Source organism: Haemaphysalis longicornis, unplaced genomic scaffold (genome assembly GCF_048455015.1).
Source record: "Haemaphysalis longicornis isolate Haplotype H1 unplaced genomic scaffold, Haemaphysalis longicornis Haplotype H1 scaffold_1, whole genome shotgun sequence".
Taxonomy (NCBI): domain Eukaryota; kingdom Metazoa; phylum Arthropoda; class Arachnida; order Ixodida; family Ixodidae; genus Haemaphysalis; species Haemaphysalis longicornis.
This window is the reverse complement of record NW_027526203.1, coordinates 293,287,477-293,794,568: the sequence shown is the minus strand read 5'-3', so window position 1 is coordinate 293,794,568 and position 507,092 is coordinate 293,287,477. Positions and strand designations below refer to the sequence as shown.

At 47.6% G+C, this 507,092-nt stretch overlaps 3 protein-coding genes, 1 long non-coding RNA gene and 1 other non-coding gene across 5 annotated transcripts; 3 read left to right on the top strand and 2 right to left on the bottom strand.

Annotated features, from left to right (window-relative positions):
- Window positions 1–89,538: 89,538 nt before the first annotated feature.
- Window positions 89,539–96,185, bottom strand: LOC144148217 (uncharacterized). Its single transcript, XR_013318002.1, has 3 exons — window positions 95,765–96,185; window positions 93,947–94,216; window positions 89,539–91,064 (listed from the first exon to the last, which is right to left on the bottom strand). It is a non-coding gene; the product is annotated as an uncharacterized LOC144148217 (long non-coding RNA).
- Window positions 96,186–115,426: 19,241 nt separating this feature from the next.
- On the top strand, window positions 115,427–364,596 carry LOC144148209 (putative G-protein coupled receptor CG31760). The gene is made up of 15 exons (XM_077679793.1): window positions 115,427–115,650; window positions 229,949–230,050; window positions 259,207–259,399; window positions 261,545–261,821; window positions 280,752–281,139; window positions 313,998–314,166; window positions 314,680–314,822; window positions 314,918–315,019; window positions 320,745–320,898; window positions 338,432–338,541; window positions 339,213–339,427; window positions 344,131–344,269; window positions 347,161–347,266; window positions 352,108–352,251; window positions 356,778–364,596. Exons 3-15 carry the CDS (start codon window positions 259,289–259,291, stop codon window positions 356,997–356,999), a joined length of 2,280 nt encoding a protein of 759 aa, XP_077535919.1. The 5' UTR covers window positions 115,427–115,650; window positions 229,949–230,050; window positions 259,207–259,288; the 3' UTR covers window positions 357,000–364,596.
- Window positions 297,431–302,743, top strand: LOC144174773 (uncharacterized). The gene is made up of 2 exons (XM_077703653.1): window positions 297,431–298,327; window positions 302,639–302,743. The coding sequence occupies exons 1-2, from the start codon at window positions 297,431–297,433 to the stop codon at window positions 302,741–302,743; spliced, it is 1,002 nt and encodes a 333-aa protein (XP_077559779.1).
- On the bottom strand, window positions 303,344–303,416 carry Trnas-gcu (transfer RNA serine (anticodon GCU)). The gene has a single exon. It is a non-coding gene; the product is annotated as a tRNA-Ser (tRNA).
- A 60,972-nt stretch (window positions 364,597–425,568) lies between the features above and the next one.
- Window positions 425,569–505,626, top strand: LOC144169953 (O-acyltransferase like protein-like). Its single transcript, XM_077699413.1, has 15 exons — window positions 425,569–426,007; window positions 431,679–431,887; window positions 433,866–433,986; window positions 434,421–434,514; window positions 438,925–439,013; window positions 439,526–439,708; window positions 440,378–440,471; window positions 441,890–441,988; window positions 460,947–461,112; window positions 478,149–478,228; window positions 482,727–482,852; window positions 491,971–492,091; window positions 498,957–499,143; window positions 501,283–501,425; window positions 503,933–505,626. Exons 1-15 carry the CDS (start codon window positions 425,569–425,571, stop codon window positions 504,152–504,154), a joined length of 2,373 nt encoding a protein of 790 aa, XP_077555539.1. The 3' UTR covers window positions 504,155–505,626.
- Window positions 505,627–507,092: the final 1,466 nt, after the last annotated feature.

The following is a 507,092-nucleotide window of genomic DNA, read 5'->3' as shown; positions in this document are numbered from 1 at the left end:
GAGGTCGCGGGTTCGATTCCCGGCCGCGGCGGCCGCTTTTCTGATGGAGGCGAAAAGCAAAAACGCCCGTGTGTACGAGATTTCGGCGCACGTTAAAGATCCCCAGGTGGTCAAAATTAATCCGGAGCCCTCCACTACGGCGCGCCTCATCGCCTGCGTTGCGTCGGCGCGTTAAACCCTACAATCAATCAATCAATCAATCAAGGAAGTAACACCCATAGAAGAGCACATACATTTAATTAAATTAAAAAGAATTATTTAATGTCATAATAATTAAAATAATTATTTAGTAATTTGAAATTTTCCTTTCAACAGGCTCAAACCAGAGACTAGTTGATCAGTTGCTCAGTACTATAGTGAGTGAGCTATTAGCCTGTGGGGATTCCCAAAGTAGGTGCAGCAGAGGAAGTATGTGGGATGTCCGCATACACCAAGTCACGCCAGACTTTGCGACACGTGATCATGTCAGCACCCCCACATTTTCAGCCTGCATAGCTGAAAGAGGGAACTGTAGTGATTTTCAATGCTTCTGACGCAAAGTGGTGAACGTTCCAGATTTTGCAGAGAACGAATTTCACTTTTGTTGCTGATAGAAAGAAGGAAGACAGGGTGGGTATGTGCTCATGTTCTTTAGAAACCTTTAGAAAGTATTTCCAATTGCCTCGTTGCTCTGCACAGCTATATAATGCGTGTACTGCACGGCAACTTTCAATTGACAGTTAAACGCCTACTTACAAGTGCACCTATTAGATAGTCAATGCGCCTCTCGATAGACAATGGTTCGAAGGCCTTTAGAAGGCTTTTGAAATGGCTGTGCAGCACAGGTATAACTTGAGCATTCTGAAGCTATGTTTTAACGGAGAAAGCCCAACTTAGAATTGAAACACTGCTTTCAAGGCCGCTATTCGTGTGTTTCCCACTGACAGTAGATTGGTGCCTACTTACTGAAACAGAGAGGAAGGAAGGCTTCAATTGGTATTTGTCGCGGCGTGTGCCGGCGCTCTTCACATGTTTACCAGAACAGCAAGAAAACAGACGCATTAGACGGTGGAAATATGGTCAACATGCTGCTTACTTGAAAGTGTTCACGTAGAGATGCATCATCGCCAAACCGTCAAAGAATAATGCAAGGCTCTTGGCACTACTAGTTATGCAAAGGAATTGGTTGCAACTGCACTCGTCCTTTGGATTTTTGTTGCTCATAACGGTTTCTCTAAATGCATCATTCTCACATCCACACAAAATAACTCCCTGCCTGGTGATATTATGAGCGTACTGCAGTAGGGATATGTCACAGCAGTTCCATATATGATGGACTGTCCCCATGAGCTTTCGCCATTGCATCTATCTTAGGTGATACTAACATGAGTGGCAGTCATCTCTTCTAACTTTTCACCTTAAGTCATTTCCCTTTCACTCTTCATGAATGGGAAAAGGTAAAGGGAATTTCATGTGACCGTCACTGCACATGTGCATAGCCATCAAGCTCGAATGGCCACACACGATTGAGCTCAGCAAATTCTGCACGTCCCAATCTTTGTGAGCATAATTGACTTTGATGAAATTTTCTGATTTATTTTTATATCTAGTGAATAGCATCGCTGCCATCCTGAGCGTTTGTCACAGCGCAAGGTTTGAAGCGCTGTTCAGTTCTCAAAGTAGCCTTTAAATGTGTGTGCATGTTAGAATCGGGCTCAAAAGCAAAATCGACCACAAAGCGGCTAGCAGCATTGTCATAGACACCAACTCTTCCCAAAATCCAATGCATTCCAATTCGAAACATTCCAGTAACATCATGTGAGTAATTTGTGATGTACCTGAGCCTTAGCTATGTGTTTCACAGGTTGCTGCTACTGCTGCTGTTAGTACCTCATTTCAGTCATTATGGCTCCACAAAGGTGCCACTTTGAAGTGCAGTTAAAGCGCAAGGTTATTTCATTTGCCATAAGCGAGGGTAACCGAAAAGTATTGCGCATGCTGGGCTCCTGAAGACGCGTGTGCAATTGGTGTTAAATTTTTATGCAAGACTCCAGGGAAAGTATTCACTGGCCCCAAACACAGATGTTTTGCAGAGTTGAAGATTCCCAGGAAGAATTTGTAAAGCAGAGACAAATGAGCCGCCGGCCTGTGACATCCAAAACTATGAAGGTCAGGGTGTTTAAAATAGCAGACGCTTTCAACGTTTCGCACTCTGGTTTTTAGGTCAGCAGGAGCCTGATAAGCAAGTTTATGAAGCGGAGGGTATTCTCGCTGTCACAGCTGCACTTGTAAAATTAAATGCCTTCTGCCAGATACGGGGTGTCCTGTCTTTTACATCTCGCTACGGCTAGCTTCCTCACCACCTCCATCGCAGCCAAAGAAGCAGCCATTGCTCCAGCAACAATACACACCCCTTTCTGCTACATAACTGTACTCACAGACTCGCAAGCGGCTTGTCAGTGCTTTCCATCAGGAAGCACATCCACTTTCGCAGCAACTATACTCTCTCAACGGCCTGTGGTAGTAGTAGTAGTAAGTATTGCTGAATGAGGCGGACTTAGCCTTGCATAGCTGCCGGCAATTGCTCCGCCTAATCGTCCCCAATACAATATCAGAGACTCTCGAAGTCATAACACCTCACTTAGTCCTAAAATAACAGACACACAATGTCACCACACCTCACTTAGTCCTGTGGACTGCAAGAATACGAGTAGGAGATGAGACACCTCTCCGCACAATCCAGTGGTCCCTAGAAAAAATAATGTCCTCCGATGTAGCATGGGCCACTCCTAACTTCTGGAGATCCCGAAAAAAGTTTGTCCGCTCAGGGTTGGTTTTGGAGCAGTTCATAATGAATTGATCAATGTCACCAGTCACACTGCACGAGGGGCACAAAGGGGATGAAACAATGTTGATTTTATGAAGCCAAGCTGGTGTACGGGCTGAGTCTGTTCTTACTCGGTGGAGCAGGCAGGCTTCGGCTCTCTTGAGGCCTTTCGTCACGACTGGTTGATGTACTGGTCGCCACAGCTGCCTAAAGTGCTCGCGAACGGTCTGCTTCTGTATGAGTTGGAAATCGCACCGCATTCGCACCGTCCTTGTAGACGATAAGCCTGAACTACCCCATACTTGCATCGTATGGATTCCTGCCCATACATCCCCTCCTGGGAATGAGGTGGCATATTCCCGCCCGCGACCTTATCCACCGGTCATTTCCAGAAGGGGAAGACGATGCACCACTCTGCGACCCTCCGGTGCGCATCCCCTCCCTCAAACTGACACGGACATCCTCCACCACCACAGAGCCCCCCGCCCATAGAGATAATATACTGACTCTCCCGCCGTACGTTTCCCCCTCCTCACCCCTCCCTTTCAACAGCGGATGCTCGCATCTGGCACCGACTGCAAACCCACACCTACTACCATCACCGTCAACTCCATAGAATCTCACCAACTAGCTGCCCCTACGATTGCCCTCACTGCCCTGATACCCCTAACACAATGCCCCACCCGGTACTGCTCTGTTTTCCCCCTCTCTCGAGCTTGCTGCGCAGCAGACGGCTTCAAGACCAGGAGTACCTGATCTCGGGCCAGGACGGCTGCGAAGGCACATGGCCTACCGGACTAGGATGGCCACCCCAGCCACCCGCAGCTCATTCTCTTTTCGCCCTCCTTCCCCGCCCCCTGTATAATCGAAAAACGCAAAATTTGTGTATTTAAAAGATGTGCAAAATAACTAATTTAACTCTATAAGAGTCGTTTTGGTGTCTCGAAATTAGCCAATACATCAGTAGCACTTATGTACAGTTCAGCGCAAAAATAGGCAGGGGCTAGAAAAGACATAACACAAGAAATTATGTTACATAAGTATCAGATTGGCAGAATGGTGACACAACAAACAGTTGGGCAACGAAGCTAATGTGCTCAAAAAATTCGCGGAGAGCACGCTGAAACCGGGTTATCTCTGCTTTCGTTTCCCGACTCGCCACCAACCACAACGTGTTTCATGGCAAAAGCAAGTGCCGAAGCCAAGGTGGAGGCAAAACAAGGAAGGAGGCGGCAATGACATTGATGGCACAGCACGCCCCCTTGCTACCAGTCTCAAGCCAGGTGTTATCACTAGATATTGTCTGTGCCATAGAGCTAATACTACTGACTGATATTGTAGGCTGCCAACGTCAGGGCTCCCGCGACGTATCTAACGCGCTGGCTGTGGTTGGCGGCGCTGCCACTGTGCTGCGGTGGAGGAAAAGTAGGGAAGGAATGGGTACGCAGGCGGAGTAATCATGCGGATGAGAATTTAGAACAGCGAGGGGAGAAAAAAAGGGGGGTGGGGGCGATGAGTTTAAAACAGAAAAGAGGGAGAGATGGGAGGGAGGAAACAAATCTATAGGTTAGCTGGGAGTAGGGCAAGTAACCGTAATAAAACAGGCAAGTCGGTTGCTGACAACCGACGCCCCGATTCAAAGGGAAAGCCACTAATCATCATCATCAGCCTAGAGTTGCTCTAGCTGCGCCGTGTGTAACGCGTCACAGTTTTGGGAATGACGTCATGCTGCCCCGGCGCGTGACGAGACCACGACAACCACGACCGGTCTGGGCATGGATGAAGAAAAAGTTAGGAGACGGCATGACGTCACGCAGCTATAACCTTCGCAAGCCCACCTCCGTTGACGTCGCTGCCCTTTCCCGAGCCGCCGGAGTCAACACCCTCTAGACCTTAGAAAGTATTGCCCAAGCACATGCCGGCGTTACGTGTGCCGGCGCGCTCTCACACGGCGGGGTCACATTGCACAGCGAAAGCCGGGGCCGACTTCGCTTTCACGTTTATCCAGGGCGCTTTCACCTTACTTTTCCGTGCTCCATGGGTCTGGGCGAGCGCGCGAGCGTCTAGACCGGCAGTGGTGCAACAGAAACGGTGACGTCACTATAACGTCACCAGCGCCGTTCTGTCATGGCGGCTGCGTCGGTGTTAACCGAAACTGTAACCAGAGTCCTTCAATGCCTTTGAAGGACTCTGCTGTAACGAATAAACGAGGATGTAAATAATTATTTACGCGGCGATCTACCCTCTAATGTGCCATTATATGATTAGTGGGCTGGTAGGCACACATAACTACAAAAAGAAAAAAAAAACGCAACACGAAAATTTCGTGGAGTACTTAAAAATTTTGTTCCTTAAAAACATCACAGACGGTTCTTGAGACTGAGATACGTTTCGTATGCATCTCAATACAGATTATACACGAAAATTGCGCCGAGCATAGTTATCTGCGCTACTGGTGCAAGCGCTGATCAAATATCTGCCACGGGGAGTCGGGACCGGCCATCGGCGGAGCTTCGAAACCGACGCCACTGGGCCAATCTTCAAAAGTCCCGTGGCGGTCGCTTTTCTGATGGAGGCAAAAGGCACAAACGCCAGTGTGTACGAGCGTACGAGATTTCCACGCACGTTAAAGATCCCCAGGTGGTCAAAATTAATCCGGAGCCCTCCACTACGGCGCGCCTCATCGCCTATAGCTGCGTTGCGTCGGCGCGTTAAACCCTACAATAAATCAATTCTTCAAAAGTCGAACCCCGCCCCCATACCGCACGCGAATGGGCGTGTCGCTGACTAGCCACGTTTGCAGGTGCCTGCTTGCTATGAAGAAGGTGCCTTTGATAAGGGCGCCTCAAGGAAGGTTTCTGATATGCGCGGTTGCCTTGGTATTTTTCCGATCTTTATGAAAGGCTGGCTTCCTCATTGTATCAATTAAGTTGCTTCCCAGACTATCGCGACCTCAGCATCCACGTGTCATTGACTCAGTCGCTGCTAACTCTCCTTTTATTCGCGGCGCTCCATGGTTGGTCCAATTCGTGGTAGCCAATTCGAATTCACCAACTTCCTCCTTTTCTTCTATGGCTTTAATTTCTCGCACGCACCCTGGGTTATCGCAATCCCCGTCGGGGATTGCCTCTGAAATATGACAGAGGCTATAGGGCTTCCGGTTTAAAACTACTAAACAGGATGTATAGACATTTCGAGCGCACTATACGTGTTCTGTGTTTTGTAGTTTTAATATGGGCTGACATCTAATAAAAGAAAAGAAGGACGAGAGCGCGTGCAGCGCCTGCGCATTTCCATCATCCCCGCACGAGCTCTTTTGTCCCAGCGCCCATGAATTCCACGGAGGCGTTCGAAAAATCGCAGCTGTCCCCTAGCTCCGCAGACCAGTCTCTCTCACATTGAGTTTCCCATCGAAGCTTCGGAAAATTGTCAACGGATGTGAGTCTGACGCAGTTGTTTTGACCCCAACGGCACCGCAGTGTTAATAGACACTACAAATCGTGGTCGGACTGCCCTGACAACCGGTTGGACATCTTCAAAACCAGCATCAGCAACTTGGACAACCGGTTGGACCTCTTCAAGACGTCAACATCAGCAAACCTGTACCAATTCCCAAAGGTTGGTCCCCAGCACGAGCACAAGATGAGCGTGAGCGATCCAGGGCGCGTTTATTTGCACGTGTTTCGCAATGACTCCTTCATTAGAGGGCGGCCCGTCGTGCTGCCGGCGGCGACTAGCAAGAAGGGTGTCCTTCGGGACAAACTTAACGAGAAGGATGATGGCGGCGGCGCAGGACCTTCCTCGGGAACGCCGCGCCAGAGCCAAGGGCCCGTGCATGGTAGCCACGGAATGCACAGCCAAGGAAACGATATGTCATCTCCCCACAGACAGGCGGCGGTGAGGCACGCCCTGGACAGCCAGCAGCGCAATGCACAGCTGCCTCACCTTGGGAGACCATTTTCCCGCCCATCCGGTGTCCCGCCAAGCTTGGCTTTCGGAACCTCATCAGACATGACGGCCTGCGAATACAACGGCGCCTTCTGGGACAGCATGCTCTGGAGCTCGCAAGACTCGACCAGTGACACTGAAACCAGTGGCGAAGAGGAAGAAGACAGCAGGTATTCGGCCGTCCAGGAGAAGCCTTCGTTGGCGTCGGCTGAGACCTCCCCGTCTGTGGATGGCAAGTTAGTGGTAGCGGACTACAATGCTTTAGACACATTCTCCGATTACTTGATCCAGCTGACACTGGCGGGGTCCGAGATCCTGTCGGAGAGCTACGTCGATGAGATGGTGGCCCTGCTGGATCCGAACCAGCCGCCGACCGTCGTACTGGTTTTCAACGCGACTGCGAACTCAGCCTTACGCCGTCGATCCAAGACTACCTAAGGTGTGACTCGCTAATCCGCCCTATCCACGATTAGATTCATGATTCCGACACTTCTCCGTCAGCATGCTTTCTGTGCATAATACACTTATTTCACTTTTTCACCACTCCCAGTGTGTAAAAAGTTTTCTGAAGTTTCACGATAAAGGCAATTGAAAGCCCTTTAAATCAACGTATCGGTACAAATTTAATTTACAGCAGTCGCTACAGCTAGGAATCTATACGTCGACGGCCAGTGTGTGTGCGCGAGTGTGTGCGTGCGGTATGGTATACGTGCGGGCGTGCATGCTGGTGGGTGTGATAGACACGGATGGATGGGTAGCACTTTGCATATGACCTTCACCCCATGTGGCGTTGGTGGGTGTAAAGGCGACATTAGCGACAGTCTTAACAAAGATTTCTGCAGAGGAAGGTAAGGTATAGGGACTCCAAACAGGTAACCGTGTGGAGTCCTTTCGGTGAGCCGCCTTCGGCGACAATGCCTAGCATGGTCCAGTTGGACGCGCGGATGTACGCCTGCACTGGGGGCAAGATAGGGAGCAATCAAGGGAGGAGTAGGGTCTCCCTCGCTGCATTAGGGTCTCCCTCGCTCCCTCGCTGCCGAGCCCCTGGGTCATGCGCCCCGGAATCCCAGCGATGCCTTCCTGCGTTCCGTTCCGTCCCAACATTTACCATGACTTCATTGTGATGAACGGTAGGTAGGGGACCAGAGTGGATTGGATTGGAAAAGACTTTATTTACAAAGATCCTGCAGTAGGCGGGGGCCGATTTACGGCTCCGCCTCAACGCGGCCTAACGTTGCATCCCCTGTCGCAGCCCTACTGAGCACTAGCTCCTTTCCGGAGCCCATCGGAAAGGACCTATTGAATTCTCTGATGGCGGCGTGGGAGGCAGTGAGAAGGTGTAGTCGGGGTGGTGGGGGTGCACGAGCCATGTAGGTTATGTGATCCAAGACTCCGAGTATCTCAGCTTGGAGAGGCGATGGGGTGAGGGTGGCCATAGTATAGTGGTTGCCGTGCCAGGCCGATAGAGATGTCAGTAAACCTATCAACCTCTTTTGGTCAATCAACCTATCAACCTCCGCCATGCATCTCGACGGAGAGAGAGCTGGCGGAGCACGACACTAGCTCGTGGGCATAGGCGTGCGCACAGGAGAGGGGGGGGCGCCAAATTTGCCCCTTACCTTTACTGAATCGAACCTGTCCCATAGGGTTATGACCGCGTGTGTGTTTTTACGATTATGGCAGCTGAAGAGCCGTCATGTTACCTTCTGTTGCATGCGGGAAGGCCGACCCGAGCCGAGCTCCGTCGCCTCCGACATACGTGTGGTAGCGTGGTTCGAAGCGAGCGGCTAGCCAATGTTGCAGCCAGTGGCGTTCCTGGCTAACCTTGCACCCGGGGCCAAAGTTGTCACCCCCCTCTCATACAAAATGTCAGCAGTAATCAGAACAAATCAGCACAATTGCCACTATTTTACTTGGTATTTTCCTTTATCTTATTTTCCTTTATTTCATTTATTTTATTTCCTTTATTTTATTTTATTTTATTTTCCTGAAATTTTCTAAATTAAGTTTACCCACTTATTTTGTATTGTTAAAATAAAGTGTTGAAATAACAACAAAAGACGTATCTATTTTTGCATAGAAATGAACAAAAACTTTGCAGGTTTTATTTAGCAAGGGCTTTGGAATACAAGCGTTCGATACAGTAACCCCCAAAACTCCATGTTTCTAAGTATTGTTTTGTGCTCCACGTTGTCATAAGCCTTGGCACTGTCGGTAGCCACCACAATTCGCACAAGCTGGCTGTGGGGTGAAACATGCAAAATATCGTCCCCCAGAACAGACAGGCCGTCCTCGGTACCAAGGTGCTGTCTGAATCCCATCTGAGCGGGATGGTATTTTCTATTCTGCTCCAGCCACCAGGATAATCGAGTGGCCACTATTCGTTCAAATATCTGGCATATTGTAGGTGTCAAGGAAATTGGTCTAAGTGCACTGATACCCGTGCGAGGTTTTCCAGGCTTGGGGATTGGCACTACCACTGAGTGTTTCCACTCGGGTGGAATGGGACCTTTAGCCCATACATAATTCAACGAGTAGAGTAGGGCTTTCAAGGCCTCCCGGCCCCTCCAAGTTCTTGAATAGCTCATACGGGATTTCCTCATACCCTGTATAAGAGTGCGCCTTGGATTCTTCAATGGCCGCGATGAGTTCGGCCATCGTACATGGGTCGATTATTCCTGAGACGTCCGATACGCCAACACAGCGAGGGGCGGCCGGAGGTTGTCGGTAGTTTTGAAAGAAACTCACAGCCGCTCTGTCCGCAAACTCCTCTAAGGTGATGTTGAGAGCCAGGCGTATGCTAGCTGATGGGTCAATCACACTGCCACCCCGCTCCATGGCGTGGAAGGTTCGCCATAAGGCCTTGTTTACAGTACCAGAGCCAAGACCAGCGCACCAGTCGTGCCACCGGCGTCGTGACAACTGCTTCTCGTAGCGTCGAGCTTGTGCTGCGATACGGTTTGCCGTGGCACGAGCGTAGAGTCGCGTCGGGTATCGATTAGCATGGTGCTCTGCTCGGCGGCGCTCTGCCCAGAGTTTAAGGAGGTGCATATCGGGTGTCGGGTGATCCTCGTACACTGTTGTATGTATGGTGCAGTCTGTGAGGGCGGACTGCAGCGTAGAGATGAGGTTCTCCGCAGTTAGCGAAAAAGCTCGTTCATCAGAGCGGTCTTTGTCCCAGTGAACAATTCTGACCTGGCGACGAAGTTTTTGCAACTTTTTTTGCGTGCAGGCCAATCAATATTGGCGAATGGTCGCCTGCCCAAGCATCTGGCTCCGGATTCCAGGAAGGGTCTCCCGGGGCCAAGCCACCACATAAGGTCCGGTGCATGAGACCGAGTTGAAGGGATGGTAGGTCCGGTAGAGTTAAGCAAGGAAAAGTTCATGTCCGTGAAGGTGCCATGAACCTGTACTCCTCTTTTGGTGTCGTGCTCGTATCCAGACAAAGTGTGTGGGGCGTTAAAGTCCCCTCCTACGAGTGTGGGAGTGCCTGGGTACGTTGCCCTAAGATGGTGGAGCAGCCAACCTATAGTTCATTCCACAAGCTAGGTGCAGCACTGTGGAGGCTGCATTGTTATCAACAGCCCGCCCCCTCGGGGCGCCTAACTCACCGCGAAGGAAGCGACAAAAGGCGCCGGGGCCTTGCGGTTCCACTTACCGAGAGGGTAGAAGGGAATGTCCTTTGAGGACCCCCTTCACGGCGAGTTAGGCGCCCTCAGTGGGCGCACTGTTGACAACAATGTAGCCTCCACAGTGCTGCACCTCGCTTGTGGTATGAACTATAGGTTAAAGGGACACTGAAGTGATATGTAAACATTGCGGGATTACTGGCGCAAATTGTAGCCCGGAGTCCCCAGGCCATGTTTCGACCACTCTGGGCGCGTTTACGCGATTTTATTTAGTAGAAAAATTAATTCGAAAATGCTGTCCTCCTCTCTTTACGCTCGCCCATTTTCTGTGGCATTTTCGTGTGACGTCGGGAGGAGCCGAGCTCGCAATTGGCTGCGCTACTGCACGGCTCCTGGCTCCCCGGCCTTCAGACAGAGTCAGCCGCGGCCCAGCGCATGCCCAGCGTTTCGTCCGCCGGCCGCCGACGGGTCGTCGCAATTCGTTCGCTCAGTTGAAACGAAGCCAGGACACGTTTGTGAATGAAAGAATGTGCCTTTCTTTACTTTGTTAGTTTGTACACTGTATTTAGCTCCAAGTCGAGTCAAGGTCGCCTCACACAAGCGCTGCACAAGGGCACCTGCGACGCTTCGCTGACTTTACGCTAGTAGGAAAATCTAAGGCCACTTGAAGGCGGGAGAAGAGTCAACGAAGTCAATATTGGTACTAAGAAAATAAAATCAACTGAAACTTTACGGTACAGCGCAAAACTAGGGAGCAGGAAGCACTTTTTTGCGCTGGGTGAACAAGCACAGCGGTCAGCAGCACGACCGCACATCAGCGAACGCTTTTCCGTCCAAGAAATGCAATTGCTAGACGTGAGATATTCTGGAAGTTTGGGGGACGCTTACTGCACGGGCGATATACGACAAATAGTCGCCTAAAGTACTTCAAATGATAAGGCTAAATAAAAGTGTAAACTGGTTATACATTATATACCTTATATATCCAGCCTCGGAAGAGCTGGCCTGTGGCCAAGTGGGTGTGCCGTACGATTTGATCATGCTCCTCAGCCTTCATAGTATATGGAGGACGAGAATGGCGGTGATGAATGCGGATATAAATGTCCGGCCTGTCAGGGAAAATTTCATTGAAAGCGTACAGTATATACGGGAAGTGTTTCGTGCTGAGGATGATCCCCCTGAGTGGTTGCCTGTGCTTGACGATTTAGTGTGTCAGAAAGTTTTAAAGCCAAGTAGTCAGCCAAGTAGGGTTGACAGATCATTACATGACATGATGTGTGATGTGCTGTACAAATGTCAAAGCAGGCAATAAATAAAAAAAAAGCCTGTGGCCAAGTGGTTTAAGGCGCTACGTTACCGTTTTGCAAGTGGCAAGTTCGAATCTCCGAGGGTGCATCGCTTTTTTTTTTTTTTGCCAGTTGATTTTTTCGTTTTCGGCCGATGTTTTCTAAACTGAGTTCACCATTTTTGGGCCGTAACGTTCACTGTTCCACGAGCGAGTTTGCAGAACGCGCGCAGACTGCCACTGACGCTGTAGCGAGTTCTCGTTAGCGTGCTGCTGCTTGCGGGCAGTGGGCACAGGCCTGAATCAGCACACCCTTGGCCTGGTGCGAACACGCTTTTTACGATACAGGCATGAGTGAGGCAAGCTCCGAATATGAGGGGAAAGCGCATGGCATTTGAGCGTCAGCGGTGACGCGGAGCGCGTCATCCCCTGCGTAGGCCTCGGCTAGTGATTTCTACGATTCCAAGCCGTCCCGGGAGGCGTATCTCAGGCATTTTACAGCCGACAATATGGCAGAAGGGCGGTACGGCGATTAGTGAGATATCGAGAAGGCCCATCCAATTACGATTCCGTCGGATGTCAAACATGTTGTTTTACAGAACCGAAACCGAAACTTGTTTGAATGCTAACCTCGGACATCGTCCAATCACGGTGCCTCTCCTCGCGACGTCACAGCTTTAGTTGGTGCGGCCGCCACAGACCGCGCATGGTAGTTTTTCTTCTTTCCCGCTTTATAAAATAATTAACGACTTATCAACCGGATAAACGATGAAAAGTGCGCTAATTTGAGCCAGTCTACGCCGTGCAAGCAAAAACGGGAGCTTGACAAATTCTCTTCAGTGTCCCTTTAAGGCGTGCTCTGCCTGGCCTCCCATAAAAGGACACAAGAAGGAGGGATGTTTTGGCTGGGCGTGTTAAAACCGCAACCACCTCTTGCTGTTGGTTACACCATCTCTGAAGGTTGATTGGTGTTTGAGGAACACTTCTAACGATGTATACTGCCGCTTTTCCAGGTGCATCACCACTGCGGTTATCCGGGATGGTAAAAGTATGATAACCGATGAAGTGGGGGAGAGGGCATAGTTTGTTTGACTCCTGTAAAAGGAGTGCCCACACTTGAAGTTTACCAGAGTGAATTTTGGTTTTTAACTCTCCTAATTTGTTCGAAAGACCTCTACAGTTCCATTGTATGATGACCGGTTGACGGCTGGACGGACACTTAGCCATGGCATAAGCTAGCTTGTATTAGTTGGGTCAGCTTGGATAGGGTTTCAAATATAACGGTCCAGATAGCTGGATCGCAGGGGGTTGTCTTTCCGCATCCGTAAAGGCACATTTTGCGTTCCTTGCAGTGAACGCGCTTCAGCGCGTTCTTTACGGGGAGCTGCTACGCGTGCCTTCCTTTGCCGCAGTGCCTCATGCTGTTTCGATAGGTAGGCTATTTGAGTATCCGGGTCTTCGTCAACCAAAACAGCTTCATTCGACTCCGAGGTATATTTTGGCGTTTGTTTTGGAGGTCTGTGCTTTTTAGAATCGGACCCCTTCAGAACGTCCGAATACAAACCACCTGTTGCATCGGATTCCCCAGGCTCTTCTGCAGCAGAGCACTCAATGGGGTTCCAGGACCTGGAATCGATTGTACAGTGTAGCCCTTGCTGAACTGGTTTCCCGACGGCGAGCGCGGGCTGTGGCGCGCTGTTTAGTGGGGCACTTTGCCGGTGTTATTTCATGGTCATCCGTCTCGCAAAGCACGCAACGATAGCGTGGCTTGCCGTTGGAGTTTATTCTCTCTGTGTCCACAGTTGCCTTCGGACAGTAGTTTTGCTGGTGACCTTGTTTAAAACAACGGTAGCAATACATGGCTCGTGGCCGGAAAGGCTTTGGGTGCAGTACACAGCCATTGTAATAGAACCTTTCCGGTATGGTAGAAGAACCTCGTACGGTGACTAGGTAAATCCTGCTTTTACTCATACGTCGGACAGCCAGCCCCTCATGTGTGGGGGACTGTAACTCACGTAGAATGGTCGCCGGGGGGTCGTTTTGGTCAAGGTCGTACAGGACGCAGCGTTGTACATTGGGCCCAGAGGCGAAGTAAGAGTGCACGGTCACGTTAATATCGGTAGAGATAGGGATGCTGGTAATGCAACAAATTTTGTTCCCGTCATCCAGGGGGGTGACGTGAACGGTTATTGTGTTGGAAACCTTATGAATCATGAACCCCTGATAACCCTGAGTGCCTAGGCATCGGTCTATCACTCGCTGCACTGACTTAAGGGGGATAGTGGTGACATCAAACCTGGTAGTTGGCTTAATGTGAACCCGGAATGATCGGTCGGGAGGAGGGGTCGGGTAAATTGCAGTGGGAGAATTATGGCGAGGAGGAGCGAGTGCGGTCGAAGCGTCTGGGGTGGCCCTCACCTTTTTATGTGGCGGCGTATCCTGTGCTGTTCTCATTGTGTGCGTTGCGCAGGGCGCTTGCGCAATTCCACTTGCAGGCACAGAAGAATCATAGTCCATGTCCTGGACCCGTTAGGGTGATGTGGTGGGTTGTTGAACCACGGGGTCTACGATCGGTGGTTACTGTTGCTGGGTTAACTGGGCGCCAGAACAGCTGGGATGGTTCAGCGACGCTGAAGCTTGCGTGCTGAGGGCAGCAGATGCAGGCACCTGCGAAGGGTCCATTATTGCTGTCACCAGTGTGTCATCACGGATAAGGACAGGCCAGGCCACAGTAGGCCTAACGGTCAGACCAGGTCTCTTCCGCCGACGCCGAAGTGGCGGGGGCGACCTTTTCGCGTCTTCAGTCGGTGCCCGTGACGGAAGCGCTCCCCTGGTGATCTGATTGGTCCTGTACGGACGAAATTTCTGTCTGAACCGAGAAAAAACTGCGGAAGCCGAAGTAGCCACGTCTGCGGAGGTGGAGCTTCTTCTTTCATGCGCGATGATTACGGCAACCGTGCGCTCCGAAGCGGGAGCCGGGTGAACCGTATTCTAGCCACCATACCGTCACTAGGGACCTTAACCGTCACCGATGTGGGGCGCACCCGTCGAAATTAGCGGCCTCAACTGGAAACTCCGCAGTCACGCGCTCGCCCATTGCCGACGCGCGATTCGTCAGGACGGACCTTGTTTCCATCGAGTGGCCGTGGTAGAGTGTTAGAGAGATAGAGAAAGATGTAAAGAGTGAGAAAGAATAAGATAGGGCTGTCAGCCCGGGCACATCAGTCAGTAACACAACAGTTCGGGCTACAGCCGCTGCGTGAGGCCGGTGGTCTCCAGGTAATGGAGCAGATGGGCGAAGACTTCCCGTTGGGTTGCCGCAGGCCCCTTCGGGAACAGAAGGTCCTCCATGCCGGCACTGGGAAGGCCTTGACGCTGGAGCGCTCGGTGCAGCTCTGCTCTCGGCGCCGCGTCTCTGGTACCGAACAGTCCGCACTTGTACGGGAGTCCTTCCGCCCGTGTCGGTGCAGGTGCTCCGCCACATTACAGCAGTCGAGCCGCATGCGGAGCAGCAGGCAGCGGGCGTCCCTGCTGATGCGTGCAGGCAGCGGCCACGGCGCCAGGCCACTCACAACCCGAAGGTAGGGGGGCATCGTCTGCAGCATGCGGGCCAGGACGTTCACGTTGGAATCTCCCCCAAGCAGAACGGGTGTATGTCAACGGTGAGCGCGTGAAGCCTGCCTGCGCGGGCACACCAACCTCCCCTCCCCTCCTCCTCCCCCCCCCCCTGAAAAGTAGGCATGCAAATGGTGGAGCGGGAGGTAGAAGCAACGCGTAGAAGCCGCGCGTGGCGAGCAGGCGGTGGCGGTGGGAAGGAGTATAAAGTGGGGCTGTCACCATACGGCAAGCTCGCCTCTACGCTTCGCCGTTCCTGTCGAGGCTTGACCGTTCCCGTCAATTTTTTTTAAGTGCGAATGCACTTTATAAGCGACCCCAAACCATCCACCGCCGTCGGCGGCGGCGGCGGCGGCGTCGGCGTCCGCAGTGCTCCTCTATATTTAAAAAAGAAACAGCATCCGGCGCCAGGTTTCGATCCGATGACTTTGCGGCCGCAGCGCGACGCTCTACCGACCAAGCCACGGACACGACGGTGATATCAGTGTTAGTGACGCGCCTTATATCTTTAACGCATTCAAACTACGTCGTCAGCGGCGTGCGTTGGTGACTCAGCGGCGTTATAGCGGCTTGATAACTGCGTGGTGTACACGTGATACTACAAACCCGATGGAAGAGATGGAAGAGAAGGCGGCGAGGCGGTGGGCTGCGGGGGCCGAGCGCAAGCGCCGCAAGCGGGCCGACAACCGTGCATTCGCACTTTCACATTCTCCCCCTCGGGGAAATGCGGGGGAATTTTTTTTGTTTTTCTTATGGGGTACACGGAATAAATAAAGGAAAATAGAAAGGCGTCTCGTCTCCCGGACGCATCATGACGCCAGCCAGCAGTGCTCGAGGTGTGTTCTGGGCGACGGGATCGACCACAGCGGAACTACTCTTCTCTACTCTTTCCTCACCTTTCTACTCTACTTTTCTCTATCCTATCCTGCTTCCCCCACTATTCCCACTCCCAGGCTGGGTTGAATGCAGGTGAGCTCCCCAGAGGGCTCAATAGTATCCCAAGTCAATTTCTTTCCCTTCGTCCTTTAAAAAACGAATTCCCCCCCCCTTCCCCCCCACCTTTCGTAGATGGTCATGCTTCACTGCGGAACCCACAATATAGGCAAACCAGCTTACAAAGAACAAACTGACATTGATCGCCTTAAATTGACTTCACCTCCAAACACAAATCCATTACGGGAAGGAAATTTTTTCAGGTGAAGTATGAGCACCTTATATCAACATATGGACCCCCTAAGACCATTTCAAAAACAGATTTGAAGCCGCTTGCATACCGTCACTTTTCCTTTTGTTATCCTTTCATTTCTTTGATGCCCTGTGGCAAAATGGCGCAATTAAAAATAAAGTCATGCAGGACAAACGGAAGCGTCTATAATCGCATGGATCAAGATTCTACAGAGGAAAAAAGGCCGCATAGACAGCGTCCCACGCTCCTGAAGACTCCGCCGCGGGTTATGTATATTGTCGCAGTGCTATTACCGTGCAAGCCTATTAGCGCATGTCTCATGGCGGTTTCCCTGTTGCAATCCCCCTTTGGGTATGCGCCACGGGGCCTACGAGTGAGGCTTGAAGGAAGACAAGGACGAGGAGCGAGACGCGTTTTGCCTGCTTGCCAGCTCTACTGTGATCGCGGCCTGGTGGGTTCCCTCTGGGCGTAGATACGCCATTGAACCTCCCTGTTTCATTTTTCCCGTATCATTTTTGGCGGAGTGTGCTGTGTACCAACCCATGCATGCACTTCGACTCCGAATAAACCGTACCCTCCAAACCGAGCGGAGTGGACACAACACTTGTCCACAAGACCAGCCGCCGCCTGCGAGGCCTTGAGCCCGAGTTCTGCCGCCTGGCAACTCCAACAAGGGCCGTGATGACCGCCACCGCCAGCCAAACCACCCAGTGCAGCGGCTCCACCTCGCCGCTGGTTTTTCACGCACCACGCACACCACGGTCGTTTCACGGAGACAGACACCTTTGAGGACGTGGAGGACTGGCTGGACTATTCAACCGGGTACGACGAGCGCAAGCTCCATAACATTTACTTCGCGCTGGAAGATTGCGCTCGAACATGGGTCGAAAATAACGAGCACTCGCTGACCAGCTGGCGAGAATTCCGGCGTCAGCTGCTTGAGACATGCGGCAGCGACGAGCGCAAAGAGAAGGAAGAGCGTGCTCAGAAGTTAAATGAGAGCGTGGCCATGTTTGTGGAAGACATATCGCTCTTGTTTAGGCTCGCTGAACCCAGAATGGGTGAAGCAGCGGAGGTGCGCCAAGTCATGCGTGGTGTCAAGAAACAGCTTTTCCCCGAACTTGTTCGAAGCCCTCCTACGACGGTAGCCGAATCCGTACGAGAGGCGTCCACAATGGAACGCTCTATGCAGCAACGCACCACGCAGTACGGACATCAAGTGAATTTTGCCGCGTGCGGGTCGCCTTTTGACGACGTGAGAGCGCTCCGGGAACTTGTGCGTAGCGTTTTGCACGAGGAATTGCAGCTACTACAATAATACTGCAAGGAGAAGACCACCGGCCAACCGTCGCTACCATCGCTGATGCTATCCGTGATAAAGTTTGCCGAGCAGTGGAGCCACCAACACCTGAAGTCGAACGGCCGGTTCCAACCTACACGGATGGGCTGTGCAGCTCTGCTTCGGTGACATGCCCCGTAACAACTGTTGTGGTCCGCACTACTGCTCCTGTGGCACCTGTGTTTCCGCCTGCTGCCTCACAGCCATTTCAGCGGCTATTGAACCCTGGGATCCGTAACGAACCAATGCTCCTGGAACATAAAACGGTCTTGTGGCGCACTTCGGACATCCGGCCCCTCTTCTACCGTTGTGGAGAAACCGGTCATGTATTCCGTGACTGCCCTTATCGCCGAATGGAGGCCCCGTGGGTTTTCACCGGATGCACCGCGACCGCGCTATGGGCAACGACCACGGGAAATTGAGGAGTACCTGTACGCCAACGTGCTACCCTCAACTCCCCGAGTAGCGCACCAATCCAGGACTTCCTCACCCCGACGCTTCTCCTCGCTCAGCCGTCCTCTCAGTTCTGGCCAGACTGGGAACAGATTCCCGAGCCCTCGTCACTCTAAGAAATAAGGATGGAAAACAAGAGAAAATCGCGGGTTTTGTACCCCAGCCCAACAAGTTTCTCCCTTCAGCTATTTACATGTACCACCCTCTATACTTCCTCTACCGCACACGGATACGGGGGAGTATACACTCTCCCCTGTCGTCTGCGATCTGCCGACGGCGTCGACGCCGATAAAGACAGTTTTTGGTTGCACACTGGCTTCCGCCGATCGGGCGTACACGACGACTCTGTGCAACACCGCCACTGCAGTGCGCTGCTTCCTTGTGTGCTCGCCACGCAAACACACGGCTCGCCAGCGGTGTACTGTATGGCGCCCATTCTGCGGGCACCGCTGCATGCTTGCTGTGTGCGACTCGCCTGCGCCCTGTTCAACGTTACCACCGCATCTGTGAACGCCTTCTACTGACGTCCAAGGGTAAAAGACTGCAGCGATGATACTAAACTGCCCCTTTCTGCATCAACAAGCACGCACCGCAGCATATCGCTGCATTTACCAACAACAGACGTATAACATTCGGTAGCATTTTGACTGGCGTCCCGCAATGGTTGCCAGACCAGGGTTGTGCTCTCTGCTAAACGAGCGAAAGCAAAGCAATTAGTGTTATTACTCAAAAGTACGTACCGTGCTGTTTCTTCATACATGATATTTTTGTTATTTCAGCTATTCTACTGCTTTTTACATAACTTTAAACTAATAAAAAGTAGCATTTGTTTACACTGGTTACATTGACGAAATAACATAATAGGGAGTATTCAATAGCAAGCCAGACGAGCCACCGGATGCTCTCCCGCAATGGGTGATGGGAACGACGACTTCCGGTCCGCCATTGCTTAGGAGCAAGGCGTGACTGGGCTGCGTTGGCCAGCGTTGCGGCCGTTGTTGCTGCACGACCCTACAATAAATCAATCAGCACATCCAAGAACATTATAGGCATAAATATAATTATGAATAATAATTACAGTTATAAAGTTTAATACATGTATACAAATCAACCTACAAAACCAAAAATGCAAATCTTACAAATGTCCCACAAAACACAAAGACGAATTTAGAAAATCTCTTGAAAAGAACGAGTGAAACGTGAATGAAAAATTGTGAGAACTCTTTAACCGTGAAACGCTTTGCATTTGCAATAATGTGCACACATGGCAAAGTTAACGAACTTAATCCTTATAATAGCACACGTGAAGATAATTGGTCGAATGGCATTTCGAAAAACTAAAAAAAAAAATATTCAAAATAGACACATTAAAAAACTATGAGACTCAGCTTACGAAATAAAAGTTGTGGATGTTATATATCTACCCCCAAAACGAAGGCGAAAATAAAACGCTCGGGCAAGAACGACTGAAAGGCGAATAAAAAATCATGAAAAGAAAAGCGAACCACCGTGCGACGCCCTGCATTTACTTTTTTTTTGCACAAAAATGCTTAATCGGTGGTGTTACCACACTTAGCGGTTATAATAACGTAAACGCGTAGATAATTGGTCCAACGGAAATATAAAACTTCAAAACACAAATATACAGCAAAAAATTTATGAAAGTTAACTTATGATGAAAGAACTCGCAATGAAGACAAGAGGAGTAAGAATGCATTGGTAGACAACCCTCTGAATTTCTGTAGATTTTCTTATGGTACGTTTCACAGAGATAAAATTCGGGTTCCCAAATGACGCTCCCCGGAAATCCAAACGCAGCTCAATCGAGAGAGCCGGAGCTGTAGAATTGAAAATCACGCGTCTCGGGTGCGTGCCACGCTTAGTTGGGAAGTTATGGGGCGGTGTAGTTGCGTTTTCGGCGATTCTTGCGTGTCTTGATGTGTTTACAAATATTGACTCACGAAGGGGAAGGGCGTTCGTGCAGGCTGTTGAAGAATGGCAATGATGATAGTAATAAAGAGGCCGCTGCACGGGAACGGGGGCACGGGCCCAGCTCGCGCCTGTGCTCGGGCAGTTCTGTGTGACGAGCCCATCGAACGGGCGACCGGCTGTCGGGCTCCTTTCTTACGCCGCGATCCGCGACATTCTGGTGCCGCGAAACCCGGGAGCCGACCCACGAGCAGACTCAGCTGACTTGACGCGGCGCAGACAGCGAGGACGCAAGGCCTGGGATTCCCGGGAGGCTGCGCCATTCCGCCGGCGTCGTCATCGAATGCTGTCCGCCGCCGCTGCTCGTGCCGAGGACACCGGGTCGCCTGGTTTGGGCGAGTCTCCTGCTATGGACAAGGTCCGCCGCCACCCTCACCGCCCGATTTGGCCGGACCGACCTGCTCGTTGAGGACCATATCGACAGCTTGCTCGCCTTGGCCCCTGTGCGGAGCTCTTCAGAGGTCGGAAAACTCCGAGACCTCTACGACCAGATATCCTTCCGTGTAAACGCTCTGAAGAGTCTGGGAGTGGCGGCGACGGAGTACGCGGTGGTCCTCCATCGTGTACTGATGAAGGCCCTGCCACCCGACCTCGGGATCCTGTACCGGCAGAGGGCTAAGGAGGCATCCTCGTCGGACGGAGCAGCCAGCTCGTCCGGAAGTGCGAGGCAAGTGAGCGAGAGAGCCAGCTCGTCGGAAAGGGCGAAGCAAGTGGACGAAATACTGGACTTCCTGCGCATTCAGGTAGAAGTCCGCGAGGAAGGCCACTTCGACCTTCCCAGGGTTCCAGAGCGGCGCCCTCACGAAAAGCGCGAGCCCCCAACTTCCGATTCGGGCCTTCCATCGGCTGCGGCCTTGCCAGCGGGTGCTTCGCTGCCTCCGACGAGGGCGGAACCACGGTCACAACCATCACAGCGGCAGTGCCCGCTATGTGCGGCAGACCACCGTATAGCAGAGTGCACGGTACCGATGTCGCCTCAAGAAAAGCGCCGCAAGTTACGAACCGGGGGACGCTGCTTCCGTTGCGGCACGAAGGGTCACTTTGCCCGGTGCTGCAGACTGTCGAGGTCGTTGGTTTGCGTCCGTTGCTCCAAAGGGCATCTCACAGTTCTATGCGACATAGCACACCCGCCGCAGGCAACTGCGAATGGACGAGTTCGAATGGCCGGAGGGGGTCAGGTCACCGCGCCGAACGACGGACAGGCAACTCCTAGCGTCACGTCCGCATCGTCCGGAGACTGCAGCGCGGCGCGGATCTACCTGCAAACCGGGAGGGCGTGGGCGATTGGAGCCAGCCACAAGCTGATAGTCCGCATACTGTTGGATTCCGGCAGTCAGCGCACGTTTATTCGGCGTGACCTGTCACGTACACTGCGTTGTCCAGTTCGGGGTGTTGAGGACTTGTCGCTCGTTACCTTTGGAGACTCCCGTCCGAGGTCATCCGTGCGATGCAATCGCGTCGCAATCACTCTGAAGAGTCAGCACGGCGGGAGACGCATCACCATCGAGGCTTTGGAGGTCCCCGAAATTTGCGCGGTGACAAGTCCACCTGTGAACGCAGAAGTCCTCAGTAAGATGGCAGGGCGCAACCTGACTGCTGCAGACCTTCGGCTGACGGACACCCACATGGAGGATCGAGTCAGCATCCTCATTGGCTCCGATTCGTACTGGAAGGTGTCGTCGGGAAGAATATCACGCCTTACCCCTCACCTCACGGCAGCCGAAACAATCTTCGGGTGGACTGTCCAGGGAGCCGACCTTGACAACGGTAGCCATGGCGCATCCGAACCATCCTGCGCAATGTTCATCGCTCACGCGGACCCATCGGGAAGCAACTCCGACGAAGAGATGGACCCGTCCGATCTGTGGCGCTTAGAAGCCATTGGCATCAAGGAAACGCCAGAAGGTCCTGGGCTAGACGCCGAGGCCACGAAGCAGTTTGAGCGGGAAATCCGCAAGCAGGACGGGCGCTACGAAGTCCCACTCCTGATTCAAGAGCCAGGACTGGAGGCCCACCAAGACAACTATGCACTTGCGGAGCAGCGATTGCGCATGCAGCTCAGGCGTTTCCGCAGCCGACCGGACTTGTTGTCACAGTATGACAAGACGATACGTGATTATTTTAACGAGGGCCATGCTGAGCGAGTACCCACTCAAGGAACGCGCGGGACGCCGAATACATATTACATGCCGCATCATGGAGTGGTCCGACAAGATGCAGTCACGACTAAACTTCGAGTCGTCTTCGACGCCTCGTCGCACGCACCGGGCCATCCTTCACTAAACAACGTGCTCCTAAAGGGACCCAAGTTGGATGCGGACCTCCTACGACTTCTTCTTGCTTTTCGAGGTCAGCGCGTGGCGCTAGTAGCCGACATAAAGAAGGCATACTTGCAAATGGTGATACGGGAAGAAGACAGACGCGCCCTGAGGTTCCTGTGGATTGAGCGCCTTCCAACTGAGGATGAACCATTTCCACCTATTGCCAGGTGGCAAATGACAAGGGTGCCATTCGGCGCCTCCTCCAGCCCGTTCCTTTTGGCAGCCACCCTGCGTCATCATCTGCTGGCACTCAAAGAGCGGTTCCCAGACACGGTGGAAAGCCTTCTCCGTTCGTTCTATGTGGATGATTTGGTCGTCGGTGCTGACAACGAGGCAGCAGCGCACAAAATCTACACGGAAGCGAAAACCATCATGACCGATGCAGGCATGGAATTACGCAAGTGGGCATCCAACGCCTCATCTTTGCGAGACCAGTTTGTTGCCGATGGAGTTTGATTGATTGATTGTGGGGTTTAACGCGCCGACGCAACGCAGGCGATGAGGCGCGCCGTAGTGGAGGGCTCCGGATTAATTTTGACCACCTGGGGATCTTTATCGTGCGCCGAAATCTCGTACACACGGGCGTTTTTGCTTTTCGCCTCCATCAGAAAAGCGGCCGCCGCGGCCGGGAATCGAACCCGCGACCTCGTGCTCAGCAGCGCAACGCCTTAGCCACTGAGCCACCGCGGCGGGTCTGCCGATGGAGTTGCCTTCGAGACCGAAGGGGGGGATCCCAATAGAATGAAGGTTCTTGGGCTCCCATGGGACAGATCGGACGACACAATAGTTGTGAGCACTAACAAGATTGCGGCCTTCATTTCGACGAAGCCGGCAACGAAGAGAACAATGTTGCAGTCACTTGCCAGACTTTACGATTCCCTCGGCTTTGTAACCCCATATTCGGTGCGTGCCAAGCTTATCTTCCAAGATTTGTGGAAGCTTAACCACCCTTGGGATGGACTCTTGCCGCCGGCGCAACTCACTGCCTGGAACTCCTGGTGCAGCGAGATCCCTGATATAGAGGGAATTCGACTGCCACGACAGGTGTGCATCAGGAACGGCGATCGCAGGGATGCCATGGAGTTGCATTTTTTCGCCGATGCTAGTCCCAGAGCATATGGAACAGCTGTGTACGTTCGCTACCCCTCAGATCATGGGAATTCGTATGAAACGAACCTCCTCATGAGCAAGAGCCGCATAGCACCCATCAAGAGTATGACCCTTCCACGACTTGAGTTGGTGGCATGTCTCGTCGCAGCGAGGCTGTCTAACTACCTGCGGCAGGTTCCGTGTTGGGCCACCGCGAAACTGTACTTCTGGACAGACGCCCAGATTGCTCTCTCGTGGATTTCCGCGGCACCTAGTCGATGGCCGCCTTTCATCCGAAACCGCGTCGACGAGGTACAGCGGCTGACGGAGGGTCACCCTTGGCAACACTGCCGAAGCAAGGACAACCCTGCTGACCTTCTCACACGCGGTTTACCAGCATCCGCTCTCAGAAATTCTCAACTTTGGTGGTGCGGGCCCCCTTGGCTTGCTTTGCCGGAAGAGTTATGGCCAGTGGAACATTTCGAAATCTTAGGCGAGAGCAATGAGGGGCAAGCCGTTCCAAACGCTGCCTGTGCAATCGGCAGCGTGCATCCTGAGCCTCTGCTTCAAATTAACCGGTACAGTAAATACGCCCGATTGCTCCGGGTAACTGCCTGGGTTCGCCGCTTCATCAACAATGCGACCACAGCCAGACAGTCGACAGCCGGGCCACTGACGACTGAAGAGTTGGCCCAAGCAGAGAACTATTGGATTCGCCATGTTCAGAGAGAAGCTTTTTCTGAGGAGCTGGAGGCGTTGGCAAGTAACCAACCCAGTAGGACGACAACCCGCCTATCGCTGCTTCGCCCATTCATCGACGAAGATGGGCTTATCCGCGTCGGGGGCCGCCTGCAAGAACTGCAGTCCCCGATGAACGTCCGTCATCCAGTTGTTTTGCCGAACAGAGGGGACTTCACGCGTCTCGTAATAGCAGCCACGCATGAGCGGTTGATCCACTCCGGTGTAGATCTAACACTCTGTGAGCTTCGGGAGAACTTTTGGATATTGAAGGGCCGTCAGGTTGTGAAAAGTGTTCTACATGCTTGCCTGCCATGCCGCCGACGTAGGCTAAAGGCCGAAACAGCGCCTGTCGCCCCTCTGCCCCGAGATCGGATTACCGAAGCTGACCCCTTTTCCGTGGTTGGCATTGACTTCTGCGGACCCTTATACTGCCAGTCGTCTCACCCGGAATATGGGAAGGCTTACGTCGTCGTGTTCTCTTGCGCCGTCACTCGGGCCATCCACCTGGAGCTCTCATCTGGTATGACAGCATCAAGGTTTCTGCTGGCTCTGAGACGCTTTATATCCCGGCGTGGAGTTCCAACAACGATTTACTCCGACAACGCTCTTACATTCCACCACTGCGCCAGGTCTCTCCACACCATGTCTGAGGCCGCGGTCCTCGACTTCTGTAGCGGCCGCCGAATTCAGTGGAAGTTTAGCGTCGAAAGGGCACCGTGGTGGGGCGGATGGTGGGAACGGCTCATAAGGATCACTAAAGAAACGCTCCGGAGGGCTCTTGGACGTAGTCGACTATCCCCGGAAGAGATCGAGACGGTTCTCTGCGAAGTAGAGGCGGCCATCAACAGCCGTCCGTTGACGCCGTTAGCAGCAGATGCTGAAGAGCTCTCCCCTCTGACCCCGGCTCACTTCCTAACTGGCAGGCGCACTACCTCTTTGCCACAGAGGCTGGGACTGAACGAGCCGACGTCCGCCAGCGGAGAGATACAACGTCGAGCACGACATCGACGGGCAATCATGGCGCACCTGTGGCGCCGTTGGCGCCGAGAATACCTGCTTCTTTTGCGATCTGCACACGAAGCTGCATCGCCACCCGGACCCGAGGTGCAGATTGGCGACGTTGTGGTCATCCAAGACGACGCCTCGTCCCCAATGCTGTGGAAGCTAGGCCGAGTGTTGGAAACTTTTCCAGGCCGCGACGGGGTCGTACGGTCGTGTCGTCTGCGCGTCTCATCCGGACAAGAAATCAGACGTCCAGTTCAGCGCCTTTATATTCTTGAGGCTAACCCTCCAAGGCCATCAGAATCGGCGGCGGGGGAGGGTGTTGAAGAATGGCAATGATGATAGTAATAAAGAGGCCGCTGCACGGGAACGGGGGCACGGGCCCAGCTCGCGCCTGTGCTCGGGCAGTTCTGTGTGACGAGCCCATCGAACGGGCGACCGGCTGTCGGGCTCCTTTCTTACGCCGCGATCCGCGACACAGGCAGCACCGGTTCGGCTGCTGAATCCCGGAGTTTCTGAGGGCTTCTTTCACTTGGCGGTGTTCGAACTAGAAACGCCCCAGGCCGCATCAATCCGAGCCCGACTTCGGAGACCAGACTGAAGTAGAGATGGGCAAAACGGCCCACTTCAGTAAGTGGCTCTGAACGGCTCAGTTCACTGAAGTGAACCGGTTCATTTGAACGGTTCAGCGGTTCATTTAGGTCTGTAACCTGTGTTAAGCATGCATAATCTAAATTATTACTTAGCAGTGACGCGCCACCACCAAGCTATAGAGGAACTACTGCTGGCTGTCATAGGCATTTGGCAGCGGCGACAACAATGCGCGAGCAGCACCTCACGCTTCTCGTTCTTTGAAACAAAAAAAAGGAAACCCAGTGGCTGTCGTTGTGTTGCATTTCCTTCGTCTTTGTTTAAGTTCGCTCTGGTTTCATCCACGAATTGGTAAACAGGCCGGACTGGTGGCCCAAGTATGCTCTCGCTATTCTTCGGCGCCCTGCTGAGTTACGAACACTCGCAGGCAGCGCTCTTTTGTGTCCCTCTCTGTATTCTTTTTCTTAAAATCTCCTAGTTAACTGGCCGCCAGCGTAGAAAGGGCCGCACGACGTACGCTCCTCTGCCCGCAGGGACGCTATTTTATCGCAGTGGTCAACTACGACAGTGGTGATCTGAAGTTTTGCGGCTAGAAGAATTTCCTTTGATTTTGTGTTTGACGTTCGTTTCAGTACTAATGAATTGCTGAGGTTAATGAGTTGTGAATGCTTGCGCCAGGCTTACAGTTGCGGAGATCCTAACTGCGCTTGCATTGGCCCTTCCTGCGTTCCTGGACATTTCATTTATCGCTTCCCGTGCAGTCTTCCCGTAATGACGCCGACCATTCAAGCTTGGGCGCTACGGCGGCGGCTTCTTGTTCAGTTCCCGTAAATTATGTAATTTCATTCTTAGATATTAGCGGCTTGTCCACCTGTGAGAATCGACGAGTGGTGGGAACACTGATTTTGGAGACTTGTGTACTCCGGTCGTTCTCTTTCATCCGCATTTATTCTTGTCAGTCTCTCTGCGACCGCGTCTTTTGTGTTAGTGTTTTCTTTTCCTTGCAGTGTATACTTTTATCCCCGTTGGATGACGATGTTATGAATACGCCAAGGGACCGGTCTTTATGAAGAAGGAAGGTGGTCAAACACTTTTGGTCACGTTTATACAGTAGAACGAATAAGGCTTGAGCGGCTGAAGTTTGCATTCGCTCCTGTCCTCCGTCCTACTTCCCTTTGGAGAAGAAAGACGGGGGAACAAGCTTGTTGGTTGGGCTATTGACTCAGAGAGAGTAGGATGGGCCCAGGTAACCATGGGGGCCTGCACACTTGCTGTCATATTAGAGTTTCTGAGAAAGCGTATAAAACAAGAAAGATAAAACAAGAAAGAAAAGCGGATAAAACAAGAAAAAGTAGATGCCTGTGGTTTCCGCATTGTACGACTTATCTCGCTATTCAACGTAAATGCCATGAAGATTATGGGCAAGGGCACTCTGACGTTCAAAGTAGAACACCCGTGCGGCACTAACAGACCTCTGTTCCGAAGTTTTGACCCCTGCCACGTGCTGAAGAACGTACGCTCTCAGTTTTTAGCTCATGACATAGGACCGAAGGATAAAATTTCGTCGTCTCACCTGAAGGATACGTATGACCTGCAGAGGAACCTGATGGTGAAACCGGTCCGTTATTTCAGCGGAAACTACGTCTATCCGAATAATATAAAAAAGATGAACGTGGTAAGGGCCATTCAAGTCCTGTCTCCGGCGGTGACCGCTGCGTTGGAACACTTAGGAGAACAAGCCGGACACACATGCAGCAAGTCGTTTGCAACTGCCGGTCACAGCGTCACATTCATGAGGAACTTTTATTGTTGTCTCATACTTCTGGACACGAGCAATGAAAGAACAAAAAATGGAAAGAGGAACTAGCAGCCACAAAAGCTAAGGTCATTGAATTCAAACAGTACAGCCGGCTAAACAACCTTGAAATCAAAGGTACTCCGTTTGTTGCAAACGAAAAATTATTAGAACAGGTGCAGACATTGACAGCTAAGCTGGGTATCAGCGTGGAAAAGTCGGAGATCGATGTGATCCATCGGGTGCCTTCCAAGGACAAAACCAAACCAAACATTTTGATTAAGTTCGTGTCTCGCTCATCGCGTAACAAAGTGCTTCAAGCGTCTAAGAAGAAGAGGTTTACTGCCTGAGACTTCGGCTTCCCGGCGAGTGATGCTGTGTACATAAATGAGCATTTGTGCCCAGAAAAAAAAAGTACTGCTTGGGAAGGCAACAAGTTTGCGCAAAGAAAAACAGTGGAAGTTCACTTGGGTACATCAAGGAAGGATTCTGGCGCGCAAAACTGAAAACTCGCCTATCATCCACATAGCCTCTGAAGACGACTTGGTAAAGATTGTGTACGCGTAGTGCTTGTCAAACCGAATAATGACGGCCTCACTTGAACAGTTAAACGATAGATACAGTACGAGCTACAACGTATCAATTTTGCATTGCAATATTCGCAGCGTTAATAAAAACATGAATAGCCTTCAGATGCTTCTACGGGAACACGAACTTGCTTATGATGTGATTGCGTTGACAGAAACATGGCTCCAATTTAACCAAGCAGCAAATATTTCAGGATATAATGTAGCGTCCCTTTACAGACCAACACAATGCAGGGGCGGTGGTGTGATAATATATATCAAAGAAAAACTTGGAATTCAAAATATTTACCCGCCTAACCAATCAGGTAGTAGACTCTCTATAAACGGAACTTCAAGGGACCTAAAAAATTAGTTCCGTTTAACAGGAGTTCGGTTTACTGAGCTGGATGTGTGAAAGTGCAAATTGATGTGCGCACACGCTCTTAAACCATTTCATGGAACTCTAAGCACTAGAAGGTTAATGTAGCTGATCGTTTTTCAGAAAGCAAGAAAACTACAAGAGGTTTGAGCACAGCATTCACAAAGTTGATTTGGCAACAATGAGTTGCTGTGCACTATAAATTGCATCAAATATTTTTGTTTGAGTCCTTGCAACTGCAACTTCATGGAGGCTAGAGGCCTCAACTTCACGAGTTCTTACGAGCCACCTAATTTAGAAGACGGCAACGCGGTAATGATGCCCGAATAGCACCATGATGGCACGAACGAGGCGGCAGGAGCTGAGCCCTGTAACCTCGGCGTCTTGAATCGAGACCGAACGACTGGAACAAGAACTGCATGCATTCGTCGCGCTAACATGGCTGACCACTAACAAGACGAGGCTTACGAATCCAATGAGGCTAAAAAAAAAAACGTGGAGGAAGAAAAAAAATGAAATATTTGGAACCGTAAAAAGCTGATTCTCATTCCAATGGGTTTCACAAGAAGTTCCATTTCTGGTTTTGTTTACACTGTGACGCGGATAGTTTAGTTCCGATTACCGAAAGTTTTTTTACATTATCTGAATACAAAACTAACCAACTTACAGGCTACTGTTCCGTTTAAGCGGCTATTCCGTATAAGCTATTTCCGTTTATCGAGAGTCTACTGTACCACCCTTTGAATACGACAGCTGTTAGTTGAGCCATGGCCTCAGAGATTCCCCCGTGCGCGTTTTAGCGAAACGCGCGGGGGGGGGGGGGGGGAATCTCGTTGTCGAATCTCGCTATTCTTTCTTATTAGTGGACTTGGCCGTTTTTCATCATCTTATGGTGCCTGGAAAGCCGAGAAGGAAGTCGGGGCTGCTAAGCCGGCGTATCGTGTCCAAACGGTAAGAGCGACGTTGGTGACCACAAGGTGGAGGTGGCATTGTTATAATCTGGAAAGAAGAATACACTAGCTGAAAGTAAAGAACAGCTCTTCAGCAACAAAACACAAGGCTCGTAAATGAAGCGAAGAGGGTGTGGATACTCCTGATGTGGAAACTCCAGGCTCACTCATAGAGCGGCTGCAGTCCAACAACGATGAGTTGAGCAAGCTGAATGCCGAGGTTAAAAATGCTTACCTGACGACGAGTTCGACACAATTATGAGGTGCGATGAAACCGCCAAAGGCATGCTGGGCCAGCTAAAGGCAAAGAAGAGATCGCTACGGAATGGTCAACGCCTGCCGGGATCGACAACCCCAGCACCTTCTGTGGTGGATTCTCAGAGTGACAACTGTCATCTCCATGGAAGCTCCATGAAGCTCCCAACGCTGCAGTTCCAAACATTCAATGGCGAGTTGTGCCAGTGGCTCAGCTTTTGGGCGCAGTTTAAAGGAGCCATGAAGACAAAATACTAGTTTATTTTATTCGAAAGATTTCGTGTTTTGTAGCACCCCAGCACTTGTCCGGATGCAAACGCTTTATTCAATGAGAAATTAATCAATTTAAGTTAAAATTTTGATTTTCCGCCAAATCGTACGTTTTCGTGGTCTGCAACGACATCACAGGAGCTGACCTCTCTGCAGCCGATTGGGAAGCCTTGTTTACTGTTAGTGAACCTAGATAGCGCCACCATACTGTGGCAAGCCATTTTCTGCCCTTGGTTTGTTTTTGACCGCATTTAAACCTTGCTTGTTTTTGTTCAGAGAGAAAAGAATCGTTTCGTGAAACATAGTGCTCCCTCGACAGATATGGTCACGTAAGACACCGTTGCTTGCATAAATCGGCCAGTGTCGTCTGAGATAAGCCCAAAGCCTCGCAGTCCTGTGCAGCGAAACCAAGCATAGTGCGCACAGTACCAACATCAGTACGCATCGGTACTTCTTTGTTTACGTGTGCTTTCGTAACTTCCACCGTTTGTCTGCCCATTCTTACTACTTTAAAAAAATGTGCCCTAAATTTAAGCGCAAATAGCTCGTTCAGCAAGCTTATAAGCCCTGCCTAATTTGCGTGTACTTTTGCCGGCCTCCGCCAATTGCAGAGCTGGCTGGTACGACATCATAGGTTCTGTTGCGGAAAATGAGCTAGTGGGTCGCATGGCCATTCCCTTTTTTCCTAATTATATAGCTTATTTGAGCGAAGTTTACGTTAAAAGTGGGGTCAGTATTATTCTAACGAGACAATCTTTTGAATGAACAAAACTCGGGTTTTCTCTTCATGGCTCCTTTAAGGCAGCCACCCACGAAAATCCCAGCCTGAACAATGGACAGAAGTTTCATTTCCTTTGGTTACTGCTGGTTGGGTCAGCTGCTGCATCCATTGCCAGGCTGCAACCGACGTTACCCAGACGCCGTGGAAATTCTATTGCGACGCTTTGGTGACACGCCGGATTGTACAAGAACACCTGGTGCAGCTTCGATCGCTCCCTTCAGTCATATCATCGAATGTTGGCGGTCTCCAGCGACTGCTGGACCACGTGCAGTGTCACGTGCGCGGTCTGGCAGCCCTGAAGGTTTCTTCACAGACGTACTCTACGATGATGACTAGCGTGCTTCTGATATTTTAAGCAAACAATATGTCGCAGTGGGTGGCTAAGGCGTTGTGCAGCTGAGCCCAAGGACGTGGTTTCGATTCCTGGCCACGGCGGCCGCTTTTCTGATGGAGGCAAAAAGCAAAAATGCCAGCGTGCGTTAAAGATCTCCAGGTGGTCAAAATTAATCCAGAGCCTTCCACTGCGGTGCGCCTCATCGCCTGTGTAGCGTTGACTCGTTAAACCCCATAATCAGGTCGCAGTGGGTCTGTCGTATGCAGCAACAGTGTTGTTTTCGAATAAAGTTGCATAGATGACATAAAGCGTCACTGTAGTTTGGTTCCGTCAGACATAAATGTTTTTACTTGACCTTTCATTGAACGTAACTTCCATTTACATTTACTTATTTATATATTTGTTTAGAACACCGCTAGCCCTTGCAGGTAGCAGCAGGGGTAAGAGGTGAACAAAACACAATGTCCACATAAACAACAAATCTAGCTGTCCTTCAAAATTTTTAGAGGATTTGCATCTTGTAAACACCTCGGGAGACAGAATTTCAATCCACCATTGTACAGCAAACAAAAATTTTAATAATATGACTGAAGAACAAATGGATTCGAGTTCGGGTTCTGTCAGATGGGAGTAATTCTTTACTGTGGATTACACCGGACATCACTTTAACGTAAATTTCAGGTTACATCAGGCGTAACTTGAAGCATATGGATAAGGTTACATAGGACATAATTTTGAATTTTCACTTTGGGTTACGTCAAACACATCCGGCTAAATTTTTTGCATAGCATGTGTTTTGAAGTCAGCTTCTTCTGCAACAAACCAGACATCAGAAAAAGCCCGACACACTAAAGGGCATGTATATTTATGACTAACTTTAGCAATAACACTGCTTATCAATAAGGCATCGGTCTACATATTTAATCGAGTTGGTAAATACATGGAAAATATATAGCTGTCATTCAGCCATATGCTCGTTTGCCTTGACAGGATGCATTGCCGATGATCAAAAACCAAGGCTAGCATTCTAATTATGTTACACTCAGTTCTTAGCTAGGCTGAATGACAGCTTTTCTTACTTCTACTTTTTTATAGTCTAATAGTTAATTTAAGTGCCTGTCAACTGCAAAGCCTGCAGGACAGCACCACTTCTTGTACACGAGTTTGGCTTAAAGCATTTGAAATAAGTGGTTTATCCAATTTTTTGTAATAAAGAAAGGAAGTCAAAGAGGTAACAAAAAAGACTCCCACTCCCAAGGACATGCTATTGCATTACAATACATAATGGGAATAATGTACAAACACTGAAATATGTCATGCAGGAACATCAAAATGTATGCGTTCACTAGTGTCAGTGGGGCATGTGGAAGAATATTTACGTAAGCAGTGTGCATAGTACCACTAAAAAGAATAGTATACAACCAATGCAGGCTGCTGGTGATGAGATATGGGGCAGAAACGGCGGCTTACTTTAAGAACCAGAAAGAAGACTAATGTTGGCGCAATATGCCATGAAATGAAGAACGTTGGGAGTAACGCTTAGGGTCAGGAAAAGAGCTATTTTGGATTGGGAAACAAACTCGCGTGTAGGATAGTATAGTTAAAGTTACCTAAGAAAAAGTAGACTTGGGCTGGCCATGTAATAAGATGAAATGACAACCAGTATTACCAAGGTTACTCGATGGAGAGACGAAGTAAAAAAATCTGGGGGCAAAGAATGGGCTCGGGTGGCTCAGGACAGGAGCTGTTGGAAGTCAATGGGAGAGGCCTTCCCCCTGCAGTGGACTTAAATAGGCTATTGGTGATTGATGCTGAGTATGTGTGCACTTGTGTTTTCCCAGATGGGATCTACTAGAAAAGCAGCATCAAGAACTGGCCACAGTCACAAATACAGAGCCAAACATGACGTAAAAATATCGAGTCATGCGAAACCTTCCCGTCGCAAGGCAAAAGGTAGATTTGATGCTTCAAAAAATTGCAACCAATGCATTTGAACAGTGAAAATGAACCTACACTACACTCTTTCAATGGCATGACTTTTAGACATATGCTCCTAATTTGACACGGCAGGCTAAATGTAAAATTGGCTTGGTTGTGCCTATTAAAGGCTGTCTTTCAGTTTTTAGTGCCTATTGTTACACCTAAATTTTCTTTTTAGTTCTGAAAAGTTTGCTTGGCAAGTGTCAAATGTTTGATCTTGCCCAGAGCTTTTCATTTTCATTTTTGCAAACAAACCAACATCACTGATAGAAAATTTACCTCAAGGCTGAATTTTTCCCGTCAACTTTCTTTAGAGGGACATGAAAGGTTAAATATTTCACTTGAACTGTTGGAACTGAAGTTTTAATTCTGCTTTGTGACCGATGACACTTTGTTTGCAGCGAATAAAAAAATAATGTAGCACTTTCTTCATTTCCCTTCCATCTTGCATGATGTAGCAGAATGTGTATGAACTTCCACGTAGTTTTTGGTAAAACTTAAGCAGGTTTGGTCCCTTTTACAGAAACTGTGTGAACGACCACAGTTAAAGGCAAAGCTGATGCCTAACTTAGTTGCCTATTTGCTGGTTGTAGTACACTACAGTAATGAGCGAAAGATGTTTCATGTTTCTTGGTCCTTATGATTTAAGGCACCCATAAAGTCAAGGCACTTGTATACAGCCGTTGTGAGTGCATCTGTCGGCACTTCACTTCCACAAAAATGGTACGTTCCAATCAGTTATTCCACCGATGCATGGCTTGAAGCGTTACTATTATTTTGTTGTGGTAATATTTGGCACGGAAAACACAGCGAGTATTTCACACCCTGCAAGTTCTTCAACCGAGAAAATAGAGCAAAGGCAAACATCTCTATCCAGCAGGTAAGAAATGCTGTACAAAATGGCTCTGGTGATTGTCTTCATTAAGGCAGAGAATGGGACATGCAATTGAGAGCAATAACTTTGTTGCAACTGCAGTTTCGAATATCGCTGTTTCATATTTATGGGACATGAAAATTTCTTGTGAGCTGTGTCCTTAAAAGCACCTTAATTGCATTTGCATAGAGAAGGATGTTCACAGCATGTTACGTTTGTAAACTCCATTGGCATTACATTTCACCCATCACCAGAAAAGAAAAGCACTGCACTCTCACTGCATATATATATATATATATATATATATATATATATATATATATATATATATATATATATATATATATATATATATATATATATATATATATATATATATATATACAAATGCACTAAAAAAACAATAACCCCACTGCACTAGCTTTGTGATCACTAAGCGTTGCACAACTTCAAGCTACGAGAAAGAACTGTATGGAACCCATCGAAGAGGAGGTTTGGAGCACACAAGTTTTTGTGCTAGCAGGAGCCAGTGCGGCCATGAATTTTGGGGAGAGCTCTACTGCTAGAGTATTGTATTGCTGCCTGAAATGCAGTGCCACACAATTATTGTTTACTAGTCACTCTTGTCCAAAAGAAATCTAAAAGAAATGAAGGGAACCACGCACAAAAAATTGCTTGTATTCAAGCGCATTCTTTGGATATAAACAGAACAATGTAACAGTGCTGGTTAGTAAAACCAGTGGAGTTAAAAATTTACATGCAACGTAAAAAACAATTAAACAGAAAATTTCTGTTCTGAACAACAGAGAAACTTTTGCTAGAAACTAAGCAATAGTACAAATCTGTCCAAAGGTGCACCCCCTTTTCTAGTACTACTTAAAGATTTCCGAGGGCAGCACTTAATGCATTTTTTTACCACTCGCGCTGACGAACTTCGGTTACACATTCAACCCGTCGAGGCCGAGCAATTGTCTCGCCATAATCGCTAGCAGTGCACAAGCTGAGTGAGTACAGCAGGCATAAACAAATTCACAATAACATAACGGCGAAACTGCAGACATGACATTGTTCAACCAGTGGAAATCTAGCACGCTTGATTAGCCTAAAAATGAAAATCCTAGCTGGTTTCGTTCTTCCAGCGCGCATACAAGAACATATACGTAGTGCCGCTCCGCCTTGATCACTACAAAATCCAAGATAAACGGCGATGAGTTTGGACATACGAAACATATGTCCACTCATCTTAATGCGTAAGTAAAAAGAAAAAAAAAAACGGACACATCACCTCACGTAGAAAATTTCCTGGCGACGATACGGGCAATCGCGGGCTTCAAAAAGTTTGGCTGGGATTTCGCACCGACCTTCAGCATCGAACAATGGTAAGTCTTCTGAAGCACAACGCGCAATTTTTTAAAGTCACCACCACCCACCCAACCCAGTGGGCGGTTCTGGGGTTGCACACACAGAACCGGGAGGAATTGTTTCACAGCTGGCACACACCGCGGCAACTGTCACCAGCTGGCACACAGCGCACACAGCATTTCGGATCGGCTAGAGCGTGACTGCCCAATGGACGCCGGCGTGGATTCAAAAATTTTTCGGCGCTTAACAAAATCATCGCAAAAGCGCACATATTCCCGATGAAAAGTTTAGAAGCTGTACATGCGAATTATAAAATGTATTTGGGACAGCTCCGTTGCTAAAAAGCATGTAGCGTGTGTGACGGCTGCGCGGCCTCGACATCAGATACGTCAGAGGCCCCGAAGGCCACGCCCCCGATGGAAAGTAGACGAAACGGAATTGGCGGTGAGCGCGAACACAGGCGGCGCTGCGAAGCGCGCCTCCGTGACGTCAGCTTAGGGATTCGCGCATTTAATTGTCGTCTGCTTCACTCAGGCTCGCTCTCCCTGCTGTTTCTTTGCACTCGGTCAACGTCTGATGCTTGTCCGCACCAGAATTCGCGTGTGGGTAACTTTTTATCATGATAATAGGCTTAAAATCGCATACGCTAGCTCATGGAGTCAATTAAACTATAGTTTTGGATACCGCTACGGGAGAAACATTGCCGGCGCCACTCCATTCCTTGCGAAGCCGGTCCTGTGCGGAGCGCGAAGAGTCGGAGCTAGGCGTCAGCTTCTCATGTAAGCATTCGAACAAAAGGAACAGTCAGCTGCTAATAACCGACAACAGCGATAATGGAAGACCAAAACAAATTATAGGCCTTCAGGGCTGTCGGATTTGGCAGACGGCATCACGATTCCCGGTAATCATAGGTAAGGTAAACGTTTTTGCAACCTTGCCGAACGCTCGTACGTGTTTTGTCACATCACTTTACGTTGTCAAGGCATGGAAGTTTGCCGACATGCACTATAGACTGCAAAAACTGTAGGTTGAGTTCCAAATAACCTAGTGTGTATATACGCGCGTGCTGATTCTAAACCAGGCGTCTAACCAGTATGGAGGTTTATTGAGCGAAACGAGTCACGTCTTCGTTAAATTTATAGTAACACATATATGTTAAGACCTGGAGGGATATTTCGGAACATTTTGCACAGCCATATCTTCCCGATATTCGGATATGCGTTATAGGAAAACTGCACTCAAGAGGAGGAGGAGGAGTAAGGGGAGGAGGGCAAAACTTTGTTTAACAATTAAATCGATCTGGTTAGTGGGCCGGGTCCTGAGTCCAGGACAAGAGAGTAAAAGTAATTTTCTTCAAATCATAGAACGCCATCCCGAGTAGAATAGAATTTGTTCTTCGCGCCTGCATGAAAGGGTTGAAAAGCAATAAAGAGCTTTGGAATTCTTCGGTTTCGAGTCTTGTAATATATGCAGGTATACTATTTATTAGGTTAGTTAGCGAGTATATCATGCCTTCAACACCGTAATCATGTCATCATTGTTCGAGTTGAGAGTCAGTTCCTTATGATAGCGATATACCTAATTACGATAGAAATTCGGAGCACAAAAGCCGCCTTCCAGTACTGTGGACCACATTGTTTAGGGCGCGATCGCGGTGGCGTAGCACAAATCTTCTCATTGTATTTGCATGTGAATAAACAAAGCACGCTGCGGATATACACCTTCTTGCACGCAGCCGTAATGAAAGCCAATTTGTGAAGAAGGGAATGTATGCCAAACAAAATGAAGGAAATATCCACACGACCTTTGTGAGGCTCCCAAACATCCCGAAACCTCCCAATAAGAAGTTGGTGACGGCGCAGAAAAATTAATGCGTTGGGCAGAAAAAAAAAAGCAAGAAACATTAATCCGATACAAGACAACAACGAAAGAAACTGAAGAAAGCCGCTTTATTTCCTGCTGTGCGATGAGCGTGTAGAGGCCGCTGCTTGGTAAGTAGTATTAGACTGTTGAGTCTTCAAAGGAGCACCTCAAAAATACTGCAGGGAAGCCTACGCATTTTGAATACTTATCGAGAAGCTCTGATCGCTGATCCTCGCGAATAAGCAAGAAAGGGCGAGTTACACACGATCTTCTGACCGATACTCTGAAGAAAGTTGTTCTCTATCTCTTCGTGTGTTGCAAACTTGTGGGGGATACAGCTTCAAATTATTCAGATGCGTCAGAAGCTGGCAAAGTAACTGAGTCGCTAGAAATACGCTTTTTAACGCACTACAGCAACGAAGCGGGCGATTTCTAGCCCAGGCACTGTTGCCCCTCACAAGCGGAGTGTAGCAGACGACAGCGGCGCGAATCCCTAAGCCGACGTCAGAGCCAGGGGGCGCCACTCAAAGATCTCACCGCCAATAGCGCAGCCCGGCCGTGGGTTGAGCTAGGTATAGGGACCGGGCGGCCGTTGTATGGCACCACCATCGTTTCAGCGAACAGCGCCTCCCGTGGCGAATCGCTCGTCAGTGGAATGCCCGTGGCGGTGAGCTCAGCGTTGTAGTGCATGTTTCTCTCGTTCTGCTGCGATGCGGCTTGCAAAGCCTAGATAACCACAAGGACTTTTTTTCAGATCGGTAAATCTTAACCGTGGGGGTGACCTATACGAGGCATGCCATGTGTGTTATGACGCCCATACTCAGTAATTACAAACAGCAGACGACGCTCAATGCGTCAGGCTGGAAGTCCAGCTGGAACTGCAAGTCTATTCCTTCGTGGAAATTTTTCATGCCTGCATGCAGTTTGGCGTATTTAGCAATATACTGCAGCTAAATGCTCCTACAAAGATGGTGTGTGCAGCCGATCCAGGAATGCTGCGACGCTGGCCTTTGGCAGTTGATGACAGAACGGCGTCGTGCACAAGCGACAAAGTTGGGGGCTGCCTTCTAAGATTTATCTCAAAACAGAAATTGTGATAGACGACGCTTAACTTCATTAATTACGGTAGAAAAGTGTTTAATTTCACAGAAATACTCTTACTACAGTAATCGGGAATCGTTTACAGAACAAATACCGCATGATAGTAAAACGTTATTGCCTATCGTGGAAAAGCATTGCTTCACAAGAACTTCAATGGTTTCTGGCTATAATCGGATACAACGCAAGAAAAATGCGGCTTTTCATCATCAAAGGACCCCCATCCAGCCAATGGTGTCGCCGTATCAACGTGACGTCGCGGTAGACGACCTCCATGCCGCGCTCACGGAAGAAATCACAGAGCATGTTCTTCCGCGCTAACGGACTTCTACCGAAATGGTCGCCTCCGCTGTTCGCGTCAAACCATCGGCGTCGTCGGGCTCTCTGAGGGAGATTTTTAGTGCCGTTCAGTCGTATTCCTTGTTTGCGTGTTGTGTGGAGTGTTCTTAGAATGCTCGGTAACGGCAATCGCTATGGTGTTTTTTCTTCTGCTTTGTGAGGGCACGGCGTTGCCGGTAAACAGCCGCCGCTGCAGTTACTGCAATCTGCGTACCCTGTATGATACAAAGCGGTCGTCATCATCCTGTGCGGGCGTTTGGTCTTGAGCGTGAAGGGCTTCTCGTTCTGCCGTTTAGTCCCTCCTGTGTCTGTGCTACCCACGTTATCGCACTAGTGTCTGCGACAGGGGGCGATAACTCCTTGTTTAGTTCTCGTAGATTACGCCAGTCAGTTGTAAATATTACTGTTGTGCATAGCTCACGACGTTAACGCCATGGAGAGTTATGCACGGGGCGAAACGCAAACAGCGGGACGTCACGCGCTGCATTTCGTTAGAGCATATATGTCGAGCCATGTGTCCCAAGTCCATGCCGGGCGCAAGCGTATTTGCCCAAATTGTGACCAAGCCGCCAAATACAAGAAGCTGAATTTTCGCACTTTTTGACCGTGAATGCGTACGAGCTGTAGCTTAGCTGCGTGATTAGATCTAATATGCCACCTTTTCTATTTTGTTTCTCGGTTACGCTGAGATTTCGTTGTTAAATGTGTTAATTGCAACTGGTATGTTTTCGTCGCCTGTTTTTTGTTGGAGGGCTTTAGGTTGTTTCGGACAAAAACCTTTGTGAATTAAATACGAATAGGGATCTGCTTTGAGTTTGCATTGTCTATGATAATAAAGATTCCACATGAGTATTACCACTGTAAGTTCAATTTCATTGTCGCGTTTATGCTTCGTGAATGAGGTGTGCTTCGCGATAGTGACATTGCATTAGCTAGATTTCACCGGTATGACCAGCTGCAACAATGCATGTGAAGACATGAAACGCAGCACTGAAATCAAATAAACCACCTTTCAGCTTTTGCTACACATGCGCATGCATATTGTTCACCAAACCAAATTCTTGCATGAAAGATGTGCATTATTGAAGCTATATGGGCACTGCTCTAAAATCGCATGTACGTGCTCTAAATTCGAAATAGAGCATTCAGTGTTTCTGGAAACCACGTCAGCATTTCACCCATTCTTTCTGTTGCGTCACAAGTGGCTGCTGGAACGAGAAGCTCGCTGCTCCAGCAGTGCTCAACATCGTGGATGCCAAGTCAAATAGTAAGCTGCTGCTTGCCGCAGCACTGTTCGAAACTCAACTCGTGCAATGTCTACCCGCCGCGGTGGCTCAGTGGCTAAGGCGTTACGCTGCTGAGCACGAGGTCGCGGGTTTGATTCCCGGCCGTGGTCGCCGCTTTTCTGATGGAGGCGAAAAGCAAAAACGCCCGTGTGTGCGAGATTTCGGCGCTCGTTAAAGATCCCCAGGTGGTCAAAATTAATCCGGAGCCCTCCACTACGGTGCGCCTCATCGCCTGCGTTGCGTCGGCGCGTTAATTACCCAACAAATCATATGCAATGTCTACACATATATTAGGAGTGTAAATCACAATGACAACACATCAATTGATGCCCACTTCATAACACAGGCAATGAAGTTTGTTTGAAGGGTTACTTAGTGATCTGTACCATAAAAAGTTATCTGCACTGATTGATGTATGAAATGTCGGTTGAGTGGATGCAGGGAAGCACACATATGGTACACATCGCTGCACTGAAACTGGTCAATGCATATCTTACTTTTCTTGTTACGCAAGAGCCAAAATCGGATCGTATGTTCAGGAGGAAATTTATTATCTTGCCAAATATGCACTACATGAAATTATTCCCATACATGGGAGGATCGATTGAAACCAACCTTATTTCCCCTTTCCAAAGCTTTGGGGATTGTTTTTAACGTTGTGCTTCTGCATTTTATCCAGTGGAGTAGACAACAGATAAAACCTATTTATCCTAATTCCTGCGTAAGGCAGCAGATAGCCAAATAGAAGCTAAACAAAATCAAATTAGAAATAAAACACCGAAGCAACTTTTCTTGTACTCACTGTTGTATCCTAAGTCAGATTTAGCTCAGACAGCTAAACAGATGCACTGCTGAATTATGCAGGACAAATGAAACGAGCAATAAGACAGTGAAGCAGATTTATTTGTTCTTAACGCTCTATAAGAAGACAACTTGGCTCAGCCAGCCACACGGGCACACAATGTTCAGTTACATGCTTTCACGTAGTAATTTAATTTGCAACTTTGTTTCTTCATTCCATACGTACATAAGTGTCCAAACGATGTAAAAAACGTGGGGTGAAGACTCGAACTAGCGTCTTTTCCTGTAGGTGAAACTTACATTTATCGCCATTTACATAGTGTCGCACAAGGAGCCCTAGAGCCACACACTGCAGAAGTGATTCTGCTTGAAGAGAATTTGTGAACTTGCTTGACTCTGCTTGCACACACCTCATGCTATACATGCGAATAGCCGGCCTCCCCGTGCAGCGAAAACTATCTCACAGTGAAAGCGTGGCCTTGCTTCCAGAAAATAGTTTGGAACAGTGTGGGTTTTCTCTAGCTCGAGATGTACAATTTCCTTTTATGGATACATCTGCCACGCAGTGTCGCATCAGGTCTGCACTCATTCGGCCTAATTCCTGCACCACACCTACAACAAATGAGATCAGAAACCAAGCACTGCAACAGCCTTTTCTATTTCTCATAGCTACATATTAAGGCAACCAACCCTGAGCCAGCACCACACAATACACCGCTCGGTTCACTACAGCAAATGAGATCATACATCCATTGTTGAAATAACTTCTGCCCCCCTCACTCTTATACTGGAAGATCCCTGTTTACTCTACGACACAGCACACAACATTGAGTAATGGCAAATGAAATAACAAATCAAACACTGCACTGGCATCTTCTGATTCTCATAGCTACATATCAAAGCAATCAACCGTGAGCAAGTTACGCACCACACACAGGCTGCTCAGTTAACTCCAGAAATAAGTCTTAAAGGAGCCATGAAGAGAAAACAAAAGTTTGTTTTATTCGAAAGATTAGGTGTTTCATAGTACCCCAAGCGCTTTCCCGGAAGCAAATGATGCTTTATTCACTGATAAATAAGGCAATTTAAGCCAAAATTTTAAATCTCCCGCTAAAATTGAACATTCCGTGACGTGTACAATGGCGTCATAGAGCCGGTCCATGAAACAGATACTTAGTATGTCGACTCCATATAGCACCCACACGCGGGAGTCGATCGAGACGGCGGCCATTTTAAAAATACTAGTAAAACCTAGTGCACCCGCAGCCCTAGTCATGGAATCGCCTGATCCGGAGAACAAAACTCTCGCCGAGGAGCTCGGGCTTGCATTTAACAACCTCACACCACAAAAACGCTCAATGCTTCTAAGTGCACGAGCGGCAAGGGTTGTGGGATACGCGGTGGACGGGAAAGCGACCATTCCGCGATAGCCACAACAGACGAACGCCCAGCCGTCGGCACCGCTGCCTCGTCAGCCCCGTCGCGACGGACGAATATAGACTGGTACGTATGTGCCGTATGTTGATTACGGTTAATAATAGTTCAATTTCAGTAGCAGTATCACTTATGCCAGTTGGCCGGTGTCGTGTATGGAAAGCCGTTCACGCGAGCTCTCTGCTTCGACCAGAAAGATACGAGCGTCAATGCGCGGTGTTTACGGCATTTTTTTCCCCCAAGGTCAGAGCGATTTGACGAAGTCGGCAACGAGCGCCAGCATGTTCCAGGAGTGAGCTAACGTAAGGGTCCCTGCCGTAACTGAACAAACTGAAGTTTTCAGTGGTTGTAAACTGGAAACGAGCTCGTAACGACAGCAGCAAACCAACACCATTCGAAACTTACGCGACGACAGGCACTATCTCGTCGCTTCTTGCTGTCCCTTACTCCCCTCGTTTCTATTTTTACCTTTGCTGGTTGGCGATATGACGGCCAACCTCCTGTGAAGGGATTACGATACGAAGCAAGGTCGCGGCTGTGCGTGCTGGAACGGTTCGTTGGCCCCGAAGAGCCTCGAACCCGAAAATTCGTCTGCGCGACGGCGAGATGTCGAGCTCGGCCGGCGCGCTAGTTTCGTACGCATTGGCAAACACGCTTGCGAGTTCGTTCGGACCTTCAACCGTTTACTCCACCGTTCTTTGTCATAAAAAGAATGTGCAGTATGTTTCACGGGCATTTAGCTCGCTATGCAAGCTGTAAGCCCTGCCTAACATGCGTTTGCTTTTGCCGGCCTCCGCCAATCGCAGAGCTTAGCCCATGTGACGGCATAGGTTCTGTTGCGGGAAATGAGCTGGTGGGTCGCATGACCATTCCCGTTTTTCCTAATTATGTAGCTTATTTGAGCGAAGTTTGCGTTATAAGTGGTGTCGTTATGGTTCTAACGAGGCAATCTTTCGAATGAACCAAACTTGTGTTTTCTCTTCATGGCTCCTTTAATAAAGCACACAAACAGCATGTCTGGTCTTCTCTGCTGTATGAAGGAGTTTCTTGCTCCTGCAGCTATGGAAACACACATAAGCTAAATGGCGCACTCCACACTAACTGAAAGGAGCAAAGGCGGCACTGGCGAATAGTTGGCCGCCTTACACATCTTCAAAGGACTCGAATACCAAATAGGTCACAGTCGAAGTCCATGTGATCTTCATCCGGATGGATTATAATAGGTTGAACATGCGCACTTGCTCCACCGCCTCCCCTGAACTTTGTTTCAATGTTGATCACATGCTCAACAGCGTTTGCCCAGTGTTAATTGAGCTGTTACCTTGGCAGCTTCTTCCCTCAGGAGCACCTCTACATGTGCCAGCTTAAATGTGGCAATTCTGGCTGCGACACCTCGTTTCATCTGTGCCCATATGAGGTCAATGGGATTGAGCTCACAATGGTAGGGTGGGAGCCTAAGCACAATGCATCCTGCCCTTTCAGCTGCACCGTCAGTAGGATACTTGATGTACCATGTCTTTACAGAGGCCACAAGGCTGAGGAGCTCCTTTTTAAGCATTTTTTCATCCCAAGCAAGTCCTTTGGACGTCAGCCAGTCCTGAATGACCTGTTCGCGCGAAGAAGTCGTAGGCACTGCTTCTTCCAGCCGCGAGTGGTACGAGGCATTGTCCATGACAATTACACTACCTTGTGGCAGTTGCGGCAAAACGGCCCCAAAACAAACCACCTGTCAAAGCGGGTGCCGTCCATCTCCTCGAGGTAATAGCCGGTCTTCGTACCCTGAAAGATATCCAGGCTACCACTGACGAAGCCGTCCTCGCTGCCGATGTGCGTTACAATCAGGCGGCTTCCTTCCCCTGACGGCTGCTTCAAACCTGTCGTCAAACCACGCATGAAGGCGTCGTGGTGGGAAGCAACCGTCGTGTCCGTCCAAACAGTCGATAGCGTGTGTCCCGTATTCACCCAGGGTTCATCAAGGTAGAAGATTTTTCGATCTTCCATACTGTACCTGGCGATGTCGTAGAGGTACTTCTGCTGCCACGCGACAATGCAGTCCCGCTCGATCAGCAGCGGGTTCCGGCCCCTCTTCTCATACCTGAACCCGATGTCATTCAGCAGGCGGCGCACAGTCCATGGTTTGAGAGGAGTAACATCGCCACTAGCGTTGACATCCACAGCAATTGCCTTCACTGTAGGGATCTCATTACTGCGAAAAAAGCGATGCACGGACGACGGCAATGCGGACTTCGTGAAGTCGTCGTTCACTTCTGTGCGTCGTCTCTTTCCGGCGCTTCGCGGGCGCTTTCGGGAGAGCGTCGCAACATTTCCATCGTTATTTGTCATCTCCTTCTTTAAGTCCATCACCAAGCTCACGCTGACTCCAAGAAGATCGCTCACTGTCGCGGCCGTTTCCTCAACGCTGCGCTCTGGGTGAAGATACCGCAAGCGAACGTACGCGTTCTGGATCATCTCCCGTCCGCAGCTGCAGATGACACGGCCGCTTTTGTTTCAGGGGCGAAGCTCCTCTTGCTCGGGCCCTGTCCCGGCCGTACACGGCACATTGTACACGGAACATTGATGATTATTGTGGAAGGATCCCCCAGGGATGGCTAACCAAAGATTGGCCGAAGAGGTCATAACGTTCAACGCGTTCGTTGCTACCCAACAAGGAGGAGAGGAAGAAAAAGAGGTTGTCGTTCGTCGCCTGCGAGCTCAAGACTCTTGCTCGGGCCCTGTCCCGTCCCTCGTTGCTGCCATACACGGCGGAATGATGATGATTGTGGCAGGATCCCCCTAGGGATTGGCCAACCAAAGATTGGCCGAAGAGGTCAAAACGTTCAACGCATTCGTTGCTACCCAACAAGGAGGAAAGGAAGAAGAATAGGTTGTCGTTCGTCGCCTGCGAGCTGAAGAAACGTACCGGGGGTACGTGACACAAGACGCTCTGCAGAAGGCGACGGCCAAGGTGGCTAAAATGTCACACACCGAATTCGCCTACTTACCCATGGAGATTCTCATCGTCCCAAACAAGCCCTACATAATCACCACACACATCGACGTCGTCGACGGGCTTGTCAACGGAGCGGTGGAAAGCTTGGCGTGTCGAGTGTTTATATGATGTGTGGGCGAATGTTTCACGGTTTTACCGATAAGCATTTTAGCTTCGCCCCTCTCATCATCATTCACTTCGTGGAGATGGCGGGATTTTTTTTGTTGTACCATCGGCGTGGCTTAGAACACACCACAATCCTCAGTCGAGAACGATAAAGTACACTCAGATGCGACTTCTTCGGGATCCATGGCGGTAAATGGGGCCGGCAATGCATAAAACCAGAAGCAAGCGCTTGAGGGAAAACCCGGAAGAGCAGAAATTCCCCACCAGGAATATAATTGAAACTCGTTACTGCAGCTGACAATAAGTTCTTTCACGCGTTGCATTATAACGGGCAAATAAAAATTTTTAGCTAAGGTTTTTATCTCCGCTCAAAATGAAGGCGCCTTTAAGAACTATTTTTCGGCACGGACGCATTCAGGAAAGCTTGGCTCCGAGCGCTACCTGCAGGCGCAAGGTGGTCGGCCGCGACGTCACGTTGATAGAGCGATACCATTGGCTCGTAGAGGGGCCTTTGACTGGGCGACGCCGCTTTTTTCTTGACCTGTATCCGAGTATAGTTGGTTAATTGTTTTTCAAAAACCAAATCTTGCGTGGCTGAAGGGGGAGAGACAGGAGGGTGCCAAAAACCTGTACTCAGTTTCACAACTGTATGCTGGGTTCGCGTTTTACAACAAGCTGCCACCTACGCTTGAAAAATCATGCACTCCTCCGTATAACGGCGATGATGGTTTATCGCAAAGCTTTCTCGTGTGGGTTGCCTTGGTTGCCTTGTGGATCTAAAGTTTGACTAGGCGAGCTTTGAATCTGACCAGCACGCAGTTTGGTCTTTTGATCGCAGCGTCTTTGTTTTTGACCATTTCCCATTCAATTTCGCACGAAGAAAGCTTCGCGTTCAACCATCGTCGTCGTTAAATGGAGGGCTGGATGATTTCGCTGTTTAATTTTGCACTTCCATGCACTACTCTCCAAATCCTAACTGCTTCCAACGTGTCGGAAATGCGTCTGTGCTGAAGGACTCGGTCTGATGCTCCCCTATATGAGGCAACCAGACGCGCGTTTTTGGTTCCTTCACAAGGCATTACACGATATTTTGTGGTACTCTGTAAAAGATACTCAAGCATTAGAAAACACAGGCTGACGTTAACACTGCCCTATTTTTTTATAACTATCGGTTCAAGCCTTTATTCTACGCAGGTGGTAAAATGGGAATGGGAGGGGGGATGGTTTGTCGCTTTGGCTGTTGGGTGGTTGAATAGCTTTGGCTCTTGATAAAATGACCACTAGCAAACGTGAGAGTTCCGGTTCGGCTCTCAGGCTCCCATGCTGTCACAGTGTCGCTCACCAAAACGAAGTCACAATGCTCACGGTTACAGAAAGGAAGTGTAAACTGCCATGATGTTTCCACCGCCACACGGTAATCGATCTCGTACGTAAGTGCCTTTCTCTTCAAAGCACCCGGATCGAGGTGTCCTAGCGTTAACGCTGGCGTGGAAACCATAGTAATTAAAACCAGTGAAGATAATTTAAAGCGGAGGAAATTGATACTAATATTACACACTAAACTTTCTTGCACCTTTTTGGCCGAAAAGGGTGCAAGAATCGTGTTCCCATGGCGAACACCTTTAAAAGGTGTTCGTGATTAAAAAAGAGTGTAAAAATGAAAAAAGGTGTTCGTGTCAACACCCTAAAAAAGGTGTAAGGTTGCTCAACACCCTAAAATAAGGGTGCGGGCAGCGGGGCATCGCGTGATGGTGTGGATGGGCCGAGAGCACAGTATCACATACAGACACATTCTACATGCACAAGTCACACTTGACCATCAAATGAATTAAGCAAGAAAACAAAATGGATGTATGGGGACAGCGAGTGCATACTTACTTAGTAATATATCTGCTCTTCATGCTTTTATAGCAACCACAGGAAAGTTTTCCAATAGAGCTGGTGGGCTTGTCGCAAAAATAATATATTTTAGCGCTAATTACGGAATTATGTATGTTAATGTAAGCACATACAAATTAGCATGCGGATTGGCAAACACTTTTTAATTGAGACGTAGTTATTATGTTCAATAAGTCATAAAATTTTGTTAAATACCAGACAAATATTCCTTGCCATCGCTACACCCTTTAATAAGGGTGTTAAATATTTTAACACCCTTTTTTTATAAATGTGTAAAACTACAAGCTAGACTGTTGGAAACTAAGACAAAGGGTGTAAAAAAGGGTGTAAGAAAAAGGCTGTAAGAGACCTCCAAATTTGGAGGTATTTCATACCCGTTTACACGGGCGGACAGAACATTTTTTACAACCGGAGTATGTTTTGTACCTCACGGTGTTTCACACAACATAAATTGGCATAATTTATTACAAGTGAAGCTGTTTAACAATGAACTAGGTACTTTGAACACCATTTCAAAGGTACTAGCCTTTTTTGGATTCTAAAACGCAAAAAGAATTGGTGCAGCTTGCAATGGTGGTGCAAGGCTCGAGAAACAGCATATATGAGCATATATGGGGGTTGACTTAGCTTGTTTCCCCCTTGGATCCGCTGTCAGTGTGGGGGACACACTGGAACAGCCTCGTAAAATCCGGTTAAACGTGTCCTCACCCCTGAGAGCTTATCCTATAGCTTAGCAAGAACATCGCAAAGCCTAGAAAACGTAGCAAAACTTAGCGACACCGGAAGAAACTAGGTGGACCCGCAGCTGCGCTGTTCTTTTTTTGAAACTGAACATTTTTTTCAACACCCTACAGAAAGCCAAGCGTGTTGCCGTCGTTCAACACCCTTTTTGCCACACAACTATATATATTTTTTATTTTAAATGTTCAAATTTATATTTCACGTGCCAAAGCTTAACTTGGGGCATGCGACACATCGTATATGGAAACGAGCGATCATTGCAGACGAAGTCTTTTTTTTGCTTTTGAATATTTCTTACGAGTAGAGGAGGGTATGTTTTGTTCTTTACAGTGCAATCATACATATATGCATGACCTTATTAAATGGACAGCTGAAGACCTTTTCCACAACCTTTCAACACCCTAAGAAAAACCAAGGGTGTGGAAGTTGATCAACACCCTTTTTTCATACAAAAGGGTGTAGAGCTAGGAAAATGGTGTTGAGATTCAAGAAAAAGGGTGTAATGGGCTCCCAACACCCTTTTTCCACTTATGCTACACCATTTTTGGCCAAAAAGGGTGTAAAAAAGTTTAGTGTGTATGAATGAATAAATTTATTGTCAAGGACCACCACCAGCAGGCGTAAATTGTCACACCTATGACAAATTCATAGAGAGGAGAGACAGAGGATACAGGTGACATATTTACAGAAGACAGGGGAGCGAGGGGGATATTTACAAGTCAACACACACACACACACACACACACACACACACACACACACACACACACACACACACACACACACACACACACACACACACACACACACACACACACACACACACACACACACACACACACACACACACACACACACACACACACACACACACACACACACACACACACACACACACACACGCACGCACGCACGCACGCACGCACGCACGCACGCACGCACACACACACACAAAGTCTGGTCCAGGGAAAAAAAGGAAAAGTCCACACAGTCACTGGGCCAGGGAGTGTAGTGCTAGGCGGAGCCCTGAGGCATCCAGGTAGCCGCCCAGCGCCTCGTGGACGCTGTCCCTCTCCCTGGTGTTGCCCGGCGGCCATAGCAGCTCGTCTAGCGGCCGAGCCCTTTCTCCCAGGGCGGCCAGCAGCTCCGGCCTCCCTGCCGCATACTCGGGGCACTCGAAGAGCAGGTGCGGCAGGGACTGGACAGGTGCGCGGCAGTGCTGGCAGGTAGGGCTGTCGGCCAGCCCCAGGCGGTGCTTCCGTTCCGCCGTCCACACAGCCCCCACGCGGGGGCGCAGGATTGCCGAACGCTGCTGTCGGGGCAGCCGTGGGGCCCGCACAGGTGGTGGGGCCTCTCCAGCGGCCAGCCGTGGGTCTGGGTGCTGTGCCCGCACGTGCCGCTGTATAAGCAGGCGGGAGTCGTCCGCCGCTGCCTGGGCATCCGTGGCCGAGGGGGTCAGCTCGTGGGCCTCAACGGCCAGCTCGTCCGCGAGCTCGTTGCCCTCGAGCCCGATGTGGCCGGGCACCCACTGCAGCCGCAGCTGGGCACCCCTGTCTGCCAGCCGCTCCATCTTCTCGCGCACGCCCCGAACCAAAGGGGAGTACGGGTCGCCCTCCAGGATGCGCAGCAGAGCCACCCGGGAGTCGCACAGCAGGACACAGCGCTCGGGTGCGGGCTCGAGCTCCAGCAACAGGTCCAGGCCCAGCTGGACCCCACGAGCTCTGCCGTGGCCGAGGATGCGGCGTAGTGCAGCCGGGCCTGCCGGTGGCCTCCCCCAGCACGGCGGCCGCTGTAGCCGAGCCCTGTCGCTGCCGCACAGAGCCATCCGAGTAGGCCAGGGTGTGGCCCTCCAGGTCTTTCCAGACGACGGCCCGGGCCAGCTGCAGCAACCCGCAGTGGGGCGTGCGCCGCTTGCTGCGCAGGCCCAGAATCTCCAGGTGCAGCTCGGCCGCCAGGTCCGGAGGGCTGCTGGAGGGCCCCATGTCTGTGGTGCCGACCACCTGCTCGTACCGGGCCAGCATGTGCCCCATGTGCGAGTGCGGGTGGGTGCGCAGCCGCTGCAGCAGGGGGCCGCCCCCCTCGGCTCGGCGCAGCCGGTCGATGTGACCCAGGGCCCGCTGCTCGGCCGTCATCTCCAGCGTCCACACCCCTGCCTCAGCCAGCGTCCTGTCGCACTGCGAGTTTCGGAGCAGGCCCAGGCAGGCGCGGACGCCCTTTCGATGGTCGCCCTCCAGCTGCCGCCAGTTGGGTCTCCGCAGGGTGACCAACGGCAGCGGGTACATCAGCAGCCCCACGGCCGAGGCGCTGTACAGCCGCAGGGCTGTCTGCTGGGAGCACCCTTTGTCTCGGGCGACCATCTTCCGCACCGCCGTGGTGCCCAGCTGAGCCCTGGCACGGGGCTCCTTGGCGGCCAGGCGGAAGCCCACACTGTGGTCCAGGGTGAGCCCCAGGTAGCGCACCCTGGTCTTCCACTCGAGCTCCTCGCCGTCTATGTGGAGTTTCCTCGTCCGTCCGGGGGCGGCCGCGCTCGGGTGCACAAGCATGGCCTCTGTCTTTGAAGCCGACAGCTGCAGGCCGACCCCTTCGAGCTTGTACCGCACTGCATCCATGGCTGCCTGCAGCTGCTGCACGACCGCCCTGCCGTCTCCTTTCGGTCCCAGCACCCACAGGGCAATGTCGTCGGCATACACCGACATGTGTACCCTGGGCGCCCCCCCCCCCGCCCTCTGGGCAGGCAGCCTGGCAGGGCTGCCATCACCAGGTTGAAGAGGAAGGGGCTGATGACGGAGCCCTTTGGGGTGCCGACATCCACTGGCCGAGGTGCAGACAAGACGTTCCCCACCTGCACCTGCGCCGTTCAGCCCGTCAGGAACGCCTCGACGAAGCCCCGCAGCTTCCCCGCAATGCCAGCCTCCTCCATGGCAAAGGAGATGGCGGGGCGCTGCAGGTTGTCGAAAGCGCCCTTCACGTCGAGCAGCACCAGGGCAGCCACCTGCCTGGTGGCACGGGCGTGCTCCAGGGCCGCCACCACGTTAGTGATGGAGTCGGTCGCCGCTCGGTGCTTCCGAAACCCCGTGAGCTGCTCCGGGATCGCCTCCTACACCCCCACCATGGCCTCCATCCTGCGCAGCGCCACCCGCTCCAGCAGCTTGCACCCACAGGAGGTGAGAGCCACGGGGCGATATGCTGTGGCCGCCCCGAGGCCCCTCCCCGGCTTGAGGATGTGCCTCAGGATGGCGAGCAGCCACTCGGGCGGCAGCTGCCCCGTCTCCCAGATGCGGTTGTAGGCCACCAGGAGCTTGCCGAACCCCACCTCGTCCGGGTTGCGTATCATCTGGTAGGTGAGGCCATCTGCCCCTGGCGCCGACTTGCGCTTGCAGCTTCGGAGGGCACCGCGGAGTTCGCCCTCTGTGATGGGGGCGTCGTTGAGCGGGTGATGTCCCTGGGGCTCCTCCAGTGCAGCCGCGGGCCTTCGTTCCGCCTAGTGCTGTGGCAGGAAGTGCTCCGCAAAGAGTTCGGCCAGCTCCCCAAAGCTGGCCTGCTTGCGGATGGTGTTGGGAATGAGCATCCCAGCAGGCAGGGATCACTCAACACTACCTCCTACGCCGCCAGCAAGCGGCCGGATGGTCAGCACTGCAGCTCGGGAGCAAGCCTGCGCACAAACTCTACGCACGCACGGGGCAGCAAATGGATGAAATGTGTGCAAACGCGGAATCTCATAGCTCCGCAATACATTGTCTGGGCCCATATCGGAAACAAAATTCGCCGGGAAGATGGAAGGCTCGCCAAAACTCGCCCCAACATTCGCCGGAAACAAAATTCGCCAGCTCTCGGTCCTCTCTGCGTTTTACGCTAACATCATCTGCCTCCACCTATGCGAGCCCTCACACATTTTTCTTCGTTTGCCACACACGCTCGCGCCACGTCCAAGAAGGCTAATGAGGAACCCTTCATTACCAAACATCCCCAAACCTTCTAATAAGGCGTTTGTGACGGTGCAGAAAAATGAATGCGTTGGGCAGAGAAAAAAACATTCATCTGATACAAGTCAACGACAACGAAAGAAATAGAATACAGCTGTTTTATTTTCTACTGCGCGATGCGCGTGTTGGGAATGAGCATCCCAGCGCCGCTCGCCAAGGTTGTGACTCGCATCCAGCTCGTCACCGACGTTGGGAATCGGCCATCCCACCGCTGCCACCACTGTTGGGAATGAGCATCCCACCGCTGCCACCACTGTTGGGAATGACCATCCCATCGCTGCCACCACTGTTGGGAATGACCATCCCAGGGCGGTCGCCAAGGTTGTGACTCGCATCTAGCTCGTCACCGACGTTGGGAATCGGCCATCCCACAGCTCTCACCGCTGTTGGGACTGGGCCCTCTCACCGCAGTCTCCACTGTTGCGACTGGCCATCCGAGCGCAGTCACCGGTGTACCGACGTTGCCTTGCTCCGTCCGCTATCGACGCGGCGCAGAGCAGAGCGAAGAAGTTCTCGAGCCGACGAAAACTTGAAGTAACATTTATATACAGTATGTACAGGGTAAGCAAACGTTACATGACTCGCACAAAGGCGACAGCACCCTTTCACTCGGTGCCTCCGAAGAGACTGGTGCCGTAGAGAAGCCGCCGAGGAATGCCGACGATGAGAGCCTCCGGGCTTCTTTTATACCCCGGGAAGTTCGTTGGGGCCCCGAGAAGTTCGAATAGCTCCAATCAGGGCTTTCGCTGCCTGAAGTTTGAATTCCGACGAATGGTAGCGAAGCGGTGAGTCAGCGGCGCCGCCAATGGGGAAAGGGAGGGCGATGCTCCCGCCGTCTCCGTGACCTCGCCTCCGGGCATAGCGACATGCCCTTGTTTGGTCGTTCTCAGATGCGGGATTCGGCTGCGCCGCAGCGACGAAAGGGAGAGGCGTGACTCAGCCTCGCTGTCGGCGCGTCGCCTCGTGCAACGCATTTGGGCCAGGCGCTCTGGCACAACAATGGCCAGGGCGGCCAGGGGGTTGCGGTTTACCCGGGGCTTCAAGATGGAGCGGAAGATGCCCCAGAGTCGACGGCAGCGCGGGTCTGCCTCCGAACTGACACACAGCTCGGCCCACCGTTGCCGGTTGAGGCGGTGGGCATGTCGTCGGCAGGAAGCGTCCACGCGATGGTACTCCGTCCAGTCTGCCCTGTCCCCCGAGCGCTGCGCCTTCCGCTCCGCCCGGGTTCGTACTGCCCGCAGCTGCAGTAGCTTCAGGTCCGGCGTGGTGGTGGTCCCCTCGGCGACAGTGCAGCTCCGCGTGGCTCGCCTGGCGCAGCGAACCAAGCCCCGGAACATCTCTGCTCCCTCCCCTAGCTCTTCCTCAGCAAGGCAGCGCCGGAACTGGTCCCAGTGGGTGATGTGGTGCAGTGCGGGTCGTCTGGCCGACTTCCCATGTGGTGCAATGTGCAGCGGGTAATGGTCGGAGCCCCACGTGCTGTGCTCCCGCCTCCAGGTGGCCTCAACCCCGGCTGACACCAGGCTGAGGTCGATGGCAGTGGCAGTGCGACTGTCATGCCTAAAGGTGCACTCACCAGTGGTCAGCGCAGTGAGGTTGAGGCGCAGCATGGTGTCCTACAGCTGCTCTCCCCGCGTGTCGATCCGGCCATCTCCACCACAAAGGAGATGAAGGTCTGCGCATAGAGACAGCAGCTGATCCAGGAGGCCGGAGTACCAGCTCTGGCATGTACGCACATATACACTGAACACAGTCATGTCACCACCCGTGCCTAGCCGTAATGTCACTGCCACGCACTCTTGCACAGTTGTTGTCACCCCACTGGTGTAACAGCACCGCGTGCTGCATGCAGTCGCGCACGTACACGGACGCGCGCGAGGGTCCTGGAGGATGGGCTGGCTCGCTGTACGCCACCAACGAGCACTGCGCGTTGTCGCAAGCCGTGGGACTGTGGTAGCCCGTATATCTAGGCAGCCTGAGCCCCGAGCCTTCTCCCGCACGCACGTAGCTCTCCTGCAGTGCTGCCACGTCGGGCCCGTGCTGCAGCAGATATACGCTCAGTTCTGCGTGACGAGGGCGAAGCGCGTTCACGTTCCACTGCAGCACAGTGGGCACTTGAGGCTGCGTGCGGCGGTTCCTAGTTATGTCGGTGCTCGGGGTGCTTCTGTCCCTGCGCAGCCTGGGCGCACAGGGGACGCAGGCGTGAGTCAGCAGGCTGCAGCTCCCCCAGGGTGCGAAGCACGAGCGTCAGGCCTTCCTGCTGCTGCCGTCGACCCCATCGTCCTCGTTTCGGCCACGCAGATGCTGCCTGGATGCTGCCGGGAGCTGCCGGGAGCTGCCGGGACGTTGTTCTGCTGCTGGGCCACCACTCCACGTCGGCTGTTGCCGTCGCTGCTGAATGGGTGCTGCTGGGTAACCGCCATGGGTAAACAATGTTGCGGTAAACAATGAAAGTAACTGAAGTACACGTAAGCATAGAAGTACGGATGCGCGTTGTTACGATCGGCGTACGGTGTTGCGAAGACCGTCTGCAATATTATCGGATTCAATCACCCAATCCTTCCGTTGGCCAGTTTTCGCCAGTCCCCCCCCCCTTCCCCCTCACCCGGCGTTGTATGCAATGACGTGGCGGCGAAAGACGCTGCTGGTGGCCACAAGCCGCTCTCAGCACCCACCGGCGAGGCAAGTCACAATGGCCGATAATGTTGCACGGAGGGATTGACAAAGACGTCGCGCGGCATTGCTCTTTCGGCGGTTATCGAAGTGGTCTTGTCTTCTTCGACTGCGAGCCGCGCATCGTGGGGCCCCTTTGTGGCGGGTCTGAGACGCGGCTATTCAACGAGCGCTCGACGCCGGAAAACCGACCGGGCCCAGGCGTCCTCCTGTCGCTTCAACCTCGGATGGTCCCATGGGCTTCGACCTTAGGAAGATTGCACCACGGAAGTAAACCTGATGCTGACCTTTGCGAGAGGGAAAGTGCCTTCTCTTAGTGAGTGTGTGGACGTCAAATTCAGTGCCACGGATTTTCGTGATTAATGCGTTCCTGAAAGCAGCGGGAGAAAGGGTGAAAGGGGGCGGACCCAACCTGGTTATTTAATCTCGCGCGCGCAGGAGCGCAAAACCCTGTTCACTCAGTCAAACGCCATGTAAATTTCTGTACATAAAGTTTCTTTCTTCGTCCTACTCGGCCCCAATGTTTACCCCAACTCAGGACCAGCGGACGCCATCACCGGTCACGCTACCAGATCCGCAACACTGGTTGGCAGCAAGTGGGATCGTCTCCACCACTTCGCGATTGTCTCCACTGCGGACGGGATCGTCTCCATGAGGCATGGGTCGACCCCAGCGAAATCGGAACCAACTTCGCGGAGGCACGACTGCAAAGTTTGGTGAGTGCGAGGCCATTCTGTTTGAGGGATTACCAGGCTATACTTACAAAGTGTAGCGAGGGAGGTAAAGTGTATTACTCTTTTGACGCGAGGTTGGTTTGGTGCGTCGGGGTAAAGGATTTTTTGTAGTAGCAGTTGGCAGCACTCGAGACAGACACGAACCTGAAGTCGCTACGAAAGCCGCAACTCCTAGAGTTGGCAAAAATGTTGGGGTTTTGCTTGGGCGATGAGAAAAGAAAGCCAGATACCATCGCGGCTATCGAAGCAGGGGGGGGGGGCAGACGATGAACTCTCAGAGTGCCTGGAGCTTGTGAAAGAACGGGAGCAAGATGAAAAAAAAGAAAGCAGAGGAGGCGCTAGAGAAAAAGAAAGCAAAGGAGCAAGCACAACGTCGTGCAGATGAGCTAGAGAAAAATAAAGCAGAAGCGGAAGCACAGCGTCGTGCAGATGAGCCAGATGAAGCGGCTCGAACTTGATATACTGAAAGCCCGAAGCAGTAGTGGTGTTGGCGAAGCCTCTAGTGGAGGAGGAGTAAAGCTGTCGTTCAGAATAAAGGACCTCATGCAACCTTTTAAGGTGGGAGAAGACATGGGTTTATTTAATGTTAATTTTGAACGCACATGCGAAAAAGTGGATTTCCTTAGAGACACTTGGCCGAAACGCCTACTTATTTTATTGCGGTGTGAAGCCGCCGATGTGGTAGCCCGCTTGACTAGAGAAAAGGCAGAAGATTACAACAAAGTCAAAGCGTGTCTTCTAAAGGAGTACAGGTTGTCAGCGGAGGTGTACAGGAAGCAGTTTCGGGAAAGTGAAAAAGGGAGAAATGAGTCATACTCAGAGTTGGCATATAAACTGATGGCGAATTTTGAAGACAGGCTAAAGGAGGAAGGCGGGTTTGGCGACCACGATAAAGTGGGGCAACGCCTAGGTTTGGAGCAGTTCTACCGCCGGCTCCCCGCAAGCATGCTTAGCTGGGTAATGGACAAATCAGATGTCACAACGGTGACACGAGCCGCCGAGCTTACTGGCGAGTTCCTGTCGCGTAATGCTAGTAAAATGAGGGAGGGTGCGAAGCGGGAGTTCAAACCCAAATGGCAAAAAGACAGCGTCTCCAGAGATTCCGAGGGCGCTGGCGACAAAGAGTTGAAGCACCGTGACGGTGAGAAAGCGGATACTACAGAGGACCAGACAAAGCACATGAAAAGGTTTTCGAGAACACCAGCCGGGTCACGTGGCAGCCTGGTGTCGGAATTCCAGGGTAGCTTTTCTGGCGGCCGGTGAAGGCCATGTGAATTCCTAGGAAGCTGCTGGAACCGTACATTCAGGAGATGACGGTGAACGGTAAATGCTGCCGAATACTTTGTGATTCCGCGGCAACGATGGATGTGGTGCATCCATCTTACGTATAGCCAGAGCAGATTTCAGGCGAGTGTGTATAGATCAGGCAGGTGGTTGAGGCAAACAGCGTGCGTCTTCCGATCGCGCGAATACGTATCGAGGGTCCATTCGGGACAAGACACGGCGGCTGCTGTGTCGCCCAGTTTGCCGCTCGAATATCCGTACCTCTTTTCCAACCGTTCGGATGAAATGTTGCGTCAACAGGGCTTGCAATTTGGAGTAGTCGTTAAAGCACTGGCATGCTAAAAATATCGGGAGTTGGCGGCGAGAGCGCCCAGTTCGGACGAGGTGGCACCCCATCAGTGCGACGCTAGTGATCGAGGCATGGGGGTGGTTTTGTGCTAGAAAGGGGAGACGGGTGACGAGCACCCCGTGCTTTACGCCAGTCGGAAGCTGACAGTGCGCGAGGAAGCATACAACGCCTCCTAAAAGGAGTGCGCGTGCCTCGTGTCGGCAGTCCAAAAGCTAGCTTGCTACATCGCCGGCTTGCATTTTGTTATTGAAACTGACCACTGTCCCCTCACATGATTGCAGACTATGTCCGCTGAGAACGGCTGCCTCCTGCGCTGGAGCCTCGCTTTGCAGCAGTACTCATTTGAGGTCTGGGCAGAAAAGGGCGAAAACTCCAGGGAGGAGCACTGCAAAAAGGGCGCAAAGCGACGAGCACTGCCCCCTGCTGACTGTTAGCTAGCTCGCATACGATCGTTAACTTTAGTGAGCTAGCCCACAGCTGATCGTTCACTTCAGTGTTCCGGAAGGATGGCGCAACGAAAGTAGCCCGCGCTGTCGCTGGCCAAGTTCGTGTCGCAGCTGGCCGCTGAGGCACTGCACAGTTCTCTTCGGGAGACGGAAATGCTGGCAGAATGCTTCTGCAGGCATTTCGAACGGTACAACATTTTTTCTTGCCCGCCTGTTGCGCCGGTGAGCCAACAACCAAGCGATGACCGGTAATTCATGCCTGAACTGCCAAAACTCCCTGCTCCAAATCGCCTGCTCAGAAAAGCCGCGGTTCAACGTAGTAGCTCCGCCATGCTTGCGTTGCGTCACATCCGGTTGTTCGCTTTTAGCCAGTCAGTGCTCGCTCAAAACGGACACTTTGAAACGGACACAAAACGGGCAAAACTCGAGAGTACTGCCCCTGGAAAGGATCGTTCGCGACGCCTTGTGCCCTCCACCCCAGCCACGAAGCACACAGGTCACATTCGCCAGGACACCCCTGATGGTCCCCACAGGCCCACTACAGACATAGAAACGTATATACCAAGGCTAGGACTGGAAGGTTAGTTGGTCAGAAATTGTTGCTACTCCCGCTGCTCAATCCACCTTTCAACCCAACGCCCAAACGACAATCTCTGGCCTCCCCACCAAAAACTTATCCCCGATCTACGTAAACGAAACACACATCTGCGCCACATCGAAACACTCGGGCCTAAAACCAATAGCCGTCGTCTGGATATTCCCAAGCACCCAGAACAGCCGCCCACCCCATTTAACTCATCTACTAACTCAACGAATCCCCTGATCCCGGGCCAATCATGGGAGCCATCTTCGCGCTCATCGACCAGAAAATTCAAGGTGTTCTCACACAGATTAATCAACTCACCCCACCCAATCCATGGAAACTGTCTGCATCTCCTTCCTGCCGTATCCTCTTGTTTTTTACGTTACAAAGACGTTGCATTGTTGCAGCGGAAAATATTGACGGAGGTCAAGCGTAGCAGAAGACGGCAATGACCAGACGCACCGACATCGCACATTTCACCCTGGTTAATACATAAGGAAGCACCGCTAAGAGTCTGTTACAAATGAGAGTGCCAACTGGCCCTAATATTCAAAGGCATCTACCTAACCGCAGAGAAGTGTCCAGCGGCATTTATGGTGTCCCGGTTTGACTGCACAAGACCATTGCGGGGGATCTGATTACCGTGTGGTTTACGTATCGCAGTTGTACCATACGCTGAACCATCGCAGACCGATATCCAATCATCTCGAGACGATGCCTTATAGGCCACGAGTACGTAGGAAGCCGGCCAGCGGCAGTTAGCTACTAGAGGTGATCAAGTGCTCAAGCTTCGTGAAGCTAGCCCATCGAGGCAGACTATTACTTGCACGAGAGATGACTGCGCCCATGCTCATAGACCAAATGCGCTTGGTCACTTAAAAAGCATGTCAAATATGAACGACGAACTCACTACTACGATCTCACAGTGTCTTCATAAACCACTACCTCTGCTAAACCTGGAAGATACGGGTTATCCGGTTTCATTCCGCCGTTTCATCGCTCCTGCCGTTTCATCGCTCGCTACGAGCAAGTTATCTTAGCCAGAATGCCACGATAAATGTGGTTTCTTCTGTTGCCGCTGCCCATCGACCCGTGCTTCAGCCACGCAAGCCTGCCTTCCTCTCCTCGCAACCCTGCTCACCTCAGCCTTGACATCTCTCTACTCACTAGTTAGCCTTGTTCATAGATGGAAACTACGGAAATGAACGCATGGCGCTCATGCATTGTACTTTAGAGTTACCCTCAGAGATTTTTGCTGGTCGTTCAGCCGCATCACGTGCTTAGTGAATATCATCATCATCAACACGAGCCTACCTACGCCCACTGCCGGGCAAAGGCCTCTCCCATTAATCCCCAACTATCCCGGTCCTGTGCTAACTGCGACCAATTTATCCCCGCAAACTTCTTGATATCATCTGCCCATCTAACTTTCTGCCGCCCCCTGCCACGCTTGCCTTCTCTAGGGATCCAATCTGTTACCCTTAATGACCAGCGGTTATCTTGCCTTCACATTACATGCCATGCCCACGTCCATTTCTTCTTCTTAATTTCTACTAATATGTCTTTAACACGCGTTTGTTCCCTGACCCACTCCTCCCTCTTCTTGTCCCTTAGTGTTACACCTATCATATTCAGTTCCATTGCTCGCTCGGTCATCCTCAATTGAAGTTGAACCCTCTTAGTGAGCCTCCAAGTTTCTGCCCCGTAGGTGAGTACCGGTAAGATGCAGCTGTCATACACTTTCTTCTTCAGGGACAATGGTAGGCTGCCATTCATTATCTGAGAATCCCTGCCGAATGCACTCCACCCCATTCTTATCCTTCTGATTATCTCTGCCTCATGGTTGGGAATACCTCACGGTTGGGAATAATTAGTGAATAAGATAACTTGAAAAACCTGGTTAGGTTCTGCTTAGGTTATGTCAGGTTACCTCATGTACGTCATGCATGGCTGTACGATCTCCGCCCAGTTTCGGGACCACTTCGTACGACGAACACACGCATCGCATCGTGATATTGTAGGCTCATCGTGTATTGTTGGCGATGTGCATCATTGCACCACTGATGGTGTGGCCTACTGGGCCCAACACCACAGAATCTTGGACGATTTCGGTCAGTGAAGCCCTTGTTGTGACCCATCGGCTCTGAAGCACAGCGGGGCGTAAAGCAAGAACTAGAGATACCAAAAATGTTTTAAATTCCCCCGCCTGCTCACTGATTTGTACAGGATGGTTTTTACGACCAATACTCAGGTAGGAGCCGTCTCTGGTAACGCTCGATGCGGTGCCCTTATTCCGGTTGTCTGACACGTTCGTGCAAACGAACCTCCTCCTCCCGCTTCCTGTCCTGCTCCCCCCTCCTCCTCCCTCTACTCCCGTACACCCCCCTTCGATTTAAAAGCTGCAGATTGCCCCTGCCAACTCCCTTCCCTTGGATGGTTGGTCATGCTGACAGGCCAAAATGGTTGGTCAGATATCGCAGACCAAAAACAGGGTGAATATCGCAAGGAGGAAAAGCAAATCAAAATATAAACACAAAAGAAAAAATAAAAGTAATAGAAGGCTAATAGCATAATTGGCTTATAAAAATAGGTCATGATTGGCGGGTGCGTTGGCAGACGTCGTGTTTCCGTGGCAAGTTTAACCGGTGTTGTGCCAGAGCGCCCGGCCCAAATTCGTTGCACGGGTCGGCACACCGACAGCGTGGCCGATTCACGCCTCGACCAAACCAGATCAAACCGCCCGCAGCCGACAGGCCCAAACTTGCATCGCTGCAGAGTCGCCTCTCCTTTTCCCGTCGCGGCGGCTCGGCCGAATCATGCATCGGGTGAACGATCGGTGGCCGTAAGGCCGCTACATGCTTGGAGACGGCTTCGCGGAGACGGCGGCAGCGTCGCCTTTCCTTTTCCCATCGTGGCGGCTCGGCTGACACAACCGCTTCGCCTCCATTTGTCGGATTTCAAACTTCGGTCAGCGAGAGTCCTGATTGGAGCTATCCAAACTTCTCGGGGCCGCAACGGACTCCCGGGGGTATAAAAACCCACCCGGCGGCACTTATCGGCGGCACTTTTCGGAGGCACCGAGTGGAGAGGTGCTGTCGCCTTTGTGCGAGCCATGTAACGCCTTTGTTACCCTTGTACATACTGTATACAAATGTTGCTTCAACTTTTCGTCGGCTCGAGAACTTCATCGCTCTGCTCTGCGCCGCGTGGACAGCGGACGGAGCGAGGCAACGCCGCTACACCGGTGACTGCGCTCGGATGGCCAGTCGCAAAAGTGGTGGCTGCGGCGAGAGGGCCCACTCCCAAAAGTGGTGACAAGCTGGGATGGGAGTCGCAACACCGGATAGCTTGACGCCCAATAGGATGGCAGCAAGCTATGATCGCATGGTTCTCGGGAACTAACAGTTTTCCAATTGATTTATTACAGAGCGTTTTTATATACAGTTGAACCTAGTTATAACGAGCATTGATATAGCGAAGTAACGGCTATAGCGAACTGAACAAACTTTGGTTGGTCGAGCTTTATTTCACTTACACTTATTCTTTTTATAAAGGAACCAAAACCGCGAGAGCCGCACGAGATATCGGTTTTAAACAAGAAATCTACGGTACGCGACGAAAACGCCACCATAAGATCACATCCTTCTTCAAATAAACAAGATAGTAGGACCGTTTTGCAAAACATTAATGATCTTTGTTGTGCTGTAATTTCACGTTCTCATGTTCCGACTTATTTAGTTTGAAATGCCACAAGGAAACCGGTAAGAATTACTTCGTTTGTAGTGGATGCGAAGCCTAGAATAATGCGTTTTTGTATATAGGATTTGCGCGAGCCCGATTGTCGATTTGTTAGAGATGATTTTTACCTCTACTGTTACAACAAAGAACAGGTATAACGAACTAATTTACTGCCCCGATACTACCTCGTTTTAACGAGGTGCGACTGTATTAATTTTTTTTTCGCTCACCAACATCCCTCCTCCCCCTTACTTTTCGGGTGGACGCTGTGAGTAGTTTTGCTTGACAAGAAGCGGGAGCACATAGATTCCGCTCCTGGTCAGGTCAAAGTGGAGGCCGGAACGGGTTTTTTATAATCGCAACAGAATACTCCGCATCGCGAACACAATAGGCGCACTCATTTGGATAAGGTATTTAGTAGATGATTTAGCGACCGAAGTAATTGAATGCTGGTCTGATCGGCGATGTTTGTCTGCAGAGTTGTGTAATTAATGGGCTCGCAAAACTTTAAGGGTTCTTTAACCCACTGGTATGTATTACGAGCCTGTAAATGTATCAGTCAGCAGTGGTCCGGAATGACTACTATCAATGACTATTTTAAGGTGGTGTGCCAGCGCAGGGCATGTCCTTAAAGGGACACTGAAATGAATTTGTCAAGCTGCCGTTTTTGCTTGCACTGCGTAGACTGGCTCAAATTAGCACACTTTTCATCGTTTATCCGGTTGACAAATCGGTAATTATTTTACAAAGCGCGAAAGAAGAAAAACTACCATGCGCGGTTTGCGGCGGCCGCACCAACTAAGGCTGTGACGTTGGGAGGAGGGGGCACCGTGATTGGACGATACCCAAGGTTAGCAATCAAACAAGTTTCGGTTTCGGTTTCGGTTCTGTAAAACACAACCGATGGTGTTGTTGGATGGGCATTCTCAATATCTCAGTAATCACCGTACCGCGCTTCTGCCATGTTGTCGGCTGTAAAATGCATAAGATAAGCCTCGCAGGACGGCTTGGAATCGTAGCATTCACTAGCCGAGGCCTACGCAGTGCATGAACGCCCTCCGCGTCCCCGCAGGCCGCAGACGCTCAAATGCCATGCGCTTTTCCCCCATATTTGGAACTTGCCTCACTCATGCCTGTATCGTAAAAAGCGTGTTCGCACCAGGCCAAGGGTCTGTTGATTCTGGCCTGTGCCCATTGCCCGCAAGCAGTCGGTGCTTATTGCAACAGCACGCCAACGAGAACTCGCTAGCGCGCCAGTGCCAGCCTGCGCGCGTTCTGTGAACTAGTTCGTGGAGCAATGAACGTTGCGGCCCAAAAAAGGTGAACTCAGTATAGAAAACATCGGTGGAAAACAAAAAAGTTAACTTATACAAAAAAAAAAAAACACGTCCCCGCGGGGATTCGAACTTGTGACTTGCAAAACACTTGCGTTGATATACCAGCGCTCCAAACCAATCGGCCACCGGCGTGCGCTGCCGACCGTGGCAATATATAAAATATATAATGTATAACCAGTTTACACTTTTATTTCGTTTTAGCATTCCAAGCAGCTTAGGTGACTATTTGTTGTTTTTCGTTCGTGCAGTAAGCATCCCCCACGTTTCCACAATATCTCACGTCTAGCAATTGCATTTCTTAGACGGAAGAGCGTTCGCAGATGCGTAGTCGTGCTGCTGGCCGCTGTGCTTGTTCGCCCAGCGCAAAAAAGTGCTTCCCGCACCCTAGTTTTACGCTGTACGGTAAAACTATCAGTTTATTTTATTTCCTTAGTACCTATATTGACTTCGCTGACTCTTCTCCCGCCTTCAAGAGGCCTTATATTTTCCTACTGGCGTACCAGTCAGCGAAACGTCGCATGTGCGCTTGTGCAGCGCCTGTGTGAAGCGACCTTGACTTGGAGCTAGATACAGTGTACAAACTAGCCAAGTAAAGAAAGGCACATTCTTTCATTCACAAACGTGTCCTGACTTCGTTTCAACTGAGCAAACGAATTGCGACGAACCGTCGGCGGCCGGTGGACGAAACGCTGGGCCGACTGACTGTGTCTGAAGGCCGGGGCGCCGTGCAGTAGCGCAGCCAATTGCGAGCTCGCTCCTCCCGACGTCACACGAAAACGCCACAGAAAATGGGCGAGCGTAAAGAGAGGAGGACAGCATTTTCGAATTAATTTTTCTACTAAATAAAATCGCGTAAACGCGCCCAGAGTGGTCGAAACATGGCCTGGGGACTCCGGACTACAATTTGCGCTAGTAATCCCGCAATGTCTACATATCACTTCAGTGTCCCTTTAAAGGGTGACAAGTATTGTCACGTATTGGCTGAACAAAGTTTACAAAGTTTCCGCGGCTGTTGTTTGTTGTGCCTTTCCTGTGTAGCGGGCTGTTCAATCAGAAGTAGAAAGCGTCACTAAATAGTTTTGAGATGCGGGTACTCCGACGGCGGCGTTTGAATTAGCCGTATGCGAGCGTCACTGATGAATAACAAATAAAACGACAACGAGAAAATCAGTAATTCCTAGGGAATCCGTAGAGGCTAGTTGGGGCTGCACAGCTGTAGTGGAAGGCTCTTAAATTTTAAACAAGGGAACCATGACCAGAACTTTCGTCCTGTGTTGTTCTTCTGGTCCTCATTCCCTTGTTCAAATTTTCTGAGCTTTCCACTCCAGTAATTCTTTGTGCATCCTAGGGGATGACAAATAACTCGTTACCATCGACGGCTGTCCTATAAAATGCATAGGTACGCATGCATCAATGACCAGAAAATAGTAGACCAACGAAAACAAGGTAGTAAATAGTTTTTATGTGCAACGCGTAGCCTTGAAGTCCGTTCGATCGTAGGCGAACTCCATGCCACCGCCATGCGGGTGCCGCCTTCAAAATCCGAATGAATCGTAGACAGCTTACGGTGGAACATCATCTGATGAGCAGAGAAGTCGGTTGCCGGCAAACTACTGCGCTTTTCTCTGGAGAGCTACCTCGCTGTCTGTAGAGGACGGCCATTCTCTGTCTGCGGGAAGGGATGAGCGTACTTGCCGAAGCCTGTAACCTGTGACCTTATGCTGTTTTGTGGATGTCAGAATTAAAAGCCATGCACCGTCTGCTGCTACGTTTCTCCTTTTTACAGAGGGTCATTCAACTGAACACCTAACTATGCAACATGTAGAAGCAGCTCTTTTTAAACATGATTATTTGCCGCTTCCCGCTGCAAAGTATCCTCCATTAGCAAATCTTTAGCGAGTACCTTAGAGAGCACGCCAAAGCAATTGGCCTGTGCTCCGAGAGAGCCAGCTTTGCCTTAACTCGTATACGCTGCGGCTAACGAAGAAAATTGGGGGTGTGATCAAAGCGCACCACATGATTAGGCTAAAAAATATAGGCGCAGTGTAACAGCTCGGATGAAAACTTTATTCTTATGTCCGGCCTTGTCATTCGGCGAGTGTGTCGCGTCTTCAAGGCGGATGGGTCGCTTGGTTGTACTGTGGCGAAGCAGGCACATGGGAACTTAGAGTAAAGGCCAGGAGGCACGCCGTAGTTGAGTGCGGGTTAATTAAGGCCACCGCTTCTCCACACCCCTGTTTTCACGTTTCGCTTCCACTACAAACATCCGCGGCGGCCAGGCATCAATCCCGCCACCTGGTGCGTACAGCAGAATGCCACAGCCGCTAATAGGCCGGCGCGGAGAGTCGAACAGAATTATATGTACGCGAGCGCTTTTGTTCCTACATGTTAACGAATCGCACGAGTTTAGTTCTCACACGCGGCGTACGCCGCGTGCGTCTCTGGGCGGAACGTATACTTGTATCGACTAAAATTAATAGGTTCACGATCCAGGCAATCGTGCCACAAATTAAAACTGCGTCCATAGATCGCATTGCTATTTCGTTTAAATCGGGATTCGGACAGCATTGGCGACATACCAAGTACAGATGACCTACGGGCGGCAGGCAATTAGAAGCGGACATTTTGCGTGCCTTTTTAATGCATAGCATTCTTTGCCGAGTACCCCCACAGCCAGGAGCGTGTTACGCCCTTCATTTCCACAAAAATGCAGATTTCGTGAAAGCCCCAAATGTAATCGTTAGAATAACGTAAATGGAGATAATTAGTCGAACGAAATTTTGAAAAAATAAATATAACAAAAATATAAAAAAATTATGGATAATGGCAAAACGTATATCGCATGGCATTTACACAATATTGTAGATTTTGCGGAAGTTTCACCTGTAATCGTTATAATCGCGTAATTGGAGAAAATTGGTCGGACAGGATTTAGAAAAAACAGAAAATTTCGCTGGAAAAAATTCACACTGAAGACAGGCGGCATAAGAATGCTACGGATTAGGTGATAATTCTCTGAATTCCTGCAGAATTTTTTTTGTGCTATTGGTGACCTTGGCCCACTTACCTGCGACCGCATACGGGTAGCCCGAAACAAATGCAGGAATGGCGTCCGAGTGGTTGAGTTCTATACGTGTAGAGCGAAACGAAGGTCAGAGGCAAACATCGGGCATTAATTAAAAATCCTCGTTGTCATCCCCCGTCTGAAAGGAAACAAAAAAAAAACAAAGATCAAGAACAAGGAAAAGTTATTTGGCCCAAATCACCGACGCGACTGACGCACGGAAGAGAGGAGTGCCGCTCAATGCAAACAAAGGCCCACAGGTAGCAAGGACGGTCGCAAAGGAAATTAAACGTTGTCGCCTGCGCTCAGTCTGCTTGCTTTCCTCCCTCGAGCGCACACCTCATGAACAATTCAAGGTGCGTTTTCCCCCGCGACGTTTGCCCAAAGTCGGCTGGTTCCCCGGTCTTCCTGCGTTGGTAGCAGTGGCTGTGAGACAACGTGAAATGGCGAAGCATACGATGCGGTCTAATCAGAAGGCCGCCATTTGCAGTTAGCGTAAAGTTAGTGGAAGTGTACACTCAACAACCGTCTCAGGGGTGATGTGAGCCGTGGCAAGCAGCTTCGGGAAGCGTACGGAGACAGGAAATGCGTTCCCTGCGAGGTGCTCGCACGCTAAGCCGCCCTTGTGTCCGCATTGGCGCCTCACCTGCGCCGTGCGGCCTGTCAGAAGCGTTCAACGCGCCAAGACCGGCGGCGGCCATGCAGTCGATGTGGCAGGGCTCTGACAGGAGCTTACACCTACTGCGAATGAACGGCACCTAGCAAATGAACGGCAGGATGCTGGAATTAAGCCTCGTGAGTTGTCGTGTTGCCGCTTGTAGTAGTTAGGTTAGGGGAAGCTTACCGCCCATTGGGTGCGGCAGAAGTGCTGCCTCTGCCTTCTTCAGTGAACGGGCTTTAGGGCTGATTCGCAGGATTTGCGTGATGAGAGGGGCTGTAATGGGAGTGAATTAAACGCATGCACATAAATAAATGAACAACCAAATACTGGTCACACTCTTAGGCGAAATTAGTTCTGAATGTTATTCGCGTACCATGAAAGCCGTCTGGGATTTATCCTAGCAAACGCGGATGGCTAAGAATAAAAGTACTTCCACCGCTTTTTCAACACCCTCTGTCAGGTTACCGAGGGACGAAAAGTAACAGCAATTGAGGTTGGCTGTACAAATAAATAAACGTACTACGTGAAGGAGTGGCAAAAAAACCCCAAGGAAAGCACTTATAATGACGCAATTCATTTCGCTTTATAATGAGACATCCAGGATGAGGAGCAAATATGGCCGCTCGAGTGGATGAACTTTATGCGTTTGTACCTGGATGGCCCAGTCGCCGGGAACGTGTGTGATTGTTTCCATTAGCCAACAAGTGCACTGTGGTACGCCGTGCACTTCGAGTAGCACGTGTCTTGGTTTGCCGCGATGTGCTTCAACAGTGGGCACATTATACATTGCCCAAGACTATCCTACAGCAACTTATGTGACCACTGAGACGCTACGCCTACACATCAGGCTCCTCACGAGGCTACCAAGTCACCACCTTGCGCAGCTTCCTCAGAGTCGACCACGCTCTTCCTTTGCAGCCATTGTCGCAGCGCACAGGGCTGAGGTACCGTCAGACTACATGCCTGCGGTCACACCGTCCTCCCCGTTGTGGCGCCTGGCAACACCGGACATTCGTCTGCATGTTCCGGGCATTGGAAAAAAGGCCGACTTACCGCCACTGGCTCTCAGACAGTTTTCCATGCAGTTACTGTACGAACACCACCATGACCGGAAGCATGTATACACAGACGGTTCTGTGACGTCCTCGAGTTCGGCAGGTGCGGTGGTTATACCATCAGAATCAACCAAGATTCGATTCCGTGTCGCCCATGTGACGAGCTCGACGGCTACTGAACTTGCAGCCATCCGTGAAGCTCTTCAATACATCATGGAAGCTTCTCCCCAAAAATGGTCCATTTTTACCGACTCCAAAGGCGCCCTGCAAAGCTTCCGAGCAGCCCTGCGCTACGGTCCTTTGCACCAACTTGTGACAGAAATTCGGGAATTATTTCACCAGGCTGTCATAAAAGGCCATAATATTGTATTTCAGTGGCTGCCAAGTCACTGTGGAATCACCGGCAATGTCTCGGCTGATGCAGCTGCCCGGACAGGCCATGACAGTGAAAGGACCGTCTTGCTTCCGCTTGCAAGGACTGATGCCGCTAGGCTGCTTCGTCAGTTCGCGCGGAGGACCTCCATTACTCAATGGAATACACCGGGCTTTGTGCACCCGCGCCTCCACAACCAGGACCCTCTACTCCAGCGTCGTCTTCCGTGTGGGCTGACTCGATCACAGTCTACTTTACTTTGTAGGCTGTGGTTGGGAGTGGCCTTCACGAAAGCCTACTCCTCCCTCATCGGGATGGCCAGTAGTGCTCACTGCGACGCCTGCGAGGTTGAAGAGACAATCGACCATGTGCTTTGTTTTTGCCCCGAGTATTCATCGGAAAGACGCGTTTTGGCAGCCGAGCTCAGAAGATTGGACAATCAACAGTTCAAGCTAGAGACTATTCTAGGACAAAGACCCCTACAATCGACTTCGCAGAAGGCAACAAAAGCCCTTCTGCGTTTTATGAAGGACACAGGTTTAGCTGAGAGACTCTAGTGCCCACGAAGGGACTAAAGTGTGTGCGCGACCCCGCTCCTATCCCCCCTTTTTCGCCTGACATCTCTTTTATCCCCTGAACACCCCTTCCCCAGTGCCGAGTAGCAATCCGGGCTCTAAGCGTAGATAACCTCTCGGCCTTTCCTTTCGCTTTTCTCCTCCTCCTCCTCGAGTAGCAAAAAAAAAAAGAAAAGAAAATCTTTGTTTGCAATCCGCGCACTCGAACAGCTCTTCATGATGGCGAGGTCACCGAACTTTGCTCGTACCTGAGCTGGAGGGAAAAAAAATCATTCGAAAATTAAACATACCACCACGAAATTCTGGGTTAATGCATACCTGTGCAGGTTTCCCGATTTGCCTGGGAGGCTCAAGAATTCTGATGGTTTTGTACCATTGTACAGCCGAAACAAAAACGTCCCGAAAACGCATCTGTGTTTGGCCAAATATTTTTCTCAGTCTGACCATATTGCGCCGGAGCTAACTGACAAACCAACCCAATATTAAACCAATTGACATTGCATTATCTGTGAATAGCTAATGCGCACAGGTTGAACCGGTCAGTATCGCAGCAACGCTCAATGCGAGAAGGCGTTGAGCATGCGAGCGCCATGTCTGACAACCCCCGGTCACGTTCTTTTGGCGAAGTGTCGTAGTCGCGACCATAGTTACGCACGACAGTATTCCCCAGGACTTCCTGGATACGGCAGCGCAAGCCACGTTGAAGATTTAGCAAGTGACCAGCGGTATAGCTTGTTACTAGTTTGGACGAGATGCTTCGGTTCCTGTTCTGTTGTAGATAAAATAAAGAAAGCATGCAAAATATCCCATTCTGTTGCTAGTAATAAAGGCATGTTTAGGGGCTAGTGGGTACAGTCTTGAATCCTGTTCCTGAAACATCCATAAACTTTTATTTTGTAATTTTTTTTGTTGTGTGTCTCCATCTCTACTTACCTCACACAGAGCAGAGCATTTTCTCGTGCTCTGTGTGAGTTTTTATGTTTCCAGACTATATATATATATATATATATATATATATATATATATATATATATATATATATATATATATATATATATATATATATATATATATATATATAGTCTGGAAACATAAAAACTCACACAGAGCACGAGAAAATAAGGTAAGTAGAGATGGAGACACACGACAAAAAACATTACAAAATAAAAGTTTATATATATATATATATATATATATATATATATATATATATATATATATATATATATATAAATCTAGAGAAAGATAAACTCACAAAGCGCGCAGAAATAGTATAAGTAAAGAGTCGGATACACAGCAAGAACAATAACAAACAATGTTTACTTACGTAGCGGCAATGGGACTTGCCTTCATCAGAGTAAAGTTACATGATTATGGTGTCGCAAACATTGAACACATTTCTTATATAGGTTTGCATAAAACTGTAAGAAGGAATGGAAAATGTTTCGCAAATGGAGAGTGTGCATACAGTCAGGCTACGCCTACGTTACAACATCAACCAACAAACAACAACAAAAAAAAAAAAAAAAAGGGGGGGGGGGGAGCAAGAGAGAGAAAAAGGGGTCGTGTTAACAATGCAGCGTTCAAGGTTGCACCATGACGGGTCAACGTATGCCGCGCGGGTTGCAAGTTCAGACAATGGGGGAAAATGGTCAACCGCGGTTTGTAAAGAAAGGGAAGAGTATACAGCAAGGTATTCAGTGGCTGGGGAGACTGGTTCTAGGGAAAGCGAAGATGGGTGTGGCCCCCGCGGATGAAGAGAATAGATAGGGGGCACAAAAGAGCATTTCACAGAAGCTAGCAATCGAACAGGAAATAGGTAGGGTCACAAAAGGTTAAACATGAATAGATCACAAAGAGTTAAACATTCTTAAGTGGTGGTGGGAACGAGGCCTCCTTCTCCCGGACAAATGGCATTGTTGAGCCGCATTAAGCTAACAAAGCTGCTGTATTAGGAGAGTTTCTGCGAATTCTGATGGCAAACTCGAGGGTAGGAATAATGAACATAGTTATAAAAATTATGAAGCCGCTAAGTTTATTCGAGGGATAAGCACGTTAATTTTCCGTAACTTTCATTAATTCCAAGTGTGGCTGACCCAAACTTATAAATGAGATAAGATTCCCGAACCTCGCGGTCGTGGTGCGTTTTGAAGGCGGATTCTAAAATCGTTGCTTTAAGATGATCAAATGCATGCCCGGGACTGTTCACATGTCTTGACAGGGGCAAATAAGGGCAGCTTTTTGCATGAGAGCGGTGATTATTGAACCGTATTCGGAAGGGCGTTTCAGTTTGGCCGATATATTGTTGCCTACAAACAGTGCACTCTAGAAGATATACGATATTAGCGGAGTCACAGTTAAAGTTACCTTTTATATTTACGTAGTAGTCTGAAGCCGTGCTGGTGGCGCGCTGTGTAGTGGTCATGTGTGGGCATACTTTACATCGGGGTTTATTGCAGGGCATGCAGCCAGTAGTTGCCGGTCGGTTGATACGAGAGTTAGTAAGAAAGTCCCCTAAATTCTTATTACGCCGGTAGACAACGCGTGGTGGTTCGGGGAATATGCTTTTTAAGCGGTCACTTTGCATTAGGATATTGTGATGTTTTTTTAGCACGGTTGACACTCTTGGAGCGGAGGATGAGTGGGTTAAAACTAAGTTAGTTTGCGGGTTCCCGTTCGGGGCTTTTTTCTTACAGATTTCGTTACGGTCTAATTGGTTGGCTCGCACAATAGCGTCGTCGATAACTTTTTCCGGGTATTTTTTATTCAGGAGGGAGGTCTTGAGTTCTCGACAGTTTGAGTCAAAGTCGGCTTGGTTTGAGCAAATTCTCCTAAATCGGTGGGCTTGGCTGTAAGGTATTGCTGTCTTGCAGTGTCTGACATGGCTACTTCGGAAGTGCAAATACTGCCGCGTGTCTGTCGGTTTTCTATACAGTTTAGTTTGAAGCCGACCTTGGAAGGTAGTAACGGTGACGTCCAGAAAGTTTACACTGTGTTCCGAATAGGAATGAGCAAGGGAAATACTAGGATGGGCTAGATTAAATGCCTCAATGAAGGTGAGGAGTTCCGCCTCACCGTGTTGCCAGATCATGAATATGTCATCAATATACCTTTTATAGTACATTGGCTTTAAATTTTGGGTGTCAAGAAAGTTTGATTCGAGGTGAGCCATAAAGATATTAGCGTAGTTAGGTCCGATTCGAGTTCCCATTGACGTTCCGCTGACTTGCACGTAATGAACTCCGTCGAACTCAAAATTGTTAAGTTCAAGAATAAGCCTAAGGAATGTTTGGAGAGCAGAAGAATCGATAGGTTTGTCGCACGATGACTGCTCATACGCAAGGGATACAGCGGCGATGCCATCTTCATGGGGGATGTTAGTATACAGTGACGCAACATCAAGGGTGACTAGAAGGCAGTTATCAGGAATTTCAATTTTTGAGATGTCTGAGAGAAAGTCATTGGTATCCTTAATGAAGGAGGGAAAGCTGGGCGGAATGTCGCAAATGAGATTATCCACATAGCGCGAGAGGTTTTCGGTAACAGTGCCAATGCCAGAAACAATGGGGCGCCCTGGGTTGTTCACCTTGTGAATCTTTGGGAGAAGATAGAATTTACCGGCTACTGGGCTTAAGGGGATCAGGGAACGAGCCGTGGTTTCATTTATTGTTTTATTTTTAACAAGCTCAGCAAGTTTATCTTTGACAATTTGCTTATAATCTTGAGTGGGATCATTGGGTAGTGCTTTATAGAACGTCGATACTGATAGTTGCTTATTGGCCTCGTTAACATAGTCGGTTTTGTCAAGGATTACGATTGCGCCTCCCTTGTCGGCAGGTTTAATAATTATGTCGGGACAGCTTGCGAGTTCCTCTAGGGCTTTCTTTTCGTTGGTAGTCATGTTGTGGCGGAAAGAATTTTGTGTTTGGTATGCTTTTCGCACATCGCGTTGGACAGCTTTGATGTACATGTCGAGGCAACTATCACGCTGTGTGGGAGGGGTCCAGTGCTTATAGCTAGGTAGGGTTCTGCGGGCTTCTTCCGTCGCGGGGTGATCGTAGAAGTATTCTCGTAGCCTCATGTTTCTGGCGAAGTTATCTAAGTCCTTAAAAAGTTGAAATTCATCAAAACCACCAGTAGCCGGGCAAAAGTTTAGGCCCTTTGACAAGACGTTCATCTGAGCTGGGGAGAGGGTTATGCTTGAAAGGTTCATTACATTCCCGGTAAGGTTTTCTTTTGTGACGGCAGGCGAGGGAAAAATATTAGTACAGTGGTTTAACTGAACTGTTTGGGGTGCAGTAGTCGAAGCATTTATTACAGTCGTAGCGACATTATCGGCCGTATTGTCAGAGTTGGGGCAGTTACTAGTGCCGGAGCTTGTTAGGTTCTTACGCATGTGGCCAGTGTTAGAAATCTTATCTCGGTTAAACTTTCGGGCTTTTGTTCGGGATATGGCGGAGGCCGTCTTAGACTCGTAGTTGCTTAAAAGGTTCAACTCTCTTTTGCTTAGTCCCTGACTAAGTAGTTCCTCTTTCTTTCGGAGAGAATGGGCCGTAGTTTCGTAGTGATTGAGGATTATTTCAGTTAATTGTAAAGATGCTTTATCGAGTACCTGTTTCCACTTATTCATGTTGGACGGGGAGAGTTCGGTAGTAGCAGGTTTTATTCTAATCCTAAGACCCCTGGGAGCGACCGCGGCAGTCAAGTACTGTGCAAGAGCGGCGGTCGTGGGCTCAGCGACCGCCGAGCCCACGAAAACCAACAGCAGCGCGTCCGCCGGACCTTCCGGGGTCCAAAATCCAGCCCTCCGTGCCACATGCCCTTACAACCTTCGAAAGAATCGGCATAGCAGCAACTGACTACAACACAAAAAAACAGGTAACGCGGCCTCCTTCCCCGTTTCAAGACAGTTTTTAAAGCTAAGAAAAATCACCGAAAAGCGCGTACGTTCCGAATTGCACGTTTCCGCTCTTGCACAGTACTTGACTGCCGCGGTCGCTCCCAGGGGTCTTAGGATTAGAATAAAACCTGCTACTACCGAACTCTCCCCGTCCAACATGAATAAGTGGAAACAGGTACTCGATAAAGCATCTTTACAATTAACTGAAATAATCCTCAATCACTACGAAACTACGGCCCATTCTCTCCGAAAGAAAGAGGAACTACTTAGTCAGGGACTAAGCAAAAGAGAGTTGAACCTTTTAAGCAACTACGAGTCTAAGACGGCCTCCGCCATATCCCGAACAAAAGCCCGAAAGTTTAACCGAGATAAGATTTCTAACACTGGCCACATGCGTAAGAACCTAACAAGCTCCGGCACTAGTAACTGCCCCAACTCTGACAATACGGCCGATAATGTCGCTACGACTGTAATAAATGCTTCGACTACTGCACCCCAAACAGTTCAGTTAAACCACTGTACTAATATTTTTCCCTCGCCTGCCGTCACAAAAGAAAACCTTACCGGGAATGTAATGAACCTTTCAAGCATAACCCTCTCCCCAGCTCAGATGAACGTCTTGTCAAAGGGCCTAAACTTTTGCCCGGCTACTGGTGGTTTTGATGAATTTCAACTTTTTAAGGACTTAGATAACTTCGCCAGAAACATGAGGCTACGAGAATACTTCTACGATCACCCCGCGACGGAAGAAGCCCGCAGAACCCTACCTAGCTATAAGCACTGGACCCCTCCCACACAGCGTGATAGTTGCCTCGACATGTACATCAAAGCTGTCCAACGCGATGTGCGAAAAGCATACCAAACACAAAATTCTTTCCGCCACAACATGACTACCAACGAAAAGAAAGCCCTAGAGGAACTCGCAAGCTGTCCCGACATAATTATTAAACCTGCCGACAAGGGAGGCGCAATCGTAATCCTTGACAAAACCGACTATGTTAACGAGGCCAATAAGCAACTATCAGTATCGACGTTCTATAAAGCACTACCCAATGATCCCACTCAAGATTATAAGCAAATTGTCAAAGATAAACTTGCTGAGCTTGTTAAAAATAAAACAATAAATGAAACCACGGCTCGTTCCCTGATCCCCTTAAGCCCAGTAGCCGGTAAATTCTATCTTCTCCCAAAGATTCACAAGGTGAACAACCCAGGGCGCCCCATTGTTTCTGGCATTGGCACTGTTACCGAAAACCTCTCGCGCTATGTGGATAATCTCATTTGCGACATTCCGCCCAGCTTTCCCTCCTTCATTAAGGATACCAATGACTTTCTCTCAGACATCTCAAAAATTGAAATTCCTGATAACTGCCTTCTAGTCACCCTTGATGTTGCGTCACTGTATACTAACATCCCCCATGAAGATGGCATCGCCGCTGTATCCCTTGCGTATGAGCAGTCATCGTGCGACAAACCTATCGATTCTTCTGCTCTCCAAACATTCCTTAGGCTTATTCTTGAACTTAACAATTTTGAGTTCGACGGAGTTCATTACGTGCAAGTCAGCGGAACGTCAATGGGAACTCGAATCGGACCTAACTACGCTAATATCTTTATGGCTCACCTCGAATCAAACTTTCTTGACACCCAAAATTTAAAGCCAATGTACTATAAAAGGTATATTGATGACATATTCATGATCTGGCAACACGGTGAGGCGGAACTCCTCACCTTCATTGAGGCATTTAATCTAGCCCATCCTAGTATTTCCCTTGCTCATTCCTATTCGGAACACAGTGTAAACTTTCTGGACGTCACCGTTACTACCTTCCAAGGTCGGCTTCAAACTAAACTGTATAGAAAACCGACAGACACGCGGCAGTATTTGCACTTCCGAAGTAGCCATGTCAGACACTGCAAGACAGCAATACCTTACAGCCAAGCCCACCGATTTAGGAGAATTTGCTCAAACCAAGCCGACTTTGACTCAAACTGTCGAGAACTCAAGACCTCCCTCCTGAATAAAAAATACCCGGAAAAAGTTATCGACGACGCTATTGTGCGAGCCAACCAATTAGACCGTAACGAAATCTGTAAGAAAAAAGCCCCGAACGGGAACCCGCAAACTAACTTAGTTTTAACCCACTCATCCTCCGCTCCAAGAGTGTCAACCGTGCTAAAAAAACATCACAATATCCTAATGCAAAGTGACCGCTTAAAAAGCATATTCCCCGAACCACCACGCGTTGTCTACCGGCGTAATAAGAATTTAGGGGACTTTCTTACTAACTCTCGTATCAACCGACCGGCAACTACTGGCTGCATGCCCTGCAATAAACCCCGATGTAAAGTATGCCCACACATGACCACTACACAGCGCGCCACCAGCACGGCTTCAGACTACTACGTAAATATAAAAGGTAACTTTAACTGTGACTCCGCTAATATCGTATATCTTCTAGAGTGCACTGTTTGTAGGCAACAATATATCGGCCAAACTGAAACGCCCTTCCGAATACGGTTCAATAATCACCGCTCTCATGCAAAAAGCTGCCCTTATTTGCCCCTGTCAAGACATGTGAACAGTCCCGGGCATGCATTTGATCATCTTAAAGCAACGATTTTAGAATCCGCCTTCAAAACGCACCACGACCGCGAGGTTCGGGAATCTTATCTCATTTATAAGTTTGGGTCAGCCACACTTGGAATTAATGAAAGTTACGGAAAATTAACGTGCTTATCCCTCGAATAAACTTAGCGGCTTCATAATTTTTATAACTATGTTCATTATTCCTACCCTCGAGTTTGCCATCAGAATTCGCAGAAACTCTCCTAATACAGCAGCTTTGTTAGCTTAATGCGGCTCAACAATGCCATTTGTCCGGGAGAAGGAGGCCTCGTTCCCACCACCACTTAAGAATGTTTAACTCTTTGTGATCTATTCATGTTTAACCTTTTGTGACCCTACCTATTTCCTGTTCGATTGCTAGCTTCTGTGAAATGCTCTTTTGTGCCCCCTATCTATTCTCTTCATCCGCGGGGGCCACACCCATCTTCGCTTTCCCTAGAACCAGTCTCCCCAGCCACTGAATACCTTGCTGTATACTCTTCCCTTTCTTTACAAACCGCGGTTGACCATTTTCCCCCATTGTCTGAACTTGCAACCCGCGCGGCATACGTTGACCCGTCATGGTGCAACCTTGAACGCTGCATTGTTAACACGACCCCTTTTTCTCTCTCTTGCTCCCCCCCCCCCCCTTTTTTTTTTTTTGTTGTTGTTTGTTGGTTGATGTTGTAACGTAGGCGTAGCCTGACTGTATGCACACTCTCCATTTGCGAAACATTTTCCATTCCTTCTTACAGTTTTATGCAAACCTATATAAGAAATGTGTTCAATGTTTGCGACACCATAATCATGTAACTTTACTCTGATGAAGGCAAGTCCCATTGCCGCTACGTAAGTAAACATTGTTTGTTATTGTTCTTGCTGTGTATCCGACTCTTTACTTATACTATATATATATATATATATATATATATATATAATATGTAATATATGTAGCGAATCAGAATAGGAAATGAGGGGCTCGTTGAAATCAGGCAGAAATAAGGGTTGGCAGTCAAGAAAACCTCGGAAAGCAAAGGGGAGGATGTGGTAGGTCATTGAAACAGATAAAGGATACTATTTTGGGATGTCCTCCAAAGAACTCTTAAGAAGGACTTCGAATTGACTCCGCATGGTATACGGTATCTTGTATCATCCGCAGACGGTGATGTGCCATATGATTGTTAGATGCGGCGCATCTCTTGCTCTGAGGCATGTCCCTCCTGCGTCGTCATCGGCGGCGGCGGCGTCCGTCCGCAGCCCTCCTCCGTTCGCCTCTCCCACAGCTGTGTGCAACACTCTCACTCCGGCGCATTAGCATAACGACAGCTGGCGCGCTTGGTTGACGCGCGCTTCGCTGCGTTAACGCTGCGTTAACAGCTGCTCCGGTGCGCCTGTGCGCGCATGCGCGACTCTCCTCCGCGGTCTCCTCTCCTTCAACCCAATGGAAACGCCAATTGAACCCCCAGATGCGCCGCATCACACCAGGGTTCCCTCGCGGGGAGATGGAGGCAATTTTTTTTCTAATCGCTCTGCATAGTTTATGGAAACGCGAATTCTGGATAGGCACGCTGAGCCTATGGTTTTTTCCAGAACACACTTCTGCCATATGGTCATTAATCTTTAAGACATCTATGACTAAAATGATTCTCGCCCTGATTGGTATCCCCTTCTTTTTAGTTGTTCATTGCGTCATTCCGGCATGGTCTATTTCTAAACAATAACTGCATTAATATGTAGCATTCGTTGCCGAGTACCCCCACAGCCAGGAGCATGAGACGACCTACATTTTTACAAAAATGCAGATTTTTGTAGAAATGTAGAGATAATGTAGAAATGCAGAGGTAACTGGTCGGACAGGATTTAGAATAACAAAAAAAAATTGGCTGTAAAGAACTCACACTCAAGACAAGCGGCATAAGAATGCTACGCATTAGTAGACAACTCTCTGAATGTCTGCAGATTTTTTCACGTGAATAAATATGGGTACAATTGACATCGAAATATGAAGGCACGAGAGCACAGGCGAGGGTGGCTAGATGCTCACACGCAGATATGTTAACACATAGATACGCATGAAAAGAGGTCTCAGTTACAGGCGTGAGGCAGTTGGTACAAAACTTCCACAAATAGCGATATATAACAAGTTGGGGTATGTAAAGCACGAATACGACTTGGCAAAAAGTATCAATGGTACAGAAGAGATAAGGCAGCATGCAGTATTTGGCGTGTATTCCTTCAACGCTTACTCATCCCATATAGAGTTTGTCTCGGTGGATGGCGTTCTTTGTTTCAAAAAAAAAAAAAAAATAACCACCTTACCACCTTGCGCCAGCGCCTCGCGCAGTGTTTCGCCCGGTTCTGGACCCTCTAGGGCACTCGTGGTCCAGTTTAATTCTGTGAATGGTCGAAGTAGTTTCGGTTTGGGGAGGGGTGCATGGAGATGCAAAATTACACGGAAAATGCTCCCCTCTGTCTAACGACGACGATGGTAGAACGCTATAGGAAAAGCCGTGGAATGCTCATATCAGTAAAGCGCCAAGGCCCGCTCGCTTCTGGGTTAGTTCGTTTAGTGCTAAACTTGATTTTGGAAAGCTTCGCGTTCCCCCAGCATTGTCGTTTCGACAGAGGGGTCGTTGATTTTCTTCTAGATTTAGTAGATTTAAAATGTTAATTTTGCGTATAATAAACGGCTCTCACTGAATTTTAACTATTGGCCGGGGGACTGAATCGAGGCTCAGACAGAGAGACATGCATAGACGCAGACAGACCAAAATTTTCGAGTTTGAGCAGCTATTGAAACATTCTTTTCAACACGTAGTTCGCAATTTGCTCTCGTGATAATCGAGCACGCATCTACTTTTAATTAAAAGAACACTGCAACCACCAGTTGTGTATTGACGTTCTTCCTCAAATAAGCCTAATATTATCTTTTTGCTGAACAATGTTGACAAAAATGAAGCATATTTCTAAATTTTTTAGATCGACAATGTCTTGCTGTATAAACGTATCACTCAATTCATTCGAACTTTTGACCGGGGGAATAAATCGGGGGACAGGCAGACAGACGTACATGCAGAAGGCAGACCAAACTTTTCGCGTTTGAGCAACCCAAGAAAGGCTATCATCTTTACAAATTAAGGAGAAATCCCATCCTACAGAGATGGATGATCAGCGAAGTTCTGAGGTGCCAAGCTGCTTGTTCTATACCCTCCGTCTCCAGTTCCTTCTTCGGCGGCTCCAGAGCAAGTGTAACTGGCGTGGCCTTGAAGGTTTCGTATTTCAGATGTTCACGGGATTTTTTCCCCCGGCAGGCCAATGGGGAGGCGTCCTTTTGACCTTGAGCGGCACGCGAGGGGCTGTGTCGTCTTCATTGTCTTCTTGTTTTCGCGCTCGAACGCCGTCATCCGAGCAATGTCGCGGCTATTGGCCAGCTTCCTTTCACTTGCAGCAGTGGACACTTTAGAGAAAATCGCAACGAAAGCAAAGCAGAAACTGGAAGGCGTAACAGCTGCGACGAGAAAATCACGCCATGCCGCTCTGTGCTGGCGGTAACTACAGTCTTCGTAGTGCGTCCAGGCACGAATGAAAGGGTGAACGCGTTTATCGGCGCTGCTGCAGGGTCCCTTTACACAGGATACTTTGCAGCAGCAGGTGGACGTGCTCGTCAAAGCCCGGAGGCGTTCGCGCGCAAACATTCACCGGCTCACGTGGCCTTCGGGGCTGTAAAACAATCTCCGTTTGCCGATCCGCTGCCGGGAATCGATCCGTGGAGCTATGATTGCTGTAGCGAGAGCGCTATCCAGTTTCCTACGGCAGGGAGTTTTTTTTTTACCTGCAAAGCCAATATTGGCGGACTTCCCATGGTTTACGTTACGTGTATGTTATGAACCATGCTCCCCGATACTAAGTTTGTAATGCGATTTTGTAAAGCTGATTAACGGAAGATACTTCAACTCACGTTCTAGTGCACGCACCTGAAAACAAATCATGTCATGTCTTTTTTTGTAACGATGACTCAATAACGGATTGGGTTACGCACCTCCCTATTTCATACATATTCCACACGGAAGTTTTGGGATGCTAATTCGATCCCTGCTTTCAGGTAAGTGCACTTCTATATATATAAAAAAAAGGCACGGTTCCAGAAGGTCGCTTTGGTTTCTGCCATTTTACATATTTTCGCAGACGAATCATATCAAGTTTTTGGTTAGGTGACAATGCACCCGTCCCAAGTTTCACTATGTTCAAAATAATAGGTAGGCCACAGTTGTTTCGCGAAAACGTTAGGTAGCTCTAGTTCCCCCCTCCACACGCACGCACGCACGCACGCACGCACGCACGCTCAAGTTTCAATATCAAGGGCGTATATGGGAGGAATGTCTCTTGGTACGACGGCTGTTACTTGCATTGTAACGCACGACGTAAAAGATCGTCGCATGCTTGCCCGCTCGCAAGTTTCCCCAAAAGTGAGAGGGTTATCTACTTGAACACGATAGATGTCCAAAGTGACAGGCGCCCTTTGCCGATGCTGCGGTGCCATTGTATGCCGCATAGCACAGTGCGGGAAGTGCGATTTATCAGAGTTATCACAGTTCAAAAGAGCCCATACCCATACTTTCCTTCCCCCTTGCGCTGCTCATAACGCTTTGGAAGGTAACACCACGCTGTCGCACAATTGCCAGTTTACGCTTTGCCACACTGCTGCTGGTTTACGTTTTCATTCTTCACTCTGCATTTCGCACAATGGTGGCGAGATACGTTATGCGCATACGTTAATTATGCGGGATACGTGACGACAAAGTTAGAAAATTGCGGGGTCGGGTGCTCGCTCGTCGACCCGAGCTTGCATATAGGCAGTCCTTCGCAATTGCGGCAAAGTTTTTTACAGCGGAGCTGTATACTATATGGCCACGCTGGCATATCTTTTCGTGTCCGTGAAAAAAAAAAAAAAAAAAAAAAACGCACGTGCATGGGCGTTCCTTTTGTATGCTAGTGACGCTGTGGGAAGGGCGCGTATAACCAAGGACTCCCGAACAGTTGCGTGTGTATCAAGAGGGACGAAGGTGACTGAAAAGCCAGTGTATATGAACAACGACGGTGCACGAACAGCGATTAGAAGCATGTGACACACTCCGATGATTGCCGTTGGTGACTGTAATGTGGATACCTGCAAGGCAGACGAGAAGGGGCCCATCTAGTTCATGTTGGAAGGCTTTGAAATACACTACAATGACTGACACAGACCTAACCACAATATATACTTCCGCAAAATACCTCATTGAAGTTGTAATATTGTTGTGTCCAAGCCAGACCAATGGTCCATTCAGCTTATGCTGGAATAATTTGGACTGCAAAACTATAATGATACACATGAACCGACCACTGCACATAGGTCACTAAACCCTTGGCTCGCAATAGGACAATGACACCGAATGTGAGGATGCCTGCACCGTACAAGCCAAAGGCGAAATTGTGGTGTCCGTTGTGTATAGTATATCTTCGGGCACACCAAAGTACGATATCTAGAAGTTCATGACCGCGCACACTGCATCGCCCAGCCGCGATAACACTGTCCCTCTGATCATCATTGCAGACTTTAATGTGAGCACTTCAAAACCAGACAAGAAAATGTTCACTCGGTTTGTGCTAGAACACTTTGGTTTGAAGTGCCACACCGATCATCAGTCACTCGACCCCTCAACAACGGCCGTGTGTAGATCTGGCCTTCGTCGAGAATTTCTCTAAGGTAGTAACAGAGCCAATCAGTGTATATCACAGTAATCGCATAGCTAACGTGTTCGCCAAGGTGGTCACTGCGCGCAGATTTAACCTCGAAAGAAGTGGCTACTTTTTTTTCGTGATAGTGTATCTGCCGAGTGTTGACCGGTGGGCTAGTTGGTATTTTGAACTTCTTCACGCACAGCGCACAGCAACAGGACGTAAAGAAGGAACGCGTACACTGTGCTGACTATCAACTGAAGAAAAGATTGGCTAAAAGGATTGAAAGAAAAAGAATTAAAAAGAAGAAAAGAGTGAAAAGAAAAGCTGAAATAAAAGATGAGAAAAGATTAGGAACTTCAAGGGCATTTTTTGTGTGTTCTGATAGTATACAGTGAATTCTCGTTGATACGTTTTTCACGGGAACCGAAAAATAAAACGTATATATATATATATATATATATATATATATATATATATATATATATATATATATATATATATATATATATATATATATATATATATATATATATATATACGTTTTATTTTCCGGTCGTGGGTTCGGATCCCACCGGACTCAAAAAATTCTTCATCTGTTTCTATGACCCACCACAACCTCCCCTTTGCTTTCCGAGGTTTTCTTGACTGCCAAAGCTTATTTTCTGTCTTATTTCACCGAGCCCCTCATTTCCCATTTTCTGATTCGCTACATGCTTAGCGAGGGCCTCTGTTCTGGCAGTTTTGGTACCAAAGGTAGCTTAAGAGGGTTCAACGCTGGTCGACCACTCTCGACATGTCGTAGGCACTCGAGTCACGGCCCGGGGGTTTAAAAAAGAAGGCCCTCTTCACCCCGTGTAGTCCGAGTGGCGCTGGCTGTGCAGGAAACAAAAAATGCCTTAACATAAATACCCGAGAAAGTGGTGGTGAAACAGCCCCGCCGGTAGCGTAGTGGTTATCGCACCAGACCGGTATTCTGGAGGTCGTGGGTTCGGATCCCACCCGGCGGGCATTTTTTCACCCTTGTTTCTTTCTGACTCAAAAAAATTCTTCATCTGTTTCTATGACCCACCACAACCTCCCCTTTGCTTTCCGAGGTTTGCTTGACTGCCAAAGCTTATTTTCTGTTTTCTGTCATATATATATATATATATATATATATATTGTAACGAAGAGTATGAGCGGACGCCTCAGAGCAAGTAGAACTAACGCAGCGCTATCCGCCTATGCGGGTATGCGGTGAATCAGGTGTAAGAAGACGAAGAAGCAGAAGAACGCTCGGCGCCTGGTCTCGCGAAACCCTGCTCTCGGCTCTTGCGTGTGCACGCCTCGACCGTGAATAAACCCCTCTCTAAGCGACTACCCAGGCATCGGCTATCTCCTTTACAAGTGGTGGAGGTGCGGGGTATCGATCCAGTCCTGGAACTCCGGAGCCGCAAACTCCCCGCAGCCGCCGCAGCCATGAACACCGGAGGCAGCCAGAGCGCTACGCCATCGCCGCCGACTGTGATGTGCTCCGGTGGCATACGTGAGCGAGATCCACCGGGCTTCAACGGCGCCGATGAAAATGACGCGGAAGATTGGCTGGCATCATTCGAGCGAGTGAGTACGCATAATCAATGGAACGAAGCTATGAAACTAAGCAAAGTGAGCTTCTCCCTGCACGCCGTCGCTGAACTTTGGTACGGGAACAACGCGCATCGCTTCAAGACGTGGGCTGATTTCAAGGCTGATTTTTTGTTTACTTTTGGCCGCCCAGCAGTCCGAAAGCTTCACGCAGAACAGCGCTTGCGCGAACGTGCACAGCGTGCGGGTGAAACTTTCACAAGCTATATTGAAGATGTTGTCGACCTCTGCAAACGGATAAACAGCAATATGACTGAACACGACAAAGTCAAGCACATACTGAAAGGCATTGACGACGACGCTTTTCAGATGTTGCTGGCTAAAAACCCGCAAACGGTAAGCGACATCATCAGTAATTGCCTGTCTTACGAGGAGCTGCGCAAAGAGCGGGCACTCACGAGGCGCAAAGTCATGCATGAGCCCTTGGCAAGCCTAGCCACTGATGCCAATGAGAATCCCGCCATGCTCCAGCACATCCAGCAATTGGTGCGAGAAGAGGTCGCTCGCCAGCTGTCCCTGCTGCCGTACACGGAACCGCCGCGCTCCCCACTTGCCGCTACTGTTCGTCACGTCATCCAAGAGCAGGTTGCCGAAGGACTCCCTTGTGTACGCCCGCATCCTCCTGTGGCCGCTCCTTTGACCTATGCCGATAACACCGCTAGACCATTTGCCGACGTCGCTGCGCCCAGGATTTTCCACGACACCACGCCGACACCATATGCTGAGGTCGCAGCGAGGCCCAGGGTCAGCTTTCCCATGGCCGCCCCTCCCATCACCACTGTGAGGCCATCGCCGCGTTCTGGATATCAAGCTGGCAATCCCTGGCGCACGGCCGACAACCGTCCCATCTGTTTTTCGTGTTGCGTTCCGGGACACGTGGCCCGGTACTGCCGTCGCAACATGGTACCCCCGCGAGGAATTCCCCCGAATAGTTACCGTTCGTCGCCGCCTTTCAATGTGCCGCCCACTCGTCCCCTGCTCGAGTCTGACCCGTCTGACCAGCGCGACTTCACCAATCGTCGTTCCATGTCCCCACGGCGACGCTCTCTGTCTCCTATGCGCCGCCGTCCTGCCTCCAGCAACGCGGAAAACTAGATGCCGCAGTTCCGGAGGCAAGAACTGCGTCGTCATCAAACAGCCGAAGACCTAACTTTTCCCCATCTAATGTAATTGATGTCGCTGTCGAAGGTGTCGCTACGGTAGCACTCATCGACACTGGAGCCGCCGTTTCGGTTATAGACGCAAAATTATGCCGCCGTTTAAAGAAGGTTACGACGCCACATTCGGGACTATCATTACGCACCGCTACCGCAGAACACATTTATCCCTTGGGCGCATGCACCGCACGAGTCGTCATTCAGGACATTCTGTACGTCATCGAGTTCATTGTTCTCTCATCGTGCTCACATCAAGTCATCTTGGGTTGGGATTTCCTGTCACGGAACAGAGCTGTTATCAATTGCGGCCGCGCTGAAGTCGAATTATCTCCCTTCCTGGACCTTCCTGCTACCAGTTCCCCTTTTCAAAAACTTGTCGTTGCCGAGGATACCACCATTCCACCATCTGCTGCCGTCCTCGTGAGTTTATCCTGCAGCGCTGTCTCTGAGGGAAACGTTCTCTTTACGCCGTCCTCCCTGTTCGTTTATCGCCGGTCTATTCCGTTGCCCTTCGCCATGTTGACTGTTACGGACGGCCGCACCAGAATCGTTGTCGCTAATCCCGACTCCTGCCCCCGTTCCCTGCTCCGCGGTGAATGTCTTGGCACCATTGAGCCGACAGGATCTGCCGTCGTCGTAGATGTGTCTGACGATTTGCCGCATGTTGAGATCGACGCGCTCTCTTCTCCATGTCCAACGTCGCCGCCTCCCTCGGAAGTTTTCCGTGATGCTATCGACGCAAATCTCACTCCACAAGAACGAGACCAACTTCTGCAGTTACTACGTCGATTTCAGTCGTCCTTCGATTCTGCAACGACATCACTCGGCCGAACGTCAACTGTAACACACCACATCGACACCGGATCCCACGCACCTGTACGGCAGCGACCCTACCGCGTGTCCACCACTGAACGCCACATTATTGACGATCAGGTAGACGACATGCTGCAGCGCGGTGTTATCCGCCCATCAAACAGTCCATGGGCCTCCCCTGTTGTCCTTGTGAAGAAGAAAGATGGCTCCATCCGCTTTTGTGTTGACTACCGATGTCTAAACAAGATTACTCGCAAGGATGTCTACCCTCTGCCACGAATAGATGATGCCCTCGACTGCTTGCAGGGAGCTGAATTTTTCTCCTCCCTCGACTTACGCTCAGGTTATTGGCAAGTCCCCATGGCAGACGCAGATCGACCTAAAACGGCGTTCGTTACTCCCGACGGCTTGTACGAATTTAACGTCATGCCGTTCGGTCTATGTAACGCGCCCGCAACATTCGAAAGAATGATGGACAACATTCTTCGTGGCCTGAAGTGGAAGACTTGTTTGTGCTACCTTGACGACGTCGTGGTATTTTCTCGGGATTTCTCGACGCATCTCGTTCGCCTAGACCAAATACTGACGTGCATGTCGGCAGCAGGACTCCAACTGAATTTAAAAAAATGTCACTTTGGTGCTCGGCAGCTGATGATCCTCGGCCACATCGTTAGCAAGGATGGAATCCTTCCCGATCCAGCTAAGCTCCGTGCGGTGGCGGAATTCCCGAAACCTACCACGCAGAAGGCTCTTCGCAGCTTCCTCGGCCTGTGCTCTTATTTCCGCCGCTTCATACGCAACTTTGCATCCATCAGCGCTCCGCTAACTCAGCTCCTCGGTGGCGACAATGGCCTCTCAGCGTGGTCACCGGCTTCCGACGACGCGTTTGCCACACTACGCCGTCTGTTGACATCTCCGCCCATCTTGAGGCATTTCGACCCCACGGCCCCGACGGAAATCCACACTGACGCCAGCGGCATCGGGTTGGGAGCAGTCCTAGCTCAGAGGAAGCGCGGATTTGATGAATACGTAGTCGCCTACGCCAGTCGCACCCTCACAAAAGCAGAGACAAACTATTCAGTCACTGAGAAAGAATGTCTAGCCATCGTTTGGGCCCTTACGAAGTTCAGACCCTACCTATATGGCCGCCCCTTCGACGTTGTAACCGATCACCACGCGCTTTGCTGGTTGTCCTCGCTAAAAGACCCAGCAGGTCGTCTTGCGCGGTGGGCTCTCCGTCTGCAGGACTACAATATTCGGGTTGTATATCGCTCAGGACGCAAGCACAACGACGCTGATGCCCTTTCGCGTTCTCCTTTGACATCTGATGCTGACAGCGTTTCCAGCGCAAGCTGCTATGTAGCTCCCCTGGACGCTGACTCCATGCCAACCGAGCAACGCAAAGACCCGTGGATCGCTGCCCTTTACGCCCATCTGTCCAGTGCCACCCCAACTGCAGCGTCTCGGGCACTTAGGCGCCAGGCATCTCACTTTGCCATTCATAACAACGTGTTGTATCGACGCAACTATCACTCCGACGGGCGCAAGTGGCTTCTCGTCATCCCCCGCCACTTGCGCTCAGACATATGTGGTTCCTTTCACAGTGAGCCTCATTGTGCCCACGCCAGTGCCCTGAAGACCTACCGACGTCTTCGGCTCCGCTACTACACACTAAAAATTTTTACGCCCAAAAGGGTGCTTCAGCTTGTCGCCGCAGGAGCACCCTAAAAACTGAATATTTTACGCCCTTTAGGGTGCTTGGATTTTGTCGCCGCAGGAGCACCCTCTGTGAAGCACCCCAGAAGACAGGTGCCTTATAACACCCTTTTCCGCCTAAAAGTATCCTAGGGTGCTACTTAGCACCCCAATCTGTAGGAGCATCTTCTGCAAAAGCACCCACCTAAAGGGGTACAAAACGGGTGCGTCATCCTCGGTTCACAGGTGCAGCAGGTGTGAGACCACATATTGCACAATATCACACACGATTATGGTATGAAACATTCGTGCTTTCCAAGCTCGGTTCTGTGAGACATTCCATTGAAGCTCAACATCAGCTGATAATTTCCTTGAACTTGTGTCACCGATTGTTAAAACATCAATTTAAAAAGTCAGGAGCCACATCTCAGTACAGTTATAACTTTAGAGGTAGTTGATTACCCAAAACTTCGTAAAAAACCAATTATATGTTCACTTTGCCGAACTGCAGTACACATCCTTCGAGATTCACTGCAGAGCCTAACCATGCTGTGCAGTGAAAGCAATTAGGTGTGCAACACTTCAACCACACAAAACTTCCTTGAACCTTAAAACCCTTGGCTTCTTAGTATTGCATCAAACTTCCAATCAAGGTAGCTACCTGCAATGTTTAGTGCCTTATTCTTGAGCTGAGCAGGAAGGTTCAATATCAAGGAAGACCAAATGCAACATGTATAGTTTCCTCCGTAATGCGGCTCATAATATAGTTCCCTCCGTGCTGCGGCTCATAATCTACTTATAAAAGTTGGGTACCCAAGCCATTTATTTTCGTTTGCATTATTCTTTTTGCTTTACGGAAAAATATTCATATGGTACAGCACTTGCAAGGTTTGGTGGTATTTGGAGTTTTATAAACATACCTTTAGACTAAATGACCCCACATAGCAATAACAAGAACTGCAAACATCACAGAACAATGCATACAAGTTCCCTGGTGAAGCCCATGGTTGAAATGTAATGCCATTGTTCAGAAAACATTATTTTATCATGAGGCTAGCTTGTACATGGTGCCTTGCATTATGTCCCTGCCGGTGGATGTGGGGTCATTTGTCACTGTTGCAAATGAAAAGCCAACAGCCAGGGCCCATTAGTTTTGGCTAGTATTACGAGGTGCCTCACGGTAAGCATTCTACGTCGATAGACGTTTTTAGAGTTGACTAGAGCTGAAATCAGCAAAAGATTCTCTACAAAACATTCATTCTATCCGCAGCTTTAGGGTTTGCTAATTTTCATAGTTGGGTTTCTTCTGCCTTTCTTAACAACATTTTTCTTTTGATAAGAAGGTGCACAACCAAAAGCAAAAAGCTTTTCTGTAAACCTTTGGTAGCTATATAATTGTTACAAAATATTTTACTCTAAATATGGCAGCTTAAACTGAGAATATTTGCATTTAAAAACATTAAAATAAGTTTAAATTGATCATAAATTTTTAGCTGTTTTTACGCAAAACTGTACATGGGATATGAAGCGCACCACAAGGAGGGCTTTGGATTAGCTTTAGCAAATTTGGGACATTTAAGGTCCACTGAAATCTCTACACATGCGCTTTTTCACTTTCTGTATCCACCAGGAAAATGGCTGCCAATTTAGACAGCGATTCTAAATAGTAGTTGACGTGCATTTTAAAATAATCACAAACATTATAGCCACAAAATTAATTTTTACAAGTTGTAGACATTGCCCGTTACACCAGACATTGGACTACACTGTCAAGAGCTTTGACATCTACAATGACGTCTACAAAGCAGGCTTATACTGGTAGAATGTTTCATACCATAATTACTGTGTGTTCAGAGCTCACGTGTGAAGTATGGATACTGCTGCTTCAGCAAGAACCGAGGATGAGCACCCTTCCTGGTTCTGAAAAAAAATAACAGAGGAAATGCCTTAAGCAGGATTCTGAAACGGGGTTGAATGAAACAAGAATGAACAAGAAATTCTTTCAAAACATGTAAAGCAATGCAAACAAATATTTATTTCAACTTATTTCTACAAAAGACCACCTCATGAAGACTGGTGGTGGGGTACTGGCTCAAAAAAAAAAAAAGCATAGAGCACTTATACAAATGCTACAGGGAGCCTTCGCAGCCAACAATTGTTTGAACACACCTAAACTAATCACTGTTCAACAAACTCATAAAAAATGTTTGAATGCATAAATAACCAGTGGTAAACACAGGAAACAGTTAAAACAGAATGACGGCACAAGTTTGTCCCGTCGTTCTCTTCTGTGTCCTGGGTTTTCCCATGGTTTTTCATCCATTCAAACATGTACCAGCTAGCCCAGTCCAACGCCTTGGTATCATAAAAATATGGATAGTCAATCCTTACACAAAGTTGAAAAAAAAAGAAAGTATAAAGTAGGTGACAAAATTAAAACGACAGCAAATTGGTTAGCTTTTAATTTTAAATGATAATATAAAAAATAATGGCATGAATGAAAGTGAGCAGCACGCGAAGTACCTTGTTGCTAGCCCGACATTCCACTTTGAAGCAAAATGTCCGCTTTCAACACTACATAGGCTAAACATGCAATGAGGCATTCCTTTAGGCACACAAAATATACCATAATTGTTAAAAAAGCTACGAATTAGTTGAAAAAACCTGACCACGACAAATTGGAATTAGTGACTAGATACAGTTTCAGAAATACACAGCGACATCATATAAAAATATATGGTTCCCATACAAAGATTGATCATAACAAAAATTCAGGACATTTATCAGACTGGCATCAATGTGCAAAGCAGCTTAATGAAGGAAGACGGTCTTAACTAAAAACATGTTAATATTGGGAGCTCATGTGCTTCCCTGCAAGTTGGGTGTGTAAACCCACTGACATCTTAACTAACCCGCCTGAATCATCACTTGATAGACATTGAGGAATTTTACGAATTGGTTTATTGTAGCGAGTTTAGTTTATTTCCCTATTTTTCTTGGCATTTCGTGTCTAATTCTAAATTTGGTGACCAGATAGCTTTTACTATGGTCATGCACTGGTGACAACGAATATTTGAATTTACTTTAAAAAAATTTCTGTTTTGTTTTATTGCTCACCAGCCAACGATCTGAAATATCAGAGGTGCTTAAAACGTATGTTGGCATTTCCTTCCTGCAGTGTAGTACAACTAATCATGACTTTTACCATAATTTGTTCACAAATCGTAATATGTGGAAAGTATTCAGCTTAATGAAAATGTCATTTCAGAAGCATGCACAATCAACAAGGCCTCAATGACTCTCATGACGTGGTCCACTTGTTTCTGTCACAAATAACCTGAGTGCAGACACATTCCACCGAAGACGAAGGTAACATGCCCTCTTGGGTGATGAATATACGAGTAAATTTGCTGCTGAGCACGTGAAATTGTGGCATTAAAACAAAAGATCCCTCTGCGGCATCTTTCACTTGGAGGAGCGCTTGACCACAAACTTTGAGAAGCTGGAAAATGCTCCATGAACCGCTCCAGCCAGCAGAAACGATGCAGGACACAAGTTGGTAGGCGGACCGTTGGCATCCTGCGATTGTGAAGATATTTCTGTTTAGTAGATGCTCTTCTTTTTGTACCACTGTTTATTTCACCTTTAACAAGCAGCTGAACTCCTTAACGTTCGCATAATAAAATGCTGCAATGCGGAACAGTTAGCAGGGTTACCTCAATTTTGCTTTTCTACGAATTAACACAATGTAGGTAATCTGCACACAACTACAATCAAACTACAATTTTCACCTACTTCACTGCTAACATCAGCGTTTGACTGCTCAAGCACAAATACAGGTTAGACATGTGAGCAATCTGCTAAACGTATCCCCACAAACTGAACAATCAGGCATCAGAAATCGGCAAGGAAGGAGGTGTCACGTTTAAATGGCACTTTTTTTGTTCAAAACATAAACAACACCTGGAAGCTTGAAGCGTGAGAGGGGGTCTTTCACGCTGACAATGTCAGAACATAGCTTGCTAGTGGGCACCTGCACGATGTGCACAATGTGTTTCTTGAAAATGCGTGCGAAAGTTTGATGTGTAGGACGAGAATTGCAGCACGTTTTGACACAGGCCTTGTGGACGCTTCTGCCTGCTAATGTCAATGTGGATTCTTGCTAGTCGCCCTCTTCGCTTCTTTCTGAATATAATGCTTTAGGCATTATATTCAGGACAACGACTGCATCAAAACGCGCAGCAATTACCTACGTCCCACACATCGGTGAAACTCTCGCACACATTTTCAAGACACGCAGTGCATACATTGTGCATGTGCCCACTAGCAAGCTGCGTTCTGACATTGTCAGCGTGAGAGACCCCCTCTCACGCTCCAAGCTTCCGGGTATTATTTATTAGATTCCATGCGCTGAATGCAAATCAGTGTACATTGGCGAAACGGGCAATCTGCACAGAAGATTATTGCAGCACACTGGAACGAAGTGAACAAGGGCCATGCAAAAACAAGTCCACTGGCAGAGCACCGTGAGAGGACGGGACACGTGGTCGACTGGAACAAGACAAAATTACTGACAACTGAGTGCAATCTATCTTCTCGATTACTGCTCGAGTCCCTCATTGTTCAGACGACGCCCAACATTATCAACATAATGGATGGCAATCTGCACCATATCTATGCAAACTCATTGCGCCGCGTAATGCCCAATATATAGCTTCGTTTTCCACGACACATGCTCACCATGAACAAGCAACAAACCGTTAAATGGCTTTCTTGACTTGGTCAGTGACCTACGTTTCATCACTGCAATAATGCTTTTACCTGCCTACACGGCATTCCGTCAAACACTGGACTACACCACATGAGCCATTGGCGTTCTTAACCTGCACCAGAGTATATAACCTTTCACTACTGCTATGAGATAGACCCATAAACGCACTTCGATATGGCCTTTATATTTAGCTCTTGGAAACATTATGTATAATTTTACCTTTAAGTTGCACCTGCTACAGCAGCTGGTACTATACCAAAAACATGAAAAAAAAAAACGGTGGTTTAACACGCCAAAGCTACACTTGGGATATGGGGAGCACTGTAGGGGAAGGCTTCGCATTAATTTTGACCATCTGGGTATTTTTGTGCGCATCGAAATCTCCAAACACGGGCGTCTTTACGTGTTGCCTCCATCTGAAAAGCGGCTACACCAAGCGGTATCTAACCGACATTCGCCTCCACAGCACACCACCCTAGCCACGGCAGTGGGTTAAACATATGAAATAAAGCGAGTTTTGGAGTGCAAATGAAAATATTAATCACACGTCTTATTTTCCCAATCGATGTATCTTTTGAAATCCACCATGCAATCCCCCCTCCCCTACCGGCCTACCAAAACACCTTTGTCTCAAGAAGTAATCAGGCTGTTGTTAATGAAGTAAGTATTTACAATCCGAGACTTGCCACCGTTAAAGTCATGCACTTTGTTTTAGAGATAAGCGACATTAGCCATTTGCAGCACCAGGAGTTAATTGTGTTAAGATCAGATTGAAAGCATTGACGGTAGTAGTTGAAAGAAATTGTGTGATAAATTACAACATCATCTGCAAATAGACCTACATGGGAGGATATGCAAAATGGAAGATAGACCAAGCAACCTGCCTGGGGGGACAACAAAGTGGCACGAGCAAAAGAAGTATATAGTTATTAGAAGTAAACTGCATTTGAGAAGAATGAAAATCTTTTGCTCAAGTGAGGACATTAGGGTGAAGTTTGAGAAGTAGTCTGTGGTGTGCAATGCGATTGAATGCTTTAGAAAAATCGAGAAAAACTACCGCAGTTTGTAAGCCTGTGTCAATGGATCAATGTAGATCGTGAACAAATCCTGAAAGTTGTGTTTCTCAAGTAACCCTTGTGAAAACCGTGGTGATACTCGAATGTGATATTGTGATTTTATAAATAATTAGCGACCTGAGAGTGGATGAAATGTTTCCTGACCTTGCATATGGTGCTTGTTAGGGAAATTTAATGGTGAAGTACCGTCTCCTGATTTAAAGACTGGTGCTACCTCGACTATCTTCCAACCATTGAGATTAGTGCCTGTCATGAGAGACTGCGAAAAAAGCGCTATCAGAATTCTACAGACTGCGGGATGTACTTTTCGGTATAGTATGATTATTACCAGTATGATCTGAAGTAGACCAGTTTGTATTGCAAGTTTAAAACCATATCGAAAGATCCTAAATGTTTGCTTGGCTTGATTACATACGAATACTTGCTTCAAAGTCAGTTCAATTTCTCTTCTTGCCCTTTAGTCGTCAGCCCCAGATTCTCTTCAATATCTCTGCTAAGCAATGACACGTCCATACGCACAGCACTGCTTCATGAAAATGTTTCAAATAATCAGAGGCCACAGCACTGCTAACAGGTATACATCATGGCAAGTTCCACAACATGCAATAACTAACCTGAAAATACATAATCGGTGGGTGCACCGATATGGCAGCAGTGCCTGGACCGATGTGTCGAGCAAATGCGCTGACTTCTGAACGGGTGGTCCAAGCGGCCAGATGATGGATGAATGACCATTCCTGGCGGCAAAGCGTACGGAGCACCAACGAAAGGCCAGGCAGTACTTGGGTACAGCAGGTGCAGTGTCGGTTGGCCAAGGGAGGCCCTGGGAAAGCCTTTGAAACTGGACTGGAAGGCAGCTGACCCAGGACAGCCAGCAGCAGCACCTGCAGGTGCATAATCTGTGAGTGTGCTGACACGTGTTGAAATACAAGAGCACACACAAAGCACGAATGCTTACATCAAGTAGATTTTTAATCGTTTAAAGACAGTAACCTCCAAGGCACTAATAAGAACATTCCCGGAACACCCCAAGTGAAATTTAGGTCACAGTAAGAATGTATTTATTAGACCCGCAGGTACTGTGAGTGGGGTATGCATGATATATGCAAAGCTAGCTACTGAGCTAATTTGCATGGAACGCATGCTAGCAGCTCATCTGTATCCCTTGCTTTCAATCGGAACTGGTGTGTGATAGTTGAGGCTCCTCCATTTCAATGTCTGACTTGTATCTGCACGTTCAATTCTCCAATATAAATCGAGTTGAGTGAGTGCCTACAGCTTTCTTGTTAGTCTCTGTATGGCCTGCGGTTTTGCGAAAATGAGAACTTGCGAATTGGCTCCATTTTCTGCACTAATTTAAACAATACATATGCCTCTGATATCAAGCCCCAGACTTCCCGAGAGCTACTCTGACAGAATCGGCAGGCGCCTCGTAGGCGTTGTGAAATCTCCCCCACTACCCCGAGACTATGCTAACTCCCTGCGAGGCCACATGCGCGCATTTCACCTTCAATTTGCACGTATGTGAATTCTATACCTCTATGAACTCTCAGACGGGCGTCGTCATATTCGTGCCGGACTCGTGAAACTCGGCAACGTAAATTACCGCACTCGCTCGCTGGCGCGCGGCCCGAACTCTCTCACCGTTTCCGGCCGTTGCATACTATTTTCTCCACCTTGCACTTTGTAAATTCTCATGTTTAACTACACCTCGTGCGCCCTCATCTCTTGCCTGCTTTTCTTCCAGCACAACTCCGTCAGCACCCGGTCGACGCGTACGCTGTCGGGGCGCGTTGGCGAGCGAGTACGGCAATTTCGCTGTTGTCGAGCTTCACGAGAACAGCACACATATCGCGGCCCGAAGACCGCGAGGCGTACGGTCGCCGGTCTCGCGAGCGCAATAGCTGCGAAGCGCACTGCACGGAATTCGTGAAGGAGAGGGGGGGGGGGGGGGGGGGGGGAGGGAGAGATTTCACAACACCTACGAGACGCCAGCCATGGAATCACGTGTACGCGTTTTCACATGCACTTCCAGGGAACCTCCTGTTCATGTTATTTCTTGGTATACCGCGGGTATTCACGAGGGAGGACTAATCACAGCGTTGTGCCACTCACGCGAAATTGCGACTGCGATCTGCAACCGCAAAGGCACTGTTTGAGAGACACATAAACAAACGCCCCGGTGTTAAAGAGCCTTGCGTGATGTGAAATTATTAGCAGCCGTGTACCATAGCGCGAGCATCGTAGCCAAGGTCTAGCTTCAGCGTAAATTGATGCTGACTTCTGCGGAAACGGTGGACTGGGCGCCAAACAAGTATACTAACTCACGTAGGCTCTCAGAGCAAACGAGATGGGGGTCTAGCGAATTACTGACCCATAAACACCAGAACTCGTTCCAACCAAATACAGAATAATAAAAAATGCGTACTTACCCGAGCAAAAACGATGTTTCCAACGTAAAATTCTCCTTCACTGTCGTCTTCATCTCGCGGACACACGAACACGCTTTGTTCTGATGCAATGTCATCCACTTTTGACGCGCAGTATTTTATCCGGCGATGATCGTTCTTCCGGGGTCCCCATGTTCACCACACGCGTAGGTTAGAAGGGTAGACATCACCCATAAAGCTTCTATAACTATGATTTAAGCTTGAAATAGATAAAACAGATTAAATCACGCCACCAACCACTCGGCACAAAACGCCATGAAAAAACACACACAAAAGTGAGAGATAGTTGCCAGACTTCAAATTCAGCACCTCTATGTTTGACGAAAATTGTGTTACTACTGTAATGTTGGTAATTATCTTTCTGCTTTCAAAGTCTGAAATGTGTTTATAACTTAAATTTAAGGTTTTTAAACACAAAAAGTGAATACACATAAAGTAATTGACATATATACTGATATTGTAAAGATGTTGTTTTTTTTTGTTTTGGTTTTGTTTTCACGGCGGGCTTCTCAAGAGCGAACGTGCGAGAAAACGAGCTACTTTGGGTTTAGGAAGAGGGCGGTAAATGTCGGCGTGATAGAAAGCAAGGAACAGGTGCTTACCCTGGTTGTTAAAAAAGGAGCTAATGAAACTCTCACGTAAAAAAAAAAAACACGTTCGACGAGGAATCGAACCATTGACCTACAAAACAGTAAACGGACGCGTTAACAAACAGCTATGTAGGCTTTTTTTTTTTTTCTTTATTACATGGGAAAATACGCTCAGACGTTGCAGTCCGAGGAATACAAGCAAACAAAAGAATACCCTGAAGTTATGACAAGCAAATATACATCAAAATTCAGGCAAACACACACAAGCGTTCAAAAGAGGGAACCAGTCAGGTGGTTGGTCAAGCGAACTATACACACTATGTACAAATGCCACAGTTTCTCTGAAATAAGACTTAGTTGATCTTGGTGGCTCAGCATGTCTATCACATAAGCGGCATCGCCACAGACTGTACAAACCAATCAACACGAACATGTCATAAGGTGGCTCACCAGGATAGTCGAATGGCAAAAATCGGATAGAGAAAGGCGTAATATCCATGTCTTTTTTGAGCGTTCGCTGTAGAATGTCCCAAAAAAATGACAGCATCTCTGCTGTCTACAAAGCAGTGATCAATTGTCTCTGGTCGAGTACAGAGCCGACAGTCTGTCGACCAAGCTGGCGGTGTTCGAGGCGCCTAAAACAACTCTATACTTACGTAAGTTGTCAACGAATATTGTTGCTTGTGTCTAGTCATCGCCTCCTTTAACGATGGTCTAGTTTATGCTGCATTTTTGAAATTCTGGCTGTCCTAACGCTTGTTTCTCACGCACCGGTCTTGCAGACGAGGCCGCATTGCTAGCGCTGCAAGCGATTGAGCCAAAGCTCCATTATTTGACTCAAGAAAAGCTATCGCAGTCAACCCGACCTTTTCTGCGCAAGCAACGGCAGCCACGAAATAAATGGAATGTGCCGTTAGAATTATGGCGTTGATAACGCTTGTTTGACCGGCACCGTCTTGCAGACAAGCAACGTCGCTCTAATACTACAAGCGATGTCACTCCTGGCATGTCAGGCGCATCAAACCCATCGTATAAAACGACTGCTAACAGTGCGAAAACCTCTGAGTTTGTAACAAGTGGGGATTTGCGGTGGCGGCGACGTAAGGGGGGGGGGGGGATTGTGTTGAAAAAAGACGCCATGTTTTTTAACATGCAGTGCCATTTATTGTAGTGTTTTCTTAGAGAGAAATCAACATAACGTTTGTACTGAAAGTGATTGAGAGCTTGGTTAATCGCTCTGCATGTGCTTCACTGAAAAGTAACCGCAATTGCTGACCGCCGCGGTAGAATTTCGTTAGTTTGTTCTTCCCTTAGGTCCCCCTCCATCTGAGGCAGCGCGCTCGCCCGCGTATTTTCTCTGCTCGCGTGTCTTTGCGCAGCTTAAGTTGTCGACACGTATTTATCGTCTTAGTTGTTGAATTGACGCTTATAAAACGCCAAAACGGGCATAATCACGGCACAAAAGCCAAAAAACCGGCTGATGACGGCTGGTTTTAGATATGGACCGGCAACCGGCCCGCTGTTTAAAAAACCGGTCGGGCCGGTCCAAAACCAGGAAGGTGGCAACCCTACGGCAGCGACGAGCGAAAATGATTTTACACGACCGCCCCCGTCGGCCTGCGCAAAAAAGGAAGATAGAACCCCTGCATACACGCCCTCGAAGAAAGCTGTACAGCCGATTCAGTTTGTTGTGGACGAAGAGCAACCGAGGCTGCAGCCACAAACGATTGCGCTTGCCGTGGTATGAGCCAAAGCATATCTTCACATAGTTATGTTATCGTCCGTCTGACTGTTACTTACTGAAGGGAAAATTCAGAACACAAACGTTGACGTCTAGCGTCTATGCCAGACATAGACGCTGCTGTTTAGGCCCTAAAAACCACCTTCAGGGCGTCTGTCGGTTCTGTCTGATGGCGCGCTCGCGCCGCTGATTACGAACGAGGCGCCTGTTGGCGTTGACTTATCGTGTTGGCGAGCCGGTAAACGCCATCACGGTTAAACTCCCTGTTGGAAGACTACGCTGTTGGGACGATAGAGTGCCGACAGAGCTTCTTATTGGCCCCACAAACGCCATCAAGGTTAAACTCCCTGTTGGAAGACTAGGCTATTGGAACGATAGAGTGCCGACAGAACTTCGTATTGGCCCCACAGGCGTGCTGTGAGCCCAACAAGAATGTCTTGTTGGAATTTTTGCCCGGGTCATAATAATACGGGAACAAATTCTTAGGTAAATTCGATTTCGTTGAGGACACCGATGCCTCGCGTAAAAGTTTTATTTATAGGACTACAAGAGGCATTTTGTAGCCTTTCCTTCCCGTGCACCCAGACATCGAAACGAACCTTGTGATACACTCGAAGCAGTAGATTAGTGCAGAGTGGAATTTAAACATTCAGCACGTTTTGTTCAATTTACGAACAGCAATTTTAGAGCCTTTCCCCTGGTCTATGTGGAGAGTTCATATTTATTCTCTCAACGGGCGGTGAAATAGTGCAATGTGCGGTTTAAACATTCAGCCTGTTTTTGTGCAATTTTGCATGCTTGCATTCACACACCGTTCTTTTAGGCACCCTAACGATAAGGTGCCGTGGTAACACCCCAATCGAGAAGAAATACTTTTAGCACCCCTTTAATGGTCGTAGCACCCTATGAAACTGTTGATTACACCCCTGAATTTTGGCACCCTCGAGGTGGGGTACCCGAGCAATATTTGGGTGCTTGAAAGGTGCAAAAAGGGTGCAAAATGTTCAGTACACCCTCCTTGCACCTTAAAGGGTGTAAAAATGTTAAGATTTACACCCCTTAATATGTGGCACCCTCATGATTGGGTGCCGGAGCAATGTTTTAGTCCTTAAAAGGTGCAAAAAGGGTGCAAAATGTTGAGTGCACCCTTTTAGCACCTTTAAGGGTGTTAAAAAGTTTAGTGTGTACTGGCGGGGCATGTACAGCTTTGTGCACCAGTACGTTCGCTCTTGCACACACTGTCAGCGCCGTAAATCCCCGCCTCAGCGTTCGTCCGGCCCCATGCAACCGTTACCTTGTCCAATGAGACCATTCGACCGCATCGGAATTGATCTGTATGGCCCTCTCCCTTGCACCGCGGCTGGCAACCGCTGGGTCATCGTAGCTGTTGACCATCTTACCCGGTACGCCGAGACTGCTGCGTTACCTGCTGCTACGGCCCGCGACGTTGCGTCCTTCCTTCTTCGCCATTTTATTCTGCGTCATGGAGCGCCCCGCGAACTCCTCAGTGACCGCGGTAAGGTTTTTCTATCGGAAGTCATCGAGGCGCTTTTGACAGCATGTCGTACCGTCCATCGCACCACTACGGCCTACCATCCGCAGTGCAACGGCCTAACCGAGCGCTTCAACTGTACACTGGGCGACATGCTGGCTATGTATGTGGCGTCGGATCACTCTGACTGGGATGTCCTGCTTCCATTCGTCACATACGCTTATAATACCGCCACACAGTCCACAACCGGCTTTTCTCCCTGTTTTCTTTTGTATGGGCGTGAGCCCTCCTGCCCCATCGACACGATTCTTCCATACCACGCCGATGCTTCCGAAACCAGGCCGATTTCTGACGTTGTGAAACACGCCGAAGAGTGCCGTCAGCTAGCGCGATCCTTCACGACCGAAGAACAAGCTCGCCAGAAGACTCGCCATGATGAGTCCACACCTGCCTGCAGCTTTTCGCCCGGCTCTCTCGTCTGGCTGTGGGTCCCGAATAAGTCACCTGGGCTATCCACTAAACTGCTTTCGAGATACCACGGCCCCTACCGCGTTGTTGAACGCACGTCTCCAGTAAATTACGTTGTCGAGCCGGTCACCCCTTCTGCCGACCAGCGCTGTCGCGGCCGTGAGCGCGTTCACATTCAGCGCCTCAAAGCTTACGTCGAACCACTCATCGTATCGTCTCCGTGAGACGCCAGGATGGCTCCTCTTTGACGGGGGGGTGATTGTAACGAAGAGTATGAGCGGACGCCTCAGAGCAAGTAGAACTAACGCAGCGCTATCCGCCTATGCGGGTATGCGGTGAATCAGGTGTAAGAAGACGAAGAAGCAGAAGAACGCTCGGCGCCTGGTCTCGCGAAACCCTGCTCTCGGCTCTTGCGTGTGCACGCCTCGACCGTGAATAAACCCCTCTCTAAGCGACTACCCAGGCGTCGGCTATCTCCTTTACAATATATATATATATATATATATATATATATATATATATATATATATATATCCAGGTTGCAGTCGTCATTGCCAGTGCTATTCGGCTGTTTCCGAGATATTTAACAGTGCCGAATGCCGTGTGTTTGTAATGTTTATTTAATACAGTACAGTGCTAAATAGGCGAAAATATAAGTCATATCAGGGTGTCGAACCGAAAACCGGAACCGAACCGGTATTTGTGCCGGAACTGAACCCGAACCATTATTTTTTGAGCCGGCTGGACCCGATCCGGAACTGAACCGAAAAAATAATTAACGGTTTCCGGTTCTCGACAAAATGGTTCGGCCATCACTTTATTGATAACGGGTGGTAAGTGTCATTAGGGGCTTCTTTCTTTCACGTGCCATCAACTTCGCAATCTCTCGCTCACTTTTACCCTTTCAATGAATCAAAACGCTCCGAACGCGCTCATCACGGTCACAACATGGTGACAATTTGATTATTTGATTGATTGTGAGGTTTGTTAATGCGTCGACGCAACGCAGGTGATGAGGCGCGCCGCAGGGGAGGGCTCAGGTTGAATTTTGACCACCTGGGGATCTCTAGCGCGCGCGCAGAAATCTCGAACACACGGGCGTTTTCGCTTTTCACCTCCATCAGAAAAGCGGCCGCCGCGGTCGGAAATCGAACCCGCGTCCTTCGGCTCAGCAGCACAACGCCATAGCCCCAACATGGTGAAACGATTGCACACCAGTATAGCAATTAAGGCCCCTAATTGCAATGGTGTGTTGCTGATGGTCGAGCAAGCAGGGTGCAAGGCTGGGAAGAAGAAATGTCAAACTCTTGGCAGCCTGCGCGATTTTTGAAGCACAAAATTCGCCCCTCCCGCGGTAGCCGGTGCGCCTGTCACCACTCCGCCACAAGGGGCCTTTAAAGGCTAAATAAAACGTTTGTCGCTCTCTCTCCCCCTCATTGGGACGGTGCAAGAGCAATCAGTCCACGAGAGTGGTGCACTGTGTACCAGCCAAGGTTCAAGCCCTACCTTTGCCTATGCCTACTTGCAGCAGCTAAAGAGGGTTGAAATTTTGCCTTTTAGGTACATGCATGCATAATCGCAATAATCAAAACAGCTCCAGAAACGTTTGTTATTGGTTCGACACATCGTCTTTATACGAGCGAGGCGAACATCAAGAAATGTGAAAGAAGGGAAAATAGGGCGAAGGGGCCAAAGAAATAAGATTCTTAAACGTACACTGTAAAAAATTTTTGCTCGAAAAAACAGAAATTTTCTGGCAGCTGTCCTGCCAGAAATTTTCTGTAAAGTTGTGTTTTCTGTTTTTAATGTTTCTGTTATTTTACAAGCATTTTCTGTTTCTCACTACAGAGAATTTACGTCAATTCCCTGTTTTCGGTTTTTCATGTTTGTTATTTTACAAGCATTTTCTGTTTCTCACTACAGAAAATTTATGTCAATTCCCTGTTTTCCGTTTTTAGTTTTCTGCTTTTTTATACTTTTTCTGTTTTTTAAGGTTGTGTTTTCCTCCACAGAAAATCTGTGAACCTTCTGTTTTTCACTGGCACCTTTTTTATAGACTATTTGTGTTGTGCATACATCGTTTTTTCTTACGAAAATTATAATAATGTACTGTTTCACGTTTCTGGTTAAATTGTTTTGCTCATTTAACAAGTAAGGTTAAATTGTTTTGCTCTGACTTATTTTGACATCAATCTCTGGCAAAATAAGTCAAAGCAAAAGAATTCATCACCTTCACACAATTTCGGTTATGGTCCTTCATAAAATACATTTCCTGTTACTTTTTCACATCTTGGAAGTACTGCAGTTGATTTCGCGGCTTTATGCTTCATGGGTGAGAATAATCATACCTTGAAAATAAAATATCACCCTGTATCATATTGTTTGAAACTGCCAACACAATTACTGGTGTACAGTACACAGCATAAAAGTGACCACTCAGGCACACAAGAAAGCAGGGTTAAAGTATCATTGACATTATTTATTTTTCTGATAAAATTTAAGGCTGTTGCTACCAAGAATTAACTCAGTTACGAACAACGTATCAAAAATTTCAAATATAAGGATCTATGAGTATGAAAACAAAAACACAATTCACGATATTGTGGCACAGTGAACAAAAGGAGACTTTCCGTGACAGAGGTGGTTTTAGACTAGGAAGATCACCTTTTCTTCAACTTTCAGAAATGCCCACAAACACGCCACTGAGGCAAAACGAACTATTTACAGAACTTAATCAGTGACGTTAAACTGACAACTCTTTTTCTACAGTGACATTAAGCTACAAAATGTTCACATCTCGTATTACTACAGTACAATACTACTACGGTGAGAGCTCCGATAGGACTAGGGACACATTTTCTTCTACTTCCAAAAAAAAAAGAACATCAATAAAATAAAACCCGACATTTTTGCCGCTTTCTGGAAGCAGAAAGATGCAACATAACGCAAATACCACCATAATGAAAAATGAGGGAGGAAGTGTTGTGAGACGGGGAACATAACATCTTTTCCACATTAATGAAATCACAAAAAAGCAGAGAACATATAAATGTCATTTCATACAATAGCAAAGTAACCAAGGATGCGGCACGTTTGGTGCAAGGCGCTTCCATCAGACATCTTCATTGCTGCCCAGGGAAATTGGAGAGCCTAGTAGATTTCGTGGTCTTCCACCACAGTGATCAGGGATGCGACATTTGGAAACAGGAAATGCTGCTTTTGCTTTGACTTCTCCTTCCTTGCTCCCATGTCAGGGTTGATGGCTGCAATAACCCTGCAACAAGAACAGCATACGTTCCGCATATAAAATACATGTGCACCAACATAACAACATCGTTTGCAGGGTTTTATGTATGGTATCATGCTGTAATAATAGCTGCCAGTTTTTTTTTAAAATCAAGTGTTAAGCTAGACTCAGGTGTTTGATAACTGCATTCCGTTTTCTTGTGCTGCTGAGGCGATCCAACCGTACCACCTGAGCAAATGCAAGAAATATATATAGCAGACTACCAACATTGCAAGGGGATGAATAAATACCGTTCACTCTATTTCTTCACTACCCGCTTCACTGTACACAGCGGGAGCAGTCAACCTCGATTTTTTTCCAAACGGCCAAACTGCTCCCGCTCACTGAGTAGCCAGTTAGTGTTAATTATTAATCACTCTTAATATTTGCAGATTATCCTACGTAGCTCTATCAAATCCATGGCTACATCAGCCTTGGCTTCAGCCTAAGCGGCAGCGGCGGCAGCGGTTTGGCCGGCTGAATAAAAATTAAGACCGACCGCCCTCACGGAGTGAATGGACCTATGTCCAGTGCCGGCCCTCCAGGCGGCCGCCACGGCGAATCAAACTGGCTGTAAGGCACGTCCCCAAAAATGGTTGGCTTTCGGGGAACCCCTGCGCGAAATATCCTGGTCCTGCACTCCCTCCCGCACCCAGCTGTCACCAGTGCCTCTCACATTAATGCCACGGTAGCAGGCGCACGCTCGCGTGACTAATCTGCAGTGGCCGAAGCACCCCCTTTCCTTTATTTTTTTTAATTTTCCTTGTTCCCTCACAGGTAGCCAAGTGCTCGCCGAGTGGTCAGCCTCAAACATTTTTTCCCTTTTTCTGAAAGCCTTTTTTGTATGCATGTACGAACTCACTGCGAACTTCCCGGAAAGGGAAAATAAAAACGTGCAGCCCTAAGAAGCATAGCCGCTCTCCAAGCAGCAAGCTGAGGGGGCACCCTTTTGTTTATTTCACCCGAGGCAACTGCCAAGAATGGTGGACCGGCAGCCCGCGCATGTGCAGATTGCCACTGGAAAAAGGTCCAATGGAACTTTTTCCAGTAGCGATCTGTTCATACGGGGCGTGAAGTATATCTACAGCTGTAAGCCACGGCCACATAAAGAAAAAAAGAAAGAGGAAAGCTTGGAAGGACTCGAATCCGTAATTATAACATCCGTAAGCAGAGACGTAACCTTCACACTAAACTCCACGACGGAAAACGACATCTGATGCGCCGAATTTCATTTCGTCTGTACATAACTTTTAGCAACCCACGCTAGACAATGCCTATGTATAACCACAGACAACGCGCGAGGTGGTGTTGATTCGTGGTCATCAGCAGGTAAATAGAGAGGAAACGGAGAGTGCGGCGGCCGCGTCTGCGTACAACATTCATAAAAAAACAAAAACAAAAAGAAACTCATATTAAGGCGAGCGTCACTACATAGGCACGGCACAACGCTCTTGTCCCACGAGGCGACTTGTCGTTACGGTACGGGGTGGCACTTCGTAACAATCTATTTCCATCCAACAAGCCAACAAACAACAGTGCAGGCACGAAAAAGAGAGGCATAAATAGGAACTAGGCGCCGCCTCCACACGACATAGTTAAAATCATAGTTAAAATTTAGTACTCACCCTGGAAAGATGAAAAATTGAAGAAAGAAGCCCGCCGCTGTATCGTTATGCTGCTACCTACAGGGCGGCCATTTGCAAAGGGCCGCATTTCAAAATTGCAGGAGCGCAACAAAATGACGTCAGCCGGGCGCTGTTTGACGATTAAGAAAATTCTTGTGAAACGTTAAAAAAAGTATTCATATTTTATTCTATTTTATGCAAATTAATAGTACAATATTTTCACGATTTCAAGCCTGTTATTGGTCAAGATGAGGAAATAACAGAAAATTTGTGTTTTTTCTGCTAACAGGTTTCTGTTTACTAACCATAACAGAAAACTTCTGTACGGCAACAGACATTGTATGTGAAAACTCTGTAAATTTACAGAAATTTTTTACAGTGTACTACACGGGGATAAGAGAAGATTGATTATGAGGTTTAACGCACCGACGCTACACAGGTGATGAGGCGCGTCGCAGTGGAGGGCTCCGAATGAATTTCGACCACCTGGGGATCTTTAGCGTGCGCCGAAATCTCGAACACACGGGCGTTTTCGCGTTTCGCCTCCATCAGAAAAGCGGCCGCAGCGGCCGGGAATCAAAACCGCGTTTTGGGGCTTAGCAGCACAACGTCTTAGCCACTGAGCCACCGCGGCGGGTGAGGTACGCGAAGTTACGTGTCTATTCGAAATTCTAGAGATTGTGTTTTTTCGAATTGAAAGGTGTGCCCAGCATTGTGCACTGTACGTTTGGTTTCGCTGATTTACACTAGCGTCTTTGGTAGTCTCTTGTACAGGTAAAGCTGCTCTTCAATGGCGAATAAAACGCCATGTTGAGTGCGCAGGCGTGTCTTTGCGCGGTTTACGTGGAAGTTTTCTTTGTTGATTGTTTTGCAATGGATATGAAGGCAGCATTCGCTCTTGATAGTCGCAGTAAGCCCGATAACCACGAGGACGCAGCCCGTGGTCGGCGATATTTTCCCGCCGCGTCTTCTTACATGCTTGGCCAAGGATCCTAAATGGACCATGAAAACGAAGCGCTACCTTGCCTTGTTTGAAAGATCTGCCTTTGGTGACTCGTTAAGGACGTTGTTTTCATAAGAAGGGGCGAGAAACACCGAAAAAACTTCCAAATTTTCTGCCACCCAGCATCAGCAGTGACGCAACAAGCAAGTAATTCAAGCAGAATGGGCAATGTCTTAAGTCATTATTAGCATCCAAGCAGTGGAATAAAATGAAGCAAGGGGCACCAATAAATAACACACTCATGTCTTGCGGTGGCTTTGTGTAGTCTCTAGGACGACATTAGGGGTGGTGAAAAAGAGGCTGGTACATGTTGTGCTACACCTGGCCTAGATTTTCAAATTTGACAGTACTATTGCAGCTGATTTTAAAAAACCACTAGTTCGAGTGAAGAAAAATACTTCAGTTTTATGATGAATTTAAAGGGGCACTGACACAAAAATTTTGCATCTTGTTTTTTTAAGTGCGAATGCACTTCTTAAGCGAGCCTGAATCGTCCGCCGCCGTCGTCCGCATAGCAACAGCTGCGGGTGCGCGCGCTCCTCGTCTTCCTCCTCGTCTTCCCTAGCAACGGGGGGAGATGGGCGCGCGCTACTCTCCTCCTCCTCTCTCCGCTCAGTGACTGCGGGTGTTGGGCGCCTCCTCTCCACTTCGGTCGGGAGAGCTCTCGCTCGCGTAGCGGGCGCTCCGCATTCCGACGCGTGAGGGCGCTCGTGTAGCCCTCGCCGTAACGGCGGGCGCTACTCTCCTCCTCCTCTCTCCGCTCAGTGACTGCGGGTGTTGGGCGCCTCCTCTCCACTCCAAGATCACGATATCCACCGTAATCGCGCAAGCAACAACCGTGCATTCGCACTTACACACTCTCCCCCTCGGGGAAGGGGGAGAGTGTGTAAGTGCGTTTTCGCGTGACCAGCGAAAACGCTGGTCACGCGAAAGTAGACTACATCAAGTTGACCTCTCCCTTGCACAGCTTCCGAAGCATGCAGCATGAAGTTGACGAGATTAGTGGTGGTCGATCTCCCAGCGAGAAAGGCGTGTTGCTGAGGTAATAATATAGTTTTTACGCTGAAAGAGAGTAGTGTATGTAGTACTGTCTCAAAGAGTTTTGAAGCGGCGCAGAGAATAGAAATCGGGCGGTAGTTTGTGGGGTCTAACTTTGACCCTGACTTAAATATAGGAACAACCCGCGCAGTCTTCCAACGAGTAGGGAACTTACCGGTATTGAGTGACGTTCGAAATATTCGCGCCAAGACCGGAACAAGAAGATCCCCAAACGCCTTCAGTACTGCCCAAGGAATGCCATCAGGGCCGCACGAAAATGAGGGCTTAACTCGCTTTAGAGCTCTTGATACAAGACTTTCCGAAATAAAACATTCTGAGCTTTTATCATACCCCGGAAACACTTGAGGGGGGCAGGCTGCACTTTTCTTGCCGAATACTGAACTGAATTGTTGAGCAAAAGCATTAGGAAAGTCAGGAATGCTGTCACCCCTCTTGTCAGTGAGGTTAATATCTCCAGGGTTGTTTATGGAAGTTTGTGCACGGACATGACCCCAGAAAGCTTTAGCATTGCGCGGCGCATCGGCTTCAACCGCGGCAATATAACTGGACCTATCGCGCTTAAGCAGATTTTTACAATGCGACCTGAGTTGACGAAACTCGCTCTGCCACCTCTCTTGGCCAGTTTTTTTTGCTTGTTTGTGAGCTCGATTCTTTCTACCAAGGGCCTTTCTTAGTTCAGATGAAAACCAGTACGGATAATTGCTACTTTTTTAAGTTTTTTTTGGGTACAAATCTGCTTAAGCCATCGTGAAGTACTTCGGTGAAAAAATCAGTCATTTCGTCTGCGTCATTGAGAGTGTCCAATGGTGACCAATCCGTCTCAGCAAGGAAGTGAAACAAGCCAATATAGTCCCCACGAGCGAAGTTGTAACCACGGACGCCTGGTGGGTTGACAGGAGGACTGTGGTGGGCAAGGGATACGTTATAAATTGAAATGAGCAAGGGGGGGTGAAACCTGTCTGGTTTTACGAGGTCAATATAACTACGCGACACCTCAGCGTGTTCCATGTTAGTAAAAGACAAGTCCAAAACGTTTCCACACCGATTCCTAATGAAGTTGCATTACTGTAACGAAGTGAAAGAAATAAAATCTAGCAAAATTTCACACTTATGTGATATCGGATGGGACGCCCGATCAACCAACTGAGTTTCCCATGCAATGCCGGGTGCGTTAAAGTCACCAGTTATTAGAAAATCGTGATCACTGTGAGAGGTTACAACATTTTCTATTGAATTTAGGGTATGTTTGAAGTCAGTGGCATTTGTCTCGGGTGGTATGTAGTAAGTACATAGTAAGAGGCGTTTGTCCCGAGAGCAAAGCACCTCTAACCAGATAGACTCAGTTTCCAATTCAAGGTCCAGGCGCCGTTTACATTTAATCGAATCGTGTAGGGCAACCAAAACGCCACCTCCCCGTTGTTTGCCGCACGAAGGGTCACGGTCATGCCGAAAGACTTGGTAGTTTGGGGGAAAGAAGGAATTAGAGCTAATTTCCGAGCACAGCCAGGTTTCTGTAAGAATTATTACTGGAAAGCAATAATAATAATAATCAATCAATCATGTTTATTTACGTGCCCAGGAACAGCCAGAGGCCTGAGTGCTGGCGCACGGGTAGTTACATGAAAAACAAAATACAAGAAACATATAGCAAGAAACAAACAAGCGACAAGACACACAAAAATTGAAGTAGTGAAAATGACAGAAATAAAGCACAGGCGGAGCGTGGGTACACGTAAAAAATAACAAAAGAAGATGCCTATGTTGCTCTGCCCGTCGTAAAGGCCACACGACAGGCAGAGCAACAAAGTTTGACAGTAATACAACAAAAACAACGGCAAGAGTGTAAAGACAAATGAAAAGACGAACAAATGACAGTAAACAGTTTCAAAAATAGGCAACTATCAGTTGGATAGACACAACCGCAGAGAAACCAATAATAATAATAATCAATCAATCAATCAATCAATCAACCTTTATTTTCGGTGCCCAGGAACAACCCTAGGGTCTTGGTACTGGTACACCATATACAAATCGTACATAAAAACAAACTAAAATCAAGACAACACAACACACACAACTGTATGCATGAAAGAAACAATAAAGTAAAGATAGTTACAGTAATCTCAGAAAGCAAAACAGCAAAAAAAAAAAAGAAAAGAAAAGAAAAGAAAAGAAACAGGAGACCTAGCGTTGCAAGCCATGACACTCGGACAGCGAAATGTTCAAGGCACGTGAAAAACAGGAAATACTCACTGAACATGACAGCGATAAGTTATACGCATAACACGAAGGTTTTATAACAAAATGTTCGGAAGTTTCAACTTTGAAAGAAGTTCAGCATTACAAGCACTGGCACTCAAACCTACAGAAATTCAAGCAACGCAAAACCAGGAAATGTGAAAAACAAACAAACAAGAACATGAATTGCCTAAAATAAATACAGCACATAAATTTGCAATGACTAAAGGCACTTAAGCTACAACAGTTTTCAAGTCGTTTGAGAACAAAGAAAAAGAGCTCTGAAATATATCAAGACGATCAGAATATTCATTATATGCACATTGTATTCTGCAGATGGACGAGCGTCTTCTACTTAAAGCATCTGTTCTAAAAGTTCGAAATGTTCGGAAAAGTTTGTTCGGCAAGTTGATATTGATAAGTGTAACCAAGTCGTCACACAAAATATCCCCATGAAGAAGTTTATAAAGAAAGATAATATCAGCTCGCATTCGTCGACACCGAAGGGAAGGAAGACTTTTCAGAAAAGGCACACTGCCGTTAGCGTCTTCTAGCACATGACGGAAGCGGTGCTTAAAGATAAAGAGGAACTTATTTTGAACTCTTTCGATACGGTCACTATTGGACTTGCAAGTTCCATTCCAAACAACAGAGCCGTATTCGAGAAGAGGTAGGCAGAGAGCCGAATACAACTTTAAAAAAGGAAGAGGACCTTTAAACTCTCTAGAATACCTGCAAACAGCACCCAGACATCGAAGAGAGCGACGGGTAATTTGTGTAACGTGGGAAGAGAAAGTCAGAGAAGAATCAAATAGTACTCCCAAGTCTCGAATTTCAGTCACCCTCGGCAATGCAGTGCTTGCAATTTTATAAGAGTATTGCAGCTGTTGAGTTTTTCTACTATAGGAGACAACTTTCGTTTTTGAGGGGTTCAAAATTAGGTCGTTTTTGGTGCACCAACGATGGAATGACGCAATATCAGCCTGAAGATAATTACAGTCATGAATATTGCGCACTTCTCTAAAGATTTTCATATCATCAGCATACAACAAAAAAGAAGAATTTTGAATTACAGAAGCAACATCGTTAATGAAAATGGAGAAAAGAAGGGGACCCAGAACAGATCCCTGGGGTACACCACTTGTTGCTTTGTACCTAAATGAAGTTTGACCGTTAACACTTACATAGCAATATCGCTGCTGGAGATAGCAACGTATAAGACCCACCAAAGAAGCGTGGACATCTAACAGAATGAGCTTGGCAAGCAATAACGAGTGGTTGACTACATCAAAGGCCTTGCTCATGTCACAGTAGACCACATCAAGCTGGCTTCTACCAACGATTGCTGGGACAGCCTGCTCCATGAAGCACGCGAGGTTTGTGGAAGTTGAACGACCACGCATAAAGCCATGTTGATTAGGAATGAGGACGTGTTTAAGTGAGAAAGACAACACCATATGAAGAGATAACTCGAATAGTTTAGAGGCAGAACAAAGGAGCGAGACTGGCCTATAGTTTATGGCGTCAGTTTTTGGGCCTGACTTGAATACAGGGAATACGCGAGAGATTTTCCATGAGCGAGGGAACGTGCCAGACCGGAGACAGTTATTAAACATTGAAGTGAACACTGGAACGAATATGTTTGCATACGTTTTTAGAATGGCGCCAGGAATACCATCTGGTCCACAAGAAAGCGAGGGCTTTAGCCGCTTGATACTGGTCCGCACGATGTTCTCATCCAGTTGGAAACAACCAGAGTTACCGCCCTGGTGACAAGGGGCGCTACTGTTATCACTGCCACCGCTAATTCCAAAAAAAGAAGAAAACTGACGAGCAAAGCAGTCGGCCACCTCCGCAACCTCATTGCCGTTGGAGTCTAGTAAACGAATAGATTCTTTAGTTTTACTAGATCTTGAATGAATGTACTTCCAGAAGGCTCCCGGTTGACGGGTTGCTTTAGCTTCTACTGATGCCAGGTACGAAGCATGATCACGCTTGTGCAATATTTTGCATAAGGCACGTAGGCGCCGAAACTCCTGAGTGAACTGGTTCGCACCAGAGCGCTTCATCTTTCTATGCGCACGTTCTTTGAGTTTAAGGGCATCCCGCAATTCAGAAGAAAACCAGTGTGGGAATTTGAACTTCTTTGGTAAATATTGCGGGATGTATTTCTTCATACCCAAAAGTACAATCTCAGTAAAACGGTCAACTTGTTCATTGACATCAGGTTCGTCAATGACTGTCGACCAAGGGACAGCAGAAAAGTAATCATACAGCCCAACGTAATCTCCCCGGGCGAAAGCGTAGCGAGGTTGCGTGTTGCAGGAACTTACGGAATGGTGGAGCGTTGTGGGAAGGGAACAAGAAATAGAAAGAGGAGGATGAAATCTGTCAGGTCTAACTAAAGGACAATCAGAGTGTGACACACTAACATCATCAAAATTCGAAAAACACAGGTCCAAAATGTTTCCACTGCAGTTTTCTATGTGATTATGCTGTGCCATGGAAGTGAAAGACGAAAAATCTAGTAATCTATTACCCTTCTGTTCAATGTGGTGGTTATGGTGGGAACAGGATAGATGGCTCCACTGAACGCCAGGAGCGTTAAAGTCTCCAAGAAGGAGGACCTTGCGGTTGCATTGAGTAATAAGCTCTTGTTCAATGGAGGAAACTAACTGATTGAATGCGTCAGGAGCTACATCAGGGGGAATGTAAAAAACCCCAACAAGAAGTTTTTCAGTTTTAGAGATAAGAATTTCAACCCATACAGACTCATCTGCATTCTGAATATCACTACAAAGCACACTCGGGAGAGATTTGTCGACGGCAAGAAGGACCCCACCCCCTTTTTGTTTGCTTCCCGTCAAGGCACGATCACTACGATATACATGGTAATTTTGAGGGAAATAATCACTGGACAGAATATCAGGGCACAACCAAGTTTCAGAGATAGCTATTAACGGAAAACACGAAGCCAGAACATTACCAAAGAAGTCAGTTGCCTTGGTACGAAGACCGCGCACATTCTGATAAAACACATCCAAAGTACTAGTCATAATAATAATAATAATAATAATAATAATAATAATAATAATAATAATAATAATAATAAATCAACGCGGTGCTTAGTTGTTTTTTGCCCGTTTATGTTTTTGTTCAGGCGTGTGTACAAAAGCTGGTTTCGGCGTGCTGCTAAGGGCGAAACAAAATGCGATAGAGACGCCAGAACTGGTGACAAGCTTTGCTGTGATCGGACGCTGTTTTCCTGTTTTACATAAATCACTAGAAGGGGTGGATTTACTTGCAGTGAACTGTTGATATAGCTTATAAAAATAGTTCTCACCCAATTAATAAGTGCGGCAGCTGTAGTAAGCGACAAAAAAAGCTATGGCCGAAAAAAAATATTCGCGGGGCTGATCTTGCAGTCATAATTGAGCGCGAAAAAAAAGAAGGCAGGGGAAGTAGCAGTCCGCAAGCGTTCAATATATATAAATATAAACACGCGGGCTTGAACAGGTAGGTCTTCCCTGATTATTAAAGCTGGTAGACACAGCGGGTTAGCGGAAATCGTGATGTCTCGAAGAACTCCCCGCGGGGCTTCTCCAGTACGAGAAAAAAAGGCGGCATTGAAGTTCCGGGTCATTAAAAAAGTTCTTCATCATTTTCCGTGGCTCGGAATGGCTCACAAGATTCCCAGACAGGAAAAGGATTACAGGTCTGATAAACAGCTAATAGAGAAAGTGCGCTGACAGTTTATGAGGGGATTCCCTGTATTCAGCGATCGCAGACTGTTTGCAGTGAGTCAGCGGGAAAATCGTAGTCGCATGTGATACAGATCTTGAGTCCGTCGATGCTTCTCCACCAATAAAATTGGGACTGCATAATCTTCCCCTCTTCGAAAGCAGCCATTCAATACAAATATTTTGCAAATTGTCTCCAAATGCATAAACCTTCTTTCCAGCCGCTTCACAAGCCCGTTTGAAGCTGGATTCAGCACTATACACAAACGCATTGTTGGGACGACAATTTCACAGGAGAATTGTAAGCAGTCCTATATCAAAGTCCTATATCAAGGCGCGTGCACGTGCCGCTGGCTGCGGCGGCTTTAGCGCTGAGCAGACGTAGGCGTTCACTTGTGCGTAACTGAATGTAGGGTTTCGTGGGCATCGCTGAAAACGGGCGTCCCTGCCATAGTGGAACCGGCGGCGTGGTGGCTGGTGGAAATTAGACGCGCAACTATGCCCCCGGAGGGAGAATGTACAGTAACACTGGTCGCACGGTCCCTATACCATGGACACAGCTTTTCCCCCAGACGCTGGTACTCGTTCACATCCAAGGATTGGGGATGGCGTTGGCCGTGATACTATGATTCTGCACAAGGCGTATGTCTGACGGTTGTTGCTTTCTTAAATTCTAGACTGGGACACCACAGCATTTCCTTCTCAAAGCAGTCCCGGTGAGTGAAGCGCCTGCTAAATGTGCTGTAGTGGCAGTTGTGTCGGTAGCAGCCCAAATTTTAGCGTCATATTTCCGTATGGATATGGCGAGTCAGTTGAGGCCTCGCAAACGAATTTCCCCCGTGAACGACGCTCTTCTGCTTGGCGGCCCCAGCGACGTCCGTCGCCGGCCAAGCGGGACTCATCTCTCACTGGCCACCCAACAGGGCCTCCCTCACACCAGGCACTCCGAGCAGGCTGTCTCTAAGACCAGAGGCAGGGCGTGGGTGTCCAACGAAATCAGCATGAAAAAAGACCACTGGAGGACGTCATCTACAGACGGTAGTCGATTGATAAGGATCCTGTCGCCACAGTCAGTAATTTCAGAAGCGAACGGTGCAGAGGATATTCTGTGAAGGGTCCAATGGCTGTTTCTGCACGAAAAAAGTGTCAGAACTCGACCATTAAGAGCGCAACATGGTGCTGAAGGTAGCACATCAATGACTGAAAATTGTCATCTGGATCGGCCCATACATTCCGAAGCGATAAGACGAAAAGGGCGGGAGGGGGGGGGGGGGGTGTTGCTGTGGTTTGTTTTCATGTTTACTTCCGGCTTCCATGACGGCGATGTCGTCTTGAGCATACCGTCCAGTGCGTTACTATGCAGAATCTCTTAAAGACAGTCGCTTTGATCACACAGTTAGGGAAGAACACCGTTATATTGTGGGCTGGCAAGAAGCCTATTATTTGCCATATGATTTATGCGGGCGTATCGACACTGGAGCAAGAAGCGTTAAGCTTGCCATTTGGATGCCGTATGTTGGCATGAATCTTAGGTTGGCATGAATCTTCAGACCTCATATTGTTTTTAGGACACCATGCAGTTTGGACAATTTAAAATGTCAAATTCGATATCTTAGCTGCGACGTGTGGGACAAGCTAATAGGTGAAGTTTGTGTAGCAGAGCTCCTGTCAGAATGGGCGTTTTAGGTGTAGTTCTAGTGAAGCTGTTAACCGCTCACGTGTTGATTCCGGAGGGAATTCGATATTTTGCCCCTACTGCATGTGCTTCGAGAATGTAGGCTGACCTTAGTTGAAACACGCCGCACAGGCGCTGAGGACCAGCGATCAACTAACTCTAGCACAATGCCTTTTGGCAGCTTCGAAGTTCTATTACAGGCACTGCAGTCTGACTATGAAAAAAGACAAAGGAAAAAATCGCCGGAGGAAGTTTATTTGAAACGGCTGTGTGGAGCCCCAGGTAACGGAGGAAAATGCATGCGCACAGCACCGTACTGTGGTCAGTGCACGCACCGGGCCGGCGCCGGCTGCACTATCTTTCTCGCCGAGTTCGGAAAACGTGGCAGGCCAGCTCCACGGTCTCAACGACGGTTCCGGCCGTTGGCTGGTTTGTGACTGCGTCGCTGATTTGACGTACGCGGAGCACTGGCGACCGAAACAGACGAGCGGCATTGATTTGGTCAGGCAGCCAGGCGGTTGACAGGCACCAAGTGCCAGGTCGCGATGGGCCGCCGAGCTGCGGCGCGGACCGCGCCATCGATCGGCGCAGAGGCACGGGGGCACCACTTTTGCACCGCGCATGCTCTCAGGATCCCTACGTCACTTCCGAATTCGGCAGCACCTTTTTCTCGTTGCCCGGCTCTTCCCGAGCCACTGGTCTCAGTGAAACTTCCGGCTCGCCGCGAAGTTCCTCGACGTCGTCTCCGGCGAACCGGCCACTGTCCCACGACGGGACGCCGTGCGAGTCGCGCAGGTCAGAGCCGTGACACCTGCAGACCCTGCGTCAGCCGACTAGTCGAGAGACACTGCTCGGCCAGTGAGCAGCCGATCAGCCGGCGAGCGCACTCGGCCGTCCGGCCCGTCGGCTGCCCGGCCACGATCACACCGGCCGCTTCTCCGAATCATCGTGGTGAGCCCCTTTCCTGCCCACATGTAGTGAGGCTGTCTTCGCGATTCCGTCGCCGGCGACGCCGTTGTACCAGCGATGGCGGCGCGCACAGAGCCTGTTGCGGCAACCGTTAAGTGTCGAAATAGACCGAAGAAAGGTGCTCTCCCCCTCCCCGCTGGGCTTCCCGAGGCGATGCAGATCGCGGCCAGGCTTAACGGAGAAACAGTGATTGATTGAGCCAGTCACGGGAGCAGCTGGTCTTGGTCGCTAGACGACGCCTAGGTAAGGAGGGCTTTCGTCGGCCTCGCGAGGACTGCCTGGGCAAGGCTGCCAGCGCGCAGCCTTCTCCAAACAGTCCAACTTTTTCGCGCTGCGAACCTGCGCTCGGGTCTCGGGGGCAGCATCTCGAGCTGAACGATCGAGACCGCAATTTTTGAATGAGACAGCGGGTTCTTTGGGTCATAACGGATGCGGCAAGCCGTTGTGACAGACCTGGGCTTGAATCATGGTTTCACGCCGACGTTATGAGTACTAACGGCGGCAACGCACTCGCTTAGGGTACGATCAGCCAATTTTCGCTCTATCTCCTCGTTCGTCTTTGTGCTTAACGCTTACACTGATGCGCGGTGCGAGTCTTACTCCATTTTCTGTTTAGACCTGGCGGTGGTAGGTCACGAAATGCCACTCATCTTGGACCAAAGGACTACTGCACTCAGGGAAAAGACGCCGAGAATCCAATTTTTGAACGTCAACGCGCAGCTCATTTGGAGAGACCTGTTTCTAGAGTATCTGTCAAATGCGTGGCAACGAACAGTCTTGATAAAAAATAAGCTAGTAGAACGAGTTATTCGTGAACTACGACCTGTGTTTGTTGTGGTCGGCTTATTGATGAAACTACGACTACGCGCTTATGTATTGATTACTAATGCTGTGCATTTCACGATGAAATTTTACAAGTAATGTATTAGTGGGACAAATTCTATTGGTGTTATAGTTTCAATTACAACAGAATTGATTTTTGCTGGCTAATATTAAGGAAACGGGAGCACAGCTAATATTTGAGTGTAAAATCTTTCATTACGTTCAGGTTCACAAAGAAGGCGCTTCACAACAACGCACTCGATTGACAAATACATGCAGCCAACGATAAAATTTCGGCGAATGACGATGTCGAGCATACGATTTGACTCAATAGTTCGGTCTGCGCTGTGGCATCACGCAGTGCCAGCGTGACGGCGTTCTGCCTTGCGCTATGCAACAGCGCGGATCACATTATTGAGTTTCAAATGGTATGCACGTTGCTGTCATCCGCCGAAATCGCTTTGTTCGTGGCCTAGACAGGTCGCTCAAATTCATTGCAGTGAAGCTGAACGACGGGATTGCCTTAGAGGGTAGGTTATGAACTAATAGGAGAGGTGGATGAACACCGGACAGGTTGCTCGCGCTGATGGCAACCACGAGAAGGAAATAAGAGGTACAATTAGGCTGAACGAAAGTGCATTCGGCAGGCCCTCAGAAGTAATAAACACTGGGCTACCTCTGTCACTCAGAAGAAAGCTATACAACCAATGCCACCGGTGACGACATATTAATCGTGAACTTGGGGACTTACTAAACACATGCAATGAAAAGTGAGGTTGGCCCAAGAAGCCACGGGGGTACGAATGGCAGGAGCAACGCTTAAGGATAGTAAACGAGCTTCTCGGATTAGGAGAAAACTAGAGTGGAAGACATTGTAGCTCAAATTAAGAGAAGGAAGCTGAGTTGGGTTAGCCTTATGTAATGCGGAAATCTAACAACAGGTGGACAACCACGATAACAGAATGACTAGCGAGAGACGGGAATGAAGTAGGGGAAGAGAGTTAACTCGATGGAAGGGTGAGATAAAACATAGAATGAATTTTCACAGGTATGAGAGGAGAAGTCGGAAGTTGGTGGAGACAAAATAAAATTAAGGGGTTTAACGCGCCCATGTTACAGCCGGGTTATGAGACGCGCCGTAGTGGAGGGCTCCGGATTAGTTTTGACCCGCTGTGGATCTTTAACGTGCACCGAAATCTCGACACGTGGGCTTTTTGCTTTTCGTCTCCATCTAGTAAGCAGCCACAGCTGCCGGTGTGGAACCCGCGCCCTTGGGCTCAGCAGCACAACGCCTTAGCCACTGAGCCGAAGTCTAGAAAAAGGCCATCATCCCGCAGTGCACATAAATAGGCTGATAATTATGCTAATGGCATGTTTTTGCTTTGCATAGTTGATGAAAGCACTCCATTCTGGAGTTCCGCTTTTGTCACTCCACTTATCACATTTTTTTTTATTATGTGGGAGCGAGCTGTGCGAGCAAATGAAGAGTCAAAGTGGTGCGAATAAGTCCACCTGCTGAACTAACCTCTTTAAAAGAGAAATCGGCACCTCAAGACTCTATGGAGAGACATTAGGGTCTCGCATGGTAAGATAAAATTTGTGACCATAACACGTTGCGGTGCGACTTGGAGCCCACTGGGAGAGTAGGAAAAACCCAGTGAACTTGGGGCTCACTGGAAGTATATACCAGTGTCTCTGAGCCAAGATTACCCAGCGGTGATTCAGTAACTCATTCCTGTAGAATAAGAGAAATCGGCACCTCAAGACTCTATGGAGAGACATTAGGGTCTCGCATGGTGAGATAAAAGTTGTGACCATAATACGTTGCGGTGCGACTTGGAGCCCACTGGGAGAGTAGGAAAAACCCAGTGAACTTGGGGCTCACTGGAAGTATATACCAGTGTCTCTGAGCCAAGATTACCCAGCGGTGATTCAGTAACTCATTCCTGTAAAATAAGAGAAATTGGCACCTCAAGACTCTATGGAGAGACATTAGGGTCTCGCATGGTGAGATAAAATTTGTGACCATAACACGTTGCGGTGCGACTTGGAGCCCACTGGGAGAGTAGGAAAAACCCAGTGAACTTGGGGCTCACTGGAAGTGTATACCAATGTCTCTGAGCCAAGATTACCCAGCGGTGATTCAGTAACTCATTCATGAAAAATTCTCCGCGCTGTGTGCGACGAAAACACAATGTAGGATGCACTCGCAGTAAATAGCCGAGTGGAAGAATCGTCTATTTAAAGTAGGCTTGGGCTTGTTAGTCGGAAAATGGTATTTGCTACCATTACAATTGGCCCTCAGTACTTGTTTTCTACTCATGCTAAAAAATACAACGCGTGATATAAGATGAACTGTGAATTCCTCTCCCGGCTTCTTTCTGGACCTCTGTACAACTGCTCAGAGAGCAGCACAGTGATATGGTTGCCTGGGTGCGAGTGATTCATGCTTAAGGCAGGGTGCGAATGAAGATTTATGATTAATGCATTATGTTTGACGTACAATTCCGCGGGCTCACAGCAGCCGCCAGATGTTTTAGGCGAAATGGAAATATATATCATTTGAGTACATCACACCATTTTCACTACAAAATGCTCCGAATTAGCGTCCTTCAGAGCTTTCTGGGTAATTGTCATTGAGCAGGAAACCTCACTTTGTTGTTAACAACGCGTTTCAGAAATGGTTTTGCTGGGCTCGAGACAGATGGACTCGATAGGGCGGGAGTTTGCTGGAAAAAACACTTTTGACGATAAATTACGCAGAAGTCATGCAGATATTTACAACAGATATTATTTGCAGATATTAGGTATGTATTGAGGTGACATTTGCTGTAGGCGAAATATGGCATTGATAAACTTGTTCTACAGCGTTCTGAAAGATGAACCCAATGTATGAAATGTATGAGTATAAATAACGCGCATGAGGAGAAAAAAAATCTGAGACGGCGTGTCTATATCCAAATTGGGCTAGTTGGGAGCTTCTCGCCGAGCGCCAAAATCTTCGCGCACGTATACAGCTTTCGCATCTCGCCAGTCCATTCCAAAGATGGGCCTACCAGAAGACGGGATTGAAACCGCATCCTCGATCTGGCCAGCAGAGCGTCACAGAAGCGCGTCAAGAGAATGACGCAATCGAAATAACCGCATCTCTGGACGCCCCCTGTTGAGCAACAGAGAGTAGCGACAGCCACGCATTTACAGATTGTTCCAATAACCATAGACGGAACCTGAAAAAAAAAAAAGAAAAAAGAAAATGTCGATACGCCCTTTTCCGCGCCTGCGTATACAGGACGGGGAAACTCGAATACGATCAAGCTTTGAAATGGACGTTTCAAGTCGGCTTTCGCGCGCGTTTCACTCCGCTTGCGCCGAGGGGGGCCCGATGAAAAGGTGGTGTGCGCGAGCTGTCTCTCGGCGGGAGACATGAGGCGCAGGAGCGCTCACACCTTCAGCTGCGGACGTCGCGGGAATCAGCGTCGCAACGCGGTGGAATCCGCTTAGCCGGCGCTCGGGTGTGAAATGGCAGCCGCGTTCCGCAATCGCAGAGCACGGCGTCGCGCGGAACGAGATTGCGATGGAAACTCGGAGCAAGCCGCTTAATCGTTACCATAGGGCCGCCGCAGGGCAGCTCAGGCCCTGGCAGCCCCTAGCAAGGCTACTGGCGACGCACCAACCGCTTCCGCCATGCTCATGTTCCTCTATGAGCTTTCCAAGATATACGCACCCGTTACACAGACAGCGCGAGCGTTACGACTACCCTCCAGAAGAGGGAGTTCGAAGAAAGGTTTATTAGGAGGCGGCCATCGCTGAAAACACAAAACTAAATGTCTTAGGGCCCAACGAAAATGCCGTGCACCGTCAACGTCTAGCAGCTTGCCGCATTTATGCCCGAAAGTACAAAAACGTTGACGTCTTTGGGATTCAGGCTCAAGAACGCCTGGTGATTTCTATGAATGTCTAGAGCTTCTCCTGGTGCGATTCTTAGCCATGGTGGAGCTTCGGCGCAATAAAGTAAGCATTTTTTTCTTCACCGTACCAATGCAGCTCCAGCCTCTGTTATAGTTGCATGGAAGAGAGAGCGAAGGTGAGGTGGGCTCGTCCAAATTGCGGTCATATGCGGTATCGGCTATTGACGGGCCGTATTTTAAATCTGAAGTGCACCGGACGATTGAAGCTCAGACGGGGAAGCTCCCCGTATGCTCCATTGAAGCTCCATTGTCTGCCATCTTTTACTTGCTATGCCAAGTGGTTACGTTAAAACAAGCGCTGTTAATGCGGAGGTTGGACAGGTTGACTATTCTTGTTGCGAACGGAGGGCATGCACAAGAAACTTGTAAACTGAGAACTCAAACCGCGCAGCTGATTCTCGCTGATTCCGTCGCATCACTTCACTCAATCAAGGTTACAGATCCCGTTTTGGTACAAAAGCATGGGTTTTTATTTAATCTTCGTTTAATTCGACCTAGGTAGAGCGGCCCCACAAGGCCTGAATTAATTAGTTAACTCTTGCAGCAGAACAGCGCTTCTACCTGGGCGGCAATTTGACTCGCACTGTTGCACAGAGCGCTCCCAGAGAATACGAAAGAACGACTTCACCTACCTGCGCAATAAGAGATGCTGAAATAAGGTAGTTTTTTCTCGGTAGCTCTCCCTAACCGACAAAACTGCTAGTGATAAGAATCACCTATGATCACCTACGTGCTTCACTGCTGGGGGTGAGGCAAATGGGTAGAAAGCGCGAATAGTGGGCAGAAAAAAGAGGCAGGAAAAACGAAGAAAAATTCGTACGCCTCGTTATATCGCGTGTGGGACGGTAGTGCTTCGAGTATTTTCGAGCAGAGCACCAGCAGTTAAAGTTTTCATACGCGTAAAACAAAGTGATATATAGCACTTACTCTGCTTCAATGGGTGAGTGTGGGATTCTGGAGCAATCGTTAACGTATCTCTTCGTTCATATTCTATAGGGCCGCCGGCCTGCAGTGAATAACCCCAAGAGCCGACGTAATGGGCAAGAGCGCTCCCGGTGACTGCGAAGGGTCATAAATTGAAAGGCTGGCTGACGAGGCCGCCACAGCTATTATTCGCGTTTCGGACCGGCAAGCATTTCGGACGCCCACCGGGATGGCCTCTTTCTGCGATTGCGCCCAGCACCTGTCGGCGGAAAAGAGATTATTGATCGCTTCTCGAAATTGTTCTGCTGAGGGGCATCATAGGCGAGGTAGCAGCGGATGTTGCGCGATGGGCCTATTTTGTCATTTCGTTCAATGTTCCAGAGGAAAAAAAAAACGACAATGGGCTTCTGCGACTGCCGTAGCACAAAAGCATTTATTGAGTAGTTGGTGAAAAAAGATGAGACAGAATCGCTGCTCGCGATTTCTATGAAATGCGAGAGCGAAATCGTGACGCCGCTTCCTGTCCAGCGGCACCTCTCCTGTAGGCGGTTGTCACTTCCAAGGCGCCTTATCTAGGGAGTGGCATGTAGCCGAAAAATCGGCCCTCGCCCCAACCGCTGCCCATTTCAGAACCCTTTAGCAGGTTTTAGTGATGTTTCTCCCTTCTTTTGGGTGATAATGCCAGACGTATCTCGAAAACCCGGTTATGCAGCGAAAGAAGGCTACCGCATTAAAAAAGGTAAAACGAACGAATCGTTGAGTGCATGAAATGGGAACCGTGCAATGCGGACAGCAAGTGAGGGAGCAAGCAGGTCCGTATTCTGTAGTATGGTGCCCACAGCTTTTGTCTATTCTTGGCCTATTCCTCTCGCGTGTATGGGCCTAGTATCGGTATATAGGTAACGTTCTGGGGCTGTTTCGCTTCCCGTATGTCAGACACACCCTTCAGATCTGTCTAGCAACCGTCTGTCCACACGTCCTTAGCCAATCTCCCGCGGGGGTATGTGCCCCCGCCGTTATCCACCAGTGGTGGTTTTCATGACAGCCGATGATCCCCAGGATCTATATAGCAAGAGTCTACACCTTTGCCATTGGCGGTTTCAGCCGAGACAAATTCAACCAAGTGTGAACATTTATTCCCACGCCTCACTGATTCCAACACAGCGCGTATAAGGCCTGTCTATAAAACACCGAAGTGGTACTTTCATAGCAGCAAATGGCTTTCGCACGAACCGGTATCTTTCCTAGTTATATACAGTCGTCCATACGCCTAGCTAGGGCAGCCTTTTCGACTGTTGAAACGAATTCTGTGAGGGCCACCTTAGACGGCAGATCAATGCCTTCTCCGAGGCAGAATAAGATAAGTGCGCAACTTCAGCTGAGCCGGCGGACAGTCGTTGCTCATGTTTAGCTTCTGTCATTATTTTGTCCTTTTTCACCATCATTAGCGCCTCCGTATTTGCGAAGATTTCTTGCGAATAAGATTGCAATGATGTGTAGCAAAGGTTATGGGAGACAAAAAAAGGAAAAAAAGACGAGTCGCGATCCAGTGGTTATGATTGTCGCTTCGGGAGCAGTGGGGCCTGAGTGCAATCTTCAGTACTGACGAGTTCCTTCTAATTCAAAAGCTTTAAAAGGGCTGGTGAGCGAAAAAGCCGGCTTCGGCATTGTCCTTCGTCTGTGGAAGGCTCCTGAATTCCCAAGTGTTCCATTGCGCGTGTCTCGGGAGGAAAAAAAAAGAACGCAAAGCAGCGCGGTTATTAGCTGTGACGCGTTCCATAGCGCCTGTATAAAAAAAAATGAAGCAGAGAAAATGGCTTCGCGGTACACCGTGCTTCGCGGTCATGCGCAGAGCCACGTGGAAAAGCGGGGAGTGCCTCTCGGTAAGCCGCTTCAATTTCAGCATGCGGCGCGCCAAGTTTGCGTGGCGCGGAGCGCCCTGATGTGTTCAATTGGGGAATCAGCGGAGTTCGGTTGGGCATTAGAGCTTTTCAATTTATAACACATATAAAGAGTGCTTCCGTGTTCTCAGAGTTTTCATTTCTACGTCTTTGCTCCAAGTGTGACGCACGCAGAAATTTTTGAAGATGGCTTCGGTACTGGTGACGGCGTTGCAGGTTTCTGAAAATCAGCACTGAAGCGCCATAACAAAACTGGCGGCCACAGGCCCTAACAGCTAGCGTAGTGGCTGAACTGGTCAGTTCCCTCGCTAGAGGTCGTGGGTTCGATTTCCTGCCGCGGCGATGCTTTTCTGCTGGTGGCGAAATACAAATGTGTGTATATGCGCAAAATTTCGGCGCATCTAAATTAATCAGAATTGTCTAAATTGTCTAAGACTGTCTAAATTAATCAGAAGCCCTCCGCAACAGCGCGCCTCGTAAGCCAGGCACCAAATCCGAGCGTTAAACTCCAGGCGTTAATTTTTTATTTGGTTTGTACAGTTGTCGTCAGTTTTCTGCCACACTGAGCCATTTCGTGTAGGAGTTTTAAGGTAGTGTTGCTTTTGGTAAAGGGAATGCTTGATGAAACGAATAGGCTTATAAGTTTGATGATGCTAAGTTTGATGAAACAAATATGCTAAGTTTGAAGTTTGGTGAAATGAACATGCTAAGTATTCAACACGTGTACGTCACTCCACTTTTTATGTCCAATTACGAAAACAGAAAGCAACTGTCCTTGGTTTTACCTAGCAGAGCGGGACGTTCCATACCACGCTTCAGTGTCTTATGACACCCACTCTCATTGTCAGATGTTCCACCATGTGTGAGATAACCGCTGAGATAAGCGGTTTCTATACGTTAATCGATCCCTGCCTGCAGTTTTTGCCAAACCAGCTCTCAGAATTTGGTGGTAATTGTTCACCGATAGCTGTTGTAACAGGAACCTGTAAGTGCCACAACGTGTCTGTAACGCGCATTTGATTCAGGTCATAGCTGCATTTCGCGCCTCGCTTTAAACGAGAACTACCTGCTTTTAATGACAGTAGCATTTTGGGGTGGAAGTAGCCGAATAACGTTACGCCTTGCTCAGGGACACAAGTGACCGCTCAAGAGAAGCACAGCTTTTTACCTGGCTTTTCATAATCCCTTCTGTTGTGAGCTGTCGGTATTCGATTGGGCGACATTTGGTCCGTCTCCCTCTATCGACCGCGTGCGCGTGGCAACTTGGGCAGTCTTCAACTAAACTGATCATGGATTGATTGATAGGTGAATGAATGGCTCCGTAATTTATCTACGGCAGTACTGCTCATTATTGCTCACGCAATCCCTACCTTCCCGGCATCAAGGGCCTCGCGCTCTTTTCTTTCTCCGTCTCGATCGGCAAAGGCGTCGGCGCCGCGTTGCACAGGATGTGGCATGCATAGTCCGCATGATAGAATGGCTGCAGTGGAGCGAGTTGTTCCGCAGCCGCCTTCTTTCGTCCACGAAAATGGCACAATGCACCAGCTTTAGATATATTTATTAAAGCGAAGCTTTCTATGTATTGCTGATGAATGCCGCAAAAACCGAACAAGAATTTCTGTTGTACGGCAAAAAACTTTGTTGTGACAACGGAAGTCCTGTTGTTACGAAAAAGCCATCTGTGGTAATGGCGAAGTCAATTTTCTCAACGACAAACATTCCTGTAGTCACAACAGAACTGCCATTTACGCTACTCTTCACAATGGGCAATAACATACACACCACGTGCAACTAGTGATGGAACATCAGGATTACGGCAAGACAGGAATTCAGCACTACCGAACATGAAAATCAGGATAGGAATACGACACACGACAGAACATCAGGATCACGACACGACAAGAATACTACAACACGACAGTACGACACGCGAAAATACAACAAACTACAGAAATTTTGTTGTCTTTCTCGACTGGGTGGCGTTCGAGGTTGCGCTAAAGCGCACTGTAGGAAAGTTAACTTTACACAGTGGCTTTCACAAAACGATGACGATGACACACGCAACGCCAAGGAGGGCGCGCGGGGGGTAGTTTGTAATTTTTTCATGTGGATATCGGAATTCGGAAACGCCTGAAAAGAAGGTGAAGAGAAAGAGGGTTGCCCTCTAGAAGACTGCTCCTAAAAAAGTAGTAAGCGCCGAAGTCATGGCTCAGGGGTTAAAGAAGTAAATGGTTGTCGGAGCCGCGCTAGCTACCGCCCACACTTGCACGATACGCCTACATTACGTCGCGCTTGCATTGTATGCAACGGCGCAGATCAAATTTGTCGGGTTAAGTCGTATGCTTGGCTTGTCATTGGCGTAATTTTCCAATTTTTTCATGACGAATAATCACTTAGCAGCGTTTCGATGAAGCTGACTTAAGGGCACTATTTAATGTAGTCTCCCATATAAAAATGTCCCTCAGCTCTGTTCCTTTTTTTTTGCAACAATAGTTAGCTTCCTTTCAAGGACAGCCAGTGACGAAGTGTTGGGCGTCATGACACACTGCAACGTTCTTCAACAGCGCCCAGAAACCTTCGTTGCACAGCCGGCTGCATAGATAATGAATGACGAAAAACGCTATGAATTGTTTAATAAAGATGAAGCAAACGGTAGCATTGCAAATCCTTCGTCTGTATTGCAAATAAGCGTAGCGTCAGCGGCTATCAATTCGCCGTTTTTATTTTTTATTTATTTTGAAGCGACACACCTCGCACCTCACATCCGGAGCGATGTGAGCTGCCCCGTACGTCTCCCTCAAAGTGTACAAAAAAGAACCTTCTAGTTTTCCACCTCCTACCCACCCCAGTGTCCCAAGCTTTGTGTTCTCATCGCAATAAATGCCGTGATGCTCACCTCACTCCAATGCGGTGTTTTGCTTACGCGCTGAATAAAATATCGTCGGCCACGCACGCATATACACAGGCGTTTCCTTTGCTTCTCTCGTGTGTTGGTACGTTGTTCTTCTTCAGTTTTTTTTTATTTCTTCAGTTTTTTTTTATTACGGTAAAGCCCTTTTTTTTGGCGGCCAGTAGTGGGACAATGCTTCGATATAGAGCTCGGGGAAACACGCCTTCTAGGCCGCATAGATTCAATCTAAATGTTGTTTACGTATCAGTACCACCGGCTGCCAAGCTTCGGGCTCGTCCGTGACACTGGGAATCCATAGGCGGCCAATTACACTGGCGGGATCGCTTGCCGGCACTTCGGCGGCGGCGCTATTGTGAAGGCAACAAAGTCCTGTGTACAAGTTTATGGTAAAACAATTGTCCCTGAATATTGCATGGGTCAATCCGGCTACTGCGCATGTTCTGTGCCTCACCGATCAAAGTGCGCGAGGCCTGTTCAGCATATGGACTACCTGAAAATGCAGCAATGTTTATTCAAACTTCTCCGTTTTCTTTACTGCTTGCCCTGAAGAGGTCGGGTATGCGGTCAAAAATACCAAAGACGTGGCAAAAGGGAACAACAACAACAACAAAAAAAATAAGGGGCAGCTGAGAATGTTAAAGAAGTTTTTGTTTTTTGGAAACTGCAGTAAAAAAAAAAAAAAAAAACAGACGCGAGGAAGGCGTCCCTAGTTCCCGTGCACAGCCCTTACCTAAGCCGCTGCCGTCAGTTTTTGTCTGGAATCTTCCCAACTTAAGCCTTCCCCTTTCATAGAAATCCGGCAGCTCAACACACGAGGGACAAAGGCTTGATTTGAAGCGACGTCGGCGAAATTCTATTCGCACCTTTAGTGGCTCGTTCCTTCGTGTTCTTCCCTGTTTCTCTCTTGTCTTCTTTTTTTTTTTTCTTTGTCTCGCATCTTGCTGGTATTGTTTTTGTGTCGGCACGCGGTGTTCTTCGAGGCGGGCGGTGCCGGCGTTTCGCGTTGATAGGCTTAGGTCGTTACGGTGAGGGCAGAGCTGCAGCGCACTAGGAAGCCGGGGAAAACAAAAGGTGGCAGGCGTGGCCCGTAGTCACGTTTTATCTTCGCAAAGTCGCGCCAGTTGACCCCGATAGCTGTCGGGGCCGTTTGGCGGACACGGGTGAGCAAATGAGAGCAAACAGCGCTTCGATTTAAGCCCCTTGCTCTTAGTCAAACACCTTCTTCTTCTTCTTCTTAAAAAAAAGTGATAATAATGGGTTGTTGGAATATTTGCTAAATTTTGCGTAACTGCAGCGTTAGTAATGGTCACAAACTCGGGCATGCGGTACGTATATGTTATTAGATTGTTTTCTTGTTGTCGATGGACCGGCGATAAAGAAAACCCGCGAAACTGCAGCCAAACAGTTATGTTTCTCATTCAGTCTCTTTTCCGAGGCCTGGAAAACTGGGTGAAATTTTCAGCAAATGAACAAAAGTGAAGGAATGTAACTAGACGAAAAGTTGGACAACAGTTTAACTGAACCACGTTGGCTCCCAAATGGAGCGTTTGTCATGTACTAAGCCCTTGCTCGAACATGCACCTACAGTCCTTTCTATCCGACTGTACTGGCTGATCGGGAAGAGGTACAGCGCTGCTTTGTTCAATTTTTCAGTGGGATTCGCTGTTCGATTTGCCGGAAGTGGGTGGTGGCCGCGTTCGCCTGCACTCCCAGAAAGAGCAGAATAGCAGGTGCAAGAAGGTGCACAAGCAGACGAACAGTGCAGGCTCGTTCTGCGCGACGGCTGTACTCGCTGTGAACTGTCGTGAATCCTACCTACAATCGCTATCATCAGTTGCTTCGCGTTCATCTAGTTTTCATCCCTGGATTTCCCGGCAAGTGGCAAAAACCAACTAATTCGTTTTATTACGTATGCAACGACCTGTTCGCTACAAACGCGTAGAAGTTGTTAATTTCCAAATTTCCAAAGTCCCCCCCCCCCCCCCCCCCCTCTCCTGAATACACAAGAATAAAGTTTTTTTTTACGGGAATTCTGCATCTCGAAAGCTAGACTAGAGGTACTAATTATTAAGTGCAAATAAGTAAAGCGCGCCACAGCACCGGCAATTCTAACTGAATCACATGACTCGATCGCACGACGAAGCACAAAGTAGAAAAGTGCGCGCGAGTCAGCGTATTGTGTTTCGAAGTCCGAGGTAATTCGTCCTAACGAAAGCGCTAACCACTAAACCACTGGTTTGCAACCATGAGTGGGCCGGGGACTACTTTTGAGCTTGCAAAAGGGATGGCAGACCCTAGGGCGAGTACTTTTGATCCGTCTCATAAATGTCAAGCAATTTGCACGTGCAGCTAATGTCGCCCACAAACCTATTCAATGCCGCCTTGTGTGTCTGACTGTTATGTTGATATGTGTCGTAATGTCAAACAATTTCCTCTCGCACCTTGTCGAAACTGCCGAAACCGGGCCTTATTACGCACCCGCCTTTGTGTGTCTGGCTCTTCCGCACAGCTGGCGTGTTGTGGAAAAAGCCGGTGTTAATACGAGCGCTCGGCGGGGAAGTTAAACATGCAAGTCACGCAGCAAAACTTCGCTTTTGCGTTTCCGCCAAGGTTTGGAAAAAAATAGAAAATAACGGGGGACAGGGAGCTCGGGGGAGGGCTTCGCGGACCCCTGAAATGCCCTAAAGAACCCCTTGAAGTCTGCGGAGCCCCATTTAAGAACCACTGCATTAAACCATCGCGGCCTTTGGCCGTGGCGTACGTATACCGCCACGGGGTTCAGTAATATATGTTCACAGAATTACGCCAGGTTCGTACTGTTGTTGCAACTACCGCAACGTCCCCAACCTACGTCGTCCGACGCCTCGGCCGACTGAATTATGTGACGCGCCATTTCTTACGTCTGCAGCTTACGATAATCCCTTGCATCAGTAGTCCGAACGGGCGCACATTAGGCGCACATTCGATCTTTCACATACAGAATCGTTGGTGATGTAGTATTCTTGCTTATATGCCTCACGCATGATTCGCAACGGGGGTCTACTCCGAACTTCCAAACGTTATTATGATTGCCCCAACATCACCACATTTTTTTAATAGGCGATGCAGTAGGCACGCGCATTCGAAGTATCGTCGATATAACAGCCGAGCGCCTACGTAGATGGCCTTTAGGAAACCCGTGCGCGGGCACAGATAGGTAATGAAGCTAGCTCGAGTGGGGGCGCACATCATTGAATATCCCATTTTACAGAGCTTTTGAGCAAACATCATCTTCGACAGCCCGCATCTATGGTTTCCAGCGACAGTTATTGTTATTGGCTCAGGGTACTACGTCCACTAGGAACTACCCTACCCAAGATTGTCTACGTCGGGGCAGCCGGAGTGGAAGCAGGAACATTGCGGGCGCATCCGTTTCTAAATGTGTACGCACAAAAGCTCGTCTGAAATGTGCAACATAGGCTGCATCTCTCTTCCGTTTGTTTCACTCTCACACAACCGCCGTGCCCGCTCAAAAGCCTCGCACATAAACTTTACAGTCTCGTATAAAGGAAGGAGGATGAATAAACGTTTATTAGAGCAATCAGAGTAGTTTGGTTGGCCGCCAGGTGGGGGACCTCCTTCGTCAGGAAGCTCTGGGTCAAGGAATTTAAAAAAAATGGCCCTGAGGTTGAGGTGCACAGCCTCATGTTAGCCGTGTAGTATATACGTATAGTTCCAAGCTGCCGGTGAATGCAATTACGAGATTTCGGGCCATGTAAATAAATAATGATGCGAGAAATAATTCGCTGACCTTGCAAGTAACTCGACCCGGGGCAGCCAGTTTTCGTCGCCGGAAAGTGCAAATTGGCCGCACGCGTTTTCACTTTTACCGTGGAGTGAAAGCTGCTAAAGCCCTCCCCAACTATAGAACGAACGCGCGCGGGCTTAAAGTAGTTTGGCGGTTCATATACCTAAACCCTTATTACAATGAACAGGCTTTATTTGAATTATTTCTTTCATCGATGTGTCCCGCAGCCCCGACGCAAACGCCTGCAATTTAGGCCGGATTGCCCAAAACATGTCGATAACTTGCTCCGCTTAGAGCGAACTAGCAAGTTGCTGTTGCGTACTCCGGCGGTGTTCACAGGGAGCGAGTGACCGTCCCCAAGTAAGCTTGTTGATGTAGACAACTACCACAGAATCGTTGGAGAGGAAGTGCAGAGCACTTCGAATCATTAGCGATGGCTGACACGTGATCTCCCGTCGACACCCTAGCTATGGGCGATGGAAAAGTAGGCTTGGTTCTTTGTGGCTCCGATAAGGAATAGGAGCCGATAGTGGAACGGCTTCTCGAAATACCAACTGTAGCGCCGACGCAGGAAAGTCTCAGTCTGTCGCGAAGCAAAGTGGAGTGCGCGGCCGGCTACCACGACCTAGTGCTGTGCCTGGAAAAACTGGAGTAGGCACCGTTCGCGCCCGGCTGAAACACCCGGCAGAACCAACGTATTGCCTTTTAACAGCGACGCTGTTTAAGCTGCCGTTAGGCCGGCGAACGTGCTCAGAAAAACCTCGCCCAGCGAAGACACCATCACGCGATTCGGCACCCCTCGACCTTAGAGTACACTCTGCCCAGCGTTTGTGGCTGTTCTCTCGCGTGCTGTTCTGCTCGCCAGTTCACCTTCGCTCACGCCTCAAGTGGGAAGAACAGAAAAGCTCGTGCTACAGACGCCGAGATCGCGAAGCCGGTTTCCGCCGTTTTTAGCGCGTGCTAACGCGGTCCACTTTGGGAGAGATGTGAAACGATCCGCGCCTGCCAATCATGGTGAACTTTCAGCGGCAAGTTCGGAAATCTATGTGAGGGGCAACAGCCGGGTCTCCGACGAAGGAGAGATGGGACGACAGAAAAAGAGCGTCACTGCCGAAGAAGTGGTAGCCGCCGCGCCGGTACTGAAGAGGGGATGCGATGACTTCGGTCCCATCCCGAATATCACGCCGGTGAAGCGGCGGCGAAACGTCAACGAGTTGCAGCAGATCCCGAGTTACGAGCTCCCGTATGTTGTACATACTTTAATGACCGAGTGTTCATTGCTAACGACGACACCACGCAGAAAACTTAACCGAGTCTCGAAGCATGACCACGCCTGGTCATCTAAGCATAACCACGCATAAAGTTAGCCGAGCCAAGAATAAGCTAGGTGGGGCCGCCAGCTTCGCTGTTTGCCCGGTCTTCGCTCCACTAGTGCGAAGCAGCCCCAATTGTTTTTTTGTACATCAGAAAAAAAGGCTTCCTTCGCTGAATACACTGAAATTACCGCTTCCGCAGAGTTCCCATGGCTAATTCTGCTGTACATACGGAGCTCTTATGGAACAGTCGAGTACATCAAATTTCCGCTTATATACATATTTTCGCCTTTCCGTTCACTTCGTTGCAGCGGGGGTTTACTATAATCCTCTGTTATCACGAAACACTGCGTATGTCTATGAAAGCATGAATGCCCGGATAGGAGCGCCTCAAAGCATTCGTAATCAGTTTTTCAACAACTCAATGTCTGCTTCCGATGTCAAAACCACTCTAGAGGCACATCGATGTACTTCTGCTGCCAGTAATCCAAAACCAGTCTGCCACAGCTCAAGCGGGGTTTGAATAGCCTAAAGAAGTATTGCGGGCAGGATGAGCCCTAGCCCGGTAGCGTACATGCAGGCTGATTTCCATAGACCTCTTCATATTTGTTCTTCTCAGATATTTTCTTTGCTTCAAAACGGCGATAGGTCCACTTCTTCATAGCACATTCCATTCAGTAATGCAGGTAAAGTAAACCGTAGCTCATAAAGATCCCAGTGAGCCGTGATACCACTTCCGTAAGCTACGACACCCCTTGGATCACCTTCCCCAGCAGTTGCATCGTTTATATCAGTAATTCTTAAAAGGGGGTCCTCGGACCTCAGAGGTTCCGTATGGGTTCGAGAAAGCCTTCCCAGAGCCCTCTGCGCCCCCCCCCCCCTTTCTTGGTTCCTTTTTGCCAAACCTTGCTGGCAGCGCACAAATGTGGCTTTCTTGCGTGACAGGTACGTTTTCATCCCTCTCGTAGCGCCAAGGAGGTTGTATAAAATTTTTGGAGTGGAAGCCTCTCATAGCCGGCAACGCGGGGAGGTGAAGCGAGGGTATATTCTAGGCACTATAGCCAGGGAAACTGGTCGGCGGCCATAATGCCGTGGGTAGAAAGGGCGCTTAGCTGGCAGGGACGCTGAAAGGCTTGCGCGTTTCGGTTTACATGGGAGATACCGATAGCTAAGTTGGATTGTTCGATAAGGTTGTTTGACGGCAGCCTTACTTTCGCCTTTCGCATAAACTATTAACGTGATTCGAGCAGAGAAGTAGCGTTCGCATCTCTTTAAGTTGTGAAGAGCCGTGGTGAAGAGCCTAGTTCTGTGCTAGTTTTGTGCTCTTGCTTTCATTTCAATAAAATCCACCGCGGTGGTTCAGTGGCATCACGCGTTGTGCTGCTGAGCACAAGGACGCGGGTTTGGTTTTGGGCCGCGGCGGCCGCTTTTCTGATGGAGGCGAAAAGCGAAAATGCCCGTGTGTTTCGAGATTTCGGCGCCCGTTAAAGATGCCCAGGCGGTCAGAATTAATCCGGAGCCCTCCACTACGACGAGCCTCATCGCCTGCGTTGCGTCGGCGCATTAAAACGTCATATTCAATCAATCTTTCATTTCAATAAACGTTTATTCGGTGTCTATAAGGTTATAGGCGGCCCTTTAAGCAATAAAATTACATATTACACACCATGGGAAGAGATGCCGCCTGAAAACGGCTACTAATTCCCGCCTTTCGCGGTGGGAAGTTCGGTACGCCTCTGTTCCAGCGTGATTAGTTGGCGCTTGCTTCTTCTACCAGCAGTGCGGGAATTGATTAATGTTAGTCACGCAACTCTCACATCCAAGCAAGCTTTGTCGGAACAGTGTATCGAGACTTGTTTTAAAGCAGTGCTGCAAGTAATGATGGTATTGCAGTGTTTATATGTTTCTGACATGCAAGTTTTTTGGTTCATATGACATCCCCACTGATTGCACATGCACAAGGCCAAATTAAGTAGCATGCTGAGTTACTATGCGGCCCACACTTTACAATTTTATGTTTCCGTTCATCGCTGCCATTTCTTGCTTTTCCTTGTATTTTACAAAATGCATATGGAGTACTCTTAAGTTGGTCAAAGTTGTTTGTTTATTCAGGGTACACAGTCTGTATGATTGATGCGCATTCCGTGTCTCCCTCGCGCTGTTTTTCTTTTTCTCTTTTAGATGCAACGCATCTCTTTAACTCGCTTTGTCCCGCATCGTTGTCGCGGCGTAGTCCGCATCCCTCCCCCATTCTCCTCGCCGCGGCAGCTGCGCGCTCCGCCGCTCTCACCGCAGCGCCATCTGTGCGTCAGCGCGGTCAGCGCGCAGCTTGCGCTCGGCTGCGCTCGGCTGCGCTCGCTCCCGTCGCCGTGACAGCTGTGCGTTAGCGCGCAGCTTGCGCTCGGTTAAAAATTTACAACATCTTCCCGCGAGGGGAACCATGGGGTAGATGCGACGCATCGGGGGTGAACATGCTGCGTAACTAGGATACACAACAACAGCAATCCACACGCTGACATCGCTAACATAACGGAAACACAACGGCAACCCCCGATGCGTCGCATCTACCCCATGGTTCCCCTCGCGGGAAGATGGTGTAAATTTTTCAGGAGGTTACTTAATTACATTCTCAACATCGTTAACCACGCACACTCGCAGGCGAGTAACCTGCTATTGATAAGAAAACTGCGCGCAGGAGGTTACTATTGGCGTTCACAGCCTCGATAACCGCGTACGTTTGCACGCGAGTAGCGCCTGCTGTTGATAAAAAAAAACACGGAGATGAAGAACGCGGGAGAGCATTGCATCAATGAATTGTAGTACAAAGAAAAGCGAAATGGCTCGCATAACTTCGCCTTTGCCATTAAACTCCAATAAAAACCGTGCTAGTACTCGCGTAAGGCGGGCTGAGCGCAAATAAAATATTAGACGGCACTGCCTTGGTTTATGTCAGTTACTATACAGGGTGATCAAACTTTAGTAGACAGCTTTTATTATAACTACGCGCTTAAATGTACGTGAAAACCACCTCTACAGTGATGTTATGCGCCCAGGAAGAAACAGAAGGAGGTAATGACTATTGATGTGGGTGGCTTAATTAATTAAAATTGATTAACATTTTAGAGGCTGCAGTAAGCAGGTATGTTTGTTTTGCAAAGTTTGGCGCAGTCGTGTTTCTACGCAGTATCATTTAGCAGAAATCTTCTAGCTCATCCGTACTCCGAGATATCGAACTGCGAAGTTTGATTGCCGTTTAATTAGCAGTGAGGACTTGCAAAAAGCCCCCCTCCCCCTCTCACAAACGTTTGTCACGTGCCTGTTGTGAATGGTTTTTAGTTTGACAACGGGGTGGAGCAATAGGCAATAGTGATAACTGGCACCCTTTCAGTCTTGGTTGGCGTTGTCGCAATCTGCTGTACTCGGAATCGCTATCGAAACACAGAACAAAGGAGAGGAGCTTTGCGCCGGTCTTCAGGTTCTAGCATGCGTAATCATGCGAACGGCAATTAAACTTCGCAGTTCGGATGCGGTAGAAGAAATCTGCCAAATGAAACTGCGCAGAAACACGATTGCGCCTAACTTTGCAATACAAACATGCCTGCTAACTGCAGCCACTGAAAAGTTAATTAATTAATGTTAGTTAGTGAAGCCACTGACAAGAATTGTTACCGTCTTATTCTGTGTCCCCAAGGGCGCATAAGTTAATTGTGGAGGTGGTCTTCCCGTAAATCTAAGCGCTTAATTAAACCTTTCGACTTAATTTTGATCACCCTGTATGTATATCTGAGCAAACACTCTGCATATAAATTAGTGCGGAAGCAGAAATTGTGGGACACATCATCTGTGCCGCAATTTCTGCTTCCGCACTAATGCCATCGATAATATTATGTCGCATGTTTGTTTAATACTATTAAACAATCATGTGATTTCGCGCAGTCGGACGACTACTGACCGCTTCAACTACGAGTGAAACCATTTGCGTATCTGCGTAAACAACTGTGTAAACAAGTAGGTGGATCGTCACCATACTGCATTGATAGTGGGCAAGTGAACACTTATAACGCTGTAGTACTCGCGATACACAAAAAGAACTGAGCAAAAGGTTATCCCCGGCGTCTCCTTCGCGCGATTAGCGCAGCCGAATGCGACGCACGAGCGCACCATTGCTAATTTGTGCAGCTTTGTAGCGTCCAAAGAATATGCACGACAAACCAAGTCGTAAATGCACGCGTGCGAGCGTGCAACACCGTCAGACGTGCAGCAGGGAGCCGGCAGAACGCGACCGATGGGGTGCGGCTGCTACGACGGAGCGAGTTTTTTGCCCAAGGCAAGATGGCGGCCGTCGGCGTCAGTTCTCGAGAGCCGTCTCCACTCCAGAAGTTCTTATACAACCTCCTTGCGTAGCGCGCGCCTTAACGTCCGCTTTTACCACAACGCGCCAGCTGTGCGCAAAAGCCAGACACACGGCAAGGAGATGGAGGGAATTTTTTAACAATACGACACACGTCAGCATTAGAATCAAGCACAAAAGGCGGGAATTTAGTAGATTTATGGGCGACATTAGCTGCAAGTGCGAATTGCTTAACATTATGACACGGATCAAAAGTATTCATCTAGGGGCCCACATCACTTTTGCAAGCCCAAAAGCGGTTTCCGGCTCCCCCGTGGTTGAGAGCCACTGGTTTATGTGTGTTATGCGACGACAGTTTACCCGCCACAGTGGGATTGATGCCGTGTTCACCAAGAACTAACGAGCAGCCAGTTTACATGAGGATGGGACGGTCTGGACAACCTCAATGGCGAGCATTTTTTCTGCCTTGTTTACTTTTTAATTTTCTTCTCGCTCTATCACGCATTCCGGTTCTAAGCTGGTGCGGAGCAGTTAGCTCGGTTTAATTTGGAGCTCGTACAGCTGTGGTACTTATCCCTCAACGCCTCAAGTACGCAAAGCCCGCTGGAAAGGACGTCATAGTGATAGGGCACCCCCATCCTCTTTCGAATAAAAACTTGCTCTTTCAACCTTGCTCGCTGAAGCGCTCATTCCATCGGCGGCTCGTAGAGCGGAGCGGTGTGCAAAAAGGGTGCTCTTAGACTCTTTGAGAGCTGCCAACGTCTTTCGCCGCGCTTGGCTGGGTGCATCTTCGGTTACTTTCCTGGCACGTATTTCGGTGGTCGCTCCGCGCTGCTCTCAGCGTAACTTTTCGCTTGTGCCCGCATCGGCAGCAAATGCTAAGAGAGAGTGCTCGTGTGCATAAAGGGCTCTCAATACTTACTACAATGAATTCCGGTGGTCTTCTATGTTGTTCTGGTGGGCTAGCTTCAAGTTGGGTTTTCTGGCGCAAACCATTCTTTAGGTGTTTCCGCACTGTTCGTTATGCTTGAAAACTCCCCGCGGTCCCGGTAGAGCGAGCAGATCGAGTTTCTTTTCACGCTTTCATCACCGTGCGACACACAACACAGTTTTCGCTACCACTACCTTCGACGTTTTCACGCGGGAAAGAGGCAGAATACTTCAGCACTATTCGTTCACTATGTTAACGGGGTCACCGGGAACGCGCCAACTTACCTGATTTGAGCGCAGGTCGAGGGTCTTCTCCATCGTGCCTCCAGTAACCTCCTAGAGGAATTCGGGGTCGTCCAGTGTTGTACGGAACGGCGTTCCAAGTAACGGAGTTCCTGGAGCTAGTTCCTTTTGGGAGGAACGGAGGAACGCCACCGTTCATTTAAGAGTGGGTGGAACTGTAACGGTAACTCGTTACGTTTACGAAGGAACGGAAGAGGGAACGGCGTTCCTTCTGTAAACGTTGCATCGCTAGGATTTGGCTGTTTTCTGATGCCAAGGCTTTAAAGCGCTGAAGCTAAAAAAAAAAAAGGCACAAGCCTCCGCTGGGTTTCTCTTTGTATAAGCTGCTCAAATTGCCCGCCCTTCTTCGGAGCGTGCTTCCTCGAAGGTCAAAGGCAGAACTACACATCGGGCTGCAGACTGTCGGGCAGGTTGCACCGGGTGCACACGACCTGGTCGCCCCGTCGGCTGCAGATGCGCATGAGACAGGTGTTCCGGCGGCCCTTTGATTCGTCTTCTTCCGCGACCTCTTATTTTGTGCATAACACTGGAACGCGTAAGCCGCTCAGCAGAAGACGCTACTGTACCGTGTTCATCGCACACATGTTATCTACAGTACAGGCAGCCGTGCCAGCCGATGGGGCCGTCCGAGACTTCTCTGCTGTCTGTCAATGGACATGAGGGTCGCCCGCGTTGCGCTCACCACGTGTAAATGGAAGGCGTCAAGCTCTTAGCCTCAGATTCTTGAAATATTGCCGCTGCCGCCCAAAGCGATGCGAGAGCTATCTGATCTCATGTGGAACAGTAACCAGCCCTGAGAGCTGGAAGCCGAATCTGACCTCGGACGTTCGATCGCCCTACGGCACGGGCATGGCGCTCGAACGCGCCGCCGTAAACTTTCTCACGCAACGAGCGGACCATCGGTTTCGTGATGTGCCCACTTCCAGGTTTGCTTTGACGATTGGTTTTCGAATTTTGCTGGAAGTTATGCCGCCACCTTTCCTTCACATCAGAGCAGTGCGACCACTGTGGTGCGTTACCGACCGGTTCCGACCAGTACTTCAGGCGGGCACTGATAGCGAGCCGAGTAGCGTATACTCACGTGGGGTAACCAACCGTCCCGGATTATGCGGGACTGTGCCGACTTTTCATACAACCTCCCGAGTAACGCGCTGTCCCTGTCAGGACAGCTGTATGTCCCGGATTTGTTCCGGACCACCTAGTTAGGACTTTTTTTAATCCAAAGCACGCTCAACAAGTCGCGTCATGCTCCGGAACACAAAGGTAGCGCGACCATGTCCAGGCAGAGCTTCAGGTAAAGCTGAACTTCGCTTGAAGCGCGACAACATTTACAAGTACATTCTCCAGCAAGAGAAATTATTGCGAGTGGCATGTAGCCAGATGAAGTACACTTTAAGGAGCCGCCGCAATAAAGAAAAAATAGATTTCCCTGGAAAATACCTCCATAAAGAAAACTGATTGCGTTGAGTTAGGGTCCAGGGTCCGCTATTAACCCCCCCCCCCCCCCCCCTTGCGCGGCTGGAGCCTTTCTGTGACATTTTGAATGCGTCATTATTTTCTTGCATGGCTGGAGCCTTTCTGCGGCCTTTCGAAAGCGCCATTTTCTTTTTATTGCGCGGCTGGAGCCTTTCTGCGTCAATTCGAACGCGTCATTTCTTTCTCCCGTGGCCGCTTTTTTCTCGTACTATCGTAAAAACCAATCCAACGAGCGTTCCTAACTAAATGAACGCGGGGGCTGCTGGTTATATGCGCAGATATTGCCTGAAATGTACCTGCACTTTTCTTTGCGCTAAATAACGGGAAGATGTATGACAAGCGCCAGCGGTTCGCGACGTTTGAACGGTTATGATCATTTAAACTGCGGGGTCTTCGAAGCCTCAGCGTGACTCCCTGACGCCGGTACAGAAGGCTCTACTTAGGTCCGTTACCTCACTGCGCCGCCTGATTCCGGCAGTCGCATCGACCGTTAGCGAACTAAAACGACAAGGCAAGCCCATAAAATGCTCTGCACTTAATATACACGAAACAACCACTGTCCGTGGAGAGTGCGGGTTGTATGCTAGCACACGCCTATAAGAGCATGCGGAGGCAGTTTGCTGAGCCTGATGGACTGAGCCAACTTATCGTCAAGTACAACACGGTAGCACTTTCAAGAGCTTTGGTAGTAGGGCTCTTCAACATTGCCAACAAGGTGTTGTCGAAAAAAAACGGGTTCATCTGTACGACAGAAACATCGAGCTGCAACTTTTGCTGAGCTCGAACAAATGACTCTACTAAGTTGCGAATATGTATTCTGGACACTTTTTTCACTCATACTGTAATATTGAATCAGCATTCATTAAACGCCTATGCATTGTTACTGTCGATGAGGTTTCTAGTGCAAGACATTTATGTTCGTGCATGTGAGTAACTTTTTATTTGCACATCTGCAGCGCAGTATCCTGACTGCGCCTTTGAAGACCCAAGTGGAAAGAGCCATATGTTTCGCACTTGTGATATACGAGCACCACGCTTGCAATTAAAAATATGTCGGGTGCTCCCTGAAAAAAATCCTCTAGGAGCATTTCATTGAATTTTTATCTGTAGATAATCTGCTGTCGGTGGTGTAGACATCCGTATTATATACGTAGTGTGATGTGAGTGTTAAATTGCTTACTTCATTTCGCCTCAGGATTATCCAACACCGCATTTTAATTAAAAAAAATCAAATGTAACGTTAATGTAACGACACGTTACAATGTTCGAAGTGTAACTGCAACGCGTTCCTTTCTCAGTATAGGAACTTGTAACGGGAACTCGTTTCAAAATTGGGAAGGAACGAGGAACGAGTATTCGTTCCTATTTTAGAGGAACGTGTACAACACTGGTGTCGTCCTTGTGAGGGCTACTGACGAGGCCAGCGACGAGTTCTTGTTTCATACACGCATGAAAAATCTCAGTTTCTTTTCTTGCGTTATATCGGGGTCAGTACGCCGAAACAACCTCTTCCTTTCCTAAGCGAATACGAATAACCCTCAGTGAGGTATTATGAGCACGTCTGCAGTACGTCACGAAGTCAGAGGGGACACCGGGTTCTCACATACAAGAAAGTTTTTTTTTTTTTGAGAGAAATTAGGCTCTACAAAAAATTGTCAACAGAGCAAACGTCGAGAAAGCAGCTAGACTGGATGACTTGCACCGTCGATAGTCAGCGGAACGGCGAGAGAGAGAGAGAGAAGTGAACTTTATTGGGGTCCTGCGGAGGTAGCGGGGTGGGCCACGCAGGGCTGCCCGCTACCCGACGTTACTTAAGACGTCTCCGAGGCTTGGCCCCCCCGACTCGCGCCGGGTCGGCGCGCGAAAGACCTTCGGGTGTGATCCCTCGGGCCCCCCGTCAGCGCCTCCCCGTGCGCTTGCCGGGCGAGAGCTACCTCGAGCCGCTGGACGGCATGCAGCTGCTCTGCCAAGTCCGGCGATACAACTGCACGGGCTGTGTCTTCCGGCAGTCGGCCAGGAGCGGCGACCGCTTCTTCTGGATGTCGGGTGCAGTCCCAGAGAATGTGGGTTAGTGTTGCCCGGGTACTGTTGCACACACTGCACACATCACTTGCAAACACCTCCGGGCACACGTAGCACGCCAGCGCCGACGTGAGCACGGATCTTGTCTGTAGTTGTCTGTACATCACCGCCTGCCCTCGTGTTAGGCCTGGGTGAGGCTGAGGCATGGTCCGGCGTCCGTGCCGGTACCAGCCCAGTACCTCCGCGTACCCGAGGAGAGGTTCCGTGTTTTCCTCATCACTGCACTGATCGCGGCCTTCTCCGACCGCCGAGGCGAGGGGGGTGCTGGCTGCCGCGCGGTTGGTAAGGGCGCGCGCGGCGGCGTCCGCCGTCTCGTTGCGGTTGGGGTGGCCGCTGCTGCTGCCGCTGATGTCCGTGTGCGCCGAGAACCACCTCAGATGGGTGGCCGGCACCCAGTTACGCACTGCACCGCACTGCACCACACTGCATTACGCGCACTGCACTGGCACACACTTTGTTGTGGGTGTAACTCATGATCGCCGAGCGGGAGTCGCTCAGTATCGTTGAGCACTGCTGGTTCGTGAGGGCGAGCGCGATCGCGACTTCCTCCGCCTGCCGCGCGGACGGCACCCGGATGCTACACGCACTGTACACTTCGCCGGTCGTGGCCTTTACCGCCACGGCTACGTAGGTGTCGGTTCTGCCGGTGTACTTGGCCGCATCCACGAAGAGGGCGCCGGTGTCGTTGGCGTGCGTCTCCGTTAGGGCTTTGGCTCTGGCGGCACGTCTTCCATGGTTGTTGTCGGGGTTGACATTTCGGGGAAGCGGCGTTATCTTGAGTCTATGCAGAATTTCAGCCGGTAGGGTGCTGGCTTCGTGTTTTCCGGTCTCCGATCCTCCTATTCCCAGCCGAGTCAGGATACTTCTCCCCGTTCTTGTAGTCGAGAGGCGTTCGAGTTGCGCTGTTCGCTGGGCTTCTCCAATTTCCTCCAGAGTATTGTGGATTCCTAGTTTGTACAGTCTGGCCGTGCTGGTGCAGTTCAGTAGCCCCAGGGCGGCCTTGTGTGTCTTCCGAATGGCTGCATTAATCTTGTCCCTTTCCTGTCGTTTCCAGTAGTGGAACGCACCCACGTATGCTACGTGACTGGTGGCAAAGGACTGAACCAGTCGGAGAAGGCTAGCTTCCTTCATGCCGTTGTGTCGCGTTGCCACTCGTTTGATGAGACGGGTGGCCGTTCCGAGCTTGGTGATGAGCCGGTCGACGGTGGTGCCGTTGCCTCTGCTTGCCTCTAGGAACATGCCGAGGACCCTGAGTGTTTTCACCTTGGGAATGATCGTTCCATCTTTCGTTCTAAGTGTAATTTTCTCGGAGTCTTCCGTTGATATCTTTCGATACCTGCCCGGCGGGGGGATTATCAGCAGTTCTGATTTCTGCGGTGAGCATTTGAGGCCCGTGCCGTCCAGGTGTGCCTCGATGGCATTCACCGCTGGCTGTAGTGCCTCCTCGATGTGGCCATCGTTGCCCCCGGGGACACACAGGGTAATGTCATCCGCGTAGATGGTATAGCGGACCTGTGGGATCTCCGAGAGTCTGTTGGCCACGCTGATCATCACGAGGTTGAATAATAATGGCGAGATGACCGAGCCCTGGGGGGTCCCGACGCTTCCCAATGCCTTCTCTGGTAGTTGTAGGTCGCCTGCTTGAATCTTCACGGTTTGTCCCCACAGGAAGTCCCGGATGTAATTATACAATCTTCTTCCCATGCCCAGCCACGAGACCTGCGCCAAGATGGCTGAATGGCGCACCCTATCGAAGGCGCTCTGCAGGTCGAGGCCCAACACCGCCCTGTTGTCGCGGGTGGGGACGGATGTTTCTAGTATCTCATGCCATAGCAGGAGCATTGCGTCCTGGGTGCTGAGCCTCTCCCTGAATCCCAGCATGGTGTCGGGGTAGAGGCCTTCCGTTTCTAGGTAGCGCTGCCATCTGTTCGTTAGGACGTGTTCCAAGATCTTTCCCACGCATGATGTAAGGGAGATCCGGCGCAGGTTCTCGATGCCGGGTGGCTTGCCGGGCTTGAATATCAGGACCGTTCGGGCCGTCTTCCACTGTAGGGGCAGTTTTCCCGTTTGCCAGCATCGATTGAAGTATTTTGTGAGGGCCGTGACTGCTCCGTCGCCTAGGTTCCTCAGGGCCTTGTTGGTAACGTGGTCCGGGCCTGCCGCCGATTTGCAGTTGAGATTCTGCAGCGCGGCTCGCACCTCCCACTCTTCTATATCGCGGTCTAGGGTCGGGTTGGCCGTTCCTTGATACTCTTCGTGCCTCTCAGACGCGGTGCTGGGCAGGTATCGCGCGTTGATGCGTTTGCCTATTTCTTCTTCTCCCATCGCCTTAATTGCAGTAAACATGATCTGAGCCAGTCGGTGCCGCTGGTATCCTCGGGTCGTCGTGTCGTCTAAGAGGTGCCTGAGTAAGTTCCAGGTCTGGCCTTTGTGGAGCTGGCCGTCGGCCGCGCTGCATGCGGCGTGCCATCTTTGGGCGCACAATTCCTGGCTGTATTTCTCGATGGCTCTTCCAAGCTCCGCTACTCTTTTGCGGAGCTTGCGGTTGTGTCGTTGGCGTTTCCATCGTCTCTGCAGCGATTGTCGCACCTCTAGCATGTGGGCCAACCTGCTATCTACTTGCTGGATGTCTTCGTCCGTTTCCAACTCCGTGGTCGCTTCGGAATTCGCCTGTTTAATGGTCGCCGTCCATTCATCGATGTCTGCGATTTCCTGTTGCTTTTCTTCCAGGGCTGAGCGAAATCGAGCCCAGTCCGTAATCTTGTGTGTTCGCCGTTGCGCTGCGGTGTACAGCTCAGATGTCGGTAGCACCACTTCGAGGATGTAGTGGTCGCTTCCCAGGTTGTAGCCTGTGTTGCTCCACTTTACTTCTCCTCTAGCCGTGCTTGCCACTCGAACAAAAGACAGGTCTGGGTTGGTGTCCTTTGTGACGGACGTGCCTATTCGGGTGGGGACCTCTGGGTCTGTGTATAGGGTGAAGCCGGCGTTCGTAGCGTCGTCCAGCAGGTTTCTTCATTTGACTGTTGTGCGACTGTAGCCCAACTCCTTGTGCGGAGCGTTGAAGTCACCGCATACTGCAATTGTTTCACGTGGAGCCGCCCGTAACGCGTTGTGCAGAAGGGCCCGAAACTTGTTGTCGGTGGGTTGGGTTGCTGTAGACGTTAATGAGTAGAAAGGACTCCTGCTTCTTCTTGCCGATCACCACCTCGGTCGCGCAGTGTTCAATGGTGCTGCGTTCGAGGAAGTTCTCGTGCTTGATGAAAGTGAGTCCCTTTCTCACGAAGGTGCATACCCCTTGTGCAGCTCCCTTGCCGCAGTCTCTTGCGCTCGGGGGGCTTGCGTGTGCGCGGTAGCCCGGAAGGGACGGTGCATTTTCGGTGTGTGTTACTTGGATCATGATGACATCTGGTGGCTTTTCGGTGCCTTGCAGATGTTGTAGTAGCACCGCTTTCCTGCACTGGAACCCGTTGGCGTTCCAGTGCCAGATCTTCAGGCCTGGGCATGTTGTTGTTGATGTTCGGGCCATGTCGGTGTCTGTGATTGGGCAGTTGGGTTGCGGGTGTCTGCCACGTCGTCTTCGCGGCCAAGCTTTCTGTAGAGGAATTCTTGTAGCGCGTCGAGGCGGCGTTCTACTGCTGTGAGACGTGCATTTACGCGATGTTCGAAGGTATCCATCTTCTTCTCGAGTCTATATATTCTTTCGGTGCACCGGCGGAGGCGCACGGCGACGCTTATTCCGTTCTTGGTCCGCGGTTCTTGCTCTTCATTGTTCGTTTGTGGGGATTTCTCTTCTTGATCCTCCATGGCGATCTCGGAGGGTGATGGACGTGCAGTCTCCTCCCTGGGCTGCGGGTCTTGCACAGCCGGCTGTGGACCTGCTGGTGTTGTCGTTGCCTGTTGTTGTTGATGTCGTGGCGTTAATGATGGGGGAAGCGTGACCCGTCCTTGCTCCCATGTAGGTTGGGCTGGCACTTGCGATGGTGGTCTTTCTCGCTGCGTCTGCTGATTACTTAGGTATGGCAGGGCTTCTTCAAGTCGCTGGTTCACGGCTGATTTCTGCCTTGAGGGCTGCGTTTTCCTCCCTTAGGGCTTGCATCGTTTCGGTCTGCTGTGACGATTGTTCCCATCGTTTGGGACCCTTGACTACGTTCGTCCACGTTACTCTTTCTCGGGAGCGGGATGCCGTGCGTCCGTTCCTGCTGGCGCGCCGCCTGCTTCTGCTGCGGCTTTCCCGCTTCTTCGACGGCGCGCGCTCGGGGGCGGAGCTTTGCCGCGAGCAGCTGCGGCTGCGCCCTCGGTGATCTTGAGTCTCGAGTGGCGGGAAGCTCGCGGCATCTTTTCTAGGAACGCGTTCTCGTTGCGGCGACGCCATCGTGGTGCGTTCCCAGCGGCGCTTCTTAACCAAATATGGTAGTTTGTATCGGTTGGTGCAGCCTGGTGCCCCGGACGGGTGCTGACCCCCGCACAATTTACAGTGGGGTTTTCATTCCTCTGCGTGATTTTCCCCTGGGTTTGGCTTCCGACAGGCAAAGCATACTCGCGTGTGCGGTTGCGGGCATACGTCTTGGCGGTGGCCTATTTTCCCGCACTGCCGGCACACCTGGTGGTGCTGCCGGTAAAGGCTGCAGCGCACCAGGACGGCGCCATATTTCACCGTCGTGGGGACCTTGTTGCCTTGGAATAGGACGATTACCGCGTTGGAGTCACCTATTCTGTGGGCGTCAATTGCCGTGGGGTTATGCGTGTTGACCACATTAGCCCTAATTTCGTCTGTGGTGTCCGTGGCAGAGATATTGTGGATGACCCCTTGGCTGTTCCGTGGGGTGCCGCGTGGTAGGCGCTGACCTCGAATATTTGATCGCCGATGTTAAGCGTGCGAAGCTGGGCGTATCTCATCGCTCGTTGTTCGCTCGGGGTGCTTAGCACTATGATGTTCTGTGCTACGTTGGCGCACACTATCTTGCATGGTTTCCTCTCGCGATGTTCCCGTTGCTGCCATTACCGCGTTCATGAGTGCCGAAGCCTCCACGCGACCGGTATTCAGCCCGCCGCGGGGTCGTACTATAACCTTATGTTCGTCTCTGGGGATGCTCGCCGGCATGCGGGCCGCCTTCGTCATGCTTGCAGTGACTCTCCGCGCAAATTGCGCCTGGGAAACTCGAGGTTCATGCTTTTTGGCGGTGGACTCACCGGTAGCAGGTAGCGGTGGGGTTTCTCGGTGCGGCGGTGAGCGTCGCTTGGCGAGGGTCCACCCCGCGGTGTCGTTTGCCGGTAAGTCCTCGCCGGGGACCGCGATGGCGGTGCGTCCGTTATGGTGGTCCAGTTGTAAGTGGAGATTTGGGTGTTCCTCGTTTTCTCGATCGGGCTCGTATCCCGTGTTCATTGCGGTTGCCATATCCCGCGATGCGGCGATGGTGGGGCCGGTGGCTCGAGGCCGGCGGGCGCGCCGGCCCGAAGTCGTGCTAGGCCTAGGTTAGGCCTAGCTCGGCGGTCTCGCTCGAAGATCTTCTGACACCAATAAATCGATGAAAATTCGGTTTGGCTCACCGAAAAGTGGTGTCGGCGTGATCCGTTGGTCAAGCAGCGTGGCGTGGTAGCAAATTTTCGTCGATGAGTGCAATTAATTCGGCGCTAATGAACATAATCGACGGAGCCGATGTGATGCACGTCCGCTCACCTCGGCGACCGCAGCGCCGTCCAGCGAATTTCGAAACGAAAGACGCTGCTCGGCGCAGTCGGCGCTGTAGGCGCGAACGCGCTGTGGACTTGGATGCAGCCAGCACCTCTTTCTATCATTTTCCGTTGGCGCGCGTCCGTACTCTTTCCCCTATCTCCTTTACACCCCCGCCCTTGGCACCAGCGAGCCATTAGACGCTTTCATTGCGCAACGAGGCGCTGGCTTGACCTTGGTTGAGCTTGAAGGTCAGATGACGCTACGAGGAACTGGCCGATTTCTAGGTTTTACTAATAAGCTTCATTTAAAACGCACCCGGGTGCGGCCTGACGGCACAAAAGACCAGCGGACGCTCCACTTTTTACACAGGATAAGGTACTGAAAATTCACTGCGTGAAGAAGACGAAGACCGCAGAAATGTGCAATTTCCAAAACTTTATCAGGAAAATATCACTCTTATATAAGACCATTCATAAAGTTAAGTCGCAGCGCATAGTGTCGTCTACCTTTCTGTATTCGTCTTTTTTGCTCAGGGAACAATTAATAAGGATTAATTATTTAATAATTACCAACTGACCCAAACGTGTACCTTATTAGAAAAGGTCGACGTGCGTGGCCAACAACAAAACAAACAAACCAATTGCAAAGCACGGTTCGCGGCGCTATTCATAGAGATCGTCTGGTTTCTTTGGAATTCAGTTTCCAGCGAGTAAACGTTTCAAAGTCGGCTGTGTTTTGTAGTAGAAATCGTCTAATCATTCATTTACCTCATTTGCAATATCCTTAAAAAATTTCCAAATCCAGGAAAAGCGACGCGGTGGACGTCCTTCAAGCCCGCGTCCCAAACAACCACAATGATGTCACATTAAACAATAGCTGTAGATATATTATCTAATGCTATCTGAAATTTAAGAACTTTTACGTTGGCAAATTTAATGGTTAGTATATAGATACTGCGTTTGTTGAGGCGGAATTTGCGTATCATGCGTACGCTCGCAATCATATAAATACCACACGTCGGACTTGATAGTGTCTCTTCACAAATTACTGCACTAAATCCGCGAGGGGCATGGCACGAAAAAGGAGTGGCACTTTAGACTTCACTTTTCGTGCAGAAAAAGAAATCAGCGTAAAATGGCACACACAGAAAAACAGAACATAAGCTACTCACCTAAACTTTAACGAACAACGTTCGCAACTCTCCCCAGTGTCCCTTAACAGTTATCCGCTATTATTAAATGCGAGCTATTTGCTCCATTATTGAGATTATTGAAGTGCGTAGAAGCTGCAGATCTATGTATATTGTCTTTGTTTTGTAACAATGTTCTGGAGTAAACTCACAAAAAGACGAATTGGCATTTTAAGCGCCGAAGCTACAGCAGGGGCCGGCTAGGGATTAGTTGTCGTCACCGGGGATTCCCTAACGAGCGCCAGAATCTCGCATACGCGAGCGGTCTCCCTTTTCGCCAGCATCAGAAAAACAGCCACCGCAGCCGGTAATTGGTTCCGCGACAGTAAAATCATACACCCGATGCATTAGCGCGAATAATAAAAAAAGGCAGTTTCTATGCTCAACTGTCCTCTGCCCTTTGGCATACGGATGCACGAAAAAGTTTGTGATCTGCTGTGGATTTTTGTTTGAATGTACACTTTTCTTGTGGAAATTGGCCGTGCTTGCTCGTTTAGAGGGGAATATAGCAGACCCGTTTGAAGAAAAATTGCGCTCAGTACGGCTCACGAAGACGGACGCGGAATAAACGAACACTTCGACTTGAAGACGGCGCTGTCTTTCACATGAAGATGGCGCCGTCTTCAAGTCAAAGTGTTTGTTTCTCTGTGTGCGTCTTTGTGAGCCATACCCAGCGCAATTTCCATTCAAAAGACGTTACACATAGCCCGACACTAAGAATTACTGAATAACACACCCCCACGATATAAAACCCCCATGCCACAGTGAAAATCGTGCTTTGTTAATGAAAACAATTATACGAGCGCATTTAATTAGCTACAAGTGCAAAATCTGTCCTGTTTGTTAGGCTGGCTGTTGGTTTTCTTCCCGTTACCCGTGCGTGTAAGGCTCAAATTATATAAGCGATTTCCAGCCATGAGCTGATAGCCTTCAACGTTCCTGTTAGGCGCCAATGGTGGGTGATGATGGCGATAGCGATGTTCCTCGGCGAAATGGAGTAAGAAAGTGAGCGCTGCTTCTGCATCCATCCGATCCACTTCGTGCACCATAAAGGCCACGGCCATTGGCGTCTGATTTCGACATGGCGGGGCAAAACTGGGCGCAGCGTCTCTGTTGGCAATGCACGGACGCACATAATTGCGCAAGGCGGTGGTGGCCACGAAACGTCGTTTTGCTCTCAGTAGGTGGGACAGCGCGTTATCGTTTCCCAGCAAAGCGAGCGAGTGCATTCCCCGAAGCCATTGCCTCCCGGAAGAACACCAACCGGAGGACGCTGGTGTTTTATCGGGCACCGACTGCTCGGGCGGCGGCCGAATACGTTTAAAGAAGGAGCCGCGGACGGCCTGCGGCGTGCTACAGGCCGCGGGCGCATTTACGCGAGGCGCCGCGACGGCCGCGCCAAGCAGTCCCTTGAGGCGCGCTGCCCGCTCTCACGCGCACACCGTAACCGACGACGTCGGACGCGCAGCGCATCGATTGCGGACCTCATCTCAGATGCTGCGGGGCGGTAATTTATTTCTGCGTTCTATTTTATTCGCTTCTAGCTTGTCCGGGGCCCTTTTCCGAACTTCAATGTCGGGTCGGTGGCGGCGCTTTGCAGGAGGCGGAAAATTAGAATAAAATTCGAGGCAGGTACTACTACTACTGCGCTATTCGGACGGATTCTGGCCGCTCCCGCCGATGCCATTTCACATTTTTCTCTATCTTTTAACTTTACGTGCTGAATTCGGCCCTGCATGAATTATCGATCTAGCTATCAGAGACCGAGCTCCATTTCTATGCAAGTCATTTGCGAAGTTCCATGAATGAAAGAAGGGAGTTTTAACGCTTTGCGAAAGTAAGGTCAACAAAAAGAAAGCCTGCACATGGGCCTTGGAATGAAAAACTCCGCCAGAGTGCTGACAGCTCCAGTCATTTATTCCGGTCTGTCCACAAGCATTATCCCTGTCCTATATCCATCGCTGTCTTCCAGGAGCCTTCCAGGAAGACGCTGTCATACCGGTCCCGCGCATGAATTCACGCACGTCTAGCGCTCACCGAGTATCCATCTGCCTACAGATCCCCTACGCGATAATTACTGCATTCAACTTCTAAGCGGGCTCATATGGTGCAGATATATTCCCGGGTGTGCGAAATTGCGTTCAGGCTCCCACCCAAGCGACTTAGTTATTGTTTGGCTTTACATTGCATAGGCTAAATGCCATTACCTAGCGCTCAATGAGGAGGGACATAAAGTTACTGTTAGCGGGGAAGCACATGGCATAAAAAACAACAGCAGAGGCAGGAAATATCATCTTTCGATATGCAGAAACGTTCGAACCACCATTGCCATAATTCACGTCCGCTGAACACTGGCGGGACGAAAAAAATGTTTTGGTGTGTCTTTCTGGTTTGTTTCATTTCAATACGAGAACTTACGTTTGTGCTTGTGGCGGCAGACTTTAAGAAGAGCGGTCGACATCTCGGTCCCAGATTCGCAAAACTGTTCATTCGTGGAGTGAATTTGAATGTGAGGAGTTTGGTGTTGCAGTATTGGCCAAGACGCTAACCAAGCATTGGCGGTTCGTACGTGCGAACAGTTTCGCAAATCTAGAATCGAAGTCAAAGAGCCTGTTGATTACGTCTTGGTAAATGCTACTAGACCAAAGTGCACACCCCGAAGCATCGAAACTATGTATTGCCATCTATGTATCGAAACTATGTATCGCCTATTGCCATCAAGAAGGTATCTGCCTATATGCGGGCTTCCAGTGTCTCTGTTTTAATGCTTAATTACTGAAACGAAAACAAAAGTTAAACTGCGTGCTACAGTTTATGCTTGCATGCTAGAGGCAGCTTTTGGGTGAAAAGTATTCTAGCAATGACTACATTTTCACCGACACCTGACATCACTCCTTGATCTTTCCCTTGTCGCTTTACAGCGCCGGAAAAAGAATCAGATGGATATGCAACCCGTGCCCTGGTAGGCGATGGCTTTTAAGGTAATTTCTTCTGTACCTTAACGGTCACCAAATGTCATCAGTAAGGAACGAAATTTCCGAGCTCAGAAAGGAAACAAGCACAAGAAAGAAAACAAGGTATCCTGCCAACGGCCAGGAAATTCTAGACCCACCTCAACCAAACAACATGGCTTAAGACGGGCACAATCATACGAATCACAAAATCCAGTTGTTCTTGTTTACCCTTTTCAATTCGTGACCATGGGAAAGATAAACCGATCAGCTTAGTGACATTTAACGTGGCCCATAAATACACAGCCATTATACGTCTTTATTTTAATTCAGCGTACTCTTTTGGGGACGACTGCTGCAGTTTTGTTGTTTGTATAGATCGGCAGTAGTGGTTTAAGTCCTCAATTACGAACTCAAAACCAGTACTGAGGAGTCGGAACTTCTTCATGGCCCAAATTGGGAGCACCCGATTGTTGTGCTTGGTGGGCAGAAGAATAAACAGTGGCTATTTGGCTTAACGTTCCGTTAATTTAAACCGCCTTCCACAGGACCTCTAAATGATCGTATATAAAATTTACTTATTGCGCCACAATGCCTGTTTGTAGGGCAAAGAGGTGCCCAAATGTCTTGTCTAGGTCAAAAAGTTGCACCTTAACAAGAGCTCATTTATTGCAAAGTGAGAACAATGATCCGTTTGGTGCTAAATTACCTGCGTTATCGCAATCACAGCATTAGCATTTCGAGAACCGGATTCAACAATGACCGCAGTTATTTGAAAATCGTTGCCGTGTTTTTATAATCGGTGATGATGGAAGCTGCAGACGTCCTGACTATTATCACACGGGTTGGGCTGTGTACCTAAAATATAGATGTCTTAGTTTTTATGTTAAGATGCGCTAGAGTATCTACTCTCACTTACGAGTTGCTTTATTGAACGTGTGTAGAAGGATAAATGTCGAAAGTACATTTCCGTCGACTCGTTGATATTGAAGATACTCTATACTTGGACAACAAGAGCCACTAACTTCCTCTGCGTGTTTACCCCTCCGTGTTGATTATAAACAGGAGGGCGTCTGAAGTCTGCCCTTGGATGGCGGGATGGACGTGAGTACGTAGTTTGTTTTCTCTCGCGGCGGGGATGGCATTTATGTAACACGAGGTTACGAATGTGGGATATGGATTGTCGATTGAGCCAGGAAGTGGTCACAGCCTCGGACACATAGCGCGCCTCCTTGTGGGAGTTCGTTGTTGCCCCGATAAAAGGGCACGTGAACTTCCCCGTCCAATGCAGGGGCAAAGATAGTGGGCGCCGCTTAAATCATTTCTTTGCGCTTAAGTGGCCGCTTCTTATGACTCCGCGCGTGGGGCACAGCAGAGTTGGAGGCAATGCCTGGTGTCCGGCAATCTCTGGCCGTGCGCTCATAAACGAGACAACACAAGCGCTGGACAGTAAGCAATTGTCACAAGCTACAGCAAGAAACCTTCCTAGAGCAGTAGTAAGCAGAAAAGAATTTATGTCGCTGTTACATTCGCCGAGATTCTCTCAGGGGAAAAATAGAACACGTTCTTTTCGTGACATTTTCGTCTTTACACGCGCGCGAAGAAATCCTGCTGCTCTTTCTCTGCTGAATCCGTCCATTAAGTGAAGTGCAAGAGAAAGCCGTTGTCCGGCCATATACTCGTAGATTGAAGTTATATATATAACTGATATTGGCACCACTATAGTGGAGCCAATATCACCGTAGAGCAAACAAAAGGGAGAAAGATGTGCTACTTAGTCGATTACGGTACCTCGCCACATCGGCACCAGCTATGTAACAAGGTTGCATAAAAACAAGTGTCACGTTATTTGCCCCACTACCACAAGCGAGCGGACTGGTCACGCCAGTGAATGAGCGGATGAGTCCGCCTGGCCGGTGGGGCCGCTGGGAGCACAAGTGGCTTCGAGGAGGCATTTTTGAAACATCTCGGCGGAAACGCGCACGCACGCGCCTACCACAAAAATTGAAGATGGGTTTCGCTGAAATTATTTTATGACGCCTAAATTGACAGACGGATGAGTGGTATGCATGTTCTGCGCAAATTACGCCCACCTAATAGTTCTTTAAGATGAGGCCGAAGAGGGCTACCTTTTGGCTCGTTTGGCCGAACTGCGTCCGATGTGGGGACGATGTCGAAAGCCCCCCGTTGTCAGCGCACAACCCTCCCCTTCGTCTCACGAACACCAGCTGCTATTGCAGCGATCCCCGGCCCCCGCGACGTGTAGCCATCGACAGCTACATAGCGATGCTGCCGGGATGCACTAGACTTCCTTTTAGCCGATTCGAGAGAGATGGTGTCATCCTGCAAGATTACATCGAGCACCTCGACGATTCACAGCCAGTCCACCCAGCCACTAATTCTCGGGCATCTGTCGCTTTACGATTGTCTCGAAGCCTACATTTGCGGCTGTGGAATTTTCATAAGACCGGTGCGAAACAGTGATTTGACTTGTCATATTCAGGATATCTGCCTACGGCGCTTGTGTTAGAGTCACTTGTCAAGCTGCACAAGACAACACTTCAGCTCCACAAAGTGGCAATGAACAAGTATCAACCCATGCAACTACCTCAGCTACCGCGAGTATTGAATTACCCCTAATTTTTTAGATGTGCAGGTAGAGTCAAGAAAAAGTGCTTAAGGATACGTACTTAGAAATACAAGCGCATCAGGCGTGGTGGAGGCTTTAAACTACCTGACAAACAGATCCGTCCCAGAAAAGGTGCTTGTATCAACGCTACCAAAACCAGCACCAAAACAATTGCGAATCTGCAGCACGACAGCCCCGACTAGGACTTTCTAGACAATAAAATTTTCCTTTTTCTCTGCAAGTCATCTGTCCGCTCTACCGCCAGTGGTGTGACGAATGGAATACCCTAGCTTGTAAGTCGACGGTTCTGCGATACGGACGATGGTCGCCATGCACGTGACAAAATATGTCGAAGACTGCACAAAGAAGGTCACGCGTGCGAAAGTGCCACCGATAGCGTGCATCGAGGTACCATATATCACCACACCTCAAACGTGAGGTCACAGACCAACGAGACGTGCACCGGTCCACTTAAAAGCTGCCCGTGTTTTGAGACTTCTCCAAAAGAGCCGTTGTGCACCTGCGAATGGCCTGGTTCAGCCACCCTCGGGAAGGAATGAACATTTGACGTGCATTCTCTTTGAGGGTACAAGTGAAGGGTCGTTTCATCCGCCAGATTAGCCCAAAAAACTGGGATGAAAAACTATCGCACACGAGCGACATACGAGGAAGTTTTCGGTGGTCACAATACAATAAGATCAAAACCTTTCAACGAGTGTCTCTTAGCTTTCGCGGCATTTCGGAAGGCCCACCGTGCGAATATATAGAAGTCGTCGTGATTGGAAAAAAAAAATTCTGTAAGACTATTCCAACGCCAGCAGAAGCACAGTGAAAAAGTTACAAGAGAAGGACTGCGTACTTTCTAGCGACGCCTCATCTGCCGAAGCGATCTTGGACGGCATAGGTGTTCTTGTGGGAACTGAGCCTTATTGGGATATAATAACAGGGCGCACGGGGCCACTACCCAACAACTTTCGGGTGGTGAGGCTTTGGGTGAACACTTATTGTTCCGAGAGATGTCACCACCAAGATCGCACATGTTCACAAGCGTTAGTCCTAGAAGCAACGACGTCCAACTTTTGACTAAATCCTGGAGAACTTTGGGAACCTCGACAGCCTTGGTTTTGAGCCTGGACATACAGAGAAACAACGAGAGAACAAGACACTTTATTTCTTCAAACAGATGGCTGAAATGCGCTACGGCCGGTATAAGTCCAACTTCCACGGAAATAGGAAGTAAACGCTGAAAGGCGACTCCAGCAGGTAATTCGTCGACTCATGTGAAACGCTGACCTTCCGCACTATTTTCATGACGGCATAGAGAGAGCATTAGGTGAAAGCGTGGATGGACCGGTGTGTTATATGTCGCACTAATATCCACTTTGTCTTCCATGCGTCAGCTCTTTCAACGGGCCATCTCTCCCTTACTATCTCGGTGACAACTTAAGAACGGCACCGGAAGTTGCCGCTGTGCCTTATCACCGTAGCCGGATGTTTCTCCGCGCGGCGCAAGTAGGGCGTTACTGGGAATATTTTGAACATGGCGTGAGCCGTTCCCGTGATTTTTGGGACTTAATATGCTTATATACGACTCCAGTGACGACAAACAAACTGCGTGAGACAAGGCAGACGATATCACGCATTCATAGCAAACCCCTTTCAAAACGCGCGCGCACTGACGTCACGGGTCCGGCGCTTTGGCGGAGTGATACACCACATGAGGTGATGCCGTTCTTGAGTTGTAACCGAGTATAGAGCCTTCACAGCAGCCCGAAGCTGAACGCTGATCTAGCAGGTCTTTATCATTGATAAACTTGTCCGACCTAGAACTGGGCATTTCTGAAAATTACAATCAGTGAGGGGGGCAGAGATGCATTACGGCACTTGTGGCTCGACAATCCATTGCCAAACAAGGTCCTCCCTAAAGTACACTCTGGGCTCATGACGTGCGTTACGTTTGAAACTAGCTCCATCTCATTTCTGATTGCCTGAAGGAATCTTCTAGTGCTATTGGATCTTCTGAACCAGAGCTTCATCGTCCGGAGCTAGATTGAACTCACTGCTTCGCCGTTACACGTGTGAGGTGCTTTGCAAGGTTATTCTGGGTTTATTCTAAGGTTATTCTGAGAGAGAGAGAGAGAGAGAGAGAGAGAGAGAGTGAGGGAGCTGTTTATTAGAAGAAAGCAGAGACACCTGCAAGCATTTATTCGCCTACATGCTACTCTGCGGGGATGGGGTGAAGGGAATAAAGGCCCTAAAGGAAGCAGGGCGAAAGAGAGGGGAAAAAAGGAAGAGGTAAAAATAATGCACCATGGAGTGTTCCGTGGGTCACGAAAAAATCCAGGTGGTCTCACAGGATGACGACGCATAGTTCTACATTGTCTCTGCGACGCCGAGGTCGTGTAAATAATCAAACAGCGCATCTAACACTTTTCGCTGGGATTATGGAGATGACCATGGTCCAAGAAGAGCTTTCAATGATAAAAGTCCGTTGTTGAGGCACTCGATCTTCTTGGCGAGGTGGTTCCTTTCCTGGTTGTACGCCGTTCACTCTAATAAAATGTGCTCAAGAGTTTCTGGCAAACCACAGTTATCACAGTGAGGGTTTGTGGTTTGACCGAGGCTTCGTAAATGCTGCGTTGAGGCGCAACCGATGGTAGAGCGTCTCAAGTCAACGTGGGATTTGCTCTCGGAGCCTCATTCTCAGGTCAGAGTCTATATGATACAGAAAGGAGTGATGAGTTTCGGAGAACGACCAGAGGCGGTTTCGTTCCTCTAAGGCAAGCTGCTTCGCTAGCGCTGCAGCCTCGTGCTTTTTAAAGAAAATTTTCCTCACATTGTGCAGTTGTAGCCCTCTGCGAGCCGCCTCATCTGCTTTCTCGTTGCCGAGAATGCCACAATGTGCGGGTATCCATTGCAAGGTCACACGATGGCCAGCGACGTAGGCTAGATGGTGCAGGTAGGTGACGTCGCGGGATACATGGTCGTGGAGGCTGACGCAACTGGCGTGCCGCAGGGTTTGCAGCGCTGTCTTCGAATCCGTGAATATAGCCCATTCTGCTGATGGCTGACGAAGAATGTAGCGGAGGGCTTGCTTAATTGCATGAAGCTCGGCCGACGTGGATGACGTTGCACGTTCAAGGCGGTAGGACAGCGCTTGGCCGGTTGACGAAACGTAGACACCCGATGCACTACTGTGAGGTGTAGATGAACCGCCCGTAAAAATTTGGGCCATATGTGAATAACGGCAACCGATGTGGGCAAGCGCGAGTTGAAGGAGGCAGAATTGATGGAGAGTTTGCTTTGAGTTGACACCAGGTATGCTGAGTTTTATGCACACGGGTGAGAGAGTCCAGGGGAGGAAATCAGACGGCATGGTTGGTCGCGCTTGGGATGGTACAGATATATTAATAGAGTTTATCATCTCTGCGAAGCTGAAGCTTTCGTTGCGCTGTACAACACGGGTCAAAAGATTGGTTATTGTGGGCAATCGATACCGCAGGTATATTCGGAATGTCTCCTGCAGCCGAAGAACATCTAAGGGCAAGCAGCCAGCCTCCGCAACGGTACCAGCGCAGGAAGAGCCCCTAGGAAGGCCAAGGCAGGTGCGCAGACAATTATTTCTCGCCCCATCAAGCTGCTTTTTGCGTGTGGCTGACAGCCGCTGCAAAACAGGCTGGCTGTAACGCAGCAAGCCATCAACATAAGCCTTGGATAGAAGCACCATCGATCGACAGTCACTGCCCCATTGACTTCCGGCAAGGTATCCAATGACTTGCGCCGCCGCGGAAATGCGAATACGTAGTCTCCGAACCTCAGGGGCCCAGGAGAGGTTTCGATCCATGGTTATCCCGAGGTACCTTTGAGTGCGCACATAATGCAGGCAACGACCACCAAGTATTTATGGGTGCTGAGTCATCCGCTTGCGGGTGAATGCCATGACAACGCTCTTCTCAGGTGATGGGTGGAGGCCCTTCGGTGCAAGGTATTCAGAGATATTTTTTAGAGCTTTCTGTAGCCTCTGTTGTGTATTTAGACGTGACCTTACTGCACTCCAAATGCAGATGTCGTCGGCGTAAATTGTGATCTTTACGCCAGGAGGAAGCACACGCTTTAGGTCGATTAGTGTAATGTTGAATAACAGAGGGCTCAAAACCACTCCTTGAGGTACCCCTTTCTTTATACTGTAACATGACGTAGGACCTTCCGGTGTGCTCATAAAAAGCTCTCGTCGTTTCAAGTAGCTGAAAATCCATGCATACAGCCTCCCACCATGTCCAAGAGCAGCAAGGGACTCTAGAATGGCTGTATGAGAGACCGAATCAAATGCCGACTTTATGTCTAGATAAACCACTGTTGGTATGTGTCCGTGGTGAAATCCCTCTTCTAGGGACGCCACGAGAGCAATAATGTCGATGGCAGACCGGTTTTCTCGAAACCCATTCATTTCCGGTAGATAAAGATTCCTGCTTTCCATGTACCAAGTCATTCTTTTAAAGATAATTTTTTCCATGATTTTGCCAATATAGCTAAGTAGAGCTATGGGACGGGAAGAGTCGTACCGTGTTGGTTGTTTTCCAGGTTTTAGAATTGCTGTAATTTTGGCTCTTTTCAATTCTGCAGGCACAGTACTCCGCAGCCACGTCGGAACCACTTCCAATTTAGACGCTCAATAAATGTATTCTCTCTCTCTCTCTCTCTCGAGTTATAATACTCCAGAAGGTGTCAGCGGAAGTGATGAGGGAGGTGGGAAATTCCCTGATATGTTATGCCGTCGCAACCCGGAGAAAAGCGTCTATAGCATTAGTTCCGATTTCAGTTAGGCCAGGCCTTTTGTAACAAAGTCAGTGAACTGAATGCTCTGTTTAGGCTGTTCTCCCTATACGCCATGAAATCATCATGGATTCAGGAGCAGTGTCTGCGGCTGTTTGTGTGTGCATTCAATACCCTGACCCATCACCTGTCCTCATAAATAAATGGTCCTACTAAATGACGCCACTGAAATAATTAACTATCATTTTCTATAATCAAGCATGGCACTTCTGTAGCAAAACTCATGCACCCCTCCGTCTAAAGGCGACCATGGCTGAACGCGAAGCTTTCTTGTGAAGGATTCTTTGTTTGCCGTCTGGGTTTGGACTTTGACTCGGAGGCGGTTTGGACAAATTTGACTCGTTGACCTTTGTCTTTGACTCGCACGCAGTTTTAACTTTCGATTGCAGCGGCTTTGACTTTAACCCTTCGCCATATGATTTCGCACGAAGAAAGTTTCGCGTTAAACCATCGTCGTCGCTAGACGGAGAGGTGCAGGATTTTTCTGTCTAATTTTGCACGTTCATGCAGCCCTCTGGACATCCAAACTGCTTCGACCGTGTCGGAACGGCGCAGTGAGGCGTTCGCTTCAAAACGCGAGGGACCCAGGTTCGATTCCGACCACACGAAGCGTTTTTTTCTTTCACTTCACCCGCGATAGTCATCATCATCATCATCGTCAGAGAAAGTTGGCCTTCCTGCAGCGCGTTTTTGACGCGACATAGGCTATCAGTGAGACATACGAAGCTTCGCTTTAAAAACGGTAGAGCATAGAGTTGTTTGCTAAACGCAGTTTGGGCATTTGGGCTTCAAATGCTACCTTCACCAGACCGTATTTTTCGCGTTCCCGAAATGTTCAAGAAAAGCAATAAATTTTTTCTGGTGATCCATACATTGACATTAATGCACATTCTTGTTTGGAAGTAAATATTAGCTGACAGTGAAGTGTGTTGATTCAAGGAGATGCCACACGGTTTCATCTCTACCTAGATCCTACCTAGATGTTGCATCCCTACATCTAGGTGGACAAAGGACTGAGGCTTACGTCCGCGATACGTAGACGTGTTTTACTTATATATCCTGAGCCTAACAAACTACCACATGACGCACGTGCCTGCAGTTGGCTATTTTGATGGAATCGCTTTTGTTGTACATGGCGTTTTCGTCTTTATTTTGGACCTGCCACGCACCAAAGCGATTGTGTCTGATTAGTTTTTCTCTCCTCCTTGAAGGATACGCCGTCTGGACTTGATACTCAATGCATGTAGTGCCGGCATGATGGCTGCACGCTCTTTGTGTCAAAAATCACAACGCTCCAAAGGTGTCTTTTCGGGCTTCGGATTTTGCCCGAAGTGGATATACCCACAGGCTAGCTGCGTTACCCCTGTGAAGTAGCCATATGCGATGTAGTCGCCTTTTTTGTGTTGGTCGTTCGGGGGAATATGTATAAACCAGTGTGTCGAACCGGAACCTAACCAAACCAAAAAGCGGAAGCGAACCGGGATTTTCGCTTGAATGGAACCCGAACCCGAAACGTTATTTTCTGATCACGCTAAACCCGAACCGGAACTGGACCAAGAAACAAAGAGAGCGAGAGAGAGAGAGAGAGAGAGAGAGAGAGAGAGAGAGAGAGAGAGAGAGAGAGAGAGAGAGAGAGAGAGAAACTTTATTGCACAACAGCCAGTAATCCTAGACGGCGGCCAAGAGCCCTTGGGCTCTAGCACCGTCTTCGGCCAGCTGAATGGCCCAGACTTGATCCGCTGGGCCTGAGACGAGCAATACGGTCTCCCATTGCTCTACACAGCGATGGAGCGACCTAACGTTGTCGCCTGTGGAGAAGGCCACAACATGTGTGCTAACTCTTCCCTGCCCTTACACCGGTAGCACTTGTCAGAATATTGCCCGGGGCACGTAACAGCGAGTGTACGCAACCGGGCTGGGTACGAGTTCGTTTGAAGAAGTCGCCAAGCCACGGATTGCCATTTACTGAGGGTAGGATGAGCCGGGGGGAAGCGGGTCCGCTCTAGCCTGCAGCGAGTAGTGATGTTCCTCCAAGACATAAGGCGATCCCTGTCCAAACAGCGAAGTCAATGAGCGCCGCTGTCACCAGCTAGGTCAGGAAATCCTCGAGCGGCGTCGTGCGCGCATTCGTTCCCAGCCAGGCCAGGGTGTGAAGGTGCCCTTATTAAACATATCTTGCCCGAACGATGAATGTTGTTGAGCCCAGTCTTAAGAACGCCTCTGTGGAAATGCGCCCCCTTGCGTAATTTATAATAGCAGATTTCGAGTCGCTCGCCACATAACTGATTTTTGCGGAGGCCGTCATTGCCAGGGCAATGGGCGCCTCTTCGCCCACCTCCGGTTCGCTCGTGCGGACCGACCCGGAGTTGATGGAATTGCCCTAGTGATTGACTATTGCAAGGGCCATGGCATCGCTACCCTGGTAATCGGCCGCGTCTACATATACCACGTCCTCCGAATTTCCGAATCATTTGTGCAGGGCCCTCGCCCTTGCCTTGCTACGTTCCAGATTGTGAACCGGGTGCATATTTTTAGGGATCGGTGGGATGCGAATTTGTTCGCGCACTTCAGGAGCCAAGGGTACCTTGTGAGTGCCGGTTCGCGGGTGGTTGATGCCCAGGGAGCCGAGAATATGCCGACCCGTCTGGCTGTAGCTAAGCCATTCTCGTTGAGCCAGCCGTTGAGCCTCTATTAGTTCGCTGAGGGTATTGTGAAGCCCCAGCGCCTCGAAACGTTCGGTCCGAGCAGTGATCGGGATGCCGAGGTCCTGCTTGTAGGCCCGTCTAATAAGGGCATCAATTTCGAGAAAAAAAAACGGTTACCGGTTCGCGACGAAATGGTTCGGACATCCGCAGTTGATAATGTGCGGTCAACGCCATTCGGGGCTTTTGTCTTTCATGCACCATCAACTTCGCAACTTCTCACGCACTTTCCCCTTCAGATCAGACAAAACACCATCTTCGTCGTCACAGCACGAGGATAGGTATGCGCTCCAATCTTGCGAAGGTACGGTACTGCTGGTCGCGTGAGCAGAGTACAAGGCTGAGCAACGAAATGTCACTCACGGAAGCCTGCAGGCGATATGAAACATCGACTTTGCCTTTCCCCCGCTTTGACTGTGTAATGACCATCGGGACGCAAGACTGCTGCAGTGCGCGGCGCCGAAGGTCAACACCCAAAATGTGCATACTTGTTGCATTTCATAGTTTCCTTTAAAAAGGCCGCGAAACTGTAGAGTGTAAATAGTTGAGAAGAGTAACTCTCAAAAGCTGCTCGGTGGGCGAACCGTTGGCTGCTGACCACAGGGATGCGGAATTGATCACCGAACCCGGCTGCCGTTTTCGACGCAGATTTAGACGCACGTAAAGATCCCAGTGGTTTAAATTGCTGTTACGGCCTGAAATATACGGTGCGCCTCACAGCACAGGAGCAGCTCCGGAAAATCAAACGCGCCAATATTATTTGACAAGTGTGTTTCCACGGGCCCAGCACTTAGTTTTAAATTAATCCGCGCCGAGTGCCCACACGAATATTTTCTGCTCTTTTTTGCTGCATTCAGCTATCGAATGAGGGAAACACCAAAAGGTGGATTTTGCTATAGAAATCTCTTCCTTTGTCTAACCTTTAACATATCCAAACATTCCATCACGGCGAATGGAGCGAGCGCCGTGGGGCCTGGTCAGTTTTTTAGTACTCGTAGAGCGGACAACTTCGCGTTTTTTTGACGGATGCAAATATATTGATAACAGATATATCAGAGAAAGCTGCTAGCGTATGGCACACAGTTTCTCCTTTTGTAAGACGTTATCCCCCGGCCATGCAGGTACTACGTATTTCGTTTTTGATAGAAAATGGCACTAAAGAAGCAGACGACCCATGTAGAAATGCAGGCCGGTCCCGCATTATGCCATTTTCCCAGCGCTAACACTTCGTGGTTTCTCTGCTGTTTTGTCTGTTCAGGGATGATTGGTTTTCGTATATGCGCTTCGCTGACTAGTCTAACTGTTCAGGCGGGGGGAGAGAGATGCAGTTGACAAATCAAAGAATCAAAGAGTGCCTCCTCAAAAGAGTTCCATCTCGTGCTTTACGAGTTCCCTGCCCTTGTCTCCCGCTCCCTGTAGCCAACACTGCCCCTTCCCGGCCCTGGGTTGTATGCTGGTGCACTCCCTGCTGAGCTCTACAATATCCCCAGTGCACTTCCTTTCCTTTTCCTTTCCCTCAACCCACAACAACAACGACCGTCTAATCCCCCCTCAGTTTGTAATCGCAAAATCTGTTATAAGATTCTGCAGCTTAGTGGGCGGAACGGGGGTGGTGATCAGGCGTAAGGGAGACGTATTCATAGGGACGCACATATCCGTATTAGCTACCTAAAATTCCTCCCAGTGATCAGAGCAATAATGCAATGACTGAGCGTTACCCAAAGCTCACTTCTAAAATGAAGGAAGCTCACGATAACGCACAAGACTTGAAGGTAGCAAAGCTGTACGGAATCTTAAAGACCATGACGAAGGTTTAAGTCCGCGATTGCAGCCGATTTGCTTCTTCTTCGCTGCCGCAACGACCTTTACTCCATCATTGTTGCTATAAGTGTGAGCTTCTTTCATTTTTGGGAAGTGATAATCATTATACATCACCTTGGAGGGGCGTGCGCTATGATGCGTCTTTCTTGTTCCGAGCAAGTATTGCCACAATTGCGGCGAACGCTGGAGTACTAGTTTCTTGTTCCGAGCAACTGTTGCCATGATTACGGCGAATGTTTTTTTGCCAATCTTGGCCAATCTCCCTAAGTGGGTATGCTTGGCTTGACAAACGTGCGCAGGGTATGCTGGGCGGTCGTCGCGAGGCACGCACACACGAGCGCCAGGCATTTTCTTGGTTTTGTTAACTGCCGGGCGGTCGCCGCGAGGCCCGCGCTCACGTGCGCGGGCTAGGCGATATTTTTGTATTTTTAACTGCGGACACGAAAAAGGACTATTTGCTGAACAGCTTCTTTGTTAAAAATAACTTGCCTCACACTTTCGCGTAGGTGACTGCTAACAAATGATCGTGAATGGCCAAACGATCGAACTCATTGGTACCATTTACCTCGCTGCTGTAAGATTATTTTTCTAACGATACAACTGATTAAAAACAGTAGATCGCTGAGGTTTAAACACGTCCCCTGCTAATGTACGGAAGGGACTCAACCGTACCCAGGCCTAACTCTGGGGGTTTCACGTCCAAGGTGACGGATGATTCCAGGGGGGAGATTCGATTTCAACAACAAAAAAAGGAAGTGGGAGAAACTGTATCCCACAGGCAGTTATGACCCTTGTTGGTTTTAAGAAGTTCCTAGTACGACTTAAGGGATGGGCGTAAAGTAGCTGGTAATAAGTCCCTTCTTCATGTGGCTTTTAATATCTGGCCTAATTGCTCATTGCTGCTCTTAAAATTGTGCAACTTTCATCGGAAGAAAGCAGTATTTCGAATGCGCTAGAATTGTATTTAGTGTTCTTGGTCGCTTTAAACAGCAGAAGAATTTTTTCGCACTTCTCTAATAATTTTATTCCCCGAACCAGTTCGCAAACCGGTTTAAGCTTGCAAACCGGTGCGCAAACCGGTTCAGGTTCTAATTTAGTCGAACCAAAACTGAACCGTAACTAAATGAATTCACCCGAACCCGAACCATAACTGAGCCGATATTTTTTTTCGGTTCGACACGCTGGTATAAACCTTGTGCGTTCTTTGAAGGCCAGCTCGTTGCAATGAACACGTTTGGCGCCGTTGTCTTTCCCTGTCCCGTCTGCCAGCGCGCAGGATGTCCTCCGCACAAGCAGCCACATGGGATTCTTCGGATGCTGTGGCTGTGCTATCGGTGACGGGATTGTGGATTACGGGACAAATTGATTAAACATATGAATATTTGTGTGCTTCATGTCAACCACAAAACAAAACAAAAAATCACAGAAGATGCAATGCGACTTCGTGAGTCGGCTTTTAGGGTTGCGGGAAAATATTTTTCAAAACGCTGACCTCTGCTGCTCGGAGGCCATGTCCTCGAAACAATGGTATGCGATGGCATTCATTCCGCCCCTCGACTTCCAATTTCTTCTGTACGCATTTTGGTTTCACGCCGAGGCCGCCACGGGTTGCACAGCAATCGCAAAAACGTCTCTTCCCGGTGGCAGGATCTATTCCTTGGGCACGCGAATTTTCCATATTTTGTTCTGCACTAGCTCGGCTCTGCAGGATGAGCACAATATTAGATTTGTGCCCTTATTCTGTGTATTCAAGTCTCGGCTTTCGCTGCACAGCCGTCAACGGTTGCATCGCAAACGCGAAAGCGCACCGTGTTGCTGCCACCGACGGTTTTTTCGACAGATTGGCGAAGGGCGATGCTGTGACCGGGAACTTCCTATTAAAAGCTAACGCGTATGAAAAAGAAACAGTAAATTACTTCAAAACAAGTTTTTTTTTTCATTTTTATTTGATTCTTTTAAAGTTAATAAGAATCAAATGTAACCTAGAATTGAAGTGTGGCAGGGCAGCGCGAACATCCTCGGAAAATGTGTATGCTTCTCCTCGCCACCTTTACACAAAATGAAGAAAGTTTGGTGCAGCCATTTTGCGTTTTCCCATATAATAGGTTCATAATCAGTCCTTTACCAAGTGCTATTTAGTTTTTCGGTATGCATCCTAAAAGGCTTCGCTGCATGCCACCAGAGAGAGAGAGAGAGAGAAAAGACTTTATTGAATGTTCGCCTGCAGGAGGGACGAGCAAAGGCTCCGCGGAGCCACCCCGTCTCTCGACGCTGCCTAGGGCGTCCTCGAAGCATTGCCCCGCAGGCGTCCGCCAGTTCGGCGCGCGAGGGGCCTTCGGGGATGTCCCCTCGAGGCCTCCGTCGGCGCTTCCCCGGGCTTCTGCCTGGCGAGAGCCGCCTCGAGCTGCTGGACGGCTTGCAGCTGCTCCGTAAGGTCCGACGATGCAACTGCACAGGCCTCACCAGCCACGGTTGTAGCATGCTATATAGCTGCCGTACCAAAAGGGAACTGTGCAATCTTGAATGTGCATTGAACCCGTTATGAAGACTGCTGGATGAACGACGCGTATGGGAAATGGGAAAGTGTCCCAGCTGTAGCCGTTAGGGACACTAGTCCTAGCAACACGAGAAAGAGCTTTAGCTCTCTCTTTTATTGACGTTAATGATGACAAGTAAGAGGGACGTCACAACCGCGGGTGTCTTACGCGGAACGCGCGCTGTTCCTCGGCGCGGCAGGGATGACAACAAAGGCCCTCCTTTGTTCGCATGGGGATGGGTGACGGCTCCATGTATCACCTGTTGGCTTATTCGTGGCTCGACACTCGTTTTCACGATTAATCTCCTCTTGCGTGTTCCGTCGACCCACATATTCTTTGCCCATAGCTGACTTCAACATTTCAGGACAGTAGCATAGTTCAGATTAGAGTCACTGCCGATTTATGATGAGTTATGGCACAGAACACCCTGGCAGGAGCTCTTATCGACTATGAGGTCTGCGGACGCAAGGCGTTAGTCTGCTCAGCGATAACTATCTTTGATGGCAAATGACTGCAAGCAACAGAAAATGCGTTCGTCAATGACGAGTTCGAGCGTGTATAATGAGGCTGAAAAACGGGACCAGCGCTGTGGCGTAACGCATTACGAGCATGCCGTTTTGCTCTGCGCAACATCAAAGCACACACGATATTTTTCAACCCGCAGCGGTGGCTCAGCAGCTATGGAGTTGTGCTGCTGAGCCCAAGGACGCCGGTTTGATTCCGGCCGGGGTGGCTGATTTTCTGATGGAGGCGAAAAGCGAAAACGCCTGTGTGTCGAGATTTCGGCGCACTTTAAAAATCCCCGTCCGGTCTAATGTAATCCAGAGCTCTGGATTACGGCGCGTTAAATGCCCGAATCAATCGACTATTTTTGCGCGAAGTGGTGTGCTGGCTCTCTAAATTCCCTGAATTTGTTCCATTGGAGAGAATTGTGGAAAAATAGACTCACGAGAGTTATAGATTCGGATCATATCTGCGCGAATGGCTACATTATTTTCCCCTCTTGGAGCGTCGTTGGCTATACGCAAACCATGATAAAGAAGGAAAATTTCTTGCAAAGTTTCAGGATCACTTTGTGTATTCGCGACCCCGTGTTTGCGCTCGCCACCTGGCAGCCGTCACGAGCATCGCAATAATTAGGTCCGCTTGCGGACTTCTTCGTTGCGCAGCGCGCATTTTTGTCGCCGTAACTGCGTAGTTGTCGTTATGCCTGCGAAAGAAGACTCAAAGACGAAAAAGCGGATGTGTAAGGAGTTTTGTTGCGTACCCTTCTGTATGTCGGTACGACGGAAGGACAGAAGTGCATTCTTTTGCCGTTTCCCGCGAGAAGCAGGCGACGCTCCTCGCAAGGCGTTGTAGACAAGGAACCTGCGGATTGGAAAAAAAGTGACACCCACCATGCAAGCTTGACGAAAGCACTTCGCTCAAGACGACTGCTACCTTCCAGGTCAGCAGCCACTTGATTTTTCATTGAAGCCGCATTGCATGCGCGCGGGGTACTTTCTGTCGGCTCTCCTCTAGCATGTACAGTACCTGTCCTTTTCAGATATCTGTTAGGCGCTAATTATGTCAAAATACATGTTTGAAATGAAGCCTTGATATCAATAAGCTTGGAACATCGTTTTTTGCTCCGTATTTGGAGCGGGCCTGAAATGCGCGTCTCCGCGGTCGCCCCGTGCGCCGCTCCAGGTACTTGACGCTCAAGTCGGTGAATGGCAGAACGCCCTCAGCTTCGCCTGCCACAAGCAGCGAGCGCACGGCGTTACCTCATCGGCGCACACTGTGTCGCCTTTCTGTTTACTTTTATCGCACGTCCGCTTCTAGTTTAGTCGTTTCCCGAGAGTAAGTTGTGTATGTTCCAAACGCACGCAGTGATCCACGCGCCTGTTAACCAACAAGTACGAAATGATAAATTAGCGAACGTCGCGGGCGCCTGCAACTCAAAATACTCAAACTCAGGTCTCAAAGCGGAGAATCACAAATTACCTTAATTTAACGCACACACCGAATGCAGAGCAATTTAAAATACAGCCGGTTTCATAGCGCCTGGCTTCGCCCGCAGCTGCCCTGCGCCCTAGGTTTTACACCATGGCGTTAGATGTTCACTTTACAGTTCATCCATCACCTGTAAACGGTATGCTGCCATCTTTGTGACATGACAAGCCAAATATTTTCTGCGAAATGTTTACAGCAATTCGATATAAACTAAGTTGTTCTAAACAGACCTTTTTTTCAGTACCCAGCTGACATTTGCAATTGTTTGCACTTAAATTTGCGTGTTGTCATGGCATGCTTAAGTAGTAACCTTGCTAATGATATCCTGAACTGGATTTTCAAGCTACTAATCGAAGAAAAAGGTACAGTGAAACCATCATAATACGACTTTCAAGGGACCGCGAGAAAGCGTCGTATGACCGGGGTGTCGTACGACCAGGGTGCGGATAAATGCCGGCGTAGTAGATGGTCTCACGCGACAGGAGGGCTGTGAACCTATTTAAACTACTGCATTTATCGCGTACTCGCGTGATTTGCGAACCTTTTGCTAAAATTTTAAGTAAAAAAAAAAACAACACTCGCCTTTTTTCCAAGGGGAAAAGGCGAGTGTGAAAGTTCCACGACCAAGCGAAACGAACCATAGCACAAGGCGGAGTTAAAAAAATGTCATTCCAGTACGTGGTGGAGACAGCCTTTGAACGGTCCCTTGCCGCTGAAATTGGGCAAAACTGCTCAGCACATAACTGTTTTCGTTTCCCACAAGACCCGGCAACGCGAAATAGATAAGATGATTCAAACGTTGCGAGTAAACCGTGTTGCGGCGAAAATTATAGCACAGTCTTGCTAGAGTGACTTGCTGCGGCGACCAGCGATTGACCCTAAATGGCGGTGCCAACGTATACGTGTCTCATCTTCGCAGCGCACAAATAACAGGACAAAGGGGGGACGTATACGTGTCTCCACGTTTGCGGCCGACGCACTTGAATTGAGGCATTCCACTAAAGAAAGGAGCGAGTGACAATGCGGCTTTAAAAAAACGCCGATAAGCCGAGAGCAGAGATATAGGCTGAGAGCATCGTGAAAGGAAGAAACTGGGATCGAGCGGGTGGGGAAGCGGGTGTTCGGGTCATCGCCGTGGGTTTGCGTCGCATGTGTTTTCGCGTTCGTCGGCGGCTCGACCGGAGCTTCGAATTCGCGGTCCGCCTGCCACATGAACTTCGACTTCTCACGGTTGCCGCGATGGCGTACTTCTGCCGCGTGTGGCCGTCGCAGGCTTACCCCTGCTCGCGAGTACCTGCCTGTTTGCTTGCGTCTGTTCAGCTAGTTGTCGTCCCCACCTATGGACCTTTGCCCATCAAGCAGCGTCAAACAGGGGTCAAAAATAAAGGTCGGGACAGGGTGGCGAACCGGTGTAAAATATGGGAAATATACTGGTTTATCCGGGCCAGGGTCCGCCGTATGAAGCGGACCGCGTGCACCCGAGCGCCATAACATCGGCGTTTTTAATGCATTGTTTCTATGGGGAGTTTGCCGGGGCCGCGGTAATCCCAGGTCAGAAGCGGGTCGTCGTAAGTCCGGGGGGACGTAACAGCGGGGTTCCACTGTACCAAAGAAAATAGCAGTTCAAAGTCACAACCTGCCAAAATTATCAACCGATAATGCTAGGAAAGCTGCCCCTCATGAACAGCTGAGCGCAGAAAGGCAACTAAGGATGCAGCGGCCCACCATCCATGCCTGTAAGCATAAGTTGAAAATATTTCAAAAGCTACAGTCAGCTGGCAGCTGTAACCCTCTCTAAAAATGTACCTAGTACCTATTCTTTTTCACCTTTTTCTTGGAATCGGGGTAGGCAGATGTCTACGACCACATCATGCTGCTCAGAGATTCTTGACAGGCCATTTATGCTGTTCAGGTAACACAGCTGATATTTTAAGCCATTTACACCAACATCATTATTCGTGTCAATCATGTAAATTACCATTTTCCAGCAGGAAGGAGTGTTGGAGCACCAATTTCTTCCAGCTTGCGTCACAGTCACCACACCCAACAGCAAGCGTTACAAGTCATGGCAGCGAAAGAGTGAGCACCTTCCGGCACACGACTTCTCCGGCAGCTTTGATCCTACTTTTACTTAATGCTTTCAAAAATTCAGACTGCAGAGCCAACAAGGAAAACAAATTCAGGCAATCCCACCATGACCAACAGTAACATCTGTGGACATACTGCGGTGAGATTATGATGTTCCTCCGGGAGCAAAATTTTATTCAGCATACCCTAAAGTTGACACTTTAAATGAGAAAAAGTATTGAAGGCACGGAAATGTGCGACGTCGAAATATGTGGGTATTGTCCTGGGCACACGACCGTTCAGACATGCAGTTCTTAAGACATTACCATTCTTTTTGTTGCCTGCGTGGATAGGTCACGTGTGTGTCAGCATGGGTTTGAAGCAGCAACAGCGTGTGTTTTTCCATTGCTGTTTCCATTTCAACTGAGATATAGGAGCCACAATGAATGTTTATTAAGCCACATATGCCCTAAATCAGGCCACACATACACGAAAAAATGTCCAAAACCTTGTGGGTGGGCGGTTACGTTTCCCGCTGAGAAGCAAAGGGACCTGGATTCAAACCCCAAAATTTTCGTATGCCAATAGCACTTTGCTTATATAGATCTGCACGTCCAAGTGTGACCAATAATATAATACCGCAACAGACATATCATGATACCAACAGACAAGCCGAGAAAAAAAATCCCTCTCGTAATAAGCTACCGACAGTTGTCACTAAAATGACCAGACAGGCCCTTATGCACAGTTTGGCCATGCCAACCACCTCATCTTTATGCTTTTTATATATAACGAGATGATCGTATGCCAAAATTAGGTTGCGAGTGAGCTCCTGTCCTGTCGATTTAAGGGAGCAGCACTTGAGGGGCCCGGATTGTCTTCGTAGCTCGTCCGGGGTCACGGAGTCACGCACCCAAACAGCGGCTTAGAAACGAAAACCGTTTTTCTTGGGCCTTGGTTCTTCGCGTTACGAAGCCAATGTCTAATGTCGCTGCCCAGGGGGCGCTGCGAAATCGACTTCCGGGCAGTATTTCCGGGTAGTACAAAGCTGCTGGGGTCCCATATGACCCCGTGTTGACAGAAGCAAAATGAGCTCGATACTCCCGATTGTTTTGCGACATGGTCTCCAACCCATCCCCGGCGCGTCCAATCTCGTGCGGCGATCAACTTGGCATTAGGGAAAAAAGCTTTGCAGAGCTAAATACGTTTACAGCGTCGGCAAAAGTGCTGGGACGGTGACGGCACTCTAGCTGCCACTCGCTGATTCACCGATCGATGGTCGTATGAAGTAAAATTTATAGTGAAAGCCACTAGTTTATGCTAATACACTTAGTGACAAGGACTTTTTGACGGCCACATCATCTGCTGTCGGAATCTGGGTTCCATCAACGCGCACCACAATTGCGGCCAGGTTAAGCCACAAAACAACGTCGACGATCTCAGAACTTGCTGCCTTGCGCTCCGCTTTGCAGTACATTCTTGGGCAAGAAGCTTCTGTGTGGGTGATTTTCACAGATTTACGGGCGGCGCTACAGCAACTAGCATCATTCCCGCGCGAGCAACTGGCCCACGAAATACACACCCTGCATACACAGGCTGCCAGAATGCTTCACGAGGTAGTGCTACAGTGGCTACCTGGACATTGTGGGGTGAATGGGAATGTGGTGGCCGACGAAACAGCCTGCGCGGCCCACACCCAATCTAGTGTCATCATCCCGATTCCTTTCTCTAGACGTGACGCCGCGACACTTGCGTACTCCGTGGCGAGGCAGTCACAACTCTCCATATGGACGGACGGGACAAAAAATTATCAGCCACTATACAGAATCGATCCCGCCTGCACTTTTCGAATGCCGTGTGACCTGGGAAAGCGCGACGAAGCAGTCGTTCACCGCATTCGCCTCAACGTCGCTTTTACCAGCCACTACTTGCACAAGACACGCCGAGTTGCCTCCCCTCACTGTTAAGTATGCAGTGTTCGTGAGGACATAGAACATGTTCTGTGTGTGTGTCCCCGTTATGACACTCCGCGGCTAACCTGGAAGACAACTTTGGGACTGCGTGCTGATGCACCATTGAAGCTTTGTGACGCCATTGGTCCTTGGCACTCAACTCCCGCGGCAACACGGAGCACACGGGCTTTGGTGTCATTTCTCCGTGACTCCGGCCTGAACGAAACTCTGTGAATGTGTGCCTTAACTTCACTTCTGTTTGTGCGCCGTGATCCTGCATTTGTCAGTTTGTGTGCGTATTTGCTTTCGTAGTGTCTGTATGAGTTTTTGTGTCTTCGTTTCCCTTCACTTTCGCACATCATGTTCATGTGGAGTAGCAAGCCAAGCTCGCTGCCAGGCTGACTTCTCTTCATTCATTAAAGGCATTCCTCCTCCTCCTCCCACTTTTCAACTACAGCCGATCAAACAAGGAGAGTAATGCAATCGGCGATGATCGCGCGTAAAACTAGCGAGTCTCGCGGACGCAGGCTGGTCCGATCCGGTGAGCCGTGCTTTTGCGCACCTGCGCCCTTATGCGTTCATTTTCAATAAACACCACTGGTTTGCGTCATCGTTACGAATGCATACTGCAGCGCTAGCTTGCCGTTTTTTCTGTGGCTCAGTCACAAAATGCAGCGAGCGTCAAGCGTGAAATATGTTTGTGATTCCGAAAGTAATGGCCGTAAAACAAAGTGGTCGGGCGAACTGAGTGGCCGTTCCGTTTCCTTGTTTTATCTCACTTTATTTACGCTCTTGCATCATATATCCCCAGTTCGTACTTAACAGGGTAGAACAAGGGTCGGCAACGTACTCAGGTGTAGTGCCGAGTTGCATGAAGTCGACACGGCGGAGGGCTGGATGGCAAATCAGGTGGGAAGAGGAGGGGGGCTTTGAAGGCAAAGAGAAAAAAATCAGCGGATTGCCAATAATATGTGACAATAATCTGGCAAAGTGTGAATATGGGGACCAATGCAGCTGGAAGAGATCAATTTTCTATCCTTGTCTCCCCGTCAAACACTACTTAAAGTTAGAACTGGCGTGTCGGCGTCCAGATTGTTATTGACAGGGGGAGGAGTGGGGGTTCTGACGACGTGCTGGGGGCCGCATAATATAGCCCTGCGGGCCACATTGGGCCCGCGGGCTGTAGGTTGCCGACCCCTGCAGTAGAAGATAACCAACACAGTCAATGGCGATCGCATGTAAATATTTGGGCCACGCACCGTGTATGTGGCTGTGTTGTGTTATGTAAATATAGAATTACACATACCTGCAATAGCGGACATGCGATTTGGTGCTTGTTTCGCGTCCTTTAATTGCGCTTAATTTGTTTATTTGACGCTATTGCCTCGCCTACTCGGTAGTATACATGTACCCTGCCGTTCGTAAATCGCAAGACGTAAAATGATAAGCAAGAATCCTTTAGATTGAAAAAATACAAAATAAAATTTCCACTCGTTTTCAGGGCGGTGCCAGGCCAGCAGTGTCAGCTGAGTCGGCTGCACTTCTCGCGTCGTCTTGCATGTACTCCCGCTGAAGCAACCATTTGCAGTAGCAGCATGTTTATGGTATACTTTCAAACCGTTTCCTTGTAAACGGTACGCAAGAATAAAGAACGATAAGGATAGTCAGGAAGTTAGACCACCCGACTTGGGCGTACTGTCCCACGTCGCTAAGATCGTGACAGCTCGCTCAAAAGAAAGCCGATAAATCGGCATGTTGCAGCGGATATTATTTTGTTTAGCCTCTGCAACTACTTTAAGGGCATTTTATTCAGTATGCAGTCGCTTAAACGCACCGCAATGTGATTTAATTAAGTACAACCCACTTTCGCTCTGGCTTGCAATTGAAAACACATGGAGGGCGGTGAGGGTCGTCTGCTTTTGTACTACCCAGAGGCGTCGGCCGCTAGGAGCGCTGCATGTCGCCAAAACTCCAGCGCAGGAGCCCTATCCCATTGCGCCACAAAAACTTTCGAAATAAAAAAAAAATGCAGATTGCACCTGCGGCTTTATTAAAATGGTGCTGAGGGTTCAGACAGGCTCAAATAATCTAAATTCATCATTCATCCAAAAAGCGTACCGCTACACCATTTTGCAGCAACACATAAAAATCCCTGCAGAGTTCTTTAGGCCTGATCAGTGGTTCCAATTTTCAGGTTTTCTCATTACGGTATATCGAGTCACTGCGCTGGCTGCTAATATTTGGTTGCTCCCTCAAATATGTCACATAGCCCTTGACACATATTGCGGTGGAGTACGCAGATAATTTGAAATCCACTTTGTAAAGCAATTACTCTTTTTGATGGCCGCAATTTCCTCATCGACCGAACTTGCGGGAATTATGGAATCCCGAACCTTTCGATTAAACAAAGCTGTATGTCTTCTTCATGGTCGCAGTAAATCGCAAAGCTTCTTGGCGCTACTTACTTGAAGAAAACACAATATTGCTTAGCTGGCACAACAACTTCCCTTTTCCTTTTTTTTTCTTTTCTGTCCTTGTTTTTGCAGGGTGGGCGCGGGAGCCCACTTTCACTCCTGAAGAGCAAGGCGCTGCTATTGCCCTTGCAGAACTGCTGTCTAAAGCTCGTGTAAAATTGACAAGGCAGTTCAAGTTAAATTAGGCCTGTTCACAAATTTGTCTACACCCTAGATAGTTCGAATGTTAATTCCTTCAACGCAGTACCCTCACTAGAGTTGCTAGAGCGCTTGGTTATAGCCTATGAGAGACTACGGCCAGTTGCCCATGAACAGTCCGCGTGGGTGCAGTCCATCCCTGAAAAACAACAGAAGCACTGATTATTATATACAAAGTTGTACTTAAGTATGTGTTACTTTTACTGAAAATACATATTCTTGAATAGCTCCAGTTGACTGCTGTTAAATCAACCCTTGCAGGACTGCAAGTTCTTGCAGAATTAACGAAGTTAACTTAAATTGCTATTATTTGCTGGAAATAGTCCACTCCCTTGCTTTTTGGCATTGAAGCATGCATAACTTCCTCAGGGAAGGCCCGCGCCAATTTTTAAACGCTGCTACTGCATCAGACTACAACCAAACACTAGGAAGAAGAAGTCAGTTTAGCTTACTGCCCCAAGCAAACTGGTTGCTCAACATGCTCAGTTGTTAAGTCTTGCATGATGATTACTTGTAGCACTGCTGTGCAACGTGCATAGGTCACAACATGCCTTACCTTCCAGGTAGCGGTAAGATTACAAACAGTTTTTTTATGCAATGTATCAATGGGGGTCGGGACCCTTCAGTGTGGCTGAATTATGAAACACGCAGAAGTGATGGAAGTCAACTATATTTAGATGATAGACGAGAATGAAACTGACTCATTATTTTAAATATTAGTGTAACAAAATTATAAATTGAATATATTCATTTAAAGTAATTCGAAGTGACCAGAATGTGATATAAATTACAATGGTAATGTCGAACAAACCGCAGGCAGGTATCATAACAGTGAGCAAAGAAAGGTTGGGACAGTATTGTGGAACTACACACAGTGGCACACCATGTACCAAATTTACTGAAGTCATTACTAATGCTATGTGACATGGAAGCTTGTTTAAATTCTACGCCGATTGTCGTCCATGTCGCCGCGGGTGATGAAACACCGACACTCCTTCCTCTCGATAATACAAAAATTGACGAGCTGAACGTCCACACCTGGAATATACTGCATTCCCGTTTTTCGCCTCCATTCGAAATACAGCCTCCGCGAGGACGACCGATCCCAGTACACAACTGATGCAGTTCGTCAGCACACAATACAGTGAACAATCTAAAAATATGCCAAGATTTAGGTAAACAGTCGTAGCGCATTTTTTTTCAAACGAGCTTTCCTCTGGAGTCTAGCCAGATGCAGGTGCTCCGCTTCTAAGCGCGCCTAACCACATGAATGCGAGCGTAAAGGAAACGAACAAAAGATCCAAAGTGCTCTGTTTGCCCGGTTTCTTCCGATTCATATTTTGTCTGTAGTCCGCGCTTTCCCAGATCATCATTCAGCGGACTACGGAGAAGCTCTACCAGAGCCCGAACAGGGGTAAGTAAAACTGTACGACTTACCTGGGGCAGTGGATGAGAGCCGCAATAAGGTGCTTGCACTACTCTGACGGTCCTGCTGCGCTCGAACACTGCCTTTCAACGATTTTTGGCTTCCTAGAGAGGCAGCTCATCTAGGGCGAAATGCGATTCGGTTCCCCGGTCACCCCCGGTGTTTGCACGAACAGAACGACGATCTCGGCGGCGTTTTCATCGCTGCGATGTTTGCCCCCCCCTCCCACCAACATAGAGTAATCGGGCGTAATGAGTAATGATTACAACATAGAGTAATCATGCGCTATCCCTCGCTAAAAAACGCGAATAAACGCTAAAAGCTAAGAGCCTGAGTACGGCATCACGCGAAAGTACCGCGGGAGACCTGTTTTGCGACGCCATTTCGGTTCTTTTGACTGATGTTGCCAGACTGCATCGCGGAACTTCGAGTTGCCGATAGCCGACAAAATTGTTGAACATAAAATGCGTTGAAGGGATGGAATGGGAAGGTAGAGTAATAAGGGAGAAATTACCCCCACTCCGGAGATGTACGGGCCGAAGTATATATAGGTTATTCGTGCCGCTGTTTAACTAGCCATAAGGAAACAGCATGTATTAGACACAGTTTCTTCTTGCAGAAAACCCTCCGTGGCGTTTAATTGCCATAAATTGTATCAAAAAGTTCAAAATTTTCGAGGTGTCGCACGAGCAATTAGAAAAACTACGGGTGGTCCCAAGCTTCCTTTTATGTTGTGAGAACACGTGAGCGTTACTACTCGCTAGGTTATGTGACCGAGTTATATAGCTGAGTTCTGCCCTGCTAAGTTTACTACGGCTTAGTGTATGAAGCAACGAAGCACGCAAGAGGGCCAGCCGGCCATATTTCGACCTTTTAGCTGAGCTGTCCACTGGAAGATGTGGACGCAGACGATTATGTTGACGGAATCTCCATTGTTGTTGGTGTGCTTCTGTACCTCAGCCACAAACTACGCGCCCTGGGTGAGCATGCGCCGTCTAGTGGATCACCCGCGAGGCAGCGGCCAAGCACGTGCGCAGTGCAATCCAGTGAATACATGCTCCGACCATTGTTTGTTGACAGCTACTGACGACGCGGCCTGGTTACGCTGATCTGGGGACGCGGCGTTTTTCGCCGACTGTGTAAAGTGATGCTCCGATATAGTACGGCTTAGTGTACTTAAGCGAATTTCCCTGCAATATGGGGCCTGACTTCTAGTGTGGGGTTTAGGCCTGACCTCCAACATAAAATAACGGTCTCCAGATTTGAATTGAGTTTAATCAAACTACTATAGCGCTTTCTATAACAATACGCCGAGTGGTCGTCTGTCGTATACATGAATTTGGGAAAAGTTGGAGCGTCTGCATGGCTGGCTAAGTCATGAAAATATCGGCATAGAAAAAAAAAAAAAAACTCACCACAAAGTTGGGAAAACAATTAATGCCTGAACATTTTGTTTTTAAATTCAACGTTTGTGTGCGAGGAGCAAACATAATCGTGCTAAGTGCGCTGGGAGTACCATATGACCGTCCATTAAACGTGTGTGTTTTTAGCCCCCTTCTTCAAACAAGTATTTATTAAGACCATACGTAAAAATTGGCGCGTTAAGCTAAGGATCTCGAGCACACTATGGCGGCTAGAGCACTCCCAAAGTTAACCAAACGGCCACCGCTCGCTTCTGAAGCTCCTTGACGGAGCGCTCTCATCGCGTCTTCGCACATATAGGATCTCCAAGTGGGCACGCTTCCGGTACGATGACGCCTTTTCTGGTCCCAAAATTAGCGCGCAGTGTGTACTGCGACGGCGGTTTGAGCAACGTGCGATCGGTGTCCGGCGAGTCGTAGTCTTGCGTGACGCTCGTAACAGACGAATTGTTCGGGCGGGAGACAGCTGCACCAAAGGCACGGCTCTTGACAAATGAACACTCTCGTTTAACAGGTATGTAATCGGCACAAAAAGTGCAGTGGACGCGACGGAGGTGCAGTAAGGAACACTGCGTGCACCAAAAGTGATCTGTTGCACTTTTGTCGTGTGATTACCATGTAACCGTGGTGTGACCTTTGTCTTGCGTACTGCGAGAGGAACGAACGAGGCGGCTACACCTATCTGCACCTGAGTGTTTATTGTTTTTTAGATCCGGAGCATCTCTTGCTCGGGGGGATGTCACTTGTCTGTGCCCCGTCCGCAGCGCCTCTGATGATGATTGTGGCAGGATGCCCCTAGGGATTGGCCAACCAAAGAATCCATCACGAGATAGCTTCGCGTTCAACCACCGTCGTCATCTTCCCGTAGGGGAACTGCTGAAGAAGAAGGAGAAGAAGACAAAGCTGCGAAGACGAGGGCGTGCACGTTGCTCTCAGCCGGTGCACCAACGTCAACAACCTTTACCTCCCCAACGCTGACGGAGACTACCGATTCTACCACAGCGACGACAACATCGACAAGAACATGATGGACGAGTTTCGGCGCCTCGAGAACCACCGCCTACTCACCGTCACACAACAGTACTTGCGTGCCTTTGCCACCGGTGTGGACCCGGACTCGGAATTCCCTCTGGCGCTACTAAACACCAGCTCACTCAACATAACGGCAACACAATGAAACCACACGGAACCCCCATGATGCTTCGCATCCTCATCAGGGTTCCCCACGGGAATGTGGTGTAAGTTTTTTTAACAAAAGCCAACTCTCGAAGGGCTTCGGTAAATGGAGCAATCGTGAACTGCACAGGAAGAAGGAACCTTGAAGGCAGCGAACGTGCACGCAAGCCCGCTATGGGTGTGTAGCGGCGTCACGACGATATGCGACGCCCACTATTGTTGTTCTTTCAACATCATCACTGTCAGCACGAAATGATAGGCAGTACGTGCCTCCATCGTCAGCAGTGGAGCCATTTCGCCACCATTATCATTATTAGGACGCGTTACCGGAGTAGGCTGTTGACGACGACGACGATGATGATGATGATGTTACCTATACAGGCAAGCCGACGTGCAAAGAATGAATCTATAGTCCTCGTTGCGACTTCGGGGGTCGTCTCTCCCTCGCCTGACCAGCCCCCCACAAATGCACACAGAACCGTCCTCATTGGCAAACTAAAATGAAGCGAAAGGCGGTGCTTTCATGACGAGTCTTGCGGTTTCGCATTTAAAGCACGTCGATTTATTCGGGGTACTCGCAGTTCATTTCATCACAGAAGGCCGAGTGCTGGCGAGAGTGCGAACGCCTACACACCCCGACCCATATACATCGACACTCCCATTTTTACCGACCGACCTTTTAATTTCAGCCTACCAAGATACAAATGCTCATTTTTTACAGCAGCAAAGTGGAGAAATTGCGCCGACCGTTACTCCGCGCGCGTGAATCGCCGCGTTCGGAGGCAGGAAGCTTCGGAATCAGGTGACGCCTTCGCACTCCAGAAGAGCTCGCACCCCGCACGGGACTTAGGAGTAATTTTGCGTTTTCTTTTTCTGTAGGCCTCAAACTTAATAGAAAACACAGGCAAGTGCCCGTTGCAGCAAAGGGCGCTGGCATTCGGGAGAGGACGACTGAATCAAGCCAAGCAGCCCAAACTGCCAAACCGCTGCGTGGGGGTCGTGTTTCATTGTCACGTACGCTTTCGCCTATCTCGACGCAACCAGCAGCTAATATTTTGCGTCATCAAACACCGTGTAAGGAATGTGGAAGGGAAAGTGTTGTTCAATTCGTGATTTCGCTACAATTAAGTAACCCTTCGTTGCCGAATGAACGAATGCCAGGGAGGTTGCGGGAAGGTTACGTTTTCTGTTGAAACAAGCTTGAAAGTTGTCTTCAGTGTCTGTTTTAATTAAAGCACGATGAAAGTCTTTCTGCGCACGGAAAACCGACATAAGAACATTTCGACTTTATTCGGTTGCGCAAGCTTCAAGCTGATGTGTACTCAACTCAGCTCATGTGCACTCGTTGTTACTGATCAATTGTTGTTGCTCGTGTATATTCTTCTGCTGTTTTTATTGTTTACGCACTTTCACTTTCCTTTGGATGAGACGTGCAATTAACCTAAATCATTGCCGCTTACCCTGATGCCGTTGCTTTTAAATTTGTTTTACCTTGGACGGCACGCATCTTGCCTCAATTTCCCGTATTCGCTACTAGTAGCTCTACTAGCGGTGGTGTCCATCAGCACCGAAACAAAACAGGAAAGAGAGGGATAGGTGGGTGGGGGGGGGGGGGGGAAAGGCTGTTCTCCCATCAGTCCTCTTTATTTGCAATCAAGCTGAAACCATTTCATTTATCCCCCCCCCCTTCCCCGTCTTTCAGTAATGATTTCGATGCCGTGCCGCATACAGCTCACTATTAACTGTAAGCGTGTGTAAATTGAATAAGGGATTAGTCGCTTTTTCCCAATTGGTGCGTGGGATTCCACGCGGGAAGAGATTGCTGAGCCCAACAAAGCGGAAGGAAAAATCTCGCGACGACCACTCAAAGTATCCAGCGGTTGACAGTGGCAGCTTATCCCTTATTGAAATATATCCTTTCGGGGGATTATTATGGCAGCTGTGTTTGAGAAGATTGCCTTCAAGGGACTTGCTTGTAGTACAATAGTTTTGGTAGATATGCGTTAAGGGACTTGGATCTGCGCTGAACGTTTTGGCCAATCCCCTGCGATGGTGTGGGCAAAAGGAAGATTAGGATGGCGAACAGCGCCACGGCCTGCAGACTCCGTCCGAAATGCGCCTAACGCTAAAATTGAGGAGCCCATGAAGGGGTTTTTTAGGGAACGTTTAACGCTTCTTCCCGGACCTCAGCAGTAGCACATGATATATTCAAACGATTAGGCCATTGGCGTCGACTTCAGTACAGGCTGAAGTCGACTGAAGTGGGCTGAGGAATGCGTCACGCCTTCTTCAGCAGATTAAGAATTTGCGTCGTTCGTCGATTTGCAGGGTTTAATACCTCGGAGGCCCACAAGACAGCTGCAATGTCGGTGCCGTCGTACACGGGCACGCGCTCTTGCTTTTCGAGCAGTGTTTTCCCTCCATGGGCTTCGCCAGTCGGCCGCTTCGGGAGAACGTCTTCATATCCAGTGCTGGCGCACTGCAGAAGCGGCGACTCAGCGCAGCCATCTTCATTACAGCGGCGGAGGCAGCCTTCCGTTGGCCAGCAGGGTCGCTCCTCATTTCTCCTGGCGACGGGCTTCGCGAGTAAATTAACGCGGAATTCCTGGCCACGCGCCGCTTTCCTCCAACGTAATTGCGTCCCCTTATACGAGACTCGCAAGGTTCCGCACATCTGGAGCTCGGCTTATGCTGTAACTTGCATTTGCATAGGCAGGCTATGGCCATGATTAAATTAATCACGGTGACACGCTCGCGAAGTGCTCCTGTTTGCCGTTCTTTGTGGACAGTATGCACTCGATAGGTGTTTTTCTCAAATAAACGCCTGCGTTCACTAGTTTCCTCGGCATCCAAGGTAGAAATAAATAATACAAATGAGAGCACTGTGGCCAAATATATGAACAAACGCTCAGGAATAAATTATACGAGCCGCCATCCACCTTTCCTGAACCTTAACACTTTGTTTGACGTGGAAGCTGAGTAATGAATTTCCTTTCAAGCCTCGTACCTCGTCAACTATGCGGACGAGTTGATCCCCTTACGGCGGCTTGTTCATGGCTGACAGCAGAATTAACAAGGCAGAAACGAAGACGTTGGAGATAACAGAAGGCCCGATGAGAGAGGACAGAGGAACGGTCGATTTTTCCTGCTGTCAGGGCCATAATGAATCGGCGCCAACATTCGGAAACGTTGACGAAGGGCAATTTCTTCTTTTTAGTTTTGAGTGAGAGCTTGACCCTGAGAAAATAAAACAACGGGGGAGCAATAGAGTGCATCATCAGCCTATTCTTTCGAACCATTTTCCCTCACATCACGACGTGAAATTCGAAGGGCGATAATCAAGGAACCACCTCGCCAACTGTACCTTTCTACATATTGTGAGGAAAGGCAGAGCGCGTTGTTATCGGCGATGAAACGAGGGTGTTGGCGCTGTCGGCACAAATAGTAGCGACACACGTTTGCTGAGCCTCTAAAGATGCAATTAAAATATTCAAAGTACATTTTTCAACAGCGGCCTGAGTGTGTAAGGTCGTGAGGTTTGGGAGTTACGCCATTGTTCTTATCGAAATGAGTGAACATTCGCTTTTTTGAAGAATCGCATGAGCACTTATGCCTCCGCCTTGTAGGACAAAACGTGTGTCCGCCTCTTTGACGGGAAGGCTTTGGATGGAATAGCCTGCAGGACTTTTAGTACATCGGTTCCATGGCAGTGCAAATCCAGCGTTAGTTGGGCGATGATCCGGGTCGATTGCTGGTCGTCTCTCGTGACGCCCAGTGGGTGCGGTGAGTGACCGAGCAAAGCATTTGCTTAGTGCGGCCCATTTTGACGCTTGAAGAGAAAATACAACTTTTATTTATTTCAAAGATTGCGAAGCTCGTACCACGTTACAATTTTTAGACGTACACATCGCTGCGCCACCGTGGAACTATTGTGTTAAGGGGTGGATTACATATTTGCCGTTTACTGCGCATTTTCTGACGTTGCAAAAGCGCGGAGGCGTACTTGGGGGAGCCGCCAAAAACGGATTATCAGCGCATGTTGACTTGGCACCGTCGTGAAGAAACTCAGAATTTGTAACCAGTAATCGAAGTATAGCAATACATAGTTGTAGTAGTAATCGTATTCCACGTAATGGCAGAGCCATTGACTTTTATCTTACTTGCGATGAAAGTGGCTGGAACTGAACGATTTGAGATCACCCGTGTACCCCACGTGAGGAAACGACGGGCGCAATTTATTCGTAATTCTTTCGACTTCAACAGCTACCTCGCTGTGGCGAGAGCCTCTCATGAGATGGCCTAGCGTCGGCAGCTCGTAAAATTCATTGTGGGGTTTAACGCGCCGACGCAACGCAGGCGATGAGGCGCGCCGTAGTGGAGGGCTCCGGATTAATTTTGACCACCTGGGGATCTTTATCGTGCGCCGAAATCTCGTACACACGGGCGTTTTTGCTTTTCGCCTCCATCAGAAAAGCGGCCGCCGCGGCCGGGAATCGAACCCGCGACCTCGTGCTCAGCAGCGCAACGCCTTAGCCACTGAGCCACCGCGGCGGGTAGCTCGTAAAATCCTTTGCAGCGCACGAACCCAACTGGTGTTAATTTCCCTGACATTATTTCACTGCAGTCGTTTGTTCATCGCTTTATTTCATTTCATTTCATTTATTATACTCTTAAGGGCCCGGGGGCATTACATATGGGAGGGGGGAGATTGCAGGGTTTCCAGGAGTACCATTGAACAAAACAAACAAAAAACAAGAATCAGAACACGAAAGCCTGAAAATACAAACAAAGAATCCCTTAAATTAAAAATTACATTAAAAATTTACAAAGGTAACAGCGAATTCAAGTGAACAGAACTCTAATACAAAAAAGCAGTTGAAGCACCAATAGTATCATCAAGTCACAACACTAGAATTTCATAGTGAATGCATCATGTGAATATCTTTTCAAGCTTATCTCTAAAATGTTTGTTATCGGTGCACGTGGCGATGTCGGCGGACAAAGCGTTCGGCATTAGGAGAAAAAGATGAGATAAATGCTGACGTTCCGCCGGTTATCGGGGCTTTTGGGCAAATCAAGTTTAGGCGGGTGATATTCTGTGGGACGGCCCCCGTAACGTGTGTCTTGATTGTGGCCAATAGTAGAAATTGTGAAGGTGGCAAAGACGAGCAATGACGTGGCGTGATTCAAGGGTCGGGAGGGAGAGAGATAGTTTAAGGGCAGTGACGCTGGCATGATTCGAATACTGCGAGGTGGTGAACCGTGCGGCGTGGTTTTGGACGGCTACAATTTTTACAGTTAGGTACGCTTGTGATGGATGCCAGATGGCTGATGCATATTCCAGTTTTGGCCTTACGAAGTTTGGATGAACTACTCTTTTAATTTCTTGAGAAGCAAGTTTTAGATTACGGCGAGAGTACGAGAGGCTTCCGAGCAAATGGTGTCGATATGCATTGCCCAAGCAAGCGATGAGGTAATGTGCACCCCGAGGTATTTGTAGGATATGAATGAGCTGATCGGTATATTGTTGACGTGATAGGTGCACGGAGATATGACATGTTTCCGAGAAAATGAGAGTGATTGGCATTTTGTTACGTTCCATGGCATGTGCCATTTGATACACCACAATGAAATGCTGACTAAATAAGATTGCAGGTAAGAATGATAATCGCTGGCGCAAATGTTTTGGAACAAAACGCAGTCATCTGAAGAGCCTTAGCTTTGTTGCAGTGTTAATGGGAAAGTCATTTATATATATTAAAAGGAAGTAGAGGTGATAGGCTTGCACCCTGCGGGACACCGGATGTTACGCTGGTTAGACAGGACATGTGCTGATTAGCCGAGGTGAGTTGTGTGCGTCGTTTTAGGAAGTGTTCGACTCATTATATCAGGTTAGAAGGGATGTTTATGATGATAGCTTTGAGAGTAGATGGTTGTGGCTGACACGATCGAATGATTTAGAAAAATCTAAGAGAATTGCGTCTACTTGATGGTTATTGTCCATTTTCTGTAATATATCATGTATGAAATTCGGAAAGCTGGGTGTTACATGAGAACCGTTTGCAAAAGCCATGTTGGTGCTGAAATAAAAATTGATTGATTCACGGCAAGTCTATAAGCTTGAGGTGATTATGTGTTTGTGCAGCTTAGAAGGTATACTCGTTAGGGAAATTGGGCGATAGTTTGTTACTAGTGAGCAAATACAGGGTTTAAATATTGGCACTATCTGAGCAACCTTCCAATCGTCAGGAACGCAACCTGATTGTAATGACTGGGTGAATATTAGATGTAAAATCAGGTTAGAATAAAAATCAGTGTTTTTTTAGAATTTCACTGTTAATGTGGTTACAGCCTGATGATGATGATAGATGAAGGCTACGGATCACGTTTTATATTCCCTCCGGGCTAATCTGGATATCAGGAAAAGTGGTGGATGAAAAGGAGCGCGGTGATGTGATGGTGTCGGAATTACGTGTAAACACGGAGGCAAAATAGTTCTTAAAAACCGTTGCGCATTGGTTGGTTTCAATCGGCTCCCATTCAGGACTTGTCAGTTGAAGTTGCTCTGTCCTGGACTTAGGAGATTGTATTCGCCAGGATTTGCTAGGATTGGGTTTAAAAATTGACAGTAAATCGGAGGAAAAAATCGTCCTTTGCTCCCGTTATTGCTTTACGGCATCGTTTAGCGCATGCGTGGTATTTTTCCCACGTGGCCGGTTTGTTACTTCGGTTTGCTAATCTTTAAAGACGCTTTTTTCGGTTAAGAAATGATTTGGGCTGTCTGTTAAACTACTGGTTACTTGAGTCAGATGTCACGGTTAACGTTGGAAGGTATTTCTTTTGCAATCTAAGAAGCTCATTTTTATACAGTTCCCAGTTCATGTTTTAGGTGCGGGTTAAATGCCAGTCATTGAATTGTTCATAAAAACAGCAAAGTTCGTCATTTATGGCTTCATAGTTCCCTCTTTTGAAAACAGTTATGAGTTTTTTCATTGGTAGTTTCTTTCCTAGTTGCAGAGATATGGAGATATGTAAAAGGCTATAGTCACTTAAGCCCGAAACGATGTCACGCTTAAAACACCATCAGGTTGCGTTGTTAACAGCAAGTCGAGCGTATTGTAACCTCTAGTCGTACAGGTTATGACTTGATGTAGGTTGAAATCGATTAATAAATTGTCGAATTAGTTTGCTTCGTTGGATAGACATCTGTTCAGAATTGTGAGCTGAGGCCAATCAATATGCGGAAAATTGAAGTCACCAGATAAGAAGATAGGAGCGTCGGGAAAGGTTTTGGTAATTGGAGTTAGGGATTGGGTGTGTAGGTCGCAAAAGTACTTGTCGCTGTCAGGTGTCTGTAACATATGCCGATAATGGTTTTTATTGCGTGAGAATGAATTAGTACCCATGTTAGTTCAAGCGAGTCGTCGTGACGTATGAGTGACGAAGCAATGGTATTTTTGATAGCAATGAGAATGCCTCCTCCTCTGCGGCCGATTCGGTCACGGCGAAACAGGGCGAAGTTGGGATTTAACGGAAAGATGCCGAAGTCGAGTATGTTAGCATGTAGCCACGTTTCAGTTAGAAGGACTATGTCAGAATCGATATCATCTACAAAACCGAGAAGATGGTCACGATGAGGTACTAGCTTGCTCATGTTTGTAAATGCAATGTTGAAGTTCATGTATGACAAATGCCGAGGAGGTGGAAGTGGTTTGGCGCGTTGATAATGGCCTCAGTTAGATGTTTTCGTTGACGCCAGTCGATGATACAGCGTGTTCTATGACGTTAGAAAGGGACTTAGGGCATTCTAGTATGAAGTCGGAGAGGGCGTCGTAATAGTAGCACTTTTTGCCAACATGCAACCTGGCAAGTCGAAGTTTGAATGCACATTTGGCCGGGCGGATAAACTTTAGAAGCTTAGAACGAGCCAGGCGAGTGGTGGAAGCAAAATTCGTGCTTTTTAGTTTAGGACCGCGAGTCAGTATTTCTTCTTTTGTTTTAAAGTTCATAAATTGTACTATTGTGGGTCGCTTTTTCTCAGGAGAAGGTGTTCCAATGCGGTGCGCTCGTTCGATACTGTTCGGAAAAATTTCGAAGGATAGTTTATCTTCTAAATCCTTGCACGTTTCTTTGTCCGTACGGTCAAGGCCAAAGACAAGTAAATTATTTCTGCGCAGTTGGTTGCTCACGTCAACACTTGCAGCTTTGAGGGCTGCAATGTCGTGTTTTAGATTGCCTGATTCAACAGAGATCGGCTCGGCGAGGGGATATTCGTGGAATGACTCTAGCTTAGTCACTCTGTCAGTCAAGGTAGCTAACAAACCTTCATGAACATTTTGGGATTCTTTAAGGTGGTTAAGTTGCTCACGCATAGCACCTGACCATCCTGCAGTTCTTCTAATGCGTTTTGACATGGCCACTGTTTAGTCAGATTTCGATGGGCCAGGGTTGAGCTCGACGTCACCGCTAAGTAGTAAGATCAGTTCAGATAACAGGTGTTGCGCAAGAAAGTTCAGGTCAGTGGGGCACGACACCGCTACAACATACCGATTACTGCAACGAAATTCTTAGGCACATTTAATTAAGGTAACTAACCTGGAAAGTTAGGCGCGTAAGGTTGTTGCTGCTAACTATGTCGTGCCCCAGGTAGTCGGCGGATCCGCACAGATTATATCCACCGCGATCCAGTCTCGTGAGTTGAGACGTAGCCGATGACGGTCGTTGCCAGCCGAGGGCTGCGGAGCGAGCCAGATCTCGGGATGATGCGGCATTATTATTGAAGGGCTCTCAATTGGAAATGGTCCCGTCCACGGCTGTGAATCCAGGGCCGGAAAATCATTGGTAGGGCACCAGAACACCAGCGCCTGGAATATTAGGAGCGTAAACATGTTCAGGCTGACGATATAGCTTATTTGCTTATAGCTTGCACGATATAGATTATATATCTTATCTGAGTGAAGTTTACGTTAAAAGTGATGTCAGTATGATTCTACCGAGGTAACCTTTCGAATTAACCAAACTTGTGTTTTGTCTGCATGGCCCCTTTAAATGCCCCATTCTACGAAAAATAGTCGTTGTTGTTGCAGTTGTCGTTGTCTGGCACAGGAAATTGCCACCGCAAAAAAGAACACATTTGAGTTCGCACGGAATTTGAACCCAGGTCTCCAGAGTAGGAGCCTAGCGCATTTCCACCGCGCAACCTCCGCCATTTTTTATTGCCTGGCTTTGATAATGTGCAAGACAACACAATGCAGCAGCGTAAGATTGCACACATACTAAAGGGGAGGGTGCCAGCCAACAGAAAACTCACGTCAATTAAAATGTCCTCATCGTTGTCAGCTCCTCTATTTGTGGCAGCCAATCGGACAATACCTCCTGCGATTTAATAACTTCAACGAATTGATAAATGCTACTGCCTTGCACAGCGGGCATCAGCATCACTGTACAGCCTTGCTGTGCGCGAGCGCCATGTACCGTGAAGGCGCAGCACCATGACTAAGTCGTAAAGCACTCCACCCTCATTGTCCACTGCAAGGAAACGTATACCGTAAGGGTCTAATGGAAAATACTTGTGTAGTGTCATCTGTACCATGTCCAAAAGATGTACTCCTTCCAAACAATGCAAAAAAAACTTGATTTATCGTTTCTGGTGATTCACACCTAATGCAATCTGTCCTCAATGGCACAAACATTCCTCTTTCTTCCATATATGTTCGCACTAATAATGTTCTTGTATGTAATCTAAAGAAACAAGGCTTGAAATCTGGTCTTATTGAATGTGCATTCTTTTAACCCTTTTAAACGCATCATTACCGGGCCCTCCATAGTACATAACTCTGTACATGGGCACAAGGAACACAACATCATCAATATCATTATACAGAAGCCCCTTAAGGGCTCGGGCTGTCGGCGTCGCATGTCATCGTCATCGTTCGTCGTCGTATTCTCATGTGGTCATGGTACTAATACAGCGGTTTCCAACGCCTCGTTTTCCAACGCCTTGAGCTAGAACGTAACGCGTCCTCAAAGAACACACCGGGACACTCGTTTTCCAACGCCTCATGCTGGAACGCTTCACACTTCAAAGACACGAGACTTGGAGCAAAGCTGTATACCTCTACCACTCAACGGTTTTATCTCCGTGGGCAAAAACTCCAAGGCGCCAAGAATACACTTATAGACTGCATGGTATACGCCCCTCCCCAGTATTCACGTTAGTGGAGATGGCCCGGGATATTTACCGCATAACCACACCAAAGTACTCTTTCGGAAAACCTTGTTGTCGAAAACTTTGCACTATCAACGAATTTCTTGAAAAAACAAAAACAAAAATATACTACAACCATAAACTTGGTCGTTATAATAAAGTTAGGGAGAACCCTGCCCAGCTTTAATTGGCACACTGCCCGAAGAGAAGGGTCGCTTACGTTCCTTACAAGAAGGAACATATTCACCAGTTGCCGTACAAATAAATACGCCCGTATGCGATACCTCTACACCCTGGTAGCGGTTGAACAAAAGTTACAGCAGGGCGTACCGCGTGTCTCTGGAACGAGATAGCACGTGAGTGGAACGGGTGCACCCCAGCCGCGCAGAAATGCGATTCTGGAAAAGCTGTGGCCTGGGTTATGAGCCTCCTTGTTAAAGTAATTTGCGCCAAAACACGGAGAAATGAAAGCAAAGAAAGAGGCGCCAACACGATGCAGCAGTATAAGAGCGCGTCGAATTAATACACGCCAAAAAGCGAAGAAACGAAAACGAAGAAAAAGAGCAGTTAAGAAGTCTTTGGTAAGTATCTCAAGAACATCGTCCTCAAAGCACGTAAGCAGGCTTAAGCGCCCCGAGGAATTAGGAATTTTCTATTTCATTAATATTCAATATTTGTTTAGGTTCAGGGGTTCCTTGCTTTTTATTTTCTTTTATGATTACTGCATTCGAGGGCGTCAACACCTGGGCGCTTTGCGGATTGTATCTAATTGGATGTTTTCAGGACCGCTAGTGTGGGACTACCCCTGACGACATTGATGTTTTTATACTTAATTCGCACACGGACACCCTCGCCCATTACCGCCACGAACGACGATGCTTCCCGCCACCATATCCCCATTTATCCAGAGCAGAGGCGACTGCCTTTTACCGACTTCAGACGAATTCCTATCCTCACCCCACTATCCTCCCTGCCATGTACCCCACCCTCTACTACTCTACGTGTAATTTCTGTCCACAACGCGGCACCCTGTACCACATGGTATGGGAGTGTCAGAAAACCCCATCCCTTTCCCCAAATCCTCACCCAACGTACGAGCAGTGGGCGGGCCAGCTGGCCAGCACCGACCACTCAGTCCAGCGTAGCCTGGTGGAGAGGGCTAGGGCATCCAGCGCGGACCAGAGCTTCCCGGACTAGAGGAGCGGGTTGGACGCCCACCGGGCGGGCGTCCAACCATCAGCGACTGAAGATCCTCGACATAAAGTTTATCCGCTCCACTCCGCAATATGCACTGCATCTACCATATTAGATTTCATTGCCTTCGTACATCGAAAAGAAATGCAGCAGGTATGCGTCATGCGCGGTCATGCGAAACGCCGCCCAGTACGCCTGGCTCGGTTACGCTACCGTGAACTGACTGCACATGCCTTCGATTCTTCCAAGGGCTTCAAGGCGAGGACGTAGCAAGAGCAATTCGGAAGCCCAGAGGGCAGTCGCTGTTACTAGAGCCACGCTGAGGCCAACAGAAATGACTTCTCGCATTCAAGAAGAGGCCGGGTACTGAACGGACATCCAGCTTTGTATTCGCAGGTCTTTCAGTTCTCAGAACTGCGGGGCGAAAATGTATTGGAGGATTCCGGCTCAACGAAAAGTTCTCGTAATTTCCGTTGCCTGCTCTACTCTAAGTCGGGACTGGAAAGTCCTGCTCACCCTTCCATTCCAGACGCGGTAAGACAATAAGAGGTACATCGTTAAACAGCGCTCGAAGACCAAGATAATGAAAGAGACACGACGGCGTGTGCCTTCTTTCAAGCGCTGTTTAACGATGTACAGACCCACCTAGCCCAGCTGCAGATTCTACCGAGACAATAAGAGGTTCGAGCTGACCGACAGCGTATACTACTACGACTGCGTAATCGCTGTTCGGCCGATAGATTGCGGGAACGCGAACACGTGCGACATTCGATATGACAGTTCGTGTGCAGCCGTGTCCATTGAAGGACGGCGGTTGTTCTGCAGTTACGTTCCTCTGCTTCTAAAACTCCACAGAACTATGCTGCCCAGCATTCCGAATTTCTCTTTCCGCCACATTTTGCGTACCTGGCTTAAGCAGCAGTGTTTATGCCACCGCGTGCTTGACGTCAAGGAATGATAACGCGCTGCTCGAAATGTGTGGCGAGTTTGTGCCGCGTAATTGCTTCTGGTGCCAAACGCCCAAATGTCAGCATATTCCGCAAACGTCATTTTCAATCGGGATCGTACCGTGGGGTTTGTGTGACATCACCGGTACACTCTAAGGCGATCCCCTGGTTCACCTTCACAACAATGCACTCGCGAGACTAATCTATGCCGCCAACAAAGCTAATTCGACGAAAAAACTCAGTGCGCTTCCACTCTGTGAGGAAGGATGACCAGCGAAGGTGGGCGCAGCGCAAAGAGTGTACGAAACAAGAAGTGTTTGTTTGTAATGGGCGATTGAGCATACTTCCTAGCTAATTAGTTGAATGAAACTCGGAAGGACTACAGTTTTACTTTAGGGGACAAACATGGGACAGTCAGTTTCCCTCCCGCGTCGTGGGCATCTTACTTTCTGTGTAAGAATCTAACCCCAACCGCTCGACCACGGAAGGCAGCTGCCAGGCCCAATCAGGCCGTGAGACGTCTACATTAAAATCCCTTCCAGTAGAATGGGTATGTCAACGGTGAGTGCGTGAAGCCTGCCTGAGCGAGCACGTCCCCCCACCTTCCAAATTCACGCATAAAAATGGCATGGGAGAGATAAACGCCGCACGTGGCGAGCAGTACACACGACTGGGGATAGAAGCTACGGCGGTGGAGAGGAGCATAAAGTAGGGCTGTAACCATGCTCCCTCCGTAGATCACCATGCTTCACAGCGCAACACAAAATGTGGGAAGGCCAGCTTGCAAGGACCAAGCTTATACCGATCACCTTAAAGGCGGCTTCACCTCTAATCACAGATTAATTGCTGGGACCACATTTTTTTTTCAGGGGCAATAGCAAACGGCTCCAAGGAACAGGACATCATAAAGTAAATGTACACAATTCGGCCAAGAAGAATCCATAAACGGAATGAAGAAAACCGAAAATTCCTATGTCAGGAGATTTCGGGACAAGTAAATGATCGCGAGGTGCATGGTCGAAGTTAATCCGTAATCCTCTACTACGGCGCACATAATTCTTTTTTGCCACCGCACCTTCTTTCTTCGCTTTTCTTGTCGCGCTCTTTTAGCTAATGCTGTACTCTCACCAGCCGCTGCGCTCTTCGTTCGCTCCTGATGGTTGGCTACGCAGGCGCCGCCGCTTCCGACGCCGATATCTCTGAGCCGAGGAACAAACTCCTCAAAAAAGTGCGCTAGTAAAATTGCAAGAGAACTTTTAGAGGATCAGTTTTCGTGGAGTCAACAGATTTATTTTCTCACTGATTCGTGGACTTTAACTGAACTCGACAATATGTCACACATACTCAACGAGAAGAGTGGTCTCCCGGCAACAGTTGACAACACGAAAGTCTTTGCTTATTGTGCGAAACAACGCCCCGCCTATATGTGTGAAATCGCAGCCTTAGATGTGGAGGGGCACAGAGAGAATGCCCATTGATACCAGGTAAAAATCATCGTTTTGTGGAGGCTCTTTCTAAGCTCTCTCATTCTACGGTCGTTACTGGCCTAACGCTCAACGCCACGCTCTCGTCACACTCGCACCGAATGCCCACTGGCGAAGCCTGTGCCACCGGCAAGTAAGTCTCGAACGGGCTTGTTACAGCCCCTGCGTGTCACGCCGAACGCGTCTTGTCTACTACGACTATCCTGTCTATCCATCACAATTAACTTCTTTACACCGTTTTTGGCAAAAAACGGTGTAGCAAAAGTGAAAAAAAGGGTGTTGTGAGGCCATTAAACTCCTTTGCTTGAATCTAAACAACCTTATTCATACATCTACACCCTTTTTGTGTGAAAAAAAAAGGTGTTGACCAAATTCAACACTCTTGGTCTTTGGTGGTGTGTTGAAAGGGTTTGGAAAATGTCTTCAGCTGTTGATTGATTAAGACGCTGCGTGCACGTATAATTGCACTGCGAAGTCCAAGACATCACGTCATACCCTCCAGCTGCAATGTTCAAAAGTAAACAAGAAAAATGTTCGCCTGCAATGATCACTTGTTTTCATATACGGTGCGCCTCATGGCACAAGTTTTGAACTACTAAAAAAACACAAATTTTTACTCCTTTATTGCCTAAACAAGGTGTAGTACAAGGGGGTAAGGGTGTTGGAAAGTCATTATGCTTTTTTTCTTAGGTTCACACACCCTGATTTGTAGCTTTACACTCTTTTTGTGTGACGAAAAGTGTGTTGGCCTACTGCAACACGCTTGGTTTTTTGTAAAGTGTTGAAAGGGTGTGCAATAGGTGTTCAGTTGTAAAAAAAACAAAAAAAAACAGAGAAGCATGGGGTCGAGCTAAGTTCTGCTAGGTTTTGCTAAGTTTTGTTAGGTTTTGCGGTGTTCTTGCTAGGCTAGGCCAAGTGCTGATGGGTGACGCCAAAATTAGCCGGAGTTTACACGGCTTTTCCAGTGTGCCCCCCATTGACAGCAGATAAAAGGGGGAAAGAAGCTAGGTCGACCCCCAGCTCCGCTTTCCTCCAGCCTTGCACCACTAGAGCAAGCTGACATTTTTTGCGTTTTAGTATCCCAAAAAGACTAGCACCTTAAAAATGGCATATTAAATGGTGCGCATGCGCATGCACCCCTTATGCTCACACTCGACTAAGCGCGAAAGCCGGCTCCACTGTTATAATACCCTATCTTCGGTGGTGCAGCCCTTACAGGCGGCGCAATTCTTTTTCTTTGTATTTTTTTTGCTAACGCCACCGAACCTAGCTCAAGCTTAAACAGATCCGCTGGTAATAAATTATGACAATTCATATTGTTTTAAACATTGTGAGGTATAAAACATCCCTCCGCTTGTAGAAATGTTAAGTGCACCCGTGTAAACGGCTATAAAGTACCTCCAAAGTTGGAGGTATTTGCGCCATTTTTCTTAGTTGGCGGTCTTTCACACCCTCTTGGGAAAAAAGGTTTTGAAATAATGTACACCCTTCATGGTGGCTGTTGAGATGGTGTGGAATAGGTTATTGGTATTTAATAAACTTCTATGACTTATTGAACATAATAACTGCCTCACGATTAAAACGTATTGGGAAATCTGCATGCTGACTTGCATATGCTCATATTAAAATGGATAATTCCAAAATTAGCCCTAAAATATCTGATTTTTGCGACAAGCCCACCGAATCTATCGGAGGACTTTCTTCTGCTGGCTATAAAAGCAAGAAGAACAGATGTATTTCTAAGTAAGCCTGTACTCGTTCTGGGAGAACCAGATACGACACAGACCTTCGCGACTCACTGCAAAAGGGATGTTCAAAGAGAAAGAAATGCATCGCTGGCAACGGCTGTGACTCGCGCGTGGTCCTACCCCCGCGTTTTCTCGACGCTTTTCTGCACTTATCAGGCATCCTTCACATCAACCAAGAGTATACACCCGTCTGTGAATCGGAACTTTCGCAGCGTTCTGTGTTCATTCCTTTCGATTTTATGGTGTTCTGCAACGCCATAGTTCTGTGCTTGTACCTTAATGTGCAACCACAGTCTGATGTGGTGTGTATTTTCTGACTAAGCGAAGACTCACTTGAAGGTGGCTGAAGGTTCTGTCGCGACAGTATGTACGCGCATACTTGTCAATACTCGTTCGTGCCAGTGTATCATGGATATATGTACATCTGTGTAAGTAAATGTTGCGTTACAAAAAAAAAATGTACTCGCTCTCCTCATGCATCCCGTTTGTTTTCTTCCTCAATTCATTTGTGGTCCAAGTGTGACTTGTGCGTGTTAATGTGTCTGTATGTCATGCTGCGCGCTCAGTAGATCCACATTGGCACGCGTAGCTGCACTGCCCGCACCCTTATTTTAGTGTGTTAAGCAAAGTTGCAGCCTTTTTTAGGGTATTCACAAGAAAACCCGTTTTTCATCCTTAAACCCTACCTTGTATAGGTGCGCGCCACGGGACAAGATTTTTTGCACCCTCTTCGGTCAAAAATGGTGTAAAAGAGTTTAGTGTGTATGAGGAGATGTCTTGTACTTCGCAGTGCAATTATACATGCATGCATGGCCTTAATAAATCAACAGCTGAACACCTTTGCCACACAATTCCCACACCCTACCAAAAACCAAGAGTGTTGAAGTTGGTCAACACCCTTTTTTTCCACACAAAAAGGGTGTAGAGCTACGCATAAGGGTGTTGAGATTCAAGAAAAAAGCGTGTAATGGCCTCCCAACACGCTTTTTCCACATATGCTACGCCAAACGTCAAATGATTGCCGCAGTGGCCTCGTCGGCTGGAAACGGCGACTCCCCCGTTTTCGTTTTGACCTTTCTGGTCATGAAACTTTCTGGTCATGAAACTTCGCCATCACGCTATGGGAGAGCTTTGTACGCTGCCCCGGGAGGCCGCGCCGCGGCGCTGGTGTTGATCGGAGGGCAGCCGGGGGCGTGGTCAGAGCGCATTTGGCAGGGAACGGACCACGAAGTAAGATAAAACAGACGCTCGCCGCCTTATCAGCAGTGCGCTTTCGCTTTACCTGTCGTGGGCCGCTCAAATCGACTTATTTTGTGAGTGGAGAAAAAATTTGGTGCGAACGGGCATGCTGCTACTGCGTTCCTGACTGCCGGTCTGGCTACAGAGCAGCGGCAGCCGCCTGATGCCCTCCGATCTGCGGTGGCGCCCCCGCGGTCGCCTTTGTCCCCGTACGAAACTTGGCCGGGAGTTTCATGACCAGACAAGCATTGAAGGACTCTGGTATTAGTTTAGTTCTATGAGGGTGTAGAGCTATGCATTTGGATCTAATGGCAGGGTGTTGAGCCACCAGGGTCATTGATTGGGTAGTGCCCTTAAAGGGGGGGGAGAGAGAGAGAGAGAGAGAGAGAGAGAGAGAGAGAGAGAGAGAGAGAGAGAGAGAGAGAGAGAGAGGAGAGAGAGAGAGAGAGAGAGAGAGAGAGAGAGAGAGAGAGAGAGAGAGAGAGAGAGAGAGAGAGACTGCCCAGCCAACATGACCGCTTCCCGCGTATTGAAGAAGACGGCTGGGCTGAGGTGACCAGGCACCTAAACGCAATCATTGAACACGATAAGTAGCTCACTCAAAATAACAAGAAGAGAATTTGCTGGACTAGCCGGTTTTTACGTGGATATTTTCGTTAATAGCTGCGAAGAGATTTTCTCTTAATGGCTTCACACTATGGGCATGTTTCATTTCTCCACACTCTTTCCGGCAGCAGTGTAGAAGCTGTAATTATTTCGGTGTATTTAGGTGTATTCATGCTGGAGGAAATTTCTGGAGCGCTCCTCTGACATATACGGTGTCATGACATGTATACCGTAATTAACGTGTTAAGTTCAAGCATAGTGGGTTAGAAGTGGAAAAATTGAAATTTTGGAGAATTGGCGGGCCGAAGCTATCGTCGGGGCTATGAGGGGCGCAGTAGTGGAAGGCAGCGGATTCTGTTAGACCAGGTGGGATCCTTAACGAGCACCATAATCTTGGCAAACAATATTATAGGTGGAGAATAGTGGGAAAGGGCATGAACGCGCCCGGTGGCCTGTTTTTTCAGCTTTGTTTCAGCCAAATTTGATTGTAAAGTGGAGCAAACATAATTTCCCACGATCATGAAATGAAAGAAAAAAAAATGCTTCATTTAGGCTGAAGAGCGCAGACTCTCTGTTGATATGGAAATTCTTCAGCAGCGACGTCAAACCTCATTCTCTCAGTATGCTCAACTCTTCTGTCGGTTCGAAGCACACAGCCTGGACATCACAGGCGTTTTTTTTTTTTTCCTTCTCGATACGACGAAACAATGTCTGTTGCAAATTGGAATTATTATGATGCGAAGTTTAGGGCTCACTGCCTCTCTAAATGCGAAGTTAATTTATATTTGTTTCAAACCGACCAATCAGAGGCTGCCATCAACATTGAAATAAAAAAAAGGTATTTCATAGGTGCGAATACCGTTATAAATAGTAATAAGGCCAAACAAAGCTTCGAGATGTTCTTTTTTTTTTTGAAGGGGGGGGGGGGGGGGGGAGGCGCAGCGCGGGCATCCAAAATGAGATGGAAGAACGTGCGTGCCATCCACCAGCGCACGAGCACAACGAGCACAACCGACAACACGTAGAGCGACTATAAAGAAGTGCCGATTGCGGGATTCCCACGTAGCATATATTTGGATTTTTCTTCGTAAATGTCACAAATGAACATAGCCGGCGCTGATACTCACCCCGAGGCCATCTCCACTTCACCCAAATAGAGCAAGATAAATTATCGGAGTTGCGTCAGCACAGGTTACTGCGCACGTAAAGCCCGAACTTCCACTCCATGAAATGGCTATCTGAGGTGTTTCCCTTACAAGTTGCCGTGTGTCTTATAAGTTACCGGGTGTCTTATGGTCGACTGCATGAACTAAAATATCACATTGACTCCCGGCCCATGTGCGCTTTGTCCCGCGGGTCACTTTCATTTAACGATGACATTTTTCGTTTTTATCGATTACAGTGTATATTTTTGCAGCAGTCTGAGCACCGGATCAGGGATGTCGAAGCGGGTAAGAGTTGTAAACAACAATCGGAGTACTCATCGACGGCGCTCCTGCCCTGTTTACTCAGCACTCTCAAACGGCGAGAATTGCGACTCCCTCTCTTCCTACATCTACCACCTTGAGGTGATGGGTCGAGCGAGACATTTGTCGGAGAGGACAGTGGGGCGGAAAGCTTCTAGGACGCAAAGCTACTCTTTTCGCTGCCCTGGCGCCATTTCCGCAACCGTTTTGAAGGATTTTACTCCCATCCTCTCTGCAGTACTAGCCTTTATATTTGACGACTTCATCCATACTTGTACGTTTTATGACTGCTGGAAAATCGTCGGCGGTGTACCTGGGCTACAAGTCTGGCAAAAACCGAAGAAAGAAGTGTAGGCTGATATCCCTGCTTTTGTTCTGCGCCGAACATTTTACAGCGAAGCAGAATATCGCTCGGGTCCCGAGATATTTCGTGTCCGTGGTCAGCAAAGCCCTGTAGCACGAGCGCCGAACAAAAGAGGGAAGAAGGGACGATGGTAAGTATCGTGGAGAAGAAACATGGCGCCGAACAGGGGACATGTGATATAAGCATGCGGCGCGCGTGTTTCGAATCAGGCATTCGTTTCAATAAACAATGGGCACAAAGCACGCCTCGCACCCGCGATATTCCGTCTCAAGATAGGTCCGTCACTTCCGGTGCAATGCAAAACGCTTATTAAACGTGCTCATATGACGGGCCCCCACATGTAAACCGACGTAAAAGATACAAAACTACTTCAAATTAAAAAAAAAGAATGCGTAGAATCGAGCTCACAGAACATTTTATAACAAAAAGATTACAGGTCTCGCGAAAAAATACAATGGAACCCCGGTTGTATGTCCCGGGGTTATACGACAACCCGGCTTTTACGACGGACTAGTACAGTCCCGATGAAGTCCCCGTAGAATCAGTGCATCAAAAACCTCGGTTATCCGATGCTATTTCATGTCAGACCTGCGTTAACCGACGACCCACGCGAAGCGCGCGACCGGCCAGTGGACGAAATAAAAGTGATGCGGACCTGTTCCGCGGACCTTAAGCCAGCTCAGTCGGGTCTCTCCGGCATAGCTTTCTTGTTCGGATCATCCTTCGTTTCTCTCCCTTCCAGCACCCGCCCCCTCCTCTGCACAATTTATTTCCCCTCCTCCACGCTGGCTTCTCCTCTTTGTGCGAAGCTGTCGCTGGGGTAGTGTGTCGGTGTTCATTTCTCCCACTCAGCCGTGAATAGTCAACGAGGTTACGCTGACAGGCTTAGACTTGCACGTGTGTTTGCCGTGATAGTGTGTGCCACGATTCGAAATGGCTAGCAAGAATCGCGGCCGTGGACTGCAGTAAAAGGTTGGTTTTAATACAGCGTAATTGGCCCCTGCACTGCATTATTCTTTTCGAATTTACTTTCCTTGGGGATTTGGGTGTCGGAGCCTTGCAAAGAATTAGTTTGTAGTTTACATTGAAGTTTCTTGCAAATCTGTCACGCAGAACTGTATGTATAGGTGTATATTGTTGTTCGGATTTTACGACGCCTGCATTTAACGACGTTTTGTCATGGTCGCGAGAAAATCGTATAATCGGGGTTCTACTGTACTGGCATTGCTTGGGATCGAACCAGGGGCATTCGTTCAAAAACCCACGATTGTACCCCCTAGGCTGCTGAGGCTTTTTTAAACTTTTGGTTCAGCCTTATAGCGTTACCAGAAAAAATATTAAAAAAAGACCGAGCGCACGTGAGCGTACGCCTCGTGAGGAGCGCCCGGCGTCGGCCAGCTCGACCTTCGAGAACACTCTGCCCAGCGTTCACGGCAGGATCTCTTGCGCACTCTTCTCCTCGCCAGCTCACGAGCGTTCTCGCCCGAAGAGGGGGGCACAGACGCCGAGTTCGAGCTAGAGACGCCGAGTTCGCGAAGCCGGTTGCCGCTGGTTCTAGCGCGTGGTGACGCGGTCCACTTTGGGAGAGATGTGAAAGGCTGCGGACAAAACGATCGGGGTCTGACAGTCATGGAGAACTTTCAGCGGCAAGTTCGGAAATCCATGTGAGGTGCAACAACTGGGTCTTCGACGAAGGAAGAGAAGCCACCAGATCTGCTGTTTCTCCAGCCTTGCACCACTAGTGCAAGCTGCGCCATCTTTTTTTCTTTTTCTTTCATGGTATTTAATCCAAATAAAGAGAAACATATATAGAACTATTTACAGATCATGGCGCTAGATGTAAAAGGCCCAACGGGTAATATGGAGGTCGGCGAAAAAAACATTGACAACAATTCCCGCTAGTAAGCGGGCAACGATAAACGCCGGTGAAAACAGGGTATCAATCAGGTCGAAAATCGTTTTGGCCATAGCAACGTTTTAATTGAATTTGTCATTTGAGTAAAGGGCAACTTGGAAGATACCATCGGCTCAGCGTTCCTATCTAACACGCGCGTGTTTCTTAAACAGTGTAGAGCAATCAGAAAAAAAAAAAAATACAGGTCATAAGGCACATCATCCCAGGGAGCTACAAGGCGTCGCCCACAGTGGCGGAGGCGGAACTGCTAAGCCCTTTTAGCAGATGCGTAAAAGAATAGAAGTGTTCCAAGCGAGGCAGTAAATGGCGCTAGGTGCGCGCAGAAAATTCCAGGCTTGTACACACAAGGGAACAGAATCTCTCCTCGCACCCACATGATTGATTATAAGGCACACGTTTACAACGGGAAGCCCGTGGCGATTGCGTAAGTTGCAGCGGTGACATCCGTTCCAACATGGGAGGTACGCCAGTACTTGTACATATACAAATTGTGTATATATAAAATACTCTTGTGAAACGCATAAATATAGGCAGAGCATATACATAACAACGTACCATTTTGTGATAGCGCAGTGTACAATGCAGGACGTGACGTCAGTTCATTGTCATATATAAACAAGGTCCCGCTTAGATGGGGTATAGTTCGTGTTGTGATATCTCTATGGAAAGGGGACGTACGTACAGCGAGGACTCCTTAAGAACAACGTCAATACGAGCAGCAGCGAAGGGAACAAAAACTGCAATACGACTGAAGTTATGCTAAAGTGCATTTACTTGTCTTTGGACAATCATTTTGCACAGTGCATCGGGCTACAGTTGAGGAGAAACCCACATTTTCGCTGTTTAACCACCTTGACAGCGTAGATTGGACCCCAAGTGTTATAAGAGCTGAGCTGTTTGGGGGCTCGCAATGTCCGTCGACGATGGCCGTCACGCCATGCGAAGACGATGCCTGTCACGCCAGGCTATGGTACGCCGCTGTGCCATCAGATGGCGCCACCTCCTCGATGGTCGTTCATGGGCGATCTCGGCACGCGGTGCAGGTCCACCTCCCTAATATGCCCTGATAAACTACCAGACTTCCATGGGTGAGCTTAGATTACAGATATACCGCGGCGAGTGACGTTGTCAGCGACCGCCGCCTCTGCGGGAGGGGGCCACCAGCGTGCCGAAGTCGCCAAATACACTGCCGGAATCAAACGAAGGTTTGCTGTACAGGAACCGTACACCTTCGGACCTACCGCGGGCCCAGAAGTGTTCCCAGCATGATGCGATGGGCGTCCAGTGCGCGAGCTCCGCTCATGCGGCGGGGCACACGGCGCATTATCACCCCACATATATGCACCGATAAACTACCAGACCTCCATGGGTCAGCTTTGAGTACGTACACATACCGCTGCAAGGGGCGTTGTGAGGGACCCCCGCCTCTCCTGGAGGTGGCCGTCAGCGTGCTGAAGTCAGCTCCGCTGTTTCAGCAGATTTCACAGGCGTGGAACTGGCTTTAATCTTTAAGTATATCATTCAGCATCTTGTTACATATTGCTTTAGAAAAGTTGGGTTCCGGTTCATGAATCTAATCCCCTTGGACGCCAGTGCAGCGGATTCGCAAGGACACTTAACAAACGACAAATGCCTTCCCATTGACAACCCCATATGAAGTGCTTAGGTGTCCTCTGTTGTTTCATAAGTGCGGGAACAATATGTTAGGCATCTGGAAAAAATACGTTCTGTACTCACGAACACAGAGCGGCAGAAGAACAGAGAACAGAGGGCGTGCGAGAGGGGGACGTCAAGCTGAGCCCCTAGCGAGTGGCGGCATTGGCTTTGGTGGCGCTGCGTTCGCACAGCTGCGCCGGGCATGGGCAGCAGTGTTCCTGCACTGCTGGCTGGGCTTGACGCAACTGTCTTGCGGCTTCGTGATACGTCACGTCGCCGCTTGTGAGCCCTGTAAAATGGAGTTTGACGCGAATGCAGGGCCGAGAATGTGTGTGTGTGAGAGAGAGAGAAAGATAGAGAGAAACAAACATTTAATATACTCGGGAGCAGGAGTATGTTCTTAGGGTCTCCACCCAGTGAAGGTCATCCGTAGTCCAAGATGCCTTGGTGCTGGCTGGCCGTATGGGCCCGTTCCAGCAGACGGCGCTGGTCCGAGACCGCGGAGCTGGTAAGCTGCTCCACCCACTGCTCATAGGAAGGGTTGCGATTAGGGGCAACAGTAGGGGACCGTTGGCACTCCTATACCACGGGTTATAGGTTGCCAGCAACAGTGCAGAAATTACAGGTGGCAGGGTATTGTGGGGGGGTACATCGCGTTGGTTTGTAGGCATCGGAAAGTGGTTTTTTCGTCGCGTGTTAGTTGGGAAGCGACGGCGGTCGTTTTTGTAGTGGGCTAATACTTCAGTGTATGTGCGGAGTGGTGCTAGATTTGAGGTGGATCGGTTGTGGTGTTGTTCTCCTTCTGGGAAAACGGCTCGGCATGTATGAGCACGGGAAGCGGAGTGTGTCGCCTCGTTCCCTTCGAGGGACTGGTGGCTTGGTGACCAAATAATATGAAGTTCTGGTAATGTTTTTGCTTGTCGCAGAATGTTCAGTGCTGGTTGAGAAATGCGGCGAATTAGAAAGTTCTTGCAGGCTGTCTAAGAATCGGTGATAGTAAGGAACTCTTCGCCCTTTGTGGCAGCAAGACTGGCGGCAACTTCCCCGGCAGTGTCAATAAAAGTGGTGAGAATGGTTGCCGCTGCCAGTTATGTGCCTTGTGTTTTAACAGAGGCTGCATGTGCTTTTCGATGGGGGTAGGGCGATACATCTGTGTAGCGAGTGCATGGTAAGTGATGATGGTTCTTTTGAATTAAACGAGCTCATGGCGTGCGCCATTGTTCGTTAAAAACCGGCCACATATTTCGGGGTAAGGATGCTACGCGGATATGTTGTCGAATGTCTGATAGGATTCGAATCTTCTCATCTTGTCGTGGTGGGACGTTGTAGCGCGTACGGAGAAGTGTTGGTCTTCCCGTGGACGTGAGTTTTAGTCATTGAATCTGAGATGCGTGGTGGACCCCTAGTTTCAAGAGGTTCATGGTTGCCGTGCTGATTGGGAGCACCATAGCGGTGTTGTAGGCTTGGCGTTTGCTGGCGTTGAGTTTCCGTATTTCTTGTGCTCTGAGAGTCAAGTTTGGCGTGCCATACGATATATCCTGCTGATGTGAACGGCTTGGACGATGCGTAGTCTCGTGTTAGGGAAGTCCCAAGCGAAAACAAATGGTAGGATGGAAATGATGGCGACTAGTCGCCGATACTGGCAAACAACAGATGGAGCGGCAGGCAGCCAATGTTACTGCTAAAGCGAGTAAACGTGGCAGCTGAGACTGTTAGATCGCAAAGTACGGCTAGCATGTCGTGCCAGAGGCGTGCGAGCAACGTCGCGTTGCAGCCTTCTAAAGCTAGAGGAAGGCAGGCGAGCACACTGCACGGAGCCTCATATTCGGAGGGAGAAGAAATAAGTGATCCCGCATTTTTTAAAAATACAGAAATTGGTATTCTACCGTATTAATAATACTGTTCTATCAGCGCCAGTTTTTAGCTAGACATTGGGCTCGTGAATAATTTTTTCTCTTGTCCATGTCTATTCGAGTCCTCAAAAGGGGAACGCACTGCACACCTACGGCCCAACGATGATAGGCAGGGGTGTTGTCGGCCCAAGCAGACTCCCGGCGTTCGCTGGTCATTACCTACATTCCGCAAATGCCGCCGGGTCTAAGCCGTGGCCTTGCGGGGCGCTGTTACGAACAAGATGAGTGAGTAAAGAATAAAGGCTTCTTCAAGTTATGAAACCGGCGTGCCGGTGCGGCAAGCATTATGAGCAAGCTGCGCACGCGTGGTGCCTACATTTCCATGAATTTTCATATATAAGCAATTTATTCTCATTCCGGCCGCACAGCTGGCTACGACGCCTAACTTCCTAAAGCTCGCAAACAGCGCGCAAAAATGCGCAGGGGAAAAGAGGGCCCGAACAAACGCACGCAAAAAAAAAAGAGAAAAGAACAAGAACTAAAGAGTTTCAAATAGAGATGGAGTGAGAGGGAGGGAGGGAGTCATTTCACCGAAAGCCGGAAAAAAGTGAGCGCTTTGTGTTGTTCTTAGCTAAGCTTCTCCGGCGAATGCACACAAGCATATCAAAGAAGGAGACAAAATAGAAACGCCCCGTATGCTGAGTAAGCAATTTCGGAAATGACTGGGATTCGGCGTAGCGAGAAATTCAATGGGCTCGCCGAGGTATGCTTCTCGCTCAGCTCTAAAGTGTTTGATTAGGACCCAAAACGCGAAACGTCTAAAGCGGGCCCGAAAGTCCCTTCTATTCCAGCTACCCTTCGAATTCTGGCCTCCCCGCGTCCAGCAAATGACGACATAGTTGTTTACACGGGCGCCTAATGCCGGTCGATTTATTAGGTTGTATAATTTGACCTGATTATCAGCGTTGCGTCTCGTAAGGATGACGTACTTGCACGAGGTTGGAGTGGATGGCGCTGACATCTCAGACCGGAAGGGTTGCTAGCGTGGCACCCACACCGCCACGGCAACAGAGCCGGAGGAAGTGGCGCCTACTACCTGATCCTCGCCGAATGACTGACTGATCATAGCCTAGCCAGGCAACCGGCTGCTGTTCCTGTGATCTGTTTTTAAAACTTCGACATTTGCACATGCAACGTAAGCGGTCTGTAAATAAAGATCCAAGCCTTTCAAGGGTGTGTATTCTGTGTCCGCGCGAAGAGTCAGGCCAGGTGCCCCGGCGGCGCACCATTAGGAGCCATTAGGCGCTGCGTCTTAGCTGTCTGTCGTGGCGAGCTTGAGACCAATTTTCTACGACCATTCAGACGATGCCTGCGTAATCGCCAACCATTGTTCTGCCTTTTCTAATTCCAGTGAAGATACCTTTAGCGGTGAGACTAGAAATTACGTACGCAAATGTCATCAGCGAGCAGGTGAACAGCCACGCTCGACAATAGCAAACAATTTAGCGAGGCGGTAGCTAAGAAGAATAAAAAAGGACACAAAAAGGACTCTAGGGTGCCTTATTACCATTTTAACAGCGCGGCTCTTTAACCCGGCCGTAACTTGTCCAACGTGAACAGAAAACCTCCAATTGGAAAGAAAAAAATCAGCAGTGGCTTAGTTCGGCTATGCCAGGGTATACGTAGCGTGAGCTAAGGTTCAGCGGGTTATTCTTCGGTTTCCTGATTTCCTTGGGATTAGCTGATTATCATGCTTACTGCTGCTAAAACGATTTACAATCCAATCCAATCCAATTCAATCCAGTTCAGTCCAGCCCGGTTCAGTCCAGTCCAGTCCAGTCACTGCTCCTCGAGCATGCGCAGCACGGCTCTCTAGAAGCCATGCGCAGCACGGCTCTCCAGGAGCCATGCGAAACGGCTATTAGCGACCCCGGCGCAGCGTCAGACTTGGCTACTGCGCAACAGAGGCGCAGAGCTAGGCACGCGTTGGCGCCAGTGCGTCTGCCGCGGCTATGACGTCTCTCCTCTGGAATGCGCAGACCGGCGAATGTGCGACCCAATTCTCTACACACCCGTACTCCATTTGGATTGGATTTTAATCCAACACAATCCAATTTCATCCAAGTCAATCCAATCCAATCGAATCCAAGCCAATCCAATCCAATCCGATCCGATCAAAACCAATCCAATGTTTCTCGCGCTTGCGCAGAACGGCCCTTCACGGCACACGCGAAACCGCTCAACCTCGGCCAGTGTAGCTTACGCTACAAGATGCCTCCCTTGGTGGAGATCGAATCTTGGTCCCTCGCTTGATGAAACCTGCCTCTATCCTATTGAGCGGGCGATACGCTCTCGCTGGAAAGCTCGGAAAATCTTAGACGGCTGCGCCTGGTACTCGACCCTCTGCTCGCGGCTGCGGATTAGACCACCCCAGTAGCGCCGCTCCAGATCGCTCCGGAGCTCTTCTGTAGTTGGGCGGATGACTTCCCGGAACTCTCCCGGCCGTTCCTCGTCCGCCGCGGTGAGTCCGCGGATGGTCTCCATAAGGCGCCGCTCGTTTGCTCTCTGTTCGGCCGCCTCCCGCCTCTTCGTCTCCGTGGCCACTTCTCTTAACCTTGGTTTTAACATTTTCCCAAGCAGCCTCGTCGACTGTGTTGGCTTCCAGGCGTTCCAAGGCCTTCCTTACTCTTTCAGCGCATTCGGGATTTTGGATGTAATTTGAGTTCATTATCCAGTGACTGCTGGTCTTCGTTTGTGAACGAGCTTGACCTATTACTAACGATCTATCATCGCATCCGAGGCGCACAGCATTATTTCCGTTGGGTTATTCCGTTGGCTTTGGGCTTGGCCGCGGGGTCTAACGCGTGCTAATGCGGTCTACTTTGGGAGAGATGTGTGAGCCTGCAAACAAAACGATCCGGGCCTGCCAGTAATGAAGAACTTTCAGCGCCAAGTTCGGAAATCCATGTGAGGTGCAACAGCCGGGTCTCCGACGAAGGGAGAGGGGCTGCTAGTTCTGCTGTATCTCCAGCCTTGCACCACAACTGCGAGCTGCGCCAGTTTTTTTTATGTACTTGCAAGGTGGTTCGAACAAGCCGGTGCGTTCTTACAGATACCGCGCATTATTGCGTTGCCGCGTGCCCGAATGATGACCTGATTGAAGCTCGTGCAATGACTCCAGAAGCCGTACCGTTGCTCACACAAAGGCCCACGCATGAATGAGGAAAAAAACGGATTCTACTGCTGAGGGGTCGTGCACTCCTCGCGAACAGAGTTCTCTCTTTCGCGAGCACATTCTCTTTCAGAGATTAGTTTGTCCATGCCAAAAAAAAAAAAAAATACGGATTCTGCTTGATTAGGATCATTCAAAGCAGTTTTGAATAACTAGTGGTTTATGCGGCTATATTGTCGGATTACAGTATACACTGTTAGATACATCTTCCGATATAGTTCACCGCAGTACACTTGAGTGATTGTTCTTTCGATATGAAAAAGGCGAATTTGAGCCAATGATGAACCCCCGCACAATTTGAATCGAAAAATGGGGCCCACGGTGCGGTACCATGAAGTGTGTGCACACGTGTTACATTGCGTAATGTCACAGCGCAAATCAAGTTTCCTTGTCACATTGTACGTCGCCCTTCATTGCTCAGCATATTTGTCCCCTTAGACACAGCAACTGGCAATTGACGCGCATCGCGGCGCAGTAGAGCCGCAAAAAAAAAGCTACTATTCAACTCTGTGAAGGTTGACGACCAGTGGAGTTATGCAGTGCGTGACGTCACCATCCAGAGAGGCAGACGTTGGCTTTTTCCTGCTTTATATGTAGTGTATTGTTTCGTTTGTATGCAGGCTTGGCTATAGCGCCTTCTGCGGACGACACACCGATGGTAAGCGAAAAGAGCGCTCCGCAGCTGCGAAACGCCCCCTGACGACGCACAGGCTTGAAGTATAGAGGGTGCGCCGCAGCTGTGAGGCGAGTACCGGCGTCGCACGGGTGGTGAATTGAGAGGGAATACCGCAGCTATCTTCAGCTGTATCCACGCTACTAAGTTTTCTGGTCCGATCGCTCGATCTACGCACGCTTCAATCTACTGTAAGCTGGCTCATAATAGCTCCGCTATAAAACGAAAAAAAAAGTTAACAGACAGCCGGCTTATAGTTTCCAAACCCACGTTTCAATCCCACAAAAGGCGCCCTCTATGATAACAACAGCCTTACAGACTTGTGCTTATTGTCATTGTTTCTTTAGTATGATAGCCAAGAGCAAATGCGAACGGATTCCTTCGAGGGTTCCTCTGGATTTGCTGAGAAGCGTCCGTGAAGAGGATAGTCCGTGGGTTTTCGCTTACTCCCTTCGCTTCAAATTAAGCAAGTGTGCGCGGTGTGACTAGTAGTATATTTCTGCGAGCCTCCCGTGTAGTATTTCTCCGCATAAGAGTATCCTGAGACCATCGGTGTTCACTCACGCACTCATTCGATTCGAAATGAACGCAATTTCTATGGAACTGGCCTTTCTGACATAGCCCACCTAACTAAACATGGCGGAGTTGCAGATTATAGCGACAGTTGGCGGTGAATACAGGCATACGGCCCAGTAATCAAAGGCTAACTCGAACAAGTTACCCAGCGCCAATTGGAATACATCGCTACGATTCCATGTGTTTTGCATTAATGTCTCCTTTCAGAAACAATTACTTCAAGAAATATGTTCGTTTGAATTTTTTCACTGAATAAGCAATACAACACGAATTATTAAGAGTAATCCGTCTCTAAACCAAAACTGAAATGTAATTAGATGTTTGAAGTAGACAAGCTGTGACAGCTAGTAACGATAGCGTGACTAGCTGTTTTAAAGGGACCCTTCAATGGTGTTGATATAACATTTACTGTCTTTCCTTCGTGTCTGCAAGCTCTGGGAACGATATTCATCGCCATGCGCTGTACGGAACTCCATGATTTCCTCGTCATGGTAGATACTTTTTTGGTCCATTCTTGCTACCGTTGCGAGTTTCTTTGAAGCAGCTACGAATGCGTTATTGCTGCAACTGAAAATAAGCCTGCAATAGCGGCGATATTGTTAATTGATATCCCACAAGCAAAAAAAGAATGTTTGCACTTTGAAGAACGAGGGAAAAAGAGAAAAATCTTTTGAGCGATTTTTGAAGTCATTTGATATGCGTAGAACGGTCATATTTGGGGTGCATACATTGGGGCCATCTATATTTCTAGCATTGCGATATTTTATTGGCTATGTTCCGAAAGCGTTCGGATGTTAAAACCGTATAAAAGGGACCTCGGGGCTTCAAAGGACCAAGAATACAATATGAAGGTTACACTGGCGTCCAGCAGTGGTATTATGGTCAACTGTATGCGTTGTGAAACTAAATACGCTATTTTAGAATCACGCTCGGATGTTTACACCACAGAAAAGCTCAAAGACAGAAGTGGTGGACGGACGGCATGCATAAAATGTCATCCGAAGACATACCTGCAACACAGAGAGGTTTCAGGTGGTTGGGGCTTGGTGACCTTCGGCCTTTTTTCCAGCGAAGTGGGTTGTGGATAGGATTCCGAGGATTTTACGTTTCCGTCAACAAACCTCGCGCTCCAAAAACGCCTCACGGCAAAGCAAACTTTACCCCGACTACTAAGCATAGAATGGTTGTAGCGCCAGGTTTAACGAAACTTTCCCAAACACAGTCATATGACAGTTGCCTCATAAGACGACTCTATCATTTGCTTGTCATGATTACTTAGTTCACCCTGAAGTTGTGAACATTACAGAATTTCGTCTGCTGTCAATACGTCAATACAAGGGCTTTTGCATGAGGGGAAAGGACAGCCCCATCTTCGTCTGCTAGGATCAAGCTCTAGCCCTTCCGAGTTTCATTACGTGAATACCAAACCGTAGCCACTAGCTTTACCAAATGATAAGAAAAATGGATACGTTTATTGGTGTATCCGTGTGATGTGTATTTTATACAGCTTCGCTGGTCATGCGCCTTCACAGAGTGGAATGGCTCCTAATTTTATGTGCGCATTCTTCCCACACCCTCTTCCTTCTCTAGCCTTCTGTTCCTGCATCTTTCATTTTTCTGCGCCGACTTGATTCCATCTCCTCTCTCTTCACTTTGGGCGCACAACCTGTGAGCAGGAGGACTGCCCACGCCATTGATGCCAAATGGTCCATAACAAAGTCAGCCTTAAAAGAACACGCAGCTGTCAGTGACGTAGAGGTTAGACGACGGTTGTACAAAATACATAGAGATGAAAAAACACAAAAGAAGAAAGGTAAACATCCCGCAATTCTAGGTTGCTTCTTAAGAAGAACGACCACAAACGAATTAATGAGGTTTTGTGTGCATAACCAAATTTATTCAGGCTCTTAACTAGGTTCATCAAGTTTTTGGTTGTTGTTGTTCTGGGTGGAAGGGGTGAGAAAAATGGAAAGTGCAGATGCCGCCGCTTTCGGCTGCGGAATGCCGTAATCTGGCGTTTTAATTCTCCTGGCGATGTCAGCGCCAGAAGGGCCGCTGTAGCATGCCCTTTGCGCCGAGTCCACGTTCGTTCGCGGGCGGAGGGAACCCACTAGAGGCGTGACCTTTCGCTACAGGACGTCCCACGCGGTACCGCACAGGTTTTCTTTGTTTTTCGCTTCAAGTTCGGCCTGCGAGCCCTAAAAAACCGCCAGGTGTACAAATAGGGCCCCTTGCCCGAAACCAAAGGGAGTACCTGGATTTCTCTCAAAGGGACGAGTAAAATGAGAAACGATTTCACTCATTTTTGAGTGAACAATGCAACCATGAAAACAATTTTATATCAATACTCAGAACTTTTCGCGGAGAAAAACCCCCCAAAAAAAGTCGCTAGAAAAGCGGTACCATTATGCTAATGGGAGACAATATTATGTTTCTAGCTTTACATTAAATCAGTGAGAAAAAAATGAGGAAAACACGGACTTATTTCTACTGAACGTTCATTTGTAAACATTTACCTATTAATTTTTTTGCTCCATCGCCCACAGGACAGAATGATCGCTGAGGCAAAAGTGAAAACAGAGATTCTGGTTTCTGTCGTAAATGGGTTATACATTTTCCGGGGCTAATTTGCGCGAAAAAGGGAATGTTTCTTGCGATTCTTCAAGCACTTCTGGGTTAATAGTCATTTGTTTTGTACCGATGTTTAAACGAATTTCATTGCTAAAAACATATAAAAAAATAGATAAGCACATAGATAGAATAGATAATAAGCACATACTCCGGAAGACTCACGGATGCACGGTCGCCCGCATACTTAGCACGAATGAAGGAACGCGTTTCTCGGACGGCCGCCAGCGCCACGAAGCGATAGACATCGTGTGCGAGATAATGCTCTCGGTATGTTTACGTAGGCTTGCGATAGGTGATAGGCAGATCACTTTGGCTTTTTCTTCGCCTCTGTCCTGTGGCCTCGGTGACACCGTGCTATTTACTGTGGTGTTTCTACGCCTCTTTTTGGCGGATGCAGCCTCGCGCTTCCTTTCCTATCATTCTCCTCCCCTGGTGCCCTCTTGTACCCTAGCTCCCTTCACCGCCGACATCTTTCCCGCTTCCGCACTCTCAATATTGTCATCCCCTCTATATTCGGGTCTCTCTTCTTTCCCTCGTTCTCCCCACCCCCTGCCACGTGGCCCAGCGGTGACCCATGGGTCAGCCACTGACTTGTGACCCACCGGTGGGTCACAACTGACCCACCAATTGCCAGAGAGTCGGTGACCCACCGGCGAGCAGACGCCCTTGTACCAATTGTGGCTGGTTCCGGTCCGGTACTTTGGAGATTGTCCGTTTTGAAAACGTCTGTTTTGCGTCTGTTTCATTGTGACGCACATCTGGTTGTAGGCAGCCTTTGGGTTGACTTCCGCGCAACTGTTTTTGTAAACACTTTTTTAACTAAACCTATTTTGAACCACCTTTTCTATGTTTTGTTTGAACATATTTTGAAAACCTCAACATGACAAGATTTTTATATGACGCAGTCGAAAATGTTCACCGCAAAGCGACGAATGTTGAAAGATGGCAGCTGCAGCCAGCTGTTTCCTCTGGCAGTAAAACGTAAACAACGCTACGACTGCTCAGTTGTTTCGCGCTGAGACCACAATTTTTATTTGGGTGATAATGACTGTGTTTCAAGATAATAACGTGCTACGTATGTCGGCACCGACGCACTTGCGGCGTGTTGACGCGAGATTTTCCAAGAGCCTCGAATGGTTCGTTACGGCGTTGGCGTTTCTGTGGTACTCTCCGAGTGAAAAAATGTGTGAGTGGTCGGGATTTTTGTTTCATAGCTACGTGTCTGCTTTGGGTCATGTCCATGGACGTTAAGCCGGTATGTGTATTCGTAAAATACCAATAAAAGTTCGTAACTTCCATGCCGAGTGCTTGTCAAATGTGAGAGCTATCAAGCTCGCAGGCGATCGTTTATTTCACTGTGTGATGGCGACGGCGCAGATGCACCAGCTCACGGAGGGCTGCGACAGCGATATCGTTTCTAAGTTCTTTACCGACCGCTGATTGAAAGCCACCGGTAGCGAAGTAGCGAAGGACGAATATCCCACTTCGTCCTCGACACTGAGTCCATGGTGCCGCCGACCAAGTTCGTCTCGCAGTTCGCCGCACAGCCACCGCACAGTCCTCTTCGAGAGGCGGGAGGCTTCTGCAGGTATTTTGAACGGGTCAACATTACTTCCTCCTGTTCCGCCAGCGAGCCAAGAAGGCGATGAAAAATCATCAGCTCCAAATCGTCTGCTCCGAGCAGCCGTGGCTCGACGCAGTGGCTCCCGTAACGCTGCCGTGCTTGCGTTGCGTCACATCCGGGTGTTTGCTTTTAGCCAATCAGGGCTCACTCAAGACACTTTTGAAGCAGACAAAACTTCAGAATACCGTCCCTGGTGACAGACACACACGCAGACCAAGATTTTCCTGTTTACCCAGACCTAGAAGGACGCCTTTAAACATACCGCCAGGATAAAACACTGTGGTTTATACCGAACCAATTTTCTGACAGAGGTGAGAGGCGAAGACGCCCAGGTGTCGAGATTTCGGCGCACATTAAATATCCCCAGGTGGTCAGAATTAATCTGGAGCCGTCCACTACGCCGTGCCTCATAGCTCAGGTATAGGTTCGGCTTATTATAAATCTCACAATCAATCAATCATACCGAACCTATCAAGTGCGAACCTAAGAGTCACGTGCATTTAAATATATACAATTGCATTTGATTGTCAAGCTTTTTCCAGGTGTCGAGATTTCGGCGCACATTAAATATCCCCAGGTGGTCAGAATTAATCTGGAGCCGTCCACTACGCCGTGCCTCATAGCTCAGGTATAGGTTCGGCTTATTATAAATCTCACAATCAATCAATCATACCGAACCTATCAAGTGCGAACCTAAGAGTCACGTGCATTTAAATATATACAATTGCATTTGATTGTCAAGCTTTTTCCAGGTGTCGAGATTTCGGCGCACATTAAATATCCCCAGGTGGTCAGAATTAATCTGGAGCCGTCCACTACGCCGTGCCTCATAGCTCAGGTATAGGTTCGGCTTATTATAAATCTCACAATCAATCAATCATACCGAACCTATCAAGTGCGAACCTAAGAGTCACGTGCATTTAAATATATACAATTGCATTTGATTGTCAAGCTTTTTTCATATTACGCCTTGTCTACTTTCCCCTCAGACCTTCAAAGGGAGGGAGATATACAGATAAACATGATCGTTGTCAAATACGGGTTTTAAAAGAAAGGCACCGTGGGCGATCTTTCTACCTTAGCCGTCATTCAGGATTCCCCAGATCCTAGTGGAGGCTTCAGCCATACGGACTGCTGTGAGTTGTCTCCGGGTGGAGCTGAGCCGAACAGTCTTCCATTGTTCTGTTGTCTTGATATTGTACTTATTTACTGTGTTAGTAACGGCATTGCTATCATCGTCGCTTGTATCTTTTTGCAACTCATGGCGAGACCATATCGTATGATGTATGTCTGCTGTACAGTTGTACAGAGTGCAGAGATTTCAGTTAAAGGGGCCCTGAAAGGCGTTCTGAGCACACTAAATTGACTAGCGCAATCGTTAGATTGGGTCGTCAACATCATCTGTGCCAAGTATTACTCTTTTACGCGCAGCGGAAAGCTCACACTTTTGTTGCAAAGTTTGTCGCTTTTTTCTCACCCTTTCCTTCGTGTTTTTGGACCCCGCCATCTTCACATGTCTACATCATTGATTCCCAGATGTTCGTCATGAGCTAGACATCCTGCTATTGGGCGGCTTTTTCACGCACTTCCGGCAAAGAGATGAGTCGTCTGCTCAGCGTCGGCTCGCCGGCTGATCTGCCAGTGGAGTGCCGGAGTGCTTGGACATTTTACGACAAACGAAACAAGTGTAAACAAACGCTTAACCGTTTATATTGAATGCAACAGGGCCATAACACGACATGAATATTCTCTTACTTGAGTACGTTCCATAAAGAACGCGTTGAAGCCCCATGGCACTTCTTTCTTGCAATCGCAGAGAACGCCCTGAGCCGAATGCCCGGGTTTGACGCATACATTTTATTCAACTTCCAAACAATCCAGAGATGCGTTTCGAACGAACACAACGTCACAACATGCTTTGCAAGTCCGAACCGCGATTGACAGACGATGGGTTGCCTCCTCCTGCCCCTCGTAAATTCGGCACTCACCTCGCGCGCGGTTTGCGGGGACGAACAGCAAGTCACTTACCTCTGGCGCACAAGCCGAGATGGCTTTTAGCCACGCACACTGCACATACCCCATGCGAGGTTGAGTCGTACGCCGCTTGAGAAAGATAATCCAGACCATGGGAAGCACTATCCACCCGCAGAAGCACAACGTCGCATTTCATCGCGAAACAAAGGCGTCCACAACACACACACCATCGCCTCCTGTAATGCCAAACGCATCTCGCACGTCCAAATGGGAGTGAGTAGTATGCCTGCAGTGCCCATATGCCGCGAGGTGGGGCCCCAAGCTGAACCGAGATCACGCAACCGTAACTGACTTCTAGAGCGGTTTGTGCCTTGTTTCCAGGGCAACCGATGTTTGATATTGTCAAAGAAATGGTGCTCGCTCCAGCGCTAGAAAGCTCAGAGCCGCGGAGGAGCATGTTTTGCCAACGTTGCCGCTCTCCACCACGCGTCGCCCCAAGCTGAACTGGCGTTTTGTGCACGGGTTCTGTATCGGTTTAAAATGTCTTTTTCACATGCCGCCTCCAGGAATTACCACCGCCACAAAATAAGACCCGGCACCAGCGGGGCCACATCTGATACGGCGCTTTTTGGATAAACAGTGCGCTGTGCATCCAAGGGAGCGAGCGCAGGATCCTCCCCGTGCGGCTGTGAGTTCGCCGCCGATAAAGAGTCGCGTGCCGCCGATAGCAAAGTTCCGCAGCAACGTACACCGCGAAAGGGCAAGGCCAGGCCGCCGCACACATGCGGCCAGATTTTTCGTTCGCTTTTCCAGCCTTGAGCGGAGAGCGGGATTCATGGTGTCAACAAAGCTTGCCCGTAGCAGACGGCTGTGTGAGCAGCGCAATAGCGGAAGTGCGTCACCGCCGAGGAGCACAGCATCATGGGAGGGAAGGCTGGCTCGCCGTCAACAGCGGAGAGTAAGTTGAAAGGAGGAGGAAACGCGGCGCGACGATAATACGCGGTTTTTGATTTACGATTTCTCAGCTAATACTCATCGCTTCAACAAAATTCTTGCGGGAGGAGATTGCTAATACATTGCTTTATTTGGTTACATGTACATCCACGCATCGGCGGAAGGTATTTCAGGACCCCTTTAAGATCAGGGTAGTAGTGGTTGAGAGTAACGGTATTCGAACACGTGCATGTCTGCAACCGTCACCACATGACTGCCTCTTTCTGGTAAGGATGTGGTGGGATACTGGGTTATAAATCTGGCTGACATGTAGTGATATATAATGTCTATGTGCCTGACTAGCCTGTCTTTGTGCTCTCTAGTAATTTCCGCTTGTTCTTGGTCTTCCTGTGCCGTATGGTATGGGGATGCAGTAGTGGTGGTGGTGTTGGTAGCAAAGCTCAGTTTGTAAGAGCTAGAGTGGTTGAGTGTACCATTTCACTGCCAGGTAGACCAGAGTGGGCCGGTATTCACATCAGAGGGATTTTCCTATGAAGGTATGTCTTATCTAGCCTGCTGGGGAGATTATGCTTTTCGCGAAGTTGAATATCGCTTCTTTTGAGCCGCTCATGATTGTGCTCGCTAGCAGCTTGATTGCTATTGCTGTGGCTATCCCCGACTGTCAATCCGTTATGTCGATGACTGCAAGTGACATCGCGTTGAGGCGCGAGTTGCCATCGCAGTAGTCGGCAGCGTCTACAAACGCGATCTCCCATGAGTCGTCGGGGTCAATGAAACGTTTGTCTATCGCGCTCTGTCTAGTAGTCTTTTTACGTTTAGACAAGAGTGCGCATTCTTTGGTAGTGGTGGTGTGCGAATGGCCATTCATGTGGGAGGCCCACATCGTGTTGAAGAGAACTGCCGCTTTTAAGTAGGGGAGATTGGAGAATGTGTCTAACAGTTTTGGTTTTGGACAGGCGTTCATACCCATCCAATTTTTCGTGCTGTGATTATTTCTTCAATCGAGTTATGGATGCCAAATTCTTCGAAACGTTAGTTCGCCATTGGTAATCCTACTGCTTGTTTGTCTTACGTTGAATAATTACTAGTAAGAGTGACGAAGCATTGTATTTGTATTTTCGAGCACACAAACGCACCAAAAATTCCTTCAAAAGTTTCACTTGAACGAAAATTCTTCATAAACTAGCTTTTCTGTAATACCTCCCTCCATTTCCAGCACTTAATTGCACCCAATGCAAATACGCCTCAACTCCCGCAGCCGAGCTGGCAGCTGTATGAGCCGTGCTTGATCTTATTAGCGAACATCATGCCCACGATGGGCAATTTTTTTGGATTCGTGGGGTGCCTTGCAAGCTCTAAGAAAGCTATACGATCACTCTAATGACGATGTGGGCGAAATAAATTCAAATGACGCAACGGCAGTACGCACGGAGCCCCACGTTGTGCTTAAATGGTTGCCTCGTCACTCTGGCTTAGAAGGCAACATTACATCCTATGCAGTCGCGAGCCTCCTTTGCAGCATGGCGAAGTTTCCTTTCCCTGAGTGGACAGCTATGGCCTTGTCTTTGTGACTGGACGGACTGCGCAAACGTCGGAGTGGCTGGACCGTCACCGCAGATATCCTCCTCTGCATGTGATTAATCAGCATTGCAAATTCCGCTACCCGCGCGGTGTCGTCAAAAGGACTGAAGGAGGGCCGCACCGTCTGCATCTGAACGTGGCATATTCCAGCAACTTCACATTTTAGATTGGGTGGCCCGATTCACCACTGTGGCATATGTGCGCTGTGCGCGAGAACGAAATATATTTATAGCGCATATATCCTCGCATCGCCGCTGCGCAAGCAACAGCAGCTAGCTCACTGCCTCGAGTACGACGTGGAGGCAGACTTGAACCATGCAACTTCCTTGGACTTCAACCAGCAGAAGCAAATGAACTTTGGAGACTAGCACATCTGCGCGTTTTCTGTGGAAATGTGGATTTGAAATTTTTTTTATTCTTTGAACAGTGACAAATGAGATAAGATGTATATCCGTCACGTTATCGTTCCTACCTTTCTCTTATTATTATTTTCATATCCTACCCACTCGGTGTGAACCTTCTGTTTCTATTACTTCTTCCAGTTCTTGTAGTGCTTTCCTTTTAGTATTCCCCTTCGCATTTTGTTTATACAGCTTCGTCGATTTTATTTTAATTGCTTTTTCATTTACCATCTCGTGGCTGTTGGCACTCTGCGTCGCCAACAACAAATTAGACTAGCTCTAGACACCGAGTAATTTGCGGTCAACAATTAGAAAATAATTAGAACCTCCCAGATTGCTGCTTAATGACAATAAAGAAGTCTTTGGTCTCTTCCTTGATGTAAAAAAGAGTTTCAATGCGGAGGATCAAAAATTTTTTTGTGTAATATATCATATAATTAGGGTTTTCGGAGACCCTTTTTATCTCTCCTAAGCGACTACATGTCTACGTGTTTTCAAGTTGTAACACTCAAATTGTAACCAGAGCGAATAGCTTTATTTGCAGAACGGGCTCCACCAGGGCTTTATTTAATCTCCTCTTGTAGTTAACAATAGTATTGTTAACGCGATCGCGTCCCCTCAATTATTTCAGTACGCAGACGACACTTTGCGTGTGTGTAGAAACACCAATTACAACACTGCGCAGCGCTTCAGAAAGATGATATTAGGCTGAGTGATTGGTTGGAAGAAATTTATTTAAAGCTAACCCCTAAAAAAGTAAACTGATATGTTGTCGAAACCTCCGTGGGGAAGTTAGTACCAAATAATGATCTGTTCATCTGCACATGCCCAAATGCACAACTTGCACTGGTCGGACTGTAACGCGAGTACCTTCGGTAAGATATCTCTGTGTGTTTATTGACGCTGAGCTGGCCTGGAAAACACACATGCGCTACGCCTGTAAGAAATTGCAAAGCATTGCGTGTTTACTCTGAAATACGAAGGTATTTTTGCCCTGCTCAATAAGGGGGTTATTGGCCTAAGTTCTACGTCACAGTATTCTCCGTTATGACATGTGCTGTTTTTTCAATTTTCCTCAACAAAGGAAAACACAGTAATTCGAATTCCAAAAAATATTGCTAAAAGAGCTTTTTATGTTTATAGAATAAATCAATCAGTTTATATGAATCGCAAGGACTGCTTTGTTTTCACAGCGTATTTACATAATGTGTCATTTTGTAAATATTTTTGGAAGAGTGACTGCAAGGATAGCACAAAGTATTTGCCTACACGGCAAATATCTCGTTATCTGATGCCAGGAGTTTAAAGACACTACGGGAGAGCCATACGATCATGACATGCTCGAGCAATTTTTAATGAGCTACTAGATGAGCGGGTTTTTATAAATTTGCGAGGTCAACTGAGCGTGATCACCCGTTTGAAGACTCCTAAGCTGAGATGCTACGCACTGCTTCATTTTGTGGCGCTTTTGTTTTTCGTTTGTTTTTCGTCGTGTGATTTATATTTGTATTTACTCTAAATCTTGCTTGGGTGTTCTTGTTTTGTATTTGCTCTGACATTTTATAACTTTGCACTACATGCACTACGTGTGTAGTGCACTACATGCACTACATTTTATAACTTTGCACTACGTGTGTGAAGCACCGCAGCTGCAATGTGTCGCCACACTAGCCTACTGAAGGCTTTTATAGGGTTGCCCGCCCCTACGTTGTTAGACAATCTATCTTATTTAGCTACAGTAAAATAACGGGCACTGGGAAGATTGAGATACCGTCTTGTCGAATTCACCAGAGCAGAAAAGGATTAGTGGATTCTCAAAGGGACACAGAAGGCAAATAGCAAGTTGGGCTCAGACGAAAAGTTCAACTGCCCCGATTTCCTCTCAGCGTTTATTCGGCGACGAAGTATGCTTTAATTGCCGAGAAATTAGCATTTGAAAAAAGCATTTCATTCCTCGCGCCATTTTATGACGTTTCGCGTGGCGTACAGTTGCAGGAAGCGAGAGAGACAGCGGTGTGGTCTAGCAGGAAAACTAAAACCTACCGAGCGAACCACCGTGGCCGCAGGAGCCGTTAATCACGCACTCGGTGCATACGACTGAACAACTTGCCCGCCCCACACTTCCGTTACCTGCCACTCTGGGCGTCAATATTTAGCCGCACGGGACGTGAGATGGTGGTTAAACAATGTGAATGTGCCGCGCGGGCTTTCACTTTACCTACAAAACGTCTTGCTGACAGCGGAACCACAGCGAGAAGGACAGCAGGGGCGCTCTTTTGATTTGCATTCCCGTTTTGGATAGTCGGGTTTTAGTCGCTTCGATGCACTCGGCTTAAGAACGTGGCGCCATCTGTTAGTTTAACTTGTAATAACGTGGAACGCTATATTTTTCTCGTCGCGATATATGGTAACGCTGATTTCCCCTGCTGTGGAATGTATTGCGAAGCGAGTTGCCTATTAGCCAACCTGCCAGAAGTGGGCCTAGAGCTTTTACGAGCTCCCAAACCACTGCTAACAAATGCCTTGGCGCCAGTATGGAATGAAATACGTGCATAACATGATAGAAATACCATTTTACCTACGTACCCACCATAGTAGCACACAGCACCCTGAATAAAAGGACCCGGTTTGACGCACACATTTTATTCAACTTCAAGACAATCAAGAAATGATTTCCAACAAACACATAGTCACGGCATGCACTTTGAAGCCGAAGCGCGATATTAAGACGCGATCGATTGCCTCCTGTTCCTCGTAAGGGTAGCGCACTCGCTTCATGCGATCTACGGGGACGAACAAGTCCCTTCACTCCGGCGCAAGCCTAGAAGGTTAAAAAATAACAATTCACGCACACTCTATATACCCGGTGCGGGGTTGTATAGTCGCAGTCATAATTACAACATAGTAAGCACAATTCAACACGCAGGAGCACGCCGTCGAATTTCATCGCGAAGCATACTCGCGACCAGAACCCACACACAGCTTCGGCCGCCGCCGGCAGAGGTGCAAAACTTCATTCGGGCAGACAGCGCTACGTGAGGGAGAAAAAAAACTAGTTCTATCAGGCGCAGATTACTGTCCACAGAAGTGGGGAACCGTGGAAGGCCGACGCCAGGAGGAAAGAATTTTTTCCATGGCCGACGCCCTACTTGCCGCCATGATGTAAACGAGATAACAGACGTGTGACTTCGATACAGGAGGCTATGAACCATCGGAACCGCAACCAGCGCCGCGGCTTGGCAGCTTGCGAATGTCGGGATGGCTTGAAATATACGTGCACATTTGTAACTGTTTATGACTTATGAAAGCGAACGTGAAAAGAAAGGTTTTACGTTTTTTTTTTTTTTTTTTTTTTGAGACCTCGTGTGCGCGGTTCTCGTTCTGTTGTTCATCACATGACTCCTGGCACATCCGCTCAGCCGCCGTTGACGCCATCTATGTTGGGCGGTTCATAGCTTCATTTTTTTTATTATTTACATGATCATTTTCAAAGTACTGTCCCAGAGACTGGCACATTCGTTTTCTACGGATGCCAGTCTATCTATTTAAAACATCTTCGGTTTTGTCTGCAGTGTCCCTTTAAGGGTCAATGATATGCGAGAAATGCAAGCGAGAACAAAAAGATGTTACTAACTTCATTTGAGCGTGCAAGATAGCACTATTGTTCTCAAACCTACATTTTGTACTGATCTCACTATAGATAAATTTGGTTACTTGAAGTTCGTTCAAGTTTCCCTGTGTACCACGGTCAGCAACTGCAGCTGTCGCTAAGGGTCGCAGAAGAATGAAAAAAAATCAGTGCCATTACACCTTTTGAAAGTGGATCACCAGCGGAGGTGTTTGTGGATTATTGGTTGGCCACAAATTGCCGCTCAAACCGCGACATCGCACCGGGGACGCATTCAGCTGGATTTTAGCCACACCGACGTCTTGCGTTTTCCATCTCGAGGTATTCGGGGGTCCCGACGGGCATCGCGCTTACGCTCGACGTTTGAGCCCATTGCCGCTTCTGCTCACGCCGGTGCTCTTCGAAGGCACACTGTTATTCCTCGCTGTGCACAACACGCGTCCTACCCATGGCTCAGCTGGAACGCAGCCGCGATAACGTCGCCAGACGACGTACGATATGGCACAGAAAAGATACTCTCACAATGTCGCTAGATGTTGTATGACGTCGTAGTAAAGATGCATGCACAAAGGGGAGTTGCCTGTTTTTTTCTGCATGAGTAGGCTTCACAACTCACGAAGTGGGAAAACCAGTTTCCAGAGACCAAACTTGCATCGGTCTTTTTCAAATCGGCTTCACGTTTAAACGCAAAGTCATTGCTGGAAATAATTTTTTCCACGTGCAATATACGTCATTTATCAAAATATGAAGCGCCGGAGGAGAACAGCCAACCGAAGGGAGAGAGCGAGCAAAAGTGAGCAAGAGGGTGCGTAGGCTTTTCTGCGTCTACGCACGTACAAAAAAAAAGGGGGGGGGGTGAGTTAGTGTGCAACAGCTCCGCTGTAAAATGTTATATTCGTATTATACAGTCTTCCCTACAACTACCTGTGGCGTCCACGTATACAGCTAACTCGTTTCCTCCTTCCACTTGCCTGTTCTTTGGGAAAGGATGTAGGGGGAGCTTGTTCAAACATTATTCTGAAATGAGCAGCAAGCTATACGTTACAAAAGCAAAAGCTTCCGCCCGTCAGTACGAAATTTAACACTCAGGACAAGGCACTAAAGGAAGTAGGACTCAAAGTAGGACTCGAAGTAGGACTCCTCTGAGCCCAAGTCCTTTGAGCTGTTTCGTGTCTTTAAAATAATGCAAGCGCCTGCAACTATAAATTAACTCATCGAATAACCTTTGCTGATCACACTTAAAAACGACGCAGATTGCATCTCGCAAGAATGACCAAGCAAGCTAGCTGCCTTGCTTAAAGCGATGACGAAGAAAACATACAGCTTTACTTTATTCGAAATATTGTGCCGTTCTTTGACCACTACACTTTAGTTCTTCGTAAAACGACGTTTCTACTTCAAAAAAAGTTGCCTTTAAAAGGACATATGCTGAACTTTCCTAATTGGCTTATGATGTACCAGAAGTTGTTATGGCGTACTTTGCGAAGCAGGCAAGAAAAGCGGCACAGTACGCCTACTACATTCCAACAGATTTGGTAGGGTATGAAGCGGAATTTAGGATATCGCTGTTTAGCATACCAACCTTTGACGGGAAACCTTATCCTCAGGTTTATATCCGGCAAGAGTGCGACAAATTGAGCCCAACTAAACTCTCAAAGTTCGAATGAGAAAATGTACGCCCTGAGTTCCTGATATTTCTTCCGGCGTTAGATTCCCATGCAGATACAAATTTACCCAATTTTTGTTTTGAACTCAATTACTTGCTGTTATTATTTTCGCTCTGTCGGCAATTTTTCCTGACATTTCCGGGATACGAAGCCGGAATTCCGACCTACCGACAGAACTAAATGCTTTCGAATTAAAAAAAAATAGTCGACTCGTTAGCCTCCCATAGCGTGCGAAGCCCTTTCTTTGAAGCTTAAAGTTGAAAAATCTTTAAATTTCATGCGCTGCAAAAGGTCAAGAATTTTTTTATTGAAAAAGAACTGCGAAAAACCCCTTCCCATTTTGCGGAAAAATAAATTTCGAGATTGGGAGCTCTAGTTACAAGCCCTGAGAAGAAGAAGCTTCCCGGTCCCCTTTCGCCATTTTCTTTTGCACACTTCGGGCATTTCGCACTTCGGCCGAGTTTACCAACCTTTGCCAGAGTAACATCGCTTGAGAGCAATGCAATACGAAGCCCCATTTCCCGAAGCCTCCCCAAGCGATCAGCGGTGTTTGGGATGCCCCGGGCTCCACCTACGGGTGGGTATGTGCGTAATTTTCTCGCCTCCCACCCGCGGGTTGTGCCGGCCATTAGCAGCTGGCCTCGACGTGACTGCGGCAGAATCTCTGCCTCCCGCTGCGTGCGCCGCCTTTTCTCCGTGCGCTAGTAAGAGAAGCAGCGCCGGCTATGGGGCGCAAGTTTTAACGAGCTGTAGTAGAGGCACTTCGGCGCGCCACGCAGGCGCGGTCCTTTGCGCTGTTTCGTGCGCCAAGCACGTCAGACGAGCTCCAGCCTGTTTCTTTATCAAGGGTTGAAGAGGTAAGAAAACATGCTAGAAATAATAAAGTGCACGGCAGCATCGCGCGACCCTACGCGAGGGAGCACTATACATAGTGTCCCTCGCAGCACTTCCCCAAGCGTTTAAATAAATTGGCCCAAACCGACGACAACACGCAATTTTTTTTTCTTAACGAGGATTTTTTGCCTCTGACCGCGTCATTACATCCTGCAACAGGCTGCGATTAATTCGTGACCTTTTATCTGGGACGCGTAGACAGGGGTTTTATCGAGCTGCAAAGCACGATATGGTACACCTAGCAGACAATCGTTGAGTCAGCTGAAGCCGCGTAAAGTGCCGTACAACTGTGATATAGATGCGCATAAAATTCAAAACTTTTACTGGCCAGGCGCTAACAATATGGTTTTTAGAGTTGTGAGGGTTGTATTGACAGCTTTGCGATAATGCTCCTACGACAATGCTACTCCAAGTACATCCAGGTTAGTTCAGTCGCCTGCTTGTGGAAAACGTACTCCCCCGCTGTGTTCTGAATCTGTGTGCAAGATTGCTGATTCGGTCGATCCCATACAGCGAAGGCTGTAGTTCGATGAAGGGGAAACAGGAAAACATACTGTGGGTGAAATTTTACCACTGGTCTAAAAGGGCTCAGTTTCGTTCCTAACGCGTCGAACGTATGCACCTGGTTTATGGGACACGCCATAGTACATCCTCCGAATTACTCAAGATGTATTTGGGTGCACATCAAACTTCGAGCGCGCTAGTATCTCTCTCTCTCTCTCTCTCTCTCTCTCTCTCTCTCTCTCTCTCTCTCTCTCTCTCTCTCTCTCTCTCTCTCTTTGTTTTTGCTTTTCATTTCGCTTCTTTCAAGGCACAACAAAAAACACTGTGTAGTAAAATGTAAAGTAGACTAATCCGCTGTACGCCAAGGAAGAAAGTCAAAGTGGTGCCTTGGCACTTTAGACGCAAAGGCGATTTTACTAAAAGCTTTTTGCCGAGAGCACTAGACGTGCCGTTTCTGAAAAAGCCGTGATCATGAAGCCTCCAGAGCACAGGAATGTCCGAGGAAAGACGGCCGAGCCAGTAAAAAAGAAAAGGGCGGCAACGCCTGCGTTGCTAGGCAACGCCCAGGCACGTCGTTGCTGCCGTGTCTTCTCGCTGCTATGGGAGGCATTAACCAAGTGTGATATCCTCGTTCGTCTGCTGCTTGTTAAATCCGCTGTCGGCTGACTAGCTGCGCCAACGTTTACGCTCCGAGGCCTTGTGCCGAGCGCTATGAGCTCAGTTGCCAATATGCACACAGGCGGTCCTTTGACAGTTGATCCTGCAGCGGTACGGCGGGGCAAAAGGGAGAGCAGCAGTGGAAAGGGCGGTGAAGCAAACGTGAACCTACCGATCCCGGCGCTGTAGAAAAGCGGGAAGCGGATAGGTGCGCAAATACTTTGCTAAGCCTTGTGCGCGGAGCAAGAATTTATGAGGATGCGAAACGGCCCATTCCTGCGGCCACGGCCGAACGAACAGACAATGTCACAATTAAAACCAACGCGGACTACAAAGCTTCGTAGATGCGACGGCGAAGGAGAGACTACCGGCACCTGACGGACGAAATGATAGCGGCAACAATTCATTTCGGGGCTACGCATCTAAATGCTGACTGCGGTGGCCGCGCAGTTTCTTTACCCATGGAAGATGCTGCTAGATTAACATAGGCCAAGCGGTTGTGACGCTATCTCGTCGCCCTATAGGAAACCTCATTTCCCCTCGTGTTTTGTTCTTACTCCATGGCCTTGTTAAACCTACCCATAGCATTGCTCAGCCTTGCCAGATCTATAGCCTTCCTCAACTGTGCTGAACCAGTAGCGACCGCGGGAATATATACGGCTGTGATACAGAATGCATACCACCTCACTCAACGGTGGAATTTTGTTTTGTTTCTTTATTTCGAATTTTCTGGCCGCACTTAAGTTTTTTTTTTTAAATATTGTGCGCGGGCATTCATCCTACTGCAGAATGTTGAATTAGCTGACCTAGATATCTGCTAGTTTCTATGGACGGAAATCCCTGTTCTTAGGAGTCAAATGCATTCACTGTATCAGACGAATCTTAATATTTTGTCTGCTCGCACGCGTAGGCGTCTTTGGCACGGGTCAGAAAAACAAAATGAATTTTGTAATTAGCCATTAGTTCTATCAGGCCTTGAAGTAAACCAGTGAACGGTAGGACGTTTGGCCTTAGGCGCGCATGGAAAAACAACTAACGAAGCAGTTCAGGGAGATATGGGCTGGGCGTCGTTTGAAGTTAGAGAAGCTCAGAGTAAAATATGCTTTGAGATGAGGTTGAGGGCAATGGATCAACGAAGGTGGGCAGCTAAGGTTTTTAGGTACCTATACTTGAAAAGCGTGGACACGCAGTGGTTAAGATAGTCTAGAAGGCTAACGATGAAATACGGAAAGAACAGTGGAGAATCCAAAGCAGCCAAGGTAACCAAAAAAGAGGCAAGGCAGATTGAAACGAATAAATGGAGGGAAAAAATGGAAGCTCAAACGTCGTTAGAGATGTACAGGGCTGAGAAAATGAACATCAGAAAGGAAAATTTCTACGTTAATTCCCATGGCAGTGCTTTGCTTTTTGAGGCTAGAGCAGGTTGCCTGCGAACTAAGAGTTTTGTGGGGAAGTATTCACAAAATGATGGCGTATGCGTGGTCTGCGGAAAAGAAACAGAAACTATGCGGCACATAGTGTTAGAATGTGAGGGTATCCATCCAAATCTACATGAAGGGAATATTGAGCTTCCAGAAGCCCTAGGATTTAAGGGTATCAGAGAGGAAGTTAACTTCAAGGCTGTCGAGGGGACGAAAAGAAGATTAGAATGCTGGTGGACGAAATGCAGAGAGGGGAATATTGCCTAGGACAGTTACCACCTGTAACAGGGAAAAGAAAGTATTTCGGGCCTAATAAGCTTTAGTGCCTGCCCTAAGCAGCGCTAGTATTAGACCAAGAGTGTAAAACATGGTTATATTAGTCCTTTTTGGTAAGATGACATGTCATCACCCCGCTTCAAAGTGTAAACCAATAGCAATCATCATCATCATCATCATCATCATCATCATCATCATCATCATCACCATCTGCGAGGATTGAACCCAGCCCGCACTCCTTCCCAAGCAGGAATCATATCTTCTGGACCGTAAAGAGTATGGCTACGAAGATTGCTATACGTTTTATGCCCTGTTACAATTCAACGCGCCGCTACCCTGTGCGCGCGCTAAAAGTGTGGTGTAGTGCGGGGAAGCTTCGTGTGCTTGGCGGTGAATCGCACCGCTGCCACCAGCAGTTACATCGGCGAAGGCGTCCCCGTACCGAGCTCGGCCGCTCGTACACTACGTTACCACTACGTGACGGATGCGGCGGAGCTCGGTACGGGGATGCCTTCGCCAACGTAATAGCCCTTTTCTGAGGTCCAGGACGCGGAAGAATAATTCATTACAGCTCGCAGATTTCACCTCAAGGAAGCAGCAACATCAGAAAAAAAATGTATATTTGTAAAATATACATTTAATAAACCCGAAAGCATTAGTTGGATCTGCTATTGTAACGCACATCGCGTGGTTGCCATGAAGCTGTAGGAATGCAAGTCTACAACTCTTATTGGGTTACCAAGCACGTTCATGATTTGTCTCTGTATGAGGAACTGTCCTTGTCTGTAAAACAACTGCTTCATCTTTACAAATTAGGGTAAATCTGGCAAGCGTTCATAGCGTTGCTGAAAAGCTTGTGCACTGAAGCCATTCTTCAAGCGATGATGTTGAAGGTGCACATTTCTTGGTAAAGCAAGAAGTATCCGCCCGTGCTCGTGAGTACTACGCTGCGGGCTATAGGTTTGAGGTTAAGACTTCGATAACAGCCAGCCCCCCTCCCTTTTATTAATATCACACTACGCAAGGCCACTACCCTACGACAGAAAAGACGGCCATCGGCCTGGCAGTAGGTCAAATCCCAGCATTCACCATCATCATGCATAGACACGCAACCGCAGCAACTTTACGGTATCCACCAGAGCTAGCCCTAAAGTTTAGATTTTTAGGCCTTTTAGCGTCAACTGCTTTCGGAAGCTTGACGTAGCCACAATATGCACAATGAGTACTTTTTCAGTTGGTACCGACTGACGACGTAAGACCTCACGGCGTAATGTAAGGCTGTCGCATACGCGCGTCGCCCTCTCCATGTGCTGCGCATATACCGTTGCGATGTACACGCTTTAAACTGAAAAAGACGGGAGGCTTCACCGAGTGAACGGTTTTCTACATCCGCGATATCGGTTGCGGTAGGCGAATAGTGCGTGCGCAGTAAAACAACGATCATTTGTAACCCGGCATATCCCTGTCTCTGCGGCAGTGGCGTAGCCATATATTTCGGGGGGTGTTATACGCCACCCAGGAAAAAAAGAAGAAACGTAGACTACGCCGGACGCCCAAACAATATGGGCCATTTTTTGTGCATCTATAAATATTTCGGGGGGTGTTTTTACACCTTTTCAAAGCAGATCTTAACCATACTGTGACTCACGTCTGCTGAGTACGATGGCAGCACAGCTCACCAGACTCCTTCTCGCACCGGCATCATGACAAATGATTTAGATGCTTTGCTTAGGTTAGCAAAAGTCTTCTCTCGCGCCGCATGTCTTGACCGTGAATTTCTTAAGCCGGGCATGGTCGAATTCCTGCAGTCCTTTGACCTGACAACGCGCTGCGTCATAACCGTTGGGCCAAATGACACCAGAAAAACTGGGGCCCGCCGCGGGAGAATTTCACGGAGAGGTGAACATTGGTACTGTGGCGCCCGAGGGTGCAAAGCTTAACCGTGCCGCAATGTAGAAGGGGTCCGAGAGGCTGGAATGGCTATGACGAACGTTTTATTTACAGATGTCATGCGTGGTTCTATTTCAATGGGTGGAGGAGCTGACGTAAGGTTTTCCGCTGCCTACAGGGGATTTAGTCGACACGGCTGCGGCCTGCGATAACAATACCTCGTTACACACACACGCATTAGTTCCATTCTTTCTGCCATACTACCGAGTTCTCTGGTAAAGCTGGTGCCGGCCGGAAGCAGCAAAGGGGATGAAAGCAGGCGCGCAGAAGGGAACGTGCATCGCTAATTCCCCTTCTGTGGGCGTGACGGCGTTGACAAAGCGGCGACCGCTGCTAAACTCGTCGCTGTGGCGAAGATCGAGGCGGGGCCCAGTCTGCTCGTCCTCGACCAGAAACAACCGACAAAAGAAGAGCGATAGGCCAAAATTCATTAGGCTTCGCTGATGGGCCGGTTGGTACAAGTGTTACTTAGAAGGAAAACAGCGCGAAGACGGGACAAAAGAAGGGATTCACACTACACAAACATTGGCGAACAATTGAGCGGGCTGTATCGCGGGAAGAAAATATATGTAAATAGGCGAAGAAAAATAGAAATAAAATACCTGAAGAATGATATAAGCAGACTGCAACAACATGTCCTTCGGCGCGGGTCTTAGGGGGCACGCATGCAACAAGTCGCCGACATGCAGCGCGTTGTGCATGCGTTGCACTTCCTGCGGCCGCGCACCCCTCTTTCGTGTCTCTGTGGCCCTCACGCGGCATCCTTACAAGAGAGAGCGTGAACTTCATGACGCCTTCCCAATAAACAAGAAGAGAAACCGTGGACATCAGTTCTTGATGAGGAGATTGTGCACTTACCGTGCTAATTTATGCTGTGTCGACATGCGGCCGATGGCGTCGCCTGGCGATCTGCTCCTATTATTTTGTTTAAATTGTATGTCGATGTTCGTTGGCTTTTTTATGAATATTTTCCTGGTGCAATAAACCGTGCTCAGTTGTTCACCAGTGCTTATGTAGTGTGAATTTCTTCTTTGCCCTGTCTTCACACTGTTCTCCTTCGAAGATAGGCTGAATTTCTGCGGAGGGCGTACATTGTCTTCGCTTCGTGAGCAAGAGCGGCGTCGAAAGCCGTACAAAGATCACCGTAAACTGTATCGATCTCGCCTATGCATATAACCACTGCGGAAACGTGAATCATTAAGCAAGCAAAACTACTTGCCATTGATCGCCCAGTCATGAAGCCATACTTATTAGATAACAAGAAATTTTTATGCACAAGAACTTAGTTTATATAATGCTACTAATGGAGCATGCGCAGATCACAACGGATTGAAATTGGCCGCTTCTAGGTCAGCCGTGCTTCAGAGGTGGGATTTAGTACGGTTATTTTGGTGTACATAATAGTAAACCACAATTAAGTAGTTAATATACGAGTTGGACGAGGAACGAGGGGTCTTTATTAGCTTTCAGGTGTATGACTGCAAAAGTATCCGCGTGGACCGAAGACAGGGAAGGCTTCATGCGCCTGAGGCTCTCAAATCACAAGCATCTCATCAAACAGAGCTGTACTTCCCACACGTACCTAAGCGGTTGATGAGCCGTGATTTCTTGCCGTACCATGGAGTTCCGAAAGTGCTACCGAAGTGACGCACCAATGAAATGTCTGCATCGTGTACTTTTTGTTTCCCGGAGGAATTAAACTAGAGGACGTGGCCATCTGAGGTATTTGATTATGAGAGGATGTACGTCCAGAATTTAACATGTTCATACGTGGCACTAGCTTCTGGAGACTTAGGGCATGAACGACGTACTTTTTGTTGAACTTCATAAATGTGGTATGGTATGCCAAAAGTCTGTCTTCCGGGATACGCCGAAATGCAGGCGGGATACGCCTGCATTTTTATGTGCGTGATCTTTCGTCTGAGTGCAGGTCACGCGTTCTTGAAAAAAAAAACAGCATAGAAATTTCGGTGAAGTTTTTCCCCCCCCACATTTTGGGATTAGCTGCTGCATACCGTTTTTTACAATTTCTGTGAAACAGATGGCAATTTGGGCATATATCTCAGAGTGCGTATAAAAGGTATAAGTAAAGAAAAAAAAAGTGGTATAAGCTGGGTTTTTGCAGTGCCGGTAACACCGGCACCGGTGTCAGCATGTTTTGATCTATTTTTACCGGTGTTACCAGTGTTACAGAGTATCCACTGTTACCGGCAAAACAGCGTAACCACTGATCAACCTTCCCAACAAATAATTCTATCCTCGTTAACCGAAACACATGAAGGTTCCGTATTGGAAACAACTCCAATATTAAGCAATTTCTGCTTTGTCAGGGATGTTTCACTCTTGGAACAGAATTGCTTTGCTTTCAGCTCCCGATATTCCCACACCGTAGTCAACAGACCCTTTATAGATGTTATTACGCACAGAGTTATCAGTATTGGCAAGGTGTAATGCATGATGCCACTTAGAGAAAAAAATGTTATGTCATAATCTTGAAGTATGTATTTTGTGTTATGACCGATGGTACAGAAATAAATGTTGAGGAGAAAATGATCACGTACACATCACACAGAACGCAATCTTTTGCTTGTTTTATGTGAAAAGCAATCTTTTCCAGGTGAGATGATATTTCAGGCAACCACTAGAAATTCGCAATAAATCAGCCTTTAGGCAGCAGTAATACAATCTAAACTGCATGCACTCTGAAAAATCTGTGAATTTCCACAGTGCACTCGAATGACCAACCACTTCGCCGAACGGAGAAAAAAATGATGAAGCCCGACGTATGAGCAGAGTCAAGAATGTGATCTCTGTGACATACGTCATTCTCGCATTGGGCGATGTCATCATGCAGGCCATAATTTTCGACAGTAATCTTAATCTGGCCAGGTATAATCATTGGCATACTTTACCACATCTATTGTCTTTTGTGTCCCTTGTGGGCAAGCAGGCTCACCGCCATTTTTAGAGCGTGTGATAAAACGGTGTGACTAAACAGGCGTTCTTTATTTTTTTCAGACTAAGGTATTTCAATACGAGAAGTTCAAGCTGAAATCACAGTTACGTTTTTAGAAGCGTACTGGATATTACTGTATTAGTTTTCTTTTTTTTTTCATCGAAGTTGCTTCCGAACCATTTCTTCCAGATGCCGCCTACATCGAACGCTCTCACACGACGCCATGCGGGAGACCATTCCACGGCCAGGAGCTTCGCTGAACGCGGCGCCGAGGAACACCCTGGGGCTAAGGTGAGCACGCTGCTGTTGGAACTGCTTGCTGCCGCTAGGGCTAGCCCTTCACCGCGCCACACTTAAATAATGTGCACTACGGTGGCGGTTTCCGCACAATTGCTGAAGGAAACGCCGTATAACTCGTCCGATAAAGTACTCCACAATACACCGCTAGGGAGTTGCATGTCGTTTCCGTGAGCTGCCTTCATTGTCAGTCGTGTAGGGCGCCGATTCACACGCGAATGACTTATGGACTCCTGGTACTCGCCAAGTGGCGTTACAGTTTGCACACGGAGTTTACTGGCTTGTCAGAATGTTTTGATCTATTTCTTGTAAGTACCCTTTTAGAGGTAATGCCGTGAGAATGGCCGTCATCTTAAACGCGGTAAATAATGCATAAGCGGTGGCGTTAGGCTGTACCCAATAAAAGAGGCATCGTAACGGAACCTCGTGAACAGCGGCATTTTTATGACGGCCGAGGTGGTTTATCTGACGAACCCCTCTGAATCGCAGTGCGTTTTTTGGAGATTAGCAGGCTAAATTTGTACGCATTTCGCTGTAGCTGCGGGGGAGTTCAGAACGATCCAGCTCATTCAGCCGACTGATACAGACTACGCTCTTCTGGGAATCAGCAGGCTATCGCAGTCAAATGATCTGGAACGTGTAGTCTAGTAACCATTATCTCTCTTTATTAGTTTTAAAAACCTTACGCACGTCACTAAAGAATTACAGTATTGCTTATTATCTTCTCGTTAATAGCTTTTGCAGCGGAGCTGTTGTAGCTTAACTCCCCTGGTTTTTTGTCTGCGTAGACCGAGAAAAGCCGCTCCCTTTCTCTTCACTTCGGCCCACCATCTCCCTTTGTCCACCTGTTCGCCGCCAGCGCTTCATAGCTTGCAATAAGATGGCGTATGTTGCCACTGGAAAAGTGTGTTCCCTGCATTGCATTTGTGTTTATAAGTGAAGCCGACTTAAGGGAAATCAGTGTAAGCTTGATCTTTGTAAGCTGGCTTTCCCACATTGTTTGCTGAAACCTGGTCGTCCTCACTTCAGCACACCCTCCCCCTTTGGCCACGTGTTCGCCTACTGCGCTTCATCTTTTAATGCAAGATGGCGTACATTGCACACGGAAAAATGTATTGTCAGCAGTTCATTCGTGCTTATAAGTGAAGCCGACTTTACAGAGGTCGGTGTAAGCTTGATCTTTGTCAGCAGGCTTTATAACATTGTGTGTTGCACAGTGAAACCTATTCGCAACTCCGCTGAACGCTTTTCAGCGCGACGGCGCCTGTTGAGCGGGTGTTTTGGATGGAGCCGTTGTTAAACCAGGTGCGTTGTGGGAAGCGAATTTTTCGAAGAGTGCGGTACGGGTAGCAATTTTTCATCCATAATTACACAGAAACATAAAAAAAAAATTTACGAAATTCATGTCTTCAGTTATTGTTCAAGGTAAAATTTTGGGGTACGTAAAACATCACCTGCATGAAACAGTGTGAACAGGAAAAATGTCCGACAAAGCTGGCTATGATGATCACGCACTTCTACAAGCACTAGAAATAAAATATCTGGAGAAACTCGTATTTTCTGGCGTCTACAGCGTCAGCACAAACACTTGCATGCATGCATGCAAACTCAGACACGGACACCGCAAAACGATTGACCAAAACGAGGTCTGACACACGATTTGACTCAAAAGTGTGGCCTTTGACAATGCTTCATGCAAAACCTCATGCTCACATGGTATTGTGTCACAATGCAGGCCGCATCTTACGTGTCGAACCGTATGCTGGGTATTTCTGCCGCTCTGATCGCGAAGGTTGGTCATTGAGGTGCGTTGTGGCAACTCACTTCCGCTCCGTCTACAACGGACACCGCAAGTTCGACGTAGGAGCCGTGCAGAGCGCCTTGCCAGTCTCCTTCACGAGCGTGGGAACCAGCGGGGTGCGTGCGCCCTTCCCGGTTGGCCCCTTCGTACTCCGGCGCCAATCTTTACGGGCTGGTGCCACTCCGAGGGGTGGGCTATTGATTGGTCCGGGGCCTGTGCGCGCACCTGCTGACCTTTCGCCGGCAGGCCGCGCCATTCGCCACCTCGCGAAGCGTGCGGGACTCGGCACTATACCCGCAGGGTGCTACATCAGGCCTGCGGCTTCTTTCGGACGAGAAAACGCTGTTCAAACAACGCGGGTGTGATTCCACTGGTGTCGGTGAGGCCCACCACAGGGCTCTTAATGCACATTTCACAACTAACAAAGAGGCGGCAAGAGGGAAGGGAAGTGGAAGTAAACCTTGTGGATTTTGTAGCTTGTAAATTCCTATATTAGAATGAGGCAGCGAAGATCCTGCTAATATTTGTCTACGCACCAGGAGTATGGTCATGACCCAGCTTAGTAACAAAAGTATTCAAGGTGGCCAGCGGACTATATTTGCACTCACTTTATGATACTCACTTTTACGTTACTCCAGTTACTCCTAGTATTGTTACTACTACTCCTGGTACTCCGTCTGTACTGGTGTTTTCGGGTGCTTACGTGAGTTCAGCGGCCATTCGAATATTTGTAGAGCATGCGTCCTGCAAATGGAAGCGATGGTGAAAGCCAGAGCAAAAGCAAGCGATAGTGAAAGCCAGAGGAGTCAGAATGAGATCGAGTTGTGAGATAATGGGGGAAAATATTTCCTATATTTGTTAAGTATGATAAACAGTCTGGATTTAGGAACATTCACAGGGGATATCTAGTAATTTGGACAATGGAAGTAAATTCCATTGCCGGAATAAGCTAAATATATCCTGCCTTGTAAGTAGGTGTTGTTATGTTAGTGTACCAAGTAGTCAAATTAAAGAAACCCCGTGTTATATTTTCTAAGCTTCGCCTACGCGGACCTTGAAATTTGTCGACAATGGAATAGATTTTCACGCTCCATTTACACCCGAGTCAACAGGACGCGGCTGTATTAAGGTCTTAATATGTACGCACACAGGAGACCGCTAAAGATTGCCTCAACGTGCTCGTGAGGACACAGCGTGGAAGGAGGCTAGCTGTGGATATCGTGAACAGTGGCCTTCCCAAATTCCCTGCTCTGACCAAACAAAACGGGCATGGTGAGACAAGGAACAGGTGGCATCGATTTCATAAAGCTCGTGTGATTGGCATCCGCTGGAAGGTTTAAATAAGGCTACCTGTTAGGCACTAATTAGACATCGTTGTCCACAATGCTTGGGCAACGGGTAGTCGATATTAGGCTTCCTGAAATAGAACGCAGTTTTAGTTTCCATTCATGTGTTTTTTTCTTTAACTGTATATGCATATTGGGCGTCCACCGTAACGCATGGTTAAGGGCGAAATTTTTATGTGGAAATAGGAATTTTCAAATTTAGTAAGTGAAGAGTAAACATTTGGAAGCTCCAGCAGCAACATCGCAACAACAAGGGCAGCGGGAAATCAGCGGCAACACGACACGCAGCGTACCGGAACAATGGCCAGACTTGCGCTCTTTTAAAGGCTCTCAGGTATTTTGGTATGTATAGACGCCAACTACTCTTTAAACCGGAACCTACTGCTATGGTACGCTTGACAGCTGCCGTAAGGTGGATTTGAGATCACCAGCTAACCCAGTGGCTACGAGAAGTCATGCCGCTGTTTGAAAGAACTGTGTCCTTGAGGGGAAGACGCGCCATGTTTAGTTCACCATCTTGGAAGATGGTGAATTAAGATTTGCATGTGATGAAGAGCGTGTGAGGAAGATTTGCACGTGATGAAGATTTGCATGTGAAGCTGCAAAGGCGGGCTTGGTCTGACACCACGGAAGATGGGAGGTACGCTAGCAGTAGAACGGAAAGTTGCAGTAGAACGGAAAGTTGAGCTAGTTGGATCTGATTCATGTTTGAAGCGCGGACAGACGAAACACAAGAAGAGGACAACACGAGCGCTAGCGGAAGGTGTGCACACAAACGCAGTCTATTGGCGGTGAGCGCGACCACGGGCGGCGCTGCGAAGTGCGCCTCCGTGACGTCTACTTAGGGATTCTGGGATTTGTCGTCTGCTTTACTCGGGCTCGCTCTTCCTGCTGTTTCTTTGCGCTCGGTTGACTTTTGATGCTTGTCCGCACCAGATTTTTCGTATGCGCAACTTTTTATTAAAATAAAAGACTTAAAATCGCATACACTAGCTCAAGGCGTGATTTAGTGTACATTTTTCCACACCGCTTCGGAAGAAACATTGCCGGCGTGGCCCCATTCCTGTGAAGCCTATGCGGAGAGTCAGAGCTAGGCGTCAGCTTCTGTATTCAGAAATATTTTGAGCAAAGAGAACATCCAGAGTCTAAAAACCGACAACAGCGAAAATGCAAAAGCAAACAAAACAAATTCCAGGCCTTCGGGGCTCTCGGCTTTGGCAAGGACACTACGATTCCTGGTAATCGTATGTAAGGTAGAACAGTTTTTGCAACCTTGCCGAACGCTCTAAAATATTGTATCACATCACTTTACGTTGTCATAGCATGAAAGTGTGCCGACATGCACTATGGGGCGCAAAAAATGTAGGTTGAGTTCCAAATAACGTACGGTGTGTATAGGCGTGTGCTGGTGCAGGGTTGTCACCAGTATGGAGGCTTATTGAGCAAAACGGGTAACGTGTACGGTAAAAATACAGTAACAATACATTTTGTTCAGACATGGAAGGATATTTAGGTACATTTCCCACAGCCATGCCCTCCCAAAATTCAGATATGCGTTATAGTAGCACTGCAATCAAGAGTACGAGGACAAGGGGGGTGGAGAAAATTTTAGCCGTAAAATCGAGCTGGTTAGTGGGCGGGTTCCTCAGTCCAGGACAGAGTGTAAGAGTAATTTTGTTCAGGTCATCGAATGTCATCCCGAGTAGGCCAGGATTTGTTCTTTACGTCTGAAGGGGTTGGAAAACAATAAAGAGCTGCTTGGACATATTTATCGGTTATGGTTCTTCATAATACTGAAAACCGGCACGTACACTAGTTCTTGCGTTTCTTATCGAGTATATCAAGCTTTCAACACCGTAATCATGTCGTAACTGTTCGGGTTGAGATTCAGTTCCTTAGTTAGGATAGCAATTCGGGGCGGCAAAGTCGCCTTCGAGTACTCTGGATAACGTCGTCTGCGCCATGTCGCGGTGGCGTAGCACAAACCTTCTCATTGCATTTGCATGTGAATAAACGCAAGCTGCAAATACGCACCCTCTTGTACTAGTGTATGCCTAACAGCCTGAAGAAAATATCCACATGAACTATGTGTGCCTCTCAAACATCCCCAAACCTCCTAATAAGACGTGTGTGGCGGTGCAGAAAAATCAATGCGTTGGGCATAGAAAAATCATTCACCTGATACAAGTCAACAACAACGAAATAAATAGAAGACAACCGCTTTGTTTCCTGCTTTTCGATGCGCATATAGGAACGCGCTGCTTGGTGCGTAGCATTACACTGTTCAGTGTTCATAAGAGCATCTCGAAAATTCTTTAGGGGACCCTACGCATTTTGCATACATATCGAAGAGCTCTAAGCCCTGAACTTCGCAAATAAGCTAGAAAGGACGAGTTACACACGATTATCTGACCGATGCCCTGATGAAAGTTGGTCTCTCTCTCCTCGTTCGTTGCAAATTTGTGCGGTATACAGCTTGCAGTTATTAAAAGTTGTCAGAAGCTGGAAAAATAGCTGAATTACTGGAAATACGCTTTTTGATGCCCTAAAAGAACAAAACGGGTGATTTTTAGCTTAGGCTCTGCTGCCCCTCACAATTACAGACCACAGCGGCGCGAGTGTAGCAGCGGCGCAAGGGTAGCAGACGACACGGCGCGAGTCCCTAAGCTGACGTCAGAGCCAGGGGGCGCCACTCAAACATCTCACCGCCAATAGGCGGAGCTGTGCACGTCCGCCCTGTGCTCCCTTCACTGTCCCTGTCGGTGCACGCAGGACTGTACCAAGGATTGATTACTATGGGGCTAGTTGGTTACCGTTTCGGATCATGATTTTAAGCGCGAGATAATGGTGACCGCGAGGTAAAAGATAAGGACGACCGCTACCCTCAAATGTATTCTAAACTGTTTAATTGATTGTTTGATTGATTGTAGGGCTGAACGCGCCGACGCAACGCAGGCGATGAGGCGTGCTGAAGTGGAGGGCTCCGGATTAATTTTGGTCACCTCGGGATCGTTAACGTGCACCGAAATCTTGTAGACAAGGGCGTTTCTGCTTTTCGCCGCCATCATAAAAGCGGCAGCCGTGGCCGGGAATCGAACCCGCGTCCTCGTGCTCAGTGTATTCGAAACCGAGCGACGGGCACGTATGAAAATAGCTTCGCGCTTACGCACACATCGCGAGGCTATAAGGTACATATAACATTTGTCATGTTCGGAAAAAAATCATCAAAGCATTTTATGTCGCTATTTTAGAAGCTGGCAGACTGGACGCTGACGCATTGGGTGTCACACGTCTTCATCAAATCAGCTTCCGTTAGTTCGTGTCCCTCTGAGCAATAAAGTTACTTCCTCTCTCTCTCTCTGCCTGTCTGTCTGGTTTCTGCTTTGCAAATAGGAACCAGACAAACACCGGAATTCAGATCAATGTTTCGTTTTTTTAACATCAATGACAGCTGTTGTTGTTGGGGGAGGCACAATCAAAAACGCCGTTGATCGGTTTGACCACTTGGACAAATGAAGGCGATTCGGCGAATGGTGTTGCTGAGCACTTCACTCGACAACAAAAGTATTCGTGCGCTGTTGCATCCCGCAATGCCCGCTGTGCGTGGCGAGACGAAGTTTGCCATTGTACAATGACGCATCGCAGGTACATTTTCTTGCCAAATCTTACACGGGGCCTCCTCATTTGCAAATTCATCGATTTTCTCACAGCCATTAGTAGGGACAAGCCGCCCAATACTGACACACACAGAAGAAATAACTCCAACACCGCGGTGCAAACTTCTTTGTGCAGCAGCGACTCGAGGAGCTTTTTACGACGACAGCCGTAAATGTAATGGGTTATACGTGCCCGTTTAACAGCGTACGTGCGAAACAGCGTGGGTCCATTTGTCGGCTTGGAAGCTTGTCGGAGGCTTGTTCTTGGGGATTAGCAGAGGTAAAGATAGACTTGGAAGGACTTGCGACGGAATACTATAAGGGCAAGGCAATGGTCTCCAAAAGAATTTCCGTAGGGAGACGGGACACCCTTACAGGAAACTCATGGGCTCAGTAGCTCGGCACGCTGGTCTACGCAACGGGCCGCCCTCGTAGGGCAACACAGTGGTCAACGCAACAGGTATCACCAAAGTATTCAAGAGGTCTAATTAAGTTGCCAAGAGAACCACGACAGTTGTCCACAGAACTGAATCACCGCAATTCGTAGCGGCTAGAGTCACTAACTAAGCTACACTACTTATGTAGTGGCTCTAGCAATGGCCATTCCGTTCACATCTTTTTCAGAGCGGAGCTGTATTTTTCTACCCTGCCATAGATTTTTTATGTTTGTGCCTCCAAACTCCCAGCGAACTGTACGAGGGGGATAGCACTAAGACGGCAAGCTTCATTATGGGCCGTTGGTCTGCGCCCAAAGGTGCGTCGTGGGGTATTTAGGGTGGAATAACTTATATCAAATGGATTAGGGTGGGTTAAGACTGATTAAGTTGGAATAGGGGCTTAACACAGATGAAGGTAAAGTAGGAAGATCAAGATGTATTAATGTTGCATAAGGTAGATTGAGATCGATTAATGGGAAATGAGATGGATTCAGGTTTGTTATAGATTCAGATGAATAAAAGTAATTAAGCTAGATAAGGTGGATGCGGCGAATTAGAGCTGATTGACGAGGAATTGAGATAGGTTAGGATAGATTCGGGTGGTTTGAGATAGTTTGAAAGGGATTAGGGTGGATAATAGCAGGTTAAACTTTCTTCAAATGAAATGGGAACGGCATTTTAAGGTGGATTGAGATTGATTTCAAATAATTAAGATGTTATACAATTGATTGTAATGATGGTATGATGAAGAGAGATTATGGTGGTGTGAGGTAGCATAAGGCGGACTGAGTTAAATTACGATTGAAGTATGAAGGGTTGTGGTACTCCATTAAAGTGGATTATTAAGGTAGATTAAGAAGAATATAAGGCCCTTGAAGTGGAATAAAATAGATTAAGGTGGATTAGAGCAGATCAAGGGGATTAAGAGTGATTAAGATGAATTAGTAGGAACTACGGTAAATTGAGATGTGTTAGGAAGGTTTAAAAGGAATTACGGTAGACTAGGGTGCATTTGTTGAGTTAGATGAATTAATACGGATTAAGGTGTAGTAAGTTAGATTAAGGTTAGTTATGGCGGGCTGAGATGAATTAGATAGGTTTTTAGTGGGATTAGGTAGAATAAGGAATATTTGATATACTATAGGTTGAGGTGGAATAGCACATTAAGATGGGTTCGGTGGGTTGAGGTTGAGGTGGATTTGCATAGATTGAGATGGAATAACAATAAAAATTCCGGTTCCTTCCCCTCTGCGGAGACAGAAACCGCGAAGATGTAGCTATGGTTGGTTTTCGAATGCCCGTTGCATCTCCGCGCACTTATGATCCAAAACGAGCAACCACGCTCCTTCAATTCGCGCTCTTCTTCCTCCCAGCGAACGGCACGCGTCGTGTATCTGCTCACTCGCTGCAACTGTCCTCAAAAGACGACACTCTCCTGCCGCTTCTGCCACGAAATGCCTCTCTTCTCTCGCCCGCCCACCTGTCACGCTCTTCCCCTCCGCCTCCCTCGTCCCCCAATAACACGGTGGGGTTTGCTACTCAATTTAATTTGCCCCCGTTACACTGCTCCCGCGCCATCTCATGGTACCATTCGTTATTGCTGGACTTGAAATGCCACCATGAGGTCTAGGCTCGGGCGCGATACCTTTTTGTATTTCTGGGTCAAAATATTGTTTTCAATGCCTAATCGCAAAAATAGACCACAGATCCATTTTTAATTAAAAGAAGACTGATAGTACCAGTTATACATTGATCTTTTACCCCAAATGTGGCAAAACGTGTGGAAGAGGTGTCGGAGGTAGTGAGGAGTATAACAATGGGTCATCCATATTCTGCTAATTGACACTTGTACTAAGGCAGTTTAGACATAAACAGGTATATATCCGCTGCTTATTGGTCGTCCACCGAGACGATCTGCTTTATCTTAGCCATAGGCAGCTCTCGCTATAATATAACCTAACCTTACCGAACTTCCCCAAAGCTACCCCTAATCCTAACCTTAAGCCTTAATTTACCCTCCCCCTAAAAGTATCCCTAAACGTTACATTAAACCGAACTTAACCTACCCTAACTGTATCCCTAAACCTAACCTTAAGCCTACTTTTACCCTATCCATAAACGCTGACGTGGCACTGTTAAAAGTGTGCGCAAAGGTTTCTTACAACGCTGTACTGTGCCACGGTTCTGTACAACAAACGGATCCATGGACTCCCCGGGTGCGATGCAGCTAGGACCGAAGGTCAGCGACATTCGCAGGGCGGAATGGCCTCGAATCTTTTTTGCTCTGTACTTCTCGCAACAGAGATGGTTTACTCCTCTTGTATATAAACATATATTACAGAACGAGTAAAAAAACGTCGGAAGCATGATTGAAACAACAAGAATTACTTATCGCCAAGGGACTGGCCTTCCTTCATCAGAATGAGGTTCCTCACTGTGATGAAGGTCAGCCCCTGGCCGATGAATGAATCGTGGCGTTGTTGTTTTGACTTGTTTCCGACTTCTTTAATCATTGTAGTCTCCCACGCTCCTTGCGAGTTTGTTTCCTTTGTGACTACAATAGGAAAAGCAGGGTTCTAAGGTTTGCTACATAACGGTACGCTTCATCGCTCTCTCTCTCTCTCTCTCTCTCTCTATATATATATATATATATATATATATATATATATATATATATATATATATATATATATATATATATATATATATATATATATATATATATATATATATATATATATATCGATGATTGGTTTAGCTAGAAACCTCCGTTATCAAGATTCGGGATTCTGGCCACCCTTCATGCCCAATCCGAGCAAGTCCCGTTCTTTGGGTTAATTGCTATTTCTCAGCAAGAGTCCCTCTTCCGGCTAAAAAAGGAACGCCCCTCTGCCTATGATTTTCGTAGATGTCCAGTGGTGAGGACCTGGAGATTGTGCAATAGAACTGGCGAAAACTACGTAATAAAGATTCCTCGGGGCACTTAAATCTGCTTACGTGCTTTGTAGACAAAAGCGTGGCCTTATTTATTAGCAAGTTCTTTACAACTGCATCGACGTGCCATAACGTTCAGGTGTCTCGTGGCACGCACTATTTAACTTGTACGTTTCCAGGTCATATTTTTGTGAGATTTGTAAAGCGGACATATTAGCCCCTCAAAGCTCCCGATTTCGGGGCAATTCCCAAAGTGGGCCCGGTATGGAGCACCAAAGAACGATAGCAACGACAACTTTTGCTCCACCGCCGGCAAAGTGCGGAGATAACGCAGTGGTAGTGCACTGGGCCGCTACTATGAACATCTGGGTTGAAATTCGGTCGTATCACACTTGCGTTTTTTTACAGCGAAGCTCACGGTGTCTAGGAGCCAGCAGCAATTTTCAGCGTATGGTAAAAATTTCTAAGGAAAGGTCCAAGGGCATCCATATATTGATGTAATTTTTGTAGCCTTATATTATCCATGAGAGAACGTCTTCTCAACCATGCACGTAAGTTCAGAGCTGGAGCGGATTTAAAGGGGATCGTAGTAAGCTTTCTCTTTGTGATCTGGCTTTCCCGCATTGGGCGTTGCACAGCGAAGCATGGTCGGCTACGGCTATGCTATGAGGTTTTAAGGGGGGGGGGGGGGGGTAGATGGGTGAAAATGGCCTGAAACTGTCTGGCGTGGGGTGCCGACACCTTATCAGGCCCGGTCGGCTACGGAGATAGTATGGTTACAGCGCCACTTTATTCTCCTCTCGACCGCCGGTGCCTCTTTTGCGAATCATGTATAATCCTCGCCACGCGCAGCGCGTCTCCTCCCCCCTAACAATGTGTAATCCCGCGCGCTCTTCAGCGGTCACTGTGCAACGCAGTGCAGTCTGCGCCTTGATTGGGCGCTATAGTAAAATGTCCTTGTCTCTACACACCAATAGTATGTGTCCTTAGTCTGTGACGTAGAGACCACGCCGCTGTATTTATAATTCAACATAGCAAATCCCCAATCTCGGTGAACCCCAACTTTGCAAATCCCACCACAGCGCTAGCTTCCCTGGATCTCCCTCCTGGCAGGGTGGAAGGGTTCTTAATTCTCATTTACTCTTTACAGCGGCAACCATTTTCTTGACCGCACAACAACTACAAAAACAACGGTTTTTCGCAGAATGGGGCACTAAGGCGTTTTGACGCCTCGATGTTAATAAGTACCTCCTTACCTACCACTTTTCTTCTTCTCCAGGAGACTCAGGTGGCTCGCACCGTAGCACGTTACCTGACTGCTCCTACGATGCCAGGACGGGCACACCATTCGCGTTCGTTTGTACGTAGCGGCATGCTCGTTGAAACACTGGACATCCCCTTAACCCTTCTCAAATATTTATGTCATATTATATTACCACCCTTATTCCAAAGTCTCACTCCTTCTCCTCTCTTTTTACAACCCCTTTGTTCATCATCATCATCAACAGCCTATGTAGGTCGACTGCAGAACGAAGACCTCTCGCATTGACCTCCACCCGCTTCTGCCCTGCGTTGCGCGAGTCCATTCTTTGCCTCAGAATTTTGTTATTTCGTCTCTCCATCGAGTTAGTGGCCTTCCCTTCTTCTAGTCCCATCTGTCGGTGTCCATTGTGTTGCCTTTTTGGTCCACCCGTTGTCCGTTCGTCGTACTACATATGGCCAGCCCAAGTCCATTTCTTTTTCTTAATTTGACCTATGATGACGTCTTTCGAGTTTGCTCCCTAGTCCAGGTTGCTCGTTTCTTGTCCCTAGGCACTACTCCTATCATTATTCGATCCATGACTCGTCGGGCGGACCTAAGTTTGCTTTCTAGTTGTTAAGTAAGGCACCATGTTTCCGCTCCGTATGTCATTGCTTGCATTTTTTAAATACCTTTCTTTTTTTGAGATAGAGGTAGCTTGCTTTTCATTAGTTGCGAGTGCTTGCCGAATGCACCCCAACCCATTCATATTCTGCGCCGCATTTCTTTTAGCAGCGAAGCTGTTTAGCAGATCGTAATTTTTCGTGTCCGCAGTTAAAACTACCAAGAAATTGCCGAACGCCCGCACGTGAGCGCGGACCTCGCGGCGGCCGCGCAGCGTCCCCGGCGTACGTTTTTCAAGCCAAGCATACCCACTTGGGAAGATTGGCCAAGATTGACGGAAAAAACTCGAGCGTTCGCCGTAATCGTGGCAACACTTGCTCGGAACAAAAAAGACTCCAGCGTTCGCAGTAATAATGGCAACACTTGCTCGGGACGAGAAATACACGTCATAGCGTGCGTCCAATGATGTCCACGGTGATGTCCAATGATTATCACTCCCAAAAAATGAACGAAGCCTACACTTATGCCAACAAAAATGGAGTAAAGGTCACTGCGGCAGCGAAGAAGCAAATCGGTTGCAATCGAGGACTCAAACCGTCGTGATGGCCGTGAAGGTTGCGTACAGCTTCGCTACCTTCATGTCTTACGCGTTACGGTGAGCTTCCTTCATTTTTCTTGTGGCTGGGATCAGCACTGACCATCTCTCCAAGGTAGTTATATTCTTCGACTTGTCCGAGTATTTCGTTACCTATGCTGAAAAAGACGCGTTCAGCATGTTTATTTATAATTACTTTATATTTATTCCTATTTATCTTTATCCCACTGCGAAGATCTCTGACTGTATTTCCTCAATCATTTTTTTTTTAGTTCTGCAGACTCACCGAGCAAGACCATGTCGTCTGCAAACCTCAAATGGCTCAAGTATTCCCCGTTTATCCGTAAACAAGTTTTCCCAGTCAAGCCTTCTGAATGCACTCTCAAGACATGCTGTGACCAATTTTGGCGATATGGTATCTCCTTGTCGTACTCCCTTTCGGTTCGGAAATTTCTCACTTTGCTTCTGAAGGGTAATCCTGACGGTGCATTCTTCATATATGTCGTCTAGAAGTCTTAGTGCGGTCTCCTCTATTCTTTGGTTCTTTAGGCGTCTACCACTGCAGTGGTGTTAATTGGAGCAAACAAACGCTTTTTCATAGTCTATAAATGTCATGTAAAGCGGTTTATTATTTACTTGGTTGATAACATGGATGTGATCCATTGTAGAGTATCCTTTTCTAAACCCAGTATGTTCCTTTGGTTGTTGAAAATCTAAGTTTTCGTTCATGCGGTGAACTATTACTTTGGTAATCAGCTTGTATACAAACGACAGTAGGCTTAGAAGTCTGTATTTCTTAACATCTTTGGTATCTGGCTTCTTGTTAATTAAAACTATGTTGTCATTTTTCCAGGCTGTGGGCACCTTTAAAGTCCTTAAACATTCTGAGAATAGTTTAGCAAGCTTTTCTAATATTAAATCTCCACCCTTATTCAAAATATCCACGGTTATGCCGTCCTCAACATCATTTTATTATCTCGCACATATTGTGCGTAATGTTACCCTGTTTGTCTCTGAGTGCGTACATTCTGTCTCCGCCAATAGCCAACTTCCTGCTTGTTTCCTTCAAGCTTCCTCCTTTTTCCAACGTTTCCCCGATGACCGCCATGTCGTACGCACGAATGTCATTTGTTTTCCTTCGGTTAATCAATTTCGACAGCTGCGCTAATTCAATTGGATCCACCGTGTTCGACAATTTTAGGTTCTGACGCTTCGCAATAAGCTGATTTTTTTGCTGATTCACTTTTCCAATTTATTTCCAACATGCTGCTTGTACAATAGACGCTGCTGAGTCTTTGATTGTGGTTGTTAGGTTGTCATCTAGATTGTCAACGCTGTCCTTGTTCTTGTCGTCTAAAAGTGCGAATTTGTTCTGAAGGGTTATTTTAAACTCCTTCGTCGTGTCTCTGGCTGACTTGATGCTGAGATTTTTACTTTTATGAGTTTCCGTCTTTCCTTTTTGAGATTTACGTTTACTTTTCACCTTACCGTCCCATGATAACTGCACCGAATCTTGCTTAGAACCTCCACGTCGGGCACAATACCTAGGTTGCCATACAAAATGATGTCAATTTCGTTTTTTTTTTGTCATCCAGTCAGGACTTTTACATGTCCATTTCCTACTCTCGCGTTTCCTGAAGGATGTGTTCATTAGTTTCAGGTTATTTCTCTCAGCAAATCCAACCAGTGTACCTCCTCAACTGTTGGGATTGCCTGTTCCAAAATTTCCCACTGATTTTTCTCCTATTGTGTTTGCACCTACTCTTGCTTTGAACTGTCCCATTAAAGTGTGAATTGTGCTTTTCCCTTATTCATTGCTGACTCGACTTCTTCGTAGAAACAGCCTGCAGCCTCATTCACGTAGGTAGCGGTTCTATTAAGCTTATTATTATATTTAACTTTATTTTTATCCATAAGCTTGTATTATCTTTAACCCGTATCTCTTGTTTAGTTTGATCACAACAACTCCTTCCCTTTAGTTAATACTGAAGAATTCTTCCACGTTCACTGCGATCTCCCTGTGAATCAAAAATCTCACCCCGTGCTCTTTCTTTTCGTTAGGTCCCCGATAGCACAGAATATGCCCGCTAGTCAGTTCTGTGAAGCCGTTCTTCTAATTTCACTTAGCCCAACAATATCCCATTTAACGTCGCAGATCTGCTCTAATAGTGCAGCTAAGCTTCCATTAGGGACCCTAGGAAAGTTCGTGTGTTGAACATGGCCACGTTCAAGTTCCAGAGGCGTCCTGTCCGGACCAAGAGATTCTAAGCGCCCTCTGCTGTTTCGCTGGCCTTACCTGCGCCATGGTCGGGTGTTCTACAGCTGCTGGGTACTGAGGGCCGAGAGTTGGGTTGGTTAATCGTGGAAGGTTGGGCCAACTACTACACTAGGGTGCCCAGGTCCTTCTCTGGTGAGGGAGTGCTGTTTGTGTGCCAGAGAGGCTTCCTAGCCTGTCTGCACATATCCAGTTTAATCTTTAAAGGAGCCATGAAGAGAAAACACAAGTTTGGTTCATTCAAACGATTGCCTCGTTAGAATTATACTGACACCACTTTTAACGTAAACTTCGCTGAAATAAGCTACATGATTAGAAAAAAAGGGAATGGCCATGCGACCCACCAGCTCATTTTCCGCAACAGAACCTATGATGTCATTCGAGCCAGCTCTGCGATTGGGGGAGGCCGGCACAAGCAGACTCAAATTAGGTAGAGCTTAGAAGCTTGCCGAACGAGCGATTTGCGCTTAAATTTAGGGCTCATTCTTTACAAAGCAATAAGAATGATTGGACAAACAGTGGAAGTTACGAAATCACATGTAAACATAGAAGTACTGATGCGTACTGCTGTTCGTACTGCGCACAACATGCTTGGTTTAGCTGCACAGCACTACGGGGCTTGGGGTTGTCTCAGACGACACTGGCCGATTGACGCAAGCAACGGTGTCTTACGTGACCATATTTGTCGAGCGAGCACTGTTTCAGGGGACGAATATTTTGTCCCAGAATAAAAACAAACCAGGTGTAAATACGGTCACAAACAAACCAAAGGCTTGCCACGGTATGGTGGCGCCATCTAGGTTCAGGTAACGTAAAGAAACGCGGGAACGTACCACACCGCTGTACAGGGTGGAGACACCCCTTGAACGGTCCCGTGCCGCCGCAATTGGGCCAACATGCTCAACTCGTTGTTCTTTTCGTTTCCTACGAGACCTAGCCACGCGAGACAGATAATATGAATCAAACTTCGCCAGTAAATCGCGTTGCGGCAATAATTTTAGCGCGGTTTTGACACAATGACTTGCCTCGCCGGCGAGCGAGCGACCCAAAATGGCGGCGCCAGCGTATACGTGTCTCTACCCTGTACGGCGGATGCTTGAATGAAGGTACTCTAGGCTGCAGAGCTATTCTAGTTCACTATAGCAGAGCGGTCGGATCCTGTGATGTCATTGCAGACCCCGAAAACAAACGATTTAGCGGGAAAATCAAAATTTTAACCTAAATAAATTAATTTCGTAGTGAATAAAGCATCGTTTGTATCCGGACAAGCGCTGGAGTTACTATAAAACACTAAATCTTTCGAATAAAACAAACTTGCATTTTCTCTTCATGGCTCCTTTAAGGTATCCGGGATGGTGTTTACTTTCTACCCAGCCAGCACTCCATACGTGGGACTTTTGACAGCAAAAAAAAAAAAAAAAAAGGAAAAGGGGGAAGAAAAGAGCAAAAAAATTTAAAAAAAAGGAAAAATAAAGAAAAAAGAAACCGTCGCGCGTGTTCTTTCATAATAAATCTGCTCCTATTCGGCCCGTCAAAATCTCAGACGGTGCTTGGTGGTTCTTATACACGAAAAAATTTCGCGTTCATGTAAGAAAAAAAAGTGGTAATTGTTTTGCCGCTGTCGTTTTTAGGGTCCCACATGGTCTCGGGACGAAGAAAATCTGAGCGATTAAGCAAATAAAGAGAAGCCAGGACTGTTGTCCGCGGAAAAAACAGGCAGGCGTGTAGCGCGTTGATAAGATAATCACCAGGTGGTGCTTTTTTGTTTATGGTATATTGGCGGCGTCGAGGTCTAAAAAAAAAAACGGATGAATGGTTCTAACGTTTAACATTCCAGACGGTCTTCCGAAAATGCGCGCAGCTGGCTTCATGCACCCCTCCGTCTAACGACGACGATGGTTGAACGCGAAGCTTTCTTGTGATGGGTTCTTTGGTTGCTCGATCCCACGCTTCGAGTATGTGTTACTCCGGAGGTACGCACCACTTTTAGATGCGACGGCATCTCATTCACTCGCCTTGTCCCTCCATACGGCGTTGTCGTTGTCCGTCCACACCCTCCCCCATTCTCCTCGTCGTGCGAGCAGCGCTCTCCGCCGCTCACCTCCTCTCCTCTCCGATAGCGAACACTCTCTCGCGAGGGGCATTGGATTGGATTCGATTGGATTGGCTTGGCTTGGCTTGGCTTGGCTTGGATTGGGTTGGGTTGGATTGGATTGGATTGGATTTGGATGGGATTGGATTAAAGTGGATTGTGTTGGATTGTGTTGCGTCATAGCCGCGCAACGTTGCGTCATAGCCGCGGCAGGGGGTTCACGGCACGTTTCACGCGATGGGAGAATCAACCTAACGGAAACAACAACGGAACCCCCTATGCGTCGCATCTACACAGGGGTTCCCGCGAGGGGAGGTTGGAGTAATTTTTCTAGAATACTTGCAGCAACTCTCGGGTGGGCACTCCGTAGGCCTAACGTTTGGGGTGCACAGTCAGGATGAATTTGAAGGTGATCGCTAAACTCTTGGTTTTTTTCCTTCCCCGGAAAAATCCGAGATTCCCCTTCTCAGCCACTTCTCGTATGAGCCGAGCGACACCCCCTATCAGCCGTCATATTTCTGTCTCTACCATTCTTATCGTCACCAGATGTAAGGTTCTTGGCTTCCGTTTACATGCTGCCCAAAACGTGCAAGCCCTACATCACGCTGTGGTGACCTGCAACTCATGTAATTCACCTTCTCAGACATGTGGTCACTCGACGATCAGGTCTCCACACAGCTAACGCATGTCGGTAGTGTACTCTCCTCTCTCACTCGGTTACTCAAGGACGTTTTCTTTGACACTGACATAAGTTCACCAAAACAAAGCAAAGAACAAACAAGAACACTTAAATTTCTTTTTTCTACGTGTGTATTTCTTTTTTATTTATATATATACACGAGACTCCCGTTAAGACGAACTCGATGGGACCGGGACAATTTTTCGTATTATCAGCAATTCGTCTTCAGCTGACGTTTTTGCATTTTGGACGTTTTGGCATTTTGGCGGCTGAGCCCAAGTACGCGGGAGGCGGGTGCGATTCCCCGTCCTCGGCGGCCGTTTCTCTGGTGGACAGTGATGTTCCGTACTGGGCAGAAAAATTCCCATTTCTCGGTTCAGAAATTCCCTATTTTTAGCATATTTTCCCCTCAGGTTTCTCAAGAATTCCCTGCGAAATTCCCTCCATTCCCTTTCTGCACCTGATAGATCTTTATGTGAATTCCTGCTAGGTTTTCAGCGTGAGCCAACGCCACCTATGTCTACTTTACGAATCCTTCCGGACGCAGACGCCGTTCAGAGAATCAGAGCTTCAGTGTGAACTAAATTCCACTAAAAATGCCGCTCAGCAGCCTTTGACTATGTATTTCACGCTTTGTACCAAACAGAATGCTTACGTTGCATGCTAGAGATCCAAGTTTTGAAGTGCCCGTTTATAGAAGGACTGCAATTGTTGGGCAATCAAAGCGATTTTTGCTCAGCGCCGAGACTGCTGGCGCCATCAGTTGTTGACTGCAAGCACGCGGACTAAGGCACACCCGAAATACCTTTTTTTTTTTACAGTGCGCAGGAATACATGAGAACAAGCTTCAGCCCTTCAGCCACCGCCGCTTCACGCCTTACTAGTTCGTTCTCCCAGAGTATTCTTTCCTGTATGCTCCCTCGTTTCTATGAACAGGATTGGAAGCGGTCTTGAATGCTGGTGGCTAGCGGTTACAAGAATGCGGAAATTTAAACGGAAATCCGAGGGTGTGTTAGGGAAATTAAAAAAAAAAAGCAACAACAAAGTAATAAATGGTGCGGCGTCTGGTTTACTGACATTATTTTTCTTTTTTGCTCCACGACTCCTTAAGTTCCCTGAACGTATTAAAGATTTCCTTTTTCCCTTTTGGCTAAAATTACATCCGAAAATTCCCCGAAAAAGGAAAAATTCCCCGCACGCAACATGACTGCCGATGGAGATGAAAAGCGAAAAACGCCCATGTATTTGAGATTTCGGTGCACGTTAAAGATCCCTACGGAGTCAAAATTAATCCCGGGCCCCCCACTACGGCCTGCGTAACGTCGGCGCGTTGAAATCCGCAATCAATCAATCAATCTCAATAATATATATATATATATATATATATATATATATATCTATATATATATACAGTCGAACACGGATATATCGAACTCCACGGGGATCGCGAAATAGTTCGATATATGAACAATTCGATATAAAAAATATGGGCTCTGAGACCTCACCTGTCGCGGACGACCATTTACCGATCGGCCCATTCAAGAATGACAACTAATTCCGCACTAACGATGCAACAGGATGCTTTATTTGCGTGAAAAGAAATCGCTGATCTTGGCCTGCTTCGTCGTCCTGTTTATGGAATTAAAGACGCCTGTCTCGATTTTCTCGAGGATATCCAGGTGCTGCAGCCCACTTCCTTCCATGTCGCCGCAACTACGTCGAATGAAGCTGAGCGCAGCCGCCAGTTCACCGGTAGAGTACGATCGTGTAGCCACATCCTCGTCCGGACGATCTTCGCCACTCGAGCTATCCGCCTGGGTTCCTGCAACCGCAGCTACGATATCCTCGTCACCGGTGCTCGCAACAGCCTTAACATTGCTGTCAGCGTTCACGAAGTCGCGGCAGACACTCCGGCTGGAACAGCAGCCGGTAAAAGGGACGACAGCTCGCGAAACGTGTCGTCCATGCCCTCTTCGTCGTCGTCGCCGTCTTCGCAAGCTTCTGAAAATTCGGCCGTCACGAAGCCTGCCTTCCGGAAGCAGTTGGCCACGCTCTGCTTTACGCTGTCCAAGGCATCCGTCCTCATTTGTATGGCCCCCAGCTGGTCAACGTTAAGCTTGGTGCCCACGCGGAGGTTCATCAAAAGACTATCGAAGAGCCGTCTCCTGCGCCCAACCTTGAGTGACTTAGTGGAGCGGTCGAGCGGCTGCAGCCTGGCTGTTGTGTTCGGGGGTAGAAACTTCAGCTCGATGTTGTCGACCTTGCAGGTGGATTGGTTTGCCGAGCAGTTACCCATGAGAAGGCAAGCGTGACGGTCCGAGGCCCTGGCTTCTGTCCCTGTCGGGTTTCGGTGAAGGCACTAAGCGACCGCGGAAATCGGGGGTGCAGCGACCACCGAAGAGCCCCTTCCAGCTCGCGCGGCGTTCGATATACCCGATGTCGGGAAAAATACCGTTCGATATAAACGTACGAATTCCTATACTTTTACACAGAATTTTCAAGGGGATAATTTATGAGTTCGATATAGACAATAATTCGATATACCCGTGTTCGATATATCCGTGTTCGACTGTATATTGTTACGTGGCGGCAGGACACAGATTAGACGAACGATGCGATGGAGTGAAGCGATCTATTCACATTATGTACAGTGCGGCCATGACAGAGCTCGCGCAAGGTTCGCGCCAGGCACTTCGTCGTCGTCGTCGTCATCGTCGTTGTTTCAATGAGCTGTCAGGCATTGTCCACCCCAGTCCCGTAACATCACCCCCCGGTTCGAGGACGACCGACCCGGTCGTGGCCGAGGCAACGCGAGGATTGCGATGAGGATGAGCGATGCGATGACAAGGTACAGTGAAGATGTGCCTGCCGCCACCGATGACGATGCACGTGATGATGCCTGGCCCCGCAAAAGCGATGTCTTGAAGACAGAAGTGAACCGTCGGAGGAACTCGAACAACGTCGGACGAGAGGGCTGGGGACGCGGCTTCTGTTCTTTTGGTCTCGGCATGTAGCGGCTCGTCTTCATCGGCTGGTCACGGGCTGGGGTCACGGGGCGGGGGACGTGGTCGAATGCTCGTTGCAGTGGGCTGGGGCTGCCCGACACGGCCGACGATTCCTCGACGATTCCGCCCGGGCCGAGACGATGCGATGTGGAGGCCAGGATGGGGATGACACCGCACACTCCACCAAAATGTTACGTGGCGGCAGGACACAGATTAGACGAACGATGCGATGGAGTGAAGCGATCTATTCACATTATGTACAGTGCGGCCATGACAGAGCTCGCGCAAGGTTCGCGCCAGGCACTTCGTCGTCGTCGTCGTCATCGTCGTTGTTTCAATGAGCTGTCAGGCATTGTCCACCCCAGTCCCGTAACAATATATATATATATATATATTGAGAAATCAGCGAAACTAACTAGGTCAGAGAAACTAACTAGGTCAAGCAAAAAAGAAAAGAAAACCTAGTTTTTTTTACCTAGTTAGTTTTCCCCCGTCTCTATCTTTTCTTTTGACCTGAGGCTTGCAGATAGTTTCTGATAAGGACCCCACCCTCACCGCCTGGTCTGCTTCCGGCGGTTCTGAGATCCTTTCCCTATACCCCGCGGCGGGTCAATAAGCACCCTCTCATCCTTTCTGTCCAAAAATTCCACGAATATCAACCATCAGCTGACTTCCGTATGACCTACTTCGCGGCTTAAACTAGACAACCTTCTTGGCCCCTCAATCTCTCCCCCGACACACTCCGAAACCAATCAGCTTGCTCAATTTCCCTTCCATCTTTCCCTCTCCTTTCACCTGGGGTCCTACCCCTATATAAACCCTGCCTGCCAGGCGAGAGATTGCCCTGAGGAAAGCGGAAAGCAAGTTCTCTTTGCTGAAACGTAGGCCACAATCGTGCTTTTACCTTGTTCGAAGTTTTTCTTCTCTTGTGTTCTCTACCATCTTCAAAGTTCTACTACTCCATATATATATATATATATATACGGGTCGGTATACGGGAAAAGTTCCTAACCAATAATGAACCTGCTTAAGTTTACATTCAGGAATGCAACGACATACATCAAGAAATCTACCTGTTGAATTTGTTTTTCTATGAAGGATTTTCGGTGAACGAGGTTACTGCATACTGTCAACACTGGCTCGATAACGCTGTATATAAAGGAATATCACACAAGTTATCGGTCGATTCTTTTTGTCTGGTAGGCTTCCTAAATTTGCTGCACTCCAGGCCATAATTATTCATATTCAAGAAAACGCCATGGCGGGGGCCTTCAAGCAGCCAAAGCATGCAGGGCGTGGAGATAATGCGGGCGGTCTAGTTGCCGAGTTTCTTTTCACTAAGCTCGACTCAATCAGCAGATCTGGGTTCTTTGTTATACTTTTGCTGTCGCTTGCTTCCACGCTTCTCAGTGGCAGTGGTTGTCACTAGTGGTTAGTGTGTAAGAAATTCAAAACAAACCCTACCATGCGATTCTCGGATTGTGTGAGCAATGACCTCCACCTGCGTTCGTTGGTGGCTTGCCAGTGAGAAGTGACAACGTACGAAACGTCAGCATAGGACGCCCTGTGATGACGCGTTGTCGCTTCCGTGACTGCACCAAATTTGGCTTTCATGGTCATTGAAGCACAATAACTCTTTTCGGGGGGGGGGGGTGCTGCGCCGATGAAGACCATAATTACAATTCGCCGGCACCATCATACGTTAGCATCCTTATACTATATAGCGTCATTTCGTCCCGGCGCAAATTTACTCGTGTATTCCTTTGGTACGTCGATGGGCAATTACGAGCATTACTGAGCCTTTCTTTCTGTGCAAGCAGATAGCATTATCTTGGTCACGTTTTGCAGCAGTTTATTGCACCAATTTAGAAGACACCGCGCCCGGGTGGTTGTCGTTTGGGCATATATAGAACACACACACATGCACACACGCACACACACACGCACACACACACACACACACACACACACACACACACACACACACACACACACACACACACACACACACACACACACACACACACACACACACACTCACGCACACACACTCACGCACACAAATACACTCACGCACACGCACGCAAGCCTTCGGGATCTTTTGGCTTTGTGCAAAAATACAAGTCCCAAGCCACAGGATTCGTTACGACGCCGTCACTCTCAGCTCTATCTTCCATGGCGTAAATTCACCAAGAGTAGGCTCTTACGTCGAGATCACGCAGAAAGAAAGGGAAGAATAAGCTGCTTAGCGGGCGGATAATCACTTCGAGGAGCAAGATGTCCCAACGCCGTAGAGCTCACCAGCAGGCACAGATTAGGAGCGAAAGGTGAAAGGTTTCGGCAGGGATATGTGAGAGAACTATTTGGAACTTGTGTCGCAGAACTAAGGGGTACCTCGGACTCTCAGAACACTTCATAGGGTTATCTTCATTGCGTCGAACAGCCACAAAAATACTGTAATTTCGGTTTCAGTCCGTAGTCAGGCCATCTTTGCTTTAGGGGCGAAGCACCTTAAGAGCTCGGGCTCTCGGCGTCTTCTGTCGTCATTGTCGTCGTTTCGTGTAGTCACAGTACTAAAACACCGGGGAATTCGTTTTGCAACGCCTAGCGCTAGAAAGCTTCGTGCTTCAAAGACACGAGACGTTTACAGCAAAGCTGTATACCTTTCTGTCCAACAGTTTCATCTCACTTAGGAAAAACTCCAAGGGGCCAAGAATACACTTATACACAGCATGTTTTTCCCCTCCCCGTGTTTGAAGTTTATTCTTCCTGCTTTACGCCTAGCCTCAATTAAATGCTTCTATCGTTTGGAACAAGTTCATTCCCAGTCTCGAAATGGCTCTCGAACGTACTACCCACGTTAGTGCTTCCACGATGTACCAGTGTTTCTTAACCCTTAGATGTGAGATTTGCTTTCCGGACACAAAAAGCGGGTTTCGTTTGCTTTTATTTATGGGATGGCTCATACAAACGTCTCAACGCAACTGGCCTGTTTTCCTCAATTTCAATAGCGAGCACCAGACTCTGCAAAACTCTCCAGAAGAATATTTGTTGTGCAGTTATTGAGTCCTCAAGTTGCCCATTAAATGCAATGGTGTAACCAATGCTGTAACCAATGCTATCCTCAAAAGGCAAGAGATGTTCGCTGAAAAATGAAAACATTTAATCTAATTGAATGACTTCTAATGCCTTCATCAATCCCAGTAAAGCTTAAAGTTCTCAATTCCATCACGCACCAAGTCCATACACTACCGAGCCTGTGCCGTATCTACACACATCCACACCAGACAAAAAATAAAATAAAACCAAAGCCCCTTTCGTACTAGAAAGATAGTTAAAACGCGAAGTTTTCTCTCATGCAACCCGAGTCAAAGTCAAATTCCAAAATTCGAACGGCGTCTACCGTGTCGGCATGGCGCAGTAGGATAGACGCCGGCTTCCGTAGCGCGAGGGACCGAGGTTCGATTCCGAACCCGGGAAGCGTTTTTTTTTCTCGAGGCGCGTGTCTATAGTTGGCTTTCCTGTAATGCATTTAACCGTGCGCTGGAAGGCCATCAGTGAGGTATACAAAGCTTCGCTTTAAACATTAACTACCATTTTAAAACGAAGTTTTGTATGGCTTCCTGGCGCACTAAAAAAACGCACAACACAAAATCTAACCTTACACAAGCTCCTCGAGAAAAAAAAAAGACAAAAAACGCTCCAGTGGTCAATATTGAACCTTAGTCCCTCGTGTCATAAAGCCGACGTCCCTCCGATAACGCCATTCGGATACAGGCGGCTCAATTTTAAAGCGAAGTTTTCCTTAGCCTTACTGATGGCGTCCGGCGCACGGGAAAACTCTGGAGAAGAATAGGTTACCCAAGACACGCCAATCATCCGTTCCTGCACATCTCCGACGTTTGCAAAGAAGCTGTGTATCCGTTCACGATGGCAGAACCTCTAACCGTCTACCACAATCATCACAATGCCATACAGTGCAAGTGTAAAGTGGTCGATGCAAGTGGGAACGTGTAAATGATGGAAACTTCCATATTCAGTCAAGGCAATTTCTTTATACATGTCTTCATTCAACCTAATTATTAAGTACTACCCTCAGCGAACACCCCACTACATTCATTCTTGCTTTGACTTCGGCACTTCGCCATTTGAATCGCTCGCAAGAAAGCTACACGTTGCAACCATCGCCGCCGTTAGACAGAGGGGTGTTTTAATTTTTTCTGTCAAAGTCATCGAGATGATGAAATGCGGAAATGAAGCTTGAGCGTTAGCAAGTCAGCAAGCAATAAATGGAGTAAGCGACCAACAGGGGTGAGACAGCTGCGCATATTGCGCAGTTTTGATACAAATTCGTTTTCCTGCGCCAGGCTGCTCCAAAAGCTTGAAAATTGCAAAAATTGCGCCAAACTGCTCCGAAAGAATGTGAGAGCCAAAGATTTTAACGCTCCCGTCAATTGCAGTAGGGGAAAATGCTTACTGACGGCATAATTTTCGAGCACCTTGAAGGTGATGCTGTTTGTAAAGGTTTAATTGATTGATCATTCGATAAAGAACCCGCATAAAATTGCCCACGAGATAGATTTTTCAAAAGTCACAATGTCGGGTTGCACATGTTATATTGTGTGAATTTTTAAAGTTTCCCCATATAAAGTTTCCACAAACTACTTGTGCAAGTTGATTTTAAAACAGCAATTTCGGGAGCGCCGCACCTCCAGAACGACATTACTGGGCGCCGCCATGTTGGTGGGGTGAAGATTGGAAAACATGGCCGCTGGGCGAAGCAGTTTCTCGTGGTTCAGGCAGACTGCTCTTCGCCGATTTCTACCGCGGTTTTGGTTATGGGGGTGGCCCGGTTTACATTTAGTCGTTTGACCTATTGCGGGAAGTTACGCGACTCGAAAGACGGGGGTTCATCAAAAACAACGGGGTACCCGCAATATCGCCGTGTTTCGGCCTTGAGTGTGAGGCACGGTGCGTGCTTGAAGTGAAATTGGGGACTCATTACGGCGTTATAAAACGCCGAGTTATTGTTGCTGTTGACAGTGAGCTTGCGAGCGGCGGGAGTGGGACGATGGACACTGCAGAAGTGGCGGCGCAGGCTGCATTACCGCCAAATGTTCAAGCAGTGTCCGATAGCGGGACGGGTTATTATAGCACGCGAGTAATAATGGTTCATCTATCTGAATTGAGATTTAATGCCAAAATAAATTTAATGCCAAAACATACCAATACTAGATAATTACGATTGTAGTGAAGGCCCACTTTGGGGCTTGAAATGGGAGGGCTGGTAGGGTGCGACGACTGTCACCTCGCTTTGCGCAACTTTTGCCGTGGCTCTTAGTTGTGCGTAACGCCGAGTCTGGGATTACATAAATAACAACTTCGGCATTCACGGGATAATAAAAGTTTCTTAAAATTGCTGTTTTTTAATTCGATAGTTTCAACGGAACTCCGCGTTATCTATGCATAGAGCCCAAGAATGAAAAAATGGTTTGAAAGGTAGTGTAGTTCGTTCCTTGTGATACTCAGGTAGAAAAAAAAATGATTGAAAGGCTGTTTCAGTGTTATGTACATTCAAAACCGATTAAAAAGCGCACTCCCTCCCCCCCCCCCCCCCCGAGTGGCCAAGAATTTGACTTTTTAGGCTCCCAAGGTGACATAATAAATGTCGTTCTTGTGCTCCAAATCAAGGTTCTTCTGCTCCAAAATCGAAATTTCGCTGCTCCAAAAGCTGCTCCCAAATCTGGTTCAGCTGTCTCACCCCTGGACCAAGTAAACAAGCCTCTATCACAGCAGGTTGGATGCAGATTCTATCCACTGTGGGTCAACCCTCAGCGTGGTCATGTACTACGTGTCCTCTGGGCATAGGTGTGTGTACTGGTGTGTGCCACATGGACGTCGGTCTATGTGACAAGGAATTCGCGTTGGCATTTCTAGCGGATTCCCCGCATGCGTATGTGACAGCGTCGGTAGCTGAGATAGCATCGAGTTTTGAGCATAAATATTTCAGCATGGGTTTCACATGCAGCTTTCCGGCCCCTGGTGCAGTTTTTTGGCTCATCACAGCTCTTACAGTGCTGGTCACTCTGGAGTTCTTGGGAGTTCTGAATTGTATTGTTACACAACTATTACTAAAGGGTACAGCTTCTTTTGTGCGAAATTTCAAGTTTTTTAAACTGTTCTGCGAGGTTCCAGAAACATGGAAGCTATCTGCGGTAAAGATATGGGGGCTATGGAATTTATTATTCAAGTTTCTAATCTTCTGCACAAAACGTACATTACTTGGAGCTCCCGTGGCTCCATAAGGGGCTCAGCCTATATTGTCCTGTACCGTTTCAGTGTCTTTCCATGTACTCCTGGTGCTAATCGGCCAGCTGCCTTCTGTTTCACTTACAGCGCCGGCAGCATGTTTGACTTTAAGCGTAGTACAGTGTAAGAAAATGTGAGTGCTGGTACCCTTTCCACATCCCTCCTATACAACCTCACACTTCATCTTGGGCCTTACTGGCGCCGTATTTGCTCCATCGCTAGACCCCATTGCCCATGATTTCTTAGGCCCAGATGTCTTGCTTCGTCACCACAGATGACTGAAAGCTTCTGCAAGTCTTTCGCATTACTTGGTATTGTAACACCACGTCGTTTGCGTAGTCCACGGATCCGTTGCTACACCAGTCTTCCATTGTTTCAATAAGATAAACTAAAGCTATTTCGCTCTCTTCCCAGTGATCTTTCTCCTGTTTTAAAGAAAGGGTGAACAGGAGTGGAGAAAGAGTACATCTCCCTTGTAACCTTTTCTTAATGTGAGACGGGCTCTGTGCCTTTGCGCCCGTCCCATAAAATTTGCACGTTTTGTTATCTTCACATGCTACCTTGGGCAGCCATAGGAATTCCGCATCAAAACGCTCTTTTTCCTCTGTATGCCACACTTATTCCCCGTATAAGCTGTCCTAAGCTCCATTGTGTAGAAATGTTACCCATATTGCTGTTGTGGTTGGGAGTTAACGGGCGGACCTAGCCTTGCAAGATGGGCCGGTAATTGCTCCGCCCGATTAGCCCTTTGATAAATGTATTCTGAAAAACACCAATATTCACATAGGCTATAGTGCACTTCGAAAACGGCAGGACTAGGCGCTAGGGGTGTCTCCTTTAGATCCATTAGGTCCCTTTAAGAGTTTAGATCATTTTGAAGCCCGCGTTACCGACCTTGCATTACCAAAGAATTAAAAAAGGGCAGAGGCGTTATTGCTGTCCAAAATCCGGACGAATTCAGCACGAACACCGGCGTGGTTTTAGAAGCTGACCTTTAACTCATCATTCGTGTGTCCCACATGTGGTGTACCGGGTGACGTAGGACATTGGTCATGCACTGCCCAGAGCATGAGATGGGGCGGTCAATTTCGTTTAAAGGACCTTGAAATGGAACCGCCCCGCATGCCTCTTCAGATTACATCATATTACCCATATTGGTATGTCCTGGACTTCCGAGATTTCCATACACTGGGTATTGAACTTTTCCTGCTCACGAGGGGTGGGGTCCCAGCCGAGGACACTAAATTGCCTAGCATCAAATAATGACTACCAACAACATTTTTTTTTTCTGATGCAAGCTACTCACTAAGCTTAAACAGCTTCGATGTCTGCTCTTCCCACGCCGATCAGACATTTTTCCGTACACCTTAAAAAAGCGAAAGCGAATAAGAAAAGGAAACATAAGATCTAGCAAAGTACGCCCACGCCAGCAGAAAGTTGGGCTTTAAACTGAGGAAAGGTGGAAAGCTAGGCAAGTCGATAGGGTGACATTCTGAGCACAGCGCTAAAGAAACAGGCAAGGGAAAAGAGCGCTGCAGGTATGTTTACAGTCGTATTGAGCGGCTGCCGCCTGCCGTGGCCATCTTGCCGTACAGCTCTCGTCTCATCTGCTTATTTTGCCCTTGCCTGTTCTTCAGCGCTGCTGTCAGAATATTTTAAAATTTTGATTGATTCCTTCTCGAAGCTTTCTTGTTTTGTCATTGCTTTTCTTTGTCTTTGCTTTGCTTTCGGTAGCTTTTTGCTTGGCGACACGAGCAAATCGGGGGCGTTCCGTAACGGCGAGCAGGCGTGGGGGCGTCTCCCTCTCGCCGGAAGGAGGGCAGTACTGGAGCGTATTTAAAAGCGAGCCACGTACTTGTGTAAACACCTGCGGAGCCGCGTCGGGGTAGCCGTTGGCGGTGCTTCATAGTGTTGGAACGTGCTGAAAAAGTAGCCTTCTGCTCTGTCTATCAATGCACTCCTTTATTTCTGTTCGCCGGCACGAAAGAATTGTCCGAGGTCTTTGAATCGGCTGACAAGCCCTACAGTGTAAGCTGTGTAATTCTTCATGTAGATGCAGATTTCCACATTTCTCTATTCACCTGTTTCAGAAGGTAGACTGTAACTCATATACCGCGCAACGGCTCCGTTCTTCTCCTCCTCCTCCTCCTCCGACAGCAGCAGCAGCAGCAGCAGCAGCGCTGAGGCAGGAGGGGCCGGCCGTGCAGTGAGGGCCGCGCCCTAGGCGCACGATGCGCTGATGTCGGGCCGCCGCGAGGCCCTTCTGTGCGTGGCCCTGCTCGGCTTCTGGGCCCTCGGGTCTGGCTGCCTGCACTGCAAGCACCGCGCCCGCATCCTGCGCTACCAGCAGGTGGGTGACTTTTTTTGCGCAGCAGAGCATGCTTTCAAGGTGCCCCGCGCATGCAGCGTGAGTTAGAAAAGGTGACACATAAAACAGTGCAAAAAAAAAAAAGGGTCAAGGACAGAGACAGGACGACGAGAACTGTGCTGACCTAGTCGTCCTCGTGACCTCGTGTAGCGCAGTCCTCGTCGTCCTGTCTCTGTCCTTCTCTTTTTTGCGCTGTTTTTTGGGTCATGCACCGACACGCCCAGTTTTCCACGTAAAGAACAGGAGCGTCTTCACTGCAATTCCTACTGCCGCACTGGCGAATCCAGAGTAGGAGGGCAGTGCGGTGCCCTTATACTGTTTCCGCCAATACGCTTATCAGTGCTAGGGAAAGGTGAGGCAAAATGATAGCGGAATTGGGCGATCCCCTAAATTGTTTTATTTTCCGAAACTTTGGGCAAAATTACGGTACACATATATTCGTGGTTGCTTTCTTGGTACATGGTAAAAACAGCGCAGCTAAAGACGGCAGACAAAGGAAGAAAGACACAGGACACAGCTGATGTTCAGCGCTGGTCCTGTGTCTTTCTTCCTTTCTGTCCTGTCTTTAGCTGTCCTGTTTTTACCATGTTTCATTGCTACAACCAACTAGCCCATATTCAAGCATTAACAAGTATGCTTTCTTGGCATTGTGCTCTCACAATATAAAAACGCTGAATCTAGCGAAATATAAGAAAATAGTGTCACCGGAAAAGTCTCTCGGGTCTCAATCTGCCGAAACTCGCGGGGAAAAATGACACAGCCCATAAGACAAATGCCTCCGTTAAAAGAACAGGCAGTATAATTTACGGTTATAACGAGTAAAATTGATAACAAGGGTTCTGACACAGTCTTGTTGGACCCTCTGTTGGCCCCAGAACGGGGCGCTGTACTTCTCCAGCATCCCTCCATACAACCGGCTTCTAGTCCCTCCACGGGGAGATAGATGGGACTTTCAAATGTTCTGCGCATCCGATTGAATGGATTTACTATTCTATTTGTCTCGAAAGAGGGAAAAACAGTTAATATTTCGGGCATGTAGCTACGAGCGCTTTTCCTCGCTCCTTGGCAAAATACTGAGCAATAGCGCGAACAATATTCAAGCATTCCGTACAGAACCAATCAGAGCGTCCTAATGCTGCGTTTTGACCAGCGCAGGTTCAATTAATGTAGATTTTCCGTCGAAAGAAAGCGATGGACTCGAAACTTTAAACGAACTTTCCCCAACTAAGTCAGGTATCGATACAATGGAGCAGGATTTTTTTTTTTTTTTTTGAGCAGGATCTACTGGTTTTGCTGTAAACGCCGCAAAAACCCGACGTGCAGATTTCGGCACCTTTTACACTACCAGTCAACAGTAATCTACGGATCTTATCTTCCGAACTTCTCGTTACACCGACCACGATGAATTTCATGATTTGAAGAGGAAAACTAGAAAAGCAGGGGTACTAAAATTTGAGGTTAACCTGGTGAAGTGAATACGTCATAGGCGGCGGTAGGTAAATAATGTCGCACTTTTCCCGCCAGTCATTTTGCCTCATCTTCCCCCATGGGCGTCGGCAGGATTTTGTCTTGAGGGGGGCAAACCCATTGTACTGCGGGGGGAGAGGGAGAGGGCGAGGGGAAGGGCAATTGTGCTGGTTTGGCTTGGAGGCGGGCGGGTAAGTGCCGCTTTTGCATCCCTCTGCCGAATCCCTAATAAAGGCGAAACTGACCGCTGTTCTTCCTCCCTTGGTTTGTGTGCAATACGTCAGCGTCGATCCGCCGTTGCACCGCAGATTGCCAAATGTGCTAACTCATCATGATTGCTCGGTCGTGGAAGTAGCGCATCGCTGCACGACGTCAGCCGGGCCCCAGCGGTAATTCATGTATGCCGTGGAATGTGACTGGAGCGGTTGCTTTAGTGTACGAACAATTACCGTTGCTCGCAGTTCGGTGTCTCTTCTAGCGAACCCATGCGCGCGAATGCAAGCGACCGCATGCTGCTTCGGCGCCGTGCTCGCGGGTGCCGGCACTGAGGAGGTTTTGGTGGCTCACGGCTGCAAGATTTGCTAGTTTCTGTGAGTGCGTACAGCGTTGACCCGCGTATGGGTGCTGGCCACCGATGTGAGCACTTGGTCTCTCCGGCAGCGGCAGCAGCGGCCCTCCGGCGATGACGTGCGACCTGCCGCTCGGGTGTCGCGGCACGCGGCTTCCGAGTGGACGGCTGAGGAGCGGCTCGAGCGGGTCGAGTCCGTGTCGTGCGACGGCGCCGGGGGCTCCGGCGCCTTCCCGGCCGACGCGGCCACCTCCGAGACCTTCCGCGTGGTGGACGTCGAGCTGCCAGAGGCGCAGGCCGAACTGCTGCGCCAGAAAGTGGATCTTGCAGCCCGCCTGCTCGGCCAGGTGGCGGCGCACAACAGCGAACGTGAGCATGCACCCCCGCCTGACAACTGCCTCCGCTCTCGGCACTGCAAGCAGCGCGTGCCACTCTGAGGGGGTTGGAACTCGATCTTATGTGCACATGTCACTGAACACTCCAGCTCGTAGAGCGCTTGTTAGTGTTCACGCTGAAAGAACAAAGCCCCGATTATATATATATATATATATATATATATATATATATATATATATATATATATATATATATATATATATATATATATATATATATATATAGGGTGTCGAACCGGAACTGAACCGGAAAAAGAAATAACGGTTACCGGTTCATGCCGAAACGGTTCGACCCTCTGTTGTTGATATTGCACAGTCAATGCAATTCAGGCCTTTTTTTCTTTCCCGTACCATCAACTTCGTACTTGCTCGCGCACTTTCCCCTCCAGACAATTGAACACTATCACGCTCTATGTAACAACAGGGGAAATGAATGAGCACCAATCTAGCATTGGTCTGTTGCTGCTGGAGGCGCGAGCGTAGTGCAAGCTGACCAAACGAAATGTCATTCTCGGCAGCTTGCAGGTGATATAAAACGACTTTGCCCTTCCCTAGCTGCGACTTCATTGGAGAAATCAGGCTGCAGGAGTGCTCCACTGCGCAACAGCGAAAGCTCACACCCGATGTGTGCAAACTTTTTGCATTTCATAATTTGTTTAAAAGGTCCGACACCTGCAAATTATTAATACTTGACAAGTGTGACCGCAGGAGCTGCTCAGTGGCTAAGCTGTTTGCTAAGCCGTTTGGCCAACTCGCTACATTGCTTCTACTGCTACTCGTTCCGGAGGGGAGTACTGCTGTGGACGAATTAAAGAGCGGCTACCCAAAAAGTCCCATCTCATGCTCCACGTGTCAAATTTCCCTTTCATTTTGTAACCGCATTATCTGTTATAAGATTCCGCGATGTAGCACACGGAACGATGGTAGGGGTTCAGGCGGTACGATGACATACTGATTGTAATGCACACTTTCGGTATCGCAAAAGGAATTGCAGTGGTCAGAGCAATAATGCAGTGACTGAGCGTAACTAAAGCTTACTTTTAACAAAAGTGTGGCTAACACATTCGATAAGGTGACAGCTAACAAATTATTCAGGGTTACCAAATAATCTAATTAATTGGTAGTATTTATGTGCCTGTTGTAGAATTTTTCTGTTTTGTTACAAATATAAAAAATGTGCGCCATTGTTACTAAGCGCTGGTATTTGAACACGCCAGTACGCAGGACTAAATTTAAGGCCTCAAGGTTAGCGTGATGGGCGATTGCATAGCGACAATTGCGATTTCAACAAAAAAGGAAAGGACAGAAAATATATCCCACCATCATATCTCTTGGCGTTGGCTTTATGAATAGTTGCAAGGACAACAGAAAGTCTGAGCGATAAAGAAGGTGGTAAATCGTCGCCACTTCATGTGTTTTTCTAATATCTCCTAATTGTTTAAAGTTTCCTTTGCAATTGCGCCACTGCCCTTGGGGAGCAGCACCATTTTGAATGTTAGTTTGTGTTTTGATTTGACGGTCGTTTTAAACTAGTAAATGTTTTTTTTTCTAATTTTAGTGATAATTCAACTCATCGAACCGGTTCGCGAACCGGTTCCAGCTCCCGAACCGGTTCGCGAGCCGGTTCGGTACGTGATTTTGTCGAACCGGAACTGAACCGGAACGAAATTATTTCACCCGAACCCGAACCGTAACCGAACCGGTATTTTTTTCGGTTCGACACCCTGATATATATAAATATATATATATACAAGAAAAGAAAACTTCGAACAAGGTAGAAACCACGATTGTTGCCAACGTTTCAGCAAAGAGACTTGCCTTCGTCAGGGCCACGAACCCACGACCTCCAGAATACGTATCTGGTGCGATGGCCCCTACGCTACCGGCGGGGCTGTTTGGAGGTCGTATTCTGGAGGTTGTGGGTTCGGATCCCACCCGGCGGCCATTTTTTCTCCACTTTCTTTCTTCCGAAAATTCTTTATTAGTTTCAATGACCTGCCACATCCTCCCCTTTACTTTCCTTGGCATTCTTGTCTGTCAATCCTTATATCTGCAGTATATATATATATATATATATATATATATATATATATATATATATATATATATACACAACACAGGCTTGTGGGCGAGCTGCTGTCTCCATAGCAATTTCAGAATTAAGCTTGTGTGGCTGGTTGACGCATGTTTGAGAAGAAGCGGTTTGACAGAGCCATCTGCGAATGCTAATATGCATATCTCCAACTATGTGCAGCCTGTCATCCAATCAGGAGGGCCAACGGACGAATGTACCATGCGTTCCTACGCTTTATCCTGTCGTGGCCGAATGGGCAAAGCGTCGGGACGATGTGTCGCTAGCCGGTAAAGCTCATCGGTGTTCGCACAGATTGCACCATCTTTTCAGCATTTTCCGAAAAGGCGTCAAATCAAATCAAACGCAAAATTGAAGCAGCTAAGAAGTCGCCACTTTTATAGCCTGCAATTAAAAGTTTTAACATGCCAGTCACATTCAATGCGAACTCCTGTGTGTGTGCGGAGAGGGTCAAGAATGACGCCCTCACCTTTGATACTATATCCTGTAACCCAGGGGTCGGCAAACTCCGACCTGCGGGCCGTATTATGCTGCCCCCGGAACGACGTCAGAACCCCCTACCCAAAACTGTCACTTTAGCTGAAGGCTGACACGGCAATTTTAACCTCAAATGGGGTTGGACAGGAACAAAGCAAGATCGCTTCCGGTTGGGATTGCCTCCCGTTGTCAGACATAGCATGATAACGTCATTTTTTTCATAAAAATAAAAATACCCCCCCCCCCCTTTCCAACCCCTTCCCCGATTTGCCGTCTGGCCATTGCCGTGTTGGCTTCACTCAACTGAGCCCTGCACCTCGAAAGGTTGCCGACCCATGCTGTAACCCATGAGGGAAGGTGTGTGTGTGTGTGGGGGGGGGGGGGGAATGTGCGGTCTGTACCTTCAGCACTCTTGCAGGTAGGTAGTATTACTCTATGGCTAAAAAAAGTCCCAATCGGAAAAAATACGTGCATGGAAAATATTTTTTTCATGACTAGGGCAAGTCTCAGCTGGCTTCAGGCAGTAGACGTTATGAGAAGTAAAAACATACTTCGGCTCAAACGTACCGGCACGTCGAGAGCAAAAGCATCCGCGAATTATCTGATACGGCCACAGTTTATTTTTTCTCGATTGAATACCGCTATTGATATAAAATTACGCTTGGTCATGTATTTTTAAAGTTTGCCTTGCGGTATTAGGTAATGCATTTTTCAAGGTAGTTTTACTAGGGCCGGTTCACCTAAGACATCCTAAGGTTACTGAAAAAAGGTATGGTTAAATGAAATGATGATTTTTACATGCTGGGTGGCAGAGGTTGGCGACTTGTCCACGCGGTTTTCGCAATGCGGGTTTCAAGTCGAAATTGCGAAGCATCTTGAAGATCGCTCTCTTGAACACGTACGTTTTTATATTATATTACATTCAGCTGTTTATATTAAGTTAATATTAATACTAAGTAATTTTAAAATTATATTAAGTTCAGATGCTACTAAAACTCTACAAAAGTGTTACATTTTGCACCACACTGATTATTAATAAATAACGAAAATGTAAAAATGATCGTTTGCTTAAAATTTCGAATATATGTGCTTGTATGGAGACGAATGGTACAGGAAAACAGATGTATCCCGCGTTTTCACGTACTCACGTTGAAATAATTTACATTGCGCTTTATCGCTGAGATGACTCGATGCGTCTGGAGATTTTTACGTATTTCTCGTGAATACCTAGTTTATAGAGGAGTTATAAAACATGTGAACATTCTAGTGCGCTCCCCACTTCCAAATACATGCGCTTCTACGGGAGGAATATGGGTGCATAAAACGGCCGCAACTTGCACTGTAGAGGAAACTCAACCACACTTGTAAGCTAGACTGTCTTTATAACAGGGACGACTTTAAGCGAATTCATTACCATAGATAAGCAAGGGGGTTTCTTTAAATGGCTGCGTGAAAAGTCCTCTGCACTGCGACTCACGTCGCAAATACCGTAGCCTGTATGTGGCGCCGGGTTCTGACTGTTGTCGCCACTGTCGTAACATTTTTAAAAAGTGACGTCATTTGGCGCTTCAGCCAACCTACTTAATGTGAATAACCGTTTCTTATACGTATAAGGAATACAATATCCGCGTTGCGTCGACTGTTTCGACATAGCATTACCAGAGTCCTTCAATGTAGCAGCATTGACGGACTCTGGCATTACTAAACGAATTATGCCCCCGGTAACGCTACGTTCAGACTGCTCACACAAATGCTTTAAAATTTCGAACAACGACGCAGTCTGACGTCTCGGCGAACCGATTTATACAAAGTGCCCTCTACGATATGCCTGTTGTGTCCTAGTCTGAACGTGGCGTAATGCGGGGACGAATGCAAGTACGCAACGTAAGTTAGTAATCACTGTTAAAAATGTCCGTGTTTTGCTTTAAAAAAATTGGTTTCGGCTTAGCTTAGCTAACCCATAAATATGCAAAGTGAACGCTTGGTTTATTCTGCTAAGTCTTGATTTCACTTGGTTAACCTTTGATTTCGCTGTAATTATTTTATTTACGTATACACTCACCGTTAAGCCAGATATGACGGCTGTGCCTAGGTCGGTGGCTAGACATAACTGCGATTAGGCTCGGGTATACACACGTATCGCTAGCCACACGGGGAGTTTTTCGAGCCGAACGGCTCGCTCTTCCTCAGTCTCCGTCGCTAGCTTCTCGCGCTTGACATTCCGGACTGAAGCAGGTCGCCGGGCGATATTCGCGGGGTGGTAAGACGCCGCTCGCCGATGACGGCTCAAAACATCCCGCTCCCGCGCGACGCTCAGAGAAGACGGCCCGGTCTCGCTCTCATCCGTGGCCACGCTCCCACTGACTGGGCGAGCGCGGCGCTCCTCTTATAGACGGCTTCGCTGTTTGTAAACAAACATGAATGCGCCGAACGGTTCGCCCCAGAAGACTTCCGGTGCGGCACTTCCGGTAATGGTTTCTAATGGTCGCGGCCGTCGCGGCGGTGTTTGCCTGGTGTGTTTGAGTTTGCTGCTGCATTATTTCTGGCGCATTCCTTAAGATGTGTTTACAGCGATGTCTAGCGACTACTGTGACAACACTATTAACAATGTCGTAATAATGAACACCACTTTTTCACATAAGAAGGGGTGTGTACGGTACGCCACTTCACATAAACGGAACCTACGCTTTATCACACGTATTTTAGGCTGCATAAAACGGGCTAGTTGACACACTCAAACGTTTGGCACATATCACGATAAATCGCTTTCTACTGCGTCTGTGTCACAATGGGCAGTTTTGATAGAGATCGGCGCCGATCGGAACCGGTCGCGATCTAAGGTGTTCAGTGAGACTGAGATTAGTGTCACTAAATAAGGTGACACTAACTGAGATAACAAAACGTACTCATTATGTGATGACGTCAGGTGCGGCTTAGTCACGAGAACAACTATGGTTTACTGACTAGTACACTATTCATGAATCAAACTTTTAAGTTAACCCGCCTACATGTAGCCTGCGCTCACACGGAAAGGTAAATTAGCTGGAGTGCGACGATTTCCATTTGCGGCAACACGACAAACTACGAGTCAGTTCCTCGCACCGATGAAAACCCACTCCCAGGCGTCGCTCTCATAAAAAGCAAATGTAACGGCGCCACTGTAATTAGCAAAAAAAAACGTGGGCAACGCGACGTACGCTGTGCGGCGATTCATGCGGAGCGCGGCTACTTTGGTGTCCCGAGTGTTGCTCCGAACAGTACACATCCCTGATAATTAAGCCTCTAACTACAAGAAACACCTTTACAATGTATTTTCGGCGTTAGCATGCAGCTTTGCTATCTAACTAAAGCGTCACCGCGGTTACTGTTATGGGTGGAACACGACGGTGACCGAAGTGTTCCTTGTAATTGGGGACCTTAGACTAACGTCTGAGCATCGCCTCTGTGCAATTGAAGCATTCGTTGGGCTTTGCTTGCCTTTGATGAAGTGGGCAGAACAAATCTGCGCGCTCCTTGTGGGAGTCCAGTTTTCCCTCTTGATGGCTGCAAGCCAGGCGCTGCTTCTGCCATCATCTCTCGGGAAACACAACGTTCTGACTTCCGATAGCAAATTTGTTCCGGAACGCAAACTGCATCCCGGCACAACACAGCAGTGTCTGAGTCGCGAGCGCTTCATCGGAATAATTTTATCCGCCGAAAATATCGAAACACAAGCAGCTGCCGCCACCAACGCAGGCTGAAACAACGGTAAAATAATGTAAACAGGAAGCTTTCTAGGGCACGTTTCCGGTGAACGCACAATGTTGCCAGAGAGCGGCGAGCGCTGGCGAAACCGTGTATTGCGTCCTCGATAAACACGCTGCGGGGTTTCCTCCAAACCGGTGCGTTGCACAGTGCCCCACTACGGTGCGCACCGGCCCAGAGCGTTGATCGAGGACAAACTGAGCGGCCTACACAAGTGCCATCTCATAAGCTGTGAGAGCAACTCATAAAACAGTTAACAAGTGCCAATAAAGCAGCGTTATATGTTTTTTATACGTTGAAAGCGTTATACGTTAACTGATATTTATTGAAAGCCAATGATGATGTATACACACAACCTATATCCCTCACACATGCACGACAACGTACAAGCTGCTCTTCGTCCTCGTTCTGAGAGCCATAACGCGAGCATCTAGACCCTTCATTGTCTACTCCAGTAACGGTTCTCGATAATTTAATCCACGATAACTAACGCAAAGCTCCAATAATTACTCCTATACTGGCTGGTCATGTAGCCTAATTCTTTGGGTTTCACGAAGTTCCTACACCTCACATTATGTTCGCGTGCTCATTTCCAGTCTCTGGCCGTTATTAGCACACCTTCTGAGCCCGCCGCATCTTTGTCTGATGAGTTTGCAAGCAACTCATCCTTGTTAGCAACAATATACAGCCGATTCCACTTTCACACGAGGGCGCCAACGCGCCGTCGCTGCAGCAAACGGCGAAGGAAGCCGCGCTTCCCCGCGTCGTCCGTGATGCATCGTGGGATTGCCCCCCGGCGTTCCGTCGACTCTCTCGGTGCGCAACGGGGCAACTAGAAATTGGCCCGCGACGGTGCGACCAGGGGCGGTATTCTCGTAACTGTCCCTTTTGAAAACGTCCCTTTTGAGTCCCTTTCATCGTGACGTACTTCCGGTTAATCAGTGGGCGTTGGCAGTAGGTTTGTTGCGCTTGCGTTACGTCACTTCCGGTTGTTTGCTTTTAGCCAATCAGGGCTCGCCAAAAGGGACACTTTTGAAAGGGACGCAAAAGGGACAAAACTCGAGAATACCGCCCCAGGTTTATCTCATAGAGTTTCATACTAACATATACCAGAGGGAAATCTGTCGCCGCAGTCACGGGCTGCCGTGGGCGGCGCCATTGCCGCTAGTGACGTTCCTCGCCTACTTGGCTCAGCGCGCCATATGGCTTTTTTTTTGTCTCGCAGCCAAAATCAACAAAAAAGGGTGACATTTTTTTCTTGTTCATCGTTCATGAAGCTTGTAAATAATCACTGACGAGTTAATCGTTTTGGAGGTTCAATTTTATGACAACAAAACAAATTTGATGAACTTTCTACAGTAGTATTGTTGCTTTTTTGCAGCCAGAGCCAACTTCTCAGCCTGTTCATGAGCCATGCCAAGGACAAGTGGAACGTGCCTGCCGGGTTCATGACGGAACCATAGAGAAATAAAAAATGAACGCTCGCTGAAGCGCGGCTCCCCTAGACAGTGTCGCCAGATTTCCCTCTAGTATATATTAGTATGAAACTCTATGGTTTATCTAGGTCAGATGGTGGGTACCGGTGCGGTTTGTCGGGGATAAAAAGACGTACCGGTGCGCACCAGGGCCCACCGGTGCGGTTTGTGGAGGATGCTATCATGATGCTATCAGCCAGGCGCGCGGTGAGTCACGTGGTCACGCGGTGACCAAGCTGCGGAGAGCGCATGCGCTAAGCTGGCGGCAGCGACGGCGGTGGAGCTCGGCGGGGCGAATCACGGTATGCGTTTCCAAGGCTACGGCACATCTGTGGTCAAATGAAGGGGAAATTGCTGGTGATTGCGATAATCGGCTCGATTAGGTTAGTAAAGCTTTGCTTTAAAATTTGTTTCATTTACGCGGGGATGGAACGGTTCTTTCTTTCTCGCTCCCGCAGCGGCGCAGGGAGTGCGTATATGGTTATCACGACATGAACTCCTTCCATGCACACACCGCCCTCTTCCCATGCTTGCCCGGATGTTTTTGCGCGCTAATTTTACTAGGCGCATTCAGCAATTTTGCGTGTTACTAGGCATCCCAAGCTGTTGTGCTTATCAGCCGTGTTAATCAAACGTCCGCAGAAGGAATAGGGGCATGGGCGGCAAGGGTCCAGCTATTCCGACATTTTCGCGGTCCATCCAGGCGCAAAGACAAGGGAATAGCTGTCCTCTCGGGGGAAAGATAACTTGATCGTGCTGCAAATGGAGCGCAATTGGAGCTACTGCATCAGGTGTAATTTTGCCTATTATTAGGTAGCCTTTCAAGAACAACTTGGGGCCCCGCGCATGCTGTCACCGTGTGAGTTTATTCGATTTTGTACACTCGCTGACCGAGGTGTCTGGACAACTTTCTGAAAGTTTACAAGGCACCCCGCGAGTGCAAGAGAATTAACCATGTACGGTGTTCGCTAATGAAAGGAAGTGCAGCCGTCACAGATGCCAGCTCAGAAGCGGTAAAGGAAGTGCACTTGCACTAAGATAGCGTGCTCATCACTATTGTTGTTCAAAAAGTAAGCGTCACCGGCCTGCTCTGCTTGAGCTCTCAAAAGCCACTCCTAGCACGAGACTAGCTATCGCTCCCCACAAAAGGAGACAGCTAAGGTAACGGCGTGGTAACAAACGCCCGAGAACACGATGGTTTATTTAACTGGCGAAGATCGCAAGACGTCGGTGGCGGATTTTGTAGCCAGTCAACTAGTTTGTAAATAAAAAAAGGGAAGGAGACAAAGATGCACACTTTACAATTATTTTTCTTCTTGGCTTGTCATATATGACGCGATACTTCAGTCGGGCCCTACAAAACCTCATCATAGCGCTTCAGGCGCTCGGTGATAACTGGTCAAGAAATGACCACTTGGTTATCAAAGCACTAGCGTGCACTGCGGGCAGATTTAATAGAAAAAAGTTGTGTGCTCTAGCCGGCTACTGGACAGCACAGGAAGCCTATAAAAGTGCTGCTGCTAGTCTCGCTCTCTTAACTGACGTTCAGAGCTTCTAAAAGATGGATGATGAATGCAGCAGCTCTGTTCCGAACGCTGCCTCGACAAAGAAGTAACGCTATCGCGTCTCAAATCTTAAGACCGAAACCTAGATGTGCTTTGTAACTTTTTGACAAATAAGTCACGAAAAAGCAAAGTGAAACTACAAATAAGGAATTTGAGGACTGCGTCAGCTCTTCAGTGGCAATAAATCTCTTCGGAAGCTTGCAGCCCCTCTGCAGAAGGCGCATTTGTATTCTGGAGTAACCTATATCTCTATATAGCGCTTGGTAGCACACAGCCGACTATTTCATAGGGCTCCCACCCGCCTGTGCACTTTGATGAAAAAAAATTCGAACGAATAGCAACTCTTCCCATCTCCGTCATGTTCCCGGTAGTTGAGGTGCGCAGAAATATCCAATGCCTCATAATTACGCCTACGTAAACAACTTTTCTACCCTAAGCGAGATGCAAGCGGTGCGCAGAAAGCGTTTTGTGCCTATGATATGTACCGAATAAACACAAACTAAGAAAAGGGTGGAAGCGAAGAGCGTCGACCATGAATTAGTGCTTTAGGCCTGCACCGTTCTGCAAAAAATGGTCAGTTCTTATTCCATTCATCTTCGTTGTCGCTGATCCCCGGAATACATTCTGTATGCATTCATTTGTCAGCGTCTGTATCTCTAAACGCTCCTCCGAGGGGTAGCCGCCTGTTCCTTTCTGTTCGCTGTAATTGATGAGGCAACAACGAGTAGTGCTGTGGGATCGCCCTACTTCCTTTTTCGATTTGCCAGGGAAGCTATCATTCATTTCGCTGCGGCTTCGTGTGCGCTCGCTCCGCCTTCTGGTTGATGTATCATTAGGTCACGCTTGGTAATCTTCCTCTCGAGTGCCGGGAACCTTCGCTTCTTTGTGCGTACGCTGGATGCGCAGACATCGGACAACGTCACGTTCTATCATACATCACAGACTGCATGTTGCCAAAATGCGCATACCGTGTCTCTCGTCGAGAAAAAACAGCCCACGTACCCAGAGGTTTTAGATAAGGTAATACTCCGCAGTCGCCCCTTTGCTGCCTGCACTAAGCGGGGAACTCACAAACAGGACCTCCTCCTTGCCTTGTTCCGCTACTTTTATCATGATGTCCGCTCGTGCGTGTTTTGTTTTTCCGAGACGCCGTAGGAGCTGTAAACCTATTTTTTCTTTAGACAGTCGTCTTAAGATGCGCATTTAAGGGACAAATTATGTAATATTAACGTACACTTCATAACAGTAACAAAACCTGCATATTTTGTATTTGTTTGTGAAAAGGAACAACGGCAATAGTCCTCTTTTTTATAACATACAGTAGCATAAAGTAATAACGTCGAATTAATTAGGTTTTCCTTTACATAGACTCTGTAACATCAGTAGAAAAAAAAGCAAATGGAGGGACACCCGCACAGGTTTATATCGTATATATATATATATATATATATATATATATATATATATATATATATATATATATATATATATATATATATAAATATATATATATATATATATATATATATATATATATATATATATATATATATATATATATATATATATATATATATATATATATATATATATATATATATATATATATATATACAGTCGAACACGGATATATCGAACTCCAAGGGGATCGCGAAATAGTTCGATATATGAAAAATTCGATATAAAAAATATGGGCTCTGAGACCTCACCTATGGCGGGCGATCACTTACCGATCGTCGCATTCAAAAATGACAACTAATTCCGCACTCACGACGCAACAGGACGCTTTATTTCCGTGAAAAAAAAATCGCTGATCTTCGCCGGCTTCTTCATCCTGGAAATGAAATTAAAGACGCTGGTCTCGATCTTCTCGAGGCTGCACAACTAGAAAATTCCAGCAGTACGCTGCGCCTTCGCACACCATGCACAACACGCACGCAAAAGGAGAAGAGCGCGCACGTACCACAAGAACTTTGAAGGTGACAATTCCAAGGCTCTCTGAACGGACTCTGAACTCGCCAAACAGCAGCAACAGCAGCAAAATGCAAAAGAAGGAGGAGGCCGCCAGCGCCTTCGTTCCCTCTTCCCTTTCCCGAAACGACATCGGGGGAAGACAGACCCAGAGAGAGAGAAAACAAAACTCTTTTGCGGCAAGCCGGGGAACGTACGCAGCCGAAAAAAAAAGGACGTGCGCATTCGGGGTATCCCTACCTCGCACTGTCACATTTTCCCAGTGTTCGGGCTTGTGTGCCTAGGGAGATTTAGCATACCGGGCTCCGTCCGCTAACGCTACGGCGGCCGGTAGCGGGGCCCGACTGGGCAAGCGCAAATTCGTTCCGGTAGGAGGGGTTTAGTTCCGCAAGCCCGTCTTCGCCATGCCCGCGCATTCCTCCACATCTTCCTCGACCTCAATGGGGGGTGCAGCGACCACCGAAGAGCACCTTCCAGCTTGCGCGGCGTTCGATATACCCAATGTCGGGAAAAATGCGGTTCGATATAGACGTACGAATGCCTATACTTTTACACAGAATTTTCAAGGGGATAATTTATGAGTTCGATATAGACAATAATTCGATATAGCCGTGTTCGATATATCCGTGTTCGACTGTATATATATATATATATATATATATATATATATATATATATATATATATATATATATATATATATATATATATATATATATATATATATAGGGTTTGGAAATGAGGGGCTCACCCGCCGCGGTGGCTCAGTGGCTAAGGCTTTGCGCTGCTGAGCACGAGGTCGCGGGTTCGATTCCCGGCCGCGGCGGCCGCTTTTCTGATGGAGGCGAAAAGTAAAAACGCCCGTGTGTGCGAGATTTCGGCGCACGTTAAAGATCCCCAGGTGGTCAAAATTAATCCGGAGCCCTCCACTACGGCGCGCCTCATCACCTGCGTTGCGTCGGCGCGTTAAACCCTACAATCAGAAATGAGGGGCTCGTTAGGAAATACAGAAAGAAATGCGGCAGTCTACAACGCCAAAGAAGGCATAGGGGAATGGTTGGAGTATTTTTTTTTACCGCTAGTGACGTTACATTATTTTTTTTATCAATTACGTGAGAAAGAAAGAAAGAAAAACACGCGCCCAGAGTGGGGACCGAACCCACGCCTTTCGATTAGATCTCGAATGCCTTACCAATTCGAATGCCTTACCAAGGCATTCGAGATCTAATCGAAAGGCGTGGGTTCGGTCCCCACTCTGGGCGCGTGTTTTTCTTTCTTTCTCACGTAATTAATAAAAAAAATGTAACGTCACTAGCGGTAAAAAAAAATACTGTTGTAGACTGTAGACTACCGGCATTTATTTCTGCATATATATATATATATATATATATATATATATATATATATGCAGAAAGATAGGTCAGCAGTCTACAACGCCAAAGGAGGCATAGGGGTGTGGTTAGGCTCTTTTCTTTTTCACTACGGTTAATGAAGTAAACATTTTTTTTAAATATACAGAAGAAAGAAAGAAAAACACGCGCCCAGAGTGGGGACCGAACCCACGCCTTTCGATTACATGTCGAATGCCTTACCAATTCGGCTATCTGGGCGACTGTGTTCTCCTTCACTTTCTGGGCTATTTATATTTACTAGAATTGTATCTGACGCTTGAGGGTGGTAGCCAGCGCCACTCTGACTACACGGGTGTTTTTCTTTCTTTCTTTCTTCTGTATATTTAAAAAAACTGTTTACTTCATTAACCGTAGTGAAAAAGAAAAGAGCCTAACCACACCCCTATGCCTCCTTTGGCGTTGTAGACTGCTGACCTATCTTTCTGTATTTCCTCAACGAGCCCCTCATTTCCTTACTATATATATATATATATATATATATATATATATATATATATATATATATATAGCGAATCAGAAAATGGAAAATGAGGGGCTCGGTGAAATAAGACAGAAAATAAGGTTTGGCAGTCAAGAAATCCTCGGAAAGCAAAGGGGAGGTTGTGGTGGGTCATAGAAACAGATGAAGAATTTTTTGAGTCATAAAGAAAGTGGTGAAAAAATGCCCGCCGGGTGGGATCCGACCCCACGACCTCCAGAATACCGGTCTGGTGCGATAACCCGCCACAACCTCCCCTTTGCTTTCCGATGTTTTCTTGACCGCCAAACCTTCTTTGCTATATATATGTATGTATATAAGGGTTGGCAGTCAAGAAAACCTCGGAAAACAAAGTGGAGAATGTGGTTGGTCATTGAAACAGAGAAAGAATTTGTAAAGACAGAAATAAAGTGGAGAAAAAATGCCCGCCGGGTGGGATCCGAACCCACGACCACCAGAATACCCGTATGGAGCGCTGACCACTACGCTACCGGGGGGGGGGGGGGGCTATTTTCCCCTCCACTTTCGGGGGTATTTATGCTAAGGTATTTTTGTTTCCTGCGCTCGGTGGTGGTAGCTAGCGGCACTCCGGCTACTCGGGGTGAAGGGGACCTTCTTTGTAACCCCCGGGCCGTGACTCGAGTGTCTACGACATGTCGAGAGTGGTCGACTAGCGTTGAACCCTCTTAAGCTCCTGAATTTATCCCAACAAACTTCTTGCTCTAATCTGCCGATCTAACTTTCTGCCGCCCCGTGCAACGCTTGCCTTCTCTAGGGATCCACTCTGTTACCCTTAATGACCAGCGGTTATCTTGCCTTCGCATTACATGCCGTGCCCCCGTCCATTTCTTTTTCTTAATCTCTACTAATATGTCCTTAACACGTGTTTGTTCCCTGACCCACTCCGCTCTCTTCTTGTCCCTTAATGTTACACCTATCATTTTCCGCTCCATTGCACGCTGAGTCGTTCTCAATTTAAGTTGAATCCTCTTGGTGAGCCTCCAGGTTTCTGCCCCGTAGGTGAGTACCGGTAAGATGCAGCTGTCATACACTTTCTTCTTCAGCGACAATGGTAGGCTGCTATTCATTATCTGAGAATGTCTGCCATATGCACCCCACCCCATTCTTATCCTTCTAGTTTTCTCTGCCTCATGGTTGGGATCTGGGGTCACAAGTTGGCCTAAGTAGATATATTCGCTTACCACTTCCACTGCCTCGCCACCTATCTCAGGTTGATATATATATATATATATATATATATATATATATATATATATATATATATATATATATATATATATATATATATATATATATATATATATTTATATTTATATATATATATATATATATATATATATATATATATATATATATATATATATATATATATATATATATATATATATATATATATATATATATATATATATATATATATATATAGCGAATCAGAATAGGAAATGAGGGGCTCGTTGAAAATAACACAGAAATAAGAGTTGGCAGTCAAGAAAACCTCGGAAAGCAAAGCAAAGGGGAGGATGTGGTAGGTCATTGACCTACCACATCCTCCCCTTTGCTTTGCCCGCTAGGTGCCCGCCAAATGCCCGCCAGGTGGGATCCGAACCCACGATCGGATCCCACCTGGCGGGCATTTTTTCTCCACTTTCTTTCTTTCTTTCCAAATTCTTTAGCTGTTTCAATGACCAACCACATCCTCCCCTTTGGTTTCCGAGGTTTTCTTGAATGACAACTCTTATTTCTGTGTTGTGTGTGTGTGTGTGTGTGTGTGTGTGTGCGTGCGTGCGTGCGTGTGTGCGTGCGTGCGTGCGTGCGCGTGCGCGTGCGCGTGCGCGTGCGCGTGTGCGTGTGCGTGTGCGTGTGCGTGTGCGTGTGTGTGTGTGTGTGTGTGTGTGTGTGTGTGTGTGTGTGTGTGTGTGTGTGTGTGTGTGTGTGTGTGTGTGTGTGTGTGTGTGTAAATTTATGCGGGAGCCATAACGTCTGAGGGGGAGCAACTCTGTAGGCAAAGAAGCGAGCGTGCAACTGTACCGAACAAGCCGGTATTCTTAACACATGACGCGCAGCTCCTATTGAGTCTTTCCCAATCTTGCGCGCAGGTACGTGTCATGTGGGAGCGTGGCTGCGGTGTTCATGTTTTAAATGCAGAGCATTTCTTTAACTCACGATGTCACCCGTTCTAGGCGTCCGTAGTAGTCCGCATCGCTCGCCTCGACATGCCCGGCTCAGACGTTTCGCTATCGGCGCGATCAACATTCGATAGCGCGCCCAGGCACGTTTCAAGGACACTCTTTCCCCTCTCTCGGACTCAACGTGCGCCGAGGCTGCCAATTTTCTGCTGACGAGCGTTCTCTCGTCAGCAGCTGCCACAAGTGCAACAACATTAACGTAACGCAAACTACTTAACGTCGCGCGCCCCCGAAAATGCTCTGCATTTGATCGTGCCCCTCGCGAGGGGGATGTTTCACTGCGTCGCCATGCGAACAGTTTTCCACGCTTTAGTTTTGAGTTCGCCGCATCTTTCGCCGCCGCTCGCTTCTTCGTTCGTGCACCGGCTGCGGTTGTCAGAGAAGGCGCTTCAAATCCTACCGCGTTGGTCGCCCCTTCATATAAGGAAATGTTTGTAATCTCCACTGTAGGCTTAGAAGGTTACTTTTTTTTGGTGGGCCTCGTAAAAATTGCAAACTGCACTGCTGGTCCATCTCATGCACAGGCAAGTATCTCCCCTGAGGGTCCTGTAAGCTCACAGCTGCTGTCTCCACCCCAAGTCAGATACAGCCATACTCTCTTCTTGTTTAGCTGAAAACAGACAAAACGCAGATAAGAACAAAACATAACGGAGTGCCAGTATTGTGTTCTCTGCGTTTGATCTCTTACGCTGTGCACGTAAATATCATCCAACTGGCTCAATTTTGTGTACTTATATGGGCGTGGGCCTACGGAGAAGCTAGTTTTCGGAACACGTTAAATGAAACAGAGAGGCCACCAGCAGGCATAATTTGTCGCGCCTTGGTGTCCGCCAGGGTGTCCGCCGCAATTACAGGAACGGCACCTTTGGCAGATGACACGGCAAAAAAGGGCATATGTAGCATATGTAATGAAGCAGGTAAAGTGCTATTGGCGGTGAGATCTTTGAGTGGCGCCCCCTGGCTCTGACGTCGGCTTAGGGATTCGCGCCCGTGTCGTCTGCTACACTCCGCTTGTGAGGGGCAACAGTGCCTGGGCTAGAAATTGCCCGCTTCGTTGCTGTAGTGCGTTAAAAAGCGTATTTCTAGCGACTCAGTTATTTTGCCAGCTTCTGACGCATCTGAATGATTTGAAGCTGTATCCCCCACAAGTTTGCAACATACGAAGAGATAGAGAACAACTTTCTTCAGAGTATCGGTCAGAAGATCGTGTGTAACTCGTCCTTTCGTGCTTATTCGCGAGGATCAGCGATCAGAGCTTCTCGATAAGTATTCAAAATGCGTAGGCTTCCCTGCAGTATTTTTGAGATGCTCCTATGAAGACTCAACAGTCTAATACTACGTCCCAAGCAGCGGCCTCTACACGCTCATCGCACAGCAGGAAATAAAGCGGCTTTCTTCTGTTTCTTTCGTTGTTCCCAGGCGAAAAAAACAATTGGTGGACCATTTGGACCTGCCAAAAATGCAATTGCTTCAAATGGAACCATTTGAAAATACAAATGGTTCCATTTGGCTTATTTGTGTTTTCGACAGGTCCAATGGGGCTTCCAATTGTTTTTTTCACCTGAGTTGTCTTGTATCGGATTATTGTTTCTTGCTTTTTTTTCTGCCCAACGCATTAATTTTTCTGCGCCGTCACCAACTACTTATTAGGAGGTATCGGGATGTTTGGGAGCCTCACAAAGGTCGTGTGGATATTTCCTTCATTTTGTATGGCATACATTCCCTTCTTCACAAATCGGCTTTCATTACGGCTGCGTGCAAGAAGGTGCATATCCGCAGCATGCTTTGTTTATTCACATGCAAATACAATGAGAAGGTTTGTGCTACGCCACCGCGATCGCGCCCTAAACAACGTGGTGCACAGTACCCGAAGGCGGCTTTTGTGCTCCCAATTTCTATCGTAATTATATCGTTATCATAACGAACTGACTCTCAAGTCGAACAATGATGACATGATTACGGTGTTGAAGGCATGATATACTCGCTAACTAACGTAATAAATAGTATACCTGCATATATTACAAGACTCGAAACCGAAGAAGAATTCCAAGTAGCTCTTTATTGCTTTTCAACCCTTCCAGGCGCGAAGAACCAATCCTATTCTACTCGAGATGGCGTTCTATGATTTGAAGAAAATTACTTTTACTCTCTTGTCCTTGACTGAGGACCCGGCCCGCTAACCAGATCAATTTAATTGTTAAACAAAGTTTTCCCCTCCTCCCTTTACTCCTCCTCCTCCTCTTGAGTGCAGTTTTCCTATAACGCATATCTGAATATCGGGAAGATATGGCTGTGCAAAATGTTCCGAAATATCCCTCCAGGTCTTAACAAACATATATGTGTTACTATAAATTTAACGAAGACGTGACTCGTTTTGCTCAACTTCCATACTGGTTAGAAGCACGCGAGTATATACACACTCAGTTATTTGGAACTTAACCTACAGTTTTTGCAGTCTATAGTGCATGTCGGCAAACTTTCATGCCTTGACAACGTAAAGTGATGTGCCAAAACGCGTTCCAGCGTTCGGCAAGGTTGCAAAAACTGTTTTACCTTACATATGATTACCGGGAATCGTGATGCCTTCTGCCAAAGCCGACAGCCCTGAAGGCCTAGAATTTGTTTTGGTCTTCCGTTTTCGCTGTTGTCGGTTATTACCAGCTGACTGTTCCTTTCGTTCGAATGCTTACATGAGAAGCTGACGCCTAGCTCCGACTCTTCGCGCTCCGCACAGGACCGGCTTCGCAAGGAATGGAGTGGCGCCGGCAATGTTTCTCCCGTAGAGGTATCCAAAACTATACTTTAATTGACACCATGAGCTAGTGTGTGCGATTTTAAGCGTATTATTATGATAAAAAGTTACCCTTACGCCAATTCTGGTGCGGACAAGCATCAGACGTTGACCGAGCGCAAAGAAACAGCAGGAAGAGCGATCCTGAACGAAGCAGACGACAAATGCGAGAATCCCTAAGCTGACGTCACGGAGGCGCGCTTCGCAGCGCCGCCTGTGTTCGCGCTCACCGCCAATAGCACCCTACTAGCACTCTGTTAACCTAGAAGACAGGATGGCTTTGTGAAGGGCTACATAGACAACTGGCCACATTTATTTCTTCAACATAGACATCAAGAACCTTACTGAGCAAGAAAAACATCTGTACCTTGCCTTTGTAGCTTGCCAGAAAGCGTTCACTCTTTGCAAACTATTGCAGCAATGGAAGCATTCTGAAACCAGGCTGTTGAGAACTATGTGGAGACATCCGTAAGAACTGGTACAGGCATCATGACTCTTCATCACAAATGCGTGGTTTCCCATGTTTGTCACCTGAATGGGATGGCGGGGATCAACAACAGAGAGTTCACTTTCTATCGTGGTGAAGCATCACGTTTGCGCGCATCACGTGAGCGCGTGTGTGTGTGGTCCAGTGGGCGTTCGTTCCCTTGCGTAGCCAAGCGGTGTCTGAGGCAGGATGCGTGTGGCGTGCAGGCATGTTGCTGTCTCTGTTGAACGAGACGTTGGCCTCGGACGAGCGGTTCTCGGCATGCCGCGTGCTGCTGGCGGGGCCCAACGGAACGCTGTCCCGACCCTGGGTGACGTACCTGGCGTCGCTGAGCCGTCTGGACGCTGGGCGACTAGCCGAGCGGCGCAACTTTCAACTGCCGCACGTGCCCTGGCTACAGGCGGAAGACGACGAACCGGCTGGCCGGTCACCGACGCAGCCACCGCGATCCACCAGCTCCTTCCGCGGCCGCTGGTCCAGCACGTACTACTCGTGCCAGCTGCACAGGTGGCTCGTCTCCTACACGGTCCAGGTATTCGCCGGCAGCGACAAGATGGCGCCACAGGCGATGTCTTCGGCGGGCTCTCCGTCCGCGTCCAAGTGGGCTGACAGGCAAGCTCCCCCCCCCCCCCCCCCCCCCTCCCCCGCCTCCCTGTTCGCAGCCTAATTAACAGTTAATGACCAACGGCAGGCACGCATATTTACCCCGGAAAATACCAAAGGTGCGTCCCCTCCTAGAGCACGCGTATTTCAAAGCTTTACACCCTGAATCACTTTTGGCAGCGCACCAGCGCGGACTGGGTGTTTACTGTAGCTGATGGTTCTCATGTTTCCATCCTTGATGGTGTTGGAGGGAGGCTAGAAGCGCTTGACCTCTGTCCTTGTAGCGCCAATCACGGTGGTACAGGAGGACTGGAAAAAGGATAGCTTGTGGAAATGAAACTGAATCGATTTCGCCAAACCGTCATTTACTCACCCTGAAAGCGGCATGCATAAGGGCTGATTAACACGCCATCTCTTTCCTTCGTGCCTGAGAGTACTGGGGAAACTGTAGCTATCGCTCCCACCACAAGTCGCCATCCCCACTGCTATTCAAACCAGTCATCAAAAATTACCAGGACACTTGAGCACTGCGTATGATATAATGAATGCAAAAAGCTGTTAGAGTACAATTTGCAGCGTAGCCTCTGACTATCATCATTACCCCTGCATTTTACGTCTTTTTCTTCTCTCAAATCGCCCTTGTTAGTCTTATCTAGGTTTAACGCCATGTAGCCGTAGCGCTGAGGCTTGGGACGGGCCAAGTCAAACTGATCAAACTGATAGTACGCCAAGCCGCGGGTGCCGGCTGATGACGGACGAGCTCAAAGGGAAACGTTAGGTCTAGCGACTGCCTGGCAAATACCCTCGTTCGCACTGCTCGTGCGCAATCTTCATGGGGCAGCACCGCGTGGTGGCAGGTTTCAGTGGAAGCAGCATGATGACGGTACGGTTGCACGCCAAGCGAAGCGGACATTTTGCGCAAACGCACTGAATTACTCGCTTAACTGTTACTTCTGTAATTAACATGGTCAGAGTAATCATGTAGGACTCAGTACGTGTCTCCAACACTCATTTCTATGTCGAAGGCCACAACGCATTCAAGAAGTCCTGCTTTAGGCAGCTGGAGCTTTAGAACCACCATCGGTGTGTGGGATGCGGGCTCATTTCTTTTTCCGGATCCCCCGGTCTAATTTCCACCCTGACTCAGATATAGAAAAATTTTTATCAACTCCATTACTTTCCTTTGCTTGTAGGAGCTTTCTACACAAAGTTGGCGCCGATCCGAGCATTCGTTGAGTCGTCGGCCATCTGTGAGCAATTTGTTCGCTACTCGGCGGGCCAGCTTTTGGCCATGACGTTGCCGCCGGATTTTCGCCCTACCGAGTCCACTAATAATTTCACCTTATCGTCCACCGGGATGGTACACCTAAACCTCCGGCCCCGCCGGGGAGACCTTGGCTAATGAATGCTTTAAGCCGTCGCCAATGGCGCGCCCTAAATAGGCGCAATAAGTCATGGCCGCCCACTGAGCGTGTTGATTGGCATCCTAAGGCCGAAACTGTCGTCGGGACACATGCCGGGACGATCTTAGGCGGCTGGGCTGTCAAAACAACGCGCGCACAGTGTTTTGACGTATGCGCCAAAATGGTGACGTAATGGCGAGCTTCTGTAGTTTGTGCTCTCCGCGCTAGGAACAACGTAGGCCGAAACCGAGTATTTTTATTACTTTATATGTTATCTGTTTATCGGGTAATCACTTAATGAGAGTGTTGTTTCATAATTGCTAGGCTAGTAATAAGTAATAAAAAGTGAACATCAATATTTCGTGTTAGTACTGTGGCAACTTAAAGGTGATATACAATCAAAACATGGTAGAGAATGAAAAACAAAATTTGGACAAAAGAGGCAAACGCAAGAAAGTGAAGGGAACAGGTGACTGGCTATAAACTACAACGGGCTTCGCTTTCCGAGTGTATGCTGTAGGCCTCGCGTGGGGGTTCTTTTTTCCAAATGTTTGCTTGTATAAATGCTGATGCATTCACATCTTTCCTTTTTATTTTTAATAGATGCCCCTTTTCAGATTTCCAATTTGAGTTTCCTGCGCCCACGTTTTACCTGGGCTATGATTTTCTCCGTAAGAGGGAGCTGCGGGTCAATTCACAAGGACGGAATATGTTTCATGTGCGCTGATATCTCGACAAAGGGGTCGTTTCAAGGGACCTGAAGACGAAGACAACCTTGTTTCATTTGAAAGAACTCACAGAAATCTGTTTTGGCGCCGAAAGGCATTGTTTTCACCAAGGATAAGAAGTATTGACAGTCTTTCAAATTTAGCGCTACGCAATGTCAGGAGGGACGTACAAATAATAAATACAGGGTTATCATTGTTTAAACTGCGCTGTAGCGTTCAAGTGGTATGGTCAACGGACCAAGATGCGCCACAACTATCTCAAAGCCGTGTTTTTGTGGCTTCGGTCGGCCGCCTCGAATCGTACAAACACGTCCCAGGGACGTCATGAGGGCTAGGCAAATACGTTGCTGGTGAGTCGCCTTCGCCGGTTTCTGTAGTCGATTTACTCGTAACGGTTTCTCTAAAAACGCCTTCATACCATTCACACAAAGTACTTCCCTGCCGATTCACTGACATTTGAGCTTACTGCAATAAACATGCAGCAAAGAGCAGTTCCGCATGATAGAGGGGCCAATCGCCTTTGACAATTCGTCCTCGTTTTGAGCAGCACAATGTTTTTATCCACTGAGCCACCATGGTGGGTCGAAAAATTCACGTAATGAAAAATGCCGGAATGATTTTGGCCTTGAAAACAAAGCAGCCTCTGAGCCAAACTTGCGCGAACCAGCGTCGGGTTTCGGTATTTACCTTTACGTCCGGGCTTATTAACAGCGATGCTGTGTAAAGGGACTCTGAAGTGAATTTGTCAAACTTCTCTTTTTGTTTGCATTGCATAAATTAGCTCAAATAAACACACTTTTCATCGTTATTTGGTCGATAAAGCTGAAATAAATTTATAACCCTCTAAAGAAGACAAAATACCATGTGACGTTTGCGGCGGCCGCAACAACTAGCAGCAGTCACGCCCATTGGAGTTGCGATGGGATTTGACGATGTCCAAGATTGGAATTCAACCCATTTTCGGTTTCGGTTCTGTGAAACAACATGCTTGACATCCGACTTTATCGTTGGCTGGGCCCTCGCGTCATCGGAGACGCTCAACTGTGAGGCGCTTCGCTCCCACCATCGGAGCTTTCCTGGCTCATCCTTGTGCCGTAAGAGGCGTTTCCGTACCAGGGCGACAGCCGGCTGGTTCGGCACTGTTCCCGCAAGCAGTCTGTGCTCATGCCAATACAACGCGTACGAGAACTGGGCAGCGCGTCAGTGTCAGTCTAGACGAATTCCCCCAACTCGCCCGTGAATCAATGAAGGCTGCAGCGTAAAATGTTGAATTCAGTCTAGAAAACACTACCTAAGTGCAAAAAAAAACTTAAAAAACAAGTACAATCTGGGATCCGAACTCGCAAACAATGCACCCAGCGCTTCAGACCACTCAGCCCTAGCCACAGTGCTGTCGGATAGGGAAATGTAAGATGTATGCCGTATATCCTGATTATTATTTTTAGGTTCAGCATTCCCAGCAGCTTAGATGGCTATTTCTTGAATTTCGCTTGTGCAGTAAGTGTCTTTCAAATTCCCACGAATATCTTACCTCTACCGGCTGCATTCCTTAGGCAAGGAAGCGATCGCAAATGGGTGGTCGTGCTGCGTACCACTGTGCTAGTTCACCCAGCGCAAAAAGTGCTTCCCGCACCTTGGTTTGACGCTTTACAATAAAAGTTTCGGTTGATTTTAACTCATTAGTATTAATATTAACATCGCTGACTCTTGTCCCGCTTTTTAATTGGCCTTAGATTTTCTACTAGCGTACCCATCAGCGAAGCCTCGCATGTGCGCTTGTGTGGAGCTACTTTGACTTCATATACTTTACTACCTTGATACAATCTACAAACTAAAGCCACATTCTCAGGGGCACAAATATTGTCGTGGCTTAGTTTCGACTGAGTGAACAAAATGCGAGGAGGAGGAGGAAAAACTTTTATTGAAGGCGGTGCTAGGCGGCGATGGCACTCTGTCGAAAAGTCGGTGAGCCGCGCAGTTGGTCAGCCAAGCCATGTGTTCTCGAGTAAGCGTCATACTAAACTTCATAGGAAATCGGTAAGGAGGATGCAGAGAAGAGGACAGTACATTCGAATTGATTTTTCTACTAAATAAAGTCGCATAAACGCACCCGGAGTTGTCGAAACATGGCTAGAGACTCCGGACTTCAATTTGTACAAGTAACCCCACAATATATACAAATCACTTCACTGTCATTTAAGCTGGTGGTTGGGCCGGCGAACGTGCGCAAGAAAGCCGCGCCAAGCAATGACGTCATCGCGTGCGCCGCCACCGCAGCTTTACCGTAGCTTTGCCTCACCGCGCTCGGGTGGGACTCGTGTCGCCACCTTTCGGAGGCTCGATACAACTGGTACAAGTGCGGCTTTGGAAACGCGTCGCGGGGTGGCCCACTCTATCGCTTGTTGCGACGAGTGGTACAGTTTTGACGGTGCAAAGAGAGGAATATAATGCCAAAATGAAAGAAGACGAAAACCGAGAAGCGATGACAGTAATGAACTTCCTAATTAGCATCCCACACTCCAGACCACACAAGCCGAACAGTGGGCACCGTACGAGTTTCAAAATTTTGAGCAAACGCTCGTCCCGTTGCACCTTTTGTATAATCTTGGGGCTTCACCGCAAAGCCCGTGGGCACGCGTACGTTGTGCGTACTTTAATGGTAGAGTATTTATTGCTCATTGGGGGAGCTAACGACGACACCTCGGAGAAAGCTTGACCGAGACTCGAAGCCTAACCACGCTGAAAACATGGCCGAGTATCCAAGCATAACCACACATAAACTTAGCCGAACCAAGGCTAAGCTAGGTGGGGCTCCTAGGTTCGCTGTTCGCCCAGTCTTCGCACCACTAGTGTGAAGCTGCCCCCCCCCCCCCCCTTTTTTTTTGGCGAATACTTTAGAAATATGTGTTAAAATCTTATAAAGTTTCGAAATTTAGATGCGTCATTGTAACATTTTGCCCTTCTGTGACCACTACAACTGCCAGCTGCGTGCGCACGCGCACTTCACAAAAAATAAAATAAAATTTGCAGGTGAGGCACATTGGAGTCCACGATTGCCTCGTTCGCTCCTGGAGCCCACGAACCTGTGGCACTGCACGTGTAAACAGCATGTACAGGTGCCATCATGAGTAATTGGAACAACGATTGGTGAATATCACACAAGATTTGCCTTACCGGCTTTAAGACAGCCATTACTGGTTTACAGGAAGCATTTTCTATTAGGAAGGACTCATTTAAACACACACCAATGTAGCCAGCCAGTTTCCGGTAGAATAAATTCCTGTAAATTTATAAGATCGTGTTCCAATTACTTCTGATGGCCCCCATACAGAAAATGCAAGAAAACTTCCTAGGAAACCTAAGCACTTCTTATAAATTATGGATGCGAAAGCATTAGCGCGTAATTCAACACTGCAGAGTGGTCCTCTGAGCGGGCACATTGACGTCTCAGCCAATGGATATTGCCATTCGTGAGTGTCATCGTCCCTGGCCAATTCCACTGCGCGGGTACGCGGGAGTTTCAGTTATGAATCGGCCGTCCACTCCTCTGACGGCAGCTGTTATCGCTACAGGCTAATCTACCTGAGTGGGTATGTTTTTATGCCTTCATTCACCCTTAACGTGTGGTTACCATAGTGTTGAGAGTAATGACGTGCAAGCAGTGCCAAGCTTTTCGTACGTCCAGCTGCGTGTATCCGTTGTCGACGGCCACAACGCATGACTGGCCCACCTTCAGTCAACAAGACACCGTGGAGACGCAGTGGTGTAGGGATGCGTGCTCGACTAGCGTTTCTATTTTCCTCGAGCCCCAGACTTTCTCTTATTTTTTAAACTAAATATATTACCTTCGTTCTCTTTGCGTCGCGAGCCTTTTCGCTGCTACAGACGGCGGCTTTTTTTCTAGAATGTCCAGTTAATGCTTTCGCATAAAAATTGTTCATGTTACTGCTCCTATAGCTTTCGCTATGAAGTTCGATTTTGCGGAGGTCGGGAAGCTCCGAAATGTTATCACAAATGTTACCCGTCGTGTTATCACAAACACGAACATCTTGATGCGGAAGTGCAACGTCCACGTGCTTTAGCTCAAGGTTTTGACTCGAAGGGTTTCGAAGTTATAAGGTTAACTGTCTTTATTACTTATATTGACGTTCGCTTCATTCTTGGCTCGTATTTAACGAAATATAGCTGAATGGCGGAAGTATCCCAGCGTACAACCCATACGACAGCCGGCACCGTCTCTCTCGACAGAAAGTCCCAGGAAACTCTCCCCCTTCTCCCCCCCCCCCCCCCCCCTGCCCATTGGAGCTGGTGAAGCTGGTTTGTATGAGCGTCAACTGCATCCACTGGGCAAAAAACAAGTGCATTTTGGAGACCACATTTCCAGCCAATCGGGAAGGCACTTTGTAGCTCTAATCAGCTATGCTCTCTGCTGAAGAAGAACCAATCACGGAAATACACTACGGAGTTCAAAGTCAAAGGAGCCCATTCTGTCGAAAGAATTGTCGTTTGCAAAGTAGTTCACAAAAACGTCGGAACAAAAACTGAGAACAGGAGCAGTCTTTGGAACGAAAAGGGGAGCCTGGAATCAGAAAGGCCCTGTGAGACCAAGCAGGGACAAGCACTGCGGTGAAGGAGAGGGGCGGGCGTGCAGGGTGGACGTACGGCAACGGTGCCCGTAAAACTCAAGAGCCTGAAAACGCAGACCCTGCAGCGGAAGAGGGCTCACTGCGCAGGTCCTTATCCACGGGTGAACTGCTCGAAAACAGTCTTCATAAAAAGGCCTTGACGGCGGAAGAAGCACTGGGAAACCAGAAAAACCAAAGAAAACACGGCGGCTTCGAGAGGATACAATCACAGGTCACAAAGTTCCGCTACGGAACCCTGACTGCAGGAAGTACATTCAACCGGCTCCGTCCCTAGGCAAACGGAACCTTTGAACACATTCATACGCTCATATTGTTAGTCCTTAGGGGGAGGGGGGGGGGTGCATTCCGCCAGCAACACGCCTGGAGAGGCAGTGCGACCAGGGCGCAACTGGGCTTATCTCTGGGGTCCGTGCCGTACACTTCACTCTAAAGAAGAATCTCAAGGATCGGGTTTATGACTTTGGCCACCGATGTGAACGCTTGTTCGCTCGCTCTCGCCCTCCTCGGGGGAAAACGTTTCGGAACAATGGTCCGCTCCTGCCCCTGTGGCCCCCATGACAATGCAACAGTTACCAACAGGCTTGTAGTACAGAACCGTGTAGGGATGGCTGCTTTCCATCAGCATTAGGCTTCGCATTTGCTCCGTTGTCTATTATTCTTTCTTCTTAGGCTCTCATTGTCTCTATCTGCCCTCTTTGTTATGAAAACAGGGGAAGAAATGAGCTTTTCGTTGCGTCTTTCGCCTGCGAATTGACGGTGGCATCCGTCGTATACTTATAGCTCATCACCTCCAAGTTAAATAGGGGCCTCCCTTGCCTTCGTCGTAAAGAGAAATCAAGCATCGCCACCAAGTAGCCTACGTGGCTGGCTAGATTAAGCAACGTCCGCGTAGCCAGCGTCACATCACAACTGTCTGCCCGACGACCAGGTGGACAAAGGAAAAGGCCAAGGCCTGTTATTATGTCGGAGGCGCGTCCCAGATGTGGCGAAATGGAAGGCTCGCGCGCGCCCGTCGTGGCCGGAATAATCGGCTGCCACGCATCGTGATCCGAGCTCCTTTATTCGGCGCGCGTCTCTCACCACGAGGCGGCAGTAATGCGTTCGCGGCCTGCGCGCCGCCACGGTTGGTCTCAGTTTCTCGTGGCGTGGGCGCGGCTCGGTAACAAGGAAAACACGGCACGGATAATGCCTTTCTGCCCATTTTCGGCTGTACTTGCGGGAGCCCTGTTTACGGGCTACGGCGCACATTGCAGTCGGCGCCATTCTCGCTTTTCTGCTTTTTTCGCGCTAGCAGTAGTGGCGTAATTTCGCAAAATCCAGCGGAGTCGTTGCGTGAGGCATCGGCAGCACTGAACAGATGGATGGAGGGGCGAGGGGGCTGAATGAGGAGGAAGGCTGGTGGGAAGGAGGAGGGGGGGGGGTGTTGAAGTTCTCCAACATAAGACGGCAACGCAACCTTGGTCGCACTGCTAACGCTTGCCCCATGCTCCATCGATAGGAATTATTAACAGCGGAGCTGTTTAAACTTAAGCTTGGACCGGTGCCATGGCGGCAGCAATATATATATATATATATATATACAGTGAAATCTCGATATAACGAACTTCAGGGGACCGTGGAAAATTGCTCGTTATTCTGAAAGGTCGTTATAGGGAAAATCGCAAAATTTAAGAAAACAAATAGTATTTCAATGCCTAAAACGACCCACGTGTATAGCAGCGCATCCTTGGAGTCATTTTTCACAAAAAAAAATGCACTAGTGATCATGAAACAATGCACGTTTATTTAAAGTGGTTGGCGATTTTCATCTAGCGCGAGTAGCACAAGCTTCCTAGCACGAAGGACTCAAACTCTTACACATTCCTGGGGAGTGAATCAGTGGCCGTGCGGTTTTTCCCCTGACATGTGCGGAGTTTTTGTATGCTGTCCACCACATCCGCAGTCGTCGCGTGCTCGTCGTAGTCTTCGAGTGCTGCTGCGGCACCCTCAGAGGCATCGTTGTTCATGCCATCCTCGCTGCCATCTTCACTTCTTCATCCTGAACGCTCACGGTCTGGGCAATGTCCTCTGTTGTCAGCTCCGCTGATGTCCGTGAAGATCCAGCAAGCCACGTGAGCAGCGGCGGAACGTAGAAAAAGTTGGGGTGAGCGCGAATAGCGCGGCCGCGGCTTTCGGGACGGAGAAGGCTACCCATGCTTCATTTTTTCTCTTCTCCTCACCTTTTTTCTCCCTCTTGCATCGGCTGCCGCATTCCGCGGAGCAAGTTGCAAGACGTCCTCTTCTTCGCTGCGCTTTGCCGTGTCGTCTACTAGCACACTGCCCCGGTTGCCGCGATTGTTTAACGGACTTCTAAGAGTCTCCGGCCTTGAAAATATGAGTTCGTAGTACTGAGGTGTTGTTAACATGGCACGGAACTAAATAAAACGATCGTTATTTTGAAACGTTCGCTATTCTGAAGTACGTTGTAGTGAAATAATTTTACATTAAAACTATAAGCAGTCGGCGTGGGATTTCTCAAACGCTCGTTAATCTGAAAAGTTCGTTAATGTGGTGTTCGTTGTACCGAGGTTTGACTGTATATATATATATATATATATATATATATATATATATATATATATATATATATATATATATATATATATATATATATATATATATTGTGAGGCCGTAGGTAGGAGGCGACCAGACCGTGGCTTCGTAGCTTCTTTATTCGGAGGCGAGTCGAAGAGAACCCAAGATGGCGATCAAGCCCAAGCGCTGATGATGATCTCCGAAGAAGCGGGATCGTCGATGATGACGAGTATGTACAAGGAATGAAGAAGTGATCCCTCAAGCCGGTGGTGATGATAGTGAGCAATTGCTGCCTTCGGTGGCAGACAAGCTGTAGCCTCAAACAAAGCTCACACTAATGCCCCCTCTGGGAAAAGCGGCCGCCTGGCCGTGGGTTATGCAGGATCACGACGATTATGAAGTCGAGACAGTGACGGAATCCCGTCTGGCCGGGAGAATACATTTCAAACACACGAGACGCCGACCAGTCAAAAAATTGTTCTTGATTGTGAACAAGTCTTCCGTGCTGGAAGACGAAACGTCAAGAACGATTTTTTGACTGTTCGGCGTCTCGTGTGTTGAAAAGATCACGACGATTGAAGGCCTTAAGCCGGGACACGTGTACAATCTCTGTACCGCGACGACGGCGGTCCGAAGTTCCACAGACTGGGGTGACGCGATAATTTACGGGTGACGTCGCCTCGAGAATCTTGTAAGGACCAAGAAAGCGGTGTAAAAATTTCTCGCAAACGGGAACCGGTGTCCAGATCAAGACTTCGTCACCAGGGGAGAACTAAACAGATCGATGAAGGATGGTTCAGTACGTTTCTGTGTAGATTATCGGGCTTTTAATAGGATCACAAAAAAGGATGTCTACCCAATGCCGCGCATAGATGATGATGCACTCGACAGTTTGCAAGGCGCTGAATATTTCTCGAGCTTGGACTTGCGATCTGGCTATTTGCAGATCCCCATGAACGAGTCTGACAAACAGAAGACGGCGTTTGCAACTGCAGATGGCTTATACGAATTCAACGTAATGTCTTTTGGCTTGTGGAATGCCCCTGCTACATTTGAGCGCATGATAGGCACAGTCCTTCACGGCCTTAAATGGAAGACATGCCTATGTTAGTTTGACGATATCGTAATTTTTTCGTCAAGTTTTTCTGAACATCTCCGACGACTTGATGAAGTATTGACTAGTCTGGCTACCGCCAACCTGACTTTGAACACCAAGAACTGTCACTTCGCCCGAAAATCTATCAAGGTTCTCGGTCACGTCGTCAGCAAGGATGGTATCCGGCCCGACGCAGACAAAAGTTCCGCAGTCGCCAATTTTCCTCGCCCCCAACACCAAAAAGCCCTTCGCAGTTTCTTCGGTCTAGCATCGTATTTTCGTCGTTTCGTCCGTAAATTTTCCACCCTGGCTTCTCCCCTCAACCAGCTACTGCATTCCGGAACCTCCTTCGTCTGGACTGATGACTGCGAAAAAGCTTTTCAAAATCTCAAGCTGGCACTTACTTCCGGACCAGTACTATGTCATTTCGATGACATGAAACCAGCCATACTCCATACCGATGCTTGTAGGCAAGGACTCGGCGCCGTTTTGCTACAGCGAGATGCCCAGTTGCGTGAAAGAGTCGTAGCTTATGCGACCCGCTCTCTGACACACACGGAACAGAACTATACAATCACTGAGCAAGAGTGTCTGGCGGTTGTATGGGCTGTACAAAAATTCCGGCCATATCTCTACGGCCGACATTTCACGGTCGTTACAAACCATCACACATTGTGTTGACTGTCTTCCTTAGAGAACCTGTCTGGACGACTTGGACGATGGGTACTGCGCTTGCAAGAATACGACTTTACGGTTACGTACAAGTCCGGAGTCAAGCACCTCGACGCAGACGCGCTTTCATGGTGCCGGCTCACGCAGTCGTCGGGCGACTTGGTGTCACCTACCCAGCACCTCTACCACTTGTGAAGCCGTAGGTAGGAGGCGACCAGACCGTGGCTTTGTAGCTCCTTTATTCGGAGGCGAGTCGAAGAGAACCCAAGATGGCGATCAAGCCCAAGCGCTGATGATGATAGTGAACATTGCTGCCTACGGTGGCAGACAAGCTGTAGCCTCAAGCAAAGCTCACAACATATATATATATATATATATATATATATATATATATATATATATATATGTATATATATATATATATATATATATATATATATATATATATATATATATATATATATATATATATATATATATTTATATATATATATATATATATATATATATATATAAGCAGTAGAAGAGAGTCACGAAAGTTTGTACGCACATTTATAGTGCCCTCCCTTTCCCTGTTTCCTCGCCCCAACCCGCCAACTTATGTTTGTAACTAGGGTGCACTGTAGCACACCTTCTGCATCTATATAAGCGTGCGTGCTTCTAGGTTGTATGTTACTCAGATGAAGATTGGTCCTCCAGTCGAAACATCAGTAAACCACTGTTTTTATTTTTAATCGTAAGTCTACCATTTTCTATTATATATATATATATATATATATTATTGAAAGTACCCTTAAAGGCCCCGAACAGGGGTATTACATAAGGGGGGATACAGATCACGAGAAACAAAGCGAAGATGGAGAAGAATTCTTAGTGCAAAATGGTACAAATATTTGCTCATATAGGTGAAGTTCGCAAATGCAAATAAGAGTGAAGGGGTCAGGCAATACAAAAAGAAAAAAAGAAAAATATACAGATATACAGACAGCATAAAAAGCAATACTACTGATTGACTGACAGCACAAAGGAAATGATGTTTACAGCGGTCATAAGACATTGCAAAACGAGTCGTATTCACATATTACAGCAGGGTTTCAAGGCCGGTCATTCCACAGCTTTATTTCCAATACAAGTGGTGAATATTTATACATGTTGGTACATGCAAACTGTAGAAATACTTTCAAGGGGTGATCGGTACGGGGGGAGATGGGGGTTGCCGGTTTGATATGCAAATAACGAAACGTTGATGCGCAATGGTATAACTTGAAAAAATGGTGCAGCAGAAATTTTTCGCGACGCTGTTCTATAGTGGGTAATTTCAAGTTGTTTCGGAGTAGCGTAATGCTTTGACGTGTGTAATAACGTAGAATGAAGCGGATAGCGCGATTTTGGACTGCTAGAGGTTTTCTAAGGTACATCTGGTGAGGGTTCCAGATGATAGCCGCGTATTCAAGTTGTGGAAGTACAAATGTATTGTATGCCATGAGTTTTGTCTCCCACGTTGCCATGTAAAGTGATTTACGTGGAAGTCCCAGAGTCTTACTTGCTTTGTTTGTGATATGGTCAATATGGGCGTTCTATGATAGATTTGATGTGGGAATTACCCCTAGGTATTTTTAATGGTTTGTTCGTCCAATGTGGGAATCAGAAATATAATAATAGCAGGAGAGAGGAGAGCGAACATTGGTAAACGTCATCGCCTTAGTTTTTTCAGCGTTTACACGCATCAGCCACTTGGAGCACCATGATGATACAGTTTAGGTCGTCTTGAAGTAGCCTGGAATCGTTGAAGTCTTTAATTTCGCTATACAATACACAGTCATCAGCATATAATCGGATTTTGGAAGAAATGAAATCTAGAATATCATTTACGCACATCAGGGACAAAAGCGGACCCAAAACGGAACCCTGCGACACTCCAGACGTGACGAAAACAGGTGAAGAGAAGATATCATGAATTGTGACACACTGTGATCTATTCAATAAGAAATTTTGTATCCACGTGATCGGGCTGTTGTTAAGGTAAAAACTGCGTAGTTTTGATACTAGGCGCTGGTGAGGAACTAAATCGAAAGCCTTGGAAAAATCAACCAAAAATTACAGCGGTTTGGTTACCTGAGTGTATACTTGTGTGTAGGTCGGTAATAAATTCAAATAATTCAGATTTGCAGGATTTCCCGCGTTGAAAACCATGCTGATTCGGGAAAAGTGGATTATTGGAAGAGGGAAGTTCAAAATATGTTCCAAGATTTTGCAAGGTATAGAGGTCAGAGATATGGGCCTATAATTAGAAAAGTGAGTTTGGTCCCTTGATTTAAAAATGGGAACAACGAAAGCGAGCTTCCAATCGCCAGGTAGTACGTTTTCGTCGCTGGATTGCTGAAATAACTTACAAGAAAAAGAGGAGGATTGGGTTACCGTTAGTTTTAGCAATTTAGATGATATTTCGTCAGGACCGGGAATACATCTGTTGAGTAGACGGTGTATGGCTCTCGCCACACCTTCTAACGTTATCAAGATATCGGGCATTACGGCACACTTGGGGTGAGAGGGGACATGCGGAGGCGGCAGAGAGCTTACTGTGGTGAAAACAGAGGACAATGCTGTGTTATGACACTCGGCTTTTTCCAACAGGAAAAGTCGGTTTGCTGAAGCGGGTTTTTTTCTGTCTTTACGTTTATTATGACTAATGGGTTCCAGAATAGCTTGGGGTTGTATTTTAGCAAGGTTGGAAGGGTTTTGTTGAAAAACCTTGCCTTTGCTTTTTTTAATTTCGACATTGCAGATGAGCGAGGCGTTTATATATATATATATATATATATATATATATATATATATATATATATATATATTTATATATATATATAATCGAACCCGCGACCTCGTGCTCAGCAGCGCAACGCCTTAGCCACTGAGCCACCGCGGCGGGTATTTTTCTGTGTGTCTCTGTCGCTACTTACAGAAAAATACCCGCCGCGGTGGCTCAGTGGCTAAGGCGTTGCGCTGCTGAGCACGAGGTCGCGGGTTCGATTCCCGGCCGCGGCGGCCGCTTTTCTGATGGAGGCGAAAAGCAAAAACGCCCGTGTGTACACGAGATTTCGGCGCACGTTAAAGATCTCAAGGTGGTCAAAATTAATCCGGAGCCATCCACTACAGCGCGCCTCATCGTCTCGTTGCGACGGCGCGTTAAACCCTACAATCAATCAAATCACTCGAGAAAAATATGAAAAAAATAATAAGTTCAATGTCGTTTCAGGGTCACTAGCGCGCGCCGACATCTAGCACACGGGCCTTTTCGCTTCCCCAAGACAAAAAGGCCGCCGCAGCTGATAATCGAACCCGTGACCTCGGCCTCAGCAGCACAACGACTTAGCCACTGAGCCACCGCGGAGGGTGGGGTAAGGGAAGAGACGTGTCGAAGCCACATTCCGAGTGTCAGTTAAAAATTCTAGAGATTGTAATCTTTCGAATTGAGAGGTGTGCCCTCGGGCACTGAACGTTTGGATTCGCTGATTGCCACTATCGTCTTTAGCAGTCCCTTGTAGATGAAAAGCTGGTTTTCACCGGCACGTAAAACGCCCTGTTGTGTGCTCGTGCGTGTAAGCGCGCGCTTTACGTGGAAGGCTTTTTTATGTTGATGGATTTGTAATAGGGATGCAGGCAGCATTCGCTCTTGGTTGTCGTGGTGGCAAGTCCGATAACGAAGGTGCCGTAGCCAATGGTCGGCGGTATCTTTCAACCGCGTCTTCTTTCAGGCTTGGCTAGGGAGCCTAAACGAACCATCAAATCAAAGCCCTACCTTGCCTTATCTGAAATAAATACCTTTCGTAACTCGTTAAACTCGTTAAAGCTCGTTAAAGCAACGTTAAACTCGGTAAAGCAACGTCCTCTAGGTCGTTGCTTTCATTAAAAGTGGTGGCACACCGCAAAACATTCAAATTTTCGGCTACACAACATCAGCAGTGACGTAACAAGGACGTAATTTATTCAGAATGGGCAATGTGTTAATTCATTATTAGCAACCAAGCGGTACAATAAAACGGAGCAAGGGGAACCAATACATTCAACAGTCAGGTCTCTTGGCGGTGGTTTTATGTATTCTCTAGGACGACATTAAAGGGGGTCAAAAAGAGGCTTGTAAGTTTTTCTTTACATTTGGCCTAAATAAAAAAAAAAGATTGCAGTATTACACCTTCCTTATTTAAAAAACTGCTTTTCGAGTGAAGAAAAATATACTTGAGTTTTATGGTGAAATTAAACAATACGAAACTATTTTTTTTTGCACTTCGCTAATAATTAAGCTCTCCACTGGTTCGCAAACCGGTTGGGCGCATCATTTAGTCGAACGGGAACTGCACCGGAACGAAATGAACTTGCTCGAACACAAACCGTAACCGAACCCGTATTTTTTTTTCCGGTTCGGTACACTGATGTATATACATATATATATATATATATATATATATATATATATATATATATATATATATATATATATATATATATATATATATATATATATATATATATATATATATATATATATATATATAAGAAAGCTTCGAATAAGGTAGACAACACGATTGTTGCCAACGTTTCAGCAAAAAGACTGCCCTTCGTCAGGGCACGTGTCTTTGTTGTGTTCTCCACCATCTCTTCCAAGTTTTATTGCTCCCTGTATATATATATATATATATATATATATATATATATATATATATATATATATATATATATATATATATATATATATATATATATTGTCACGTACCCACAAGCATCTGAATGAACTTTTAATTTGTGACATCCCAGCCGAGGCGACGACGACGACGAACGAGCGCTACCGGGAACGCATCATCATCAGTGTCTTGCTCTGGCAGCTCGAGTGCTTCGCGGTCAAGAGCGTTCTTCTCCGCTGCTCCTTCTACTATAGCGTTTTAGTAAAGCTTACCAACACCCCAACGCGTATTTGCTGTACGCGACACTGGTGGAGGTGCTGGGTACGACTACCCCATGCAGAGGACCCCTTCGGCCAGCCCGGAACGGCCTCACCCTGTCCACACACCTGTCCATCGGGCTAGTCGTCGCCAACGCGGACTGTCTCCAGAGTGCGGTTACCTTGACTTCCCTGCACCTAGACGTCAAGCCCCAGCACCCCAAGTAATGACGCAACCACTTCCCTGCCAGGTAACTCTCCAACAGCCACGTACGCCGGCCATTTTTCACGGTGAGGTGTTTGAGGACGTCGAGGATTGGCTGGAGCAGTTTGAGCGGGTCGCATCGTTCAACCAGTGGGACGCTCGTCAAAAGCTGCGTGAGGTGTATTACTCGCTAGAACATGGTGCAAGGACGTGGTTCGAGAACCGCGAAACGAGGTTATCTACTTGGGAGGAATTTCGCCAGGAGCTGCCGGAGTCATTCGCCAGCAGCGACCGCCGTGACCACGCTCAGCGCCTTTTGGAGTCTCGCATCCAAAAACCGAACGAGACGGTGGCGATGTTTGCAGAGGACATGGCACGCCTCTTCCGTAGAGCCGACCCTGAAATGTCAGAGCCGAAGAAACTACGGCATCTAATGCATGGCGTGAAGGAACAACTGTTCGCCGGCCTCGTACGAAATCCACCCCGCACAGTGAAGGATTTCATTAAGGAGGCCACAGCCATCGAGCATGCCCTGCGGGACAGATGCCGGCAATATGACCGGGTTACCGGCGGTTCTCCAAGCGCTACTGCTGCAGCGACTGCATCCAGTGACAGGTCCCTGCGTGAGATCGTGCGATCGATAGTTAGAGAGGAACTGCAGCTGCACGGGATAGGCTCTTCACAACCTTCGCATGCTTCTGTCGCCGACATCGTGCGTCAGGAGATCCGGCAAGCCTTGGCCATTCCGGAGAGCCAGCCGCAGCAGCTCCAACCAAGCTATGTGTCGGTTGTCCGTCGTCACCCACCTGTACCGCCTACTCCAGCACCTCAACGGGCTCCCCAAACCGATTCCTGGCGTCAGGGAGTGCACACCAACCCGCATCCCTGGCCTCGAATGGAAACTTCAGCTGGACGACAGGTACGGAAGTCCGACGTCTGGCGCACAAATGACAACCGGCCGCTGTGTTTTCACTGTGGCGAAGCAGGCCATATCTACCGCCGTTGTCCGTACCGCGAAATTGGGCTTTCCGGATTCGCTCCCACGGCTCCACGCCCTTGCTTTGGACAAAGACCCCCTGCTATCGAGGAATACCTTGCTGCGAGACGAGACCTTTCGCCGAACCGTCGACCACGTTCACCGTCCCCAGCGAACGACGTCTCCCCCAACCGTCAGAACTTCGGCGGGATACTGCGAGGCAGATCCCCAAGCCCTAGGCGGGGAAACTAAAAGCAGCAACCTCTGGAGGCAGGGTTGCTCGTAGCCTAACTACGCAAGACCTTCAAAACCCCTCGACGTCTCCGACGGAAAAGGATACCACAAGAATGTCTTTCGCCGAAGCTGGAAGCGCCGACCCCGTAATTTGTATAGATGGACATGAAGTGGTTTCTCTTATTGACACCGGTGCAGACTACTCTATAATTAGTCAGACCCTCGCCGATAGGTTAAAAAAAGTGAAGATGCCGTGGTGTGGACTTCAGATTCGATCTGCTGGAGGCCATTTAATGACCCCAATAGGGAAGTGCACCGCCAGAATCGCCATTGGTAACGCTGATTTTGTCGGCAGTTTCGTGGTTCTCGAGGAGTGCTGCAAGGACCTTATTTTGGGGATGGACTTTTTAAGAGAATACAATGCTGTGATCGACGTTGGTGAACGCCTAATTACATTCTCGTCGAGCCACCGCCCACCAGAACTCGCAGCATGCCGAGCGCCGTTGCGGGTTATCGACGAGGACGTGAACATACCACCGCGGTCCTGCATGCTAGTTTCAGTTCACTGCGACATGTTTAGCAATGTTGACGGCATAGCAGAGCGAATCGATGAACTTTTGTTCCGTCATGGCATCGCAGTTGCTCGAGGCGTGTTGCATGTAACCGATGGCCGTGCAGCATTGCTGCTTACTAACTTCAGCAATGAACGCCAACATGTCGCCAAAGGCACGACAGTTGCCTATTTCGAAGACATAGCTGATGGCGAAGACTGCTTTGCGTTACAAGGCGCCGCACCTGGTGAAACCAGCTCCGATGCCATCATCGATGTCAACTCCGGCTTGCCCCTCAGTGAACAACAAGCCCTCCTCGCGCTGCTGACGACCTTCAAGGACTGTTTCTCTTCGACATCTGGCGTGCGTCAAACTCCGCTTACAAAACATCGCATCATTGTTGATGATAATGTGAGGCCACTTCGTCAAAACCCCTATCGTGTCTCTGCGAAGGAACGGGACGCAATTCGCAGCCAAGTGGAGCAGATGTTGCGCGACGATGTCATCCAGCCTTCTCGAAGTCCGTGGGCATCACCCGTCGTTCTGGTCAAAAAGAAGGACGGCACATTGCGATTTTGCGTTGATTACAGAAAGCTCAATCAAGTGACAAAGAAGGACGTGTACCCATTGCCCCGGATCGATGACTCCCTCGACAGGCTTCGTCATGCCCGTTACTTTTCGTCGATGTATCTAAAGAGCGGGTACTGGCAGATCGAGGTGGATGAGCGCGACCGCGAGAAAACAGCCTTCATAACGCCGGACGGACTTTATGAATTTAAAGTGCTCCCTTTCGGCTTGTGTTCGGCACCAGCAACATTCCAACGAATGATGGACACTGTCCTTTCCGGTCTCAAGTGGCAGACGTGTCTAGTATACCTTGACAACGTTATCGTCTTCTCGTCAACCTTTGCAGAGCACTTGAAAAGACTATCCTGTGTACTTCGCGCCGTGAGAGCAGCTGGTCTCACACTTAAAGCGGAAAAGTGTCATTTCGGGTACCAAGAACTACGCTTCTTGGGCCACGTTGTCAGCCACGCCGGCATCAAGCCCGATCCTGACAAAGTATCCGCTGTGTCCAACTTCCCGACGCCTGCCGACAAAAAGGCCGTACGGCGATTCTTAGGCCTATGCTCCTATTACCGGCGCTTCATCCCAAACTTTTCCCACATCGCGGCTCCGCTAACAAGCCTCACCCGCAACGACGTCGCCTTCGTTTGGACCACTGAGCAGCAGGCTGCATTCGAGAACCTGCGGCGTCGCTTACAACTGCCGCCTGTGCTCGCCCATTTCGATGAAGATGCGGCCACCACAATCCATACAGATGCTAGCAACGTTGGCCTTGGGGCAGTGCTGCTTCAGTGGCAAGACGGCGCGGAGAGAGTTGTCGCTTACGCAAGCCGAACACTGTCCCGCGCGGAGTCTAACTATTCAGCTACAGAGAAGGAATGCCTGGCTGTTGTGTGGGCGGTCTTGAAATTCCGGCCGTATCTCTACGGTCGCCCATTTCGAGTTGTTAGCGACCACCACTCCCTTTGTTGGTTGGCCAGTTTGAAAAACCCTACGGGTCGCCTCGCCCGCTGGAGCCTTCGACTTCAGGAATTTGATATGACGGTTGTCTTTAAGTCAGGGAAACAACATTCTGACGCCGACTGCCTATCTCGAGCTCCAGTCGAATGCCCTGTACCGGAAGATGATGACGACGTGGCGTTTCTTGGTGCCATCGACGCCACAACTTTGTCCGATCAGCAAAGGGAAGACGTTGAGTTGCAGCCACTTCTAGATTTTCTGGAAGGACGAACTCCGCACAAGCCAAGGCTGTTCATACGTGGACTCCAGTCTTTTTCTTTAAGAAACAACATCCTCTACAAGCGAAACTTCGCCCCGAATGGAAAAGACTTTCTTCTCGTTATTCCCGCGAGCCTTAGACCAGAAATACTACAGACCTGCCACGACGACCCAACCGCTGGTCACTTAGGTTATGCACGTACGATGTCCCGAATTAAACAGAGCTACTAATGGCCCAAGCTTCCTTCGACAGTGAAGCAATACATCCGTACCTGCCGTGACTGTCAGCGTCGTAAAACACCGCCGGGACGCCCAGCCTTCTTACTTCAACCTGTCCGAATACCGGAAACCCCGTTTCAACAAATCGGCATGAACTTCTTAGGCCCCTTTCCTACGTCTCATGCCGGCAACAAGTGGATACTTGTCGCCACCGACTACCTTACACGATACGCCGAAACGAAAGCCCTCCAGCGTTGCACAGCTCTCGACGTGGCCCACTTTTTCATCGAAAACATTGTTTTGCGCCATGGAGCTCCGGCAATTGTCATTACAGACAGGGGTACCGCATTCAACGCAGATTTGGTGCGCGCCGTCATGAACCTCACAGGTACATCCCACCGAAAATCGACAGCTTACCATCCGCAGACAAACGGACTGACAGAACGGTTAAACAAAACACTTGCAGACATGCTGAGCATGTACGTCGACGAGCAACACAAGAGTTGGGACCAAGTTCTACCATACGTAACTTTTGCCTACAATACCGCCAGGCAAGAAACCACGCGCATGACGCCATTCGCTCTTGTGTACGGTCGGGAGGCAACCACAATGTTAGATGCCATGCTCCCTCACGACGGTGGGGGTGACGACACGACTGCGCAGGAGTTCGCCCAGCGCGCGGAAGAGGCGCGTCAGCTCGCAAGACATCGAATCAGGCAACAACAGCTGCATGATGCTACTACTTACAATGCTCGCCACAGGCACGCCGCTTTCCAGCCTGGTGACAACGTGTGGGTATGGAGCCCTATCAGACGAAGAGGGCTATGCGAGAAGCTCATGAAGCGCTACTTCGGGCCCTACAGAGTACTGCAGCAACTAAGCGACGTCACGTATGCAGTTACTCCGGTGGACAGCGTTTCCACAATGCGCCGTCGTCGTCGGCCCGAGGTCGTCCACATAGTCCGCATGAAACCATTCTTCGCGAGGACGTGACGGGTCGCAAATGAAGTTCCGCTCCTTTCTGCCTTAGCATCGGGACGATGCTTCCTTTGGAGGGGAGGTAAACTGTCACGTACCCACAAGCATCTGAATGAACTTTTAATTTGTGACATCCCAGCCGAGGCGACGACGACGACGAACGAGCGCTACCGGGAACGCATCATCATCAGTGTCTTGCTCTGGCAGCTCGAGTGCTTCGCGGTCAAGAGCGTTCTTCTCCGCTGCTCCTTCTACTATAGCGTTTTAGTAAAGCTTACCAACACCCCCAACGCGTATTTGCTGTACGCGACAATATTGTCACGGAAATACGAAGGGAACTATCGGTCCAATCTCCAGAGAAGCAGACGAAGACCCATTGTGTGGGCTTCCTCATGGCCGACATCGTCTATATAGTGTAAATACATCACTCACATCTTCCATGGTTCATTTCCTGCGTCCTGCCGTCACGTAACATGTTTTGGTGGAGGTTGCGGAGTTGATCCTCATCCTGGCCCCCGCTTCGCTTCGTCTCGGCTACTTGAACATCACTGAAAGGCTCTTGGATTGCGTCGGCCCACCCCAGCCCCTGTGAGCCATGGACGCACCATTCCCCAGCCCCGCGTCCCCAGCCTACGACCTGCCGAGATAAACCGACGTGACCAGCCGCGACCTACATAGAAGATGACGCCGTTCCCCTGCCCGGAACTCCGGCGCATCTCCGAGGTCTTTGGACGTTGTTTCACCGTGTCGGCGGGCATTGATGCACCGGGGCCAGTTCTCACCACGACCATCATCCTCATCCGTGCCGGCAAGGACTTTTCCACTTTTCTTCTCATCGTGCATTGTCACCGCATCTGTACATTTCCAACGGCCTCGACCGCGACGGTCGCTTTCGACGAGGGGGATCTGTCATGGAAATAAGAAGGGAACTATCGGTCCAATCTCCAGAGAAGAAGACGAAGACCCAGCTGTGCGGGCTCCCTCATGGCCGACATCGTGTATATAGTGTAAATACATCACTCACATCTTCCATGGTTCATTTCCTGCGTCCTGCCGTGACGTAACAATATATATATAGAAATAAGAGTTGGCAGTCGAGACAACCTTGGAAAGCAAAGGGGAGGGTGTGGTAGGTAATTGAAACAGATAAATAATTTGGAAAGAAAGAAAGAAAGAAAGTGGAGAAAAAATGCCCGCCAGGTGGGATCCGAACCCACGACCTCCAGAATAGCGGTCTGATGCGATAACCACTACGCTACCGGCGGGGCGATTTTCCCCTCCACTTTCTGGGGTATTTATGTTTAGGTATTTTTGTTTCCTGTGCTTGGGGGTGGTAGCCAGCGCCACTCGTACTACTCGGGGTGAAGGGGACCTTCTTTTTAACCCCCAGGCCATGACTCGAGTGTCTACGACATGTCGAGAGTGGTCGACCAGCGTTGAACCCTCTTAAGCTTCCTATGGCACGAAGACTCGTTGAAAATAACACAGAAATAAGAGTTGGCAGTCGAGAAGACCTTGGAAAGCAAAGGGGAGGATGTGGTTCGTAATTGAAACAGATAAATAATTTGGAAAGAAAGAAAGAAAATGGAGAAAGTGGTAGCCAGCGCCACCGGACTACACGGACAAAACTACTCTGAGTAGTCCGAGTGGCGCTGGCTACCACCCCCAAGCACAGGAAACAAAATTACCTAAACATTTTCACCCTACCTAAACAATTACCTAAACATTTTACCTAAACCTTTTCACCCCAGAAAGTGGAGGGGAAAATCGCCCCGCCGGTAGCGTAGTGGTTATCGCACCAGACCGGTATTCTGGAGGTCGTGGGTTCGGATCCCACCTGGCGGGCATTTTATCTCAACTTTTTTTCTTTCCAAATTATTTATCTGTTTCAATTACCTACCACATCCTCCCCTTTGCTTTCCAAGGTTTTCTTGACTGCCAACTCTTATTTCTGTGTTATTTATATATATATATATATATATATATATATATACAGAAAGATAGGTCGGCATTCTACAACGCCAACGGAGGCATAGGGTGCTGTTAGGCTCTTTTTTTACTACAATTAGTGAAGTTAACATTTCTTAAATATACGTGAAGAAAGAAATAAAAACACGCGCCCAGAGTGGGGACCGGACCCACGCCTTTCGATTTGATCTCGAATGCCTTAATATAAATCGTTCAGTATTCTGTTTGTGTTCTGTATAAATCTTTCTGTATTTCCGCAACGAGCCCCTCATTTCCTAACTATATATATATATATATATATATATATATATATATATATATCATCGTCACCAGTCTATCTACGCCCACTGCAGGGCAAAGGCCTCTCGCATTAATCTCCAATTACTCCGGCCCTGTGCTAACTGCTAACTGCGACCAATTTATCCCCGCAAACTTCTTGATCTCATCTCCCCATCTAACTTTCTGCCGCCCCCTGAAACGCTTGCCTTCTCTAGGGATCCACTCTGTTACCCTTAATGACCAACGGTTATCTTGCCTTCACATTACATGCTCTTCCCACGTCCATTTCTTCTTCCTAATTTCTACTGATACGTCCTTAATACGCATTTGTTCCCTGACCCACTCCGCTATGTTCTTTTCCGTTAACGGTGCACCTATCGTCTTCCGCTCCATTGCCCGCTGCGTCGTTCTCAATTTAAGTTGAACTCTTTTAGTGAGCCTCCAACTTTCTGCCCCGTAGGTGAGTACCGGTAAGATGCAGCTGTCATACACTTTCTCAGGGACAATGGAAGTCCGCCATTCATTATATATATATATATATATATATATATATATATATATATATATATATATATATATATATATATATATATATATATATATATATATATATATATATATATATATATATATATATATATATATATCAGGGTGTCGAACCGGAACTCAACCGACAAAAGAAATAACGGTTACCATTCATGCCGAAACGGTTCGACCCTCCGTTGCTGATATTGCACAGTCAATGCAATTCAGGCCTTTTTTTCTTTCACGTACCATCAACTTCGTACCCGCTCATGCACTTTCCCCCACAGACAATTGAACGCTATCACGCTCTATGTAACAACAGGGGAAATGAATGAGCCCCAATATAGCAATGGTCTGTTGCTGCTGGAAGTGCGAGCGTAGTGCAAGCTGACCAAACGAAATGTCATTCTCGGCAGCTTGCAGTGGATATAAAACGACTTTGCCCTTCCCAAGCTGCGACTTTATTAGAGCAACCAGGCTGCAGGAGTGCTCCACTGCGCAGCAGCGAAAGCCCACATTCGATGTTTGCAAACTTTTTGCATTTCATAATTTGTTTAAAAGGTCCGACACCTGCAAATTGTTAATACTTGACAAGTGTGACCGCAGGAACTGCTCAGTGGCTAAGCCATTTGCTGCTGACCACAAGTGGCCTCTATCTCCCTTCCCCACGACCGTTTTTCAGAAGTAGATGGAAATCTAGAACGTCCATGTATCGAGATTTTTATCCATGTTTAATATCACCAGCTGGTTAAAATAAGTCTGCCGGCGTGCAACATTAGCTGCGCCTCGGAGCAGAGCTATAGCACGGGGCATCAAATGCGCCCGTTTTTTTTTAAATATGTTTACACGGAGAGAGAGAGAGAGAGAGAGAGAGAGAGAGAGAGAGAGAGAGAGAGAGAGAGAGAGAGAGAGAGAGAGAGAGAGATAATTCTTTAATGAGACCGAAGAGGTCAGCCCTGCATTATGCTGGGCTTGCTACTTCAGATCGTTGGTGAACATGTTATGAGGGTTATATGCTTACATGAATAATACAAATAAGAAAAGGAAAAAAACGAAAGAAACTCCACCAGACAGACACATGAGCCCACATAAAAAAACACTAGAAAAGTCAGAGGTAGTCACAGGCTGGAGTCGAGTCCAGAGTCTCTGAGGAAACGCACAAGAGCTTTGAAACCCCGTAGCGCACTGTCTTCGCTCTTCCAGGGGCCTAAAAAGTCCTCCATGCTGACAGTTCTCGCCCGTAATAAACTTCGCGTTGTCGTTCGCACGGAGTTGAAACGTGGACAAACACAGAACAGGTGTTCAGTGTCTTCTCGTACAACGCAAAGCGGACACAGAGGTGATGCCATCAGACTGATTTTGTTAAGAAAGGTTTTTGTATAGGCTACTTTGAGGCGCAGGCGATGTATAGCACACTCTGTTTGCCTCGATAAACTGTGAGGTATACGAAACGTACACTGCGGGTCGATAGCGTAAAGGGGGGCGTACTGCATGTCCGGGTTCCGCCAGTGCTGCAATTGCATGCACCATCCGAGAGTTGTGGCTATCCGTTGACGTCCTCCTTGGATAAAGAGAGTTGTGCTGGTGAGCTCGTGGAATGGCCCTCGCATGCGAGCCGATCCGATATCACATTGCCCGTGATGCCACAGTGTCCTGGCAACCAAAACAACCAAAAAAGAAAAGGCGAATCACGTTGTTTTAAACTATTACGCAAAAAGTAAGTGAAACCGAATAGCTAAAAAAAGCACCAAAACGTGGATATTGCTCTATACTTTTCTTAGCCCTGCCTTTCACAACCAAACGTGTCATCAATGCGAAGGAAGTGAGTTCCGTGGTCAGTTTTTGAGGACAGTACAGTGGACAATTATTCCGTTTTTTACAGATACAAATAATAACAGATATGTCAGGGAAAACTGTTAAGGTGCGCACTTAATCCCTCGGCAAAAGAAACTGCAGCCCTGGACCTTTTCTTGGAAGCACAAACAGTAATAAAGCAGATGACACGTGCAGAAAGGCAGGCCGGTATACCTCTCACTGTCCCATTCGCCCAGCAGTCATCTTTTCTGCTTGTTCTGCAGTTTTGTCTCTTTCAGATCTGCTTTTTTTCGAAGATGCACTTGTACTGACTGCCCAACTCGCTACATTAATTCTACTGCTACTTGTTCCGGAGGGGAGTACTGCTGTGGACGAATTAAAAAGCGTCTACCCAAAAAAGTCCCATCTCATGCTCCGCGCGTCAATTTTCCCTTTCATTTTGTAACAGCATATTCTGTTATAAGATTCCGCAATGTAGCCCACGGAACGATGACCGGGGGTCAGGCGGTACGATGACATGCTGATTGTAATGCACACATCCGGCATAGCTATCACAAAAGGAATTGCAGTGGTCAGAGCAATAATGCAGTGACTGAGCGTTAACTAAAGCTTACTTTTAACAAAAGTGTGGCTAACACATTCGATAAGGTGACAGCTAACAAATTATTCAGGGTGACCAAATAATCTAATTCATTGGTAGTACTTATGTGCCTGTTATAGGATTTTTCTGTTTCATTACAAATATAAAAAATGTGCGCCCTTGGTATTAAGCGCTGGTATTTGAACGTGCCAGTACGCAGGCCTAAATTTAAGGCTTCAAGGTTAGCGAGATGGGTGATTCCATAGCGACGATTGCGATTTCAACAAAAAAAGGAAAGGGCAGACACCTAGTTCACCAAAGCCTCTCCACCTACCTCGAAGACCGTAACCTGTACCCCCTTACCATGTTCGGTTTCCGCCAACATCTCTCCACCCAAGACGTCCTTATACAAATAAAAGAACAGCTCCTCGACCACCTCAGCCGTGACACACCCAAACACTCCTCACCCTCGATGCCAAAGGGGCCTTCGACAACGTTACGCACCAAGCCATCCTCGATAATCTCAATCACACCGGTTGCGGCTACCGCGCCTACCAATTCGTCTCCGCGTTTCTGCGGGACCGCACTGCCACCCTCCGGCTCGGCCCTCTCCAATCCCCTACCTTCCACACCCCTGCCAAAGGCACACCGCAAGGCTCCGTTATTTCCCCCTTACTCTTTAACATCGCCCTCCTCCACCTCCCCAGTCTCCTGAATGCCATCCCCGGTATCTACCATGCGCTTTATGCCGATGACCTCACTATATGGACTACCAGTGGCTCCAGCGGCGCGCAACAAGACGCCCTCCAACAGGCCATCGACACCACTGTCTCCTACCTCCACCCCAGAGGCCTAACGGTCGAACCAAGCAAGTCTGCCCTCCTCGTTCTCCGAGCCCGCACCCGCGGCCGCCCCCCACAACCCACCCCGGACCCACAAGTGACCATCCACGGCTCTCCCATTCCCCAAGTCACCTCCCTTCGGGTACTCGGAGTTCCTTTTCACTACGACGGCTCCGGCGCAATTCTTCTCCCACAGCTCCATAAAACAATCACCCAACTTACGCACCTCATTCGGCGCATCCGCGGCTCCACCTACGGCCTCAAAGAATCCGACACCTGCAAACTCGTTCAAGCCCTCCTCATCAGTCGCCTTACATACAGCTGCCCTTTCATCAACCTCAAGACACAGGAAGCTAGCAAGCTGGACGCTCTGATCCGCAAGACCTACAAAGCAGCCTTAGGCCTCCCTACCTACACTTCCAACACACGCCTCCTCCAGCTTGGCTTCCACAACACCCTCACAGAAATCTTGGAAGCCCAACGCACTTCTCACCTGCACCGACTCTCCCTCACACCGGCTGGTCGACGGGTACTTCAGGTCATCGGACGCACGACCCCTGCCACCCCACACGCGCCCTAACGTATTCCCCTCTCCATTCGTCAACGCATCCACGTCCCTCCCGTCCCTAAGCATATGCACCCCATCTACAACCAAGGCCGCCGCAACGCCCGCGTCCGATTCCTCGAAAAACGCTACGGCTCGGATCCCAACACCCGCTATACCGACATAGCGCAGTCCTCAACCCGCCACAGCACCACCATCGCAGTCCTTAACAACGAGGGCCGCCTCCCCACCGCGGCCTCCTACCGCCACATCCCCACGCTCACCGCCGAGTCCCTCGCCATCGCCCACGCTGCCCTGACCCACTGCCACCAACCCTATCTGACCATAATAACCGACTCGCAGCAAGCGTGCCGCCTCTACCAAGCCGGCCTCGCCCCGCCAGCAGCCATTCACCTCCTTCAACGCCTCCCTGAAGACATTGACCTCTCCATTGTCTGGACCCCCGGCCACTCCGGCCTGGCAGGGAATGAGGCGGCCCACGCCGCAGCCCGCGCACTCGTTACCCGGGCACTTCCCTCGCCTAGCCTCGACCAAATAACTCTCCCACCCCCAGACCCAGCAGCCCTGACACCTCTCGACCCCACGTACAACTCCATCCTCTCCCACCACACAAACTCCCGACGGCGATACCCGCCTCCCCACTTTTCCCTCACCGCCCAACAGGCCTACATCCTCCGCCGACTACAGACCGAAACATACTTTAACCACATCATTTTATCCCACATTTCCCCTTCTCTCTTTCCATTCGACTGCCCCCATTGTCACATCCCTCTCAACACCTACCACCTCGTCTTCTCCTGCCCCCAACACCCATATCCCCACCCCTCCCCTTCCCCTGAGCAGTGGGAGTCCGAGCTGACCAGCTCCGCACCGGAGCGCCAGGTCGCCCTGGTGCGGCGAGCTCTGGAGGCAGCCCGGACTAGAGGCCTCCTGGACTTAGGAGGCTAACCACGCCCTTATACCCCTTCCCTTCAAGCTCAATAAACGTTTTGCCACCACCACCACCACGTCGTATCTTCTGGCGGTGGCTTTGTGAATAGTCGCTAGGACAATATAAAGTCCGGGCGAGAAAGTAGGTGGTACTTCGTAGCCACTTCATCTGTTTTTCTAGTATCTCGTAATTGTTCAAAGTTTGCTTTGCAATTGCGCCACTGCCCTGGGGAACAGCATCATTTTGAATTTTTGTTTGTATTTTGATTTGACTGTAGTTTTAAACTACTGAATGTTTTTTCGTCTAATCTCAGTGATAATTCACCTCATCGAACCGGAACTGAACCGGAATGAAATGATTGCGCCTGAACCAGAACCGTAACCGAACCGGTATTTTTTTCAGTTCGACACACCGATATATATATATATATATATATATATATATATATATATATATATATATATATATATATATATATATATATATATATATATATATATATATATATATATACCTCGTCAACTCGAAGTAGTAAAACCCAGAAAATATTTCGAGATAAGCGGATTTTCGAGGTAAGCAAAGTTGCGCGCATTGACATGAAATATCGAGTTCTGTGCAAAAAAGCCGCTACTACTTACCAGCTCTTCAACAGCAGCTTCCAGTCTTGCTTTGCATAAAGGTTTGAAAGGGAAAAAAAACATACAAGACATGTTCTCCGGCTGGGTTTTGTGGCACTGCAATTTTGCTTAGCAGAAAAGAACTGCGTAATGCCTCTCTTCTTCGCGGTCGCACTCGGGCCTAGTAAGGAGTCCTCTAGCTGCAAGCTTGACGCACTGCTTGAGCCGATCTTCGCCGCCGCTGCACTCAACCTTATTTCGCAGAAAGCGCAGCAAATTCCTCGTTTCGGCAGATGTCGGCGCCTCTCGAGGAGGTTCGTCGTCGTCGCCCCCGTCTTCACCGTCCGCTCTTTGTGTGGCAATTTCAACTTTCTCGGCGTCCGTAAGCTCTCCTGTCACGGGATCATCCTGCTGTACCTGCTGTACCTGTGCGCAAGTCTCTAACGTGACATGACTTGCCACAGGTTTGCGTGACGAACTTGATATGCCTCTAGGCTCAGACTTCACATTCGGGGAAATCATCGGCTTTGTGGTAGGTGCAGCTAAACGGGAAAAAAATACAGGGGCTTAGGCTTGGCAGCATCGCGCGAATCTTGTGAAACGATCCGCGGCGGCGAAATTTTCGTTCCACTCTCAGTTAAGATTTCGAGATATCCGCAGTTTGTCCCGAAAATACTTCGAAATAAAGGGTAGCATATACATGAGGAGTATAGGAAATGGTTCGGTGCCGGGGAAAATTTTGACTTAGCCGATTTTTCGAGATATGCGAGTTCCAGTTAACGAGGCATTACTGTAAATATATATATATATATATATATATATATATATATATATATATATATATATATATATATATATATATATATATATATATATATATATATATATATATATATATCGAGAGAAAAGACGCACGCGATGTCTCCTCCTGGCGAGGAGGAAGGTCGTGAAAGCAGAGCGCGTCAGCAAACAGTGGAACAGTGGAGGGCACGCCCTAGCCTCCCGGCCTAGCCTCTTAGCCGGGCCCAACGCAAGTCAGGCCCAGCTGCCAGCAGCGTCGAGAGCTAGCCTCGCAGCCGGGCTCAACTCTACTCGGGGAACGCGCGGCCTAAAAGAAGGTCAATTTGCGCAAGGAGATAGCCGGGCTTTTGGTTTTGCTAGGCTTTGCTAAGTTTCCAGTTATGTTTTGCGATGTTCTTGCTACACTAGGCTAAATGTCGAGGGGTGAGGCCAAGTTTAGCCGGAATTTACAAGGTCGTACCGGTCGGTTCCCCACACTGACTGCGGATCCCAGGGGTTAAGAAGCTAGTTCGGCAGGCAGCTCCGCTGTTTCTCCAGCCTTGCACCACTAGAGCAAGCGGCGCCAGTTTTTTTTTTTTTTTTGTGGTTGTTGTTATAATGCCAAAACATTAAATGCCTTACTACGCAATAAACGGGTGTCTGGCCTCGGCGTGACTGAAAAATGGTCCTAAGGATGGCTGACAACACAAGAAGAATAAAACTGAATGGAAGAAAGTGTGGTGGTCTGGGTTTCAACCCGAGTCGTGGAGAATGCGAGTCAAACACGCGTCCTCTAAGCCACAGACGATCCTTTGTGGTGGCTGAAAAGAGGGGTCCTAGCTATCGCGTTGTGGCCCAAGACTAGAAAACGTATGCTGACTCAATACATGTTGATACGTGTACTGAGGCCTACTGGAATAATAGCTGCGCATGCTAATTACACATTAAAGACCATTATGGTAGGGCTAACTAGGACGATTCGCGATGCCTCTCATTAATTTTGCGAGAGCGAAGAAGAAATCAACGCAAAGGGAAATTGATAATGGCGATGTTCATGAGAGAACGCAATACTTTCACTGGCGCTGTGTCGCATTATTTTTTTCCAAGATAGGTACAAGCGCGGAACTTTCACTACAATGAAGCCCGTTAATTAAAGGTGTTGATACGCCCCGTTCGGCCCCCGGAACCAACGTAAAAGATACTAAACCACACTTACTTAAGAAAAGAATGCGTAATATTGAGCTATGGGGGCACTTTATGCAAATGAACTCACGTCCCTGAAGAAAAATTCAGCATTGTGGCTGCTCGAACCAAAGCCGCTTGCGCAAAAGCCCGCGGCAACTAAGGATGAACACTGGAGCTCTTTTAGCAGTTGCTAAAAAGAATAGGGGTGCCGCAAGAAAAGGAGTAGATGGCGCTAGGTGCGTACCGGAAGTGCCGTCCTTGTACCTACCTGGGAACGGAATATTGCTGCTGTATCCACTGCAACGTATGTTGACGCGAGATCGAGATTATGTAAAAAGGGAATTCTTTCATCGGTGCTTCGTCTACTCCAATGGACTCCTGACGAGATGCTTTGCTTAAAATAAAATGTAACGCTGTCGCATCACAACACCTGTGCAGCCGTTTGCAGAGTTCAAATATCAGAGTTCAGATATCAAAATGGTGGAGGTTTTACGCTCTGAAGCTACCTTTGGCTTTGAGGCGCACCGTCATGGAGGGTAAGAAATTAATTTTTGTCCACATGGGGATCTTAAACCTACACCGAAATCTCAACACACAGCCGTTTTTGTTTTTCGCCTCCACCAAAAAAAAAAAAAAAAACGGCCGCCCCGGCGTGCTTCAGTCGTATAGGTTGGCGCTAATTTGCTTGCTCAATGCACCTGGAGCGAGCACAGAAAACATCATACTTCCTTTAACAACAAAAGATATAGTCGCCGCTTCTTTGGCACAATAATGAAGCTAAAAGTGTGAACGAAAAGGGTGGCGTTTACAACAAGGAGGTCGTAGAAAAAAAAAATCAGCAAATTTTTGCAAACCAAGGAATGCAGTGCATGCGCTAATGTGAAAATGAGGGACATACAAAAAAAAAGAAGAAGAAAACTCACTAGAAACGTCACAGCGGAAACAATGGCGCATCGTGCTTTTGTGGGCATACGACCACAGCCGGAATGGTTTTTTTTAGTTGTACCAACAAAAGCCAGTACGCGGTACATAAAAATAATTGCTCGTTTATTCGGTGGAAGAGTCGGTGCAAGGTGTAGCGCTTTCCTTGGCAGTGGGAGATCGGTGCCGCCGCCGCCGCCGCCGCCGCCCTTGGGCGGTAATCTGATACCATCGGTTGCACCCGCACTCTTGCTTTTCATCGCCCCTGTGTTGCCACGAGTGCGACGGTGGGCCTCGCACTTATCGCCGCCATTTCCGGTTGCTTATGGAATCGGCTTCAGGAAACGTGGCCCCTGACAGCATTCTTTCGAATGTTTGCTTCATTACTTCATTTTTTGCCCTTGTATTTTTTTTTTGCTTGGAGCATTCAAACAATTATTCCTCGCACGTGCCCTGATCCTCAAGATTAGCAGACTAAACCTCTAAATCTTTGTTCAGGCACAAAACAAAGAAGTGAGGAATGCTCACCCTTGAGGCTCGGAGATATAGATTAGCGAGGGAACATTTATATCTTTGTTTTACTAACTACATGCAGGGGATTATAAGGATTTATAGGAAACTCAAATTTTAGCGCCCTGTCAGTGGATCAAGATGAGTAAATTGTTCTACAGGCACACTTCTGCAGAGCGCAAGTCCAGCGATGCGGTCGTTACACGTAGGTTGATACTGCTACAATCCGCCATTTCAATAGCACACCACGTGCTACTGCAGTCATGAGACGCAGGGGAGTACCTCGTTCTGCTTGCCTTTCCGTCAAAACTGGCGTCGCGACATGCAGGAAGCCCGTGGCCCTGCTGAGTGTAGACGTGGACACGAGCGGCATGGACATCGACCAGTGCGACCGGGGCGCCCCCTCAGCCGCGGCTCGGGAAGAAAGCCCAGCCGCTGCCGCCTTCCGCATTACCGCCTTCCACGGCACGCACCGCTGCCACAACCAAACTTCTCAGGTGGGCGCGCTTTTAAGGAACTAAGAAACTCACGGAGTTAAGGAACCCACAGCTCCTTAGCTCCGCCCTGACGGGGAAAAGAACGCCAAGGAGAAACAAAGTTAGCTGTGTGTATCACACTCCGTACGCACACCTTTCTAACAAACTGCAAGTATAGGAAAATAGCAAGTAGGGAGGACGGTTGTTAGCAACGGGATTGGAAACGGGGTTCATGTTATGGGAAAGTTCCTCAGAACGCTTCCCGACTTTATGGCTCAAAAAAAGGAGTAAAGAAAAAAACACGAACGAGGGCGAGAAATGGACGGGACAAGGGACGCGACATGACGCCTTGTCCCTGTCTCGCTCTTGTCCCGTGTTTTTACCAACGTCCAAGGCACAGAGCCAGTACAGCCCAATTTGCAACACTTGAAAGGGGCTTCCGACATTGCGTAGTGTATAAGCTACTTTTGAGAGACATAAATAAAGTGGATAGAGGTGACGTCATGACCCCCTAACGAGTGTCGGTGGCTGCAGTGCCTGTTCGCACCAGGACACGGTTGGTCCCGGGGATCGTATGTGTGCCAATGCCGCCGGGGATACTACGCGGCCACTGGGGACCCCTTCTTCAACGGTTCCCTCGTTGAAGGCGCCTGGAGGGAGAAAGTCTTGTTTGGAAGGTGCGTACCGTTCCACTGTTTCGCTGCTCTTTTCTCTCGCTGGTCTTTTCTCTTATCACTGTTTTACACGCGTTTTCTGTCCACTCTTTGAACAGGCCCACGTACGACATGCTGTACGTCTGCAAACCCTGTCGCCCTGGCTGCAACGAATGCGTTGACGACTCACCTTGCTTGTCACATTACAATTGGGCTTTCAGGTGAGAATCGACGGGGCTGTCAATGAGTCTTGCTGTGTGGAGCTGACCAGGGACCAACCAAACAGTCCCAATCGCCGCTTGCACAATCCACCCGGCATGCTACCCGTTTAAGCTTCCATCTGTCTTCAGGAAAGCGTCCCGCAAAAACCTGAAAATGTGCTCCATTATTGAACACAGCCTGAGCGGATCTGTATAGGGGTTCAGCTTTCACTATTTCTCGCGGTCCTGGAACCTCTGCGAAAGTTATCGGCAGCACATAACGGTGCTCCGGGCTTTGCTTGCCGCAGCTAATACCCTTCCGATGCTCTGCATTGCTTTTGTTGCCATTTTGCGTAAAGTGGCTATCGTGTACTTTTGTTACTACGGATGGAAGAAGCCGCCCATAGCAGCGATATTGCTTGTGTGACTTCACATAACCACACAAAGAATGCCAGGAGATTAAAGAGGGAAAATCTTTTCTGTGTGATGCGCGTAGAGTAGTAGTATTTGGCTCGGCTATTTCAATGTTACCTAACCTAAGCCTGCGAGAGCAAAAGACAAAGCGAGAACTTTATTGTTCAAATAGCCCTAATACCCACCGTCGAGTCGCGTCGTCTTCATTAGGGATTTGACAGTGTGTTGGGGCGGATGTTGGAGGTTGGGGTGGACCCGAAGGCAGTAGGCCTCCAGGAGTTCGTGGGTGGGCCGAGGACAGCCAACCCTTCCAGGAAGTGATGTGGGAGCTGAAGGATTGCGAACTCCAGGGCCCACATGAGAAGAATACTAGGAACTGTTCCAAGATCAGGCCTAATTAAAATTACTGAATCATTATAAACGGTATCTAACACGGCTTTGAGCGTCCTAACGAACGTGCCACCAACTTAGTTAACAATAGAAAAAAATCTAAACATTGAGCGTACTCTCTGCCGGGAAAATTATCTGCAGAAAAAAAAAGCACCCTGTGTGCTTCCACAGGAGGCTAAATGAGGCAACAACACCCAGAAGAAAAGGAATCTTTCACATACATTACTCAACCGATTTTAAAGACAGACACCATGGTCTTTACAGATGGCCCCCGAGAAAGGAGATATTGGAGCAGCTTTTATAACTTCGGATAAAGCAAGCGGTACGAAATTCCCGAATACAACAAGTTTGTGGTAGAAAAATGGCCATTTCTAGAACAATTGCATAGAAATATAACAGCTATAATGAAAAAGGCACACACAACTGCTCGGCAATAGTCTATCAATCCCGAAACCAAGTAGCAATCTAAATAATCGAAACTCAACTAAATTTACAATCAATCGAAAAAAGGAAATAGAAAACGAGGTCAAAATCAGGTTAACTTGCATTAGGGGTCATAGTGGCATTCTAGGCAACAAAATTGCGGATAAAATGTCTAAAAAAACGGCGAAAGAAGGCTGAATAATTGACTGGCCGATCACACTACATTTAATTCAAAAACATTCCGAAATTATCCTAAGAAAACGTTGGAACGTTGAAAGGCAAACAGGAAGGAAGTAAAAGTTACATATTTCAATACATCAAAAAGTCCCCCGAAAAAAAGTCCTCGAAATTGCAGCCCACTTTCCTACGAACAGCTACACGTCCAAGATTATTACCGAAAATGGTCAATTGTCTTTCTACTTTCACAAGTTTTTCATTACAAATACCGGAAAATGTAAGTGCAACCTGCCAGCAGAAACCTTTTACCACTGCAGGATTGCCCCATAATAAGGGGAAAGCCACAGAGAAGAATCTTTTAGCCTCTGTAGAGGTAATCTCTTACTTTGAAAACCAGAAGTAATAAAAATAATAGAACTTGAAAAATTCTTGTGGAAATGACGATCCTAATTAATGGTAATATTCCACAGTACTGACCCTTTCAATTATTTGTTGTACAAAATCCCACACAAATTTACAAGCATTTTACACCAGCACAAAATAAGCCTTAAAACAACGCAAGAAGCGTGGTTGTACGACAGTTATTTTGTGCAATATTTTACGTATAGATAGGTTTAAATTCATTTTTTATTTTTCCTTGTTAACGCGCTATGCCTTGTGGAAGAAGATAGGCGTCTTTCGTATACGTCTGTTTAATAAAAGTTCGTCGTCAGATAACGAAATAAAACATTTTGTCAATAGGATTAAAACCTGCGCATTCTTGGTATATTTCTCCGAATAAGTGCGTGACTATGACTCCATGGGGTAATTCAAGGGAACATTTAAGGACTGCTATTGGCTGCTGTAGCACAGTGCAGTGCATGTGTGCACCCTGGCAATGGAGGTGGCCTCACAAGGAAGTGGCTGAGAAACTAGAAATGCTTGCCAGACCTTTTGAAGCTCCCGGCCACTAGGCTTTCACAACAGTGATGAAGATTAAGTGGTTGTCGGAATGGGGATGGAGGGCAACGGCGCCACTCTCATAGCTCAAGCCGTCAGCTATGAAACTGCGTGGATGCACACCAGATGTCGACCAAATGCTAGAAGTAATGCGTTTCAACCCGGAGGGTTGAAACGAATTTTGACTGTCCTCGCATAGGACTGGTCGATAATCTAGACGAAGTTAATTTGTATCATAAGTACCCCTTCACCGTAGCATCAGCATTGGCTTTCAGGAGGCATTTGTAGCCCAGAGAAGCGAGAAATTGGGGTCCGACACACCGAAGCCTCTCTCCACCGCACGTTTTGACGAAAAATCGATTCAAGGCGGATAATTACAGTTAAACCTGGATATAACGAAGTTGGCAAAATCTCGCAATTTTTCGTCACATCCAAGTTTTCGTTACACGCAGGTTTCGAGTTAAGGTTCGCGTAAATGAAGCAGAAATGAAACCAGAATGCTAGACATCAGTGGAAGTGAACTCACCCCGTTGAAGGACTTATTTCACAGTAGAAAGCGGCGTGATTTGCGCCTGCTGCTTTCGCGCGAGCTTAGGCGCTACACGGCGCTCCAAAGAGGCAAGGTCACTTACCCCCGTATTCACAAGCGTAGCTTAATTATCACTTTTGCCTTTCGAAACTTGTTGGTTCCAAACGCGTTTCAAGAACCAAACATACGCTGAAAAGAGCGCCATTTCGCGAACTTGATGCTCACTTCCGCACTCAAAATTGTTGGGAGGGTGCTAGCTAGGATGCAGTACCGGGCAGCGAAGGCATTTACTTGCTTGTCTTGAAAAGAGAAAAGGCTTCGTTATCTGGCAGCACAACTCATCACAGATGAACCAACACCACAGATAGCAGTGGAAACGCGCGACTAGACGCCGACAGGCAGGCCTAGCACCTCAAAACTTAAGTGTCAAACCAACACCGCACTCAGAAGTGGGAACGCGCGGTCGTTTGCGATGCGGGCGACAAAAAAATTCCCCCGCATTTCCCCGAGGGGGAGAATGTGAAAGTGCGAATGCACGGTTGTCGGCCCGCTTGCGGCGCTTGCGCTCGGCCCCCGCAGCCCACCGCCTCGCCGCCTTCTCTTCCATCTCTTCCATCGGGTTTGTAGTATCACGTGTACACCACGCAGTTATCAAGCCGCTATAACGCCGCTGAGTCGCCAACGCACGCCGCTGACGACGTAGTTTGAATGCGTTAAAGATATAAGGCGCGTCACTAACACTGATATCAGCGTCGCGTCCGTGGCTTGGTCGGTAGAGCGTCGCGCTGCGGCCGCAAAGTCCTCGGATCGACACCTGGCGCCGGATGCTGTTTTTTTTTATATAGAGAGGAGGACTGCGGACGCCGCCGCCGCCGCCGGCGGTGGAAGGTTTGGGGTCGCTTATAAAGTGCATTAAAAGTTAAATGTAGCTACCCTTGCGACGCGGTGTCACGCTCCACAAGCGAAACCTCAAGTGGGTGCTGCGTCAGCCATCGGATGGCGCTAGCCGCTCCGTTCATCATCGCCACTACCATGACTATTTTTTTTTTCAGCGATTCTGGGCGTTTTTGTAGCTGCTGGCTCCTTAAATTAGTGCTAGTATTCGGTAAGTTAGTTCGTTTCGCCAGCCTATTCTTCAGTAAAAGTTTAGAAAACAATGGCTCATCAGTGTAGCGAGTTCGTTACATCAAGGTTAACCGCCGCAACGCCTTCGTTACATAGAGGTCGCAAACACGTGGGCTTCTATGGGGGTGGAAATGGGAATTGAAAAACTTCGTTAAATCCAGGAATTCGTTACATAGAAGTTCGTTAGATCCAGGTTTAACTGTATACACAAGTTCATTCAGCTGTACCTCAACGCCGCTTGTGTTTCCCAGTCATTGTCAGCATTTTCAAGTCTGCTTCATACTTTCCCCCAATGTTCGTACATGAGTTGTTGTCGGATGGGTCCAGCAGCCCTCGCGACTTCGCGTCCGAGGAAGTTCAGAAGCAAGGCGTGGAATCACAGGAATAACCCTTCACGACTGGATTTCTTTCCGTCTAACCTTAACGCTTCTAAAAGGTGGGGAATATTTCATTTGCCCTGGAATGCTTTGCAGTTACTAAGTGTTTGGCCCATTGATTCGTGATTTTCTTCTTTACTGACAGTATCTCTAAGCTAAAACATTCGGCAGTAGAATGAAGCCCAAGCATTAAATGACCCGCGTGTCATTGGACGCCACAAGGACGTGTTTAATCTGAATCTTAAGTTCATCAAGCACTTTGTAGCCGTTTTTTACTGCTTGCGTGCGGCGTGCGTGACGGGAGGAGGAAGCGGCGTGGCAGTCGGTGTGCGCGGTGCGCTGTCCTTTAATTTATACCGCCATGCTAACGCCATCACCCTTCCTTGTCTGCTGGCGATTTTCTATATACGATAGCCCTCTCTAATTTTCGGACATCGCCTCATGAAGACAGAAAGCCCAGGCCTCAGCGGCTCTTACTATGGCACAGGCGAAAACCAAAAACGACCGTCTGCACGCCGTCCACGTTAAGGAACCACACGCAATTTAAATTTATTTTGGCTCCTCGCTAGGACACCTGCCACAGCTGTATGTTTGGCGCATTAAGCAACGAGTCTAAAAAAAAAGGAAAGGTCACTTGACCACCGGATGTATTCAAACGTCGAGGTCGTGTGTCTCCGTCGCTGATGAAAACCCGTGCGCACTGTTGGAGTTACACAACGGTAACAATTGCGCGTCCGTGAAGAGCCTCAGTAACCACCATGTGACGACCTTTCCCGCAGCCTAGTTATCTAAACTCTGATCTCTTTGCCTCTGCTCCGTTACCACTAAATGACCGCAGGGTGCGGCCGGCACGTGCGGGGAGGCTGGGTTTTTCACTCTGAAGGTGCCGTAATTTGCATACGCCGTATACAGGAGCGTAAATTCAGGTCGAGGCCCGTGCATACAAAAGAGCGCAAAAGAGACTGGCAATTCTCAGCGAATGTGCCGAAATACTTTGGTAGCCAGTTTACCTGCTTGCATCCTCTGAAGACCTTTCTGTGCGAACATAACTGTGCGAACACTATTGCTGGTTGTGCTCCTTGGAAGGGCAGCGGTCACACCGCGCCCATCATGTGAGACAGCAATGAACGAGGTCCTGCTCGGATGCTGACAACAGAATGCTTCACATTACGGCCGCCCGCTTTTTTTTTCCTTGAATTTTTCCCGCCGCTTGTTACAGCATGAGTGGCGGCACACGGTGAATGGCAATCCACAGAGAATACGACGCGCTAAGTGACAAACTGCTGTAGTTTCTCTTGCATCTTTGTCGTACGTTGAGGAGGAGAGTACGGCACTGTCCTGACCACGCACTGCTTGCTCTCCCCCCTGGCAGGATTTCGCTTCTGACAATATCTGTGATCTGCATCGTGCTGACGATGGTCCTGGCCGGCTACGTGTACCGCTACCGCAAGCTGAAGGTGATAAAGGTGGCCAGCCCCGTCTTCCTCTGCATCACTCTCATTGGCTGCGCCATAATGTACTGCGAGGTGAGTCCCCTATCTGCGCAGTGCTTGGCACCACCACGCAAAACGAAGGCGGAAATTTGTGCCAGAAAATTTCTGCAAATAATTTCAGGATACCTCAGTACTCTAAAGGTACCGCTAGCTTATAAAAATGTCAACCTACTCCTTATTCACGAGGGGAGTGATGTCAAAAAGCTTAAAAAATACAGGCCCATCAGTGTAACAAATGTACTCAAGTTTCTTGCCAACATAATAATTACCCGTACATATACTTTTCCGTCAAACATGAAATAGGATGGGTTTAGGAGAGGTTACTTGACAAGAGATGGCGTTCCTAAGGTCCGCTAGATAATTGAAAAATTCGCGGAATATAGCAAACCCTTCTATACAGCATTAGTTGGCATGAAACATCTTAACACAATTTCCGCACTTGTGCCGTGAAAATGGACCTCTCCCGGGGTACGTCACGCGGCGGCCGTGACGTCACGGAAATCGCACGTGCTGGGTGTGGCCGGGAGGGTGGTTGGCAAAACATTCCGACCGGCGCGCGGCGCGTATGCAGTGAGGCTGCATTAGACGCGCGCAAAAGTGGAATTTTTGTTTACATGTTGGCTTTTCTGATGCCGGTGGGCTGCGGTGCTCTCGGCTACCCAAATTTTGCGAGCAAAATCAGCGGCATCAGACTTTTCGGAGCCCCACAGAGGTAAATTCGGCGTGTATTGTGGATGCGCGCAATGTGCCGAAGAGGCTGGCAGCAGAAGCAGCGACATAGTCTGCTCTTACTCGTAGCAACATTTCGCATTTTCGAACTTCAGCTGTTCTCCAAAGCGCAGTCATACCGTCTACATTGGCAGCCCGCGCTGATTCGTGCAATGAAATGATACTGTTTATCAACCATCTGCTATCATGCAGCACCAGCAGAAATTTGATCAAGTGAAATAGGGGGGGGGGGAGAGGGAGGAGGGGGCAGACGGAAATTTTCTTGTTGCGAAATATTGTCATGTTTTGAGGAGGTAGAGCACTGTATTAAAAACACAATGAATGCCTAACCTGCTTAGGCGACGCGAAATAAATGTTTCGACGAGGGATCCGCGATAGCCGCCTGCCGCCTGATCGACAACGACAAGTTTGGTCTTTTGTTATGGGGGGATCTGTTCAAGACGAACGAAATTCATTGCTTGTAAGTACAATAAATTTTTACCTTGATCAATTATATTCTGCCTTGAGGATGCCGGAAAACTGAGATGCTTGCCGTGCTCACATGTAGCATTGTGCCTTCGGGGCGAGATGGGCCGCTCACGCGACTCGAAAAATGTGTTTGCCCTTAGAGAACAGACTCAGGGAATGTATTCATTTGTTGCGGCCTCCCGACGCTGGCATATGCAGCGGGCGTATATGGACACTAACTTTAACTATAATGAAATAATGACTACCGAAAATATTTTGGTGCACTGTCGCAAGATATACGCACTAACCATATGTGGCTGCTATGTTACTCTCACAATGACGATGAACCATTTCGAGATTTCACTGGGGTAAAGGTAAGAAAACAATCGGTCAATCTCGTAGAGAACGACATCATCGCGATATTTTTATTGCAATAATTTTTGCCTTTTGCTCTTCATATTTTTGTTTCGTTGCTGCTTATTTTACTATTTAATCCTTTCATGCTTTACCTTTCCTTTTTCTCCTCGACATGAAATCGTGTGTACGCCACTGTCTCCGGGCGACGCAGAGACCAAGAACAGGGAGCGTTTAGCTGCCTGAGGCACCGCGCTTAGCCTAATCGGACCTCGAAAGCAACAATAAATTAGCTTTCCTTGGTATGTGTCCGAACACAAAGAATCTTAAAAAACATTTTGGGTTGCGTCGCAACAGCACCAACCTTCAGAATGACTCGTTTAGGCTGTTCTGCCGCGCACTGATTATCCGAAAGCGTCGCCGTTCAGTTGACCGTGCGGTAAACGAAAGTGTTGCGGAGGTTGTAGATGCGGAAAGCTACATGGAGGTGCGATGGCCACAGCTAGGATAGCTAGATCCCCACCTGCAACGTGGGAAGCCAGTGACGGCTCGAACGAACGGCACATCGTTCCTTTCGGGCGCCGCGCGGCCAGGCCGTGCCGTCCAACGTTTTTTAAACGTTGGTGCCGTCGGCGCAGGCGCTTTCTGCCAACCGCCACCTCACTTCGCGGCCGCCAGCAGGCGCCACCCGTCGCGCACGTGCGTTTAGTGACGTCACGTTGTTTACATACAGGGAGAGGTCCATTGGCAGCGGGAGCTGGATTACGTCCGACCATACGGACGAAATGCCATGGTTCACTACACCCCACACACGGTATACTATACCACTGGTAAAATTTTCAGAGTGCTATTGTGCGCAATTGTAAATTTGATAGCAATCGCTGCGCGTGGGGCAGGACGCCTAACGTAGTGTGGCCAGCACTGGTGCACCATGATGCAATACACCCATAGTCACTGAATAAACTCACGCTCTAACGCTGCATGTTCTGAAATCTCCGTTTTCGAGCATCGCTAAATGAAGGACGTTTCTGCCTTTTCTCCAACCCCTAAAAAACGGGGCCCCATCACGCGAGGTGCCAGTGTCCACGGCTTGCTGTGCTGGTGTATATACTTCCTCATCTTCCCTCTAACATATTGGCCTACCGGGCGAACGAACTGCTTAGGAAAGGGAGATAGAAAGAGTGAGCGAGGGAAGTAGAATTACACACAGCGGCACAAAACAACCTCCGCGTCGTGTAACGCAACTGGATGCTATTACTCATCTGTTTGCTTTAGTAACATGTGATTACATACAGCTAATTTGATCATTTATACAGGCATTGTCTATGGCACCAGCTAAAGATTTCGAAGGAGGTCAGCGAGCGGCTATAATTTTAAGAACTTATGACAGCGTTCGTGGGTAATTTTCTCATTTCTAAAACATGCCTTTTTTGCATGGTCGAAGTTCCGTTCCTTAGGTTCCTTCATTGCTTAGCCTCGGCCTCTGTTTTCTTATAGCCTCCCAGTTTTTTTTGGTGCACGGTCAATATTTCAGTGTTCCTTTAATCACGTTACCGTTCAAGTAATCGCTGCACAGCACCCCCGTGAGTTAGGCACTAACATAGTGTTCGCTTGCTAATTGGGAAGCATCGGGACTATCTTGTTTGCAGGTCCTCGTTAACTTATGATCAAAGACTGACTACCCGTTATCAGGCCCTTCGGCGAACGACTGGGCGGTATTGACTGTTTAGAAGCGCGGCTTGCAGGCAAGCAGCGTGATAGATGTGTTTAAGATGCGGCGTGAATAAACACAGGGGAGTGAGGGGACAAGGAGGCTTTGCAAGCGGCGCTCGAGCGCGGCTGCAGTGCAACGATTTTATCAGTGGGATAGTGCTTCAGCTATATTCTCTATGTGCTTCGGCAGCGAACGCACTCGCCGGCACGTGTGTATTTTTTTTCCCTTCGTAATAAGGTGGCCTCCAGTGGTTGTCAGATAATCTGTTCCATAACTGAAGCGATTGCGGCTTATCTCGTGCTCTGGTGCAAGGTAGTCACTTGGCACGGAAGTCTACGCCGGCGGAGGCGATCGGCCATGGGCGTTCAAGGCAGGGCACATAAGCGCAACTTCAAGATCGCTGCGCCGATGGAAAACTGTTAGTTGCATCACCTTGGTACCAATATTAGCGTGAGGCACAATGGTCGCCGAGGGTTTCACCTTTACCTAGACACTGGCGGGGCATACTTGAAGAAATGCAGAGATATTTGCTTGCGCTTCTCTACGGTTGATTTGCCTTGCTCTTACTTATGGCGACCTTCAGTTATTCGCGGTCGTAGAACGCTGCATTATAAGGTGGGAAACCGGGTGCCAGGTCTTGTCACTTGTTTTCCCCAGGAAAACGTAATTTACAAAGTTCAGGTTTTTTACTAGCGGAGGAATTAGTACTTAACAAACGTTTAAGCGTGTCCGTTTCCGTCTCTCACAAAGAATAAAATCCCGTCAGTCTTCACATCAGTGAATGTTGTAGATGCTAATAATCCTCATTTGTAGCGTAACAATGACCTTCTTTCCTATGCCACATCAGTGAAGGGACGTCTTTCATGACGGCAAAAACTCCCTTCATATCAGTCTCTACGAAGATCAAACGCCGGCGAACCTCATCGTGAACAAAGGATGCCGTTCCTCCCTAAACAACGACGGTTGTACTTGCGTGCTTAGCTTGCGTGCATCTATGCAACTGCTTGTATAGGCGGCACTAAAGCTCGATCTGTTTGGTAATTTGACAACAATTGCTTTTTTCCCCTCTCTTTCGGCGTGCTTTACAGCTGCGATGGTCATTTGACACGATTCACATGTGGTGGTCTCGGCGTACGCTTCTTCGCGGGCAGTTATAGCTCATTTTGTAAAGCGCCCCAAAATACCCTTTAGTGGGGCAAGGATGACGGTTGTCTTTCCTTACGGCTTGAAGCAACATGCAACATGTATATCCCAGCTAATAGCAGCGATATATTCGAATGCGTTTTACATGTCATAACACCCTTGTTGAGACCCGCGCTGTTATCGTCTGACTCAGTCCATCCATGTGGACTGCAGTTTCTCAACTTTAGCTCACCTATTCGATGCTTGAATGCTTACAAAACATTTCTGCGCACCTAAATCTTATTATTATAAGGTTCTGAAGCCCGGAACGTTTCCTGGGGTTGTTGGCCGCGAAAAGTTAATTTTAGACAAGTGGGGTCACTTGCTTATGTCCGAAACATCAGTGCTTGGTGCTGCCCGATACGTAGTCTTATTAAGTCAGCTTGCCCTTTTCCATGCGAATCTATTAACATATATGCAAGTGTTCCCAAATTTTCCGGGAGACTCCCGAATTTTGGTGGTTTTGTAGGATTGTACGACGGAAACAACAATCACCCGAAAATGCACTAGGGTTTTGCCAAATCTTTCTTTAAGTCTGGCGACATTGCGCCAGAGCTACCTGACAATCATATCCAATCCTCGACTAATTGACATCGCTATCGGAGAAGAGCTTAAGAAGCGGAATCGTCTATGCACAGAAGTTGAACTGGTCAGTAGCGCAGCAACGCTGAATGCGAAAGGCAGTTCAGTATAGCAGAAAAATCGCACCCAGTTCCGGTTATCTATGTCTGACAACCTTCGGTCACGTTCTTTTGGCGAAGTGTCGCAGGGGCGAACATTATTACGCTCGGCCGTATTCCCAGGACTTCCTGGATAGGGCGGCGTCAGCCACGTTCAACATCTAGCCGACGACCAGTTCTGTAGGTTGTAAGTTGTTTAGACGACACAGTTTGGTTCCAGCTGCTGTAACTAAATTAGAAATGCGTGTTAAACCCTACAATCAATCAATAAACCCCCTTCCTTGGTCATATCTCCCTAATGCCATCCCGGTGAACCTGGCAGGTATCTATTGTGAATGCACAACACAACACGCCAACTGCTAACGCCCGTGCCGCAAAGAATAAGCGCCAACTATCTCCCTCCCCCTCCCCCCAACCACAAAAAAAAAAAAAAAAGCGAAACGGCCGTGTTCCGCGTCGGCCTTTCCAGATATTTGTAACAAGCAAATGAGTTTCCTTATTTCTCGTTTTTAGTGCGAAAGCATTAAATGTCCCCCATTGGGCGGAACATGGGTTATGACCTATGTTCCAGGCGAATGTGTGTGATGACAGTTATGAAAGGGCGTTAATCGGGCAGGCTTCCGGCGGTGACTATGAAGTGAAAGGATGGGTACGAAAAGCTGAGTAATGGGAGCAGGCAAATCTAATGGCACAATTTTGTGCGCCTTCAGTGCTTGAACGAGGAATTTTTATGTGGTTCACAGATAGAGGCACCATATTTCATTTTGGGCGTAGTAATTGTTAAATGATAGTAATTCCAGCTGGCCGGTTGCAAGTTTTAAGAATGCATTAGGGAATGCCGAGTGGTCTACTCGCCGCGGAAGCAGTGTGGTTTATGCGCGGACCGTGAAAAATGTTTTGTTGATCCACGCCTATGTTTACGTGTTAAAAACGCGTAATACTGAACGACATAGGGAGTAGCTATCAATAAACGGGTTGGCACAGCTATTAAAGAAAGCAGTTTCCCATCTTGGAACATTTAATGACATGTGTCATATGTTCCACCAAGCCTATATAGTTAAACGGTCAGCTTGTCATGTTAATTGGTCTTTTGGGATATTTATTTTTGTATGTATAACGCACTAATCCGGAAAAAGCCGACCGTTGTTAGTAACAAATTATGGGAGATAATATATATTTATATATTCTGAAGCTTGGGTTGTTCCAGAATACGTGGTTTGTTTGAGAAACAGTATCATTAGCGATGTAATGTTGTTTCTTGTTGAAAAGAAAGTTATTAAGCCAAGATAACATGAAACAATCGAGGTTCACTGGGTGGTTTAAATTAATAATCGCGAATGGGATATTTATGGAATGCCTTTACGAAATCAAGGGTTATTACTTCAGTTTGCGTGTCGCTGTCGGCGTTAGCGTACAAACCCTGAGTGAATGTTGCTAGCTGCAATTTACATAATAGACTTAACTGCAAACATGGCTATAATTTATGCATGATTTTTTTTTTGTTTTCTGGATAGTTGATCATATTTGTGGAGATTATGCATTTATAATCGTTGAAATATTGCCAATCAGAGATAATACACTAACAGCGATTATAATGGCGCACGTCTTTTTTTTTTTTTTTTTGAGTACAGCAAACCTAAGGACTAACTTAGCGTTCAGGCAGTAATTTGTCATGATAAAAATGTTTCGCCCAACTTCGTTGTATTTCAGGCGGTGCCGTGAGGTTGTGCACGCAGAGAGAGACCGCTTAGCGAATCGGAGGCAACAACCCTCACCAGGCTGCATTATCCGCCGCCGTTTCGACTGAACCACAATAACAAAGGGCGCATCGCAATAACAACGCAGTCTAACTTAAACATCAGAACGCCGCACCGACCACTTGGGGTCCGGCCATGTGTATGCACCTCCAATCATAAGCCTTTCACGTTACATGCTCTAGGTATTAGTGCGCGATATAGGAATGCGTTTCTAATTGTGACAGGATGCCTATCTTCGCCGAATAAAGACACTATCTCGGTCGGATCGCCGTTAAGAGATACACAGAGTTTCTGCGCACCCTTTTCTGTTGCCATCACCACCATGTCTGCACAAAAGATGAATTAATAATTATTTTCAAAAAAAGTTTGTAAAGGGCAATTGGGAAAAGTTGCAATCAGGCAACTTCATTCACGCAACTTAACGCAGGCACTTCCTTTAAAGGGAGCGCAGGGTTTTTGTGAAGTAGCCCTACAGGACGTCAGCCCTCTTTTGAGGCAGATTACGTCTGTTTCGAGGAACTGGATTCTTGACGTGGAAATGAATGGCGAAGTGCAGCGCCTGGAGGACTATTTCAGCTAGTGCGAGTAAATAGAATGCACCTATAGCCTGCGCGATCGTACAGTATACATCAGTGGTCATGGAACTTCAAGCAGTGTATATTTCCGACCAAGGTCAAGACGATCAAAACCTACACGCCGGGGTTTGCGATCTTCGACGCAGCGCACCTGATTTATGATTGCTCGCCGCCGTTGAGATTGCATTTTAATTTTGGGAGATGTGAATAAATTTTGTTAAAGTCTACCAACGCTTCCCGAGGTTTGCTCGACGCGGCGTTACGCGAACGTAGTGTTAAGGTTCGTTAGAAAACGGTCCAGCAAATGACGCTTCTCGCTAAGCAGGCCCCGTAATTGCAACTGCCCCGGTCTTTCACGTGTCCTTCCTTTCTCTCATCTTGCGTGATAATTTCAAATCCAAAAGCAAGAACTACGTGCCATGCGAATAACAGAAGGGCGTTTAGGCAGTTCATTTCAAACACGCTGTACGGAGGCTACGTCGGCAGGCGTGAACGTAACTGCTGAAGAAGCTAGATAATATAGTTGCATAATGCAACGAAGAGACCGCACCGAGAAGATATTGTACGCGATAAAATTCTGCTAGCGGCTAAGCAGGGGCTAGTTTTATGTTCGCGCTTGCAAGCGGAGGTCTACTACCTTGAAGCCGAGGTCAGTGAGCTCCGTGATGAGATGGCAATCTCCTCGCCCGCGGCAACAAGTGAAAGTGCGTGGTCAGACGTGACGTACAAGGCGCAAGTAACGACCAGATGTCCACAGATATTTCTGCGCCGCATAACATTTTTTTTTTTCGTTATTGGTCCACCTTAACGGAAGGCGCTTTTATGTGGGTATGACGTGTGGCGTTTAACGGCGAGTTCGCTCTGATGTCGCAGAGACATGCGAAGTCGCATCTATTTATATTTAGCACCCAATTTCCGGTATAAATAACTGCGAATACGTTGAACATTAGCGTTTCTTTAATGCAGGGCGCATATTTTAAATAGCCCACCCCCCTTGCTGCCTAATTTGTTTTGTGGTTTTTGCACAATCATTTTTAGGATGGATTTCCTGAAGCCGAATTTGACCTGTTCATGTGGTCTGCCTTTGCATGCGAAACAGCTGCATGCGATTTCGCCGGCAACACCTATCATTTGGATAATTATCATGCTTCCAAATGGTTTTACATTACTCTTAAAGAAGCACTACCCTTAAGAATACATGCACCATGCTTTTTTTTAAATGAAAGCTTTAAAAACGGCACATATTGGGTTGAAGTAGCTGCTTCGGAAAGCAAAAATACTTTAGAGAGAGAGAGAGAGAGATAAACGCGTGCCGATCTGATTTTACTCGATCAGGACATTCCTGGAAGGACGGTATGGTCACGGAAACTAGCCGCAACTCGCATTAACCGACGTGATCCAAACGAGGCTCCATCTCGATCTTTTGGCTGAAATAACCTATAAGCATGTAAAACTTAATAACTATACGTTAGAGATGCATTTATATGGCAGTTTTCAAACCACGTTCGTGTCGCTTGAACAGGTTCGCGAACTGGTTCGGTGCGTTAAATTATTACTGAAGTGCGAAAAAAATGTTTGTAGCTTAAAGCAGCCATAAAAATTAAATACAATTGTTGTACGGCTTTTTCACATTAAAAGTTGTGAATATTAAAACCAACAGTAACCAGTAAGGCCATATACTAAGGAAAACAGGTGGAGTAGTGACAATTCACCAGCTACTTTCCCCCCCCCAACCCTTATGTTATCCTGGGGACTACTTAAAGCAACCACCAAGGGCCATGGTGTATGTGGAATATACTTTCTTCTGCTTCGTTTTTTTTTTTGAAATCGCAATCTTCTTTGTGGAATCGCCCATCCCCTCAACGTTAAAACACTAAAGAAGGCCTGCGTATACTCGGGAGTCATCTCCGTACGTTAGCAGAAGAAGCCGTTCAAATTTCAGCAGTGTACTTTTTTTATCAGTTGCAGCATAAAAGATATTCTACAACTGCCCCATAAATTGTACATGTGAATTCGACTGTTCGGCCACCTAGGATAATTTGTGAGCAGTGATTGCAAATAATATCTGCAAATAAACCCCGACCGCGCTCTGCTCAGTTGCTTCTTCGGTACTGCGCCGTCCGATGACTGGAAATGGACGCCAACAATTCTGTCAGTGAACTGGCTGGCACACCTTCAACTAGCGCCAGCCAGCACACTGTCAGAACCGCGAGCACCTCCGAAGACAAGGCTGCACAGAGGAGAGCTCGCGACGCCGAACGTATACGGCAGCGTCGAGCAGCGGATTCCTCGCTTCGAGAACGAGAAGCCGCTTTGAAACGCCAGCGGCGAGTAGCTGATCCAGATGGAGTTCGGCAACGGGACAACGCTTCGAAATGCCAGCGTCGAACAGCGGATTCCTCGCTTCGAGGACGAGAAGCCGCAAAACGTTCCCCACTTGTCGATAAATAAAGAAGACATTTAATACGCTACTACACGTGTCTTTACTCTAACAACCAATTAACCCGCTACTACTCCACGGCTTTGCATCCCCTCAGGGTTCCCACGTGGGAAGATGGTGTAATTTTGTTCTTCCAAGGCAAAAAACGTAGTTCCTGCAACTTTGAGGGATACAGTTTTTTGCAGAATGATGAAGTGCCTGCGATACGCTAAGAGTTTTCTCTTACGTTAGATACGTTAGAAAAACGGGAACTTGTTCGCTCTAAGGGCACTGAATCATGCACTGACGATTATATCAGCCACCACAGCACTCGCTTCCTTCGCAGTGATGACACGTTCGGTTGTGAAAGGTCGGACTAGGGAAGGGACGTCTAGAGTAAAATATATCTTTTGATGGTTTGCTTCGTCGTTGACCGAAGGCAGCAAAAAAGAGCAGATTTTTTCATGCGTGAACTCGGCACGAAGTAATGTAAAACCATGTGGCGGGCTCTGCTTTTTTTTTGTTTTCCCACAAAAACCCACATCCCAAAAAATCTGCAGAAATTCAAAGAATCGTCTGCTAATGTGTAGCATTCTTATGCTGCTTGTCTCGAGTGTGAGTTCTTTACAGTCAATTTTTCTGGTTTTTCTGAATACGGTCCGAGCAATTATCTCCATTGGTTTATTGTGAAAATGCACCCATACAAAAATATCGTATGGTAACCTATAGAGCATCCTTTTTATGGTTGTCTAGCTATTTCGCCAAATTATCTATAGACGTTTCTATGGTTGTCTTTATCGATTCGTATCAACATTGCTATGGATGTGTTTAGCTTCTTCTATAGCCTGTTCTACAGCTGTTTTATCCATTCGTATCGACATTCCTATGGGTGTCTTCAGCTTCTTTTATAGCCTGTTCTATGGCTGTCTTTAGCTATTAGTATCGACATTCCTAGGGGTATCTTTAGCGTCTTCTACAGACGGTTCTATGGTTAGCATTAGCTATTCGTATCGCCATTCCTATGGCTGTCCTTAGCTTCTTCTATAGCCGGTTCTATGGTTGGCATTAGCTATTCGTCCCGACATTCCTATGGGTGTCCTTAGCTTCTTCTATAGCCGGTTCTATGGTTGGCATTAGCTATTCGTACCGACATTCCTATGGGTGTCCTTAGCTTCTTCTATAGCCGGTTCTATGGTTGTCTTTAGCTATTCGTATCGAGATTCCTATTGGCAGAGCGTTACATGGTTCACCATTTTCCGCATTTTTAAATATTTTTCCTAGTTTATCAGTTTTTCAAAATTTCGTTCGACCAATTATCTCCATAGACGCTATTACAATGATTACAGGTGGAAGTTCCACGAAATCTGCATTATTGTGGAAATGCAGAGCGTTACACGGTTCTCCCTTTTGCGTATTTTTTAAAATATTGTTCTTATTTATAACAGCGAAGCTGTTTCGAAAATTCTAATTTTTAGTGGCCGCAGGTAAAAATACTAAGAAACTGCCTAGCGCGCGCATGTTAGCGCGGGCCTCGCGGCGACCACCCAGCGTCACTGGCGCACGTTTGTGAAGCCAAGCATACACGTTCATGCAGATCGGCCAATATTGCGCCTACCGCCCGGCAGTAACAAAACCAAGGAAATGCCGAGCGCTCTTGTGTGTGTGCCTCTGTGCGACCGCCCAGCGTCCCCGGCACACGTTTGTCAAGCCAAGCATAACAACTTAGGGGGTTGGCCAAGACTGACAAAAAAAAAAAAAGAACTCCAGCGTTCGCTGTAGTCGTGGCAACACTTGCTCGGAATGAGAAAGGCATGTCATAGCCTACCCGACTTCAAGGTGATGTCCAATGATTATCGTTCCAAAAAAATGAAGGAAGCTCACACTTATAGCAACAATGGTGAAGTAAAGGTCGTTGCGGCAGCGAAGAAGCAAATCGGCTGCAGTCGTGGACTGAAACCGTTGTGATGGTCGTAAAGGCTGCGTACAGCTTCACTACCTTCAAGTATGAGGCGTTAGTGCAAAATTCCTTCTTTTGTTTTAGTTTTTCAGAAATTTCGTTTACCCAATTGCCTCCATTTACGCTATTAAAACGATTACAGGGGCAACTTCCGCGAAATCTGCATTATTGTGGGAATTCACGGCGTTTTACGGTTCTTCATTTTCCGTAATTTTTTTCTGCTTTTTTTATGTTTATTTCTTATTTTTTTAGTTTTTCAAAATTTTCTTCAACCAGTCATCCCCATTTACTCTGTTATAACGATTGCAGGTGGAACTTCCCTGAAACCATTATTGCGGAAATGGACACCGTATACGGTTCGCTATTTCACGGAATTTTTAATATTTTTCGTGTTTCTTAATTTTCCAAATTTTCGTTTGACCAATCATCCCTATTTACGCTATTATAACGATCACAGGTGGGAATTTCGCAAAATCTCCATTTTGTGAAAATCCAGGGCGTTACACGATCCTGGCTGTGAGGGTATACTCGGTAAAGAATGCTACGCATTAAAAATATTGGGTGTTTCATGCCCTGACACTACTCAAGACTGTGTACGGGGCACAGCGTAAATTGCAGGCCGGCAAAACAACTAAACCATCTTGGGATCTTTAACGTTCATGGAAATCTCGACACATGGAAGTTTTAGTTTTTCGTTTACATCAAAAAACATCAGCTGGGTGTGGTTATTGAACCCGCATCCTTGTGGTCGACAGCCAAAGCTGAGTCAGTGAGCAGTTTTTGAGGGTCTCACTTGTCAAATATTTACACTTTCTAGGTGTGCGATCTTTTTAAAGAAAATTATGAAATGCAACAAGTACGCACATTTCGAATGTTGGCCTTCGCCGTTGCACAGTGTAGCAATCTTGCGGCCTGATTGCTATGTACATAGGTCGCAGCTTGGAAAGGGCAAACTCGATGTTTCTTATCTCCTGCAGGCTGCGAAATTTTGTTTGCTCAGCCTTGCATTCTGCTCGCGCTACCACATGTAGCGTACCATTGCAACATTGGTGCGTATACTTCTCTTCGTGTTGTAGCCACGAAGACGACATTGATATTGTTGACTGATCTGAAGAGGAAAGTGCCTGAGAAGTTACGACATTGATGATGCAAAAGAAAAAAATGCGTACCAATCCACCCTGTGGTGGTGGTTGGAAAGCGAAGCTGCGAACAACACCCACAATAATTACCTATGTGACGTCATTTCGATTCACACACGTGGCTCTACAAAGAGGGAAACCACATACAATTGAAAGCACTTAACCACACCCTTTCTTACTTCAAAGAGATATTTCTTGCTAAGGTTAAATCAATCCATGATTCAGAAACGGTGGTTGGTTGAGCTGTATTGGTGAAGCACTTGAGTGGAAACTCTTTTTATAAAATTAAAGGAAGCTCGAACCCGGTGTTAGACGCTCTTCCTTCTCCTCCGTCTCTGCTGCTGCCGACGGAGGCTATGGGATCGGTGGCCGAGAAGGAGAAGTGAGATGCCATGCGTTGGTGTGAGCTTCCCTTAATTTTTATAGCTCCTAGTGCACTTGCAAGGCGAGTACACGGCGGCTAGATGTTCCGTGCGCGGAGCGCGCAGCGGCGTGAGAGGTTGCGTGACTCTATCACGTAACATTCAGCGAGAACAGAGGTAGTAAACACGCCATTGTACTCGGTGAGTGGACCGTCTGGCTCCCCGTGTCCGCGTGGGCTCGTAGCTCAATCGGTCAGAGAATGAACTCTAGCTCCGTTTCTCTATTCGTTCCAGGTTCGATTCCTGGCGTTGCCGGGTAACTTCTATTACTTGTTTGCGCGAGTTTTCTGTTGACACCAACGGTCGCGACAGAACCGTTAGGGGGTAGAGGTAAAAATCTTCGCTTTAAAAAAATACAGAATGGCGTTAGCAACAGCGGATGGTCGAACCGTTTCGTCGCTAACCGTTATTTCTTTTTTCGGTGCAGTTCCAGTTCGGATGCAGCGGGATCAAAGAACGGTTCAGGGGTTCGGGTTCAGTTAAAATACGAGTGCAGTAGTATCTCTCTCTCTCTCTCTCTCTCTCTATATATATATATATATATATATATATATATATATATAATGTTAGTAGGACAAAGACACACGAGAAAGACGTAGAAAATAGAAATAAGTTTACTGACGCTTCAGGAAGCCGACTGCCTTTCTTCAGAGTACTCTGCTCTGAAGAAAGGAAGAGGACTTCCTTCCTCTGGTACTCTGAAGAAAGGAAGTCCTTTTCCTGAAACGTCAGTAAACTTATTTCTATTTTTTACGTCTTTCTCGTGTGTCTCTGTGTCTACTAACCTTATTTTTTCGCGCTCTGTGAGTTTTTATCTTTCCAGACTATATATATATATCACACCAGACCGGTATTCTGGAGGTCGTGGGTTCGGATCCCACCTGGCGGGCATTTTTTCTCCACTTTCTTTCTTTTTTTCAAAAATTCTTTATCTGTTTCAATGACCTACCACATCCTCCTCTTTGCTTTCCGAGGTTTTCTTGACTGCCAACCCTTATTTCTATATATATATATATATATATATATATATATATATATATATATATATATATATATATATATATATATATATATATATTTGCAGAGTGAATGGACGAACGGGTAACATACTTTATTGACGTTTCGGCTTGGGACAAGCCTTCGTCAGAATAAAACCCAAGCGCACGAGCAGAAGCTTATAAGGCGTCAAGGGCCAATCACAGCAAAGAGGGTTACACGTGCTGCGTGTTACGTCCGAACAGCTGATAAATCTTTAAGAATGGTGTGCGATGCAATATCAAAACTAACAGGTTTTCACAGTAACATGTCGTTCATGGCTGTAGCAAGCTAAAAAATGGGAAGAGAGGGTGGAGTACAACAAAACCAGCATGCAAGTACAGTGCAGAGTGGAAACAGAGCAACCGCAACATTCGACCAATGCGTCACTATTAAACAATATAAGATGGGGCATAAGGAACTGATAGGGGAGTTTAAACATTAAAAATGTTCAAGTGAAACTGCGGGCACGCGCGCATTCTCATACACGGATGCCCATACACAAAGATGTATAATAAAGATATGAAGGTTAACACAGACGACTATAACTGCGCCAAAAAGGTCAGTGCGCCGATGTTTTCGTTTAAGCCTGATGTCAGGGATCTGAATTTGTGAATAAGATAGAATTCTCTGACTTCTCTATCATTGTGTGAACGGAGACCGGATTCAAGCATTGTCACTTTAATTTTATCAAATGAATGGCCAGCTACGCTTATATGTTTAGAGGACGGCAGATTGGGAATTGTTTTAATGTGTGACTTATGATTGTGGTAGCGTAGTCTGAAAGAGTTGGCGGTCTGGCCAATATACTGAAGTCGGCATTGCGCGCATTCTAGCAGATAGATAGAATTTTCTGTGTCACAAGTGAAGCGTCCTTTGATATCAAGCTTAAAATTGGAAGCTGTACTAGTGCTGTGGTGGTCGTCGTCATATGGGGGCAAATTTGGCATCGCGGTTTTTGGCAGGGCTAACAGCCGATGTAAGATGGGCGAGTGGTTTTAGATGAAGTGAGTGAATCTCATAGGTTCGTGGAACGCCGATAGGGTACGCGGGGGGGATGTGGAAAAACGCGTTGAAGTTTCTGGCTTTTCATGATAATATTACGGTGTTTTTTAAGAATCGAAGCAACTTTTAGGGCTGACGCCGAATAATTAAGAACCAGATTAGTAGTTGCTTGGGCAAGGGGCGGCCTGGTTGGTAGTAATAGTTCGTTCTGATCAAGTTTGCTGGCGCGTTTTACTGCGTCATCAATAATCTGTGCCGGGCATTTCTGCTTTGTAAGGGAGTCACGGAGTACTGCACAGTTTCGGGAAAAGTCGGCTTCTTGCGAGCATACTCTTTTAACGCGAACCGCCTGACTGTAAGGTATGCTGGTCTTGTTATGCTTTACGTAGCTGCTTTCAAAGTGTAAATACTGATGGCGATCTGTGGGCTTTCTGTAAAGCTTTGTAGTTACTTTTCCGCCATGCAATGACACTGAGACGTCAAGAAAGTTGACTGTTTCAGCCGAATACTGGTGGGAGAAATAAAAATGAGTGGTTGGCAGTTGTTGAAATCTCTGATGAATGAAAGAAGTTCGTGTTCACCATGTTGCCAAATCAGAAAAATATCGTCGATGAAGCGTTTGTAATAGAAAGGTTTAAGAGCACGTTTGTCCAGAAATGCGGTTTCGAGAGAGCACATGAAAACATTACATGTTAGCGTATCTTGGTCCCACCCTCGTGCCCATTGACGTTCCGTTGATATGGTTGATATGAATGTAGTGCATATCATCAAATTCGAAGTTGTATATATATATATATATATATATATATATATATATATATATATATATATATATATATATATATATATATATATTGCAACAAAGAATGTGGCCGTTCGGAGGAGCATCAGTGTGGCCAAAGGGGTTTGCGCTCGACTGAGAATCCAGGATAACTTTCAAGTGGCGTCAATCCCCCACTAGGTATATGTGTAAAGCTCAATCATCCGAGCAGCCCCATCGAGAACGCTCTTGCGCGAGACCTGCGTGTGGACTCCCTTGCTAGCTTGGTCTCTGGCACAACCAGAACCTGTTACCACGCTCTGGACACCTGCTAAGAAAACCTTGATATGTTATATTTATTTATTTTAATAAACCCTATTATATATATATATATATATGAATATATATATATATATATATATATATATATATATATATATATATATATATATATATATATATATATATATAGCGAATCAGAATAGGAAATGAGGGGCTCGTTGAAAATAACACTAAAATAAGAGATGGCAGCCAAGAAAGCCTCGGAAAGCAGAGGGGAGGATGTGGTAGGTCATTGAAATAGATAAAGCATTTTATTCTGGAGGTCGTGGGTTCGGATCCCACCTGGCGGGCATTTCTTCTCAACTTTCGTTCTTTCAAAATTCTTTATCTATTTCAATGACCTACCACATCCTCCCCCCTTTGCTTTCCGAGGCTTTCTTGGCTACCATCTCTTATTTCAGTATATATATATATATATATATATATATATATATATATATGGTATATGAATGCGTGTATGTGTGGGCAGAGGGGCTGTATGCTAGGCGCTAACAAACGGCTTACACGCCTGCCGGTTCCAAATACTGTGTCACGCGTTGGAGCCACCGGATGGAACCACGGAGTGCCAATTCAAGGAATAAATTTGTGCCAAGTACCCGAATTCACGCATATGCACTTCGGTATAATTAAGAATTACCAAATGAATGACTGAGACTACAAGTGTTGAGCGTTTCGTACTTATTCACGTGGAAACTTTTTTAAGCTACGAAAACGTTCAATGGTAATTTGTCCAGCAGTCCTTGCACTTTTCCGTGCTGATTTGGCGGCGCGCACCGTTACGTTCAGCCTCTGACCATACCTGGAAACGGGAGTAGCTCATCGTTTTATTGTCGGTTGGGGAATGAGGTTACTATCGTTCCCGACAGGACAGAACTAATTGTGGCAGTAGATTGTAAGAAAAACCCAAGGGGACTAAAAAAACATCAAATGAAAATCAATTGCGTTCGCATTTCCCGGAATGCTTAGTGCGTTTCGCAGCAGGTTGGTTTCTGCTGTTTTTATCGCAGAATTTTGCGATACTGACCCATGCCTTATGATGTGCGTTTCAGATGGCGGCTATCTTTCCCGTGCTTGACGTCTACTGTTGTGTGGCTACCAAGTGGACACGTCACATGGGCTTCTGCATCACCTACAGTACGCTTCTTCTCAAAACCTGGAGGCAAGCAGCTTTTACGTCAGCCTTATAGATATTTCTCTCTTGACCTAAGCACTCCAGTTCTACTCAAAAGTGTATGAAGTTATTTGTTCGAGATCTTTAAATTTTTGAACAGTTCAAGTATTTTGCCGCTACATTTCGTCTTTGTGCAACCTCTCTTAATGTCTTTCGCTAATCCAATAAATACACAAGCAAAACCAGAACATTCAGCGGCCGTCCGCGTTTCTTACTAGGGCCTTATTTCGTTCATAAAAATCAGGAAATTACGATCTCGTAACCAGTACGATGAGAATAAAAAGAACGTTTCGGAGGACGCCGCAAGCGCAAATTGCAATGTAGCTCCTCATGTCAGCTTTTTTTTTGTTTCATTCCTAATTGTTTGCTTCTTTTATTTGGTAAAATTCGTTTGTCTGGATAGACACCAGAAAGTGCACGAGCGTGCTTTCTAGTCTGCGCAGTTTTTCAGTAGTCTATGACCAAGTACGTCATATGAGTGTTTGCAACCAACGCGGTGTTCACAAAAATGCAAGCTGAGGAGACGAATGTGGTGCAAAGTATTCTAGTGCAATTAGCAGGTGATTTGGGGCAATTGTATACATTCTAAGCGCGGCTTTTCCTGATTTCGGACGCGTGGCTGTCACAGCGCTTACTAACGTGCTGTTTTGATTTCGCAGAGTGTCGCTGACATACCGCGTCAAGTCGGCGCACAAGCTTAAGCTTACCGACAAGCAGCTGCTGCAGTGGCTGTTTCCCATACTGTTGGAGATGGCTATCTATTTGGGAACCTGGACCATATCTTCTCCGCCCGATGGCATCTATCTCAAAGACTGGCATGGGCTCAAGTTTAAGCAATGCGAATACAACTGGTGGGATCACACCATGGCCATTGGTGAGTATGCCGGGACAGGGAACCATAGCAGGGAGCGGTGTTATTGTCCTGTGGCTTTGACAGCCAATGTCCGCACTAAACGCCGGGTGTTCAACGCTCACCTAAGGGTTTTATGTGCCGTATACCTACATCTGCGCTATGCGGTGCATCAATGTGGAGGGCTACGAAGGAACTTAGACTATCTGCGAATATTTTAACCCGTACTAAAATATTGTAGACAGGGCTGTTTCCATTTTTTGCCTTGGTAAAACATCCGCTACGGCCTAGGACGGAACTCGGGCTTTGAGCATGAGGGTTTCGCCACAGAACAAGCTGCGCTAGGGGAAAAAACTGTGGTGTAGACCAAGTTTCCTTTTGAGTATTTCCAAATGCTAAAAATATGTCGGTGATATTTAAAATTTTCGCAATGCTTTATTGGCAAAATGATTATGCTTATTTATACGAGAACACCACGACGTGAGCACCACGACGTACTGACGAGGTACTGCCTAGTTATTCCTTGGGTCTGCGGGTGTCTCGCTTACTCTGTAATCTCGGAAGATTGCACCGCACACAACATTCTGCGAAAATACAGTTGGCTTTGGCAAATGGCCCAAGAGCATATGCTATATCGCAATATATTTTCATCAGTGCTTTGCACGGGCCTTAGTGGATCTCTGTGTTTGCGGACGCAGCGCACAGGCAAAGCAATAGTCACTTGTAGAAAACGCGGGTTCTCACAGCTTCTGTAGTCACTTTATGATTGGCATCAGTGATGTCAGGTCATGAGAGTCGCATTTACCGTAGAGGCCGACCGTGAAAACATCCGTGTGCGAATGCTTGTACACCAGTGTCAAACTCATCCCTTGACTGCATCGAGCCGGATAGCCAGTCCAATTCACGCTTCATCACGTTGAACCCCAGAATTGAAATGTTTGTTTTTATTTCGACCTCTTACTGTATAGCGTTGGTGCCAAGAACCGGGGTTCGGCGTTCGAATTTTGGTGCGCCGCACTTGAGCGTCCGCTGCTGTGGTTTGGCGGTTTTTTCGGGCTCGTAACCGAGCGAACAAAGGAAGCACCCAAGACAGAATGAAAACGGAGGAGGAAAGTGGGACGAAAGTGTGAGGGGGAGGGTGGTGTGCCGAGGCGGCGCCAAAGAAGACCAGCACGCGCAGCGTGATGCCAGTACATAGGTCCTTGGGCGTCCTCCTCGATGCTCCTTCCTCTTTCAATAAAGTAACTCTCTCTCACCTCCCCAATGCGTGGCTCATCCGTGCCACGTGACATTTGCGCGGGATGTTCAAATGCGAATTACAACCGCATGCTCGGCGGCACCGACGCGCTGCGAGATAACGGCAGAGTTGCGGGCGCCGCCTTGCGTTCGCTGATCACGTGATTACTTCCTGAGAAGCAGCTGTGCGCTTTGACCGAGAAGACTGCCGTTCGCGCTGTGCACAAATTTAGCATTGGAGAGATATTCCTTTTCCTTAACAATAATTTCATTCATTCATTCATAGTAATCGTCAGCCATTTTCCCCCGTATATTAGGCAAGTCCCGGGAATAGAACCTGAGGCCTTTACACCGTGAAACCGGCAACTGAATTACTGGGCCACCCTAACGGCCCAAGAGGTACGGGGTTACAGCGGCGGGGAACAATAACATGTGAAGCCAATTGGAAGGAAACAAAGTTGTCTTGGAACGCAGTGCACAACACCTACAAGGAAAGAAGGCCAGGTAGGAACTTACACAATTATTACGGCCAGATGGGTTAACTTTGAAGAGGAAGTAAATAAATAAACCTAACAACAAATTTAGGACCACATTGCGCGCACAAGCCACTCCACCCTGCCTTTCCAGGACGCCTAATTACGAGACGTAAAGGCAAATGCACACATGGGTTTGGGAGGTTGGAAAGAAATAATAAAAGAATGGAAAAAAAGCACTAACCTAAGCCCCCAAAATAAGCAAAACAGAAAACACGTAAATGCCCGACCCAGCATAACGCAAAAAGAAAAAACCGGGGAAAAAACGCTTTCCGTAGTAGGAATCGAACCTGGGTCCTCAGCGTTAGGAAATCGGCGTCTATGCGATTGCGGTATCATCACATTCCGGGCGCTCAGCGCGTCCTTGGGGTGCGTAGCGCGGACGTTGGCTTTGGACTTTGGCTGTGTTCAGGTGGACTTTGTCTTCGGACTTTGGCAGTTTGAATTTCGGACCTTAGGGCGGTGGATTGTGTACTTTGATTTAATCAGTTTGCACGGAGAAAGCTTCGCGTTTTAACCATTTTTATTTTAAGAAAGGGCCAGACCTTTAGAAAGCCAAGTTAAAGCTGGGAAAGACCACCAGCCCTACTGTTTCCTCAGTCTTCCACCTTAAATACGAAAGCGGCCGTTTTTTTTTTTTTTTTTTTTTTGCGAAAGTTACAAGACGGCTCCCGAATAGGCGTGGCATTTGCGGTTTTCACTGCAAATCGTATTTGCAATTTCAAATATGATTTCAGTTTGTATTCAGTGTATTGTCATATTCGCTCAGTATTGAGCCAAGCTGGTTATGGCTGGGTTTTTAATTTGTTGCAGTTACACTAACGTGTTTTCTGTGCACGTGAAAGCCTTCAACGGAATTCAAAACAGCGCTAACAAAAGGGAGAAGAAAAGACAACACACGGCGCCGACTAGCAGTTGGTGTTTTATTCCGCCGGCTGCAAAATATGCCAAAAAAAGAGAAGGAAGGGAGGCGAGGATGAACTACGATACAGAAAAGCAAATACGCACTTCAAATGGTAAGGAAACGTACAGCTGCCCCAACAATTAAACGGATCACAAGTTGGAGATTTTGAGGGGATTTATCAGCCAGCAACTTCTAAGTGACTTTTCAAGGAAGTCGTTCTAAAATAAAACCAGGCCGCTCATATTTTATTTATGCTGGCAGCGGCATAAAATAGAAAATATTCTAATTTCACGAAGCCATGGTCCGTTAACTTTTCGGGGCACCTGTACATGTGGCAATGAAGACGCAGTGAGCGCTATAGATACTACATAAAAATCAAACGCTTGCCAAAGATACAGTAGGGCGGAAAAAGGGGGGGGGGGGGTGTACGGCCAGTCCCTGACAGACACAGATACCGGGCTACCGGGCAACCGGTAGACCGGTAGATCACGTGGCCCAGGGCAGAAGGGTGTAAATATGGAGAAAGGAAGGTGGGCCATCAGGGATGGTTTTAGGAAGAGTGAGAGAGAGGACTAAGGTACAAAGCTGGGTCAGTAGGTTCATGGTTTTTGAAGTGGGAACCAGTGGCAAGGTGCTACGCGGGCGCTGCCTGAATCACAGGAAAATCAACGCAGCAAGGTCCAAGTAATGCCTCATTACCACGCAATATGCCGAAAAATGAAAAGGGCAGCCAAGAAACATGGTGTAAGAATGGTATTTTCTGCCCCTCGCAAGCTCTCGGCCTTATGTGCTCGTATGCACAAGAAGCAGACCAAAAAAGAAAAGTCACTCCGTTCACACATCTCATCAGAAGAATCTGCACCCAGCGCTATGGGCTAAAAGAACCAGGCATTTGCCGTCTTGTCCACGCCCTATATAGTGGTCAGCCACAAAGGCTAAACATCAACTGAAAGTTCTAAAAGTCAAACCATGAAAATTCCGGGCCCCCAAAGCGTTGTTTTGGGGGGCCCGGCGGTTTTATGGTTTAATGTTTTGTACTTTCACTTGATGTCTTGCGTTTGTCCCGTCCGTATTATTCTCTAACTTCCCGTCTTTTTTTTTGCGCTAGAAAACATCCCCAGTTAATTTTTTTGGTTTCTTTCAATGCGAAGCTGTTAGTGGCATAACTCTGCCAATATTCTATTGAGCCGACAACACGCTTGCACATGGATGAAGCGGGTACACTGAACAAGCGTGTTACCAGCCATAGCAGGTATTACATGTGCTTCGTTCATTTTCTTCGTGGTAATCGAAGTGATGTTCTTACTTTGAAGCGTGATTTTTTAACTTCTAGCTTCGAAGCACCCTTTTTCTCTCGGAGAATAAAATACGTTATTTTTTTCTGCGGCAGAACGAGCTTGATAGCTGAAAAGCTTATTCACGCGTGCACGCGCCCTACCCAAATCCTCACGAATGTATTTGTTGTAATGTGGCAAACGAATGCTTTTATCAACATTTTATGTGGGCTTTGCAGCTTCCCGAAATGTAGCCAGGGGTAATATCGTACAAGAACGATTATCTACGGGTAATTGCGTCATAAAGGAGGTTTATCAAGCTCTATGCGAATTATTTCTTCATGGTTACGATTGAAAGTCAAAGCAGATGTGTGCTAAAACTGGTGTGTGCAAAATTGCCCCCTGATTCTTGAGGAATGTACCTTTTGTTCAGATTATAGTCGACCTGTTCGCCCTCTTTCGAGTTTCTTTTACAATTGTCTGGTTCACGCGCTCACTGGCTCACTCTCTGGCGTAATATGGTACCATTCAGTCTCCTAGCTGGTTCATTCATTGTTTTTCTTATTTTTTGTTTGTTTTCTTTTTGGTGTCACTCTGACTGAATAGCTATACCTCTGTCGCTTTGTGAGAACATCTGCAATTAAACATTTGCGGCCCGACCTTGTTCGTTCGCCACGGCAATTAGATGTTCAGAAGATCTGTTGTCCGCCTACCCAATGAAGAGGCGTGCGTGTCGCCTAAAACTGCAAGCGCCTCCTAATCAATCTCTCTGTTCCGCAGGGGAGTTCCTCTTCCTTTTGTGGGGCATCAGGGTCTGCTACAACGTGCGCAACGCCGAGTCCTTTTTCAACGAGGCGAAGCACATCAGCTGGGCAATCTACAACATTACCATAGTCAACCTCATCATGATGCTGATTCAGTAAGCAGCCTTCTTATCCTTCGCTCTGATCGGGGAGACGGGTGGAAATGATAAAAGTGGAGTCCTTGGTGCTGACAACTAGTCACTGCAGGCACGGGTCCCCTTACATGCCTCATCGGATGCGCGCGGGCGAACATCCGTGATTCAGGAAGATTTCCAAAAATGCGTGCGCCGCATACGTGTGTGTGAGAAATTTGGCCGGTCCGTCACTCTTATCAGCAGGGGCAGATTCCGCTAGCCTTATACCTATGCTGAACGAGCGTTTGAGAGAACATTTCTCGATCATTTGATAGAACTGAACGGAATTCCGCCGATCTGCGCAACAATTCTCAAAAGCAGTTAAAAGTTTCCACATTTCCCCGCCATACTTTGGTGTCGCTACTGCTGCCCTGTTTCGTTCTTGACAAAAACTTAACTTTTGGAGTTAATATTGGCAAAACAAAACATTTATTAGGGATCAAATTGATAACAATGCACAAGTGCGCACAAGCCATGCACTAACCGCCAGTTCCTTTTTTTGTTTGCACCGCCGGTGTTAAAAGTATCAACTTACCTTGTAATCGTAGAACGAGTGATAGAAAACAAAAACAAGTGACGAATTATTGAGATAGTGAACTTTAAACGCCAAGCTTTGCTCGTAAATAATTGTTTTTCTAATTATGGCACGCAGAAACTGCGCCAGAGAGTTCGGTCGTTCGCGTTTCAAAGGCCTTTGACAGCCTCCAAGGTCGTTGGTGCGGCTCCTTTGACCCAAATGGCATTTACACCAAAGGCCTTTGAAAAACGCCGCGTAGCAGCTAAAAGGTGTCATTTGAAACAAATGACATTCCACTCAAAGGCCTTCGAAACACTCAAGTAGCACGGGTATTACTCGCTTAACTCTTCCTCTCATTTTGACGAAACCCGGCGTATCTCGGAAGAATTCCAGGGGCAGGAGGTAGTTCAGAAGAGAAAGCTGATTGGTACCGATGCATGTACTCGGCGAATAGATTAAAATTCTTGCGTAAAGCACCCGCGAATCCGGTTATCTTGTGTAAGACGTTGCGTTGATATTAAAGCAATGACCACGGCTTATTGGAGAAAATGCGGTAAAGCGGAGTGATCCACCCGCACCTTTTGGGAATATTGGGTGCAGGACGTACCCGCAAGTTTCCTTGTCCTCCCTTTATATTACGAAAGCAGGATTACGGCCGATTTCGCGTGAATGGGTTGACTCCTCATTCATAAAGTCCCGTCCGTGAAGCCTCCAGTATTTTCCTGTTTATAACTAGCTTCCGCATAAGTTGATAGGCAGCAGAGGAAGGCGGGCGATCCGGGTATGCAACGATTTAACGTTAGGCTTAACACTACGCTTTGAGACCTAACGTTGTCAACCGGGACCCGCAAGTCCACGCACAATAAGTCTGACATTGCTTGGCACGTTGGCCCGTTCTATGGTAAAAAATTAAAGTGCGAGACGCAAGCGGTAAATAAGCTAATTAAGAACTGCCGACAATATAATGTTGCGTACCAAGCACCTTTTATAGCCCTGTTGCCCTTTAAGCAATTTTTCAGATCAGTTTCTTAAATGGTCAGTTTTCAGCTCAACAGAACACAGAAAAACCTCAAGCACTCGCCTCCCGTTATGAAGATCTGGGTTCGAATACCAGATAAACCTCAATGCATGCTGCCTTCTGGCCATTTAGCGGGATTAAATGTACACTGAATTTAGTCGTAAGCATTATCGAATAAGCGTACCGGAATGAATTAAGATTACAATGTGCAGGCCAGGTTCTTAATTGTTTTAGACAGTCTACAGGTCTTCCTAACGGGAAATATTTATTCATAAAGGCCGTGTACGTCTCACCATCCTCCCCGCCCAAATATTTACAGTCATTCGCTGTCCTGCAACACAGGCATGTCCGCAGAGATAAAGTTAGCAGATAGCTAGCAGTCTCAACTTGTATAACGTGCGCGTGAATAAACAATCGACGCTAGCCATGAAATTGGATACAATAAAAATTTTGAATGGTTGCAACCAATTTGACGTCTTTGGGGTAGTTCGTACGTTAGACGTGAACTGCGCCTGGTGCGTTTGTCTTCGATCACAGATAAACTAAGGCTCTAGACTTTTGCTCAGCACTAATATAATAGATTAGGTAAGTCAAACTACACAATGCCGCTGAAAGTAAGGCACTGGCTAATCCACTTCAGTGTCTCTTTAACATTGAAGCTTGAAGACTCCGTCGTCTTGGAGGGGTTCACTCACGAACATAGCAAAATTATAGCCGCGCTGCGCGCTAATGGTGGAGACACGTCACTGCGGAAATTATTCGCTTGATACGATGGAATCGACACTCCTGCGCCGTGTCCGCAACGATGAGAACTGAAACCCTTGAAACAATGTCGTTCTCATTGCGCGGTTATTGGCAATATTTGCCTACTTCCTTGTACAGCTAGAATAGAAAAAGAAAGAGTTGCATTGTGCTTATCTACAAAAACCTCCTAAATTACAAAAGCCAGTGAGTATGCACTGGTGGATATGTACTGGTAGGCTGCAGTGCACATTGAACGGCCAACTACCGCTAAAGTAATTCCTTTGCTTGGTTTAAAACGAGGCGACTTCAAACTTGGGAATCACGTCATTGAAGTCATTGAAACATGAAAATTAACTATAGAACTTTTCAATTGCGATCGAGTTGTAGTTAGTGAATTTAGCTTTTCCGCCTTCGTGGCGACTGGTATGAGACCAGCGTTATAAGAATACTTCGTGTAATCCTCCCCATAAATAAAAACAGAAAAACAATACGCGCTTTTGAACCAGATGCGTATTTTAATATTGGGGGCTCAACTTCTCGTCCTGCTGAGCCACAATGCCTGGCCTAATACCTTTGCCCTTTCCTCTCCTTTAGCTTGGTGATTCTCCCGAGCGCGAGCCCCGATGTGAAGTACCTGTTCGGTTTTATCCGAACACAGCTGAGCACCACTGTTACTGTCATCCTTATCTTCGGACCAAAGGTCAGTTTGTTTTTTCATCGTCAAGCATTTTGCATGCTGAAAAGTGAGCTTTGTTACAAACAAGCATCTCTGTCACGTCGATCTAATAAAATGTTGATCATGTCGCTGCGACCAGTGCAATGCAAGACACAGTTCGAAGTAAACGTCGCGTTCATCTGGTAAAGAGTCACTTTTTTAAGGACATAATATTAGCCTTATTTTGAGGAATTGAATCTCTTCTGTGACTGAAGTGAATGTGCGCAATGTTCCTGTATTATTGCTGGAAGCCCGAATGTAACTGTGGCGCAATATTTGGCGCTGCGTTGAATAAGAGCAAAAGCCCCCCCCCCGCCGTCTTTTTTCAGGGGGAATTAGTGTTATACAGTAGCGTACGGCAAGTATACATGCTCGGGGTGGTACTTAGTGAGGGACTGAAAAACCAAGTGCGGCGGTGAAGGGGTCTAGCCTGAAAGCGCTCGAGCAGAGAGTTCCAGGCACCAGCGCGCGCGATCCGAAGGCGATGATTTGGTTTCTTCTTCCTCGCTGTCGATCGTTGTTGCCTATCTCCAACAAGGTAGTGTCCCCTCTTATAAAACACGTGGCAATATACTGGTTATCTGGTGACTGGTCAGGCCGATTTTAAGAGAACGGCTGATAAACAGCCAAGGCCCTAATTTTGTAGGACACGTTCATCGGCGGTTGTACATCCGGCCATATCGTCGAACCGGCACACTGGAGATGCGAGTTCGCATGCAAGGAGAACGAGGGGTTGATTCTTTCACATGGTCATAGATGTAATAAAGCATTAAAGGCCAAGCGTCTATCCAGTCGTGAACTCACGCAGTTCGTAGCAGCAGGAATAAACACGCTCAAGACAAAAAAAAAAAAAAAACAGTGTACAAGTTGAAGTGACGCGTGATTTGACTGACCGTGATGCCGTGATCCTGCAGCCGCGAACACTCCGACACGTCGTAGTGTTTCACTGCACGTCGTCTGTACCCATGATTCGTGAGTCTAGACTTACGTGTAACCCACAACAAGTAGAAAAAATTGCTTCCACTTCGTTGCATTCTCCCGCAATTGTTTAGCCGTTGATTGTGCCTGCTCTGATACGCATCTAAGTCCGTTTGATTACTCATCACAGTACTGTTTTATGGACAGGGCAACAAAAGAATACGGAATGGTCTTCGTGTCTTCATATATATATATATATATATATATATATATATATATATATATATATATATATATATAATTCCTCTCCGCCCGCACCCGCGTCCACCCACAATGGTAGCGCTGGAACACCATTTTGACGCGGACCGGATTAGTTCTGCAAGGGAGGCAGTAATAATCATGGACGCCTTTGTCCTCGGCATCAAGAAGTATTCAGGAGCTTGCCACCAGGACAAAACATTCGTGATTGATTGGCTGGTGGCGCACCAAAGTCAAGCGGAGGTGATTTTTTTTTTTGGCAATGGTGGCGAATTTCCGAGCCATGAAGGGCTATTTTCGTCGTCCAAGAAAGCCCAAAATCCGGAAATTGTGGCCGCATTTTTTTTCATCTCCCTGCTTTATAGATAGCGACCTACGCACGCTCGGCGGTCTTTGTGCGTCACATTTTCTTTCACTTGTCTATAAGTGAGGATCAAATGCAACCCAAGCAGGCGTGGCAGCATCGGAGAGAACACAACAAGCCAAACCAGCTGGTCGTCTTTTTCCCCTCTACCAGAGTCCTTCAATGCTTTGAAGGACTCTGCCTCTAGTATTCCTCGGCAGTGTTGCTTCCTCGGTCTGCCGCCGATGCTATTGCATTCTTTTCCGCGGGTCATTGCATTTCGGCTTTGCCGATTCACAATGGCGATCGTTAACAGATATTGTGGTCTCGGCTGTGTGCTTAAATGAAGCGTTTTCGTCGGCGTAGTTTAAGGGCCGTATTCCGAGTCTCTCCCCCACTCCATTTTCTCCCTCCACTCGGCGGGGGGGACGATTACGCAATGCTCATCCACAGGGAACTCGATTTCAAGGATCTGCTCCACTTTAGGCTCGAGAGGAGGAAAGATTCAGAATAACAGGGTAACAGTCACATAATCCTGCGTGATTGCTCCCCGTTGCTCACAGCTTTGCAACACCAGCGGCCGCGAGGAAAGGTTTTCACGGGTTTCAAGCCACTTTTGTACCAAATCAGTGGCTGAAGAAGATGTACTGAAGTTAAACGGTTCTCAACGCAGGGCTTGATAGGAGCAGGCTTCAGCAGAAAGCAGAAAGCTCCTAGTTCACAAGAATCTTGCTTTAGCTTCAAAACGCAAAGCACTTTCCTTGGAGTTGCAGCAGAAAATCTTTTTCTGATATCGAATTGATCTTTTCTATACACGTCTAGTGATATTTTCGATTCCACTTTCTCGCTCAGTTAATGTGTTTGTTTACTTTGCCTGTATTTCTTTGGTCGCCTTTAAATGTTCCCTCCTTCGCTGTTTTTCACACATTTCATAGGCAGGCTACTATAGTTCTTTTTCGCCTCAATTTCTACGCTTCTCGTGCAGACCTACTTAAGCACTTTAGCTGTCCCTCTTACTTGAATCCGTTGTTCTCAATCTAGCTCTCGTCGAAACTTTATTACTCAGAGCTTCTCGAACTTCAAACGAAATCCAGCCCATGTCCCCTTGCGCTGCTTCGCTAGCTGCTTTACCATATGTGCGCGCCTTAGCCAAACGACCTACTCTTTCTTGGTTTATTTTAGGCTTGAGAGCGTCTCTGATTTTAAGGAGAGTATTATGGGCGCGAATGCGAGACCAGGGACAATATTTCTTTGGAATTCCTCGCAATACGTCGTATTTGCTATACTCCCCCAAGAGCGTTTTGCTGTCTAAAAACCACAACGTACTTTTCTTTAAGTTTAACTTGTTCCTCATGAATTCTTATGCCGTCTTTAATTTTTTTTCAGGCTACCAAGTATTTGTATTCCTTGACCCTAGGCATTTTTTTATGCTGGATTGGCGCTGCGTAAAAGATGCTGCTGTTGAAAATTATTTCCGTCCCAAACTTTAATCTGGGGTTTGTGGCTTCGGGAAACAAATATTTGGGAGCCGTTGCTAATCTCCCAGCACTCTAAGGCAATCCCGCCGGTATACTTCCCCACTATTCACTCGAGTGACCAATAAATGCTGGCGACAACAAACGTTTGGCGAATGACAATAACGAGCATAGCGTTCGAATCAATATTCTGCGCTGTGGCGTCACGCAATGAAAGCGGGCGTTCTGTATTGCGCAGTGCCGCAGCGCAGATCGAATTTTTGAGTCGAATGGTATGCTCGTCGCTATAATTCACCAAATTTGCTTTGTTCGTGGCATGGGTCCTAGGCACGGAGCAAGAATATATAGGAGGCGAAACGGCGCATTCTGGCAAGCGCGGGCGAGCGACCAGATAATGTCACAATTAAAACCAAAGCGGACTGCAAAGCTTCGTTGCTGCGGCGGTGAAGGAGAGGATAGCGGCACCAGATGGACGAAATGATACCGGCCGCAATTCAGTCCGTGGCTGTGCAGTGCAATGCCGATCCAGCGGCCGGACAGTTTCTTCGCCCGCCGCAGATGCCGCTAGCTTAATCCATGACGAGCGCTTGCAAGTGCTCGTCATAATGTCACATGTGACATTATGTGGCCGTGCTAGGAAGCCTAGTTTCCCCTCCTATGTTATTCTTGCTCCGTGGTCCTGGGTTCGTGGCAATTGAGTCCTCGACCGGTTTTATCCCTTCCCTGTTCAAAACCTAATCAAAACCGTGCACCCTCCTCCTCAGCCACGAAAACACTCACAATCTGATCATCGTACAGGCAACTATGTTTACGATGTAAGGAGACAAGATGACGGACGCTACTTTGCGTAGGTCGTTTTCAGTGAAACCCAGTAACGTCAGCGAGTTTAGAAAAAAGGGGGTTTCCTGTGGAAACTTAAAACTTGTTTCGTTTTATTAAGAAATGATATGTATGCCCTACTCCAAGCTAAAATTGGAACCTACGCCATCGTCATCATCAGCTGCTACACGTAAACTGGAGAATGACGTTAGCGATGCTTGCGATCATGGTCACGTTCATCATAAGGGGAAGCAGAGGATAAGATCTTGCCGCTCCTATGGGGAAAACAGTGCATTCCAGCTTTTCATGTGTCCGATTCTCGGGTGTCGCGGCCTGTTGCCCCCGTGTGAGTCAATGACAGCAAAGAGTGGGGGTGCCCGTAGGTATTGCGTGTGCACGACGAGGCGAGTGCTTTGAAGTTGTTACTTAGTGGACGTATCTAGCTAGCACATGTGCAGTGTTGCAACGCAGCATGAGTCGTAGTTGGCGCTTACAAAGCGGAACCAATAAAATTGTCCTGGCGTCGAAAAAGGGAGACGGGTCTATGAATGACGCATTTTGCACATTTATGGACAAATGAAGTGGGAATATGAAAATTGGAACCAGAACGCTCAAATGCAGGTTTTTTTTTCACTCGGACCTAAAATATCGCACAGCTATATAACAATAATAAAGTGCATTGATAGCGCTATACATATATGCTTCAAGCACACAATTGCTTGGCCTCCGGGATCTATGCTTGGTTCGCATTCTATTTCACCATATACTGATATGAAATTCCTCCGTTCCACGCCGTTGACGAAAGCAAATAACGAGAACAAGGCAGGTACATAAACTAGTGCGGAGTATAAACGGCAATTGTTCCCTCTTTGTGCACGTACCTTTTGTGCTAACATGTTTTCAAGCAATCGGCCGCAACTTGCCCATGATGTTGTTGTCAGAAACTGTGCAATTTTTCTAGGCCCCTTCCGCTTTTCTCGGTTCTCCATGGCTCTCTCTCTCTCTGGTTGCAGTTCTATCGTGTGATCAAGGGACAAGGCGACATGTGGGACAACAGGGCTCGTGCCCGGGGCGTCACCGCTTCTTTTTCGCTCAATGGGGTCGGGCTCATGCACGAGGAGACTGTGGACCTCTATCAAGAAAATGAGGAGCTCAAGGTGAGTGGACCGAGCACCTGTTCTCAGCACGACGGAACTGGAGGAGGCAGTTCGAATTCGCACGCAATAGTCGGCCCAGACTTATAGTGCCACTTGGATTGATGACAGATGAGCTTTTAGCTTATGGCGTGAACTCATGCGAATGCCCCCAGCGTCGACAGCTGCGGTGCGGGCGAACCCACCGCACGGAGCCGATACTGGACAGATGCTGCAGCGAGCACAATACTTCACTATTCAAAGTCGACTGCAGCGCGCACGTTCGGGCTTTCATAAACAAGTGGCAATTTCTGGATTGGTATTGGCGGTGAGCGCGACCTCGGGCGGCGCTGCGAAGCGCGCCTGCGTGACGTCGGCTTAGGGATTCTCGCATTTGTCGTCTGCTTCACTCGGGCTCGCTCTCCCTGCAGTTTCTTTGCGCTCGGTTGACGTGTGATGCTTGTCCGCACCAGATTTTGCGAGTGCGTAACTTTTCATCCCAATAATAGACTTCAAATCGCTCACACTAGCTCAAGGCATGTGTTAAAGTATAGTTTTGGATGCCGCTACGGAAGAAACATTGCCGGCGTAGCCCCATTCCTTGCGAAGCCAGTCCTGTGTGGAGAGCGAAGAGTAGAAGCTAGACGCCAGCTTCTGTATTAATCTATCTTTCGAACAAAGGGAACAGCCAGCTACTAGTAAGCGACAACAGCAAAAATACAAGACCAAAACAAATTCCATGCCTTCGGGGCTGTCGGCTTTGGCAGAGGCTTTACGGCTTTACGATCCCCGGTAATCATATATAACGTAGAACAGTTTTTGCAACCTTGCCGAACGCTCGAAAGTATTGTATCATATCACTTTAAGTTGTCATGGCATGAAAGTATGCTGACGTGCACTATGGCGCTCAAAAATGTAGGTTGAGTTTTAAAAAAGGTACTGTGTGTACAGGTGCATGCTGGTTTTGTACCAGGCTTCAAACCAGCATGGAGGTTTATTGAGCAAAACAAGTCACGTCTACGGTAAAGGTACAGTAACACTATGTTTGTTAAGAACTGGAGGGATATTTCGGTACATTTCCCACAGCCATGTCTTCCCAATATTCAGATATGCGTTATAGGAAAACTGCACTCAAGAGGAGGAGGAGAATCTTTGTGAGCCTCCAAAACATCCCCTAACCTGCTAATGGGAGGTTTGTGATGGTGCAGAAAACTTAATGGGTTGGGCGCAGAAAAAGTAAACGTTCATCTGATACAGGTCAACCACAACAAAAGAAATAGAAGACAGCCGCTTTATTTCCTGTTGTATGATGCGCGTGTAGGGGCCCGCTGCTTGGTACGTAGATTGTGGAGTCTTCATAGGAGCATCTCAAAAATACTGTAGGGAAGCCTACGCATTTTGAATACTTATCGAGGAGCTCTGAGCGCTGAACCTCGCGAATAAGCTAGAGTGGACGAGTTACACACGATCTCCTGACCGATGCTCTGAAAAAAGTTGTTCTTTCTCGCCTCGTGTGTTGAAGACTTGTGGGGGTATACAGCTTGAAATTATTGAGATGTGTCAGGAGCTGGCAAAAATAACTGAATTACTAGAAATAAGCTTTTTTAATGCACTAAAGCATCAAAGCGGGCGATTTCTAGCACAGGCGCTGCTGCCCCACACAAGCGGAGTGTAGCAGACGACAGCGGCGCGAGTCCCGAAGCCGACGTCACAGCCAGGGGGCGCTACTCAAACATCTCATCGCCAATAGATTGTAACGCCGTGGGTGTGGCACAAATTAACAAACAGTGTGCTGCGTACGTGACAGAGCTGTTTACTAGGACGATACAAAAAAAACGCTGCACCCACGTCGTAAAGAGGGAAGAAATGTTTTTTTTTTATTTCTTCCTAGTTTGTTTAGGCTATTCGCGTCGTTTAAGAACGGATATCGACATTTTTTTACGTTTAATCCTTAAAAACAGAATTTTCTCGCAGATTTTTGCTGTGACGTTAAATACTTCTTTGGTCATGCCCACAACACACAAACCTCCCTTTTCTCTCATGATTTACAAAGGTGCCCCGCGACCCATTTCTCCTCCACTATTGTTAAGACAGTACTGGAGTAATCGCGATGCCCACATTCATCCTTTTCTGCCTTTTCCCAACATCTGTTTCAACATACGGAAACCCCTGAATGTGAAGCACATGAAATGAACACAAAGGCGATAGGCAATAAAGTTGTAACTGGTTAATGAATGCATCCTAATGCTGTTAGCATCCTTAGGATCTCAATACAGTTTTTTGGTCGGTTTGTACTCTCTTTCTAACCGTTTTCTCGCTTTAGGGCGTCACTTTGACATTAAATCGAGGATGTCGGAGAGAGTAGAAGGGTGGTGCGAGGGTCTGGAGGGAGGGGGACAGAGGGGGAGGGGGAGCAGAAAAAATAGGGAAAGTCGTTCATCAATACAAATGCGTCATACAACCAGAAGAATGCTGACAACATTACATGAACAATAATCGTAGGTGGCATCTGCCCGAACTTTTTTCCCCTAGCTGGAGATGCATGCTTGGCTGACGATATTTCATACAGGATTCCCGGTTTGTCTTCAACAAATTCGACAAATTGCGGCGTGGAGAGCAAGGGAGGCTTCAATCAGAAACCATGTCTCCAGCCACAGTCATGTGTAAAACTGAGTACAGTGAGGGTTTGGGCTACTTGGTGTCACTGATCTACAGCTTTGTTTAGTGCAAAATAACAGAAAACACAGAAAGGCGAAACGTGCACTAGCGCTGACATCCAACTGAGGTTTACACGATCAAATTTAGTATGCAGTAGGGACGTTGTCGTAAATAACCCATAAAGAAACACCCTGAGATATATGGAATACGCTCACGAGATAACATGCACGAATAAAGAGCGTATGCTTTAAAAAAAGCACATGTGGCACTGACTAGAATACGAAATACAAGTTTAGTACACTTTGCCCAATCACAGCGATGCTAGTTTTTACGCAAACTGCTGCCAAATAATGTAGACATTGAGGAAATCAGATGGATCAGTGTTGACTCACCAACAAGTTTCGCGCCCGTACTCTATTATGACGCCACAGGGGCGTGTTTGCATGGAACAGTTCAGTGGCAAACCAACGGGGCAACTTGTGTTTCGATAAAAAGATGAATCTGACAGTGCGTTAAAATCTTCGGTTTTATAGCCGCAATGAGCAGTGAGCACAATAAAGGGGACGTAGAGACAAAAAGCAACCTGGTTTAATTGAAAAAAACTGGCCTTTGGTAACTCACTCAGCTTCATTACAGTCATCAAATGCGTTTTTAAGTAAAAAAACGCAACAAATGTTAAAAACTGAAATTTTGCGCTACATGACGTCATCAGTGGCCTAATACTGGAGAAACTCAAACGGTTATCACTGGGTTAACTGCATGTAAGAATGTAAGTCGCACGATCAAACCGGGCTAGAAAGCCCAAAGCAATTGCATAGTCTTACTTAGTGACGGTGGCTTTCGTCGGCGACAGCCAATCGCTCAAACAAGACCCTGTGATGTCATAAAGAACGGGAGTGGCCGGTAAGCCGCGACTGCTTCATCTATTTTTCTTAATATCTAGACTGTTTGTTTGAAGTTTGTGATAAAGTTGGTATAATTGTTATAAGGACAAATCAGCCTTATTACTGAAGAAAACTTCTATTTTGTCCTCATGGTCCCTTTAAGGTTATTCGTATTAACAGAAGTGCCATGATCACAGCTCATCTTAAGCTAAAGTTTGTGTTTGACTCTCTTACACAATCAAACCAAAGCGTCGTTATTCCACAGTGTTTCAAGGGCTCAACGAGCAGACCTGCATGTTTTTATTTTGGCAGAAAGCGCAGACCAGTGTGAGCTTCGAGCCAAGCGCCAAGGGGATTTACCAACAATGGTTTAAACGAGTACACTGACTATCTGCCATCAAATCAAGAATACTGACAGTTCTCTTTTTTGCCGCAAGGAAAGCGTCAAGCATACGCTGCTTTGAGGTCTGCTCCCACAGTGATGATGAGCCGTCGTGTCTGCACAAAGACACGAATGAACAAAAACACGAGTTTAAATGTTTGCATGGGCAATTTGTAGGCGCAAAAACCAATGCTATAATTTTGCGGGAGGCCTTCAACACAGCAATTATACCCGTTGACTGACTTAGGTTATGTTTATACTGCCGACGCAAAAGCCATATCGGGATCTATGGACGTTACAAAAATGGCATGTCATGCAGTTCGGTGGGCTGAGACGTGAAATGACGTCATTCTTTAAAGTTATTACGACAGTGGCAGCAACAGTCTGAACCCGGCCTTATACCGACCGTAAATCTTGCTTACGATAGCACATGCGGGTGTGCGTGCATGTGTATGTGCCTGTGTGTGCGTGCGTGCGTGCGCGCTGTTTGTGTGTGTGTGTTGTCACGTAGCCCTACAACAGCCGCATATAACGCCGCTGATAACTGTTTGCGACGAAGCGATGAGCCTTGATACTTCCCATCCCCTGTGGCCAACCGCACCTGCTTGCTTCGGCACGCCTTGCAGGAGGAGATTCAAAAGCTGGCGGCCCAGATTGAGTTCATGAAGATCGTTCACATGGAGATGAACAACCGTCACCTGAAGCCAAAGCACGGAGGGTTCTTCAGCAGCCAGGGCAACTCTACCCAGAGCCCCGTAGTGAAGGCGATGTGCATCAAGTTCGACAACACCGACTCTCCCGGCTCGCGCATCTCTCCCGCCGCCGAGCTGGTCAGCGAGCGCGTCTGAGCCGTCAACTCGTTCTTCCGTCTTAGTGACAGTGCTGGTTGTGTCCCGTCTTGTCCGAACGTGACTCCGTAGCGCTTACTGCGACCAGTGTTACTAGCGCCTCGTGCTTACGAGGACAAGGCCCCGCACCCAGCACGCCAGCGGCTTGTCGGGGAGGCGGCGCCGCGAGGGCTTTGGGAGCGAGTGCCTGGTTTCCGTGTCTCCCTGTAGCATCGCCGCCAAGGGCGCAGCGTGTTTGTCGTACACTGCAATCACGAACGTTTACCTGAGTCCATAGACATGCAGTTCTCGCGAGTGGTCTGCACAGTGGCTGAGGAGAGGCTTATACGCAGCGAGCTGCCCGTCCGACGGCGGCGCTGAGAAGCGCCGGTACGCGTGCCAAATGTATGCTGCTCCGCGCTCTGAGGTGAAGATGCGAGTGAGGCCATTCGTGGCTGGAAATGTAGAACGTTCAGCTCCTATAAATCAAAGCCAGATGGCACGTGACTTGCAATACGACGCCAGGTGGACTGCCCAAAAAAGTCAGTTACTGCGATGGCACTGCACTTCGCCTGGTAGAGTCCGTAAATGTTACTGGCCATTCGGGGCATAAGCAGTGGACGTAAATGATTAACATCGCTCTGCTATTCGATGTTCCTTGTTTTCAGGAGGCCGCAATAAAAATTGTTATCGATACGGAATCGCGGTGCATTCGCACAAATTCTGCACTGCCCTTAGAGCATATCGCGAGAGGTTTGAACATAAAGGACAACGAAAACGTTAATATAACGCGGCCTAGTAATTTGATATCACCAAAATATGAAATGAAAGCTTACAAAAACAAACGGTTAATCGCATGCATCAAATCAAAGCCATATTACGAAGGCGTGAGTAATGGCTTAATCAACAGCTCTATAATTGGGTACACAGACATCTTTATTGCAGAGTATGGTTAAGATTCAACGGTCGTTCAATGCGCTGATATAAATGTATATTTAAGGGGATTTAGCACAGATAATACATTGAAATGCAGCGTTCGCAAGGTGCGCTTTAATGAGTCCGCCAACCTTTACCAGTAGGTTCACGAGGCCTGCACTGATTATATCAGTACATGTATCTCAGCAAAAAAAAAAAAAAAAAGAATCTACGTTTTAATATCTGTGACCAAACATAATATTTTCCAGGCTGCCTTAGGAATATCCTTTTTTAAATATTGGACCCAGAATAACATTTGAATTCTACCGCTCCCAGCTTGTCTTTTTTGATTTCGTGCATAGCACATTGAACGTTAGGACGAGACCTGGCAAAACGAGTAATCTTATTTCTAACAACCAGTCTATATAATAATTAGCAAACCGCGCTATGTTTCGTGCGCGGTAAAACTTCACCAGAAAATTTGTTTAGGACGAGGGGGACAGGTCGTCTCTTCAAAAAAAAAGGGGGGGGGGGGGGGAACTCGCATCTGAAGTGGGCCGCGAAAGGTTGGCGCTTTTTTGGCACGTGGTAGTTATATAAAGGAGAAGGGAAATAAAGCAGGTGGAATTGTATTCACTGCGCGGCAGGAGGATCTTCGTCTGGTGGAGCCACAGAATGTGCAGTCACTCCCTTTTGTCTCACGCAACGTACCTCTACATCCACAAGCATAATCACAGGATGTGAATCTTGTTCGATGGTTATACTGTGGAGTCTGCACTTTGTGACTAGCTGTCTGGAATGTTTCTCACTCCGTGTGCCACTGTATATCGTTCCCCTCGCAAAAAGAAACAACAAAAAAATATCCGGCGTGTCGTGACGAGAGCGGCGTCGGCCATGCCTTTGCTAGAACCCCCACCCACGAGTACGAGGTTTTAGTTGTTTGTGGAGTGAACACTGGTACCGTGTACAGTAGACGTGTACGTGCCGTGTATTGACGGTCGCTTCTGCAGCGAGGAGGCCCATGTGATGTGATGTGATGAGGAGGGTGTGTTCCTCACATGGTGGGAAGGATGCGTCCAAGAAACTGATGTACCTAAGCTGTAGTCATTGTAGACCATTCGTACCACTTTGCGTGAACCATTGTTTTTTAGCGAGAAAGGGGCGGAGGGAGGTGAGGACATTCGCGGCTTTGCTTTATTACCGTTGTAACTACTATTGTTTCTGTGTGTAGAGGTAGTTCCGTGTAGAGGGCTTAGTTGAACATGTGCCTAAATTTGAAGGACACTGGAAGAGAACTTGCTGGCATAGTCTAGAGAAAACTACTACCCGGTTCCTCCATGCTCGTTCGAATCGAAATAAGTGACATTCTTAAAAATATATATATCCATGTTGGGGCGTTAAAGAACTTTCACTTAATAAGGAGTACTGACACCAAACTTTTTTGTAGCTTTTTTATTGATTCATCGATGCTTAATGGCCCGGCGAACCCGAAACAGCATTTTAAATACTTGAGAGCGCGATAATTAATTACATTTAACGGCCTAAAAATCGTCCGTTTTGGTTTCCTGCGCTTCCAGCCCGGAGGCTGCGTATGAGCGAATCACCGTGTGACCTCCCCGTTTTATGCGAAGGTCAAAACACAGCAAAAGCGGGTGGAAGCATTGTTTCGAGCGTCCCGCCGCCGGAGCTGAGCGGCTGAGCTGCCTGAAGGCGTTAGGCCGAGCATTGCGGCGGAAATTTAATGGCCGCTTTCAATAAAAGTCCTGATGGCGACTTCTGCTGCGATTCTGGGCTTTTTTATCGGCTCCTTTCCCACGTGTGAAACTTTATTTTTGACAAGAGTGCCTTTCTGGGCAGCGGTTATGCCTGTATCTCTGGCTTCGGGCATCACTTCACCAACGCGCCAGCGCCCAGTCACCGCTCGCCCGGACGCGCATGTGAAGTGAAGTCACGAGTTTATGACGAGCCTTGGAGGCGCACAGCTACGTCACTCCTTTTACGTACCAGGAGTGATGTCACTCCGGTGTCCAGCTTCTGCGCGCCTCTCCGCGTTCTGTCCCGTTGGCGCGAGAAATGAGATCAAATTGTTGTTCCACGCGTCGCAGGCCGCTCATATTTTAGCCAGGGCAAAGGAAGCCAACTGTGTAATGATATTAACATAAAAAAATGGTGTCAGTACCCCTTTAAGGGTGAAAAGGTGTTGTGCAGATGTAAAAAAAAGGCGTATCTAATCGCAATGATGACGCCGCCAGATGTGTATACCTATGAAATGAAAAGCGACAGAAGCGGAGTGTTAGCGCTCGCAGCAGATGAAGAATACCGGCTAGCTGTGAGGTAACCCAACAGAAAAGCTAAGGTAGCGTTCATTGCGTCGGCGAAGTCGAGTTCTTAGCGCGCACGTTGTGCGTGTGAGGTCAATTGGTTTCAGTCATTTCAGCCCATAATTGTATGACATCAGTGCCTGTTCTGTGTGTGTTCCACTTGCGCAATACCACTCTTGTCTGAATAGGGATGAATGCGGGCTTCTATCGAGGTTTGCAGTTGCAGTGACGGCATTGGCAGAGCCGCACAAACTACCACGACTTTTTCACCACGACATTTGAAGCAAAGAAAACGAAAACGATTAGAGTTACGATAGATAACAAGCATGTATCTTTTTTGCTAGTTATTTCATCGCGTGGTTGTGGTGTTTCCTTAGCCCTTTGCAGAACCGAGCTCACTGCCCTGTTGCGCGGTAAGCAGGCCGAATTCTCTACCAGAGAAGAAATGTTTAACGTTGGTTTGGTATAAGCGCCTTTTTTCTTAAAATTGTGTCAGTTTACGCACATACATCGAAGCGCGTGTGTTCCCCTTAGTAGAATAAGTGACCCCGTAGTCACGAGCAAGCGCTTTGGTTGAGTATCAGTCATGAAGCATGTGAAGCCAAGCAATACAGCTATCTTTTTACTTCGAGCCCGCGTGCGAAAACGGCTGTCGTGCACATTTGGAGTAATGCAACAAGTAAGTAAAGCAAAGCTGTATTTCTGATGAGGTCGTTGATGCCGGGATCCCTTGATGCCAAATGTTGTACCACTCATCGCGCTTATGCGGTCCTGTGTTGTTTTCTTCCCACCACCCCACGAGAAAGGAAGGAGGTATGTTTTCTAAGCCATACTTTCTTATGGAAAGAAAAACATTTTTTATACGGCAGGACGGCGCGGATATTTTGAGAGACAGGTAAGAAAAAAAAAGTTTTTAAAGGTTTATAGCTGTCAAGTTTTTTCGTTATTTTATGTGCATGCAACAGCGTATCAGACACCGAAGAATCACTTTATTTCACGACACCTTAATTTCGACATAGCTGCTTCTTTTTCTTAATTACCAGTACAAGAGATAGCGCCATGTGTATGGCTCTATGATAAAAGATTAGAATTTTAATACAACACTTCCTGTTCGGACAGGCGACAGAACTCTCCATTTGTTCGGCATACAATTCTCATTTGATTTCCATCGACAGCAATTTTGTGATAAGGGCGAAACAGAAAAAGCCTTATTTAGCGTGAAGTTTGCTCGGCTTTACAGAGTCTGTAGTAGCACAAGTCAGCGGAGAACGCTGTAATGCGGCGTGCCTCGACGTGCAGCTACGAAGTGTTGATAAGGGAGGTACCGAAACGCATCATTTTTCGATGGTCTCCTTGGCATTTGCGACGGTTATTTAAAAACCGTTGGTGTTATTGTTTTTACCAAATAAATGTGGCTGATATTTTCTATAACAGAAAAAAACAACCGAAGGAAGCATGAGAAACCGTTGGCACAAGCATTCCAGTAGAGCGCGGTTCGCTCGTATACGCTATACAAATAAAAATATGAAACAATAAAACTGATGACCGTGGATTTGGAAGCGCGTTTCAACGTAAACGTTTTACGTAACTGAACCTCTGATAAGTGATTACACATTTACGGGTTAAAATGATTGCGCCGTGCTTTCACGTATATACGGCTCTGCGCTACAGCCGTAGTTGAGCAAAGTCGTATCATCGCGGATCAGTTCAAAGCAAGGACCCGGTTACGTTTCGATGGCGACACGCCCTTTAAGTGCGGCAGACTTGAGGACCGTTGGCAACGGCGTGCCGCAGGGTGGGCCCTTTATCCCGCTGACAAAAGCGCGTGACAGGCGGGCCCTTGGAAGGATCTTCTCCTCCTGAATATGCGAGATCAAAGGCCTCGCAGAAGAGCACGTAAAGCACCGGCTCAACAGGCGCAGACAAACACGAAGAGTGGAGGGATACCGCTTCCGACAGAGCTCCCGCGACCTTTTGGCTCCGATATCTAGATATAGGGTGCGTAGCAACCACACTGCGGAGGAGAAAAAAATGTGACGACAGAGCGCCTTTCTTTTTGTTCGCGGAGGACAAGTTCTTCGGAGCCTCCTTGCGTCCCACGTCCAGGGCACTTTAGTCGAGTGTACCTCAGTGCGTTACTTTGGTGATTGGGAACCGACAATTCGCTGCTGCGGGCACCATGTATTGCTTGCTGGGGAACCTCGACTGCGATTTGGGATTTCGCTCCCTATCCGACCCAAATTCGTATTTTAGCTGCGCGCTTTGAATCGCAATGTCGCATACACCGCACTGTTCCTGCCCACGCCGTCGGTTTTCATTTGTAGTCGCCGTGCTTACACGCCCACTTGACACTTCTTCATTGCACGTGATCCTAGGCACCTAGATCCCATGTTGGCTGCGAAGCTATGCTCAAAGTAGCTTAAGCGACTGTTCAAGGGCGGTTAAAATGAGGAGACTGGCATGCACATTTACCGTACCTTTAGCTGGGGTCACCAGAAACGTTTTTCTTCTTTTCCTCCATTTTGTTTCTCCTTCTTAGTCACGACAAAGAAAAGTATGAATTGTGTCCTAGTGAAAAGCTCACGCGCGCAAAGAGCTTCTCAATTAGACGCCGGACGCATTTAAATAAATGACAATTTGCTCCACGGCCAACACGCAGCTGCTGTTTTACCAGAACCGAAGAGTGTACCGAGCATCCTTAATTTGGTCAGCCGGTTGCAGACTCACCGCCTCACGGTGCTACGTTGAAAACACCGCGGCAAAGCTCACAATAGGGCACCTGATTACGCTAGACGCGCGGCGTAGTGTTTCTCCAGTCGCGACTGCTCTCTCTTGCGGTGGAGTGAAGGGGCAATACGAATGTACACCTATGACGACGACGCAGTAACCAACTACTAAAGCGAAGCTTTTTTTTATTTATAGTTTTTGAGTATGAAAGCGTTTCAGAAAATCTAGACAATGAGCGCGTAATGAGCCACACCGTCAGTCCAGCCGTCCTGAATGACTTCGTTTTCGTGGACGCCTTTCCCAGGGGAAGTCACGACCAGGCAAGCCGAACTGCGGAAGGCCGAGTGCGCTGGCGCTGGTGTCCCTATGCCAATGTAAGCTACAGAAAAGGGAAGACGGTGTGCCTGTCAAAGTGAAGATGACGACTTTTTTGAAGAGAGCTGAGCTGAGCTGAGAGCTGAGCTTAGCTGAGCTGAGAGGTCAGCTATTTTGGCCGCAATGGCAGCAACGATGTATGAGAGTGCCCGTGTCCATGCAGAGGGTTGACATTAGCGGACGTTTAGGCCAGGTTCAATTAAAAACGTAGTTCATTCACCGAGCTGAATATTCGACGCCAGTGGCATCCGCCGCTAATTTACACGCAAACAAAATCCGTGCACTGGGATCCTATCGTGTAGAACGAACAGCTGGCGCACGAGGCACGCCGTATTGGAGTGATGGGGATTGCATTTGACTAACGGTATTATAATAAGGGGCAGCGGCAGCCTAATGTTTTCCTGCTCTCTGTTTCGCCATTTTAGAAATACGACCACCCCGGCTAGGTATCGAAACCAGGATTTCACGTCCAGAAGCAAAAGCCCTTGGGCATTTCTTTCTTCCTTTTCCTTTAGGGCATCTCTCGGAAGTAAGACAACGTTACGATTGCTAGTAATGCCGCTAGATTGTATTTAAGTAAAAAAAATATTTTAGCGTGACGTCTACGCTGCTTGGTATAAAATTGCCCCTTTACCAATCTGTAATTTAGCCAACCCACAAATGTATGCGGGAACTTTGTGGTGACGCTGTGTTTGTGGAGGTCAGTAGTATTCACCGTGCTCATGAACGCATAATGTACTGCGTTCGTATTAGTATCTCCAAATGTGTTGACGAAAACGTGTTTGCATACCTTACCTCGGTGTTAAATTTGGATTTTAGCTCACGAGCAGTGAATCAAAAACATACCGGCACACACGAGCACTTTAAAAATCAAAACTCCACCCCGCGCCGCTCCACTACCAAGAGTTGTCCTCACCTCGCGAATACCTTTAAAGTGAGCATTTCTGTGAGTGTGTTTTTAGTCACTGTAAATACCAGTCTGTGGCGCCTAACTCAGTATCAACAGTTCCACTAAACGAACTAAACATCGCCCTTTATTTTGTTACACACCCACGCGATGCTGCATTTGTTTTCCGCAAATAGTCAAATAGCGTTGTTGTTGTTGTCGTTCGCTTTATTGTCAAGATCGAGGCGATCGAAATGCGTCAGAGCCGAGTACTGAAATCGATTGCCGGGGGAATAATTTATTTGATAGGGCTAAAGGCAACTGAGAATAAAAGAGCGAGAAACTATTAGAATAGCTTACGAGATGTGATGAAGATAAAATTGACCAGGCTAATGAAAAAAAAATCGCGCCAATCCACCCCGTGAATGTGGTTGGAAAGCAAAGCTGTAAACGGCACCCATAACGATTACCCATGCGACGTCACTTAAATTCACTCACATCGCTTGACAAATAGTAATACCAGAGAGAAGTCAAATGCACTTAACCACACCATTTATTACTTCAAAGAGATATTTTTGGTAATGTTAAATCAATGCATGATGCATGAACGGTGTTTGGTTGAGTTGTATTGGTGTAGCACAAGAGTGGAAACTTTTTTATAAAATTAAAGTAAGCTCCAACGCGGTGTTAGACGATCTGACTTCTCCTTCTCTGCGCCGCGGACGGAGGCGACGAGATTTGCGGCAGAGAAGAGGGAGGAGGCGGAAGAAATACTTCTGTTCAGATTTCTGAATGGCCCAGAGTGCAGCCCTGGGGAGTGATTCCTTCTTCTGTGGGGCCCATATTCATTCTGCGCGGGCTGTGTTCTGTCCACCCGCTGAAGATGGGTAGGTAGAGAGGGCCTGGACAGCAGCATCTCCCATTGCTCTTGTTGGGTAGTTGACGGAAAGAGAGGAGGGTGCTCAGGGCTAAAGTCGCACACCCCGGTTACGGGGTGGAGTGTTCCTACTTCTGAGCAAAATTCACATTCAGGGTCGTAGCGATTTGGATACATTAAGTGAAGACGCGTATACTGTGGGAAGGAGCCAGGATTGTATGAGCCGTAGGGTAGTTTGTTGTTCCCTGGTAAGGTCACGGTAAGGCGAAGGTATGGTCTGTCTCAGAAGGCGATAATGCTGGGTTATCTCCCTGAACGTGACAAGCGGGTGACTGTCCACGTGCAGCTCCATAGCACGGGAGGTAAAAGCGCAGGCTTGTTGGGTGGGCATATTTGTTGCCCTCAATTGAAGCGTGAGGGGGTGTTCAGATGAGCTGTATGGAACCGTTTGGGGAGTAGTATTTTAGCACGTGCAGTGCAGGTCAGGACACCCAACTCGACTGGTAATTCCAGTAGGCTTGCTTGGAATCGGTGACTACCCTCCGAATCCCTGGTTGAGTGAGAGCCAAGGTGATGGCTGCCTCTTCTGCTGCCGTCATTTCTTGGGTCCTAAGCGAGGTACACTCAAGGAGGTTGGTTCTGTAGGTAGCCACGATGATGGCGTATTGCTGCCCTCGATGTTTGGAGGCGTCTGTGTAGATAAGTGCATGAACCCCACTGAGGGTGGTGTTTAGCGCTTGAGCCCGTGCTTTTCGGTGACCCTCATCATGTGAGGGGTTCATATTTCAAAGCAAAGGGAGCATCTTTAGCTTTGGTCGCCAAGAGTCTGGTAGTACGTCAAGTGGAGTGACATTCTGGGCTGCCCAGCCAGTCTGGTGAAGCATGCGGTTACCCACCGCAGTTTCGAGTCGGATCTTCTGGTTAGAAAGATGACCTTTTATCAGCTCCTTTACCGTGTTGTGGAGCCCCGTTCTAAGCAGCCTCTATGTGGACGCACTCATGAGAAGACCAATGGTCTGCTCGACCGCCTTTCTTATCATTATTTAGTCTTCCTTGTCGAGAAGAAGACAGGGAATTGACGTAAGCGACTCTCGAGAGGACAAAAGCTTGAATTAATCGAAAGGTACCGGATACCTTTAGGCCTCACTTCTTGGTGGCAACTCGCCTGATCATGTGTATGATTTGATTAATGCTGTTTTTGAGGCGCTGCAAGGGGACGTCACTCTTGGTGTTAGCCTGGAGATGTAGGCCCAGGATCTTGATGCTGGGGATTGGAGTGATGACCTTGCCATCAAGGAGTATTTGAATGTATTCCGTTATTTGTCGGGAGCGCGGACGACGAGGAGCTGTGATTGTTTACCTGAACACTGGAGGCCACAGGCACGTTGACGTACTAGGCACGTTGGCGTACTAGAAGTGAGATGCCATGCATTGGTGTTAGCTTCCTTTAATTGTTGTAACTCTTAGCACATGAGCAAGGTGCGCATAGGGCCGCTAGACGGGCGTGAGTGGTCGCGTGACGCTTTCACGTGGCATTCAGTGAGAACGCAGGGGGTAAACCCGTAGATGTGCTTGGTGAGTACACCACCTGTATTCCCCGTCTTCGCGTGGGCTCGTAGCTAAATCGGTAAGACGACGGGCTCTCGCTTTGTTAGTCTATTAGTTCCAGGTTCGATTCCCGGCGGTGCCAGTAAATTGTTTTATTGTTCGCTGGAGTTTTCTGGTGACACCAACGGTCGCGAAAGAACCCTTGGGGGGTAGAGGTAAAAAGCTTTGCTTTAAAACGGATAAAGGACGGGGCAAAATTCACGTCTTCCCTGTAACGAGCGAAAAAATTCAAATTCAGGTAGTACATCAACCGGCCAACTTTCGAAATTGGTGACTTGCCAAGGCCATACGAGACGAAGACGTTTGCCGCGGTCATTGTATTTTATTTTTAATCATCATTAAGCTACAAATGGAGCGCGTGAATTCTTCTCCCCCATTTTTTTATTATTTTTGGTCTGCCGTAATCTCACAGTGGGAAATAAGTTATTTTTGAAGTGAAACTTTACCAGTTGCCTTATCAGTGTCAGCTGCTGGTAGATCCAGCGATGCAGTGTGACGCATGCGTCCGTTCTGCTGCAAGTGAATGGAGTCGTCTTAGAAATTGCATTTAACCCAAGCCGCGAACGTTCGACAGCATAGTTCGTCAACGGCATTTATTTTCTGAGGCTCTGAGCACACTTTGGGCAGGATTACAATCTTGGCCTTTGGTCGAGCAGCCTTGTGTATAAAGCGAGGCTACTCTTCGACAACTTAAGGGGTAGCGTGATCCGTGAATGCGCTCGAATCCCAGGGGCGAGAACTCCTACTTGTTTGTTTCAGAGCGAGGCCCTCTTGCCGAGCGCAACAAAGTATCCTCCATGGGCTGGACCCCGATGTGCGCTGCGGAGCATTGTGTATGGATGCGTCCTGTAGACACCGCTTGTTGTTTTACAGGTCGAACGCGTGCAACACACGTGTTTATGCTGCTGATTAGAAATTTGGCCGACCCAAGGAAAAAGTACAGCAGCGTGTCGCGGTAGTTCGAGCAGGGTGACATCGGTCGCGCCGCCCTGGACGACCGATTATCCAATTACCCGACCGAATTAAAGTCTTAAATGCGTGGGTCACGTTCTGAATTTTTGGCGCCAATTTAGGTGCACTTTTAAACAAGAAAAAAGGGCGTTACAAAGTACCCTTTCCCTCGCGTTATCCCCTCGCCGACTTGCAGAGACACTGGCGATGGCGACACGCTGTCCGCGAGGCTACATTTAGCGGCTTGCAAGCATCGCAACCTGTGCGGGAACAAACACAAAGTCAATGTCAACCCCTAAAATGAATGAAATGAAAAATTTTGAGGCGTGAAATGAGTGGGAAAAAACCAAACACGTAGCGCATGCTTGTACAGCCCGTAGCATTTCCGCAACGTGCTGCAGGAAAAGAGAAGACATAATAACCTAGTCATACATAGCTCCAATATTTGCGTAAAAGTCAGTGACCCTTCTCGTACGACACCTGTCGTCTATACCTGTACCTAAATGAATGGAGCACACCAATGAAGGTACGGAGGAAAGGGGGGAACCTTTTAATTGCTTTAGCCTTGCCCCTGTTAGTGGGCCTGTCTGCATCGCATCTTGTTCTTTCGTATACCGTTGGCTTATGAGATCTTCGCATATTGTCTTTGCGATGCTGTCTTTGAAATTCGCCTTCTACGCCTGTGCCGTAGACAAGGACGCGATCAAAAAGAGACGCTTAAACTGGCGTCCTGTACGTGCCAAAGCTGACGTTGCAGAGTTCTTGTGGACGGTAATTCTCCTCAGCTGCAGTCCTGCGAAGGCCGGGCGATAGACACCAGCAAAGATAGATAGGGTTTCTTTTTAGGCGAGCATAAAACCATTAGTAAAACTCCGTGCGCATTTAAGGTATAAAAGGTAGGGGGGTTCTACCCACAGTGAACGTGCTCGCTCGGGTTAGTGGAGCGTGCATACCGTTGAGCTCAAGCCCGACATCTCCCAAATATATCATAGGAAGGGTAAACACACTCTTATCACGGTGTGGAGATGCCACCACGCGACATTCCACGTCATCCCCGGCAGCTACAAATAATGCCTTTTAGGTGTCGTTGCGCCATGTTGACGCTACATTGTTTAACACTATTAACGATTGATCGTACTCACCTTTTAGGTGCGTGGTATTACTACAGTATTATTGCGAAGCAAGGCCATAGCAGACTACAGCGCGGGTCACTGCTTATAAAAATAGCACTTTAAGCGTTTTGCGCGAAAAAAGTTGAAGCGCTATCACAATTCGCATTCCTTAAAAAAAAACGGAATAAACTTCATTGGAAACGTTTACAGTCTCGGACATCTCAGAAACTGCGGTGTTCTTCACACGCAATATGTCTGAAAGAACATAGTTATTTATATCTCTCGATTACCGTTATATATTTCTTACCTGTATTTCTATGATGATGGACACACCTTCAGACGTAAATACAAATGATGAGTTCAAATCAACACAAAGAATAAAATGAAATGTTGCAGTCCTTGCACAGTAAGGCATCGAATATATAAAATAATCAAATACTACTTTGATAAGGTGAGTCGTCGTTACCGCAATGCGCGACAATATGTAATGACAGGAAGCTTGAAAACCGAAGAAGACATTGTGAAGTATTTTTGTAAATTTCGAACGTCAGACGCTTAAAATGAGTTCTGTGAAGCTCAGTCATGTATAGAGAAAACTGGTCCAAATTCAGTCGTTTATAGTCATTATAGCCACATTCAACAGAAAGTATGGCCCTCTAACTAGTATTCATCTGCTAAAGAATGTTTTGTTACAGCCCTTGTTCACCTGGCATTTATAACTGTATTTTTGAGTGAGACACAACCCTGCTGCTTTGTCATAGCTGTGAAAAGGTTGTATGCCTAGTACTTTAAAAAAGAAACATTGAAGTTTTATCAGAATTTCTCGCATGTTCTGGCATTGTTGTTAAATAAAGGTACATTTTTTCACTAAAGAAGCGTTGTCCTGTTGTGCTTACCATGCCCAAAACAAATTTGTCGTCAGTGATGAAAGATGTGGTAAATATTTAAAATTATTTTGTGAACAGCAACTTGACAAAAAGATCAGTCGGGCTCGGGGGGCCTCATAATACCGAGGCGAACTTTTGGATGTGAACTCCAGTTTTCTTGAGCCACCATAGTAAGTATTTGAGTATTAAATATTTCCCCCACCAGGTGAAGATCAGATAACAGCAGACCTCTCGAAGTATGGCGGGCAAATTGTACTAGTAAAACTGGCAAACCTGTATACGCGATGCCTAATGACCGCGAAATTACCGGGATCTTGGAAGAATGCGAACATCACCCTAATCCATAAGAAAGGTAACAAGAAGGACTCTAAAAATTACATGTCGATCAGCTTACTGTCAGTCGCCTACGAGGTACTTATCAAGGTAATCGCTAACAGAATTTCTGCCACCTTAGATTTCTGTCAACCTAACGAGCAAGCACGGTTTCGTAAAGGCTATTCGACTATGGACCACATTCACACCACCAATCAGGTGATAGAGAAGAGCGCGGAGTATACTGAACCCCTGTATATAGCCTTAATAGATTATGAGAAAACATTTGACTCGGTTGAAACCTCAGCAGTTATTCAGGCATTGCGGAACCAGGGTGTAGACGAGCATTACGTAAGAATACTAGAGTATATCTACAATGGGTCCACCGCTAACGAAAGCAGTAAAACACCTATAAAGGAGGGCGTCAGACAAGGAGACACAATCTCTCCAATGTTATTCACAGCATGTTTACAAGAAGTATTCAGAACATTCGATTGGGAACAGGTGGGCGTAAGGGTTAACAGAGAATACCTCAGCAACCTCAGATTTGCTGATGGCGTTGCCTTGCTAAGTAAATCGGGGGGCGAATTGCAAAGCATGCTTACCGCAGTGGACATGCAGAGTAGAACCGTTGGCCTGAAAATTAATATGCATAAAACTAAAGTAAGGCTCATTAGCCTCGGGAGAGCACAGTGGCTCGAGATAGGTGGCAAGGCAGTGGAAGTGGTATGCGAATATATCTACTTAGGCCAAGTTGTGACCCCGGATTCTAACCATGAGGGAGAGATTGTTGGAAGGATAAGAAAGGGGTGCAGTGCATAAGGCAGGAATTCTCAAATAATGAATGGCAGCCTACCATTGTCCCTGAAGTCGAACGTGTATGACAGCTGCATATTACCGGTTCTCACCTACCGGGCAGAAACTTGGAGGCTCATTAAAGGGTTCAACTTAAACTGAGGACGACTCAGCGAGCAATGGAACGGAAGACGATAGGTGTAATGTTAAGGGACAAGAACAGAGCGGTGTGAGTCAGAGAACAAACGCGTGTTAAGGACATATTAGTAGAAATTAAGAAGAAGAAATGGGCATGGGCAGGGCATGTAATGCGAAGGCAAGATAACGGTTGGTCATTAAGGGTAACAGAGTGGATCCCTAGAGATAGCAGGCGTGGCAGGCGGCGGCAGAAAGCTTGGGCACATGAGATCAAGAAGTTTTCGAGGACAAATTAGTCGCAGTTAGGCCAGGACCTGGATAATTGGAGATTAATGGGTAAGCCCTTTGCCCTGGTCTGGGCGTAGATAGGATGATGATGATGACGACGGCGACGACGGCGACGACAACGGTGACGATGACGACGACGATGATGGTGATTAAATATTTCTTCACGCTTTCTTCAGGTAGCGGTTTGACAGGTGTGACGTTTGCGTAGATAAAAAGGGCTTATGCGCTCCATATGCTCCGTACTCCACACAGAATGCTTTTGCATGCTCTCGCTGTCCATAAAAATCGAGATATTATGAAAGCCGACTTCATGGCGTTTTAAGCCCCGAAGATTGCGTCGGCCCACGTTGACTACCAAATAAATTAACTGAATGGCCAGAGAGGCAGGAAAGTACACCCACCCACGTATACCCCATCGACTGCTGGCTTAATCCGCTCCGCCCTTTCCCACACTAACAACTTACTGTACACCTCACACGTTTTCATTATTAATTAATTAAATTATTAATTAATCATTGGTTGATTTCGTTTTTATCCGTTCCGGCAATGTGTCGGGCGACTTCTTTTATAGCTACATCTGTAGATCATTGATTCTAAGCGGTGCTTTTTCACGCCGTGTGCACGTCTTCGTGTGTGCATGGCCATGTCCGGTCGTGGGTTATGTGTTCGCGGCAGTTAGTCGGCCTGGGGCATCACACCGCATGCGTGGCGGAGTACGTGCCTGAAAAAATTTGAGGAGGTTAGGCTACGCCTTTAAGCGCGGAATGCGATGGCGTTAGTAGGCCCCGTTCAGATCGGATCGCAGTATCATTCGCTTGTCATGCTCCTGAGTCACGCCATGACGCTATTGCCGTGACACAACTTGCCTCCTTCATTTGTCCAGAGTAAGACTTTTTTATTGTTCTTTTTTTATGGCCCATTATCTTCAGAATCTACATTATTGCACAGTTTTGTGCACATGACAAAGATTCCAGCTGCCCTGTTCCTGCGTCGTTCACGCGCCTTTAGGCCCGTATCTCCCTCACTGACTTCCCACACCGAACGCACGCGCACGCACGCACGCACGCACTCACGCACGCCCGCACGCACTTACACACGCACACGCACGCACTCACGCGCACACACACACACACGCACACACGCGCACGAATACGCACACGCACACACGCACACGCGCATACGCACTCACGCGCACACGCACACGCGCACACGCACACGCGCACACGCGCACGCGCACACGCTCACTCGCACACGCGCACGCACGCAGTCGCACGCACGCACGCACGCGCACGCACGCACGTGCCCGCAAACACGCACGCACATGCGTGCACATGCGCATGCATGCAGATGCGTGCACATGCGTGCACGCACATGCGCGCGCATGCGTGCGCGCACACACACACACACACACACACACACACACACACACACACACACACACACACACACACAACAGTGGCACTAGCTGATGATTGCCGAAGTCGTTGCGAAATCTTGTAATTCTCCCTTCTTTCATGACCTGCCTGAACGAAAGTTTTCCTCTCTCAGAGTAGGAGCACTTTCATCAAACTGTATGATTGCGATGAGATATCTGGACACTCGTAATAGCACCCACGTCGGCGTTCCCCCACCATTCGTCAATTCTTGCGTCAACTAGATAGTGTAAGAATTGGCGAAGCTAGGTTTTGTCCATTCCTCCTTTTTACGCATCCATAACACGTGTATAAAAAGCGTGGGAGCGCTACGGCGCATTACACTAACGCTCACGTCATCATACCCCTAGCGGCGCCCACTGGCGCTTGAAATGTTCCGCTCCTGCTCGACCGCCATATTTTGGGTCTGCGCCCTACGACCACGGGGCTTTCAGTTTGTTCCTCAAGGTAACACTCAAACTTGGTTCATTTTGAAAGGAAAAGTCTCCGGTAACTCACTGAGTTCCGTTACTGCCATTAGACACGCTTTTTCAAGTGACCAAATGCAAAAAATATTAAAATCTTTCAAATTCCGCGCCATAGTCACGTAATATGGACGGGAGTGACGTATTCTAGGCTAGCACTAAAACATTTTTATGGGTATTTTAACTGCACGTTCCCAAGTGACACGATCAAGAGGAACTAGAGGGCCCAGTACGAGCGCCCAGTCATATATCTTCGCGGTGGCTTGAGTCGGAGGCGGCCAATCGCACAAGCACTATTGCCGTAAGACGACTGGGGAGTCGCCACTGCCTAATAGCTTTTCTTTATTACAAGGAAACACGGTTTTTTAAAATACCCCGATGATATTTTTTTTTTTTTGAAGTTTGCGATGACATTGGCATCATTGTTATCGGGAGAAAGCAGTCTATTTAATGGACGGAACTTTTATTTTGTCTTTCTGACCCCTTTAAGCCTTACGCATTTCTATGTAAATTCAACAAGAAAATCCGCCTGTCCATCTTTAATGATTGCTCAAATCAAGCTTAGTTTTCAACGTCGGTACAGTGTCGACAATGTCGACAGTCACTCTAGCGAAAAATACAGTTCGACGGGGGCCGAGCGCCGGTGCAGCTGCGGTAACTTTGGTGGGAAAAATCCATTGCACAGCTTTGCTTGTAGCAAACAAAAATAATTACTATGCAGAAAAATGTTACCATACATTGAACAAATTATTCACGTAGAAAATCAACTCTGAAAAATATCAAACACATGAGACAAAACAATATTCCCGAGAAGAACATGAAAAACATTGTTTATGGGGACATCACTCTAATTTACCGTTAAAATTACAGAATGAAATTTTTCGCGACTAATCCTCTCACAGTTAGCAATATGTGGGAGCAATCCTTTAAGCTTCACAGGTGTTTCGTGGCTGAGGGACTAATACCTGTGCTACACCGCAGTTTCAGAGGCCTTCCGAAGGCCTTCGAACCAATGGCCTATCGAGTGCCCTATTGTAAATGCATAGGGAACGGGAACAGTTGTGGGCAAGAGTGCAATTGCCAATCGAAAGTTACCGTGTAGCGCAGGCTTAAGTGTAGAAAGTAGTCGGTGCGAAGCGGTGGAAGAATTTATCTCCTTCATGGGTTACATTCCGTCTCATGAGAAAAGCTTAGAAGTAAAAGGTCCTGGAGCATTGGTATTTTCATACACAACCGATTATATTGCCTGTAGATGCAATTACGCATGCATGCAACTATGAATTTCTTCCAATCAATGCATAGTGCATAGTTGTGAAGCTTACTTAGCGTCTCATAGGGATGGATGGGGGCTTGCGGAGGTACTTATAAAAGGCTCCAAGGCGTTCATACTTTGATATCCCACTGCTCTAATTGCCCCAGAAAAATGCTTTCCGTTCAATACATTTGTGTTGTAGGGAAGCAGTCCTTAAAAGAGCTTGGTGTGCATCACTCCACTTGAATACGTAGGACTTTATTGAAGCACTTTATTAAAAAAGTCTGAGGGCCCTTGGCCCCTGAGATTTCCATATGAGACTGGTTACACTGCTATTAACAATGACTTCCCAAAAACACATTTCGGTATAATGGTAAAACAGACTTTAAAGGGGTCGTTGTATACCAGAGCATACCTGCCAGGTTTCCCGATTTGTCTGGGAGACTTCCGAATTTTGATGGTTTTGTAGGATTGTACGGCCGAAACAAAAATCTCCCGAAAACGCACCCGTGTTTGGCCACATCTTTATCCCTGTCTGGAAACATTGCACCGGGGCTGCCAGACCATCCAATCCAATCTTACACCAAGTGATATCGTTATCAGTGAAGAGTTTAAAAAGCATGGTCGACAATGCGCCCAGGTTGAGCCGGACAGTACCACAGCAACGCTGAATGCGAGGAGCAGTTGAGCATAGGAGAAAACATTAGTGCCCTCGAACTGTGTGAAGAAGGATGACCTGCGAAGGAGGAAGCAGTCTAGAAAGTTCTCGAAAAAGAAACCCGTTTGTAATTTGCGATCGAGCATGCCGTCCTACACAATTACCAAATAAACTTCAGAAGAGCTCCAGCTTTATTCTAGCGGAACAACATGAAACTGTCTGTTTTCCTCCCGCGTCGTAGGCACCTTACTGTCTGTGTAACCCACCCAACCAATTCGCTCGACCACAGAAGACACCGGACAGGTCTTACTGGGCAGTTTGACGTCTACGTTTAAACCTCCCGTCAGTACAACGGTTATGACGTCAGTGAGGGAATGAATCCTGAAGCTGCACGTGCACGTGCCCCCCCCCCCCCTCCCCCCCCCTTCCCTCCTTCACTCCCACCCGTGCGCGCATAAACCGGCAACTGGTTACGTGCGCGTGCTGTGAAAACACCGGCGAAGATGTTGCTCTCAAAGCCATTCAATCTTAAGAAGAAATAATTGCTCATGTCGGCGTTCCAAGCCGGCAAGTTGCTGTACATCCGGGAGAGATTCGCAGCTACTGGACGAGCAGGAACTTGCAGCGGCAACGGCGGCAGAAGCGGCTTTCTGTTGTTTTCGCGCCCATTGGAGCTTCTTTGCGGGCCGACACCCCTTCAATTCCAGCTCTTCTTCCGAGAGAACGACATGCGTCCGTTCAAAAGCGAGTTAAAATCTGGAAAGACACTAGCTTTGTTCCAGCGGCCAAACAAGTGGCTGTCCGTTTCCCTCCAGCGTCGTAGGCATCTTACTGTTTGTGTAGCACACCAACCCAAACAAAAACCGCTCAACCACGGTGGACAGCTGACAGGTCGCATTGAGGCGTCAGACTTCCGCGTTTAAATCTCCTACCCGCGCATCGTGTATGTCATTGGTACAGGCATGACGCCCTTCCTTCTACTCTCAACCCATGCACGCATAAACCTGCATCCGGTGCAACACAAAAATAAAATTTTGCGAACATCATGAGCTCGAAGTTCGAGTGTAGGGTATGCATTTGGTGATGCAAACGACGTGTAAGCTCGTGGGGCTATTGGTGCAAGACGGACAAAAAACACAAGGAAAAGAGCAACCAGTCCACATCAATCATACTCAAATCATTATTTTTTCAAAGAGCAACTAAATGAAACCGTGTCATTACAAATGGGAATTGAATGAAAACAAATCCCGGGCCATCTCCACTAACGTGAAACCTGGGGGAGGGGGAGGGGCGGGGGGGGGGGGAGAGCGAAGAAGCATGCAGCGTATAAGTGTATTCAAAGAACGTAAGTCTCCCTCTTGCACACGGCGCCCGCTAACTGGGCGCCGGAGAAGCGCCGGAGGGAGGGGGGAGAAATCTCGCGCTTGCTAAGGCGGTGGCGCCCTCTCTTGCGTTGAACCGGATTTAAGCAACTTGCATGCTCCATCTGGCCCACTTTGGGTAGTGGCAGGGGTCAACGCAAGCGCACTGCAATGCCCGCGTCCCGCCCTGGGGGCTCGTCCTCGGTGATCAACGAGACCTCGGCCCCAGGTATAAGTACGCCTTTCCTTGCTTCGACCGGCCCGATCAGGCCTAGCGTCGACAGCCGGTGGGTATTCGAGTGTAACACAAGTTATAACCCGTCTACAAACAGCTTCTGCTTGTACTTGTATGAGTTGCTGAGTTGCTTCTGCATGTACGAGTTGCTGAAGCGGCAACGGAGCGTTCCACAAATCTTTAAATCATGTTAGTTTATTTTTAACCGGTTTTGTCTATTACACACTTTTCTTTTAGTACACGTTACGTTCTAGTGCGAGCGTTGGAAAACGAGTGTCCCAGTGTTTTAGTACCGTGAATACGTGAGATGACGACGACAGGAGGCGCCGACAGCCCGAGCCCCTCAGCGGCTTCGCCCCTAGAAATAAGCTGCTAAACGCATGATGGCACCAGCAAGCCGGTGACAGGCTCTATCTTCTGTCTATATGAATGCAGCCATGCGGGCTGAGTGGTCTGCGTGGAACTCGCAGATGAACCGAGCTCAGAAGACAAGGGCAGCTGAATTTGTAATGAGTATAGTTGAAAAGAAGTCAGGACACGTCTGGAGCGCCTGGTGATAGGTCGTCCAGGTTTACAAGCTTCAGAAGCCCGCCGTAGGTACATTGGGTGAGTGATTCTTCTGAAACGCTTCTGAACCTTTTCCAGTTGAAGAGGCGACGAAAGCCTTAAACAATTTTAAATTGCACTGGGGACGTCGAGCATGGTTGCTCTATAAATTCACTGGTCACCCGGAAATTACGCCCAACGTATGGAGACAAGAGTAGGACACGTAGTTTGCATGCGAGTTTAAACAGGGGTAGTAGTATTGGCTTTAGTAATGGAAAGGAGGCCCGGCGGACCTGGGCGGGGAATGGAGGAAATATGGGAAGTAGGAACACTTCAGAAATTCACGAGGACACGTAAAAGGTCATAGGTCACACTACAGTTCCCTGAGCAATGGCACGTTCACATGTTCTGCTTGAGAGGAGCTGGCGTTCACTGAGCATTTACTGACAGGCTCACACTTGCTTATAGCTGAGCCGGTTCAAACCGTTACACCAGTTTGCATAAGCCGTTCGCTCAGGCATCTTCGACGATCGCTTGAAGAAGGGAAAGATCTCACTCGCTGCAGGTAGTCTGCTTCTGTCGCGGGTGGGGAGATATTTGTTTGGTGTCGCGCTCCACCAGAGATGAAGTTAGCACATTTCCTGAGTCAATGAAGCAAGTTCGGCGTGAAAAGTAGTTTTCCGTAAATACGCATTGCATATTTGCCACGCAAAGAGTACGTAAAGGAAAGCCGGGTAGTCTTGCGAGTATATGATGTATCGATAGTTTTTCTCATGTTCAGGTTTAAATAGATGCTTTCACAACAAGCCGAAATTGAGTTTATGTCATTTTGCAGCAAGGAAAGATCTTGCCTCGTATCATCGGCATACTGAGGGAGCTATGAGTGCTTAATAACCACCTAACAGTCATTAACAAATATGCTAAACAGAAGAGGGACACGCGTTGATTCTTGAGGAACCCCTGAAAGCAGCATCGAAAAAGGACTAGAGTTAACATCTTCACAACAAACACCCTTAGACGTCTTATTCGAGTTTCGAACGCTTATGACTATATAAACCGCTTGGCTTTCGAACGCTTATGAGTATATAAACCGCTCGGCAGCTCCGTGGGCTCCAGACCAATACCCACGCACACATGACCACCATGACAAGGGTGATTGATTGTGGGGTTTAACGCGCCGACGCAACGCAGGCGATGAGGCGCGCCGTAGTGGAGGGCTCCGGATTAATTTTGACCACCTGGGGATCTTTATCGTGCATGACAAGGGTAGTAGAATATTCAGAGTGCCAGCTGCTCCAGGCCAATACCCACACCATCGCACACACGGCCACATGCCACGTTCAGTATTATTTTTCTCTCAGTTTATTCTTTTGTTTTCGGAGATCTGGATGTGTTATGCAACTGATTTTGTTTCTCCAATTTCAAAAATATGTCATCGTTACTCTTTCTTTCACTTGCGTTCTTGGTTTTACTTGAAGCAATAAGACCACTAATTTATATGGGCTTGTAGGATTTGTCCGACATTTATGCACACTGTACCATGCATTTTACAGTGGCAACCATCACTAGCCTCTATTAGGGGCGATTTTTCCTAGCGTGAGTTTATCGCCTTGTGTCCATCCCCATGTCGGCATCGCCATGTGCTTGCGTGGCGGAGCGCATATTCGAAAAACGCAATTGGTTTTGCCTGTTAGGAGGTTATTGGGCGTTAAACCACGGCCACTCTGCTGCTAGGGTGGGAACTATGACCCTGGGTACAATAAGCTATAACTGCGGGTTTTGTACTCCAGTTTTGTGACCGGCTTTGAAGCTAGGGGTGGAGAAGAACATTAGTCATGGCTTGTAGACGTGAAAAAAGCAACACTACAGATGCGTGACATTACTGCTCAGGAACCTTCGCCAAATGGACTAGCGGGCACTTTTTGTTTGGGCATCCGCGCGAATGTTCTTTAGAAAAACTGAGATGATTTAATTTGATTTGAAATCCATGTGCACAGAGGGGATTGAGCAAATGTCTGGAGAACCATGCGTCCAGGCCAATATCCATATATGCCTACATTTCCCACGCCTTCACTGTTAATTTTGTTCTGGTTTTTTTATTTTTAAGGAACAGCATTACGACATACCGTATGAAATGTTGCCCTTCCAGAATCGCCCCAGTCTCATAGCTGCGCTTCAATAGCTGTAGCTGTAAGTGGTCGCCTTGAGGGGATCGTCTGTAGTTTTTTCTCCTTCAATTGGTGGGAAATATCAACAAGCAACGACACCACCGCCAGTATTGTTCGTGTCGTCTCGTTGTAGACAGAAAAAAAGTGCACTCCAGTTCACTCCGTCCCTTCCTCTCGCCCAAGGGAGGAGCGGGTGACACGGCATTGGCGCTCTGAAGGAGAGAGAGTTAGAATTCCTTTTCTCCACGGCAGGAGAGCAGGAATGACGTTACCGTGGAGTGGCATGGCCGTCAAAGCATTTCATTATTGACCCATTAAATTGTTTTGATTTTTTGAAGTATAATTACCAGCCTCGCTGGCCATCCTTTGGTGAGATATTTTTGTGCACTATGATATTGTGCACTGTGATGAGATATTTTGTGGCGTTTTCGGTAGCAATTACGTCGCTGTATTCATTAGGCAGCCGCCGGCTTTTTACCGCCTGTAATGGCCGCATGCTGTGAGCGGAATGAAAGCCTCAAGAACACATTGGACCCACTATATACAGCTTTTTAATTACATTACAAAGTATTTGTCGCGGAAGCCCAGGATTGCAAGCATTGTATAGGGTATTTGCTAATGTTCAGAGTCTGTTTCAAGCTTTCGCTTTCGCTCCACCATCGGATCTTCGAAATTCGGAAAAACCCCGTAACTGTCGATCTAATCGAACGCGCCAGGAATGTGGAGCCGTCGCGTTCGGCATTAGCGGGTTTTCCACGTGGTCGGCCGGTTGCGGGTAGAAAGCGGCGGGCGAGCCGATGCGGAGGGGACGACGGCGAGTCAGGCGTGGTGAACCGAAATTGCCGACAGGGTGTTGGGCGAACGCGCGATGCTTCGCCACAATGGCGGTGCGACAGCCCGGCGGCTGATATCGGCCCCGATAATCAAAGGCCACCGCTCTGAGACACGGCCATGGTCCGCAGGCGGCTCACCTCTGATTACGCATCGCCGCTGCCGACCTCCGCACCTAAGTCGAAGAGTTCGCTTTCTATCTATAGCGGCTGCCTTGGGCGCCGTTCTCGCCAATTAGCGGTGAGGAGGTGAGCGGCGCGAAACCCGCTCGGGATAGAGGGCGCAGGCCTTACCTCTTGAAGAAAAACAAGGGGGCTAAGCGTAGTGATCACGCACACGAAGTAAACGCCCTTCCGCTCGTAAAAAAACATACATTTATTCACGGAATCGGTAGCAAGCATTGAACGTTTTAGTCCGACGACATTTAAACAATGGAATGACCTGCCCTCACTTGTTGCCTCTCTCCCGATGCATATGCTAGCTTTTAAAGTAGTTATTGAATTTATTTTGCACCGGATTAAACAAACTCTTTCGTTTTTATTATGGCCACACACCGCACACTGGGATGATTTTTTAGCTTCCTCGGCTGATTTTTTTTATTACTGCAGTCATCATATTTGGAGTTTTCCCGTGTATAGCTAGGTTCAAGTTTTACCTCAGGTTCGATGACAACCATTCTCTTATGCAACACCCAGTAGGCATTGTAGGTATTGAAGTAAATAAATAAGCGAACAAACAAATAAATAAACATTTTTCAAAAGTTTTTTTCCCTGTTTTCTCGTCGTATCTGGTTGTCTACAGTGTACGACTAGATGTGCACTCTCACTTTGTTTGGAAAACCAGGGCACTGAGAAAATGCCTCGGGGAGAACAACAATCTCAGAAGTCCTAGCACGCTAAACGCGTGCAGGCTGGCGTAAACAAGGAAATTAGGAGCACCCTGTCGATGAAGACAGCGGACTACATTAATTCATTATGGTCGCAGTTAATGAAATGGGCCTGGCATTTGCTTGCCTGTGGGAAACGTTCGGAAGACAATTAAGTCCATCCGGGGCGTTGAACTGGCGAACGAGTTCTCCTCAGAACTCGAAAAAAATGAGCACACGGCTTCGCCGTTCATTGCTTATACTCAAAATAGGGGGGACTCAGCCGCACGAACAGAAAACCTGGGATTCCTTCCGTTAAATCGCATGAGGACGGACAAAAAGAAAAGCATTCGCTGATTAACATTGTTCCCACCTTACTAATTACACCGTCATCACGGGGCCATTAAGAACGATAATGATGCACCCATTCGTAAGCTCTTTTTAATGGAAGAAAAATTAAGTTCGGCCTGTTTTGAATCGAAAGTCGTCTGTGTGCATTTAGGTCATACTGTCTTGAAAAATGAAGTTTCTGCCTGATCTACCCAGCGGCGATGGGTTGAGAGTAGGTACGTATATTTTTCGCGTTCCATAACAAAACGCTTCGAACCATGCGGCGCATCGCACAGCGCTGATGGTCAGAAAGGAAGCTTGGTAAGCAGTTTACCATGAGGCGTCGCTCACATTTCCTCTTCTCTAAAGCGTACACCTCTTGCATACACCTTTCGAAATCACAGAACCATGTCGCGGCACGGGAACCTAAACAGCCAGAAAAAACGCCGCAACAGACGAAACCATCACAGGGTAGTTACTTAACTCGGCTGAATAGCACTGAATGTCACAGCTGTGGTTGAGTAACATTTTCCGCATTGTGTTGTGATATTTCTCGGCGGTAATGTACCAAATTTGCTTGCCCGTTAGGAATATTAAAGGAACTTGATACAGATTGTGTTATCCCGCAGAACTTGTATATGAAGTATGGAGGTAAGCACCGAAGTACAAAGGTTTGGTCCTTTCTGAGGAATGAGAAGGATCGGGTGACGTGAATATCGGGAGTTGTAACGCTAAAGTATCATGGCACATGTGAAAGAATGTTTGGGGTGCGTCGGTGTGTGCCGCGTTGTCTGTCGGTTTCGCTTTTTGCAGAGGTGCCGGGATGAAGCAGTTATTTGTATTAATGCGCAGGGTGACCTATGAGGAGCAGTGTAGTGCTTCCGCCGCTCGTTGCTTCCTCGGGTCATCGAGGAGCAGGGGGACCAATTACGAGCGCGATCGTAGGTCGGTCCTCCGCCTTATCGCGTTATGAAGAGTGGGGCCACCTCCGGTTACTGAGAAGACGGTCACATTACGACGGCTACGACAATGCGTCGTTGCGAACGTACGTACGCAGAAATTTTTCATTGGAGCCATGTACACGTAATACCATTAATGAAACACGCCTCCACAAGATCTCATACACTGGAAGCGTAACCGAGATTCATAATGGGCTTGGGCAGCAGTCAAAGGTAGGCAAATGGCCTCACCAACTTTGACCTCACCGTTAACTCAAATCTCAGCCTCACCTCACCTCGATCCCCCTCACCCTTCAGGTTGAGATCTAGACAGTCAAGCTCACCTAAGCGTTGATTACGCGCCGTAGACGTCACCTGAACCTCACCCCACCCTTCACGATTAACTCGATTTCAGCTCACCCTGATTAATTAATGGTCTTTGTCAACATTGAGTTTCCAGCTTTCTTCAAAGGCCTAATCAACAGGAGCATGGAACTGGCAGCCTGCTTGCTTGGTATGAAGTAAGGTCTTAAATTATGTTTCATTTTCGTTTTATAGCTATCAATCAAATTTGTTTCATTCCATTGGTATGGAAACCATTCAGACTATATGAAGTGCTGTTACCTCTTTACAGTTTCCGAAAGGAAGCAGAGCGCAATAACCTGCGGCCTCACTTTTCTTAAACACGCTGTTAATTAGGTGCGTAAGCGCATAAATTTATTATTTACCAACTAGGAAGCATTTAAAATATTATAAAGGAGTACTTTTCTTTGTTTTTCACTATTCTATATCTCTCGAGACAGGCTTGGCCAGTGTGGAACACTTGAGCCGGCTGAAGTAGCGAAATTTCACAGTACATGTTTTTCTGCAGTGTTCTGAGAGTACATGGTTGCCAACGTCGGTGCAGCTGTCTTTTATTTATTACAGTGAAGCTGTTAGTCTCTAGTTGGGTGGAAAATTTTCTGTCGTAAACAAAAAACCCCGGCAGGATCCAGCAGTTCTCGCCAAAGAGGCCGAGCGCATGCGTCAGGATAATCAGGCATACAGCATAGACATCATGCGTCAGGATAATCAGGCATACAGCACAGACATCAGTAGTCATTTTAAAAAAATTTACACCATCTTCCTGCGAGGGGAACCATGGGGTAGATGCGACGCATCGGGGGTTTCCGTTGCGTTTCCGTTATGTTAGCGTGTCCATTGTTTTGTGTGTTCATATTTTACGCAGCACGTTCACCCCCGATGCGTCGCATCTACCCCATGGTTCCCCTCGCGGGAAGATGGTGTAAATTTTTATCGGGGTGGCCGGTGCTTGTTACGGTTGCGCCGACCATCGCGATAGCAGGCCTGTTAGTCTCCATTCAAATCATCGGTGGTCATCGGAGGATGTCATCGGCGGAGCGGCGGCGGAACGACTGAGCGGAGCGGCGCAGTTACCGCGTTTATATGCAGCGGAATGAGAGAGAGCAGCGCATAGCAGCGCATGCGCATGTGTTAACCGAGCGCAACCTTCGCGCTAACCCGCACCCACGCACAGCTGGCACGGCGACGGAGCGAGCGCCGGCGAGCGCTAACACGCAGATGGCGCTGCGGTGAGAGCGGCGCTAGCGCGCAGCTGGCCCGGCGAGGAGAATGGGGGAGGGATGCGGACTACGCCGGACGACGCCGGAGGGACAAGGCGAGTGAAAGAGATGCGTCGCATCTAAAACACAAAACAAGCATTTAAACTGTATTACGAATGATAAGGCCCCTGGTAACGATGATGTTTGCAGATTATTAATGAAGGGTAGGAAGGGCTAGTGTCACTAAACAGAACAGTTCTTGCCCAAGAAGTCGAGCGCATGTGTTAGGCTAGGCAGGACCCAGCACTGGCCGCCAGAGAAGCAGAGCGCAAGCGACAACCTCACCGAGACGACGAGAAACATTGCATACCCTCCCCCACCAACATTTGTAGTGGTTTACAACGGCTTAGCTGGGCATCCACTTTCGTAGGGCGGGATGGCGACCATTTTTTTAAGTGCAATGCACTTCTTAAGCGACCCTGAACCTGCGTCCACCGGCGATGTCCGCGCACGTGGAGATGGGCGCGCGCAGCCTGGCCGCTGACATGGCACATACCCACGTGGGGGATTGGCCAGGAATCTCCTCGTCTTCCTTGACAACGGGGGGAGATGGGCGCGCGCTGCCTGGCCGCTGACATGGCACATACCCATGTGGGGGATTGGCCAAGAATCGGGCGGGAGAAGGGTTAATGCACCTGCTTAAAGGAGTACTGACACGAAATTTCAAAGCTGAGATCCGCTCTAGCAATCAAGTACAACGACAACACAAATAGGTGTCTGTGAATAAATGCATCTTTCTTTCTTTGTAGTTGTGTGTGTGTGTGTGATCTCTCTTTCGCGAACATTACCGAACCGCGCAAATTCAACTCGTGCATTCGCACTTTCACATTCTTCCCCTCGGGGAAATGCGAGGAATTTTTTATTTTACAAGTACTGCCAGCCTTGTTACAAGGCCTTAGGCATGAGTGGGCATTCGGTACAAGCACAGATCAAACAAGACAGAAGACAATAAACAAAAAATGCACAATATTAAGCAAAAAAAAGTGTTCTTCCTTGCGACTGTGTAAGCAAACAAAAATTAAACAAGATAGCAGACAATGGACAAGAAACTGCAGAATAATCTGCACAAAACATTTTTTCCATGCTATGATTTTACGCGCAAATACGGGAGATGAAACCTATGATTTATTCGAAAGTGCCGAAAGACATGACGGAACAGTCTGGCAGTCAACAATTGGGGCGGGTAGTGCGTTCCATTCGGAAACCGTGCGTGGGAAGAAAGAGTTTTTAAACGCCTTAGTCCTGCAGGAAAAATCTTTAATTTTTTTATCGTGATAGCGCGTTCAGCGGTAGCTAGCCGGTATAGTGTATCAAGTTTTATCCATTCGTGTTTGACCATTGTACAGTAGGTAGAAAAATTTCATTCGGTCCCGGTAACGCCTTGTTGCAAGGTTTTACAGTTCTGCACCTTTTAAGAGAATGACGGGGCTCTTTTTCTAAAGAAAGAACTCCCTGTCCCCCTTCCTCTTCTTTACAGCTTCACTCAAACTTGAAGGTGTAACAGAGGACCACGTCGAACTCCCCCAGACGTCACACCCCCTACCCGACACACCACCTGCTGCCTTTTCCATGGGCATCACTGTCTCGGCTAGAGTTAGGCCCCCGATAAGTCCGCCAGAGGTCGGGCTTTGCCAGAAATCTGCAGGCTTCTTAGACCTGGAACCGCGGGGGTAGCTCTGCTGGTCTACAGAGGCAGCTCCGCCCTGCGCACCGAGGGCTAGCCATTGTCTCTTGCACCGTCACGGCCAGTAAATCCCACCGGCAACACAGATTGTTGTTCCTCAGCAGCTTCACGGTGATAGTACTAGTAGGCCTGACTGCGGACCTGCTCCCAGATGGTCCAGCGCAGGCAGTCACCACCTTTTGCGAGTCTCGTCGGTGCTCCTCTTCCTGTGGGAGGCGTGCATGCCACGGGGGAGAAGCTGCAGCCACCCCGAAGGGTCTACCGTAGCGAACCTGCGCTTCTTCCTGCAAAGAGGGCACTTATAAATACCTCTAATAAAAATTCCTGCCGTGCTTACGTCATGATAAGGCTGTCTACGCACGAGTTCCTCCAGGTTACCGTTGCCGTATTTTTACCCGATGCAATACAGATAAACGGTCATGTACACGTGCCTTCCTCTGCAGCGCGCCTCGTAGGACCGGTCCAGTTGTCCCGCGTCAAAACTCACATTTAAACAAACAAAAACAGGCTTAGCGACGTAAATGAGCAAAAGAAAATTACACCTCCATACCATTGGCTGAATGGTGTGGGACCTGAATGCTCCACCAGTTTCCCGAAAAGTGAGCCAGTAAAGGCGAAAATTTGAAATGGAGCAGCATAACTGGTTCCCTTGCCTGCAATGTATTACATTTGTAGCCAAGTATATATAGTGACGCTTTCTACGACTGGAGTAGCCATAACCCAACCTAAATAGCCAATTTCGCTTTCCATTAAATACACTTTGACCCCCCCCCCCCCTCTATTCTCCCTCCCTTCAAGGAGAAAAATCCGGACGTATGCGGTGTAATGGCGCTCTTCAGCTCCCCCGGTAAAAAGATCAGAAAAACATTCAGTCGCACGGCAGCTGTGCCACAAGGAAAACATTTATCAGTATTCAGGAAACGAGAGCGAATCAAAATTATTTTATGCTATACTATCTTGCAGTTTTCAACTCACCCATTAGCACATGTCTGAGGCAATCAGAGAGACCGATGCATTCCAATATTCAACCTAATGAGTTAACCCGGGGGGTGAACGTCTATCGCATAGGCAAGAGGCGACTCGGAACAGAAGAGTGCCGAGACGTTGCATGTAGCCATGTTGATTTTTGCAGTGCTGTCTCCATAACTTCCGAAGGAGCTCTCGGAATTGGTCACAGAATGCTAATTAAATGAATCAGTGACTAAACTGTTTATAATACCCTTAACAGCCTATTTAGTCGTGCATTGAAACCGGAGAACTGATAGCCACTTTTAGGTGGATTCAATAACTTTCAAAAAAAGAAAACGGAAAGTTGTCTGCGATCTTCATAAATGCAGCGGTGATTCTTTGTTCCATACAACAGGTATGGCGGAGCTCGCTCAGTCATTGTGGAGAAGGCAGTTTGGGGGGAAATTTCCACGAAATTGTCACTTTATGAAGGAAAAAAAAAGTAAGCAAAGTTTGCCTGGCATGTAGCTATAAACAGCAACAGCTGAAAATAACGGGGAAAGTCACTGCCTTCTGATGCTCACCTTTAAATCTGTCTTGTTCCGTCTCGTGCCTTCATATGGCTATAAATTTATTTCGAATGGTTTTCGTAATTAGTTCAGCACTCTACAAGAAAAACTACAAGGTGAATGGCGGAACGAATTGAATTCGGAATTTTTCAAAGTAAAAGCAAAAAAAAAGCTTTCCGTGAAACCACGAAAAAAAAAATTAAATTGATCGGAAGGGTTTAAAAGATGTAACAGAGTAGTGAGCTGGGCAAGTTGGTATCGCTGGGCAAGTTGGTATGGTCTTTTTTCGCGCTGTTGCCCAGAAATAAAAGATGTCTGTCAATTCTGAATACGTATTGTACGTGAAAACGTATACCAGAGATGACGCGAAGGAGCATGTTACAAAACTGCTTACAGAAGTTTTCCTGGTAGCTCTCAGTGCCACATGAAAATGGAAAGAGAGAAGCAGGTTATCTCAAGGTATGGTTCCACGCATTGCTTTAAAAAATGTGATTTTAGATTTTGAAAGGCGTGCTTAGCAACGATGAGGCTGTACACACGGTGTGCAGAAATAAGCGTGAATCAATTAGTTCAATAGTGGCCACAGGAACAACCATACATTGTGTGTGCTGGCGTACATAAAACATCTACACGATGGTGCAAAAGTTCGCAGATGGTTTGGTAATAAAAGAAAATAAATGCGAAAGGGAACTCGAAAAGACTGCATAAAAGTACAAACAGCAAGCAAACAGAAGAAAATGTGTTCTGAGGATGGGAAAAAGAGAAAGTTACTAGGTGATCTCCGGTCGTCCCGAGACCTTTATACGAAGCCCAAATTAACTTCCTAGCCTGCGCAGCCAAGTTATTGGCATCCGAGGGTCCTCAAAAGCGGTTGCAGCAGGCATTTTTGAGAAGCAGCAACCTTCGCGTCGTCCCTCGCGACGACACGAAGTGCCGAGACACACGCGGTGTCCAACCGAAAGCGGATTCCATCCGCTCGATGTTAAGTGGACACTGAAAGGAATCGCAAACATTGTCTAATTAGCTTACCAGGTTAAATTTTAAAATGCGTTGGAAATTTTCGGAGCTTCCCCTGCCTATTTGCACCCGTCTGTAAACGAGAAGAGTGCGCTCGAAAGCGCAGTCGGACTTGCATGGTCCTTCCCGCCTACTTGCTGGCAACACCAGTGACGCCGCGCGGGTAGATCAGCAGAGCTAAATTTAGCGGACCATCATGTGTAACCCGAGCAACTTGAGCGTGAATAAGCAGAACGTCGACATCAAGAATAAAAATTGGTGAAACTCAACCTTTTGAAGGTTGGGATAGAATGAGAACGAATCATGAAGCAGTATGGTGTCATTACGGCCGCGAATGGCGAGTTGGGTTTTCCATTCTGCCGCCATTGCAGATATGCCAAGGGTTTTGACTTCCGCTACATAGTGAAATGATAGCGAACATGGATCAAACCGCACAATCTGAGCGCTAATGAATTCCCCTCAGTGCCCTTGAACAGGCTTCGTGAAAAGCAGCATTGCATTGGGTTGGCGTATTATACCCTCGGTGCGCATGAGATGTCCTTGCAGCATGAGAAAATTAGGCAGCGGGTCGACAGCGGAAATCGGCTCGTACTGTATTTAAGAATTCCGCCACTGCTGTAGCTGCGTACTCCAACCCATGGTGGTAACACGACCATTCGCGTCCGCCCTAGAAAAAAAGAATTCTGGGCATACCTTAAAGGAGAAATGAAGCCAAAGAATGTGGGCACTCCAATATGGCACTTTATTACAAGTCTGCTAGAGATGCTGGATAGCCTGGTAAAGTTCCTTCAAGGACATTTACGATCACCTTGCGGTCGTTATACTAGACGCTGGGGAGTTTCATGCTCATTCTTTATTCTATACTAGCGGTATAGTACCCGGCAATGCCCAGGTTGGCCACTACACTTGGGTTGTTGAGTATGTCCTACTTGTCACAATGAGGTAGTTAACAGTGAAGTTGACACGATTAGGAACTCCTGCCTGCTGCCAATGCATGGGCTCCTCCCTGAGGCGCGTAGTTACGGGAAACGTCTGCAACTCGTGCTTCATTCGCATTATCCCGAAACAAAATGCACACAGACCGTGTGCTCAAGGGACTACTTACTCATAGGGAGTATTAAGTGGTAAGTGTGAAGGATAGGGATCAGTCACAGATTTATTGCAAATTACAGGGGCTCCTGCGGGAGGAGTGTAGTTGCAGAAATTCCCAACAGATGGCGAGCGCTATGCTACGCGGCAAAATTGGACTGGATTTCACATCTAGAGAGGTGTAATTTAAAAAAATCCCACTAGCCTCTTCATACGCTCTACAGAAAAAAAGATTGAGCGCACGCAAAAGACACGGACGGTGAAAGGATAGCGCCCGTCCCGTCTGTTCACCGCCCGTGTCTTTCCTTGCGCTCAATCTTTTTTCTGTAATATGAACCAACTCGCCCACCAACACGTCTTTATACGCTTGTTGGGGCAAAATCCTGAAATTGTTTTATGGACAATGTTATGGGAAACATTTATAAGCAAAAATGAATCGGATGGATCAACGGGCTGAAGAGTTATTGAGAGATGTGTAAAAACATAAAAAGAGGTAATTTTCCAAAAATCTTGATTCTCCCTATCACGTTGCTGTTGTGGAAAAATATTGCAACACAGTTTTTACACATTTGTATTGGTTACCTGTATCAACAAGAACTTGTTGGATATCTCAACGGCTGGCCGTAAAAACAAAAATTTGTGGACCAATTTTTTAAGTGCGAATGCACTTTATAAGCGACCCTGAATTCCGTTGACCGCCGTCCGTCCACATAGCAACAGCTGCGGGTGCGCGCGCTCCTCGTCTTCCTTGGCAACGGGGGAAGATGGGCGCGGAGGGGGGCGCTGCTGTGCCCAGTGTGAATGGACGTATGTCCCGACGCTCTGCATTTCATCGCCAGTCAAGAGCTCTCTTCACGTCTGTGCTTCGAGTGCTACGGGTCATCCTTTTCGCCATCGCACCAGGAGCCCATCGAGGTGACACTCGACACGGTACCGTGTTTCAAGGCCGTTTTACGGCCACCCTTTCGCCGCCGGCGACGGCTTCGCTAAGCCTACACCATGGAACCGCCGGGGACGACCGCCGGCCAGGTTGCGCCGACACCACCGCCATCTGATGACTACAGACAACAACAGGCGACGCCGATTCAAGCAGAAATGCCGCCGCGTATACCACAGCAACAAGAACGGCAAGCGCGTGCCGATCTCGAAGCAACTCCTGGCGCGAGCTCTGAGGCTTGCCGCGAAGAGCCACACCAGCATCGGCGCGAACGCTCGAGGAAAGACAAGCAACGCTATGGGAGGAGCCGCAGCGCTCGCCGCAACTGCCACGACAGGAGGGGCTCTTCGAGCGCCTCAGACAGCAGTACAACGGGAAAAAGAACGCGCCGCGGCCTCCTGACGCATTCGGCTCAAGAAAATGAATCGGCCATCTCAAGTGACGAAGACGGCATGGAAACATACGTGGCGAAAGAGCGCGCCGAGGAATGCGGCCATGATGTTACAGTGCCTGACCCAACAATGGAAGTCACCGGTGCACATCTCAAGAACTCCGTGCTCACCACTGCATCACAGGCGGACTGGCCTGCAACCGATTTTAACGTGTGCGACGGTGACGGTGTTGACACCGGAGGAGCCTACCAGGTTCAACAACGGCGTAAACGTAAGCAACTAAATCCTTATTCTGAACCTCCCGTGGAAACGTATGTCCTAGTCATACGCCCGCGCGCCCACGAGAATCTCAGCACTTTACCAACTAAGGACCTCCACTTCGCACTCATCTCCGCAGCACCCGCAGAGAATGTTACAAAACCTATGACGTACAGAGTTCATCCTGCGTCGAACACAATCACGGTGCTGGTCCATGACAAAAAACAAGCCGATGCCCTACTCAAACTGACGAACCTCGAAATTCGGGGTAAACAGGTTGCTGTGCAAGTCTACCAGGCTCCCGGACGAGATATGTGCCGTGGAGTGATCTATAACATCGACTGCAAAGAAAGCAAGGCTGAACTTAAGGCGGCGTTGTCGGGCAACCGTCAGAGAATACTTGACGCACGCCCAATGGGCAGCCGTGGAGCATGCCTGTTGACGTTTGAGGGGCGACGCCCACCTAGATCTGTGATTTATTACGGCCGCATTTCTCGAGTCACGCTCTACGAACCCAAATCGGTCGTATGCAGTCGCTGTCATCGGTTCGGCCACAAGAAAGACGTGTGCCCTCACCAGGAAGTATGTGACACATGCGGCAAGAACCACGGAAACGATACCGCTGCCGTCACTAAATGCAAGGAAGCAAATATAATGACCTGCCGCAACTGTAAGAAGCAGGGACATGTGGCTACCGACCCAAAATGTCCGACTAAAATTAAGGCTGATGCTGAACTAGCCGCAAAGCGCCGACCACGGTCACAGACCCGAGGGAACAGATACGGTCCCCTTCGATCACCAAGCGGTGGCAGAACACCCGGACAATGCGATGCGGAGTTATCAGATCATGCCTCACAAGAGCGTACCACTACAGCGCTGCCGTCATCAGCAAATGGCGCAGCGCGCGGACAGCAGCAACGTTCGAGCAACTCGCAACCGGCGCATGTTGAGCGTAAACGGCATGTCTCCTACGCCGCGGCGACCACAACACCCACCCAGATCGAAGAGACTGCAAAGACATCAACTAGTGCTACAAAGAAACAACCTCCACTGAAGGGCATCCTGCAAGAGGAAGCCACTATTGAAGCCGAGTTGGAAAAGCTCGCGCAAGAAGCAGCTGACCTTCGACGACGACTCGAAGAAACGGAAGCGCGCCATACCGCCCTCCTCAAGCGACTCCGCGCTGCACGGCGGGAACAGCAGTACACCGGGCGACCACCTGCACAGGAGGATTCCGCTACGGCAGCGATGCAGCCAACGGGCCTGGCACAGCTGCTTCATCAACTGTTTCAACCGCTTCTTCAAGCCCAAGAAAAGCACTACCAAGCACAAGAGCAACACTTCCGTCGTCAACATGAACTCCTTCAGCGGCTTGTCACGTCCCACGCTTAGCTACGCGGCCTTGGACCTGCCGCCCGGCATTCACCCTCACCTGGTGTTCGTGAGACTGTCAGGGACAGGGTACGTGACCTTCGATCAATCTACGGACTCGACAAATACTGTTAACTGGACATGGCTCCGCCACTTATAGTGCAATGGAACTGTCGCGGACTCCGCCGTAAAATCTCCGCTTTTAGGCTTTACCTTCAATCCCTCCCACACCCTCCATCTATCATACTCCTTCAAGAAACCCACGGTGTATACAACATTGCAGGGTACGATTCATTCATACAGCCCAGTATACCGACTCGCCGCGATCCCAATCCCCGTACCTATGTTGTGACATATGTCCTCCGCACATTACCAACTCACCAGGTAGATGTTTCCGCATACAACTCTATTATGTCGGAATCGGTCCTTACTATCACTCAATTTCCTGGATGCTCTATCCCACTAGTTGTCATGAATTCGTATTGGCTTCCTAAGGCGAGACCCGCTTTGGGGTGGTTAGGTAAGATCCTTCGCTCCTACCGCGATCATGCTGTTATTTGGGCTGGGGATTTTAACGCTCACCATCCTGATTGGCTCTACACATACACCTCACCATCAGGTCAACTCCTAAGGCGGGTCACTCAGCAACTCCGATTTTCTCTGCTTAATGATCTAACCAGCCCTACACGACAAGGCAATAGTTGCCAAAGAGATACGATTCCTGATCTCACTTGGGCAATAGGCTTGCCTTCGGCTATATGGGAAGTCCAGGATAATTCTCTAGGCAGCGATCATCACATTATTCACACAACTGTACCCTTGAATGGAGCTTCAATTCCGTCACCGCGAAGTGCTCGCCTCACTAATTGGAATGGTTTCCGGGAATCAATCGATACGGCTGCCATATCTGATTTAAGCACCTGGAATTCTGCAATTCTCGACTCCTATGGCCATAACACCAAGCTTATTGCTCTTTCTGACACACGTCCGGCTGTTGATACACATCTTTTACGCCTTTGGGATCAGCGTCATGCGCTTATGCGCCGATGGAAGCGTAATAAGCGCAATCGCTCCCTCAAAGCACGCATCGATGCTCTCACAATCGAGGCTCTAGAATATGCGCGCACTCTTGAAACATCCAACTGGCTGTCCTTCTGTGACTCTCTGAGTGGAACACTGCATACAACTCGGATTTGGCAACTTATCCGTTCCATGTCCGGGCAGGCACGGCGATCCACGCACATCACATCGTTGCGGTTGCAGACAGGTCTTAGCTTGGCTGATTTGGCTGACGAACTTCAAGCTTCCTTCTTTCCTTTTCCTTCTTTGCCTCCGCCGCCTCATCCTGTCACTTGTCCCACTCAAGAACCTATTGACGCAGATTTTACATTCGCTGAACTCCGCGCTGCACTCACCGATTGCAAACGACACACAACACCAGGACCGGACCTGATTACATACTCCCACTTAAGGAACCTTCCGGACTCCGCTCTAGAAACTCTTCTAAATTTCATCAATGAAGCATGGCGAACAGGCTGTATCCCCCCTGAGTGGAAGACTGCTAACATCCGCCCTATTCCAAAACCAGGCAAATCACTTGCTTTGAACAGTCTACGCCCAATTTCACTTACGTCCTGTGTTGGAAAACTGATGGAGCGTATGGTCCTGCATCGTCTCACTTGGCTTCTTGAACATAGCCAATTCTTTGACTGGACTATGACTGGGTTCCGCGCTCACAGGTCAACACAGGATACAATGCTGCGAATCCAACAAGAGGTGTACGCATATCCGAGCGCAGCCCAACTTAGAGCAATCGTGAGTCTAGACTTCCAAAAGGCGTTTGATGCAGTTTCGCACTCTGCAATTCTTGAACAAATCCGGATACTAACGCCTAGCTCCCGACTGTACAACTACATCCACAATTTTCTGACCACACGACTACACTCGTTGGTGTTAGAGGACTACCGACAAACCCCCTGGACTCCTACCAGAGGAGTTCCTCAGGGATCTGTCCTTTCCCCTACTCTGTTCAATTTAGCACTTCGCCCCCTGCCTCGTATGCTACATTCCATTCCTAATCTCTCGTTTGGACTGTATGCCGATGACATAACCCTTTGGTGTTCTACCGGCAGCCCAGCTGCACTGTCCGACACACTTCAGGCTGGAATTGATGCGGTCCACTCGTTCGGGTCAAGCGTAGGTCTCACACTATCTCCGCAGAAGTCTGAGTACCTCGTGGTCACTGATGAGCGCTTGCGGGCTAAAGCTAGCGACCAACGCTCTCAAGTAGAACTCGTGATTGATGACATTCCTCTTCCACGTAAGGCCTGGCTGCGCGTCCTCGGCTTCGACCTACAGGATAATGGGAAGGCCTTAAAGTGGCTCAATCGATGTAAGGCTCAAATTACCCAACTAACTCACATAATCGGCAGGCTGACCCGACGTCGCCAAGGCCTACGAGAACACGATATTACGCGACTTGTGAACTCTCTAATATATACTCGCGTTCTTTACGCACTGCCGTACGTAAAATTAACGTCATCGCAACGATCCCAGCTTGAGCGGCTCCTCCGGCCTGCCACCCGCCTGGCTCTAGGGGTACCTAGATATACCCCCCTCGCTAAATTGGAGGCTGCTCAGCCGTTCGCATCATTGTCAGATCAAGTTGATCTTCATTTGGCGGCACAACACACTCGTCTCCAGCTTACTTGGCATGGGCGTCTTCTCCTATCCTCACTTCATTACGAGGTAGCTTCGTTACCCGAAATTACAGCGACATACCCCCCTTGGTATCCACAACCTCGCATAAAAGTTCCTACCATTCCAATCAATGTATCCGCAACCTCGCATGCAGGACGTCGTCGAGCTCGAATATGCACTCTTCGCTACCGCTATGGTGATCTAGCAACAGTGACGTACACAGATGCCTCCTTCTCATCCAAAGACGCACGCGGGGTCACAGTAGTTGTTCCTCCTACCCAGCCGCCCTTGCAGAAAAGATACTCGGCCGTTCCTTCCGTCCTGTCTCTAGAGGCTCAAGCAATAACTGACGCAATCTTATCGTTAGCCACTCCTGGTAACCACGTGATCCTCAGCGACAGTCAGGATGCTCTGCGCTTGTTCCAGGAGCAGACGCTTCCCATCAATATTATGCATGCACTCCACACTCATCTGGCCAAACACACTGGTACTAGCTACGTGCTGGACTGGGTTCCTGGTCACGCAGGCGTTCCGGGCAACGAGCTGGCGCATCAGCTCTCCCGTGCTCCGTCCCAACCGGGAGACTCGGAGACGCCCTGGCCAAATCCTTTCCACCCACCCACGCAAGCGCGACAAGCCCGTCTCCATCGACGCCAGACTGTGCAACAGTTAATCGGGGATAGGCAGACTCTTCCGTCCCCCTCTCACCTGTTACCCCGGGCAGATGCTTGTCTTATCCGGCAAGCGCAAACGGACAGCCTTCCAACTCCGCACATACTGCATCGACTACAAGGCCATCGCAGCCCTGCGCGGTGATCCAAGTGCTCTGGCTTTCCCAATACGCCGCATGTTCTTTGGGACTGTTCTGGTTCGCAACCATCACTCGCAATTCATCTTAAATCCCTTACACCTCCTCCCTCTTCTCTCCAAGACTGGCTCGCGCCACCGGAGGGAACAGACCGAGTGGCCTGGTGGCGAGCTTTGGTGGCTCACGTTCGTCAGGTTCTCCCGTCTGTATAGATAATTTTGTTCCTTTCAGAACCCCGGACTTTGGGGGTCTTTTTCTTTGTTTTTTGTGTGTCAATAAAGTTTACCAACAACAACAACAACAAGATGGGCGCGCGCTGCCTGGCCGCTGACATGGCACATACCCACGTGGGGGATTGGCCAGGAATCGGGCGTGAGAAGGGCCAATGCACCCGCTTAAAGGAGTACTGACACGCAATTTCAAAGCTGAGATCCGCTCTAGCAATAAAGTACAACGACAACACAAATAGGTGTCTGTGTGCATGGCACATACCCACGTGGGGGATTGGCCAGGAATCGGGCGTGAGAAGGGCTAATGCACCCGCTTAAAGGAGTACTGACACGAAATTTCAAAGCTGAGATCCGCTCTAGCAATCAAGTACAACGACAACACAAATAGGTGTCTGTGAATAAATGCATCTTTCTTTCTTTGTAGTTGTGTGTGTGTGTGTGATCTCTCTTTCGCGAACATTACCGAACCGCGCAAATTCAACTCCTGCATTCGCACTTTCACATTCTTCCCCTCGGGGAAATGCGGGGAATTTTTTTGTGCTTCTCGCTCTCTCAGGGATGTAATTTGAAAATTCGGCCATAGTGCGCTCGCACGCCACAATAGGAAATTGCTCCTAAAATTTGAAGTTTCTGTGACCAGCAGTTTTACTTGGCGTTCACATGAAATGTTAGGCTTTTTGGGCAAGTCAGGGGTGGAATTTTAAAACATACCTTTTCGTCCTTGTAGAGCCTTAAAATTGGTTTTGTGTATTTTCAGATGTAACATTTATCAGTAAAAACCAACTGGATCTAACAAGCAGTGAAACATGTACTAAGGAATCCTTAAAAACGCCTAATTTGCTCCGAAATGCAGATTCGGGTCGCTAGTATTATATAGGGAAAAACCGTAAAACCCCATTTTAGAGAATCCTACGGGCTACATTATTCAGCAGAAATCGTTTTGATATCTGAACAGGTTATCGAGATAATCAGTCAGTCAGTCAGTCAGCCAGGCACTTCATTTTACAGGTATAGATTCTTGGAGACGCTGGCTTCGATTGCTGGACCGTTCCCTATGGTCGGATTTTGCAGATAGGTCTGGCAGCGGAGAGAGAAACGGAGCGTCTTAGCAAACCTTTCTTCTACACAGCAATTTTCGGGCGTAAATGGGAAGATCTTGTGAGAACACCCGTTCCCTGAAGACGCATATATATAATAACACCGCGGCTAAAATAAAGTTCTTTCTTTTCTTAAAGGTCTTAAATAACAGTAAAATAAAGTTCTTTCTGTATTTCTCTCTCTCTCTCTCTCTCTCTCTCTCTCTCTCTCTCTCTCTCTCTCTCTCTCTCTCTCTCTCTCTCTCTCTCTCTCTCTCTCGCCTACGCTGAGCTTCTTCATGCAGTGACGCGGCATTGGCCCATGCGATTGTAGCGTGCGACGATTCTTGCGTCATTTTTTGTCGTATTTGCTGTGAACAGACGAAGGAGGTCGCGGTATATATAGGGTGATCAGTTAAGTCGACAGGTTTTTTTAAAATTAAGCGCTTAGATTTACGTGAAGACCACCTCTACAGTAAAGTTATGCGCCCAGGGAGACGCATAATTAGGAGGTAATTATTGATTGCGATGGCTTACTTAACTAAAATTGATTAATTACCTTTTTAGTGGCTACAATAACCAGGCATGTTTGTAGTGGAAAGTTAGACGCAATCGTGTTTCTACGCCGTTTGGTTTGGCAGAATTGTCCTAGCGCATCCGTACTGCGAGATATCAAACCGAAAAGTTTCATTGTTGTCCGCATGATTACGCATGCAAGTCAGTCCGCACCTGCGCAAAGCTCCTCCCGTCTGTGACGCGCCTACTGTGTACGGTGTTTAGTTAGACAACGGGGTGGAGGCATAGGCAAAAGTGACAACTGGAACCCTTTCAGTCTGGGCTAGCGTTATCGCAATCTGCACTACTCGGAACCGCTATCGAAACACAGAAGAAAAGGGAGGAGCTTTGCGCCGGTCTTGACTTCTAGCATGCGTAATCCTGCGAGCGGCAATTGAACTTCGCAGTTCGATATTTTGGAGTACGGATGCGCTAGGACAATTCTGCCAAATGAAACAGCAGAGAAACACGATTGCGTCTGACTTTCCAATACAAACATGCCTGGTCACTGTAGCCAGTAAAAAGTTAATTAATCAATTTGAGTTAATTAAACCACCTACATCAATAATTATTACCTAATTATGTGTCCCCCTGTGCGCATAACCTCACTGTAGAGGTGATCTTCACGTAAATCTAAGCGCCCAATTTAAAAAAAAAAACCTGTCGACTTAACTTTGATCACCCTGTATGTACTTACGTGACACACCCATGGCCAGGAACTCGCACGACTGGAAGAAAGGTCGCTATGAAATCCAAGTTCGTCGTACCGTATTGCAACAACGTGCGAAACAAGAAAGGCGGCCGTCGCTAGCAGGTTCGCGCCGCAAAGTTTTCCTGCTCCTAATCGCGGTGTTTCATCGAGGTAGAGTGCATTATCGTTGCTGTACAAATCATATCAAGCGGCTACCAGGACATCACTAACGGCAGAGACGAAGTCGTCGTTTCGCGTGAGCAGGCCTACGGGTGACTTACGAACCATCTGGCATCTTGATCGACGTGAAATTCGCTTCCAGTGAACCTGATTTCGTGAAAGGAATCGCACTTGCCTAGCAGGGCTGTTTGAGATGTGCAATAACGTTTGTGCGGCGTTCGCAAACCTCTACACGTAAGTTTATGCGCGGCTTTTACAATACACTGCGAAGAATAAAGGCCGCTGCGGGAAACTGACTGACGATTCGGTGAGAATGCAAAATGCATGAAAAACAAAAAACACTTTCGGTTGAAGAGCGAACGGGCGGTGGACAGTGGCCTTGCATTGTTGCTTCATTTCTTTACTTTTCGCGCTGCGCCAAGCGCTTGTTTCAGTTTCTTCGCAGCGGAACGCCTGCGTCGCTTATGAACTGCAGGTATAAATGGACAACTGGGTGTGAAAGAGCGAAAGCGGTAAGAGAGACAGGAGGAAGAGAGAGATAGAGAGAGAAACGTTTATTGAAGCAATATGGAAGCGGTGCTGATAGCTTTTTATATTATCAGTGGTTTCTGAAGTAACTATAGGGTGTTGTTGGATTACATTAGGCTTGCTTTATCATTCCCGAAGTAGCTGCTGAGCGCACGGCAACGCGCCCGAATCGCGCCGCTTTACAGCGAAAGCTTTTCTACTCCATGTCTCACAGGATGAATCATCGCGTCGCAATGACCTTGATCCTCCGAAGCGATTGTGTGGCCGGTGTGACATCGCGCCACGTGGTCCCCTGCGGAAAGGCGTCTCTCCTGCGCTCGCTCGGAGCCTCGCCGTTGCGGTATCCCGTTTAAAGGGCGGGAGTTTAAAGGCCAAATGCACTCAAATTTCACCTCGGCAACATTTATATTGAACGTACAGTACGTACCAGCAAACCTACTGGGACATGACTGACAGCCCCGTAAAATGCCTTGTTTTGTATCTTGTATCATATTTTGTATCTTGCAGTTTTTTAGGCAGACTGTACGGAAATCATGTTTTCAAAAGATCGAAATTTTGAGTGAAGTTGGCCTTTAACGGCTGCTTCGCCGGCGCTTGGCCTTTCAGTCTCGCCATGGATGATGCGCCGCCTCTGGAGCGCAAGTGTCGCAGCTGTGTAACGTAACTTTCATTGAACACTCGGTGCATAGTCTTTGCATACCCAAGCCAAACATACCTTCGGCTCGTGATAACTAGGTGAGCCAGTGTTGGACCTGACAATATTTTTCTTATGATGGTGAAGTTCACAAAACGGGTTTCTTCGAGATTTCGGTGAATGTTAGGCGATCCACTTCTGCGCGTCTTATTTGTCCAGGTCGTGGGCTCAAGGACAATGGCGTGTGTTAACGCCAATAGAACTTCTTGATGCGTTGTTGTCTTACTTCGTGACTAACTGGGGAGCACAGATAGCATTGTGCATAGATGACAGTGTGCATCGATAACACACTGAACAGAGAACGACTATGCTAACCTCGCACGCACGCTTCACGCTAAAGACAAATGGGACGACCCAGGCGTGTGAGCGCAATGGAATAAACATTCAATAGTGCAACACAACCACGCGCTCATTGTTTGTGCCGAAGCTTCGTAGCTACGCGCAGCGGACACAGATCACTTGCCCATCACTGACTCTCAGTGAGAAGCACGCTGTAGCACTTTTCCACGCGCAGAAGCAGCAGCTCCGAGACGCATGGCTGCGCTCCACAACGAGCATTAGAATCTCATGCACAATTCCTAACCAATATTTTGGAGATTTTCAGGACTCGAGAGAGGTCAGCGTGAAGCCCTGCTGAAAAAAAATGTGTAGAAATTTAGAGAGTTGTTTTTTTTTTTGCCATTTTGCACTGTTATAGCGATTAACAGTGCAAAATGACGTAACTTTGCCAACTATGTATTTTTGTGCAGATTTTAGGCATAACACATGGTCGGTGCTCTTTCGTGATTTTTTTATTCGTGTACCACCGTTCTCTGGATAATACGTGGGCATACACGGGAGCCGGTATGGTTACAGAAAACCGGTGAAACTCTTTCTTGTCTTAACCAAGATTTTGCAACGAAAATTGTCCAAAAATTGGGAGCTGAGAGAGAGAGAGAGAGAGAGAGAGAGAGAGAGAGAGAGAGAGAGAGATCTTTAATGAAGTCTGTCTATGTTAGCCGGACTGAAATGCCTAACTTGCCACGCCAGCTGGTGACGTGATGAAGATGATGGCGATGTTGTTGAAGAACTTGATGGATGCGCACAGAAACGGCGAGTTGTTCACAGCGACTGGTCCCGACCTGTGTGTTGCAGGTACTCTATCAGAGCTTTTGTAGCCCGTAAAGTACGTTTGGGACTTGTCCATGGTTCTAAAACGTCCTTTAGCTGAATGTCCACGGAAAGCGGCAGTCCCAAAGACACTGCGAGGGACTCTCTTTGAGAACTGAATGGAGCACATTCACAGAGCAGGTGCTGGAGGGTTTCTCGCACAACACAGCGTGGGCAGAGTGGCGACGTAGCTCGTTTCATTTTGAAGACGAAGTTGCGCGTGTATGCGACATTCAACCGCATGCGATGTAGTATTGCTTCTACCCGCTTGGAGAGTCCTGCTGGATGACTATTATTAAACCTAGCTTCATTTACTTGCCACATTTATTCAGTTGACAGTGAAGCTATAAACGTTAACACATTCTTGTCTGCTGCCAATACCTGGGCTTCCACATGAGAGAAATAGAAAGCCCCGACCCACCGCGGTGGCTTAATGGTTAAGGCGATGTGTTGCTGAGCACGAGGACGCGCGTTCGAATCCCGGCCGCAGCGGCCGCTTTTCTGATGGAGGCGAAAAGCAAAAATGCCCGTGTGTACGAGATTTCGGTGCACGTTAAAGATGCCCAGGTAATCAAAATTAATCCGCAGCCTTCCAATACGGCGCGGCGCGCCTCATCGCCTGCGTTGCGTCGGCGCCTTAAACTCTACAATCAATCAAATAGACAGACCCATGTTTGTGATAAAAGTTAAACCAGTAGTCCTTCCACGTTTCCTGATGTAATCACAGATTCATAGTACCCAAAAATCCCCACAAACGCATACCGAAAGCATACACACGCACGAAAGCACGCCCACGCACACGCGCAACGACACACACACGCGCACACCCCCCCCCACACACACACACGCACACGCACACGCACGCACACGCACACACACACGCACACGCACACGCACACGCACATGACACGCACACACACGCAAACGCACACATGCACACTCCCATGCGCACTTGTCACGCACGCGACACGGCGTTCGCTGCGCCAGCGAAGAGCAGCTTTTCCCGTGAGCCCTTACTCGCGTACCAACGAATGACGAATGATTCGCATTGTATTGCGGTATTGGTTTTGTTGCAGAGAAGATCAAATGCATGATAGGGTACACCAGAAGAGCGGGTACACTAGAAGAGCGGGTACACTAGATGCTGTTTATTCACACGGGCTCTGGTTGGGCTTGCTGAAGTCAACAGATCAAACCATGGGAAGGGGGATAACTTGGAACTATAATTCGACCCGCCGCGGTGGCTCACTGGCTAAGGCGTTGCGCTGCTGAGCACGAGGTCGCGGGTTCGATTCCCGGCCGCGGCGGCCGCTTTTCTGTGGGAGGCGAAAAGCAACAACGCCCGTGTGTACGAGATTTCGGCGCACGTTAAAGATCCCCAGATGGTCAAAGTTAATCCGGAGCCCTCCACTACGGCGCGCCTCATCACCTGCACTCTAAACTTTTTTTCCTCCCATATACTCCATAGAGGTTCTTTTTCGCCTGTCCTCTAGTGGTCCTCCTTGTAGGAGTTTTTTTACTACATGGAACAGGGAGGTTTTGTTTACCTCCTCAAAACAGGGAGTTTTTAGGTTATAGAAAGGAGGTATTTAGGGAGTGTTAAGAAATGTTCGGGAGAATTTAAGGAGGTCAAAATGGAGTATTCTTTACTTCCTGAAGGGCGTTTTTAAGTGATGTTTATGGAATTTTTAGGCGGTTGAATAGGAGCCTATTATGGCTCCCTTTGGAAGTACTTATGTTAGTTTAGGGGCGTTTTTAGGAGGTTCAAGGGAAGCATTTACTTCTTTTGAATGGAGTTTGACGAAAGCTTGGGGAGTTTTGTAGGCCTTCCGAAAGGAGGTTTTCAAGGCCACAAGGGAGAATTTCTAGTTCCCTGCGGGAGTACTGATTTCACACGGTTTTTCTCGATTTCAGGTTTATTTCAAACGAACTATCGCAGACAAGTTTACATGGTACATGGTGTACACAAGGAGGTTCCGAAATAAATACTTATGGCGACCTCATATTAGAAATCACAAATGGTACATTGCTAAATAACACGCCAGTTAGGAATTGAAGACAGCAATACGATGCTAGTTGAACAAAACGTAGAAACAATATTACTACAAGACTGGAAATACGCGAAAAACAAAGATAGGCACAAACACAACCGCATGGTAAGTGAAATCATTATAGAATACTAGAGGATCGAGAACGCGTCAGTACTTATCAGAACTTATCAGTACGCATCAGCGCTCAGTACACAGTGTGAAAAAAATGGCTGCAGTGGTTTACAACAACAAAAAAAAATTCAGTAGGTGGTGAAATGAGCGAGAGCTGTCTGCTAGTTGAACAAATTGTAGAAACAATAATACAAGAACTGGAAATACTTGAAAAACAGATAGGCACAAACACAACCGCATGGTAAATGAAATCATTATATAATACTAGAGGATCGAGAACCCGTCAGTATTTATCAGAACTTATCAGTACACATCAGTACTAAGTACACAAAGTGAAGAAAAAATGGTTGCAGTGGTTTACAACAACAAAACAATTTTCCAATTTGTCTTGACATAAGCGAGAGCTGTGCAACGATTTGATATTGAAAGGTAACAAGCATTTTGTAGGTGGTAAAGGCACAAGAGATAAATGATGTAGGAGACAGACTGCAGTGAGATGGATATGGATAAATGAGTAATATAAAGAACGAAAAATATGCTGCGGAAAATACCAGTGCGTTTTGATAAAGACACAAATGCGCCAAGAAAAGTGACCATGTCTGACGGGTTAATTGCAATGATATAGAGCAGAATGGGTGGTATCGCGACAGCTTCTTTAGAGTGAGAACAAAAAGCCATGAAATTCGTGTTTTTCGGATAATTTTTAGTTGATTCATTTCGCACCAGTTGCCAATATTATTTAGATAATTGTTTCAAGTTAAATTAGTTTGTTAATATTATTCACTGAAAAATAGCTGTATTATGAGCATACAGAACGGCCCATCAAATATCCCCTTTTCAGTAAAAAAAGAAAAAAGAAGTCAGAAATATATTACGGAATTCTTTTTGACTACTATCCAATGATTACAGGATTGAAAACAAATATTAGTGAGCGATATTGATGCGATAAAAGTTAATTAGTTCTAAATCCTTCACACGTGGTTTGGTGCAGGCAAGGTCCAAAAAGCCATGTTCCACAAACGTTAGAGCTCTGTGTGCCTTCTTGGGATATTGAATGTCGAAAACCCAGAACGATGCAAACAGACTACACAGTCCTCCCAGTAAAGATGATGCAGTCAAGACACGCTGGCCATCGATGTGGAGGCTAACTTCCCCGTTCACGGAATGCAGGCAGGGAGTCAGAGGAACATCTGCCTGAAAAAGCAAAAAAAAAAAAAAAAATGCCCCACACGTAAAATTCAAAACAGACACTATGGTTAAATGAACTTAATAATTCGGTACAGTAATAAAATTGTAAGGCCAGGCTCCCTGCGAATTCCAGTACCTAAATTAGAAATGCAAAGGCTTCATAATACCAAGTGCCAGTACATTAACCATCGTGGCTTTTGCAGCAATAAAAAAGATATTACTTCCGCACAATATACTCGAGCACAACTTTAAATGACAGTGAAGATAAAATGCAAGTCTCTGTAGGTTGATAGGTTAGTTTTTCTTTTTGACTGAAAAACACTTTGGTATTGCATGATTTTGTTAACTGCTGTTTCTTGCTTTAAGATGCCAGCTTGCATCTATTCAAGTGAGTGGGCACACAGTTAAAGATGCAAACCCTTACACTGCCTCTCCCCTACCATGGTGGCTCACTTTCATAGAAAAAGTGGAGCTTTTGCGAGCTGGACGGCTGTTGCAAGCCGTGGCAATACTCACTTCTGCTGGAGGGGCCAACTTGGTTTCCGAATGCAGCCTTGCCTTGTACAGCACAGCCTATCCTGCCTTAAGATCTATGAAGTCATTCAACTCGATCATGTATCAGGATCTGCAGAAGAAAATCGGGTCAGCAAATAATGAATTCATGCCGGACAGGCACCCACTGTTTCAGTTATACTTGCAGATACCTCCACCTATTTCCCTCCTGGTGTTACATCCAAAGCTAATTTGTTACGGCTTGTCTCATCAAGTATGGTCATTTGTCACAACACAGCTAGTCATACAGGAAAGTCCTTCACTGGGTCAGAAAACACTTTCTTTTTTTACAGTTGTAATAAACTAGGCGACTCAGTCATCCGTATTCTGACAACTTAATATTCTGTGTCACCGAGCTGACAAGCGTGATTGGTGCATAAGGTCATTTGTAGCCGCAACCGTTACTACAGCCTTGTTAGCTAACGTAAACCTCGTTCATGGCACCAAATTACTTGTGATTGCATGGCAACAAAAAAAAAAACAGCTGAAATGGAAACGCTATTCTCGCAAACTTAACAACGCTGCATGCCACACACACCTGCCTTAGTTAATTTACCGTGATTGTAGATGTTTCCGTCACGCAAAACCACAGTGCACTTTTTGGAGCTGCAAGCTCCGTGTCAAAATCGAGTGTCAGATGAATCGAGTAATTTTTGTTATGGTCTTACTATTGATTATGACAAATTTATTACCAACAAAAGAAGAGTGTGTGCATTGTTCTTGTACAAAAATGATATCCTTTTTTATGCCCGGCAGACTTGTGTCATGCTACGGCAAACTCTGTTCTCTTCCATAAGGGCATGAATTTGTGTTTTTAATTACGTGGCCTTAGCTGGCGACTGACGGGCCCCGATTGCATACAGACCCCTCATTATCATCCGAAAGGGAATAAAAACATTTCGGTTTCGAACCACGTCGCCGTCGTGGTCCACACTATATGCATTTAATCGTTCGATAGGCTCATAGCATCTTTTACGCATGTCACCGTTTCCTTAATAGGGTACGCTGTTAGATGTGAAGAGTCGACTCAAGCGAGCAAACAACCCCACCGAATCTACAGGGCACAGTTTTCGAAGGGGGTGGCCGTCTGATCTGCGGCTTTCGCCGACCAGAGCGCTAAGAATGAGTCAGAACCTTGAACGAAAACAACACAAAGACATATTTGGACAGGCAAGTCATCAGGAGCGTTAACAAATAGATATTACAAGGTAGAGCAGTTAACTAAAAAGAACACGAGCAGTTCGATGCATATGAGAGAGAGAGTCGACAGAGTCCCACAATATTCACCGACCGGGTCCGACGATGCACCGCTGTCGGAGGCGATTCGGCTACCTGAGTAACCGTCACGTTGCTTTGAAACGACGCCGCGCGCGACAAACGATTTCATCTCGAATGCCCTGTTACAAACCGGCCTACAAAAGAATGCGAATGCATACCCCAAAAGCCACAAACAAGTACAATAAAACGAGTGTGCGCTTTTTTCTTTGCCCGTGCGTGTACGTGCTGTGTGCGGCACGGGTACTTCGCAGTTAACCCTATCCAAACGTTTGACAAAAGCATCGACTGATGAAAGAGCACTTACCAGCGAGCTGTCCACAGCTGTCGCCGTATCCAAATGTTGTTAGCGGCCGTTCGTCGTGTGACAGGGGCACATAAAAATCTTTCCACCAAATGGCACTACTAGTCCTTCTCAAATAAGAAAAAATGATGGCCCAAGGCGAGGCGCTTGAAGCTCCGGACGCACCAAGTCACCGGCCGCGCTGCATTGATAGCACGGAGGCTGTTTACATCCGGGAAGCAAGTCGTGCCGCCAGGGCAAGTTGAGTCGCTGCAGTCGGGTGCGTTGGCGCGCTGGCACGAGAATTTAAATTGTCTATATATGCGCAAGCAAGCGAAGCAGATGAACATTGCAATTGTTTGCAACGGCGAGAACTGTCTCTTTGTTAGCAGCAGAGTTTGACAACACCTACCGCCAAAATAAACAGATTGAAACAACACGGCCGCGCTGTCTGCTTGTGATCGCGCTGGCTGAAGCATCTATACGGGTATACGTACGGTATCGGTTTTGTAGCTGCATGCAACCGTCGCGTCCTGCTTTCTCGTTCTATCTAGCATTAGTCCACGGTTGAAGTGCTGACACGGAAACAACACAAGACTAACATGGCGACCGCCCGCTTGAGATGATTACCCCAGATGGGGAGTTTATTGTGGACGTGGTTGTTTACAAGGGACCGAACGCCATCTCACAAATGGTGTTATGTCGTTCTAAATCCTCCCTTTTGCTACACGGATGGGCAACGGTACTACCATGGAGGTTCGTCCACTTGTTTAGACCATGCCTAGGGAGTAAATTGTTTGCTATAAGTACTTTTCAGGGCACATTACTTGATTAAAACTCCATTTCCGGCTAGTTTGCGTTTACAGTGTGCGTTGCGTCGGAGCGTTAAACCCTACAATCAATCAATCAATCAATCAACTATAATTTGTTCCGCTGTGTTTTGTTGCCTACGATAGTGTTTACAAGGCCGTGAAGGTCGACTGTAATCAGGACATGATCTCCAAAATACCGTAGGCAAATAGATTAGGGACTATGCGGGCTTATGGTTGGCTAACAGCGCAACGGCCAGAGCAATTACAAGTGTGAGAACAATATTGACTCCCTGGCATTTCATAAAACAGCTTGTTTTCCCTTGTGAGGACTCGTAGAGGTCAGATAACATTATTGACTTTTTTTCTTTCTTCAGCAACGTGCAGCAATCTTGACCAGTCCTAAAGTCTTGAAAGACTTCTGAGATGCTGCTGTTGGTGCGTGTGCTTCGTAGATCATATCGAAACAAATAATGAAACAAGTTTCCTTTCACTTCAAATTTGTTGTGAACCAATAAACCACCGTTCGAAGGAGCTGCCTCTGAAGTACAGCCCATATTGCCATTTACGCCATGTTTTTCTTCCGCTTGAAGTCGCAGCCCTCTATTAGAATGGAGAATCATAGGGGCATGAACTTTTATGCGTGGCGTGACGCCTGGATTTGTAGGGCCCGTCAAGCTGCATGATTGCAACTTTTTCCCTATTTGTCCTGTCTATAAACTTGCTTGTGAAATAAAAGAAACATTCAAACAAGGTGACACGTTTAAATACCAGTGGCAGGTTTTGTTAATCAGCTGTAGCGCGAGAAAATAAGGCAACAGCGTAAATACTAAATATCAATGCGAGAGTTTGGTTCCCCAGGATAATTTGTCCTCCCTAGCTGCGGGGTTTAAGCCAATATTTTGTTAAAAATGATATTTAGTCACCGCCCAGTCACTGAATTATTACCGGTATCACTGGTGCGTACGTTTAGAAGCATCGCCGGTGTGTCGGAGCGTGAGTATAGGTCTCTGTTCCTCCGGGCACGTTTGAACGCCTCTTTCGCTACATAATGGCATCCAATTAAAGATTATGCAATTACATGAAGGGGTAATAAGAACTTCTTGGGCTTGTCGGTAATGGACGACAAATATTTACATCGCAGTACCTACGATGACGAAGGGAGGGACGAAAGTCTGCGCTCGCGGTGCTCTGTCTTCCCTTCTTCGTCGTCTGGGCGGCTTTGTAAATATTTATCATGAAAGGGGTAATTTAGCACCTCCAGCAGGGTAAAGAGCTCTTCCGGGGAGGTGGGTTTTTCATTCTTCGACAGCAGCCCGCTCCTTTCGTAATGTAATTAGCATGAGTAGCACCATAGTTGCGAAATACAGGAAGTCGCTAAATTTGCCCCTCCCAACACAAAGCAGCGCTGAAACGCACTAAAACAAAATCAGCAAAACAGGCTAACAGGACGAGCGCTGGACAAACATGACAGGGCCTGTCCTGTCTGTCTAAAATTTTTACATGTCTCGTCTACTTTAGCGCTGCCTTTTCTCAAATGACAAAAGATGGAGTGCTTGCAACTTTGTCCGGTTGTCCGCATTCCCCGCGATCCGTCAACAGTTTTTTATGGTATGCCGGTTGTCCGCATTGCCCGCGATCCGTCAACAGTTCTTTATGGTATGCCGATTGTCATTACTTGATAAGCTTTGTTGAAAAACGCGCATCTGTCCGTTACACACTTCCTGGAAAACCGATGGTCGTACGATGGCCCCACTGGGCTCGCTGATGCGCAGTAATGACACACGCTGTAAGGTGACAGGTAAGACAGATAAAGGGGTGTCTTCTAGGACAAAATCGATTTTTTTGTTTTGTCCTTCTTTTATGGTTGATGGCAGCGAAGAGCTGACATTACTGTCTGTTATACATGTTGAATAAATGGAAGCTGCGTGCCGGTCTCTGCAAAGATATTTCTAAAGTATCGCAATTTGTATTTGGGAGACATTTTAAAGGGCATATTAAATGCAGCAATCGGGCATTTTTATGGTGTGGTCCTTGAATACAGCTAATCCTACAGAGATGTGATGCCAGGGGGTTTGAGCTTTGCTGGGATTCCTTCCAGGAATGACGCCAACGACGTGCTGCTTGGACTGTGAGCCTTCGTAAAGGAGGCTTACCTCGTCAATAGAGCGTAATAAATTCATTCATTCATTCATTCATTCATTCATTCATTCATTCATTCATTCATTCATTCATTCATTCATGGTGTGGTCCCTCGCCGATGTGCAGCTCAGCAAGCTTGTGGCATTTTGCTCCTGCACTCTAAGACAATCCTGTAGTTCGGCTTTACGGCAACGCCTTTCATTGACCAATCCGTGCAGCGAACAAAAAAATTTGGCGAAACACGGCGCCTAGCAAACGATTTGGCTCAAAAGTTCGGTCTGCGCTATAGCATCCCGCCACGCAAGGATGACGTTCTGCATTGCACAGTGTCACAGTGCAGATCACATTTACCAGTCCAGTATACACGTTGCTGTCATTCGATGAATTTGCTTTGTTGGCAGCATGAATTGATCACTCGAGCGCACTGTGGTGAACTACGGGATCGCCTTTAGTGCGCACAGCCGCAGTGAGATCAATGCCTGGGAAAAGCGAAGCTGATGTCTCATATCACCTGCAAGCTGCAGAGAGTGTTATTTAAAGACAAAATTTGTATGGCTATGTGTGAGGAAAGTCCAGTGGTACCGTTTACACAAAAAAGCTCCTTGGGCGCAACACCATGCTCATGCCCAACAAACCATGCTGGGGACAAGTTAGAAGTAAAGGGAGAGAGATTGGCTAAATTAATTTATAGACGACGTAGCTACACACGCATTTAACGACACCATGGTAAGCGGGAACGGCGCACCGTACGGAGGGAAACACACGGGTAAATACCGTCCGTGCGTTAGAGCTGCCATGGTTAACCACCTGCACGGAGTGCATGGGTGCATTTTTTGTTGACCCGCCGCGGTGGCTCAGTGGCTATGGCTTTGTGCTGCTGCAGGACGCGGGTTCGATCCCGGCCGCGGTGGCTGCTTTCCTGACGGAGGCGAAAAGCGAAGACGCCTGTGTGCGGAGATCCCCAGGTGGCCAAAATTAATCCGGAGCCCTCCTCTACGGTGAGCCTCGTAGCCCAGGTGTTGCTTCGGCGCGTTGAACTCGACAATCAGCCTTTTCTTCTATTTCGCTGCCTTGAATTCTACGCGCGCCACAACTGGTAACTTGCTTGTTCAGTACCTGTGACCATGCATTTTTTTCTTCATTTCTACGTAAACCGGTAGCCGATATCTTTTTTTGTTGTTGTTGAATTGTTGCCAATAGTATATTGGTGCGCGGTCGGCGTGGTTAAAGATATCAATTTTGTTTCGCCTTCCCTTCAGACAAAAATACTAGTTCGCGGTTCGGGTTTTAGGTTCGGGTTCGGTTCCGGTTCGACACCCAGATTTAAAGCGATTAGTGCTACAGAGAAAGAAACTCTATGGTTTGAGAATTTCTCGGTCCTATGAGCGGTTTTTATTTTACAACGACCACACAGCTTTAGAACGGGCTAGTATACAGATTTTCTGGTGACAATAAGAACTTGACTGCCGCTCCCCACATATTTAAGTCCACTTCGAAAGCCTGCTTTACCCTCACCCCCCCCCCCCCCCCCCCTCTCCGGCAGTTGCACAAGAAGCCCTTGCATTTAGGGCATTTTTTTTACATCGGTGGTTGACCGAGGTGTTGAGATTGTACAAACAAAATTTCGTCAAAGAAAAAACTTCCATGTGCCCGTTTTAGACATATTACTTGATGAAATAAGCGGGATTATTCGAAGTTGTGCACTTCTGGGACATTGTTCAGTAATTACGAGTCTCAATAGATCTCAGCGGTGTAGCAACACCCGATCCGTACTGAGTTCGGTCAGGAATGATTCAATTGCGATTGAAGATGCCCGTTTGACAGGGGCTAATTTAGTGGTGTTACCTCTTTTAAATGGACCCTGCATCACTTCTAACAAACTTCTTTCTAATTCTTGAATCATTTCAGCCCTGATTCTAGGGAAGCTGTGGCGTGTGCCGGTTTGCTTGCTGCCGTGCCGTAAGACGAAGAAAACGGAAGCGGAGAAAGAGACGCATACACGGTGTAGCAGAAGAAAAATCTTCGAAGTACCGTATTTTTGTGATTCTAAGCACTCCCCGATTCTAACCCCCCCTCCTACTTTCGGAAAAAAAAATTGTAAAGAAAGTTTGCATGCGAATATAAGCATCCCCTTTTCCAAGCAACCTTCGCTCGGAGGATTTCAGATGCGTGGAAGCGGGCCCGAGGTGACGTTGTGGCTAAGTCATTTTCAACGGAACAGAAACCACCGAAAACCGAAAACCACTTCAACGGAACAGAAGACGACCTGCTGGGGATTACTGAAAGCGGCGGCACAACGGACTCGAATGGTAGAGAGGGTGAGGGAGTATCAGACGTAAGCTGTGGGTTCACAGTCTGTACCTAGTTTTCTTTTGAACGTTTGCCAAATGAAACATTATTTCTCGCGCCCGTCTCGTCGAGATACGGCCGCGAAAAAAGTGGCGGGGGTAGGGGGGTTAATTTAGGTTTTTTAAATCTAAGCACCCGCCTCACTTTGGGCATCACGGTCGTGGAAAAAAAGGGGGTGCTTAGAATCGAGTAAATACGGTAATTCGTGCCATAAGCGAAAGAAAGGAAAGCGAAGAAATAGAGGCAACCCCGATGGGGCAGCAAAGATGCTGTTACTAAGTATCTCCAGGCGTTCGCCTTGAAAGGACGTAAGCAGACTTAAGGGCCCCGAGGAATATATTCTGCCATATTTTCAGGTGCATGCGTTTTCGCTTCTGATGAAGTATTTGCCGATAATGAGTGGAGCCATTTACTTACCTGGTTCGATTACACTGAATTGGCCCACTATTGTCGACTGAGTATCGGCATAATCTGGACGACACAGCAACAGCAGAGGAAACTTTACCGATCCCACTCATGTCAACCGAATAAAAGCAGGCAGTTCTACTACGCGTAAACGAAAATACTCGACAAGTTAAACATACCGCCTTTATGTGTTTCCTATAACAACGGGTTTGTGAAAATTAAAATTTGTTTCCCCTTTCCTCTTTTCTCCCGCATGAACAGCCGAGTCCAAAATCGGTGGATTTGACATATGCACATAGTTTTTATTTATTTATTTTTATTAGAAAAACAGAAATGGGCATCGCGCTAGGGTTTTGTTATCTCTGTTGTAGTTCTCGTTTTCCTTCCTCCAAGTCGTCTAGGTCGGTGCTCGGCGATCTGTAGCGGCTGAGCTGGTGTGATACTCAAACCGATCATTTATTTTCTAATTAGAGCGGCGTCACAGGGCCTCCAAAACTGCAGATAATATAAAAACGGTCCGAAAAGCATAAGAGAAAAGTTAACATATGTGCTTTAAAATTTGGGCGCGGTGAAACAAACGCACACGAATAAAGATGGTATGTTACTGTCGGAAACAATCAGTTTCAATTACAATGATAAATGGGAACGGCATTACCTTGGAGACTTCCACAAAATACGGTGTAATTATTGCGCTTTACAAACCTCGAGGGAGTGAGAAATTCATATCATTCTATGAATGTAATTGTAAAGAAGCCAATGCCGAGGATGGAATGCGGCGCAGTTGTTGCCGTCACACTGCCACATGTGAGAGAATGGGAAAATGTTGCGGCCTGAAGCAAAAAAAGGCATTCGCGCAATCTGCAATAAATCTTCTCGACCGCAATGAGCAATTAGCGCAACTTTACGTATATCTGCCTTACGTACACAAGTTGCCTTTTGGAAGACGCCGTAATTCGTTAAATGAGCGCAACGTGTAATTCCAGTTACATTGTAATGTTTTGTAGCTTGACCTTTGAATGAAGACATAACTGTAATTTTCTTGCTTAGTTAATTTTACGCCATTTTGTTATGCCCTTTACTTGCTCGTTGCTTTGGTCACTTCCGGTATACTCAGGTGTTACGTCCTAGCGCCTCGTGATTGCGTAATTAAATGTTCACCCCTCCAGTTTGCGGTATTATTCACAACAGCGTAGGTTTACATTCTTTCCACCCCTTCCTGTTCGCAGCATGGCGTTCAAGGGTATATAATTTTACCTCGCAGCCGTTAGCCTCTCATTCATCGGGATTGCTCCGGTCGTCCGGGAGGAGAAAGGAGGTGGAAGCAAAAAGAGTGAACGATACACGGCGAGTTTCCCAAAATAAGCGAATTTTCTCTTTAAGAAAACGCAAGTTAATTCTCTCTCCTTTCTGTTTTTCTTGTTTTCTCGTTCCTTTCGCAGCGTTTATGTGGGCGGTTTGCGTACGTGTCCTTACCCACTGTAATGCGAAACTTGGCGCTGTGGGCACCTGAATAACTTATTAAGTTATAATTAATCACTCAATTGTTTGACTTAGTCAAAACTAGATTGTTTTTTATTGGGTGCAGGTGTTTTCGACTCTATTACGACCGTAATACGAATACTGTTTTTACAGGTAGGTAATACGGCCGAAATGCCATTATATGCAATAAATACTTGATTACCTGTCAATTAATTAGCAGAAATGTTTATGATTTAATTATCCCATAGTTATTGCTCTAACGCTCATTGTTAATCTCTCTGCAGATTAAAGCCATCTCAATTTACTGATCTTCTCAAGTCAGGTTGTGGTTTGAGGCAGCCATTGCCAAAGTTCGCTGTCGTATGTAAAGCGTTCTTCTTAACTTAGTTGCAGCGTACCAAATAAATAAATACCGCCTGACAAACAAAGCAGTGCGAATGCTGCTAGCTCACCGAACCGAATAACTCACCGAATATATACATTGTGGGAATATATATTCATTGTGGGATTGTCCCTGAGGAAGGAAGTTCCACTTCCGAAACTGTCGGACTAATTTATAATAAACAAGTTAACCGCAAAGTTGTTCTTATCTTTTACCTGACCGTTTCTTCTGGCCCGTTGCAAAACTCATCGAAATCTATATATATATATATATATATATATATATATATATATATATATATATATATATATATATATATATATATATATATATATATATATATATATATATATATATAGTAAGGAAATGAGGGGCTCGTTGAGGAAGTACAGAAAGACAGGGCAGCAGTCTACAACGCCAAAGGAGGCATAGGGGTGTGGTTAGGCTCTTTTCTTTTTCACTACGGTTAATGAAGTAAACATTTTTTTTTAATATACAGAAGAAAGAAAGAAAGAAAACACGCGCCCAGAGTGGGGCCCGAACCCACGCCTTTCGATTACATGTCGAATGCCTTACCAATTCGGCTATCTGGGCGACTGGAGAACACAGTCGCCCAGATAGCCGAATTGGTAAGGCATTCGACATGTAATCGAAAGGCGTGGGTTCGGTCCCCACTCTGGGCGCGTGTTTTCTTTCTTTCTTTCTTCTGTATATTAAAAAAATGTTTACTTCATTAACCGTAGTGAAAAAGAAAAGAGCCTAACCACACCCCTATGCCTCCTTTGGCGTTGTAGACTGCTGCCCTGTCTTTCTGTATATATATATATATATATATATATATATATATATATATATATATATATATATTGTAACAAAGATAGTGAGCAACCGTCAGAGCACCAGTCTCCCCGAGCGGGTATGTGTTCGGCTAAAGCGGAGGCTGACCTTCTGAGTGGCGTCAATCCCCCAGTGGGTATATGTCCCCGTAGCGACACAGCGGCAGCTCCATCGACAGTGCTTCGGCGCGAGACCTGCGTGCAGACGCCAGACGTCGTTGGGACTCTGAAACGGCCAGACCTCGTTGGTGCCTCTTGCAAGACCTGCCAATAAACCCCATTATACTTTGGTGGAGGTCCTAGTCTTCACGCGATCCCCAGCCTGGAACTACGAAGCAAGCGAGTGCTCCCGCCCCTGCATCGAGAAATCGACGACGAAATGGCGTCGCCGCAGCAGGCACCCATCGTGTGCTCCGGGTCTCTTCACCAACGCGACCCCGCCTTTTTAAATGGCAACGACGACGCCGATGTCGAGGATTGGCTGTCTGCCTACGAAAGGGTGAGCGCCTACAACCGATGGGATGATGGGATGAAGCTGAACAACGTCGAGTTTTCCCTGACCGAGCTCGCCAACACGTGGTTTCATAACCACAAACCGCGCATGAAAACCTGGCCTGAATTCACGACCCAGTTCATTAAGGCGTTCGGTCGCCCCGCAGTGCGCAAGCTTCTCGCTGAACAGCGGCTTCGCGTTCAGCGAGGGTTACACCAGTTACATTGAGGACGTCGTGGACCTCTGCAAGCGGGTGGATCCTGCGATGCCTGAGTCCGACAAGATCAGGCACGTCCTCAAGGGCATCGAAGATTATGCATTTCAGATGCTCCTGGGCAAGAACCCGAAGACTGTTGACGAAGTCCTCAATTGGTGCCTCAGCTATGACGAGCTGCGCAAACAGCGTGTTGTTACTCGACAACGCACACTGTCCAACGAAGACGTTTCACGAGGGTCACTGTCGTCATTGGCCGTACCTTCCGACCTTTCTCCTCTTCTGTCGCACATCGAGGCGTTCGTGCGTGCAGAAGTTTCGCGGCAGCTGGCCCTGCTTCCTAGCGCTCGAGAGCCTGCCTTTCCGCTGACCCCGACTGTGCGGCGAGTGATTCAAGAACAGGTCGCCGAGGCACTTCCCTCAGCCTGCCAACCGCCACATGTGCTGTATCCGTGGCTTCACCCTTCACCTCACACTTAGCGTCAGCAGTGGCACCGCCCTTTTCAACTACCGCCGCAGCGCCTCTCGCTTCCCCAGTAGCATCGACCCTAACGGTACCCATGGCTGCGCCTCTCGCTTCACCGGCTGCGATGAATTACGCTTCAGTCGTACGACAACTGGAGCCAGGCGCCTTTCAGGAATATCAGTACACGGCACCCCAGAGGGCGACACGGTATTCTCGACCGGCACCTCAACAGCTCAATCCTTGGCGCACACCAGACAACCGCCCGATCTGTTACCCATGCTGCATGCCCGGGCACGTGGCGCGGATGTGCCGTCGGCGGCCACCACTTGATCGTGATGTCCACCCTGTATCGGCCTACGGATCTCAGCCGTATATCGCCCCCGGTGATTCAGGACCGACACCGAGCTCCTGTACTAGTGAGCCACCACCATTTTTCGAGCCGTCGCCCTTCCCCGCGTCGGCGCTCCGTGTCGCCCATGCGCCCCCGACAAAATCCGGTTGCCGAGGGAAGCTGACGGCTGCAGTTCCCGAGGCAAGAACTGCACGAACGTCAAAATGCCGAAGTCCTCTTATCTCACCCGCTAACGTTATAGATGTGACTGTGGAAGGTGTCGCCGCACTCGCGCTTGTTGATACGGGAGCCACAGTGTCAGTGTTAAGTGAACGTATCTGCCGCTCGTTGCGTAAGGTCACAACACCTCTCGGTGGACTTACTCTTCGGACTGCAAATGCGCAAGAGGTTAAGACGCTAGCCATGTGCACCGCTCGTGTCCTCATCCAAGGCATCACTTCTGCCATCGAGTTCGTTGTGCTCCCGTCATGTTCTCACGATATCATTCTTGGGTGGGACTTTCTATCCCGTCATCACGCCATAATCGATTGCGCTCGTGCGCAAGTTGAACTTCTACCGTTGTGGGAGCCACCGCAGAACGAACTGTCGATCAAGTTGCTGGTTTCCGAAGATACCGATATTCCCCCGAGCTGCTCCGTGATTGTTCCTGTTTCTTGCAATGTCGCTGCGGACACAACAGTGATTTTCACACCGTCGAGTTTATTTCTTTGGCGCAAGTTGCTCCCCTTACCTTCCGCTGTCCTTGATGTTCGCTCTGGTTCAAGCTTAATGGCGGTCTGCAACGCATCCTCTTGCCCGACAACACTGTTCCACGGGGAATGTCTGGGATTCGTGGAAGCTGTTGATTCCTCGCAGGTAGAGGCCGTGCCCGACGAACCGTCGTTCTTCCCTGTGAGTGCCCTTAGTCCCGAGTGTACGGCAAGTCCAGACGTGTTCCTACAGTCTATCAACAAAGACCTCGCCTCGGCCCAACGCGACCAGCTCATCAACCTTCTACAACGTTTTCGGGAATCGTTCGATTGCCAGCAGGCCACCTTGGGACGCACGTCAAATGTCGCCCACGAAATTGACACCGGCTCCCACGCGCCACTACGGCAGCGGCCATATCGCGTGTCACCTGCGGAGCGTCGCGTGATCGACGAGCAAGTGGCAGATATGCTTGCGCGCAACGTAATTCGGCCCTCTACCAGCCCGTGGGCCTCCCCCGTGGTACTGGTAACTAAGAAAGACGGGTCGATCCGGTTCTGCGTAGATTACCGTCGCCTGAACAAGATTACACGCAAGGACGTCTACCCGCTACCTCGTATCGACGATGCTCTTGACTGCTTACAGGGGGCCGAATTCTTCTCGTCACTAGATTTGCGGTCAGGCTACTGGCAAGTGCCCATGGCCGATGCCGATCGCTCAAAAACGGCGTTCATTACGCCCGACGGGCTTTACGAATTCAATGTGATGCCTTTCGGGCTTTGTAATGCGCCAGCTACCTTCGAGCGAATGACGGACAATGTTTTACGGGGCCTCAAGTGGAAAACATGCCTGTGTTATCTCGATGACATTGTCGTGTTTTCGCCAGATTTCCACACGCACATTGAGCGCCTTGAACAAGTGTTGACGTGCCTTGCTTCGGCTGGCTTGCAACTAAACTTGAAAAAGTGTCGCTTTGCTGCTCAGAGGCTAACAATCTTGGGCCACGTTGTTTCTAAAGACGGCATACTTCCGGACCCGGAAAAGCTTCGTGCAGTGGTAGAGTTTCCAAAACCGACAACTCTGAAAGACCTTCGAAGCTTTATTGGCCTCTGATCCTATTTTCGTTCGAAACTTTGCCACCATTATCGTCCCTTTGACACAGCTCCTCAACGGAAGCGCAGAAATTACCGACTGGCCTCCTGCTTGTGAAAAGGCATTTGTGGCTATGCGAAGCCTGCTGACGTCGCCACCCATACTACGCCATTTTGATCCGCTTGCACCTACTGAAGTTTACACTGACGCCAGTGGTGTCGGTCTAGGTGCCGTTCTCGCTAAGCGTAAAGCAGGCTTCCATGAATACGTTGTTGCATACGCCAGTCGCACCCTGACTAAGGCGGAGTGGAACTATTCCGTCACCGAGAAGGAATGTTTGGCTATTGTTTGGGCTATCGCCCAAACAATGTAATATAATGTAATATATTATATACATTATTATATATATTATATTATATATATATATATTATATATATATATATATCATATATATTATAAACAATGTAATATATTATATAGCGAATCAGAATACGAAATGAGGGGTTCGTTGAAATAAGGCAGAAATAAGGGTTGGCAGTCAAGCAAACCTCGGAAATCAAAGGGGAGAATACGGTAGGTCATTGACACAGATGAAGACTTTTGAAAGACAGAAAGTGCAGAAATACTGCCCGCCGGGTGGGATCCGAACCCACAAGGAGACGATAGAGGAGGCTTGCTGGTTGGATAGGGTGGGGTGTGGAGGTGGTAGACGCGTCCGGTAAGGATGCAATGAGATAGAAGGGCGTTGTACGTATTATCGAGAGGAGTTTGAGGTCAGGCGTGTTTGTGCGGGGAGGTGGAATCATTTCACCATCAGTGGTGAATTCCTGGGAATGCAGAGCTCCGACTACGTTTTCCTTAAAATATAGCCTAATTTTTTAAAAGTTGACTTTAAGATTGCACCAGGCTCATCAAAAATGCAACATTTTGAATGAACAAACATTGTATGTGAGTTTTATGGTGAATTTAAAGCACGAAACGTTTTTTACACTGCTAATTATTCAGCTCTTAACCGGCTCACGAACCGGTTCAAGCTTACGAACCGGATCGGGAACCTGTTCAGAGCATGATTTAGTCGAAACGGAACTGTACCGGAATTAAATGGATTCCTCTGAACCCGAACCGTAACCGAACCGGTATTTTTTTTTGGGGGGGGGTTCAACACACTGATATATATATATATCTATATATATATATATATATATATATATATATATATATATATATATATATATATATATATATATATATATATATATATATATATATATATATATATATACATAAAGAAATGCCGGCAGTCTACAATGCCAAAGAAGGCATAGGGGAATGGTTAGCCTATTTTTTACCGTTAGTGACGTTACAATATTATTTTTTTTTATTAATTATGTGAGAAAGAAAGGTTCGGTCCCCACTCTGGGAGCACTCTGGGGCGTGGGGGACCGAACCCACGCCCCACTCTGGGCGCGTGTTTTTCTTTCTTTCTTTCTCACGTAATTAATAAAAAAAAATTTAATATTGTAACGTCACTAACGGTAAAAAATAGCCTAACCATTTCCCTATGCCTTCTTAGGCGTTGTAGGCTGCCGGCATTTCTTTCTGTATTTCCTAACGAGCCCCTCATTTCCAAACCCTATATATATATATATATATATATATATATATATATATATATATATATATATATATACATATATATATATGTGTGTGTGTGTGTGTGCGTGTGCGTGTGCGTGTGCGTGTGCGTGTGTGTGTGTGTGTGTGTGTGTGTGTGTGTGTGTGTGTGTGTGTGTGTGTGTGTGTGTGTGTGTGTGTGTGTGTGTGTGTGTGTGTGTGTGTGTGTGTGTGTGTGTGTGTGTGTGTGTGTGTGTGTGTGTGTGTGGGTGTGGACAGCGAGGGATTTTTTTTTAGAAATCCTCGATTACCGGCAGTGCTCGCTACTTTAGATGGGATGATTATTGTTAGGTGAAACAAAAAAATGAGACCCACAATAACACAGAAATTTAAAAAAAAAGGCGGGTAGAAAAGTGGAAGTTACATTGTCGACAGACAAAGGTACTCAGTGCTAGAGTATTTCGGGAAATAGTCAGGCTGTTATAAAAGTCAAACGAGCATTCGTCCGTAGCGCCGCGCCAGCACGAGTGAACAAAATTCCAGGAAGGTGTCTCAATGCACCTTCTTGCCGCAGGCGCACGCAGTCTTCGCGCATTTTCACGTTCGGCAGTAAACCACGAGCAGCGGCACAAGACGTACCTGGTGTCATCCGCCGCAGTGGATACAAAGCGCAGCGGTGAATTCGCCCAGCCCATCCGGAACAAAATTTACGGATGCAGTCAACACTCGGGCGTGATTGGTGCAGGGCACTCTCGTTTGGTTTCGTTAGGCCTCGCGGAATCCGAAAATAGCATTGCAAATAAACTCTGCGGGGAGGCGTGTATCTCCTCGGAGGGTTCCGCCAAGCCTGCAGCTGCAGGTGCCACCCTAGATCAAGGTCAGCTCCGTGTATTTGGTATGCGTCATTTGGCCCTTGCAGCGTATCAAATATGACGTTTGCCTAGACACCAGAATGACTTAGCAGCCACCGAAGACATACTTTACGTCCATTTCGTACTACTCAAGTGCTCAGTACACCACTCAACTCATGGACGAGTTGGCCATGACCGTTGTAGGCTTTTCGAGTGCTTCTCCGAGAAAATAAGAGGATTGAAGACGACTTGTAACTAAGTTTCTTGTTTACGTCGAATCTTTTTGATGACACTTACAAACAGATAGCTGAAGAATTTGTCGTCACCAAGACAGCTCGCACACTTGAGTAGAATGGCGGTAATGCGTACTGATAGGTTCCAGCGTGAAATAGAGACCGGATGAAGCAGGCACAGGTGACTTTTAATGCGTGAGCATCGCTCACGTATGACTCGGCGAAAAAACCGGCGTCCCCAGAGAAGGGCGGACAGGACTTGTCAGCAAACTTCCCATTGATGGCGTGTAGCCAGCAACATATGAAAATTCCCATTGGACGCTCACATAGATTGACCAGTGACCATCACCGCTACCGTCAGAGGCTCATGTTACCATTGGAAACGACGGCAACATACAGACACACTCACAGCTTTCACAATTCAGGAATAAGTGATGATCACGCCCTGTGACATCATAACGGGCAGTTTAGGTGGGCCTGAACTACTTCTGCCTAAATTCTGTGATTGCACATACAACCTTGAGGCGTATAGGATAACACCACGAGAGAGCCAGGTGCATTGACCAGTCGATGTTCGGTACATCATGATATCTCGGAAGCTGGTGGGGGCATCTCTTGGGCTTACACCACGGTGGCTAAAAAACACGTTGCTTCGCACCGTGAGTTCGGTAGTACCATCCCTGTAGTAAGCCTCGTTAACGATGTCATCTTCCACGAAATAAAGCCAGCTGCCGGTGCACCTTTGAATGGGTAACACGACGACGTTTTGACGTGGGACAGCAGGCATCCGCAATTGTCAAGTTCTTCGTCTTTGAAGAGCCCGGACAAGGGCAAATTCACATCAACGTGCATATGGCGCGAAAACGAAGCGCACACAGCTGCTATTCGGAATGCCCTGTTCTCGCTTTAAACATCACGAATTCAATCTACGACATCTGAGAGAGACGAGCTCTCAGAAGAGGCCTTGCTGGCACAACTGTCTTCAAACACCAAAGAGTGAGAAAACAGCAGACCTCTCTAAACTCACACCCCTCCTCCTTCCTCCAAAGCACTACGCCACCTGCTTTTCCGAAAACACGGAGCAAACTTTGTCCGCACAGTGGCCTGAGAGGCGTCCGCCTGAAAGAAGAAGAAAACAATACAAATAACCGCGGAGAAACAACCTCTCAATGTGCGTCAGCGCCGGTGGAAGGGCTCAGCGTCTGCGTCGGTTTACACCAACTGCTTACGTCGTGATGACATCATCGCCGATTCGCCATTCGCCTTACTTTTAATTACATAACCTGTTGTCCAGGTACGGTAAATGCGCTTGTACGTTTATTTATTCTGATTTCATCTTTGGCGCCGTACACTTAAGACCATCAGCTGAGTTAAGGGCTTTGTTGAGCACGGGAGCATTATGAGTACGTACCTACTATTTCGATTATAAAAAGTGCTTCTCAAAACCCGTTATTAAACATATTTTTACATTTATGTGAAGGTATTTCTGTTCAAAAGTCATCGGGCAGTTCCACATCCCAAAAGTCATCGGGAAGTTACACATTCCATTGCCTATGACGCCCGTCTGGATGTCGTACCTATTTGTAAAAACAAACTTCGTATTGCATTTTATGGGAGTGAGTGAGTGAGTGAGTGAGTGAGTGAGTGAGTGAGTGAGTGAGTGAGTGAGTGAGTGAGTGAGTGAGTGAGTGAGTGAGTGAGTGAGTGAGTGAGTGAGTGAGTGAGTGAGTGAGTGAGTGAGTGAGTGAGTGAGTGAGTGAGTGAATGCCTACATCCAAGCCGAGGCCGTAAAGAGAGCAAATTTGCCCTTATAAGCCATCTTTGTGATGGCTCCATTATTGCACACACTGTTTGTCAAAAAATACAAAAGCTTGCAGATTTAAAAAGCATCGATCATTTAGTATTTCACACGAAGAACAAATTGCGTGACACATAGGGTACCAAGTCAGTAAAGGACAAAATTGTCGCCGAGTTTTAATGTTCCTTCAAAAATTTCAAGTTATTCTCGCACTTCACTCGCGAAAAATGGTCTGAACTCAAGTTTCAACGGAAAACCGTTGTTAGAACCTGCGCAGTCTAAAAATGGTATTACATTGCGAATACCGAAGAGTAATATCTACGTTGGTTACAAGAAGGCTATATAAATGTTCAACAACCAAATGAATGTTTGTGTTTTTTAATCTTAACATATTAAGACCAATTTAGAAGGATTACCTACACTGGTTTGTGTTGTTTCCCAAGTGAACAAAGTATGTGCAGTGAAGAAAGGTATTTTCATAACAAAATTATCTAAAAGGGAGCTAGCTAAGGACGAGATTAAATAGTGCCAAGCCACGTTAACTATGTTGATCAATTTATTCCGGATTATTTTAACTGCCAAACACTTTAGAATTTGTGCTGTTTTCGTACTACTTGAGCATAGCCTCCTCTTATACAGGAGGCTATGGCTTGAAACATTAAATAAAAATGTTTCCTTTTTGCTTCCTACCTATAACCGTGATGGTGACATGGGCATATGTTTACACTTTCCTTGTGCTACTTTTGTAGAAATGTACTGCGACAAGTTTTTGCATTCATGTTTGAGGATATGAACAAATACATAGTATTGGAAATGGTACGAGTTCATACTTCGCTTCTTTCGTGCTAACGTCGTAACCCCACCTATTGTCTATATCCCTTCTTCCATGCGCATGCCCATTGGAAATGGAACGCTCTACCGTAAACAAATATGACGTCTTCAGCAAGCGTCCACCGAAGCCCGTTGCCCTTTCTTCGTTTCTCTTCCCGCCAGGGGTCAGGCGGGAACTGTTGCAAACGCGCGAAGTTATTTATAGGTAATGAGCACCGTCTATAGTTTCTATTTATTGCCGTCATTTGTTTGTGTGCGAATCGCTGTATTTGTTCCTGGGTAACAGTTGCGCTTCGGAGAACTGTCCAGTGCAAAGGCCTCAATCAAAAAGGCTGGAGAGGGAGGGAGAGAGAGAGAGAGAGAACGTTGTGGCCTTTAGAATTTTCGCTTGCGGAGGACCGTGAGCTGCAAGTCGGGGCGTATCACATGTATATGAAGAAGCTACAAAGGTGGAACTGCATTATTTATATTTTATGACGTCGCTTTTCTTTGTGCAGATGTGGTGTGAACGATTGCAACCACTTAGCCCGGTATTGGAGAGGTTTGCGCGCGAGAGGGGGGGGGGGGGGGGGGTAAAGAATGTGAGAGTGACGTCAGAGCGGGTATTACATACATTTGCAGTTATTTTCCTCCACCCTATAACCCGGGAGCAAGGGTTTGTTGTTGAGGGAGTCAATTCCCGTGGCAAATTCTGTTTACATGCCAGGTCCCGCTTCTAAGGTCTATTTTGCAGGATGCAAGCTATACCTTCGCTGTCCATTTTTTTCTGCACACATCCATTCTTCTGCGGATATGTTTCTTTAAAGCATATTCACGCGTGTCTACAGCATTCCTGAAAGAACCGTTATGCCTGATCGTATTGTCAGAATAGTTGTCCCTTGTAATGACATTTGCTACTCACGTGGTCCCACTAGGGACTCTGCAACGCTTCAGATAAAAATGCTTTCACTTTTTCCTTCGCGTTTGCAAGCGCTGCATACGCTATAGTTATCGCCAGCATGGAGTGGCACTGCATGACTTGCTTGTCGCAGCAGATACGCCATCCGTTTCTCTTTTGCTTTTGTGGCATTTGTTTTAAAGTGGCTATCGAATGCCTTCATGGCGGCAACACAATTAAGAAAAGCCGGCCAATAGCCGCTACACCGCTGTAATGACGTAATTCCAGCGGTCGAAGAGCGCCAAGACCGGGAAGAATAGAAAAATCTTTGGAGCAAGTTTCTGTGTTATCTAAAGGGCATAGAGTAGTAATTTTTGGATGAGGGTCTTTGCGACCCTGTAATCTAAGTACTGGGTGGGTTGGTTGCCTGCGTTCTGCAAGCATTTAAGATTTTGAAAAAAGATTAATAAGTGTAGCTTGGTCCTTTTAAAAACTTGTGCGATTCTGCGTCCCCACAATGCACGGCAGAGACGAATCAATTCGATCAAATGGCATACGATTTAACTGAAAAATGTCTGCGCTGTCAAGGCGTGCCCTTTAAGCATTACGGTTTGTATTGAGTAACGTAACAACCCACAAAACATTTTTGAGTGAGATCATTTATATATATAGCCTTTTTTGTTTGCCACGTTTGCTCCTTGGACGCCGCGATGAGTCATTCAGGTGCGCTGTGACTAAGTAGACCAACGGGTGGTTTTTAGAGTGCATGTCAGCAACGAAGGGACGGGAGTGGAGAACATAAACTTTTTATCGTATTGCTAGAAAACAGTGTTTAGGAACACCTTAATTTTCACCAAAAAGCGTTCGGCTGACTTTTAAATGGTTAGCTATTAAACGTTCTTTATAAATACTTACCTGTTTTACAAAACAAGCTTTGAAAGACGAGTTGTTTTCACCGGGAAAAAAATCGCGGCTAGCTGTTTCCGGTGGCCTGCCACTCCCGGCCTACGTGGTTCCTTGCGCGTCCGGTCTGCCAGTTTTCAGTGTTCGCCGCCACTATCTCCCACTATTCCCCCTACCACCCTCTTCTCAATCGAAGCTCACGAACTTGCGGTTTGCTACTGGGCTCTGTTTTGTGGACCGTGATCGGGCAAGACGGCGCACTGTTCACGGGCGGTCTGCGGAGTGTCATACACGCCCTTGAAAGGGTGTGACGTCAGCCGGGGTCAAGGCGCCCGCGGATAAACCGGTTCGCGACCTCTGTGTTGGTATTACGTGTGCTTGTGTCTCCTTGCGTACGATTATTATCGCGCGTCTTCTTTCGTCTCGATGACCGTGGCAGATAGGCCATGGAGAGAGCGATTTTTCCGGAGATTCCGGAGCAGTGATCGGCTCGATTAGTGGTGCCAATAAAAGGCACTGGCAGTGACCGGGCGCGCCTAGGAACCATGAGGTTGTTACCGCTGCTCCTGCTCGCTCTCGTGCCGCTGCTCGGCGCCCAAGAAGCGGCCGGGCCCACAGGGCCCACGGCCAACGCCACCGTGGAGGTCGCCCCGGCGACTTCGCCGGTGACCACGACGGAGACCGCGACAGAGATTACGACGGAAACAACGACGGAAACCACGACTGAGACCACTACAGAACTGACCACTGAGTACACGACGGAATCGACGACCGAGACGACGCTTTATGGGACCACTGAGGTGCCGCGGGCGACGACGCTAGACTTTGACGATGCGATAGATGGTTTCGTGAAAGATATGTCCAAACGGGTGGGACCCTTCGTGTCTCTTATTCTATCGGACGAAAACATCACCGAAGAATGCTCTGGTGCTCTTCTGAAGGTGATGCTTGGACTGCGAAGCAAGTCACCGTGGGCCCTTTTCAGTAAGTCAAATTTCATTCCGCCCCTTCTCCCGCCGTGCCCAGAATTATTGCGGAGCCTTCCCCTATGGTCGGTTCTCACACACTCTTGTTGTTGTGGAAGCTCCAAGAATAAGCCACCGGCAGCCTTTATTAGGTCCCGTGCATGCTTACGATAAAGGATTTGCAATGACTCTCTGCAGTCCCTGCTCCGGACTTGCAAGGACTGCAAAGATGTTATGAGAAGATTAAACGTTTTTGACAAAAGTACTCTTACACTGTGCTACTTGGGCATACGTATTCAGATAATATCGCCCCTCATGGTATTCGACATATGTCTTTTTTGAGGAAAGTAGCAGATAGAATCCAGATCAGGAGATAACCGAGCAGAGAAACATCTACCCGAGCTCTTTCACGCGCTTGTGTGGATCTTTCTATGGCTCTTTTTACGTGTCAAGCGGCAATATTAACAATGTTACAATTAGCGTAAAGGGGCACTAAGGTGTAAAAGCAAGTTCGGCTGAGTCGGCAGATACCCGTGCCGTGAACGAAATACAGTCGAAACTCGATCTAAGGAAACCCGTTCTTACGAATTTCCTGATCTAACGAACAAATTCGGATTCTCCGGTACGTTCCTATACGGCGCAATGCCTTTATGAACCCGGAACTAACGAACTATATTCGGCGTCATTCTCGGTTTAACGAAGTTTTTCGAGCAACAGACACATTTGAAACGGTACAATTTCGAATGTGTTTTGTCAGAAAGCTACGAAGATTATTGTGCCAATGTGCTACCTGATAAACTCAGGAGTTCCAGAAATCGTTCCGTTAGTTTCCGACGCACAAGAGGTGTCAGGGTATGCTGACAACCAGGAAACTGCTGAAGCTCATGTACCCGCTCCAGGCCAGGTGATTGGGGCTATTGACTTGCCCAAGCGCTTTGCTGGGGCTCACTTGTTGGTTAACGCGCTTGGTGCTGCGAAAATTAGGTCCGCCCTATGGCAACGAAGCACGCGCAGGCGAAAGTCACAGGCTTTTTTGCCAGGAAATAAATTCATTTCCCCCAGAGCCCCCAGCGTTTTACTGTTATTGCTTTCACCGCGGACTTTTAACACATCGCTAAATTATCGGAAGGCGAGCGCCGCGGGAACCGCAACTACGATATCATGGTAGCTGCTGGGATGTGCCTCCACGGAACCAACTGCTTGTGAAATGACATCCCCGATTTTACGAAGTTCTCGATTTAGCGAAATAATCCGCGCTTCCCGGTGACTTTGTTAAATCGGGTTTGAATTGTATACCAGCCCCGGCTGCAGCAGCCGTTTATAACGCACCTAAGGCCAGAAGCGTGAAAACGCGTATCTCTGCACAATGCTCTTCTGCCGATCAAGTGCCGACCGTAATATGAGTTCCTGCTCGTAAAAGGCCCAGTGAAGTAGGATGAAAGTGGTAAATTCTAAATATTTCATCATATGCTGACCGCGAACTCACCCACCATTTCATGATGTTCACTGTATCTGCTGCGTTTCGCGTACCTAGTGCAAACTTCTATGCAGTCAATCTTCCGAACTCTGCCTGGCAGAAGTCCGCGGCAGTGACCAGCTTCAGCTCGAGAAAATGTTCCTGTGTCGATTGCCCAACGTTTGAACCAGCAATCAATGCATTTGTGGCTGTAAACTGATCCGTATGGTAAAACCGCTTTTTCAGCGCGATTTTTTCTATTTCTGGTTTGAAGGGTACATATTTTGAAAGCGCAAGGATCATGCATACCAGAAATTCGAAAAATCTTAAATTTTACTGAGTATAATCCAGAAAGCTTCGAGGAGGAGGAGGAGAAAAAAGCTTTATTGGGGCCATTAAAAAAGATAAGTCTGTGGAATTTTATTTCAGTAGATGCAACATAATTGTTTTGCTTGGAGAAAATAATATTTCTAAAACTGTATTGGGCGGAAATAGATCCGCAGATTTTCTTGGAAAAAAAAAAACTCGCGGAGCAAATGGAATTACCAAAATTGTCTTAAGGCGGAAATGAACCCACACGTTCTGTTGAAAAAGAATCTCGTGGGAACGTTAAACAATATTGTCGGAGTACGTTAAAAAAGCAATTGCCTGTTGTTTTTGGATAACTTCGGATGTACTAAGGTTCCCGTTTCAAGTGCTGAGTGGTCGATGCCGCCATTTTGCACTTTCATTTTCTGAACCGCAAGCTACGATTCAGCCATTGATAGTGCTCTTCTAATTTGAATTGTCCTTTTCCAGAAGAGAAGGGTATGCTGAATAAACCCTTAAAAAACAGTACAGCATTTCTCACAGCCACATTTTTCGATAGAACACTAATCGGGTTTCGCGCCCCCTGCCGTGCGTGCGGAACACAATCACGGCAAGCACTGCGAGGGTGGATTTTTTGCAAGGTCATGCATACAGAAGAAAAGCCAACTTCACAAAGGAGGGGGCTCGTTGGCGCTGAACGTCAAGCAAAAGCAAGTTTTGCGAGAGCATTTCATCCCAAAAATTTGTTCGTCTGTAAGCACAACACTGCTGGTGCGCATGCTCTCTTTAAGCGTAGGCCAAAAAGCTGAGTGCAAAACAAACAGAGATCAACCCAACGCGAAATCACGTCTCGCTGGTGAAAAAAGAAAACGTCGTTCAAAAGCAACTCTTTCACGCATTGACACCCAGATATACGAAAGGCTAAAAGCACTTTGCTCTTTTAGGATATGGCGAAAAACAAGAACGGGAGGTTTGCAATTCAGGAAGTGAAAGGAAAGGCGGAAGCCAGCTGAATGTCGCAACAAGGTTCTGGCAGAATTTCCTTCCTTCTCTCCTTTATCTCTTTCGACAGCTAAGTGCTAAGAAGCACGTTGTAGAAAATGAAGCAAGAAAGGGCATAACCAGTTCCGGTGCGCTGGGTAGCCGGTTGTCGCATAACTTTGGCCTTTTTTCCTGAGTTGTACACGATGATGAAAGCAGCGGGGGGCCCTTTGTCGTTTTCCGGAACTCATGAGGGCGGAAACGAAGGATGATTTCTAGAGCGTGGCGGATCAAGAGACGCGCAGCGTGAAACGAAATACTCCTTTTGGTGTGCAGTGATTGAACTGCGAAAATACCTTTGCCTGAAGTAAAGTTTGAAGTATAAATAAGCATCAATGTCTGAACCACCACTCAGCGTGGGAGGCCCTTCTGTCGCGAGTCATTTTCGAATGTTAGTGATGTGGTTACCGTACAATTTAATATTAGGTCCCACTACATGTCCCACATTAGTGCTCTCTCTCTTTCTCTAGTGTGGGTGTAGGCGTCGGTGCGTGCGTGTGCTCTCGTGTGTATGTGTGTGTTGATGTGTATTTTGGGTATTGGTCTGTGCGTTATGGCGGAGGGCAAGTTAGGTGTTTGAAGGCAGTGATTAGCGTATAATTGCAGGCAACGAGACTAGAACAAAAGAAATAGGCTGCTCTTGCAAAACGTCGTTCTTGAGAGAGTCACGGCACTCATTCTACAAGCACTAATTTCAGAGGTCAACCACATCTTGTCTTTAAGTTAAGGGGCTTAATTTATCTCTTTACGAATGTCAGTGGCTTGTGGCCTACCTGTATCGCTTAGCGGGGAGTTGACCCAGAAATTGATTGTGTCCTGGTTCAAACCCCTAATCCAACAATTTTTTCGCTGCTTCCCGTTTCTGGGGAACTAACTTCTCTTTGCGGTCACTTGACTGTATGTATGACCATGGTATTAATTTGTTTGTAGGAGTGAAGTACTGAAAGACATACCGAGACGTAAGGCCGCAAGAAGAACAGACGGTCTGAAATGACACTATAGCCCGGAAATACACTTAAGAAAGAGCGTGGCCGTGTTACAATTATTTCGAATTTATTCTCCTTTGCTTCGCATCTTGTTCGTCGACAATTCAGCTGGCATCGCATGTAGAGGAAAGAGATTGAGATCTCTAATACGACTGAAGAAGTCAGCCGCACCAATTGGCGAGATACGATGATGCTGACGCTAAAGATTTATTTCTCTATCATGCTGGATGTCAGTTGTAAGCTCAAGAAGCTATAAAGTAGCTCTGTAGCTTTTCCACGGGCTCCAAGCTGTCGTAAGACCATAAAAAAACGAAAAGGAAGAAGGAAGCTACTAAGGTTATTCGGGAAGGCCGACCCAGAATACATTCGTAACAGGAAGTAAAGTCAGTCGATCATTTTGAAGCACTCAAGCAAACCGCAGCCGATGCTTAATATCCATCACATTATTAAAGCGAAGCTTTCAGCCTCCCACAGATGCCGTCCGTGTCCACCCCAAAGCGTCCTGCAGGAAAGCCAACATTCCCTGACGATGATAATGATCATGGGGAAGTGAAGAAAAATTAAAACGCTTCCCTTGGTCGGAATCTATCCTGGGTCCCTCGCGTTATCAAGCCGACGTCTATCCTCCTGCGCCTATCCGGCACTGTCGAAGCAGTTTGGATTTGGAGGGGGTATGGACGTGCAAAATTAGAGATAAAATACACCCCTCCGTCTAACGACGACGATGGCTGAACACTAGGGAAAGCCATAAAATGCCTGTATCAGCAAACCACTAGAGAGCACAATCGCAGTGCAGTAACCCATCCCGATAAGAAACAGGTGTTCGCATAAAGAGCTCACAATCTTACGTCATCCCCTCGACTAGTAGAATCCGCTGGCTTCTGGTTTGTTCGTTTAATGTTGGACACGATTTGGGAAGGCTTCCGCGTCCCCATTGTCGTTTCGACAGAGGGGTAGTGGATCTTTGCCTTATGAAGCGCGTGGCATGCTCCTATGTTATTTGTCTTACTGTTTCGTTGTTCATCTGCAGTAATTCCATCGTGAGTGAGCACGTCGTTAATAGGAGGAGGAATTTATTTGAAATGGCGTCTGGAATGATCGGTAGCCATTTCCCATATCTTTCCCACGGAAGCTTATTAGAAACAATGGACAAAAGGAGGCAAAGAAGCATCCGCTAATAATCAAACCGAATACCCCTCAAGCGTCGGAACAACTGAAGGGGTACAAGAAAAATGTCGTGCATAACCGATAGTTTTGGAAACAGTCCACAATACCTAAATATGGCAATGGTAACGCTGAGCATGGTAACGAGGATTCATGAACTAAACCTGTCCAAATTACACGCACACACTACACACTGCCGCTAACAAACATAAAAAAATACAACCAACATTCAAACCACAAGTACTTCGGCGATATAGTAACTCCACTTTGACGTTTACAAAAGGAATACTTACTAACCCACGGTGCTGCATTACTAAACTTTGACCCCGTGCAGTGTTATAGGCACATACTTTCTTGGGAATCAGTTTAAAGGGCCGACGATGTTAAGCAAGCCGAGAGGAAAGCTATGAATGGCGCTGAGGAACCTTATATACAGAATGGCCTTAGCTGCTTGCTTCGAGAACAATGAAAACAAGGAGGTGCTCAGTGCTCCCCTACAAATAACAATGCGTAACAAGACATAAAAATGTGTACAGCCAATAAGGAGAGTGACGCCTAGTTGAAGTCATGTATAAGGGCATCAGTCATTAGGTCGCAGTGCTTTCTGAAAAGGCTATTACGCGGCTGTAGCAGCGGCTAATCGACTGAAGTCCCGGGCTCGCACCCGTACATACCGCATTGCAAGTGCCCTGGATATATGTCACACCCTTTTATAAATCTCCCTTCGTCTCCAGTGCTGGACTCCAACGCCCGGCCACCCCCGGGCACCCTAAATGGTGCCACGGGGTCGTACGGCGACTACGAAGAGTGCTTGGCGGTGCACCACCAGCCTTCGAACGGCGATGCTGCCATCTACGGCCAGTACTGCACCCTTTTCCTCACTCTTCCCCCGGGATTCACGCGCAAGACCGCGCAGAGGATGCAGAAGGACGGCTACTATATGGTGAGAGCTAGCACAAGCTGCCCTCGGTGCACCTGCTCGCCAATCTTACATTCTGTCAGGCTACAGTACGCAGACTTGCTCTTTTTGTGCGTGTTAGTACTAAATTTAGCCCGCACACTTGAGAACGCCGCTTTGTAAAATATTGTATGCCATGAGAAACCATGGTGCACTGCACTCTTCTACACGTGCTTCGCGGTCGGTCCCCCACATCCAACAAAACATACGCTCCACCTGCAAACCTTGAAGCTGTAACAGGAATCCCCTGACCAGACGAAGCGAAAACCTATCCCCGCCACTTCGTATCAGTTGTCTGCACCTCTTCGAAATCCTGTTTCACGGTAGCCGCGCTAGGGTGCCGAGAGTTATCGTGACAGCATGACATCGGAACGGAATAACCACATTGAACTTAAAGATTCGATAACTAAGCCACTGACTGGGACATGCACTGAAGGACGAGCAAGAGATCTGGCAAAAGTGTTTATTTATTGACGTTCCCGTCACATTAATAGAACAGATCGCCAAATCAAAAGGTGTACGACGCTCCACAGGCAGCAAAATCAAAACTTCTAAACTTGTTCTAATAGTTCGGTGGCCTAAGGTTATTGCAGGCCTCTCAACACCACGTGTTGCCCCTTTTACGCTGCCCACGCGGCCAATCGCCCTTGACGCTATTTAAATAATACAGGCAACGACTTCGCCTGACCTAAAAAGAGAGCTTAACGGACTACTTTGCATGCGGGGCACTTGGCCTCTACGGGTTATCTTTTGGTAAATCAGCGAGTCAATTCTTTTTTATTTTTCCTCCTTTAGCAATCGCATGCTCATCTCGTACGTACAAGAAAAGGGAGTGCATATACGTATTCGTGTTGCCAGAAACAGCAATTTAAAGAACATGAATATCCGGCAGTGTCTCGCAACTGGTGTTAAGCGACAAGCAAGCGGCTAACATGGAATTTAATTTATCGCAGGAGATAGGACAATTAGCTAACGGTAAGGATTAGCCTCAGGTCTGTTGGATTGTACCCGCAGAAGTAGTGCCTACTTCGAGAGGTATCCTGCAGCGGAACCAAGATTTATTATGTACTTACCTATTGAACGCGACAACACAATCATATACTAAAGCTTCGGTGTGTGTGTGTGTGTGTGTGTGTGTGTGTGTGTGTGTGTGTGTGTGTGTGTGTGTGTGTGTGTGTGTGTGTGTGTGTGTGTGTTTGTGTGTGTGTGGTAGGGGGTGTGTATGTGTATGTGTCTGTGTGTATCTGTGCGCGCACGTGCGTGTGCGGCTGTGTGGTTAGGGCGAGTATTAACGGAAACATAGCGAAAATGAAGCCATTTTGAGTGAATTCGCGACGGTTTTTTCGAGGTTGGATTTTATCCGTCGGAGCTTGTTGTTTAAAATATTTGGTTGTCTACAAGGTGCAAACCACATTTCCTGTAATGGTAACTCTCACAAAGAGTTCGAGACTATATTGTGCAAATTTGGGGTGTACCCAGGTGGTCAAAACTAATCCGGAGCCCTCCACTTCGGCGCGCCTCATCACCTGCGTTTCGCCGGCGCTTTAAACACTTCAATCAATCAATCAATCAATCAATCAATCAATCAATCAATCAATCAATCAATCAATCAATCAATCAATCAATCAATCAATCAATCAATCAATCAATCAATCAATCAATCAATTATTTAATCAAAGTTCGAGTGCTTGAACACTGATTTAGAAATTTCCGTTATGAGCCGACTATGAACTCTTGAGGGTAGAAAAAGAACCATAATGAACACTGAAGAGATCAGTTTTCCTAATTGCACTGCTAAGTGATTTTGGTGAAGTGGTCAAGGAAGAGTGGAACGGAAACTGAAATAATGACCATGTGGGTGCAGATGCACGCACACGCAAAGCGCGAACACGCATTCGCAATCACGCACACCGTGATGACCAGGCGGCGCACATGACGCAGTATAAAACGCATTTGTTCGCAGGGACGACGAGCCCCGGACTTCTTCTCCTCGGACGAGCGCAGCTACTTCAAGGGACAACGGCTAGGCTTATGCCTGCCGCAGCTTTGCACTATTGCAGATGTGCGGCGAATGGTTGGGCTCAGTAAGTGCCGCCTCCATCCTCACACGTCACACGTTTTTTTACAAATCCGGCATTCCCGATTGCACCTGTCGGCGCGCTGTTTGTTGTACAGAAAAAAAGTGCAACACGCGGATGGAATGTCTCTAAAAATGCCGTACGAAAATTGAGCACCTGCGTGGTGAAGCCTGTCAGTGGACGCGCAGTTTTTATTCTTGTCCTCTATCTGATGTCAGTGTCTGACACGTGCCTGAAAAAAAAAAGAGGCAGCATAAATTCAGATCTTTCGCTTCTTGTGAATTGAAGGGCCGCAGCTCGAGTTTTCCCATTTTTGATTTGTATAATTCTTTAACATTTTACCAATGAGTATAATGGCGAAGCTGTTCTTTAACCACATTGTTCCTGCTGTCCAAGTTTAGGTTGTGTAAAAAATATTCGGTTCTGCTTCTTTGGTGCAGGCCTTGATGCGTACGGTTTTAAGCATCACGTCTCCGGCTGCGACTCCGTGCTGAACCCAGAGAGAAACTGGAGCCCTATACAAATTGGCATGGTGTAAGTACCGTCTCTTATTCCCGCAGTTTACATGTATACATCCAACAGCTTCTGTAGTGCTAACAACGTATACAGACAAAAATACCAAAATGTTAACTACTGCGTGTTCACCTTAAACGTCTTAATTAGGGTGCAGGGACACAGGCGAGGGATAATTGGCACAGAAAAGCATTGGGGAATCCGAGCCAACTCTGAACGAACACAACATAGTTACTTCAAATGAATGGGGTTATTTTATGGACCGTATATCTCTCGTGCGGGAAGTTAAATGTCCCGTGCGGCGTGTACAATTTAACGCTTTCTGTTCCTTTTTTTTTCTTGCACGCGTGCGCTGCGGATCCTATAAATAATGCGAGCACAGAGTTATCCTCTAAGATTTCCAGTCGGAACAGGCAGTTTTTTACTCCTTGCTTTGCTTTCATTGGTGTTTCCTTTCAAGCGACTGTGGAATACTTCTGTTGTTAAAATAAAAAGAATGGCTGTACTAGTGGCGATATTGATTCTGTGACGTAGCACAAGCACACAAAAACTGCCAGGAGTTGGAATTAGGCGGGAAAAAGACAAACACATTCTGTGGGAGTTTCTTACTTTCTAATGTATTAGATATATGCCATCGTTATTTTGTGGCCACCTTCGCTATAAGAAATCGCCGTAGGTGGGCTTCGCCACAACCTTACAAAACAGCAAATCTTCGGGCTGAAGTGTGCAAATTTGGCGAATTATGGTGCCCAGCATGTGATTTGGGCAAAAAATATAGTTTGTGCTCGGGCAACACCGCAAAGTGTGCATTTGCGCTGTTCTCCGTGCGCATATCCTATTTCTTTAGTTCAATCAAATGAGGCGTCTCGTCATTTGCCATTAGTTCATTTGGTCACGCTAATTTGTCGTTATAAAATGTTGTGGTGAAGCCCACCTGCGTTAATTTCTCAGAGTGTAATGCGATGATGAGACGCGGTTTTTCGTCCTGTCCTATAAGCATTTGACATGTTGAAAAAAGTGTTGACGGGGCCCTAGATTGGTAACGTGCTTCCCGAGGAGCGACCCAAGATCGATGGGGTTTGCCCGTGAAATGAACATTGTGCGTGTTTATGCGGATGAATATAGTTTCACAGTGCTGCTTCGGTTGGACAAGACGCGGTAGACAGCGGAAGAGGGCTGACCACTCTCCGCTTTCTACAATTGTTCGGGCAGGTTATTAAATTAATTGCTCCGATCAGACGCAATTTGTGTGGACGTGTACTGATTGACCTATTTGAGAAGTCGCGTCACGTGCTACGTCCACAGCTCCAACACACATGGCTCATAGCACACCGGACCGTTAAGCTTAAGCTGCATCTCTATCACGTAGGCTGTCGGGAGCTGAATACCAAACTCGCAGAGTTCAAGAAGTAGATTGTTTTGGGTGAAATAACCTAAAGGCATCCTTAGAGCCTGTCATTACTGTGCGGAGCAAACGACCATCGGCTTATTCGATTACATGCCAGATTACACGGCTGCGTAAAAACACCAGCGAAGGCTGGAGTGCCTGTTTGTGCAGCTTAGAAGAGCGCTTGCCACATTCTAAAAGCAAAATTAATTAGACAATTAAAAATGGGCCGATGATGCAAACACGTGCTCCCTTTTGCGTGGCATGAAGGCTTGGTCATTTTTGGGTCACGAACACTGGCGTTGGGGGATCTCAGCTTCGCATCTTTTGTGGGTGATCATTTTATGGCATGCGTTCAAGCAGCGACGTCTTTGTGCCAAGCTGCAGCTATGCCAAGAAACACGAAGTGATTCGACGAGACCATGACCGAGAATGCTGGCTGCTACTGCTTCGGTTGATGCCCGAAATCTGTTCGATTGCAACCGGGCGTCCTCGAAACCCTTCAGCCCATGCACTTTGTCGTGGTCGTGAGGATTTTCGTCGTTCTTGTTGCTTCCTTTTCGGTTACTGCAGTCTGTCTTGTGTTGCTTCCAATCTCGTAGTGCGCGCCTGTGTTATCACAGGGGCCCTATTCTCGGCGCACTAAATTCACCGTGAACTGTGAATTTGCCGGAAGTCTTTTCTTATTGGCTTTCAATTTTGGTCACGTGCTTCCGGTTGACAAAGAGGTTGGGTGTGCTTTCGTCATTTTTACGTTTCCCGACGTTTACTCGCACCAGTTTTAAAGTTTGCTTTATTTCTCTCTACTGAAAGCGCATAATTATTGGTATAAACGGAAAAACTAGACGAAAAGCAGCGGGAATGACAACGCAGGCCTGTCTTTGCTATTGAACAGCAATACGGTTTGTATGTCACGCCGTCTTTTTGATTGGCTGAGAAGACTCACGCCTTCTCAGCCAATCAAAAAGAGGGCGTAATTTAATCAGCTTGCGGGAACGACTACGTCACACATGGGCAACTTGACCCTGCGGAGAAGTGACGTGATGCTACGTAACAGCTTGAGAGTGGTGGCTGCTGTAGCCGTGAAATAGGGCGAAACATTCCACAGACCTTTGGCGTCGTGAAATCCCCGTGAATTTGCAACAGGCGCAGTTTCGCACGACGTGCGGTTTAAGACTTTTATAATAGTTTTGACTGCTTCCAAGTCAGCAATCCAAGTCAGTAGACTGTTTCCAAGTCAACATCGCATTCGCATAAAAATACGCCTAGTATTTTGTTTTTATAATTAGCAATAAAATAACATTATTTGTTTGGCGCAACTACAAACTCATCCGTTACAAGGAACCCAACGCATGGCATTTGTCCACACTTCTTGAGTCACATGATCGAATTTAAGAGAAAAATAACAAAGAAAACTGGCTATTTTATTCATTACCGTGCTGATTGAGTTCGAGCTTGACGAATGAGTGAATCGGCGGCATCGGTACGCTCCGCCGTTATCAGGCGTAGAGTTTCGCTGTCCTTAGTACGTCATAGAACCGATGGTCACGGCCATCTTTTTCTTCGATCACTCCATGAACTGGTAACATAGCAGCGGACGATAGCGTGGCGGCAGTGACGGCCGGGTAGGGGATAACGCAACAAAGTTTGCATTACAGCAGACAGCTCAACTATGGTACTAAAAGCGAGTGAAAAAAAATAAATAGATACGGTAAAAAAGATTCTGTTGTGTTCTTGAGATCATCACCCGCCCTTCGCTCGCTATTGTATCAATGTTGCTTGATCACCTTATGGTCTTGACGCCAATTTCAACCCGAAAACATGTGTTTCTTTTGCCAACTTAAGCTGCCATCTTAATGTTTATAATACATGCCAAGTTTTTTACATCTTTTTATGCGCAATATTTGATAGCTGGGTTGTGATCTTTATGAGCTGGGCGTCAAATCTAACTGCAAGTCGTCATAGCTGTACGTGCATCAAGTCAAGGTGTTCTTTACGTTTACCTTACGAAAAAAAACATGGCGATTTCACTGTGGATTTATGCAGTCCAGAATAGGGCCCCAGCACAAATAAATTGTGAGTGCACATGCGCGCGCAGAGCAATTTATGCCCACATCATGGTGATGCCCACTCCTTGAGGAAGTTAGGAGAATAGAAGAAAATGTCCTCGGTAGATTATGCCGCGAACAAGGGATGCTTGGAAATTCTCAAGGGCTGATGTTCAATAAATGAGTGACTCTACTAGGTCTCTTATCTAAAAATGAGTTCTTACCCAGCTACCCTTACTGGTACAGCAGAGAGAGAACGCTCATTTTCTTTGTTTCTGAACAGCACTCTCGCATAGTTCTTTGCTGTTCTTTTCTTGAATTCTGCTCTCATCATACCCGAGAGAGTCATGCGTGAGAGGATAGTGCATGCACTTGCATTTATATTCATGCGAGTTTACCGATTTCGACATAAATTCAATTTCAAGTATTTTCGGCCCAAACGGCACAAAATTGTAGCCCAATAAAAATTATGCTCGACGTCACGCAGCTCTGACTGGGCTGACAGATTGGCAACACGTTGATGCATATGTCATATAAGAACGATTGCTTTAATCACAGGCAGCTTTTGTGAATAGAGAACAAAGGATTACACAGGAATCTATAGGTATTGTATTCTTACCAACAGCAGAAGAAGAAAGGCAAGCAGTACACTCTGTTGTTGTGACAGAGAACTTAAAGCGGGGTGAGAACCCTACAAGACTGTTTCGGAGTACAATGAATTTACAAAACAAACATCGTATTCACAAACTGGTTGTTATTCTTTAGTAAGCTATCCTGCTGCCTGGGGTTGTACCCATTACGATTTTACAGAATTGTGTTTTTGTCCGCGTTTACTTTATTAGGCACACATTTAGCCCACATTGTTAACGCGAGCTTTTTTCTGAACTAAAGTACTTCTTTGTGGCGAAGTCGTCGCTTAGCATATTCATTTTTTCTTCTACATTTCCTTGACCACGACGCTTAAACTCTACACCGGGCCGCTGTCTCACCTTGCAGGGCTCTCTGTGGGGTTATCCTCTTCTTAATCATCGTGGCCACTGCGTTGGACGTCTTCCTGAAAAAAGACAGCTCCATTCGTTCTCCAGGTAAGGATGCGCTCCATAGGCTTCTTCGTTTCTAGCTGCCTCACCGATACAGCTATCTCCTTCCCCCCCTAACTACATCGGCTAAATCGCATTGCTTCATAGCCCTTGTCGCTCATAAGTGTGTCTCGCATAAGGAAAAATTTCTGGTTTCTTAATTTTGCTTTTTATAACCAATGAAAGAATAAAAACTGAAAGCAGAAAGGTTAGTCTGCTGGCAACCTAGTTCGCCATTATTCCCTTATGTTTAGCCTCCTCCTGGGGCCTACTGGGCGATGAATTTATTATAAACAGACGACAGCGCTGGGCTCATGACTGTCTGTTTGCACTCGGTAATATAACTCAGCTTCCCCTCTGATTTCCTCCCCCGAAATGGATGCTTCGAATGTGTATACCAACAATTTATCTTGCACAGTTGTTGTCAAATGCGCCACGCGAATATAAGTTAGCCTTTCTGGGGGAGTTTCAGCGAAAGACAGGAGTTGCTAATCGCTGGCGTTCAACGCTGCCTGCAGATTCACCCTGCCAGTTTCTCCTGGCTTTTGCTGCGACCATCAACACGCGAAAGCTGCTCGCCTGCAACTTTAAGCCAGGTTCTGACAATGAACTACTGGCCAGCTTTGCCGGCATCAAGGTGTTCAGTACAACGTGGGTCATTCTCGGACACACCTACTTCATCGTCGACATCAGTGCCCTTCGTAAGCACCCGACTTCTTCCTGGCATTATATAACAAATCTGCAAAAAGAGTTACAAATATAGAAACAGGATTCTTGCTACTATATATCATCGTAACCAACAATTTTATGCATTGAAATGTGCCTTTATTGAATTAATAAAGACCAGATTGGCCTATAGAAGGCACTTTTCGCACAAGAAAAATACAACAAATTACTGAGTATAAAGGCCAGAGAAAAAACACAGAAACACTCAATTTTGTAGGCTTCAAGGCATAGCAGGAGTGGCAAGCAATGTACGAAGCAGAAGTTTACACAAGTCTACTTTTGCGTTGTTATTGTTAGTATTTTAAAAAACGAGGGTGGTTATTCCTATACAAAAAAGCGTCGAATTTTTGCCGCCTGAACAAATATGTCAGATTTGGTGAAATAAATCTTCAGAAATCAATCGTACCTCTTTGAGGAAAAACCGATAAAGAGAAAACAGACACGCAACCATTCTGCCTGACTTGTGATTTTTGGGTAGGAATAGACTAATCAGGAACAAATATTTCCAGTGATAAGATTCCTGAAAAATTACACAGTCCAAGGTGTAAATTCTCTGGTAGGCGTCCGGGTAAAGAAATTGTGACTGAGGAATCCTGCAGTGCTTTTACAACGGTACCATAACGTATCGCCAACTGTTCATGCAGGAAGCTACTACAAAGTCATCGACGCCACAGAAGAACCCTTCTTTACGCTTGTCCAAAATGCCTTCCCCAGTATTGCAACATTCTTCTTTATTGGGTAAGATATAAAACAGCTCTTTTTAAAGTGCCCGAATTTACTTTTTCCCTTGTTAGCCACCTCTTTTGGTGTCTTTTACAAGCACTCACAATTAGGCGACACATTGTCGTCGTATAATTGCCTGCGTAAAACTATCGTAAAGGCTTGATTGGACGTGATCCGATGCTCTGTGTTTTGCTTACGCGAATGGAAGGGGAAAATTCTGATAACTGATATCCGGTCCCAGCGATATTGCAGCCCGTTACATCACCGCACCTCATCAACCGTGCGGGTAATTAACACCCGCTCAGCTCGGCGCCAGTTGCGCGTAAGATTAGGCCCAGTCAATGTAGATTCCAATGACTCGTCCAATACAGCGAAAAATGCCATCGAATTTGGTCACAACTTCTAGTAGGACCTAACCTCGCAATATAACATGCAGCGACATTTCTAAAATGGCTCCCTTCGATGAGCGCAGACATGACAAAAATGAGGTTGCGTATTATCGAATCTATTCTAGGTTTTCTTCTGCATTTTTTAAATTACAATACTGCTAGACTAGTGGGGTGGAACACAGCGTAGTGTTACATGATGCGAGAATGAAAGCAAGACAGCCGGTTGAACAAAAAAACAGTGAAGCAGTTGCATATCGTAAATAGCTCACAGAGGTTATTTGTCGCATCGGGTGCAAAAACAATGAACTATAATAGATTATGTACTGTAAAAGGCACCCGCAGATTATGCGCCCCAAAGGGCAGAATGCACACGGATAACAAATGAACAGATTCATCATCATCATCATCATCATCAACAACAACAACATCATCAGCCTACGCCCACTGCAGGGCAAAGGCCTCTCCCATTAATCTCCAATTACCCCGATCCTGTGATAACTGCGATTACAAACAGATTACATACCCAATATCGAAACCCAGATACATGTAGGCTGAAAACCGTGCAAACAAAAATTACAAACTTTCATTAACTTTGTCAACATTAGATTGTTCAGCGGAAGCACTATCAATTTTGTTCTATCGATCACGACACTTAGAAAAACAATGCTCAAATACATTAATATGTTAAGTGAGTGCAGGTGACGTGGTGAATACCCTGAAAGTAAATATTCTACCTATTGTGAAGGGTTTTCTTTTAGCTGATTCTTGACAATTTTAAAGGAAATGTAGGCAACCTAACCTATTCATCTCTGGTATTTTCATTAAACCATCCATAACTGTCAACGGAGAAACATATGTGTGGCTACACAATATAATACAGGCTGGTTTGTTTTGTACACAATTTAGTTTCTGTTGGTTAGGAGTCGTGAAGGGATTAAACATTACTTTTGTAACTGAATATGGCTACCTCAATGCTTTTATAGCCTAATAATTTGGGGCCTGCTGGAGAATTTCTAACGGCCTGTTTTAAATGGTTTTTCCCAGCGGCTTCCTGTTGTCATTCAACGTGCTGAAAAGAATGAAAAATGTCAAGGGAAACTACATCATTGTGCTATGGATGATGCTGATTCGTCGCTACATCAGGTAAGCGCATTTTCTGACCTTACACGGTTTTAGACTAAATACAACATCTCCATCTGGCAAAATTGTACATAAAATCCTGTATTCATGAACTGACGCCCATTTTTTAGTGCCGCGTTTTTGCTGCCGGTCTCTTGCGACTGAATTCATGTGCGGGGAAAGGGCGATCACTGGCATTCAACGTAGTTGTACGTGCCTGTAATGTGTAATACTAAGACTTTGTACTTAGGTAGGTACATTGCATCTACCTCTAGGAATTCTATGAAGCAATAGTACCTTTAAAAACCCGCCCCATTGCTTCTTTTAGCGGAAATAAAAAAAACGGTGCATTTCATTATAAGTGACTTTTTCTGATGAAATCCGCAGTTGGGCGAACTTCGGTCCGGTAGGGAACATACATGGAAACAATTAAAACGGACTCCGAGTGAACGAGGCTACCGTGCAGGAGCAGGAAGGTCTATGCTCTAATGAAGGGGTCCATATTATTATTTTAATGACTGTTGCGAAAGCAGAAATGGTGCGCAAATTGTGAGCGCATAGTTTGACAGTTGCCGACTTAAGTAAGTGGAGCCGCACTTGTCAGACGCCTAGCGTCACGAAATTTTGAAATGTAACAAAGATTATTCGTGCGTGTCCTGGTGACCGCCTTGTGGGCAGAAGCAGAAGGCTCTCCCTTGCTTCCGGTCTTATCCGCGGGGGTGGAACAATGTCATGAAGCATCCACATATGCAAGTTATCGTGGCAATTTTGTAGTTGTGTTACGGTGGAAGTAAAAAAAGAGAACATTCAAGGGCAGTATCACTAAACGCGTGTGCTTACTCGTAGTATAGCGACATAATCACACCTAAAGTGGCGATAAAAAACAGCCCGGTTTGTATTTCGCGCGTTCGTTTTTCGCACTGCCTTGATAGTAGTTCGCGTCGCATCTGACAGATGGCGCCACCAGTCCATGGCGCGCGCGCCGCTCGTGGGACCTTGTTTTTGGCGATTGCACTCGGTCTCTGCAAGAGGTAGCGTCAACATCCCCCTCGCGAGGGGCACGATCAAATGCAGAGCATTTCCGGGGGCGCACGACGTTAAGTAGTTTGCGTTACGTTAATGTTGTTGCACTTGTGGCAACTGCTGACGAGGGAGCGCTCGTCAGCAGTAATTTGAATGAGTCAAGGATATAAGGCGCGTCCGTAGCCTCCCATTCTGTGTCGGCTTTGTGGCGCAGTGGGTAGAGCACCATGTACATTGCGTTGCGCCCGCAGGGTCGAGGGATCGAAACATGGCGCCGGATCGCATTTTTTTTTATATACAGTAGGGACAACGACGGTGCGGACTACGGACGTCAACGCGGGTGACATCGTGAGTTACTGAAATGCTCTGCATTTAAAAAATTATACACTAGCTATGCTTCCCAGCACTATGCAAGAATACAGTCGTACACTCCCGAAAAAGTTGGTCGCTATGACAGTCCTTAGTGCGGAAGTCACAGAATGAAAGAACGCTACGTCTGCTCAGCCCCCATGAATAAGAAAAAAAGAGCAGTGCGTGCTACTGCGGGAAATAGTGTTCTAGGGCTGAGGCGTTTTCGCGTGATGATCCCGTGGTGGGTGATGCCGATTCAATGTGAACATGCTAGTTATTTTAAAGACGATAGTCTTTCTTGGGCTACTTAAACCCAGAAGTTTTGGTCTGTCTGTCTGTCCGTCTGTCTGTCTGTGACTTGATTCAGCCACCCGGCCAAAGCAAAACAATGCCTGCGCAATAGTCTTATATAGTCACAGCTAAATCTGCCCGTCTATGTCCGGTGTAATGTTCATATTTGTCAATATTGTTGAAGAAGAACAAGACATTACGCAAATATGAGACAACAAATCAATACAGAAGTGATATTTGCAGTTTTCCTTTATAAAAAAATCAAACATGGTTGACTTTTGCGAAATTAAATACTTCATCAACTGCAGAAAAAGAATTCACTCCGCCGTCGCCTGCTGACGCCCGCGCCACTATAGCTTCTGGCGCCATTTTAAGAAATCAACCGGCAACAGTTACGCAAGGTTCCACTAGATAGGTTCCACGTTCTGCTTGCAACGCACGTGGAGTAGGGAAACGCGGTTCCATAAACGTTGAAGTAGGGCGCCTCGATTAACGCGCGTCTTCGCCGTACGGCAGCGTTCGCATCGAGATACCCGATTTGGAGCAGTGGAACGCGGGAAATTAAAAATGATTTAAGCAAACCTTTGGCGTCTTTACCTTGGGAGGAGCGCGACGCAAGAGGACCAACATGAGAGGTGAGCGGTAAAGCGAAGGGAGGCATTTACTTCGCAATATCCGATAAAGACTATCGTCTTTTGATGGCATTTGCAACGAAAGGAGCAGATACGCGGCCAATTTTTTAAACAGGTGCACGGCAAAATTGCGGGAGTGGCTAGTTAAACCCTAGACACCCCGTTTATTTATTACGGACGTGCAAACGATATCTTATTACAGGTGCACTATACGCGATTGAGCCTTTTCCGTTCTAACCCTTCAGCAACCTTCGTATGTATCCCTTGTCAGTTCTGTGTATCCCTTCACTTCTTTCGCCCCTCTGGCCCTTTCGTCATCTGGCTACTTTAATCTTGTTTGTCGACGCGATGCATGGATACCAAAGTCTAGGTTAATCAGGACAGTCGGATATTTAACGAACTGGGTCTGGTCAGAACGTTCTCGTTCGCCGATTTCTTAGATGGATGCATCTCGTTAATTCCCCTACATAATTACGTTGCAGGTATTGATCTTATTTCGGTTTCGGCCTACGCTCGAGGTACGACATGGTCCAGCTTTGTAACAAATAAGCAGTAGATTTGAAGCAGTCATTACGCCATGGTTCTTACCAACTCCCGTTTGCTGCACTTTTAACGACGCTCACTGGGCACGGGGGGCTAAGCTTTTTAGATTTCTCAGTTCTGTTTGGCTTCTTTTGTTATTGTGTCCTGTTGAAGAAGTAGGCAGTTAAGAAGCCTCTGGACGTGCGCACGGAGAATTTCTACCAGGCAGTATAATTTCGTTAAACCTGCGCCGTACAAGCTAAGAGCCCCTCGTTCCTGACGAACCATGTGAGTTAACATCACAAAAAAGAGGAAACCTTCACCGGGTCCATGAACACCAGCGCTTTAACACGCTAGCAAATAGGCGACAAGACCTGTTTTGCCCTCTAGTCCCCCCCCCCCCTTTTATCCACCGTGTTTATCACCCCGAATTTGTGTTTCTTGCCGGCGCGAATCACCTCCGGCATCAAGCACAGCATCCAGGAAGCCTTCAGTTGCGTAACGTTAATCTGCCGGCCACGAAATCACCATCAGTTCGCAATGAAGGCCAGACCGACCCTGACGGGAAGGCTTCTCGGGAGCAAGCCAGCCGTATGGTCGCGCTCCGTTGCTGCTTATCGATACGGATCCTGCCCTCGCCAGGCGCGTTCGCTGGCTTCCACGGAAGGACAATGAGCGACGCCTTAGCCTATATATAGGGCATGCATTTCCTCTGCAGTGATAAGTCCGATAGGCACGTGATACAACACTGAAAGGCTGCTTTTTTTGAACACCAAATAACAGCAAATTTTCCCCTGGTGAGCCGGGGGAGGAGGGAAACGCTTATGCAAGTTTATATACGCGGCCAGGTGGTCGCCGCTCTCGTTTTTCTCTTCGAGCGGTATCCTTAGTCCAGGATTCCGCCGGCTGCCCTATCCGGCGCGTCCGCTTATTCAGTCAATGCTGGTGTTGTGGATCTGAGCTGAAAAGAGCACCCTCACAAGAGGACGAAGTGGGACGGTGGATGGGTGGCTGATACCGTGGTGGGTCGGGGAATTAGCACACGGATTTGAAAAAGGAGGTTCTGACGCTGCTGCATGTGAAACAGGGTCATAATCATCATCGTCATCACCATCGTCATCATCATGTCTACGCCCACTGTTGGGCAAATTCCTCTCCCAGAAATCTCCAATTATCCCGGTCCTGGGCTAACTGCGACCAATTAGCTACCGCCAACATCGGGATCTCATCTGCCCACCTACCTTTCTGCCGCCCCCTGCCACGCTTGCCTTCTCTAGGGATCCATTCTGTTGCTCTTAATGACCAACGGCTATCTTGCCTTCGCATTATATGACCTGCCCACGCCCATTTCTTCTGCTTAGTTTCTGCTACTATGTTCTTAGCACGCGTTTGTTCCCTGACCCACTCCGTTCTCTTCTTGTCCCTTAACGTTACATCTATCATTTTTCGTTGCATTGCTCTCTGAGTCGTCCTCAATTTAAGTTGAACCCTTTTAGTGAGCCCCAGGTTTCTGCCCCTTAGGTGAGCACCAATAAGATGCAGCTCTTATACACTTTCTTCTACAGGTACAATGGTAGGCAGCCATTCATTATCTGAGAATGCCTGCCGAATGCACTCCACCCCATTCCTATCCTTGTAATTATCTCTGCCACATGGTTGGGCATCCCGGGTCACTAGTTGGCCTAAGTAGATATATTCGCTCATTCACCAGAGCAGGATTGGCCACCCTCGTATAGTAATGTCCACAACCTCCCATGAATGCGGCAATTAACCCTCGGTGGAACAGGGTATTGTGTGGGAAAGAAGGAGGAGGAGTAGGAGAAAACTTTATTGAACAGTTAGATCGAGCTTGCAAGTGGGCGGGGTCCTCCGTTGGTGCGGCCTGCCGTCTTCGCCCGTTCAGCGGGCCAAAGCTGCTTACTTAGGTCCGAGCTTCCCACTGCTCCTATGTAGGACTGGGAATTGGTGCAAGGTCTGGGTTTGAAGGGCATGCCCAAACCACATGGAAGAGCGTTGCTGGCCTGCTGCAGTGCCTGCACGGGGGGTAGTATACTATAGTATAATGGTAGTATAATGGCGTGTAGCCGTGTGGGATGTGGAAATGTGTTTGTCTGAAGTTGTCGGAGGGTGACTTGTTCTTTTGTTCATTTTTCTGCCGGTGGCGGGAAGGTGCGTCGCGTGAGCATGTACTGTTGGGTGATGTCGTTGTATGTAATAAGTGAGTGTCTGGTCCTCTCATCGTCCTCTTGCGGTGCCCGGCAAGCAAGATCTCGGGCGCGAGCGTGAGCCGCTGCATTGCCGCGAAGGGATGAGTGGGCAGGCGTCCAAATGATTTCAGGACTCCTACAAAGCACTTAACGACCACATCAAGCTATTTTTCTTGAATTTAGGGTGTCGGAAGAGGCCAGGAATATAAAATTGTTCGCGAGCGCTCAAAGGAGCGAGAAAGTACCCAAGTCGCCACACCAAATTTCAGTCACCACGAGCCTTTAAAAGTCACCATATTAGCGAGAAATTGCCAAACCTGGCAACCCTGCCCGTGAGCGTACGCGCGCTTGTTGCCTGAAAGGGAACGTGGCGACCTGGACTTAGGTCGGTGACTGGGCAATAAATATTTCTCTCTCTTCAAGTCCATGCAATTGGAAGGAAAATGATGCTCTAGGACCATACAATTCGAATGAGGGAAAGTGCTGATGTGGGACAGTATTGGAAAGTGTGTCGCGCCTGTGCCAGTAGTAGGCCGGAACGTCCACTGCATCACGGTTACTTTAATCGCCGTTCAACTAAGCATCAAGCATTCCCATTCCCAGATGCATTGAGTGTTTCCGGTCTTTTAAACATTACATTGACTTCAACGGGGTGTGACTTGCTTTGTTTAGTCTGTTCGGTCAAGCTACGCACCTGGGAAGGTGCAAAGTTGAATTCTGCACCAACTTGACGTCCGTGTTTGTTAGCAGTGATTTTAAACTTTCAAAGTTTATTTCCAAAAGAACAATGCAATGTTATACGGAAACACGAGTGGAATTTCAACACCCGAGGGAAATTATCGCCGACGTGTAAACTCTGCAGTATTTCGAGCAGCGCATTGAAATTTAATTTTAGAATATAGAAATCTACAGAGTGTAAAACAAAGTGAGTGAACTCGTCCCATTCTGGAGCATTGAACAGTGCGGTTATTTTGACTGGTTATTTTTTATAGCTTACAAAAGGCTGATTGTAGTTATTCTGCTGCTAGAAAATTACTATTTTACAGTCTGAATTTTATTGGCGCTCGAATTAGAACGAATGAATGCTTGAGCGCGCACAGACCTTCATATTTCCATGCAACCATCGAAGCCCATCATCATAGGAGTCCATTCACGACAATTGTAATCCGCTGTCCTTCAATAACCGCCGCGGTGGCTCACAGGCCGACGCATTGCCGACTGAAAACGACGTCGTAGAGTCGATTCTTGGCCACAGCGGCCTTTTTTCTCATATAAGAGATAATCAAGGATAGTTTCCAGTTGATATTTCAGGGCACGTTAGAGAATTCTGGTGGGTGGATGTTGATCCGCAACTAATCACTACGGCGCACCTGATTGTTTTCTACAGTAATGTTTTATTCGAATTTGAATTTCTGAAACAAATAAGGCGGCCCTGTTATGAAGAGACGTAGACTGCGCCACCAACCCCAGTAAGCCATCTAATTTATAGTTTGTTCTAAAAGACGGTTTTCATCGAACCTAGTTAACTTATCTTCATTAATCTGAACAGTCATAATAAATGGTGATATTACCGCTGCAGTCCGGGCGTTGCAACCGAGAGTGAGCTGTGAAAAAAAAAAAAAAAAAAGAGATGGTACTTCTACAGAAAGGAACTTGCCTTTATGGTGCGAACTATGCACACGAATTACTTTCTTTGGAGCACAAGATGTTTTTTTTTTTTCTTGGGTGCTGCCTTGCGGCCCACAGGCGTTAGGGCTTCACCGAACGACGTCCTACTGCCATGAACGGATTCCTGCTCGGCTTCTCCTTACCTCGGTGCATTTGGTGCGAATTTATACATACAAAAATGCAACTGGCGCATTTGCTTCTTTTGTCCTTCGCGAGCGATGCGTGCCAAGGAAACCGGGTGCTGCCGTTCGAGGTGCAGTGTACTTTATTTGCTGGAGTCCTGGCGGGCTGCTCCTTTATGCGTGCCTGCATCGGCGCTACTCTGCCCGAGTTAGACGTCGTGATGCGTTCCGTTCAAGGTAAAAGGAAGCCTTGTAGTCCTTCCGCGACGACTAGCTTTTCTTCGACCCGCTTTGTGGGCCCGAAAGCCCCCTTGAGAGGCTGGTCTTCCGTCTCGCCTGTTTGGATGGGCCCAATCCCACGATCCTACCCGCGCGGCTAGGGCGGCCCTCGAATGTGCGTTTATCTCGTGGGTGGCGCGGGTGTGTGTCGCGCTGTCGACTGTGCATGACCGGCGGCAGTTCGCGAGCGGAGGGCACGGGGCGACAGGTCGGAGCGCCTGCCTCTTTGGCGCCGACAGCGCCTCGATCGTGCTCTCTTCGCGACAGCTACAAGTCCCGCCCGCGCCTGGCGTCGGCACCGCAGTCGATCCTTTCGCTTTCTGCTCCAGCGTCTCGCGCTTTCTCCGAATAGGCGGCTTCACTGTTCGGGGTCACTGAACGGTTGTGCCTGGCTGCGGCTCCCGCCGACGCCGTCCCGAGTACACAGTGAGCTCCTATCGCGAAGTGGACAAGGAAGGCTATCATTCACGGAGGGTAAGGGTAGCGCGGTGGGAACGGTAATAAATGGCGGCATAAATCACAGAAAATGCCGACAGTGATAAATCATGGGCTCAGGTTAAATAAGGCTTCGCGTAAATGCGAAACCTCGGTTGTTGACAACGAGTGGAGTGCGCGCGTAAACATTTGATGAAGGATAGAATTTCCTCACCAGTAACTCACTTATTCAGCCCGTAAGTATTTGTCACATGGAGGGGCAATTTATGGAGCAGGGGCCGCCGATTGGGGACAGATAGCGCGACCTTCCCTCAGTTACCCATAAATAACTTCTGTCAACTGTACCTCGACGTCACCCGAAGCATTGAAGCGAAAGTCCGCACGCATCCGCGTACACACACACAGACACAAGGCACACAAACGCACAAGTACACAAACTTGCTCGAATTCACAGACAAATGACCATAGAGAATGTGGTTCAGTAGACTACCTAGATGTTGAAAATTATAGCGAAACGAAACACCTCAGAGACTCTCTCTCTCTCTCTCTCCCTCTCTCTCTCTCTGTATATATATATATATATATCTATATATATCTATATATCTAAATATATATATATATATATATATATATATATATATATATATATATATATATATATATATATATATATATATATATATATGCACAAAGGTAAAGTACGCTCTTCGGAGAGTTTATTTCAACGTTTCGACCCCGTAGTCAGGGTCAGGTCTTCAGATTCCAGATTCCTGCAGCAACTAAGGACTACACTTCACCACCTTATATATATATATTGATTGATTGATTGTAGGGTTTAACGCGCCGATGCAACGCAGGCGATGAGGCGCGCCGTAGTGGAGGGCTCCGGATTAATTTTGACCACCTGGGGATCTTTAACGTGCGCCGAAATCTCGAACACACGGGCGTTTTTGCTTTTCGCCTCCATCAGAAAAGCGGCCGCCGCGGCCGGGAATCGAACCCGCGACCTCGTGCTCAGCAGTATATATATATATATATATATATATATATATATATATATATATATATATATATATATATATATATATATATATATATAAGGTGGTGAAGTGTAGTCCTTAGTTGCTGCAGGAATCTGGAATATAGGGTTTGAAAATGAGGGGCTCGTTAGGAAATACAGAAAGAAATGCCGGCAGTCTAGTAAGGCATTCGAGATCTAATCGAAAGGCGTGGGTTCGGTCCCCACTCTGGGCGCGTGTTTTTCTTTCTTTCTCCCGTAATTAATAAAAAATAATGTAACGTCACTAAAGGTAAAACCTAGTCTAACCATTCCCCTATGCCTTCTTTGGCATTGTAGACTGCCATATATATATATATATATATATATATATATATATATATATATATATATATATATATATATATATATATATATATATATATATATATATATATATATATATGTGTGTGTGTGTGTGTGTGTGTGTGCACCCTAAGAAACATTAGATTTGAAGGCGAGCAAATAAGGTCAGCTTTTGCCGGTGACAGTTTGACGTGACGACGGTACCTCGCCTATGTCGTGGCAACCGCAACGATACCAATGGCATGATGTTCGTTTGGGTGCCTGTATAGTTCTGTTCCTCGTTTCGGCCGTACTGCATGCCCAACTGCTGGAAGACACGAAACAAGGCCAAGCATAGACCGCGCCTTGCTGTTCGACTCTGCTGGCGAGGCTATTGCGCAGTATTTAACAAAAACTCCATTCATACAGTCTCTGACAGTGCACTCATCCCCTTGTGGGATTGTGAAGACTGCGAGAGGAGTATGAACGTGCTGGTGAGCTACACTAAGGTTTCTGGCGTCACGGACATGACTTTCCATCCTTATTATCGAAATCTCATAAACTTCCCCCCATTTTTGGGTTTTGTGACGGGTACTAGATATACCGTGAAGGTAAATAGATGCACCTAAAGCAGGAGGAAGATACGAGAGGAGATTAAATAATTTTTATTGGCACAGAGAACTCATTGATTACCTTATAGAGTAGCCATACGCTGAGGGATAACAGATGTCGTTGAGTGTGGTATTTAGCACTTTATTCCTCCAAGCTAGTAGGGAGGAATTGCTGGCAGCAAGGCCAATACCGCTAAAAACACTTGACTGCAATTGCACCTCAACTTATAATAACTATTCCAAAAGGAACTCTGCTCAATGAAACGAAATAACGATGCAGAGGAACACGCGCATTTGTGGCTTTGCAAGCCTTTGCTTCTTTGCCCAAGTGCATGAAGTTTTTGTGCTAGTCTACTTTTTCCCATAAAATATCCATTAACAACTTCTCACGACAAGCAGTAAAAGCCCTGGCTTTCCTATACACTGTCATTCGGTCTGTCATTTGCTGATGAAACTTTATTGCGATGGCAGCATTCGGCCCATTTGCCTTCTTTTCTTCTTTTCTTTGCTACCTTGCGTCCATCATTTTGTGTGATCACAGCACAATTAAAAGAAACGTACCGGCAGGACCAAAAGCGAGAAGAAAGGAAAATCTAGGAGTACCCAAAAAATTGCTTCTCAAAAATATTATTCAGGTGACGCCCGTGTCCTGCGCCAGACAGTGACCTCAGAACCATCTTGCAGCCGCCTCTACGAATCACGTCTCCCAGACAATCTTGCTTCCGGTTTCGCAAACTTTTTTTTGTACGTTTGCGTGGGCTTACCTGGACGTTGATGGTTTGGATAGTGGTGCTTAGTTTCGAGTACGGCGTGCAAATTACGAACGTTCATAACTCCTCGCCACATTACAAAACTTCCGCAACTCCCGGTGTCCTTGTGTGGGCGAACCTGCCATTTTTCCCAGACGCACAAAATCCCGAGAAGGCCTCTCTGCATATCACCGTGATGGAGCCCGATAATAAACACTAGGCCACTGGGTACACTTACAAGGACGGCCTTCGCTTTCGTGATCCGTATCGAAGGCAAGTGGCTGAAAAGATTCGTTCGGGCGATAAGATCCCCGGGCGCTCTTGCCGACAGCGCACATCAGTTGCCAGCTTCGACGAAATAAAAAAAAAAGCTAAACCTTGTGCCTTTTCAAGCGTATGCTCTTCGCCCTTTTTTTTAACAGGGAAGCTGCGTAGAAAATCGTTATTTTTCGTTTGCGCAGTTAAAAATAGCAAAACAAATGCCGAGCGCAAGTGAGCGCGTGCATCTCGGCGACCGCCGAGAGTCCCAGCCACACGTCTGTCAAGCGACGCATACCCACTAAGGAGATCGGCCATGATTGCGGGGGCCGCCCAGCTGTTAAAAAAAAAAAAAAACAAGTAAAGGACTAGCACTTGTGCGTGCGTGCCTCGCGGCGACCGCGCAGCGTTCCCGGTGCACGCTTGTCCAGCCAGCTTAGGGAGATTGGCTTTATTGGCAAAAAAAAAACTTCAGCGTTTGCCGTAATCGTGGCAACCCTTGCTCGGAACGAGACTCCAGCGTTCTCCGTAATCGTGAGAACACTTTCTTGGAATGAGACAGACACGTCATAGCTCACACCTCTGCAAGGTGATGTCCAACGGTTATCACTTCCAAAAAAATAAAGGAAGCTCACACTTATAGCAACAATGATTGAGTAAAGGTCGTCGCGGCAATGAGGAGGAGGAGGATTAAACGTTTATGGATTTTTATAAAAGGAAAATTGAGTACTGGATCATCTTCATTGTAGTAGCGTTGACCATCCAGTGTGGGTGGCACCCCTAGTTCAGGATGACATGGCCCTCAGCTGCTTGTCTGGCCCGGATGACCAGGTCTCGCTGGCCATCCAGGACCTTGCTGGACAGCAGGAACTCCCGCTGCTGCGTCGATGGCGCCAGGACCTCCGGGAGTTCCTTCACACCCTTGTACTCCCACACCATGTGGTTGAGGGTGTTGGGGGTGCCGCAGAATTGGCAGTCGTAACTGCACAGACTGGGATGAATCATGTGCAATTGTGAGGCGTGCGGGAAGGAGTTAGTCTGGAGCCTTCTTAACCGCGTTTCTTCTTCTTTGGTGAGTTGTGGATGAGGTGGATATTTCCGTCTGCCCAATCTGTAATGTTCCAATATGTCCCTGGTGCGTTGTGGGATAGGTGGGAACATCGGCTGGGGAGTGGCTTGAGGTTGAGAATAGCGGTGGTTGCCCGGTGGGAATGATCTCGGGCAGCGGCATCAGCCGCCATATTACCCTCCACAAACTCGCGCCCAGGTTTCCACACGATGTATATGTCCGGTACATCTTCTTCGGGATCCTTTAGCTTCAGGAGTATATTAAGCGCCACTGTGGAGATAAGATCCTTCTGAAAATTTCTGCAGGCAGTGAGGAAGCAAATAGGCTGTAATCGTCGACTTAAACCCTCGTGACTGTCGTAAAGGTTGCGCACAGCTTAGCTACCTCCATGTCTTACGCGTTAGTGTGAGCGGCCTTCATTATTTTATTTTCATTTTTCCCGCACCAACATACCCACAATATATATATATATATATATATATATACAGGGAATCATAATGGGAAATCTGGGTGGATTAACACAGAAATATGGAGAGGCAGTCAAGAAAGCGAAGAAAAGCCAAGGGGACAATGTGGTAAGTCATTTATTATAATTGCAACAGATACATATTTTTTTAAAGAAAGAAAGAAAGTGGAGAAAACATCCCCGCCGGGTGGTTATTCGGAGGCTGTGGGTTCGTAGCCCACCCGGCGGGCGTGTTTTTTTCCCATTTTCTTTCTTTTAGAAAAACCTGCATCTAATTCACTAGTAATAAATGTCCTACCACATTTTCCCCTTTGCTTTCCTTGGCTTTTGTGACTGCCGACCCATATTTCTCTCTCTCTCTCTCTGTTTCTCTCTCTCTCTCTCTCTCTCTCTCTCTCTCTCTATATATATATATATATATATATATATATATATATATATATATATATATATATATATATATATATATATATATATAGTGAATCAGAAAATGGGAAATGAGGGGCTCCGTGAAATAAGACAGAAAATAAGGGTTGGCAGTCAAGAAAACCTCGGAAAGCAAAGGGGAGGTTGTGGTGGGTCATAGAAAGAGATGAAGAATTTTTTGAGTCGAAAAGAAAGTGGTGAAAAAATGCCCGCCGGGTGGGATGCGAACCCACGACCTCCAGAATACCGGTCTGGTGCGATAACCACTACGCTACCGGCGGGGCTGTTTCCCCAGCACTTTCTCGGGTATTTATGGTAAGGTATTTTTGTTTCCTGCACTTGGGGGTGGTAGCCAGCGCCACTCGGACTACTCGGGGTGAAGGGGACCTTCTTTTTAACCCCCGGGCCGTGACTGGAGTGTCTACGACATGTCGAGAGTGGTCGACCAGCGTTGAACCCTCTTAAGCTCCCTTTGGCACCAAGACTGCCAGAACAGAGGCCCTCGCTAAGCATGTAGCGAATCAGAAAATGGGAAATGAGGGGCTCCGTGAAATAAGACAGAAAATAAGGGTTGGCAGTCAAGAAAACCTCGGAAAGCAAAGGGGAGGTTGTGGTGGGTCATAGAAAGAGATGAAGAATTTTTTGAGTCGAAAAGAAAGTGGTGAAAAAATGCCCACCCGGCGGGCATTTTTTCACCACTTTCTTTTCGACTCAAAAAATTCTTCATCTCTTTCTATGACCCACCACAACCTCCCCTTTGCTTTCCGAGGTTTTCTTGACTGCCAACCCTTATTTTCTATATATATATATATATATATATATATATATATATATATATAGCAGGTAAGGAGTTCCGGACTACCGTAGCAATAGGTCAAAACTTGGGTGCAGACACTTGGACAACAAAGGGTTTTATTGTTCCCAACACTTGCGAAAGGAGGAGAACCTTTCTTCTTCAGGGGTTATTTTAGAATAGAAATAACCCCTGAAGAAGAAAGGTTCTCCTTTCGCAACTGTTGGGAACAATATCACCCTTGTTCAGTGTTTTCCAAGTGTCTGCACCCAAGTTTTGACCTATATATATATATATATATATATATATATATATATATAGTTGAGAAAACGGTAGACACACGATTAAAAACAAAAACAGTGGTTTACTGACATTTCGACTGGAGGACCAGTCTTCATCTTGAGTACTCAAGATGAAGACTGGTCCTCCAGTCGAAACGTCAGTAAACCACTGTTTTTTTTGTTTTTAATCGTGCGTCTACCATTTTCTCAACTATTTCTTCTGGCTCTTCGAGAAGTTTCCTTTACTGCCTTTCCTTTAGAAGTTTCCTTTACCTCAACAGAAACAACATACTTACCTGGAACTAAATGAATCTTTTATTACACTGACAAGGAAAGGTCTTTAGTATCAATAAAAAATAAGACAGGCCCAAGTAGGGACCCATGTATGTCACACGAGTGTGCTTCAGTAAAACAGTATTTGTATTCTATAAAAAAAACTGATTGTTGGTGAGGAAGCATTCGATCCGTTTCAGCATGTTATAGTCAAGAGTAATTTGGCTCCGGTCATGAAAAAATACTTTAAGACAGACCTCATCAATTGCTTTGAAATAAATGCGATCAGCATATTGTCCAAAATTTTATTTCAATTATCAGCAGAACTTTACTTTCAGATTAGTAGGACTTGCAAAAGCAGCGCCGTGATTACATGAATATCTATTTGCTTTCCAAACAAATTACGGGGTGTATGAGTACAGCGTGTTCTAGTAACTTGCAACAGGGACCAGTGAGCGAGATGGAAACATAATTAGAAGGTAAGCATGCGTTCCTGCATTTATGAATACAGACCGCCCTCTCCTTTTCGGTTCATCTGGGACAGCAGAAGTGCCAGGAAATTGCTGAAAGCATTTTCTGTTAATTAAGGGAGCTTAGTGCTGTGGTATTTTTCAACAGAGCCATTGCGTGGAGAAAATGACGGCTGAACGCGTTGATAAAGGGAGGGATACCTAGCACGGCAGCTACTTTTAGGGGCGAAATTTTTAAGCGCAAAATCTTCTCAGCTCAGTTTTCACTTCGCGACCGAATTCTGGCGACCCGTCGGTGGATCTGTCGGCTGACTGGTTCTGTCCGTGGTTTTGATCGGTGAGCCGTGCTGTGAAGAGTAAGGAGGTTGATGAAACAGAAACAGCCCTTCCGAATTCAGTTTTCTGGTAAATAAATTCACATAAACGCACCCCGTCACCGAAACATGGCCTAGGAACTCCAGAATTTATTCTGCAGAAGTACTACCGCATTGCTTATAATACTAATCACTTCGGAGTCCTTTCGAAGTCCCCAGAAAACGTCAACAAATTCAGACAATTCAGTGTTTATAGCACTACAGTTGGCTTTTTTCCTAGTCGAGAATGGTATGGGATATTAGAGGGAATGCGTTGAAATCGAAACTGAGCAACAAGGGCTCACTGATGCTGGTAAGGAAGTTATAATAATGGTTGATGCCAAGTCTGTACGAGTTTTAAAACACAAACTCACCGTGTTTGCTGCGTTATACGATATTCGGAGACAGGTCGCGGTAGTGCTTAACGGGTGGTGGTGTGGTGGTGTGTTATCAGAGGTGTTGGGTCTGTTTTTTTTTTTAATATTTTATCTTTTACTGTTGTTAACATGAGGGGCGCGTAAAAAAAAGGTGCGTTTCCGCATAATACATTCAGTTGGAAGTCAGTGCTTGTCCCGTCGTTTTTCTCGTGCCCTTGTTTCTTTTCGCGCTGTAGGTGTTTTAAAATGGACTAACAACTAGCGCAAAAGTACACCTTGTTAAGCTTTATTTCTAGTTTAACGGGCTCTTTTTGGTGTTTATTTTTCACCCTTCGATTATCGTTACACTAGTTGCTGTGGCGGTTTGTTCCTGTCATGTGATCTTGTTCTGCCTTCGCACCAAGATACATAACTTGGTATCTTTACAGAGAGCAGCGCAAAAGTCTCGAAATTATTTAGCATACATTGAAAAAGACGACAAAACAGGGGCCAAGGATGTCACTTGATGCTAGCGCACCCATAAGAAAATGGGGATTAGAAGGGAAACGAGTGATAAAAATATTGGTAGTATCATGTAATTCATTAATAAAAGTTTATGGCGAAGGTGGGAAGCGATAATACACCTCCAAGATGACATCCTAATGACCGAGCTAGAACAGCTCAGGAAAATAGTGTTTCCAAGTCACTGCGAGCGCGTACAATAGACGACGTCATACCTTTGTAAAAAGCCAGTCAGGCACCCCTGCCTCAGCGCTCCGTTCTGTAGCATTGGTACGTCGTAAAGTGAGGCTAATTTATAAGAATTTCAGATTCACGGATGTGCGCATGAAGCCAGTTTAGGTTAGAGCGATTGTGTAGACACATAATGTGTCTGTTGCGCACAATAACGAGTTGTGTTTGTTTGAAACGCTTTTTATGTTATCAAATAGATCAGGACAATAAGAAAAAAAGTAAATATAATATGTACATGATATATTATTATTCGGCCGCTATCCCTCGAGTTCAGTTTTACGGTAATGCCCGTGTTAAAGCGGCATAATGATGGCCAGAGCTACTGCTGTTCGGTGGGGGCTTCTGAAGTCTGTTAGTACGTACAATACAAATGTACATTTTACGATTCAGAGGCAATGCATTTTAACATAGGTCAAAAGTCGAGTTGCAGGACAGTTCTGCACAAATTCTATTCGTTTTTTTTCGCACTCTAAGAAACTTCCTTGGGTATGGTTTCCCTCAATGCAGAGAAAAGGGCAATCACTGCAATCAAAGCGGTAAAATAGGCCAATGACGGCCACCAGCATAAGATTTGACACGCGAAAGGTGGTCTCGCAGTATGCAAGCATGACGATTTGCATTGCGCGATATCACAACGCAGGAAACATTTTTGGGTGGAACATATGTCGGCTACTTTATTTGGAAAATATATTTCCTCAGACGCCGCGATTGGTCATTCAGGTGAATTGTGGCAAAGCAGGTCCACGGAGAGTTTTTGGAGTGTAGCGATGCGTTCGCTGTAGGAATGGCGGTCGGATATTGACATGTCACTTTCTTTAAAATATTTCCGCTTGAAAAGTATGAGCCCTTGTGCATTTTTTTTTAAAATTCCTAAGCATAGCGACGGCAGGTAGACACCTACTGGGCGAGTTCGTGCCCAGTCAGCGGGTCTCTTAACACTTTCGTTACCGCAGGAAATTGACCTATTTTTACGGGTGTAAGAGCGGGAAGTGGAAAAAACGTTTAAATATTGCTCCCATTGAATAGCACAAAAGGAGCGCGGGAAGGTTGTCGGTCATACATGGTGGGTGGCGCCCCTTTTCCGGGATGCCATCGCCAGCTGCAGCTCGAATGGCCCTGGTCACCATCTGCATTTTATGTTGCTGCAATTTGTGCCTAACCAATATGTCTAGTAGAATTTTTTTTCCCTTATACCCAATATCTTGGCTACGGATCTAAGAAAACATTTTTTTTTCTGCTAAACTTATTGGTTAGGCACAAATTGCAGCAACATAATATGCAGATTATTTAACGCCCTTTCTTCCTACATCAGTTTTTTTAAATGTTTTCATACTTAATAGTTGCGAAAAAAATATCAAAATCAACATTCTTGTCAAGTTATCATAGAAAATGGTAAAGAGGTCCTGAGTTGTATACAACAAACTCCCGATAGTAAAAAAATTTCGAATATACATTTTGTGGGGAAACATTTCAAAAGCACGTCTTAGAAAAAATGTTGACTTGCGGGGAACAGTTTTATCAGACATAAAAAAAAATGTTAGCAGGCGTGGTGCCGGTGTCATGCGGTGAAGCCCAACCCTGATTTCAAACTCCGCCATTTCGAGGGGTTCCCGGAGAAATCTCACGGTTTGACATTATCAGAGGCACCAATTTGCCCCCACGTGACGTAAGAACATCTTGTCAATGACTGACTTCGCATTTACAGCAAGCACAGTATTCGGGACAAGCACGGGATGCGGAGAAATCTACATGGAATTGAAAACGAAACTCGGTGGCTGATGCTTGTTGAAGTTCACTGTCAGCTATCTCTCGAGACATAAACCTGTGGTTTATTATAGTGTTCTGGCTCGTTGTTGAAGCCCTGCTTCCAAGGAAAAGGTGCGATGCGTTATAATCGTGCCCTGCAAGCTTCCATCGACTGGCTATTGCTAGATCACAGAGTTCAGCACTACGAGCCTTCTGCATTGCAGCGCCACCTAACACTTTTGAAATGAAACAGTACAAAACTTATTGGAGGCTCCGTCCGAATAGTCAGTTCTACTAAGGAGCAACACCAGAACTCCGGAGACACCCTCGTATGGAAACGAAACTGGCCGGCGAAGTGCTGGCGATGTGCATGGCCGGTTTGAAGCGCTCTTCTTGGCAGAAGTGATATCTGGCGACTGGGTGTTATCTTTTGACTTGCATTGGAAGTTGTTATCGCGGAAATAGGGTTATGGTGGGATAAAATCACGAACGGCATGGTTGTTTTTTTCAAGAATCAGTAGCGAACGCTGAAGGCGCAACGGCAGATACACCTGAAGTTGGGTAGCGCCAAAAAGAAATTTTTCGATGCAGAAACGAAACCGGAACTTGCAAACTGCTCGCGAATGATCCTGTGGTAAGTATAACTACAACACGCCTTATACACAGTGCGCAAAGGCAATAGAACTGCCTAAATCATAAAATGACTTTGCAAACAGGCATTTATTGATATTTTCAGACGATTTCATGGATAATAACTGTCAGAGGGCAAACCTGACGATTGAAAAACACCTTCTGATTCATCATTCGTTCCCTGATAACAAAACCCAAAAGCTGATGCAGAGTAATTACAACCGGCACGCCTTATTCTTTGGTAACAGTGACACGCGATGACCACACCCCTTTTCCACATCCGGGTAATGCAAACGCATGTCAAAAATCACGTTTTTGTTCCAAAAATTAAAACAAAACTGATTTTGAAAGAAAATTTTTTTGAGCTAACCCCGAATAGCTTTACTTGTTCCAGAAACGCCTGGAACGCTATTAAAAGGGGCGCCCAAGGTATTGTTCCAAATGAGCGATTTTGAATAGGCACGGTAACGAAAGAGTTAAATAGACTCTGTACGAAGGGACACATCGACGCTGGTTAACAAGGTATTTAACTTTGATTAAATTCCTTTCCAGAGTTCTTTGCCATCAGGGGTACTCGTTACGGCATGACTCATCTTCCAGTTTGTCTAGACAAGATCGTAAAACGTTGCATTGGTCTTCCGAGGAGGCTTTTCGCACTTGATAGTTGATAAGCAGCAGCATATGCTGTGGACATTGTATTTGTATTCCTGTCACTATAATCTACCGATATAGGCCAACTTGCTTTCAATCCTTAGTGCCCCTTTAAGTGCCCCTTTAAGAAAGACGCAGTTATGGCGGCTCACTCTGTCACGCAACGGTACCCGCTCCGCAAACAAGATGCTGGCGCCCAACGTGAAGGCTGAGTGCTGCCCGCAGGTTGACGCTCCCCGTGATGTTCATGGTTGGATTCGGTTTCGTGATGACCAAGGTTTCACGCGGCCCTGCTTTCTTCGAGTTCTCGGGCCACAATGACGAGAACTGCTACAGGTCTTGGTGGATGGTTCTGCTACACATCAACAACTGGCAGCCCTTCCTGGACATGGTAAGTTGCCCGTCCTCTGAGAAAGTTCTAAATATAAACCCCCGCGCTGAATTCTAGCGAAGAGCCGTCGCGGAATGGCACAATTGGTAGTGCATTGGAGGCGTTATGTGGAGTATGTGGGTTTGGTTCGTGCTTCCGGAAACTATGGACTTTTTTCTCTGCTGCCATTGTCCCCTGTATCATAATAAAAATAGCAATCCTACCTCATTCGGTACTACAAAGACACTTTCAAAACAGCCGAACAGCACTGGCAATAAGGACTCCAACTTTCATTATATATATATATCAGGGTGTCGAACCGGAACCGAACCGAACCGAAAACCGGAACCGAACCGGTATTTTTGCCGGAACTGAACCCGAACCCGAACCATTATTTTTTGAGCCTGCTGAACCCGAACCGGAACTGAACCGAAAAAAGAAATAATGGTTTCCGGTTCTCGACAAAACGGTTCGACCATCCCGTTATTGATAACGGGTGGTAAGTGTCATTGGGGGCTTCTTTCTTTCACGCGCCATCAACTTCGCAATCTCTCGCTCACTTTTACCCGTTCAATGAATCAAAACGCTCCGAACACGCTCATCACGGTCACAACATGGTGACAATTTGATTACTTGATTGATTGTGAGGTTTGTTAATGCGCCCATGCAAGGCAGGCGATGAGGCGCACCGCAGTGGAGGGCTCAGGATTAATTTTGACCACCTGGGGATCTTTAATGTGCGCTGAAATCTCGTACACACGGGCGTTTTCGCTTTTCGCCTCCATCAGAAAAGCGGCCGCCGCGGCCGGAAATCGAACCCGCGTCTTTCGGCTCAGCAGCACAACGCCATAGCCACAACATGGTGAAACGACTGCACACCAGTATAGCAATTAAGGCTCCTAATTGCAATGGTATGTTGCTGATGGTCGAGCAAGCAGGGTGCAAGGCTGGGAAGAACAAATGTCAAACTCTTGGCAGCCTGCACGATGTTTGAAGCACCGAATTCACCCTTCCCGCGGTCGCCGGTGCGCCTGTCACCACGTCCCCACAAGGGGCCTTAAAAGGCTCAATAAAACGTTTGTCGCTCTCTCTTTCTCCCTCATTGGGACAGTGCAAGTGCAATCAGTCCACGAGATTGTTGCACTGTGTACCAGCCAAGGTTCAAGCCCTACATTTGCCTATGCCTATTTACAGCAGCTAAAGAGTGTTGAAATTTTGGGTTTTAGGTACATGCATAATCACAAGAATTAAAACAGCGCCACTAACGGGACGCACGAAGAAAGGGATGCACATATGTTTGTTATTGGTTCGAGACATCGGCTTTATACAAGCGAGGCGAACCTCACGAAACGAGGAAGAGGGGAAAATAGGGCGAAGGGGCCGGAGAAATAAGATTCTTAAACGTACTGCACGGGGAAAGAGAACATTGATTGATTATGAGGTTTAACGCGCCGACGCTACACAGGTGATGAGGCGCGGCCCAGTGGAAGGCTCCGGATTAATTTTGAACACCTGGGGATCTTTAGCGAGCGCCGAAACCTCGAACACACGGGCGTTTTCGCTTTTCGCCTCCATCAGAAAAGCGGCCGCCACGGCCGGGAATGGAAACCGCGTTTTTGAGGCTTAGCAGCACGACGTCTTAGCCACTGAGCCACCGCGGCGGGTGAGGTAAGCGAAGATACGTGTCTATTCGAAATTCTAGAGACTGTGTTCTTTCGAATTGACAGGTGTGCCCAGCGTTGGGCACTGTACGTTTGGTTTCGCTGATTTCCACTAGCGTCTTTGGTAGCCTCTTGTACAGGTAAAGCTGCTCTTCACAGGCGAATAAAACGCCATGTTGTGTGCGCGGGCGTGTGTTTGCGCGCTTTACGTGGAAGTTTTCTTTGTTGATTGTTTTGCAGGCAGCATTCGCTCTTGATTGTCGCAGTAAGCCCGATAACGAAGGGGCCGCAGCCCCTGGTCGGCGATATTTTTCCGCCGCGTCATCTTACATGCTTCGCCAAGGATCCTAAATGGACCATGAAAACAAAGCCCTACCTTGCCTTATTTGAAAGATCTGCCTTTGGTGACTCGTTAAGGAAGTTGTTTTTACAAGAAGTGGTGAGAAACACCGAAAAAACTTTCAAATTTTCTGCCACCCAGCATCAGCAGTGACGTAACAAGGAAATAATTCAAGCAAAATGGGCAATGTCTTAAGTCATTATTAGCATCTAAGCAGTACAATAAAAAGAAGAAAGGGGCACCAATAAATAACGCACTCATGTCTCTTGGCGGCGGCTTTGTGTAGTCTCTAGGATGACAGTAGGGGGGGTGAAAAAGAGGCTGGTACATTTTCTGTTACACCTGGCCAATATTTTCAAATTTGACAGTAGTATTGCAGCTCATTTTCAAAAAACCACTAGTTCGAGTGAAGAAAAAAAGTACTTCAGTTTTGATGAATTTAAAGTATACAAAACTGATTTTTCACGCCTTGCTAATAATTCAGTTCTGAACCGGTTCACGAACCGGTTCAACACTTCGAACCGGTTCGCGAACCGGTTCGTGGATAGAATTAGTCGAACCGGAACTGAACCGGAACAAAATAAATTTACCTGAACCCGAACCGTAACCGAACCCGTATTTTTTGCGGTTCGACACACTGATATATATATATATATATATATATATATATATATATATATATATATATATATATATATATATATGGGTTGGCAGTCAAGAAAACCTTCGAAAGCAAAGGGTGAATGCGGTAGGTCATAGAAACTGATTAACAATTTTTTGAGTCAGAAAGAAAGTGGTGACCGGTATTCTGGTGGTCGTGGGTTCGGATCTCACCACTTTCTTTCCGACTAAAAAAATTCTTCATCAGTTTCTATGACCAACCGCATTCCCCCTTTGCTTTCCGAGGTTTTCGTGACTGCCAACCGTTATTCTGTCTTAATTCACCGAGCCCCTCATTTCCCATTTCTGATTCGCTATATATATATATATATATATATATATATATATATATATAATATATCTAGCAGCTCTCTCCTCAGAATGTAGCAGCAAGTGCACTGCTTCCAGTTCACGCTGCTAAAATTGCAGCACAATGCCTTTCTAAGGACTGTCCTCCCAGCAGCCATTACCTTTTTGTGTGAAAACTTACAATCACGGGCTTTAAATCCTGTCTTCGCACCAAGTAATGCAGGAAAGGTGCCTCATTCTCATTACTTTTATACATGACAACAGAAACGACTGCTAGACGGCTTTCAGTGGCGCTTCTACATAAAGTGTGTGCAACCCAGTAGAAGCCAATGAAACTAAAACAGCTCCGCAGGGCTAACTACCGCCATAAAAATGGGTCGGCCCACGAAGTATTGCCCCTTGTGACGGGCTTTTTGGCATCACCAAACAATCAAAGAGAAATGTTGGAGAGAAATGCCAGCTTTAGTTGTTTCTAAGTGGAACATCATTTCTTGCGTAGCAAAAGCCGAAATAGCTACAGCAGGTGAGATTTTTCCGCTCAAACAAAAATGGTCCCTCCCTTGAACGAGACACTGATGTGAATTAGATGAGTGGTTATTTGTGGCTGCAATGCGTATTTCAACTGATCTCATTACTTAACTTTTTAACCCAAGTGTGAAGCCCTAGGTCATTTGTACGCGCCGCGGTGGCGCGGTGGCTGAGACGCCGTGCTGCTGAGCCCCAAGAGAGCCCCTATTCATCTCAGCCGCGGTCGCAGTTTTTCTAATTAAGGCGACACATGAAAACGCCCAAGTGGCGAGATTTCCGCGCAAGTTAAAGATCGACAGGTGACTTAAGTTAATTCGTCGCCCTCACCCACGGCGAGCCTCGTAGCCAAGGTGTAGCTTTGGGGCGTTTAAGCCACCGAAACTTTTATTTCAATTGTAAAACTCTATAGAATATTAAACACCATATATACGCCATTTGGGGCCACATCATGAACTGCAGTAATGACGTCACATTATATGTTATACTGTGGAACGCACATGCCGATGTTTACACCGCCATGCTACCCAGCTGCGGTCGATGTAGGCGGTCCGGTGTCCATCGCCGCGTACATCCCACGATGAGGTGACATTTGTGTGGTACAAGTGTTCCGTGGAAGGCAGCGCGTTCATTTTATGCCCGGTAAGGACGGGGCGCGTACAGTGACACGTGTACAGGGGTGCGCACGTATCCTCTCGTTATCATTGCCATCATTTTCCTTTTGCGGCGTTTCCTTCCCCCTTCGGTTGGTATGACGATAAGAGCTTTTTGGCCATTCGCCCTTGTTGCCCCTATGTGTATGCTAGTGGCAGAAACTTGCTTCGCTACTCAACTAATTGCTACTTGTGTAACGACCATGCACAAATTGTTCTTGTAGCACTGAATACATTTCTCTAGCGTGCGTTTCTAAGTGGAAGACCATACATAGTCTCTTCGCTTGGTTCACCTTAAGTCAGCTAAAGTTATCGAGCTGTGTCCAGGGGTTCCCTGCAGGCGTTTTATTGGGGAAAAAACTGCTTCGAGTCCCACCCAGCGATAAATTTGCCTAATTTTCTTTTCAACGCAACTAGTTACTTTGAAGAAGCTTCGCCGAGAATTGTGGTGTCATTCCGGGCATTCGTTGGACTGATTTTTTTTTTATCCTTTGAGCAGACGGCGTTTTGTGGGCTATGGAGACTGTATTTTTTACTAATATAGTAAGCTACTCCTTACGCATTAAAAGCTATCTATTTTGGCGATCGCCAATTTACCGGTTCTTTTGCATCCGTAGCCCACGCAGCAGGCCGACGTGTGGCCGTCAGCTTAGTATGGCACGTGTTTATCTATCGCCGATTTCGAAGCTGTATGCCATGAAAATACGCTTATCAATCAATCAATCAATCAATCAATCAATCAATCAATCAATCAATCAATCAATCAATCAATCAATCAATCAATCAATCAATCAATCAATCAATCAATCAATCAACTTTTTCTCAGCCTTTTTTTCGCAAAAGAATGCCGGGACAAGAACAAAAAAATTAAAGCGGTTCCACTCAATATGAAAGCTGTCGGAAGTGCAAAGCAGTGATTCGTCATAATGGGCTGTAGCGTCGTTATCCGTTCACTCTTACCACCCAGCGCAATTCAAATTTCCCGCCTTCGCTGTGCTCGCGCGCCCCCTGCCTGAAACTGCGCCAGCGGGAGTTCTGTTCTTTTTGTGCTTGCTTTTCTTCCCGCAAGTGCCGGCGTTGCACTGTCACTTTTTTTAGCTTACTATCGTAAAAACCAACCCAACGATAATAACTAAAGGAACGCTGGGGTTGCTGGTTAATTGTGTTTATTTTGCCTCAAATGTACCTAAAGGTTTCTTTGCGCTAAACAACGCGGAGATGTATGTCAAGCGCCAGCGGCTGACGAGTTTCGAACGCTTATGACTATATAAACCGCTTGGGTTTTGAAGCCTCTGGGTTACGCCGCGACGACAACCGCTACGACGGAACGCCGTGTGGCTCTACCTGGGTCCAGCGAGCGAGCTACGACAACGAGGCGAGCCCCTAAAGTGCTCTGCGCTTAAAAGCTACAGTACAGCCGCTTAACAAGGTCCTTGCCCCTCGCACCAGCTGGTGCCATGCGCAGCGGAATGCTGGAGAAGCTGCTTGCTGTACATTACCACCACTTAACAGACACGAGCCTGTCGCGGAAGAATTGCTTTTGTAGTATGGGGATAAACTTGTTCCATGTGTCACTCTCTCATCCATCATGGCTTTCTAACGTGGCCCTCCCCTACTAGGGCAAGGAAGAGACATGTTTGGTTTTCCTCTTCCATGCTGAGAGTGTGCTAATACAACGCGAGGGGTTGTCAGCCTTTAAAGTTTAAATAAGGTGCCGCTTCAGACGCCGAACTATTAACCCCGGGTCTGCCCGACTGAAGCGACACAAGCCGTGGGTGTCTGCATCATCGACAAAAAGCCGATTATCGGGATCGGCTTCGGCGAGTGGCTGGAATCAGAGAGCGCCCGTCCAGATCGTCCGTCCAGTCGATGCCTTCGGGCGCAAAAAAAACCGCGCGCCCCCAGTCTCCATTCTTCAGCTGGCAGGGGAAAGCTTGCAGCCAGCAGCGGCCACCCGACGGGGGCAGCAACAGATCAATCGCCTAATGCCCCACATAATCCATTACCCACACGGTGTTCCAACAGGCCAGCTCTTCTCCGGCGCCCACTTTAGGTGCGATGGTGAGGGGAGGGAAATTACTTCGAAACGAAGCCGAAACACGGCGGCCTCCCGATAGCCGGCTTCTGCGCGCCCATTTCGATCGTGCGCACTGGGCGTGAAATTGAGAACTATCGCGCAAATGTAGCCAAATGTAAAGAAATCAGGGCCCCCCGTGGGTGCCGCAGGTAAAAGAGGCTCCGGCGGCGCTCCAGTCCTTCTTCCTACGGCCACAGCTGCTGGTGGGGGCGCTGCCGCGGCTCGGTTTTCGCTCGGTGGCTGGGCTCATTAATTCCGCGCAAGTTGCTTGAATTATCGCCGCGAACAGTCGGTGCATGCTAGCGAAGTCGGTGGCCACCTTTAAATATCTACTCGGGCGTTTTGCGACGATCGCAAGTACCCAAAAAGGTAGATATGCTCGGCGCCGCCCCTTTCGTCTCGAGCCGTGGTTCCCGGTAAGCTGCTGGGCAAGTTGGGCTGCCAAAAACGATAGGGAACTGGTCTCCGCCACGTGGCAGCGGCTATACACACACACACTGAACGTCCGAAATCAATGCGGCACGAAAGGGCTCTATTGCAAGGACACTTTTCTTTAATTTGTTGTATGTTCCAGGACATTCTCCTACCAACCACGAAGAAATGCGAGGATGCATGCCCACGGTTAAAACATTATCCGGTTCACAAAACTACAAAATTCACATAAATTAATTTAGGAAAAATGGGACCGGCCGTGAGGTGACAGCCTTGTCGGCTTTCTACACTTGTAATACTAACAGCCTGGCTGTTTTAAATGCATTAGGTAGTCTAAAACAAATGCAGAAATCTTTTCCAGTGGGAACAATTAATGTCACGTGCCCCATAGCTGACGGTCTTTTTCTGGACGCGACTGTAATTAGTACAATAATTTGCAGCCTTGGGTGATGGATTGCGCTCTTCACGGGTTAGACATTTTTCCCCCATTGGTTAGTCGATGGGTTATTTGCATGAATCAGTGCTTCTCCTTCCTCTTTCTGATTTAGCATTGGTAGACTAATCAGTAGCCGATACTGCACGCTCAGAACAATTGTTTTGTGTTCTTGCAACATAACCACTCCCTTCTGTAACGCCATCCGGGCATTGAATTAAGGTATTGAAATGAATAAAAAATAATTAAATACATGCGTCTGTTGTACTGTACCACAACGCGCTCGAACTGCCAATCGGTGCATCCAAGGGAGCAAATTTGGCGAATAACAACTCTAGATATTTGAAGCGACTAAAAACTGGGGTGTGCGCGCTGTGAACTCACGCAATGCAAAATGGCAAAAAGTCATACTTGCATGGTACAGTGCCGCAATGAAGACCCTTTTTTTCGAGTAAAACCGTGTGCTAGGCCTCGTCATTGCCATAGCGTGGTCGTTGGGCAGCTGCGATCAGTCAACAAGGTGCGCGGTGGGTAACCGACTCGTAGGATTCTTTAAGAGTGTGTGGCATGTATTCTTTGGCGATATTTTGGCTCGGAATATTTTGGCTCGCGTATTGAAAGCATATTTTGCCGCAGAAGGGTTCGCTGAAGGCCTACTTGCTACATTGTACTTCTGTAAAAAACAGCGCAGTTGTTCGTCAGCGTCTGTGTTGACTGGTACCTTTGATTTATTCCGTCCTCTGCACTGTTTTTCACAGAAGTGCATAGTTTACAGAATTTTCTATTTTTATTATCAGGGGCTGCATTTGACTCAATTAGCTCTTCTGCTCCGAATTTGATGACAAACTTCCTTCTTCGGTGGTGCGCCGTAGCCTGTCTTGCTTTCAAGGAACGAGACTTCGAGGAGGCCTCATTCTGTTTAATTCAGTTGAATGAAATGACGGGAGACAGGTTTACCTTTACAGAAAGTTACAGTGATTTGAACCTCCTTATGCAAATAAAAGAGAGACAGAAAGAATATCCGGGTGTTTGCGTGCACTGATTGACCTTTTTTTTTTTATTATACCGCATTTTCTTAACCTGCGAAAATATCAGAAAAAAAAACACAGAAAGCCCATGATCTATGCGAAAATGCGACTAAACCAGCTTCATCCGAGCTCCTATATATTTCATTGTTAACTTTTCACCTGATTTTGGAGCTCCACTCCGTCGAAGCAAATTTGTTACTGTCCAAAATGAAATGCATCGCCTAGTCAACCTATAAATTCCTACGGTGACTCTTGCAGGACGTGGGTGTTCGCCGTGGCACAACGTTACTTTAAAAGGGATTAACAAATAGTCGAGGAAGCGCTTTAGGTCCCCAGAATTTCCCAATTTATTTAAACCTGTGCGGAATACTGCGCAACCACCAATATTGCGCTAGTAACACGTAAATTCTTCGCAAGAACTTCATCTTCTATGTTACAGGGCGATCCTACGCGAGTTCAGAAAAGCAGACTGCAATGGTTCCAACATTATTTCCCGACGCGATAATCCGGGTGTTCCGATAATATAATCTCTAATCGTCAAGGCTGTCAAGTTTTCTTCTTGCTTGTTTTTTTTTGCAGACGAGTACACTCACGACCTTCGCCATGCACACTATGTCCTCATCCCCCCGTGAATATGCGCTACTTTCAAGCAATGAAAAATCCCCAAAATCATTCACTCATTCAAAATGTTTATTTTTATTGGAATTACTGGCATTATTGTCGAAGTTCTAAAACCTCATTTGGCTGATTTCTCTGTCATAGGAATCAATAAAACACGAAAGTAAAATGCGGAGCAAAATCTGAAGCTGAGCATGATTTGCCGGTCGGCGGCAGTCTTGTGGGTGTGCTTGGCGAGCGACGCCCTGCTGGTGGGTCGCTTTGGCAAAGGTGTATTGGCGTCATTTCCGTGACGGATATGACGTCAGCGAATACCGCCGTAAAACACTTTGGGGTTAAAATATAAAACCCGAAAACGAACAACCCTAAGTATAACGTACTCTTTGGGTACTGGAGGTTGCTTACCCGCAAGAAGACCCTGTGTGCAGGGGTGCACCTTTTACAGGCTGCTTGCTCCGTTGTACTGACGTCACTTCCGTGACGGATATGACGTCGCTGAAATCTTTGTGTATCCGGGAATAAAACACTTTCTTGTTAAAAACAACTCAGCGAATATGAAGTCTTATCTTGTCATTCATCGGCCAGCAGTCAGTTTCGGCAGTATTGGCGCCACGCTGCTGGCGGAAAGGCAAAATCATCCCAATCACTTTAAAAGAGGAAACAGGTTCTTTCTCACAATTATCGTCCAATTTCTACTTCCAGTGTTCGCTCGAAATTCCTGGAACGTATCATCTATTCGCAGGGTGTAAACTTATTTAACTTTGTAAACTTCTTTATAAGAATTCGCGCGGTTTTTGTAAAGATCGTTCGTGAGGTGTCGAGCTTGTATTTTTTCTCAGTGGTATACGCTCTTGCTTAGATCGAAACATTCCCACTGACGCCCTTATTCGGAAAAGGAAGGTAGGAAAGAAGGATGTAAAAGAAAGGCAGGAAAGTTAATCTGGCTAGAGCCTAGTTTGCTATCCTGCACGTGGGAAAGGGTACATAGGCAAAGAAGTGAAAGGAAAAAAATGAAGAAAAATTGGAGCTGACAGGATGTCCAGCGCTGAAGCACTGCACGTTAAGTTCAGTGATTGCCACTAAAGGGTTTCAGTCTAGAGTCTAGAGTCTAAGTTCGTCGCCCGTAGAAAGCGTAAGACTTCCTTAATCACCTTCCGAGCGGAGGACAGAGGAGGCCAGTGACACAGAATCTTCTCCTCCGAAAATGTCCGCCGAGAGTACAGGTTCCTCAGTGCTGACGACAGCTTCTTTCTATCAGGCGAGTAGCGTGGGCACTCGCAAAAAACGTGGCGTATCGTCTCCGGCGTTGCGCACGTTTCGCACTCCTCACTTGCTGCCATCCCTATCAAGTATGAGTAAGCATTTGTGAATGACACCCCCAGCCAGAGATGGCAAAGAAGAGTTGCTTCAAACCATGGAAGGCTTAGTGGAAGGGGACGTTGCAGGTGCGGGTCAAGGGCACCTATACGTGCACATGTGAACTCTTCTATTGACCATTGAGAGATTGCTTTTTTCCTGCCAAGTATGCGGAGGGTCCTAGCTGTGTCCGTCCTAGACAATAGAATGAGTACAGTCGTCGCTGTTTGATGAGCCAACCGGGCGGCAGCGTCCGCACATTTCGCTGTTGACAATGCCGCAGTGACTGGGAAGCCACAGCAGGGTCACATCATGACCCGCCTGGGCAGCACGGTCGTACAACATTCTTATTTCTGTCACTAGCTGTGCGTGAGGTCCCAGGCACAGGGCTGACTGGAGTGACTGAAGTGCAGGCTTCGAATCACAGAAGACAGCCCATCTCCGCCATGAATTTTGCTCGATGGTGCGAATAGCGCTACGGATGGCCGTAAGTTCTGTAGCCGTGGAGGTTGTAGGATTGGCTATCATGAATGTGCTGTACAGTGACATTCGGGGTATAATAACCGCGCCGACAGAACCCGACGATGTTACCGAGCAATCGGTGTATTTATGGGTTCGGTCACTGTATGTCTCATGCAGGTACGTCAAAGTTAGCTGCTACAGGGCCGGTATTGGAAGATCACGTTTTTTCTTTGCTCTAGGAATATCTAGGCACACTCGTGGCTGCATCACAGAGCACAGCGGAAGGAGCGGTCGCATCGCCGGTGTATAGTTCGATGTCATGATGGTGTTGTGGGCAGCTACTACCCTTGCGAATGTCGCCCGTCGACGGGTCGCTGGTATACCCGCGAGGTGATGATCAGGCAGGCGGGTGAGGTGCCTGATATGTGTTCTAAGTATTTCAGCTTCCACAAAGGTTGCCAAAGGGTGATTGCGAGCCAAGGCAATGGTCGCTGCTGTGGACTTACACCGTGGTAGGCCAAGACAAGTTCGCAGGGCCTGAGCTTGTATATCCTCAAGTGATCGAGTAGTTGTGCGGCACGCTGCCTATAGGACAGGAGCACTGTACCGCAGACAGCCCAAGAACAGTGCGTTGTAGAGCTGTAACATAGACTTCATTGGCGTTCACCACGTCTTGTCACCGATGAGTTTGAGTATATGTACCACTGGAGAGAGCCTCTTCCTTATGACATTTACGAGGGCGCTTCAAGAAAGGCCTCTGTCGACAACTATGGCGAGAAACTTGTGATTTCTCACATACGACGCCCTTAAATAATTTAAAACTGCACCTTACGTCCTCAAACTTTGGGTCTCAATTTCTATTGGGCTATATTCCACCTACATTGGATTACATTCTCAGATTCCTATCTCACGGTTGTCAATGCATTTAAAATGCGCTCACTCTCCCCAACTCTCCCCGTACTTTTCAGCGTGCCCAAAAGCACTCATTCGGGCATCCTCCTTGTGCTTCTACCAATGACCTCCCCTTTAACGTCACATCTAACAGTCGTCCTATGCAGACGCCTGCGTTAAGCCCAATACAAATTTCTTCCGTGTTTCCACCATTGTCTTTTACCGCAGTCCAGCCCCCTAATTTTTACTGAAGTTTGTCTCCCACCGTCGCCGTAACTTCGTACGACCCACTTACATAATTAATCGTAGCACCATTTCTCCCGTCATATCTGTCAAATATTTGGGCGTAGAAGTTTCTCGCGATCAATCATGTGATTTTAATAACAAATTCTGCTAATTAAGTTTCTTGTATCTTAGTGTAACTTCACGTTAGACCTACGTTTTACAAAGCTACTTGCGCATACGCAACCGTAGTGCGTAGGAAACGGGAGTATGCTAATGCTCCTTTCCTCCCCCGCCCCTTTGATTTGACTAAAAAGCTTGCATAAGTACAACACCACGCTCCTAGATTCATAAGTTCCTACTATTCTAGTCACAGCAACGTCCCGCACCTTGCATTTCATCGCAGGACAGTCCGACTCTGTTTATTTCACATGTGATTGGATTCCGTGCCTCCCGGTAACCAACTCATAAATTGTGTGCACGGTGTTTCCTGTACTGCGCGAACTAATGCGGTTGATCCATAGCGAGTTTAGAGGAAACCCTGTCACTTCTTCGTTAACCCTTAGTCCTTTGTTTCAACGTTCAGCTGGTTGCCTCTAAACTTAATATACCCCAACTAGCCCAGCAACAAACTCTTTTGATCCATAATCAGCCGGCAACACAACTTTTCAGCAATATTTGTTTCTCCTCCTCTCCCATGAGTAGAATGAGCTTGTGGCCGAAGTCGCCACAGTAACAAACTGAGCCCCCTTGAAGCATATCATTTAAGATGCCTGGTCATAACAGGGAATAGTACGGAATTGTTATGTTCATGTACATTCCCGTGTAATGTTCCGCCACCGCTATCTTGATTTGTGAAGTAGATGGTTAGTTAGTCATTTAATAAGCAAATAAGCAAGCAAGTAAGTGAGTGAGTGAGGGAGAGAAGAAGTAAGTAAGTAAAGTCAGTAAGCAAATAAGTAATTCGAATGAACAATAAAGAAAATGCAAGCACGTGTTCTAGAACATTGCTCCCGGCGTTTATTTGGCGTTTTAGAACGGAGTAAGCGCAACTCGAAGGTAACCTTCAGTAATGAGGGAGGGGCATTCCTCTTTCGTGACCTCAAAACAATTAGTTTCGTAATCAAAAATGCCCTCGCGGAACTGAAGTCTTCTTCATTTCCTTGGTGATACTTTGAAATACTTGTTTCTACTACATCGTGTTTGCGCACGTGAGTTGGGAGACAACAACATCCTTGGGGTAACACCATGTGCCTGCAGTTCGGCGCCATCTCAACTCTCGTCCCTCAAGGCCTCCCTCCGTACACTTTACCACAACGCTGTGGGAGTACCCTCCTACGCCCCCAGCGCCACCCTTCTGGAACTCGGGATATACAATACTCTTGAAGAACGCATCGCGTGCCATCTCCATGCCCAACTCGAACGCCTGCAGACGTCTGCCCAAGGTCGTGCTATTCTTAATACACTTAACTATCCCACTTCTCAATTACCCCCATACCACCGAAACTCCCTCCTTGGGCCACTTTCGCTGATCGAAACCCTGCTAGTCGTGCACTGCGCGTTCCGGCCCTCTCCAAACGAATTAATTTTTTACTGTCGCATGGTTCCATCGTTTACTTCACTGACGCCAGCGACATCCCCTCAAACTCAACGGGCACGGCTTGATTTCTCCAACTCCCTTCTTTAGGCACTGCCACGGTTTTCTTTCTTTCCCCAGTGCATTCGACCTCCCTCGAAGAATACGCCATTGCCCTTGCAATAGAGCACGCTACTCTGACTGCTCCTACCACCACGCCAGTATATATCTTCTCCGGCTGTCGGTCAGCCCTTCGTAATTTGGCTCACCATGACACCAACCACACACCACTGACTTCGTCACTCCGATACTTGCATCGAATCCTCGGCCACGTTTCACACTGGTTTGGGTTCCTGGCCACGCTGGCATGTGCGGAAACGCCTTAGCAAACGCGCTCACCCGAGTACCTTTCCGGGGTCCGCGCATGTCCTGCCCAACCCTGCACCACCCGCCGACTGTTCGTACTCAGCACCGCACTTCCCGCCGTTACCAATTACACGCCCAACGCCTATCACGCACCCTGTACCCACCGCCCAGTTCCCGTCTAACTCGTGAGGCTGCGTGCCTCATTCGGCAGGCTCAAACCTCTTCCCTCCCCTCCCATCACATTCTTCACCGCATCTATCGGCGTCCTGGCCATCCTTCCTGTCCCACCTGGTCTTCCTACCCATCCATCCCTCATTGGGACTGCACCCCGCCATCTCTTGCCCCATCCCTCGCCTCCAACACCTCCTGGGCGCACTGGCTGTCTCCCTCGCCGACAGTAAGCATCCAGGCTGCCCAGGAAGCTCTCTATAAACACGTGCACCGGATCCGCACGGGCATTCTGCAGTACTATGTGGATCCGGTAAATTCAACATCCAAATTAGGACCTGGACTTAGGTCCTGCGGAAAATAAACGTTTGTTCTCTCTCTCTCTCTCTCTCTCTCTCTCTCTCTCTCTCTCTCTCTCTCTCTCTCTCTCTCTCTCTCTCTCTCTCTCTCTCTCTCTCTCTCTCTCTCTATCTCTCTCCTCGCTGCATTGTAAGCCCGCGTACTTCGTGATTATTGGTATACTTTCGTTTCGTACCGCGTTTAGCAGACGCAGAAAGTGCCGGTGCACCGGACGTCGAAGCGCTTTTCATGACAAGCACACTTCCAAGTCCGACGAATAGCCGGCAGACTGGCGACCTCCCTGACGCGTTCTGGAACGACGAAGGGCCCGGCCCTCGCGCTCGTTTTGTGTTTGCTTTTTTGGTTAGTTAGATAACGGTGTGCGGAACGCCGAATTATCCAACCATCGAACGACGGACGGCGCCGGGTTTTCGCCTCATAAGGCGCATAAGACGTTCGAGTAATGAGAAGAAAAAAAAACGCATGAAGCGAATTCAGCGAGTATCCGTGGCACGTTTTAAGGCATTTCATTAACTGTCGATGAGTACACCGTCTCTTTTTTTCTTATTCGCCTTTCCCTTTTCTTTTTTTGCCCCGCTTCTCCGTGTCCTTTCTCAGGGACTCGGAGGAGCCCTTCCGGCATCTCAAACGGGATGAGGAAGATGAGAAAGAGGAGGCCCCTCGTGGCCCGCAATCCGAGCCGAGGGGGAGGAGGAGCGCCGGGCATGGCGCACGCTGCGCGGGCGCGAGCCCCCAGGGGACACTTGAGTCGCGGCGACGGTGCGCCACCGGCTTCCGCGTATTTATCACGCGGCTTGCCTCAGTGCCCCTGAAAGATCGTCCCAGGCCAAGATGCTTATGGTCGCCCCTCGCGGCCGGGGTTCGATCTGAGTGGGTACATCGATGCGGCGGCTCACCTCTTTCTCTGCGTCGCCCGCTGAATATTAGCGGCTTCCGCGAGAATGAATAGGACAGCTTCGTTATTTCTAGCGGTAGGTGCTGCTTGAAACTGGCCTGCCAGTTCGTAACGCTTGGACGCTTCCTCCGCGGTAAACGCGGAGATCCGGCAAGTGTCCGGGACGCGCGCAGAAGGTACGACGTGCCTCGTCCAGTCAGTCTGTCTACTCGAAGCGTAGCTGAAAGCTTCGCGTGCTCTCTTCCGGCGCCCTCTAAATGCTGCGTCCATAAACGCAGCAAGGGACAAGTCCGCTATACCGATAAGGAGAGTCCTGCACGGTCAGGCGGAAGACGGCGAATGAAGAGGGGGCTTTGGGAGGCTTAGGGACGAAAGGAGGGCGCGTCAGAGGAAAAGGGGAGGGGAGCCTCTTCAGGCATTTCGCGCTTGCGTGGCTCCAGGTCCTAATTGCGCCCCATAAAAACCTCCCACTCGAGCAGCCGCGCCGCGCCGCGGAGAAGAAAACAAGGGCAAGTTTTGCTAGGGCGGCACGCTGGAGAGCCATAGCTGCTTGGGAACGACGGGGCGACATCTGGTAATAAGGCGCTTTATTGGCCGAGCTTATTTTATTTCCTACCCGCAAGACAGGTGGGTATACATTGTGTGCTTATTCGGAAGTTTCTGGCTTCGATGAGTGCGTTTCCGGGACCACAATTGCGGCCGATTGTCTACAAAAACTTCTGTACGTTTTGTGTCCACTCGTCAAATATATAACGCCCCTGTTTTTTTACTTTTCCCGCCAGTCACAGGCTGCTAAAACCAACCCGGCTTTAATAAAAGTTCGCTTGATATGTCTCTTTTTTTCGTGCTGAAATCCCGCGATGACCGTAAATAAGAAAAGTTGGAACAAGCCGTTCTAGGCCAGCGCCAGTTGAGGCGTATAAAAAGTATAACAAAAGAAGCATTGGTTTATTGCTGGCCCTGAACAAAGCGTGCTAAAATTCTGAGACCTTCTAATGAGATTTATATCATGGGCAGATGTAACATTTGTTCGTTTTAAAGTTGCTCTTTCTTATTACGAAGTGCTTTATCGTAATTGCTTTCTTCCTGGGCATGGGCGTCATTTTCTCGACTTATTTGTCATTCCGCACGAATGGGGCGCATTCGATGGTAAGAAAGAGTTCCTCCGCTGAAACCTGGGAGTTGATTATAATTGTGCTTGTCTGAACCTCAAAAAGCCAATTCCACTCTGAAATACACATTTTCAAGTAGTAAGACTTAAATACGTTGAAGTACAGCGCCACGTGGAATCTGGACTGGGCCGCTCTTTCTCCTCTGTCACGATTTTTCTGTTTTTTTTTATGTTTATATATACATTTGTTGCTGGGATTTGTATTTTTGTTTTAGTTTCCAGCAACAGCAACAGCAGTTAGCAAGAACGTCCCAGCATCACATAACGATATCAAACCTGCAGGCTCTGTACCAAATATTGTCGGTAGGACTTGTTTGCTTGTCGAAAATAATGAATCAACCGATTATATTTCCCCCTACTTTTTTTAGCAGACCTAACCTTGCATTAAATGTCTTATTTTGGCGGGCTTAGAAGATACATTGTCCGCCTTTCAGTATACGCCGCCAGCTCAACCGCAAGGCGCGTGAGCAATGGGGAAAGGTCAGGCTTTCAACGTCGTGTGTTTGGGTGAAGGCGCACACACGCGATTACAATACAGTCCAGGCCTTCGGGGGGTGGAAGCGCTGAAACTTTTGGAGCAACGAATGGACAGAAGAGATGCCTACAGAGAACACAGCGCAAAAAAAAAAAAAAAAAAAAAAAAGCGGCTAACACAAAGCAGGAACCGTGGACTCAACTGCTTCTTTTATAACCACTGCCCTAACGTTCCGAACCAGCTTTCTTTTCAAGGCAGGGGTTCGCACCACATTAGTCAAAGTGCTCACGATGAAAGCTAGCAAAGCTCACCCTTTCGTCATATTCGTGTCCACGCTACTTACGCACAAATATGTCGCGCGTTTTCTTTTCCTTCGCAGTGCAACCCGTTCTACTGGTACATCAGCGTTGACTGGCAACTGTACATGGTCTTCTGCGTAGTGCCCATCATCATGCTCAGGTCAGCTTGCTTGTGGCAGTAGGCGATTTTACCATTCCGCCGGCGCCTGAGTGAAAGGCGTCACATGTCACGTGTCATCTCCCTTGCCCCCGCTCGGCTCCACAATCTGCGATGAAGGGGAGACGAGTCTAGACATTCTCGCCATGTGCGCGGCACACAGCTCGCTCTAGCGAAGTGGCATCTGCGCGTAGCTACCGCTAAGCCATCCCCTTTATACCGCCTTATATGATGATAAGGGTGCTACGCCGTCAGTCCAAAGCCATGATGGCCAGGTTTCTTGACTAATGAAGCTATGGAGTCCTGGACCCACGTGAAACGGTTCCGCAAAGATCCCTGCGGGGCAGGAGCATTTGCTATGCTCTGAAAAAGTCCCGCGATATGCCGAACGCCTGAACAAACCTGGTCCAAGGTGATGTGGATCCCTTATGTAAGCGCGGTTTGGAAACGGGTAATTCCGGTCCTCATAACTGCGTGGCATGCAAACCTGATTTTATGGTACCCGTAGAATAAATTCCATGCTTTTGATTTGTCTGGCTAAAAGTAAAGAGCAGAATAGATTTTTGATTTGTCTGGCTAAAAGACCAGAATAGATTTCATGGAGGGGTTTCAATGCTAGCGGAACCTTCTTTTGAACTATACGTACTGTGTTCGTCAGAACTCGTTACAACAATTTCAGTATGCGGCTAATTCCACTGGCTGAAAATAACACCGTTTAAAGGTATTTTTTACCCAGCTGATTCAACAGCTTATAATGCTGACACACGGGCTGATGCACCATTAAGAAAAGCCATTTCCATTGTCAAAATAAATCCAACTGGGTGTCCAGCCTACGGACGACCGAGCTTTAACCTTCTCGCCATAAAATACCCCGCTTGGCTTTTAAAGTGTTCCTTGCTGCATTAGTCCTCATGGATGTCCCCGTTACATTAGAATATTGGGCGCGTGCTTTAATTAAAACACGCAAAGTAAAAGTAATCAGCTGCTTGAGCACATCATTCAAACATTGTGCGTATACGAGATCCCCCTAGTACTGAATCTCGCCTTGGCACGTCACGCACGTGCCGCCCTTATCATGCCTGCATGCCTGTAGTCGTTATGAGTGCCTCTTGCTGCTTCTATTACAAAGTTTTCCATCCTTCTTACCAGTTTATTTTCGCCGCCACAAAAACAGGAATTCCCCGTTATAAGAATAGTTGGGGAAAGTATTTACAATTTGTATTGAAAATAATTTCGTTGTCTTCACTTTGTAAAACGATGTTTTATCCCAACGAACCACTCAAATATTCAAAAGGTGCGCAAACAAACATGCGGCTTCTCGCTCTGCCAGGGGCACCCTTCCGGTACCCAAGAGCGAAAACCGGTCTGAGTCTCTGTCCGACCAAGAATTACCCTGGCGGTTCCTGTAGTTTGGCCGGCTTTTTAATGCGTAATTATTGTAGGGCTACTTCCCTCGGGAATTTGTACGCGTGTTCGTAACGTAACGCGTTGCGCTTATTGCTTATTTCAATAAATTGCCCTAGGAGCTTCATAATTTGATAAAACTGCTTATGCAACCCCTGGGAAGACGTCTATCCACCAGTGCGTTTGTGCATAATATTGTTACGTGGTGGCAGGGCAAACGAGACGAACCATCAGACGGGTATGAAGCGATCTATATACAATATGCCGACCACCACAGCACTGGGCCAAGCCACGCACGAGTGACGCACAGCATCGTTATTTTCGTTTTCTTATCGTAGCAATAGTGAAGCCAACGCGTAAAAAAAAAAAGCTTGGTGTATTGTACTCAAGCCCACTTTACAAACACTTGATTTTGGTAAACCTTGCTTTCTCACATGGAATTCGTGAATTTTAGTGAATCTTTCACATGAAAAACGGCGCTGTTCGGGTTTAAAATGTTGTTTAAAAAAAGGTAACCTAAAATCAGAACAAAAAGAAAGCGGACAAAAAGTGTCACGCATGTCGGGGATTTCCTCATACAAGTTTGTTTAGATTTTTCTGAACAATTTTTTTTTGCTTATCGGTCATACTTCCGTATGATCATTAGAAAAAAATACAGGAAAAAAGCTTTTACTGCTTTCACCGGTGAAGCATCTGCACTGCGCATCATTATAATGATACCCGCCCGCTTTGCCAAAAATGGATAAAGAGAAGCCGACATTCGTATTAAATGCCATTCTGTCTTGTAAAAAGGCATTTAACCGCTCAGCACACACGGAAGGTCGTAAATGCTCACGCAGCGCAGTTCACAATGTTAGGAAACACATTTGTCGCAGAAGCAGTAATAAAATAGTAAACGATAGAACGGCGATTTAACCAGTGGCTTCACAAGCAGGTACCTAAGCTGGCAAGGATGGTGACTTGGGCGCGTTGCACAAACTTCCAATGGAACAACAACAAAGGACGATGGCACAAAGGGCTACGGCCCTTAACGAACTCAACTAGACTTGGTTGAGTGCCGCAAGTAGCGCTGAAATTGTTCTGGAAGTGCGAACGTGCGAAGTATAGAAATATTCCTTGCTCGCAAGTCGCATCGAAATAAAATATTCCTCGTTCGCACGTGGCGTGCGAGGAGGGGCACTCTAAGTAGCTGGAGATGCTGAAGGTTGACAAGTAGCTCGGTGTAAACAACGTCGTAGAGCTGACAAAGCGCGAGCTGTTGCTCGAAACACGGATTCAAAGGAGGAATAAGATGCCGAAAGGCATGAATTATTTCGTTCGCGTTTTGTTCGAACAAAACTCGTTGTCTTTGTGAAAGGGAAAGCAGCGGATGCCTTTGTTCTTTGCCGACACAGACGTGCAAACAACGCGCTCCCTTGCATCGGCCTCAGGGCACACCCCTTCCGTTCCCTTCGGCATTCTTCGCCACGAAGCAGCTCTTTCTGCCATTGCGCGTTTCACAGCAAAAGACCACGGGATCTGTTATACATGGTGGACATGCGCAGAATAACAGCGAATATGCTTCAAGTTCAGGCAGGCGAAAAAAGGAAGGGGAAATTTTTTCGCAAACAATGCTTGCCGGTACCCGAATGTAGGTCGCGTCGAAACACCGCGTGCACTGATGCGAAGGCATGCTTTTGGCCCACTCAGGCGAGATAGACACGGGAACGGAGCTTCCTTACCTTGAAAAAGTTGCAGCTCGCAGAAGTATTTCGAAGGATATATCCCGCATTGGAGAAGCCATGCACGGCGCCCTAGTTGTGCCATTTTGGGTAGGAAGCTAAGCCAAACGATAACACAGACATCAGAATGTCCTGACAACAGCGTAATAAAAAGAACAAAAACATTGCATAGGAAACATTCGAAAGGCAGTGTTGACCTACAAGTTAAGACGTTTACTTCTTATGTTACAGTTTTCAATTTTGCGATTATTTATATTTCCATTTCCTTCATTATTTGTATTCGCAATTTTTGCCCTCAAGAGTACACGGAGCTTGTGAACCCATAATTGATGAAAATATACGAGAGTTAAAAATGCCAGCGGAAGGATTTCCCATCGGAATGAAATAAAACACTCTAGCATACCACTGAATTCGAAATCACGCATGGCGCTGCCCGCTAATGAGAAATGCACAGTTTGTCGGGGCGAAAAGCAAAAACGCCCGTGTGTACGAGATTTCGGCGCACGTTAAAGATCCCCAGGTGGTCAAAATTAATCCGGACCCCTCCGCTACGGCGCGCCTCATCTCCTGCGTTGCGTCGGCGCGTAAAACCCTACAATCATCATCATCATCATCACAGTTTGTCGGGAAAGCGGTGTCCAGTTCACATCTGGCAAATCCACATCACCGAACGTATTGCGCCACGGCACCCTAATAAAAAAAAAAAGACAGCAATGAAAACGGCATTTCTAGAGGGAAATAACGATAGCGGAAATCTAAATTCCATCCCGTTATTTTCAACTTCTCCAGCTAGTGTGCCAAAATTTTATTTATATGGCCAGCTTTCATTTGCTATATATTTTCATGTGGTTGTCTGTGTTGAGTGTGTTACAAAATTTCCATAATTTTGATCGCGATCAGGACTGTGAAGTACAGAGTCTTTTAGTTTGTGTGCGACCAATGTAAGGTTTCAGATTGAAACCGACGAAGAAAATCTGTAAAAATCACTGGAAAAAATAACAGGTGGCTGAAGGAAAACCATATGGACGCGTTCACTAGCTATATTGAAGGCAGAAGAGCTAAAACTGCGCGCGAAAGCCTATAAAAGGCGTCTGTAATTGTTAATTGGCTTGAGCGGTTTCTGGCTCTCATTAGTCCTTCGCGGTAAGGTCGACCACTACGAACGAATTTGGCGAGTCTAGTATTCTCTTTCGCTGCCCAGCTCCTTAGAAAGCGACTTCGCTCCTGGCACTCCTGGTTCCTTCATCGAGGCATTAGCTGAAGCTAATGAACCCGAATCGCCTGTACGCCTCCAATCGATGTTTCTCGAATAGTGGCCGACTACCACAAATGTACGGAACAGTGCCGGCACCGACTTAACTTGTTCCCCCTCGCAGGCGTGAGAAGCTGGGAGTGTTTCTGCTGATTGGTGGCACGGTGGCCACGGCGGCCTACGTCATCTTCCAGACGTACACGCTGGACTACCAGCCGCTGCCGCTGCTGATGTCCGACTCGAACCAAGCGTGAGTACCCGGAATGTGCAAGCATTTCTCCCTCTACCCTGCCCATAGGGGTGCGCGGGAGGCCTACTCCCAGGTATTCCTTCTCTGCCACGCATTGTCTCGAAGAGCCTCTCGAAACTAACGTGTAATTTCAGCCTCTGCCGGTTACCAGGACGGCATCCACAGTCGCCATCGGGGCGTTTCTGGGCGGCGACAGCCTTGCTCGAATGCCTCGGCGGCCGGTAAACAGCGCCGGAGTGGTTTCGTTATATATCGCATCTCCTACGAAAGTGGACTGTGACATTAGCTGTGAAGCCATCCTAGGCGCCGTTCAAATGAATTATAGCGTCCAGAGAAAATCGTGCCAGAAGGCGGCCGACCCTGAAAGTTAAGAGGGAGCTTTCTTCATAACATGCAGTTGGCGGTACCCATCTTCGAATTTTTACTAAGCATGCGTGCACAATTGCGGTCGAACGTATGCAATTAAATTACATTCGTGTGATAGGACCAGCGATATTTTTTAAACAACTTATACCACGTTCGACTCCTGGTGTAACTCAATAGGCCCCTTAATTTACAGTCTTCCTGATCAGCAGCAGAGCCGCGCAGCTAGCGTCCAGGAAAGTTGCACACGGCACTGCTCTGACTAACTGCGCCACACACCATAAAAGCTGCCTTTAGAGTAACTAGGGAAACAGAGACACGCACATACACGTGCACACAACCGCTACTCACACTTGTCTCGCACTAACACTCCGTAGCCGAAGAATTCCTCGCTTTTAAAGAGAATCCCTGGTGAATAATTTTCTCTGTTTTTATTTTTTATCTCCGTGGGCGTGGCATTACTCATCCTGAGTTCTTTATGCCGCTACGCTCACCTCGAACTGCAAACTTGCGGTGGCTGGCACATTAGGTGTACGATATGGCCGAGCAAAAGACGTCAGAAGAGCAGATTTGAAAAACATCAAGTTCGGTACCAGTACGTATACAGCCGTCTGGGTGGCCAGCGCCAGCGTAACAATGGGGACGATGGTCTATAACGTTTGATGGCACTAAAATGTTTGAATCCGGTGCACAGTAGCTTGCGTAGGTACAAAGCTAAAGTGCAGTCATTATTGGTAGCTTCACCGAAGTATTCTGGATCTCAGGCTTCTAGAATGTGTTTTCAAAGGGAAGATTTACACCGCCCTACCTTTTCGGGCGGTTAGCACCCAGCGGGGAAAAAGGGAAGTTTGACTCCACGTCGGAAAGTTCTGGGCCAGGCTGTAATTACGATTGAACGGTTTTGAACTGCTTGCGGTTGAACTGCATCGAAGTGTATCTTCGCCGTGTAATGGTTGAGCTGTAGTCTGCCGTAAAGAAATAGCCGCTTTAATGCCTGCTGGTGTTTCCTTGGCATGGGGCAGATAACCGGTGCTGCTTTTTTTTATTTTTAAGGGACCATGCAGATAAAACAGAACTTTCTTTATTGTGAAATAACTAGCCTTTGCTAACTCACTCAACTCACTTCCGGCCAGGCAAGACATTTTTTTACGGAAAAAAAAACAGATATTCGATACCATTAAAATTTCGTGCTACACGATGACAACAGTGAAGTAATAGAAATAAGAAAAAAAAATGTTAGTGCCCTTTCATTTTGTGAAAACGGATGACCTGCGAAGCTACACGACCTCCACGGAGTGCACGAAAAAGAAACACGTTTGTTTGTAATTTACGACTCAGCATACTTCCTAGCCAATTACTTGAACTAAATTTGGAAAGACCCGAGCTTTGTCCTAGCGGACAAATGTAGAGCTGTGACTTTCCCTCCCGCGTCGTATGCATTTTACTGTTAGTGTAGCACGCTAGCGCAATCCCCTGTACCAATGAGGTCACCGCACCCGTCGCATTGGGCTGTTTGACGGCCCCTTTTAAACTTCACGCCACCACAGCGGACATATAATCAGGAAGGGCATGAAACATTTAGCTGCTGGTACTCCCCCCCCCCCCCCTTCCCCTCGACTGCCACCCCGTCACGTATAAACCGGCAACCGGTCATGAGCGGGTGCTTAGAAGTGAAAGACAGTGTCGAACATGTCGCTCTGAAACCACTTTAAGCTGAACAAGTGATATTGGCCCACGTTGGCGTTCCAAGCGGGCCAGTTCCTGTTCATCCGGGAGGAATTCGCAACCACTCGACCAGCTGGAACGTGAGGCAGCAACGTGGCGGCAGTGGCTTTTCGTTGTTTTCGCGCCCATTCCCTCTTCTGTTCGGGCTGACGCTTCTTCAGTTTCCGCTCTTCTTCCTCCAAGCGAACGACATGCATCCATCCCGTATTGACTTAACACCTCGAAGGTGGATATACCTTTATTTCTAGCGGATATACACGTGGGCAACCCTTTGCTGCCCAGTCGTAGCACCTTATTGTCTGTGCAACCCACCAACCCAGTGTCCCAGACCCAAACCGCTCGATTGCGGGGGACAGCTGACAGGGCGCATTGAGCCATGAGACTCCCACGTTTAAATCTCCCACCACCACAACGGGTATGTCATCGGTATAGGCAGTAAGCCCTGCTGCGCGTGCATACCCCTCCCTCCACCCCAACTCGTGCCCGTCTAAACCGGCAATAGAGGATGGGCGCATAATTAGGCGTGAAATACACCGGCGAAGGGACAGAGAAAGACTTTATATGCGGCCAGACTAAGATCTATTATTATTCTTCCGCCACAAGAACTATGAACAGCTAGTGAACGAGGGCTGCCCACACGACAATGTCGCTCGGAATGGCTTTCAAGTGTTCTTTCCTCCATGCTTTAAAGCTGAAGGAAAATTATGTTCCCACGCCAGAATGGCGAAAGTTGCTTTCAACAGGCAAGTACCCGCAGCTAGTGGGCGAGGTGGAATTTGAGGCGGCAACGGCCACAGCTGCATTCTCGGCGGCGGCGGTGGCTTTCGGGCGTTTTTACACCCTTTCTCGCTGCTGTTGATTCTCCGCAACCATCTGATAACGGCGCTACGGCCGCTGTCCGCTGACTGCGCAACTTGTGAAAGAGGCATCGGTGGTGGCTCCGGGAATAACCGTTGGGATAACCATTGTGAAAGAGGGGTTGGCGGTGGCGAGGAAGAGCCCCGCAGCGGCGCCAAGCAAACGGGCTTCCCCAGAATAAACTGGGAAGAGGGGGGGGGGGGGAGGGGGAGACATATACTGCTTCGCAGCAAAACACAGTAATCAGTGCGTTGAATGCATGTTAGCATCCAAGCGATAAGATCAAACGCGACTACAGACGTCATTGCAATTGCACAGCAATATTTATCGGCGGTGTCTGTTGTCAGCCGTCCTTCCATTTTCACAAAGAAGTCCCTGTGATGTGATAAAAATCCGGCGAAAATTGGCTAGTGAGTCGCCATTGCTTTATCTGTTTTGCTGTATATCTGGCTCAGTTTTCTTAAAGTTTGCATCGGGAGGCCTAATGGGTCCGATGCATGAATACTAGAGCTCGTAAACTCTTGGATAGTCCATTTGGCTATCGTGGTCTCCCGGGGAAGTTTGCGGAGAGCCCTAATGGCGTCCGTCCTGGATAATGGAATGGATATGGTCTCCGACTTTTGCTGTGCCAAGCGGGCGGCAGCGTCTGCCCTTTCAATGCCGACAGTGCAACCGTTCTTTGCCTTCTCTGGCTTGGAGTCGCCTTTACAAATGCTTACTCCCATTTGATTGGAATGGCATACAGTAAGGCGTGTGAAGACTGTGACACACCGGAGACCATACGCCATCTTCTATGCGAATGTCCACGTTTTTCATCGGCAAGAAGGCAACTCTCCTCAGCATTACTGAAGCTTGATTCTCGGCGGCCGTTCTCAGTGGAGAAAATCCTGGGCCACTGGCCTTCACCGTCATCTACGCACAAGGCGACAAAAGCGCTCCTGTATTTCCTGAAAACAACGACAACGACCTTACACAGAAGACTATAACACAAAAGACTACTCTCTATGAAGTCAATGAACTATATATCGTCTATAGTGCCGTCACGCTGACCACACCTCTTTACGCTCTGTCCTTACCTTCCCCTTATTTTACTGTTTTCATCTTTCTTTCCCAATGTTCCCCTTCCCCACGTGTAGGATAGTAAACTAAGCCACAGCCTGGTTGACATTCCTGCCTTTCCTACCTTTATTTCTTCAGTCCTTCGTTTAAGTTGGCATTACAATTGGCCTAATTGTTTTAAGGTAAACACCGTCTTTCGAGTGAACAAGACTTTGATTTTGTCTTCACGGCCCCTTTTCATGAGTAGCACTGTTTTGCTAGTAAACTGTAGTTTGTTGGGAGAGGGGCAGAAGGAGCAGGTTTGGACCAAATTTTCATCCGCGTATTCCCTACTGCTTGCATTTTCGTGGACCGACAAATGAATAGCACCATGTATGTGCATTTCACAACAGCGAGTATGAAGGCGAAATATATATAGAAAAAACTTTTTCAAACTACAACCACTGAAGTTGCGGTTCGTACAGGTCTACACTGCTAAGCGCACACGCGCACGCCTGGTGGAGATATTAGGGAAGAAACGAATACATAACTGAAACTTGGAGCCTTGTTTTATTAGAAATTGCGGTAGGAGTTTTTTTACAGAAGTAAAATGCCAATGTTTAAAAAGCTTCAATTAATCGAAAGGTACCGGATTCTTTTAGGCCTCGCTTCTTGGTGGCAACTCGCCTGATCATGTGTATGATTAGATTAATGCTGTTTTTGAGGCGCTGCAAGGAGACGTAACTCTTGGTGTTGGCCTGGAAATGTAGGCCCAGGATCTTGATGCTGGGGTTTGGAGTGATGGCCTGGTCATCAACGAGTATTTGAATGTATTCCTTAATTTGGCGTGAGGGCGGATGACAAGGAGCTGTGATTTTTTACGTGAACACTGGAGGACACAGGATTTAGCACATTGGCGTACTAGAAGTGAGATTCCATGGATTGGTGTGAGCTTCCTTTAATTTTTGCAACTCTTAGCACATGAGCAAGGTGCGCACAGGGCTGCTAGACGGGCGTGAGTGGTCGTGTGACGCTTTCACATGGCATTCACCGAGAAGGCAGGGGGTAAACCCGTAGATGTGCTTGGTGAGTACACCAATTGTCTTCCCGTGTTCGCGTGGGCTCGTAGCTGAATCGGTAAGACAACGGGCTCTCGCTTTGTTAGTCTATTAGTTCCAGGTTCGATTCCCGGCGGTGCCAGTAAATTCTTTTATTTGTTCGCTGGAGTTTCCTGGGGACACCAACGGTCGCGAAAGAACCCTTGGCGGGTAGAGGTAGAAAGCGTTCGCTTATAAACATTTCCCCGAGGGGGAGAATGTGAAAGTGCGAATGCACGGTTGTCGGCCCGCTTGCGGCGCTTGCGCTCGGCCCCCGCAGCCCACCGCCTCGCCGCCTTCTCTTCCATCTCTTCCATCGGGTTTGTAGTATCACGTGTACACCACGCAGTTATCAAGCCGCTATAACGCCGCTGAGTCGCCAACGCACGCCGCTGACGACGTAGTTTGAATGCGTTAAAGATATAAGGCGCGTTACTCACACTGATATCAGCGTGGCGTCCGTGGCTTAGTCGGTAGAGCGTCGCGCTGCGGCCGCAAAGTCCTCGGATCGAAACCTGGCGCCGGATGCTGTTTCTTGTTTAAATATAGAGGAGCACTGCGGACGCCGCCGCCGCCGGCGGTGGATGGTTTGGGGTCGCTTATAAAGTGCATTAACAGCGCTAAAGAGACCACAGGTAATATCAAAACAAAAGCGAAACATGCAGGAAGGCTGAGCACCGCACTGTAGCCAGCGTCGCCAAACACATCAAAAATAATATACAGAAAAAGACTGATACAAAACACAGCGTTCTCGAGAGGCGAGATAAAGGAAGAACAAAAACAGAAGATGAGAAATGATTCTTTGTCGCGCTGCCACGAGCGGCGCCAAACACACACACAAAAAAAAAACGAAACAAAGAAATTCGGCTCGACAGGCGCCAACAAGTGCGTTCGACTAGTTTAAGTCGCACAAATTCGGTCAAGCCCGCCAGGTCGTCTGAGAAGACAGCGCGACGATGACGATTCAACTACGAAGGTGATGCTGTATATGTATGACAATTCCCTAATAAGCAATTCCGGCTTAATTTGTTTTGTTTTAGCGCGTTGCGTTAAGGGCCGTGTGTCGCAAAAAAGCCGGCGTTGTCAACGGCACTGATCGTTAGTGAAAAATCCCCTAGCGACACCTTGCTGCGCCCACGGAAACTTCTGGGATCGTAAGCCGCTGACCCAACAGATGGCGTGCAAGCCGGAGCGGAAAGTTTTCACCACTCAGAAAGTTTTGACGGCATGCGAACGGAGCCCGATAACGATATCGCGTTTCAGGCTTAAGGGCAAAGCTTAAGGTTACTGCAATTTTGTTCCCTTGCGTCAAGCTTTCACACTCAGACGGAAAACCCTCCCGCCCTATTGTCTGCAGCTTATTACGTGAAGATTAGAAAGAATTCGCAACGGCTTCTGTCGGATGCACAATGTTTCGCGGGGAGGGTACAATTCAAAGTAAGACGGCTTTTTATGCGTTGCTTTTATCTCGACTCTTTGTACGTTTTCTTTTTAGGGACTTGTACCCCTTGTTTGGAACCAGGGCAGAAAGAAGCTGAGTCCCAGATATCACGGCTGCTTTCGGAATGCAAAAATAAAGGGCAATTACCAAGGCCGAAAATATCCGGAATGAGCTCCCGAGCAGTCTTTCCATATACTTTGAACGGCACTCCCGGAGCTTCCGCACAATTCCAGAACTTAGGGAGTTTTTTTTCGCTCACGCCACGATGAAAACATAAAAAACACGGTTTACGCTTGCTGTGGGTTATGACCAGATGGTGTGGCTCTCACCAGACAATGGTTTCCAGCGACCATTATTTAATACAAAGAGCGCTAGCATTATTTATCCGCAGAGGAAAAATGGTTGCACGCCATCGCTCCAACATTTCTTAACTAGCATTCATTGCCAATGAATGCAATGATAAGCATCGATAGCAAAGTATAACAAAAAGCACGAGGTATAAGGCCGTGCAACGTAAGATCTTTGCACTGAGAGAGAGGAAAGCGAGCAGCAGGCAGTAGTGAGCGCGAATAAAGAATATTCCAGTTGAGAGGAAGAAGCGAGCGCATGCGGTGCGTGGGATAGGCAACAGGTGCGAACAACAGAACGGGTAGCGAGGGGCGGCGCGAGAAGCCGAAGGAGGCAAGCATTTGGGAGCTGCAAGCCTCCGTCCCGGAAGTACGAGCAGCGCTTGATGACGGCGATGAGGACGCTGGAGGTGACTCTCCGGCGTTGTCAGCGAAAAACGAAGTTAGCTTTCCAGCTTCGATCGTGATCCCCGAAAGAAGTCTAGCTGCACGATATAGTTGTAAACTGCTGTTAAAAGAGTGAAGGCCCCAGCACTACGCAGCTTGAGTCTGTGTGCCTTTCTGCTTCGGTGTCCTAGTCGAAATCTGCAGCCCCGTGTTTCTAAAAAGTTTTTCCTTAAATACCTATAAATGTTATTCCCCCAGATTTTATTTTCGACACGGAGTGATGATGCGGGTGCGAAAATTTTATTCAATGTTGACACCTTCACTTCGTATCGTGCATATTTCTTTGGGTTGCCTCGACTGCATTTAACTGGTCGTTGAAATATCCCGTAATTTTGAGGTGACTAAGACCTTTTTTGGACATGTTTTATAACCTCTGTTAGCACCGAATCTTTTTATAAGGAAGACGTAAATGACTGCGCACGTTTGCAATAGAGCAGCGCAAATGGTTAAAATGCCCGCAGATTACATCTGGGGAGGGAGCACGAACTTGTCAAACCATCCGTGAATTTGCTCTTCCACAACGCACCTGAATGAAAGGAGCAAATTTCACTAACTACGATGCCACAGATTATTTAACTCAGAAAAGCAGTTTTTGCTGCGACATCACACAATGCAATAACGTCATGTATGCATTGCGTAATGTTACATAAGTCATAATTTTCTGTCATATCATATGCTCAGGCTTGTCGTTGGTCTAGTTTGCTTGTTCCATCGCAATTATTCGCCAATATAGTGCTCCAGCCGCGATGGCTCAGTGGCTAGGGCATTGTGCTGCTGTGCCCAAAGACGCGGGTTCGATTCCGGCTGCGGTGGCTGCTTTTCAGATCGAGGCGAAAAGCGAAACCGCCCGTGTGTTGGACATTTCGGCGCACGTTAAAGGTCCCCAGGGGGTCGAAATTAATCCGGAGCCCTCCACCACGGCGCGCCTCATTGCCCAGGCATGGCTTCATCGCGTTTAGCCCGATAAGCTGATCGGCCACTGCGGTGCAATATTGTGAAGCCGACACCAACTAGTTTTTGCGATTATTTGATTGTGGGTTTCGACGCACCGACGCTACACAGGCGATGAGGCGCGCCGTAGTGGAGGGCTCTGGATTAATTTTGACCACCTGGGAATCTTTAACGTGTGCTGAATTCTCGAATACACGGGAGTTTCCGCTTTTCGCCTCCGGTTTTGGTGACAACTGCTTGCAAATGCATTCTACCATGCATTTTCCCCCAACGCTTCTGAAGCCATGCCACGTTGCTCATACAAACAAATTCTGGAAAGAGGTGATGGGGTAAGGCACCCTCTTTTTTCCAATGAAGGGATGCACCCTTTTTGTGGTGCGGCAACGCGGAGAGGGAAAAAAAGTCGATGAAGTGACTGTACAACCCCACAATTCTATAGTAATACTACGCTTTTAATTTCTTGTTAATAGTGGCATGAGGGCAACTTTGCCTGACAGCAGATAAATATTGATGTTGTGCAATGTTGGCCCCACATTTACTTTCAGGTAACGTATCTGGAAGGTCCTCCAGCAAACTTCATATCATTCCTTATGACACAGCAACATGCGCTTCAGGTATCCTTGTCTGCAGAACCACTGTAGCTACCCCGTTTCAAAAATGCTTGAAACCTGGCTACCTTGTTGGCCACACAGAACAGAGTCACAAATTTTGTGTTGTGTAAAACAGCATCATCCGGTACGCCCATCCCGGTAAAATTAACGCCTACAGCCTCATTTTCTGGGTGGTAGCTACTTTAGGTTGTGTCCCTGGACGTCCAGTGCTAATGGAACGTATCGTTGGGCTATTCACAGACGACCCTCGAACACTGTGGATTACGTGTACGTGAGGCCGTTCACCCATGTTGGGTCATACTGCACCGGCATCTTGTTCGGCTACCTGACCCTCAAGTACTCGCACATCAAGATCAGCAAGGTGAGAGCTTGGTGCTGTCTCCAATCGAAACGTCTTGAGCCGCGGGGACCTATCGTGCATGCCAGGTAGCGAGCTAGTCATTGCGTTAACTTAACACATTTCATCGTTGTTTTTTTTTACTTATTGTCGTTGTCTTTATTGACGCTGAATTTACTGGTGCATTATCCCATTAGCTAATACAAAGCACGCTGGCCAGAAGTCATACGTGCAGATTAGAACAGCGCCACAAAGGACCCCGGACAAAGTGAGGAGGACAAGACAGCGTTGCCGTAGTACTCCTCCAGTGACTCTTGTAGCGCTGTTCCAATCTGCCGTTCCAATCTGCCGTGAAGCTGCTGCAAGGCAAGCTCGGCTTGCCTTGCAGCAGCTTGAGTTATATCTGAAGATCATGTTGATCGTGTGCCATGGCCATGTGGCTATGTAAGCAACTTATGTTTTGCACCAAAAGAACTCATTGTGTCCCCCCCCCCTTCCCCCACCTCTGCGCGCGCCCTGAGCGCTTTCTAAATACGTTTGCGTACTTGTGCTGCATGTGCGCGACCTGCGCAGGGTAGTTTTCGCTATGGTAGCAGTCGGTATGTGTTAGCGCTAAAATTGCAAGTAGACAGTTGCGGGCAGTGAAACCTTTATCTATACACAGATTATCGTTTTAGAGGAGTTCACAGTGGATGGTTTGAATAGGAAGTGGGGCGCGGCTTATCAATTGCTTCTCAAACAGGTCATTCCGTATACAGGCGTTCGTTGTAGAGCTGTTCGGCTGTCCGAGCATTTCACTTTAACCAAATGAACTCAGCGCGATTTCACAACGGTTTGGGAAAACCATAGAGTAGCAAATTTCATTTGTTGCTTTTAGGCCAAATAGCCACTGGCGTGCCAAAACAGCCACGTGGTAAACGTGCAATGCTCGTTGTATGACTTATTGTAATTTATCATGTTCCACTTACTGTTCAGAATAAAAATAGTCGTGTATAATGATACACCCACGTTTAAAAGAATCCTTCTGTGAGAATTTCACGAGTAGGAGGCAACTTGGGGAAACTAAAACAGAACAAAACGGCCCCGATTAGCACATTGCTCCATCGCAAAGTACCACCGAATTTTCTATGTACTAAAGCAACAATCCAAAAACTGCTGGCCCCCTTGTGCTTAGAACCACGAAATATTCATGCAATTAAATGGTTGGTACGTATTGGCAGTTTTACGTCCACAGGTATGAAATAGGCTTACGCTGCAGACAATCCAGGACACAATATGGCCATTATTTAGGTTCATCCCAACAATTTCATGAAACCCCACAATCAGCTTAGGCCCTCTCCACTGCCATTTCTAGTGCATTTTTGAGAGCAAGATTCAGCTTCAGCGTTCACAGAAAACAGGTAATAGTTTCGTAAAAATGGCGCTAGTCCAAGGCATGGAACGCAAAATTGCTGAACACTCAACATTTGGGTGCTAGAATTCTGGCCATTACACGCCCCCTCGGAGCTCGCGGTCTTTCAGAAAGACGCTGTTTATGATTGATAGACACCAGGGCGCATTTCTCAGTTTTTTTCACGCCGTGTTCATTTCAAATGATCCCTTTCGAGCGAGCCCTGATTGGCTGAGTGCCGACTACACGGGTGTGTGCAGTAGTGCAGGGTAAGGTCTCCGGAGTGCAACTACGTCAAGTTTTGAAACAGAGGCGAAATGAAAATATTGAAGCGGACACAACTTGGATTTTTCTCCCAGATACATCATCATCATCATCGTCGTCGTCATCGCCATCACCACCATCATCACCACCAGCCTATCTACGCCCACTGCAGGGCAAAGGCCTCTCCCATTAATCTCCAATTATCCCGGTCCTGTGCTAATTGGAGATTAGTGGGAGAGACCTTTGCCCTGCAGTCAATGAGACACAACTTTTTTCCCCAAGCTAACAAATTCCCTTTTCTTGAAGAAGCCGAGGGTATTCTCGTGATTTTCGAGTTGGAATTCACGTGGAAAATGCAGGAAAGGTGTGATCAAAAATTGCGAATGGGCTATGTAAAGTGCGCCGCCAATGACTCGAAATGAGCCAGCCGCTTTTATCGAGTATCTGATTCAACCCTGATAATTTCTGGAACCACCAAGGTGAATCCAGGTCATCAAAAGAGACCTCTGGGTATAGATTTTGGCTTTCAAGTCGAGTCGAGTAGAATCCACCTTCTGCGTTTGGCCCAGCGCAACCCACATCGCCGTCATTTAACGGCTTGGGCCGTATCCGCGTCTCATGGCATTGCCCGCCGCACATTCATGAAGCTATACGTAGCGAATGCTCAGTCACAGAACGCAGGTCATTACGTTACGAATTCTCTGTAAATCTGTCGATGAAAACGCTTGCAAGCCTCAACATGGCCATAGATCCAACCGTGTATGCAAGCACACATTACACCCGCAGTGTTATCGAAATAATACTCTAGGTCGCGGAGCCAATTGCGTTCGCGATAAGGACCCCGATAGGACTCAAGGTTGCCAGAAGTCAGCGTACATACTTGAAACGACCACATCAGCTGAAAATTCTGTAAAACACTGCTTTGAGCTCAAAATGTAACCTTGGTGACTACTCCGGGGCAAGAGTACTCCCTGAGCCATACGCTGAAAGGCACTGCAGTCAAGCGAGTGTCGCAGGGAAAGTTATAACTCGTAAGGAACCTGTAAGAAAATTCCTGTAGGAAAGCAGGCTACCTAGGGACCCGAGAATAGGGTTCCTACCCTTAAGGCGACACTGATGGGTATTGGTTGATGTTATATTTGTAGTGCGGTTTTGTTCGTGCGATACATAATTTGATAATTTAGCAGAAATATAGACTCCTAGGTTAAAAAAGAAAGAGCCACATGCCGTACATTGCTTTCTTTATTCCTGGACAGGTTGTGCAGAATAAATATGCTAGCAACCCGCTAAATTTAGCCCCTGGGGATTACCAGTGTGTCAGATTATCGACATCAGCAGGTCGGTTGCGTGAATGGTGCGAGGGAAACGGGGCTGTCGAACGAACTTTCTCGGTAAAAGAAAGCGCATAAGCCATCCGAAAAGAACTGAGAAATGCCCTATGCATCGTACATTTCTATCGGTCGGTGCAATTACGTAATCTGCACAACTCACATCAAGGTTCCTTTAAAATCCGCAGCATTAATACAGTTGGGACACGGTGCGGCTTAGAGGACTGGGTTAGAAACTCCGGCGCAATGTATGCGCACTTTCCTTTACTTTGTGGACATTTCCCCTCTCGTTATGTTGTAACAAGTCCTGAGCTTGAGCATGAGGCTTGATGACGCCGCGTTGTTGTAGCAAGGGCGAGAAGCGCATTATAACAGTTTGGATATGGCCGGGCGCCTTGTGTGAAGCTCCTTTCAAGCCTGCTCTCTCGAAAAGCCGCGCCCGACACACCGTTGAGAATGTCCCGCACTTTGGAACACACGGTTCGCACTCGCTGATTAACGGCGCGTAGTTCGCACATTTACAAGGGCCTAAAATTTACTGTTTCCTTCACGCGCGAAACAGTGTTTTCAGCCGCGCTTTGTGTATTTACCCCGGCGAGGCGGCGGAGGAAGCTAGGCTCGCTGTTCGATCCGAGGGACGACGCTGCTGCTTAGCGACGCAGGCTGCTGTGTCGGAATTTCCCAAGCACCCTCGGGGTCCATTAGGCGTGTCGCGGTGTTTTACGAGAATCGAGCGAACATCGGCCGGGAGCATTTGGGAAGAAATGAACGCCTGCGGCCCGCCTACCCCCTCGTATAAAATGTCGGCCGCACTTTCTAGTCCTCCCGTTAGAAACCGCCGGCGCACTGCGTAGCAGAACATTCATCAGTGTTGAACGAGATTACACCGCTGGTATTGCGTCGAGGTAGCAGGAACGGTGCTTAATGCTGTCTTCATTTTTTTCGGCAGTCCTAGAATTCAAGCAACTAAGGCTTTTTAGTAGGCCTTCCAAGTGTTTGGGATTGAGATGCTTACCGAAATTATGCCGTTTGGAAGTGACCCTCCCCGCGGGCGAGGAGAGCTGCCTAAGCTGTGGCATTGCCTTGCACGTGTTCTTTTTTTCTTTTTGTTGGTTTGCGGTTCTCTGCTTCCTCGGAATCATTACCTACCTTTTTACTCAACTTTCCATTTAGTTCTCCCTTCTAATTTTGTTTCCATCGTTTTAGAGCCTCTTTTTTTATATTTTCTGTTTTATGTCTCTCTCATTGTTTTCTCCCCAATCTCCGACGGTCATCCCACATCACTGGAATCATCATTATATCTTACGTAGCAAAGCCGTGCCGCTTCTATGGCTGACCTCTCCAGTTCGAATTAAACAGCCCTCTCTCTCTCTCTCTCTCTCTCTCTCTCTCTCTCTCTCTCTCTCTCTCTGTAAACAGATGTAATAATACTCAAGGAGACGGGCATGAGTATAAACCTGGGTGCGTTTTATACAAAGCGTTTAGATTCTTTGGTCCCTTTAATCTACTCAGGCACACAAAAATTTACCACGCTCACCCTGCATGTGCGGGTAATTGACGCTATTGAGGTGAGGGCTTGCGCTTTGTTCTACACGAGGGGAAAGCCATTGGAGATCCGCAAATATGTCTCCCTAGGAACGGGACAGGGGCTCGTTCTTTCCCCAATTTGGGGAATGTGGAATTACCATCAGTGCATCTTATGGGCGCTGTGATTGTGGCCTAGTTGATATTTGCCTACTCCCAGATTAATGTGCAGCGGTTCATGATAATAGCAATCTACATAGCGAAACCGAGTGACGGCTTTGCTTGTCAATCACGTTTTACCTATAGGATGGGTGTTTCATAATCAAAGCGAAGCTGTATACCGTTTTCCCCCGAAGTCTCAAGCATGTCTCCTGACACAAAACACGTTGCGGCAAAGCCAACCTTCTCGCAAATGTTCTGTAGCTCTTACTCTACTGTAGAGCTCTTGAAAAGCAACATAGCGCAATTTGTCGCTAAGACGACTGTACCATTACGCCCAGTTTTGCTTACTTGTCATAATTAGTTTACAGTGGAGTTGTAAACAATTCGAAATTGCCGATTGTTGTCAATAGATGGCAGTCCACGGGAGAGGTAGGGTTACATAAAACGACTGTACTTCGTCCTTTGTCAAAATTATTCCGAAACAAGTTATACCATGTTGAAGTGCTGACACGTCTACGTAGCTGCGGGAAGTGTTCTCTGAACACGCATCAAGGATAAATATCATTCGCTCTTCTGATAGAAATAACACGAAGCCGCTGCATTTAGGTCCTCTCAGCAGCGCCCGGAAGCCACCCTGAAACGGACACCCTTATCCTCAAAGATAAAACCGTAGTCCCTTCCAGTTTCCTTAACTTAATTAACTGAGTATGCTTAAATCGCGAATTACAAACATTTGTACTTTCAGTCGTGCACCAGTTTGGCTTCGCTTACCAAGCACGTTCATACCGTGGACTGGGTGGGGGACATTTTTTTCTTGTTCTCTCCGTAATTCTACTAACAGGCGCCAGACGTGCTCTGCTCAGCGGATGTAACATTGCGACCAATTCTCATAGCTTAGCCAAGCGCATTGTGGCCGATGCGAATAATTGTAGTAGTTACAGCTGGGTGCCACAGCGGGCAATGTGTAGGCCGGAAGGTGGGAGGAGGCGCTATTTCAGATTTCGAAGGTATGGCCATTTTTAATATGCCGTATAGGGCTGAAATACGTAGATGGAGTGCACCTATATACTGTATGGCTGCGATTTTAGTTTTGGCACCCGCAGCGCAACAGCGGAAGAAATTTAGAGACCTTCCACTACTCTGAAGCTGGGCGACCAGCGAAGCTGTGTTGGTAGATCACTATGTTCAGTTTTGTGTGGTGACTTATGATATCGATCGAAGAAAGGCACCCGCACACCCACACAAACACACACACACACACACACACACACACACATATATATATGTATATATATATATATATATATAGATATATATATATATATATATATATATATATATATATATATATATATATATATATATATATATATATATATATATATATACCCGCCGCGGTGGCTCAGTGGCTAAGGCGTTGCGCTGCTGAGCCCGAGATCGCGGGTTCGATTCCCGGCCGCGGCGGCCGCTTTTCTGATGGAGGCGAAAAGCAAAAACGCCCGTGTGTTCGAGATTTCGGCGCACGTTAAAGATCCCCAGGTGGTCAAAATTAATCCGGAGCCCTCCACTACGGTGCACCTCATCGCCTGCGTTGCGTCGGTGCGGTAAACCCTACAATCAATCATATATATATATGTATATATATATGTATATATATATATATATATATATATATATATATATATATATATATATATATATATATATATATATATATATATATATATATATATATATAAGAAAAGAAAACTTTCAGCAAGGTAAAAGCATTATTGTTGCCAACGTTTCAGCAAAGAGACTTGCTTTCGTCAGGGCAATCTCTCGCCTGGCTGGCATATATATATATATATATATATATATATATATATATATATATATATATATATATAGGCGTAATGGTATATATATATATATATATATATATATATATATATATATATATATATATATATATATACGTTCTTATGGTTAAGAATAAATTATTCCCCATATAATTTGTTTAAAGGATAGATTCGAGTTGCAGCCGTATTCTGCAACGATACTCCCTCCGTAGACGGTCATGTATTGATAGCACAAGGGAATTCCGTAACGTGCACAACTTCACTCTGACCTAACTAATTGTAACAAGTGAGCGAAGCTCGACGTAATGCTACAGTCATCCAAGCGGCCAATCTTCGTGTGATTCTACTTCAGTCCTCTCACGGGTTGTGGTGTCGTGCAGTTGGTCCAGGCCGTGCTGTGGATGGCTGCCGTGGCGGTCGGCCTGTGCGTGGTGATGGCGCCGGTCGAGTGGCAGAAGGGCAACTTCCCCAGCCAGCTGGAGGCGGGCCTTTACGCCGGCCTGCACCGAACCGTCTGGGCCATCGCCGTGGGCTGGCTCGTGTTCGCCTGCGTCACGGGACGAGCAGGCAAGTGCTTCTACCCTGCCACCTGCAATCGACCCCACTTCGTCGCCCTAGAAACCTTGGAATGGGCTGGGATATCAGAACGCTTTAGCTGCACTGCACCATGCTACCCAGGGCAAATCCGCGTCGACGTACTGTTATGCGCAGCAGCGTACAGTTCCGCACTGAGCGCGCGCAGTCATGCCAGTGCCGCTGCAGTCACCGGCATACAACACGGTTGTGCGAAACTAAAACACCTTTGCTGCCTAGACGCCACGAATCTTGCTCGAATAGTTGTTGTCGTTAAGAAAATGGTGTATTTATTTTACACGGCTGCTCTTAGTGACGCGTTAGGTGTGATCGCGTGGGACAACCACTCTATCCCATCGTGCACTGCGACTATGCATCAAGGCCTTCTCACGCACCGATGCCGACCGGCAAGGGGTCACTTGGGAGGTTATGATGTATTGGCTGGGGGCAAGTTTTAAGAGCGACCCGCCGCGGTGGCTCAGGGGCTAAGGCGTTGCGCTGCTGAGCACAAGGTTGCGGGTTCGATTCCCGGCCGCGGCGGCCGCTTTTCTGATGGAGGCGAAAAGCAAAAACGCCCGTGTGTACGAGATTTCGGCGCACGTTAAAGATCCCCAGGTTGTCAAAATTAATCCGGAGCCCTCCACTACGGCGCGCCTCATCGCCTACGCTGCGTCGGTGCGTTAAACCGTGCAATCAGAATCAGAAGTTTTAAGAGCGCGTCAGCAACGCCACACGTGATCGTGCGCTAATACGGTGTAGCATGTTCCACGACTGGGCCATAGCGGCGGCAAGTTCACGCACGCGTTATTGCGCAGCGCGGAGCAACAGCTGTATCCCTATCGCGTGAGAACGCAGATTTTGTGAGCGCTGGGATGTTAGTCTGGTAGGGTGTTGGTAAAAGACCGTGCTGGGCAATTGTCGTACTTTAGTTGAGATGGCTCCTAGGAAGCAGCTCACGGCCTAGCAGTTGGAAAAGCGACGCCGTGCGCTTGACAAAGTTCGCAGTTGTTCCCGCAAGAAAGATCCTGCTGTGATCAGAGATACGGCATGAATCGTAAAGGTGTCGGAGGCGCCTCACAGGGTTATAACTCCAAGCTCACGTCCGCCGCCGATCGAGAAACGCGCGACGTTCTCAGCATTTCCTCGAAGCATCATTAAAGCCACGCTCTATCTTTGCATTATCGGTTCGAATACAGACCTGCCAATTTTCGTCTTCTATGTTTTAGCGTCCAACCAAGGTAAACAATAGAATCATACACAATGCTAGTGGGAGTATACTAGCTAATTTCTTCACAAGTTCGGTAAAAGCACTGGAAGCATATAAGCAGGTTGCTTACACTCGGAGGCGTTCCTATAGCCATGGAGGTTTTCCTATAGCCATTGGCCATTCCACGCACTGGAATGGCCAATCACTGAGATCACTGCAGCGCACTCGATAACTGAACAGGCCCAATAAGTAATGTCACTCAAAAATGTGCGATGCGATGTACCATTACGCAATACGATGATGGCGTTTTGCACTGAGCAGTGGAGATCGCATCTTTCAGTCAAACCGTCTGCCTGGACTAGTTATTCGTCAAGTTATTGTTTGTGTTGATGCGGGCGCTCGGGAGTGTGTAAAAGGGAAGGTTATGTGGCTGAGCCAAACTCAGTTTCTTTTCATTTCACTCAGTGTCAGCTTGGTCTAAAGACATTTTCTCGGACAGGCTGTCTCAAGAACACACAGAATAATACCCTAAAAGGAATATAAGTGTGCAGGAAGGGATATTAGGATAAATGTAAAAACAATTAGCTAAATACGAGGTCTCCGTACAATACGCAGGACAAAGCGCAGATCAGCATGTTTAAGAACCGAGATGTCAGCAAGAAGGGTTTTTACTTGAGTAACAACTGTTATTACACCATAACAGCTTAAAGCATAAATCAGAGCAGTTGTACTAAATTGATTCTAACTGCGAATTAATGTTTTTTATTTAAACGTAAGAAAATGGCCATGGGCATACAATATCTGAAGTTTGAAGACTACTGGAAATGTTACACTTTTTATAACAACTACGCAGTTTTGATAGTAGATAGAACGAGTGAAAAGTGTATAGGCATATTTTCACACGTTTTTCCTTTTCCTTGGGGCAGGTGTTCTCAACAAGTTCCTGTCCTGGTCATTCTTTGTGCCGCTCAGCCGGCTGTCACTGGGTGCCTACCTGACTTCAGTGTTCGTTCTCGCAATTCGAGTCGCGTACCGGAGAGAAATCGCAGAGTACCACCACTTCCCCATGGTAAGCTACTGAAGACTCCAATGTTCGAAAAAATCCTCCCATTCACAAGGAACTGGTCAGAAGACAGACTTCGAGGGTTGCGATAAAATGCAATTCCTCAATAACGTGAATACTGGTGGTATAAGCAGGATTCATAAGAATCTTCTGCAGCAGCATAACACGTCAATCGTCTGGTGCGCTTTTTGAGCTTAGGCTCTACGCGCTACCACGGCTGTAACTCTAGTGAAACAAAGTTGAGGGGTAAGATTTATGACGCACGTACATGCGTACGTGCGTGCGGGAAATACTTTCTGGATATCATGACGAGAGAGAGAAATGTTGATTTACTCCAACGACATTTGGAGCTGGATGCTCCATTCTTTAGAGTGCCAAAAAGGTACAGTTGCAGGGCTCAGAACCTGGGGAGTCAAAACTAAACATTTCAAATTACATGAACGCTTAAAGACCGCCTATGCACCCGGTATATAAAATTCTACATAGGCCTACTGTATAGACCCCTGCATGCAGTAACAATATGTCCATTATATATAACACTTTTGTTACCCTGATGGTTCAAGACTCCCACTTCCTCGCATGACATGCCCAGCCCACCTTCAGTTTTTTCTCTTAATTTGAGCTCAGCTCGGATGTCTTCCATATGAGCTTGCTGCCTTATCCAGAACGCTATTTTCCTATTGCTTATTCTTATGCGTTACTCTTACCATTCTTCTTTCTATGGGTCGTTGGACAGACCCAAGTTTTTATTTCGAAGTCTTCAGTAAGCTCCAGAGTTTATTCCCCTCAAGCCGTCACCGGGAGTGCGCGCTGGTCATGTAAGGTTATACACAAATGAAACGCGAACACGAAAATATGAACCAGAACACACAATTAGCGGGATTTATTTCCATGCAAGACAAATTGACGCGTGGCTTTATTACTATCACAAATTTGGGAAACGTGCCCTTCGAAATGTACCAATAGAGCACCAGTATCGGGCCTCCATGAACAGCGATTTTCAGATTTGCGTGTTCTGGCTCACATTTTCGTGTTCGCGTTTCATCTGTCCATGACTACATTTTTCCTTAGCGACAGGGGAAGACTACTGTTCATTACTAAAGAGTGTTTGCCGACTGCACCCCGACCCATGTTAATTCTATGTCTTATTTACTTGTTTTTTAGACCAAGAAGGCTATGCTCCTCTGCCTCTTGTAGTATTTCATTTCCTAGCCTAAACGGAGAGTTTTCTGGACGCCTATTTAACATTACTTTCAAGTTGTTCATATTTAACTCTACGGCAAGTTTTATGAGTGCAGTTCTTAAAGCATTCTTTGCCGGTCTTCTCTGGATTCACTAAAACGAATATTCAGAACAATATAAAACCAAGTTGTGCGTTTCCCCACTCATCCACAAGAACCTACACATAACGCGCGCACCTGGCAGTGGTCCCAGCTCTTTGTAGCATGAAACAACTCCTGCAGGACGAGAAAGGCCTTTTTTTAGTTTTGTGGATTGTCCCACGGACTATAGGGGAGTCATAGATATAAGGTTAAACTTTTCACTTAATTGGGGACGCAGATCTCTATTTGCTGCCCCGAAGGGCAGCAGATGGCGTTAGGGAATTGAATACGATAAAATGTTTTCATGTTGTACAAGGCTTCGAGACGAAGCAATATCATAACGTGCCTACCGAACGCCCCAGGCGAGGAGTAAAGTAACAAATAAAGGGCGAGTTTACTATCTACAACAGCGGTGCGTGATATTTGCCCGCCAGCTGAGCATTCAGAGGAATGTGATGGCGGAGATATTTAAAGTACGTCTCGGTTCTCCTCTCGTGAAAGGCACAATACGTTGAGTTGGAATCAGCTGTAGCAGCAAATTGGTCGGCTCACGGCTTTCCAGCTATTAAAATGCATGTGTCTGAAAATTCACTGAAATATTATTCGCCGACTGCTCCCTCTTTCAGTATTAAGCAAATAAACCACAGATGCAGTTTACTAAAATATTGTTCTGAGCGTTAGCTAAGATTCGATTTAGGGGTTAAAAAGCCGCTTGTGCAATCCGGACAAAAGCCGTGTCGCTGCCATTAAATCTAAACTCATTGATTTTACCCTTCCTTGTTACTCGCATACATCTACGATTTTTCTGAGGCTATCGCTTGCATCATTAGCGCCTGTGGCGAAAGATAACGGGAAGAGCTTAAGTGCTTTGTCGTGTAATTGTGCTACAAAAACGGGGCCAAGAATAGATACAGATGGGCAAGTGCTACGTTTCTTGTCCCCGTCTGTGTAGCGCAAGGCCTCACGATGAATCAGTTCAAACTACGCCGGCTCGCTGTGAGTGTTACTGCCTTGTGAGCGGTGGATAACGTAAACACCTGGTTTACCCTTTGGGCCTTGGGGGTGATGGGGGTTCCGCTAAATATACTGCAGTTGAAGCACTTCCCGCTTGTTGTTGAGCTTGTTGCGATTTCAATCGGAATCCCTGCGACTCCGTGTAAACTAACTGTGGACCGCATTTCTTTCCCCCAGGTGATGCTCTTCCTCGGCACGACAATGCTAAGTTACATCGCTGCCTACCTGCTCTTCCTCGCGGTAGAATGTCCCGTGGGCCTCATCGAGAAGGGCATCTTTATGCCCAAGGCCATCACGGAGCGACATGAAACGACGCACACGAATAATGCATTCAACGGTTCGATCGAAAAGATGACACCGTCCGAGAAAGAAAAACGGTTCGTTGTCGAGCGCTTCTGATATTAGTTCGGCAATGGGCTAGGTGGGTTAGAAATTGAAACATGGCTGCAAGCGGTCGGCCTTGGGAGCCCTGCAACCTCGAGAAATTTGTGTTGCGGCGAAGCAGGCGGTAACTATTCCATGGCGTTACTTGCCCTTAAGCCAGTTCTGCTCGTCGACGTAGTAATAAAGTAGCGGGAAGGGCGAACTTGAAGGTTTTAAGACTCAAAATGATACTTCAAGAAGCGCCAGGCTACAATATACATGGGTTGTCACCCAGTTTTTTTTTTTTTTTTTTTTTTCTGAGAACAATTTTTATATTCAGAACGTGGAGCTCCGCATGGTAAGCAGTTACTTTCTTTTAAAAACTACTAATCAAAATTAGTTTCTGTCCCAGTTGAAATTGTAAATGAACGTTTGTCAAATTCGTTAAAGTTAGAAGCAAGCAAACAAATCGCGTGCAAGCCATGCCTTTGTCAAATCTGCCTACAAACTAAGCTGCTGCAGACTCATCTTTTTTCTCAGTTCAAGTAGATAACCGGATGGCCGATGCACCATCTCGGGTTGGGCACTCGATACACAGATGACCTGAGTGCGGAGATTCGGTTGACGTCGTCACTCTGTACTTTTATACACTCTAAGAAATCTTTAGTGGGCTTCACCACAGCGCTCAGTACCCACATATTAGCGTAAAAAGTGTGCGATTTGTCCCTGCGCCGATCCCATTTTCTACTTTAATTGAATGATGGCGCTCGCCATTCGCTAAAGTCGCACATTTGTTTATGCGGATTTGTCGGTCCGTAGCACTGTGGTAAAACTAACCTGCGGCGCTTTCTTAGAGTGTAGTGCAGGCTGGATTCCGAGTATAAATTGTTCTTTCGATCGCTATCTCGCTGCTGTTGTTTCCACTTGAAGGCTTCCTGGTGCAGTCTTTAGCTTCGCTTGTCAGGGACTTGCGTGATAGGCTCTTTTCTCACCATTTCCTCCCAACATCCCTATCAAGACTGGGGCCCTAATTTAACAGGCGCTCTTTGCCGTCGTGGAGACATAATACTTGTCATCTTTGCAGTTGAACTAGATACATACATAGATAGCACAATTTAAATCGCGTAGATGTAGGCAATCGAGGTACACCGATTGCAAGCGTAGATGGTCTGATCAGCCAATAAAGGTCTTCCATCACCCATGTTTACACGCGCGCCAGAATGAGTTGTGTCAAAGGAGGCAAGCAGACAGAAATGTCTGCAGCCGACAGCATCGCAGTGTGTTGTTTCCGCGCTGCTCGAAGGAGGCTACGCAAGCTGTAACGTTCCTTGAGCAACCAGATGGGGCCGGGCCACTTCCGCACGTTTTGAGGCAATTTTTAACTTGCTTCTCTGTGCAACAGGCACGGACAAGTCAATTACACAAGGCACCTTCATTTCATATCAATGCTTTCATTCAGTGGCGAGCACAACATCGTTAGGTTGCTTTGCTTTTTTTTCATGACGGAAGCAGCTACACATCTTGTCGTTCAGTCTGGAGGACATCGATGAAATCATGAACCATCAAGGTCATCAAGACTTATGTGACGAAGGCATTTCCCATCACAAATATTAGGTTGTATTTTATAAATAAATGTGTGTTATCACCAATTTTTGTGAGCTCATGAATGTTATCGACAAAAACTAGCATGCTGCCCCAATGTCTGACAGTAATGCTGCTTACGATTGTCCGAACGAGTTAAATAGTTGCTCATCGAGATTACAAAAAACTTCCCTTCGTACTGCCCTTTGTAACCACAACAACTGACCAAAGGCCCTCCTGAGCACTTGCTGAAGCAGCACCCAGGACCAGATCTTCGAGGTGGCTCTTTACGGAGAAGACAGACGCTATGGTGACAACTCGAAACAACAACTCAAAAATAGCCCTGCAAAGCACCTCGGGCAAAATTCTATATCATTACGAAACAAAACCACTCCATCGACAAGAAGTCTATTCCGAGCACACTAAAAAAGTTGTTCGTAACATGCCCTCTCTGCATCGCGGACAAACACCCACGGAAGTCAATGGTTTGGAATCACGGAGGAACGCATGGGTATAACGCATGTTACCTTGACACTTCAGGTTGACAGTAGAGAGCTGCTTAAGGGAGAATGGCCTCTCTGTTATAAAATCACCAGCAGCAACACTATAAGTGAAACTTTTCGCCAGTCTATTTTTTCACCACAATGCATCACTATAATATCAATCGAAGGAATTGAAAGAATTTCGAAGTCCACACTACGTTCACAAAAAAAAAAAAAGAATGTCTGTGGTATTGCGAAATCAGAGCTGTATTTTTCGTATTGAGTAATGTAATAATGCAAATCATATTTTACTGTGACGGCTGTTAATGGGTCTCACCTGTAGTATTGTCCCCGGCGTGTTTGACTAGTATTGTCGTGGTCGTCTTTGTCGACCTACACACTTTTCCGTGGGTCTCAGCCGATTGGACAATCAACCGTCCACAGTTGAGACCGCCTTAGGATATCGATCTCTATCAACGACTTCGCAGAAGGCAACAAAAGCCCTTCTACATTTTCTCTAGGACAGAAGCCTAGATGAACGACTGTATGCGCGTCCACAGCCATATCCTCTCTTTTTCGTATTCCCTCTCTTTCATCCCTTGAACACCCCTTTCCCTGTGCCGAGTAGCAAACCGGGCTCTACGCCGGGATAACCTCTCGGCCTGTCCTTTAGTTTTTCTCCTCCTCCCTTCTCCTCTTTACCACAATGCGCCTCAGAGGACTATCACTCCTTCCAGGAAGGGAGGAATATGACCAGTAACAACGCCAGATATACGATACGGCTCACAATTCTGATATTCGCTGTTGAATCAGGCAACGTAACACATCATGATTGGTTTGCGGAGTGTCACAGCGATGATCACGTTTTCAGAGTGTAATCGCATGCTGGGACTCTTGACTGGCTAATCCGC

What these genes read in the sequence shown, in the direction of transcription:
- LOC144148209 (XM_077679793.1), top strand. Translation starts at nt 259,289, where the DNA reads ATGTCGGGCCGCCGCGAGGCCCTTCTGTGCGTGGCCCTGCTCGGCTTC. An exon ending in TCGGCGGGCTCTCCGTCCGC is followed by an intron (nt 281,140 to 313,997) that starts GTCCAAGTGGGC and finishes CGCGACATGCAG; the next exon opens with GAAGCCCGTGGCCCTGCTGA. An exon ending in GAGAAAGTCTTGTTTGGAAG is followed by an intron (nt 314,823 to 314,917) that starts GTGCGTACCGTT and finishes CTCTTTGAACAG; the next exon opens with GCCCACGTACGACATGCTGT.
- LOC144174773 (XM_077703653.1), top strand. Translation starts at nt 297,431, where the DNA reads ATGACGCAACCACTTCCCTGCCAGGTAACTCTCCAACAGCCACGTACG. An exon ending in AAACTTCAGCTGGACGACAG is followed by an intron (nt 298,328 to 302,638) that starts GTACGGAAGTCC and finishes GTTTTGGTGGAG; the next exon opens with GTTGCGGAGTTGATCCTCAT.
- LOC144169953 (XM_077699413.1), top strand. Translation starts at nt 425,569, where the DNA reads ATGAGGTTGTTACCGCTGCTCCTGCTCGCTCTCGTGCCGCTGCTCGGC. An exon ending in GCAACATTCTTCTTTATTGG is followed by an intron (nt 440,472 to 441,889) that starts GTAAGATATAAA and finishes GGTTTTTCCCAG; the next exon opens with CGGCTTCCTGTTGTCATTCA. An exon ending in ATGTCCGACTCGAACCAAGC is followed by an intron (nt 482,853 to 491,970) that starts GTGAGTACCCGG and finishes GGCTATTCACAG; the next exon opens with ACGACCCTCGAACACTGTGG.